The 576,716-nt window shown below is 36.8% G+C and overlaps 5 protein-coding genes across 11 annotated transcripts in view; all 5 read right to left on the minus strand.

Moving 5' to 3' along the window:
* Positions 1–39,747: 39,747 nt before the first annotated feature.
* On the minus strand, positions 39,748–84,866 carry LOC149798456 (receptor-type tyrosine-protein phosphatase kappa-like). The gene is made up of 18 exons (XM_089960875.1): positions 84,841–84,866; positions 84,545–84,696; positions 83,859–84,085; positions 81,773–81,860; positions 81,053–81,126; positions 80,729–80,765; positions 80,154–80,251; positions 57,508–57,633; positions 57,030–57,172; positions 56,266–56,401; positions 55,536–55,685; positions 54,501–54,657; positions 53,358–53,431; positions 47,676–47,813; positions 46,142–46,261; positions 45,234–45,388; positions 44,488–44,623; positions 39,748–44,135 (listed from the first exon to the last, which is right to left on the minus strand). The coding sequence occupies exons 1-18, from the start codon at positions 84,864–84,866 to the stop codon at positions 44,064–44,066; spliced, it is 2,109 nt and encodes a 702-aa protein (XP_089817001.1). The 3' UTR covers positions 39,748–44,063.
* Positions 84,867–85,017: 151 nt separating this feature from the next.
* LOC149798457 (uncharacterized) lies at positions 85,018–113,650 on the minus strand. Its single transcript, XM_089963653.1, has 13 exons — positions 113,509–113,650; positions 107,943–108,101; positions 105,231–105,413; positions 104,688–104,876; positions 102,253–102,477; positions 100,128–100,337; positions 98,014–98,103; positions 96,024–96,155; positions 95,299–95,436; positions 94,416–94,553; positions 92,963–93,097; positions 92,257–92,397; positions 85,018–85,501 (listed from the first exon to the last, which is right to left on the minus strand). Exons 1-13 carry the CDS (start codon positions 113,561–113,563, stop codon positions 85,350–85,352), a joined length of 1,947 nt encoding a protein of 648 aa, XP_089819779.1. The 5' UTR covers positions 113,564–113,650; the 3' UTR covers positions 85,018–85,349.
* Positions 113,651–137,923: 24,273 nt separating this feature from the next.
* Positions 137,924–219,725, minus strand: LOC149798458 (uncharacterized). The gene is made up of 17 exons (XM_089960876.1): positions 219,629–219,725; positions 210,495–210,653; positions 203,806–203,988; positions 203,250–203,438; positions 200,018–200,242; positions 197,901–198,110; positions 195,688–195,777; positions 193,628–193,759; positions 192,920–193,057; positions 192,023–192,160; positions 189,934–190,074; positions 169,061–169,201; positions 167,833–167,959; positions 155,991–156,076; positions 142,706–142,833; positions 142,075–142,138; positions 137,924–140,566 (listed from the first exon to the last, which is right to left on the minus strand). Exons 1-17 carry the CDS (start codon positions 219,723–219,725, stop codon positions 140,415–140,417), a joined length of 2,400 nt encoding a protein of 799 aa, XP_089817002.1. The 3' UTR covers positions 137,924–140,414.
* A 4,855-nt stretch (positions 219,726–224,580) lies between these two features.
* On the minus strand, positions 224,581–358,727 carry LOC149798459 (uncharacterized). 3 transcript variants are annotated; one of them, XM_089963650.1, is made up of 16 exons: positions 358,478–358,727; positions 338,594–338,752; positions 335,215–335,397; positions 334,637–334,828; positions 328,762–328,986; positions 304,043–304,243; positions 297,058–297,189; positions 296,289–296,420; positions 295,574–295,711; positions 286,572–286,709; positions 256,321–256,461; positions 255,146–255,278; positions 241,840–241,925; positions 228,311–228,438; positions 227,680–227,743; positions 224,581–226,139 (listed from the first exon to the last, which is right to left on the minus strand). In XM_089963650.1, exons 1-16 carry the CDS (start codon positions 358,536–358,538, stop codon positions 225,988–225,990), a joined length of 2,265 nt encoding a protein of 754 aa, XP_089819776.1. In that variant the 5' UTR covers positions 358,539–358,727; the 3' UTR covers positions 224,581–225,987. The 3 variants fall into 3 exon arrangements, with proteins under 3 accessions (XP_089819776.1, XP_089819778.1, XP_089819777.1); XM_089963652.1 differs by lacking the exon at positions 358,478–358,727 and adding an exon at positions 347,742–347,909; XM_089963651.1 differs by lacking the exon at positions 286,572–286,709 and having other exon boundaries at positions 358,478–358,722.
* Positions 358,728–457,265: 98,538 nt separating this feature from the next.
* LOC149798460 (receptor-type tyrosine-protein phosphatase kappa-like) overlaps positions 457,266–576,716 on the minus strand; it is a 147,854-nt gene continuing 28,403 nt past the window's right edge. Inside the window, exons 1-27 of one of the 5 annotated variants that reach the window (XM_089963663.1) lie at positions 557,166–557,251; positions 550,528–550,686; positions 549,946–550,128; positions 540,740–540,931; positions 540,028–540,258; positions 518,737–518,937; positions 517,751–517,888; positions 507,455–507,592; positions 503,098–503,238; positions 498,041–498,167; positions 487,309–487,409; positions 486,510–486,736; positions 485,129–485,216; positions 484,037–484,110; positions 483,561–483,597; positions 482,807–482,904; positions 482,204–482,329; positions 473,087–473,229; positions 472,370–472,505; positions 471,785–471,934; positions 470,936–471,092; positions 469,978–470,051; positions 469,576–469,713; positions 468,089–468,208; positions 465,503–465,657; positions 464,704–464,839; positions 457,266–464,371 (exon numbers count right to left, since the gene is read on the minus strand). In XM_089963663.1, the coding sequence (XP_089819789.1) occupies positions 464,291–464,371; positions 464,704–464,839; positions 465,503–465,657; positions 468,089–468,208; positions 469,576–469,713; positions 469,978–470,051; positions 470,936–471,092; positions 471,785–471,934; positions 472,370–472,505; positions 473,087–473,229; positions 482,204–482,329; positions 482,807–482,904; positions 483,561–483,597; positions 484,037–484,110; positions 485,129–485,216; positions 486,510–486,736; positions 487,309–487,409; positions 498,041–498,167; positions 503,098–503,238; positions 507,455–507,592; positions 517,751–517,888; positions 518,737–518,937; positions 540,028–540,258; positions 540,740–540,931; positions 549,946–550,128; positions 550,528–550,686; positions 557,166–557,169 (3,555 nt within the window). In that variant the 5' untranslated portion in view covers positions 557,170–557,251 and the 3' untranslated portion in view covers positions 457,266–464,290. Of the gene's footprint in view, positions 464,372–464,703; positions 464,840–465,502; positions 465,658–468,088; positions 468,209–469,575; positions 469,714–469,977; positions 470,052–470,935; positions 471,093–471,784; positions 471,935–472,369; positions 472,506–473,086; positions 473,230–482,203; positions 482,330–482,806; positions 482,905–483,560; positions 483,598–484,036; positions 484,111–485,128; positions 485,217–486,509; positions 486,737–487,308; positions 487,410–498,040; positions 498,168–503,097; positions 503,239–507,454; positions 507,593–517,750; positions 517,889–518,736; positions 518,938–540,027; positions 540,259–540,739; positions 540,932–549,945; positions 550,129–550,527; positions 550,687–557,108; positions 557,252–576,716 lie in introns of those variants that run through there. The other 4 variants (XM_089963660.1, XM_089963662.1, XM_089963661.1 and 1 more) reach the window with 4 other exon arrangements.

Consider the following 576,716-nt stretch of genomic DNA (forward strand, 5'->3'; position numbering starts at 1 on the left):
TTAATTATTTTATCAGTTGTAGCGAAACACCATAGCAGATTACAGCCAGGGTTGCCGAATACTTTTTACAATTCCAGCACGTGTACATTTAAAAATCAGCCCCAAATCCGCCCAATTTATATATCAAAACCTGAAGAGTAAATCAGAACCAAATACCATAAATTAAGTATCCCTACAAACATTTATTCATCTGTAACTTCAAAGTATTCCTCAGGCAGAACGTCCTCGTCGTGATCAGCAGATTCAGTTGTCGCATACATTTAAATTTTCGAATCGAATTTACTCAGCATTGCTGTAGATGGGTCAAATGCGTAGCAACATATCCCATTGCGCTTCATATAGCTTCGAATGCGTAACAATGCTTCCATCATTTCTTGCCCCACCCTGTTTCTTACTTTCGTTTTAATCAGATTCATTTGAGATAAAGTTCTTTGGACGGCTGCATTACTGTAAGGCAACGCCAACACACATAAGGCGAAATGTCCCAGTTGTAGAAAGTCAGAAGCTCCGCAAGCGTCCGTATGATTTGCTGCAGTTATCCAAAACTGCTCAACTTCGTTATCACTATAGTGTGACCAAGAGATTAAACTTATTCGCATCCACTGCTGCTCCAGGTCTCCCAAATTTCCCTTGTACATTGGTAAAAAGGACAACGTTGACAACTGCGACTTCTGTGCTCCAAGGACGACAGAAGGTGAGAGATCAGCCACAGATTCAAGCTGCTCAACATTTGCCGGCAATCTCTGACGCAGTTCCTTTAGTAGTTCCAACAGAGAATGACGACAGCGCTCTTTTATTTGGTCTTCCAAAGAGCACTCAATTTTGGAGTCGTGCAGCAGCAAGTTGAATTCAATGCCAAAGCTGATCGCTGCTAAAGGCAAATAGTTAGACCTGTTCTGTAGATCAAACGCTGTTATTGCTCCTAATGACGGAAATGTGGTTGGAATTTGAAGCGCGCTTCGTTCTTCCGGTTCCAGAATTTAAAAAATGTTTTAAGTATGTGAGATAACATCTATGGAGATATATCCAGAATCATGGATTCATTAAGATTTTTGGGTATTATCGTTATTAGCGCCAATTTGAAATTGAATGTGGAGAATTTAATAGCAATTTGATGCAGCCCAAATTACGGCGACACATATCAGAAACCAGTCCAAAATACCGCAACCCGCAATCTCAAATTTTTTCACGCAACCAAATTTCGAAAGAATCCCACTTGGGCGATAAAAACGCGTATCTGGCAAATCTGATTTTAGCAATCGCGCAAAAGTTGTAGTACCGGTTTTCGTTTCAGAACATATAAAGGATATCCACTGTCTGAATGTGATCAAGTACGTTTTGGGCATGCATGGCTGTATTACACCATGCTAAAGTAATATTATTAAACTTGTATCTTCAATAAAGTACAGAGTCTTGTAAGAGGTTCTCTTGAAACTTCACTATTTCTTGAAATGTAAACTTGCAAATATAGCTTCAGTCTATCAAACGTGTTACAGATCAATTGCTTCAAATTATCGTTACGTCTTACATTATATAAAGAACGAGAAATACAGTATGACACTGTCATCAATTAGGCCATGCTGAGGATAAGATTGATGCAGTTCAAAAGACTGGTTAACCGGTCGATTCGGTTACTGAGAAGATGCCAGACTGATCCAAACAGTGGTTTGTAACCTTCAATCAAAATATAAAAAAGCCAATGTATATAACATGTGAACGTAATCTAAATGACCACTCTGTATGGCAGTTAAAGGTATTCAAGAAGCTATATGTACTCTAAATTGCCATACACCTGCAAATTGGTCTTCTAAAAAAAACTTGGTTTAATTTCTACTCTCTAAAACTTAAATATGGAATACTGTTCCATAAAAAAATTAAATGAAAAATAACCCCTCATCTTTTGGGAATATTTCAAACTTACACTAATCACGATGAAAGCGTCTCTTTCCTGTTACTACGTTGGTTTCTGAGGGGAGCAGATCAGGCATACATGTTTGTGAACCTAAGATGGTAGTTGGAGCCAAGACATAGTCTGCAGTTAAACGAGAAAATTGTTTACTTGACCACGTGTTTTAAGACATGTTACGTTAGAATACCCAATACAATAATAACAACGAAAAACAGAGCAGTATCAAAACATCTCTTATGTATTGGGTCGAATGCATAGTTTCTCAATAATTAGGGTTTGTATCGATGATTTAGTGCGATGGATATGTAATTCTTTGAATGTGGTATTACGCTTCGACCTCATGTCTACATGTCTGGGCCACTTTGACCATTCGTTTGAATATATACTATGGACTGGACAATTCATAGTGGTCTGAATGAATTAAGCATGGTCTGTGCGAGAGAAAAAGAAATGCCAAACTATACACTCAGACCAAACAACGTGCTTTGTCTCTTCCTAGAAAATGGAAAACCTTACCTTATTGGTGCTCGATCTAAATTGGCAAACTATTGGAAACGAAATACAACTTTGAGGTCAATCATACGGGTTGCAATTTTGAATATATGCCTATTTATAAAACAAGTATTTTTCTCATTTACATTCTCTCAAACAATCTACGGTCAATCTATTGGTGGTAATCACTGAGGTAGTTGGAATGAATTTCGGTTTCTTTTATGAGAAGAGAAATTCCATGGGACAAAATCTATCGTTTGTTTGCATATTGCTGTGCGGAGATTCATCCAGGGTATATTTCTCTCCGAGATTCAATACTTAAATAAATATGGAATTATCTGTGACACTGGAATTGTAAAGTAGCAACAATTTCATCACAAGCTATATTATGTTTTAGAAATTAGCAACAAAATAAAATGTACTCAGTCACGTTTCACGACGATAGCGGTGTAGCGTTTTCTGTTCATTGTGGTGAAGACCATACTATTATGAAAACACTTCTTTCGCATGCAGCTTTCCTTGACCAACATCATGCAATTGATTAGCACGTTGACGACACTTTTTGAACATTAGCACATATGACTTGGTGTGGTTCGTTGTGACTACAATGCTCTGAAACGATAAATAAACGACTATTTTGCACAAATGGTCACCGAGAAGACTGGCTGACTACGAAGATATTTGTAAACACAGATTAATTCTGCAGTCTAATCTACAACATATTTTTGTCACACCAAGCAGGATAATCAGACCCATGGTGTTGATGCATTTCGAAGTGGTTAGGAAATACTGCACGTTGCCTACTATTTAAACAAAGTGTAGCTCTAATTAAAGGGAATTTGGTTTACAAACGATTCGTGCTCCTGTCTGTTTTTCATTTGTATGAAGCTTAAAAGGCAAATATGAGTGATAGTTAAAAGCACAGTAAACATTATATCAGTGCGACCTTACTTTTGAATAGAGATATTGGATTTAAATATTTAGCACGTAAAGTCTGATTTAGTGATTCGTGCCAAGAATACTTTGCAAAATGAAGGATCTTTTTCTCATTTAATCCATAAATCCATAACTGGGATCTGACATTGATATGTATACAGTCGTGCAAGGTGAAAATCTATTTGATTAAAACTCATTGTCGAGAGCAAAAGGTGATATCTCGTTAGACAAATCTGATAATAACAGCGTTTTCAATTCTTTCATCTACATGTTGCGGACTTTCATACTTTTCCCCAATGGGTGCCCGTCAGTAACTTGCTTATACGTTGTATCGTTTTCATAGGTTTGTGGCTGATTGTTAAGATAATCGATTTGCTCGATGCACTTCCAATTGTACTCGACATGTGCAGCTTGGAACTGTTCCAAAATACTGTCATGGAGTTGGTTTTTGCTGGCGAAATCTGGTTTAGATGCCTTGTAGAGATCATTGTCGCCGGTGAATCAGGAAGCTGTGAGGATTACCATACCGTTAAGTGCAGAGGCTATAACTGACTTTAGGTGGACGTTATGAAATTAGCAAGAGGAATGATGCACGTTTAATTAGATTGTCCATTGTCCAAAGAGTTGACGCTGCGTTGACAACAGTTTTTGCAACGTCTTTCAGTTTTAAGCTTGTTTCATTTTAGGAAGCGTTTCACAATCATAGTCAACCCATTGTCAAGACAACCAAGTACTAATCCTTGGTAAAATACGTTTCTGGGTTCATGGGCATACGGTGATATATACAACTTGCACAATATTATTCCGGATCAGGAGGTCAGTGGCTGACGCTTGCTAAGGGTGTTATGAGAAGAGATGTATTGTTAGTAGTAAAGTGGGCCACCCTAGCGACAATGGAAATTAGCATTACAGAGACCCCTGGGCCACTCTAGCGACAATGGAAATTTAACATGGAGAAAAATCGTGGGCCACTCTAGCGACAAGGGAAATTAACATGGGGAATAGAGTTTGGGCTTGTTTAGCGACAAGGGAAATTGAACATGGGATTTTTTGTTTGTTTGTTTTTTGTTTTTTTTTAAAAAATTTAAAAAAAAATTTAAAAAAAGGGGTAGGCAATGGAAAGGCTATCTCTTTTCGAGAAATATGGCTGGCCCTGAAAAGGGCCTTTGGGTTTATGTTAATGTATTCATTAACATAGATGGCATCTGTTACATCTTCTTCTTCTTAAACTCCTTCTAACTGCCGGTCCATACACAAGTACCCTCTTGAGACATCCTTGTCTTTCTATATAAACTCTCCTCATCCATAGACTAGCATCTATCAACAACAGTCCACTCGGACCGGACATACATGAGCATGTCCGTCCTGAACATCATCGTTGACACAAGCGTTGAAGAGTGCACATCGGTCCACATGTTGAGGCGCCGAGAACAGGTGAATCAATGCAGTGAACTGCACTTATTTATAGGTACAGGAAGGATTGAAACGGATTGAGTTCATTCACCAATCCGAACACGCGTTACAAAATTCAGTCAGCCCGCATCCAATCCGAAGAGAGCAGTCTGTGACGTCACGTAGTCTATATAGATTCGCTAGCGCTTGTGTGCAGTCAATCTATGCGACAGTGATTCAACATGACGGAAATTCAGAAAACGATCCATTGGGGTGCACCAACAGGGGAGACTGTCCAAGGGAACCCGGACTTACTTTCAGAAGAGGTGAATTGGGATTTTGTGGATTTTCTCTCCTCGCAAGAATTTGTTCCGGAACCTTCGTTACCTTCTTCATTACCGCAAGTGGAGAATTTTAGACAGAGACAGAAAGAAGAATTGGAGAAATTTATACAACGACAAAAGGAAGCGGAACAAGCTTTTCTCCTACAGCAACAGCAGCAAGAAGAAGAGGTAAGAAAAAAACAACAGCAACAACAGCAAGAAGAAGTATCAGCAGCAAAGAAACAAGAGGGTGAAAATCAAACGGTCACGGTACTGTTGGACATTTTAGCGGAGTTAAGAAGTCTGAAACAAATGTATCAGACTTCTTTATCACGACCGAAGAGAATACGACCTTCCCGAGCTAAACACGTTAACCCTTTGACTAAGCCTACCGTACCACCCTTAGTGATTTCAACCCAATCATCATCATCAACATTACGCAGTCCAGAAGTAGGCCTTGGCCGTGGCAAAGGCTTAAGGCAGTTAAAGTTGATTGCTTAAACTCACCCCTACACCATAAAGAAAAAAGGCCCTTTTCAGGGCCACCCACATTTCTCGAAAAGAATTACAATTTCAATTTGCCAATAACTCAAAAAAAACCCACCCATTTTACCCTTATAGTACGTTTCTGTGTATGAGTGCGTGAGTGTAGCTTCTTATTTTAAAATCAAAACTCAAAGACACTTACCTTATATCATTCATTTATTCTTTTCTCCATTTTTTACAATCCAATTCACAATTCACAACACAACACTTTAATAAAAAGTTCATTGACTTCTTCTTTCTCCTTGTTTAGTCTCTCTGTTTTTTGAATTTCTTCACCGTTTTTTCCTCATTTTCTTCCCTTCTTCTTTTCTTCTTCTCCTGTTTCTTTGCCTCTTGTAAATAGAATTGTCTTCTTTCTTCCTCTTCTTCCTCTGAAGAATCCCTCTCTTCTTCCGAAGAATCCCTCTCTTCTTCTGAAGAATCCCTCTTTTCTTCTGACTCCTCTTGTTTCTTTTTTGGGCAATCTGGAGACCAATGTCCTTTTTCTTTACAATAATAACAGGTATCTTGACTTTTGTCTTTTTTAGTCCCTGTTTTTGTTCTTTTTTGACGGTCTGGACACTCTGAAGACCAATGCCCTTTCTTTTGACAGATATAGCAAGTATCTTGACTTTTATCTCGAAAGGAAGGAGAGTAGTCCGTAGGCTGGTCTGAAGAGAATTTTCTAATGACCCCTCGCAAAGCTCTGACGAAACGTTCCATCTGGTTAGTCTCTTCCATCGTTGTGCTCGGCTTGAGAGTGAAATGAATAGTGAAAGGACAAGACTCACACCCTTTTATATACGCTGGTCTGCTATGACTATAAAGTAGCTCATGGTGTTTGAACTTGAGTCATTTGACTTTTTGCTTTCAAGATGAAACGATCTAATTCATTCGAGAAGAAAGAAGAAGAAGAAAGCAAGAGGCAGAAACGTGATATATCGCCTCGTACCAGAGCTGAAATCTTGGCACAAATTCATGCCAGTGATTTTGAAGAGGACATGAGTGAACCAGAATTTGAAACCTCTAAACCAAGTTCACCACCCTTAGTCAACCCTGAAAAATACTATTCCATTTGAGAGACGGAAAAGCGCTCCTCTAGAAAATTTAGAACCACGGTTTACACTTACACGGTGAAGTTTAAAGATTTCAAGGCCGACGTACCCTTGGAGAAAGCAGAAGGGTTCATCACCGAGATGTGGGATTCTTTGCTCACCTCACTCAAGCGACAATGTCAACCCAAAGAAGACGATCGCTTGACACTATCCATAGACCACGACGGTTTGAAATCCCCTGTTTGGATCGAGTTAGCAGACCCGCAGAACTGACCCCATCCAAAATCATGGACAAGATTCAACACGTACAACAATCTAATGACCAGTTTGACATCACCGATGGTAAAGCCACACTGAAAATGGCCCACGTCTCTCTTCCTCAAGGGACTGGACGCAAAAAGATGTTATTGGTGGACGACCTTCGCAACACCAAAACAAGTCTCGTCCGAATTAACAACCCTCAAGACCAGATGTGTTTAGCCCGTGCCATCGTGGTGGGACGAACCTATGCCAACAAGAACGACACGGTAGAATGGAAAAGAACCTGGAAAACTATTCAACGATCCGATCGAGCCAAACAACGAAACGAAGCAGAACTCCTGTTGCAACAAGCTGGCCTGTCCAAAGACACACCCTGTGGCATTCCTGAGATGCAAAAATTGCAAGATGTCCTAGTTCCACGCTACACCTTGAAAGTGCACCCTCAGGAAATGCGCGGGCCTCTGTTGTTTCGAGGCCAACATTTTAAGGACGGAAAATACATTCATGTTTATTATCACGATGACCATTTCGATACCATTACCAGTATCACTGGATTCCTGGGATACATATATTATTGTGAGAAATGTGATTATGGTTATAACAATCGAGAGCAACACAAACATTGTGGATGGAAATGCCCAGGATGTTTGGCCTCTCCACCCTGTCTGAGCGAAGAACCAGTGCCTTGTTCGACTTGTCTGCGCACGTTTGTCAGCCCTACCTGTTACCAACAACATCTGAAGACACAAGGTTCACAGAAGAAATGTGCTTGTCAACTCCTGAGATTGTGCCCTACCTGTGGACAAGGCATACTTACCAATAATGTCAAGGCACACGTATGTCGAGGAAAGAAAAAATGTCACATTTGTCACCACATCGTGGACTTGGAACACCAATGCTACGTGCAAAAATACCAACCCCTACCAGAGAAAGAGGACGGTCACAAGAAGAAAGGCAATTTCATCTTTTTCGATTTCGAATGCATGCAAGAGACCGGCATTCACATTCCTAATTTCTGCGTGGCTCATCGAGCGTGCGAGAAGTGCATTCAAGAACCTATCTTCAGTCATTGCCCTCACTGCAGCAAGATTCCCGGAGGGCGTGAAAAAATCTTTCGGGGACCAAACACGTTAGCCGATTTTGCCCAATGGGTCTTAGACCCCATCGACAAGACGTGGAGCCAAGAGGACATCGAACGTTACGGAGATTGTCATCGTCATGCCACAGTGATGGCTCACAATTTCTCCGGATACGATGGACAGTTTCTTTTGAGATACTATACGGAACAAGGCACCGAGCGTCCTAAAGTGACTTTGAACGGAGCCAAAATCATTTTCATGCAAGTGGGACAAGTACAGTTTAAAGATTCGATGAGCTATTTGGCCATGCCTTTGAGTCGAATGCCTAAAACGTTTGGAATGACAGAAATGGCTAAAGGGTACTTTCCACACTTTTTCAATACGGAAGCCAATCAACACGCCGTTCTACCCCATTTGCCCATTTGCTCACTATTACGACCCCGACAACATGCGTACCGAACAACGAGAAGCTTTCTACGCTTGGTACCAGGCTCACGCCTCGGACCCTTTCGACTTTCAGGAAGAAATGTTAAAGTATTGTCGTTCCGACGTGGACATTTTACGACGTTGCTGTGGAAAATTTCGAGAACTGTTCATGGAACACGGAGGGGTCGATCCTTTGAAAGAAGCTTGCACCATTGCCAAAGCGTGTTCCTTAGTGTACCGCCAACGATTCATGCCTGAAAACACCGTGGCTGTCATCAGTCCTCAAACGACCCACTATGTCAAGCGTCAATACTCGGTCAAGGCCCTACGTTGGTTACATTACTTCTGCGACAAGGAAGATAAATGGATTCAGCATGCCCGCAACGGAGGAGGCGAAAAGACCATCGGAACGTATTCGGTCGATGGCTGGGACTTGGAAAACCCCAAGATCGTGTACGAGTTTAACGGCTGCTTATTTCACGGATGTCCCGTTTGCTACCCTGACCGTGACACTAAAAATCAGTTTTTACAAAGGACCATGGAAGACCTGTACCAGGACACTTGTCAGCGACGCTTGAAGTTAGAACAGCAAGGATACCAAGTGGTGGAAATGTGGGAACACGAGTACGATCACCGTATGAAAACCGATTCCGAGTTTAAACGTCTCGTGGAAAGTTACCAGTTCATGGACCCGCTGAACCCGAGGGATAGTTTGTACGGAGGAAGGACCAATGCCACCTGTTTGTTGTACCAAGCCGACGAAGAGAAAGGAGAAGAAATCAAATACTTGGACGTGTGTTCGCTGTATCCCTACGTGTGCAAATATTGTCGCTTTCCTGTAGGGCACCCGCAATTGCTGACGGAACACATCGACCTGAAGAACATTCGACAATACGAAGGCTTGATCAAGTGTAAAGTTTTGCCTCCCACGAACCTATACCATCCCGTCTTACCTCACCATTGTCAAGGCAAACTGATGTTTCCCTTGTGCCGTACTTGTGCCGAAACGTGCAACCAAGACCAACCTTGTCAGCACAGCCAGGAAGAACGGGTCTTGACGGGAACCTGGGTCAGCGTAGAATTGTTCAAAGCTCTGGACATGGGATACCAACTGTTAGAAGTGTACGAAATTTGCCACTTTCCCAAGACACAACAATACCACAAGGGTGATCCCAGTCAGAAAGGCATTTTCGCAGACTACGTGGATGCCTTTTTGAAACTGAAGCAAGAAGCCAGCGGCTATCCTTCCTGGTGTCACACTCCCGAAGACCAAATACAATTCAAAGAGAAATACTATGAACAAGAAGGCATCTCTTTAGACCACATCGAGAAAAACGAAGGCAGGCGATCGTTTGCCAAAGGGATGTTAAATTGCTTGTGGGGTAAAATGGCACAACGACCGTGTTTACCCAAGACGGAATATTTGACAGAACCTTCCCGCTACTTCCAAATGATTCACGACAAAACCAAATACATGACACACGTGGACGTCGTTCGAGAGAATTTGATCTTGGTCAATTACGAAGAAGATCTGGACTTTGTACAAGACGACCCTTTTGGAAATGTCATCATTGCGGCTTACGTGACAGCCCATGCTCGCTTAAAATTGTACGAAGCTTTAGAACTGTTAGAAGAACGCGTCCTGTACTTTGACACGGACAGTTGCATTTACATCCATCACCCGATTCAACAGCACCCTGACATCGAAGGAGACCGTTTAGGAGCCTGGACAGACGAGCATCCCGACGACAAGATTCTAAGTTTCGTCAGTGGTGGTCCCAAAAATTACGGCTACGAATACCGGGACAAACAAGGAGAAGTGCACACGACGTGCAAAGTGAAAGGACTGACTCTGAATCATCGTACCAGTCGAGTGGTCAACTTTGGGGTATTGAAAGAAGCCTTGCAATCTGGAGAGGATGAACACTTTAAAGTGACCACCTATCAGCCCAACAAGATTGTGCGTTTACCCACTCACCACATCGTCAGTCGACCCTTGGAAAAAGTCTATCAAATTGTATACCAGAAGCGAGTGCGACTTCCCAATCATTTCACCTTACCGTACGGTCACGTCGGTATTGGTCTGTATATAAAAAAGGAACCCTAGGCAAGATCGATAGTTCATTGTGACTACCAAGACCGAGCGAACAAGATGAATACTTTGAAAGAGACATCGTTCCAGTTTGGGGATTGTAAAAAAGTTGTATCTTCCTCTAGTGTGACTAATATTGGATGGATAAGACCCAGACATTGCGACGGAAAATGTCCGGAAGGAAACTGCGATTGTCCATGTGGCTACCATTGTAATTGCGTAACGGAGTTTGCAGACGAGTGCGATTGTGAGCCTTGCGATGGATACGATGCTGTACCTTGTGACCTGAGCGATGCCGTAAAGCATCATGGGAACTTTAGTGCCCCTACCCCTATCATGGAAAGTGATGCTGTGCGTGTCAAACCTGTGGGATGCGAAAGCGATGCTGCTCGTCCTCTTGGACATTTTACTGGGTTTCGTTTTAAAGGGGAATGTTCACCTTCACGTCTACCCCCTTACGGATGTCATCCAGCCCTGAGCAAACTCCTGTTCCTGTCACCCAACCCTCATCGAAACGAACCTGTGAAAAACGAATATTCGTTTCCTGTGCGTTTGTCGGAATACTGCGACTTTGAAAATCGTCTTCAATCGTTCAAAGGAAAATGGCCAAAGTATCTGGGAGGACCGACCCCTGAAGAATTAGCCAGAGCCGGATTTTTCTACTTGGGCGAAGGAGATAAAGTCAAGTGTTTCAGTTGCGGTGTGTCACTTCACCACTGGGAACCGCAAGATTCGGCCTACGTAGAACATGCTCGATGGTCACCGAATTGTCATTACTTACGCTTAGTGGGACCGAGACATTGAAGTAACTTACCATAATCTGTTCATGGATACTTTGCTAGAGAACATTCGTGCTTGGCCTGTGGAGTTGAGAGAACGCATTTACCGAGAGCTGGTCAAAATACAAGTGAAACGTAAAGAACAATTGCATCCGTTACGTCACCGGTGTTTGAACCACTGGTACCTGAAGGCTATACAAGGATTGATTCAATTGAAAGTGTTCCATCGGACAGACATTGATGAACGATCCTCTAGTTTTAAAAAGGATTGGTTTGGTATGGACGATTCTACCTACATCATTGTAAACGTACTGCATCGAATTCCAGAGGAAGAGTTAACGAATTACCAACATCTTGAACACAATGTCAACTTGGTGAAAAAGGAAACTTCTGAACGAATTGTAATGTGTAGATTAGTGACTCAACGATTTAAATTCGACACTGAAGTAAAACCATGTTTGTGCAAACAGTACATTTCTTGTCTCAGACCAAAGAGGATTTAGTATGACCTATTCATGGATACTTTGCTAGAGAACATTCGTGCTTTGCCTGTGGAGTTGAGAGAACGCATTTACCGAGAACTGATCAAAATACAAGTGAAACGCAAACTCAAAGTGATTCGTCCGTTTTTAAATTATGCTCTGTTCCAAAGTACAAGAAGACTGATTATGAGTGGATATTACATTAGGCACAAAGGTAAACGAGGCTATTGGACACCACCCAATGATTCCAAAAACAGTGTATATACTTATGGATACTTTACAAGAGAACATTCGTTCTTTGCCTGTGGAGTTGAGAGAAAGGATTTACCGAGAGCTGGTCAAAATACAAGTGAAACGTAAAGAACAATTGCATCCGTTACGTCACCAGATCTTTAACCACTGGTACCTGAATGGTATAAGAGAACTGATTCGTCAGAAATTCTTTCAATGGTCAGACATTGTTCAACACTTTGAGGTCGCTAATGATCGACATGTTCATAATTATGGTTACTTCGAGATTCACCTACAGCAATACATTGAGGAAGACAAGGTAAAGGATTACCAACATTTGTTACGTGGAATCTACTTAGCAGAAGAGGAAACTTCTAAACGAACTCTGACGTTTCGGTTACAGTATGCAAGATTTAGATTCCCTACTGGAGAACGAAGATCTCTGGCTAGAAAGTACGTGTATTGCATCCCAAAAAAAAACAGAGAATATAAAAACAGGCTGCCATGCCACTGTTTATGTCACATGTCATCCAACAGATTCCGTGGAAGGAACTCAATGACCATATTCAAACCGTGGATCATTACCATCAATTATTACAAGAACTGTATCCATTCAATTTGGGACGACAAGTGGTGTGTGTCTTAGTGACTTGTTTTTTGGGATTTCGTTTACCAGCCGATTCTTTGTGGACTCTTTACGATCAGTACTTACCACCTCAATGGCCTTAAATGGTCACGAAAAACTCCTTTTGCTCAAAGCCTTGCGTTTTCATCTGGATACTTCTCGACCTCAACAGGAAAAAAAGATTCGTCAACTTTTAGCTAACCAAGACGTGTATGACGATGTGTGTGTAGCTTGTGACTTACATCCCCATTGGACAGATGTCCGTGCCTGGAAAGAATGGGGTTTTGAGGCTTGGACCCAAGATGTGGCCCAGTATGCACGAGAGTTGTTCAAGGAAAAAAGTTACTTTTCAACCCGTGTTCGTGACGGTGCCAGAAGAACCCGTCACCCAGGACAGGACTGTCGTGGACAGACCTGAAAGACCCTTTCGGGAGGACACTTGTGTGACCTTACCCCCTACTATAGAACTGGTTAGAACATTACCCAAAACATGTTGTACAGACACTTGTTTTTATTCCACGTTCATCGTTATCATGTGCCTTTTATCCTTGTACTTAAGCCTTTGGCTTTTATGTATTTTTGTCTTTCGTATTCATGTTTGAAAAAAAGAAACATTCAATAAACGTGTTCTTATAAAGTATATAAACTCTTGTCTTGTTTGTTTTCGTGTCACAAGTGACATTTCTCACACCATGGCTACCTCTACTGTCTCTGCTCCCTCTTCCTCTACTGTCAAAGTCATCGACGAACACTTAGATCGTGCCAGTTGGGAGGCTTTGTATCTTCGCCATCCCTTTAACATGCTCATTGCTGGACCTAGCGGTTCTGGCAAAACCGAATTCGTCAAACGTTTGATCGAACATAAACATCATTTGATCGATCGGCCCCCTCAACGGATCGTGTGGTGTTACAAAGAGTGGCAATCGGCGTACAGCCTCTTGCGAGAAAGTCTAGGCGATTCCATCGTGTTTGTGGACGGCATTCCTAAAGAAGACGACGGCATCGTCTCTGACTCCCGCCAAACCCATTTGGTCATTTTCGACGACATGTTAGGAGAAGACGGAGAAGAAATTAAACTGTGGTTCACGCGCAAAGGGCATCACCGTAATGCCAGTGTCGTTTACATCACCCAAAATTTGTTTCAACAAAGTAAAGCCCATAGCACCATCAGTCTCAATGCGCATTACGTGGTCTTGTTTAAAAGCCCTCGAGATAAATCGCAAGTGCAAGTCTTAGCCAAACAGTTAGGAACGCCTTGGCTGACTCAGGCGTACGACGATGCCACTCAAATGCCACACGCCTATTTACTCGTCGATTTGAAACCTACGACTCCCGAGGATTTGCGATTTCGTACCCACTTGTTTCACCACTGGTGCCAAGACGGAGGGCCTGTCCTGTACACGTCTCCGTCCTAGACTTCATTTCACTCCCCATGAAAAAATCTATAAAAACCTCAGACCCTTTTTCGTCTGTCTCACACAGTGTGAACATGACGTCCCTTCAGTCGCATCTTCCCGTCAAATTGATTCGTGCCTTGTATGGCATCAGTCGAGAAAAAGATCCACAAACACGAGCTCGTGTCTTAGAAGCTAGTCTCAAAGAAGTCTTACGATGGTTCACGGTGACGGCACGTCAATTACTCCAAGGAATCATTCAGATTCCTCATCAAACCAAACGCTTTTTCGATCGAAACAAAGTCGCTTTGGTCCAACTGGCCGATCCCCGCATCGACACTCAAACCAAAAAACAAATCATTTTGAAACCTGGAGGGAGCGGTACTCTAGGAGGGGTCATTATTCGCTCTCTCTTAAGATGGGATCCTAATGCCCCCAAAGTTATCCCCAAGACAAAAGTTCAACGAAGCCCCAAGTAGAAAAAGAAAAAGACCAGGTCCCCAAGAAGAATAACTTCTCCAGTGGCAGGACCCTCCTCTTACCAGACACCACCCCGGAAAAAGAAAAGAAGCCCCCAGAAAAAGAAACAGAAAAAAAGTCCACAGAAAAAGAAAAGTCCACAGAAGAAAACTAGTCGCAAGAGAGGCACTTCGGCCAGGACGCAACCTTACACTCGCAAACCACGACCTGCCACGGCGGTGACTGCGTCTCCGACAGCCTCACGTTTGTCCACTTCTCCGTTGATGTCACCAGGAACTGAAGAGTACTTGGAGACGTTGATCACACCAAGAACTTCTCCGTTGATGACCCCCAAAAGAACTTCCCCAGTGGCAGGACCCTCCAATTTAGCGGCAGTGGCTGCTGCTCACAAAGTACCTTCTCCCAAAATCAAAGTCCATGAAAGATCGGGCATGTTACAAAGTTTACTGGATTTGTCCAAACAAGAACTGGCTCGATTTAGTCCGTTGCGTACCCCTGCAGGACGTGTCATGCCTGTCCTCAAACTAATACGACGTAAAGACAATCAGTGGCGACGCGTTCCAGTATAAAAAAGGCCTGTGACCGAGTAGGATATCAGTGTTTTTTTGGTGCTCCTGAAGACTCAAAGATGTCACCCTCCAGAAAACCCCAAGGAAAGAAAAGGAAAGGACTGCCACCACGTTTAGCCAAACATGGGGACATGTTATCTGTCCTGTCCAAAGCTTCTCCACCCCTACGAAAAAAACTCATTCAAACGGCCTCCAAAGAGGTCATCGATACCGTGTGCGAATGTTGTTTGAACGTTTTGAAAGGCACGATCCCTTTGTCCAAACACCAGAAACAATGCTTAGGCAAACATCGTCACGTTCTTCGCCAAATGGTTCAAAAGAAAATTCCCATTCGTCAAAAAAAGAAGATGTTGGTCCAGCGTGGAGGCATTTTACCTCTCTTGTTAGGCCCCATACTGAAAGGAGTCTTGGGAACCATGTTGGGAGGACTGGTGGGAGCAAGATAAAAAGGCCCTCGGAATACCCAAGATCTCAGAATTCACCCCTGACAACCCCATGGAAGGACGAAAACTAGCTTTAGTGCCTTACAAACGATGGATGGAATACCATCGGTGGCAAGAACAACGCACCCCGCATTTACCTCCCAATCCCAATTTGAGCGAGATGTCCCAGTTACAACACGAATTGCAATCCTTGATGGATCGCCAAGATTTGTCCGAAACAGAAAAATCGCAAAAGTACGGTCAACTCTTGCAAAGACTGCAACTCTTTCACCAGAAAGCTTTAGACGAAACAGCTTTACCCACTCTAAAAGATTTTAAGACCTTGATGAAAAGTCCAGCACCATCATCATCATTACCACCACCACCACCACTACCATCCCCAAGGGTCACCAGAGATGCTACCCCACAAAGACCTGAGGAAGAAGAGATGCGCGAAGTGTTTCAAACACCGTCAGCAGCTCCCATTTCGAGTAAGATTGCAGCATCCTTGTTGACCCCGTCCCCCACACCCCAACGAGAAGAAATGAAAGCTTGGGTTAAAAAGATGATGTCCACGCCTCCTTCGACAGAAGTGAAAAAGAAAGAAGGGAAACCAGAAGCGAAAAAAGAAAAGAAAATCAAAGCCATTCCATTGCCACCTCCACCACCACTACCTTCGACTTCTACTCCCGTAGCCCATCGGACACGTAAATCCGTTTCCAAACCACCCTTTCGTCCCACCCAAAGTAGCATCACCGATGAGTGGGTGACTTATTAACAAACCAACAAAATGGAAAAAGTCTTAGCCAGCATTTACTACGATCCCTCGCATCCTGCAGGTTACGCAGGAGTTCAAAAATTGTATCGTGCTGCCAAAACGCGGCTGAAAAGTCTCCGTTTACCTCAAGTGCAACGATGGTTACAAGAACAAGCTACCTACACTTTACACAAACCCATTCGACGCAAGTTTGCCAGAAGTCGCACCCGAGTGGAAGGCATCGATCATCAATGGCAAGCCGATTTAGCCGATGTCTCTCATTTGGCCAGCTACAATCGTGGCTACAAATATTTGTTTTGTGTCATCGACGTCTTTTCCAAATTTGCCTGGGTCGTGCCCTTGACTTCCAAATCGAGCAGCGAGTTAGTGCGAGCCCTGCAACGGGTGTTGAAACAAAGCGGTCGTCACCCTCTTCGATGGCAAACGGACAAAGGCACCGAATTTCTGAACCAAGCCTTCCAAAAAGAATTAAAGAAACGTGACATTCATTTTTTTACCACCGAGAATCCCGAAACCAAAGCCAGCATCGTGGAACGTTTTCAACGCACTTTGAAAGAACGCATGTGGAAATATTTTACGCATCACCACACTCTGAAGTACATCGACATCTTACCGCACCTGGTGCAAGCGTACAACCAATCTTACCATCGAAGCATCGGACGTGCCCCGCAAGACGTGACTCCCGACAACGAAGTGTTGGTGTTCGAGCGCCTGTTTGGTACGTCCCCGACGAGGGCTGTCCCCAAGAAAAGTAGAGAGTTGGCCGTAGGAGATTGGGTGCGCATTGGCAAAACCAAACGCACTTTCGACAAAGGTTACTTACCTAACTGGACAACCGAATTGTTTCGCGTCACTGGACGAGTGCATGGCCGTCATCCTGTCGTCTATAAATTGGAAGACATGAACGGAGAAGTGCTCAAAGGAACGTTTTATTTGCCCGAGTTACAACGTGTCACCAAAAAAGAAGACGACGTGTACGACATCGAAAGCATTCTCGAACGCAGAACCCGTAAAGTGGGCAAACGACGTGTCAAAGAAGTCAAAGTACGTTGGAAAGGATATCCACCCAGTTTTGATTCTTGGATCGACGCTTCGCAAGTCATCGACTATAAAAAGAAGTGACCATCATGCCCTTTCACACAGCAGACGCAGCTACGTCGACCACTCCTTCTTCACCCAGTTCTTCTGTGCAAGATTTACAAAAACAACCCTTGTGGGTGTGGTGTGGAGAACGTGTGCCTAAAACGCAAATCGTCTTTTTCTGCCAAATCTTCGTGGTGTATTGTGTCATCGGGGCAGCCATCGCCAATTTGAGTTTGCAACAAGGAGACAAACAATTGTGGACCATTTTATTGAGCAGTTGCATCGGTTACCTGCTTCCTAATCCCTCCCTGAAATTCTCCTCGAACGGGAACCACGGGAACCTTGTGTCCAGTGCCAGTGTCAGTCACCACTCCAACCACAATCAGAACCCCATTTTGGGCGGAGACACTCCTCTGACGTCCAGTAATATCCCCTCGGACAGCCACAGAACTCTGGAATTATGAGTCACGAAAACCAATTTTACTTAACCTTACCCAGTGACAGTTCCATGGAAGTGTTTCCCCACAACACGTTGTGCTGTTACACGGCCAAATTACCTCAGGCCATCCCCTTAGATCACGAAACCCATTGGGAAGTGGCTTTAGTAGAAATGATTCACCCGACCCAAGTCCTCAATGTCCTTCCCAATCAAAATAAATTTGATGTGGAAGTTCATGACGATTCATTGCAACAGTACTTGGATACCCATGTCAAATATGACAAGAAAACCCCTGGCACAAAAAATCAAAAGTACACCACCTATCACTTGTTCATTCCCCCAGGCTATTATTTTAGTGGTCAACATTTGGTCAGCACCATCGCCACCAGGTTCAATGGCGTGTTTCTTAAAGCTTTGAATGATACCAAAAAAGGTGTCGTCACCCTGGAGTACCACAAAACAGCTCGTCGCTTCCTGATGAAATTTCCTGAGGAAAAGGGTAAAATCATATCTTTCTTATTTTGTCCTGAATTGTTTGACATGTTGGGCGGAGACATGGAGCTGAGGAAGAAAGTAGAACAAAAAGGACAACCCGAATTACCACTCATTTACGACAACGATTCTTTTGCCAAGTATTTTCGTACCCCGGTAGAACTGAACCAAGGACTGAATTTGATGTTCGTGTATTCCGATGTGGTGGAATACAACGTGGTGGGACACACCTCCGTGCCGTTACTGCGTGTCATTCCTTTCAAAGTGGATTCTGCCACGAACGCTGACGAGGAAGGTGGAAACACTTATCACGTCCACCGCGAATTTGTCAATCCTCACTATTTGCCGGTCAGCAAGTCGTATTTGGACACGGTCAACATTACTATAAAAGGAGATTTGGGACAAAATATTCCATTCACCAAAGGAAAAGTCACGGTGAAACTCCATTTTCGAAAACGGTTCTCTCACGACTCGTAAGTAAGTCATGTATCCAGTGTACCGAGGGGTTGCACGACAGCGAGGACACGGTTTAGGAGACATGTTAAAATCGGTCTTTCGTTCGGTGGCTCCGGTGTTGAAACCGATGGTGACACGCGGATTGCACGCCTTGAAAGATGCGGCACTGACGCAAGGCAAAGAATTTCTCCAAAATGTCATCATCGACAAACAAAACCCTAAAGAAGCCTTCATGAGGGCTGGCAAAAATGTCTTGCTACAAACGGGCAAAGACCTTTTGGGCCGACGGGACACAACTATAAATGCCCTGCACGCTACCGAGTCAGGCATTCAGCAAGGACAAGGCAGAAAGAGACGACGACAAAGAAAATACCCTTTCACCAGACTTCAAGCTAGAAAGGCCAAGAAAAGAAGAACCGTTCGAGACTTAGACGTTTTCGATTATTGAGACACAGAAAAAAATGATGCACCGAGAATCTTGCGCTTGTTCCAAGACGGAACTGGATCTGTTTGCCATGCCCCCTACCATGATGACGATGCAAGAATCCCAGTGGGTGGAATTTCATCCCGTCTCCTCTTTGACGGATTCCGCTCCCATCGAGTTCGAAATCAAAGGACAACCCGAAGATTACATCGATCTGAATAGCAGTTACCTGTATTTGAAAGTGAAAGTGATCAAAACGGACAACACCAATCCAGGAGGCGATGCTAGAGTAGCTCCTGTCAACAATTTCATGCATTCCTTGTTCAGTGAAGTGGACTTGTACTTGAATAACAAACTGGTCAGCAGCAGCATGGATACTTATCCGTATCGTGCCTACCTGGAAAATCTCTTGACGTACGGAATAGATGCCAAGAACACTCATCTGGATGCTTGCGTGGTATGGAAACCTGAAACAGCGGGTGAGAACACGTTTACCGACCTAGCTATTGCAGCAGAAGCCGACAATCCTCACAATGCGGGATATATGGCTCGACGAGAGAAAATTCTGCAAGGGCGAAGTTTAGAACTGATGGATCGTTTGCATTTGGACATGTGGTTACAAGAAAAGTATTTGCTCAACGGGGTGGATATCCGTCTGAGACTGAATCGTAGCAGTGCCGCTTTCCATTTGATGGCCCATGCCAATGAATACAAAACTAACATCCAAGAAGCCAGACTCTACGTGCGTCGTGTGGAAGTGTTACCTAAAGTAGGTAACGACATCAGTCAGACATTGAGCAGAACGACCGCCAAGTACCCGATACGACGCGTAGAAGTGAAAACGTTCACCATTCCCACTGGACAGCGATCCATGATCGAAGATCATCTGTTCCAAGGACAGTTACCCAAACGTTTGATTGTTGGTATCGTCAGGAATTCAGCCTTCAATGGAATCCACAACGAAAATCCTTTTGAGTTTCAACATTACAATGTGTCCAAGATCGAAGTCAGTCGCGATGGCAAGACCTTGTGCACCCGACCTTTCGAGCCTAACTTTGGTGCCGCGAAGAATTATTTGAGATCGTACTTGTCCCTGTACGAAGCTACCGGACAGTTAGGAACCAACACCAGTCACGGCATTACGTACAAGGATTATGCAGGAGGCTATGCTTTGTGGGCTTTCGATTTCACTCCAGACCAAGGCAGCGACGAGGGACATTTCCACCCTATAAAATCTGGCCAGATTCGTGTGGAACTTCAGTTTGCAGAAGCACTGCCAGCGACAGTGAACGTCATCCTGTATGCAGAATTCGATAATACCATAGAAATCAACAGTTTGAGAGAAGTCATTCTAGATTATTAGAAACCATGGAAGACTGTTCTCCCTCTTTACCTAGTGGAGAAACTTTAAAGATGGAATGTGAGGAGACTGTGGAAAAAGAAGAAGTGATCATGATGAAGTCGAGATGGCCAGAACAAGAAGCCCATTTAGTCTCCTGTTTTGCCAAACACTTGGTCGACAAAATGACGGAATTGATCAAGAAAAATTGCTATGGATGTCAAAACGATCATCCCAGTCAAATTCAACACGATAAATGCCTGATGTTGAGTCAAGAAGAAAAATTGGACGAGTATCTGGACGAAGCTTGGAGTCTCATCTCGAACAAAGACGTGTTGCACCAGTGGTATAAAGACTTGCGTGAACATTCTTGTCCACCATTAACCACTCAAGAGATCCATCGTATCGAAGCTCTCCTGAATCAGAGTGAGGAAACAGAACGAATAACCGTTTATTCGTCAGACATTTTCAAGCAAAAAGTCAGGATCGAATTGACGACTTATTATTACCTGTGAAGAAAAAAACCACACAAATGGATACCTGGGAACTTTATTACCTTTTGAACCACAGTTCGTATACGGCTTCTTGGAATCCTGTCGTCTGTGCTAAAGATGAACTCCCTCATCGCAAACCTAAAGACCATCAAGCTTACGTGATCAACACGGACGACAGTCATCTCCCAGGAACCCACTGGGTAGCCGTCTACTTTCCTCAAGAAGGATGTGTGGAATATTTCGATTCGTACGGATTGCCCCCTTTGGAAGACGATATCATTGACTTTATGAGAAGAAATGCTCAAACCACCCGATTCAATAATGTGAAATTACAAGGCACAGATTCCTTGGTGTGTGGACAATATTGTGTGTATTTTCTGCATCATCGCAGCCTGGGCTATTCCTTAGAACATTTAGTGACTCATTTTGATCCTCGTTCTTCTGCTAGAAACGATGTGAAAGTAGATCGATGGTTTTGTGACCATTATGCTTATCTTTTGTCTCAAGCTAGGAAACGTAGTGTCCATCAATGGCCTAATGATTTCCAACAGTGGAAATCACAATTTCATTCACAACGTTGTCAGCCTTGTTTAAAGTAGATTGTCCATTGAGAAAAATGTTTGTGATTTGAAAAAAATTGTTTGATGTTATAGTGTTGGATTATTGTTAAAAAAAAATGTTAGAAATGTTGTTGTTTAGTGTTAAGTGATTTTTGAATAAAAAATGTTGTGTTTTGAAAAAAAATGCCTTTGTCTTTTGTTTAGCTATAAGAATGTTGGATTGATGCTCTTTCATTTCTTACTATCCCTCTCATGAACGTTGCGGCTCGAAAACCGTGTGGGATGTTTTCCTTCACGTCCGCGCTTTGACTTTAAGAACCGGGGTTGTTTCCAGTCTAACCATCCATTGTCGACTCATCCTCCTACGAAGATGTGCTCCAAACTAGCTAAGCTCAACGAAGCCTACGTGAATTTGCATAGGGTCAGACACAGTCTGATACCGAAGCCAGAAGAAATAGAGAATGTGAGAATGTTAAAAATCACTGAAGACCTGATAGAAGAGCTCTTCAGAGAAGAAATGAACAGGGAAAAAGAAGAATGGACAGAGAAGTACAGACTTCCGAGACAGCAGCAACAGCAGCAACAGCAACAGCAGCAACAACCTGAAGCTGACAGAGGCTTTGTCGATTGCCGTACCGACACTAAAGAGTTCTTCTTCTCTTTCCGAAGAAGCAGACCTATCGCCAGAAAGTCTATCCTCAGAGGACATCGCATTCTTAGAAACTAAAAAAGAATGCCATAGCAAACAAAAAAACAGCCCTTTTCAGGGCTACCCCAATACTCTAGACAAGAAATAACTATTAATTTGCCAATGTGTGTAGGTAGAGTAGTGTGAAAATAAACACTAACTCTTTTATAAAAAATGTGAGGGTATGTGTTTGTGTGTTTGTAAGTGCTCAAGTACGTTGGTGTGGATAGTAGATTAAAATGATGTTTTTTGGTGTTTGAGGTGTATATTTGGGGTTAGATTGGATTGCTTTTCGTATGTGGATAGTCTATTGAAGTGATTTATAAAAAAATTTAAAATAGTAATGGGTAGCATAAAAAAGTGAGTGAGTGTTTCTTTTAGGTCCGCGCGTTGTTGTTGTTTTTTGGTCATGATCTAGGTAAGATCAATTTTATGTTTTTAGGGGATGTTTTCCTTCACGTCCGCGCTTTCAGTATAAATTGAAACTCGTTCGGCAGTCCAGCTACCCTTGTTGATTGATCAACACCAAAAATGAACACGAGACTGGAGAAACTGTTGGAACTTCATGTGCATCTGGAATATGCCAGGCGCATATTAAATGAACTGGCCGCGGAAGCCATTGTCGAGGAGGGAAGGATAAGAGAGGAGGAAAGAAGAAACAAAGAAGAGGAGGAGAGAAGATATAAAGAAGAAGAAGAGGAAAGAAGATACAAAGAGGAGGAGAGAAGATACAAAGAAGAGGAGGAGGAAAAGGAGAGAAGAAAAAATTTCAGAATCCCAGAGAGCGAAAATTGGGATTCTGAAGCGACATATCCTGCCTCTGCTCTCTCCCCCCAAAAGGTAAAAAGTAACTGGGGGATAAGATGTGTATGTGGCGCCAGGCCTGGAAGGTGCCACCATTAACCAGGTGTCCATGAAGTTCCAAAAAACAGCCCTTTTCAGGGCTACCCAATACTCTAGAAAAGAAATAACGATCGATTTGCCAATGTGTGTAGGTAGAGTAGTGTGAATATAAACACTAACTCTTTATTAATAGTGGAAGTGTATGTGTTTGTGTGTTTGTGTTTGTAAATGCTGAAGTAAGTTTGTGTGAATAGTAGATTATGGGTTTATTTATTGATTCTTAGCGTATGTAGAGAGTATAGTTGTGGTTATATTATATGAAATGAGAAAGTAGGGGGATGTTTTCCTTCACGTACGCGCGATGTTCGGTCATGATCTAGGTAAGATCAATTTTATGTTATTAGGGGGATGTTTTCCTTCACGTCCGCGCTTTCACTATAAGAACCCACAGTGTTCGTTGTTCAAACCATTCTGCAAAGAATAAAAAGAAGATGGCGTCAAACCAAATGGACAAAATACAAACCTTGCAAGACGTTTTAGACAACTTAGGAATAATGGAACAGATGCTAATAAGACTCGTTGAAGACCATTATTCCTATAGTCCCCATCGTGTAAAGATGGAAATTAATAACTTAAGAAAAGCAAAGGACAAGATTAGTTGTGTCATGAAAGAGATAAAGGAGGAGAAAGAGGATGAAGAAGAAAGAATAAGAATACGCAAATGGAACGAAAAAATTGAAAAAGAAGAAGAAAATGAAAAGAGGAAGAAAGAAGAGGAGGAAGAGAAGAAGAAAGAAGAGGAGGAGAAGAAAAAAAAAGAAAGGGAAGAAGAGTGTAGGAGATAAAATAAGAACTTGGTGGAGAAAAAGAAGAAATTAGAAGAAGAAGAAAACGCAAAGGCCCTTTTCAGGGCCAGCCATATTTCTCGAAAAGAGATAGCCTTTCCATTGCCTACCCCTTTTTTTAAATTTTTTTTAAAAATATTTTAAAAAAAGAAAACAAACAAACAAAAAATCCCATGTTCAATTTCCCTTGTCGCTAGACAAGCCCAAACTCTATTCCCCATGTTAATTTCCCTTGTCGCTAGAGTGGCCCACGATTTTTCTCCATGTTAAATTTCCATTGTCGCTAGAGTGGCCCAGGGGTCTCTGTAATGCTAATTTCCATTGTCGCTAGGGTGGCCCACTTTACTACTATTGTTCTCTGGGGATATACCCTGTTATTACCGTCGTTTAAGTCAAGATTGCCCATGCAGCGCAAAACGGCACAGTTGCACATATGTGAGCACTAGAATATGCTGAGTGCCAAATTATAACTCCATGCGCGTTATCGAATTCGTTTGCCTGTTTTGTTTATTATCACAAACAAAACTATACTTTGCTTCATAAGATTTTTGAACTGCATTATTTCACACAACTCCTTTGCTGGTACTTCTGACGCTTTGAAATTTCAGTAACGCTGACGATTCTGACTTTATGTTTCTAACGGTTCCAGTTGTCAGTCATCGTTTGTTTTATTTCTTATATTTTTGATTGTTTCTTATCTGCCTTGAACATACCTTGGTTGATTTGAAAGCACGCAGGAGGAATCTGGCCGCCTTTCTTGAGGTACCGGTTGACCCAGTAACTACCGTTTTCACAATTAGAACTATCTTTTCACCAACATTATCACGGGTATCTTTAATTCTGCACCAAGAAAAGAAACACAATGTTATAGGCTAACTTTTCAGCAAATGATGAAGGAACCGAATATTCATGCAAATAGATCACAACAATAAAAAAAAGAATTAAAAGAAGTTTGAAAACTAACTTCCACCTTGAGTCAGAAATATATCCGGGGGATAACATCCATCTGGAACCGTATGTGCTCACCGCTCCCGCATGTTGCTTATATGCATAATATAGTTCTTGTTACAACCATAAATTAAATCCATAAATGTATCACACATGACTTGATTGCACGATAACCAAACAGACAAAATTACTTCATTACGAAGAAAAACAATTAACCATGTTACCAATAGCTAAATTATTGTACCGGAAAGGGAATTCCCTTGTGTATATATACTTTTTATTGTTATTTATTTTACTATGATATGGAAAACACGTGCATACAATATAGGCACATATTTGTCACAATTAATAGAATATTGAATGGTCAATATTTTCACTCATGCCTGATAAGAGCAATGATATTCAAGTTTAGATGATGGTAAGGTATGTTCATTAATTGAATATGCATATTCAAAGGCCCCTATAAGCATCATGATATTTAACGCCTCTCTATAATTTTAAGATAATAACAAAATAACTAACTTATCTAACAGCAATTTTGTCTTACCTAGATAAAGAAATTACATAGTACGTGATACGCGTAACGTATTAATCGTAGTCATATCTTCAGGAAAAGACGTGCATTGGTTACCGTGGAACTTTTGCACTTCAGAGACCTGCTTCAGTAAACATTTAAATTAGAGACCACCTTAAGCAAACACCTACGCCTTTGATGATTCGTTAAACAAGGTATTACAATCCCTTCCGCGATGAATGTAAAAGTGACAAATTTTGCTAGTTATACGATTAAATGTTTTCCTGTATGATATTCTGTATACGCAGAAATGTGACGTATTCATTTCATTTATTATGTTTCATGAAGAAATGTATACAATCTTGGAGACTAATATATAATTCTGCATACCCAATAAAACGTAAGTCATACAATTAGACTTCCTGTTAGAATCTTTTCCATGCATATCAGCAAAGGAACACATCTATATATGTGCGAATCGATATTTCTTAAATCTAAAGCAGATAGTTCAAAGTACTATAACATCGACTACCATAGTCCACAAGTGAAGACGATGACATTTATGTGTATTCTACCAATGAAGTCAACCATTAAATCCAACGATTAACAGGGAATTCTAATATTTCGTTATTGGTGATCGCACAACACTCAAAAATGTCGCGCTAATATACATGCACTGCAATATATTAAAAAACACATCAAAAACGTTTAGACAAAGATATCTTATATAAATCATGGTAGAAATAATCTTGTATGAAAACCATTTGTTAGACTTGGTGATGTAGTTGTGTTAATATTTTATATTGACATTGCAAAAGGTTCAGAACGTTTAGCTACTATACAGGGTTATAATTAGGCAATCCATTTCACTATTTTCAGAGGAAGCAAATTATTAATGGTATTGGTTTGTTTCGTAATCCATTGAATTAAAAAGGATATTAAACATCTGATAAATTTACGTTAGATTATCTTTAATTGTATGTTGACGATAATGATTAGTTTCTTAGACATATGAGCATCAGGTACAGAGAGACATACAGAAACAAGGGACAGTCAGGTAAAGAGATAACACATACATAAATAGACAATAAAAATAATTAGACTTATGGAAATACATAAATATTAGGTGACACATACATTTACTTACCAACTTTCCATTTATATACTGTCACGACTGTATGTATTGATTAAATATATGTTAAGACCACATACTTTTTTCGCGTCACTTTTGAAAATATGCTATCATATCTTTGTTATTTTCAAAAACACGTTAACAGCGGTAGTAGAAGTAATGTTTTTGATAACTCCTAATGTCCCATATCAATATCAAATCTTTTAATATAAGGCAATTAGCAAGAAATTCAATCAAAAATGTCATTTAGACGGCATACACAAATATATGCACACTTCCTACAATAATTTCCTAAATCATAAACTGAGAATTGAGAACAAAAAACATATTTACGTTCAAATGGTTGTTCAGTAGAATCAAATGATTAATGGACTTTTAACTAATTTTGTGGTCACTTTATTGAATTCAGTTCTGTCCGCATGCCGAGTTTATTGGTGGTACACTTCTTAGATATAATTATATAGAGAAAAGCATCATGCTAGCCTCCGTTTTGCGGGCGGTGTCACTGCTGTGATGAAGGGGTTACATAGCTAGTATTAGCGAAGAGAACCTGCTTTCGAACTGGAATAAGGAATACAGAATGTGAAGTCTGCAATGCAGTAGTTCGTTATTAACATTACACATCACTAGCTATAGAAAGAAATAACGCAAATCAAAGTGTACATTTAAGATATATAATACGATTGTTATATTTATTCAAGATAACCAACTTCATACGATTATGTAAGTTCTGTATTTTGCAACTAGAAGTCGAATAAATTACCAATAATGTAAAAATGCTTACGTATTATCGAATTGTCGATCAAGCAACGTATCGAATGTGCATTCTAAATCTAAATTACTAAAGTATTACTTGTGTAATTTAAAAGTAATTGTTTCTAAAAAAATGGTAGCATGAAGTTGGTAGCAAACCAACTTTACATAAAGAATCTTGATATTATAAATTAACAGAAATTCTAAATAAATTAAAACAATCCAAGACACACTATATTTAAACTTAGTATTGTAAAATAATTTCATATTACCGATGCTTGAAAAGTTCAATTATCAATGTATTAAAGCGCTCTGGAAAAAAGAATCTGGAAGCTAAGACTAAGTACATCTCTCTGAAATGGACATAGGAAGTCAGAATCAGAAGTTTGTAACACAGCAATTATGATGAGTCTGTCGAGAGTGGAGTGTATATATAGCTGTTCCTTTTTCTGAAAGACATTTGCTTTGTCCTTAATATACTGAGGCTTACAACACTCAACTTCAACTTACGTGTTCTTGGAGCTCGGATAACTTCTGAATAATCACGAAATGCCCTCCGTTTGGCTTTTATCTTTGCCTCGTCAAAACTGCCTACTGTTCAAAACTTAGATTCTGAATGAGTTAATTTCAGTCATTATGCCTTCTTGCACCAGCAGCTGAGAATGTTGGCGTAAATCGTTGCCTCGTGAATATAGTTAATTTATTATATTATTCATGTCATATGTTTTAAATGGATATGATTCATATTTTGTACAAGACATATGTTAACAATATAAGATAATTATTATAACATACTGGAGGCATTACAATGATAAGATCACTATCAACGTATAGTTTGCATGTACGTGTTTAAAACAGCGATAATTGAAGATGAGTTAATACCATTAATTAAGATATTCCAGTAATAAACTAACATGGTGCGTAAAACTCCTGTCACACATGTCAGTCTTATTTTGGGAATACATGCTCCCTTTCTATTCGAAAAGCATGTGCTTCCACTATCAATTTCAGAGAAATCATGTCGTTGTATTCACATATGATATTCTGAACTGTGTACAGGACAACTCATTGATTGCATTGTATTATTTTAACGGTAGCCAATTTTGTTTTTTAAATCAGGTTTCATTGTATGTTGAATATGTTTCATCGCAATGAGTTCTAGCCACAATACCTAGCAGGCCAATGCAGTTAAAAAGATAAGATAAACATTTTTGAAATAATTCAAGAAAAATCATAGAAAGTAAGCATGGTTGCTCAGAATAGTACGCTGTGATGTTCGCTATAGTTTGTTGCCCTGTTCACTATAATGCATTGGGAGGGATCGTGAAATATATTTTCTAGGGTTGATGAATGGACGTCAATGAGTAGCCGTTTGGTCATCGGTAAGTGGAATGGAAACTTTTGCATTTCAGCCCTTAGGTCATAACTGCAATCATCGAACTGTAATAACATCTTACTCAAGGAAACCTTATGGTTGTTTCGCGTTCATCTAGAAAAGGGAAAGGGTTGGGGCTTGTTGGTTAACCCACCCAACCAGATCTAGCATATTCTAATGTAACTTAAGAATTATTGACAAGGGTCTCTTGAAACCCCAGGTGGAAGCAACGGGCGAAGTAACCCATTGAACGTCCTAGATTTGTAATGTTTCCAGGGCATACTTTCAGCCATCACTCTCTAAATAAGTATCATTTTAGATAACGTTCCAGTTGTGTCGTGCTCATTTTCATTTTTTGTATAGTTAGTGGTTTGAAAGGTGTGCATTATAAGTAGATAACTTTTTCATAATGGTGTTACATTTATTTTAGGCTAATATTATTAGATTTAATGTCCAGTTGCATTTTTTTACTTAATCTCGTTCTATGTAAGTTCTAAATAAAATTGTAAGTATTTGTCGTAAAATAAATATATTGTTACCTGTTTTAGAAAGTATGTTCGCTTATATGATTTATGTTAAAAGCTACACGCCTGTATTTGTAATATGTTCACCTAATAGATTTTCCTGTACACTTCATGTTGTGTAAGTTCACAGAATGCGTTGACAGAAAACATTGGCTAATGAAAAATAAAACCGGACCGGTATACACGTAGAACTTCAGTCTAATCACAGTCAAAGGGTTATTTTCTCGCATCCATTCGTGTTTTCTAGTGTAGGACAAAGATGCATCATAACTATTTCATCACTTGACTTCAATATTTTGTTCTAGGATAATACGAACGAAAGGTTACAAATTGTTTGATTTTCATCATCGCTTTAAAAAATTAGAAATGAAAAATCGCGAATTTTTCAACACATGCACATATAAAACGAACATAAGTTGAAGCTATGTCCCATAAATAGGCTGTTTGTACTGATCCATATAACGTCCTGTACTAATTATGTAGTCAAATGCACCATTGATCGAACTAAAATTTATTTTTATTTAATTCGCGACATTATGATTATGTATGAAAAGAAAATTAATTATATGCCATGATTTATTGGACTACAAAACTATCGTTATATGTGTGTCTCCTTTAGTCTTGTGGATATTAAAGGAATCTTTTGTTTGGCATGTTCACATTAGAATATATCCGCAAGTTATCCTTTCCACAAAACGCGGACGCTGAGTACTGCTGTAAGTGCAATAGTTTCAACCGCTGTAATTTAGATGTTCATATGGTTCATATGTATTTTAGCATTATTAAACATTTACACCTAATATTCCAACGTATGCCTTTATTTGCATCGTCTATTTATTAGTGAGAACATTTTCAGTGCATATGTTGCTCTTTCAAAACTCTCATAAGTATCAAAAATACACAATTTAGATTTCGAACTTTATTTGTCGTGTATTATCGTAAGCAAAATAATAATTTTATATACATCTCTGTTACAAAGGAGGATTCTGCCCATGGTGAAATATTATCATCCTACACCTATAATAACATTTTCCATCATACAACGATGCATATGAAGAATTCGTTTAGTATTGCGTGATGAAATCGTGTATAATGGAACGATACATACACAAAATCATGCATACATGGACGGATCATATACAAAAGTCTACTACATCGCAACTAATAAAGATTAAACAAACGCAATGAAGTTTCGTGTACTCAATTCAGTAGGAAACCAAATAAAAATATGAAGGTCCATATACCTCATCATTAGAGACTATTACAATGTCCAAATGCTACCAGAACTTATATTATTTTTCTCATTGCAAAAAAGGTGTATGAAACGATTTTGTAGCAAAAGAATTAAAATATTTTGGAGCTTTGTAAGTTTCCTCTGAAATGAACGTTTTCATAATAATCTACATCTGCAATCACTAAACACGATATCTTTTTAAAACTTTATGAAATTGACATTTGTTACGTTTGAGACCCAGTGTTTGTGTCAAAATATCAGCTTTTGAATCTCATAGCTACAATTGTTGGCTATATAGACGAGTGTGAACAGCGAATGTTTTCCATCAGTTTCCTCGTTAAGACGGGAAAAAGTCAAAATTAAGCCTTTGTGGGGAAATTATTACTACTGAATATTATTTACACTTGTTCGCCATTATTTTAGGGTCTAGTTTCTGGTACGAAATTCGCCAACTTATTATCTGTTGCAGTGCTGTCCAACCCGCGGCACGCGGACTGATTTTAAATGGCCCGCCAGAGCTCAAACTACTATATAATCGTTGCTTATCAGTTTTCTGCTGCGGGCCTCGGCTTCAAGAAATGTATGAGTTCTTACGCGGGGCTACAATAATTGTTAATAGAAATAATATTTTGTTTTTAACTTTCATAATGTCAATCAGATTCATGGAATTTAGATTTATGGCGTAATAACAGGTCATAAGGAATATCATGCTTCAACCTATACATAATTGGAATGGTTCAACCAGACGTTATACGGATGATGTCATGTAACCAGTGAACGTTGGGCTGATTGTGAGGGTGCTGAGTACTCTTTGTTCTCATTTGCACGACATTTAAGGGCAATAACTCTAGCAAATATATCGGATCAAGGTATTGTGCCAATATGCAATTCTTTGGGCATAATACTAATCCATAAATAACAGCGACACTAGCAGCACAAATGCAATTGTATTCCAGACGGACAAACCGACACGAGGATTATTATAAAGGATGAACTATCACAATCATGAAATTCAACATTTGAATGCATGTAAATGTATATCCTATTCGTGATAATGAATTGTCTTTAATCTTGGAAAGACATCTAAGTCCGTTGAACTTCAATATTATGGACACAATTAAAAATAATACCAACTGATAGTAGCATAGCATTGCTGTACTCATTTCCACCCGAAACATGTGTAAACAAAGAAACTCTGTATCGTTCAAGTCAAAGCGTAATATATATATATATATATATATATATATATATATATATATATATATATATATATATATATATATATATATACAAATCATATGGCGAATAACAGTCCTTTCAAGTGCACTGGATCCAGGAAGGGACCACGTTGTCAGGGATTGATTAAGATAACTGAATACAAACAGTGCAAAACTAGTATCTAATATTCCGGATATTTCATTGTTGCAGTTATGATTATAGGTTATCGGGTGACTAATAAGCAAACTTACAGAAGTATTGAAACGAGAACATTCCTGCTGCAAAAAGGTAATTTTAAGACTAGAAAAAGACAGCCATTCACAAATACAGCTTTTTGTCAGCCAATCAGATCTATGAAGGTTGATCCGTTTGTATAGTCAATATGGCCCATGTGGCAATAAAAGGTGCAACATCTGCCAAAATATGATATAAACCAGGACTTTTTCTGGCAGCAACTAGAGAACAACTGAACATACATGGATCAAACAAAACGTGCAAAACAGAGAATGTAATTTATATCATCGCATGAAAGAACTGTAACATCCAGTATGTCGGAGAAACTGAAAAACTACACAAAAGGATCAACCTTCATAGATCGGATTGGGTGACAAAGACGCTGTATAGGAGCCCAGTCGCAGCACACTACTCTTCCCATGGCCACACTTTCAGTGATATAACACTTATAGCTCTTGCTCCCAACCCCAAATGGAGTTCGGAAACCAGAAAACAAAAGGAATCTTAGAACATTGAAAACAAGCGGTTTAAACCAAGAAGACTAGAAAAAGACATCTATTCACTAATAAAATTACCTTTTTGCAGCACATTCTCTTTTTAATAATTCTCTAGATTTGATTATTAGTCAACCAATAACATATAATTACAACTATAACAGTGAAATATCTGGAGCATAATTTGTGAGAACATTAATTTACATGAAATAACAGATGACGCTATGGCTCATCGATTTTTAGGTCAATATAAATATCTTTCAGCATCCGAAACAAGTCATGGTCATGTAAAGGTTTACAAAGACAACGGTTTGTCTGTTTTAGTGGTTTGTCTTGTCTATGTTTTGTATTTGCCTTTGAAAAAGACTCATTAAGAGACTAAAGCGCTTTCGCAAGCTACATACTAGTTTTGCACTATTAGTAGTCATTCTATTACACACACACACACACACACACACACACACACACACACATATATATATATATATATATATATATATATATATATATATATATATATATATATATATATATATATATATGACATTATTACATATTTCAGACGTTCAGATAATTGTTAATTAATGAAACTGTGTTCGCATCATTAAAAACGAAATTATAGAATAAACGGCGAATTGAAGCTTAGAGATACGAAGTGAAGAGAGTGACGTAGAAAAAGTTAATACGCTGTATTAATTGAGAATATTTCCGATCAATATATTGTACAATTCACTGGAGAGAAAAAACATACGATCGGGGAATAAAAATTAGGCACAGAACGTTTAAATCAAATTGATATAGAAAATATCTAAATATGGAAAGGAAAATTGAAAGGAAACGTATATCAAAAAATGAACAACCAGAAAAGAAGAAACTAATAAATATAACATTTATCAAGGTGCTAATTATACAGTCTGATTAGTTTCACTCACATAGTTAAATGAAGCTTTATTTCAGAAAGATATGTGAGTTCACATCAAGTCTTCTTATTATATACATTAGGCACGTACAGTGCGTCTGCCCTCAAGATTCTCTCTCTCTCTCTCTCTCTTTTACAAACTGAATTTGTTGATGAACAACTCACCAATGTTTGTTTGTTTACCATTTTCATGTGTCAGAGAAGAGTTTTGAACTTTCCTGTGATCAGTGTAAATTTCGTTAAGGTTTAAATTTTGTATGACCTCATTAATGGTTTCTATGAAAACTAATACCACAAATTATTTCAATGGCCCACACGTTTTCATCAGAAAGATCCATATTGGTACATACCTGTAATAGCAGTAACCCCACGATAGCATTACAGCATTATCCCATCACGATTTCAAAATGGCATGGAATTAAAATCTGATTTGTATCAGATGCTGGTTCGAATACAAATAATAAGCTTTGCCTGGAAATATTTTGCCCTGTATATTTTGAGCTATATTTTGGGGTTTCTTTGAGGTACTGCACTGCACTGTCACTTCAGTTCCTTCTTCATCTGCTCTTTTGATTTGTAGCTTGCACCGACTCATGGTTTGCAGCTTCATGTTACAATCTCTTTATCATTAGGGAAATCATGTTCAGCCCTGTTTAGCGAATGATCTGGAAAACTAACGTCTTTTATTTAATAATTGAATAGTTGTATAACATAGTTTTCGTTTTGCCTTTGAGAGATATTATACTGACATGTCAATAAAATTTTAATAAATCAGCAAAATGATCTGTTTTAAATTGACAATAACTGTTGGAGTGATATCGATGCTATAAGAAACAACAAGTAATACAATTAAGAAATGTGTCACATTGCTTGTAAGGACTTACTTCCAACAATTATCTCACACGTTTTTCATTATCTTTTGTAAATATTTGCGATTATCTGAACAATTAGTTGCAGCGCTAGCATCAATGTTCTGATACTTATTTCTAACCTGCATTCGAATTTTTGCGATTACAAATTACACTTCGTGACAAGGGTGGTTCTCATAGTAAGCAATATTTTCTTTGTTTGTTATTTTGTTTAGACTGCAATTTATTATATACCGCATAAACGAGAATTGGCCTATCCAGAGCCGGCCTTACGTCGATTAGACCGATTTGTAATGGTGTCAATGTCAAAATTATCCAAATCAGGTTGCCTTTCCAATGACCATGCATATGTCTATCTTGTCGAGAGGTATTTTCTTAGTAACATGAAATGTAAAATTTAAACATTGACATATCAGTTAGAAATGTAATAATACGTTATCGTGTGGTTGTTTAGTCGTCTTTTTGTGGGTGTTTTATCGTTTATTAAGGAAAGTATTGCCGCGGGAATTTAAAGACTAAGTGGATATTCTTACGACGCAAAACATAACAGTTGCTAAGAAGTGAACCTCGTATTCCAATTGCAACTTAATTTTCCCATTATCACCATCAACCTACAAAAAGTCCTGGTATACTTTGGGAAATTCATGAGAGGCAGTCACTGTTCCAGACAACATCAGAGCCTGTGCTAGTGTCTCATAGAGACATATGTGCTGTTCCTGAAATCAATAGATTGGCGTTTGTGAGATGAATGACTAATGATATTAAAACGTAATTCATTCAGATAATATAATTCTGCTTCAATTTTTTAAGTGTTCAATTTTTTTAAAGACATTACAAATTGATTGTAAAGTCATAATGTGCGTATTTTGAAATGTCATTTACGCATACAAATTGTGAACTTTATCCCTAAAATTATTACTCTTCAACGAACACGAAAGTTACAGATCGCAAATTCCGTCGTATATATCTATATGGTTAATGGACGATAAAATACTCGTTTTAGCACCTTTTTTTCTATATCATCTGCTCTACAAAGTATATGGCATGGAAAAATCTACCTGTATGTTCAACGTTGTTTTCAAAGCGTTCAAGCAAACCATTGACTCGCTGGAAAATCGTGTCTTTTATAATGCGACAGGACGTGTGAAACATAAAATATACTTTGGATAATGAATGTTTGGACCATGTTTACCCTGATATCGTACATTTAATACACAGGCCGACATATTCAAATGACCTTCAGCCTCTGCTTGATTTACAATGAAGTCTAGAGACATATATGCCCCAGTTCAACCAATTCCAGCACTAAAACAATAAGTAGTCAGATAAACGGTCATGTACACTAATTTATTTGTTTTCTTCAAATATGGCGAGTCGTCGAATAATTGTAACGACGTATTGCATAAGCAAATGACACAAATCTCTTTAGATGAAAAGTACCATGGAAGAAAGTTTTATTTAAATGGAGAAAACATCATTGAAAAATATATAATATTTTTAAAATTGTATTTTGAAATATAAATACTGAAGCATCTTACAGATCAAGCCATGTTATGATGTAGATAAAGAAAGCTATTTTTGGAAAATACTGTCTCAGTCATAGCCAGTCATGGTTGAAGATGAGAATCATTTTTGATATAAAGAACAAAACCAATATATATATATATATATATATATATATATATATATATATATATATATATATATATATATATATATATATATATATATTCAACCATAATTTATGTAATTGACGACTAGCATTTGCCACAACAGAAATGTACATTCCTTCCTTTAATAAAATTGCACCGACTCCTTTAAGACTTCAAAAGCTTGCAAAGGACAACAATCAGTTCTTTTGTGGGTATTCTATTCACCCTGTTCCAGGACTTTCGACGAGACGGATTTCGGTACACCTTTGTCTGGCCACGCCGTGTAATGCAATTGAGTCAGTTGTTTTGATTTATTATAGTGAAATGATACGAATTAGTGACAAATTGTACTATTTCAAGTGGACAAATAGCATGAAATAATTTTGTTACTAGGGCCCAATAAAGTAAATATATACCTATAATTAACAACAGTCTTATGTGTTTCTAATTGAGACTATTCTGGTATCAATTATCATAATTTAAAGACAAACTCGATTATTTACATAAATTTGAAGAGTTAACCCGAGCAAAGAAATAAAAGACATTTATTCTTCTGATGACCATGGTAAAAAAAGAATATTTGGTTGTCTTAAATATCTTTTCAAGAAATATTGTATATTCTGAATACCGTTGTAATGTTCTACTTAGTAAATTTTATTTACCACCGCTCCTGTGGAATAAGTGGCCAGAACGTCCGCCTTGGATGAGGAAGGTCGCGGGTTCGAGCTCCTGTCGAGTCATATCAAATATTTATACAAATGGTACTAGCTGTTGTCTCCCTCTGTTCTCATCGCTAAGAGGTTAGAATTAGGACTGATGGTCCTAGTGTCAGTGTAATGTGAATAGGTCGTACATGATGACACATGTCTGAGGCATGATGCCCCAGTGTCATATATCACTATAAACGGCCACACGGCATACATCGTTGCGATATGACTGAATAGTTATTTTACTTAGGAAAGGCAATACAAACTTCAACTTTGGTACAATATGATTAACACGATATTTAATACAATGAATGGAAATCAGTAATGCATTGCTTTTTCACACATTCAGCAATGTGCTGTTCACACAATTTACACCACAGATTATAGAAATGATTGGCATGATGTTCGTTTATGTATTTATTGTAAGCATGCAGACACTCAGACAGTCGAAGTTTTCTTCGGTTAATCAAAACTGAACATTCATAATTACATGTATAGATTCGATCATTAATAATGCACTTCGTGCTATTTATTTATTTATTTTTTACAGATGCGTAAGAATTCATATTATACAAATTTTAATTTCCAACTCTTATTATTGTTTTTCTATGGGTTATTTATTTTTTTCTTCGTTGCACAACGTATGTACAAGCTTCGGTTGCGTTATTTGAAATTCCCCAATATTATTTTCCTCAGTCACATTAACATGTGTATAAGTATAGAGTAAATGTAATCTGGGATTCAATATTCAGTAATGAGTTTAATATATTGTTGTATGTATTATGAACTTATTATTGTGGAATAAACATTTTCACAATCTTAAAGACATTAAAGATGGTATCAAAGAGGATTTGAGATTACATAAATTAGAATCATCACATATCATTTTATAAAGACGATTTATCCTCATTTTGTCACAATTAACCATCTTCAAGAAGAAATATTGTCAAAATATTCATGATTTTTTATTTTAAAGTAATGTATATCCATAAGAACAAAGAAAAATGGAGATGCTATCTCAACATATTCGAGTTTTGTGACTGGGAACAACAAACCAAATATTATTTGGTGCATATATGTAAAAATATACTTATCTTACAAGATTCAACTGACTTTTCACAGAAATATGACTACTTATGTTACCTTATACAAAGTGGGAATTAATTACACAAATTAATAATAATCCTTTCATAGATAAACAAGATAATCACTGTTTCATTTATAGCATAAGTGCCTTAAAAGTGTTTTGTGATATAAGTGAGTGTGGTATAATTAAATTTGGGGGCATAATGGTTCAGATGACTGAAATATATGCACATACATTCTATATTTTAACTTCCAAAGAGAATATATTATATTATAAGTAAATCAACAAATAAAATCTTATAAAAGAGTTTTAGATTTCATTTTACACCTGAGATATAATTATATATTTAAATTACATATTCACAAAAAGTACCAAACTTTACAAATTACAAATGACAATAAAAAAATGAAAATCCACTAAAATATAGATAATGTGAGAAATCATAAATGAGGAGCTAATGAAAGTATAATTGGTGTTTAGTTTTGTCCTTTACATCTGATTTACCATGATAAATATAATGTATAAATTATAAAATAAGATCTATTATGCAATGTATTCGGATTTGATTTATATCTTTTAGTAATTAACGTACTTTAAACGAATGGTTCAATACTTATTTGCAAAGCGATATAGGAGACAATAGCTAATGTATTGATGTTATAACTGAAGTACTCTATCTCTCTCCTTTCTTTATACAGTTTCTTTTTGTATTTGAAAGTATGCTTCTTTTCTAAACGGTAAGGAAATTATGATAATGACGATGCTGATGATGATTCAAACACACATTATGTAAGTTTAATATACAGTTTAAATCTGTGTTTGTATATAAGCGATATTAGGATGTCTCTAGGAAGGTACCGCGACCCACTTGCACCCATGTATGGGTTTTATTACATATTAAATAAATATAACAATCAAACAATTAAGCAACGATTAATAGATTTGTTCTCTACACTGAAAGTGATTGTAGGTATATGTCGGATATTCGATAATATATATCATCTTTAATGGTTTATAAATGAATGCGGGCTGAGAGTTTTCAACAGATACTCGTTCATGTAAATTGTGCAGCCTTATTAGGAAAGAACGATTATCACGGAGAGAAAAAGAAAGATACAACAATTAGACATATGTTATCTTATAAAGTTCACTAGAACTGAATATGCGAGATAAAAGGCAAACAGTTTGACGCAGAGAAACATAAACAAACTACTAGTCTTCTGATGTCTCCAGTACAGCTTCTGGGTAACTTTATTAAATATCTAAATAAATGTATGCCTATCAATGTGACCAAAATCGACGTTCTCTCTCTCTCTCTCTCTCTCTCTCATGGATTGATTATAAGTAGCATTGAATGCATTTTGAATGAATTTATGATCACTATTGTCGTTCAGTGAAATGGAAATGTAATTTTCAGGCTTGTTCTAATATATGCTTATCTATGGCTTTTGCATGTAAGATACGTACATTTTGGGAAACTACCGCTTGGTAAAACTGTACAGATTGGTTATAATTGTTCCTTTTCGTCGTGCTCTGTCAATGGAAAGCAAAAAGTACATTCCTGCAAAGGGTTTTCCTGTGATCCACTCTTGTCCTTCACATTCAAAAATACCTTTATCAAAATATTGTTATGCTTCCATTAAATAATAATGTGTATGTGAGGGGATATGATTTCATACAGTTTCAGTAATATCTACCCACAATGGCCCTAGAAGGCTGAGATATATTGATAATGTTGTCCAGACATTATTTGATGATCGGAAGCAATCTGATAATTTATCAATATATGTAAGATATGTTCGAAACCGATTTGCATTAGATTAATTACTAATGCGAGTCACAGAAAGGCTCCCAGTAAATTAAGGGTTTCATCACAACCATGAAATGTCGAGAATCGAAGACAGATAGGAAATGAACGTCATGAAAGGAAATGTGAACTTTGAGTAAATAATCAGGGATAAGATGAATAAAATTCTTGCTTAATCTCCCATTGATGCCTCTCACTTTGAAAACATCCTTATTATTGAAATAAACCATACATGTTTAAACTACTTAAATTATTCAAACACGAAGGCTAAATAACTGTAACATACCTAAGTAAATATGCGAGTATTTCGTTCCAACTTAGTTTATCTTCTCACACTGTCTAGTTCACTCTCGATCGACCAAGTGTCCTACCAACCGACCGACCGATCTATTATATGCGCACAGATTTGTATATCCATTATTCCTCATCTATTTATTCATTTATGCAACAATGTATTTTATATAAATTTGTATTTAATTGACTCTTTACCTTGTGCATACTTCAAATCAATATAATGTCATTATAGTATATTCCTTAATCTGTTATATCTTATAACTAATTAACTCCTAACGACATACCCAGAGGTATATGCGGTCTCTTTATTTTTGCTGTACTACTATACAAGTGGAAAGAGCTAGATAAAGCAGGAAAAATAAAAACTTTGGAAAATCTTTTAATGATGTTGTAATAACTTCGTACTAACTGCGCGGCAACACATACATTAACTTAATGTGCATTAATTACTCTATTACTAATTGAAATGGAGCATTAATATGACTTAGAAATCAGCTAACAACCTTAACTCAATGATACATGGCAAATTCGTTCTTGAAAAAAAGAGCATAGAAAAAGCATGGCATTGTTATCATAGCTAACAAATGGATCATGAGAAAGCATATCATTATTGTAAATGTGAACAACTGTTTCAGAGATTCGATGTTGAAATTGCTACAAAAGCACGGACCAAACAAACAAATTCCAAAACTATCAGACAGCAGATCACAACTGAGTAGTTCTTGTTCAATTCAGCAAAGCCGCAGGAACACTCAGCCTTAACAAATCGTCAAGTTTTTCTTGCATCTTTAACGCTTTTACAGCATATAATTATATTTTTTGCGATGTTCCTTTGAAATGAATGTTCATTTAGTATTCTATATCTATTGCTAAATAACATGCAATTTAGAGAAAAATATTAAAATTGATATTCCTCTAGTAATAACTTTGATCGGGTGCTGTTGTATTAGAATACGATGTGTGTAATGTATATTGCTTCTTAAACAGAACTTTTTTGAAGTCAGACTATCAGCTTTTTGTGTGCGGAGTAAACTGCCTATCTCTGCTAATTCAAACTAGATTAGAATATTAACGTTAATGTAGTCTTGGAGTTGGCAGCAGAAATGAAAATTGGTTTACACAAACAATTTACAGTGTTTTGATTGTTTATTATATTGACATATTTTTATCTGGGTAATTCAAATTGTGAGTTTTGTAATTGTATAACTCGTCTACCGTATGTATTCTAATAAAAATCCACCTTCTGATAAACTACCCCCCCCCCCATTTGCTTCCAAACAGATAATACCTTCCTTCCTTATTACAGCTTATATAGCCGTATTTATCTAGTATACATATCCAAATAATTGAATGAGCACATGACTAATCCAACAACTTTCTTTTTTGTGTGCACATCTAACACTATGGTCAGCTCTATCATTAGAAGCGAGATGCATACCCTCAGAGAATAAGAAAATGCATTATTTAAAATATATTTTTTACTAACATAGGTCCTCTGATGAAGTTTTCTCATCAAGAACATTCTGAACGATACTCTATATATTCTTTAAGTATTTATAATGCTTTTGCTCAGATATTAAGAAAGTTTATTTGATGCTTTAAAAGCTGATACAACAATGTTTCCGCATTGCAGTTAATCGCCTAAAGCAAACCTTTGACTACGGTACCAGTCTCATTCTAAACTATTTGTTTTAAAACAAATGTTCTGATAATATCAAATATAGTAATATCCTGCGAATAATTCGACATTCAGGCTCAAGCTCTATGAGTATCGTAAAACATGAGTATCATGAACAAGCGGATAAGAGAAGTCGATTTTGGAATGAAAACAGGTGCACTCTACATTCATATGTGCACAGGAAAAACGCAGACGTCGTGTACAATACGTGGTTCTGTAAAGCAGTTAGAGATATGGTCTGCTTATAAAAGTATTTAGTGTTTATTAACTTTATTTTATCCTTCTATAAGTATAGAGCTGAGTATAAACTATAATGACGCCTATATCAGATGTGATAAGGGATCAAACGTTTATATGTTGCTGCATTCTATGAGATAATGTGATATGTAATAAAAACTAATATTATATTTCAATGTGTTCTATATCTTTTCAAGCGTACTGTTTTCGTAGAGATAATTTGTTTTTCGACTATAATTTGCCAGTTTTGGGACACATGCCACATTGTCCTTCTCAAACAGATTTTGCAATTTTGGCATTATTTGGTTAGCAGCAATGAGATTTTCACCCCACAAGTACTAGAATCCAATTATAAAACTACGCATGATATTATTTTGCCTCCAACAAAAAATGAATGTATCGTAAATCCGAGGACTATCTTAACTATTTATTCAAGTATATTTTCCCAGGCATATGTGTTTCAAAGGATATATATTCATGTTTTGATTTCCTTCTATGACTGCCACTGATAACATTCAAATATTGGCAGTAATCGTAATATTTAAATTACCATAAGCAAGATAATTAAAACCTCCTAATTGCACTATATGATGATGGAACAAAAGATTTGAATGCTAAATACTTTGCAGTAATTGTATACTATATTCAATATTAAGACAGTGCTTTTCATTTAAAGAGAGGATGGCTTTAATAAGTAACAACAAATATAGTTTCAGTTAGCCCTTAATCAATGTACGAAGGCACCACCAGAAAATGTTTAACTTTGAATATAATTTATCTCAACTTCCACAAAATGTATTTCATGCGCCTACTTCTTTCATTCAATAGATGCGTTTACGCTGTATATAACTTGATATTTGAAGTAAATGTGCATCAAGGTATTCCGAAGATAATTTCCAAATGACACACGCTATGTAATCGGGACTAGGATAACTACCCCTGAACCACTGCTTCGGGACAAATGCCCCCATAGGACAACCGCCCCCAAGCCCTTTAACAAGGTGCTCGTAACGTACAAAATAGCATCGTTTGAGACATTTGACTACTCATGATGCCAGCTATATTTGCGTAACAGGTTTATAGTAAGCGAAACATTTTAGCATTTTGCTTTAAAGCACATTGTTAACAGTGACACGAGCATCATTTTAAAATTTAGACCAATACAGAAAATTAAACTTACTGCATCATTATAGACTTAGTCACACGTTCTACATTAACACAATTATAATATAATATACAATACATTATATATGTCAATTTGATTTATTAAAAATACGGTTCATTCTTCCATTAAAACGAATTGTTTATAAATTAAAATCTAAGTATACAGTCATAAACTGACAATTGTTCTTTCTTTATACTAATAATGATATAGTAATGGACCTATTATTATCAAATAAAAACCAAAATAACAGACTACAAACAAAAAGAAACCATTAGTATAATAAAACCGAGATCGTCTTTATTACCTGCCAGAGTGGATGGTAAATGAAGAAGGGGCAATTTAACCCAATTTATATTGAACCGATAGTATTTATGTTTTAATGCAAACAATGGATAGATTGCTTGAAGGAGTGGTAATTGTTGAGGGGGTGGCAGTTGTCCCATTAGCAAACCTCCTGAAAATATCTTTACAGATTCCATCAGAAAAAATAATCAATTACTATAACTATATGACGAATATGGAAAAGAAAATGAAAAACAATTTCCGTTATTGGTCAAAATCATTGAGAACTTTAATAATGTCGTTTCGTGCAAGAAATTGTTGCAAACAATACAAAAACACATACATATGAAAAAGAAAGAATACATATAGGACAAAATTAGTGAATACATGCAAATGGTACACTACAAAAAATCATAAATAATATGAATATATAAAATTATAAAACAGGCTTAACTTGTTACCACCAGATAGCAAATATTTCTGTTGGAGAGCATGAACAAGTATCTTCTATGAGCACTGCATATTGTCCAAAATACAATTTCTATATGCAATATCAAATTTCCAATTTCCTCCATGTAACCTATGGAAGGGACAGGAGGGTGTTCATTCAGGTTTTCCATCTAATACATACATAACTCACATGAAAAGTTGGCTGGCTATCAGTTAGGACTTCATTAGCCACTGAAATGATTTATTTGTTAACAGTTTTATGTCAATGATAAGTCTTTTTATCTCGAAGAATTTACAAAAGACATGCGAATATATAGTCATACAAGATAAAATTATTTAGGAAAGAAAATTACAAAAAAGTATATCACATAATAGAAACATCCAAGTTGAATACATTAAAAAATGTGCTAGCTTGATTGGACGGTCGCTATATACATTGGATGACTGGTATTATTCAGACCAACCTGCACCTGTGAGTGCGATGATATATTAACAATAGAATGGGTAATCAGATAATAAGATTTTGCGCGGGAACTAGAGCGCAAAGTGTTTTCTAGGACAATGAAGTGTTGTCGTTCTAAAAATTGGAATATGTTTCAAACGTCTTCATGTACTGCAGCACGCACTCATGGCAAAAGCGAAACTGTTCCTGTAAAATTAAAAGGAAACAATAAAATAATCTCCATTAAATACAATTTTAGGACGATGCAGATTTTAAGTTTGATTATACAACACGGGGACACTAAATTTTGTCAATTATCACAATAAACTGTCATCAATGTACTCTAAGCAAAATTGCTTAAAATATTATTTGACAGTGTTTAGGAATTTCAATTCTGCTTGATATACTACCTCCCCCCCCCGCGTCTGCATATAACACAAGGCTGTGTAACATTGCTAACGCCTAGAAAACTCCCCAACATTAACAATGCATCTTTTGCATACAGTGCTCTATTTAAGTAGGTTTTTAATATATAAAAAAGAGATAAATAACACTTTACATAGTTTGGTATGATCTGCTGACGTATTGACTGCATCCTTTTGATGGTCTGTGCTATCGCCACGTCTCTCTCTACTTTCAGTCTTTCAATCACTGTGGACATCACACAGTACAACCCGCTTTTGTGGGCACCATTTCTAGACACATCGAAGTACAGTTAATTCAATCCACCAGCTTCTGGCAATTGCTTTGTATAATTCTTTATCATTTAAGTTATGCATAAATAACATCGGGAATAGTTAAAATAGACAATGAAACAAAACAGAATAAAAAATGAATATGCGCACAAATAAGCCTTAATATCTTTACTTTACAAGATTTAAAGGCAATTGGTTAAAATATTATATATACATATATCATGTGCATATACAAATATACAAACTGAAGTTTAAATATATTATTATCACAGCTTGCCTTCCCGATACAGAACGTACATATAAATAATATTCATTTAAAAAAGAAATAACAAAATCATAGCGACCATATGAACCGAGAGAGTAACTGGATCGTTTTTGTACTGCAATATATCAAAATGTTTCTTTAAAAATACATGCTGATCTATATTAGGAAAAGAAATATGTTGAAAACATTTTTATTGTAACACATTGGTAAGGATTGTATTCTGAGACGAAATGTGAGATAGATAATTACTACAGATAGATGCAATAATTATGCTTTCGGTCATGCCTAACGACAACTGTATTGTTACTTATAAAGCGTCATGTAATGTAAAATAATATAACTTACAGACAAAGGACAACAACAGGTTTATCATCCTTCTCCTTTTGCCACGCTTCAACGGCCTCTAGAAGCTGTAGAAGTGATTCTGTACTTCCAGGCACATCTGAATTCTCAGCCCAGTTTTTAAACTGAAACTGTCGCAAGGTTCTGTCATACTCCTGCTATTAATATGTAATGTCTTTCATACTTTAGTAACATAATGCACACATATAAAGCATTTATTCTAAGCAGGGATAATTTGATTGCAAGAAACATTGATAGGTTATATCTACCTCCGTAAAGAATTAAAATGTTTATCGGAAATTCAGTCCTGTTTTTTCGTTGTTATTTTAATATATTAGAGTAAACATACAACATACAAATATACGAAAATACACATAATGATACGCCCAATACATAGAAAAATTTAGAAAAGGTAATATATCATAATAAAAAGAATATTACCCTATTTTTGTGAAACGTTATAATATACAAACACAAATATGATATAGATACATACATTTTAAGTATCTCATCAATAAGAGAAAGTGAATTGTGTACGTTAATTTATGGCACATTTCTAGTTGATGTGCTTGTGTTTGAAAACGGAATAAGGGCTACATATAATTTTAATAATAATACTAATAGTAATAATAATTATCATTATTATTATTAGTATTAGTAGTAGTAGTAGTAGTAGTAGTAGTAATAGTAGTAGTAGTAGTAGTAGTATTTAACGTTTCTTCGACCTTTAAGAATGAACGATTAGATAGTAACAGCAACATATAAAATAAAACTTCAGCAAATACAACTATTAACAGACGATAGAAGCAGGAAGTAAGATAGAAGTCTCTAGGTCGAGACTTATGGCTTATGGGCCTGGCGCTCTATAGTTTTGTGTCATATATAATCCAGAAAGTAAACGAGCAACATACCCCATCAAGAGATAGAGACAGAGTACGCTCGTTGTAACACTTGCATTCTTCCTCATTTGTAAGTCTAACTGTAAATGGTCCGTAGTGCATATCGCCGTCATTTGGCCAATAGGTCCCAATCTGTAAAGAAGGGATAATCCTGCTTAAAGCAAATTTCAGTTTTAGAGTTGAGGAAAAGTTAAAACGAAAGGAATCATATATGAGACTGAACTGATTAATGTGAAATTCTTCCAAATGTACACTATAGTTTTCAAAGAACTAGCAGTTTCATTCAGCATTTCATAACCTTTAGTAATAAGGGTAATTAAGTATTTCTTTCAAATTCTTCCTTTTCGAAACACCCTCTTGGATTTAACCAGGTACTTTGTATTTTCGTGCGTACTCACTGATAATCAAACAAACCTTTACTGACTTCAAGAAAACGCGCTCATGTATAATCATCACATATGTAACACAATTAAAAGGTGTTATACAGAGTACACGAATATACATATTTACATAAAAACTATAAGTCGACACTAACATCGCACAAGTTTAAGGAGACACGTATAATTAGGGTTGTTATCTGATCGAGCGACTACTTATTTTTAAAAGAGAAAACTATTTTTGCATATTTTCATTAACTTCAAGAAAAAAAACATTTTAATTGATTCTTGCATCATACTGCACATGTAAGTGCCTACATGTGCGTGTGTGTATGCGTGTGAGTACAATTTTCATGGCTTTTATAATTCGTTACTTGACAAATTATTCTGGCAGATTAATGCATTACTTCATTTGCGTCGGTGTACTGAAGAAACATTCCACAGTAGTGTTCGATATTTGCATAAGACACGCGGGTTTGCCGAAATTTTGACACAGCTCTGATCCTAAAGGTGGAATTTCCTTTCTAGCATCATTACTTGATGAATTATTATTTTTCTCATATTCCTAAAAGACAGTTGAGGCTGAGAATAATCAGTTGGCACTTTATTAGCTCTTATATATCTGTCTAACATCATAAAACACACTGGGCATTTCCTCACTCTATGACAGAGCTTAACAGTTTAGGTCTAAATTACTAATTCGGTTCAGTATTAACTGCAAATGACATTTAAACATATATTTACATTCCTAAATGCAGTGACTGAGACCGTTATGGTAATGGCAGTATACTGTATCCTTACTGTATACTGCAAATATCGTGTGGAAAAATAAAAACATAAACATGTAAAGATACAAAGTTAAACCTTTCCCATAAGATTAATATAGACAGACAAAACATAATGGTATCGTTCTCAATTCAACTTTGATCTTGAATTCATGTGCCATTCATAAATTATAATACGAATATGAAATACTGATAATAACAACTACAACAATGGCTTGTTTACTCAATATCGCACTGCATGAGCTGTAGATTCTGGCTAATTCGATCAGTGCGAAGCGTTCTGTATGCGGGACACAAAACTTAACAGTTGCTTATTTGTAGTACGCAAATATGTTGTAAGTAACATATGAGCCTAACTAGAGTACTATTAAAAATTCACCTTACATCATGTGTTTTGGAGCTTTTGAAGTCGAACATGATGATTGTTTTAATCTCAAACTGGTGTATCATCCTCCAAAAGTCAGTAACGGTACCGGTGAGAGGCGTCTGGGTTAAAATGAATCCCTGTCTTTTTCTGTGTCCCTGCAATGTTCAAACGATAATGATACATACGCCTGTTACAGTAGAAACTATTTGCATTTAGAGTACTATTGATAACTGTGTCGGATTCTGAAGATAATCGTCATCATTCACTCTGTTTAAGCAATGCAGCTAAGACCGGAATGTTGATGCATTTTCTCACGTAAACAAAGACAAATCCCCCAATCCTACACCCTACTCTTACCCCATGATAGGGAACAATATATAGCCAAGTACTTGGATACGATTCTTCTAAAATAATGCAAGTTTAATGAACCATCGTTGTGCGTACCTTTTTTTTTCCACGTTGTCCATACTAGGTACTAACTTTTACAGAAATTACTGGGACACAAAGTTGTGTTATTATATGCATGTTTAGATGACAACCATATACTAAGTCTTACAGCAATCTATGAAAAAGAGGAAGATTCGTTGCCTTTGCAAGTTTCTGAATTACAATGCATTCATCTTCTGGACAAAAATGGCAAAAGGTAAAACAACGGTTGCAAAAGTACAGTGATTAATCTATATATCTATCTTCAAGTGATGAGCATTAAATTAACAAGTTTCACGGCAATTCATCAAAAACTGACACCAAAAGGCGTTATAACAATTATACTACGCAATGTCTTCATCAGCAAGGCAAAACCGGCAACAAATGCAACATAGATTGCAAGGCAAAGTTATTTCGTCATGCACATCTTCGTGTGATGCCCATAATATTTTTGAAACTTAACTGCAATCCATTAAAACCTATGGGGATAGTACTATAACTAGATTGTGGCATATACTGAATTAAGATATAAGACACAAGGGGCAACAACTCTTATGAATATTTCCCGATAAAACAGACTTATCGGCCTGTCCATACTCGGGACATGGTCATATTATTATTCATCAAAAATTCCCTGCAGTCCATCAAAACCTGAGGAACTAGTTTTGCTAACAAAATGAACCCAACATTGAAGTTATCTACACGACGTAAAAAGGTAATAACTGTAGGAAATGTAGTTACATTAGAAACTATTTGCATTTAGAGTAGCTTTGATATCTGTGTAGGATTCTGACGATAATCATCATTATTAACTCGGTTTAAGCAATGCCGATACAACCTGATGAATGTTGATGCATTTTCTCACGTACAAAAAGACCAAACCCCCTTCACACTTACCCCATGATAGTAAACAACATATATAGCCAAGAATGTGAACACGATTCTTCTAAAATAATGTGGGTACAATGAACGGTCTTGCGGCGTATCTTTCTTTTCGAGGATGTCCATACTATGTTCTAACCTTTACAGAAATTACTGGGGCACAAAGTTGTGTTATTATATGCATGTTTAGATGATAAGCATATACCACATCTTACAGCAAAAATACTGACTTACAGAATCTATATAAAATTGGAAGAATCATCGCTTTTGAAAGATTCTCAATTACAATTCATTTAGCTTCTGGACAAAAATGACAAAAGGTAGAACAAAAGTTGCAAATGTAAAGTGATTGCTCTATATATTTATCGTCACGATGCGTTATAAAAATTATGTTAACCAATGTATTCATCAGCAAGACAAATCCGGCAACAAATGTAACATAAATTGCAGGTCAAAATTTATTTGATGATGCATATCTTCATGTGATACCCATAATAATTTTAAAACTTAACCACAATCCATTCAAACCTTTTGGGAATGTACTATAACTAGATTCTGGCATATACTGTATTAAGATATAAATCAAGAGGACCAAAAGTTCTTACAAATATTTATCGTAAAACAGACTTATCGACCTGTCCATACTTGGGACATGGTCATATTATTATTCACTAAATCATACCGGCAGTCGCCGAGGAACTAGCTTTCCTCACGAAATGAACCCTACATTGAATTAATCTACACGACATAAAAAGGTAAGAACTATAGGAAAATATTTAGGAAAATATTTGAGCAAACTGTTAGTAGTGAAGTGGGATACCCTAGGGTCTATGGGACTTACCATTAAAAACACCACTGGGATAATCTGGGGTCTATGTAAATTTAACATGGACAAAAACCCTGGGACACTCTAGGGTTATGGGAATTAACATGGACAAAAATCCCTGGGACTGTATAGGGTCTATGTAAATTTAATATTAATCACTCTGGGACACTCTAGGGTCTATGGGAATTAACATGGACAAAAACCCCTGGGACTGTATAGGGTCTATGTTAATTTAACATTTTTAACATAGTTATGGGCCTGTTGAGCGTCAAGGTTGTATGGATATTATATTTTAATTTTGGTTTTATTCTTCGATCTGTGTGTGTGTGTTAGTGTAAGAACGTCTGGATAGTATATTTGTTGGTTTTTCCTCTTCCCTGTGTGAATAGTATATTTTGGGTTTGTTTTTTCTTCTTCCCTCAGTGGTGTGCGTGTGTGTGCGTGTGTGTGTGTGTGTGTGTGTGTGCATTGGTCTCTGTTTGTCCCTATAAAACTCACTTTATCCCTATCAGATACACTCTACCTACCTACCTACAGTAGCGTGTATTCAGGTCAGCCACTTGCAACACTGTTGACATTTATCCCTAGTGTTCAGTACAGTGACGTCACTGACGCTGGAAATTGTAAGACTATAAATATGGACTTGGGGATTTCCACAGGTTGTAACTATACATATGTACTAGAATTCATAAACAGGAACGTCACTCAAGCTGAGGCTATAAAACGATAGTGGGATTTTCCAAAGGAATAACCCACAAGTTGGAGCTATAAATAGATAGTGGGATTTCATATGAATTTCAGCTGATTATAGATACATAGGTATTTATCCACGATCGTCACACAATTAGCTATTGTAAGTAGTTACTAATTTTATCCATTTTATAGTGTGTGTGTGTGTGTGTGTGTGTTCGAGTACTTTGTGTTGATCGTATATTTGGTTGTTTTTTTTCTTCTTCCTCCCGAGTGTGATAGTATATTTGGGGTTTGTATGCGTTAGCGACGTTGTGTGGATAGTATATTTGGGGTTTGTATGAGTTAGCGACGTTGTGTGGATAGTATATTTGGGTTTTTTTCTGCGTTAACGACGTTGTATGGATAGTATATTTGGGGTTTGTATGCGTTCGCGTACGCTTGTATGGATAGTATATTTTAATTTTGGTTTTATTCTTCGATCTGTGTGTGTGTGTGTGTGTTAGTGTAAGAACGTCTGGATAGTATATTTGTTGGTTTTTCCTCTTCCCTGTGTGAATAGTATATTTTGGGTTTGTTTTTTCTTCTTCCCTCAGTGGTGTGCGTGTGTGTGTGCGTGTGTGTGTGTGTGTGTGTGTGTGTGTGTGTGTGTGTGTGTGTGTGCATTGGTCTCTGTTTGTCCGTATTAAACTCATTTTATCCCTATCAGATACACTCTATCTACCTACCTACAGTAGCGTGTATTCAGGTCAGCCACTTGCAACACTGTTGACATTTATCCCTAGTGTTCAGTACAGTGGCGTCACTGACGCTGGAAATTGTAAGACAATAAATATGGACTTGGGGATTTCCACAGGTTGTAGCTATACATATGTACTAGAGTTCATAAACAGGAACGTCACTCAAGCTGAGGCTATAAAACGATAGTGGGATTTTCCAAAGGAATAACCCACAAGTTGAAGCTATAAATAGATAGTGGGATTTCATATGAATTTCAGCTGATTATAGATACATAGGTATTTATCCACGATCGTCACACAATTAGCTATTGTAAGTAGTTACTAATTTTATCCATTTTATAGTGTGTGTATGTGTGTGTGTGTGTGTGTGTGTGTGTGTGTGTGTGTGTTCGAGTACTTTGTGTAGATCGTATATTTGGTTGTTTTTTTTTTTCTTCTTCCTCCCGAGTGTGATAGTATATTTGGGGTTTGTATGCGTTAGCGACGTTGTGTGGATAGTATATTTGGGGTTTGTATGAGTTAGCGACGTTGTGTGCATAGTATATTTGGGTTTTTTTCTGCGTTAACGACGTTGTATGGATAGTATATTTGGGGTTTGTATGCGTTCGCGTACGCTTGTATGGATAGTATATTTTAATTTTGTTTTTATTCTTCGATGTGTGTGTGTGTGTGTGTGTTAGTGTAAGAACGTCTGGATAGTATATTTGTTGGTTTTTCCTCTTCCCTGTGTGAATAGTATATTTTGGGTTTGTTTTTTCTTCTTCCCTCAGTGGTGTGCGTGTGTGTGTGTGTGTGCGTGTGTGTGTGTGTGTGTGTGCATTGGTCTCTGTTTGTCCCTATAAAACTCACTTTATCCCTATCAGATACACTCTACCTTCCTACCTACAGTAGCGTGTATTCAGGTCAGCCACTTGCAACACTGTTGACATTTATCCCTAGTGTTCAGTACAGTGACGTCACTGACGCTGGAAATTGTAAGACTATAAATATGGACTTGGGGGTTTCCACAGGTTGTAACTATACATATGTACTAGAATTCATAAACAGGAACGTCACTCAAGCTGAGGCTATAAAAAAGATAGCAGGATTTTCCAAAGGAATAACCCACAAGTTGAAGCTATAAATAGATTTCATATGAATTTCAGCTGATTATAGATACATAGGTATTTATCCACGATCGTCACACAAGTTGCTATTGTAAGTAGTTACTAGTTTTATCCATTTTAGTCTAAACTATTGTAACTTAATTTTCGGGGATATGTTTATTTTCCTTTAAATTCTGGGACAATTTCGTCATTTTAGCGTTCCATTTAGTCACATCCATTTTGTCGTTGAGCATTTCCTTGATTATAGCTATTTATAGCATCATTACAATTATGCAAATTTTTGAACACCCCAGCAAAATTTCTGGTCTTGGTAATGCTTTATATATGAATCTCAGGCTTGTACTAGTGTATGTCTGTCTCTGTCTCTGTTGTGTTTGGCTCTCTACCATCATTGTCCCTAGACAGTCCCGCCATGTTCAATTCCCCTTGACGCTATACAGGCCCACGATCTATTCCCATGTTCAATTCCCCTTGACGGTCAACAGGCCCATAACTATGTTAAAAATGTTAAATTAATATAGACCCTATACAGTCCCAGGGGTTTTTGTCCATGTTAATTCCTATAGACCATAGAGTGTCCCAGAGTGATTAATGTTAAACTCACATTGACCCTATACAATCCCAGGGGTTTTTGTCCATGTTAATTGCCATAGACCCTAGAGTGTCCCAGGGTTTTTGTCCATGTTAAATTTACATAGACCCCAGATTGTGTCAGGGGTGTTTTTAATGGTAAGTCCCATAGACCCTAGGGTATCCCACTTCACTACTACTGTTGTACCAGTATGCCATTCATTAGGCATACTAATAATTCATAAATAACAGCGAGACCGGTAGAGAAGGTGAAATTGTATGCCAGACAGACAAAAGAACTACTATATTTTGGAGTGAATATCACAGTCATGAAATTTTACATTTGAATGCATACAAATGTTTATCCTATTCGAGATAACGAATTGTCTTTAATATTGGAAAGATGTCTAAGTATGTTTATACTTTAATATTATGAACAAAATTAAAAACAATACCAACCGGTAGGAGCACTGCATTGATATAATCATTTCCATCCGAGACTTGTGTAAACAGAGAAACTCTGTATCGGTCAACTGAAAAGATATATATATATATATATATATATATATATATATATATATATATATATATATATATATATATATATATATATGTATATCTTTTCAGTTATATATATATATATATATATATATATATATATATATATTATATATATATATATATATATATATATATATATATATATATATATATATATATATAAGAAACAGCATTACATATTTGTTCATATTTAAAAATAAATACTTTTTAAAAAACTGCTTGCAACATTGAAAACGAAAAGAAAGAATAAACGGCAAACTGAAGGTTACAGATACAATGTGAAGATAGAGTAAAGTTAATAACGGTTTTATCGGCTGTATTGATTGAGAATTATCCGATGAATATGTTATACACGGATACGGTTCACAACACTGAAAAAGAACATACGATCGGTGAATAGAATTTTAACGGCGAACATTTACATTAAATCCATATAGAATATGTCTAAATATAGAAAGACAAATTAGATGGACAAGTATTTTTAAACAGTTCTCTTCCATGAGATAACAAATGGAACATCAAGAAAAGAAACCAACAAAATATACTAATTACAAAGGAGCTAAGTCTGCAGCAAAATTAGATTCAATCACAATATAAATTGAAACACTATTTCAGAAAAATGTGTGAGTTCGACTGAATCATTCATAGTATATAAATATGTCACATACAGTCCGTCTGCCCCAATATTTAACTCTCTCTCTCTCTCTCTCTCTCTCTCTCTCTCTCTCTCTGATAAACTCGATATTTGACGGATCAGCTTAGTCTCCTGTCTAGTGTTTGTGCCTTTTGTTATTCATGGGTTAGAGACGAATTTTTACACTCTTGCAAGAATATTACAATTTCGTTTAGGCTTAAATTATTTGATGACGTCTATAATTGTATGTATGAAAAACAATAAGAATAATTGGTGCTACGGCGCATATTCGTGCCACAGAAAGATTATAATGAGTACGTACCTGTGATGGTAGTATCACCATGTTAATATTATATAAGATCCCATTTGTATCGGATACTGGTTCTAATTCAGATACTATGATTTACCTGGCAATATATTATCGTATCTATTTTTAACTCTATTTTCGGGTTTCTTTGCAGCAGTGTACTCATTTTCATTCGAAATCACTTCTATTCCTTCTTCATCTGTCATTTTGATAGTAGCGTACACCGTCTCGTGGTTTGCAGCTTCACTTTGCAATCTCTAGAAAATTAGGGAAGTCAAGTTCATCCCTATTTAGCGAATGATATGGAAAACTAACGTCATTTATTTAATAATTGAACTATTGTATGTTACGGTTTCTCGTTTTGCATTTAGGGGATGATCCACTGTCAGTGTCAATTTTACTTGAATAAATCAATTTCTGTTCATAACCAGATCGGCAAAAGTATCTGTTTTAAACTTACAATACATACCGGTGTGATATTGATAATATAATAGACAATAAAATTAAGACATTTGTCTCATTACTTGTAGGACTATAGTGTAGCAATTATCTTATAGGTCTTCCATTATCAATGGCAAATATTTGCAATTATCTGTACAATAAGCTGCAGAGCTAGCATCAAATTTGGATACGTATTACAATTAAAACATACACTTAACTGGCTGTAGTGTACACCGTCTCGTGGTTTGCAGCTTCATTTCGCAATATTCAGAGAATTAGGGAAATAAAGTTTAGCCATGTTTAGCGAATGATATGGAAAACAAGCATCATTTATTTAATAATGGAATAATTGCATTTCTAAGTCCCATTCGAATTTCGTACAATCAACCAATACACATCATGACAAGGGTGGTAGTCATAATACATAATATTTTCCTTTGCATATGCTCCGCCTTAGACTACATGTATTATATACCTGATAAACAATGATTGGTCGTCTTGCCGAAATGAATCTTGTCAGTAACATGAAATGTAAAATTAAAACATTGACATATTTGTTAGATATTTAATTATAGGTTATTGTGTGGTTCTATTTGTTTGTCTTTTTTGTGAAAGGAAAGTATTGCAAAGAAAATTTAAGGACAAATTAGAGATCCTTCCAATACAAATAAGGAATATTTATTTTGTTGTCAACCTCGTATTCCAATTGCAATTTTAGTTTCCCACTATCACCGTCAACCTCCAAAAGTTCCTGGTATACTTTTGGAAATTTATCAGAGGCAGTCGCTGTTCCAGACAACATCAGAGCTTCTACCAGTGTCTCATGGAGGAAAATGTACTGTTCCTGAAATCAGTAGATTGTTGTTTGTGAGAAGAATGAAAACTGATGTTAAAAAGTAATTTAGTCATCTAATATAATTTTACCTCATTTTCTTATAGAGGTTTTGTAGTTTTAAAAGGCATTACAATTTAAATGTAAAGAAATAATATGCCCATTTTATAACGTTATTTACATATAAAAATTGAGAAAGGTATCCCCTAACATAACAAATCTCCAGTTGACGAGAACTTGAAACGTCAGAAATTTCCGTCGCTTATATATATATATATATATATATATATATATATATATATATATATATATATATATATATATATATGGTAAGTAGAAGATCAAACACTCGTTTCATCTATGGCTAAGCACTTTGTTGAATATATCATCTAATGTGTAAAGTATACGTGCGTACCGTTGAATAAACTACTTTTATGTACAACAGTGTTTTTCAAAGCTTTCATTCAAACCATTAACTAGATGTAAATTCTTGTTTTAAATGAGGCAATAGCGCCTGCGAAACAAAATATACTTAAGATAAGGAAGTCGATGATGCATAGACAGAGAACGTATGCCATATTCTAAAGCTGACCTCTGTTTGGACCAAGTTCACTCTTTGTTGTCTTAGTTTTGAGACACAGGCCGACACATTCAAATGCCCTTCCGCCTTTGCTTGATTTACAATGTAGTCTAACGCTATGTATGTTCCAGTACGACCAATTCCCGCACTATTTTGAACAATAAAGCAAAAGGAAGTCAGGTAAAGGATGATTACGTATATACACGCAATTAATTATTTTCTTTGAAAACTGGTGCATTGTTGAACAATTTTATCGACGTATTGCATAAGCAAATGATAAGATCAAAAGGATGAATTGTAATGGATGTAACATATAAGCAAATGATAGAACTCATTTTAGATGAAAGGTACCAACTATACACGTTTTATTCAAATGGAGAGATCATTACTGATAAATGATTAATATTTTGCTTCCTCATGTTTTTAAGTGCAATATAAACAGTAAAGAGTCATACAGATCAAAACATATCATGAAGCAGATACACAAAACTACTTTTAAAAGAATATCTTCTCGAGTATGGTCGATCATGGATTAAAAAAAATAGAAGTCGTATAATTTAAAGAGCACAAATTATGCTCATCTTACGAACATAATTATATAATTGCATTGGCGACTAATATCACTAAATTGTGTCTTCGACTTCTGATATATATTCTCAGTAGCATTTTAGGTATTATGCTTGTAATGGAGAACGAGAAGCTGTAATGTTCTCAACCGCCATAAAGAAATTCCCTCTCTAATAAAACTACAAGGACTTCTTATAAACGCTATAAACCTGCAATGGACAACAATCGGTTTCTTTGTAGGTAATCTGTTCACCCTATTCCAGAACTGAACTATCGAAGACGCAGCTTTGGGTACACCTTTGTCTGGCCACGCCGTGTAATGAAATTGGGTCAACTGTTTTGACTTATTGCCCTGAAAAGATATGGGTTATTGAAAATTGTACTATTTCAGATGCGCAAATAATATGAAAGACATTATGGAACTAGGGCCAAGTACAAGATAGAAAGATTTATAATTTACAGTAGTCTGTTGTGTTGTTAATTCAAACTATTCTGGTATCTGTTATCATCATTCAAAGGAAAACTGGACGGGTTTGAATAATTCAATCGCGCAAAGAAAACACGAAAACATGTAATGCTTTCATCATCATGGTAGAAAAAGAAAATGTGGTTGTGTTTAATACCTTCGCAAGAGATATTTATATTCTGAATCATTTTGTAATGTTTACATTTGCATGTTTTACTTACCACAGACATTTGCAATGTACGAATGTCGTAATCAGCAAATGCATCTGTATCAAGCAATCTAACAGCAACACTGCCAAATGTACTTATGTCTCCTTCCTCCTCCGGCCAATACAATTCACACTTATGCTGTAAAATAGTACCAAGACTGTGCCTCAATAGTTACATGTAAACATGCACAGGTAGTTGCTGCAGGATATGTAAGAGTGTTTAACTTCATGACAAAAGTAAGATTCCATTCAATTACAAAACACAAGACATATTTAGCATACATTATGTTGCGCTAAACTTAGTTACATTAAATTCCCAAACATGTCCACTCTCATGTTTTAAAATATGAAATATTATATATTTTGCTGAAAGATTCATCTAAATGTAGTAGATTATTAAACTTTCCTGAGGAGTAAGGAGTAATAAAGACGTTCTAGTCTCGGATTCGGCCAATGAGGGTATGTGTGAAAACTTGCCAGTGGCTTCTCGTGGGTCGGTGGCTCTTTCTGAAGTTTTCTCGGTTTCTTCCTCCACCATTTATACTGGCCGCCATATATAGTCTATGTTGTGCTGAAAAATGGCGTTAAACTCTACAACAACAACAAGTAATAAGCACAGAATAAATGCAAGATGTCAAGAAAAAAGTTAAGATCGATATTGTAAAACACGTTAAAAGTAAAACATTGTACAACCCTCTTAAAATAAAATGTGTTGGGACGAAATGAAGACAATACAAAATTCGAATTGTATCCGATATTATTACAAATATATTTAATACATTGAGTTGAAAAGAATAATGCTTTATTTTTTCACTAATTCTACCATGCTTTGTCACAGTTTCACAAAAGGTACATCAACAAATATAGACACGATTAGGTCAAGAAGGTTGTTTATTTATTTACTTAAAGCATACAGATTGTCAGGCTATTAACGGTGTCTTCAGTTCTTCAAAAATGTTGCTGTGTCGGGATTTAACAATTTTTGTCAGCGCATGATAAGGTATAGATAGAACCCATGAAAATCCCGACAAGAACCACTGCCCCACAGGAAGCTGCTGTTAAGCTTTCTGACATACCCACATTGACCAGGCCCGAGACTTAAACCCATATTCAAAAATGAACATTCAAGATTACAACTATATATGCACCAGCGATAATAACACAAGCCTTCGTTGCATTATAAGTTTGCTAGATGTATTAACTTATCAATTTCTTTTTAATTCATTTAATTATTTAGTTTTACAAAGACTTGAAACTCATATAACGCATCTTTTAATTTCTTACTTATTGTGTGCTTGTCTAGGGGTTATTTATTGCTTTAGTCTTTTGCACAGTGTTCGTACAAGTCTAGTTGTTATATGTGTAATTCGCAAATAATAAATAGTCTGTTCATATCGTTTAAACAAATAAACAACCACATGTATAAGTGAGGAGTAAATACAATTACCACTTCCATTTGCAACAATGAGTTTAAAATTTTTAATCATGTGTTAGTAATCAATTAATGTGTGACAAACGTTTTATTTTACAAGTTAAAGGCGTTCTATCTGATATCAAAGTTAGAGTACTTGATTGCACATTTCTGCTACAATTAATCGCTCACCACATTGAATGTCTTCTTAACAATTTTATTTGCAAATAATGCATATCCATCTCAAAAAATTAAACAAAGAAACAAATGTACAACAATAAAGGGATGTATTCTCCACGTTTTTAATAATTATGCTTATTTGATGATGATGATAAGGATTCAATGTATTGTTTAAATCTGTGACTGTATCAAGAGCTATGTGATGTCGTCTCTGGGATGGCACCAATATACAGAGCCATCCTTGTATGGGTTTTATTAAATATCAAATAAATAAATTAAACAAAGAAACAAAATAAAGCGATGAAGGGATTTGTTGTCTGCGTTTTCAGTGATTATGCTTATTTGTCAGATAATTTCCTATATCCCTAATTTAGTACCTTTCAATATATCTGAACTGAGGATTTTCAGCAGATAATCGTTGTCGCAAAAACTGATTTTTTATTAGGAAAGAAGTAGATGTGTGAAGAGAAAGAGAAAGATACAAGACGTCGATAAAGGGTATCTTACAGAGCTCATTACAGTGTCGGGTAAATAAAATCAATATGTAAATAACATTTTCATATTAAGATGTCACAGGTGGGTTCTCTCTCACTCTCTCTCTCTCTCTCTCTCTCTCTCGGTTGTGGTTTCAATACAGGTATTATGAATTAATTAATGATCACTACTATGTTTCATAGAAATTAAAATGCAATATACAGCCTCGCCAGTTTATTTGCATATATATAACGTTAGCATATAATTAAACTTTGGGCAATTACCGATTAGAACGTACGTACATTTTGGTAATATATATTCCTTTACTTCGTGCTCTGTGAATGGAAAGCAACAAGCTCTTTCCTGACCATAAAATGTCACTGTGATACATTATTGTCTTTTATTTTTTCAATTATATTTTTACCAAAAGAGTTAATCCACTTGCATTAACTAATAGTGTGGATGTCTCGGAGGCTATGGTGCCACACGGTTTCTGTAACATCTACCCATAATGACCATAGAAGGCTAAGCTATCTTTGCACTATTTACCAGAATTTACTTAATGATCTGACACATTCTGACCAAATCACAAAGTATTTGCGATCTCAGCTAGATTATTCATTTTGAACACGCACCTGAAAAAATAGATATATATGTAAAATATAAAAGCATACATCGACTATTTATACATTTACACCCATGTATCCATCTACCTCCATATTTCCACTATTTTACTATATGAGCGTCTGTCTGTATGTCTGACATTAATTTCCAAGTCCATATATCAATATAAAGATCCTTGTTTCATGAACAAATTTTACAATGCCATTCTTCATAATTAAAACCATAATCACACATACTTATTATTCTATCCTGATTATGAACACGTGCTACACAAAGGGTAATAACCGTACAACTTTGTAGTGTAAACAAAAATTCTTCATTCATTGGCATTGGGACTGTTCAGACTCTAGCCTTGTTGAATAGAAAAGTTTGTACACTTTTGCTTAACTTTTATATTGTTTTTGCGCTGCATTTCTTAGGGATTTCGTTAAAAAAGAATAGAACAAAACATAATTTCATCGACCCAGGCTCATACGTTAAGAACAGATACAATGCAGAATGTACCAAATGTTAAAAATAAAGACAATTGATTTCAGTAGGAATAGTAGTTAAACAGTTTTTTGGCCGGATGGTTTAAGAGGAAATATTTTCGGACAAACTGCGCCCGCCGATCTCGGCTGGCAGGACGAGTATAGCCGCAATACGTGAATTAAGAGTATAAGAGTAGTGAATGGGGACACTGTAGGGTCTATGGGACTTACCATTAAAAACACCCCTGGGACACTATAGGGTCTATGTAAATTTAACATGGACAAAACCTCTGGGACACTATAGGGTCTATGGGAATTAACATGGACAAAAACCCCTGGGACTGTATAGGGTCTACGTAAATTTACCATGGACAAAAACCCCTGGGCCTGTATAGGGTCTACGTAAATTTAACATGGAGAAAAAAACCTGGGCCTGTATAGGGTCTATGAGGAATTAGCATTACAGACCTTCTTGGGCCGGTATAGGGTCTATGTAAATTTAATATTAACACCATTTGCCTGTATAGGGTCTATGTAAATTTAACATGGACAAAAAAAACCTGGGTCTGTATAGGGTCTATGTAAAATTGAAACAGGGAGGGGTTTATATTTTTTTTTTTTAAAAATAAAAAAATAAATAATAAAAAGGGGTAGGCAATTGAAAGTCGATCTCTTTTCGAGAAATGTGCATGGCCCTGAAAAGGGCCTTTGGGTTTATATATGCCCTTAACATGAAGGTCATCTGTGACTTCTTCTTGTCCTTAGGCTTCGTTTCACTGTAGGACCGTAAATCAGGACTCTTTTGAGGCATCCTTGCCTCTCCACGTAAATCCTACGTATCCATAGGTTGCTGACGGTCCTATGGACAACTGTCCATTCGGATCGGACATACATCGGTATGTCCGTCCTGAACATCATCGTTGACACAAGGGTGGAAGATTCAACGTCAGTCCACATGCTGAGGCGACAAGAACAGGTAAATCAAGGCAGTGAACTGCGCTTATTTATAGGTAGAGGAAGGATTGAAACGGATTGAGTTCATTCACCAATCCAAACACGCGTTACAAAATTCAGTCAGCTCGCATCCAATCCGAAGAGAACAGTCTGTGACGTCACGTGGTCTATATAGATTCGCTAGCGCCTGTGTGCAGTCAATCTATGCGACAGTGATTCAACATGACGGAAACTCAGAAAACGATCCATTGGGGTGCACCAGCAGTGGAGACCACCCAAGGGAACCCGGACTTACTTTCAGAAGAGGTACATTGGGATTCTGTGGATTGTCTTACCTCGCAAGAATTTGTTCCGGAACCTTCATTACCACACGTGGAGAATTTTAGACAGAGACAGAAAGAAGAATTGGAGAAATGTATACAACGACAAAAGGAAGCGGAACAAGCTTTTCTTTTACAGCAACAACAGCAAGAAGAGGTAAGAAAAAAAACACAACAACAACAACAACAAGCAGCAGCAGAGAAACAAGAGGGTGAAAATCAAACGGTCACGGTACTGTTAGACATTTTAGCGGAGTTAAGAAGTCTGAAACAAATGTATCAGACTTCTTTATCACGACCGAAGAGAATACGACCTTCCCGTGCTAAATACGCCAAATCCTGTGACTAAGCCTACCGTACGACCCTTAGTGATTTCAACCAAATCATCATCATCAGAAGTAGCCTCGGCCGTGGCAAAGGCTTAAGGCAGTTAAAGTTGATTGCTTAAACTCACCCCTACACCAAAACCCAAAGGCCCTTTTCAGGGACACCCACTTCTCTCGAAAAGAGATAGACTTTCAATTGCCAATAACTCAAAAAAAACCACATTTTACCTCTATAGTACGTGTATATGAGTGAGTGAGTGTAGCTTCTTATTTAAAATCAAAACTCATATATAATTAATGTATTCTTTTATTAATAGTTACAATCCAATTCACAATTCACAACAGAGCACTTTAAAAAGTACATTCACTTCTTCTGTCTCACTATTTAGTCTGTCTGTTTTTTAAATTTCTTCACCGTCACAGTCTTTTCCTCCTCTTCCTCCTCACTTTCTTCCCTTCTTCTTTTCTTCTCCTGTTTCTTTTTCTTCGCCTGTCTTCTATCTTCCTCCTCTTCTTCCTCTGAAGAATCCCTCTCTTCTTCTGACTCCTCTTGTTTCTTTTTTGACAATAATAACAGGTATCTTGACTTTTGTCTCTTTTAACCCCTGTTTTTCTTTTTTGACGTTCTGGACACTCTGAAGACCAATGCCCTTTCTATTGACAGATATAGCAAGTATCTTCACTTTTATCTCGAAAAGAAGGAGAGTAGTCCGTCGGCGGGTCTCAAGAAAACTTTCTAATGACCCCTCGCAAAGCTCTGATGAAACGTTCCATCTGGGTAGTCTCTTCCATGGTTGTGCTCGGTTTGAGAGTGAAATGAATAGTGAAAGGACAAAACAAACACCCTTTTATATACGCTGGTCTGCCATGACTATAAATTAGTCCATGGTGTTTAAACTTGAGTCATTTGACGTTTTTCACTCAAGATGAAACGATCCAATTCATTGAGAAGAAAGAAGAAGAAAGTAAGAGGCAGAAACGTGATCTATCGCCTCGTACCAGGGCTGAAGTCTTGGCACAAATTCATGCCAGTGATTTTGAAGAGGACATGAGTGAACCAGAATCCGAACCCTCTAAACAAAGTTCACCACCCTCAGTCAACCCTGAAAAGTACTATTCCATTCGAGAGACGGAAAAGCGCTCCTCTAGAAAATTTAGAACCACTGCTTACAAATACACGGTGAAGTTTAAAGATTTCAAGGCTGAAGTACCGTTAGAGAAAGGAGAAGGGTTCATCACCGGGGTGTGGGATTCTTTGCTCACCACACCCAAGCGACAATGTCAACCCAAAGAAGACGATCGCTTGAGACTTTCCATACAACACGACGGTTTGAAATCCCCTGTTTGGATCGAGTTTAGCAGCCCTGCAGAATTGACTGCTTCCAAAGTCATGGACAAGATTCAACACGTACAACAATCCAATGACCAGTTTGACATCACCGATGGAAAAGCCACACTGGACATGACCCACGTCTCTCGTCCTCAAGGGACTGGCCGCAAAAAAGTCTTATTGGTGAACGACCTTCGCAGCACCAAAAAGAGTCTGGTCCGAATTCACAACCCTCAACACCAGATGTGTTTAGCCAGGGCCATCGTGGTGGGACGAACCTATGCAAACAAGAACGACACGACAGAATGGAAAAGAGCCTGGGAGAACATTCGAAACTCGGACCGAGCCAAACAACGAAGTGAAGCAGAACTCCTGTTACAACAAGCAGGCCTGTCGAAAGACACACCCAGCGGCATTCCTGAAATGAAAAAATTGCAAGATGCCCTAGCTCCATTCTACACATTGAAAGTGCACCCTCAAGAAGTGCGCGGACCTCTGTTGTTTCGAGGGAAAGACTTTAAGGATGGAAAATACATTCACGTCTATCATCACGATGACCATTTCGATACCATTACCAGTATCACCGGATTCCTGGGATACAAATATTACTGTGAGAAATGTGACCATGGTTATAATAATCGAGAGCAACACAAACATTGCGGATCGAAATGCTCAGGATGTTTGGCCTCTCAACCCTGTCTGAGCGAAGGGCAAAAACCATTGCATTGTCCTGCTTGTCTGCGCACGTTTGTCAGCCCTGCCTGTTACCAACAACATCTGAAGACACAAGGTTCACAGCAGAAATGTGCTTGTCAACTGCTGAGATTGTGCCCTACGTGTGGACTAGGCATACGTACCAACAGTGCCAAGGCACACGTATGTTCAGGAAAGAAAAAATGTTACATTTGTCACCACATCGTGGACTTGGAACACCAATGCTACGTGCAAAAATACCAACCCCCACCAGCGAAAGAGGATGGTCACAAGAAGAAAGGCAATTTCATCTCTTTTGATTTCGAATGCATGCAAGAGACCGGTATCCACATTCCTAATTTCTGCGTGGCTCATCGAGCGTGCGAGAAGTGCATTCAAGAACCTATCTTCAGTCATTGCCCTCACTGCAGCAAGATTCCTGGAGGACGTGAAAAAATATTTCGGGGACCGAACACGCTAGCCGATTTTGCCCGATGGGTCTTAGACCCCATCGACAAGACGTGGAGCCAAGAGGACATCGAATGTTACGGAGATTGTCATCGTCATGCCACGGTGATGACTCACAATTTCTCCGGATACGATGGACAGTTTCTTTTGAGATACTATATGGAACAAGGCACCGAGCGTCCTAAAGTGACTTTGAACGGAGCCAAAATCATTTTCATGCAAGTGGGACAAGTACAGTTTAAAGATTCGATGAGTTACTTGGCCATGCCTTTGAGCCGAATGCCTAAAACGTTTGGAATGACAGAAATGGCTAAAGGGTACTTTCCACACTTTTTCAATACGGAAGGCAATCAACACGCCGTTCTACCCCATTTACCTGAGGCTCACTATTACGACCCTGACAACATGCGTACCGAACAACGAGAAGCTTTCTACGCTTGATACCAGGCTCACGCCTCGGACCCTTTCGACTTTCAGGAAGAAATGTTAAAGTATTGTCGTTCCGACGTGGACATTTTACGACATTGATGAGGAAAATTTCAAGAACTGTTCATGGAACACGGAGGGGTCGATCCTTTGAAAGAAGCTTGCACCATTGCCAAAGCGTGTTCCTTAGTGTACCGGCAACGATTCATGCCTGAAAACACCGTGGCTGTTATCAGTCCTCAAACGACCAACTATGTCAAACGTCAATACTCGGTCAAAGCCCTAAGCTGCTTACATTACTTGTGCGACAAGGAAGACAAATGGATTCAGCATGCCCGCAACGGAGGTGGCGAAAAGACCATCGGAACGCATTCGGTCGATGGCTGGGACTTAGAAAACCCCAAGATCGTGTACGAGTTTAACGGTTGCTTATTTCACGGATGTTCCGTCTGTTACCCTGACCGCGACACTAAAAATCAGTTTTTACAACGAACCATGGAAGACTTGTACCAGGACACTTGTCAGCGACGCCTAAAGTTAGAACAGGAAGGATAGCAAGTGGTGGAAATGTGGGAACACGAATACGATCACGGTTTGAAAACCGATCCCGAATTTAAACGCCTCGTGGAAAGTTACCAGTTCATGGACCCGCTGAACCCGAGGGATAGTTTGTACGGAGGAAGGACCAATGCCACCTGTTTGCTGTACCAAGCCGACGAAGAGGAAGGAGAAGAAATCAAATACTTGGACGTGTGTTCGCTGTATCCCTACGTGTGCAAATATTGTCGCTTTCCTGCAGGGCACCCACAATTGTTCACGGAACACATCGACCTGAAAAACATTCGACAATACGAAGGCTTGATCAAGTGCAAAGTTTTGCCTCCCACGGACTTGTACCATCCCATCTTACCTCACCATTGTCAAAGCAAACTGATGTTTCCTTTGTGCCGTACTTGTGCCGAAACGTGCAACCAAGATCAACCTTGCCAGCACATCCAGGAAGAACGCGCCTTGAAGGGGACGTGGGTCAGCGTAGAATTGTTCAAAGCTCTGGACATGGGATATCAACTGTTAGAAGTGTACGAAATTTGTCACTTTCCCAAGACAGAACAATACCACAATGGTGACCCCACGCAGAAAGGCATTTTCGCAGACTACGTGGATGCCTTTTTGAAACTGAAACAAGAAGCCAGTGGCTATCCTTCCTGGTGTCACACTCCCGAAGACCAAAAGACATTCAAAGAGAAATACTGGGCACAAGAAGGCATTACTTTAGATCACATCGAGAAAGACGAAGGCAGGCGATCGTTTGCCAAAGAGATGTTAAATTGCTTGTGTGGTAAAATGGCACAACGTCCGTGTTTACCCAAGACGGAGTATTTGACAGAACCTTCCCGCTACTTTCAGATGATTCACGACAAAACCAAATTCATGAAACACGTGGACGTCGTTCGCGAGGATTTGATCTTGGTCAATTACGAAGAAGATCTGGACTTTGTACAAGACGACCCTTTTGGAAATGTCATCATTGCGGCTTAAGTGACAGTTCATGCTCGCTTAAAATTGTTCGAAGCTTTAGAACTGTTAGGGGAACGCGTCCTGTACTTTGACACGGACAGTTGCATTTACATCCATCACCCGAGTCCACAGCACCCTGACATCGAAGGAGACCGTTTAGGAGCCTGGACAGACGAGCATCCCGACGACAAGATTCTAAGTTTCGTCAGTGGCAGTCCAAAAAATTACGGCTACGAATACCGGGACCCACAAGGAGAAATGCACACGAAGTGTAAAGTGAAAGGATTGACTCTGAATTATCGTACCAGTCGTGTGGTCAACTTTGGGGTATTGAAAGAAGCCTTGCAATCTGGAGAAGATGAACACTTTAAAGTGACCACCTATCAACCCAACAAGATTGTACGTTTACCCACTCACCACATCGTCAGTCGACCCCTGGAAAAAGTCTATCAGATCGTGTACCAGAAGCGAGTGCGACTTCCCAATCATTTCACCTTACCGTATGGACGCGTCGGTATTGGTCTGTATATAAAAAGGAACCCTAGGCAAGATCGATAGTTCATTGTGACTACCAAGACCATGTGAACAAGATGAATACTTTCAGAGAAACACAAAACAAGTTTAAAAAGGCACACTTCAAGTGTGGGGCTTCTGAAGTGGAATGCGATTGTGAGCCTTGCGACTTTTCAACCTGTGTTAGTGACAGTACCAGAAGAACCCGTCACCCAGGACAGGACTGTCGTGGACATCCCTGAAAGACCCTTTCGGGAGGACACTTGTGTGACCTTACCCCCTATAGAACTGGTCAGAACATTACCCAAAACATGTTGTACAGACACTTGTTTTTATTCCACGTTGATGGTTATCATGTGCCTTTAATCGTTGTATTTAAGCCTTTGGCTTTTATATATTTTTGTCTTTTGTATTCATGTTTAAAACATTCAATAAACGTGTCCTTAAAGAGTATATAAACTCTCGTCTTGTTTGTTTTCGTGTCACAAGTGACATTCCTCACACTATGGTTACCTCTGCTGTCTCTGCTCCCTCTTTCTCGACTGTCAAAGTCATCGACGAAGACTTAGATCGTGCCAGTTGGGAGGCTTTGTATCTTCGCCATCCCTTTAACATGCTCATTGCTAGACCTAGCGGTTCAGGCAAAACCGAATTCGTCAAACGCTTGATCGAACATAAACATCATTTGATCGATCGTCCACCTCAACGCATCGTGTGGTGTTACAAAGAGTGGCAATCGGCGTACAGCCTCTTGCGAGAAAGTCAAGGCGATTCCATCGTGTTTGTGGAAGGCATTCCTAAAGAAGACGACGGCATCGTCTCTGACTCCCGTCTAACCCATTTGGTCATTTTCGACGACATGTTAGGAGAAGACGAAGAAGAAATTAAACTGTGGTTCACGCGCAAAGGGCATCACCGTAATGCCAGTGTCGTTTACATCACCCAGTCTCAATGCGCATTACGTGGTCTTGTTTAAAAGCCCTCGAGATAAATCGCAAGTGCAAGTCTTAGCCAAACAGTTAGGAACGCCTTGGCTGACTCAGGCGTACGACGATGCCACTCAAACTCCACACGCCTATTTACTCGTCGATTTGAAACCTACGACTCCCGAGGATTTGCGATTTCGTACCCACTTGTTTCACCACTGGTGCCAAGACGGAGGGCCTGTCCTGTGCACGTCTCCGTCCTCGACTTCATTTCACTCCCCATAAAAAATCTATAAAAACCTCAGACCCTTTTTCGTCTGTCTCACTCTCAGTGCGAACATGACGTCCCTTCAGTCGCATCTTCCCGTCAAATTGATTCGTGCCTTGTATGGCATCAGTCGAGAAAAAGATCCACAAACACGAGCTCGTGTCTTAGAAGCTAGTCTCAAAGAAGTCTTACGATGGTTCACGGTGACGGCACGTCAATTACTCCAAGGAATCATTCAGATTCCTCATCAAACCAAACGCTTTTTCGATCGAAACAAAGTCGCTTTGGTCCAACTGGCCGATCCCCGCATCGACACTCAAACCAAAAAACAAATCATTTTGAAACCTGGAGGGAGCGGTACTCTAGGAGGGGTCATCATTCGCTCACTCTTAAGATGGGATCCTAATGCCCCCAAAGTTATCCCTAAGACAAAAGTCCAACGAAGCCCCAAGAAGAAAAAGAAAAAGACCAGGTCCCCAAAGAGAAGAACTTCTCCAGTGGCGGGACCCTCCTCTTACCAGACACCACCCCGGAAAAAGAAAAGAAGCCCCCAGAAAAAGAAACAGAGAAAAAGTCCCCAGAGAAAGAAAAGTCCACAGAAGAAAACTAGTCGCAAGAGAGGCACTTCGGCCAGGACACAACCTTACACTCGCAAACCACGACCTGCCACAGCGGTGACCGCGTCTCCGGCAGCCTCAAGTTCATCCACTTCTCCGTTGATGACACCAAGAACTGAAGAGTACTTGAAGACGTTGATCACACCAAGAACTTCTCCGTTGATGACCCCAAGAACTTCCCCTGTGGCAGGACCCTCCAATTTAGCGGCAGTGGCTGCTGCTCACAAAGTACCTTCTCCCAAAATCAAAGTCCAAGAAAGATCGGGCATGTTACAAAGTTTACTGGATTTGTCCAAGCAAGAACTGGCTCGATTTAGTCCGTTGCGTACCCCTGCACGATGTGTCATGCCTGTCCTGAAGTTGATACGACGTAAAGACAATCAGTGGCAACGCGTTCCAGTATAAAAAGGTGTGAGAACAAGTCGGGGTATCAGTGTTTTGGTGCTCCTGAAGATTCAAAGATGTCACCTTCCAAAAAACATCCCTCTTCTAAACAACCCCAAGGAAAGAAAAGGAAAGGACTGCCACCACGTTTAGTCAAACATGGGGACATGTTATCTGTCCTGTCCAAAGCTTCTCCACCCCTACGAAAAAAACTCATTCAATCAGCTTCCAAAGAGGTCATCGATACCGTGTGCGAATGTTGTTTGAACGTCTTAAAAGGTACGATCCCTTTGTCCAAACACCAGAAACAATGCTTAGGCAAACATCGTCACGTTCTTCGCCAAATGGTTCAAAAGAAAATCCCCCTTCGTCAAAAGAAGAAGATGTTGGTCCAACGTGGAGGCATTTTACCCCTCTTGTTAGGCCCCTTGCTGAAAGGAGTCTTGGGAAGCATGTTGGGAGGACTGATGGGAGCAAGATAGAAAGGCCCTCGGAAGTCCCAAGATCTCAGAATCGACCCTTGACAACCCCATGGAAGGACGAAAACTAGCGTTAGTGCCATACAAACGATGGATGGAATACTATCGCTGGCAAGAACAACGCACCCCGCATTTACCTCCCAATCCCCATTTGAGCGAAATGTCCCAGTTACAACACGAATTGCAGTCCTTGATGGATCGCCAAGATTTGTCCGAAACAGAAAAATCGCAAAAGTACGGTCAACTCTTGCAACGACTACAACTCTTTCACCAGAAAGCTTTAGACGAAACAGCTCTACCCACTCTGTAAGATTTTAAGACCTTGATGAAAAGTACAGCACCATCACCAGTACCACCACCACCACTACCAGTGACCAAGACAGAAAAAGAAGAAGAAGAAGGGTTTCAAACTCCACCAGAAAAAGTACGCAAGTTAACAACACCACCTACCTCCAGAATTGGATGGATTAAAAAGATGATGACCACCCCTTCTTCATCACAAGAGAAAAAGAAAGTGAAGACAGAAGTGAAACAAGAACCGATGTCCCCTGTTCCGACATCCTCCTCTGCGACACCTATTGCTGGTCGCACACGCAAAGCATTGCAATCCAAGAAAGTACCCCAAGAGAAAAAGAGTAGTATCTTCCAAGAGTGAGTGCCTTATTAACACACAAACACAAAATGGAAAAAGTGTTTGCCAGCATTTACTACGATCCCTCCCATCCTGCAGGTTACGCAGGAGTTCAAAAATTGTATCGTGCTCCCAAAATGCGACTGAAAAGTCTCCGTTTACCTCAAGTGCAACGATGGTTACAAGAACAAGCTACCTACACTTTACCCAAACCCATTCGACGCAAGTTTGCCAGAAGTTGCACCCGAGTGGAAGGCATCGATCATCAATGGCAAGCCGATTTAGCCGATGTCTCTCATTTGGCCAGCTACAATCGTGGCTACAAATATTTGTTTTGTGTCATCGACGTCCTTTCCAAATTTGCCTGGGTCGTACCCTTGACTTCCAAATCGAGCAGGGAGTTAGTGCGAGCCCTGCAACGAGTGTTGAAACAAAGCGGTCGTCACCCTCTTCGATGGCAAACGGACAAAGGCACCGAATTTCTGAACCAAGCTTTCCAAAAAGAATTAAAGAAACGTGACATTCATTTTTTTACCACCGAGAATCCCGAAACCAAAGCCAGCATTGTGGAACGTTTTCAACGCACTTTGAAAGAACGTATGTGGAAATATTTTACGCATCACCACACTCTGAAGTACATCGACATCTTACCGCACCTGGTGCAAACGTACAACCAATCTTACCATCGAAGCATCGGACGTGCCCCGCAAGAAGTGACTCCCGAGAACGAAGTGCTGGTGTTTGAGCGCCTGTTTGGTACGTCCCCGACGAGGGCTGCCCCCCAAGAAAAGTGGAGTGTTGACCGTAGGAGATTGGGTGCGCATTGGCAAAACCAAACGCACTTTCGACAAAGGTTACTTACCTAACTGGACGACCGAATTGTTTAGTGTCACTGAACGAGTGCATGGCCGTCATCCTGCCGTCTATAAATTTGAAGACATGAACGGAGAAGTGCTCAAAGGAACGTTTTACTTACCCGAGTTACAACGTGTCGCCAAAAAAGAAGACGACGTGTACGACATCGAAAGCATTCTCGAACGCAGAACCCGTAAAGTGGGCAAACGACGTGTCAAAGAAGTCAAAGTACGTTGGAAAGGATATCCACCCAGTTTTGATTCTTGGATCGACGCTTCGCAAGTCATCGACTATAAAAGGAAGTGACCATCATGCCCTTTCACACAGACCCAGCTCTGGCGACCACTCCTTCACCCAGTTCTTCTCTGCAAGATTTACAAAAACAACCCTTGTGGGCGTGGTGTGGAGAACGTGTGCCTAAAACGCAGATCGCATTTTTCTGCCAAATCTTCGTGGTGTATTGTGTCATCGGGGCAGCCATTGCCAATTTGAGTTTGCAACAAGGAGACAAACAATTGTGGACCATTTTATTAAGCAGTTGCATCGGTTACCTGCTTCCCAATCCCTCCCTGAAATTCTCTTCGGACCGGAAGAACGGGAACCTTGTGTCCAGTGCCAGTGTCAGTCACCACTCCAATGACAACAACGACCCTATTTTGGGCGGAGACACGCCTCTGACGTCCAGTCACCCCTCGGACAACCACATAACTCTGGAATTATAAGTCACCAAAACCAATTTTACTTAACCTTACCCATTGACAGTTCCATGGTGTGTTTCCCAAGAACACGTTGTGCTGTTACACGGCCAAATTACCTCAGACCATCCCATTAGATCACGAAGCCCATTGGGAAGTGGCTTTAGTAGAAATCATTCACCCGACCCAAGTCCTCAATGTCCTTCCCAATCAAAATTTTTGTGATGTGGAAGTTCATGACGAACAATTGCAACAATACTTGGATACCTATGGCAAATATGACAAGAAAACCCCTGGCACAAAAAATCAAAAGTACACCACCTATCACTTGTTCGTTCCCCCAGGCTATTATTTTAGTGGTCAACATTTGGTGAGCACCATAGCCTCCAGGTTTAATGTCGTGTTTCTGAAAGCTTTGGAAAGTGTCAAAAAAAAGTGCCACCATGGAATACCGCAAAGCAGCTCTTCGCTTCTTGATGAAATTTGACGGGGGTAAAATCGTGTCCATTTTATTTTGTCCCGAATTGTTTGACATGGACATGAGAAAGGCCATGCTCAAGAAAAACGAATTACCAATCATTTACGACAACGAGTCTTTTAGCAAGTTATTTCGTGCCCCGGTAGAACTGAACCAAGGACTGAATTTGATGTTTGTGTACTCCGATGTGGTGGAGTATAACGTGGTGGGACACACCTCTGTGCCGTTACTGCGTGTCATTCCTTTCAAAGTGGATTCTGCCACGGTCACTGACGAGGAAGGTGGAAACACTTAACACGTTCACCGCGAATTTGTACATCCTCACTATTTGCCTGTCAGCAAGTCGTATTTGGACACGATCAACATTGCTATAAAAGGAGATCTGGGACAAAATATTCCATTCACCAAAGGAAAAGTCACGGTGAAACTCCATTTTCGAAAACGGTTCTCTCACGACTCGTAAGTAAGTCATGTATCCAGTGTACCGAGGGGTTGCTCGACAGCGAGGACACGGTTTAGGAGATATGTCAAAATCGGCTTTTCGTTCGGTGGCTCCGGTGTTGAAACCGATGGTGACACGCGGATTGCACGCCTTGAAAGATGCGGCACTGACACAAGGCAAAGAATTTCTCCAAAATGTCATCATCGACAAACAAAATCCTAAAGAAGCCTTCATGAGGGCAGGCAAACATGTCTTGCTACAAACGGGCAAAGACCTTTTGGGCCGACGAGACACACTTATAAATGCCCTGCACGCTACCGAGTCAAGCATTCAGCAAGGACAAGGCAGAAAGAGACGACGAAGAAAACACCCTTTCATCAGACTTCACACGTCTAAAGCTAGAAAGACAAAGAAAAGAAGAACCCTTCAAGACTTAAACGTTTTCGATTATTGAGAAAGAGAAAAAAATGATGCACCGAGAGTCTTGCGCCTGTTCCAAGTCGGAACTGGATCTGTTTGCCATGCCCCCCACCATGATGACCATGCAAGAATCCCAGTGGGTGGAATTTCATCCCGTCTCCTCTTTGACGGATTCCGCTTCCATCGAGTTTGAAATCAAAGGACAACCCGAAGATTACATCGATCTGAATAGCAGTTACCTGTATTTGAAAGTGAAAGTGATCAAAACGGACAACACCAATCCAGGAGGCGATGCTAGAGTAGCTCCTGTCAACAATTTCATGCATTCCTTGTTCAGCGAAGTGGACTTGTACTTGAATAACAAACTGGTCAGCAGCAGCATGGATACTTACCCATATCGTGCCTACCAGGAAAATCTCTTGACGTACGGAAAAGAAGCCAATAATACTCATCTGGATGCTTTCGGGTTATGGAAACCTGACACGTCAGGTGTAGGCACGTTTAGCGACACAGTCCTGACAGAAGATGACAATCCTCACAATGTGGGGTTTAACGACCGTCGTAAGAAAATTCTGCAAGGGCGAAGTTTAGAACTGATGGATCGTTTGCATTTGGACATGTGGTTACAAGAAAAGTATTTGCTGAACGCGGTGGATATCCGTTTGAGACTGAATCGTAGCAATGCCGCTTTCCATTTGATGGCCCATGCCAATGAATACAAAACTATCATTCAAGAAGCCCGACTTTACGTGCGTCGTGTGGAAGTGTTACCTAAAGTGGGAAACGACGTCAGTCAGACGTTGAGCAGAACGACCGCCAAGTATCCGATACTACGCGTAGAAGTGAAAACGTTCACCATTCCCGCTGGACAGCGATCCATGATCGAAGATCATCTGTTCCAAGGACAGTTACCGAAACGTTTGATTGTTGGTATCGTCAGGAATTCAGCCTTCAACGGAACCCACGATCAAAATCCTTTTGAGTTTCAACATTACAATGTGTCCAAGATCGAAGTCAGTCGCGACGGCAAGACCTTGTGTACCCGACCCTTTGAGCCCAACTTTGGTGTCGCTTAGAATCAACACCAATCACGGTATTTCGTACGACGATTATGCAGGAGGCTATGCTTTGTGGGGTTTTGATTTCACTCCAGACCAAGGCAGCGACGAGGGACATTTCCACCCTATAAAATCGGGTCAGATTCGTGTGGAACTCCAGTTTGCAAATCCACCTCCAGATCACACAGTGAACGTCATCCTGTATGCAGCATTTGACAATATCATATAAATCAACAGTTTGAGAGAAGTCATTCTAGACTATTAGAAGCCATGGAAGACTGTTATCCCTCTTTGCCTAGTGGAGAAACTTTGAAGATGGACTGTGAGGAGACCGGGGAAGAAGAATCTCAAGACAAAGACGAAGAAGTTATCATGATGAAGTCAAGATGGCCAGAACAAGAAGCCCATTTATTCTCCTGTTTTGCCAAACACTTGGTCGAAAAAATGACGGAATTGATCAAGAAAGATTGCTATGGATGTCACAACGATCATCCCAGTCAAATTCAACACGATAAATGCCTAGTGCTGAGTCAAGAAGGAAAATTGAACGAGTATCTGGACGAAGCTTGGAGTCTCATCTCGGACGAAGTCGTGTTGCATCAGTGGTATAAAGACTTGCGTGAACATTCTTGTCCACCATTAACCACTCAAGAGATCCATCGTATCGAAGCTCTCCTGAATCAGAGTGGGGAGACGAGGCGAAGAAAAGGTTATTTGTCAGACATTTTCAAGCAAAAAGTCAGGATCGAATTGATGACTTATTATTACCTGTGAAGAAGAAAAAAAACACACAAAACATGGATACCTGGGAACTTTATTACCTTTTGAACCACAGTTCGTACACGGCTTCTTGGAATCCTGTCGTCTGTGCTAAAGATGAACTCCCTCATCGTATACCTCAAGACCATCTAGCTTATGTGATCAACACGGACGACAGTCATCTGCCAGGAACACACTGGGTAGCCGTCTACTTTCCTCAAGAAGGATGTGTGGAATATTTCGATTCGTATGGATTGCCCCTTTGGAAGACGATATCATCGACTTTATGAGAAGAAATGCTCAGACCACCCAATTCAATAATGTGAAATTACAAGGCACAGATTCCTTGGTGTGTTTACAATATTGTGTGTATTTTCTGCATCATCGCAGCCTGGGCTATTCCTTAGAACATTTAGTGACTCATTTTGATCCTCGTTCTTCTTCTAGAAACGATGTGAAAGTAGATCGATGGTTTTGTGACCATTATGATTATCTTTTGTCTCAAGCTAGGAAACGTAGTGTCCATCAATGGCATAATGACTTCCAACAGTGGAAATCACAATTTCATTCACAACATTGTCAACCTTGTCCAAAATAATGTGTGAGTTGGAAAAAAAATGTTTGTCATTTGAAACAAAATGTTTGATGTTATATTGTTGGATTATTTTTAAAAATGTTATAGTTGTTTGTTAGTGTTAAGTGATTTTGAAAAAAAAAATGCTGTGTTTTGAAAAAAAAAATGCCTTTGTCTTTTGTTTGGCTATAAGAATTTTGATTCATGCTCTTTGACTTCTTACTATCCCTCTCGTGGCACTCATTGAACGTTCCGGCTCGAAAACCGTGAAGGGATGTTTTCCTTCGCGTCCGCGCTTTGACTTTAAAAACCGGGGCAGTTTCCAGTCTAACCATCCATTGCCGACTCATCCTCCTACGAAGATGTGCTCCAAACTAGCTAAGCTAAACGAAGCCTACGTAAATTTGCACAGGGTCAGACACAGTCTGATACCGAAGCCAGAAGAGATAGAGAATGTGAGAATTTTAAAAGTCACTGAAGACCTGATAGAAGAGCTCTTCAGAGAAGAAGTGAACAGGGAGAAAGAAGAATGGACATAGAAGTACAGGCTTCAGAAACAGCAGAGAGAGCAGCAACAGCAGCAGCAGCAGCAGCAACAACCTGAACCTGACAGAGGCTTTGTCGATTGTCGTATCGACACCAAAGAATTCTTCTTCTCTTTCCGAAGAAGCAGACCTATCGCCAGAAAGTCTATCGTCAGAGGACATCGCATTCTTAGAAACTAAATGATTGCCATAGCAAACAAAAAAAAAACAGCCCTTTTCAGGGCTACCCAATACTCTAGAAAAGAAATAGTAATCCATTTGCCAATGTGTGTATGTAGAGTAGTGTGAATATAAACACTGACTCTTTTGTGGTGTGAGTGTATGTGTTTGTGTATATGATTGTGTGTTTGTAAGCACTCACGTACGTTTCTGTGGATAGAAGATTATGATCATGTTCTTTTTCTCTTTTTTTTTGCTGTTTGACGTGTGGGGAGAGTAGATTTGGGGTTTGATTGGATTGCTTTGCGTATGTGGATAGTATATTATTTGTTTAATAAAATTTTTTAGAATAGTGATGGGTAGTATAAAAAGTGAGTGAGTGTTTCTTTTAGGTCCGCGCGTTGTTTGGTCATGATCTAGGTAAGATCAATTTTGTTTTAGGGGATGTTTTCCATCACGTCCGCGCTGTCAGTATAAATTAAAAATCGTTCGGCAGTCTAGCTACCCTTGTTGATTGATCAACACCACCAGAATGAACACCAGCAGACTAGCTAAACTGCTTGAACTTCATGTACACCTGGAATATGCCAGGCGTATAGTGAATGAGTTGGCTGCAGAGGCCATCGTAGAAGAGGGAAGGATGAAAGAGGTGGAGAGAAGAAGCAAAGAAGAGGAGGAGAGAAGAAGTAAAGAAGAGGAGAGAGGAACAGATGATTGGGGTTCTGAAGCCACTTATCCTTCCTCTGCTCTCTCCCCAAAAAGAGTGAAAGGAGACTGGGGAAGAAGATGTGTGTGTGGTGCCAGGCCTGGAAGGTGCCATCATTAACCAGGTGTCATGGAGTTCAAAAAAACAAACAGCCCTTTTCAGGGCTACCCCAATCTCTAGAAAAGATATAGTAATCTATTTGCCAATGTGTGTATGTAGAGTAGTGTGAATATAAACACTCACTCTTTTTTTATAGTGTTTGTGTTTGTGTTTGTAAGCGCTCACATACGTTTGTGTGAATAGTAGAATTGAGTTTAATTTTAATGCTTTGCATGTGTGGATAATAAATTTGGGGTTTCATTTTAATGCTTTGCGTGTGTGAATAGTAGATTTGGGGTTTGTTTATTGCTGCTTCACGTATGTGGATAGTAGATGATATGAAATGAGAAAAGTAGAGGATGTTTTCCTTCACGTCCGCGCGTTTTAAGTAATGATCTAGGTAATATCAATTTTGTTTTAGGGGATGTTTTCCATCACGTCCGCGCTTTAACTATAAGAACTCACAAGGTTTGATGTTGGAACCATTCTACGGAATAAAGACAAGGAAGATGGTAGCTGTAACAGAATTGTTTAACCAGTTGAAGGACATTTGGTATTGGATGGTAGATGGAGCTTATGCAGTGGAAAGGATTGAACGAGAATGGAAGCATGAAGTTACCCGAGATTTTGTCAGAAGGCAAGTGACCAACCTGAAATTAGCTATGGATCTGGTGAAAGAGATGATAGAAGAAGAAGTAAAAAGACTAAGAGGCTTTATATATCCAGAGTATGTAAAGATTGGTCACTTAAAGGAAGCCATGGGTAATGTGATAGAAGTGAGGTGCTTTTTGGAAGACGTAATGGAATGGACAGAGTGGTCCTTTGTCAAAAAAGGCCTAGACCAGCTTAAGAAATCGGAAGAACTTATGAGAAAAGTAATGTAGGAAGAAGTAACGAAGATCAAAGACAAGTGGAATAAAGAACGAAAGGATAAAGAAAACTTAAAGAAAACAGAGGCTTTTGACAAACTCAACAACAATTGGATCATAATACAGGAGAAATTCCGAGCAATAGGTCATCCAGACTGGATCCCAGAGAAGGAGAAGAAGAAAGGAATACTGGTAAAAGTGAGAACTTGGTGGAAGCAGTGGAGGAAATAAAAGAAGAAGATGATGATGAACCAAAGACCCTTTTCAGGGCCACCCACATTTCTCGAAAAGAGATCGACTTTCAATTGCCTACCCCTTTTTTCATATTTTTTTTAATTTAAAAAAAATAGAGACCCCCTCCCTGTTTCAATTTTTTGCCTGTTCCCTTTCCATAGACCCATCAGGTCGGGACCATATTAAAATAGGGTCCCGACCCCATTGTCCCTATACAGTCCCACGATTTTTCTCCATGTTAAATTTACATAGACCCTATACAGGCCCAGGGGTTTTTGTCCATGTTAAATTTAGGTAGACCCTATACAGTCCCAGGGGTTTTTGTCCATGTTAATTCCCATAGACCCTATAGTGTCCCAGAGGTTTTGTCCATGTTAAATTTACATAGACCCTATAGTGTCCCAGGGGTGTTTTTAATGGTAAGTCCCATAGACCCTATAGTGTCCCCATTCACTACTTATAAGGCTCTACAAACCTGGTTTACACAGCTTTCAGAATTAAAACACGAACCTTCTAAACTGTATATTATTAAATCAGTCTATCTGAATTAAGAGAATTAAATATCGAGAAAATAATAAATAACTGTATAATGAATAACTTGTAGCCCCTAACTTTTCTTTTTATAACACGCTTGTTAGCTTTATTAGTTTAAATTACAAAATAACGTTCCGTTCTTTCATCATTCATTCTTTTGTTCATTCAGTCAAGAGCAAATACTTGCAACTGTCTGAGAGAAATATAGCATCTGTATGAATTCATTATTTATTTTGTCTTTGTTTGTTCTTGCTGTAAACTCTTTCACCTAAAAACAAAGACACAAACCCCTCACTCCTTCATAAGCATCTTCATTAGCATCAGCATCAGCAGCAGGAGCAGCATGGAAGTCAGTTAATTCTTTTCTAGCCAAAGAGAAACTATCTAGCTACATATATCCGTTTTTGCATGGTGCAAACCAAATAATAAAATACAAGACCAGAATAGCGTATAGTTTGTTTTTTAGTGTTCCCTAATGCATGCTAATCTGTGTTTTAATAGAATAGTCAGGGCGCAGAGTGGCGGATCAATGCCATCTCACTTCTGTCCGCGTGGGTTCGAGTCTCAGATTCGCAAATGTGGGTATGTAATAAATATTGCCAGTAGTTCTTGTCTGTCGGTGGTTCTTTCTGGGGTTTTCCCGGCTTCTTCCTTCACCATTTATACTGGCTGCCATGTATAGCATATCCTGTGCTGAAAAATGGCGTTAAATCCTACAACAACAACAACAATAGAATAGTCAACCGATTCAATCAGATAAACTTGGTTCGTTGGACTCAGAGTGGAAGGACATATACGGCTACCTTTTATCCTGTTCAGTTTTGCTTTTACTTCATTCTTCAGAACCTCAGATTAGTAATACATCCAACCATCCATTCATCCATCGATACATACAAACATACATATTTCCATCCATCCATCCATCCATCGATCTATCCCTCCCTCCCTCTATCCATTAATTAATCCATCCATCCAGCCATCCATCCATCCATCCACCTATACATACATACATACATACATACATACATACACATTAGGCCACTATACAAAAGCTGCCTCAAGGAAGGATGATGTAGCTACTGTACGGGAGACAATTCGTCTGTGGTTATCCTACGCCATCGCCAAGAAAGGCAAATCACTTTTGATTTTGGAACGATAATGATTACATTAGTTCCTAGTTTATCATTAAAACTTTAAATACAAAATTCGTATTTACATACTCTTCCGCCCTCAAACAGTCCTGTTAGCATCACTATCTTCTCCACGTCATTCTGCCACAACATCCGCCAGAAGTCATTGACGTTATCTTTGGTTGTGCCTACAAGAAAACATTAATATACGAGAGCGATTCAGCGCGGGAAATAATAGAAACACACCATAATATATTCATAATATGATTGCCATATGCTCATTTTACAGCAACGCCGATTAACAATATAAAAACACTGCATTGTATCACAATTTCTTGAACTTTTATGCAATAAGAAACGTTATGTCTGTGTCAAGAGAAAAGAAAAGTGAAAGCAAATAAACATACTGATGTTGAGTCCAAAGAGACGGCTGGTACGTTCCGTACACTCGTGCAATTCATGCAGTTTTAATTTTATTGATTTTGTTGTTTGCTTCCATCAACTAATTCATTTGTAAAAAGATTATAACTGTTGAAAATAAAGAAATTCATAGTAATGGAACCTAAATATGATATGATTCATAAAGAGAAACAAAATATATTTTATTCCAGTGAATACTGACTTACATGAGATGAAGAAATCTCAGCAAGAAATAAAGTATTTACCTTGAGAAGCGATATACGTCTTTTCTCGAGAAAACCCCTGAAATAATAATAATAATAATAACAATAATATCTGTAGTAACGATATACATGGAAGAAATTGCTTTGATGACATGATGCATACAATTCAAGTTGTAAGTGAATAGTGAAAATCTTAGTGTAAACTCAAAGAAAAGCACCTGATGCACAAATGATATTAATATTCAGATATGAAATTAGGATTTTATACAGTAATTAAGTTTAGTAATTACAAACCATGGGAAATGTCAGTTTTGAATCCGGCAACCTAATTACTATATTGTATCAACTTCAAAGAAAAATACTCACATCAATGAAGGATGCATTGATGTAATCATTTTTATCGTCACCAAGTGTCTTCAATACAACTCTGTTTGAATCATCTAACGGAGAAAGTAAAATAAGATAATGCAGAGATTTTTATTTGAATGTTTTATGATCAATGGTTGATATTTTCATTAATTCAACATTTTTAAAAATTTGTGAATGGCAATGTTAAGAAGACAACTGATTTTTGGCACACCATAAAGGTCACATAAGAGAGGGTCAACACTTCTGAACGCTTCCCGGAAACAATAACACAGCTTTATTATTGGCGATGCTCGATAAACATTCGTTACTTTACAACTACAATTCGGGTGTAAGTCTGTCAGACTCTCTCTCTCTCTCTCTCTCTCTCTCTCTCTCTCTTTAAATTGAACGGTCTATAATCAAGGGTACATATGAAACTGTACATTCTTAAATAGTTTAGTTATACAAATATCATGATATAAGGGTAATTGAAGGAAAATCGACATTAATAAGGCATACAATATATTCATGCACCTGTGCATTCCGTACTCTTGGGAAACAGACTTTTGGTAAACTTAATAAATATACAATTCATCAACACATTAAAACCTATTCACTCAATCATAAAAATTATATTATGACTGAAAAATATACGCGAATGCATTTATTCACATTGTATGCAAAATTAGCTTCATAAACTCGGACACAATAAAAATGGAATAAACAATTAGTACTTACATGCATAGAGCTGTTTGTACCTATTTTTGTTTTTATTCTCAGGTCGTTGAGCAACAGTTGCTGGATGCTGTAGACCTGACGGCAACTTCTAGATGAAAGAAATACATTTACTTGATATCCTCGCTTCTTCAGTCCCATATTTTTATTGATCGAAGAATAATCCAATAGAATAGTCTAACATTGGCACACCTTAATTATTTTCTTGAATGAATATCTATACGATTTTCTCATATCATCTAACTACTAAAGTTTCGAAAGTGAAGATGATTAAACTATCGAATTGTGATTTTCAACTATTATAAGATAGTATGCGACAATTGTGATTAAAGGGGCCCGGGGTGGCTGAGTGTTCTACTGTGCTCGCCTTTGCAGATCACTGTTATCTCTCTTCTGTCCGCGTGGATTATATTATCTGGCTTGATGATTATGGATATGTGAGATGGCTTGCTAGCAGCTTCTGGTGGGTCGGTGTTTCATTCTGAGCTTTTCCCAGATTCTTCCTCCACCAAATATACTGGCCGCCATGCATGGCCTATCATATGGTATTAAACACCTAAACAATCACCAAATCTGATTTAGAAGACGAACATTTATTAAAATAAAGTTTGAAAGCAATTGGCTAATGGAAGATAGTTTACTGCTTGTCGAACTAGATCTATTCCAATGGCTCACGGTAGCAAACCCAACTTCTCTTCATTACATCGTTGGCGTGCACATCAAACCTATATTCACAGTTTGGTGACTGTCAACCTAGCTTTTTAGAAAAAGGAGCTATATAAAGATGGAGAGATGGTGGGTTTCATATTATCCAAGCTACATTTTGTAGGGACTCTAAATTAAACGCTTTATATTCCCTGTGTACATGGATGTTACAGGAAAATGCATATTTATCTTTTCAAGTTAGAGTTGAAATCTGGATAGTCTTCAATTAATCCACTCGTCTTTCATGTGCAAATGATACAATTATAACGCAATTAATTATACCGCCATGTCGGCCAATTATGCGCGTCGGGTAATTCGGCGCAGCGATACGTCATTTCTGTGAACAGTGAATCACGTGCTATTTTGGGTCAAAAATCCATATTATATCCAGAAAGAACAATCATACATTAATTAAGAAAAGTGATATTCGTAAAGTGTACAAATATATTCCACATTTCGACTCGAAATGCACATAAAAATGTGATTTCTTAATGGCAACGTGAAGACCCACTCCATGACCTTCTTGAACCTGTAACTCAGAAAATTCGATTTACTAGGCATCTTTTAGAATCATAAAAATAAAATACATTATACAAAAGATGGAAATGTCTACCTTAAAAACATCTGTATTTTAATTAAAGTTTCCAATTTTGCAAGAAGTTGTCCGACACGTACAAAATCGTCGGCTACCCAACGTGTCTACTTGCCGCTAGAAGATAGTCTCAACAAATTCCCCGGCGTGTAGTCGGTTTCTAAATTCTGTAGTAATTTTTCCCCATCAATAAGACGTTGTAAACATATTAGATCCTATTCATTATTGTTTCTCTTCCACGTAATATCTTATTTTTCATAAAATGTTGAACTTTACTAAATTTTTCACAAGATCAGTTTAGTTGGCTTAATATCGCTTGCTATTTATTGGCATTGTTATTTTGAATTTTGTAAAACTAGCTATAAACCTGACCTAATTAATTACTCGACTGAACTGCTGACAGGAACAGTCTAGGGTAATATATTTCATTTATGTAGCCCGGTGGATAAACATTATATCTTTTCAAAGCCATGCGCAGAATAGGCCGACATAACGGGAGTCAGGGACACAGGGGGTTGGTATCCTCTTTGTCCAAAATTAATATTATTTTGAACAGAATATTCTGGTGACAATTGTATCTTTTCAAATGGCAAGCATTGCTATATTTTTTTTTTTTTTTTTTTTTTTTTTTTTTTGTCAATCGCTTGAATTTGGTATGCGTTCTGCTTCAATATTGGAAACGAAAACCTTAGGTGCACAGAAATGCCCGACAGCAGTGTATATTTCATAATATGGTATTTGGTAAAACTGTTGGATTTAAAGTAAAATTAGTATACGAATCGGGATTCATACCTCGAATTCTTCTGAAAAATATTTTTCATCCAAACATTTCTCCTGTACATAATCCCAGAATTTAGATAATAATATTGTTCCTGATGGCAATGTAGTCCCAATGTTGTAGTATGGTTCAGAATCTTCCTTTATTGGTACGATGGCTTCTTCCTCATTCTTTGTTCTTGTAATGCGTCTAGATTCAGTTACTTTATTTCTCACTTCCTGGACAGATTGGATAGTATCATCTTAAAGGTAAACATTTCAAATGTAAAGCTTTTCTGCAAAGCACGTATCTCCGCTCAGAAACACATTCTCCGTACTTAGACATTCAATGTTTCAGTTTCTATAATTTTCAAAAAGGCATTGCTAAATACAGAATCAAATACTTATTAAGAATGGATTAAGAAACTTGTTGCATGAAGAAAATACACACATCATTATAAAAAAACAGTATTAAATAAGCATGGCTAAAAATATTTTAATGGTGTCGGGTAACTTATAACAAACATACGGGTTGTTGTCTGCAATAATATATTTTGGAAACTTATCCAACCTTAAGGGTATATAAATCATGACCTTTTGTTGTATACGTATTTTGTTCAAATTGTGATTATGGTAAAGTTTAGATAACTTCGTCTAGTTTACTGCAGCAGATGGATTTTAAATTAAGGTAATTGTATTATTATTTGCACGTAAAAACCAACTTTTATCGAGAAACGTTGAATTCTCATAAACAACAATGTCCTCCTTTTTTCTGGAAAATTTCCGATCGTTTGGGGCTTGTGATGATAAATGTTTGTGCTTCCTGTAAAAAACAATCAGGACAATAATTATGCATATCAAACAATTACTGAAACTATGTTACAGAAAACGATAAGCATCTAAGGAATTATGTTTAGCAGTCAAGATCACTTGCAATTGTCGATTCAAAAATCAGAAAAAAGGTATTTAACTCCTTTGAAAAATTTCCATATAGAACATTGTAGAATGTAATTAATACCCATATGCTAATAAGCAGACAGTCATACCGAATAGAGCATGACACGTAGATAATACAAGGCAATCTACATATAAGTAGTAGTATTTTTAAAATGATTCAGAATTGTAACCAACCATGAAACATCACTGAAATTAAATTGGCGTACACGTATGGGTCAGTAAAGCTTGAAGTCAATAATATGTTTTTAAAAAAGTCAAATAATAAAAATATATACATTACTTTGAACCAGTTTCTTCTTATATACATGTATGATGTGTATATATTTGAAGCGGATGTAGAATGACAGTATTTTAGTTTGCATACGACTTTGATCATTTGAAACAAGTATGAAAGTCAAAAACTAGAAAGGGCATTTTTCAAAGATTTAATTGCTTTAAAGTTATTCTGATCCAAATAGAATACTAGAAAGGAACATTATTATCATTCTGTAACTCAACTCTGTGAATAAAGTTACCTACAAAATATAAAATGCTATTAGTTGGAAGAAGCATTTTTAAGAAATATTCTTATCAATTCACTAGCCTTCGTCTTTCAACAGTTACACATATTACAGCGGCGACGATGATTATAGCTATGGCAACAGCAGCACCGACAGATACACCTATTATAACTGCAAGACTACCATTGTTATCAGTAACTTGTTGCTGAATCTTTGTAGCATCTGAAAAAGAAAAAAAAATATGTCAAAAGCTCCAAACGCGATATATGACATAATACGCACGTAGACATCTGAGATTTGGTTTAAGCAGTCATTTCTGTACGTTGAATCTGATATCACCCTCTTTTGTGCAAACGCAATTGATATTATACAAGCATTGTTCTTCAATGAGACTATGCCCCTAATTGTCTACGTGTCGAATATCAAGTCGCCCGAGCGAACTGCCAGAGACTAAGATGATAAATGTTGTTTGTGAACAATTCGTCACATGACCTGAAAACAAGGAAATTAATTCATTATTATGTTGAGGCACAATGAAAACAGTTGTACCAACCTAAACTGTGAAGAACTTTCTCTAACTTCTTACAATCACAGTACGTCGACTTTCTTATAATAAAAAAATACCATTCTTACAAGAATGCTGATGATCCGAATAATCGTTAAATATAAGGTAATATGATACTTGCATCTTGGAAATTACAGACACGCGAGGCCAGAATGATTTGATCTTAAGAGTAATGCAAGAAAATGAGAAGAAACAGATTTTCCCGCGAAACATTATATGTATTGTATTTTATGTGTATTCATTTCAACTTAAGATTAATGTGATTCTAAAACCTACGAATTATGCAATATTTCACCACAGCCAGATTCTTGAAATTTCATTGAAAACAAAATAAGAGAAAATAAGAATCTGTATAATAATACCTATATGCAAAATGATTAATCAGTCCCGAAGTTAGAATGTAAAAATATATAGAATCTACTTCGTAATTACTGATGGTCAGACATTGACAAGTGCAGCAGTGTATTTGTTATGGTGAGTATATCCGCAACGGGCCATTGAAACATATACCGGCTGACGCATATTAAGAAGAGAATGGCACGAACTAAGGAGGAGAGCAGACGTCCTTTTGGTGCGTTCTAAAGCAATATATGTACTGTCTTGTATGTGTCTAACACATGGATTATGTCGCTCTTAACAATGGAAAGCAATTGGCAACCAAGACAGCTCGTAAGAGTGAACCTTATGAGAGAGAAACGGTATATTACTATTACACCATTTTTTCATTTCACTTTTCATTTTTATTTTATTTATTTTTTCGTTTCATCACAATTGTGATCTCTTTCATTTAAATACATTTTCCATTTATTGATTACATTGATTTTCAAATATTTCATGTTTTGTTTAGCAAGTTACATTTCATTTGAATCACTCTGCATTCTTTGCTACAGAATGCTTTTGCTTACATAATACATAGTTTTACGCAGTGGCGTGAAACCATGTGAGCGAAAATCACATCGCTCAACAAGATTAACTGATAAATATTTTGATCACCGTCGTGATCCATTCCATCAATAATTCCTTTTCAATAATTTAATTTTGTATTTGTGTTAATTACATATAACGGTCTGTATGTTTTACTACAGAGTGTGGTGATACTTTTAATTAATTGAAATAACAATATAGATTTTACGCAGTGGCATGAAAACAACTGAGCAGAAATCACACTGCTAGTAATACAAACAATAGTACAATCTCAATTAGTACCATGGCCCAAGGACAAAAATCAATGTATAAACTGGCAGGACTAGACCAATACCTTGAGGTAACAATAGAGAAAGGGGACGGTAGAGATATTTTAATAGCCTCCCATTCCAAAGGATGTCAAATGCTAGAGTTCGAGGTAGTAGCTGAATGTCCCCGACAATCTGACATTATCTCTGTAATTAAAGCAAAGGGAGTACCAATCGAAGGGATAGAAGGGATACAAAACGGAGGGAGAAATAGATTCATTATCTATCCCACAAAATTTGATACTCCTTTATTAAACATGGTTCAAAAAGAAATAAGGGGGCCAACAGCAAATTTGTCAGAAGCACCCCTAATCATCATAGGGTTAGAACCCATGACAAGAGACATTATAATATCGGGGCTCCCCTTAGAGGTTGATAGCGAAGTCCTAATTGAGAAAATATGACAAAAAAATTCAGATCTCTATAAATACAAAAGGGCAACTGTGTGAGGCTACCAACAGATACAAACGGGAATAAGAATAGTTGCAGTAGCCAAAGAAGACGCCGCCAAATTACCAACATACTTTTTTTCAGATCTCTATAAATAAAAAATGGCAACTGTGTGAGGCTACCAACAGATACAAACGGGAATAAAAATAGTTGCAGTAGCCAAAGAAGACGCCGCGAAATTACTAACATACTTTTATGTGCTAGGGTTTTTGCTCAAGACGTGGAACAAAAGGATGAGAGTATGAAAGACCTTGTACACGTTGCAGAAAGACTGGGCATGCGCCAAGTGATTGTAAAAAAGCTGCTAGCCCAAAATGCCTATGCATGTGCTGCGGCTGGAACCAAAACAAATACAGTTGATGAGGAAAAGAACGACGATCTAGATATTCAGATCGTAAATGCGGCCATAAATGACCAAACAACCTCTCAACTAAATGTAGCCACACAATACGGTAACACCGACACCCACAATCAATACGACTGGAGACAAAGATCTAGAGTGGGAAGGTTTTGTTACACCCAAAAAGACTTACCATCCAGGACCTCCAAAATACGAATGGAGATACTGGAAACAAACCCTTATTTCCTCTTACACATTGAGGACGATACCATCCTGGAAATTGGAGAAAACAAGAGGAGGAAAGAACGTCGACCTAATGGATATCAAACTTATGACGTCAACACCAGCACCGGCACAGAACCGAAAACCAAAAACATGGAACATCGTCACATGGTTCCTCCCTTGAAGGGGAGTTGAGCTTTCTTGATCAAATTTTGAACCAAACACAACAAACAATAATTCCGCCCGTAAGGGCACAACTCATGAAAAAAAGAGCAAGAGTGCCTAAGACAAAGCAAACAATGACAATGGAACGGACACGGAAAATGAATTAGACATGGAAATGAAAAGAAAAATTGACTCACAAATTACAGAAAACAGCAACCAATCAAATGAGGCTATGGAAGCTCTCCAGAGCCCCACATAAATATAAATATTATAAAAGAACCTTAACTGATAAATATTCAAATAAATCTTAAATACAAGTGATGCGGCACCGGGGAAGTGAAGCTAACAAATGGAAGAAACAAACTTCCGGATCGCTACTATTAACAGCAATGGGATAGATAAAGCGAAAGCAGACAAACTAGCCAAAGAAACAGACTTTGATGTAATAATGATTTATGAAACTCATAATGGTATCACGCCGGAATTTCAATTTTTAATAGAGGATAAACTAAACACAATAGTGATATGCAACGATTTTATAAATACTGACATTAGAGGGGCAGTTGCAACAATGATAAAAAATAAACAGGGAATAAGTTGAGAAAGGATTGAGGAGGATTTTTCTAAGGGACGGTTATTACATGTAAAAATGTTAAATTGGCATATAATAAATGTGTATATACCATCTAATAGAAGCCAACTTTTTTATATAGAAAATCTATTTAATTACCTACAAAACTTTTCTATGGAAAATCTAATTATGGGGGAGATTTCAACTGGGTAGGGGACTAAATTGACAGAACGACTGACCTAACAACTAGTGACACAATATACAAGACTGAAATGATACATTTAATAAACAAACACAAATTACACGATATATATAGGAAACTTAATATTCTAAGGAGGGAATTCACTTTTAATTATAATCAAAACCAATCAAGCAGACTTGACAGATTCTATGGAAACTTTTACGATCCCCAAACGTATATCAACAGAACCATGAACACCCAAAAATTATCAGACCATAACATGGTCACTATCGACCTAAAACTTAAAAAAAATAGAAAAATGGGGGTCAAGGCAATGGAAACTAAACAACAGAACTTTAAATGAAAAAAAATATATATAGAAATAATAAAAAAAGAAATCGAAGCCTTTAATAATGAAGAAGCTATCAATATAATAAACGAATTTGGATGTTTTGAAAAACATAAAAAAAGGAAATCCATTCAATACTCAAACAGAAAAGCGGGAAGAAAAGAAAAGAAAAAAAGAACTCAAACTAACTTTAAGTAAGACAACAAACGACGACGAAAAAAGCAAGCGACAAATAAAATTAAAAACATTGAAGAAGATGAAAATCAGGGTAGGATAATAGGGGCGGGAAAATTCACAGAGATTTATAAAAGAAGCAAATAATTTATATAAACGGGAAGAATTTAGAAAAGGGGGCAAAAAGTCTTAAATAAAATTAAAATAAACAATGTAATCCACTCGGCAAAAGAAGACATTTTAAATAGTATTTTTCTATATTACAAAGAACTTTACAATACACAGAATATAGATTTCAAGAAAAGCGACAGCTATTTAAGAAATGTCGATTGTGAGTTGATATCAGCAGAACATAGAGATCACTGTGACGATGTCATCTCTGATGAAGAAATCACAAAGAACATAGCTACACTAACTAAACGAAAATCGCCAGGGAAAGATGGACTCACCGTGGAATTCTACCAAAAATTCCACGGTGAACCAACGCCGATCTTGAACGCGTTGTACAATAATATATTTTTAAGCTAAAAGAAAATGTCAAAACCTATGAGAGAGGGGGTTATTACAATTATATATAAAGGTAAAGGGGATAGGGACAAGATTAAAAACTGGAGACCTATATCACTTCTAAATAAGGATTATACAATTTTAAGTAGGATACTATCAATTAGAGTAAAGGGTGGGATACACAAAATAATTAATACAAACCAAACCTGTGGGGGAAAAGGGAGGGATATACAAAATAATATTTTAAACATTAAAACCATAAAAACTACATACATGAAACAGGCACGAAGGGTGCTATGGTACTCTTCGACCAGAAGAAAGCTTTCGACAGATTAGAATGAAACTATATACAGAATATACGAAAGAATTTGAAATACAACGATCAGTGAGACAAGGATGTCCACTAACAATTATATTATACGTAATGACAATAGAAAAGTTATAAGATAAGAAACAACTCAGAAATACAAGGCATACATATACCAAACCCAAAAAAAGAACAAAAGATGATCCAACATGCAGATGATTGCACAAACTTTATAAGAGAGGAAAATCCGATAAGCATCTAGAAGAAGAATTTAAAACATTTGGGGAAGCGTCGGGTTAAAAAATAATCCACGACAAGACAGAAATATTAAAAATAGGCAACTGGATAGGCAACCATCCTGTGTTACCCCCTCACCTACTGAAAGATACGGTGAAGGCTCTAGAGGTATACTTTGGCAAAAAGGAAACTGTAGAAAACTATACAAAAACTGAACACCTATTACAATACGAAACCAATATGTCTTCAAACAAACATTTATGTAGTTTTAGTTTGAGACAACACAATTTTTGTTGGATAGGTGGGGGGATGGAGGAGGGACTCGGCAATACCGACCAGTGTGGGGACGCGTAACGCAAATGCGAGATGAAGCCCTGCCCCCATCTCTCACCCCACAGTTTCCATAGTTCAAAGTGAAGCTAGCTTAATTTTGAAAATGTGGAAGAAAAAAAAAGAAAAAGAAAATTAAATAACATTTTCTCTTAGAAATTAAAATGTAAAATTTGTATAATCATCACCTTTATTTATTATTATCATTCTTTTAAAATTATTATTATTAAGCCATATAGAGTAAGTGATACAGGGAACCCCCATGTTGGTGAAGTAAGTTGCATAGACGTCGAAGGGCTAAGTCACAAGGCGCTACGCGAAATGGACAGGCCTGCTAAATAGCAACAGAAAAGCCCACACGGAGGAAATGGACAAACATAATAAAATCAAGGGATAAAAATATATATTATAATCAAAAATTTAATAATACTAATCTATGACTAATACCAAATATACAACGACTTTTGTTTTGTCTTTTGGAAATTGTATTTACACTTTCAATAAATAAAGAGAGAGCTATATTCCGATAAAGGAGAAATATTCAGAAATAAAGAAAAATGTGGATCATTCCACAAATAAAGCCTCTCATTCTGAGTTAAAGAAATAGCGAGCAAACGACACACAATGATCACTCAATTAAAACAATTAGTTTCTTTTAAAAATTATTATATATTGCACCCTTTTCTCGACCAATTTTCAAACAACTCAATTCTAATATATTTAAATAAAAATTTAATTATTAATAAACAACCATTTTAAAGTATATGAGAAGACAACTGAGGAAAATCTGATTATGACTGCCGTCCTAACAAAGAAACATATAGCACACATACAAAATAGCAAGCACATATAGCATAAACGGGACTTAGGGATCTCTGGCAAAGATCACCAAACATACTCGACACTGGGGTTATTGCCCACTGTCGGATGAACAACCCTATAGATCACACTAGGGGTTAAATTCCCATCAAAAATTCTAATAAAAAAATAATAACAAAAAGTAATAAGTTTTTGATCAACATTCTGTTATAAATAATACAAACACACATACCTTTGTGGAATACAAAAAACAGCAACTTTAAAAAAAATTAAATTCGGGGGCATCTGTCTGGTGCCCCCCCCCCCCCAAAAGAGTATTTGTTATGGCTTGATAATGATTCAGACAATTTACGATTCAATCTACAAAAACTGGCATAGAAAATATATTCGAGTGTGATGCTTGTATATATATATATATATATATATATATATATATATATATATATATATATATAGAGAGAGAGAGAGAGAGAGAGAGAGAGAGAGAGAGAAATATATATAGACATATATATACAGTTGGGTACATACTTAATACTATATCACATCTGGATCCTTGCCAGCCGGGTTCACATTCAGCCTCAGAACAATTTCCGGTGAAACGGTTACAAGTATTTAAGCAATGTCCGCAAGACTTTATACAGTTCGGACCGTAGTGCGTCGAATTGCAGGCTGAGAAAAAACGTGAACAAGGATCTCAAAAACTATTTTCAGATATCGGGCTTCATCAAGGTAGAAAATGTATATTTTTAATAGACACATTATTTAATTAGACAACGGACTTCTATTATACGAGATATCATTTCTGTTTTCGTACTGTCTTTGCAGTTTCATGCCAAATGTTAAGATAAATTGTTTTAGAGCGCTCCAACTTCTTTATGATGATTTTTATGAAATTACATTATAAAGCTACAAAAGTGTTAAATAATTATCCTATCAAACCAATATCCCATAAAACCAAGTTTGATAGGTACAGATATATATATATATATATATATATATATATATATATATATATATATATATATATATATAACTTTAACGGTAGGATGTGGAATGGATTTGCATCAGTTAGCCCTGGTTTACGAACGCGTTTATATTAGTTTGGCACTTTTTATGTTATAAGGTTTTATGAATTTCGGTAAATGAGAATAAATACGATGGCAAACGGGAGCTGAAAATCGTTAATTTAACGTGGTTAGTTGTTTAATATTGGTATAATTGTGTTTGATCTTACCTATACTACACTTATCCCCCATCCACCCCTCGGAGCAGATACCAGGACAGGAGCCGTTAACCTTGTCACAGACTGAAGAATCCTTGCAGTGACCACATCGTGTACTACAGTTGTCATAATAAGAATCAGCGCAGGCTAAAAAGTTAGATAGTAGAATATTCAGTTAGCTACATACAGTTGTGGTATTTTAGTTTTAGTGATAAATGTGGGTGATAGTATGATGCAGGCAAAATCTCTCACGTGTGTTTGATGTCTCAGGAAATGCATTGTTTCTATCACGGTTTCTTTCAAAGTCTTTTCCTGAAGCAAAGATCGCATAAGAAGTTTGTCAGCCTTTTAAAAGCCATAGGGCCTATGCATTGACCACAGCTTGTCAAAATGTTGTTCATCAACTATAGAAGCAGAGAGCGAGAGAGAGAGAGAGAGAGAGAGAGAGAGAGACGGCGGGAGAGGCAGAGAGCAGCGAAGTCTTCAAGGTCTTGCGAAGCATTTACAAGGACTTTCACAACAGAACATTTAACTCGTGTTAGTTCAAATGACTTCTACAATGGAAACCTAACTAATCATTCAGCATTTATTTAGATGATACGAATAAAACTCTCCAAATATTAACTTTGGGCAATTTTCTCAATGAATAATCCAAGCCCAAAATCTAAAATTTACCACCTTTGAATTCTCCTTCGACTATACTATTGGATTGTTCAATGGATAATATGAACACATACGCTGGAAATGTGTATGTGTGTGTGAATGTGTGTGTGTGTGATTTGGATTTTTAACGTAGCTTTAAAAACATTCAATCGTATCGCTACGATGTCTGCAGTGTGGCAGTTTTTAGTGATGTCTAGCACTAGGGCATCATGCCGCAGACATGTAGCATGTTGTCCCACCCAGTCACATTATCCTGAGACCAGGCCGAATAGTCTTTACACTAGCCTCCTAATGCTGAGCGCCAAGCGAGGCAGCTGTGAGTATCATTTATATAAGTATTTGGCATGAATCGGCCGGTTATCGAACCCACGACCTCCCTCATCTGAGGCAGACTCTCTAACCACTAGGCCACTGGAGTGGTCGCTGGAAGTGTACCTATTTCTTAAAGATCGTTAAGTTACAGCCAATTCTGTCTCACATCTATTTAATACTTTTTCAATCAGTTGGATTTAGAATATCATCTCTTAGCGTTAAATTAGCAATTATCAATGAGAAGGTAAATGTGACAAAATCTAGAACAGAAATATCGAAATTTAAAGACTCACAAAAATCTAAAAATGGTAATTTTATTAAATAGATTTGGATCTAAAACGATTTTTTTTTGTTTTCTCTTTTAAATACTCGACATGTGAATTTTCTAAGCGAGATGGAAAATTATTATGAGCTTCCGGGAACATTTTTTGCAGCTAGTGTCCGTCTCATACTGTGCATGTGTAACTCTTTTGATTTCCTTGACTCTTACCTATATCACATTTTTCTGTTCGCCAGCCGTCTGCGCAACCACCCTTGTCACAGGAACCGCTGCTCTTGTTGCACGACCTTCCATCAGTACAGTGTCCACAAGGTGTAGAACAGTTACCGTAAAAGTAAGGCTCACATTCTAAATATAAAAGAGTACCTGCGATTATTATTTACATTTACAATATCTTGATTGAAGCTGTTTCCAAGTAACTGTAATAGAGTCTCTTATCTCTCTTTAGAGACAATTATTGGATTTGCTTTTCTAAACTTGTAGCGGATGAAAACCATATAATACAGTTAATTTTATTTAAATGTATATCAACATTTAGATCAGGAGTGGATAAGATCATGATGGAATCAGCAAATTCTAGAGCGATATTTCTGAATGTTTTTATTATTATTATTATTATTATTATTATTTGCGAAAATGACCATCCATTAAAACTTTTCCTTATAATTAAAAATATGGTCTTCCGTTAAAAATATGTTTTCTTTTAAAATTTCCAAAACTGTTTAAAGAAATTTATAACCGCATACACATTAAAGCAAATATCCTAAATTCAATGAAATAATTGGAATATTTGCTTTCCAAATGTTTAGATTATTTTTCGCACCTAATAGGTTCCACATAAAGTGTAAACTTTATTAGTAAATTGTATACTTCCGTTTTAATAAGATGCAATCAATTGATGTAAGAGCATTGTGGTGACTTGGATTTTAATAGGTATTTTTATGTTTTCCTGCTAGCTTTCCATTTTTAAATAACCACTGTTATTTAAAGAATATAACCAGCTGTTTAAAATTAAGCATTCCTAATTCCTTTATTCAAAATCTTATAAGATTACGTGTTCGTTAATGTGCATTAATATAAAAGTGAAACGGACCCTGCAAACATCTTGCTCCCTTCCATCCATTCTCGCAGCCTCTTGGACAGTGTCCATCAAATTTATCACAGGAATCTCCATCAAGACAGTTACCACATTGCTGAGAACAATTATCGCCATAAAAATGGTCTGTACAATCTGTAAGATCATAAGTTTGCAATATTTGTTTCGCATATATCTCAACACTGGTGCAGCAATAAGCATACATAAAATGACAACTGGTCTTTTCCGACCAATTGCGAAAGACAATCTTTGATGATCTATTAAACGAATAAGTTCCTGTATAAATGCTACATCAATATCTCCCATTGATGTTTCATTTTTTTAACTGGGCGTACTTAGCTATAAGACTCTGTTAACTCCCACGGTCCTCGCCCTTTATAGTTTGTTTTTCTTTAATGAGAGAATGTTTTAATAATTGGCATTCTTTGTACACTAAGATTTATCATAAACCCCAGTCGTACAAAAATTAGATGCGAATATATAAACGCGTTCCATATTATATACAACATCATCTCCATCCACTCAGGTATTGATATATCTACCCATGTATCTCTGCTTGAGTGTATGTTGAGAACGTTTTGAAATACAAGTTTTAAATGATAAAAAGTTGAGCGAAAAAAAAAAAATTGGAATAACAAAAAAAAAAAACGCTTTCCCCAAATAGTCTCTTTGAAATTATTACCAATTTGACAGAATTAGGGGCATTTTGAGTGAGTCCTTACTCTTTTCACAGAAATTTCCCTGTTTTCCAGCTTCACAAGACTGACATCTGCCTGTAATTCTGTCACAGTCTCCATTTTTGCAATTGCTACATGACAAATTGCATTTGCCTCCATAGTAGCCAGGTACACATTCTAGCAAAGATGAAAATGACAAAGAGGTTGTTTATTATGAATCCATTAGTAATGTCATAGCAAACTTTGTCATTTTGTCAAGCGTGAACTTGTGTATACTTATATGTGTAAGCATTTCTAAGTTTTACAATATTGAACATCATCTAGAAATAAAAGTATCGAAGGATATCATGCTGTTTCCAATATAATAGCTATTGTGTAAGTACCATGACTTCATTTAAAGTTTGAATTATCTCATTGTGATATAGCAACACGATTGCCCCATCAGCACAAATTGATTGAATCATTCGGAATACCAAATAAACTCATTTGAAATACTCGACACTGATATAACTGTAGGACTATTTATGATTTCAATCACAGTCCAGTTAATTATGTTTAATTTTTTACTTTGTATTTAGGGAAGTAAATAATATATTAAATTTTATAAAACATGTTGAATTTTGCTCTTTTCTGTTACTTAGTTTAAGATCGCATAATCGTAACAAATTATCAAAACAGTTAAAGAAGTGGAGGCCATTATCTTAACAGAGTTGTTGGTTCGAAAGTCGCATCTTGTAGGCTGGCAGGTATTCAAACGCTTGCTACAAGTCCCATCAAGTAGCGGATAGACTAGAAGACGGTTGTATTCAAAGAGATTACAATGGGTGAGGAAGAAAATGGCGAGAGTGTCAGTCCAATCAAAAAAGCCTCTCTTAACGATGGGCTTCCGAGGGCGGTAAAAATGTGGACAGTAATGACTGCAGCTAAAACCATGCCGCGCGAAGTGCGATCCGCGGTAAACAGGGCAGACCACCCAAATTTCCTCCTAGCCGAGACGTTGCACTATACCCTTGTCGACCGCCTCCCCATTATTACTGTCAACGCCGTGCGTCATACACGACGGCCTACTTTCGTGACTTACATTACCACGCTTTCTAAATAGATGCGCCTGCACTTCGAGACCGCGACATCTGCGACATCTGGGACTATTTGTAAGAGCCCTGTGACTCCAACCAGAAGGACTTTGTCGATCTGCTGGTGTAGGACACCTCGTTCTACCACCACCTCGCAGAGAACTTAATCGAGGTATTGGATAGGATTTCAAAAGCGGCGGACGAAAGTGACTATGCTTCGCTCGTCAACAATAGTATCATGAAGCTGCTTGGTAATTTTAACCATTGTCTCAAATTTGGTGTTATATTAATAAAGTCAAGCGTATTTTAGCCATCTTCTTGGACTTGTGATGTTGGAGAGAAACACAAAACGGAAATTGTTGGAAAAAATGTCGAAAAAGAAGAGAAGAAGAGGTTAAGTACGCACACACAAGTACACACACACCCACACCCACCCACACACACAGACACACACATGTATAGGCATGATATAAAATAGAAACTATTAGTCACACATATCTAAATATGTCTTACCTCCAATAACTTAACGGTATATACCATAAAAAAGGAAACCAGAAATAGTTCATATGTTGTCAGTTCAAAGATCAAATGTGTTGCTTTAATCCGACTTATCTAAGGATGAAACTTTTCACACTGGTTTTGCGCGTGTATGTAATACATTGATAATTGCATGCGAATGTTTTTGTTCATATTTCTAGTTGGATATTTGCTTCCATTACGTTTACATGTTTATGTTCGAAAACGCTTAAAGCAAGAAAGGTTGCTTTTTCAATGTGTTAAATTTAAACTATATGAATATTTCATTCAGAGGTAAAAGGAAACGAACTTCGATAACATCTTTAAGATACCATGACTCGCTACATTTCAATAAAAGACCCATGTCGATTTATCATTTACAATATGGATAAAAGACCCATGTCGAGTTATCATTTACGATATCGCATTAGTCAACAACATCTTACCATAGCAGTATCCTGTCCATTTGTCGCATTTCTGCGGACGACATGTGTCACAGGTTTTGTTGCAGTCCCCATATCGTCCATCCACACAGTCTGAAAAAATAGATGTTATACAAGAGCTTGAGTGATTATACATGAACGCATTTACTTGACATTAGATGTTAAGAACACAAACCGCTAATCCGTGCTTAAATTAACTTATAGTCAAAGTATTACTAGGCAATAAAATCCTTCTTGGATATATTTGCAGCAATTCAAATTGTCACCAGTGTTAAAACAAACAATTATTTTGCAAATCTTTGTTAAAGAACGATAGTTACCAGAATTATAAAATGGTATGGGTTCCAAAAGCAATCCATTTTGTTTGACGTAGTTAATTTCTTACATGTATTTTCAGAAAACAATCTATTTGCACAAATGGCAAAACTGTTTACTACAGTACATTTAAAATGCCTTCGGATTATTTTATAATACTAAAACATGAACTAAATATATATTGGTACATTATTTAAACCATAAGACAAGCAACAGGAAGTTAAAAGAAAAGAAGATAATACAAAAGAAAGAAACCAGTGAATAGAACAAAAACTAGTCTGCATTATTAATTTCAAAGATAACATACCATTATATTTTAGCATCTACAGAAATAAATATGAGAGCATGAATACACAGTCATACTCATGTACAAAAACCAGTCATATACGCATACATACACATTTATCTATACATACCTGCCTGCATACACATGCGAGAAAGACAGTGAGAGAAAAAGAGTTATTTTCTCAGAGTCAACATTTCATTCAGTTACCACATTATTCTTCTTTCACAGCAACTACTATATTTCCCGAAAACATATGTTCTCGTGATTCCACTTGGTAAATAACTTTTGTACTTTTGGATCTCTTTTGGGATCTTTTTAAATCTCCCAGGATATACATTTTAGTTTCAAATTTAAAATGAAATATCAAATCGATGTAGACCACTTGCGGATTTGGTGGGATTCTTGTTTTGTTTTGTTTTTTTTTGGAAATTCCGATTTTAGCACGATATATAATAATACTAGCTTTATATAAATTGATTGACAAGACTCGTTTAAATCTCTAAAAATATTTTCTTAAATCTCGAGGTTCTCTCCAATCTCCGTTCTACAAATATGTAAAACCCGACCCCAAAAATGTTTTGCAACAACATAGTTGCAACATAAATGTTTCATCGTTTCTTCCTCACTGTTACAAAAAGAACACATTTATCAGCTACAAAACCAATACTGAATTTTAAACAAATATATTTGTAATTAGTATGTGATGGTTAATTCTTAACTGGAGCCACCGTAAAGTTCTTTCCAACTAATTTTAACGGAATCAAATATATTGTATTCCATCTTTAGATTTTGTCAGAGTCAGATAAGGTGAATCCTTTAAATTATTATCTTATTTCTATGACTCAAGACAATTAAAGGGTTTTGCTGTTGTCAGGAAACATTACTATTGATGAAATGTTGACAAGAACAATAACTCTTGTAAGAGCACTTGTATTATGAATTATGAGTATAAATGAAGATTAATGTTTGTTTCACATTCGTCTGCTGCGTTAGGATTTTATCTAAATTTGTAAAGCTATGACTGCTCGGGTTACACAAAAATGTCTGTGATTTCAAAACCACGTTAAATATTTACATTTTAATGCGACTAGCTTAGTCCTATATTCGGAAAAAAGCATAAGCAAAGAGGAATATACATAAGATATGATCATACATGCACTCACTCTTATGTTTACTATATATTGATTTATGCTACATGTATAAATCAGTTCTTAAAAGCAAATATGCCTGCTTATAAAATATAAATTTATCCTCCAGTGTTTAAGTTTATCTAATGCTTATTACATTTTCCATAACTGGTATAAAACAAGAGATAAATCAATGCCTAAATAAATAAAAATAAATTATGTAAGAAATATATCAAAATATGCAAGTAAGGCAAATTAATATTTTCATTCTCTCCAAACTATCACAGTTATGAAAATGCGTCTCAATCATATCCATTCGGTAACATATGACAAGCGATGGGGACTTTGGTATTTCAGTCTCTGACAAACTAAATGGAAAATATACTTACCACCAAACACTTGTACTTCACACAGACTCAGTATGCGGTTGGTTCCCTGTAAATCAATTTTAACAAATCGAGCCAAACTGTCAGGCATCAGGCCCGGCTCTATGAGCAGTGGAGGGTCGTTGGCACCATTGTTCTGATCCTGGTAAAATTGATTGAATGTCACGTTGTCTTGACTCAGAAAAATCCGGAAATTCTTTAATCTTTCGTTTACTGAAAACAATGTTTCATGTCATGAGTTGAAACGAATTGACCGAAGTATACACATTATTGAAAAAGTTCTCGCACATATTTATCTACATTGTATCTGATGACAATTCATACACAAACAATAGAACATGTATAATTATTGTTCTAAATAATATCAACATATCGTGTTCTAAAGCAATAGTTTACTATACGTTCCTCTCGTTTGCAATCTTTTGCTTTTCACGTAAGGTTATGATGTCATTTGACTCTTACAGTGTTGCGCTTCATTAGTTGAAGCTTTAAATCAAACGGAATGAACGATATTGCAGATAACCTTTATATCTTGTCCTCTAGGTTGTGTATGTAAACTCAAATGTTTTGGTAACTCCCGAATAATTATAAGTTCAAATATTCGTTAGCGTAATTAGATGTTCGTCAGATCAACGACATAACTCGTATACATCTTTCTTTCGGCACATTAAATCTACAAAACAAACTCTTTAGCTCGTTGATGATGTGCCTAGAGTATTTATAACATTTTTACTAATGAATTCTGATGACTAGATACAATTTGAGCCAATATATCCTGCCTTTTGATTTATGTTGAGAGACTGTTACGATTTTAGGCATTCAAGATTAGTTTTAAATTCTCTTTTATGACGAATATTTGCTCCAATCCCCTAATATACAGAGACAAATATAAATTTGGCATTACCAACTCCGAAGTACATGTTTACAGATAGTAGCCTGTGAAACAATTTTATGTCACAATAGACTTTACATATACCGTAGTCCAGACCATACAAAAATTTTGATAGCGATGTGTAACATATGTCTGCAAAGGTCAACCACTATGTGAAATGGATTATTTAGGAAGATACATGTTTCAACAGCAAATAATAAAATTTACATTTAATACCGACGTAGTGCAAAAAGTATCTAATTCAGTTTTGCTATGACAGAAGTAGAGAAAAGGGAGTAAAACAAAAATTCTCAAAATAAGATTCAGACTATACTCCGAATCATGAAGTCTCATTGGTCTCTAATTGTACAGCTAGCCAATAAGATGTTTGATTTTTAAAGTTCACCTTAACTTTGACTACGAGAATATTTTCTCTAATATATGGAACTGTACATCGTGAGGTATGACAAAATATGAATTTTGTGTCTATTTAAGGAATATGCGTAATTGTCGATCAAATCATCATATATTATCATATTTTCTCTAAAATATTTGCATATTTTTTTGGGATAATGTGGGGTTCTCTCTATTACAATTTCCAAGTTTTTCAATGCCATATTTATTCATTGGGCAAGGATATGTTTAACTTTATAAACTACAGTGGACAAATGGTTTTCTAAATGTTGTTCGTTAAAGAAATGTATTTTCTGCCATAAGATGTAGACAAAACGATTATTCATGTGCCCGTGTGTGTGGCCTTTAAAGATACATCGATACATCAGAAATATCGCCCAAAGCGAACTGAAGACCCTTGTCCAGAAGAACAACACGGACCAGTCGAGACGGGATTGTCACCCGCACCTGTCTGGTCCTGCTCTCTAATTGCTCAGTGGCCGCTAATTAAAAAATCCTTCATGCAGCATCATTTTACACGTTGGTCTTATAATGTTCATTTCATTGGCCTGACGGAGTTTTGGCATTTAATATTTACCCTCAGCAACATACCCCGATTTAATTTGGACTTTCATACAAGAAACACTCGTCTATAACTTTGGTAACTTTCTCGCCCGTACAGGTACATGTGTGTTGTTGTTTTGCTTTTCAGTTGAATTTTTGTTTCAAATCCTCCAAAATTACATACTTTAAATGAAGTGTTTCATATCGGTATCACACACGTTATTTTGTGAAGTGAAAATATGTATTACGTAACCTCACGGTTTTCTGTTGAATAAAACATATATGTCACAGTCTACTCACAACCGGAATCGTGTTTATCATCCTGTCTGTTTAAAATGCGAAACCACTGTATCATGACTGAGGTCTGAAGGTCCAGAAGCCACCAGGGATTGGTGGATAGCTGTGTATGAGTACATGTATACTGCTGCCACTCATAATATGGAAGACCATCTACGGCATAACTAGCCTGGAAAGTGCTTTCAAGTGACGATTGAAAGGCAGGTTTGCGGTACGCCAGGTTTCTTCCTGTAATAATAATAATAAGAAGAAGAAAAGGAAGAAGGAGAAGAAGATATAGAAGAAGAAGAAGGAGGAGAAGGAGAAGATTATAAATGAAGAACAAGACTAGAATTCATGGAAATATTTTACACAATAAAAAACGGGCGCTCCTCTAGCCAGAGTGAAAGGAAATTGTGTCTAGTATTACATCGCATATTCAAATTTTTCAAAACAAATAAAGAGACAATTTAAAGTAATAACTTTCTTACTTAATAATTCTTCAAATCTGCAATATTTCAATCTTTTTCTGAGCTTTCAAGCCTCTGTTAACGAACTAGTTTGCAGCAAATCATTGTTGTTGGCCTTCAATGCAGACACTACAAATTACAAAACTAAACCGATACTTGATAATAATAATAATAATAATAATAATAATAGAGTGAGTGAGAGAGAGAGAGAGAGTGGGGGGGGGGGGGACAACCATTTGGACAATTTTATATTTAGTAATTAATTTTCGATTTTAGAAAAGAGTGTTTCGGGCATGACAAAAAATCGTAACTTTTTCAATTGGGAAAATTTGGGAAAATTTGAGACGTTTTGATTTCACATGACACGTTAGACAGCAATCCGGAAAGTGTTTTTATACTCAAGTCACTTACAAATATTTTGATATCATGTCTAAATTCTAAGGACACGTTTTCCAACTCGCTTAAACAAATTTAAATATAAATACAGCTATACAATGGGTTCGCTATTAAATCAGCTAAAAGTCATTTTATTATGTTTTGTCTACTTTTCTTAAGATATTGGACAATTCAGGAGTAAGTGTTTATTTGCTGTTATGAAACTTTATATCTACTAAAACATGAACCTCTTGTGAACAGGCCAGTTGACAATCGTTACTTTTTTCGTGCCAGGGCACTGAATAACTTATTAATGAAAGTGTACAAAGAGATATGTACGTACATGTTTTAAACGTTGGAAATGAATATGTTTTCAATTGCTTTTGTTTTCTATTTCAAAGGAAGGGGTGGGGTTGCTTCCCGATAGCAGTGTATGTGTAGATGCACACATGGACAAAATTATCAAACTTATTACACATGAAACCTTAATAAAAAGGCTAAGCCCATATACACCGCTAGTCAAATATGTATGTTAAATAACACTTAGACCTCGTGAACAATAGTGGAGATTTGTTCAGGAAATGAAATTGGGTATGATGGATACATGGATAAAGGGACAAACCGAGTCAAAACATATAAGCACTGAAAGTGAAGAATCGTCATTAGCAAAGTGCACATATCCATAAGATACAGTTTATAGCGATATCTTTAACGATATCGCTATGTTGCTCTGGACACGAAACCCTAATTGGCGGATGGGTGGACGAACGAGTTGACGACAAATTCACCTTCTATATCCGTTTCCAAATGTTAACTTTTTGATGAGATATTCAAAACAAAAAAAAGACGAAAACTAAGCTCTAGAAAATGATAATAAACTAAGATATCCGAGTCGAATAGGCCTGCAATTTACCAGCATGAAAACATACTGGAAATATGCAGAGACAGCATAACTGGATACTTCTTGAGAAAAATAATCCGAAGAAAGAAGCAGTTATATTAATGGTGGCAGCTCAAGGCATAGATCACGTCAATACCTTGACATTTATTCCTACAATGGAAGAAAAATAGCGTTGATATTTTCAATTTCCCACTAATTGTATGATGGGGAATCTAAGGCCATTTGATCTAACTTCTTATTATGAAAATACAGAATTACAGGTTTTAAATCAGAATCGTGCTGTAGCTTTGATTCGTACTAGATTTTGTTCCCATGCGAGGCTGTGTCTGGAAGATTTATAGTTAGTCGAATGAGACTAAGATATTGGTGTGCAATCGCAGGAGTATATCTGAAAAACCCAATTTTGTAGCATATGCCTGCAATAATGGTAATTTATGTTTTGTCCCTGTCAAAACTTATGTTGCTAGACTATGCCCTAATAAGTTATGCTCTAATTCATTCTGGAAAATCTTCCGTTTAGGTACATTTGTTTTCTTTAATAGCTCACTTTGATCATGTGATCAAGTTAAAAAGAAGAGAAAACAAAGGGTTGTTTTGCTTATGGTGTAATGGTTCAAAGAAGAAATAAAAGGCATAAGAAACTTGATCCCATAAGGTAAACACCATACTGCTCTGGCATAGTTATGGCAAATTTAAATTAAAAACCTTTATACCTGCTGGAACCTGAATTTCGCAAACTTCGAATCCGTCTGACCACTGAGATGTGATGTTTACGTATTGTCCGTAGAGAGGGCTATTACAGTAGACGACATATTCACTTTGCTGAGTTGAGTTACTGAATGAGCCACATAAAAATGTCTGAATGCCATCAAAAACGGAAACAGTAAAAGCAGAAACATATGCTGAAATGAACAGTTGTGTATATTGTTGAGTCAAATGAACATTTTTAAGCTTTCAGTGAGTATGGGGTATGGATTATTGTATTTATAATTAGATTGTTGTAACTTAAATAATAATAATAATAATAATAATAATAATAATAATAATTATTATTATTATTATTATTATTACTTCCATTCATCATTAATATAATTATCATTACAACCACTTTTACCACCAGCACCACTAGTTTGATCAATCTTTAACTTCTCTTAGGTGTATGACCAAATTTTTAGTACCATCTCAGTTAGTTTACCTCTTCAAAGTTGCAAATACATATTGATATACAAAATTATAATCGCATACAATGTATTTACCTGAGCTAGAAAAGAAAACGTTAACTTGCGTGATCTTCACTTCCCGTCCAAAGAAAATCGTTACATATGCAGGATTCCTGCTCTGGCGTGTTCCACTTGGACAACTATTTCTGATTCCATCAACAATTGTGCGTGTATTATCCAAGACGTTACTTTCTACAGTTCTACCATGTGCAATGTTGACTGTAAAAAAAGAAGTCCGTCAAATACAGACGTAAACAGCTTACAAAACAGTCCTTTTAGTTTTAGTACTACGAAATGTGGCAAATGTATGTAGTACTAAAAATAAATAGAATTGTAAATAAGACGTTAAAATCATGCCTTTTCATGAAACTTAACGAAAGCTGCACGTATATTTCTATACTGAATTCATTTTGCCCTGAACATTGTAGTTCATCTTGAGTGAGAAATCTCTCCATGAATGATTATTGAAAATCTAGCTTAGCGCACACAATGTAAACTGAATTATTAAAATAAAGAAATACCAAAAAGATATAATAATTCACTGCTCAAAATGTTATTGTTAATTGTATGGTAACTAATGCAAGTTAAATATATATCACATGAAGAGCAAAATAGTGTTATACAACACGGGAATATTGCATGGTATCAGCGCTGCAAGGTTTGGCTTTATGGAGGGTACAACATCATTTTTCAGCCCACAATATAGCAACCACCATATTTGGTGAAGGACTAACTTGGGTAGAACCAACGACTCACGGGAATCTACTAGCAAACTTTCTCACTTAGCCTCTTTGATCGAGCTAAGACTCGAATTCAAACTAATGCAAAGGTAAGATATGTGAGTTATCTGTAAGAGCAAGAGACTTAGACCACTCAAACACTCGTTACCAAACTCCTCAAGGACTTCTACTGCCATTGATGATCGACAACGATTCTCGGGAATTGGAAAGGTTAGGAGGGAAGGGGCCTCTTTTCTGATGACTCTGATGGTCTTTTCTATACAATATAGTGCTTATCACAAAGTTTCGTAGATTCAGAGACCATCTGTGAGAATTTGTTGCCTAATATTTATATACAGAATTGAAACAACGACCCTATGTATTTGTAAATGAATATATAGAGAGGATTCCAAAGAACGGAAAGTGCTGTCACTGGATTGTTTAGGAGAATGCTTGACTATATTAAGCAGAATTAATATTTAATACAAAAAGTACAACCATACTGTTAGAGAAATTTTAATTCGTACACAAAGAATACTCGAACCCACGTTCACCTAGTATTATCAAGCAATAATCGCTTCAAATGTGTGAAATGGAGAATGGAGACGCTTTGAAATGACATATCTTTTTTTAAACTGAATTTGTTTATATTCTGTGTTCACTACTTTAATCTCCTTGATCAGAATAATAAAAGCGTATTTGGGGTTTTTGTAATAAAATTAAATAATTAAGACCCTTTACCATGATAAATATACTAATTTTGTGCATGAAAAATCTACAATATCCTTTCGCTGTAATATTGATCGATGCAGAGGCTAACAAATTTGAGCATTTTGTAAAATCTTTAAATTTCTGAGATTCGACGACGGTTTGATAATATATAGTAACTAAGAATTATTTTATCTACCACGAATTCTCTTTCATATAAGGAAGAAGACATTGTATTAAATTAATGGCAAATATTTAATACTTAACAGTGGTTATACGTGTAAAGATTAGTCTTTATTATTCATAGATCTCAATGCAGTTTTCATTTGGACAAGTCCATGGAATTTTACCTTTATGTGCTGTAAAAACCATAATATTCGCTTATTTTTTTTTATCTTGAGTAACTAATATCGATGTAATGATATGAACTGCACTAAGTGAAGCAATGTTACTCTCGAAATTGTTTTCCCACATTCCTATACGTGTATGATCGTGTTTTCCAGTGTAGACGACCGGTGCAAGATAAATCTGTCCTACGTGAAGTGCGATCCTTATCCTATATCCTGACTCGTGAATTCTTTTTGACCTCCTACTGTGATTATAGTGTGCACAAAGTAGACTATAGCTTCCTAGCACATCATTGGATAAATATTAATTGTGACGCATTTACATACTAACACGATCATTGATTAATGCCATGTGGCCTTCAGATAGGCTGTTTTACATTGATCGACTTAGCGAAATGAACGGCATCTGTTCTCCAATTTCGAGTTGAAATAGTCCCGTTGCTATTATAATTTTCTTAAAATAAATGTCTCATTATTATTTCTGAAGGGTAACTAAATTATAGATCAAAGTTTAGTTGAAATACCTGTTTCATTTCTTAATGCCTTAAATATTATTATAGGTAATAGTGGACTTTTTGTTCACCTGCTCACATTTTTATCACTGCCCTACAGTACACACTTTGGGTGCTGATTGGTTCTCTCATTATAGCCGTTTCAACAATTGTTCTTTTGAAAGCTAAAATGTGTTTCGATGTCGTTTAAATTTTACATTTACATTTTCAGCGTAAACCTAACATTTTATACTCAATCTTAAATTGTGAGAAAAAGAATCCCTCATTATATTTCAGTGTAAGATATAAACCTTTCTCCCTCGGAATCAAAATGTCATCCTCGAGACCAAACTTTTGCGTCATAAACACAGCAGAGCCTTGTATCTGACACATACGTCTGACCCTCGGATGTAATTGCCAACTCGAATGCATAAAAAAGATTACATTTATCACAACGAACTTATTTAGAACACGCGTTCTTACCGTACTGACATCCGTACCCCATCCATCCACCATCACATTCACTGTTGTTTTGACAATCTCCTGTCTCTCTGTCACACTGGGATGTTCCGCAGTGACACAGGTATTCACATGACGGTCCGAAGTAAAGAACATTATCTGGACCTCTCGCACAATCCTGGGCTAAAATGTATGCAACTGTAAGTTTTAAAAAAAAAACTGTTCATCGATAATGTGCACTAATACTTTCTAATACTGCTGGAAAACGGATGTGGGGAGGGTGTGCTTTCGGCGTGGGAGGGGCGGGGCTTTGTATGTTTAGACAATACCACGCTAAACAACAAACTTGATTCTGTAGATTGATTTGCCTATGCCTAATTGAATACAAATATACAAATAAGATAGTGTGTCGATTCCTCAATGGACATTCTCCTCAGATGCGATTTGTAGATATGGCAAAACAAGTAGCATTCCAATTCTTGGATATTTGTTTTCGAAATATGTTCTGGTCTGAAAATGTTTGGTCAGTTGTGACGTAACATATTTAGATATTCTCTTCGTAAGAGAGGTTATTGACCAAGGTAATGAAGTGATACTGAAGAGGGTAATTTGTCTCCCAGTGTAGTATAATTATTTTTTCGATATCATACAATATTGAGAATTTGCCTCTAATAATATCAGATTTATCGATGTAATATAAAATAATTGATCCGTTAGTTAACATAATTAATTTTAGAAAATATTACTTATTTGATCTGTTCAAAATCAATGCTTATTTACAGGAAAATATTTAACAATATGAAAAAATGTGTGATACTATTGTAACAACTTACAAGAAAGAAAGCAAACAAATAATGCGGGACTGGAAGGGATGGTATGAAAATTATGATTTATTCTTATCGTTGTGATTAAAAAGAGACAGAAATTTCACAAACAGTTTCTTTTGCAGGGAATTTCATAAAAGTTAACTTAAATAAATTTGTAACTATACTGTATATAAATGAGCGAGAGAGTAAACCCATTTCTTACTTAAATCTGGGTTAAAAGGAAACTAGACTACTTTTTACGTCGAAAACCTAAATAATAACGCCAAACCTTTAACATTCAGTAAAGGGCCCCGAGTGGCCGAGTGGTCTAAAGCGTTCTCCGTTACGGATCACTGCCATATCACCTCTGTCTGCGCGGGTTCGAGTCTCGGATTAAGCCAATGTGGTTATGTGAGAAAGTTTGCCAATAGCTTCTCGTGGGTCGGTGCTTCTTTCCGGGAGTTTTCCAGGTTCTTCCTCCACCATTAATACTGGCCGCCATGTATAGCCTATCGTGTGCTGAAAAATGGAGTTAAACCCTACAACAACAACAACAACAATAATATTCAGTAACTGACAGCGCTATTGTTGCTCGGTTGCGGTTGATTGCGACAATATTCGATTCCGTCTTCGGGTTTGTTTCACGAAGTAGGTTTCTACATTATATACGGAATCATACAAACAACCAACAAAGTTTACGTATTTAGTTACCCTCTATTTTGTAAATCGCTCCGGTGGCCTGGTGGTTAGAGCAATCCTCTGCCGAGTCATACCAAAGACTTATGAAAATGGTACTAACAGATATCTCGCTAGACGCTCAGCATTAAGACGTTAGTGTTATGGCTGGTCGGCCTGGAGGAAGGGTAGTGTGACTGGGTGGGACATTATGCTATATGTCTAGAGCTTGATGCCCAAGTGCTACATATCACTATAAACAGCTACGCTGCAGACATCATAGTGATATGACTGAAAACTTGTTACGTTAAAAGTCCAAATTACACACACACACACTTACTATCCTGCAAACTCGAAACAACATACTAAAGTGTACATCCGGTCTAGCTTTCATTAGGGTCTCACAGAATAGGTTTGTACAGGGTTTTTACGTGTCACCCTCTCTCTCTCTCTCTCTCTCTCTCTCTGTGTATGTGTGTGTGTGTGTGTGTGTGTGTGTGTGTGAATTTTAATCGGAAACTGCAGAAAATGAGAATACTTCTATATCAAAGATACAAATTGAAGACAACCAATTATTTTTCTCTCGAAAGTATGGTTGTAATATGTTACTTTAGTTTAATTCCAAATTCAATTGATATATATTATATAGAAATGGCTTTTTACACCAATTCATCTTTTACGACAGTTGGTTGCGACAGCCAAGGATCGATTTGAACATGGTCTTATGCCAAGTATCGTCCCAAAAATACTGACAATGTGAATGAATATAGTTCACAATTATAGTTACAAGTGAGTATAATTCTGATGTCTTCTCCAGTGCTGATTTTGATACACGTGCCTCAAACAGACATATATTTATGCATTAACCAAACTGGTTGGTCGTTCATTTAAAGCCAAGTTACGCATTTTATTTCAGTGACAGTGTAAGTAAAAAAAGCAAGCACCACACAATTATTTCTTCAATGCTAATTCGGACAAATGAAAACCAAAGTATAGGTTTAGTTTGTTATGAATTTATAAATACTGAGATGATCATCTACCTTACAATTAAGTGTGTGTGCAAAAGGGCAGAACAACACATGATATGCAACTTTTATTCAACGTGTCTTTTGTATCCTTGTTTAGACAACACATACGACTCCCTTTTTCATTGACTGAATTTTGTATACATAACTGCATAATTGCTGAATCACTTTTGTGTGGCTCCCCGGATGATAAGGGTAGATATTTGTCTGATTCATTTCCACGTGCCTTTCAAATATATGTGATTATCGTGTGGGGATTTCGATAGATTCACAATTTTGAATTGAGCTGGCTACTACGAACAATTTTACAACGCGGTATACCGCTATGATGGAGAACATACCACGATACGAACCAAACATACCGCAATTATATTAAAGACCAGCAGTTTCATGTTTTGTGGCAGGGGCCTTGCATGTTTTTTAAATTCAGCCAGACATGTTCTGGAAAAAGATCTCACTCTGATTTAGAGCAAAATAACATCATATCTGTGTATTAACTGTTGTATATGTTACAACAAAAAAGCTGCAACTGAAATGGGATAATTAAGGAGACAAAGTAGTTGATATCGTGTGAAAGTCATTGTACTGACATCAGAAAGCTTATTATTATAATTAGGAAGTGTTTACACTGTGGCTTACAATTTGCTAACCACATAACCGTTATTAAAGACAAATAAACTTTGAGTGTGACAACAGGTCAAAATATTTATCAGAGAACAAGTAAAAATAAAACACACCTACTCAACAAACGAAAACATATTTAGGGAATATGAGAGAAAATACATGCAATTTAAAAGGAAAACAACTGCTGTACTAAACACTTATGACGATTCTCTGACATATAAACAAATATAAGTACTTATTCACGTATCATAGTAAAGAAGTATATAATTGATTTGTTTTTGTTTTGTTTTACATCCCAATTTTTTAAGAACCTGGATTTGTCTCGAATGTTTTTCGCAACATCTTATTTTGGCACCACGGTTACATACGTGACACGTTTCAGACGTGAGATTCATAACTATAATTACATTTGTAATAATCAAATTGATGTAGTACAAATACAAGTATCCTATACAACAAAAAATAATATTTTTTTAAGTTATACTGACCATGAAGAATGAAAACACTCTGTTAATATCATTAAATCTGTAACAAGACTACCCTGGAACTTCCGTGCATTCCTTTCTGATAAAAATCCAAATACCGGTACAGTGGAAAAGTACCGTGTTACGTACAACTGAAAGCAAAATGCCCCGGTAAACCATACGTACAGTGCACCTCTAGTTATGACCCAACACTCCTCATCTAACCCCAAATCCCGTTACATATTTTAGCACGCGTGGGGTCTCACTAAGGGTAGAATCAAACAGTACCTGCGTGAATCGGGCTCGAGGTCGATGTTTCCTTATTTCCAGTGACCGCAAGAACCTTGTCGACTGAATTTTTCTTAAAAGAGCAAATTGTACAAGTAATATGCCTCTAATTAGTGAACAACCTCCCACTCACAAAATCCAATTTCCCATTTTAGTGTTTTCTCTTGTTTCACATTCGTGTGACCCATGAGTAAGCCTTTCAAATCTGAAGAGCAACACATCAGTCCATGCTGCACCAAATAAAGCCCAATCACCTAATACAACGAATTATTCCTGTCTTAAAATACTACATATATACACGTGCAAATATGTCGAGATTACGTTAAGAAATTAGGGATTGTGCATTTTACAAAACTCATCAATGCTACTTTAGCGTCTCGTGTATAACGTACATTGTCACATCTGATCTTCATAAGTGGCTAATTACTCGGTTTTAGAGATACATTTCCTGATCCTTTGAAAACAACAACATGGGAAAAAACAAATAAAAATGAATTATGTAGTTGGTCAATTAGCGGGACTCGTTTTTTTCATAGAAACTTCATCTGTGGAAGATACTTAAATGTGAAATGAAACCACACAACATTGCAACGCATAGAACACGGTGAAATGGAGCATGTCTTGTTGTTCCGTGTATTAAGCATAATATGATCATCCACTTAGTTATTTATCTCAAATGTTTAGCTATGGTTTCTTTTTCATGTTTCAGTGTATATCCACGTAGTGTCTAACTCTTAGATTATTCTCTAACCCATTTTAATTTTTTGTTTTCATTCGATTTTAAAGACTTCTTTCACAGTATGATCATTAATATCCAACAACAAGAGTAAAATAGGCTGTTTGACTATAGTAATCCACCACTGCTTTTAGTGCACACACATGTCACGCTAAGGTCACAATTACATTTTCCTCTTCATTTTCCTTTGGGTTGGTAAACCATATTTTTTATATAAGCACTCTTGATATTGTTTAAAGGACCTAGTTAATTCTTTAGGATATGAGGATTATAGTGAGATTGTGTATTCGGCTACAAAGCACAGTGAGCAATGATGGATTGATCCTATACCGGATAACCTGCAACAAGAACTTAAATGTAAGTTTCAGTAGAAAAGATATGTTTCATTATTATATGAATTATTTGGATTTGGACAGAGTGGAAAGTTATGCACTAAAATAAACATCTTGAGAATATATAAGGAAAATAACTGTGCACTGAAACCCATATTCCTTAAACCGCGACTACAATCAATGAGTTAATTATATAACTTGCATTCCATGTTATTATCTGTGATTGTATTGACGGAGTTTAAGATGTCTCATTGTCTATTGTCTAACTTACTATTAGAAGCCAGCCATCTTTTGGGACTGTTGTCAACCGAGGGTGTGTACCTGCATGGTGTATTACATCGATCCACCTGACTACCTAAATCAATACATACCTATGTGTAGATTTTGTAAAACAGTTTTTGTGTTATTAATGTTTTACCTGAAATAGGTGATCACAATTTGGTGAAGACTTAGAAATGTTGGCTACACAAATATTGCTGACACAAACAATTTCAAACAAACGGTCACATTTTGTGCAACCTTTCTTTTGATGAAAATTCATTACTCTAATAACATGGTCGGCCATATATGGGAACCTTAAAACCCATTACAATTCAGTCATTTGTGACAACCGCTATTCAGTGCATAGATGTAAACTTACCTTGACTAGAATACATGGAGAACCCGTAGATAACTGCGAGATGCAGAAATATCATTCTTCCTTATTTTCCCAATCAGTGTCTGTACATCAGAGGTGAGCTACTATCTCTGGTTTTAGCTATATTATAATATGTCACAGTAGCGAAAGCATATATACCTAAACACAACTGCTTGCTTCGTGAACTAACAGAACAGGAAGTAAATATGTGCGCGCCTCTATTACTTGTATTTCAAAACAAACTTCATTGTAAAATAATACATGTGATCTTTCCAGGTATTTAAGCGTGACAAAGTTATTCTGTATGTGAAATTCGCATTGCAACGCTGATGGGTTTTTTTGTTATGAAGCTACATATATATACCACTAGGTATTGTTCTCCTTCTCCAGCCATAGATCTATCATACATACATAAATACATACATGCATGCATACGTACGTACGCACGCACATACATACATACATACACGCACCGACGCATGCATGCATGCATGGTATTGAAAACAAAATCGTCTCGAAAATACACTTCTGATCATATTGCAGTTTTTTGACAGTGAGCAACCTCTATGCGAATTCCTAGCGTGACGTTTACATGTGAAACTTTAGAAGCCCAGACACATGTTATGTATGTATGTATGTATGTATGTATGTATGTATGTATGTATGTATGTATGTATGTATGTATGTATGTATGTATGTATTAATGGATGGATGGATAGATGGATATATGTATGTATGTATGCATGTTTGGATGTGCGTGCGTGCGTGCGTGTATGTATGTATGGTAAATACAGATGTAACTGCCCAACAGCATCACATATAATTTTATGTGCTAAAGATAAAGCACATGAAGTTGGTTTTGTGATTGACTTTAAATGATATTTAATCACATTTTAGTGTTTATGGAACAGTGGTAAAGACTGCTAAGGTAATGGCTAAATGCGGCGTCCGAACTGCATATAGCTTGCACAATAATATAAATAGCAACAGGGCCGCCTTATCACTGGATTATTCGAGACATACAAAGAGGATCTCAGAATAGGTTATGATTTAATATTGAATTTATGAGACTCATTGAATAATGCCCCGTTTTTGCCAGTCTTGGGTAAGCAATGCTGGGCATTATTCAACGAGTTTCATGAATTTTATATTAAATCATTACTTATTTGTGAACAGCCTAACTTTTGCCCATTACTTTTCAATCTGGAAATTAAAGCCAATGTTAGATGCAACATGTAATCCCAGGTTCAATGTTACATGCGAAAAGTGATCGCAGTGTCTGAGTTTCAAACTTTGTCCGCGAAACACGTGTTAAATGCTTCTCATAACTCAAAAAACTACTCCAACTGAGCGACATTCCTATAAATAGAAACTGTTACCGCCATATTTCTTACAAAATGAACATTGATTCATACATGTTATACAGATAGGTAATACATATTTAGCAAATTACAGAAACTTAATATGAATATATGTACATGCGTAAATATATTATGATATTATGAGTAGAGTTACCGCAGTAAATATTTCCTTGTCAATTTGTTACCAAATCGCATACAGTTTCAATGTTGGATGGAAGACATGTTCCCAAAATATAGTTTATAAAACTATAGCCATGAAAAAACGTTGACTGTTTATGTTCCACTCGACTCGATCAAATCGCTTTACAACACTTGCATGACAAGTAAACTTGATAATACACGAGCTTATATATAAACCAAGACAGCATGCAATTTTAAGCCACCTGAAATTAATCAAACTTTCGGCTTAAACATTCACAGCTCTATTTGTTGTGCAGAAAAGAAGTTACATAAATCATTTTAAGAGGCTTTTGAAGAAGGCATAATACGAATAGAGGTTACAGCTGAAAGATTTGAAAAGCTGAATAATTCCTGGTGCACTGAAAAGAATTCCAAGAAACTGCGGATGTATATTGCACTCCAGGAAATATACAATTTGAAATGCTACTTCAAGGTGTTAAGGAAATTGTTACGCTATTAAAGTAGGACCTACAAAATATATTCACTGCTGTTATTACACTGACCTAAAATATAAAAAATACATAGGGTGAATAAGTAATAATTGTGAATTTGAAAAAAAATACAACAGCAAACAGTATACGTATCGAGGTTTATATCAGAGAAATCACCTGCAATTGTGTGGTTTTCGAAGTCATAGACAGCTGCATCAACTTTGTTATATGTCACATGCACTTAATAATGAAAAGTTTGAATCACACGGGAATTATTCGTCGTGTTTTCACAATGATTATGTTATTGGTAATCTAGTGAAAAGGTAATACTATATTTTAATTCAGTTTTATCACATTAACGGTAATCGGTCACTGCGTACCTACCAAATACATATGCATTCATGTTTGGATAAATCTACTAGGAAGGAATGTGTCGGCTATTATTGTAGCAGAGTAATGTTTTCACAACGGCGCTCTAAAACTAGATGCACAGTTGCCACGAGCTCCCTCTCCCATTTATATGTTAGCCATAGATGTAGATCCAAGTCGTCGCAAATGTTATAAAACATTCTGTCTGATTGGATGCAGCTGTAAGAAACGGATCCAATGATATTAATCCTTATGTTTACCTATGAAGACAGTTGGAAATAATTTCAACTGCCTCGGTAGACAATGATACATACCTCATGTAAATTTTAAAATTATACGAGCTTTTTCTTCGCACCAGAGTACTTGAGAATCATGGAAGTCACCGTATTAAAAACTAAGAAGCTATTTGATTAGTCAATTGATTTCGCTTGCTATAGATAGCAGCTATTCATTTGCAAGAGGACAAAACACTGCTTCGGCTAGTTATATGTTACATAGGTCGGCGTGGATCAACGACCCTTTGACAGCGAGACTAGCAGCCTTTTTGGTGCGCAATGCATAGCGTTTGTTTCGTTTTGACACAGTCAGAAGACGTTTCAGACCATTATATGCCTAATGTGGTTTGGCATGACATGCAACAACTAACCCATTAACCAAAATTATAAGGTTTCTACACTTTTATGTACAATGGAAGCAGCAGGATTTTATTTAAAGAAACGAATCACTGATTGTAACTCGTAATACCTCTACTGTCTGTATTCACACTTAAACATTTACTTTCCATGTATATTCCAGTACCTTTATAAACTCAAGAAAATATGCCTGGACTGTTGCAAACTAATTGTGGAAAAATTTTGATAACATATGTGATTTTTCTTAACATCCTTTTTTGGGGGCACCAGAGAGACGCCCCCCCCCCCACTTATCAAAAAATAAAAATAAAGGGTCTTTTATGTGTAAGTGTTACCCCCACAGATATGTTGTTTGTTTTATTTTAAGATAGAATTTAGATCAAAATTTATTTAGATTAAATGTTTGACGGGGTATTATTTTAAATCTCTAGCGTTATCTATATGGTTGTTCTTCCGAGTAGGTTTCTATCACCTAACTCGAAATCCCTTCCCTAGATTCCAAGTAGACCTTTGCTAAAGGTCGCCTATATCCCGTGTGTACTATACGAGTATATGCTATATTGTATGTGTACTATATGAGTATATGCTATACTGTATTTGTTTGCTATATGAGTATATGCTATATTGCATGTGTGCTATATATATAGTTTTCGTGTAGGGATAGCCAGTTATTGTCAAATCGTCCCCAGTTGTCTTGCGATCCAGATGATAATTGGATCAAAACTTTACTTTTATATTAATTCATTTTAATTTTGAATTTCGGCGAAGTAACGATGAAATACTGGTTTGACGAAGAAAGAAAAATAACTCCCTATTGTTTCATGTGAGTGTTAATCTGTGTCGTTCTTGGCATCATTGATTTATTGATTGAGGTCGGCTGTCATCGAGTTGGGGTCCACACATTCTTTCTTTATTCATTTGTATTTCTCTCAACTGGGGTTAGGCCGCCTCTAATTATTTATTGGATTATTGCCAAAGTTCCAAGAGGGTTTAATTTTCCCACACAAAGGGGATTAACTGTACAATACGGGAGCTGTACAATTGAAGGAAAGAAATAGAAGAGAAAATTACACGAGAGTCTTTGTTTTCATGTTATGCATGTAAGTTTTCCTACCTGGGGTAGTTTTCCAAAACTCTTTCATAGGCCTGTTCACTTCGCGTGGCGCCATGGGACATAGCCCCATAACGTCTTTATCTCGTACTTTCCCCATTAAGGATCCCTGTCCCTCCCTGTTCATATATTTTAGAGTATTTAAAACTTTCCTTAATCTAAAAATATAGTTTTTAAGGTACACACAGTGTCTATGTTTAAAGTACATTTTTTATGTATTATTAGAATTGTTACATTTATTATAATCTTAAAACACATCTAGAGATTCCAGTTGCCTCACGGCCCAGATAGCCTCAGAGTCAGGGAGCTAGACTGGGGTCTCCGGTCTGTTTCAAGGCTACATCCATAAGGGGTGCCCTCCGAAGCGCCTCCTCCCGCCTCCTTACTCCTCACCCTCGGTCCATAGGCCCCAAAAATCTTTAAATGAACCTTAATTTAGTTATTATAATTTATTATTTTTAACTGTTATGACTTGGCCACATGCCATAATTGTTTTAGTTATATAATCCGTAATCTTCATTATTAATATTTTATCTAATATAGGATTTGGTTTCTTCTGTATTTCTCCTTCTTATATATTTCCATTTTCAATTGAATTCTTTCATTTTTCCTTTCTTTGCACTGTGCTATAGCATGATATTTCTTAAAATTTGCTATTTTGCACATGGGGCATTTACCAATTGTTCTAGTCATTTTTCTTTGTAGTGAAACTTCTCCAGTTAACCATGCGTTATGTAAGTATTTGAATATTATACTTTGAATCGTGGGTGAGCCGATGTTGGCCCAGTGCCTCCAAACTCTATCCCAATGAACGAAGATATTTTCTTCTTCTACTTTTTTTTTATTCTTAGGGATAAATTTTCCCTTATCCAATTATAAGTTTGCTTCGTTTCAATTCCCCATAGTTCATCAACATCCCTATATTTACATGAAAGTTCTTTTATATTCCTAAAATTCCTTGGTACTTCCAGTTTTTTGACTAACTTATTATTTTTGTGTATATCACTTCTATTCATAATGGTAAAACCAAACCAATAAACATATAACGCTTCCCAGGGAGTTTTTGGTTGGTTATTTAGCTTTTTAATCTATTTAAAGTATTGGAAGTAGTGATGTGGGTACGCGTAGCGACAATGGAAAATCAGGTGTAAAAGGTGTCGCGGCACTATAGCGACAAGATTTAGAGCGACAGGGGGAATTAGCATTACAAGACCCTTTGGGCCTGTATAGCGACAAGTACTTAAAAAGTACACTCTGTATGTGTATAGCGACAAGGGAAAGATAGCGTCTGACGTCACGCAAGGGGAGATTAGTAACACTGTTGCAACTAGGGAAGGAGACGTCACAGTACTGAGCAAAGGTATAGATCGATATAACACATATACAACAGACAAAACTTACATTATACTTATACAACATTTAAAATAATTGAGGCAAGAAAGTCAATTTCTTTTCGAGGCAAATGGGGGGCCCTGAAAAAGGCCTTTGGCTTCTTCTACTTTCTCCATCTCTTCATCCATCTCCTAAATTTTCCCAATGTTCCTTTCTTCTTCCCTTCCGACTCCGGCATCCAGTCTGGATGACCCATCGCTCTAAACCTGTCTTGTATCTTCATCCAGTTATTGTTCAGTCTTTCAAACTCCTCTTTCTTCTTCATATTCTCTTCTTCTTTTCTTTCTTTACTCCATTTTTCTTTTATCTTCTTCACTTCTATCTCCATCACCTTTCTGATGCGTTTTCTGCTTTTATCAGATGGAAGAAACCCCACTTTACATACCACCAGTCGGTCCCATAAAATCTGTCTTCTAGGTAGCACCAGTTCCTCCTTTAAACTTTCCACTCTCACATAAGGTGGGTCAATCAATCCTCTTATTCTATCACTTCCTGTTCTAGTATCCCCTCTACCAGGTCTTTCGCTACTCCAAGACTCTTCACATTGTTTAGGCTACCTTCAAATCTCCCTTCCTTATTTAATCTTTCCACTACGTATGTCGCATCCGATATCCAAAAATAGCTATCTCTCAAATCGTTAAATAATGTTGGCAATGCTGCCATGTTGTTCTCTCCGTTATTCCATAGAATGGCACGAATGACAAACGCTGTGAGTTTTATACGTAAAGCACGGACGTGAAGGAAAACATCCCCTATTTTTTCTCTTCTCATATTATCTGCTGTCCACAAAGAGGTGATGAGCCATAAAAAAACTAACCCAAAAGTTTACTATTCACACGCGGGGAGAAGCCAAACCATAACCAAAATTCACTATCCACACACGCCGAGAAACAAAATCAACCATAATCTACTATCCACACACGCGACGAAGCCCAAAACAAAACCAAAACATACCATCTACACAGAAGGGAAGGTTAAAAAACCACACACTCTACTATCTACACAAAAGTACGTGAGCGCTTACAAAAACCAATAACCTACTATACACACAAACGTACGTGAGCTCATACAAACACTCACATAAACACACAATCACAACAGGAAAGGAGCGACTGTTTATATTCCCACTACTCCACATTCACACATTGGCAAATTTAATAGTCTCTTTTCTAGAACTCTGGTGGGTTTTGTTTTGAACTTCAGAGACACCTGGCTAATGCTGGCATCTCCCAGGTCTGGCACCGCACACGCATCGTCTGCTCCAATCAATTTCCCAATTTACCCTTGTGGTTGCGATTGCAGAGGCTTGATGAGTAGCCTCAGCACCACAATCTTCAGCTTCTGTGATAATGAAAACTCCCATCTGTCTTATATTCCGCAGTCTAGGATGCTATCATTGTTTTTGTTCTCTCTGGTGGACCACTAGATGTGGTTCTTGTTGACACTGTTGTTGTGGCTGTGGCTGACGTGTGACATGTGGAGGCGTCCTCGCCTCAGGTTTCACCTCACACTTAGGTATCATCATAGGATGAGACAGGATATATATTTTCTTTTCCTCCTCTTCTTTCTTCCTTCTATGCTCCTCCTCTTCCTCTTTAATCATGCCTTCTTCTACAATGGCCTCCGTTGCCAGCTCATTCAGGAGCCGCCTGGCGTACTCCAGGTGCATCTGAAGTTCCAAGAATTTGGCAGTTCTGTTACTCATTTTTCGTTCTTCACGAATCAACAGGGGTAGCCAGACTGACGAGCTTTTTCTTATAAATACTTTAAGCACGGACTTGAAGGAAAACATCATCTAATACCCAAATCTTTGATGTTGTTGTTATCTAGAATTTAAGTGGTGTGCGTCCAATTGGACATTTACCACTGGTTAATGCCACCACGGGTGGCTTTTTGATTTCTCCTAGGGCGAGGTATAGTGCCAGTTCCCCCAGGCTTTAATGGGTTCACGGAACACGTATTAATTTTCCGTCAGTTCGAGGTACCATTGAGTGCCTATCGATCAGAGTGTAGGGCCAAGTTGAGTAGGATTAGACCCAACACGCACTCTATTTTCAGTTGCTATGGTATTGCGACTAAGGGAATTGGACCCAACCTACGGTCGCTTTGCTGCTTGTTAGGTCGTGCACTGCACGTATGTTGTTGGTGTCTGTTCGAGGTAAAGGAGGTCAGGCTGAGGTTCGGGAGGCGCCTTATCACACAGGTTTTTAGACTACCTTATATAATCTAGCATTGGGTCCTATCTTGTGTTGTGGGTTGCCCTGATGGTCTGGGTTTAGACCACCTTAAACGTTTTTCAAGATTTTCAAAGACAATATGGGGACGGGGCTTTTTTAATTATTTCTTTTTTAATTGCACTTGTCGAAGCTAATACTTTTATCACATAACAATGTACCATAAGTTTCTTACTGACATAGCCATTAAATGGATATTTATTTAGAATGGAGCTTGAGCAGCAGAGAGGGTGAACAGACCATAGAATTCCGACAAAACAAATAAAACAAACAAATAAATCATCTCGTAGAAAGGTCAAGATTTTACAAATGAACTTTTCCTTGAGATGTTTTATTTCTGTAATGACCGATTGTATTAATAAAACCTCAGTTCGAAATAGTATCTGAAAAAATAAAGTACTCTACGTGTTTATTTATTTCTTGTTTATTTTTTTGACGACCAACGTTGGTAGGTACCCTCTCTGCTGCTCCCCCTGTTACCCAAATATTTTATCAATACCCACACGATATCTTGTTCTTGGATCATGTAAATTTATTGTTATAAATCCATGCGGGGTAGCTTGCGCTCGTGAGAAGAAATTTTTGAATTTAATTATATCCATGTCACCACCACACCAAGTTTGATGAATATTTCGCAACGTGTGTGTGTCTACGCCATTAAACACAACTAAAATGTTGCAGTTGTCTCTGATCACCTTCGGAATTTGTGTATATCGTTGAGTAACATAGATCACGTCTGTATTTTTGTGTCTACCTCGGGAAAATATTCTGGCTGGATTTGATTGTTTATCTAGCATCACATCGTCGTATACAACTAAATTATTAATAAATCCGTCTATGGAATCTATGGATGGTGCTTCATCAATATCGGTTATAAACTCTATAACATCATTATCTTCATCCAGTAATCGTGCGTTTTCATTGAAATCTTTAAGTACATCATAACATCGCTGATCATCAACGGATGGTGCTACTAAATACAATTTATCCCATTTCAACCATCTCATTATCAGATTAAGTAATAATTGCGTCTTACCCGATCCAGATGGTCCTATGATAATCATTCTGATGGAGTTCGGTAGCGCAGGATGATGCTTAACTGGCTCTCGCTGCCGAGTTGCTGAGAAATCAATTATATCCATATATATTATAACATGAATTTATATTGTTTACGCTGTAGAGTTAAAACTCCAACTACTGATTTAGCCACAGTTATAACAAAAAAAAAAAAAATTGCGTACGGTGGAAAATGTTCTATATGCGGTAGAAAGAAATTTTCGTTTTTACCTAATAAGCGCGGTGGTGATATTGCTAATTTGATGTCAAAGTTTCCAGGTGCTCCATGGGCTAAATACAGTGGAGAAAAACATCTACCAGTATATAATTATTGCGGTCCTGGTACTCGACTCGATATCAGGCTCGATAATCAAGATCAACCAAAACCAGGCGAGGAACCAATAAATGCTATTGATCGAGCTTGTCATGCTCATGATGTAGCTTATAAAAGTCAAAATCTACAAGATAGGCATATTGCAGATGTAAAATTAATTCATTCATTAAATTCTATAAAAAATAAAAATATTAGAGAATCATTAGCTAATTGGTTAGTAAGATCCTCGATGAAAGGTAAATTAGCGATTGGGGCTGGTAATTAATAATGGAATCAATTTATTATTCACCGAGAGGATACTGGAGAGGCAAAGCAGCAATTGGTAAACTCGCTGATGCAGCGGCGGTTAAACATTCTACTGCTAAAACGTGGTTATCTAAACAAGCAATATGGCAAATTTATCTACCACGTCCTAAACAAATTCAGTACGCGTATTTCGATGTCAGTGTTCCTAATGAAGTTCATCAAGCTGATATTCTGTTTTTACCGCATGATACTGTGCGTGGAAAAACGTACAAGTACGCGTTAACCGTAGTTGATGTTGCAAGTAGATATAAAGAAGCAGAGCCGCTATCAGCGAAAACATCATCTGAAGTAGCCGATGCGTTTGAACGAATTTATCAACGAGGTGGTGGACCACGAGGTGGTCTGCGATGGCCACAGTTACTACAGGTTGATCCTGGTAAGGAATTTCTTGGTCCAGTATCATCGCTGATGAAACAACATAATACCAAAATACGACGAGGTCATACTGCAATTCACCGTGATCAAGCAATTGTTGAGCGATTTAATCGAACACTTGCTGAACGGTTATTTGGATATCAATACGCGAGGGAATTTATTCAGGATAAAAGATCTCGCGAATGGGTGGCAAGATTACCAGGCGTGATAGCTGCATTAAATAATGAGATCACACGAACAACCAACATGAAACCCATTAGCGCGGTCACAAAAAAAAATATACCAACACAAGGAAAAGATGCTGGAAAACAAAAAATATTAGGTGATGTTACAGTCAGATATTTATATGAGCCTGGTGAACTTGAAGGTGGTAAAGCGAGAGCGACCGATCCTATTTGGAGTGTTACCACACACAAAATATCTACCGTGACAAGATCCACTGGGAGAAACGTAGGCGTTTCCAGACCTGCAATCTACAGATTAGATTCGGCCGCTCCTCAACGTGGATTTACACGTGAACAACTACAAATAATTCCCGCGGATACACAACTACCACCGCGATCACTTCAGTGATTTCGATCACTTAACTAGCACTAGCGCCAAGGGTGCCAGCGCCTCTACGTCGATTACACTCAAGACAGGTTAACATGGTATTTTCTCGTGTATGACCGCGACTATTATCTTTTCTATCTACGGTAAATTGTCTTGAATCATTACTCGAATATCGCCATAACATTATACAATTACAACTGGTGCAATGATTATTCTGCTGCTGTTTTAACTCAATAATAAATTCAACATCAAGATCAAAGTCACGTTTATTTTTTTTATCAGATTGTTTGTATCCGATTAATTTTTTTCTTATTATATCATCATCGATGATGTTAAATTTATCAACGATTTCAGGAATTATAATTCTACGTAATTGAGATATATTTCTGACCCTCGATACCGCTAAATAAACTAAATTTGACCACTCGATGCGATCGTCTACAATCCAGACTCGTGTATCAGAAATAGTTAATCCCTGAGACGAGTGGATGGTCATAGCGTATCCCAACACCCATGGAGATTTGTCAGCGTGTATTGCATCTTCGACCACACTGATATCAACGGCGACAATATCATTTAATACGAGAATCTGTTTCCTTGACTCTGTCAAGGGTCCTGGAATATCAACATTAATATTCTGTTTTCGTGTATCTGATGGTCTATAACATAACGGAACGGATAATTCTGAGTGTTTTTCTTTATGTAGTTGAAATAACTGTTGTTGTAAAGCGTCTCTGATTATTTTTCTACTTGCTACGATCAAATCGTTGGGTCTCCATGAGTTCAAAAAATCACTCATTGATGTCTCTGAGATCACTCCGCGTAATATTTCACACTGAATTTTGTTTGATTGTAATCTGATTAATTTTTTAAACTCCTTCAAATTTGCATCAAGAGCTCTATGATCATCATCTATTTCTTCGTAATAATCAACGAAATTTTTTAACCAATCATGTGGAGATGGTCCAACAAAGGGCGGCGGTTGACCATGATCGCCACACATTATTATGGCGGTATTTTTCGTCAACAACCAAACAAGAAACGTTTTTAATGTATCCAATGACACCGTGCATATCTCATCCCAAATAATTATTTTAGGTATATATTTTTCTCCCATCCGTTCAGGAGTCCATGTATCCCCGCGCCACCGAAAGAAACTATGATACGTACACGATTGTACTTGCCGCTGTTTCATCTCACGTGCAAGTCTATGTGTGGGTGTCAGCACGATTATATCTGAATTTTTAAAAACATTAATCGTTCGAGTTGTTTTGCCGCATCCACCAGGTCCATTGAGATATACTGTCTTATATCTGGTTATTGGATCACTCAACGATGGTGCCTTCGACATTTCTGATATTTTATTACCCTCACGATAAAAATCTCTCACTGGAACATCTGCTGATTCTACATAATTGTGTAATAGTTCCTTTTTTATTCTCCACGAACCCCATCGTTCATCATCACTTGTAAATTTCATAACAGATTCTAAATATTTACTTGAAATATAAAACGAATCTGTTGCGACTCTGACTGCGGTCTCAGGAAATCTATTAATCATCGATAATAAATTTATAGAAACATAAGCCAACATGGAAGATCTTAGATGAGTATATTGCGGGGATACGTCATTTATGTAACTAACGATCGTACCTAATTTTGTTCCGTCGGATAAATAAACACTCTCTCGATTTACAAACGTATTTTTCGCCGTTGTATCAGCGATTATAAAATCGTACTCGGCATCATCTAGAATTAATCGTGCGTGATGTCTTTTATAATCATATGCACCACCTTGAGTAAATTTTCCTATAATTTTTCTACCGAGATCTTTTGCGGTTTTGAGTTTATTAGGAATATCATCCTTAAACTCGCTGATAACTTCAGAATCTGACATGGGCAACCAAACTTTGGTCTGTGCATGATATGATATAATTGCCTCACTGACCACCAACGATGTCAGTATCGCACAATCTAGCATATATCGCAACAAAACTATGGGTGCCCAACGTTTTTCACAAAAATGTCTACCAAACCAAACATAACAAATCTTGTGAAGATTTTCGTTAAGCTCGAATGATTCAATACAGGCGAATCTAGTCAGATCAAAATCAGGTAATGGTCCATTAATTGCCACTCGCGTCATCTCGTTTGTAGGGTGACCAAATCTTTCAAAGTACACGAACAATCTCCGTATCCCAGAAAACTTCCTGGATAACATGCAACCATATCAACCGAAATAACATCATTGTAATTGTATTTGGTATTCCATAATCCGCCATGTCCATATTCGACGCAACTTGCGCGTACGTCCTCGAGTAAATCAAATCGTGTTGGTTTCCATGAATTTCGTTCTCTGGCGAAATGAGCCGCAACAGATGGAACGGTAAAACAATTAGTTAGTAATTTGTCAGTATTTTCCGCGTGCTTGCACTGTAAAAACGTCGCAAGATTTTTCATCTCGTCATGGAGGGATTCTGTGCGATATATTTCACCGTTCGGTTTGACAAACTGATCAAATTCACCCTCCTCATTACTTTTAAATAACCATACCGATACAGGATCGGTTTTACTTATTTCGTTGATAAAATCAAACATACTATCTGCCCCAGAATTATCTGCCACAGAATTATCTGCCACAGAATTATCTGCCACAGAATTATCTGTGGGGTAAAATCTAACAGTTCGATCACGTGGAAATATTGTTACCGCGTTAGTCCATGCGTGCGCGTTATGATCGATAATATTTATTGGAGCTCCCTTCGATTTATATTTCGACTGGTACAGTACTTCTCCCGTTATTGTCGCTACGGTTATTGGAAATTTTAATATTTTTCCTAACTCAGCAACATCTTTTATTGTAGCACCGGTATCCTTAACTGAATCAGCCCACGAGTTTATTTTTTCACGCCTTAAATCGGTTAATCCATTTCCACGCATCGCGTTTGTAAAGTGTTCTATTACTCGTTCAGCCACACAATTTAACCTTGAAAATTTCATCGGCGCTAGTTTATCAACGTTGGGTTTTTTATTTATCTCATAGATTCCATAAATAACCGCCGTTACAGGATATGCTCGCTCATAATACGGTTTGTCAATACCCGTCAGTAGACCCGGTCTGGAATTTTTACTTAATATGATAGTTTTATTATTACCAAGGACAGGATCATATTTGTCACGGATAATCCAACTACCTGTTTCTGTTAATACAATAAATTTTACTCTGAAGAAATATTTTTGATTGCCCTCGTATTCAGCGATGTAGTTAATGATAGTTGCCGCTCGCTTGTCATTCATTGTAGCGTCCTTGACAGCTTCCTTGACTTTGTCGACACTGACTTTGCCAGTGTTGCGTATAATCTTGAACGTTGACCATGTATGAGATGCACCATCCGTGTAAAATTCTTTCTTGGCGTCGTGAATTTTCGAGATCAAACTTTTATTTTTCGGATCAACCAGATCTCGTACTGGCAAGTCAGAAGATAATCTGTCAAGGTTGAATTTATATTTAACAGGCCTAGTTTGGGATAATCTCTCAAACTCGTTCATATAATTAAAACAAATATTTAAATAAAGAAAATTATATATATATATACAATGTCCCAATGCAGATGGTTGATGATCGGCTCAGTAAATCGATGCAACAAATCCTGTAGAAGGGAATTTTGTTGGATACACTCACAAAACATACGACGAGGAAGTCTAGGACCAATACCATGTCTACGGTGTGGTATTGGAGTGCGAGGAAAGACAGAATTATGTGGGAAGTGCGGCGGGAAACGGTTCAGAGAACTTAAAAGATATTATGACAAAAAAAATAATAGCGGTGAAAACGCTATAAAATCCGTGAGGGATTATATATCAAGATTTCAGACAAACAATAATTTAAACGTATAATATTATTATAATGGAGCAAAATATATTTGTCCCACATCCTGTCATAACAAACTATGAATCAAATATTAATGGTATCATCAGACACTGCAAGTTGAAGAGACAAGTTGGTTATATTAATAATGTTGGTTATCTAATGTTCACATGCGGGGGGGGGGGGAAAGAAACATTATCTGTGTCATAGATTTACGTATTAATGTCATAATGGGATGATCAATGACGGTCTTGTTATTGATCATATTGATGGAAATCCTCAAAACAATAATTTATCCAATTTACAAGCTATCTCTCACAGCGAGAATAATACACGTGGAAATACAGGAAGATGTAAGACAATCGGAAAGAGGGCGGTAATTTCCACAAACATAGAAACTGGCAAAGTAATTATATTTCGTTCGACGTGTGCTGCTGCGAAATATTTTGATATTCACTCGCATTCAGTACAAAAAGTCGCAGAAAATATATATAAAACAGCTTTATCGAAAAAATATAAACAGAAAATTATCTTTCAGTATCAATAACTATCATCACCACATTATTAACTATCATCACCACATTGAATTAATTTTTTTAATTTATGTCACAGTAGGTCCTCCATACACTACTGAATTTTTGAGTATATAAGGGGAAATTACTTTGTAATATATAGTTTTCTTCGTAGATTTTTGATTTTTTATGATCGTAATTAGTCAGTTTAACTAATTACTCGTAGAAGTATTATTTATGTTTTTTAAATATTTCCCCATCATACAACATTACGAGAGATCATGATAATGTTATTGATCCGTAGGAAGCTGTGTGTGGAACAGAAACCGTTGTCATGGTAATCGACCTGCAGGTGTGTGTTCATGCCACTGTTATTATTGATTCTCAGTCTGCTTAGGAAAACCGCTGTTATAAATACAGAAACTGTTATTATTCAGAAACCGCTGTTATAAATACAGAAACTGTTATTATTCAGAAACCGCTGTTATAAATACAGAAACTGTTATTATTCAGAAACTGTTATAAATACAGAAACTGTTATTATTCAGAAACCGCTGTTTACTGTAAATATTGGTTCCTTAGCTATATAGCTAACTATATATTAACTTCCAAAACATATGTTCGTAACAAGGTTTGATAGCTCGATCAGTATGGTATTGGACTGTGACGCTCGCGGTCCAGGATCAAACCCCCATGGCTGACAATTTGTCGGTGGTGTACGCATAATTGCGATTTTTATAATGGGGGGGGGGGAACCGCAAAACCCCCCCCGCTCAGCAAAATTCCCACCCACAACATTGACTTGTGGGTGATACATATTTTCGTATCACCCACTGGATTAATTATTGTGGGTGGGATTTTGCTGAGCGTACATGTTTGTACTGTCCTTAGTTAGTGCCGTTCATTCATAATCTGAGCTCGCTAATACACTCGATAGGGGCTCTTCATTCATTGTATATAACCATTTCATTGTATATATCCATTTCATTGTATATATCCATTTCATTATATATATGTTATATGTATATCCTCTAAACTTGGTAGATTGCGGTGGCAAGCTACGAGTTTAATGAGGATTGTGCCGTCCTTAGTTAGTTATGTGTATATCCTCTAAACTTGGTAGATTGCGGTGGCAAGCTACGAGTTTAATGAGGATTGTGCCGTCCTTAGTTAGTTATATGTTATGTGTATATCCTCTAAACTTGGTAGATTGCGGTGGCAAGCTACGAGTTTAATGAGGATTGTGCCGTCCTTAGTTAGTTATATGTTATGTGTATATCCTCTAAACTTGGTAGATTGCGGTGGCAAGCTACGAGTTTAATGAGGATTGTGCTGTCCTCCCTCTTGGGCCTCTAGACCGTTGTTTGGCGGGTTAGGGGCTCTCGTAGAGGGAATATTTGCCTAATGAACTTGGTAGATTGCGGTGGCAAGCTACGAGTTCTTGGTTGTGCTGTCCCTGAAACATCCCGACGAACTCGCTAATACACTCGATAGGTGTTCTAGGGATATTTTTTTTATTTTAAAGATTTATATATTATATAATGAACCATGAAAATATCAATGATGTAATTGTCGCTATTAAAAAATTGAAAAAAGATGGAATTAATATATCTGATGAACTTAATCCTGAAAAAATAGTTTCTGACTTTGAGATTTTACAAGAACGTAAAACCCAGGGGACACACACACTATCATCTGAATACAGGCTCATGAAACGGATTCAATCGGCAATGTTTCAGTCGCTAGCTACCGTAGAAGATGATCATGTGAAGGAGTTCGTTCCTCTTTCTACCGCCGTAGAAAGAATTAAATCGTTATTATCCCACGAGTATGAGGCAAAGAAAACGATTAGTACTCGCATAAGACTATTAAGAAAAATTATGTCAGATCGTGAAACGATCCAGAGTAGTAATTCCGATGAAGATGACTGAGATCTTTGATCAGAAATATTATTCTGAATTTGATGGGTTAGTAATTTGTTTTTTTTTTTACTGAAATTTAACAAATTTGTACAAATTTCTTAATTTTGACTACCATTTACCCCATCAAAAACATAAAATTGTACAAATTTCTTAATTTGACTACCATTTACCCCATCAAAAACATAAAATTGTACAAATTTCTTAATTTTGACTACCATTTACCCCATTAAAAACATAAAATTGTACAAATTTCTTAATTTTACAAATTATTTATTTCTGAATTAATTTATTTATTTACTGAATTAATTTATTTTTTTTTACTAAAATCAAGAAAAATGCACGAATTACTTGATTCTGACGGGGTAGTTGGTAGTCAAAATCAAAGAAAAATGCACGAATTACTTGATTTCTGACGGGGTAGTTGGTAGTCAAAATCAGGAAAATTGAGCAATTTCGTTGTATTTTAGTAAAAAAAAAAAAAAATCTCTGTAAAAATAATATTATTAATAAATAAAATTAATTTATAATAAATAAAATTTATTAGGAACAATTTGACAAGGTTAGAATTTGTTATTTCTGACGGGGTAGTTGGTAGTCAAAATCAAGTAATTCGTGCATTTTTATGTTTCTGACGGGGTAGTTGGTAGTCAAAATCAAGTAATTCGTGCATTTTTTATGTTTCTGACGGGGTAGTTGGTAGTCAAAATCAAGTAATTTGTACAATTTCAGTAAAAATCAGGAAAATTAATAAATCCTATTTTTTTTTTGTGATAGAAATTTTAATTTTTACTTTCATCGACCAGCTTTTTTAGTTGCCCAGGCCGATTAATTTGTACCAAACACAAATTTGTGCCAGTAATAATAAAATATTTTTTTAAGTTGATCGAATTTGAGTCTGATCTCTGTTACAAATGTTCTTCTAACTGTTAAGAAATCCTCGCGTGTAAAAACCCTCCATTACATGAAGATCTACGACAAAAGTCCTTAGGACAGAAATCCTTAGGACAAAAGTCTTACGACAAAAGTCTTACGACAAAAGTCTTACGACTTTACATACAGATTTATTACAAGCTCTTCTTCACGTATGTCAATTAAGCGATTAAGGTGGTCTGTGAGTTTAAAATTGATTCGTGTTAACATATTATTGTGACACCGCAAATACACGGGATTAGTTGGTTCTTGCACGATTAAACTTCCAGGGGGAACTTGTGGTGTGAACGTGTACAGGATGTATCCTTGTTGAGCTTGATTTGATCTTCCGAGATCTATTTGATAGCTGCCATCGATTACGTCACAAACCAGATTGACCGCGACCGTCGGTGTTATATTAACGATTCCCGGAGATACGTGTCTTCCGCCGCCATGTGGATCATTATCATATCTGAGAACAACTGCTAATGGTGCTAGTTTTTTCCACGCATCGAGTATTTTAGGAAAAAACTCATCAATGACATCACTGACAGATTTTCTTAATTTATCCGGATTATAATCAGGAAACTTAAACGTTGCAATGTCAGCTTCGGGTATTTTGTACTTGGCTGCGAAGGATTTTTTATAATCGCTTGATGACTTAAGAACCATATCTCTAATTCTGTTATAGATAACTTCAGAAGAATTAACTATATAATTTAAAACTTCTATGTACCTAATAATATTATCGCGCGCAGATGTTGAATCAAATAAATACTCTTGAAAACTATCACGTAAATTATTTACCTGTATTTCATGGTCTAAGTTTATTGAAGCAAATATAGAATCAATATCAAAAGCAATAACACGTTCATTAAGATTATACAAAAGAGCTCTAGGATCATATACAGGTGCTCCCCCCCTCCATCCTGGTTTTACTTCTATGTAATCTAACCATTCTGAACTCATTTTAATATCATGACGAAGACTGGTCTTTGACGTAAAATCACCCCTCGTTGGTTCTGGTGGTCCTACATACACCGGGGGAATTTCAGGCCATCCTAGTACGGATCTGATTGAAGATTGATAAATATCAACGGCATAATCAGGCGAGTTTATTTCAATCGTCGAGGACAGGGTGGGTTCATGAACATTAATTGATATTTTTGATTCTTTTCCCGTTATTGATTTTATTCTACGCGCAAAGTCCTCACTGATCTCTTCAATCTCATAACTGCCGGTTGGTATTCCAACAACAACCCAGTCAGGTGTTCCATCGGGTTTGTTCTTGTTAGCAAATACGAGTGAATTATTTGCTGGTGTACCATTAAATGATTTTGATCTGATATTTGGCCAGCTGTAATATACTCGTAATTGTGCTAGTGCTATTTCTTTTACTGGAATTACAGTGGGAAAATTAACACTAAATTCAGGATTAATTGAACTTACCGAGATCATCGTTATCTTTGGCGGAGTTGTGTTGGTCACGATCTGCTGGAGTAATTCTGTCATTATTGATACTTGTATCTTTAATACCGATACCTTCGTCGTATATTTTGGTTATCATTGAAATTTCGAAATCAGATATAATTCCATCACTGAGACTTGCTGATAACAACGAGGATAATTTCGAGTATGCTACCGTCGCTGTATGTAATTTTATTTTGTAATCGGATAATTTTTCGTTCGTACAAGTACATATTTTTTTGTGATGATATTAAGCACACCTGCAATAGTTGTTGCTGCTGAAATACAAATAGTTACAGCTACTGGTGCCATCGTTGTCAACGCTGATAATATTACACCGGTTCCAGCAACAACAGCGGATACTGAATAAACAATCACATCAACGATAACCAATCGTCGTCGATATTTTTTTACTTTTACTGTATACTGATCAACTTGATCTTTTAGCGCCGCCTGCCATTCACGCGCTTGATTGTATCTGTATTGTGCACCGTCCATATATATTTTTATACAGTAACCAATTGATGTGCTTCAGCTACAAATTCCAAACACCACCAGTAAGATGTTGCGGTTAATGTCCTATCAGCTGCTTCCAGAATAAATATTTCTTCGGTTCCGATATTTAATATAACAGATACAACCCCGGAAAACCTGTCTGTGGAATGACGCCATGGAAACGTTGTAAATATTTCAAATTTTGCAGCACTAAACACAGATAGCCTGTACACGCCAGTGCTTGTTGCGGTATATTTGATAGTATTATTTTGTTTTGACCATGTTGCAAATCCCGATGATACCGTGCATACGATGTTTGTGATATGCCCGGGAGTTATTTCAGCTGGAATTTTAATCAGATTGGTTTTATTGATAATCTCAGGAATTCCCGCTACGATGTCTAGCTGTGTTCGTTTGATCGTGTCTAGGTTACTTTTGATATCAACGAGTTTCATGTCAATGACGGAAGGAGTTCCAAAGAACTTATTTATGGCATCATCGGTTTTCTGAAAATTTCTTCGAAGCCTTGTAAAACCGGTTACGTGAACATCATATTCGGCCCGCAGCGTGGATAGTTTTCCATCCACGTCGTCGACGTATAGTTTGTTTGCGACGTCGTTGTCAGATTTTGGAGCTGTTACAGCTACTATTTTGTTCCCGTTCATGCTAAGTTCACCTGTCATCGTGTCACCGGTGTTTCTCACGCGATTAGCAACACTTTTTGCAATTTCATCTCTGATGGTTTTAAGTGACATACTTGAATCTCTGATTCTACCACCGTCAGTAAACACGGGAATATTATCTGTAACTGCACCGAGTACTCGCCGGACTATATCATTCCATTTGATATTGCTGGTTTTTAGTTTACCATATCGATCTTGAAAAATAACAACTTCATCTGGGTCAACTCCAGCAAGGTTCATAATATCAGCAAGGTCATCTTTAGTCGCATACTTTGACAGATCAACGTCGGATTTTATTTTCTTACTAGTAGAAGATCTTCCGTAAATGTCAACCATTATAATAAGATCCGTTGTTTAAAATGCTTTACGCGCAACAAATCGGTTGCTTGTATAATCGTGCACGACTTTATGTGGCGGCCTGGATGATTTTGATATAGCGTCGAGTACATTAATTACTTCACGGCCGCATATTGGCGGATCTGTCTTTGTTTGTGTGGGTAGCGTTGAATACCAAACTTTGGAACCTCTGGTTGTTGCGTGGAGTGGTGCGACATACTTGATAAATTCAACAGGTGGAGCTAACCCGTACGAATCAAAATAAACAATTCCACGCGGATCAACCGCGTATGATACCCAATGAGTACCAGGTCCGGAACGTTTGTCAAGATTAATAATACCTGTTTCAAGTTTGTTTGGTTGTTTCGGTAATTGATCTCGCATAAAAACACCTCTAAAGGCGGATATTTTTAATTTTTTAGCAGCATCAAGTAAATCAAAATTTGATGCTGGAACGTCTAACGAAATGACCCTGGAAGCCTTAGGCCTCTCCCCCAACGAGATCCTGGCAATCGTAAGCCGCGTCCCTTTTTTTTGTTATATCGTCCACCAGTAACTTTTTCGAAAATTTTTTTACCCGCCGCTCCAGCAACACCTAACGCGGCCGCTTTTGCTACGGCTGGAGCAGCTGCAGCTAGTAATGCCGGAATGGCAGCGAGAAATGGGAATATACCACCGGTTTTAACCATGTCTTTGATGGCGCTCGGGGAGAGATGGAATTGAACTCCAGTTTTTGATTCTAGGGCTTTATTGAAATGTTTAATCTGATTATTTGTCAACGATAATTTGTTTGGACCACCACTAATCTGATCTCGTTTTAGTGATATTTTAGTTCCACATTTGTTGGCGGTTTTTGATTGAAGCTTTTTTACCTGACCCGGAGTCAGAGTAACATTAACATGACTATACGACATTTTTATATAAATAATATTTTTCTAAATAACACGATTAAATATTTTCCACCGGTGCATCAACAACTCTCATTCGACCACTACCACCTTCAAGTAACATGGCTTTGTCGCTAAGTATGACCGCGATCGCTCTGTAATCAACACCACCGGTATTTAATGTTGCTTTGAGATGTATATCAACGACAGATTGTTTTGATAGATCAAGATGTTCTAATGAAAAATAATAAATCGGGTACAATTTTTTAAAATCTAGTTGTGATATTTGCAACCCAGTATCAACATTTTGATCACGTCCCATAAATGACATCAAACGATGATATGCACGTCCTATGTGATTTAATGCATAATTTAGTTGTACATTTTCTGTTGGTTCCTGTTGTCCGTTTATCCGTAAGGAAATATCTGTGAGACCTAGTTGGTCAAATATCATATGAGAGTGAGTTTGTGAGTTTAAACGATCGGTTCTCTGAAAAGCAATAAAAATATGTCGTGGTGCAGAAACACCCTGTTGTGATGCTATATGCCATGTAAACTGACCGTTAACGTTAGTTTGCATACTGTCTGTGCTTGTTGTTAACCATGACAACAAGGATTTACCACCTGCATCCATGAAATAAATCAATTTTTGTTCTCCTGCGATCGTTGGAGTCATTACCGGCATCCACAGTGAAAGTTTCGATAATATTACTTTACCAGCGTCACCAACGGGTCTCCACACAGCATCATTATCATCGTTCTTTCTTACAAGAACAACCGTGTGTCTAGCTCCAAAAATAACCTTTTTAACATTCCTGCAAAATCCAAAAATATGCGATAGTGGAATTGTACATGAAAAACCTCTATTGCCTCCTAGCAACATATTTCTACGTGCTGCAAATCCCAAGTTGAAATTGTCATTAGAACCATGAACCACCGACCACACATCAGCATCATTGTTATCGGCAAAATTTCTTGGTCGTCTTATATTGTACGGATTACTTTCAGGGTTATCGGAGTTATCTTTCACAAACATCATTGTGGGACCTGCTGATCTTGTATAATCATCAGAATATCTTGCTAATCCTATTATTGTTGTAGCAACGTCGACATCATTCTGAATTGATTCAATATTTTTTCCATCAATCATATATGTGGCGCCACTAAATAATGCCATGATCCCGTTGTTGACAAAACCAATTTTTACTGGATCTAAGTAATTAGTATCATCCGTTTTTATAATTGTACCTTCTACCTCAAGAAAGGCATCAGCGGGTAAAAAGTATCTACTTGTGTCATGAACTTGTAGTTCAATTCTTCCACGTTGATCTGGTTGTTTTGCGTCATAGGAATAAAATTGATAATCACGTACCGATTCATCCTTAAGGACGGATGCTTCCATGTCAAATGCTGTGTCGGATACGCGCTTGAACATTTTATTATAATTATTTTTCGTCTAACACGTTGATCACCGCCTTCGGGAAATTCCACCTCGGAAAGTTCCACCTCGGGAAGTTCCACTTCCTGATATCAAACTTGAGATATTATTTCCAGATTCACCGAGTCCTTGATCTGCTAACGCCGTTAGTTTTTGATTTGCAGCCTGATTTATTATTTTGCTTACGTCTGCGGGCATCGCCTCAGTACTTGCCAGTTTCACCGGTGGTTGTTGTTTTCGTCGCAATAATCGTGCTAATCTTTCTTTGATCGCCGAGAACGCCTTACCAGCAACATTGACCATTGCACCAGGAGCTTTATCACGAACAATATCAATAGCCTTCATCGATAATTGTTTTGCAACAGGTGCTACTTTTGGAGCTATCCTCGTAAATAATCCCCGAATGACATCACCAAGTCCATCTCCGTAAATAACACTATAGATCGGTAATCGTGAGTTTACCGCTCTAACCTGTGTGGGTTTACGATGATTATCATGCACAATCATCTTATTTTATTTACCATTTATCTAACAACTAGTCATCAACGAGCTCATCAATAAGTTCTCGGTAAACGCCAATATCCATGATACCACCTTGAAATAGTCGCCGACAAATATCAGCTGCTTCATTGGTTATTTCTGGTGAATTATTTCCAGCTCGTTTTCCTCCTATGAGAACTTCTAACCGTGACACGTCATTGATGATATTATCAGGACATAAACCACGTCCTGTTTTAGGTTCATCTTGGGGTGTTTTAAATACTGGTGGTTGCATTACCGGAGTAAGTACTTCAGTGGTGGCCGGGAGTGAGTCACCTTTTCGAAATCCATGTGGTGAACCTGTCGGTGTAAATGTTACAACCGGTGAAGAAATTTTACGTAAAGGCGAAGAATATTGTTGTTGTTCTATTTGTTGCAGAGGTGGAGGAAGCTGATACTGGGAGAATTCTTCTTGTTCTAGTTGTTTCAGTCTCTCTCTATAAAGTCTTTTTACTTCTTCTTTAAGTCTTTTAAATTCTGGACCTCTAGCTTGTTTTTTATTGTAATATACGCGATATATCCATTTAATGAAATTATCATCACTTGTATCTTCATGAGAGAGTTTTAAAAAATTAGTTTTATCAGATATATTATCTAATATCATCTCAGGTAATTTCTCTCTTTCAGTTTTTCTAATTTCCTCAACAATTCCTTCGTTAAATCTTGCAATTAATTTTAAGCTTTCTTCTGCTGATTTGGGTCCAGATGCAAGTTTTTTTCTCACATCGGCGACTTCAGTACGAAGTTCTCCAATACCTTCAAGTATTTCCTCACCAACAGGTGGAGGTTGAGCTGCAGCTATTTCCCCGGCTATGCCAGTTGGAAGGTCTCGTAAAATCTTCTTTGCCTGTTTAGTTCTTCTTGCTATTTTTTCAGCCTGTGCCGCAGTTTGTTTTGATACCGGAAGAAGATCTTCTTTGATGACAGTTGTAACTTGTTCAGTAGCTGCAGTGACGGGTTTAAACAGTTTTTTAGTGTCTTCTTCATACTCAACTTTTGCTTCTTGCTGCGCTTGCAGATTTTTTTTAAATGAGTCTCTGACAGGAAGAAATTTTTTAATTGTTTCTAATCGTTCTCGTGCTGTTCTTGCAGTATGAGATTCTGGATGTATCATTTTATTATAACATAATAATTTAATTAATATCAGCAGAGGAGGAGCAGCAGAGAGGGTACCTACCAACGTTGGTCGTCAAAAAAATAAACAAGAAATAAATAAACACGTAGAGTACTTTATTTTTTCAGATACTATTTCGAACTGAGGTTTTATTAGTACAATCGGTCATTACAGAAATAAAACATCTCAAGGAAAAGTTCATTTGTAAAATCTTGACCTTTCTACGAGATGATTTATTTGTTTGTTTTATTTGTTTTGTCGGAATTCTATGGTCTGTTCACCCTCTCTGCTGCTGCTTGCCCACAACGCTATTATTATTATTATTATTATTATCATCATTAGGATTAGTATTATTACTGAAGCATTAAAACAAATGCGCAAATCACATCGAATATTAGACAAGTGAACATGAGGTGCTGATGAAAATTTACAAGACAATCAACATCATTCGGAGCCAAAGAGGCGGCTTTAGCGAGATCTTTTAATAGCTGTTCTGATTGCAATGATAAGAATTATAATATTTTTAGTTAGTTTATCTTGCAACTTAACACACAATCTCACAAACACGACATGTAATACGGAATGGGAATTTTAAGAATTGCCCCTTAAAGTAAGCCCTTATCGTCATGATACTACATATTGCCTGTTTACTTCTTGTAATTTATTATATACAATAAGAAATCAAATCTTAATACATAACATTGCGCGTGACTATACAGAACTAACATAAGGACAGACACAGAAATATGAAGAATAAGGCAACACTTACATCAAAAGAGGAACACATGCTTACCTCGACCTCCACGCGACTTCTGGAAATTCCGTTTTCGCATAATTAATTAGCATACCGTATATACTTGCCTAGAAAATCATTACATGTTCATTGAATAAACTGACAATTGTACAATTTATGAAGCTGAATGACTTGTAATTACTCATTATTTGTACTATACTTTTCATAATATCATGCCTATGCAAGAATATAAATATTCGAAAATCTTAGATTGTATGCCTTTAATCTTAAACCAACCTAAACCAAACAAGTAATACAAAATTTGTAAAAAAAGTAATAGATTCCAGAGGAAACGTTTCTGAAGTCGATAGGTACATATAAATTGTACAAGATACAATTAGGGATATATATTATGCAAACAACAATGAGTTATTACAAATTCAAGCTATAAAAAACTTGATACAGTTTGTACAGGACATTACTATCGAGCTAACGTTTAAATACTACTTTACATTAAATAATGCCAAGTATGTAAAGCCTTGTGGAGTTTTGTTTTAGAAATCAGGTATAAGATGTCACTTTTCCCTGTTCTCCATCATTGTGACGATTATCATACGGCGACTATGTTTTTGTTCATCCGCAGATCCAACAACACTCATGTTCTTCTTTTTCAAAAGCTGATAAAAATAATTGATAACAAAATTATTTTGTCGAAGTGATGTGCATGTATATATAGAACCAAATACATATAAACTGCCTACTTTCACTTTGAAACCCTTATTTTTAATTGTTCATGAGGTATATGATCATTTGTAGTGTAAAGATCAATATTTTTTAATATATTCTCTTACTTCTCCGTCCATCAGTGTTACATATTCTTCTGTTCAATCTATATTATTTTAATTTGTTATGATATGTCATTTTTACATAATCTGTTATAGATTATACAACGTTTGAAAAATTACATTCTCCAGATAGACATAATTAGACCTATGTGAGTAAAATATAGGTTTTAAAGAAACGTAATGTATCATTACCAACTTCCTCCAAGTAAGTGTAGCAAATATAGGACTTTATAATAAAATAATGATTTGATTTTAACCACAGTCAAAATCTTCTTTATAAAATTTCGATATTTCTCTCCTAATACTGACACGAATAAAGGAGAGCACTGTATGAATACATATACGAAAATCATAAATATTGCTACTTTAAAGTATATAACTGTTGTACACAGTCTCGACTCACGCTGTTGTTAATGTGCTCTACTCCACTGTTAAGCAAAGCTCTAAAACCTAAACGTCTTAAGCTGACCAGCCTGTAAACATGGGAAGGATTTTCCTTTCAGCTAGAAGTAGTTATGTATTCCCCGTTTGCGGAACGTCTTGTGTAATCCTAGACATATTCCATTCTTACTGAGAAAGTAAAAGGTTTGGTAAGAAACAAAAGTACCTAGCAGAAAACATTGACTAGTCACATTTAGAGAAATAATGTTATGTTTAATTACATTATTGTTGTCGCTGTGGTTGTAATGATTCTGTATTTTTTTTCCTCTCAATAAAACACTGCACACGTATTTGGTGATATCTGAAGTTAATATAGTTTCAAATCATTATCTGTTTTTGCACACCTACAAAATAGGGCCTTGAAAAGACCTTCATTTCTCATTTCCTTAAGATTTGTTTATTTTTTGGCGAATAATTATCTCTTTTCTTTTAAGCAGATCTCTTTTCTTCTCCTCTACATTTCTCAGCTCAATATCAAGTGACTTTAGCTGTTCATCACAATCACTTGTAATTTCAGAAGAATTCCTTCTGTTGGTATCTGCATAAAAGAAAAAATAATTGTGATCGGCAGTACGTTCAATTTATTTGCATGTATGGTTCACCAAATTTAGTTTCTATAAATCACGAATTCAAATACAAATCATGATATGATTTATCCATAAACACAGCAAGACCCTCTGGCATATCTAACAGTTAAGTTATGCCAACTAAAATATCATCGTTGCAGTGCTTCGAACCCTTGAAAGTATATGGATTTGCATCATATCAAAAGTCTTTATACGGAAAAGTAGAGAACGACCCATACAATACACTACCTTGTGGCATTTTAGTCTTAAATTATCTGATATTATAATCTTTTATGATAACAAAGATAGGAAAGAATAATCAAATGTTGATCCAGAGATCGTATCTAATGTAATTCACAATGACCAACAGTCATTACATTTTGCGTGTATCACGTGCCGTGAAAAAGAAGGACTAGGAATTATAATTACATCTCCAGCCCCAGAAAACTCCAGCTTTCCAAAATGATTGCTGGTTCCGCTATACTTGAGTCTGTATTTAACATTAAAAAAAGAGAACTGTAAAATATGTCTATTCAGGGTTTAGATTTGTTGTGATTGATGAGAAGGTGCTTAGGAATATTTATTGCTGTCATGCAATTGAGACGGTGACCTACACACACGATCTCGTGATCAGAGACACATAGTTCAGATTCCGTAGATTGCAATTATTGATCAGAAGCATGCCACACTTGATTAATTCACATTCTGTGTTTGTCACATTCATGTAAGGAATGCACGTGATAATTTAGTTCTGAATAGCTGGTAGCATATTTAAAGTCATTTACGTAAATATCATATCAGTGCAATACTAAAGTATTGTCTATGTTTATGTAGGCTATTAGGTTGTCATTTCGCTAAATCAAATATTCATCATGACATGTATTTTGATATGTTGTCATCAAAATGTCATTGATCAAACTGCTGAAATGAGATTCAGCGTCGTATGTCGCAGGCCTTAGATCATTAACTAATATAGCCCAGTTCACACATAAGACTAGGATGAAATATTATTTCAATCTACTTTAAGATCTAGATTTAGGAAAAGTGATAGTTTTCTCCCAATTGTTTATAAAAACAAAACAATCTGCCAATTATAAAATATATTTTTGGAATGCAGATTCGTCTGGAAAAGTGTATATTTCATGTATCACCTCTGAAATTTGCCAATATGTCGTCATTAAAACAGAGTGTCGCGACCCTGTACTAATTCATTTTCGGCATATTTGTGATTAAAAGGACCAAAGACGCTTGCTACAAAAGCACGTAACTAAATTAGGATTAATATAGTGATACACGTTTGAAGGTCATATATTCAATTTAAACAATCAGCGTAAATGTAAATAAACATATGTAGAGCGAAAGAATAAATTATGTGTTATGGGCCGAATATATAAACTTACGCAAATTATTTCCAACTGATTTCATCGATTCATAGCTTGTGCATTCTAACAATTCATACGATTTCTAATTGATATCTTACCCATGTGACTGTTCGCTATGGTAGAGTACGAAGATTCTTCTACCACCGTCCTATCTCCGAGTTTCTGAAGGTAAATATCCATAAGAGCTCTTAATAGTGTCAATATAAACTTTGTTGTTTGTGCATTTTGATGTGCTTGACACAAATTTAGACGACCTAACCCATGTCTGCATCTAAACTTAAGTCAATAATGCAGCAATATCATGCGATGGTGTTAAATTAAAATTTGATTCAAGCTCGAATAATCAAATTTCTTATATCATAATTCACTTTTCGATTATATTTGACTAGCAGATGTCATATAATTCTTACTTCATCTCTAACCATAATCAGACAGGTAGGGTTGGATAATGCGAAATTTTGTCTGAAAGGAAACTTTAAAGAGCAAATGACAGCTTCTAATCCAACAAGAACAAAACTAATCACAATATACTTTAAAACGTGTTAATCTTCATGTACAATGACAACTGACAACACATAGTCACACATGTCCATCTGAAAACATGACGATATCAAATATGTTCCAATACACACATTGCTTACTTTCATACATATCATAAATGGCGCATATACTAACAGCAACCAAAGCTGTAAGAGTCAAAACATGGAAGCGAAATAAGTTATGCAATACCTCATAATAGTTACTTGGCTTCATACCAGAGTTTGTATTTAAAGTAATTTCTTCACTCGATTCCTCGATATTATAATATGTCTTTGAATTATCTAGGTTGGTCTCGGCAGTTTGTTGGGCAGGTGTATCTGAAAAATATACTATATGTATTTCCGAAAAGGAGCGAAACAACTTGTTTATATTCGTGAAAACAAAATATTGAATTCGCGAATTTCATGTGTGTTGATATTGCTAATTAACTTGCATGTAAAGAAAAGGCAAAAAAAACATCAGATATTGGCAGAATAGATAACGTCAATTTTTCATTACATCCCCAAAGTATGTCAGCCATTTCTAATATCATTTATAGATAAAATAAATGAAATGTATCAAAGTAGGGTTTTGGTATTTTTGTACCCCTTGGGCCCCTGCCACCCGTCATTGTCTCAAACCTCATATCATACTTAGCCCATAAGCTACTGTTGCATTTGTAGCAATTTTAATTTTCCACACACCTGACCCAGTCATGGAGGTTAGAGTCTCAGACGGATGCCAAAATGTCGCAACGGGTTTCCTTCCTTGAATTAAGCTGCATACGATAGTGATCGGTACTGCACAGGTAACTCACAATGGAGATGCTGTTTCGATACAAAAAATCAGTTGTAGACTGATTCGGTGGCCTAAGTGGTTACAGCTTCCACCTCAATTGCGGGAGGGCGCGGGATTGAACACCAGCCGAGTTATAGCAAAGACGTAACATTGGTAATGGCAGCTTCCTCGCTTGGCGATCAGCATTAAGAGGTTAGTGTTAGGACGGATCCGCCTGGTTTCAGGATAATGTGACTGGATGGGACATGATGCTATATGTCTGCAGTATGATACCCCAATGTTAGACATCGCTATAACCTGCCATACAGCAGACATCGTAGCGATTGGATTACAACTGATCAATACTACGTTAAAAATCCAAGTCACATGCATGTCTGTTTACACTCGTAACTCTGTCTTTTGATGGTAGACGAGCCATCGTTGGCTTAACATGAGTGAATGTAACTCAGCTGAATACATTGGTGAATGATTCCATCATGGCCTCTAGTTGAATTTGGTACATCAGGGTTGATCCAGCTATCACTTTCTACTTCAACCTTTACAAGATTATATTTCTGTGCGTACTAAGGCCTGGTAACGCCATTTCGAAGCAGATATTCATGGGTAAGTGGAACAAAATCACAATCAATATTAACATCCACTGCTAGTTGTTCCAACAACCTCCGGAAACTGATGACCACGACCCGTTTCCATTACAATGATAAAATATAATCTTAAACACAAAACGCCAAAGACGATAAAGTATCCTTTCGGATAAAGTTTTAAAGCTTCGAACTGAAATTCATCTTCAGCGACAAATTAGTTTGATAGAGAATGTGTGAAAACTCTATAGCAGCATCAGATTTACTGGTGACAATACTCCAAAATGCCGCTGATTATTTACCAAAATTACCATTTTACCCCATCCATCTTTACCTACACTTACCTTTACGATGTGACGTTTAGGTCTATCAAAGTCATTTTATTCAAAATAATTGGAAATAGGTCGACTATTTGCTAAGGTTAATAAGTCAGTGTTTTCCTCTCCTTCTTTGATTCATATACATGCAATTTTACTTCATGATGTTACTACTCGTGGTGGTGCTGGTGTCTGTGTGATTTATTATTGCACGTATTGTTCTATTGCACTATTACCTGTACTAATAGTTTGTGATAAACGTGAGCGACACAACTCAGTCTCTCATTCCACCGTTATCAGTGAAGCCAGATGATTTAGCACTAATTAGTTTTTCTACCTGAGGATAATATCTTGTATGTCTACATTTCAGATCACCAGTGGGGTCTTCAAACATCACAAGGCCACTAGGGTCAACACCATCAACTTTGCTGGTAAAGTATATCAAGTCCGCTTTAGTGGCACATGTGCTGAAATCTACATCAGAACCGTTTCGTTGGGCTGTATAATGTCCTTAAATGTTAATATATATTTTGTAGAATATTAAACGTACTTCAATGTGAAACCAATAAGTGTTGGTGAAAGCTCTACAGCACTCAACGATTCAATGACAAGATGACCACATATAGGTCCATCCAACGGTGCAAATTTACCGAGCTTGCATAAATAATTAATAATTTCAACTGGCGGTTCAAGTACATTTGAGTCCAAATACTAACGATATTGAGGTGTTACCACGTATACGACCAGTGAGTGTCAGGTCCTGTGGTCAAATCCAGACTGATGATGCCGGTTTCATGTGTGCATGGCACTGATGCAAGTTCACTGCGCATAAAACACGCCGAACATGTTTGAGTGCTATTACTTTTTGCGAGCATTTCTATATTGGCAAACGGCGTTATCTTCTGCGGCTGTGTAATCGAAGACCTTTGCCCAAATGTATTCGAGGACTAGTGACTGGCAATCAAAGGAGTTTTCTTTTTTAATACGCCCACTAACCGCCTTTTTAAGCGCCAGTTCTCATGCAGTTCCGACAATCCGTAACGTTGTATCTATATACAACCGTTGGAACATTTGCTGCCAATAATGCTGTAATCGCTGCAAGGAATGAAAATATTCAACCGGTCGTTTGTATTTGCATCACCTCTGACCAGGACACTTTTAATGTTACAGAGATGTCATTGTATTTGGATGCATAAAGTTGAGCTAGCTGTGTTTGGGTCAATCACAAGTGAACATTTCCATTCAGTTTTGCCGGACGAAGTTTTTTTGTGACCACACAATTGTTTTTGATTCCGTTTGTTTATGTCTTCCAACTGGTTCTCACTAAGGCCGACCTTCAATTCGGCATATGATATTATTATTAAAATACGTAACAGGTTAAATTAAGAATTATACGAATATTTCACAGGTGCATCAATCACCCTCATTCGACCAATATCATCAAGTGTTTTGTAGAACGTATCACAGTATAACATAAATTAGCACCACAGGGAGATACACGTGGATGAAAATTAATATCATCAACAGTCTGTCTGAACAACTTCGAGTGTTCCATTGGAAAGTAGTAAATCGGTATAATTTGTTGGGAAATTAGCAGACTAGAGTTTTGATATCGATTCATATACTTCCACATATTGTGATAAGAACGTGCACTAGGGGGAACGTATTCTGCATAGAGAAGCCGAATTTCTTTAGAAGGTTCTTGATGACCGTTTAACTGCAATGTGTCAAATATCATCTTACTATAATGACTAGTATCTCCAGTTAAATTTTGAAACGTCGCAAACACACGTTTCGGTTTAATTTGGTACTTATTTGCTAAGTATATTGTCTAGGAATGGTTGTTGCAACATCAACGTTGTTCAAAAATGATTGTACTTCCTTCTTATTGATATAATAAGGCGCACCGTTGAACAAGGCCATAATACCGTTGTTGACAAATTCCACTTGAACATTGGCAGGATAACAAGCATCATCGTTCTATGCAAGGTTTCTCTCAGCTTCCAAGAATGCTTCACGTGCAAGGAAAAGATAGATGTTTCCTGCGCTTGCAATTCTGTTTTAACTGCATTGATTGGATCAGTGGCCAGATATGGATAATATCGAACATTTCTCTTGCTTAGAGCCACTAAAACAGGCGCTCCAGTGTCGAATGGTGGATCAAATACTCTTTGAAATGAGCAATGGCAAGATTATACATTATTGCATTTCTTCAGTACCACTTACCGTCCGAATCCACTTCCTCTTGCTAGATTTGCAATCACTGAATATGATAATCGTTGCTGAGCGGCTTCGTTAATGACTGATAGCTGTAGGCGGCATTGATTTTGTTGATGGTAATGTTTCTGCTTTCGATCGTGCTCGTGATAATAATCGTTATATTTGATCTATTAGCGAGTGAGTCGCCAGAGGTCCCTGTTACGTCAATCGATATACAGAAGCAGTTTTAATACAATCAACCACTGGCAATGAATCTTTACTGAGCCATGAGTGTAGCGCGCGATGAGAAGAAAACGAGCGCTTTTGATGCGCCTGCAAATAATCCACTTGCAACATCACCAAGCCCAGTTCGTGATATGTTACGTGCACATACTTTTTGGGGTTAATAACCCGAACTTGTTTCACACGTTCACGCACGACAGTCAGTGTTATTATTATTACTCCGCTTATCAACAATTTGCCAGACTTGATCCAAAGCAAAAATCGAGTTTATGAAAGCCGATTTTTATAGCACTGAAGATACACATGTGAAATCGATATCAAATCAACTGTTAGCACGGTTGGTGAAAACCCAAACAGTATATAGCCCTGAACAATTACACCTGTCATTTCAGACCTGATTTCATATCTACCACTGACATAGTCTCAAGTTAAATTGACCTGAATGGTTGATGAGATCCTAACAATGTCAGATTTATGTCAGAATTTGAAACGCATACGTTTAAGAGTATATTGCAATGACATAATTGACTGTGGGCTCATTGACAAGTCTATAAATGTTAGGGACTATGCCGGTTCCCAGTTTGATTGTTCGCCGAATTTCTTCATTGATCAATTATATGTCAATAATGTTTTAGGAGGCGCCAGTGTCTGCTGAAAACACATGAATTGTTCGCGATCAGACTACAGAACTGTTAGGATTAGAATTTGAGCCAACGAGAATACACTGCCAGAGGATGTTAGGGCAATCTCCAATGTGCATGATTCACCAGCGGCCACAGGCGGAGAAAATGTTACATTGAATTCTGGTTTCGTTGATGAGATTAGAACCATCTAGGTAACGCTCTGGGCTGTATTTTCAACAAGCTGTTGCACTCATGCATAAATAGTGCACGAACCGTTCCACCTGCCTCAACTCGCTGCTGCATTTTGGCTCTTACAAAACGTAGGAAGAAAATAATAAAGACAACAAGCTTTTTAAAATTTAACAAATAAGTTATTTCCGCAGAAAAACAAGGCAAACATGAAAAAATGAACTTACGGTTCTACGAATCGAATCGAAAAAGAATCCAAGAGGAATCCAAAGATTTAAAAATAGAGGTCCTTGTAATAAAAAGTCCTAATGAAACCGAGCTCGAATCCCGATGAAATACAAAATGGAAGGCGATTACGTATTCTGTGGTCACCCCCGTACTGATGTGACAGCAGTTCTTTGTTGGATCACAGAAAATAATATTCCAGAGTTTGAAATATGTGTAAATTTCAGTAATTGTCCTTGTACAAGAATAATTTAGAGCACAAGTATTTCAGGGAAAAGTAACCTCAGAGTCCAAATAATTTGAAGAAAAAGATACAGCTCAAACTGGTCACAACAAAACACCTTTAAGTGTCAATGGTTTAAAGCCTTACTGCCCAAATTCTCTATAGAAAATAGTTATTCCTTAATTTAAGACGCAAAACAGATTCTCGTCTGAAGGTCCCGTCATCACCATTCTAAGCCAACACAGAAGCATTGTACATGCCTAACATCACGTACTTCCATTATGGTCTCCATTTCACTTATGAATCTTACACTGAGAAAGAATAAAACTATAAAAAAGTTGTTTACTTCAACTCTTATTGATTCTGAATGAAGGTCAGGAACCAGGTCAGCATTATATACAAAGTTTCTATTATTAGTGTTTACGGAAAACATTCAGGTAAAATCGCACTGAACTGAATTTCTAGAAAATGTCAAATCCAGTATATAAAGTTATATTACAATATCATGTAATGGAATAAAAAAATTAAATTCTCAAGCAATTAAATTAAATCAAATATAAATTTAATACAATATACATAACACTCATCTTCGATAAATGAACATCATTCGTGTCATATCTAGCATATCTTCAACAAGTCCATACATCAGCGCAAGATATGTGTCTCTGTCCATGCTTCGTTGATGAGCAATCGCTGACAAAGCGATGTAGCTTCATTAATGAACCTCGATGCGTTGTTTCTCCACCGAACTGATCATTACAAGTTTTTCCAATCGATCAGCTTGGTCCTAGGGTTATAATGTACACCAAGGCCGCTTCCTTTCATTGCTTGTTCATGCGTCAACTACTGCATTTGTGGTTTCCCTGCAATAACTGCAGTACATTCTTCGAGAAATAATGTTATACTTCCAGGATTGTTGCCTCTGTCAGATTTCGTTAAACTGTTTATCTTTTCGAAGGAAGCGCAGGTGTAGCGGGTTCTCTTTGTTCTTATAGCCGCTGTTTGCATTCTTCCATTGACCTAAATATGGGTCTAGATTGTTGTACTAACTATCTGTTCAACTCTGTCGTTCCTCAAATTTTCGTTCCTTCTCTTGCATACGTCGTTTGTAGCATATTCAAAATCAGAGTCTCTAGGACGTTGTTGTGGTTGTAGTTGCATCATTGGTTGAGGTACTGGATATTTAGTACAATCTCTCCATAACGTTGCACCTTCTTCAATTTCTCCACTCCTAACCTCAACAAGCTTTTCTTCAAAATGATTCTACAGACTACCGCTAGCTTGTTTCTCTTCAGTAAACTCCCTAAATACCAGTTTAGGTCATTCCCTATGCATGTATTTTGTATGTGTATTTGATGTTATTTATCATGTACTCTTCCCATGGGAAGTCTGTTAACAGCGACTTGTACTTAGGTGGCATGTCTGGTATTATGTCAAGAAATTTTCTTACGTCGTCATCAAGTGCAACAACATCATCGCCAACATCTTCTTTGACTTCCTTCATCTCATGTGGCAAAACACAAGTGATGGCCTCCACTGTTGCTTGTGTTGCATATTTGAAAGCCTTGGTGCATTTGGCTATTTTACTAACTGGACCAGGTTCTGTTTATTTTACCTTAACCGGTGCCAATTGTTGCACTTTGGCCTTTGCTGATTTGTTCATATCCTCATCACGTTCTAATATTTACAGTGTGGGTTGCGTCAGCGTTGAAAAATTTATACTCGGATGTAAGGTTTTAGCTTGCCGTCTTACGCGACGCTAACATATCATTGACTTTATGGCGATCACATTTTGAATCATTTTCTGCTGTTCGTGAGCGGTTTTACGGCGTCGCTTCTCATAATCCTCAAGGACATCACTGCCGGATTTTGAATATCATAGTTTTGGTTATTATAGTTAGACACATCAGTGTGGCCACATTTGTGACTACACCCGCACGATATTTATCGAGGCAAGTTTCGGTCAAATAAGTGGTGAGAAAACTATACTGGTCCATTATGAACCGCTTAAACATTTCAGGAAATTCATTCTACGCATGGTCAGCTGCTCTCCAAGTCCAGTGAGTGTTGCCAAGACCATAGATTACCTAGGTACATGTGCGTATATATGAGCCTAATATATGTCATTATTTTGTGTCGGCCTCATCAAAACTATTTGTGCTGGATTGACCTTGGTTTTCATGCATTACATCGTTCTGCGAAACAAGATTGTTTTTGTTGCATCCAAATCGTAAATTTAGGTACTTCGTCAATAGTGCAAAAAATCAATACCTGTGTTGTTACGACTTCTCAACGGTCGTTTGTTACTCAACCCTTTCTGTATGTTTCGAAACATATAACACAGGTAATCATCAACCGATGTAGTAATCACATACAACTGATCTCACTTAAACCATCGTTAAATCATATTGAATAATAGAGCATTAATTGATATGGTCATGTTTTCATACCACATGAAATGTTTTCATACTACATGAGATGTTGCAACGAAGACACGTACCGCAGATCTAACTCGAGTTCAAACGTCTAACGGACGAGCAGCGATTACTGGAACTTGTACTCGTTTTGGGGCAAAGAAGCTTACCTTTATTAACAAATGTCGGCAACGCTGATATTACGGCAACAGTATCAAAGTTACCATTGGTACCGTGGAGTAAACAGCCAGGTGAAAATCACTTCCTCGATAAAACTGCTGTGGGCCCGGTACACAGCTTGATACACGAGTGGATTCTAATAAAAAAACAAAGCCCCGATAAGCACTGCTCAACCACGTTGATGATGAATGTTCATACATGAGCTTGCTTATAAAGTATCGGATGATATACGTGAAAGTCAAGAAGCCGACGAGATCTTATCCATGATCTGAATGCGATTAATACGATATTGAACGTCGAACAACACGAAGGGTCGTCAAAGGAGGTATTATGCCACAATTGTACTTGCAGGTTCTGCCTCAATGAACAAAGATCCACCGAATAAAAGCAAATTTATACTGAGATAAACACTTGACAGAAAGAGTCAGACATTATCAAAAATATATTCCATTCCTCGTGGGTATTGGATAGATGAAGCCGTCGTGGAGCTACTGTCCAGTGCGGCAAAGGTTAATCATGGAGTTGTTGTTTCTTACACGTGATCGTGTCCTGAAATAAATTCACGTGACAGCGATGAATACAATACAAATTGGTTTTACGAAATTTGTTCGTATGGATACTTGCCGTACCTTGGTCAGTAGGTCTGTTTACGGTGCATGCCGTCAGACATATTTAAAAACTGTAATGACTCGGTAATTGTTGGGGATCACGCTTATTGATGACTCTTTTGTTGTTGCTACTGCTTGCATTATTTAATGGCCATCATACCCACGCAAGTTGTGAAGCACCACAAGAGGTTTTGATTTGTTTAGGTAAATCTTTAACTGCAAATCATACGTGTTGTCTGCGGTTCAGCCGGACCCAAGAAGTTTTGCATATCTCCATCGTTTCGAGGATGTTTTTAACATCTCTGTCAATTTTTTCATTGAATGTGCAACCTTTAGGGTTCAAAATTACGCGGGTACCACTCTTGCCACGACTTAGTGGAATAAACAGATATGGATTCAGAATAATGCCTGCTGTAACGTAATCGAGCTAACACCCTTTGAGAATGAATTGGTATTTAAGAAATAATAAATATATGTGCGAGTGACAATAAAAAGATTATTATTCTCTCACACTAATGATGAAGTAATATGACATCAAAATAAATACAAAGGTACATAATATGGATCCAATGGAAAGCCATGATGAAGAACATATATAACTATTTGAAATGTTCAATAATTATAAAGTTGTCTCAGATAATTAAAAACTAACATGCTTTTTGTCTCTATGGTCAACCAATATGCTGACCTTTCCCTATATAGTCAAACACTATGACCTTCTTATAGTCAAACACTATAATGAAATTCTTATAGTCAAACACTATAATGACATTTATCTTAGTCAAACACTATAATGAAATTCTTTTATGTATGTCCAATGCTTGCTTGACTTTTTATATGCCGTTTGACCCGCTTCCCGGCTCGGTCTCTTCAACCATACAGACTTTTCATGCACATACACGTTGGCATTTTCCTGGCGGTCTTCCATCACTATTGCTGCGGCTTCTGGCTACACCAAAGTCAGTCCGCTCACAGTTACTCACACCTAGACACGCATACCTAGTTATCCACAACTAGTAATCCGCGCCTAGTTATCCACACCTAGTTAGCTGAATATGAAAAGAAACAACTTTCCAAATAGCGTGCTTTCTTTGTATCTAGATCAAACTATCTGAGCATTTCAAATGGATAAATACTAATACACCTGAAATATTCCTTATGTAAGACTGTGACGTACGAATGGCATACCAAACAAAATAGAAATATGATCTACTAAAACTCTAATACATACATAATACGTCTTCAATATTAGTTATAATAGCGACAAGATAACCTACCAACAGGAGTATTGCATATGTGTTCATATGCCTGTTAATAATCCGAATCGTACCATCTCTAGCTACCGAATTACATAAGCCATACATTCTTGATGAATTAAACTACAAGTACAGTAAAACAACGCAAAAGTATAATACAACATTGAACGTGTTTTGCAAAACTGAAAATTAATTAAAAAGAGCTGATTAAAAAGAATGTAACTCACCCAGCTCGTTGGCTCAAACTAAGTAAGACATAATGGCGATCCCGCCCCGACAGCTAAACACATAAAGAGCCTCCCTCATATGGCTGTGTCAGTCAAGATCCCGAAGTAACATATAAAGTCGCGCTTTAACATGTATTACGCAAGTGCCGCGCAAGCAATGAAGGCGTCACGCGATGCAAAGAAAAAGTATATTTACAAGATGCTATGGCGCACAAAACACGTCAAATACTGGAATGTATGGTGGTCTAAGCAAGCCATATCAGGTATTTCGTAACACCTGCTTTTCCGCCAGCGTAACCAAAGTTTTGTAATACCGCTACTATTCCAGGAATCATATTTGTAAATAGTTGAAGAGCGTCTTTCCTGGTTGCTGTGTGGGTGGGATACTTGCCATGTGATTTTTGAATTAGCCACCACGCTTTTGAACTTTGAATTCGCTTACGTGCGATTGCTGTATTTTGCACGAGCATACTCAGTCGCTTCAACAAGGATAGTAGACGTGAGACTACGACGACGTTTTTTTCATACTGACCTGTTATCATATCTAAGTCAGATGTTATTGGACCCCATGCCATTCGGATATTATACGCACATGTGAATTGATTTAGTTGTTATTTTGCAACTATTGCTGTTCTTGTTCTGTAACGGCAACCAGTAGTGAATATAAATATGTGTTTTAATAAGTCATATATATTAATACGGGTTGGTTTGTATATTACATGTTTCAGTGTGACATATTTTAGCTGTGGAATGGTAAACACCTTTATATATGAGGAAAACAAAGCGTTTCTCTGATCAATGAATTCTTCGATGACTTGCTTGATATTTGTATTTGTTCAGCGTCCGAAACTGTAATCCTTTTCATCCTGGTTGTTGTTGCATTTATTTGTCTTGTATCTGTCTATACAAACACATTTGTTTGTTCAGAAACGGGGCTCAAAGTGGCCGGGTGGTCTAAAGCGCTCACCGTTCTGGATCATTGTCATCTCACCTCTGTCTGCGTGGTTTCGAATTTCAGGCTTGGCTAACGTGGGTATGTGAGAAGGATTGCCAGTAGCTTCTCGTGGGTCGGTGATTCTTCCCAGGGGTTTCCCGGATTCTTCCTCCACCAGGAATGCTGGCCGCCATTTATAGCCTATCTTGTGCTGAAAAGTGGAATTAAACCCTATAACAGCAACACAAATTTTTCAGAAACGGGTGTATGTGGTTTCGATTTATTTCTGCGTGTAATATATTGTACAAGAATAGGTCCACAAGGCTAGCAAAGTTGATTATATGACTTGACTCCAATGCTTCATTTAAGACATGGTATTGCCGCTGGACCAAAAGGTAGCACCTGCGTATGTACTTTACAGTACTCATAATGGCATGTTCTGCCACATTGATCGTATTTTCCAAGGAAAATTAACTCTGCAAAGGAACTTCCTACATATCACGCATGCGGTTTATCTAACTTTTACATTAAGCGGTACACTGATTGAAAAGGTAGGCCGATAGAAAACCTCACATAGTCTGTATGTGATTTGAATGGTAATTCGAAGATTTAAATCAGGTTTTACCACATAAAAAGCTCTTTGTTATCACAGGCACGATCAAAATCATATGCAAACGTGAATAAAATAGTTTTCAATATTTCATTCGAACTTGTGTATGATAAATTTCTAGTGTCTCACCAGCCCAAATGATTTCGAATGGCCCATCACGGCAGACTGCTGCGCCAAGCGGAGAAGGGTAACAATGTGTTTTGAAATCCAATAACTTCAAATTTCTTGTCCGTGTGTCTTGGATCTTTAACGTAGCCTGAACAAAGTTTCTGTCCCTTCGCTCGGATGTCTGCAGTGTGACAGTTCACAGTAATGTTTAGAAAAGAGGTATCTTGTCGCAGACATGTAGCATGATGTCCCACCAAGTCACATTATCCTGACACCAGGCTCAGGCCGACCAGTCCTATCACTGACCTCTTAATGCTGAGCTCGAAGCTAGGCATATGTCAGTACATTTTTGTAAGTATTTGGCATGACTCGGCCGGAAATCAAACCCGCAACTTCCCGCATCCGAGGCGGACGCTCTAACCACTAGGCCACTGGAGAAATCAATTTCTTAGAGCGCTTGTAAATTACGTCAATTGTTTTTGTCATTTTCTTTCTTTTACCAATACCGTTTGAAATTGTTTTCGATGCTTGCCTTGTTCTTCTTCTGCGTCATCTTATGCTTTTCGTATATCGATTGAAGAGTAGTGCGTTTGAATGTCATTCTAACATCTATGACCCCAAATCGTTTATTTAACTAGCCTTCTCTTGGCTGTTGTCATCAATGACCCCATAAAGAACATCACTCGCGTCGGATGCAGTGGGCGAGTTCTATGTCTTTTGCGACTGTATTTTTTAATGCACAATAATCAGTGCAATAATAATGTGTTTCTGAGAATACATATAACATGTATGTACTTCCTTGATAAATTAGTATGAAGCATTTAAGCAATAATATGATCTCAGTTTATCTGTTAGACTTTTGATACCAGTCTCTTGGCAGATTAATACCACTGATAGAGACTGACATAAATTCCTTCATTGTAGCTTGAAAGTCGATCGCTCGACAATAGTTCGACTTTTGTATATAAAAAAAACGCAAGCATATCTTCAACACGAACATATTTACAACTCATATATATATATATATATATATATATATATATATATATATATATATATATATATATATATATATATATATATATATATATATATATATATATATATATATATTTATATCCACTACAAAATTATTATCCACACAGTGGATGCATTGCTGTGAAAAAGCCAATACACAGCTTGTGCTGGTACAGTATAGTTACAATCAGTAATGCTGGTCGGTCAGTATGTAGCGTTGATCCTTATCACTACTGTCCTACACAGCCGCAAAAGAGTATATCACAATAAAAAGCACAAATAGAATAAAAGTCTGGGTTTTGCTTTTTCAGGAAATCATTTGGGCACTGACATCGGCCCGAGACTCGACCGCCATGACTGGCTCACGTGTGTGGAAAATTAATTACTAAACATGCAACGATCCTTTGTGGGAGAAATATGTCATATGGTTTAGAAGCGAGGAAAGGTGGCACGGTACCATAGTGGTCCCAAAGTCAAAATCACTACTTTCATACTTTCATACTACTATTGCTTAACATGTACAAAAGAGTAATACAACATAAATACTATATCACCCTTGTTGAATTATTGTTCATTCCAGACTGAAATTAAACATGGTTATGCTGAATCGTGGTTGCCTTAAACAGTGGAAAAGATCAGTAAAAAAGTTACGATTATACCGAGATAATACATTAAAATTTAAAGTTTAGAATAAAAAGAGTACAAAAATGAAACTGACTACGAGATAAAACGATGGTTATTACCTTCGTTTCCAACTGCCAAGTTAATGTAATCAGAAATGATTTCCATCTTGTTTGTGTTTGTCTCTTTCTTAGTTGTATCCATATTCCTACGATATGGAAAATGCAAATATTTAAATAATAATACGTGCAAACGTTAATCATAATTCATTTTTTATTTATTTCATTCTAATGAACTTTGAACGCCTAATCTCAAAGCAAAAGCAACTCAGATCTTTTCCTTAATATTTAATATGTAACGCTATGTATAAGTTGCTTTGCGTTGATATCTCTGACATTTGCCTGAATTGACATTGTTTGGTCGTCGAAATTTATCCAAACATTAAGTTCAGAAATTTATTGAGAGCAAGAACAGTATAGAAAAACCTCGCACATTTTAATGTAACGTGATTTACAGCGGCAATTTCACACCGTGTTAGAACAAAAAGCTAATACTTTCATATTTCATAGTTTTAAATTTCGTAATGAATCATTCTACGGACAGCTGCATTATGGTAAAATGGATTGGAAAAGCTAAATAATTGGTATCAAGAGCGGATTAACAAGGTTGGTATTACTATACATACCCCTTTATAAACATGATACGTTAAATTAAATTGCATGAATAGATTTCTAACAAATGTCATCTCGTTATATCTGGGTCTATTGTATAAAAGAAACAACAATGTGATCGCTCGATTTGAATAGACTGAATCGCTTCTGATATCATCTTAACTTAGTATAGGCACCTTTTGGATGTAATATATAATTCATCGACAACGAAGATTCGTACACTGAGCAAGGATCCCAAAAAGACTGGCATATAGATGGCTGGCCTTGGACGTCAAAACCTATCAGCCACGGTGTACACCTTGGTGTCTACTCGGTCGGTAACGCTACGTAGGAGGTCTATAAGTGTATACAGAATTATCGCTACGTGGTATTTCAAGTCCAAAGCTGCTCAAACGGGACATGTGACGATAACATGTGCATCGACGTACCATTATGACAACAACATTGTATGTGAGCTGTGCTACCTAGACATTTGGGCCACCACAACGGTAGGCATTCGCCTAATCCTCTGAGGGAACATAGAATGGCGTACTAATCTTCAAATATGCGCTTGCGAAAGCACGGTCAAACCTCTCCACAATGTTACTCTCTGTCTTATCTGTCTTACCTGTTCGTCGTCCTTGTCCAAGAGTTGCGGCACAGGTTCACATAAACTCATAGACGTAGAAAATCTGCAGCACCTAAGGTCTCTTAAGGGTCCCTGTTTATAGACACGTACCAAACCGTTGGTCAAAATGAGAACCTCCTCTATGGTTATGGACTCAGCCTACATGTAACGGCTGGCGGCATCAATAATGGTCTGCGCGTATTTTAAAGTGGACTGGAGGGATAGTAAGTATGCACATCGTGCAGCTCAATGAGATAGTATCAGCTTCTATGAGACAATTATCATCATCCGGTATAGTTTTATCAAAAGTATTCTTCGCTGATACACATAAACAGACCTACCGGCATAAACTCCGATAATCCGTAACCATATAGATTATTCGAATCAAGATAAGCCATAAAATTTGACAGTGCTGTACTGATCAAGTAGACGCGTTTCAGAAAATCTGCTCCGATCTCCTAGATATTCGCAGTGAAAAATTCCTTTTCGTGCCAACACAATTGATATATCACCAAAATAATATTTAGTCAAGTTTTTAAACTGACTGCAGCATTTTACTAGCTCGTCGAGTGATGCTGCCATAAACTGCAGACGACCAATAAATCTTATCTTGCTATTGTCATTCACATATACTTTTCATTGTAATTTGGGATGCATTTTATTTTATTGCTGTTATCAATTTTCAGACGGTGTATTATATCTTTATTACGGATCGCTTCAACTATAATGTAAGCGTCATATCAGTTGAAATTATAAAATACAACAGAAACGAAATCCGGTCCGGTATATTTTAAATTGGATCTATCATGTGTTGGACCACAATACTTTCCAGTAATATGATGGATGCTTTTACTCGGTCAGACCCAAGCGTCTGCTCAGAAATATGCCATATATCTGCTATATTAAATTCAGCTTCTTATTTTAATATTGGTGGTTTCATTGCTACTGAGCTAGCGATTAAAATCATAATGATATCAGTTTCGTCGATAAGGTTCCTTAGCAACCAGATAGCAGGTTACTTTCCACGGTAAATTGTTTTGATAAAGAGTTATCAGCAGCACAAGCGACTTTATATGCCGCTCCACAGGGAATATTTATTTTTCTTGTCGAAAATGTATCAGGGTTATTTTCTGCACCTTTCACTGGAAGTAAAATGGACTCGAAATCGTCATATACTATACAAGCCACTTTCATCTTGTGTCTTAATTTGTAAATGGTAATATTTGTTTCAACTTCATTAGGTATATATATTTTCTGAACATATGATCAGTATTCGAGGTGTCGATAAAGTACATGTTGCGGTACACAGCCGTGCAAACACCTGACACAGAAATATTTATATTCATGATGTTTGTTATAATGAACACCGTCTATCTCATTAAAGGTATTTACACACACGCAGTGAATTTGTCTTAAATAGTAAGATTTTTGTGCTGCTAGATCGCTGATGTATCCGGGATATATATTTTGTTTATCATCGATACCAAATACATTAATACCTCCACGTAACAGGAGATTGTTCAGTTTTTCGAATGTTGGAATTTTGTGTTCACAAACAGGAAAGACAATCCAACTAAAGTTTAGATTGTTAACATGACTAATATAATTCGATACTTGATAAAGATGACCTCGTGCAGGATATAAAGCAGATAATACTACACATTGGAAACATTTTTTTTAATCATAAGTATTTACATTGATACATCATTTTGAGTTATTTTATCCTAATCGGGAGCTCGACATATGGGCTACGTTGCAATGGATTAAATGTCATAGTGTAGAGAAGTATTTCCTTTATCTTATCGAATTTCCAGCCAGATGTAGTGTATTCATGAAATATATTATCTGACAACGACATTAAATCAGTCCCAGTGAGAATTCGAATAGCTTTTTATATGATATATGGATCGGAAAATTCTTCACGTTGCCTTGCAGCAAGCTGCTTTGCCACATTGTGCTCTGACGTAGGCGTCTCGTCGATTAGACCATCCTTGGCTTTTTGTTGGGATTCTAGAGATATATTTAGCTTATACAGCTTTAATGGAACAGCACTATTATTTTCAAGCCCTTGTATGTTGCAAGCTGGCATTTGGTTGTTGGCTGTAGCAGAAGATATAAGTTTGTGGTTGTGAAAATTTGTAAGTAATATCCTTTATGCGAAAAGACTGTCAGATCTTTACTCCGATATTGATCGTGATACAGAACATCAGCCAGCGAATCAGAATTTGACAAAGTCCAATACTGGGAGTCATCGTGTAAAACAGATTGCTAGAAATCTAAATTCAGTAGCGCATTAGGATTGAACAAATTTCAATAACGGTCAGCATGTAGAACATCTCAGATTTGATCTAGAAACATATTTATTTCCAATTGTTGAGGATACATTTTCAAATGAGACAGGTTTAGTTCATCAAGATGAACAAGTTTATGTAGCAGCAAAATTGCGGTATGATGTAAAATATCATCACGCTAAGAAGATAACAAAAGTTTAATTTTAATCTCTCTGAAAATCAGATAGTCTGGGAGTTGTTAAGGCCTTTCATGAACCGTGGACAGCTACAAGTGTATGGCCGTCAATAAATATGATTTTCTGTTTGTTAAGATTTTTAACTTGATGAGAGGGAGCGTACTAGCAACATCACAAAGACGATATCTGATATAGTTGTGCATGCCAATGAAATGTAAGCCTGTCCTTTCGAAATACGAAAGATTTATAGTGACTGAATTGCTAGCGATTTAAACAAAGAATTTTAATTTCACTAGTTGGTATCCAGCTATTAAATTATCGCCATATTAACCGAACTTTTCATTCATTTTCTTGCTATCATTCGCTCGATGATATATACTGCTCTGTCCACTTTAGCTGCAGTTCGTAAAAGCTTCCAATAATTTCTTCTCCCGCTGAATATTTCAGCTAATACGTCACATGTATTGTTGTTAAAATTGTATCCACAACGAATACTTCCTTGGACCAATTTGAGGTGAATCCTTTTTCAAATATTTCCTTTCACTAGTTTAATTCTAACACGATCACCCACGCTAAACTTGTGTCTTCGGTATATATGCTTGTTTACCAGTATTGGCTTATGTACAGCTTCATTTGATGACATTCCAAGTGCTTTATGTTTTGTGTTTTCGTAATCAGACACGAACTTTGGCAGATCGTCAACAATACCTGTTAGTGTTTTTGGATGTACTTTGTTTGTAAATCTTTTCTTTTAGCGTACGATTAAATATTTCGACGACGACTTTTCCCTTCATTCCCTGTGATGTAATTAATGATGCTATGTTTTTTATTTCGTTCCAGAAACTGCTTGAATTTCTTATTAAAGAATTCTGTTCTGTGATCTGTCCATACCATATTCGATTTTCTTTATGTGCTGATTATAATATCTCGCATCACATCAGTTGTGGTTTTACCTCTCTTATCTGTAACAGGCACATTAACGCATATTTACTAAAAATATAAGGTATATTCACCAGGTACATTTTAATGTCATTATCAGCTAGATATATCGCCCATATGTCATCAGCTGAATTTGCGCTAACCTTTCGCAGAGAAATTGTTTATTTAGGTCTGTAACGTTCATGTACAAGACTGCTACGTGGTATATGACTGCTATCGTCATAAAGTACATTTTTAAAGAGTCATAGTTTATATTTCGCTATAAAACTAACTTGTACCACCTTACGATCAATTAACTCCCTCAGCCTGTGAAACAGACCGCCCTTCAGTCTCATATCGCTTTGTTCATCGAGCATAATACGTTCGCAAACACATGTATCGTTTTCGTTGTCACGGTAACATATGACATGGCGCGTTGCAATTTCATCGACCTGATTGTACGGCTCTGGACATTTTAACGGATTGTCACTTTAATAAAGTTGTTTGTCGAGTGGATTCTTTGGTCTAGTGTACTTGTGAAATGGCAGGGTCCTTCCACCTTTAGGTTTCGGTAATTTACCATTTAACTTGTGAATATCTAAGCCGGGTCCAATTACAACTCGCTGATTTCAGCAAGGGCAATAAGTTAATATTGTATGCTGCAAGAGACACAGATCTTGGTCAGCTTAGCATGTACACGCTTTACTTGTAAACTGGCTTTGTATTTTAGTTATAATTTCATCGTCGACTAAAACAGTATTATAAATTATTGGTATTTCCAGACCTCCAGATAATAGTCGGTCACGTTTGAGAAACATGCTCATTTTCCGGCCACAGATATAGCATACTTTTCATCATTAGTCGGTTATTCCTAGTAGTTTACATAGTTTCATTTGTATTTTCCGTTTTACTTCTGCATTTCAGGCAATACGCAGTCATTTATATATTTACTTGTTAGATAAAATTCCAATGTTTTTGTTTTCCATGCGTGGCTTAGGTGTGAATTGTAATATAAATTTCTGAATATGACCCTCATGGTTCTTCGCTCCCATTTCGTTGGACAGGGATGCTTGCATAACGGACATTTGCCTGATAAACATAACGCAGTAAAATCCACAAGCTGCAAGTCCTACGGCTGTAGCTGATTTATAAATTTAGGACACTAACACGCACTCTTTGATAATATCACCTGGAGGTAGCCCAAACGAATCAAAATTATTGTTACCAAATGCGTGCCAGATCCGTCGTTGAAATTTTGGATAATTAGAACATAACTTCACCGTCCAAACTGAAGTGATTTGACCGATAGCAGTTGGATTCTTTGAATCCCGAGCTCATCGTTAGAAATTATTCTTTAAAATCCGCTGACATCTTTCAGTTTTTATAAGATCTCAAAGTTGTTCAGCGAATGGATCGCACAGTGATCTACCTCCTGGTACCGTGTAGCATTAATCCTCTCCTACGTCCTATTCCCAGCAGACTGGTAAGAAGACTAGTCGCTATTCCTATTAGCAATGGACATATAAATACCCTTAGACCGCTTTTTGTTTCGTCCATTTTTCAGTTGTTTTATGTTTCTTTGCTTTTTTATTTTTGAACGCTGTGTGTTTTCGGCATATTTAATTTATGATCGTTAGACAAAAGCGAATTGATTCAAATTTTGCACTAACTGCTTGATAAAGTCACCAGACACAACCTTCTTCGTGGCCCCGGATATGACAACGGAGGGAACAGCTGTCCCCAACGTGCCTAGCACTGGTAACAATTTGGGTCGCGCAGCTTTTGCAATAGTTGCCAGTGCAGGCCCCAGGAAAACCACCACGGATTGCATGCGGTCTGGACATTGCAGTAATTTGCGCTGCTGAAAACTCTAAGATCAAAGTTTTTATTTTATTGATTTGCCGTTAAGATAAGTTTTACTGGCGGTGGATCGCTCTGCGATCTTGTTCCGAAATCTGTCGTCAGCGGAACCAACTAACTTTTAACAATAGCTTGTGTTAATGTTTTTTAACTTGTTCCGCCGATAAATTCACTTCCTGCACAATCTATTTCATTCTGTATCTCTTTTCCTTCTGCCGGATAAAATTTGTATTGACGTCATTCAGCCGCTAGTTAAGGAATCGATACAATCCGCGCTTTGTGTGACAAAGTTGTAAAGCGCTAAGCTCTTCAAGTGCCGAACACCTGGTAGTCATTCTTGATCAGAAAACCAGTATATTCCCACCGTTTGTTTGTTTGATAAAGTTATAAACCAAATGCAAAACACGTCACACTTATCATTTGGGCATGGACTGTCATTCTGTACTGGGTAGAAACTATCGTTTTGAATCAGTCAGATACAATTAGCGCATAACCAGAATATACATAATCTGGAGCAGCTGAAACCTGTCCAAGTGATCACGTGACTTCAATGTCAGAACTTGACCCAATAGCTCGTCTGTTGTGCATGCTGACATCAATGAGAAATATCTATAAAGTGTTCCAAATTCATCGAATGAAATTTGAGATCCACTGTGAGCATCTTGATAAATTGGCATAGCTTCCATAAGGTACATATAAGCACGAGGTACGTTTCTGTTAGCTAATGCTGCAACATCAGATGCAACATTATATGTGATCGCTCATTCTGGATCCTGCTTAGAATTTGTTCTGACAAATATTCGTCTGACATCTGGTCTACCAAATGCAAAATTGTTTTGAAGCTGACGTTCACGTCTTTTCTGTCGTTGAAACATAATAAATACATGTTTTAATAACTGCTCACCTGGCGATGCTGTTATCCGCCAGGCATTATTGTGCAAATTCGTTATTGCGGTTTGATAAACTTTATTCTGCATAAAATGTTTCTATTTGTGAATGATATTATTGATCGATGGAACACCACGTGGCATCCACAACACTAATCGTGAAATTACAATTTGAGCATCATCACTACCAGCTCGCATAAGGCAATCATTTTGATTTGTTAGTCAAGTATAAGTGTATGTTTTATCCCACGAAAAAGTTTATTGTAGTAACTGCAATATCCAAATATTGAGCTAAGCAGAAATATCACGGTCATCTGTTATAAATTACCTGTAAACGATCACCGTTTATCGTAACCTTCGTTATACTCTCTATTTGTAATATTTATTGTATTTATTATCCTGTTTACAATGACTAAAATTGCAGTTCCATGATCTGCTCTAGTTGTTGCAGTAGGTCTAAGAAAATTGCAAACTGCTATCAGAAAAGTCCTTGTTGGATCTCCATTTGCGTCTGTAGCTGGTGCAGGAAATCCACGAGATAAGCGTTTGTGATAAGAAAAGTTCTCACTAAAGCTAGATCAGCAGCAGCATCAACGCCAGTTGCAATTGCGTTAAGATAATTAAATTATTTTGAAATAACATCTCCAGTTCCTGTATCCTTTAGCCAAAACATATTTATTGCAACAGATCTCGAGGATCGGTGCTGAACTAAATTACGTTTGGTATAGTACTTGAAGATGGCAAGTGCATGGAAACATTATACGATTTGATAAGAAAGTTGATACCTCGCGCTTCTAAATAAGCTCCAACCGTTATTAACAAGTAACTACTGCACTGCACTTGCTGCTGTTCTTACTGCTTTATGTTGTAGCAGAAACACGTCCTCATCTCTTGTAATAACCGTTCGAATCCCTGTTTTGTTAGGTTCGTTTGAACTTTTATCGAGATATTCAACATACTAAAATTCTGTTGCCGAATCTTCTTTTGGTATTTCCTCAGTCAGGAAAAGATATCTTTTGATAGAAATTCTGAATGAAATAAATATGAAACGGACGTTTGTTGGAAACTGTGTAGTCAACAAGTAACAATTGTTACTATCTTCCAGAATGTTGAAGAAAGTTCGGCATCCTTCAGAAAATACCTGGCTGCATCCAAAAACATTGATCACAGCGTGCGTTAATATCATACAGAGCCTTGAAAAGGTCTATTTAGACGACAATATATCATCAATGAAGGCAGCCCTTATACATATCATGAGACATGTTTAATTCTTTAAATTGTAATTCCTAAAAGTAACGCTAATACATTTTACTAGTAAAAGAACAGCGAAACATGACCAGGAAATATTTTAAAGCGCAAAAAAAGGCACCATCTGCGTAACAATTTATGACATTTTTTCTTCTTATTTCGCTCCTGTTTCCATTCAAGTAAAACTATGTGATAGAAAGAATCTCTAATGGGTAATGACTTAATATTAATTTTAAGAAAATACTTGAATAATGTCAACCTTTTGCTCCCCAAGGCTCGGAAAACCTGGACAATACTTAAATCATTACCACGTTGAAATCCTATGTGTATCACACGGCTCACTAAAATAAAGTGCCATGTGATTTCGAAAAGGATATGTGATTTTTTGCGGACGTACTTTGGAACGTATAAATGACAACGCCTTTACTGGATCTAAAGATAGTAAGAAAACTGCCATTTTTTATATTCTCGCCTTTTTGCCATTAAAACACGACGATATGTTAGAGATGCTTAACTTGGGGGGGGGGGAGTACCACTCATTCCATGTCAATTAAAATTTCATTTCATGTTTCTCATCGAGGAGTTGTAATGTAGGTATAAAAAATTCCAAGATTTCATAACATTTTAGTAAAATAATGAAACCATAAAACTCTTTGGTTACAACTGTTCTGATAATTGGCATAGTCTCCATACTTTAAGGTTCCATCGTGGATGCCCGTGAGATCACAATTTTAAAATGAGGGTTAGTTGCCATGACCAGAACGTTCAATAAGGCGATAAAGGAAGACGAAATTTGCATTCTCGCCGAAACAAAACTCATTGCCATATCGGAACATACGCCTAACTCGTTTCTCATCAATGTCATCTCCTGGGCAGAGTTCAAGCTCATCCTTTAAAAAAGTCAACAAATATATTAAGAAGGACATGCACTACAATTGTCATTAACTGGGTGGCAGAAAAATAACCGATAGTCAATGAAAAAGATGAAGCTGCAAAAAATGATGAAAAGTCTCGCAGTAAATCCTCATTATAGTGTGTTTGGTCTCTGTAGACTATTGAAATGACAAGATCAGTAAATAGGAATGGATTAATAAACAGTCGGCACATACGGAATGACAACTTTCTTCCTTTCATGTTTTTGCTTTATGCTCAAGAATACATGAGGTATCTTCCCAGCGCACCATTATCGTATGATATCGTTGCCGTTATACGCTTGTTAATGATTATGCGATATCCGCAACTACACGTCGCGCTCCAACATTTGTATAAATTTCTCGAATACGTCATTACTGCCGGTTGCACACCTGTTTCTGTGGCATACTTTTTCAATGACAGCCTCACGTGCAATCGTTATTTTTCAGTAAGGTTTTATCTGAAGCAGTAGATCATGTACTATTATTGATTTTATTAGTAGCATCTTTACTAATGACTGCTAAACATTCATGTTTCACAGAAACTAATATTGCAACTGAGAATATTGTTAAAGGCAAAACGCACAATTAAGATAGCAGCCTGTATAAATGTCGCTTTTCTGGTCTTCATTAAATACATATGGTACACCTTGAAACCGTAATAATATTGTTTAACATTGAGGCTGCATATACCCCACACACTACTCTTTGCCACGTAGACAGTGTTTTTGAAGTTATCATAATAAGCATATGTGGCTTTATTTTGTTTCAGGCATTACCTATTTGTTAAATTCTAACAGTGCTGCATTAAGCTATGAGTTTAAATCACAAAACTCACTTATCCATCTTTATTTGCCGCACGTTATCAGTTGCCAAATGTATACTACATTTCTTTAAATGATATATTTGTACTAAATGTATATAAGTAACATCCTCGCTGAGAGAAAATTAAATAGACCATAATTTTGGCCAAGCGTGACAACGTTTCGGTAGCACGAGGTTTCAGCAACCGGGACCCGTTTAGTCGACACATGATTTAACTAAATAATTGCATGGTGAGGAACTTCTTTTCCACCTTTGATTATATTATTGTGCAAATATTTCAGTTAAATGGTAGGCGGTTTTACACCTTTCACAACCATATGATGCACGTACAGTAGTTTGGTTATGCTCCTTGTTTTAAATTATGACATACACACAAAATGTATATTTAATCTTAAACAAGTTAGAAACATGTCTTGCGGTCCTATGACGACTGATTGTCATATATTGACGTATGTTTGGATTTGTTTGGTAAAGTCTGGTGTTTACACAACTTTAAAAATTATATCACGCAGAGGCAAATATAATATCATATATGAGGGACATTTGACTAGTTCCATTATCCATGACAACATGACCACTCCGAACCTGCACAAAATACAAATTATTAATCTTCTAATCTAAATATGCAAAATGAATGATTTGTTTCTTGTGTGACTTCATGTACATTTAAAATATGAGTTGATCAAGCCTTTTGTCATCAAAGCAAAGGACATTGTATTATTGACATTTGTCTCACTTGATCTAGGTTCCATAACATGACCATTGCATGACTGACAAACAAGCGTAATAAAAAAGTTAAAAAACTCGTGTTGAAGATTTATAGCTCGTGGGTTTATTACATTTGAAAAAGACACCTGTAATCTATTTTCGTCAGTATACTTATTTCTCAATATTGCATTAGCAGCTGATGGAGTGATGGCATATTTATATTCCTCGGTATCTATCTATCCACATAAATATACACGAGTTTTGTTCTGACTTGAGGGGAAGAAGCAACGAGATGACACGGAGTTATGTCGGAACTGTCATGTCAAGATTTATTCATACGTCATATCAAAATCATCTTTTACTGCCTCTCGAAACAAAATACTAATTGTGTTTTGTATTTGTTACATCTGCCCTCTTTGAACCTTAAGTATTTGTTTAGATTTATAACATTGCTTTTATTATAATAAATTAAGATTGGCAAAGTACATTTCTAACATCTGAGAAAATTGACGTGCAGACGGCAATGAAAATATTTATATAGTTCTGCTCTGTGTATGCGACACGGATATACAGATTAAGCATTCAGAGAGAACGTTGGTATTGTTACGCGCATGGGGTCGGATGCTAAACAAATCAAATATTTTAGTGAGCGTGGTTGGATAACCAATATTTTTCATATTCCCAAGGACCTCAAGATAACGATTGTTGTCAACGGAAAGCGTATTTAACGCTCAAAATACTTCCGCAATGTTGTCCCTAATCACCTAATGATCGCATTTTGCGAAACGTATATTTCACACATACCTGACAATATTTCTATAATGCCTTTTAGAGGATGATATATTTTCCTATAGCATCTAACCTTCTTTTCACAATCATTATTATGACCATGGCGATGACGATTCCAATGATGGCAACAGCTCCACCTATAGATCCGCCTATAATGCTTGGTTCAATGGAAGTATTGCTTCCCTGGTTATCGGCAGGGCCTATACATAGAAATTAATCTCACGAAGCATATAATTGTATTAATACTTCAAAATCGATCGGTCTGTAAAATATCCCATTTATGCTATAGTGATATTCTGATAAACCGACAGTATTAGGAAACATAAATATAGAGAAAGTGTTATAAAATATCTAGGAGATATACATAATGCTGTTTTCTTTGCACATTAAATCTTCATAAAATAGCAATACAGCTTTGGAATGACCGACGTTTAAGTCATATTTGCAATGACATGATATTTAATTGAATAATCATATTAGGATGAACACATGATTGGAATGCAGTTTAAGCCAAATTAATTATGATTGGCTTTGTAAACAAAATAATGTTTCGGAAGACATGAGGACCGTCTCAGGAAAAATAGATTTTTGACGGTAATATCACAAATTTGTTTCTAATCGCATTTGTATAAGCTCGCAATGCAGCAAAAGTCAGTACCAGGGTAATAACGTTTATCATTTTGATTAATGACGAGCCGAGAACTAACGCTGACAATTTACAAAAAACCGGCAATCGGTCAACCCGCCTCCACCCTCCTTTTCTTCCCCTCTACCGCCATTTTTCTAGTAAAGCCAAACGTATTTATAAGTTAAACAACTGCTTTAAATAGGAATATAACCAATGTAATAAGTCTGCCCCGTTAGCAGCCCCAATCAGGCCCGGCCCTAGGGCAATGTGAACGAGGCATGCGCATTGGGCGTCGCGCTTCTCCGCAATGCAGTTGTTTTGCTTGGGGCCCCGCGCTCATCTCTTGCTGCCTTGGCCCCGCACATCTTAGGGTCAGGCTTGAGCCAAATGTTATAAACTTACCGTAATATGATACAATAAGATATGATACTGAATTATATTAATATCATCTTCACTCATAATTGATGCAAACAGAGAACAATACGAATTATGGCTGAAATTGTGAGCTTTTAAGGCTTTCTTATCCTGTTGCACATCCATATACTTTATCTAACGTTATTTCCGTGCTCGCCTTCCCACGCAGAGATAACGCAGTATGTATACACCGAAGACTTTACTTAGGAAGGTGTGATGGGGTTCGAGAGATTATCTATGGTAGTGTTATATTGCATACCTAAATCACATCTAGATCCGTACCAGCCGGGTTGACAGCCAGAAGTCTCAGAACAGTTACCCGTAATTCGATCACAAGTTCGATTTAGACATCTTCCACACTCATATGCACAGTTCCGGCCGTAATGCTTTGAATCACACACTGAAATATTTACAATACATGGTACAAGGTTTTAACGAAACAAAATCAAACTTAATAATTAGCTCTATTGCATATTGGAACGGGAATAAGTTTTGCTTATGCCTGTCATTCAATCAAAGAAATGTGAAGACATTTGAAGGTAGCATTACATTCGTTTATAACACTAGCAAAACTTTAACGAAACTTACCGTCACGATACTAGTGTCATACAGAATACAAGTTTAATCAAACATACTATATAAATAAATGTGAAACGACATGTACTACTGGTTCGTAGATCAGGCAGATAATTCATCCTGGCAGCTTATAGTGACCATACAATACACGGGACTGTGTGCCCTATTCAAACAAATCTCTTAATATATGATTTATGTTACATCCACATCAAAGCATGGTATGCATTAAGAACAAGTATACTGTACGTGAATGCATATGTCCTGCCCATGAATGTCGAAGGAGAAAAGGTATTGCTTTACATGGGTGACTGCTAAACCATTTATGACACCAGCCACAAGTTGGCCTGCCACCATGTACCGTGTACTTAAGAGCGCCAGTAAAAAAAATGTTTTTTCCAAGTTTAAAGACGATTGCGATCGGACGTCAGTAGCAGAACCTGAGGGAAAAGCCTCAACGTCTATGACACAAGAATAATAGTACAGACATTGCTGACCTGGGATGTCAAACCTTTCAGCAAATTTAAAAACACACAGAGACCACAAAGGTTCGGTTGACTGACTTTGCTCGCCTTCCAACACTAAATATAATGCGTCATGATATTGTTGGTAATGTTCTGCGTTTCAGACCACCCAACAGCGTAAACTACTATTGCAGCCGTAGCAAGTACAGGCCAAGCACGAATATCGTCAATAGGTCGTTCGCCTGAGAGAAGCGTTACCTTAATACTTAGGACCCCCACAATGAACACAAAATTATGTTTTGCAGCTTTGATCTGTGAAAACTGTATGCTGTCCATCTTGGTGCTCGAAAAGCCGTCGGACTGAGAACCACTCCTGAATGCAAATGTCATGCGTATGGTGAGTTAAGGAGTTACCCGCCTCACGTGCAGGTTTTTCTTGGCCAATAGCTGCAACACGGTTCTCATGAGCTTTCGGACCGGGTAAACATAAACATACATCAGCTTTGGCCACTGTAGCAGCGATATATTGCAGATAAGTGGCAACTAGTTGACCTTCATTATGGTCAAGAGCTTAACATACTGTATTGACTGGCAACATAGACTTCATCTCATTCTTTTTGTTAGTCCTCCAAGTTGAAAGATGACCGTGAAATTACTAATTTGGTTTCAATGAGTAAATGATTAGTTCTGAACTGTGTATGGCATACGGGACAGGACATTCAGCCATAGGATTACTTGATCAATAGAGGACGTGCTGCAGTTATGGGATTTACGCTTCTTCACTGCCTCTATAATTCTCCTGAGATTAAAGCATGTAGCTCAGATATGGATGATACTGCGACCGGTGCAGTGACCCTGTGCAGGATTTTTCCAAATCTCAGGGCCATTGTTGAAATGTTTCAAAGATGACTTGATAGAATCTTTAGCTGATGATAATTCATTGATAATTTAGGGAGTTAATGCGAGAAAAGTCGTATAAACGTCTGGGCAGATAGAGGTGTCCAAGTAGATATTCATAGCTGAACTAATGCGTCTAAAATTTCACCATTCACCTATGGTACCTAGGCTCCAGCATCTTGCATTGACCAGTTTCGTATGAACACTTTATTGAAACGCAAAATAGTTAATGACACCTATATGACCCACCAGACCTCGTCTTATTATTTTCAACTTTTACCGATCGGAATCTCTCGTCGATTTCAACAAGAATCCTGACTAATCACCTATATAATTGCATGGGCAACTATTCTTTGGATACAAGAGGCTCATCTATCAACGCTGGGTCTGGTAATTCTGGCATCGATGACACGTCAAAGGCAAAGGATCTGTGTTTCTTTCTCTGACTTTGATTCATACTGGTGTTAAATATTATCAGCAAATTACGAGGCTCGGTTCCGAGAGAAGTCATGTATGGATCTAGATTAGCTGGACAGTACTTATCATTGTTCTGGTCAGTAAACAGTGACCATATTATTCTGAATTTAATGTTAGTAAAATGTATTACATTTGACATATAATATAAATATCGTATCTCTCTTTTTCATTCTTTTCCAAGTTTAATAATATAAACAACCTTACCAATGGATGATATTCGTGTGTAGCTGCATTTACTACTGAATAATCGAATATATTGTAACTTTGCATGATGAAATAAAATACTAATTGGTTATTTACAGGATCAGTGGCATTTTGAGGTTGAAGGACCTGTGTGCTTGCAAGATTTGTTGTCTAGTTTCAGATGTTGTTTAATCCCACTTTCGTATTCGACAAGAGCAGCTAAAGGGATGATCCGGCATGGTTGGAGTTGGAAAACTCTGGAAAAATCCCGCCCTTTGATGGATCTCCACACATCTCAAAATCATCGAGTGTGGATCTTCTTGGAACATCCAAGGACGTTTCAACCCACTGGTACATGAACATGGAGTTGTCTCTTTGTTAATTTTACCAGACGGCCACCTTCTTCTACATTTCCATCCCATCTCGTAGCTAATGTAATAGCATAGGCTGGGAGCATCAACCTGGACTTCGATACCAATTGGAGTTAGCTTCCCATGAACATACTTACTCGGACATTATGTTTCATTTCCTAGGATTTCATGATATTGATATCGTTAGCCGAACCCACGGATTGTTTCTCAACCACTTATCCCAACGGATCCTTCACTAGCATGCTCAGCTCTGCCGTGATACACCATTTACTAAATGATACAAACACTCACACGATATTAGATACTGGTCCTTTGATGCTTGCTCCTGATGTGTCTTTATTGTACATAAATACCACTAATATGATCTTGATAAGCCTCAGCCGTTGTTTACTGCCCCTGGCTTTGAGATACCAGATCACACCAGTAGTCTAGCTTTGTATGCATCTTCTTGAAATGACATATATCATACTGTCGGTTCCCAAGGTAATCGCATTGGCGGTAGACTTACAATAATCGTCTATATACAATTTGCCTCCTAATAACATTACAGTATAAGGATTGTGCAATATTTATCCATAATGCAATACTTCCAACTGCAAAACATTGTGTGAACACAATAGTCTTGTTAGTAGCTACATTGTATTATTAACAACTCTCCAAACTTGTTTTTAAAAAAGAGTTTTTCTTCTTTGAAAAATGTATGGGTAGTACTCCTCTGCAGTAGGCAAACCGTGTTAGTCCCGGCAGGTTCTATACCCTCTGCTTCATGGATTGCTTAATCGATTTCGTTCCTAGCAAAAGCCTCTTTATTCTTAATGAGAAGTGATGTCAAATCTTGTCAGGTGTAAATCTTATACTCCTCTTATATAATGCTCATGCTATTCTTGGTTTCATGTACTGAATTTAATTTTCTTCCACAGTGTGTGGTGTAAATTTCAAGCACATAACACTCGTCTGCAATGTTTTAGAAGACGTCTGCTTGAGAGTTAAAATGTGCTATTTATTATAGATTTTGATGTGCTAAATTCAGATATGACGATTAAAGAAACTTATTTGATACTGTTTTCAGGATACTTAAGTTGTAACATTTTACGTCTATATGTTGTGTAAATAGTACAGTTTTAATCATAATTTGCAAACCTAGGTATTTTCGTGTTTATGTTTGCTTTACATGATAATATGTCACCTGTCCACTTTATGTAACACTTTAAACAATAGCAAAAGGGTTATCTAAATCAAATGTATTATGAAAGAAAAGGCAAAAAAAAAAAACAATTTTATATATATCAGTATATATTTTAGTACCTATTCAGTGTCTACTCGGTTCTTCTTGGCTGGTCGCTTGTACTCAGTGAATCGAGCATCTCTTGTCACTGTTCAGCAATAGTCTGCTAGCATTGATGGCTCCATTTGCCTCGATAGCGTTTCTCCATTGTTGCAATATGATCGTGAAATCGCTCGCCGTGCTCGTCGTTCACTGCTCCTCAGTTCGGTGGGAAAAAACTAGATGAGAGTGCAAGAAATGTATCTGTAGTGACATGATGTGAAAAAGGCTTTTGTATGACTTGATGAGGTTTTCCACCAACTACCTCTAGTTGTCTGTCTTGTTGTTTACGAACAAATTTGTTACCACTAACTGGAAGGCTTTCCATGCCGTCTCTTCCTTACCACGGAGTGCACGGTCATGCATCATCTCGAAGAAGTTCACGAATATGAGAACCAGCAAAGACACATTCATTTATCTTTGCTTCGCTTAACCTTGGATATTTTCCAGCGGAGGTACTTGAACGCTTCATCAGATCCAACTTGATGTGAAAGGGTGGTAACGAAATCTTCCTAGATTCAACAAGTGGAGGATGCTGAAGACCTTCCCTCCCAGTCTCCAATGACTGTCGGAGAGGCCAATATATCTTGATGTAGTGGGAATATCAAGCTATCCCATTCGCAGAGAAAATAGTAGAACATTGTGCATGCAGTCTGCAGACCGAGCAAGAGCGCAAGAACCTTTAAATCTCCACAAAGCTGCCACTGATGTGGGTCATAGTTTATGCACCTTAAACGTTATTTCATGTTTTCATAGGTTTCATTCATATAGACTGCATGACCAAACGGAACTGATGGCAAAACATTGCGATTATGCCAAACAAATCCCCACAGAGTTAAGCCTCATCTTCGATGAATCAACGAACAGTCTGTACTTGTCTGGATCATGAACAATGTTGAGGGCTGTCATCACATCATCGATGCTGTTGCGGACTTCAGGATCACCTTCCATGAATAAGATTTGGAGAAAACCCTTTCGACGGTCACGTAACATAGAAACCCCAACATCATCTACCAGGAGATTGCACTACTGTAGTCTGGAGCCCAACAGATCTGCTTTACTCTCAGATTGTTCAAAATCTATGACAAGGTCATTCAGTTCACCTTGTGTTTTCAGGAGTGGTTCAGATAGGGAGCATGGGAGGAAATAAGGGTCATGTGCCATTGATAGTTCATAAGATGAAGTTTCATCCTCTTCTTCTTCATTCTCTGAGTTAAGAGAGGGTGATTCTGGTGCATCGGGAACGGGCAGTCCTTTTCTGTGGGGTTTGGATAATGCACAGTCTCCTTTTTCTTCTTTGACACACCTTTGCAAATTTAGGCACCATGAGGAATTAACAATTGCTGATATGACATATTGGCTCTCTCTAAATCACTGGCATTGGAAAAGGCATATATTCCCTTTTCTTGTTCAACCACTGTCCATGATTTGTTGCACAAGTGTTACAGCATATGTACGGAGACTTATTGTCCTGATCTTCAATTTTGCTGCCACAGTAAAGGCGATTGACTTTCTTAACCATAGTGGTTATACTGCGCTTTTATGATGCAAAAGTCACTTGACCACAAACATAGAAGATGCTATCTGCATTATTCACACAAACAGAAATGTGTCCCCTCGCAAAATCAATCAGTGACAAATAAGAGGGTATAGGGTAATTTGTTCAGCAGAGTGATATAAGCTTAGTTATGATTGCATTGTCCATGACTGCTAGGAATGACATGATGCAATTCATATCAAGTTTGATGCAATACCAGCTTCATATTGCTAAAGTCCTTGATTTGTCTGAGAAGCAAGTACTGTCCAAACAGAGTCATATATTTATTTATAGATCAAGTAAAAAATATAAGCTGAGAAGAAATAATAAATTTGCTCGATAACCACGATGACTTCAGTGCCTGTGTGTACAAGATCTTTACATTCCTGCCCCATATTTGCATCAGTATTCCCATCGGGTTTTCTCAAGTAGGAAAATGGTTAATTAACAAAAGTGTTATATGCATGTTCTGAGTTGTATAATGTTCCAACTTCAATACATAATTTCAAATCAATATCAGCATTCAAATATCTGTTGTTCCTTATCTCTCGCTGGCTGCATTCATCTGACTGTTTTCAGATATATGGACAACAGTGCATTGTTTTTAATTTGTACGGCGTCTATCATAGAAAATACTAATTTTCAGACATACCCTGTGTGTTTTCCGTTTTCAGTTGGCTTTTATTTCTCCATATCGGTATTAAAGGCTTTGACTGCTCCGGTGGTCTAGTGGTTAGAGTGTCCGCCTCGGATGCGGGAGGTCGTGGGTTCGATCCCCGGCTGAGTCATACCAAATACTTACAAAAATGGTACTAACAGCTGCCTCGCTTGGTGCTCAGCATTAAGAGGTTATTGTAAGGACAGGTCGGCCTGGTGTCAGGATAATGTGACATCACTATAACCTGCCACACTGTAGACATCGTAGCGATATGACTGAAAGATTGTTAAAGCTAGTTAAAAAGCCAAATCACACAATTACATACACACACACACACACATTAAAGGCTTTACACTGGCAGACAGGTTCAGCAAATTCGAGTTTTTGTTATGATTCTCGGATCACAGTATATGGGCTACCGACTCATGATATGCGTTTATTCTTTCTCCGCTATAGCTAAAAGCTGACATTCTTGATGGATCCATCTCTTTTCATTTTAAGCGACCCATTTTATTTTTTCATTTTTAAAATCTTTCGTCTAAGGCTTTCATTGTTGGACTTTTGCTAGCAACACTTTGATCCTGCGTCTTCTCGGTCTTTTTACAATTTATGATGCAGAGCTCTACGGTTATAGAACAGTTTTCATTTAATTTTCTTTCTTCAGGTTAATTTTAAGCGTTGAATATGCAGCGATTCTCCATTCGTAATATTAAATGAAGTTCTGACGCACATTTTCTTTTCTGCATTGATGCCATGCTAAGATCTTGGTTTCGTTGTGAGTACGTGGTATACTGTATTCCGTTCTGGTTTTCGTGGTCACCTGTCAAATAATGCAGAAGGTGAATGTTGCGAAACCCAGATTTACATTCGAAACCAAAATTTCAATACATTGTGAGTACACATGGTTAGACACATAATAACCTTTTTGGATATTCTGCAAGTTGACCTGAATTGTTTCTGCCCAAACTTGTTTATCATAGCAAAACTTAATAGATGGCCTAATTTGTTTCTTTGTATCTGAGTCCTCCACGTGAATGGAGCGTTCTCAAATCATGACCCGAGTGCACAGAATGAGTTCCTTAGTTGCTTTGATCAATTATATCTGATATGGTGTTATGTATATTTGTTACTTCCATTGATATGGTTTGCCTTGGAGATCATCTATACCCAATTCACTTACATATTAATAAAGACAGAACCAGGGTAATATTTCATTAGATATTTTGAGTCCCCATTCCGTCGAAGTGTTTGCTCTAGAATCCAGACATGCTGAAGTTATTGACGCGGTTGGTTTAAAGAGATGTGCTCGATTAGTACCCTCACTCACACCTGAGGCAACGTAAACTTCTACTTCACTTGCTCGAACGTTTATCCGTAAGATTGCTAATCATAAGCAATTCGTGGGTGGCTTTCACCTGAAGCGATAAAACTTCATGTCTATTACTGCCTTCCTGCTCCGACCATAACAAAGCTTTGTCCTCATAATGTCAGGAGTAAAGGAATGACATCGATATGGTCCCAGAGTGACCAGAGGCAAGATATTTCAACAGTTTCATCGTTATATAGTTGCTGACCAATGCAGTTACACTATGCTAAACATTTACCAAACAATATAGTTCATGCATTTCTATCCTATGGTAGCCAATTGGCATTCCATTTTGCTGCTTTTTTGTAATCTTGGAACAAAATGATTTTTGACGTGCGGTAGAAGCATATGTGTTTTACATACACAAATTACATTTTTAAAACTATTTCCGAATAATTTCACATCGAAGCTCCAATCCAATTTGAGAAAGAAAATAAACTCACCGTCTCAAGATTTGGCTTTATGGTCTGGGTATGAACGAAATAAAACAACACTCAAAGTATCCATACATGCATATATATATATATATATATATATATATATATATATATATATATAGATCATTTCCTACATATTAAGATATCTATGCAAGTAGTTTTACTTCTAATGACCTTGGAAATATTGTTAGAATTCTATTTTGATCGAGCAGTATCGTTTGAAGTTGTGTGCATTTTGACTTTAGCTGTACTCAAACATAATAATTTAACATTATTCCTACGTGATGCTTACTTGCTTTCCAGAATCAGAAAATCATTTGAGTGACATTATGGTAATTTGTAATCAGCAACGCAAGAAGAATAAATGTTCAGTTTAGTGGTTATTTTTCGTAGTATGCCAATAGTTTGCAGCTTTTCGGATGAAACAACCATTTTAAGACCCAACACATTATAGTCGCTCTGAAACAGTTGTATCCTTTCAGAATCCAAACATATTGAAATGTAAACAAATATAAAATCTTTTAATGTTGCCAAAGACAAAAATTGAATACTGGATAAATTAAATAAACTGATTTAAGTACAGATAGAAATTGCTTTTGAACAATCAAAACGTATGATAGAAGTATAGTAGAAAACGATAAAAATGTGTTATCATAATAGATGGAAACCAAGTCAGTTTGTATACAACTTTCACAAGCGCAGACTGTGTGTCTTCTGCCAACACAAGAAGACCACTATGAGTTAAATATTTTTTACTATGTTTTCATATGCGTTTAGAACATTTATGCACGTTTGGGCAACCTTCTTTCCAAATATCATCTAATCTGGCAACCGTCGATGCAAGTAAGACTGATATATACGTATTTATATTAACTGCAATTAATTACATATTTATCATGTTTCAGATTACCCAATCGTTTGATGTGAGTGTCCCAATTTGTGAGACAGTTTCTATAAAACCATGAGACCTAAATCGAAACAAAGCTAAACATATATGTTCAATTAACGATATAGTATTTTGTCACTAAGGAAGTAGTCGTTGAAATTTAACAGTACTATTTATTGGGCTCCCAATTCTTTCTTTTCTATATTGTTTCACACGCAGAGATAAAGTTATTATCTACTCCCAAAGGAGGTTGGGAGGATATATAGCGTTTAACCAGTTTAGTTCGTGCCTTCATATGTTTACACTTTCGGAGGAACGTTCGTTTGTTATAAAATAATCATATTTAACATGATATAATCTAGGCTAAACTCTGGAAAATTGGTATATGGATTCATTTCAAGTTAATCAGCCATACCAAAATGCAGAACATTTTGATCAATTTTCACGCTTAACCTACTTATTTGCTTCTGTGCTATCTTGGGTCCCATTTCTCCAACATTTATGAATATTTGTATGCGGATTGAAACCTGTAAGGTCAACTGAACGAAACGAAGTCAATGTGACATTATATTAATGTTTTAATAATGTTTCTTATTTCCAACATGCCACTTAATAACCCATTGAAGTTTGAATCATTTTCACTTACTTATCGCTGGTATATGGATTTATCTTTAGAGGAGTGAATTAATCGTATAAAACTAGTTCACTGTCACATACTTTATACGATTCGAAGATTTTGTATTTTCCGCTATCCGTTTGTTAGGATATTGATATACTGACACTCTCTACAACATCACATAGAGTTAAGAAACAAAAAGCATCTGGATTCGTCTCAAGAAGATTAACACTCAGACATTCTAAAACCATGTTAATATGACTTAATGGTCATGCCTGAGTGACTCTAAAACATTTTTAATACATATAATTGATTATTTGGAGGATTAAAAAAACTTTGTCACCCTGAATTATCAAAACTTTTATGGGAGTTGACATTGTTATGCAGTTTGGTATGTGCATGTGGGAGAATGGCTGGGGGTAGGGAATGACACATGCTGGACAGACACAAACGCAATGTTTCGACAGCTTTAATATTCGATGTGAAATTAAGTTACAAATATATTAGAATTAGAGCTTTATAATCATAATATATCTTGAGAGGGAGTACGGTCATGAAATTTTATTTTTCATCACTTATTATATATCACCTTAGTACAATTTACATTCCGCTCTTGTGTATATATATATATATATATATATATATATATATATATATATATATATATATATATATATATATATATATATATATATGTGTGTGTGTATATATATATATATATATATATATATATATATATGTGTGTGTGTGTGTGTGTATATATATATATATATATATATATATATATATATATATATTAATAATATTTGTTAATAATATTTGTTATTGAAGAATAGCTGCAGAATTAGTTCTAAACTATTTATTAAATACAATACATCAGTACAGTTAGGAAGGGTAGTAAAGACTTTCCTGAAAGTATTTTCCCATCGAACATAAACCATAGTGAATGTAGAACATAATGCACCTGATGGTGTATATAGCTCTAGTCCAGTTTGGGATATCTGATTACTTTTACTGTCAAGTGAGATTTTAAAGCTAATTAGTAAGTATCCTGAGAAACTGACATTAAAACGAAACGTGATCTGATGACCACATTTATAAGCAAAGTACATAGGCTTCATGTTTTACAAGTTCAGTCTCTCATGTGGTTTTGACAATGTTCCCGAAAGTGTGGACTGGTTGGCACTGGTCTGCTTTCATCGGAGCCAGACAAAGTATCATGGTGTGAAATAGTCACTCTTAGTGGCTCCAATAGTGTGGTAGGCATGGGAAGCAAATTTTTTCTATTACGCCGTATTTCTCCCTCGTCAGTTACTACCATGCATGAACGAGGTGTATATGCTTCAAATTTAACAATGCCTGAAAAATAAAATCTTTAATCGATACTTTATTACCTACCTGAAGTTTCTTATATCTCGGGCGAGATGTCGACGGTCATAATTTCTCTTTTGAATTTGCCTTTGATAGTTTTCCGATTTCTTCAGTCTCAGTAAATCTGGCCGTTTGGGGTGCACGTTTTTTTGGGTGCCATTGGCAAAGTAGTTTGTAATTTTCTTCCCATCAATAATTCGATAGGGCTGTACCCATTCGTTAATGGTGTTGCGCGATATGTCAAAAGAGCTATGAAGGATCGCTTGCTTTGTAAGCATTATGTTAATTGTTTGAACAGCTATTTCGGCGAGACCATTGCTCTGTGGATATTGTGGACTACTAGTAATATGCCTGAATCCGTAATGTGTTACTAATTATTTGAGTATTGCGGATGCGTATTGCGGACCATTATCTGAAACTAACACTTCTGGTACACCGTATCGCGCAAAGCTTGAGTTGTGATGATTGACAATTGCTTTTGAACCTGTGCCATGGAATTTTGCTATTTCGATGTATCGTGAAAAATATAGTCACCAAGAGATATGTTTGACGATTCAGTACAGACATGTCTGAAGCGACTATTTGTCTAGGTCGACTTGGAAATTCATTTAGTATCATTGGTTTAGCTTGATCTCTTGATTTTTCGATGCACTTTTGCCAAGACCTTACCAAGCGTTATACCTGAGTACTTAGTCCTTTCCACAAAACTGACGTTTTGACCCGTTAACGGCTTTTAACTATGTCATGGTGACAATCGTGCCTTCTATCTATGGTTTCTTTTTGAAGTGATTATGGTACGACCAGTCGTGTACCTTTCATTAAAAGACAATTATTAAATTGTAATTTAACCTCTATCTGCCAAGTACGATTTAAGTTTTCCATCAATAGCGGTTTTCTCTGGCCACCCGTTTTCACAGAATTGTACAATTTATTTGCAAATCGAATCGTTTCGACATTCAGACCTTATTTGTTTGAGTCAAGTATGTGATGCGGGCAAATTACTAACTACGAAATCAACATAGGCGTTAGTTTTAGACTGAAATTCTTTGTCACTCGCAGAGATATAACTTAAAGGTGCTCTGCATAGAAAATCAGAAGTCAATATATTTTTGCCAGCAACATGAACTATACAAAAGTTGCATCTCATCAAAGCATTTTAAAGCGTTGAGTTCTAGGGGGTAAATCTCCCAGGACTTGTGTATTCATTAGTGGTACAAATGGCTTAAGGTCAGTTTCAAGTTTGAATTGTGACCCAATTAAAAGGCTACTGAGGCGTTCACATGCCCAAGTGATTGCAAGGGCCTCTTTTTCTGTTTGAGCATAGCGTTATTCGGTTTCGGACGTACCTCTCGATACGAATGCAACCGGCCTCAGAGTGCTACCGTGCTTATGCCTTAGCACATCACCTTGTCCAAATGAAGATGAATCTGCAGATACAGCTACTTCTCTGTTTGGGTCATAATATACTAAAGTTTTTGAACATATCAATACTTGCTCGATATCTCTAAGAGCTTCTTCTTGATCTGGATCTCATGTCCGCTTTTTTTACCTTTCAAAAGCTCACGTAATGGTTTTGATTTTTCTGCCCAATTTGGACTAAGTTTGTCAAATTGATTTGCCATACCGAGAAATCGTCGTATCTCTGTTACGAATTTCGGTGTTTCCATTTCAGATATAGCGTTGACTTTTTCCGGATGGGGTCGGCAACCATTTACGTCAACATGCTTAGGAAACCTAATAGATGGTGTCGAAAATTTACACTTTTCAGCGTTTAATGTGACGCCAGCCTTTTGCATTTCCCCAAAACAAGAACATCGTCAAAATCACAGTGTTTCGCCATGTCGCTCCAAAGTTTCTTACATCCTTTTCTGAAAAATTCCAGCTCGGAACTATTCCGAATGTAGGGTGATTACAATAAAACCTACCAAAAGGAGTAATGAAAGTTGTGAGGCGGCGTGAATTTTCTGACAGGTTTTTATGCCAAAAGTCTGAGTTAGCATCAAGTTTGGTGAAAAACTTTGCAGTTCTAGTTTTGCAAATGATTCTTCAACTGATGATAGTGGGTGGTTCTCTCTTATAATTGATTCATTCAGTTTAGTTAGATCCATGTCAGTTCTTACCGTATCGTTCGGTCTCGGAACGACAACCATTGTCGCGTACTACTCTGAGGACACATCTACTTTTGAAATAACGCCCATTTTCTCCATTGTATCCAACTCCTCTTGAACTTTACTCAATAAAAGGATAAGAACCTTTCTTGTGGTAGATAAGACATAAGGTTTGGCATTTTTGTCCAGTGTTATGTTATAGAACCAATTTATTTCCTTTGAGTTTTAAACAAATTTGCGAATTTCTCGCAATAATCCTCATCTAAATTTATAGATTTATCGTGAATTTTTCTTGCATTTTGTTACTTTTTATATGAAGCATTTATCGAGGATATGTTTACCTGTTCAATAATGTTGAAAGCTTGAGTCGTGAGCCTGCCCAAGAGTGCCTGAATCAGTCTCTTTACAACAAATATGTCTTGTACACTGAACGCATTGTTTGATTCTAGTCCACATATAAATTAACCCAGCACTTTAAGTTCCGAATTTTCAGGTCCATACAGTTTTCGATCAGACTTTGATAGTTTTGGGTCAGCGATATTTTGTAAATCCCTCTCAGGAATTACAGTCACATCAGCACCAGTGTCAATCTTGAATAAAAGTGAAGTGTTGTTTAATCTCACACGCGTTATCCATGGCTGACCCTTCTTTGTGCTAATAGTCCCTTGAAATCCAAGTTCTTTTCTCCATTATATTTTGCGAACTGCTGATTTTCACAGGCAGCATTTTGCATAATGTCTCCATTTCTTACAATTGTGGCATTCTGCTTCTTTTTATGGAATTTGGTCCGGAGAATGATTAACTTTGTTTTCACATCTCATGCATCCTTTTATGCTGCATGTAGCAGCGTATTTGTTATGGTGAGTATATCCGCAACGGGCCATTGAAACATAGAATCGGCTGTCGCATATTAAGAAGAGAATGGCACGAACTAAGGAGGAGAGCAGACGTCCTTTAGGTGCGCTCTAAAGCAATATATGTACTGTCTCGTACGTGTCTAACACATGGATTCTGTCGCTTTTAAGAAGGGAAAGCAATTGGAAACCAAGGCAGCTCGTAAGAGCGAACCTTAGAATAGAGAAACGGTATATTACTATTACACCATTTTTTTTATTTCACTTTTCATTTTTGCTTTATTTATTTTTTCATTTGATCACAATTGTGATCTCTTTCATTTAAATACATTTTCCATGTATTAACTACATTGGATTTTCATATATTTTATGTTTTGTTTAGCAAGTTACATTTCATTTGAATCACTCTGCAGTTTTGTGTTTTTGCTTACATAATACATAGTTTTACGCAGTGGCGTGAAACCAAGTGAGCGAAAATCACAACGCTCAACAAGATTAACTGATAAATATTTTGATCACAGTCGTGATCCATTCAATCAATAATTACTTTTCAATAATTTAATTTTGTATTGGTGTTGATTACATATAACGGTCTGTATAATTTGCTACAGAGTACTGTATTTTGATGACACTTTTAATTAATTGAAATAACAATATAGTTTTTACGCAGTGGGGTGAAAACAATTGAGCAGAAATCACACTGCTAGTAAATGCACACAATAGTACAGTCTCAATTAGTACCATGCCCCAAGGACAAAAATCAATGCATAAAGGAGCAAGACTAGACCAATATATTGAGGTAACAATATAGAAAGAGATATTTTAATAGCCTCCCACTCCAAAAGGATGTCAAATTCTAGAGTTCGGGGTAGTAGCTGAATGTCCCCAACAATCTGTTATTATCTCTGCTATTAAAGCAAAGGGAGTATCAATCGAAGGGATAGAAGGGATACAAAACGGAGGGAGAAATATATTCATTGTCTATCCCACAAAATGTGATACTCCTTTACTAGACATGACTCAAAAAGAAATACGGGGACCAACAACAAATGTGTCAGAGGCACCCCCAATGACCTGAGGGTTAGAACCCAGGACAAGAGACATTATAATATCGGGGCTCCCCTTAGAGGTTGATAGCGAAGTTCTAATTGAGAAAATAAGACAACAATTTCAGATCTCTATAAATAAAAATGGCGACTGTGTGGGGCTACCAAGAGATGCAAACGGGGATAAAAATAGTTACAGTAGCCAAATAAAACGACGCAAAATTGCCAACATACGCTTATGTCCTAGAGTTTTTACTCAAGACGTGGAACAAAAGGATGCGAGTATGAACGACCTTGTACATGTTGCAGAAAGACTGGGCATGCGCCAAGAGATTATAAAAAGCCTCTAGCCCAAAATACCTATGCAAGTGCGGCGGCTGGAACCAAAACAAATACAGTTGATAAGGAAAAAAAACGCCGATCTAGAAATTGAGATCGTAAATGCGGTCATAAATGACCAAACAACCTCTCAACTAAATGTAACCACACCATATGGTAACACAGAACACCAACAATTAATACGACTGGAGTAGATCTAGAGTGTGAAGGTTATGTTTCAGCCAAAAAGACTTGCCATCCACGACCTCCAAAATACGAAGGGGAGATACTAGAGACAAACCCTTATTTCCTCTTACACATTGAGGACGATAACATCCAGGAAAGTGGAGAAAAACAAGAGGAGGAAAGACCGGTCGTCCTAATGGGAATCAAACTTATGACGTCAACACCAGCACCAGCACATAATCTAAAACATGGGAAATCGTCACATGGTTCCTCCCTTGAAGGGGACTTGAGCTTTGTTGATCACGGTTTGAACCAAACACAACAAACAATAATCCCGCCCGTAAGGACACAAATCATGAAGAGAAAAAAAAAGAGTAAGAATGCCAAAGACAAGGACACAGACCTAGAAAGCTCGCCTGAAAAAGTAAACAGGGCACGGAAAATGAATTAGACATGGAAATGAATACAAAACTTGACTCACAAAATACAGAAAACAGCGACCAATCAAATGAGGATATGGAAGCTCCCCAGAGCCCCACATAAATATAAATATTATAAAAGAACCTTAACTGATAAATATTCAAATAAATCTTACATAACAGTGATGCGGCACCTGAGAAGTGAAGCTAAAAAATGGAAGAAACAAACTTCGGATCGCTACTATTAACAGCAATGGGATCGATAAAGCGAAAGCAGACAAAATAGCCAAAGAAACAAACTTTGATGTAATAATGATTCAAGAAACACATAACGGTATCACGCCGGAATTTAAATGTTTAATAGAGGATAAACTGAACGCAATACTGATATGCAACACTTTTATAAATACTGACATTTCAGGGTGGGTGGATACAACAATAATAAAAAAATAAACAGGGAATAAGTTGGGAAAGGATTGAGGAGGGGGAGATTTTTAAGTGACGGTTATTACATGTAAAAATGTTAAATTGACGTATAATAAATGTGTACATGCCAGCTAATAGAAGCAAAAAATCAAATTTTATAGAAAATCTATCTAATTACCTACAAAACTTTTCTTTGAAAAATCTAATTATGGGGAGATTTCAACTGGGATGGGGATGAAATTGACAGAAAGACTGACCTAACAACTAGTGACAAAATATACAAGACTGAAAGGATAAATTTAATAAACAAACACAAATTACACGATATATATATATATATATATATATATATATATATATATATATATATATATATATATATATATATATATATATATATATATATATATATGAAACTTACTATTCTAAGGAGGGAATTCACTTTTAATTATAATCCATGCCAATCAAACAGACTTGACAGATTCTCTGGAAACTTTTACGATCCCCAAACGTATATCAGTACAAACATAACCAGCTAAAAACTATCAGAGTATATCAACACAACCATAACCAACCAAAAACTATCAGACCATAACATGGTCACCATCGACCTAAAAATTAAAAAAGAGATAAATGGGGGTCAAGGCAATGGAAACTAAACAACAAAATTTTAAGTGATACAGAATATATAGAAATAATAAGAAAGAAATCGAAGCCTTTAATAATAAAGAAACTATCAATATAATACACGAATAGGATGTTTAAAAAACATAATAAAATGGAAATCTATTCAATACTGAAACAGAAAAGCGGAAAAACAAAAATAAAGGCCAAAACGAACTCAAACTAACTTTAAGTAAGACAACAAACGACGACGAAAAAAAGCAACTGACATATAAAATTAAAAACATTGAAGAAGATGAAAATCAGGGTAGGATAATAAGGGCGGGATAATTCACAGAGATCTATACAACAAGCAAGTAATTTATATAAACGGGAAGAATTTAGAACAGGGGGCTATACACAATCTTAAATAAAATAAAAAATAAACAATGTAACCCACACAGCAAAAGAAAACATTTTAAGTAGTATTTTTCTATATTACAAAGAACATTACACTACACAGAATATAGATTTCAATTGAATCGACAGCTATTTAAGAAATGACGATTATGAGATGATATCAGCAGAACATAGAGGTCACTGTAACGATGTCATTTCTGATGAAGAAATCACAAAGAACATAGCTACACTAACTAAAAGAAAATCGCCAGGAAAAGATGGACTCACCGCGGAATTCTACTAACAATTCCACGGTGAACTAACTCCGATCTTGAACGCGTTGTACAATAATATATTTTTAAGCAAAAAGAAAATGTCAAAATCTATGAGAGAAGGGGTTATTACAATTATCTATAAAGGGAAAGGGGATAGGGACGATATTAAAAACTGGAGACCTATATCACTTCTGAATACGGATTATAAAATTTTAATTAGGATACTAAATAGAGTAAAGGGTGGGATAAACAAAATAATTAATACAAACCAAACTTGTGGGCGAAAAGGGAGGGATATACAAAATAATATTTTAAACATTAAAACCATAATAGACTACATAAATGAAATAGGCACGAAGGGTGCTATGGTACTCTTCGACCAGAGAAAAGCTTTTGACCGATTAGAACGAAACTATATACAGAATGTACTTAAAATATTTGGCTTCGGACCGATTTTTCGAAACTGGACTTGAAATCCTATACACAGGCCTAACTTCATGTGTACAGGTAAACGGAAAATGCACTTACGAATTTGAAATACATCGATCAATGAGACAAGGATGTCCACTATCAATGCTATTATACGTAATGGCAATAGAAGTCCTAAGTTATAAGATAAGAAACAACTCAGAAATACAAGGCATACAAATACCAAACCTAAAAAATAAAATAAAGATGCTCCAACATGCAGATGATTGCACAATCTTTATAAGAGAGGGAAAATCCTATAAGCATCTAGAAGAGGAATTTAAAACATTTGGGGAAGAGTCGGGTTCAAAACTAAACCACGAGAAGACATACATATTACAAATAGGCAACTGGAGAGGCAACCATCCTGGGTTTACCCTGAATTACTGAGAGTTACGGTGAAGGTTCTAGTGGTATACTTTGGCAAAAAGGAAACTGTAGAAAACTATAAACATATTATCAACAAAATAAGAGAAAATGTGAAAACCTGGGCCATGACGCCATTATGTATCATGGAGCGGGCCCAAGTGGCCAAGACATATTTATATTCAAACATCAACTACATAATTAAATCCATTGACATGGATAACAAAATTTTAAATAAGATGGACAACAAAATAATAGATTACATTCGGAAACACAAAACACATTATATAAAAAATAGACACTATATAGAGCCAAAAGTAGAGGGAGTTTGGATCTGTCTAGCCCCCTACTACTAGAAATTAACAAATATAAATAATAAATTAAAAAAGTGCAACCATACCCTGTTACAGCGTGGGAGGCACTGTACATTTACTGATTTGGTTTCACCTTGAGAAGCCGACCAGAGATATACGAAAATAATAAATTAAAAAAAAATTTCAAAGTGCCGCGTAAATTCAAATATATAAGAGAAATACTTTTAAATTATAGGGACGAAACAGAGCAATGGCAATTAGAAATAAGTATAAGTTATGGTTGGATTAGAGAGGACGTAACAAAAAACATAAAATGCAGAGTAGAGCAGGACAACTGGGGGATAAACTGGACAAAATCTGGGAAAAGATAAGATCTGTAAGAACACAAAGCATTCGTTTTAAATATCTGCATAACGCCTGGCTTACAGGCGAAGTAGCAATCAAACGTCGTATGATCAGGATAATGCCGAAATGCCCTTCATGTAAAGCAGCAAACTTCACCAAACTACATACGATTGCCCAATGCGATAAAACAAAAAACAATTGGATAATGCTAATAATGGAAATGTGTAACAAATATAAGTGTAATGAAAACAATATTTTATATATAGATGTAGACTATGAAAACAACATTGTCTTAAAAATAATAGACAATGATATTCTGTGGCTAGGTGATAATTTAAAAAAAATATATGTATTATACAAAAACTGAACACCTATTACAACACAAAACCAATACGTCTTCCTACAAACATATATGTAGTTTTAGTCTGAGACAACATAATTTTTCTTGGATGGTGGGGGAAGATGGAGGAGGGACTCGACAATACCGACCAGTGTGGGGACGCGTAACACAAATGCGAGATGAAGCAATGACCAAATCTCTCACCCCGCAGTGTCCATAGTTCGAAGTCAGGCGAGCTTAATTTTTAAAATTTGGAAAAATGAAAAGGAAAAAAAGTAAATTAAATTTTTTCTTTGAAATTAAAATGTAAAATTTGTATAAACATCACCTTTTTTTAGTATAATTTTATTTAATTTTTTTTTTCATTAAGCCATATAGAGTAAGGGATACAGGGAACCCCCATGTGGGTGAAGAAAGTTGCATAGACGTCGCATGGCTAAGTCACAAGGCGCTACGTGGAGTGGACAGGCCTGCAAAATAGCAACAGAAAAACCCACACGGAGGAATTGGAGAAACAGAACAAAAACAAAGGATAAAAATAGTTATTATAATTAAAAATTTAATAATGTTAATCTAGAACTAATACCAAATATACAAGGAATTTTTTTTTTTGTCTTTTGGAAATTTTATTTACACTTTCAATAAATAAAGGAGAGAGCTATATTCCGATAAAGGAAAAACTTTCAGAAATAAAGAAAAATGTGGATCCTTCCCCGGATAAAGCCTCTCATTCTGAATTAAAGAAATAGCAAGCAAACGACACACAATGGTCACCCAAGTAAAACAATAAGTTTCTTTTAAACTTATTATTTATTGCACCCTTTTCTCGACCAAATTTCAAACAACTCAGTTGGAATATATTTAAATAAAAATTTAATTATTACTAAACAACCATTTTAAAGCATATGAGAAGACAACTGAGGAAACATCTGATTATGACAGCCGTCCCAACAAAGAAACATATAGCACACATACAGTATACCAAACACATATAGAATACACGGGACTTAGGAATCTCTGGCAAAGATCACCAAACATACTAGGGAAGGAACTTCGACGCTGGGGTTATTACCCAGTGTCGGATGAACAACCCTATAGATCACACTAGGGATTAAATACCCCATCAAAAATTCTAATGAAAAAAGAATAATAAAAAATAATACTTTTTTGATCAACATTCTGTTATAAATAATACAAACACACATACCTTTGGGGGATACAAAAAAATAGCAACTTTTAATTAAAAAAAATTGGGGGGGGGGGGGCATCTGTCTGGTGTTCCCCCCAAAAAACAAAAAGAGTATTTGTTATGGCTTGATGATGATTCAGACAATTTACGATTCAATCTAAAAAACTGACATACAAAATATATTCGTGTGCAATGCTTATATATATATATATATATATATATATATATATATATATATATATATATATATATATATATATATATATATTTATAAAGAGATAGAAATATAGATAGATATACATAATGGGGTACATACATAATACTATGTCACATCTGGATCCTTGCCAGCCGGGTTCACATTCAGCCTCAGAACAATTTCCGGTGAAACGGTTACAATTATTTAAGCAATGTCCGCAAGGCTTTACACAATTCGGACCGTAGTGCGTCGAAATGCAGGCTGATAAAAAACAAGGATCTAAAAAACAATTGTCATATTTCGGTGTTCATCAAGGTAGAAAATGTACATTATTGAATAGACACATTTTTTAATTAGACGGGACGGAACAACGCACTTCTGTTATAAGTGATATCATTTTTGTTTTCGCACTGTCTTTGCGGTTTCATGCCAAATGTTAAGATAAATTGGTTTAAAGCGCTCAAATTTCTTTATGATGATTTTTATGAAATTACATTATAAAGCTACGAAAGTGTTAAAGAATTATCCTATCAAACCAAGTTTGATTAGTTCAGATATGTGTAACTTTAACGGTAGGATGTGGAATGGATTTGCACCAGTTAGCCCTGGTTAACGAACGCGTTTATATTAGTTTAGCAGGTTTTTATGTTATAAGGTTTCATGAATTTTGGTAAAAGAGAATAAAAACGATGGCAAACGGGAGCTGATAATCGTTAAGGTAACGTGGTTAGTTGTTTAATATTGGCATAATTGTGCTTGATCTACCTATATTACACCTATCCCCCATCCATCCCTCGGAGCAGATACCAGGACAGGAGCCGTTAACCTTGTCGCAGACTGAAGAATCCTTGCAGTGACCACACTGTGTACTACAGTTGCCATAATAATTATCAATGCAGGCTAATCAAATCTGTAGAATATTCAATTAACTATATACCTTTGTGATATTTTAGTTTTCGTGATAAATGTGGGTGCTATTATGATGCAGGCAAAATCTATCACGTGTGTTCGATGTCTCATGAAATGCATTGTTTATACACGGTTTCAGTCCAAGTCTTTTCCTGAAGCAAAGATCACATAAAAAGTATGTAAGCCTTTTACAAGCCGTAGGGCCTATGCATTGACAACAACTTGTCAAAATGTTGTTCATCAACTATAGCAGCAGATAGAAAGATACACGGGGGGAGAGGCAGAGAGCAGTGAAGTCTTCAAGATCTTGCGAAGCATTTACAAGGACTTTCACAACATAACATTTAATTCGTGTTAGTTCAAATGACTTATACAATGGAAACCTAATTAATCGTTCAGCATTTATTTTGTACGATGCGAATAAAACTCTCCAAATGTTAACTTTGTGCAATTTTCTCAGTGAATAGTCCAAGCCCAAAATCTAAACTTTTTCCACCAACTGATCTTTGAATTCTCTTCGACTATAATACTGGATTGTTCAATGTATAATATGAACACATACGCTGGAAATGTGTATGTGCGCGCGTGCGTATGTGTGCGTGTGTGTGTGTGTGTGTCTGTGATTTGGATTTTTAATGTAGCTTTAACAATTTTTCAGTCATATCGCTATTATGTCTGCAATGTGGTAGTTTATAGTGATGTAGACATGTAGCATGATGTCCCACCCAGTCACATTATCCTGACACCAGGCCGACCAGTCCTAACACTAACCTCCTAATGCTGAGCGCCAAGCGAGGCAGCTGTGAGTATCATTTATATGTCTTTGGTATGACTCGGCCGTGGATCGAACCCACGACCTCCCGCATCCGAGGCAGACTCTCTAACCACTAGGCCACTTGAGCGATCGCTGGAAGTGTACCCATTTTTCTTAAAGATCATTAAGTTATAGCCAATTCTGTATCACATCTATTTAATACTTTTTCAATCAGTTGGATTTAGAATATCCTCTCTTAGCGTTAAAGTAGCAATTATCAATGAAAAGTTAAATGTGACAAAATCTAGGACAGAAATATCGACATTCAAAGACACAGAAAAGACTCACAAAAATATAAAAATGGTAATTTTAGTAAATAGACTTGGATCTAAAACGATATTTTTTGCAGTTTGCTTTTTTAAATACTCGACAAGTGATTTTTTAAGCGAAATGGAATATCATTATGAGCCTCCGGGAACATTTTTTGCAGCTATTGTCCGTCTGATACTGTACAAGTATAACTCTTTTGATTTCCTTGACTCTTACCTATCTCACATTTTTCTGTTTGCCAGCCGTCTGCGCAACCACCCTTGTCACAGGAACCGTTGCTCTTGTTGCACGACCTTCCATCTGCACAGTGGCCACAAGGGGTAGAAGAGTTACCATAAAAGTAAGGTTCACATTCTAAATATAAAAGAGTACCTGCGATTATTATTTACATTTAACAATGTCTTGATTGAAGCTGTTTCCAAGGTAACTGTAATATAGTCTCTTATCTCTGTTTAGAGACAATTAGTGTATTTACTTTTCTAAACTTGTAGCAGATGAACGCCATATAATACAGTTAATGTTATTTAAAATGTATATCAAGATTTAGATCAGGAGTGGATAAGATTATGATGGAATCAGAAAATTCTAGAGCGATATTTCTGAATGTGTTCATCAGTTTGTATTAACATTATTATTATTATTATTATTTGCGAAAATGACCATCCATTAAAACTTTTCCTTATAATTAAAAATAAGGTCTTCCGTTAAAAATTATGTATTATTTTAAAATTTCCAAAACTGTTAAAAGAAATTCATAACCGCAGAAACATTAAAGCAAATATCCTAAAGGCAATTAAATAATTGGAACGTTTGCTTGCCAAATGTTTACATTACATTTTGCACTGAATAAGTTACACATAAAGTGTAAACTTTATTAGTATATTGCATACTTCCGTTTTTAAAAGATGCGATTAATTGACGTAAGAGCATTTTGGTGACTTGGATTTTAATAGGTATCTTTATGTTTTCCTGCTAGCATTCCATTGTTCAATAACCACTGTTATTTAAAGAATATAACCAGCTGTTTAAAATTAAGCTTTCGTAATTCCTTTATTTAAACACTTATAAGATTACGTGTTATATAATGTGCATTAATATAAAAGTGAAACGGACCCTGCAGACATCTTGCTCCCTTCCATCCATTCTCGCAGCCTCTTGGACAGTGTCCATCAACTTTATCACAAGAATCTCCATCAAGACAGTTACCACATTGTTGAGAACAATTATCGCCATAAAAATAGTCTGTACAATCTGTAAGATCATAAGTTTGCAATATGTGTTTCACATATATGTCAACGCTGGTGTAGCAATAAGCATACATCAAATGACAACTGGTCTTTTCCGACCAATTGCTAAAGACAATCATTGATGAGCTATTAAGCGAATAAGTTCCTGTATAAATGTTATATCAATATTTTTCATCGATGTTTCTTCTTATTAACTGGGCGGACTTAGCTATATAACTCCCACGGTCCTCGCTCTTTAAAGTTTGTTTTTCTTTTATGAAAGAATTTTTTAATAATTGGCATTCTTTGTACACTAAGATTTATCATAAACCCCAGTCGTACAAAAATTAGATGCGGATTTATAAACGCGTTCCATATTATATACAACATCTCTCCATCCAATCATGTATTGCTATATCTACTTTGTATCTCTGCTTGAGTGCATGTTGAGTACGTTTGGAAATACAAGTTTTAAATGACGAAAGGTTGAGCGAACAAAAAAAAGTTGAATAAGAAGATAACACTTTCCCCAAATATTCTCTTTGAAATTATTACCAATTTGACACAATTAGGGCCATTTTGAGCGAGTCCTTACTCTTTTCACAGAAAGTTCCCTGTTTTCCAGCTTCACAAGACTGGCATCTGCCTGTAATTCTGTCACATTCTCCATTTTTGCAATTGATACATGACAAGTTGCATTTGCCTCCATAGTAACCAGGTACACATTCTAGCAAAGATGAAAATAACAAAGACGTTGTTTATTATGAATCCATTAGTAATGTCCAAATTGCATAGCAAACTTTGTTATTTTGTCAAACGTGAACTTCTGTATACTTACATGTGTACGCATTTCTAAGTTTTACAATATTGAACATCACCTAGAAATAAAAGTATCGCAGGATATCATGCTGTTTCCAATTTAATAGCTATTGTGTAATTACTGTGAATTCATTTAAAGTTTGGATTATCTCATTGTGATATAGCAACACTATTACCCATCAGCACAAATTGATTGAATCATTCGGAATACCAAATAAACTCATTTGAAATACTCGACATTGATATAACTGTAGGACTATTTATGATTTCATTCACAGTCCTGTTAATTATTTTTAATTTTTCACTGTGTATTTTAGGGAAGTAAATAATATTTTAAATTTTATAAAACATGTTGAATTTTGCTCTTTTCTGTTACTTAGTTTAAGACCACATAATCGTAACAAATTATCAAAACAGTTAGAGAAGTGGAGACCATATCTTAACAGAGTTGTTGGTTCGAAGGTCGCGTCTTGCAGGCTGGCAGGTACTCAAACGCTTGCTATCAGTCCCATCAAGTAGCGGATATATTGGAAGACGCATGTATTCAAAGAGATTGCAATGGGTGAGGAAGAAAATGGCGAGAGAGTCAGTCCAGTCAAAAAGGCCTCTCTTGAGGATGGGCTTCCAAGGGCGGTAAAAATGTGGACTGTAATGACTGCAGCTAAAACCATGCCGCCCGAAGTGCGATCCGCGGTGAACAGGGCAGACCACCCAGATTTCCTCTTAGCCTAGACGGTGCGCTATACCCTTGTCGACCGCTTGGTCATTTGTTAGGGCCTGTGCCCCTTCCCATTATTACTGTCAACGCCGTGCGTTATACGACGGCCTACTTTCGTGATTTACATTACCACGCTTTCGAAATAGATGCGCCTACACTTCGAGACCGCGACATCTGCGACATCTGGGACTATTTGTAGGAGCCCTGTGACCCCAACCAGAAGGACCTTGTAGACCTGCTGGTGTAGGACACCTCGTTCTACCACCACCTCGCAGCAGGCCTTCATCGAGGTCTTGGATAGGATTTCAAAAGCGGCGGACGAGAGCGACTATGCTTCGCTCGTCAACAATAATATCATGGAGCTGCTTGGTAATTTTAACCATTGTCCCAAATTTGGTGTTATATTAATAAAGTCAAACGTATTTTAAACATCTTCTTGGAGTTGTGATGTTGGAGAGAAACACATAACGGAAATTGTTGGAAAAAAAGTCGAAAAAGAAGGGAAGAAGAGGTTAAGTACGCACACACACGTACACACACACACGTACACACACACACAAACACACACATATTGATAAGCATGATATAAAATATAAACTTTTAGTCACACGTATCTAAATATGTTTTACCTCCAATAACTTTACGGTATATACCATATAAAAGGAAACCAGAAGTAGTTCATCTGTTGTCAGTTCAAAGATCAAATGTGTTGCTTTAATCCGACTTATCTATGGATGAAATGTTTCACACTGATTTTGCGCGTGTATGTAATACATTGGTAATTTCATGCGAATGTTTTTGTTCATATTTCTAGTTGGATATTTGCTTCCATTACGTTTACATGTCTATGTCTGAAAACGCTTAAGGCAAGAAAGGTTGCTTTTTCAATGTGTTAAATTTAAACTATATGAATATTTTATTCAGAGGTAAAAGGAAGCGAACTTCGATACCATCTTTAAACGAAACCACATTCAGATTGCTTATATAGTCTCTTTCAGGTTATATAGGTTGCATTTTATTTGCCTTTGCTTTTTAAGATACCATGACTCGCCACATTTCAATAAAAGACCCATGTCGAGTTATCATTTACGATATTGCATTAGTCAACAATATCTTACCATAGCAGTATCCTGTCCATTTGTCGCACTTCTGCGGACGACATGTGTCACAGGTTTTGTTGCAGTCCCCATATCTTCCATCCACACAGTCTGAAGAAACAGATGTTATACAAGATATTGAGTGATTATACATGAACGCATTTACTTGACATTAGATGTTAAGAACACAAACCGCTAATCCGTGCTTAAATTAATTTATAGTCAAAGTATTATTAGACAATAAAATCCTTCTTGGATATATTTGCAGCAATTCAAATTGTCACCAGTGTTAAAACAAACAATTATTTTGCAAGTCTTTGTTAAAGAACGATAGTTACCAGAATTATAAAATGGTATGGGTTGCAAAAGCAATCCATTTTGTTTGACGTAGTTAATTTCTTACACGTATTTTCAGAAAACAATCTATTTGCACAAATGGCGAAACTGTTTACTACAGTACATTTAAAATGCCTTCGGATTATTTTATAATACTAAAACATGAACTAAATATATATTGGTACATTATTTAAACCATAAGACAAGCAACAGGAAGTTAAAAGAAAAGAAGATAATACAAAAGAAAGAAACCAGTGAATAGAACAAAAACTAGTCAGCATTATTAATTTCAAAGATAACATACCATTATATTTTAGCATCTACAGAAATAAATATGAGAGCATGAATACACAGTCATACTCATGTACAAAAACCAGTCATATACGCATACATACACATTTATTTATACATACCTGCCTGCATACACATAAGAGAAAGAGAGTGAGAGAAAAAAGAGTTATTTTCTCAGAGTCAACATTTCATTCAGTTACCTCATTATTCTTCATTCACAGCAACTACTATATTTCCCGAAAACATATGTTCTCGTGATTCCACTTGGTAAATAACTTTTGTACTTTTGGATCTCTTTTGGGCTCTTTTTAAATCTCCCAGGACATACATTTTAGTTCCAAATTTAAAATGAAATATCAAATCGATGTAGACCACTTGCGGATTTGGTGGGAGTTTTTTGTTTTGTTTTCTGGAAATTCCGATTTTAGCACGATATATAATAATACTAGCTTTATATAAATTGATTGACAAGACTCGTTTAAATCTCTAAAAATATTTTCTTAAATCTCGAGGTTTTCTCCAATCTCCGTTCTACAAATGTGTACAACCCGACCCCAAAAATGTTTTACAACAACATAGTTGCAAGATAAATGTATCATCGTTTCTTCCTCACTGTTACAAAAATAACACATTTATCAGCTACACAACCAATATTGAATTTTTAAAAAATATATATTTGTAATTAGTATGTGATGGTTAATTCTTAACTGGAGCCACCGTTAAGTTATATCCAAAGTAATTTTAACGGAATCAAATATATTGTATTCCATCTTTAGGTTTTGTCATAGTCAGATAAGGTGAATCCTTTAAATTATTATCTTATTTCTATGACTCAAGACAATTAAAGGGTTTTGCTGCTGTCAGGAAACATTACTATTGATGAAATGTTGAAAAGAACCATAACTCTTGTAAGAGCACTTGTATTATGAATAATGAGTATAAATGAAGATTAATGTTTGTTTCACGGACTTATATTCGTCTGCTGCTATAGGATTTTATCTAAATTTGTGAAGCTATGACTGCTCGGGTTACACAAGAGAATGCCTGTGATTTCAAAACCACGTTAAATATTTACGTTTTAATGTGTCTAGCTTAGTCCTATATTCGGAAAAAAGCGTAAGCAAAGAGGAATTGACATAATATATGAGCATACATGCACTCTCACGTTTACTATATATATATATATATATATATATATATATATATATATATATATATATATATATATACATATACATATACATAGAGAGATAGATAACTAGATAGATAGATAGATTTATACTAGATGTATACATCAGTTCTTAAAAGCAAATTTGCCTACTTATAAAATATAAATTTGTCCTCCAGTGTTTTAAGTTTATCTAATGCTTTTTACATTTTCCATAACTGGTTTCAAACAAGAGATAAATCAATGCCTAAATAAATAAACAATTTTTATGTAAGAAATATATCGAAATATGCAAGTAAGGCAAAGTAATGTTTTCATTCTCTCCAAACTATCACAGCTATAAAAGTGCATCTCAAGCACATCCATCAGGTAACATATGACAAGCGATGGGGACTTTGGTATTTCAGTCTCTGACAAACTAAATGGAAAATATACTTACCACCAAACACTTGTACTTCACATAGACTCAGTATGCGGTTGGTTCCCTGTAAATCAATTTTAACAAATCGAGCCAAACTGTCAGGCCTCAGGCCCGGCTCTATGACCAGTGGAGGGTCGTTGGTACCATTGTTCTGATCCTGGTAAGATTGTTTGAATGTCACGTTGTCTTGACTCAGAAAAATCCGGAAATTCTTTAATCTTTCGTTTACTGAAACCAACATTTCATGTCATGAGTTGAAACGAATTGACTGAAGTATACGCATTATTGAAAAAGTTCTCGCACATATATATCTACATCGTATCTGATGACAATCCACACACGAACACTAGAACATGTATAATTAATATCAACATATCGTGTTCTAAAGCAATAGTTTACTATAGGTTCCTCTTGTTTGCAGTCTTTTGCTTTTCACGTAAGGTTATGATGTCATTTGACTCTTCCAATGTTGCGCTTCATTAGTTGAAGCATTAAATCAAACGGAATGGACGATATTGCAGATAACCTTTATATATTGTCCTCTTGGTTGTGTATATAAAATCAAATGTTTTGGTAACTCCCGAATAATTATAAGTTCAAATATTCGTTAGCGTAATTAGATGTTCGTCAGATCAACGACATAACTCGTATACATCTTTCTTTCGGCACATTATAGCTGCAAAAACAAACTATTTAGCCCGTTGATGATGTGCCTAGAGTATTTATAACATTTTTACTAATGAATTCTGATGACTAGATACAATTTGAGCCAGTATATCCTGCCTTTTGAATTATGTTGAGAGACTGTTACGATTTAATGCATTCAAGACTAGTTTTCCATTCCTTTTTATGACTAATACTTGCTCCAATCCCCTAATATGCAGGGACAAATATAAATTTGGCATTACCAACTCTGAAGTACATGTTTACAGATAGTAGTCTGTGAAACAATTTTATGTCACAATAGACTTGATATATACCGCAGTCCAGACCATATAAACATTTTGATAGCGATGAATATAAGAAATGTCTGCAAAGGTCAACCATTATGTGAAATGGATTAATTAGGAAGATACATGTTTCAACAGCAAATACTAAAATTTACATTTAATAACGAAGTAGTGTAAAAAGTATCTAATTTAGTTTTGCGATGACAGAAGTAGAGAAAAGGGAGTAAAAACAAAAATTCTCAAAATAAGATTCAGACTATACTCCGAATCATGAAGTCTCATTGTCTGTAATTGTACAGCTAGCCAAAAAGATGTTTGATTTTTAAAGTTCACCTTAACGTTGACTACGATAATATTCTTATATAATATATGGAACTGTACATCGTGGGGTATGAAAAAATGTGAATTTTGTGTCTATTTAAGGAATATGCCTAATTTTGGATCAAATCATCACATATTATCATATTTTCTTTGAAATATTTACATATGTTTGTTTTGGATGATGTGGGCTTTTCTCTTATTACAATTTCCTAGTTTTTCAATGCCATATGTATTCATTGCGCTAGGATATGTTTTACTTTGTAAACTACATTGGACAAATATTTTTCTAAATGTTGTTCGTTAAAGAAATGTATTTTCTGCCATAAGATGTAGACAAAACGATTCTTCATGTGCCCGTGTGTGTGGCCTTTAAAGACACATCGATACATCAAAAATATCGCCCAAAGCGAACTGAAGACCCTTGTCCAGAAGAACAAAACGGACCCGTCTAGACGGGATTGTAACACGCACCTGTCTGGTCCTGCTCTCTAATTGCTCAGCGGCCGCTAATTAAAAAATCATTCATGCAGCATCATTTTAGACGTTGGTCTTATAATGTTCATTTCATTGGCCTGACGGAGTTTTGACATTTAATATTTACGCTTAACAACATACCCCGATTTAATTTGGACTGTCATACAAGAAACACTCGTCTATAACTTTGGTAACTTTCACGCCCGTGCAGGTACATGTGTGTTGTTGTTTTGGTTTTCAGTTGAATTTTTGTTTCAAATCCTCCAAAATTACCTACTTTAAAACAAATGCTTCATATCGGTATCACACACGTTATTTTGTGAAATGAAAATATGCATTACGTATTACGGTTTTGTGTTGAATAAAACATTAATGACACAGTCTACTCACAACCGGAATCGTATTTATCATCCCGTTTGTTTAAAACGCGAACCCACTGTATCATGACTGAGGTTTGAAGGTCCAGAAGCCACCAGGGATTGGTGGATAGCTGTGTATGAGTACATGTATACTGCTGCCACTCATAATATGGAAGACCATCTACGGCATAACTAGCCTGGAAAATGCTTTCAAGTGACGATTGAAAGGCAGGTTTGCCATACGCCAGGTTTCTTCCTGTAATAATAATAATACTAATACTGATAATAATAATAATGATAATAATAGTAATAATAATAATAATAATAATAATAAGAAGAAGAATATAAATGAAGAACAAGACTGGGATTCATGGGAATATTTTACACAAAATAGAACGGGCGCTCCTCTAGCAGAGTGAAAGGAAATTGTGTCTAGTATTACATCACATATTAAATTTTTCCAAAATAATAAAGGGACAATTTTAAGTAATGACTTTCTTACTTAATAATTCTTCGAATCTGCCATATTTCAATCTTTTTCTGAGTTTTCAAGCCTCTGTTAACGAACTAATTTGCAGCAAATCATTGTTGTTGGCCTTCAATGCAGACATTACAAATTACACAACTAGATCGATACTTGATAATAATAATAATAATAATAATAATATCTTCGTAGAAAGATCTTTTAAAGAGGCTAGATCAGCTATGATTTCAATGGTAACTGTACTAAATCTAGAACACGCCAAACCAAAAATAACTGTTTATATACAGAAGGAATGGATGTCATAAAGTACTCTTAGTTTTGCTCACCTACCCCGAAAAAGTGTCACCAATTTCCTAGTAAGGGTTAGAACCCAACCAAAACTGAAACACTGCCTATACCTACCTGTGGAGACTGCATTGTTGAGAGTTGGCTAAAACAAGGTTAACCCTATCCTGGCGAAAATATTGAATATAGAAGGGAGATAAAGGCCAACTGCAAACCAATACCTTTCAATCCACGGCAATCCTCTTTTGGTTTATGCACTTAGACATTCCTTGACAAGATTAATTCTTCCCTCATATATATATATATATATATATATATATATATATATATATATATATATATATATATAGTAGGTACGCTGTATCAATGATATACCACGAGGTGTATAAAAGTTTCATTAAATTTCCTTTTAATGGAACATTTATGCAACGAGTGGTATATCATTGATACAGCGTACATAACATACATATATTTTATTTATATCACATACAAATGCACCTATCTGCACTTTGAATGGAATTACGATATGCTCAGGGCAACTGTGTATTGACCGAATGAATGAACGAACTCACAAGTTTATTGTTTTCTTCTTGAATATCTATTTTAATTCACGTGAACTAAATCAATGCAAGTCACACTCATGATCTAAATATGAAATATGTTTACGATAATCCGATGGTGGGGGTGGGAGGGAGAGAGATAGAGAGAGAGAGTGAGTGAGAGAGGGGGGACAACCATTTGGACAATTTTATATTTAGTAATTAATGTTCGATTTTAGAAAAGAGTGTTTCGGGCATGATAGAAATACATAACTTTTTCCATTGAGAAAATTTGAGACGTTCTGATTTCACATGACACGTTAGACAGCAATCCGGAAAGAGTTTTTTATATTCAAGTCACTTACAAATATTTTGATATCATGTCTAAATTCTAAGGACATGTTTTCCAGCTCTCTTAAACAAATCTAAATATAAATACAGCTATACAATGGGTTGTCTATTAAATCAGCTAAAAGTCATTGCATTATGTTTTGTCTACTTTTCTTAAGATATTGGAAAATTCTGGAGTAATTATTTATTTGCTGTTATGAAACTTTCTATCTACTAAAACAGGAAACTCTTGTGAACAGGCCAGTTGACAATCGTTACTTTTTTCGTGCCAGGGCACTGAATAACTTATTAATGAAAGTGTACAAAGAGATATGTATGTGCATGTTTTAAACTTTGGAAATGAATGTTTTCAATTGTTTTTGTTTTCTATTTTAAAGGAAGGGGTGGGGTTGCTTCCCAATGCAATGTTTGTGTAGATCCACACATGGACAAAATTATCAAACTTATTACACATGAAGCCTTAATAAAAAAGCTAAGCCCATATACACCGCTAGTCAGCTATGTATGTTAAATAACACTTAGACCTCGTGAACAATAGTGGAGATTTGTTCAGGAAATGAAATTGGGTATGATGGATACATGGATAAACGGACAAACCGAGTCAAAACCTATAAGCACTGAAAGTGAAGAATCGTCACTAGCAAAGTGCACATATCCATAAAAAACAGTTTACAGCGATATTTTTAACGATATTGTTATTTTGCTCTGGAAACGAAACTCTAATTGGCGGATGGGTGGACGAACGAGTTGACGACAAATTTACCTTCGATATCCGTTTCCAAATGTTAACTTTTTGTAAACCGGAAGATGAGATATTCAAAACAAAAGAAACGAAAACTAAACTCTAGAAAATGATAATAAACTAATTCAAGATATCCGAGTCAAATAGGCCTGCAATGTACCGGCATGAAAACATACCGGAAATATGCAGAGAGAGCATAACTGGATACTTCTTGAGGAAAATAATCCGAAGAAAGAAGCAGTCATATTAATGGTGGCAACTCAAGACATAGATCACGTCAATAAATTGACTTTTATTCCTACAATGGAAGAAAAATAGCGTTGATATTTTCAATTTCCCACTAATTGTATGATGGGGAATCTAAGGCCATTTGATCTAGCTTCTTACTATGAATAGCAGAATTACAGGTTTTAAATTAGAATCGTGCTGTAGCTTTGATTCGTACTAGATTTTGTTCCCATGCGAGGCTGTGTCTGGAAGATTTATATAGTTAGTCGAATGAGGCTAAGATATTGGTGTGCAAACGCAGGAGTATAACTGAAAACCCAAATTTTGTAGCATATGCCTACAAAAATGGTAATTTGTGTTTTGTCCCCGTCAAAACTTATGTTGCTAGACTATGCCCTAATAATTTCTGCTCTAATTCATTCTGGAAAATCCTCCGTTTAGGTACATTTGTTTTGTTTAATAGCTCACTTTGATTATGTGATCCAGTTCAAAAGAAGAGAAAATAAAGGGTTGTTTTGCTTATGGTGTAATGGTTCAAAGAAGAAATAAAAGGCATAAGAAACGTGACCCCATAAGGTAAACACCATACTGCTCTGGCATAGTTATGGCAAATTTAAATTAAAAACCTTTATACCTGCTGGAACCTGAATTTCGCAAACTTCGAATCCGTCTGACCACTGAGATGTGATGTTTAGGTATTGTCCGTACAGAGGACTATTACAGTAGATGACATATTCACTTTGCTGAGTTGAGTTACCGAATGAGCCACATAAAGATGTCTGAATGCCATCAAAAACGGAAACAGTAAAAGCAGAAACATATGCTGAAATGAACAGTTGTGTATATTGTTGAGTCAAATGAACATTTTTAAGCTTTCAGTGAGTATGGGGTATGGATTATTGTATTTATAATTACATTGTTGTATCTTAAATAATAATAATAATAATAATAATAATAATAATAATATTAATTATTATTATTATTATTATTATTATTATTATTACTTCCATTCATCATTACTATAATTATCATTACAACCACTTTTACCACCACCACCACTAGTTTGATCAATCTTTAACTTCTCTTAGGTCTATGACAAAATTTTTAGTACCGTCTCAGTTAGTTTACCTCTTTAAAGTTGCAAATACATATTGATATACAAAATTATAATCGCATAAAATGTATTGTACCTGAGCTAGGAAAGAAAACATTAACTTGCGTGATCTTCACTTCCCGTCCAAACAAAATCGTTACATATGCAGGATTCCTGCTCTGGCGTGTTCCACTTGGACAACTATTTCTGATTCCATCAACGATTATGCGTGCATTATCCAAGACGTTACTTTCTACAGTTCTACCATGTGCAATGTTGACTGTAAAAAAAGAAGTCCGTCAAATACAGACGTAAACAGTTTACAAAACAGTCCTTTTAGTTTTAGTTCTACGAAATGTGGTAAATGTATGTAGTACTAAAAATAAATAGAATTGTAAATAAGACGTTAACATCACGCCTTTTCATGAAACTTAACGAAAGATGCACGTATATTTCTATACTGAATTCGTTTTGCCCTGAACATTGTAGTTCATCTTGAGTGAGAAATCTCTCCATGAATGATGATTGAAAATCTAGCTTAGCGCACACAATGTAAACTGAATTATTAAAATAAAGAAATACCAAAAATATATAATAATTCACTGCTCAAAATGTTATTGTTAATTGTATGGTAACTAACGCAAGTTAAATATATATCACATGAAGAGCAAAATAACGTTATACAACACGGGGATATTGCATGGTATCAGCGCTGCAAGGTTTGGCTTTGAGGGGGTACAACATCATTTTTCAGCCCACAATATAGCAACCACCATATTTGGTGAAGGACTAACTTGGGTAGAACCAACGACTCACGGGAATCTACTAGCAAACTTTCTAACTTAGCCTCTTTGATCGAGCTAAGATTCGAATTCAAACTAATGCAAAGGTAAGATATGTGAGTTATCTGTAAGAGCAAGAGACTTAGACCACTCAACCACTCGTTACCAAACTCCTCAAGGACTTCTACTGCCATTGATGATCGACAATGATTCTCGGGAATTGGAAAGGGTGGGAGGGAGGGGGCCTCGTTTCTGATGACTATGATGGTCTTTTCTATATAAGGTTGACATTGCCCGTGGTGGGAGTGGGAGACAAGCGCCCCAATCCTCAAAAATGCCCCATACGGCCTGCGTCTCTTACTGCCTCTGTCAACTAAAATCCAGCTCCTTGTCTTCGCGAGTGGCTTAGATTTGAAGCCCGGCAGACCATGTTTTCTACTAACAGGAGAAGGGGTGAAGGCGGCCCACTGGCGCCTTAAAACCAGCTGCTTCGGGTAGATGGGACTCGTAAACCTTGGATGGTAGCTCATCTAGGAGAAGGAAAACTCCGATTCCAAACCTCTGCTGCCTTGTGGCTATACCCACTCATGGGAAAGGTTAAGGGAGTAAACCCCGACAGAAAATCCGGAGATGGAGTCCCTAAGGCGGTATGACATTGACTTCAACGTCATTCCGGCAACTCCTTTGACGCCGTTGGTGCCAATCTGTATCGGCATTCGTCGTTCCCTTGGGCACACCAGCTGCTTGGAGAGGGGGGATCTGCTGCATGGGCAACAGCTGATTCTCCATATCACCCTGCCCAGGCTTCATAGCTCCACTGGAGAGGACACTCCAGCGTCGTCGTACGGCGTCAACAACACGAGAAGTAGCAGTTTACCGGTTCTAAGTCAAAGCTCGATTGGTGTAGAGCTTGGTGCCAGGGGTTACTTCTGACGGTGGGAGAGATCATCAGGTCTCACTGGACAGCTACCGCCCGCCTCAAGCTGGACAGCCCCCAGTCAGTAAGGTGCTGCCCGCCATGGCCTGCCTGCTTCACTGGGTGCGTGGAGCTTAGAGACCCATCTCGACAGGTGGGCCACAAGACTCTGCACCAGGAAAGACTAAAAGAAGAAATAAAAAGACTCCAACTCTTCGTTTTGCAACTGGAACATCAGGACCATGTGTCCTGGATTGACCACTGACCTACATCAGATCGATGATGCACGGAAGACTGGCGTCATTGACAGAGAACTCTCCCGACTGAACATCGACATTGCCTGCCTCCAGGAGACCCGACTGGCTGACAGCGGCACGATCAGGGAAGCCAATTACACATTCTTTTGGCAAGGAAAGCCCTTGGATGAACCTATTCAGCATGGTGTAGGCTTTGCCGTCAAGAACACGCTAATCGCCTTCATTGAACCTCCATCATCAGGTACTGAGAGAATCCTTGTCCTCCGGCTGTCAACATCCTTAGGCCCGGTCAACATCTTCAGTGTGCACGCCCCAACCCTCTACTCCACCTACGAGGAGAAAGACAAGTTTTATGAGGCTCTGGATCAGGCAATATCCAGTATCCCCAACAATGAAAGCCTTTACTTACTAGGAGACTTCAATGCTAGAGTGGGAGCTGACCATGAGGCCTGGTCCACCTGTCTCGGCTTTTACGGAAGGGGCAAGATCAACGAGAATGGTCAGCGACTGCTGGAGATGTGCTGCTCCCACAGCCTATGTGTGACCAACACTTTCTTCAAATGCAAGGAGATCCACCAGGTGTCGTGGAGACACCCACGTTCACGGCACTGGCACCAGCTAGACCTCGTCATCACCAGGCGTGCAGAATTGGCCAGTGTCCTCCTTACGCGCAGCTACCACAGTGCCGATTGTGACACGAACCATTCCCTCGTGGCCAGCAAGGTGCGAATATTACCCAAGAAGCTGCACCACGCCAAGAAGAAGGGTCCCCCACGTATGAACACCTGCTGTGCAAGCAACGCAGAGAAAACACAGCAGTTCATCAGCAAACTGAAGGAAGCCCTCACCAAAGTGACACCTGATGACACCATTGATTCCAAGTGGTCCCATATCCGTGACTCTGTGTACAATTCAGCCATCAGAGCTTACGGGAAGAGGGAGCGAAAGAATGTCGACTGGTATGAGGCAAACTGGGAGGAGATGGAGCCCGTGACTGAGGCAAAGAGGAAAGCCTTCTTGGCATACAAGGCTGCACCTAGCCCCAGAACACTACAAGCCCTCAGGATTGCAAGGAATAACGTCCAGAAGACCGCCCGTCGCTGTGCCAACACCTACTGGCTGAACCTTTGCAACAGTATACAGACAGCTGCTGAGACCGGGGATACAAGAGGAATGTATGAGGGTATCAAAAAGGCGACAGGCCCCCCCCCCCCCCCCAGCTACAAGACCGCCCCCCTCAAGTCCAAGGGGGGCGAAGTCATCACAGACCAGGGGAAACAACTGCAGCGATGGGTTGAGCACTATCTCGAGCTATATGCAACCCAAAACAATGTCACTGCAACTACCCTGGACGCCATTCCAGACCTGCCTGTCATGGAGGAGCTAGACACACAGCCCACCCTGGAAGAGCTCGGAAAATCCATCGATTGCCTTGCCTGTGGGAAGGCTCCTGGAAGCGACGGCATTCCGCCTGAAGTCCTCAAGAGCGGAAAACCAGCACTGCTCCAGCCCCTACACACACTCCTCTGCCTTTGCTGGGAACAGGGATACATCCCACAGGACATGCGTGACGCCAACATCGTCACTTTGTACAAAAACAAAGGAGACCGTAGCGACTGCAACAACTATCGGGGCATCTCCCTCGTCAGCATCATCGGAAAGGCCTTCGCCCGTGTTGCCTTGGCACGCTTGCAGATCCTAGCCTCCCGCGTCTACCCAGAATCCCAGTGTGGATTTCGAGCCGGCAGGTCAACTGTAGACATGATCTTCTCACAACGTCAGCTGCAGGAGAAGTGTCGCGAGCAGCGGATGCCCCTCTACATTGCCTTCATAGACCTGACGAAGGCGTTTGACATGGTTAGTCGGAGTGGACTCTTCAGACTCCTGCAGAAGATCGGCTGCCCCCCACGTCTGCTTGCTGTCATTATATCGTTCCACGAGAACATGCACAGCACAGTGTGCTTCAATGGCGCAACATCTGAAGCATTCCCAGTCATTAGCGGAGTCAAACAAGGCTGTGTCCTTGCACCGACGCTCTTTGCCATCTTCTTCTCCATGCTTCTCCAGTACGCATGCAAGGACTGCAGGGAGGGAGTGTACATCCATACCAGGGCTGACGGCAAGCTGTTCAACATCGCCCGTCTCCGTGCTAAGACTAAAGTCACAGAGGTACTCATCCGTGAATTGCTCTTTGCCGACGATGCAGCCTTGACATCACACACGGAAGATGGACTTCAGCAGCTGGTATGCTGCCTCTCCCATGCATGTAAGGAATTTGGACTGACCATCAGTTTGAAGAAAACGAATGTCATGGCACAGGTCACAGACTCCCCTCCCTCTGTCTCCATCGATGGGTACAATTTGGAAGTTGTCGAGAACTTCACATACCTCGGGTCTAACATCTCCAGCTCACTCTCCATTGATTCTGAGGTGGGCAGCAGGATTGCCAAGACAGCAGCAGTGATGGCCAGACTTAACCAGAGGGTCTGGAACAACCCCAACCTCACAGAGAAGACCAAAATGCGTGTCTACCAAGCGTGCGTGCTCAGCTCACTTCTCTACAGCAGCGAAACATGGACCACCTATGCAAGACACGAGAGGAAACTCAACAGCTTCCACCTGAGATGTCTGCGGCGCATTCTGCACATCCAGTGGCAGGACAAAGTACCCAACACAGAGGTTCTAGAACGCGCCAACATGAACAGCATGTTCTCCATACTCAGCGAGAGGCGCCTTCGCTGGCTCGGCCATGTCAAGAGAATGGACCCAGGCCGCATTCCCAAGGACCTGTTATATGGGGAGTTAGCAGAAGGTGCACGACCAACTGGACGACCACATCTGCGCTACAAAGATGTTTGCAAGAAGGATATGAAGACAGCAACCATCAATATCAACGACTGGGAGAGCTGTGCAAATAACTGTACCAGCTGGCGTCTAGCTGTTAGGCAGGGAGTTCAAAACGCAGAGGAAAAGAGAAGAATAAAGCAAGCTGAAAAGAGAGCTAAAAAGAAGGACAAGCAAAAGCGTACTTTGGAGCTATGCCATCGTCTCTCGTAGACGGACGGATGCCAAGATAGTGCTAATCACAAAGTTTCGTAGATTCGGAGACCATCTGTGAGAATGTGTTGCCAATTATTTATATACAGAATTGAAACAACGACCCCAAGTATTTGTAAATGAATATATAGAGAGGATTCCAAAGAACGGAAGGTGCTATCACTGGATTGTACAAGAGAATGCTTGACTATATGAGGCAGAATTAATATTTAATACAAAAAGTACAATCATACTGTTAGAGAATTCTTAATTCGTACACTAGGAATACTCGAACTCACGTACACCTAGTATTATCAAGCAATAATTGCTTCAAATGTGTGAAATGGAGAATGGAGACGCTTGGAAATGACATATCATTTTTTAAACTGAATTTGTTTATATTCTGTGTTCACTACTTTAATCTCCTTGATCAGAATAATACAAGCGTGTTTGGGGTTTTTGTATAAAATTAAATAATTAAGACCCTTTACCATGATAAATATACTAATTTTGTGCATGAAAAATTTACAATATCCTTTCGCTGTAATATTGATTGATGCATAGGCTAACAAATTTGAGCATTTTGTAGAATCTTTAAATTTCTGAGATTCGACGACGGTTTGATAATATATAGTAACTAAGAATTATTTTATCTACCACGAATTCTCTTCCATATAAGGAAGAAGACATTGTATTAAATTAATGGCAAATATTTAATACTTAGCAGTTGTTATACGTGTAAAGATTAATATTTATTATTCATAGGTCTCAATGCAGTTTTCATTTGGACAAGTCCATGTAATTTTACCTTTATGTACTGTAAAAACCATACTATTCGCTTGTTTTTTTTCTTCAGTAACTAATATCGATGTAATGTATATGAATTGCACTAAGTTAAGCAATGTTACTCTCTACATTGTTTTCACACATTCTTATATGTGTTTGATCGTGTTTTCCAGTGTAGACGACTGGTGCAAGATAAATCTGTCCTACGTGACATGCGAGCCTTATCATTTATCCTGACTCATGAATTCTTTTTGACCTTCTACTGCGATCATAGTGTGCGCAAAGTAGACTATGGCTTCCTGATTTTCATTAGTGCATCATTCGATAAATATCAATTGTGACGCATTTACATACTAACACGATTATTGCTTAATGTCATGTGGCCTTCAAAAAGGCTGTTTTACACTTATCGACTTAGCGAAATGAACGGCATCTGTTGTCCAATTTCGAGTTGAAATAGTCCTTGATGCTATTGCAATTTTCTTAAAATTAATGTCTCATTATTATTTCTGAAGGGTAAATAAATTATAGATTTTAGTTTATTTGAAATACCTGTTTCATTTCTTAATGCCTTAAATAGTATTATGAGAAATAGTGGACTTTTTTTGTTGACCTGCTCACATTTGTATCACTGCGCTACAGCACACACTTTGGGTGCTGATTGGTTCTCTCATTATAGCCGTTTCAACCATTGTTCTTTGAAAGCTAAAATGTGTTTCGATGTCGTTTAAATTTTACATTTACATTTTCAGCGTGAACCTAACAATTTATACTCAATCTTAAATTGTGAGAAAATAAACCCATCATTATATTTCAGTGTAAGATATAAACCTTTCTCCCTCGGAATCAAAATGTCATCCTCGAGACCAAAAGTATGCATCATAAACACGGCAGAGCCTTGTATCTGACACAAAAGTTTGACCCTCGGATGTAATTGTCTTGCCCAACTCTAATGCATACAAAATATTACATTTATCGCAACAAACGTATTTAGAACACGCGTTCTTACCGTACTGACATCCGTATCCCATCCATCCACCATCACATTCACTGTTGTTTGGACAATCTCCTGTCTCTCTGTTACACTGGGATGTTCCGCAGTGATACAGGTATTCACATGACGGTCCGAAGTAAGGAACATTTTCTGGCCCTCTCGCACAATCCTGGGCTAAAATGTATGCAACTGTAAGTTTAAAAAAAGAACTGTTCATCGATAATGTGCATTAATACTTTCTAATATTGCTGGAAAACGGATGTGGAGAGGGGGTGCTTTAGGCGTGGGAGGGGCGGGGCTTTGTATGTTTAGACAATACCACGCTAAACAACAAATTTGATTCTGTAGATTGATTTGCCTATGCCTAATTGAATACAAATATACAAATAAGATAGTGTGTCGGTTCCTAAATGGACATTCTCCTCAGATGCGATTTGTGTATATGGCAAAACAAGTAGCGTTCCAATTCTTGGATATTTGTTTTCGAAATATGTTCTGGTCTGAAAATGTTTGGTCAGTTGAGACGAAACATATTTAGATATTCTCTTCGTAAGAGAGGTTATTGACCAAGGTAATGAAGTGATACTGAAGAGGGTAATTTGTCTCCCAGTGCAGTATAATTATTTTTTCGATATCATACAATATTGAGAATTTGCCTCTAATGATATCAGATTTATCGATGTAATATAAAATAATTGATATGTTATTTAACATAATTCATTTTAGAAAATATTACTTATTTGATCTATTCAAAATCAGTGCTTATTTACAGGAAAATATTTAACAATATGCAAAACTCTGTGATACTGTTGTAACAGCTTACAAGAAAAAAGAAAGACAGATAATGCGGGACAGGAAGGAATGGAATGACAGTTATGATTTATTCTAATTTTTGTGATTAAAAAGAGACAGAAATTTCAGATACAGTTTCTTTTGCGGGAAATTTCGTGTAAGTTAAATTAAATAAATTTGTAATTATACTGTATATAAATGAGCGAGAGAGTAACCCCATTTGTTGCTTACATTTGGGTTATAAGGAAACTAGACAACCTTTTACTACGAAAACCTAAATAATAACGCCAAACCTTTAATATTCAGTAAGGGGCCCCGAGTGGCCGAGTGGTCTAAAGCGCTCTCCGTTACGGATCACTGCCATCTCACCTCTGTCTGCGCGGGTTGGAGTCTCGGATTCAGCCAATGTGGTTATGTGAGAAAGCTTGCCAGTAGCTTCTCTTGGGTCGGTGGTTCTTTCCGGGGGTTTCACAGGTTCTTCCTCCACCATTAATACTGGCCGCCATGTATAGCCTATCGTGTGCTCAAAAATGGCGTTAAACCCTACAACAACTACAACAACAGTAATATTCAGTAACTGACAGCGCTATTGTTGGTCGGTTTCGGTTGATTGCGACAATATTCGATTCCGTCTTCGGGTTTGTTTCAGGAAGTAGGTTTCTACAATATATACTGAATCATACAACAAAGTTTACATATTTATTTACTCTCTATTTTGTAAATACCGCTCCAGTGGCATAGTGGTTAGAGAAATCCTCTGCCGAGTCATACCAAAGTCTTATGAAAATGGTACTAACAGCTGTATCGTTAGACGCTCAGCATTAAGAGATTAGTGTTATGGCTGGTCGGCCTGGTGGAAGGTTAGTGTGATTGGGTGGGACATTATGCTATATGTCTGGAGTTTGATGCCCCAGTGTTAGACATTACTATAAACTGCTACGCTGCAGAAATCATAGTGATATGACTGAAATTTTTTTAAAGCTACGTTAAAAGTCAAAATCACACATACACACACATACCATCCTGCAAACTAGGTGTACATCCGGTCTAGCTTTCATTAAGGTCTCACAGAACAGGTTTTTACAGGGTTTTTACGTGTCACTGTGTGTGTGTGTGTGTGTGAATTTTAATCGGAGACAGCAGAAAATGAGAATAATTCTATATCAAAGATGCAGATTGAAGACAACCAATTATTTTTCTCTCGAAAGTATGGTTGTAATGTGTTACTTTAGTTTAATTCCAAATTTAATTGATATATATTATATAGAAATGGCTTTTTACACCAATTCATCCTTTACGACAGTTGGGTGCAACAGCCAAGGATCGATTTGAACATGATATTATGGCAAGACGTATCAGCCCAAAAATACTGACATTGTGAATGAATATAGTTCACAATTATAGTTACAACTGAGTATACTTCTGATAAGTCTTCTCCGGTGCTGATTTTGATACATGTACCTCAAACAGACATATAGTTATGCATTAACCAAACTGGTTGGTCGTTCATTTAAAGCCAAGTTACGCACTTTATTTCAGTGACAGTGTAAGTAAAATAGGCAAGCACCGAACAATTATTTTTCATTGCTAATTCGGACAAATGAAAACCAAAGTATAGGTTTAGTTTGTCATGAATTTATAAATACTGAGATGATCATCTACCTAACAATTAAGTGTGTGTGCAAAAAGGCAGAACAACACATGATATGCAACTTTTATTCAACGTGTATTTTGTATCCTTGTTTACCACAGCACATACGACTTCCTTGTTCATTAACTGAATTTTGTGTACATAGCTACATAATAACTGAATCACTTTTGTGTGGCTCCCTGGATGATAAGGGTATATATTTGTCTGATTCATCTCCACGTGCCTTTCAAATATATGTGATTATCGTGTGGGAATTTCGATAGATTCACAATTATGAATTGAGCTGGCTGCTACAAACAATTTTACAACGCGGTATACCGCTATGCTGGAGAACATACCACGATACGAACCAAACATATCGCAATTATATTAAACACCAGCAGTTTGATGTTTTGTGGCAGGGGCCTTGCATGTTTTTTAAATTCAGCCAGACATGTTCTGGAAAAATATCTCACTCTGATTTAAAGCAAAATAACATCACATGTGTGTATTAACTGTTGTATATGTTGCAACAAAAAAGCTGCAACTGAAATGGGATATTTAAGGAGACAAAGTAGTTGATATCGTGTGAAAGTCATTGTACTGACTTCAAAAAGCTTATTGTTATAACTAGGAAGTGTTTACACTGTGGCCCACAATTTGCTAACTAAACAACTGCTATGATGGAAAGATAAACTATGAGTGTGACAACAGGTCAAAATAGTTATCAGAGAGCAAGTAAAAATAAAATACACCTACTCAACAACGAAAACATTTAGTGAACATGAGAGAAAATGCATGCAATTTAAACGGAAAACAACTGCTGTACTAAAACACTTATGACGATTCTCTGCCATATAAATACATATAAGTACTTATTAACGTATCATATTAAAGAAGTATATAAATGATATGTTTTTGTTTTGTTTTACATCCCAAGTTTTAAAGAAGTTAGATTTGTCTCGAATGTTTTTCGCAACATCTTATTTTGGCACCACGGTTACATACGTGACAAGTTACAGACGTGAGATTCATAAATATAATTACATTTGTAATAATCAAATTAATGTAGCACAAATACAACTATGCTATACAACAAAACATAATACTTGTGTAAGTTATACTGACCTCGAAGAATGAAAACACTCTGTTAATATCATTATATCTGTAACAAGACTACTCTGGAACTTCCGTGCATTTTTTCTGATAAAAACCCAAATACCGGTACAGTGGAAAAGTACCGTGTCACGTACAACTGAAAGCAAAATACCCCGGTAAACCAGAAGTACCATGCACCTCTAGTTATGACCCAACACTACCCATCAAACCCAAAATCCCGTCAAATATTTTAGCACGTGTGGGGTCTCACTAAGGGTAGAATCAAACAGTACCTGCGTGAATCGGGCTCGAGGTCGATGTTTCCTTATTTCCAGTGACCGCAAGAACCTTGTCGACTGAATTTTTCTTAAACGGGCAAATTGTACAAGTAATATGCCTCTAATTAGTGAACAACCTCTCACTCACAAAACCCAATTTCACATTTTAGTGTTTTCTCTTTTTTCACATTCGTGTGATCCATGATTAAGCCTTTCAGATCTGAAGAGCAACACTTCACTCCATGCTACACCAAATAAAGCCCAATCACATAATACAACGAATTATTCCTGTCTAAAAATACTACATATACACATGTGCACATATGTCGAGATTACTTAAAGAAATTAGTGATTGTGCATTTTACAAAACGAATCAATACTACCTTAACGTCTCGTGTATAACGTACATTGTCACATCTGATCTTCATAAGTGGCCAGATACATTTTCTGATTCTTTGAAAACAACAACATGGGAAAAACAAATAAAAATGAATTATGTAGTAGATTAATTAGCGGGACTCGTTTTATCATAGAAACTTCACCTGTGGAAGATGCTTAAATATGAAATGAAACCACACAACATTGCAACGCATAGAACACGGTGAAATGGAGCATGTCTTGTTGTTCCGTGTATTAAGCATAAGATGATCATCCACTTAGTTATTTATCTCAAATGTTTAGCTATGGTTCCTTTTTCATGTTTCAGTGTATATCCACGTAGTGTCTAACTCTTAGATTATTCTCTAACCCATTTTTATTTTTTGTTTTCATTCAATTGTAAAGACTTCTTTCACAGTATGATCATTAATATCCAACAACAAGAGTAAAATAGGCTGTTTGACTATAGTATTCCACCACTGCCTTTAGTGCACACACGTAAGTCACACTAAGGTCACAATTACATTTTCCTCTTCATTTTTCTTTGGGTTGGTAAACCGTGGTTTGGATATAAGCACTCTTGATATTGTTTAAAGGACCTAGTTAATTCTTTAGGATATGAGGATTATAGTGAGATTGTGTATTCGGCTACAAAGCACAGTGAGCAATGATGGATTGATCCTATACCGGATAACCTACAGCAATAACTTAAATGTAAGTTTCAGTAGAAAAGATGTTTCATTATTATATGAATTATTTGTATTTGGACAGACTAGAAAGTTATGCACTAAAATAAACATGTTGAGAATATATAAGGAAAATAACTGTGTACTGAAACCTATTTTCCTTAAACCTCGACTACAATAAATGAGTTAATTATATAACTTATATTCCCTATTATTATCTGTGATTGTATTGACGGAGTTTAATACGTATCATTGTCTATTGTCTAACTTGCTATTAGAAGCCAGCCATCTTTTGGGACTTTTGTCAACCGAGGGTGTGTACCTGCATGCATGTATTACATCGATCTACCTGACTACCTAAATCAATACATGCCTATGTGTAGATTTTGTAAAACAGTTTTTGTGTTATTAATGTTTTACGTGAAAAAGGTGATCACAGTTTCGTAAAGATTTAGACAATGTTGGCTACACAAAACTTGGTGGCAAAAATAATTTCAAACAAACGGTCACATTTCTGTTGCAACCTTTCTTTTGTTTTCATTACTCTAATACTATGATCGGCCATATATACGGGAGCCTTAAAACCCATTACAATTCAGTCATTTGTGACAACCAGTATTCAGTGCATATATGTAAACCTACCTTGACTAGAATACATGGAGAATCCGTAGATAACTGCGAGATGCAGAAGTATCATTCTTCCTTATTTTCCCAATCAGTGTCTGTACATCAGAGGTGAGCTACTATCTCTGGTTTTAGCTATCTTATAATATGTCACAGTAGCGACAGCATATATACCTAAACACAACTGCCTGCTTCGTGAACCAACAGAACAGGAAGCAAATATGTGCGCGCCTCTATTACTTGTATTTTAAGTCAAACTTCATAGTAAAATAATACATGTAATCTTTCCAGGTATTTAAGCATCACAGAGTTGTTCTGTATGTGAAATTCGCATTGCAACGCTGATGAGTTCATTTTTTATGAAGCTTCAATATATACCACTAGGTATTGTTCTCCTTCTCCAGCAATAGATCTATCATACATACATACATAAATACATGCATGCATGGATGCATGCATACTTACGTACGCACGTACATACACACATACATAAATACATACATACATAGATACATACATACATACATACACATGCATACATACATACATACATACATACATACATACATACATACATACATACATACGTACATACACGCACCGACGCATGCATGCATGCATGGTATTGAAAACAAAATCGTCTCGAAGATACACTTCTGATCATATTGCAGTTTTTTGACAGTGAGCAACCTCTATTCGAATTCCTAGCGTGAAGTTTACATGTGAAACTTTAGAAGCCCAGACACATGGTATGTATGTATGTATGTATGTATGTATGTATGTATTTATGTATGCATGGAAGGATGGCTGGATGTATGTATGTATGTATGTATGTATGGTAAATACAGATGTAACTGCCCAACATCATCAAATATAATTTTATGTGCTAAAGATGAAGCACATGAAGTTGGTTTTGTGATTGACTTTAAATTATATTTAATCACATTTTAGTGTTTATGGAACAGTGGTAAAGACCGCAAAGGTAATGGCTAAATACGGCGTCCGATCTGCAGATAGCTTGCACAATAATATAAATAGCAACAGGGCCGCCTTATCAATGGATTATTCGAGACATACATGGATGATCTCAGAATAGGTTATGATTGAATATTGAATTTATGAGACTGATTGAATAATGCCCCGTTTTAGCCAGACTTGGGTCGGCAATGCTGGACATTATTCAACGAGTTTCATGAATTTAATATTAAATCATTACTTATTTGTGAACAGCCTAATTTTGCCAATTACTTTTCAATCTGGAAATTAAAGCCAATGTTAGATGCAACATGTAATCCCAGGTTCAATGTTAGATGCGAAACGTGATCGCAGTGTCTGAGTTTCAAACTTTGTCAGCGAAACACGTGTTAAATGCTTCTCATAACTCAGAAAACTACCCGAATTGAGCGTCATTCCTATAAATAGAAACTGTTATCGCCATATTTCTTACAAAATGAACATTGATTCATACATATTATACAGATACGTAATGAATATTTAGCAAATTACAGAAACTTGATGTGAATATATGTACATGCGTAAATATATTATGATATTATAAGTAGAGTTGCCGCAGTAAATATTTCCTTGTCAGGTTGTTACCAAATCACATACAGTTTCAATGTTGGATGGAAGACCTGTTCCCAAAATATAGTTTATAAAACTATAGCCATGAAAAAACGTTGACTGTTTATGTTCCACTAGAATCGATCAAATCGCTTTAGAACACTTGCATGACAATGAAACTTGATAATACACGAGTTTATATATAAACCAGGACAGAATGCAATTTTAAGTCACCTGAAATTAGTCAAAATTTCGGCTTAAACATTCACAGCTGTGTTTGTTGTGCAGAAAAGAAGTTACATAAATCATTTTAAGAGGCTTTTGAAGAAAGCATAATACGAATAGAGGTTACAGCTGAAAGATTTGAAAAGCTGAATAATTTCTGATGCACTGAAAAGAATTCGAAGAAACTGGGGAGGTATATTGCACTCTAGGAAATCTACAATTTGAAATGCTACTTCAAGGTGTTAAGGAAACTGTTACGCTATTAAACGAAGGACCTACAAAATATATTCACTGCTATTATTACACTGACCTAAAATATAACAAATACCTAGGGTGAATAAGTAACAATTGTAAATTTTAAAAAAAAATACAACAGCAATCAGTATACGTATCCAGGTTTATATCCGATAAATCACATGCAATTGTGTGGTTTTCAAAGTCATAGACAGCTGCATCAACTTTGTTATATGTCACATGCATTTAATAATGAAAAGTTTGAATCACACGGGAATTATTCGTCGTGTTTTCACAATGATTATGTTATTGGTAATCCAGTGAAAAGGTAATACTATATTTTAATTCAGTTTTATCACATTAACGCTAATCGGTCGCTGCGTACCTATTCATGTTTGGATGAATCTGCTAGGACGTGTCGGCTTTTATTGTAGCAGAGTAATGTTATCACAACAGCGCTCTAAGTCTAGACACACAGTTGCCACGAGCTCCCTCCCCCATTTATATGTTAGCCAGGGATGTGGATCCAAGTCGTCGCAAATGTTGTAAAACATTCTGTCTGATTGGATGCAGCTGTAAGAAACGGATCCAGTCATATTAATCCTTATGTTTACATATGGAAACAGTTGGGAATAATGTCAACTGCCTAGGAACAATGATACATACCTCATGTAAATTTTAAACTTATACGAGCTTTATCTTCACACCAGAGTACTTGAGAATCATGGAAGTCACATATTGAAAACCTAAGAAGCTCTTTGACTGGTCAATTAATTTCGCTTGCTATAGATAGTAACTATTTATTTGCAAGAGGACACAACACTCCTTTGCCTTTTATATGTTGCATAGGTCGACGTGGATCAATGACCCTTTGGTAGCCACTTATCAAAAAATATAAATAAAGGGTCTTTTATGTGTAAGTGTTACCCCCACAGATATGTTGTTTGTTTTATTTTCAGATAGAATTTAGATCAAAATTAATTTAGATTAAATTTTTGACGGGGTATTATTTTAAATCCTAGTGTTATCCATATGGTTGTTCTTCAGAGTAGGTTTATATCACCTAACTCGAAATCCCTTCCCTAGATTCCAAGTAGACCTTGGCTAAAGGTCGCCTATATCCCGTGTGTGCTATATGAGTATATGCTATATTGTATGTGTGTTATATACATAGTTTTTGTGTAGGGATAGCCAGTTATTGTCAAATCGTCCCCAGTTGTCTTGCGATCCAGATGATAATTGGATCAAATCTTTAATTTTATATTAATTCATTTTATTTTTAATTTCGGCGAAGTAATGGTGCAATACTGGTTTGACTGAAGAAAGAAAAATAACTCTCTATTGTTTCATGTGAGTGTTAATCTGTGTCGTTCTTCGCATAATTGATTTATTAATTGAGGTCGTCTGTGATCGAGTTGGGGTCCACACATTCTTTCTTTATTCATTTGTATTTCTCTCAACTCGAGTTAGGCCGCCTCAAATTATTTATTGGATTATTGCCAAAGTTCCAAGAGGGTTTAATTTTCCCACACAAAGGGGATTAACTGTACGGTACGGGAGCTGTACAATTGAAGGAAGGAAATAGAAGAGAAAATTACACAAGAGTCTTTGTTTTTATGTTATGCAGGTAAGTTTTCCTACCTGGAGTAGTTTTTCTAAACTCTTTCATAGGCCTGTTCACTTCGCGTGGTGCCATGGGACATAGCCTCATAACGTCCTTATCTCGCACTTTCCCCATTAAGGATCCCTGTCCCTCCCTGTTCATATATTTTAGAGTATTTAAAACTTTCCTTAATCTAAAAATATAGTTTTTAAGGTACACAGTGTCTATGTTTGATGTATATTTTTGATTTATTATTAGAATTGTTAAATTTATTATAATCTTAAAACACATCTAGAGATTCCAGTTGCCTCACGGCCCAGAGAGCCTCAGAGTCAAGGAGCGAGATTGGGGTCTCCAGTCCGTTTCAAGGCGACATCCATAAGGGGTGCCCTCCGAAGCGCCCCTTCCCGCCTCCCTTCTCCTCACCCTCGGTCCATAGGCCCCACAAATCTTTAAGTGAACCTTAATTTAGTTATTATAATTTATTATTTTTAATTGGTATGACTTAGCCACATGCTATCATTGTTTTAGTTATATAATCCGTAATCTTCCTTATTAAATTATTATCGAAATTGCCGTCTAAATATACGATTTGATTTATTCGGTATTTCTCCTTCTTATAGATTTCCATTATTAATTGAATTATTTCATTTTTCCTTCCTTGGCACTGTGCTATAGCATGATATTTCTTAAAATTTGCTTTTTTGTACATGGGTCATTTAACAATTGTTCTAATCATTCTTCTTTGTAGTGAAACTTCTCCAGTTAACCATGCGTTATGTAAGTATTTGAATATTATACTTTGAATCGTGGGTGAGCCGATGTTGGCCCAGTGCCTCCAAACTCTATCCCAATGAACGAAGATATTTTCTTCTTCTACTTTATTTTGTATTCTTAGGGATAAATTTTCCCTTATCCAATTATAAGTTTACTTCGTTTCAATTCTCCATAGTTCATCAACATCTCTGTATTTACATACAAGTTCTTTTATATTCCTAAATTTCCTTGGTACTTCCAGTTTTTTTACTAACTTATTAGTTTTGTATATATTACTTCTATTCATAATGGCAAAACCAAACCAATACACATTTAACGCTTCCCAGGGAGTTTTTGGTTGGTTATTTAGCTTTTTAAATCTATTTAAAATATTGGAAGTAGTGATGTGGGTACGCGTAGCGACAATGGAAAATCAGGTGTAAAAGGTGTCGCGGCACTATAACGACAAGATTTATAGCGACAAGAGGAATTAGCATTACAAGACCCTTTGGGCCTGTATAGCGACAAGCACTTAAAAAGTACACTCTGTGTCCCTATAGCGACAAGGGAAAGATAGCGTCTGACGTCACGCAAGGGGAGATTAGTAACACTGTTGCAACTAGGGAAGGAGATGTCACAGTACTGAGCAAAGGTATAGATCGATATAAGACATATACAACAGACAAAACTTACATCATACTTATACAACATTTAGCATAATTGAGGTAAGAAAGTCAATTTCTTTTCGGGGCAAATGGGGGGCCCTGAAAAAGGCCTTTGGCTTCTTCTAATTTATCCATCTCTTCATCCATCTCCTAAATTTTCCCAACGTTCCTTTCTTCTTCCCTTCCGACTCCGGCATCCAGTCTGGATGACCCATCGCTCTAAACCTGTCTTGTATCTTCATCCAATTATTGTTCAGTCTTTCAAACTCCTCTTTCTTCTTCATATTCTCTTCTTCCTTACTTTCTTTACTCCATTTTTCTTTTATCTTCTTCACTTCTATCTCCATCACCTTTCTTATGAGTTTTTCTGCTTTTATCAGATGGAAGAAACACCACTTTACATACCACCAGTCGGTCCAATAAAATCTGTCTTCTAGGTAGCACCGGACTTCGATGACATGATCCAGTTCCTCCTTTAAACTTCCCACTCTCACATAAGGTGGGTCAATCAATCCTCTTATTGTATCACTTCCTCCTCTAGTATCCCCTCTAAAAGGTCTTTCGCTACTCCAAGACCCTTCACATTGTTTAGGCTACCTTCAAATCTCCCTTCCTTATTTAATCTTTCCACTACGTATGTCGCATCGATATCCAAACATAGCTATCTCTCAAATCGTTAAATAATGTTGGCAATGCTGCCATCTTGTTCTCTCCGTTATTCCGTAAAAATTACGAACGCTGTGAGATTTTATACGTAAAGCACGGACGTGAAGGAAAACATCCCCTATTTTTTCTCTTTTCATTATCTGCTGTCCACACAGAGGTGATGAGCCATAAATAACTAGCCCAAAAGTGTACTATTCACACGCGGGGAGAAGCCAAACCATAACCAGAATTCACTATCCACACACGCCGAGAAGCAATATCAACCATAATCTAGTATTCACTCACGCGAAGAAGCCCAAAACAAACCCAAACATACCATCCACACAGAAGGAAAGATTAAAAAACCACACACTCTACTATCTACACAAAAGTACGTGAGCGCTTACAAAAACCAATAACCTATTATCCACACAAACGTACGTGAGCTCATACAAACACGCACATAAACACACAATCACAACAGGAAAGGAGCGACTGTTTATATTCCCACTACTCCACATTCACACATTGGCAAATTTAATAGTCTCTTTTCTAGAGCTCTGGTGGGTTTTGTTTTGAACTTCAGAGACACCTGGCTAATGCTGGCATCTCCCAGGTCTGGCACCGCACACACATCGTCTGCTCCAATCCATTTCCCAATTTACCCTTGTGGTTGGGATTGCAGAGGCTTGATGAGTAGCCTCAGCACCATCATCTTCAGTTTCTGGGATGATGAAAACTCCCCTCTGTCTTATATTCCGCAGTCTAGGATGCTGTCATTGTTTATGTTCTCTCTGGTGAACCACTAGTTGTGGTTCTTGTTGACACTGTTGTTGTGGCTGTGGCTGACGTGTGACATGTGGAGGCGTCCTCGCCTCAGGTTTCACCTCACACTTAGGTATCATCATAGGATGAGACAGGATACATATTTTCTTTTCCTCCTCTTCTTTCTTCCTTCTATGCTCCTCCTTATCCTCTTTAATCTACCTTCTTCTACATTGGCCTCCGTTGCCAGCTCATTCAGGAGGCGCCTGGCGTACTCCAGGTGCATCTGAAGTTCCAAGAGTTTGGCAATTCTGTTACTCATTTTTCGTTCTTCACGAATCAACAGGGGTAGCCAGACTGACGAGATTTTTCCTATAAATACTTTAATCACGGACTTGAAGGAAAACATCATCTAATACCCAAATCTTTGTTGTTGTTGTTTTCTAGAATTTAAGTGGTGTGCCTCCAATTGGACATTTACCACTGGTTAATGCCACCACGGGTGGCTTTTTGATTTCTCCTAGGGCGAGGTATAGTGCCACTTCCCCAGGTTTTAATGTGTTCACGGAACACTTATTAATATGGCCGTTAGTTCGAGGTACCATTGAGTGCCTATCGATCAGAGTGTAGGGCCAAGTTAAGTGGAATTAGACCCAACACGCACTCTGTTTTCAGTTGCTATGGTATTGCGACTAAGGGAATTGGACCCAACCAACGGTCGCTTTGCTGTTTGTTAGGTCGTGCACTGCACGTATGTTGTTTGTATCTGTTCGAGGTAAAGGAGGTCAGACTGAGGTTCGGGAGGCGCTTTATGACACAGGTCTTTAGTGCTTTAGACATCAGGGTATCCATGGTCTAATTTCATACATGTTGTTTGAATAAATAACTCTAGGCTGTTGTTGTTAGAGAGTTGGTTAGAGTAGCAGTTCTTTGAGTCTAGGTTGACAGCTATGGTTGTGAAAATGCCTCTTGATGTGGCGGGCCCTGTTGGTATTGGGATTTTTGTCCACTTTTTGCTGATAAAAACGTAGTGGTTATTGCTAATTTGTTTATTTGGGGTCTTAATTCCTAATTCGGTTTAGTTTGCAGCCTTGTGCTGCCGGACCTGATAGTCTTTGGGTTTTTAGACTACCTTATATGTACTAACGTGGGGTCCTACTGCCTATTTCGTGTTTGTTTGCAGCCTTGTGCTGCCGGACCTGATTGTCTTTGGGTTTTTAGACTACCTTATATAATCTAGTATTGGGTCCTATCTTGTGTTGTGGGTTGCCCTGATGGTCTGGGTTTAGACCACCTTAAACGTTTTTCAAGATTTTCAATGGCAATATGGTGGGGGACATTTTTAATTATTTCTTTTTTAATTGCACTTGTCGAAGCTAATACTTTTATCACATAACAATGTACCATAAGTTTCTTATTGACATAGCCATTAAATGGATATTTATTTAGAATGGAGCTTGCCCACAACACTATTATTATTATTAGTATTAATATTAGTATTATTACTGTAGCATTAAAACAAATGCGCAAATCACATCGAGTATTAGATAAGTGAGCATGAGGTGCTCATGCAAATTTACAAGACAATCAACATCATTCGGAGCCAAAGAGGCGGCTTTAGACAGATCTTTTAATAGCGGTTCTGATTACAATGATACGAATTATAATATTTTTAGTTAGTTTATCTTGCAACTTAACACACAATCTCACAAACACGACATGTAATACGGAATGGGAATTTTAAGAATTGCCCCTTAAAGGAAGCCCTTATCGTCATGATACTACATATTGCCTTTTTGGCCTACTTCTTGTAATTTATTATATACAATAAGAAATCAAAACTTAATACATATATTGCGCGTGACTATACAGAACTAACATAAGGATAGACACAGAAATATGAAGAATAAGGCAACAATTACATAAAAGAGAAACACATGCTTATCTCGACTTCCACGTGACACTGCGACTTCTGGAAATTCCGTTTTCGCATAATTAATTAGCATACCGTATATACTTGCCTAGAAAATCATTACAAGCTCATTGATTAAACTGACAATTGTACAATTTATGAAGCTGAATGACGTGTAATTACTCATTATTTGTACTGTACTTTTCATGATATCATGCATATGCAAGAATTGAAATATTCGAAAATCTTAGGTTGTATGCCTTTAATCTTAAACCAACCTAAAACAAGCAAGTAATACAACATTTGTAAAAAAGTAATAGATTCCAGAGGAAACGTTTCTGAAGTCGATAGGTACATATAAATTGTACAAGATACAATTACGGATTTATATTATGCAAACAACAATGAGTTATTACAAATTCAAGCTATAAAAAACTTGATATAGCTTGTACAGGACATTACTATCGAGCTAACGTTTAAATACTACTTTACATTAAATAATGCCAAGTATGTAAAGCCTTGTGGAGTTTTGTTTTAGAAATCAGGTATAAGATGTCACTTTTCCCTGTTCTCCATGATTGTCACGATTATCATACGGCGACTATGTTTTTGTTCAACCGCAGATCCAACAACACTCATGTTCTTCTTCTTTTTCAAAAGTTGATAAAAATAATTGATAACGAAATTAGTTTGTCCATGTGATATGCATGTATATATGGAACCAAATACATATAAACTTCCTACTTTCACTTTGAATCCCTTATTTTTAATTGTTCATGAGGTATATGATCATTTGTAGTGTAAAGATCGATATTTTTAATATATTCTCTTACTTCTCCGTCCATCAGTGTTACATATTCTTCTGTTCAATCAATATTTTTTAATTTGTTATGATATGTCATTTTTACATAATCTGTTACAGATTATACAACGTTTGAAAAATTCCATTCTCCAGATAGAAATAATTAGACCTATGTGAGTAAAATATAGTTTTTAAAGAGACGTAATGTATCATTACCAACTTCCTCCAAGTAAGTGTAGCAAATATAGGACTTTATAATAAAATTTTGATTTGATTTTTACGACAGTCAAAATCTTCTTTATAAAATTTCGATATTTCTCTCCGAATGCTGACACGAATAAAGGAGAGCACTGTATTAATACATATACGAAAATCATAAATATTGCTACTTTAAAGTATATAACTGTTGTATACAGGCTCGACTCACGCTGTTGTTAATGTGCTCTACTCCACTGTTAAGCAAAGCTCTAAAACCTAAACGTCTTAAGCTGACCTGCCTGTAAACATGGGAAGGATTTTCCTTTCAGCTAGAAGTAGTTATGTATTCCCCGTTTGCGGAACTTCTTGTGTAATCCGAAACATATTCCATTCTTACTGAGAAAGTGAAAGGTTTGGTAAGAAACAAAACGACCTAACGGAAAACATTGACGAGTCACATGTAGAGAAATAATGTTATGAATAATTACATTATTGCTTTCGCTGTGGTGGTAATGATTCTGTATTTTTCTTTCCTCTCCGTAAAACATTGCACACGCCTGTGGTGATATCAGAAGTCAATATAGTTTCAAATCATTATCTGTTTTTGCACACCTACAAAATAGTGCCTTGAAAAGACCTTCATTTCTCATTTCCTTAAGATTTGTTTATTTTTTGGCGAATAATTTTCTCTTTTCTTTTAAGCAGATCTCTTTTCTTCTCCTCTACATTTCTCAGCTCAATATCAAGTGACTTTAGCTGTTCATCACAATCACTTGTAATTTCAGAAGAATTCCTTCTGTTGGTATCTGCATAAAAGAAACAAAATAATTGTGATCGGCAGTACATTCAATTCATTTGCATGTATGGTTCACCAAATTTAGTTTCTATAAATCACGAATTCAAATACAAATCATGATATGATTTATCCATACACACAGCAAGACCCTCTGGCATATCTAACAATTAAGGTATGACAACTAAAATGTCATCGTTGCAGTGCTTCGAACCCTTGAAAGTATATGGATTTGCATCATATCAAAAGTCTTTATACGGAAAAGTAGAGAACGACCCATACAATACACTAACTTGTGGCATTTTAGTCTTAAATTATCTGATATTATAATCTTTTATGATAACAAAGATCGGAAGGAATAATCAGATGTTGATCCAGAGATCGTATCTAATGTAATTCACAATGACCAACAGTCATTACATTTTGCGTGTATCACGTGCCGTGAAAAAAGAAGGACTAGGAATTATAATTACATCTCCCGCCCCAGAAAAACTGCAGCTTTCCAAAATGATTGCTGGTTCCGCTATACTTGAGTCTGTGTTTAACATTAAAATAAGGGAACTGTAGGATATGTCTATTCAGGGTTTAGATTTCTTGTGATTGATGAGCAGGTGCTTAGTAGTATTTATTGCTGTCATGCAAATGAGACGGTGACCTACCCACACGATCTCGTGATCAGAGACACATAGTTCAGATTCCGTAGATTGCAGTTATTGATCAGAAGCATGTCACACTTGATTAATTCACATTCTGTGTTTGTCACATTCATGTAAGGAATGCACGTGATACTTTAGTTCTGAATAGCTGGTAGCATATTTAAATTCATTTACGTAAATATCCACAATTTCCACATACAAAATAATTATCATATCAGTGCAATACTAAAGTATCGTCTACGTTTATGTAGGCTATTAGGTTGTCATTTCGCTAAATCAAATATTCATCATGGCATGCATTTCGATACGTTGTCATCAAAATGTCATTGATCGAACTGCTGAAATGAGATTCAGCGTCGTATGTCGCAGGCCTTAGATCATTAACTAATATAGCCCAGTTCACACATAAGACTAGGATGAAATATTATTTCAATCTACTTAAAGATCTAGATTTAGGAAAAGTGATAGTTTTCTCCCAATTGTTTATGAAAAACAAAACTATGTACCAATTGTAAAATATATTTTTGGAATGCAGATTCGTCTGGAAAAGTGTATATTTCATTTATCACCTCTGAAATTTGCCTATATATCGTTATTAAATAGAATGGCGCGACCCTGTACTAATTCATTTTCGGCATATTTGTGATTAAAACGACCAAAGACGCTTGCTGCAAAAGCACGTAAGTAAATTAGGATTAATATAGTGATACACGTTTGAAGGTCAGATATTCAATTTAAACAATCAGCGTAAATGTAAATAAACATATGTGGAGCGAAGGAATAAATTATGTATTATGGGACGAAAATATAAACTTACACAAATTATTTCCAACTGATTTCATCGATTCATAGCTTGTGCATTCTTACAATTCATACGATTTCTAATTAATATCTTACCCATGTGACTGTTCGCTATGGTAGAGTACGAAGATTCTTCTACCACCGTCCTATCTCCGAGTTTCTGAAGGTAAATATCCATAAGAGCTCTTAATAGTGTCAATATAAACTTTGTTGTTTGTGCATTTTGATGTGCTTGACCCAAATTTAGACGACCTAACCCATGTCTGCATCTAAACTTAAGTGAATAATGCAGCAATATCATGTGAGGGTATTAAATTAAAATTTGATTCAAGCTCGAATAATGAAATTTCTTATATCATAATTCATTTCTCGATTATATTTGGCTAGCAGATGTCATATAATTCTTACCTCATCTCTAACCATAATCAGACAGGTAGGGTTGGATAATCCGAAATTTTGTCTTAAAGGAAACTTTAAAAAGCAAATGACAGCTTCTAATCCAACAAGAACAAAACTAATCGCGATATACTTTAAAACGTGTTAATCTTCATGTACAATGACAACTGACAACACATAGTCACACATGTCCATCTGAAAACATGACGATATCAAATATGTTCCAAAATACACATTGATTACTTTCACACATATCAGAAATGGTGCGTATACTAATAGCAACCAAAGCTGTAAAAGTCAAAACATAGAAGCGAAATAAGTTATGTAATACCTCATAATAGTTACTTGGCTTCATACCAGAGTTTGTATTTAAAGTAATTTCTGCACTCGATTCCTCGATATTATAATATGTCTTTGAATTATCTAGGTTGGTCTCGGCAGTTTGTTGGGCAGGTGTATCTGAAAAAAATATACTATATGAATTTCCGAAAAGGAGCGAAACCACTTGTTTATATTCGTGAAAACAAAATATTGAATTCGCGAATTTCACGTGTGTTGATATTGCTAATTAAGTTGCATGTAAGTAAAATGCAGGAAAAAACCATTAGATATTGGCAGAATAGATATATTGTCAATTTTTCATTACATCCCCAAAGTATGTCAGCCATTTCTAATATCATTTGTAGATCATAAAATGAAATGCATCAAAGTAGGGTTTTGGTATTTTTGTATCCCTTGGGCCCCTGCCACCCATCATTGTCTCAAACCTCATATCATACTTAGCCCATAAGCTACTGTTGCATTTTTAGCAATTTTAATTTTCAATACACCTGACCCAGTCATGGAGGTTAGAGTCTCGGACGGATGCCAATGTCGCAACGGGTTTCCTTCCTTGAATTAAGCTGCATCCGATAGTGATCGGTACTGCACAGGTAACTCACGATGGGAGATGCTGTTTCGATACAAAAAATCAGTTGTAGACTGATTCAGTGGCCTAAGTGGTTATCGCTTTCACCTCAATTGCGGGAGGGCGCGGGACCGAACACCAGCCGAGTTATACCAAAGACGTAACTTTGGTAATGGCAGCTTCCTCGCTTGGCGATCAGCATTAAGAGGTTAGTGTTGGGACGGATCCGCCTGGCTTCAGGATAATGTGACTGAGTGGGACATGATGCTATATGTCTGCAGTATGATACCCCAATGCTAGACATCGCTATAACATGCCATACAGCGGACATCGTAGCGATTGGACTAAAATTGATCAATACTACGTTAAAAATTCAAGTCACATGCATGTCTGTTTATACTCGTAACTCTATCTTTTGCTGGTAGACGAGCCATCGTTGGCTTAACATGAGTGAATGTAACTCAGCTGAATACATTGGTGATTGATTGCATCATGGCCTCTAGTTGGATTTGATACATCAGGGTGGATCCAGCTATCACTTTCTACTTCAACCTTTGCAAGATTATATGTATGTGCGTACCAAGGCCTGGTAACGCCATTTTGAAGCAGTTATTCATGGGTAAGTGGAGCAAAATCGCAATCAATATTAACATCCACTGCTAGTTGTTTCGACAACCTCCGCAAACTGATGACCACGACCCGTTTCCATTACAATGATAAAATATAATCTTAAACACAAAACGCCAAAGACGATAAAGTATGCTTTCGGATAAAGTTTTAATGCTTCGAACTGAAATTCATCTTCAGCGACAAATTAGTTTGATAGAGAATGTGTGAAAAATCTATAGCAGCATCCGATTTATCGATTCGTGATAATGGTGACAATACTCCAAGATGCCGCTGATTATTTATCAAAATTATCATTTTACCCCATCCATCTTTACATACACTTACCTTTACGATGTGACGTTTAGGTCTATCAAGGTCATTTTATTCAAAATAATTTGAAATAGGTCGACTATTTGCTAAGGTTAATAAGTCAGTGTTTTCCTCTCCTTCTTTAATTAATATACATGCAATTTTACTTCATTATGTTACTACTCGTAGTGGTGCTTGTGTCTGTGATTTATTATTGCACGTATTGTTCTATTGCAATATTACCTGCACTAATAGTTTGTCATAAACGTGAGCGACACACCTCAGTCTCTCATTCCACCGTTATCAGTGAACTCAGCCAGATGGTTTAGCACTAATTATTTTTTCTACCTGAGAATAATATCTTGAATGTCTACATTTCAGTTCACCAACGGGGTCTTCAAACATCGCAAGGCCGCTAGGGTCAACACCAGCAACTTTGCTGGTAAAGTATATCAAGTCCGCTTTAGTGGCACACCTGGTGAAATCAACATCAGAACCGTTTTGTTGGGCTGTGTAATGTCATTAAATGTTAATATATATTTTGTAGAATATTAAACGTACTTTAATGTGAAACCAATAAGTGCTTGCGGTGTTGTTGAAAGCTCAACAGCACTCAACGATTCAATGACAAGATGACCACACATGGGACCATCCAACGGTGATAATTTATCGAGCTTGCATACATAATTAATAATTTCAACTGGCGGTTCAAGTACATTTGAGTCCAAATACTAACGATATTGAGGTGTTACCACGTATACGACCCAGTGAGTGTCAGGTCCTGTTGTCAAATCCAGACTGATGATGCCAGTTTTACGTGTGCATGGCACTGATACAAGTTCATTGCGCATAAAACACGCCGAACATGTTTGAGTGTTATTGCTTTTTGCGAGCATTTCTATAATGGCAAACGGCGTTATCTTCTGAGGATGTGTAATCGAAGACCTTTGCCCGAATGTATTCGATGGCTTGTGACTGGCAATCAAAGGAGTTTTCCTTTTTAATACGCCCACTAACCGCCTTTTTAAGCGCCAGTTCTCACGCAGTTCCGACAATCCGTAACTTTGCGCCTATATACAATCGTTGGAACATTTGCTGCCAATAATGCTGGAATCGCTGCAAGGAATGAAAATATTAAACCGGTCGTTTGTATTTGCATCACCTCTGACCATGATAATTTTAATGTTACAGAGATGTCATTGTATTTGGATGCATAAAGTTGAGCTAGCTGTGTTTGGGTCAATCACAAGTGAACATTTCCATTCAGTTTTGCCGGACGAAGTTTTTGTGTCACACAATTGTTTTTGATTCCTTTTGTTTATGTCTTCTAACTGGTTCTCACTAAGGCCGACCTTCAAATCGGCATATCATATTATTATTAAAATACTTAACAGGTTAAATTAAGAATTATACGAATATTTCACAGGTGCATCAATCACCCTCATTCGACCAATATCATATATTGATATCGATTCAAGTACTACCACATATTGTGATAAGAACGTGCACTAGGAAGAACGGATTCTGCATAGTGAAGCCGAATTTCTTTAGAAGGTTCCTGATGACCGTTTAACCGCAACGAAACTTCAGTCACTCCTAATGTGTCAAATATCATCTTACTACTCTAATGACTAGTATCTCCAGTTAAATTTTGAAACGTCGCAAACATACGTTTTGGCTTAATTTGGTACTTATTTGCTAGGTATATTGTCGAGGAATGGTTGTTGCAACATCAACGTTGTTCAAAAATGATTGTACTTCTTTCTTATTGATATAATAAGGTGCACTGTTGAACAAGGCTATAATACCGTTGTTGACAAATTCCACTTGAACATTGGCAGGATAACAAGCATCATCGTTCTGTGCAAGTTTTCTGTCAGTTTCCAAGAATGCTTCACGTGCAAGGAAAACATAGATGTTTCCTGCGCTTGCAATTCTGTTTTAACTGCATTGATTGGATCAGTGGCCAGATATGGATGATATCGAAAATTTATCTTGCTTAGAGGCACTAAAACAGGCGCTACAGTGTTGAAAGCTGGATCAAATACTCTTTGAAATGAGCCATGGCAAGATTATACATTATTGCATTTCTTCAATACCACTTACCGTCCGAATCCACTCCCTCTTGCTAGATTTGCAATCACTGAATATGAAAATCGTTGCTGAGTGGCTTCGGTAATGACTTTGATAGCTGTAGGCGGTATTGGTTCTGTTGATGGTAATGTTTCTGCTGTCGATCGTGCTCGTGTTAATAATCATTATATTCGATCTATTAGCGAGTGAGTCGCCGGAGGTCCCTGTTACGTCAATCGATATACAGAAGCAGTTTTAATACAATCAACCACTGGCAATGAATCTTTACTGAGCCATGATTGTAGCGCGCGATGAGAAGAATGCGAGCGCTTTTGATGCGCCTGCAAATAATCCACGAGGAACATCACCAAGCCCAGTTCGTGATATGTTACGTGCACATACGTTTTGGGGTTAATAACCCGAACTTGTTTCACACGTTCACGCACGACAGTCAGTGTTATTATTATTACTCCGCTTATCAACAATTTGCCAGACTTGATCCAAAGCAAAAATCGAGTTTATGAAAGCCGATTTTTATAGCACTGAAGATACACATGTGAAATCGATATCAAATCAACTGTTAGCACGGTTGGTGAAAACCCAAACAGTATATAGCCCTGAACAATTACACCTGTCATTTCAGACCTGATTTCATATCTACCACTGACATAGTCTCAAGTTATATTGGCCTGAATATTTGGTGAAATCCTAACTATGTCAGATTTATGTCAGAATATGAAACGCATACGTTTAAGAGTATATTGCAATGACAGAATTGACTGTGGGCTCATTGACAAGTCTATAAATGTTACGAACTATGCCGGTTTCCAGTGTGATTATTCGCCGAATTTCTTCATCGATCATTATATGTCAATACTATTTTAGGTGGCGCCAGTGTGTGCTGAAAATACATGAATTGTTTGCGATCAGACTACAGGACTGTTAGGATTAGATATTTAGCCAACTGGAATACACTGCCAGAGGATGTTCGGGCGATCTCCAATGTGCATGATTCACCAGCGGCCACAGGCGGAGAAAATATCACACTGAATTCTGGTTTCGTTGATGACATGGGGACCATCTAGGTAACGCTCTGGGCTGTATTTTCAACAACCTGTTGTACTGATGCATAAATAGTGCACGAACCGCTCCACCCGCCTCAACTCATTGCTGCATTTTGGCTCCTACAAAACGAATGAAGAAAATAATGAAGACATCAAGCTTTTTAAAATTTAACAAAAAAGTTATTTCCCCAGAAAAACAAGGCAAACATGAGAAAATGAAGTTACGGTTCGACAAATCGAATCCAAAAAGAATCTAAGAGTAATCCAAGGTTTAAAAAATAGAGGTCCTTGTAATAAAATGTCCTAATGAAACCGAGCTCGAATCCCGATGAAATACAAAATGGAAGGCGATTACATATTATGTGGTCACCCCCGTACTGATGTGTCAACAGTTCTTTGTTGGAGCACAGAAAATAATATTCCAGAGTTTGAATTCTGTGTAAATTTCAGTAATTGTCTTTGTCCAAGAATAATTTAGAACACAAGTATTTCAGGGAAAAGTAACCTCAGCATCCAAATAATTTGAAGAAAAAAAATACAGCTCAAACTGGTCACAACAAAACACCTTTAAATGTAAATGGTTTAAAGCCTTACTGCCCAAATTCTCTATAGAAAACAGTTATTCATTAATTTAAGACGCAAAACAGATTCTCGTATGAAGGTCCCGTCATCACCCTTCTAAACCAACATAGAAGCATTGTACATTCCTAACATCACGTACTTCCGGTATGGCCTCGATTTCATTAATGAATCTTACACTGAGACATAATAAAACTATAAAAAAGTTGTTTACTTCAACTCTTATTGATTCTGAACGAAGGTCAGAAACCACGTCAGCATTATATACAAAGTTTATATTATTAGTGTTTACGGAAAACATTCAGGTGAAATCGCAATGAACTGAATTTCTGGAAAATGTCAAATTCAGTATACAAAGTTACATTACACTATCATGTAATGGAATAAAAAACATTAAATTCTCTAGCAATTAAATTAAATCAAATATAAATTTAATACAATATACATAACACTCATATTCGATAAATGAACATCATTCGTGTCATATCTAGCATATCTTCAACAAGTCCATACATCAGCGCACGATATTTGTCTCTGTCCATGCGTCGTTGATGCGCAATCGCTGCCAAGGCGATGTAGCTTCATTAATGAACTTCGATGCGTTGTTTCTCCACCGAACTGATTATTACAAGTTTTCCAATCGATCAGCATGGTCCTAGGGTTATACAGTACACCAAGGCCGCTTCCTTTCATTGCTTGTTCATGCGTCAACTACTGCATTTGTACTTTCTCTGCAATAACTGCAGTACATTCTTCGAGAAATGGTGTTATACTTCCAAATTGTTGCCTCTGTCAGATTTCGTTAAACTGTTTCTTTTTCCGAAGCAGGCGCAGGTGTAGCGGGTTATCTTTGTTCTCGTAGCCGCTGTTTGCATTCTTCCATTGACCTATATATGGGTCGAGATTGTTGTACTAACCATCTGTTCCACTCTGTCGTTCCTCAAGTTTTCGTTCCTTCTCCTGCATACGTCGTTTGTAGCATATTCAAAATCAGAGTCTCTAGGATGTTGATGTGGTTGTAGTTGCATCATTGGTTGAGATACTGAATATTTAGTACAATCTCTCCATAACGTTGCACCTTCTTCAATTTCTCCACTCCTAACCTCAACAAGCGTTTCTTCAAAATGATTCTACAGACTACCGCTGGCTTGTTTCTCTCCATTAAACTCCCTAAATACCAGTGTAGGTCATTCCCTATACATGTATTTTGTATGTGTATTTGATGGTATTTATCGTGTACTCTTCCCATGGGAAGTCTGTTAAGAGCGACATTTACTTGATTTGTACAATTTCTTGCTAAAAATGTCCTTACAAAATTGAGACGGTGTTCGCATCATGGACTTGTACTTGGGTGGCACGTCTGGTATTATGTCAAGAAATTTTCTTACGTTGTCATCAAGTACAACAACATCATCGCCATCATCTTCTTTGACTTCCTTCATCTCATGTAGCAAAAAACAAGTGATGGCCTCCACTGTTGCTTGTGTTGCATATTTGAAAGCCTTGGTGCATTTGGCTATTTTACTAACTGGACCAGGTTCTGTTTATGTTGCCTTAACCGCTTCCAATTGTTGCACTTTGCCTTTGCTGATTTGTTTATATCCTCATCACGCTCTAATATTTACAGTGTGGGTTGCGTCAGCGTTGAAAAATTTAACCTCTGATGTAAGGTTTTATCTTGCCGTCTTACGCGCCTCTATCATATCACTGATTTTATGGCGACCTTCTATCACATTTTGAATCATTTTCTGTTGTTCGTGAGCGGCTTTACGGCGTCGCTTCTCATAATCCTCAAAGACATTACTGCCGGATTTTGTATATAATAGTTTTTGTTGTTATAGTTAGACACATCAGTGTGGCCACATTTGTGACTACACCCTCACGATATTTATCGAGGCAAGTTTAGGTCAAATCATTGGGGAGAAAGCTATAGTGGTCCAAGATGAACCGCCTAAACATTTCAGGAAATTCATTATACGCATGGTCAGCTGCTCTCCAAGTTCAATGAATGTTGCCAAGACCATGGATTATCTAGGTACATCTGCGTATCTATGAGTCTAATATATGTTGTCATTATTTTGTGTCAGCCTCATCAAAACTATTTGTGCTGGATTGACCTTGGTTTTCATGCATCACATCGTTCTGCGAAACAAGATTGTTTTTATTGCATCCAAATCGTAAATTTAGGTACTTCGTCAATAGTGGAAAAAATAAATACCTGTGTTGTTACGACTTCTCAACGGTTGTTTGTTACTCAACCCTTTCTATATGTTTCGAAACATATAACACAGTTAATCATCAACCGATGTAGCAATCACATACAACGGATCTCACATAAACCATCGTAAAATCATATTCAGAACAATGTTTTTCTGGTTCCAGCAGTGCCAATGATTAGTGCATGAACAGAGTTTTGAAATAGTGTTGCCTCACCATGATTTGACGGTTTACGTCTTGTTGGGGGGAGAAGTCAATGATGGAAATGTCTTGGTTCTTACCTAGAACATCAGCGAATATATGTTTTGTTGATGCCATTGAATAACAGAGTACTGATTAATATGGTCATGTTTTCATACTGCATGATATATCTCAACGAAGACACGTACCGCAAATCTAACTCGAGTTCAAACGTCTAACGGACGAGCAGCGATTACTGGAACTTGTACTCCTTTTTGGGCAAAGAAGCTTACCTTTATTAACAAATGTCGTCAACGCTGATATTACGGCCACAGTATCAAAGTTACCATGGGCACCGTGGAGTAAACAGCCAGGTGAAAATCACTTCCTCGTTAAAACTGCTGTGGGCCCGGTACACACCTTGATACAGGAGTGGATTCTAATAAAAAAAACAAAGCCCCGATAAGCACTGCTCAACTACGTTGATGATGAGTGTTACGTATATGAGCTTGCTTATAAGGTATCGGATGATATACCTGAAAGTCAACGAGCCGACGAGATCTTATCCATGATCTGAATGCGATTAATCCGATATTGAACAGCGAACAACACGAAGGGTCGTCAAAGGAGGTATTATGCCACAATTGTACTTGCAGGTTCTGCCTCAATGAACAAAGATCCACCGAATAAAAGCAAATTTATACTGAGATAAACACTGAACAGAAAGGGTCAGACATTATCAAAAATATATTCCATTCCTCGTGGGTATTGGATAGATGAAGCCGTTGCGGCAAAGGTTAATCATGGAGTTTTTGTTTCTTACACATGATCGTGTCCTGAAATAAATTCACGTGACAGCAATGAATACAATACAAATTGGTTTCAGGAAATTTGTTCGTATGGATACTTGTCGTATCTTGGTCAGTAGGTCTGTTTACGGTGCATGCCGTCAGACTAATTTAAAAACTGTAATAAATCGGTAAACTGCAGTCCCAGGCAAAACGTCCATGTTGTTGGGCATCACGCTTATTGGTGACTCTTTTGTTGTTGCTACTGCTTGCATTATTGAATGACCATCATACTCACGCAAGTCGTGAAGCACCACGAGAGGTTTTGATTTGTTTAGGTAAATCTTTATCTGCAAATCACATGTGTTGTCTGCCGTTCAACCGGACCCAAGAAGTTTTGCATATCTATATCGTTTCGAGGATGTTTTTAACGCCTCTGCCAATTTTTTTTATTGAATGCGGAATCTTTAGGGTTCAAACTTACGCGGCACCACTCTTGCCACGACTTAGTGGAATAAACAGATGTGGATTCAGAATAATGCCTGCTGTAACGTAATCGAGCTAACACCCTTTAAGAATGAATTGGTATTTAAGAAATAACAAATATATGTGCGAGTGACAATACAAAGATGTATTATTCTCTCACACTACTGATGAAGTAACATGACATCAAAATAAATACAAAGGTACATAATATGGATCCAATGTAAAATCATGATGAAGAACATATATAATTATTTGAAATGTTCAATAATTATAAAGTTGTCTCAGATAATTAAACACTACCATGCTTTTTGTCTCTATGGTCAACCAATATGCTGACCTTTCCCTATATAGTCAAACACTAATGGCATTCTTATAGTCAAACACTATAATAAAATTCTCTTAACTATGACCTTCTTACACTTTAATGAAATTCTTATAGTCAAACACTATAATGACATTTATCTTAGTCAAACACTATGAACTTCTTATAGTCAAACACTATAATGAAATTCTTATATGTATGTCCAATGTTTACGTGACATTTCATATGCCCCTTGACCCGCTTCCCGGCTCGATCTCTTCAACCATACATACTTTTCACGCACATACACGTTGGCACTTTCCTGGCGGTCTTTCATCACTATTGATGCGGCTTCTGGCTACACCTAATCAGTCCGCACACAGTTATCCACACCTAGACACTCATACCTAGTTATCCACAACTAGTAATCCACGCCTAGTTATCCACACCTAGCTAGCTGAATATGAAACGAAACAACTTTCCACATAGTCTGATTTCTGTGTATCTAGATTAAAATATCTGAGCATTTCAAATGGACTAATATTAACACACCTGAAATATTATTTATGTGCGACTGTGACGTACAAATGGCATACCAAAAAAATAGAAAGATGATATACTCAAACTCTAATACATACATAATACGTCTTCAATATTAGTTATAATAGCGACAAGATAACCTACCAACAGGAGTATTGCATATGTGTTCATATTCCTGTTAATAATCCGAATCGTACCATCTCTCGCTACCGAATTACATAAGCCATACACTCTTGATGAATTAAATTAAAAGTACAATTAAGCAACGCAAACGTATAATACAACATTGAACGCTTTTTGCGAAACTGAACATTCATTAAAAATAGTTGATTATAAAGAATATAACTCACCCAACTCGTTGGCTCAAACTAAGTAAGATATAATGGCGATCCCGCCCCGACAGCTAAACACATAAAGAGCTTCCCTCTAATGGCTGTGTCAGTCAAGATCGCTAAGTAACATATATAGTCGCGAGCGTTAACATGTATTACGCACGTGCCGCGCAAGCAATGAAGACGTCACGCGATGCAAAGAAAACGTATATTTACAAGATACGAAACACGTCAAATACTGGAATTTATGGTGGTCTAAGCAAGCCATATCAGGTATTTCGTAACACCTGCTTTACCGCCAGCGTAACCAAAGTTTTGTAATACCGCCAGTATTCCAGGAATCATATTTGTAAATAGTTGACGAGCGTATTTCCTGATTGCTGTGTGGGTGGGATACTTGCCACGTGATTTTTGAATTCGCCACCACGCTTTTGAACTTTGAATTCGCTTACGTGTGATTGCTGTGTTTTGCACGAGCATACTCAGTCGCTTCAACAAGGATAGTAGACGCGAGACTACGACGATGTTTTTTTCATACTGACCTGTTATCATATCTATGTCAGATGTTATTGGACCCCATGCTATTCGGATATTATACGCACATGTAAATTGATTTAGTTGTTAAATTGCAAATATTGATGTTGTTGTTCTGTATCGGCAACCAGTAGTGAATACAAATATGTGTTTTAATAAGTCACATTTATTAATACGGGTTGGTATGTATATTACATGTTTCAGTGCGACATATTTTAGCTGTGGAATGGTAAACATCTTTATGTATGAGGAAGACAAAGCGTTTCTCTGATCAATGAATTCTTCGATGACTTGCTTGATATTTGTATTTGTTCAGTGTCCGAAACTGTAAACCTTTTCATCCTGGTTGTTGTTGCATTTATTTGTCTTGTATATGTCTATACAAACACATTTGTTTGTTCAGAAACGGGGCTCAGAGTGGCCGGGTGGTCTAAAGCGCTCGCCGTTCTGGATCATTGTCATCTCACCTCTGTCTGCGTGGTTTCGAATCTCAGGCTCGGCTAACGTGGGTACGTGAGAAGGATTGCCAGTAGCTTCTCGTGCATCGGTGATTCTTCACGGGTTCTTCCTCCACCAGTTATACTGGCCTCCATGTATAGCCTATCTTGTGCTGAAAAGTGGAATTAAACCCTATAACAGCAACACAAATTTTTCAGAAACGGGTGTTTGTGGTTTCGCTTCATTTCTGCGCGTAATATATTGTACACGAATAGTTCCACAAGGCTAGCAAAGTTGATTATATGACTTGACTCCGATGCCACACTTAAGACATGGTATTCCCGCTGGACCAAAACGTAGCAACTGCGTATTTGTTTTACACTACTCATAATGGCATGTTCTGCCACATTGATCGTATTTTCCAAGGAAAAATAACTCTGCAATGGAACTTCGTACATATGCACGCATGCGGTTTATCTAACTTTTACATTAAGCGGTACACTGATTGCAAAGGTAGGCCGATATAAAACCTCACATAGTCTATATGTGATTTGAATGGTAATTCGAAGATTTAAATCAGGTTTTACCACATGAAAAGCTCTTTATTATCACAGGCACGATCAAAATCATATGTAAACGTGAATAAGATATTTTTCAATATTTTAATCGAACTTGTGTATGATACATTTCTAGAGCCTCACCAGCACAAATGATTTCGTATGGCCCATCACGGCAGACTGCTGCACCAAGCGGAGAAGGGTAACAATGTGTTTGTAAATCCAATAACTTCAAATTTCTTGTGCGTGTGTTTTGGATTTTTAACGTAGCCTGAACAATGTTTCAGTCCTATCCCTAGGATGTCTGCAGTGTGACAGTTTATAGTAATGTTTAGAACAGGGGCATCTTGTCGCAGACATGTAGCATGATGTCCCACCAAGTCACATTATCCTGACACCAGGCTCAGGCCGACCAGTCCTAACAATGACCTCTTAATGCTGAGCTCGAAGCGAGGCGAATGTCAGTACATTTTTGTAAATATTTGGCATAACTCAGCCGGAAATCAAACCCAAAACTTCCTGCATCCGAGGGGGACGCTCTAACTACTAGGCCACTGGAGAAATCAATTTCTTAGAGCGCTTGTAAATTACGTCAATCGTTTTTGTCATTTTCTTCCTTTTACCAATACCGTTTGAAATTGTTTTCGATGCTTGCCTTGTTCTTCTTCTGCATCATCTTAATGCTTTTCTTATATCGATTGAAGAGTAGTGCGTTTAAATGTCATTCTAACATCTATGGCCCAAAGCGTTTATTTAATTAGCCTTCTCTTGGCTGTTGTCATCAGTGACCCCATAAAGGACATCACTCGCGTCGGATGCAGTGGGCGAGTTCTATGTCTTTTGCGACTGTATTTTTTAATGCACAATACTCAGTGCAATAATAATGTGTTTCTGAGAATACATATAACATGTATGTACTTCCTTGATAAATTAGTATGAAGCATTTAAGCAATAATATAATCTCAGTTTATATGTTAGACTTTTGATATACCAGTCTCTTGGCAGATTAATATCATTGATATACTAGTATCTTGGCAGATTAATACCACTGATAGAGACTGACATAAATTCCTTCATTGTAGCTTGAAAGTCGATCGCTCGACAATTGCTCGAATTTTGTATATGAAATAAAACGCAAGCATATCTTCAACACGAACATATTTACAACTTATATATATATATATATATATATATATATATATATATATATATATATTATATATATATATATATATATATATATATATATATATATATATATATATATATATATATATATATATATATATATATATATATATGTATATGTATATTTCCACTTCAAAATTATTATCCAAACAGTGAATGCATTGTTGTGAAAAAGCCAATACACAGCTTGTGCTGGTACAGTATAGTTACAATCAGTATTGCTGGTCGGTCAGCATGTAGTGTTGATCCTTAACACTCCTGTCCTACACAGCCGCAAAAGAGTATATCACAATAAAAAGCACAAATAGAATAAAAATCTGGGTTTTGCTTTTTCAGGAAATCATTTGGGCACTGACATCGGCCCGAGACTTGACCGCCATGACTGGCTTACGTGTGTGGAAAATTAATTACTAAACATGCAACGATCCTTTATGGGAGAAATATGTCATATGGTTTAGAAGCGAGGAAAGGTGGCACGGTACCATAGTGGTCCCAAAGTCAAAATTACTACTTTCATACTTTCATACTACTATTGCTTAACAAGTACAAGAGAGTAATACAACATGAATACTATATCACCCTTGTTGAATTACAGACTAAAATTAAACATGGTTATGCTGAATCGTGGTTGCCTTAAACAGTGGAAAAGATCAGTAAAAATTAGACGATTATACCGATATAATACAGTAATATTTAAAGTTTAGAATAAAAAGAGTACAAAAATGAAACTGACTACGAGATAAAACGATGGTTATTACCTTCGTTTCCAACTGCCAAGTTAATGTAATCAGAAATGATTTCCATCTTCTTTGTGTTTGTCTCTTTCTTAGTTGTATCCATATTCCTACGATATGTAAAATGCAAATGTTTAAATAATAGTACGTGCAAACGTTAATCATAATTCATTTTTTATTTATTTTATTCTAATGAACTTTGAACGACTAATATCAAAGCAAAAGCAACTCAAATCTGTTTCGGAATATTTAATATGTAACGCTATTTATAAGTTGCTTTGCCTTTATATCTCTGAAGTGTGCCTGAATTGACATTGTTTTGGTCGTCGAAATTCATCCAAACATTAGTTCCGAAATTTATTGAGTACAAGAACAGTATAGAAAAAATCTGCACATTTTAATGTAACGTGATTTACAGCGGCAACTTCACACCGTGTTAGAACAAAAAGATAACACTTTCATATTTCATAATTTTAATTTTCGCAATGCATCATTATACGGACAGCTCCATTATGGTAAAATGGATTGGAAAAGCTAAGTAATTGGCATGAAGAGCGGATTAGCAAGGTTGGTATTACTATACATATCCCTTTATAAACATGATACGTTGAATTAAATTGCATGATAGATTTCTAACAAATGTTATCTTGTTCTCTCTGGGTCTACCGTATAAAAGAAATAACAATGTGACCGCTCGATTTGAATAGAATGAATAACTTCTGATATCATCTTAACGTATCATAGGCACTTATTTTAATGTAATATGTAATTCATCGACAACGAAGATTCGTACACTGAGCAAGGGTCCCAAAAAGACTGGCGTATAGATGGCTGGCCTTGGACGTCAAACCTATCAGCCACGGTGTACACCTTGATGGCTACTTGATCGGTAACGCTACGTAGGAGGTCCATAAGTGTATATAAAATTATTGCTACGTGGTATTTCAAGTCCAAAGCTGCTCAAACGGGGCCTGTGACGATAACATGTGCATAGAAATACCATTATGACAACAACATTGTATGTGAGATGTGCTACCTAGACATTTGGGCCACCACAACGGTAGGCATTCACCTAATCCTCTGAGGGAACATAGAATGGCGTACTAATCTTCAAATATGCGCTTGCGAAAGTACGGTCAAATCTCTCCTCAATGTTACTCTCATAGAGGACGCCGGCCTTTATCTGTCTTACCTGTTCGTCGTCCTTGTCCAAGAGTTGCGGCACAGGTTCGCATAAACTCACAGACGTAGAAAATCTGCAGCACCTAAGGTCTCTTATGGGTCCCTGTTTATAGACACGTACCAAACCGTCGGGCAAAATGAGAGCCTCCTCTGTGGTTATGGACTCAGCCTACATGTAACGGCTGGCGGCATCAATAATGGTCTGTGCGTATTTTTAAGTGTACCCCTCGATGAAGTAGTGAGTCAGAAGTGTGAGATCGGCACGGTTTACCTTATTGTAATTGAAACATCATGTTGAGACCAGTTGATGTTGCTCGATATTGACAGAACAATCTGTCACATAGTCTACTTCTTAAGCAACGCAATGAGATCATTTTTTGACTTTGGAAGTTTGTGACTACTTTTAGGGTACCTGCCGTGCCAGTTTACGAACCACCCATGCTTCTTAACCAAGCATTATCTGGCATAACAAGCAAACAAGGTTGCTTCGTATTATTGATTTGGCAGCTGAAGTTATGTAGAGTCGATTTGAAAGTAGAAATATATAGGTGATTGACAGCTGCTAACCGGTATCTGCTATCTACCTCGCATTGGCAATGTGTGTATTGAAGGGAGGTGATTAGAGTATGTGCAAGCAAAATCGTGAAGCTTACTGCTACAACGTAGATCGGGATTCATTCCAGACCTGAATAAGAATGTTTTCCCTATCTCCCATGTGAGTGATAAAACCAGAATATTATTCACACCATTATTCACTCTCATGTTGTCTGCATCACTCTCAAAACAGCACATCTGTCTCAGTTTTATGACAATGTTGTCTTATTGCCATCATCTCATCATAACCAGAACACCCGTTTAATGTAGCTTTATAGTTATCATATTCTATCTCCTTCCCATCCACATTTGTTTGTATTCTCTTAGTTCGTTTCTTAACTGTATCATATGTTAGTTTTAAACAGTACATCTTTCTACGTACTCCGATAAACTCTACGATAGGAACCAAAATTGTCTCATCTTTAAATGTTCCTATTACATTTTTATTATCATCTCAGTGAAATGTGCTGCTGTTTGGATAATCTGAAAGATCAAACACCTCTCCGTTATCGTAAAAAGTCTTAATACATGTCTTCAGATTGTATCATGTACATAAGCTAGTCAGTATCTGTAAATAACAGCTCTACGTCAAGCTATTTAACCATGACAAGATCGTAATGAGAGTGGTACATTAGCCATTTTGATATCTCGAATACTTCCATACCGATATAAACTGGCTTATTTAACTTCAGATTTGTCTTTCTTCGTTGAATGCCTACTAGATTTTATAATGACAAACTCATCAGATGCTACAAGCTTATAAGGATGTTCCACGTTATTGATGAATTTAATATTGACTCGCTTTCTAATATTGTATATGGTCTTGAAAAAGAAGCTATTATTCATGAGCTTGAAGAAGTTTTTCTCAAATTGTGTTGTTGCAACTCTTCGTCGTTTTGTGCTTGAATCTATATAATTCTTCATCCACGTTGATTGATTAAAGTTTAGTACACGATGAACATTTCTTAGTTTTAGCCAATGATCATCTGCTTGTTTTAAGATTTTATAATGCCAAACGTATCACCGTTTATCAAGCAGATTAGGAACTAATATTGTAACAACAGATTTAGACTCTGGACGGGATGGTTAGTAATTATGCACATCGTGCAGATCATTGAGATAGTCAGTATCAGCTGCTATGAGATAATTATCATCATCCGGTATAGTTTTATCAAACGTATTGTTCGCTGATACACCTAAAAGGACCTGCCGGCATAAACTCCGATAATCCGTAACCATACAGATTATTCGAATCAAGATTGGCTATAAAACTTGATAGTGCTGTACTAATCAAGTAGACACGTTTCAGAAAATCTGCTCCGATCTTCTAGATATTCGCAGTGAAAAATTCCTTTTCGTGTCAATAAACTTGATATATCACCAAAATATTTAGTCAAGATTTAAACTGACTGCAGCCTTTTACTAGCTCGACGAGCGATGCTGCCATAAACTGCAGACGATCAATAAATCTTATCTTGCCTATTGTCATTGACATGTACTTTTCATTGTAATTTTGGATGCACTTTATTGTATTGCTGTTATTAATTTTCAGACGGTTTGTTATATCTTTATTACCGAACGCATTAACTATAATGTAAGCGTCATATATCTTGAAATTATGAAATACAACAGAAACGAAATTTTAAATTGGATCTAACATGTGTTGGACCACGATACTTTCCAGTAATATGACTGATGCTTTTACTCGGTCAGACCAAGCGTCTGCTCATAAATATGCCATATATCTGCTACATTAAATTCAGCTTCTTATTTTAATATTGGTGGTTTCATTGCTACTTAGCTAGCGATTAAAATCATGATGAGATCAGTTTCGTCGATAAGGTTCCTTAGCAACCAGATAGCAGGTTACTTTCCACGGTAAATTGTTTTGATTAAGAGTTATCAGTAGCACAAACGACTTTATATGCCGCTCCACAGGGAATATGTATTTTTCTTGTCGAAAATATATCAGGGTTATTTTCTGCTCCTTCCACTGGAAGTAAAATGGACTAGAAATCGTCGTATACTATACAAGCCACTTTCAACTTCTGTCTGTAATTTGTAAATGGTAATATTTTGTTTCAACTTCATTAGGCATAGATATTTTCTGAACATATGATCAGTATTCGAGGTGTCGATAAAGTACATGTTGCGGTACACAGCCGTGCAAACACCTAACACAGAAATATTTATATTCATGATGCTTGTCATAACGAACACCGTCTATCTCATTAAAGTTGTTTATACACACGAACTGATTTTGTCTTAAATACTAAGATGTTTGTGCTGCTAGATCGCTGATGTATCTGGGATATATATTTTGTTTATCATCGATATCAAATACATTAATACCTCCAGGTAACAGGAGATTGTTCAGTTTTTCGAATGTTGGAATTCTGTGTTCACAAACAGGAAAGACAATCCAACTAAAGTTTAGTTAACATGACTAATATAATTCGATACTTGATAAGGATGACCTCGTGCAGGATATAACGCCGATAATACTGCACATTGGAAACATTTGTTTTATCATAATTATTTACATTAATACATCATTTTGAGTTATTTTATCCCAATTGGGAGCTCGACATATGGGCTACGTTGCAATGGATTATATTTCATAGAGTAGAAAAATATTTCCTTTATCTTCTCGAATTTCCAACCAGATGTAGTGTATTCATGAAATATATTATCTGACAACGACAGTAAATCTGTACCGGTGAGAATTCGAATAGCTTTTTATGTGATATATGGATCGGCAAATTCTTCACGTTGCCTTGCAGCCAGCTGCCTTGCCGCAATGTGCTCTGACGTAGGCGTCTCGTCGATTAGACCATACTTGTCTTTTTGTTGGGATTCTAGGGATATATTTAGCTTATTCAGCTTTAATAGAACTGCACTATTATTTTCAAGCCCTTGTGTGTTGCAAGCTGGGATTTAATTGTTGGCTGTAGCAGACGATATAAGTTTGTGGCAGACAAAATTTGTAAGTAATTTCCTTTATGCGAAAAGACTGTCAGATCTTTACTCCCATATTGATCGTGATACAGAACATCAGCCAGTGAATCAGAATTTTACAAAGTCCAATACTGTCAGTCATCATGTAAAACAGATTGCTAGAAATCTAAATTCAGTAGCGCATCAGGATTCAACAAATTCCAATAACAGACAGCATGTAGAACATCTCACATTTGATCTAGAAACATATTTATTTCCATTGTTGAGGATACATTTGCAGATGAGACAGGTATAGTTCATCAAGATGAACAAGTTTATGTAGCAGCAAAATGATGGTATGATGTAAAATATCATCACGCTAAGAAGATAATAAATGTTTAATTTTACTCTCTCTGAAAATCAGATAGTCTGGGAGTTGTTAAGGCCTTTCATGAACCGTGGACAGCTACAAGTTTATGGCCGTTAAAAAAAAGTTGATTTTCTGTTTGTTAAGATTTTTAACTTGATGAGAGGGAGCGTACTAGCAACAGCACAAAGACGATATCTGATATAGTTGCGCATGCCAGTGAAATGTAAGTCTGTTCTTTTGAAATACGAAATATTTATAGTGACTGAATTGCTAGCGATTTAAACAAAGAATTTTAATTTCACTAGCTGGTATACAGCTATTAAAACTATCGCCATAGCCTCTCCAATTAACCCAACTTTTCATTCATTTTCTTGCTATCATTCGCTCGATGATATATACTGCTCTGTCCACTGTAGCTGCAGTTCGTAAAAGCTTCCAATGATTTCTTCTCCCGCTGAATATTTCAGCTAATACGTCACATATATTGCTGTTAAAATTGTATCCACAACGAATACTTCCTTGGACCAATTTGAGGTGAATCCTTTTTCAAATATTTCCTTTCATTAGTTTAATTCTAACACGATCACCCACGCTAAACTTGTGTCTTCGGTATATATGCTTGTTTGCCAGTATTGGCTTATTTACAGCTTCATTTGATGACATTCCAAGTGCTTTATGTTTAATGTTTTCGTAATCAGACACGAACTTTGGCAGATCGTCAACAATGCCTGTTACTGTTTTTGGATGTAATGTGTTTGTAAATCTTTTCTTTTAGCGTACGATTAAATATTTCTACGACGACTTTTCCCTTCATTCCCTGTGATGTAATTAATGATGCTATGTTTTTTTTTTCTTCCAGAAACTGCTTGAATTTCTTATTAAAGAACTCTGCTCTGTGATCTGTCCATACTATATACGATTTTCTTTATGTGCTGATTCTAATGTCTCGCATCACATCAGTTATTGTTTTACATCTCTTATATGTAACAGGCACACTAAACGCATATTTACTAAAAATATAAGGTATATTCACCAGGTACATTTTATTGTCATCATTGTATGCAATGTGTGACTTATCAGCTATATATCGTCCATATGTCATCAGCTGACTTTGTGCTAACTGTTCGCAGAGCAATAGTTTATTTAGGACTGTAATTTTCATGTGCACTCTATCGTCATAAAGTACATTTTTACCGAGTCATAGTTTATATTTCGCTATAATAATAACTTGTACCAGCTAACGATCAATTCGCTCCCTCAGCCTGTGAAAAAGACCCCCCTTCAGTCTCATATCGCTTAGCTCATCGAGCATAATACGGTCGCAACCACATGTATCGTTTTCGTTGTCACGGTAAAATATGACACGGCGCGTTGCAATTACATCGACATGATTGTACGGCTCTTGACTTTTTAACGGATTGTCACTTTAATAAAGTTGTTTGTCGAGTGGATTCCAAGGTCTAGTGTACTTGTGAAATGGCAGGGTCCTTCCACCTTTACGTTTCGGTAATTTACCATTTAACTTGTGAATATCTAAGCCGGGTCCAATTACAACTCGCTGATTGCAGCACGGGCAATAAGTTTATATTGTATGCTGCAAGAGACACAGATCTTGGTCGGCTTCGCATGTACACACTTTACTTGTAAACTGGCTTTGCATTTTTGTTATAATTTCATCGTCGACTAAAACAGTATTATAAATTCTTGGCATTTCCAGACCTCCAGGTAATAGTGGGTCACGTTTGAGAAACATGCTCATTTTCCGGCCACAGATATAACATACTTTTCAGCATTAGTCAGTTATTCCTAGTAGCATACATAGTATCATTTGTATTTTCCGTTTTACTTCTGCATTTCAGGCAATACGCAATCATTTATATATTTACTTGTTAGAAAAATTGCAATGTTTTCGTTTTCCATGCGTGGCTTAGGTGTGAATTGTACTATAAATTTCCGAAAATGACCTCATGGTTCTTCGCTCCCATTTCGTTGGACAGGGATGCTTGCATGACGGACATTTGTTTGATAAACATAACGCAGTAAAATCCACAAGCTGCAGTTCCTACTGCTATAGCTGATTTGACGACTAATTGATGGATTTTATAATTTTAGGACACTAAAACGCACTCTTTGATAATATCACCTGGAGGTAGCCCAAACAAATAAAAATTATTGTTACCCAATGCGTGCCCGATCCGTCGTTGAAAGTTTGGATAATTAGAACATAACTTCTCCCTCCAAGCTGAAGTGATTGGGCCGATAGCAGTTGGATTCTTTGAATCCCGAGCTCATCGTTAGAAATTATTCTTTAAAATCCGCTGACATCTTTCAGTTTATATAAGATCTCAAAGTTGTTCAATGGATGGATCGCACAGTGATCTACCTCCTGGTACCGTGTAGCATTAATCCTCTCCCACATCCTATTCCCAGCAGACTGGCAAGAGGACTGGCCGGTCTTTCCTATTAGCAACGGACATGTGAATACCCTTATACCGCTTTTTGGTTCGTCTATTTTTCAGTTGTTTTACGTTTCTTTGCTTTTTATTTTCTGAACGCTATGTGTTTTCGGCATGTTTTTTTATGGTCGTTAGACAAAAGTGAAATGATTCAAATTTTACACTAACTGCTTCATACAGTCACCAGACACCACCTTCTTCGTGGCCCCGGATATGACAACGGAGGCAACAGCTGTCCCCAACGTGCCTAGCATTGGTAGCAATTTGGGTCGCCCAGGTTTTCCAATAGTTGTCAGTGCAGGCCTCAGGTAAACCACCACGGATTGCATGTGGTCTGGACATTGCAGTAATTTGCGCTGCTGACAAATCTAAGATCAAAGGTTTTATTTTATTGATTTGCCGTTGTGTTAACATAAGTTTTACTGGCGGTGGATCGCTCTGCGATTTTGTTCCGAAATCTGTCGTCAGCGGAACCAACTAACTTTTAACAACAGCTTGTGTTAATGCTTTTTAACTTGTCCCGCCGATAAATTCACTTCCTGCACAATCTATTTCATTCTGTATCTCTTTTCCTTCTGCTGGATAAAATTTGAATTGAAGTCATTCAGCCGCTATTTAAGGGATCAATACATTCCGCGCTTTGTGTGACAAAGTTGTAAAGCGCTAAGCTCTTCACGTGCCGAACACCTGGTGGTCATTCTTGATCAGAAAATCAGTATACTCCCACCGTTTGTTTGTTTGATAAGTTATAAACCAAATGCAAAACACGTCACACTTATCATTTGGGCTTGGACTGTCATTCTGTAGTGGGTAGAAACTATCGTTTTGAATCAGATACAATTAGCGCACAAGCAGAATACACATAATATGGAGCAGCTGGAGCCTGTCCAAGTGATCACGTGACTTCAATGTCAGAACTTGACCCAATGACTCGTGTGTTGTGCATACTGACATCAATGAGAAATATCGGATAAAGCGTTCCAAATTCTTCGAATGAAATTTGAGATCCACTGTGAGCATTATGATAAATTGGCATAGCGTCCATAAGGTACATATAAGAACGAGGTACGTCTCTGTTAGCTAATGCTGCAACATCAGATGCAAACTTAGATGTGATCGCTCATTCTGGATACTGCTTAGAATTTGTTCTGACAAATATTCGTCTGACATCTGGTCTATCAAATGCAAAATTGTTTTGAAGCTGACTTTCACGTTTTTTCTGTCGTTGAAACACAATAAATACACGCTTTAATAACTGCTTACCTGGCGATGCTGTTATCCGCCAGGTATCATTGAGCAAATTCGTTATTGCTGTTTGATAAACTTTATTCTGCATGAAATGTTTTTATTTGTGAATGATATTAGCATCGTATCAAGTTCTATTGAATTATCGATCGATGGAACACCACGTGGCATCCGCAACGCTAATCGTGAAATTACAAATTAAGCATCATCACTACCAGCTCGCATAAGGCAATCATTTTGATCTATTAGTCAAGTATAAGTGTATGTTTTATCCCACGAAAAAGTTTATTGTAGTAACTGCAATATCCAAATATTGTGCTAAGCAGAAACATCACGGTCATCTGTTATAAATTACCTGTAAACGATCACCGTTTATCGTAACCTTCGTTATACTCTCTATTTCTAATATGTATTATATTTATTATCCTGTTTACGATGACTAACATTTCAGTTCCATCAGCTGCTCTAGTTGTTGCAGTAAGTCTAAGAAAATTGCAAACTGCTGCCAGAAAAGTCCTTGTTGGATCTCCATTTGCGTCTGTAGCTGGTGTAGGAAATCCATGAGATAAGCGTTTGTGATAAGAAAAGTTCTCACTAAAGCTAGATCAGCAGCAGCATCAACGGCAGTTACAATTGCATTAAGATAATTAGATTATTTTGAAATAACATCTCCAGTTCCTGTATCCTTTAACCAAAACATATTTATTGCAACAGATCTCGATGATCGGTGCTGAACTAAACTACATTAGGTATAGCACTTGCAGATGTCAAGTGCATGGAAATATTCTACGGTTTGATAAGAAAGTTGATACCTCACGCTTCTAAATAAGCTCCAACCGTTATTAACAAGTAACTACTGCACTGCACTGGCTGCTGTTCTTACTGCTTTATGTTGTAGCAGAAACACGTCCTCACCTCTTGCAATAACCGTTCGAATCCCTGTTTTGTTAGGTTCGTTTGAACTTTTATCGAGATATTTAACATACTAAAATTCTGTTGTCGAATCATCTTTTTGTATTTCCTCAGTCAGGACAAGATATTTTTTGACAGACATTCTGAATGAAATAAATATGAAGCGGACGTTTGTTGGAGACTGTGTAGTCAACTAGTAACAATTGGTACTATCTTCCAGAAGGTTGAAGAAAGTTCGGCATCCTTCAGAAAAGACCTGGCTGCATCCAAAAACATTGATCACAACGTGCGTTAATATCATATAGAGCTTTGAAAAGGTCTATTTAGACGACATTATATCATCAACGAAGGCAGCATTTATAAATATCATGAGACATGTTTAATTCTTTAAATTGTAATTCCTAAAAGTAACGCTAATACATTTTACTAGTAAAGGAACAGCGAATAACAATTTATGACATTTGTTCTTCTTACTTCACTCCTGTTTCCATTCAAGTAAAACTATATGATAGAAAGAATCTCTAATGGGTAATGACGTAATATTAAATTTAAGAAAATACTTGAATAATGTCCGCCTTTTGCTCCCCAAGGTTCGGAAAGCCTGTACAATATTTAAATCATTTCCCCGTTGAGATCCTATGTGTATCACACGGCTCACTAAACTAAAGTGCCATGTGATTTCGAAAAGTATATGTGATTATTGGCGGACGTGCTTTGGTACGTATAAATGACAACGCCTTTACTGGATCTAAAGATAGTAAGAAAACTGCCATTTTTTATATTCTTGCCCTTTTGCCGTTAAAACACGACGATATGTTAGAGATGTTTAACTTCGGGGGAGGGGAGGAACACCACTCATTCCATGTCAATTAAAATTTCATTTCATGATTCTCATCGAGGAGCTATAATGTAGGAATAAAAAATTCTAAGATTTCATAACATTTTACTAAAATAATGAAACCATAAAACTCTTTGGTTACAACTGTTCTGATAATTGGCATATTCTCCATACTTTAAGGTTCCATCGTGGTTGCCCGTGAGATCACAATTTTAAAATGAGGGTTAGTTGCCATGACCAGAACGTTCAGTAAGGCGATAAAGGAAGACGAAATTCGCATTCTCGCCGAAACAAAAGTCGTTGCCATATCGGAACATACGCCTAACTCGTTTCTCATCAATGTCATCGCCTGGGCAGAGCTCAAGCTCATCCTTTAAAAAAGTCAACAAATATATTAGGAATGACAAAGGAGCTGTGTAGTACACTACATGCACTACAGTTGTCATTAACTGGGTGGCAGAAAAATAACCGATAGTCAATGAAAAAGATGAAGCTGCAACAAATCATGAAAAGTCTCGCAGTAAATGCTCAATATACTGTGTTTGGTCTCTGTAGACTATTGAAATGACAAGGTCAGTAAATAGTACTGGATTAATAAACAGTCGGCACATCCGGAATGACAACTTTCTTCCTTTCATGTTTTCGCTTTATGCTCAAGAACACATGAGGTATCTTCCCTGCGTACCATTATCGTATGATAAAATGGGTCCACCTTAATATGTTATTTTTCAGTGCAAAAGATGCCTGTTGCCGTTATACGCTTGTTAATGACCAGACGTCGCGCTCCAACATGTGTATAAATTTCTCGAATACGTCATTACTGCCGGTTGCACGCCTGTTTCCGTGGTATACTTTTTCAATGACAGCCTCACGTGCAATCGTTATCTTTCAGTAAGGTTTTATCTGAAGCAGTAGATCATGTACTTTAAGCGATTTTATTCGTAGTATCTTTACTAATGACTGCTAAACATCCATGTTTCACAGAAACTAATATTACAACTGAGAATATTGTTAAAGGCAAAACGCACTATTAAGATAGGAGCTTGAATAAATGTCGCTTTTCTATTCTTCATTAAATACATATGGTACACCTTGAAACCATAATAACATTGTTTAACATTGAGGCTGCATATACCCCACACACTACTCTTTGGCACGTAGACAGTGTTTTTGAAGATATCATACTAAGCATATGTGGCTTTATATTGTTTCAGGCGTTACATATTTGTTAAATTCTAACAGTGCTGCATTAAGCTATAACTATATTTGTCGCACGTTATCAGTTGCCAAATGTATACTACATTTCATTAAATGGTGTATTTGTACTAAATGTATATAAGTAACATCCTCGCTGAGAGAAAATTAAATGGACCATCATTTTGGCCAAGCGTGACAACGTTTCTGTAGCATGAGGTTTCAGCAACCGGGACCTGTTTAGTCGACACATGATTTAACTAAATATGTGCATGGTGAGGAAATTCTTTTCGACCTTTGTTTAGATATTATTGTGCAAATAATTCAGTTAAATGGTAGGCAGTTTTACACCTTTCACTACCATATGATGCACGTACAGAGGTTTGGTTATGCTCCTTGTTTTAAATTATAACATACACAGAAAATGTATATTTAAGCTTAAACAAGTTAGAAACATGTCATGCGGTCATATGACATATGTATTGACGTATGCTTGGATTTGTTTCATAAAGTCTGGTGTTTACACAACTTTAAAAATTATATCACGCAGAGGCAAATATAATATCGTGTATGAGGGACATGTGACTAGTTCCATTATCCATAACAACATGACCACTCCGAACCTGCACAAAATACAAATTATTAATGTTCTAATCTAAATATGCAAAACGAATGAGCTAGAGCTTATGTGACTTCATGTACATTTAAATTAGCCGTTGATCAAACCATTTGTCATTGAAGGACAGGATAATATATTATTGATATTTGTCTCACTTGATCTAGGTTCCATAACATGACCATTGCATGACTGACAAACAAGCGTAATTAAAAAGTAAAAAAAAAACTCGTGTTGAAGATTTATAGCTCGTGGGTTTATTATATTTGAAAAAGACACATGTAATCTATTTTTGTTCGTATACTTATTACTCAATATTGGATTAGCAGCTGATGGAGTGATGGCAGATTTAAATTCCTCGGTATGTATCTATCCACCTTAATATACACGAGTTTTGTTCTGACTCGAGGTGAAGAAGCAGCGAGATGACATGGTGTGATGTCGGAACTGTCATGTCAAGATTTATTCATACGTCATATCAAAATCATCTTTTACTGCCTCTCGAAACAAAACAATAAATTGTCTTGTATTTGTTACATCCGCCTTCTTTGAACCTTAAGTATTTGTTTAGATTTATAACATTGCTTTTATTACAATAAATTAAGATTGGCAAAGTACATTTCTAAGATCTGAGAAAATTAACGTGCAGACGGCAATGAAAATATTTATATAGTTCTGCTCTGTGTGTGCGACAAGAATATACAGATTAAACATTCAGAGAGAACGTTGGTATTGTTACGCGCATGGGGTCGGATGCTAAACAAATCAAATATTTGAGTGAGCGTGGTTGGATAACCAATATTTTTCATATTCCCAAGGACCTCAAGATAACGATTGTTGTCAACGGAAAGCTTATTCGACGCTCAAATACTTCCGCAATGTTGTCTCTAATCACCTAATGACCACATTTTGCGAAACGCATATTTCACACTTACTAGACAATATTTCTATAATGCCTTTTAGAGGATTTTCCTATAGCATCTAACCTTCTTTTCACAATTATTATAATGACCATGGCGATGACGATTCCAATGATGGCAACAGCTCCACCTATAGATCCGCCTATAATGATTGGTTCAGTGGAAGTATTGCTTCCCTGGTTATCGGCAAGGGCTATACCTAGAAATGAAACACCCGAAGCATAAAATTGTCTTGATACTTCAAAATCAATCGGTCTGTAAAATATCCCATTTATGCTAAAGTGATATTCTGAGAAACCGACAGTATTAGAAAACAGAAATATAGAGAAAGTGTTATAAAATATCTAGGAGATATACATAATGATGTTTTCTTTGCACATTAGATCTTCATAAAATAGCAATACAGCTTTGTAATGACCAACGTTTAAGTCATATTTGCAACGACATGATATTTAATTGAATAATCATATTAGTATAAACACGTGATTGGAATGCAATTTAATCCCAATTAATTATGATTGGCTTTGTAAACAAAATAATTTTTCGGAAGACATGAGGACCATCTCAGGAAAAATAGATCTTTGACGGTAATAACACAAATATCTGTTTCTAATCGCATTTGTATAAGCTCGCAATGCAACAAAAGTAAGTACTAGGGTAATAACGTTTATCATTTTGATTAATGACGAGAACAAGCGTTGACAATTTACAAAAAACTGGCAATCGGTCAACCCGCCTCCACCCTCCTTTTCATCCACTCTGCCGCCATTTTTCTAGTAAAGCCAAACGTATTTAGTAAGTTAAACAACTGCTTTAAATAGGAATATAACCAATGCAATAAGTCTGACCCGCATTGGGCGTCGCGCTTCTCCGCAATGCAGTTGTTTTGCTTGGGGCCCCGCGCTCATCTCTTGCTGCCGTGGCCCCGCACATCTTAGGGTCAGGCTTGAGCCAAATGTTATAAACTTACCTTAATATGATACAATAAGATATGATACTAAATTATATTAATATCATCTTCACTCATAATTGACGCAAACATAGAACAAGACGAATTATGGCAGAAAATGTGAGCTTTTAAGGCTTTGTTATCTTGTTGCACATCCATATACTTTATGTAACGTTATTTCCGTGCTCGCCTTCCCAAGCAGTGATAACGCAGTATGTATACACCGAAGACTTTACTAAGGAAGGTGTGATGGGGTTCAAGAGATTATCTATGATAGAGTTATATTGCATACCTAAATCACATCTAGATCCGTACCAGCCGGGTTGACAGCCAGAAGTCTCAGAACAGTTACCCGTAATTCGATCACAAGTTCGATTTAGACATCTTCCACACTCATATGCACAGTTCTGGCCGTAATGCTTTGAATCACACACTGAAATATTTACAATACATGGTACAAGGTTCTAACGAAACAAAATCAAACTTAATAAACTCTATTGCATATTGGAATGCATTGCATATTGGAATGGGAATAAGTTTTGATTATGCCTGTCATTCAAGCAAAGAAATGTGAAGACATTTGAAGGTAGCATTACATTCCTTTATAACACTAGTAAAATTGTAACGAAATTTACCGTCACGATACTAGTGTCATGCAGAATACAAGTTTAATCAAACATACTATATAAATAAATGTGAAACGACATGTACTACTGGTTAGTAGATCAGGCAGATAATTCATCCATGCAGCTTATAGTGACCATACAATACATGGAACTGTGTGCCCTATTCAGAACAATCTCTTAATATATGATTTATGTAACATCCACATCAAAGCTTGGTATGCTTTAAGAACAAGTATCCTGTACATGAATGCATATGTCCTGCCCATGAATGTCGAAGGAGAAAAGGTATTGCTTTATATGGGTGACTGCTAAATCATTTACGACACCAGCCACAAGCTGGCCGGCCACCATGTACCGTGTACTTAAGAGCGCCAGTAAAAAAATGTTTTTTCCAGGTTTAAAGACGATTACGATCGGACGTCAGTAGCAGAACCCGAGGGAAAAGCCTCAACGTCTATGCCACAAGAATAATAGTACAGAGATTGCTGACCTAGGATGTCAAACCTTTCAGCAAATTTAAAAACACACAGAGACCACAAAGGTTCGGTTGACCGACTTTGCTCGCCTTCCAACACTATATACAATGTGTCATGATATTGTTGGTAATCTTGTGCGTTTCAGACCACCCAATAGCGTCAACTACTATTGCAGCCATAGCAAGTACAGGCCAAGCAATCCTATGGCTGAATGTCCTGTCCAGTATGACATATACAGTTCAGAACACAAACTGGCCTGAGGAGCTAGTTATTTACTCTTTCTCTCAGGCGAACGACCTATCGTCAATAGGTCGTTCGCCTGAGAGAAGCGTTACCTTAATATTTAGGACCCCCACAATGAACACAAAATTATGATTTGCAGCTTTGATCTGTAAAAACTGTATACTGTCCATCTTGGTGCTCGAAAAGCCGTCGGACAGAGAACCACTATTAAATCCGAATTTCATGCGTATGGTGAGTTAAGGAGTTACCCCCCTCACGTGCAGGTTTTTCTTGGCCAACAGCTGCAACACGGTTCCCATGAGCTTTCGGACCGGGTTAACATGCAGCAGCTTTGGTCACTGTAGCGGCAAGATATTGTAGACAAGTGGCAACTAGTTGACCTTCTTTATGGTCAAGAGCTTAACATACTGTCTTGAGTGGCAACATAGACTTCATCTCATTCTTTTTGTTAGTCCTTTAAGTTGAAAGATGACCGAGAAATTACTAATTTCGTTTGAAAGAGTAAATAACTAGCTCCTCAGGCCAGTTTGTGTTCTGAACTGTATATGTCATACTGGACAGGACATTCAGCCATAGGATTACTTGATCAATAGAGGATGTGCTCCAGTTATGAGATTTACGCTTCTGCACTGGATCTATAATTATCCTGAGATTAAAGCATGTAGCTCAGATATGGATGGCACTGCGACCGGTGCAGTGACACTGTGCAGGATCTTTCCAGATCTCAGGGCCATTGTTGAAATGTTTCAAAGATGACTTGATAGAATCTTTCAGGCGTTTCATGTGAGCACCCTGTGATCGCTTCCCTCCTTCTCTGCACGTTGCCTTTATGGCACCCCTTCTGTCGTATTTCTGATTTCTAGCAGTGAGAAGTCTTATATGTGTGGTTAATATTTAGGTGATGATAATTCATGGATAATTTCGGGAGTTAATGAGAGAAAAGTCATATAAACGTCTGGGCAAATAGACGTGTCGAAGTAAATATTCATAGCTGAACTAATGCGTCTAAATTTTCACCATTCACCTATGGTACCTAGGCTCCAGCATCTTGCATTGACCAGTTTCGTATGAAACCTTTATTGAAACGCAACATAGTTAATGACACCAATATGACCCACCAGACCGTGTTTTATTATTTTCAACTTTTACCTATCGGAATCTCTAGTCGATTTCAACAAGAATCCTGAACCATCACCTTTATAATTGCATGGGCAACATTTCTTTGGATGCAAGAGACTCATCCTTCGACGCTGGGTCTGGTAATTCTAGCATCGATGACATGTCAGTGGCAAAGGATCTTGCCAACACGAGAATCGGTTAAGAGAAAAATACGCGCAATTGAGGATGCAAAAGAAGGATTTACTGAGTCAACTCAGTTATTATTTAAGCCAGTAACCGAAACCACTGAAAGAGTTTTATTAGGTGACGTAGAGGATCCTGAAGTGAGAAAATGTGGTATTCTTCCTGTGCTGAAAAGAACTGAAGAGCAAACTAGACCTGCACTTATTGCACCTCCAGGTGTACCTCCACCTCCACCTGGACCTCCACCTCCACCTGGAAGACCTAGACTTAGATTAAGACCAAAACGAAAACCTAAATTTAGACCAAGACCTAAGACCACAATGATAGCTGGAGCTGAAGATATTGAAGAAGAACCAGATGAAGCTATTGAAGAAGAACCTGAAGAAGCTGAAGTTGTTAAAGAAGAACCCGAAGAAGCTGTAGCTGGGGCTGAAGCTATTGTAAAGACTTACTGATGATGGAATACAGACGATATTAAAAATTCCATTTGAAAATAAAAATGAAATTGAAGAATTTGGTGCCTTTGCTGAAACCAGTTGGGATGAGAGACATAAATATTTAAAACCCGAGCATCTTTCCAAAGTTAGAACTAAAAATGATTGGTATGATACATTATATAAAGCAAGAATTGGACTACCACGTTTGAAACGTAGTTCTCTTACTTATATGACATTTATGAATGGTGTACAAAAAGCAAAATATCGTATTCAAGATCAAAAAGAAAGAGAAAAGAGAAAAAAAGAAAGAAAAGCAAGAGAAAAAGAAGAAAGAGAGAGAGAAAAAGAAAGAAAAAAAGAGAAAAAGAAAAAAAGAAAAAAAAAATTAAAAAAAGGTTATATAACAGTACAACACGAACCACCCGAACAAGAAGAAACAGAAGAAACAGAAGGACCATTACCAGAAAATTATTATTCTATGACGCGTGAAGAACAAAAAGATTATTATGCAAGAGGAGGAGATGAAATGAGAAGGTTAGAATCAGATATAGATCCTATGGATACGCGAAGAGAAGAAGAAGATAACCCGATGAAAAAGCTCGACAGGCAAGAATAGAAGCTAATAATATATTTAACTCAGAAACTATTAGTAACATTCGAGGTAGTAAAGAAAAAGCAGATGAAATTGCAGCTTATGGAAGAATAAATAGAAAATTTTATACGAAGAGACCTGCTGGACTAATGTCAGATCTTTCGTGGCGTATGGAGGTATATTCTGTACTCAAAAATAAAGAATATGTTGATCATCATAATCCAGATTATCAGCGTTTTAGTAGCGAGGTGGATAAATATATACAAGAAGGTCGAATGAGAAGATCACTACCAAAATCACCACCTAAAACTGATAGTGGTTATAATTCTATTTGTCCTGATAGTGTTGTCAACGACGTATCTCGATTAGAGGTTTTAATTGGAGGGAAACGAGCTGGGAATAACTCGCACGAGATAATCAACGAGGCAACTGATATCTGCCGAAGACTATTTCAGGGTGGTATCATCGACGTTACTATTTGTCGTGATTTCATCGATGAGCTAGCTGACTACCACCGCGATTAAACAAATAGATAATAATACAATGTTTATTCACAAGAGTCATCAGAGACCAGTACATGTTTATGTGGTTAACTCGCGGTTACCCGTGTACAAATACAACTACGGGTCAGGATTAGGCGAGTTTTTCACGCGAATAGCTCCTAAAGTTGGTCCTATAGCTAAGCAGCTATCGATGAAAGCCATAGATGTTATTCGCGATAAAGCTGTTAATGTTGTTGGTTCTGCTGCCAGTAAAGCATTTGATGCCGTCAAAGAAAGAATATTAAGATTAGTGCGACGAAATAAAAAACCCGCTGTAAAATTACAGAGTACTGCTGAGATGCCCGGTGATGTTAGTAAAATAATAAATAACGCTGCTAATCAAAAACTAGCGTCACTGGCGTTAGAGCAAGAAGCAGCTGATCTGCTAACACAACCATCATTGGCGTTAGCACAGCCATCATTGGCGCTAGGACAACCGCGGCGGAAAATTAATATGAGCGCATACGGGGGTGGTATTCGTTTTAGAAGATAAATAATTTATAATAAAATGTTTTCGCGAGCATCTAATGTCGCATTTAAGCTGGATGAGCCAGTAAAAAATGATTTCTCAGTACAAGATTATCAGTACTATTCATATGATGCAAGAGAACCAAATGCTACTGGTAGAATTGAATTACAAGTACACGATGCAACCAGGTATTTTTTGCCATGTGAGGCTTTTATTGAGGTTGTTGGTGAAATTGAGAGAGTTATTCCTGATTCTGGTCCTCCTATTGTTAGAACATGTGCAGATAATTTTAAAATCGGATTCGTCAATAACGGTATCATGGCATTATTCAAGAGCGCCGTTTACATGGTTGATGGAAAAGAAATTGAGTCAATTAATGATAACGTTGATGTTGCCACAACAATTATTGGCCTAGCAAGATACTCAGATGATTTTATCAGATCAGCCGGTCCCAGCATGATGTTTGCAAAAGATAATTATGATGAGGCTGATCATGAGCAATTTATTATAAGACAGCCACTAGATCGTGCTGGTCCTCCTGCTGCTCTTTATCCTAACCTCGAGGATATGATTATAACTTATAATGCCAGTTATAACCTCGGGTTTGCTACACGTAAAAATATGTTATCAGATGATGAGAGAAGATTTTCGTGTGTGATTCCATTAGCGCATATTTTTGGATTTTGTAGAGATTTTAGAAAAGTTATTTTTTGAGCTAAACACACTAGTGTCCTTTATCGAAAACCTGAAAGTAACGATGCTCTCTGGAGACAAAGAGGTGATGGCAATGATGGTAAAGTAATATTAAGAAAACTAACACTGTGGATGCCATCAATGACTCCATCACTACTCGAAGAAGATAAATTAATTTCTTTTATGGACCAGGGTGGTAAATCAGTGATATCTTGGTTAACAACTGTTACTGATGTTTCTTCTCCTACTAATGTCAGAGGTAATTTTACTTGGCATATAGCGTCACAGCAGGGTATTTCTGCACCCAGACATATCTTTGTTGCTCTTCAAAATACTGATCGGTTAGGTGTTCAAACTAGAAGTCATAAGACATTTGATGATATTGGAGTCAGCGAGGTATCACTGAGAATAAATGGGCACCAAGAACCATCTGAGGATATTCATTTGGATTTTGAAAATAACTCAATAGCACGCTGCTGTCACAGGTTATGGAGTTATTTAGGACGAGATCAAAATATTGATACCGGATTGCAGATATCTCAGTTAGATTTTAAAAATTTCTATCCTATCTATTACTTTTCACTGGAACATCTTGATCTGATGAAACAGTCTGTTGTTGATATACATTTTAAGGCCAGAATAGGTAATTCATTCAATATTATTTATAGAGCGGTTGCTGTTATACTCAGCGACAGGACTATGCTTCTCGAGGGCATTAGTGGCCGCATGAGAATAGTTGACACCCCAGTTGATAAAATGTAATTTAAATCAATCAGTTTATTTATAAAAAATGCCATACGAACACGTCAGTGTTACTCTGACTCTGGGTCAGATAAAAAAATTACAATCGAATACAACAAAAACCTGCGGGACAAAATTAACGTTGAAAAATAATCAGATTCAGGGTGGACCAAATAAAATATCTTTAACTAAAACGCAGCTAGCACGTTTCGATAAAGCTAAGTCAGGTACACAGGAATACAAGTTAATTTATCTGCCGGTGCTATTAAAGATATGGTTAAAACAGGCGGATTTTTCCCGCTATTAGCTGCGATACCAGCGCTACTCGCAGCAAAAGCCGCCGCGTTACACGCGTTAGCCGCCGCGGCTGCATCAGCTCTGGCAAAAGCCGCTGCGTTGGGCGCTGCTGGAACACTAGGAGGATTAGCGTTAAATACGGTAGTCGGCGGACGATACGGCAAAAAAAAAAAAAAAAAGGTCGAGGAGTGTATCTTAGAAGATACCCATACGGAGGAGGCCTCCGATTAGCAAGACCTCCACGGCAACACCGATGTCGAATTTAGATCTGATTAACGCCGCTAAAAAACAAAAAATAAAATTTTTCAGAGGTGTATTTATAAGAGATCAATGACCAGCTCGTCCAAATAAATATGAAAGAGGAATTATAAATCGCCATAACAACACCGGACCAGGTACTCATTGGGTTGCTTACGCGATAAATCCGCATGAAATTATCTACGTTGACTCATACGGGTTAGCTCCTCCTCGTGAGTTTCTTAATTATATATCTCAATTAAATATACTAGCATGGTATTCTACGTTACCAACACAAACACTAACTGATCCTCCGATCTGCGGTGATGAGGCCATTAATATACTCGATGCGATATCTAAATCTAACAAACCCTATCATAAAACAGTCCACGAGTACACGTCAGGTAAATTAGATCAGTCAGATATAAATAGTGGTTGATATTTACGGCAGATATCTGATATCACGCATGAACAAAAAATCTGTTGATGTTGATTTATCTAAGTATGTAACAAAGGATTACATAAACAATCTTTTATCGATAGCAGGAGTAGGACCTGATGAGGTTGCTGTTTTTCAGGATCAACACGGAAAACTAAAGACCAGCAACGTTAAGATAGGTGACATAATCAATCGAGACTAAATACAGTACTCACGTAGGTGATTTTAATACTGTTAAAGCGGATACTAAAAAAATGATGATGCTATCAAAAAGGCCAATGAAGATATTGGAATTATAAATAATTTAGTGCGTCAAAAAATCGATATATCATTATACGATGGAGAAATTCGCGATGTTAATGCAAAAATTAACAATCGTGTAAAAATCACAGGTGATACAATGTTAGGAGAACTTAACATGGGTAAAAATAAAATATCTTCACTGGTAGATCCAACAGCAGGTGAGGATGCTGCAACAAAAACATACGTCGACGATGTAAATTTAAAATTAGGTATTTTACGTGAAGAATATGATCAACACCTAAATACACTCTCAGCTTTTACAACTTTTAGAAGAAATACTTTAGAACTAAACAAAGTAACTATTGAATTTTTTGGAAAACCACCTGTAGTTAGTATAAAGCTCGCAGAAATTAAAAAATTGCTTGATGATGTAGTTCGTGTGGTATCATCATCTACATCTGCAACGTGGACAAGAACAGATAATGCAATAAAATATACTCCAGCTGTTACTGGCATATACAGATTATCAGTAATTAGTCCAATGAAATTTAGAGTAATTATAGCTGGATTATCAATTGAATCGCCTCACCCGGTAACAGTTGAATTACAAAAAGATATTGAAGTATTATTTGAACTACAGCCAAGTCATAATGTTTTATTTGCAGCAACCTACTCATACGTGTTGGAGTTTATATTTAAAACATCCTAATTAATATAAAACGAGCGCGGCAGAATACAGATACAATCAGGCTCGTGCGTGGCAGGAGTCTCTAAAAATATAATTGATATTTATCAAATAAAAATAAAAAAATACCAGCGCAGGTTAGTCGTAATTGATGTTACCGTTTACTCTGTATCGGCCGTTGTTCTTGGTACCGGAATAATACTGTCTGCGTTAACGATGATAGCGCCGGTAGCGATAACTATCGTTGTTTCTGTGACTACTGCGCTGTCTGGTGTGTTCGGTATAATAACAAAAAAATATCCTCATGTACTAGCGCAAAATTAACCGAATACAAAGATAAATTAAACACAGCGACTGCGGTGTATTCAAAATTATATTCGATGCTATCAGAGAGTCTCAATGACGGTATTGTGTCTGATGCTGAGTTCTCGCTGATGACTAAAATTTATAATCAAACGATTAAAGACGTCAGTATAAATAATGACAGAGTTTCTGCAAGAGATAGCGACGAACACAGTACCACAAAAAACAACAATGATATCGGCGAGCTCGACTAAACCTAAATTCAGTATTATTTTTACAACACCCATTTCTATTAGTGAAATAGCACTAGCGCAGTTAAGAGTATATTACAGCTGGCGAAATATCAGATCTAAATCATATGAAAACCTACAGTTGAATAAGTCGCTTGTTTTTGCTAATAAAAATAAACCTGATGGAACACCAGATTGGACAGTAGTTGGATTACCAACAGGTAGTTATGAAATCGATCAGATCAGTGACGAGCTGACATGAAGAATAAAAAATATAACCGGAGAGGATCCCTGAATGAAAATATCGGTACACGAGCCAACACTGACCTCAAGTATTGAAATGAGTTTAAATTACAGCGTGGATATATACGCGAGTTCAATAGGAACTGTACTAGGTTGGCCTGAGGTTGCGCCGCCAGCACCGCCGGTACCACCAGAACATAAGAGAGAGAATTTTAACACAGATAAACGAGCTTCAACATTAATTGTTTTTGATGATATAATGGATAAAGCTAAACATCCTTATAGATTTGCGTACCAAACAAGTATTAGTGAATCTGGTACAAGAACAGAGTCATGGGGATTTAATATATCAACTGATATCGAAGATGATTCTTCTGGATTCTTTTCAATTGATGATATTACTAGAATGTTTAATGAACACAGTAAAAAATATCACAATGAATTAGATAATTTGAAACGACATTTCAATGAGTGTATTTCTGATGTATCAATTTCATGTAATGAAATTATTAAATTCGTTGAAACAATGAATTATTTAATATCTACCTCAGAAAAATTTCACCGATTATTAATTCAGTCAATAATTGGTAATAAAACAAATTATAAACGAAATTTTTTAACCGCGTCTTCGCTGACTGAAGAAACATTAAAAAATTATAAAATACCCGGCTATAACGCATAGGAGTTAAACAAGTCTCTCACTGATACCATTGATGAAATGTTTCCTAAATTACACGCTGCATGGAGAAAAAGATTACCACCATCATCTATTCTTAAGCGCGACAACGCACCAGATGGTACCGGACGGCATCTATCACCTAATGTAGTAAATATAACTAACGTTGTCGCGGTTAATCTTAATTGTGATATCATCGATAACAGCTACAGCGCGTCTGTGTCAAATCAGGCTAAGCAAGGGTTTGTTTTATATTCTTTTTCACCAAAAGAATCACCAGGATGCTTAATTATACAGGAGACGATTAATCCTATTTATCTTCGGTGTCATAATAATTTATTGTCGCAAGTAAATTTCTCACTAACTGATCAGTCTGGGAATTTACTAGATATACGTGGTGAGACTCTGAATATAAATCTTCTGATAAAATCTTAATCTTGTCACTGATAACAAAAAGAAAAAAAAACAAAAAAAAATAATTTTATTTTATGTTTTATTTTCTGCTAAGTGATTTCACTAACACTCCATTAGTTTTCTCAGCTGCCTCGCACGAGTATCAATCATTTTTTTAGACTTATACTCGTCAGACAGCGCTGATCTAATCTTCTCAACAGTACGAGCTAATGGAGTAAAATCTGATATCTGCGTGTCATCGATGTTAATAAGTGATTTGTACATCGCAGATTGTATCTTTTTGATAAATCTGTATTCGGACGATAAAGTATATCTACCCTCCAGTTTGTTCTGTGCGTGTGTTTCAAAATCCATGGTAATTTTATCAGCATCTAATTCATCTGACAATGGAATCTTTTTGATCTTCAACATCTCAGTGGATTTGATTATATCGTCAGATTTTCTTGGTTCATTATTTATATTAACTTAATTCTAAATGTCTAATATCAGGGGAAAATAACTGAATTTGATCCACACTCCAAACTTGTATGAAAAGGTTGATTTATATATACCCTCTGCAACCAATCGTATTGAAGCTCGATTAATGCCAAAATATTTACCAGCTGAATACATTGATTGAAAATATAATTCTTCGTTGGTCTCCATATTAACAGATTTGACTGCTCTGGAGATTCTTCTTTCACCTGTATCGCCCTTCTGTAGGTTTTCACCTTGAGAAATAGCCTGAAGATTATCAATATAATTATTAAGTGGATTTCCATCAATATGGTCAATTACCAGATCGATTTTTATTGGTCCACGAAAACATTCGTAAATAAATCTGTGGTTAAAATAGTGTTTTCTTGAATAACCTCCGGTATAAAATCTGAGATAACCAAATTTATTAATATTACCAACAGATTTCTTTGTTTTGACATTTCTAACTGTTCCATTACATGATGCTTCATAGTTATCATAGATAGGATGCTTCTTGAATAGAGGATTCAGTATACAATATCCATTTGTCTAAATTGAAGTTTGTCTGAAAATCTATTCAAGTAATCCTCCTCGCATTTAATAGCGAGATCACTATCTTGTGATTTTTTTATTGTAATACCGTTTTAGTTTTCTGTATTTTTTTCCACCACAGTCTAAACAAATACGTATTTTCCCTCGTACTCCAACATCATATCTGATGCATCTTGTTGGTCCAACTCCACCTCGCTTAATATAAGCTAAATGTATTCCGCAGTATTCTTTTCTGCACGATTTGTTACAGCAATTTAACGATCCGATCATCAACCACTTGCATTGATTCATTTTATTTATTAAACATTGGTCTAAAATATAATGAAGATATTCGACCTTGATGATATTGAGTATGATGTTCCTTAGACAAATCGCGCTAAGGAGGAATTTTACGACGATGGGGCAGCTCATGTGTGGTCCACGTGGAGAACAAACGATATTGATAATACCATGAATGATACACGAGCTAAAAAGATAATTGACTTACTCGGTGATAATAAATGTATACTCAGAATAAAATTCATTGTATATAATGAAAATGACGTGTGGATTACTCGAGACAAACGTGATCCTATAATCAGTGGAAAAAATCTGCAACAGTAAGTAAAAACTCTAAACCCGGATTACTAACAGGAATAGAGAAGCCATACTATGTACGAGTTTATCCCGTCACAGCTGTTGTTTATGGCATATATAAATTAAATAACCCCACTGTTGAGAATCTCGCTAAGATTGAAATGTCGGCGAAAATAAACTGCGTAGCTGAGCGAGTACTAGAACACTTCAAAAACGCAAAACGCGGGAACGGTTTCACAGATCTACGGCGAGAAAAAATAAATACCTGGGCTGAGTCAGTTGCCGATGGAGCATCAGTAAGTGACGTCGCCGCGTTATCAGTAAAATTAAAATTTCCTATTACAGCAAAAACTATATCAGGTGAGATTTTATACTCATCTGCGTATAAATCCAGAGGATCTCCTATCGAAATAATTGATCATAATTATCATGCATGGAGTAGTGCAGTAAATATTTTCCCTCGAGAGCGTATTGTTAAATTTTACAGCGGATACATATTCGATTTTATTCATGAAATAAGTAAATCTGATCCGGTATCCGTGTGGTTTTTCTCTAGTGATCAGAAATACGATCAGTTCGTACGGTCTAATGGAGATTCATATAGAAGTGAAATTTTACATAATTCTATGATAAAAATTGCAGAAAAATACTCTGCGAATAAGGATTCACTAGTCAATTGTTTTACGATTCCATCTGTTGTTGCCCACGCAGCGAGAAAGCAAAACTCGCGGAAGCCAACTCGACGTGAATTTCTTAAAGATATACAACAGAGTTGCATCAAATACGGTCATGGTGGACTGTGGAATACTGAATATAATTTTATCAAGATGATTTCATTTGATATGATAGCGTGTTATCCTGGTATTTTTTGGGGATTAGGCGAGTGCAGTAAATATTTTAATCAATTTGGCCATCCCTGCGACGAGATGACCAGAGTATCTATTAATGGCCCTCTGCCAGATTTTCCCCTGACAGGATTTGCTCGTGTCATATCGTTTAAGTTTAATGATGGTTTACATAAGATCTGTTACGTTTGGTTTGGTAAACATTTTTCAGAACTGCGATGGGTTCCAATAGTTTTATTGAGATATATGCTAGATTCTGCGATGTTAACGTCGTTGACGGTCAGTGAGGTTATCATATCATATAAGAAACAAACTGAAGTTTGGCTACCAACTGAGCATGACGACGCGAAAGATTTAGGTAGAAAAATAATCGGAAAGTTTACTCAGGGCGGAGCGTGCGATCATCAGCGACATCACCGCAGATTAATTATGGACGAGGCCGAATTAGATTTTATAATCGCTGATACCGCTGAAAGAGGTATATTTTGTAACAGAGAAAGTATTTATTTATCAAACGGAACAAAATTAGGTACTGTAGTTAGTTATCTCGAAGGAGAGTCACCACAGTATACTCATTTAAGATCATCGATGTTGGCGTACGCGAGTATAAATTTATTATCGATGATGAGTAAATTCCCCGATGACGCTGTTAGAGTAGCTACTGATTCATTTTATACCGATGAGAAGCATCTACCGGAGTTAGAAAAATTAACCGGTGATGGATCGTGGGGTACATGGCGAGTAAAAGACGAAAACATTTTATGGTACTGTGAAAACGCTGATGTACCTGCTGAGGATAAATATTATTCAGATAGTGTACCAGAAATATCAATAACACCATCAGTTTATGATCCTACATCGAGATATAAAACGGTTTACGTGAATGGACCAGGTGGATCGGGCAAAACGACTAGAACTATAGAATCATTTAAGAATTCTGATGTAATTGTGCTGACAGCGACACACAGACTAGCGAGAGAAATGAGACAACGTGGTGTTAACTCATGCACGTATGACAGCTTTTTCGAGTATAATGGTGGTACATGGAATCCATCTCGGATGGGAGAAAAATACGTGAACAGAGTAATTATATGGGATGAGATCTGCACTGTATTCGTTAAAACGTTAAAGATGTTTCTGGATTGGTTATTAACAAAAAAATACTGCAATAATTATGTGTTGAGACCACGGCCAACCTAATCCTAGTGATGGAGAATCACCCCACGAGTGGCTGAAGAATTTTGTTTACTATGAGGAGGTCAACACCGAATACAGATCTCTTGATGGCAGATTAAGCGAATTCAAAAGATTAATTCGATTACAGTCAAATAAAACTCAGTGTAGTGTGATGCGAGAAATAATACCAAAAACATCAATGGAAGATTTCTTATCAACGTGGAATCCAAGTGACTTAATTGTAGCTAGCAGAAAAAATACTTGAGGTACTTCAGCAGAAACTATTTAAGTTACATCAAGAAAAGTTTCCGTTGATACCTGTGCCGCTATTGTTACAGATCAGCTGATACCAGACTGCAGAATATTGATGTTGATGTACCAGGGCAAGAGAAACAAAATCTTGTATTGAATGATATTGTCACTGTTGATATCGATTTCGCTAGTGATATGCTGAGTGCAGAAAAATCTCCTTGGACGTTAGGATATGCTATGACGATCCATTCTTCACAGGGACTAACCATAACCGATATTCGTCTCTGGATTGTAGATGACTACATAGAATGGTCTAATCTATTGTATTTAGCTGTATCTAGAGTCAGAAAAATAAATCAACTAGGAAGAATTGTTTTAGATAAAAAAATTATTAACGATGAACTTGACGAGTACGTGATTAAAAAAAAATTGATTAGTTATAAACAGACCAATAAAAAAATAATCATGAATTTGATTTAGATGTCGAATTCATTTTATCGCTGAAAGAGAAACAAAAAAATCACTGTGCCGGTTGTAACTGTATAATGACGTGGAGTTATCAAAAAAAAAAAAAAAATGATTCCAGACAGTTTACCGTGGATAGAATAAATAATAATTTAGGTCACAATCGCGATAATGTTACTCTGACGTGTCTAGAGTGTAACCGACGCGGAGTTGATTATCTAAGTGACTGAGGTGGTAATTGAGTATCAGCTGGTATTACCTGTAATTCTTCCCGAGTAAAACCTTGCTGAGGCGCTAATGAATCGAGTATATAAATTGCTGGTCTACCTGATGATCTCGTCACTGATACTATCTTATGTGTTGTTGTGCTCCAAATAGGATCTGTTGCTCTTTTTCTGCCACCCTCAGCCTCACCTGGTTTATATAGATATCTAACGATAACACTACCAAGAACAGGTCGAGCTGAAAAATCGCGTCGCCTTTTCGGTATAAAATCTTTCTGTATGGCAATTGCCGGTTTCATTGATATAGCTCTTGTTGTTTCATTATTTATCGCAGAAATAACACCGGGTAGCCTAACTACCCAGTCATTAGATCTCTTATTCTGAATAAATTCCATTGCATACTGATAACCAAAAAAGTCGTTCAGCTAGTGTTTTGTTGAATCTTTCAACAATTGCCTGGTCATTATGAATATTAACCTTATCAAGTCTTATTTTTGTATTTTTTTGTTTCATTAATGATATAACCGCACCAAAAAATTCTCGTCCGGGATCAACCTGAAGTAAAATTGGCCATGTTAGTGGTCCTCGTTGATATATTCTTTCAAATGCATCAGCTACCTCAGCAGCTGTTTTCTTAGTTATTGGCTCAGATTCGTTGTATCTGCTAGCGATATCTAATACAGTTAGTACATATTTATAGATTTTACCATCAACAGTATCGTGTGGTAAAAACATTATATCAGCCTGATGAACCTCATTTGGTACACTAACATCAAAATGCGCGTATTCAATTCGTTTTGGTGGTGGTAGATAAATTTGCCATATAGCCTGTTTAGATAACCAAGCAGCAGCTGTTGATGGCTTTACTCGAGCAGCTTTTGCAAGTTTTTTGATAGCTGGTTTGCCCCGCCAAAATTCAGCTGGAGAATAATAAATCGCTTCCATATTAATTACCAGCACCGAAGACTAATTTACCCTTCATTGCGTTTTTAATTAACCACAAATCCAGTCTCTCCCTGATAGATTTCTTTTTTATAGAATTTATTGCGTGAATTAAATTTATATCAGCAAGATGTTGCTGTTGAATATCTTTACTTCGATATGCTATATCATGAGCTAGACATGCCTGATCAATTGCATTAATCGGTTCCTCACCTGAATTAGGTTGATCCTGATTATTTAATCTGATATTGAGTCTGGTACCTGGTCCACAGTAACTGTATCCTGGTAGGTGTTTTTCTCCGGAGTATTTAGCCCAGGGGAATCCTGGTAACGATGATAACTTTGAGGTGATATCACCTTCGTGGATTCTTTTTTTTAGTTGATGAGGTGAATATAAACTTTTTTGTATTGCATTTTGCACATTTACCGGTAACGGCTGATATGTTATTGCGAGTAACAACTGTAGTTAGCTCTACCGTTGGTGTACGTGTTTTACACTTAACACAATATAAATCCATAATATAATTATATCATGAATGTAATTGATTTTTCAGCTACAAAAAATCTGTTCCTGTTAAACACCACGCAGCGTTACCTAATTCAATTAGAATGATAATAATTGGTCCATCAGGGAGTGGAAAAAACTTAATTATTATTGAATTTGATAATGAGATGGTTGAAGTGGGACAAATTATATTTAATTGCAACATCTGTAGATGATCAACGTTGTTATCAGGTACTAAGAGAGTTTAATGACAACGCAGCGTTGCTAAATGACGGTAATGGTATTATTTATTTCATAACAGACATTGAGGAGGCTCGTTTAGTTGATGATCTAGATCAATCAGTTAATAATTTAGTAGTCTACGATGACGTAATGTTAGATAAACAAACTAATCCAGCCAGAATATTCTCCCGCGGTCGACATAAAAATACAGATGTCATTTATGTAACTCAGAGGTATACTCAGATACCTAAAGTAATCAGAGACAACTGTAATGTTTTAGTTGTTTTTAACGGTGTTGATGCTCATACACTTAGAAATATTCATCAGACTTGGTGCGGTGGTGATATGTATATAAATAAATTCAGAAACTTTTTCTCACGAGCTCAATCTACTCCATATGGATTTGTAACAGTAAATTTATCTGACCCCAGATCAAGCTATCGAGAAGGCCTAGATAAAATATTTTAATGCTGATATAGCAGCAGGGTGGGCACCTACCTAAGGTCGGTCGTATATACAAAATCAAAAAAAAAAATTAAAATTCACGTAGAGTATTTTTTTCCAGCTAAATCTTCAAACTAAGGACTCGTTCATGGAACGGAGTTCAATAACGGGTAAGATTCCCCAGGAAGCCTTTATTCGGTAAATAGAACTCTTCTACGGGAATGTTTTCTGTGGAAGATTTATTCTTTGTCGGAAACCCTAGGTCTGTTTGCCCTCCCTGCTGCTCAATGGCTGATATTCGTGTGTAGCTGCATTTACCTCTGAGTCATTGAACTTTGCATGATGAAATAAAAAACCAATTGGCTACTTACAGGATCAGTGGCATTTTGAGGTTGAATGACCTGTAAGCTTGCAGGATATGTTGTCTAGTTTCAGATGTTGCTTAATCCCACTTTCAAGAGCAGCCAAAGGGATGATCTGGCATGGTTGAAGTTGGAAAACTGTGGGAAAATCCCGCCCTTTGATGGATATCCACACATCTCAAAACCATCGAGTGTGGATCTTCTTGGAACATCCTAGTACATTTCAACCCACTGGTACATGAACATGGAGTTGTCTCTTTGTTAATTTTACCAAACTGCCTCCTTCTTCTACATTTCCATCCCATCTCGTAGCTAATGTAATAGCATGGGGGGGGGGATCATCAACCTGGACTTCGATACCAATTGGAGTTAGCTTCCCATGAACATACTTACTCGGACTTTATGTTTCATTTCCTAGGATTTCAGGATATTGATATCGTTAGCCGAACCCACGGATTGTTTCTCAACCACTTCTCCCAACGGATCCTTCACTAGTATTCTCAGCTCTGCCGTGATACCCCATTTACTAAATGATACAAACACTAAAACGATATTAGATACTGATCGCTTGATGCTTGCTCCTGATGTGTCTTTATTGTACCTAAATGTCACTAATATGATCTTGATAAGCCTCAGCCATTGTTTTCTTTCCCTGGCTTTGAGAGAACCAGATCATACCAGTAGTCTAACTTTGTTTGCATCTTCTTGAAATGACATATATCATACTGTCGTTTCCAAGGGTAATCGAATTCGCGGTAGATTTACAATAATCGTCTATATACAATTTGCCTCCGAATAACATTACAGTATAAGGATTGTGCAATATTTATCCATAATGCAATACTTCCAACTGCACAAATTGTGTGAATACAAAAGTCTTGTTAGTAGCTACATTTTATTATGAACAACTAATCAGCTCTTTCGTTGTTTGTTAATGTCTAACTTAATATGGTTATTCGGATGCATACATCAACGGGTGTGCTTCTAGGTCTAACATCGTCTGTTAAAACAATCTTTTTGCCCTTGTCGAACACATTTTCTATTCATTTTTCAGCATGTGACAATTATCACAAGGCGCACATAGCTCCTCGTGGGAATTGGGTATCATCATAGTTTTTTTGTTATAGGATAAAGCATATGCATCCTTGTGATTCTCTTCCTTAAACAGTGAATCTCAAAACCTTATTGTGCATATTAATTTGATCTGAAGATGGTAATATCATATGTATCAACTATGAACAGTTTTCTTGCAATCCTCTTAATACCAGCCCTATGAATCGCTGGAATGTACATTGCCTCGTTAACTAACCGAAGTGCATCTTGTATTAACATAAAGCAAGCATTGTTTTGAAGATTTATTTTATGCTGTTCAAGACTGCCATTTGCCATTTTCACTATAAAAATCGAGCGTGAAAATAGCTTAGCATGTATCAAATGTTATTGTCTTATCATTTATTATTCTGCTATCTTCAGGCATCGAACTGGGTTATTTGTTCTTCTTATTAGTCGTAGTCTAAATGCTCATGGAGACAACCAATGAGCGAATTATTATGTTCTCCAACCTCGTTTTTAAAAAAGAGTTTCGCTTCTTTGACAAATGTATGGGTAGTACTCCTCTGCAGTAGGCAAACCGTGTTAGTCCCGGCAGGTTCTATATCCTCTGCTTCATGGGTTGCTTGATCAATATCGTTCCTAAAAAAGCCTCTTTTTGCTTGATGAGAAGTGATGTCAAATCTTGTCAGGTACTGTAAATCTTATACTCCTCTTAAATAATACTCATGCTATTCTTGGTTTCACATAATAATTTAATTTTCTTCCACAGTGTGTGGTGTAAATTTCAAGCACATAACACTGGTCTGCAATGTTTTAGAAGGCGTCTGCTTTAGAGTTAAAATGTGCTATTTATTATAGATTTTGATGTGCTAAATTCAGATATGACAATTAAAGAAACTTGTTTGATACTGTTTTCACGATATTTAAGTTGTAACAATTTACGTCTATATATGTTGTGTAAATAGTACAGTTTTAATCATAATTTGCAAACCTAGGTATTTTCGTGTTTATGTTTGCTTTACATGATAATATGTCACCTCTCCAGTTTATGTAACACTTTAAAAAAATAGCAAAATGATTATCTAAATAAAATGTATTATGAAACAAAAGGCAAAAAATAATTTTGTATATATCAGTATATAGTTTAGTACCTATCCAGTGTCTACTCTGCTCTTCTTGGCTTGTCTTTTGTACTCATTAGATTGAGCATCTCTTGTCACTGTTCAGCAATAGTCTGCTAGCATTGATGGCTCCATTTGCCTTGATAGCGTTTCTCCATTGTTGCAATGTGATAGTTAAATCGATCGCCGTGCTCGTCGTTCACTGTCCTGCAGTTCGGTGGGAGAAAAAAAACTAGATGAGATTGCCACAAATGTATATTTAGTGACATGTTGCCAAAAATGCTTTTGTATGACTTGATGAGGTTTCCCACCAACTAACTCTAGTTGTCTGCCTTGTTGTTTACGAACAAATTTGTTACCACTAACTGGAAGGCTTTCCATGCCGTCTCTTCCTTACCACGGAGTACATGGTCAAATAAATCATCTCGAAGTTCACGAATGTGAGAAAAAGCAAAGACACCTTCTTTAATCTTTGCTTCCCTTAACTTGATGTGAAAGGGTGGTAACGAAATCATCCTTGATTCAACAAGTGGAGGATGCTGAAGACCTTTCCTCCCAGGTTCCAATGGCTGTCGGAGTGGCCAATATATCTTGATGTAGTGGGAATATCAAGCACGACTATTCCATTCGCAGACAAAATAGTAGAACATTGTGTACGCAGTCTGCAGACCAAGCAAGAGAGCAAGAACCTTTAAATCTCCACAAACCTGCCATCGATGTGGGTCATAGGTTATGCACCTTAAACGTTTTTTCATGTTTTCATAGGTTTCATTCATATAGACTGCATGACCAAATGGAATTGATGGCAAAATATTGCCATTATGCCAAACAAATCCCCACATATTTAAGCGTCATCTTCTATGAATCAACGAACAGTCTCTTCTTGTCTGGATCATGGACTATGTTGAGGGCTGCCATCACATCATCGATGCTGTTGCAGGCTTCAGGATCACCTTCCATGAATAAGATTGGTACAAGATCCTTTCGACGGTCACGTAACACAGAAACCCCAACATCATGTGCCAGAAGATTGCACTACTGTAGTATGGAGCCCAATAGATCTGCTTTACTCTTAGATTGTTCAGAATCTATGACAATGTCATTCAGTTCACCTTGTGTTTTGAGGAGTGGTTCAGATAGGGAGAATGGGAGAAAGTAAGCGTCATGTGCCATTGATAGTTCATAAGTAGAAGTTTCATCTTCTTCTTCTTCATTCTCTGAGGTAAGAGAGGGTGATTCTGGTGCATCAGTAACCGGCAGTCCTCTTCTGTGGGGTTTGGATAATGCACAGTTTACTTTTTCTAGGCACCATGAAGAATTAACAATTGCTGATATGATATATTGGCTCTCTCTAAATCACTGGCATTGGAAAAGGCATATATTCCATTTTCTTCTTCAACCACTGTCGATGATTTGTTGCACAAGTGTTACAGCGTATGTGTGGGGGCCACTTATTGTCCTGATCTCCAATTGTGCTGCCACAGTAAAGGTGATTCACTTTCTTAACCATAGTGGTTATACTGCGCTTTTGTGATGCAAAAGTCACTTGACCACACACATAGAAGAAGTTATCTGCATTATTCACACAAGCACGAGGCATCTCTGCTCCTACTTGCTAAACAGAAATGTGTCATTTCGCAAAATCTAACACTGACAAATAAGAGAGTACAGGGTAATTTGTTCAGCAGTGACATAAGCTTAGTTATGATTGCATTGTCCATGACTGCTAGGAATTACATGATGCAATTCATATCAGGTATGATGCAATACCAGCTTCATATTGCTAAATTCCTTGATTTGTCTAAGAAGCCAGTACTTCCAAACAGAGTCATATATCTATTTATAGATCAAGTAAAAAATATAAACAGAGACGAAATGATACATTTTCTCGACAATCACGATGACGTCAGTGCCTGTGTGTACAAGAGCTTTACATTCATGCCCCATATTCGCATCAGTACTCCCATCGGGTTTTCTCAAGTGGGGAAATGGTTAATTAACAAAGGTGTTATATGCATGTTCTGAGTTGTATAATGTTCCAACTTCAATACATAATTCCAAATCAGTATCTCGTTGGCTGCATTCATCTGACTGTTTTCAGATATATGGACAACACTGCATTGTTTTTAATTTGTACGGCGTCTATCATAGAAAATACTAAATTTCAGACATACCCTGTGTGTTTTCCGTTTTCCGTTGGCTTTTATTTCTCCATATCGATATTAAAGGCTTTGACCGCTCCTGTGGCCTAGTGGCTAGAGCGTCCGCCTCGGATGCGGGAGGTCGTGGGTTCGATCCCCGGCTGAGTCATACCAAAGACTTACAAAAATGGTACTTACAGCTGCCTCGCTTGGCGCTCAGTATAAAGAGGTTAGTGTTAGGACTGGTCGGCCTGGTGTTAGGATAATGTGACTGGGTGGGACATCATGCTACATGATGCCCCAGTTCTAGACATCACTATAACCTGCCACACTGCAAACATCGTAGCGATATGACTGAAAAATTGTTAAAGCTAGTTAAAAAGCCAAATCACACACATACACACATACACACACACACATTATAGGCTTTACACTGGCAGACAGGTTCAGCAAATTCGAGTTTTTGTTATGATTGTCGGATCACAGTATATGGGCTACCGACTCATGATTTGCGTTTATTCTTTCTCCGCTATCGCTAAAAGCTGACATTGTTGACGGATCCATCTATTTTCATTTTAAGCGACCCATTTTATTTTTTCATTTTTAAAATCTTTCGTCTAAGGCTTTCATTGTTGGACTTTTGCTAGCAACACTTTGATCCTGCGTCTTCTTGATCTTTTTACAATTTATGATTCAGAGCTCTACGGTTATAGAACAGTTTTCGTTTATTTTTCTTTCTTCAGGTTAATTTTAAGCGTTGAATATGCAGCGATTCTCCATTCGTAATATTAAATGAAGTTCTGACGCACATTTTCTTTTCTGCATTGATGCCATGCTAAGATCTTGGTTTCGTTGTGAGTACGTGGTATACTGTATTCCGTTCTGGTTTTCGTGGTCACCTGTCAAATAATGCAGAAGGTGAATGTTGCGAAACCCAGATTTACATTCGAAACCAAAATTTAAATACATTGTGAGTACACATGGTTAGACACATAATAACCTTTTTGGATATTCTGCAAGTTGACCTGAATTGTTTCTGCCCAAACTTGTTTATCATAGCAAAACTTAATAGATGGCCTAATTTGTTTCTTTGTATCTGAGTCCTCCACGTGAATGGAGCGTTCTCAAATCATGACCCGAGTGCACAGAATGAGTTCCTTAGTTGCTTTGATCAATTATATCTGATATGGTGTTATGTATATTTGTTACTTCCATTGATATGGTTTGCCTTGGAGATCATCTATACCCAATTCACTTACATATTAATAAAGACAGAACCAGGGTAATATTTCATTAGATATTTTGAGTCCCAATTCCGTCGAAGTGTTTGCTCTAGAATCCAGACATGCTGAGGTTATTGACGCGGTTGGTTTAAAGAGATGTGCTCGATTAGTACCCTCACTCACACCTGAGGCAACGTAAACTTCTACTTCACTTGCTCGAAGGTTTATCCGTAAGATTGCTAATCATAAGCAATTCGTGGGTGGCTTTCACCTGAAGAGATAAAATTTCATGTCTATTACTGCCTTCCTGCTCCGACCATAACAAAGCTTTGTCCTCATAATGTCAGGAGTAAAGGAATGACATCGATATGGTCCCAGAGTGACCAGAGGCAAGATATTTCAACAGTTTCATCGTTATATAGTTGCTGACCAATGCAGTTACACTATGCTAAACATTTACCAAACAATATAGTTCATGCGTACACTATAAACGGGGTGAATATAAACTATAATTAGCAAATGCTACACCAAGAATCCTCAATTTCTTATATACTTTCCATGTAGGGTTGGTGTTGAATACACCATTCTTGCTGAATATGACGCGTTCTCCAACTATCATTTATAATAGTAACAACTTACTCCAAGAACCCTATTAAGGGAAACAATTATTCAGTTCTTTATTCATTTAATTAAAACATCAGCTATGACTTTTTATTATTATGGAAAGTCATGCACCGAATAAACAAAAAGATGTGAATCAGTACCTTGAACTCCGAAAACATTCATAATTCGGGAATACGTCATTCTGAAGGATTTTGCATAAAACTGCGCCATTTGATCACTCAAAGACGTCAGAATAATCACCTACCGATTTGTTAGGAAATAATAACTACAGTATCTTATAAAGTACAATTTCCGTCTGATAATGAGGAAAATATGTTTCTCTACTACCCGCTTAACTGTATACGGCTATAAGCCGTCATTACATAACACTTAAAAAGGGAAATCTCATCCTGACACTTGTATTGACATCTCAAATTAGCAAAGTATATGTAAATATAGACTGCCGATAAGTGGATTTTATAATAACGTTTGTAAACAAAATAGCCGCTGTCTGTACATTGTCTTTTTTATGAGTTAAATATATTTGCTGTTTTTTCATATGCGTTTATCGAAAATGTTGTATTTGACGATTACCATTTAGAACATTTGTTCACGACTGGGCAACATTCGTTCCAATTATCATTCAATTTAGCAACCGTCGATGCAAGCAAGACTGATATATACTTTATTTATATGAACTGCAATTAATTATATATTTATCATGTTTCAGATTATCCGATCGTTTGATGCGAGTGTCCAAATTTGTGAGACAGTTTCTATAAAACCATGTAACCTGAATCGAAACAAAGCTAAACGTATATGTTCAATTAACGATACATTATTTTGTCACTAGGGAAGTAGTCGTTGAAATTTAACAGTGCTATATTTCTTGCGCTCCCGATTCTTTCTTTTCTATCTTGTTTCACACGCAGAGAATTGTCCACTCCCAAAAGACGTTAGAAGGAAATATAGCGTTTAACATGTTTAATTCACGCCTTCACATGTTTACACTTTCAGAGAAACGTTCGTTTCTTATAAAATAATCATATTCAATATGATCTAATGTTGGCTAAAGTATGGAAAATTGGCATATGGATTCATATCAAGTTAATCAGCCATACCAAAATGCAAAACATTTTGATCAATTTTCACGCTTAACCGATTTATTTCCTTGTTTGTTATCTTGGGTCTCATTTCACCAACATTAATGAACATTTGTATGTGGATTGAAACCGGTAAAGTCAACTGAACGAAACCAAGTCAATGTGACATTATATTAATATTTAAATACCGTTTCTTATATCCAACATGCCAGTTAATAACCCATTGAATTTTGAATCATTTTCACGTACTTATCGCTGGCATATGGATTTATCTTAAGAAGAATGAATTAATCATATAAAACTAGTTCACTGTAGCATAATGTTTACGATTCCAAGATTTTGTGTTTTCCGCTATCCCTTTGTTAGGCCATTGATCTATTGAACACTCTCTACCACATCACATACAGAAAAGACACAAAAGGCATCTGGATTCGTCCCAAGAAGATTAACACTCAGCCATTCTTAAACCATGTTAATATCACTTAATGGTCATGCCTGAATGACGCCATGAAGCTTGAACATTTTTAATACATATACTTGATTATTTGGTGGATAAAAAAAATGTTTGTCACCCTGAATTATCAAAACTCTTTTGGGAGTTGACAGTTGTTATGCAGTTTGATGTGTGCATGTGAGAAAATGGCTGGGGTTAGGGAATGACACATCTTGGACAGACACACATGCACTATTTCGTCAGCTGTTATATTTGATGTGAAATTAAGTTACAAATATGTTAGAATTAGAGCTTTACAATCATAATATATCTTAAGAGTCAGTACGGTCATGAAATTATATTTTTCATCACTTATTATGTATCACCTTAGTACAATTTACATTCCACTCTTGTATATATATATATATATATATATATATATATATATATATATATATATATATATATATATATATATATATATATATATATAATATTTGTTATTGAAGAATAACTGCAGAAGGAGTTCTATACTATTTATTAAATACAATACATAAGTACAGTTGGGAAGGGGAGTAAAGACTGCCCTGAAAGTATTTTTCCAATCGAACATAAACCATAGTGAATGCAGAACATAATGCAGCTGATGGTGTGTATCAGCTCTAGTCCAGTTTGGGATATATGATCACTTTTACTGTCAAGTGAGATTTCAAAGCTAACTAGTAAGTATCCTGAGAAATTAACATTAAAAGGAAACGTGATCTGATGACCACATTTATAAGCTTCATGTTTTTACAAGTTCAATCTCTCGTGTGGTTTTGACAATCGTCCCGAAAGTGTGGACTGGTTGGCACTGGACTGCTTTCATCTGAGCCAGACAAAGTTTCATGGTGTGAAGTAATCACTCTTAGTGGCTCCAATAGTGTGGTAGGCATGGGAAGTTAATTTCTTATATTACGCCGTATCTCTCCCTCCTCAGTTACTAACAAGTATGAACGAGGTGTATATGCCTCAAATTGAACAATGCTTGAAAAAATTATCTTTAATCGATACTTTATTACCTACCTGAAGTTTCTTATATTTCGGGCGAGATGTCGACGATCATAATTTCTCTTTTGAATTTGCCTTTGATAGTTTTCCGATTTCTTCAGTCTCATTAAATCTGGCCATTCCGGTTGTACGTTTTTTTTGGGTGCCATTGGCAAAGTAGTTTGTAATTTTCTTCCCATCAATAATTCGGCATGGCTGTACTCATTATCTAATGGTGTTGCGCGATATGTCAAAAGAGCTATGAAGGATCGTTTGCTATTTAAGCATTCTGTTAGGTGTTTGAACAGTTATTTTGGCGAGACCATTGCTCTGTGGATATTGTGGACTACTAGTAATATGCCTGAATCCGTAATGTGTTACTAATTCTTTGAGTATTGCGGATGTGTATTGCGGACCATTATCTGAAACTAACACTTCTGGTACACCGTGTCGCGCAAAGCTTGAGTTGAGGTGATTGACAATTGCTTTTGAACCTGTGCCATGTAATTTCGCTATTTCGATGAATCGTGAAAAATAATCAGTCACCGAGAGATATGTTTGACGATTCAGTTCAAACAAGTCTGAAGCGACTCTTTGTCAAGGTCGACTTGGAAATTCATTTATTATCATTGGTTTAGCTTGATCTCTTGATTTTTCGATGCAAATTTGGCAAGACCTTACCAAATGTTCTAGCTGGGTACTTAGTTCTTTCCACAAAACTGACGTTATGACCCATTAACGGCTTTGAACTATGCTATGGTGACCATTGTAACTTCTATCCATGGTTTCTTTTTGAAGTGATTATTGTACGACCAGTCGTGTACCTTTCATTAAAAGACAATTTTTAAATTGTAATTTAACCTCTATCTTCCCAGTACGAATGAAATTTTCCTTCAATAGCGGTTTTCTCTGGAAAGCCCTTTTCACTAAATTGTACAATTTATTTGCAAATCGAATCGTTTCGATATTCAGACTTTATTTGTTCGAATCAAGTATGTGATACGGGCAAATTACTAACTACGAAATCAACATAGGCGTTAGTTTCAGATTGAAATTCATTGTCACTCTCAGAGTTATAACTTAAAGGTGCTCTGCATTGAAAATCAGAAGTCAATATATTTTTGTCAGCAACAAGAACTATACAAAACTTGAATCTCATCAAACGCATTCTAAAGCGTTGAATTCTAGGGGGTAAATCTCCGAAGACTTTTGTATTCATTAGTGTTACTAATGGCTTATGATCAGTTTCAAGTTTGAATTGTGACCCAATTAAATAGCTACTGAGTCGTTCACATACCCAAGTAATTGCAATGGCCTCTTTTCTATTTGAGCATAGCGTTACTCAGTTTCGGACATACTTCGCGATACGAATGCAACCTCCCTCAGAGTGCTACCGTGCTTCTGCTTTAGCACAGTACCTTGTCCAAACGAAGATGAATCTGCAGATACAGCTACTTCTCTGTTTGGGTCATAATATACTAAAAGTTTTGAAAACATAATTACTTTCTCGATATCTCTAAGAGCTAGTTGTTGATCTGGATCTCATGTCCGCTTTTTTACCTTTGAAAAGCTCACGTAATGGTTTTGATTTTTCTGCCCAATTTGGACTAAGTTTGCCAAAATGATTTGCCATACCGAGGAATAGTCGTATGTCTGTTACGAATTTCGATGTTTCCATTTCAGATATAGCGTTGACTTTTTCCGGATTGGGTTGGCAACCATTTCCGTCAACATGCTCAAGAAACCTAATAGATGGTGTAGAAAATTTACACTTTTAAGCGTTTAATGTGACGCCAGCCTTTTACATTTCCCCAAAAACAAGAACGTCGTCCTAATAACTGACTGTTCCGCCATGTCACTCCAGAGTTTCTGACATCCTTTTCTGAAACAATTCCAACGCGGAACTGATTCCGAATGGAAGGCGATTACAATAAAACCTACCAAAAGGAGTAATAAGTGTTGTAAGGATTCGTGAATCTTCTGACAGGTTTTTATGCCAAAAGTCTGAGCTTGCATCAAGTTTGGTTAAAATCTTTGCAGTTCTAGTTTTGCAAATGATTCTTCAACTGATGATAGTGGTTGGTTCTCTCTTATAATTGTTTCATTCAGTTTAGTTAGATCCACACCAATTCTTACCGTATCGTTCGGTTTCGGAACGACAACCGTTGTTGCGCACCCCTCTGTGGACACATCTACTTTTGAAATGACGCCCATTTTCTCCATTCTAACCAACTTCTTTTGAACTTTGCTCAATAAAAGGATAATAACCTTTCTTGGGGTAGATAAGACATAAGGTTTGGCATTTTTGTCCAGTGTTATGTTATAGAACCATTTTTTCCCAAGACTGTTAAACAAATTTGGGAATTTATCGCAATAATCCTCATCTAAATTTCTAGATTTATCGTGAATTTTTCTTGCATTTTGTGACTTTCTATATGAAGCATTTATCTAGGATATGTTTATCTGTTCATTAATATTGAGAACCTGAATCGTGAGCCTGCCCAAGAGTGCCTGAATCAGTCTCTTTTCAACAAATATGTCTTGTACACTGAACACATTGTTTGATTCAGGTCCACATATCAATTATCTCAGAACTTTACGTTCCAAATTTTCAGGTCCATACACTTTTCGACCAGACTTTGATAGTTTTTGGTCAGCGATATTTCGCAAATCCCTCTCAGGAATTATAGTCACATCAGCACCAGTGTCAATCTTGAATAAAAGTGAAGTGTTGTGTAATCTCACACGCGTTATCCATAGCTGACCCTTCTTTGTGCTAATATTCCCTTGAAATCCAAGTTCTTTTCTCCATTATATTGTGCGAACCGTTGATTTTGACAGACAGCATTTTGCATAATATCTCCATTTCAAACAATTGTGGCATTCCGCTTCTTTTTCTGGAATTTGGTCCGGAGAATGATTAACTTTGTTTTCACTTTTCATGCATCCTTTTTTCTGCTGCAATTATTCTATTGAACATTTAGATTTTATGTTTCTGCTTCCCATATTTCAGTGAAAACGATTTTACTGCATCCATTTCAGTCATTCGTTCTCTAGTTGCTCGTATAGTTGAACGCTGCTTTTTCACAGCCATATTTTGTCGAGATTTTCTAACTCAGACTCGAGAGTTAGATGTTCATCTAACTGTAAATATTCCTACAGTTTTAAATCTCGCAGTCCAACTACAAATCCATCTCTGATCATTTCATCATGTATTGGCAGGAAATTACAATTATCTGCTATCACATAGATAGCTGTAACAAAACTATCCACTGTTTCTCCCTCTTCCTGTTTTTTTTATTTTTTATTTTTGCCCTTTCAAAAATAACATTCTTCTTTGGAATGAAATATCGCACGGATCTATGTCACGGGCTTCCACTTCTTTTGATCTTCCCCTGTCAGGTTGTCAGGTTGAACGAAGACAAATATCATCAGCCTCACTCTCATGGAATAAATCAAGATATTTACTTGAATTTCGTCCTCTTTTTCACTAGGTCCAGACGCGTGACGTAAGTATTCAAAGCGCTGAAACCACAATTACCAAGGTTTTGGTCTCGAAAGGTTCTGTTATATATATATATATATATATATATATATATATATATATATATATATATATATATATATATATATATATATATATATATATATATATATATATATATATATATATATATATATATAATGTTTGATTCGTTGATCTTGTATATCCATTATTTTGTCAGTGTTTAAAGTGGTCTTTCATTTTAATTTAAATTTTCTCGATTGTACAAGACAAACGTGTCTACTGTTGACAACTGTATTGATATCGTTTTGTGCGATTTTAGAAGAAAACGGTGCATAAGAAAAGACTATATCTGCAAATACTTTTTCTAGTTTTCATTTATATTTCGATATCTAGTGTTGATATCATGTTTTCTGATATTAAGGTTATTGATGTGTGAAAGGCGAGAAACACGAAACAATAAATGTAAATGTTCACGTTTAGCCAATCCTTTTGTCTTGAAAACCACCCTCTATAATATCTGCATACGAAGTTACAGCTTCTGTGTTATTTTGTGCCAAAACGTACAATATAAACATACCATTAATTAAACTAGTTTAGTATTGTGCAGCTTAATACTGTTTTATCATATTCCTTTTCATGTCTTTAAAAATTTACATTCAAAGAAACATATTATACAGAAATAATTATTTATAAACCTCTCTATGGTAAAAACATTAATTAACACTCATATCTTTGGGAAAATATACAGATGCAAGTTGTGGGCCATTTGCTGGGTAGCATGTTATATTGGGTGCTGAAGTAAGTGATCGTCACAAATTTAGACAACGTCCATTCTGAGATGCCGGATACAACGAGGGCGATTGACGAGAGGGCGATGGACCATGCATACGTGGAAATTATGCCGCAACACACACTGAGCGGCGAGTACCAATATAAATGTTCTCTGAAGGCCTTATACTATTGGTAGCGTGTGAATGCTGATTATTTACTAATATGTTAAGTAAGCTTTCAGCTCAACACTTTCAATACTTTCAATTAGTGTCTCTTTATTTTTTTAATATCTCAGTGAAGATTTCATTGTATCGAAAACATTGTAAAAAACCCTGCTAAATTGAGATTAATGAATGAGACAGAGAGAAATGCTTATGGCTCGAGTTACTTAAAATTCATAGGCAAGCAGGCTATTATCCGGGTTATTAAAGTATTCTTTCAGCAGAAGTTACTAAATGTACACTTGGTAACTCCTTGCATAAATGTATGCGTGCGAATCACTTATATAGGGTTGTGCAATCTCCACCATTCTATTAGAAAGTTGCTCAATTATCACATACATCGGTCTAGGCGTATTAGCAGAGACTAGGACTACATAAAAATGATCACTGATGAATATATGATGCTGTGTCAACTGATATTGTCCTACCTGTATGACATTTGTTTCCATGCCATCCCTCGGAACATAAACCGGATGGACAGAAGCCGTTGATTTTGTCACAAATAGCTGGGAATCTGCAGTGACCACACATTGTTGTACAATTTCCGTAAAAGGTATCGTTGCATTCTTAAAAAAGAGATTTTTTAATAATAGCAGAAAGGCCGATTAAGGTCTTTAATTCTAAATATGAAGGAACTTTGTTTAGATGGATTGATTGCTAAACTTTTACAACGATTAGAATCTCATAATGACTCAATATCAAGTGGTACATTTTGAAAGTCATATTGTCTTTGTTTAACAACATATGTAACGCACGATAGTTCATTGTAGCTTTGTCAGGATTTTACAGGGAAAGACTGCAAAATATAATTCTGCAATAATTGTGTTCATTTGGAAAATACATTTCCCTCTATCAAAAGCAAAGTATATCGTTTACTACTTAAAATATTAAGATAATTTTTAGATGACTATTTGAGCTACAAAACAGTGGTGACAAAAGTGTCAAATTAGTCAATTCATAAAACGGTTGTTGAGATGAGACTCGATTATTTCAAGTTCCAAACGAATGTGTGTATCATTCCTAACAATTCTTTCAAGAAATTCACATTGCTACCATTTTATAAGGCTCCTTTTTGTCTCTACATACTTTTAGTATTTTTATATAAGTACAATTATTTACTGCTGATTTGGTCAATTTAAGTGTATAAACTCGATATATGATGGAGATGATGGACATAGGATCATCCCGACGGACACACACGCGGACTCCAACGTGACCGCAAATAAAAAGTGATGTAGAAAAAGTAGTATATGTTCAATAGAACGTCTGTGGCTACACCTTCACGTGCTCCAAGGTGGGTGCGCCAAAACCCTCACTGATACTGGGTTAAATTCAAACGAGACTTCTTAGCATATCAACGTTTTCCACCAATGGTTTTGAGAGGCGTAAATCACTCAGTGGAACTTAAGGATCATTCTTGACCTAGATTCCAATTAGCTTGCCATATTCTCCCTTCCAGGGGAATTTATATTGTTGACTTGCTCCAGTCAGCCTCTGTATCATGTTATCAAAAGCATTTATCTCATTGGATTGTATATTAAAGGTGGGCCAAAACTGGGAGTTTGAACTGCAGACCGTCCTCTCAAGAATGTTGTAATGGGTTTCATGAGACTTAGTATATGCCTGGCAATGATATTAGGTTAAGTACTTGCGCTTGACATAAGGTGACGAAGGTTTGACCGGCGTTACGGTCGAGACGACATTCTATGAGCGCTGTTATTGGAGGTATGATGTATGTTGGTATTCGTTTATAACAGGGTACTGTATGTTTCAGTAAAAAAATAAAATGAGAAGGGTCATAGTTACGTCGGTGTGATGCAATATTTACGAGATTGTCAACAATCAGTGGCATCGTTCCGATCCGCATTGATGACGTTGATCAGCTAGTTGCCGAAGCTAACGCCAACTACTGCGGTGCATCGAAGAGTAAATGATTGAGGGGTCGGGATGGTATTTCGTACTATTCGAGGCGTTGGATATTGGTTTGTCGTAGTACCGGCAATTTTGAGACCCGAAATACATTTCAACTCCATAGTGCAATCCGCCACGATTTGTTGTGCATTGGGACAAACATCAGGTGCATTATACTTCAGCTATTTTCCCGGCAGAAAATGACACCAACCGCCGTCTAAATACCAGGAGTGTGTAGCTATATGTCGAAGGGATAGAATTTCCTTTGGCTATAAGCGCCACTGCTAAACGCCTTAACCAGGTCTTAAGCTGAGAAATCGACCGCTATGCATTGCATAATAGTGAAAAGGTAAGATCACTAGCTGTGCACCTGTTTTTGATTCATGCTCAGTAGTCGAAAGTAGAAAAGCCAGAACCCCTTGATCAAAGACTTTGGCCAATTGAAGTATATGCAAAACACGTATGTTGCCGGCCGGACCTCTTGGATTATCACGTCAAAATACCGCTTTGACGCTGGAGAAAAGTCAAAGCGTTTGACACTGTTGTAGCTAGGGTACAAGCTCTAATAATTTAATAATCATTGCAAGCAAATGCTGGTACCATCCATAATCTATTTTGACTTCGACCCACTAGACATCTCACCAGAAGATCCCTCTTTTCAGTTCCAAACAAAACACACTGAAATTGCTATCTTCATACCATGTAGGTTTTGCCACATAGTTGTCAATCCTATGATATAGTATTTGCCATGACCATAGCGTGGATAAATTTACACAGCGTGTATAATTGCAGATAGAATGAATCTGGAAAGACATCGGAAACATACAAATTAAAATGTCATAACGTCCTACCAATAATCAGCAGAATGGCATTTTGTGTTATGGTGCTCTTGGGTGAGAGGTTACTGGAACACTGTCAAATCGCCAGCGAGTACCTCGTTTCAGTTCATGAAGCTACGTATTTACATAGATGGTACAAGTTGTGTTGCATAACATATGCAATTACGATGATAATATCAGCTTGCTGCGAATAAGCGCCATAATAATAATAATAATAATAATAATAATAATAATAATAATAATGAGGACTTTGTATAGCGCCTAATATTTAGAAGCTCTAAGGGCTTAACAGTATTAGACAACACCTATAAGATAAAAAACATATAATGATATGATTACAGAAACAAACACCATAAATTAGAAAACATTAAAAAACATGCTGAGAATATATAAGGTAGGAAAACATTATTAGGTCTTTAAATTGGTTCTTGCAGTCGAAATAAGTGAGTTTTGAGAGCCCTCTTGAATGTGATCACTGTGCCTTTGTGTTCAAGTTCAGTGGGCAATTCATTCCACTTTGCTGGGCCCTGGTATGCAAAAGAACGTTGTCCATATGGCTTTGTTTTCATAGTGGGAATAATTAGTATACGCTTGTCAGAAGAAGAGAGTAAGTATCTTGATGGTGTGTACACATGGGTGAGGTCGGATAGGTATGTTGGACTAGACTCCTAAAGTAAATCATAGCACAGAGAGCAAATGTATTGGTTGATTCTGGATCGAATGGATAGCCAATGTAGGGTACTGAGCAGTGGCGAGGTGTGTTCTGATCGTGGCACTCTAAGTATGATCCGAGCAGCTGTGTTTTGAACTTTTTGAAGTTTTTGGAAGTAGATATTGAGATAAACCAGACATAATTAAGTTACAATAGTCCAGTCTTGAAAGTACTAATGAACACAGAAGTGTTTTAGTGGCATCAACTGAAAGATATTTGCGAATGGAGCTCATGCGTCTCAGCTCAAGATATGTAGCCTTGCATATGTTCATGACATGTTGGTGCAATGTGAGAGTACTGTCCAGACTAACACCCAGGTTTCGAACTGATCATGTGAATTAAATGTTGGCGTTGCTGATATTTATTGTTTGAGGTAAAGGATGTGAATGAGAAAATATTTGTGTTGTGAACAGAATGGCCTCAGTTTTATCATCATTCATCTGCAGCTTGTTACATGTCATCCATGATTTCACATCAGAAATGCACCTCTCTACACATAGGATGGTAGCCTCAACTTCAGTTGGATGGCTAGATTTGTATATTTGGGTGTCATCAGCGTACAAATGTTGAAACACTGAATGATGATTTATGACGCTTGATAGCGACTGAGTGTATATAATGAAGATAACAGGTACAACACCACATCATAGATCAACTGGGCTGGAGTGTATTCCATTTGCAGATACAATTTGTGTCCTGTTGACCAAGAAGGACTTGAACAACAGTAAGGCTATATCGTGAATGCCAAATACATGCTGGAGACGGTGAAGTAATATATCATAGTCTATTTGTCAAATGCTGGAGACAAATCAAGGAGGGTGAGGACTGTAATCTTTCAGCTATCCAACGCAGAGAGAATGTCATTAACTACTTTTAGAAGAGTAGTTTCAGTAATGTGGAAATGGCGATGTGCAGATTGTACATTGCTAAGAAGGCCGTTTGAATTTAGATGAGATACATGCTGGGGTAGAACAACCTTTTCTAAGATTCATGATATGAATGGGAGATTATAAACTGGGCCGTAGTTCTTTAAATGTTGGTTTCTTCAGCAGAGGCTTTACAATGGCAGTTTTGAAAAATGACGGGAAATCCCCTGATGAGAGAGAGGTATTAATAACATCAGTTAGTGAAGGCAATACTGGATCTAAGCACTCAAGCAGCAGTGATTTTGGAATTGGATCAAGTTCACATGACTTTTGGTGCACTATTCATCAGGATTGTACGTACAAAATCCATAGAGACAGGTTCAAATGCTGCTAATGGTTGCCGCTCAAATTCTGTATCCGAACTGTATGGTGACGACGAGTCAATTGCAATTGTGGTGTCAAGCTTATCTCTATTGGTTTGTACTTTGTCACGGAAGAAATTTGCAAACATGTCCGGAAGGCGACTGGAGAGCAGATAGTTGGAAGTGGTGTAGATTTGTTCCTTGACATCAGCTTGTTAGTAATCTCAAAGAGCTCTTTGTAGCTGGAACTTTCCATCATCTTAGTAGTGTAGTGGACTGATTTCGCTGCATGGACTATATTTGTGACATTCTTAGCGGCTTCATAGATTCGCTTATGAATAATGAGTCTGGTGGAAAGTCAAAGGCTCTCATCTTTACGGCGGTCTCTTTTAGCAGTGAGAAGCTGGTCCCTAACACTGCTATACCATGGAGAACACTTTTGAATTGATACTCTGCACTTGGTAGCTGGTACATGTTTGTCAAGCAATGAACGCAGGCAGTTATCGAGTTGTTATGCGGTAGGAGGTAAGCATGTTGTTAGGTTAGCTTGGATGCCGTGCATTAGTTTGGTTCTATTTATCATACGGATGTTTCTCCTCGCAGCAGATACTGGTGGAGGGTTAGGGACTGAAACGTCAAGATGGCATATAATGCAGAGGTCATCTGCAAGGTCATGGGATACCAGGGATGATAATAGAATGTTATCATCAGGTCTATAAAGAATCCAGTCTAAAATGTGACCATGTTTATGGGTAGGATGGTTAACTGACTATTTTAGGTTGAAAACAATAATGGAATCTTTCAGTTTTGATGTATTTAAGTTTCCGGGGCAGTCAATGTGAAAGTTGAAATCACCAAGAATAATAAGGTTGCCACCTATGGAATTTTCATAGTCCAGGAGATTGGGCAACTGCTCCAAAAAGAGAGAGTCAGTCAGCATGTTTTTCTACTAAGAGGAGGGCGGTATAGGCAGAAAAATGGACTGTGTGTGTGCGTGTGGTTTGGACTATTTCAAACAATGTGTAGTAAAACTTGAATGTTGTGGCGTGGTTAAAACGTTTTATCATGGAGTTCTTTGTGATGACAGCAATTGTACCTCCGTGAGAAGTACGGGGGAACGACTTGATCGAGTAACCAGTTGGTGTTAGATCCGCACACTTGGACTCATCGCCTAATGTTTTCAGCCATGTATCTGTCAGGAAAAATATGTCAATATTCTGGTCGTTGATACAATCAACTGTTTATGTGCGCTTTTCCGGTGGTCCTTCTGACTGGGCATTGAATAATGCAATACGCAGAGGTATCTCCTGGATAGATGACACAAAGGTTGTCTAATTAATAGGGATTTGAATTAGGTTATCTAAATTAACGGTCGCAAATAATGGAGATAACTGGAATTCTTCTTCCTGTTCTACGCCGGCCAGCTTTGAAACAACGTTTCTTTTTTCGCTTCTGTTTACATTTAGGTAATGATGAATATAGTCCCAGTTAGTTTAGTATAGAGCACAATGTAATGTGGAGAACCAAAGAGTGATCATTGAAAGCAATTAATAAGGGTCCATCGTAGCATTACCGGGTTGACTGATGAGCATCACGTGATGGTGGTTTGTTCAAAAACAGTGGAGCAAGACAGCTGAGAAAAAGTGTAACTGTTCTCATTTCCTAATCAAAGATGTGAAGAAACACCTACGAATTTAACAGCCAGTACATAATTAACACAATAACGTAGATGAAAATAGGCAACAAACACAAATATGAAAACGGCAATAAAAAACGGAACAGCTGCTTGAAGCAGGTTAAGCGATATCGGCCATCTTGTTGTTTTTTGTCAATCATACCATTTGAACATCATAATATGACTTTCTCGCTGTGATAGCCATAATGTGTGGACTGACTGCAACTTATAAATACTAGGCTCAAAATATTACTGCCAAATACCTAGTGAGGCATTTTACATGAGAGCAGTTATATAGAGCATGATGTTGACCTTCTAACCGTAAAGTAAATTTACATGCAGGAATATATCAGTAGAAAGGAGAGATCTTATGAAGTCGAGATCCATCCAGTTGAGGCTTTCTAAGCCCATATAAACATCTCGGGCATAGCCGAAAGGGACTACAAACGTGCGCAGAACGTTTCAAAGACATCTGGCTGCCAGAACCATGATAGCTACAAAGACGTAATCTTAATGACTTTGTGCTAGAGGTGGCAGTCATCTTCGAGAAATTTCCTGAAACTTTGAGACAAATGTCTACAACTTTGACCTAGCGAATTATTACTGCGGATTCGCGGTAATCTGGGATGTCCTCATGAAACACATTTATCCAGCTTGATATGTACTTGTTTATTGGGAAAGATATGGCCTGTGGCATGTCGATGTGGTTTGGCCCCATTTTAAAGCCATCAGATCAATGTACCTGAACTATGAACCAATAGACCCGTGACTATAAAAAACATGGCCTTGTAACCAACAGTCTTCAAGAGGATCGAAACTCGTATTGCACTCAAAGCGATCATGGAGGACTTGCCAAACGACTACATCATCGAAGTGGACCTGTAACATCCAGATGAGTTACATGACGCGCACAGTGATACGTTGTTAGAACCAAAGGCACAGTGCGTCCACGATGGCTTGTTGAAGGCTGCTTTGGGGACAAACTGTGATTAAGTACACAGTAGTTTGTTCGTCCCTATCACGCCTGTTGAAGAAGAAACACTACGCGGTCAACTATCAAAACTTGCAGATCTCGCTATTCTCGGGATGTTTGTAAAGATCCACAAGGTCAAAGAAAGCTTGCAGATTGTGCCGTACGTCAAGTTCAATACAGAGCTGAGAATCAAAATGTAGTGAAAGCAAGAGAAAGCTTTCTCGTGAGCAACTTGATCTTTGGAAACACCATGGATAACTTAAAGAAGGGAATTCGGATTGACATATTAAGATCAGTAGACGAGGAATCCAAACGTTGGAGCTTGGTCGCTACGTTGAAAACTAAGGAAATGTTTTGTGGCAAAATAGTTGCTGTCCATTGAGCAAGGGAAAACCTTACGTTAAAGCACCCAATCTACAAAGGGACTGTCTGCTCTAGATCAAAACAAGTTCATGATATATGATTTTGATTACATCCACAACAAAGCATGCTAAGTTGAAATAATGATTCTAATGTACACGAGTGAATTTAGCCTGCTAAGGAATGTGGAAACAGAACATGTATTGTGTGATATGGGCGAAGACGCCACCATGTATGACACAGCCAGAATCTGGCCGGCCAAGATGTACTTAACAAAGCCAGCAACATGTTTCTGGAAGTCTAAAGGCGATTAAAATCAGAAGCCAGTAGCATCATTTTTGGGCACCTCCCAAAGATAACCTATATCTATCTGTCTATATATCTACCTATCTATCTATCTATCTATCTATCTATCTATCTATCTATCTATCGATATATCTATCTATCTATCTATCTATCTATCTATCTATCTATCTATCTATCTATCGATCTATCTATCTATCTATATATCTATCTATCTATCTGTCTATCTATCTATCTATCTATCTATCTATCTATCTATCTATCTATCTATCTATCTATCTATCTATCTATCTATCTATCTATCTATTTATTGGATCCAAGCAAACAGATTCTTGTTCAGGAAAAAATGAACAACCATAAGATATCCGAATGGCAAAACACAGTTGAAAGACCGTAGAAAATAATGATATGTGACACGAACTAAACCTACAATGTCTAGCCATGTGGAAAGTCTTTCATCATCAGATAATTGCTACTTGAATCGAAAACCATTGCCTCTCACTGCCAAGATTGAAAAATGGATCGCACCAAATGGAGTCCACACGCAGGCTTAAGGTCATTACATCACAAAGCTGATGAGTACCTAAACGAGCTTCTTGACCTTGGATCAAAAAGCATTTAAGTGAAAGCTTGGCTGACATACTCCGGAAAGCAGAGGAAATTGCAAGCTGCGTCTCTCTTTTGCTTGCCTCAAAATATGCAACTGGTATTTATGCCATTGGAAAATTACACCCACAAACGCACCTCTGATACATACATGCATACATATATATATATACATGACTGTAATTTCTCTGCTTAAGTATCATATTTGGGCCTTCTGTACTGACCACAATGTGTGATGCAGCTGTTCATCAAAAAACGATGAAGACAAAGTAGGGTGAATACATCTTTACAGTCTTGTGAATCATATACAAGGACTTTTAGGCACATCGTTAGCTCATTTCAGCTCAGATGGGCTCTACACTGCAAACCCAATCAATCAGTCACCAATTATTTAGAAGACACTAATAAAAGATGCCTAAATATAAATTTGGGAAATTTTCCCAGCGCAAGGTCGAAAGCCTAAGGCCAAACATTTCCCACTAGCAGATCGTTTAATGTCCTGTGTTAAAAAATCTTGGATTTTTCAATGCATAATGTGAACAGGCATACTGAACGTGTGCCAATTTCTTAAAGATCATTAATTTACATCAACGTTTGCCTCACAGCTATTTAAACGTCTTCATTTCAAATCAAAATGGGATTGCGAATATTTTGTCTTAACTTTTTAATTGGCATTTATCTAATGGAAGGAAAAATGTGACAAATTATAGGACATAAATAGTTATATTCAAAGATGCAGAAACATCTAACAAAGATGGCAAATGGAAAAGTTATGAAATATACGTTGAAACAGTAATTCTATTTTGATTTCGATGATTCTTACGTATATCACAATTCTTTGCTTGCCATCCGCTTGCGCATCCACCCACGTCACATGAACCGTTCACTTTGTTGCACGATTCTCTGACTGCACAGTGTCCACATGCTGTAGTGCAGTTCCCATAGAAGTAAAGATCGCACTCTAAATATAAATGATTACCTGCTATTAGTATTTCCATTTGCAATTTCTTTATTGAAATCATTTCCAAAGTGACTGTAAGGTAGTATCGAAGCTCTGTTTAGAGACAATTAGAGAGTCTGTTTTCTTAAAATTGTACCAGACTGGTGCTATATAAAATACTCTGTTTTATTTTAATGTCTTTCAAAATATAGATAATGAGTGGATAAATGTATTTGGTATCAGCAAATTTGTATGGACTTGTCCCCAGTTTTCATCATCATCATTATCATTGAGGACACGCCCTTAAATAAAGTTGTTCATTGCAATTAAAAATATGAAAATGTTGTTTTTAATTCAGAAAGTATTTTCTTTCAAAACTTTTCCAAGTATTTAGATTATTTTCCCATCTAATATTATTTCGACTAGGTATATACAATTTTAACAAATTATATAATGGCCTTTTCCCTGCCAACAGAGTAACTTTGAAATAAACACTCAGAACATTGCTGGTTGATATTACTCCTTCTTTAATCTTTTCTTCACTCACTTGCATGCTTACATTTTTAATAATATGCATTATTATATCAGTGAAGCTAACCCTGCAGACATTGTGCACCCTTCCATCCATTATGGCAGCCATTTTGACAGTGTCCGTCAACTTTATCACACGAATCAAGACATCTACCACATTTATGGGAACAATTATCGCCATAAAATCCGTCTGCACAATCTGTAAGATCGTATGCAAGCAATATTTACTTAAACCATAGATTAATGTTGATATCGCAATGAGCATAAATGGAAACAAAACTTGCCTATTTCGAGCATTTCCGAAAGAGAATCACCGATGATTTGGAAAAAGGTATTACCTCCTGTATAAATGGTACCACACTATTTTCTTTTGACTTTTCTTCTCTTTAAGCAGTCGAATATATCTGTATAACTCAATTTGCCATGGCTCTCGTACTATATAGGTGTATGCATTAAAATCAAAGAAATTTGTTAATAACTTGCAATCTGTGATCATTAAGATTTAGTATACACTCAGTACAGCAATTAGATGCAAATATATAAGAAATTATTCCATTTTATATGCAAAATATATCCAGCCATTCATATAGCTCACTATCTACACACACACACACACACACACACACACACACACACACACACACATATATATATATATATATATATATATATATATATATATATATATATATATATATATATATATATATATATATATATTATCATTTTATGTGTTTATGAAGAGCACGTTTTGAAATTGAAAAAGAAAGGAGACCGAAGAAGAGGGTGAATCAGAATACAACAAATTCCCTGTGTCGTATCTATACAAGTCTTACCTATTTCACATTGATCACCATACTTTCCCGCTACGCACGACTGACATCTGCCTGTAATTTTGTCGCAGTCTAAATTTTTGCAGTTGAAACATGATTTATTGCAATTGCCTCCATAGTAACCAGGGACACATTCTAGTAGAGATGAAAATAACAAAGATGACGTTTATCAAGAATCCATTAGTTAGTTGCAAACTGCAAAACAACTTGGCTGTTTCGTCCAGCATAAAATTGTGTGTGCTTCTATTTGTATGTATTAAACGATTCATACTATCGAACATCCTACAGGAATATTTTTTTCAGGACGCCCAATATATTAGTTTAGTTACCAGTAAATCAGGTTATGTTGTGGGTGAATCTGTAAAATATTCCACAGAAACATTAGCCTTTTCTTTTTGCTGGGACCATTTAAAAAATGTTAACTTTTAATAGTTTCGTGCACTCAAATACATATTTAGAAGAAAACACGTTTGATAAAGTGGTGGTGCCAGCATTGAACTTATTTAATAGAAACAGTTGCCAAACTTGATAAAATAACACTGCTTTAAAAGATGAATGATCCTTGCTTTATACATTATTTAATAGATCGCAGACAAACTATTCAAACGTATCAAAAAGACAACCGTGTTAGCCGAGGCGTTCACACATAATGCACTACTTCTCATAAACAGAGCTTCAATTGCAAGCTGCAAGCTTGGTAAACCTGCACCAAAGCAAGACAAGCGAAACTTAGAGTTCAAATAAAGTGATAGTAACTCACATTATTCTGATAACTAGTCTGTACCAGTAGAGTTAAAACACTTGCATAGAGATGTTTAGCTGCAGTTATTATTATCGCAGAAAAAAAACACAATTACCTCTTATGTTACCTGAGCAGGTGTGCAATGGCTGCTGGCTAAAGATACAATCACTGAAAACGAAGCCTGTTTGGAATCAGCTTGGTTTCGATTAGCTATAAGGGGAGCGCCTTTAAGCGCGGATTAGAGTGTATCGAGCACTCGACGGTTTGTGTGTAGGCCTAGCACGATCTAAGAGACTCTATACATAGGTATACGCATTCAAAGAAATGCATTTGTGTAATGTTCACAGTGAGCCACTATAATAGGACACAGGAAGTACGAATCTTTCAAATTAGGCAGACATGGGGTATGGGATGCGAAAGCTCTAAATACGAAATGCCGTGCGCATAAAGCCAAAACACATTTTCATCATACTTAATATGTTCAAACATTCTAATCGTGCACATGATTTGTAACCATAACACAACTCTTGCACTGAAAGAATTAAAGGCGTTAAAACTGTACCGGCCTCGGGTGGTTCACGACGCGATCAGGGAATCAAAATGTCTTTCAGAGATAGACACATGTACAGGATACGCATACACCAAAGTGTCGAAGCGTATGCGATTGTTTTCCTGGATGCTATGGGCCCCAACGTGTGGAGAACCTTGACCATGGAAGTCAGCTGCAACAAATCCGTTTCTAGCCGCCAGAAGATACGTCCATCCAGGTTAAAGTTTACATTCTTTGCCCTACCATCACACAAATGCGGCCTGACTATGTCGAACGGCTGGTGGACACCATGCCTCTATTGACAGTCACGTCGGCTAGCAGTTAGATAGGTGGGTTGAGCTAGAAGTGTGCGTATCAGTATTCTTCAAGAACTTCAACAAGGATAACTTCTGCGTTCTCCCTGTGCCAGCTTAGGTGAGCCTGCAGTTCCTCAACAGCTGCAAAGAGAAGATTGATCTCAACTTCCCAGGTGGGGTTCTTCTTGGCACGAACACCTAGGTAGAGATCGACCACAATCTTCTCATCAAAAATGGAATATATCCATTCGTGAACATTGAGCCTAAGGAGGGATTAGATGGCACGCACATGTTCCCCATTGAGGCCTTCTGCAGAACTCGCAGCCTCTCTGGCACTGGTGTAGTAGATACGAACACACTCACAAACAGTCTGAGGGCATATCTGTTTATAAACTCGGGGGGGGGGGGTTACCACAATATCTACCTGCACACTTATGTGCTGCTTCTAGAAGCAAACTACGGCCAAGACCCAGCCAATTATCTCAGCTTCAGCATGATGAGATGGGTGCCATCATCAAGTGCAATGGTGTGTGTGTGTGTGTGTGTGTGTGTGTGTGTGTGTGTGATTTAGATATTTAACGTAGCTTTAACAATGTTCAGTCATATCGCTACGATGTCTGCAGTGAGGCAAATTATAGTGATGTCTAGCACAGGGGCATCATGCCGTAGACATGTAACATGATGTCCCACCCAGTCAAATTATCCTGACACCAAGCCAACCAGTCCTAAAACTAACCTCTTAATGCTGAGCGTAAAGCTAGGCAGCTGTTAATACCATTTTTGTAAGTCTTTCGTATGACTCGACCGGAGTTCAAACCCACGACCTCCCGCATCCACAAGTACACTGGTGTCAAGTTCGAGCTTTCACCCACATTGACATGCACATGTTCATCAAATGTGTGCTCTTTGGAGTTGTGTGGCAGTTGTATGGCCGGTTCTGATCATGACCAAGCACACCTACCATCTGGATTACCTACCCCAGAGCTGACGACGTGTATGTTATCAGCAGGTGAACGGCCTTCTGACAGGATGTTTCTTTGGTTGATCCTCAAGAATAGCGTAACCTTGCATGCCAATAGTCATGGCCTCTGGCAACATACAGCGACGGGCTACATATGCCATGTGGATCTCCGTGACGGGCAAAGCAAGTACACGCTGTTACGGCCACTACAGAAGAATGACACTGAGACTATCAGCGCGACGCCGCTAAAACAATGTGTGGTAAATCTACTGGTAGTTAGAAGATGGTGACCAATTAGTGCTAGAAGGAATACTATGGAATCCACTTTGGAACATCAAGCTAAAGTAACGCTTAGGGCTGAGCATTACTACGGTCCGCTGGGCCATGGCGTTCAACTAGAACACGAGGATGGTGCTCTACATAAAGCTCAACACGGATCTGCCGGCCAAAGTAGAAAATAAATTCAATAAGGTTACCTCAAACCCATGAATAAATCGGTTTTTGAAAGCCCGATGGAGAATATGTGCAAATGAATGTGGGTATTTCTGGTTCAGTTACGGCAATGCATGACCATCGCAGAGACCGAGATTGCCGACATTTTAACCATGCCACTCGACGTACTGCCTCCGATCAACACGACCGACCACCAAAACGTCACAGTCCGGTAGGCCGAAGAAATGCATGACGCCCATATAGTCAGCATAGCTATGTGTTCGGACCTGCACCTGTCCCATATTCTTACCAATAAACAGCGCTATACGCTATGGCCTACTTTCTTGCGGTACAGTAACAATCGTTCGAGATGAGACGCGGTACTTTCTGAGACAGCAACGTCGGTGTCCTACTGTACTCTTCGTAGAAGCCCTGTGACTCCAACCGAATGGATGGATGGATAGATAGATAGAAAGATAGATAGATAGATAGATAGATAGATAGATAGATAGATAGATAGATAGATAGATAGATAGATAGATAGATAGATAGATAGATATATAGATATCGCATACATAAAACAATGACATTGCTTTTATATTGTAGTAAGAAACAACATGATATGTCAGTCTGTTGGTATAGTTACGAGTCTATGCTTTTAAAATAAAAAACAGAAAAGAGTGAAGACAACAAGATTCGTCAAATTTAACAAATAATATTTTTTCCTAGAATACAAAACGAAAAATTGAGAAAAAAGAACTTAGGTATTCCGAATTACATCCAACAAAAGATCTAAGAATTAGAAATACAAGTACTCCAATAGAAAGCCCTTAATATTGTTCAGTTCAAATCCCGAAGAGGTCCAAAATCGAAGGCGATGGCGTGTCTGTTAAGTCTTGTTTGAATAATATTCCAAGTTAGAATTCAGTATAAATTCTAATGAATGTCATTATGCAAGAAGTTTATCAGAGCACTTTTGTATTTCCAGAATTCAATAACTTAAAGTAAATAAAATTCAACCCAAACTGAACACAACATAACACAACTCAAAATGATACATGGTAAAGCACAACTGGCAAAGTCCTGACAGTAACAAGATAACATAGTTATCTATAGGACCTCAGGTCATAAATTAGTATTTTCTAAAAGCTACCATTACCTAACGGAAAATAACCTTCTTGAATGATCTAATGAGCCTTGTTTATTTAAAACATTATGCTCTACAAAATTAATTTTGGAATCCACAAAACCATGACCCAAACCAACATGTTTACCTGAATAATGATGATTCGTTGAATTAGCTCATACACAGACATAATAATTAAGCGATTATAAGTTGTTTACATAATGATTAAAAAAATTAAAAAGTCAATCAGATCACACAGAACTGAACTCATTTTCGGAAAATGTCAATTCCAGTAATACAATTAGAACTAACATACAAACGATTACATTCAATATCATAACAGTGTATGAAAATGTGATCCGCACATGGTGCATCAATATCAAAACATTGTTTAAATAGTTGATATTGATTATATAGATGATTGATGAATTGTCACTGATTAATCATTAGCGACTAAAGGCGAAAAAATATTATTAACAATACTAGCGTTCTAAACGAACTAAATATTATACGCAGTATAGCAATCCATTTTCTCTCTCTCTCTCTCTCTCTCTCTCTCTCTCTCTCCCTCCCTCTTGAACACACTGATTAGTGTGGAGTGAGAGAGAAAACACTTCAGCTAGATTAGACCATTGCAACTAACCTTACACTAAGTAACCTAAAATAGTGGTAACGATATATATGCGCAATACCAGCTTTCTAAACGAATTAAATATGGTACGCAGTTTCATAGCAATACATTCTCTCTCTCTCTCTCTCTCTCTCTCTCTCTCTCTCTCTCTCTCTTTACGGACCATCATAGCAATATATCGGACTGTACGAAAAAATTACTGTATTGGATTTTCGCCAGCGTCATACAACGATGTTGCTGGACCTATGAATGACGTTAAACGTTATAATCCTTAAAACCGGAGTTGTCTTCCTTGACCTAACAGTGGCATGCGGCAAGGTCTGGCATGCAGAGTTGTTGTTCAAAATTACCAGAATATTGCCGAACTGGTTAGTCGAGACCATATAACTGTTTATTCGCGACAGGTGCTTCAGAGTGCACATCCGAGAGCTGTTGCTAGTGGAGGCTTCAGACTAATGGACTTCCAAATCTGTTCGTTCGTTAATTTTTTTTAAATTTGCTATATATATTACTTACCTGAAACACAGCCTTGCAAGTTCGTATATGAAGATGGCATTGCTCTTTGGACCCAAGGTTGCTGATTTACTGAGCTTGATGATGTACTGAACAAGGACATAGAGGAAATGACGGACTTCTTCAAGAAATGGAGTCTACAGAAAACAACAACAATGACAGTCTCCATCGTCTTCCACCTTTAAATGCAACCCGTGACCATTGCATCCTCCTCAATGGGCAGCAAATAAATCACGGCCCGATATCAACATGCCTTGGTATGAATCTGGACAGATCACTAACATTTCACAAATACCTGAAGAAAACTTCAGCACAATTTAGCACTGGAAACAGCCTACTCATCAAAATTGCTGACCCAACCGGAAGCTCTAGTCCTCAGACGCTCAAGACATCATCGCTGGCCCTCTGTTACTTGACTGTCGAGTATTGCGCTTCTGTCTGGACTCGTTCATTCCACACCAAGTTAATTGACGTACAGCTCAATAAAACAATGCGCATAATCTCTGATACACTAGGTTTTCCTCCATAACCATGACTGCCGGTATTCAGTAACATTACGTCTCCACATCTGCGTCGCCAGAAAGCAACAACAAAAGTGTTGGCAAGGTTTATGCCAGCGAGAAACTTCCACTATACATGGACATCACCTCACATCCAGCAGTCTGCTTGACTCCGAGACGTCCAATCTGGTTAGGTCCGTTGCCGGAGGATATGACATTTATTTCGGAATTGAGTGTCGAGTGGTCATCAACAGATATTGGAAATCACTCCCTCGTAGATAAACTATTTGTCTGTCCTCCTGGCTACAACATTCCCCGTCACCTGTGGATGACACTGAACAGCATCCGGACAGGACAGGGTTATTGTACAGTCAATCATGTCCGATGGGGCCAGGCCACTGATTATTCCTGTTGCTACAGAACATGTTACACATTGTGAACAACTGTCCACTAGCAATGTTCCCTTGTGGACTGCAAACCCTCCACCGTACTGATGATTACGCTGTTAAATGGCTGAGCACGTAATGCACACGATAAATAAGTAAATAAACGATACAGTCAAACCGATCACGAGAGAGAGAGAGAGAGAGAGAAGACAAATCACATTAATATTATGGTATATACATTTAAATGTTTGAATAACCTCTTTGTTGGTTCGTCATTTAGATTATTTTACATTCCTCACTCGTTTCAGTGCTCAAGCTGCCAGCCAATTGTGCTTGTAGTGATCTAATTTCTCCATTAAAATCATTTATCATGTTTAAACCATGAATATTACTAATGCTGAATCCGGCTGATTGAAAAACAGTTCCAAAAAAGAAAAAGAAAAAAGTATCAACTTGCAATGAGTATCGTAAAGAGCCGCAATAGGCAAAGAATAACATTTTGTTGCAGACACATTGCAGAGATAAGAAGAGTGTGGGATGCAAGCATGGTAGGAAAAAAAATGAGAAAAAAAAACTAACACTTACGTCTTGATGTGCTTTACATTCTTGTTAATGATCGCACCTTTTTAGAACTCATTTCAAACAATAGATAAATCAATGGTTAATGAAATTAAATAGTTTGTAAATAAGATTATTCAAGCCAGGTGAATTCATTTTTCAATTGTCTCCAAACTATCACAGTTACTAAAACACATCTCGTGCAAATATATCAGGTACCCTATGTCAAGCCGGAGGACACTGTTACTTCAGACTCTGATGAACAAAATCAAAAGAGTAGAAAATGTACTTACCACCAAAAACTTGCACTTCACAGAGACCCAGTATACGGGTGGTCCCCTGTAGATCAATCTTAACAAATCGAGCCAAGACGTCAGGTTTAATGTCTGGCTCTATGACCAGAGGAGTGTCGTTGTTCAGGTCCTGGTAAGACTGATTGAATGTCACGTTAACTTGACTCAGTAAAATCCGGAAATTCCTTAATCTTTCATTCACTGAAACCAGTAGTTCTTGGCATGATTTGAAAGAGTTTATTCAAATATACACATTTTTCAAAAAGGTCTACAGAAAACATTTACAACGTATCTAATAAACTTCACACACATGCTCGAGAACAATTCCGAATGTATTTGTAACTGATATCAGCATATCGTGTTCTAAAGAAACAATCTGCAATCGTTTCTCTAATTGTTTAATATTTTGCCTTTCTCTTGAGGCGAGTATATCATTAGACTCTAGGAGTGTCACGCTTCATTAGTTGAAGCTTTCAACAAAATGGAATCAACGCTATTGCCGACCGCATTTACATATTGTCATCTAGGTTGTACACATATAATCAAATATTGGTGTAATTTTGCGAATACCTATAAATTTAACTATCCTTTACAGTTTTAGAGGTTAGTTAAATAGATGGTAGAGCTGATATATATCTTTCTTTCGGCACATTATAACTGTAAAAACTTACTGTTTAGCCCATTGATGATCTGCTTTGAGTATTGATAAAAATTATAAAAATAAATGATGATGACCAGAGAGAGTTTGAGCCAAAATATCCCTCGCTTTGGATTATGCTGAGAGAATCTTAAGATTTTGGTTATACACAATAAAGGGCGAAACATTTGTGAGGTTTTCCATTATTCTTTATGACGAATATTTCATCCAATGCCTTATATACAGGTACAAATGTTAATTTGTCATTTCCAGCTATTATAGACAATCTTCTGTCAGACAGTCTATGATTCGAATACATATATATACATTATATGCTTATTCATCGGAATATAAAAAACAAACAAATTATATCACCTAAGACAGAATCGTCAAAAGTAAAACTAAAAGGGGGGTGTTCTTTTTCGGACCATAATCAGATTCGATTAATCCAATATAGACGAAACATGCCCCTCTCGTTTCCCTTCAATATTTATTTGATTTTTATCCAGGACCGCTAAAAATAAAGGAAATTAACGATTAAATTGTCTACGTTTTTCTCCGTTGTGGTACACATATCCGTGCATTATATACAAGTAGTTAAGTGGGGCACCCTAGGGACAATGGGACTTAGCATTAAAAAGACCCCTGGGCAACTCTAGGGACAATGGAAATTTAACATGAAGAAAAATCGTGGGCAACTCTAGGGACAATGGGAATTTAACACAGAGTTTGGGTCTGTCTAGGGACAAGGGGAAATTAACATGGGAATAGAGTTTGGGCTTGTCTGGGGAAAAGGGCAATTGAATATGGGTTTTTTTTTTTTTTTTTAAATTTTTTTAAATTTAAATTTAAATTTAGGCAATGGAAAGGCTATCTCTTTTCGAGAAATATGGCTGGCCCTGAAAAGGGCCTTTGGGTTTATGTTAATGTATTCATTAACATAAAGGGTACCGCATTGGTCTTCTTCTTGTCCTTAGGCTACGTCTCACTGTTGGTCAGTAAATCAGCACTCTTTTCAGGCATCCTTGTCTTTCAACGTAGATCCTACGTATCCACAGGCTGGTGTTTGTCCTGTGGACAATGGTCCACTTGGATCGGACATACATGGGTATGTCCATCCGGAACATCATGGAAGACACAAGCGTAGAAGATTGCACATCGGTCCACATCTTGAAGCGACGAGAACAAGTGAATCAATGCACTGAACTGCGCTTATTTATAGGTAGAGGTAGGATTGAAACGGATTGAGTTCATTCACCAATCCAAACACGCGTTACAAAATTCAGTCAGCCCGCATCCAATCCGAAGACAGTAGTCTGTGACGTCAGTTGGTCTATATAGATTCGCTAGCGCTTGTGTGCAGTCAATCTATGCGACAGTGATTCAACATGACGGAAACTCAGAAAACGATCCATTGGGGTGCACCAGCAGGGGAGACTGCCCAAGGGAACCCGGACTTACTTTCAGAAGAGGTACATTGGGATTTTGTGGATTTTCTTACCTCGCAAGAATTTGTTCCGGAACCTTCGTTACCTTCTTCATTACCGCAAGTGGAGAATTTTAGACAGAGACAGAAAGAAGAATTGGAGAAATTTATGCAACGACAAAAGGAAGCGGAACAAGCTTTTCTCCTACAGCAACAGCAACAGCAACAAGAAGAGGTAAGAAAAAAACAACAGCAACAACAGCAAGAAGAAGTAGCAGCAAAGAAACAAGAGGGTGAAAATCAAACGGCTACGGTACTGTTGGACATTTTAGCGGAGTTAAGAAGTCTGAAACAAATGTATCAGACTTCTTTATCACGACCGAAGAGAATACGACCTTCCCGAGCTAAACACGCCAACCCTGTGACTAAGCCTGTCGTACCACCCTTAGTGATTTCAACCCAATCATCAGAAGTAGGCCTTGGCCGTGGCAAAGGCTTAAGGCAGTTAAAGTTGATTGGTTAAACTCACCCCTACACCAAAATAAAAGGTCCTTTTCAGGGCCACCCACATTTCTCGAAAAGAAATACAATTTCAATTTGCCAATAACTCAAAAATAAACCCAACCCATTTTACCCTTATAGTACGTGTCTGTGTATGAGTGCGTGAGTGTAGCTTCTTATTTTAAAATCAAAACTCAAAGACACTTACCTTATATCATTCATGTATTCTTTTATCCATTGTTACAATCCAATTCACAATTCACCACAGAACACTTTAATTAAAAGTTCATTGACTTCTTCTTTCTCCTTGTTTAGTCTCTCTGTTTTTTGAATTTCTTCACCGTCACACTCTTTTCCTCTTCTTCTTCCTCCTCGCTTTCTTCCCTTCTTCTTTTGTTCTCCTGTTTCTTTGCTTCTTTTAAATAGAATTGTCTTTTTTCTTCCTCTTCTTCCTCTGAAGAATCCCTCTCTTCTTTCGAAGAATCCCTCTCTTCTTCTGAAGAATCCTTCTTTTCTTCTGACTCCTCTTGTTTCTTTTTTGGGCAATCTGGAGACCAATGTCCTTTTTCTTTACAATAATAACAGGTATCTTGACTTTTGTCTTTTTTAGCCCCTGTTTTTTTTTTTTTTTTTTTTGACGGTCTGGACACTGAAGACCAATGCCCTTTCTTCTGACAGATATAGCAAGTATCCTGACTCTTATCTCGAAAGGAAGGAGAGTAGTCCGTCGGCTGGTCTGAAGAGAATTTTCTAATGACCCCTCGCAAAGCTCTGAGGAAACGTTCCATCTGGGTAGTCTCTTCCATCGTTCTCCTCGGTTTGAGAGTGAAATGAATAGTGAAAGGACAAGACACACCCTTTTTATATACGCTGGTTTGCCATGACTATAAATTAGTCTATGGTGTTTGAACTTGAGTCATTTGACGTTTTGCACTCAAGATGAAACGATCCTATTCATTCGAGAAGAAAGAAGAAGAAGAAAGTAAGAGGCAGAAACGTGATCTATCGCCTCGTACCAGGGATGAAATCTTGGCACAAATTCATGCCAGTGATTTTGAAGAGGACATGAGTGAACCAGAATCCGAACCCTCTAAACCAAGTTCGTCACCCTTAGTCAACCCTGAAAAATACTATTCCATTCGAGAGACGGAAAAGCGCTCCTCTAGAAAATTTAGAACCACGGCTTACACCTACACGGTGAAGTTTAAAGATTTCAAGGCCGACGTACCCTTGGAGAAAGCAGAAGGGTTTATCACCGAGATGTGGGATTCTTTGCTCACTGCACTCAAGCGACAATGTCAACCCAAAGAAGACGATCGCTTGACACTATCCATAGATCACGACGGTTTGAAATCCCCTGTTTGGATCGAGTTTAGCAGACCCGCAGAACTGACCCCTTCCAAAGTCATGGACAAGATTCAACACGTACAACAATCTAATGACCAGTTTGGCATCACCGATGGTAAAGCCACACTGAAAATGGCTCACGTCTCTCTTCCTCAAGGGACAGGACGAAAAAAGATGTTATTGGTGGACGACCTTCGCAACACCAAAACAAGTCTCGTCCGAATTAACAACCCTCAAGACCAGATGTGTTTAGCCCGTGCCATCGTGGTGGGACGAACCTATGCCAACAAGAACGACACGGTAGAATGGAAAAGAACCTGGGAGAACATTCGAAAATCGAACCGAACCAAACAACGAAACGAAGCAGAACTCCTGTTGCAACAAGCTGGCCTGTCCAAAGACACACCCTGTGGCATTCCTGAGATGCAAAAATTGCAAGATGCCCTAGCTCCACGCTACACCTTGAAAGTGCACCCTCAAGAAATGCGCGGGTCTCTGTTGCTTCGAGGCCAGGATTTTAAGGACGGAAAATACATTCATGTCTATCATCACGATGACCATTTCGATACCATTACCAGTATCACCGGATTCCTGGGATACAGTTATTATTGTGAGAATTGTGATTATGGTTATAACAATCGAGAGCAACACAAGCATTGTGGATTGAAATGCCCAGGATGTTTGGCCTCTCCACCCTGTCTGAGCGAAGAACCAGTGCCTTGTTCGACTTGTCTGCGCACGTTTGTCAGCCCTGCCTGTTACCAGCAACATTTGAAAACACAAGGTTCACAGAAGAAATGTGCTTGTCAACTCCTGAGATTGTGCCCTACGTGTGGACAAGGCATACTTACCAACAATGCCAAGGAACACGTATGTCGAGGAAAGAAAAAATGTCACATTTGTCACCACATCGTGGACTTGGAACACGAATGCTACGTGCAAAAATACCAACCCCCACCAGAGAAAGAGGACGGTCACAAGAAGAAAGGCAATTTCATCTTTTTCGATTTCGAATGCATGCAAGAGACCGGCATTCACATTCCTAATTTCTGCGTGGCTCATCGAGCGTGCGAGAAGTGCATTCAAGAACCTATCTTCAGTCATTGCCCTCACTGCAGCAAGATTCCCTGAGGGCGTGAAAAAATCTTTCGGGGACCAAACACGTTAGCCGATTTTGCCCAATGGGTCTTAGACCCCATCGACAAGACGTGGAGCCAAGAGGACATCGAACGTTACGGAGATTGTCATCGTCATGCCACGGTGATGGCTCACAATTTCTCCGGATACGATGGACAGTTTCTTTTGAGGTACTATACGGAACATGGCACCGAACGTCCTAAAGTGATTTTGAACGGAGCCAAGATCATTTTCATGCAAGTGGGACAAGTACAGTTTAAAGATTCGATGAGTTACTTGGCCATGCCTTTGAGCCGAATGCCTAAAACGTTTGGAATGACAGAAATGGCTAAAGGGTACTTTCCACACTTTTTCAATACGGAAGCCAATCAACATGCCGTTCTACCCCATTTGCCTGAGGCTCACTATTACGACCCTGACAACATGCGTACCGAACAACGAGAAGCTTTCTACGCTTGGTACCAAGCTCACGCCTCGGACCCTTTCGACTTTCAGGAAGAAATGCTAAAGTATTGTCGTTCCGACGTGGACATTTTACGACGTTGCTGTGGAAAATTTCGAGAACTGTTCATGGAACACGGAGGGGTCGATCCTTTGAAAGAAGCTTGCACCATTGCCAAAGCGTGTTCCTTAGTGTACCGCCAACGATTCATGCCTGAAAACACCGTGGCTGTCATCAGTCCTCAAACGACCCACTTTGTCAAACGTCAATACTCGGTCAAAGCCCTACGCTGGTTACATTACTTGTGCGACAAGGAAGACAAATGGATTCAGCATGCCCGCAACGGAGGAGGCGAAAAGACCATCGGAACGTATTCGGTCGATGGCTGGGACTTAGAAAACCCCAAGATCGTGTACGAGTTTAACGGTTGCTTATTTCACGGATGTCCGGTCTGCTACCCCTGACCGTGACACTAAAAATCAGTTTTTACAACGGACCATGGAAGACCTGTACCAGGACACTTGTCAGCGACGCCTAAAGCTAGAACAGCAAGGATACCAAGTGGTGGAAATGTGGGAACACGAATACGATCACCGTATGAAAACCGATCCCGAGTTTAAACGCCTCGTGGAAAGTTACCAGTTCATGGACCCGCTGAACCCGAGGGATAGTTTGTACGGAGGAAGGACCAATGCCACCTGTTTGCTGTACCAAGCCGACGAAGAGAAAGGAGAAGAAATCAAATACTTGGACGTGTTCGCTGTAACCCTACGTGTGCAAATATTGTCGCTTTCCTGTAGGGCACCCGCAATTGCTGACGGAACACATCGACCTGAAAAACATTCGACAATACGAAGGCTTGATCAAGTGTAAAGTTTTGCCTCACACGAACCTATACCATCCCGTCTTACCTCACCATTGTCAAGGCAAACTGATGTTTCCCTTGTGCCGTACTTGTGCCGAAACGTGCAACCAGGACCAACCTTGCCATCACAGCCAGGAAGAACGGGCCTTGACGGGAACCTGGGTCAGCGTGGAATTGTTCAAAGCTCTGGACATGGGATACCAACTGTTAGAAGTGTACGAAATTTGCCACTTTCCCAAGACACAACAGTACCACAAGGGTGACCCTACTCAGAAAGGCATTTTCGCCGACTACGTGGATGCCTTTTTGGAACTGAAACAAGAAGCCAGCGGCTATCCTTCCTGGTGTCACACTCCCGAAGACCAAATACAATTCAAAGAGAAATACTACGAACAAGAAGGCATCTCTTTAGACCACATCGAAAAAAACGAAGGCAGGCGATCGTTTGCCAAAGTGATGTTAAATTGCTTGTGGGGTAAAATGGCACAACGACCGTGTTTACCCAAGACGGAATATTTGACAGAACCTTCCCGCTACTTCCAGATGATTCACGACAAAACCAAATACATGAAACACGTGGACGTCGTTCGAGAGGATTTGATCTTGGTCAATTACGAAGAAGATCTGGACTTTGTACAAGACGACCCTTTTGGAAATGTCATCATTGCGGCTTACGTGACAGCTCATGCTCGCTTAAAATTGTACGAAGCTTAAGAACTGTTAGAAGATCGCGTCCTGTACTTTGACACGGACAGTTGCATTTACATCCATCACCCGAGTCAACAGCACCCTGACATCGAAGGAGACCGTTTAGGAGCCTGGACAGACGAGCATCCCGACGACAAGATTCTAAGTTTCGTCAGTGGTGGTCCCAAAAATTACGGCTACGAATACCGGGACAAACAAGGAGAAGTGCACACGACGTGCAAAGTGAAAGGACTGACTCTGAATCATCGTACCGGTCGAGTAGTCAACTTTGGGGTATTGAAAGAAGCCTTGCAATCCGGAGAGGATGGAAACTTTGAAGTGACCGCCTATCAACCGAACAAGATTGTACGTTTACCCACTCACCACATCGTCAGTCGACCCTTGGAAAAAGTCTATCAAATTGTATACCAGAAGCGAGTGCGACTTCCCAATCACTTCACCTTACCGTACGGTCACGTCGGTATTGGTCTGTATATGAAAAGGAACCCTAGGCAAGATCGATAGTTCATTGTTCATTGAAGTAACTTACCATGTCGTTGACGAAGAAGAAACCAGATTGGTTAGGAGTCAAATGTTGGACATCACCGAGACCAGGGTTTTGAGGCTTGGACACAAGAGGTGGCCTAGTATGCACGAGAGTTATTCAAGGAAAAAAGTTACTTTTCAACCTGTGTTAGTGACGGTGCCATAAGAACCCGTCACCCAGGACAGGACAGTCGTGGACAGGCCTGAAAGACCCTTTCGGGAGGACACTTGTGTGACCTTACCCCTACTATAGAACTGGTTAGAACTTTACCCAAAACATGTTGTACAGACACTTGTGTTTATTCCACGTTCATGGTTATCATGTGCCTTTTATTCTTGTACTTAAGCCTTTGGCTTTTATGTATTTTTTGTCTTTCGTATTCATGTTTGAAAAATACATTCAATAAACGTGTTCTGAAAAAGTATATAAACTCTTGTCTTGTTTGTTTTTCGTGTCAAAAGTGACATTTCTCACACCATGGCTACCTCTGCTGTCTCTGCTCCCTCTTCCTCTACTGTCAAAGTCATCGACGAACACTTAGATCGTGCCAGTTGGGAGGCTTTGTATCTTCGCCATCCCTTTAACATGCTAATTGCTGGACCTAGCGGTTCAGGCAAAACCGAATTCGTCAAACGTTTGATCGAACATAAACATCATTTGATCGATCGACCCCCTCAACGAATCGTGTGGTGTTACAAAGAGTGGCAATCGGCGTACAGCCTCTTGCGAGAAAGTCAAGGCGATTCCATCGTGTTTGTGGAAGGCATTCCTAAAGAAGACGATGGCATCGTCTCTGACTCCCGTCAAACCCATTTGGTCATTTTCGACGACATGTTAGGAGAAGACGAAGAAGAAATTAAACTGTGGTTCACGCGCAAAGGGCATCACCGTAATGCCAGTGTCGTTTACATCACCCAAAATTTGTTTCAACAAAGTAAAGCCCATCGCACCATCAGTCTCAATGCGCATTACGTGGTCTTGTTTAAAAGCCCTCGAGATAAATCGCAAGTGCAAGTCTTAGCCAAACAGTTAGGAACGCCTTGGTTGACTCAGGCGTACGACGATGCCACTCAAACTCCACACGCCTATTTACTCGTCGATTTGAAACCTACGACTCCCGAGGATTTGCGATTTCGTACCCACTTGTTTCACCACTGGTGCCAAGACGGAGGGCCTGTCCTGTACACGTCTCCGTCCTCGACTTCATTTCACTCCCCATAAAAAAATCTATAAAAATCTCAGACCCTTTTTCGTCTGTCTCACTCTCAGTGCGAACATGACGTCCCTTCAGTCGCATCTTCCCGTCAAATTGATTCGTGCCTTGTATGGCATCAGTCGAGAAAAAGATCCACAAACACGAGCTCGTGTCTTAGAAGCTAGTCTCAAAGAAGTCTTACGATGGTTCACGGTGACAGCACGTCAATTACTCCAAGGAATCATTCAGATTCCTCATCAAACCAAACGCTTTTTCGATCGAAACAAAGTCGCTTTGGTCCAACTGGCCGATCCCCGCATCGACACTCAAACCAAAAAACAAATCATTTTGAAACCTGGAGGGAGCGGTACTCTAGGAGGGGTCATCATTCGCTCACTCTTAAGATGGGATCCTAATGCCCCCAAAGTTATCCCCAAGACAAAAGTCCAACGAAGCCCCAAGAAGAAAAAGACCAGGTCCCCAAGGAGAACTTCTCCAGTGGCAGGACCCTCCTCTGACCAGACGCCACCACCACCCCGGAAAAAGAAAAGAATCCCCCAGAAAAAGAAAAGTCCACAGAAAACTAGTCGCAAGAGATGCACTTCGGCCAGGACGCAACCTTACACTCGCAAACCACGATCTGCCACGGCGGTGACTGCGTCTCCGGCAGCTTCACGTTTGTCCACTTCTCCGTTAATGACACCCAGAACTGAAGAGTACTTGGAGACGTTGATCACACCAAGAACTTCTCCGTTGATGACCCCCAAAAGAACTTCCCCAGTGGCAGGACCTTCCAATTTAGTGGCAGTGGCTGCTGCTCACAAAGTACCTTCTCCCAAAATCAAAGTTCAAGAAAGATCGGGCATGTTACAAAGTTTGCTGGATTTGTCCAAGCAAGAACTGGCTCGATTTAGTCCGTTACGTACCCCTGCACGACGTGTCATGCCTGTCCTCAAACTAATACGACGTAAAGACAATCAGTGGCGACGCGTTCCAGTATAAAAAAGGCCTGTGACCAAGTCGGGTATCAGTGTTTTTTTGGTGCTCCTGAAGACTCAAAGATGTCACCCTCCAGAAAACCCCAAGGAAAGAAAAGGAAAGGACTGCCACCACGTTTAGACAAACATGGGGACATGTTATCTGTCCTGTCCAAAGCTTCTCCACCCCTACGAAAAAAACTCATTCAAACAGCCTCCAAAGAGGTCACCGATACCGTGTGCGAATGTTGTTTGAACGTTTTGAAAGGCACGATCCCTTTGTCCAAACACCAGAAACAATGCTTAGGCAAACATCGTCACGTTCTTCGCCAAATGGTTCAAAATAAAATTCCCATTCGTCAAAAAAGAAGATGTTAGTGCAACGTGGAGGTATTTTACCTCTCTTGTTAGGCCCCATACTGAAAGGAGTCTTGGGAACCATGTTGGGAGGACTGGTGGGAGCAAGATAAAAAGGCCCTCGGAAGTTCCAAGATCTCAGAATCGACCCCTGACAACCCCATGGAAGGACGAAAACTAGATTTAGTACCTTACAAACGATGGATGGAATACCATCGGTGGCAAGAACAACGCACCCCGCATTTACCTCCCAATCCCCATTTGAGCGAGATGTCCCAGTTACAACACGAATTGCAGTCCTTGATGGATCGCCAAGATTTGTCCGAAACAGAAAAATCGCAAAAGTACGGTCAACTCTAGCAACGACTGCAACTCTTTCACCAGAAAGCTTTAGACGAAACAGCTCTACCCACTCTGAAAGATTTTAAGACCTTGATGAAAAGTCCAGCACCATCACCAGTACCAGTACCAGTACCACCAGTACCCGTGACCAAGACAGAAAAAGGAGAAGAAGAGGAAGGGTTTCAAACTCCACCAGAAAAAGTACGCAAGTTAACAACACCACCTACCTCCATAATTGGATGGATTAAAAAGATGATGGCCACCCCTTCTTCCTCACAAGAGAAAAAGAAAGTGAAGACAGAAGTGAAGACAGAAGTGAACCAAGAACCGATATCCCCCGCTCAGACATCCTTCTCCTCTTCGACACCTATTGCTGGCCGCACACGCAAAGCCTTGCAATCCAAGAAAATACCCCAAGAGAAAAAGAGTAGCATCCTCCAAGAGTGGGTGTCTTATTAACACACCAACCAACACAAAAAAATGGAAAAAGTCTTAGCCAGCATTTACTACGATCCCTCCCATCCTGCAGGTTACACAGGAGTTCAAAAATTGTATCGTGCTGCCAAAACGCGACTGAAAAGTCTCCGTTTACCTCAAGTGCAACGATGGTTACAAGAACAAGCTACCTACACTTTACACAAACCCATTCGACGCAAGTTTGCCAGAAGTCGCACCCGAGTGGAAGGCATCGATCATCAATGGCAAGCCGATTTAGCCGATGTCTCTCATTTGGCCAGCTACAATCGTGGCTACAAATATTTGTTTTGTGTCATCGACGTCTTTTCCAAATTTGCCTGGGTCGTGCCCTTGACTTCCAAATCGAGCAGCGAGTTAGTGCGAGCCCTGCAACGGGTGTTGAAACAAAGCGGTCGTCACCCTCTTCGATGGCAAACGGACAAAGGCACCGAATTTCTGAACCAAGCTTTCCAAAAAGAATTAAAGAAACGTGACATTCATTTTTTTACCACCGAGAATCCCGAAACCAAAGCCAGCATCGTGGAACGTTTTCAACACACTTTGAAAGAACGCATGTGGAAATATTTTACGCATCACCACACTCTGAAGTACATCGACATCTTACCGCACCTGGTACAAGCGTACAACCAATCTTACCATCGAAGCATCGGACGTGCCCCGCAAGACGTGACTCCCGACAACGAAGTGCTGGTGTTTGAGCGCCTGTTCGGTACGTCCCCGACGAGGGCTGTCCCCAAGAAAAGTGGAGAGTTGGCCGTAGGAGATTGGGTGCGCATTGGCAAAACCAAACGCACTTTCGACAAAGGTTACTTACCTAACTGGACGACCGAATTGTTTCGCGTCACTGGACGAGTGCATGGCCGTCATCCTGTCGTCTATAAATTGGAAGACATGAACGGAGAAGTGCTCAAAGGAACGTTTTATTTGCCCGAGTTACAACGTGTCACCAAAAAAGAAGACGACGTGTAGGACATCGAAAGCATTCTCGAACGCAGAACCCGTAAAGTGGGCAAACGACGTGTCAAAGAAGTCAAAGTACGTTGGAAAGGATATCCACCCAGTTTTGATTCTTGGATCGATGCTTCGCAAGTCATCGACTATAAAAAGAAGAAGTGACCATCATGCCCTTTCACACAGCAGACGCAGCTACGTCGACCACTCCTCCTTCGCCTAGTTCTTCTGTGCAAGATTTACAAAAACAACCCTTGTGGGTGTGGTGTGGAGAACGTGTGCCTAAAACGCAAATCGTCTTTTTCTGCCAAATCTTCGTGGTGTATTGTGTCATCGGGGCAGCCATCGCAAATTTGAGTTTGCAACAAGGAGACAAACAATTGTGGACCATTTTATTGAGCAGTTGCATCGGTTACCTGCTTCCTAATCCATCCCTGAAATTCACCTCGAACGGGAACCCCGGGAACCTTGTGTCCAGTGCCAGTGCCAGTCACCACTTCAATCACAACCAGAACCCCATTTTGGGCGGAGACACGCCTCTGACGTCCAGTAACCCCTCGGACAGCCACAGAACTCTGGAATTATGAGTCACCAAAACCAATTTTACTTAACTTTACCCAATGACAGTTCCATGGAGGTGTTTCCCAAGAACACGTTGTGCTGTTACACGGCCAAATTACCTCAGGACATCCAGTTAGATCACGAAGCCCATTGGGAAGTGGCTTTAGTAGAAATGATTCACCCGACCCAAGTCCTCAATGTCCTTCCCAATCAAAATTGTTTTGATGTGGAAGTTCATGACGAGCAAATGCAACAGTGGATGGATAGCAATGTCAAATATGACAAGAAAACCCGTACACAAAAGTACACCACCTATCACTTGTTCATTCCCCCAGGCTATTATTTTAGTGGTCAACATTTGGTCAGCACCATAACCTCCAGGTTTAATGTCGTGTTTCTGAAAGCTTTGGAGCATGTCAACAAAAATGTCACCATGGAGTACCACAAAGCAGCTCGTCGCTTCTTGATGAAATTTGAACGGAGTAAAATCCTGTCCATTTTATTTTGTCCTGAATTGTATGACATGTTGGGCGGAGACATGGACATGAGAAAGACCATGATCAAGAAAAACGAATTACCCATCGTTTACGACAACGAGTCTTTTAGCAAGTTATTTCGTGCCCCGGTAGAACTGAACCAAGGACTGAATTTGATGTGGAAGGTGGAAACACTTACCACGTCCACCGCGAATTTGTCCATCCTCACTATTTGCCTGTCAGTAAGTCGTATTTGGACACGGTCAACATTGCTATAAAAGGAGATCTGGGACAAAATATTCCATTCACCAAAGGAAAAGTCACGGTGAAACTCCATTTTCGAAAACGGTTCTCTCACGACTCTTAAGTCATGTATCCAGTGTACCGAGGGGTTGCTCGACAACGAGGACACGGCTTAGGAGACATGTTAAAATCGGCCTTTCGTTCGGTGGCCCCGGTGTTGAAACCGATGGTGACACGCGGATTGCACGCCTTGAAAGATGCGGCACTGACGCAAGGCAAAGAATTTCTCCAAAATGTCATCATCGACAAACAAAACCCTAAAGAAGCCTTCATGAGGGCAGGCAAAAATGTCTTGCTGCAAACGGGCAAAGACATTTTAAGCCAACGAGAAACACCTATAAATGCCCTGCACGCTACCGAGTGAGGCATTCAGCAAGGACTTAGACGTTTTCGATTATTGAGAAAAGAGACAAAAAAATGATGCACCGAGAATCTTGCGCTTGTTCCAAGACGGAACTGGATCTGTTTGCCATGCCCTCCACCATGATGACCATGTAAGAATCCCAGTGGGTGGAATTTCACCCCGTCTCCTCACTGACCGATTCCGCTCCCATCGAGTTTGAAATCAAAGGACAGCCCGAAGATTACATCGATCTGAATAGCAGTTACTTGTACCTGAAAGTCAAAATTCTAGATAAGACTGGAGGTGCTATAGACGATGAAGCAGTAGCTCCCGTCAACAATTTCATGCATTCCTTGTTCAGTGGAGTGGACTTGTACTTGAATAACAAACTGGTCAGTATCAGCATGGATACTTACCCTTATCTTGCCTACCTGGAAAATCTCTTGACGTACGGAATAGATGCCAAGAACACTCATCTCAATGCCTGTGTGGTATGGGAAGCTGACGAACCTACCAAGTTTGAAATATTGGAAACTGATGAAAAGAAAGACAACAATGATGGATTTGTAGAACGAAGAAAGAGAATCACGGGAGCCGACACAAGTTTAGAAATGATGGATCGTTTGCATTTGGACATGTGGTTGCAAGAAAAGTATTTGCTGAACGGGGTGGATGTCCGCCTGAGACTGAATCGTAGCAGTGCCGCTTTCCATTTGATGGCTGATAGTGACGGTTACAAAACCAAAATCCTAGAAGCCAGACTCTACGTACGCCGTGTGGAAGTGTTACCTAAAGTGGGAAACGACATCAGTCAGACGTTGAGCAGAATGACCGCCAAGTATCCCATACGACGCGTGGAAGTGAAAACCTTCACCATTCCCAAGGGACAGCGATCCATGATCGAAGATCATCTGTTCCAAGGACAGTTACCCAAACGTTTGATCGTTGGTATCGTCGAGAATACAGCCTTCAACGGAGCTGCCGAAAAAAATCCTTTCTACTTTCAACACTTTGGCGTGTCCAAAATCGAAGTCAGTCGCGATGGCAAGACCTTGTGTACCCGACCTTTCGAACCTGACTTTACCAAGAAGAATTACTTGAGATCGTACTTGTCCCTGTACGAAGCCACCGGACAGTTAGGAACCAATACCAGTCACGGTATTACGTACGAGGATTATGCAGGAGGCTACGCTTTGTGGGCTTTCGATTTCACTCCAGACCAAGGCAGCGACGAGGGACATTTCCACCCTATAAAATCCGGCCAGATTCGTGTGGAAATTCAGTTTAAAGACCGAGACCCTGATGAAATGGTGAACGTCATCCTGTATGCAGAATTCGATAATACCATAGAAATCAACAGTTTGAGAGAAGTCATCCTAGATTACTAGAAACCATGGAAGACTGTTATCCCTCTTTACCTAGTGGAGAAACTTTAAAGATGGAATGTGATGAGACTGTGGAAAAAATGTTGTATTTAGAAAAAAATTGTTTGATGTTATGATGTTGGATTATTGTTAAAAATGTTAGAGTTGTTGTTTAGTGTTAAGTGATTTTTGAATAAAAAATGTTGTGTTTTGAAAAAATGCCTTTGTCTTTTGTTTAGCTATAAGAATGTTGGATTGATGCTCTTTCATTTCTTACTATCCCTCTCATGACACTCACTAAACGTTGCGACTCAAAAACCGTGTGGGGGATGTTTTCCTTCACGTCCGCGCTTTGACTTTAAGAACCGGGTTGTTTCCAGTCTAACCATCCATTGTCGACTCATCCTCCTAAGAAGATGTGCTCCAAACTAGCTAAACTCAACGAAGCCTACGTGAATTTGCATAGGGTCAGACACAGTCTGATACCGAAGCCAGAAGAAATAGAGAATGTGAGAATGTTAAAAGTCACTGAAGACCTGATAGAAGAGCTCTTCAGAGAAGAAATGAACAGGGAGAAAGAAGAATGGACAGAGAAGTACAGACTTCAGAGACAGCAGCAACAGCAGCAACAGCAGCAACAACAGCAGCAACCTGAAGCTGACAGAGGCTTTGTCGATTGCCGTTTCGACACCAAAGAGTTCTTCTTCTCTTTCCGAAGAAGCAGACCTATCGCCAGAAAGTCTATCCTCAGAGGACATCGCATTCTTAGAAACTAAAAAAGAATGCCATAGCAAACAAAAAAAAAACAGCCCTTTTCAGGGCTACCCAAAAACTCTAGAAAAGAAATAACGATCGATTTGCCAATGTGTGTAGGTAGAGTAGTGTGAATATAAACACTAACTCTTTATTGATAGTGAGAGTGTATGTGTTTGTGTGTTTGTAAGTGCTCACGTACATTGGTGTGGATAGTAGATTAAAATGATGTCTTTATTTGGTGTTTGAGGTGTAGATTTGAGGTTAGATTGGATTGCTTTGCGTATGTGGATAGTCTATTGAAGTGATTTATAAAAAAATTTAAAATAGTGATGGGTAGCATAAAAAAGTGAGTGTTTCTTTTAGGTCCGCGCGTTGTTGTTTTGGTCATGATGTAGGTAACATCAATTTTATGTTTTTTAGGGGGATGTTTTCCTTCACGTCCGCGCTTTCACTATAAATTGAAACTCGCTGGGCAGTCTAGCTACCCTTGTTGATTGATCAACACCAAAAATGAACACGAGACTGTCTAAACTGTTGGAACTTCATGTGCATCTGGAATATGCCAGGCGCCTGTTGAATGAACTGGCCGCGGAAGCCATTGTGGAGGAGGGAAGGATAAGAGAGGAGGAGGAAAGAAGAAAAAAGAAGAGGAGGAGAGAAGATATAAAGAAGAAGAAGAAGAGGAAAGAAGATATAAAGAGGAGGAGAGAAGAAACAAAGAAGAGGAGGAGGAGAAGGAAAAGAAGAGAAGAAGAATAAATTTCAGAATCCAAGAGAGCGAAAATTGGGATTCTGAAGCGACATATCCTGCCTCTGCTCTCTCCCCCAAAAAAGTAAAAAGTAACTGGGGGATAAGATGTGTATGTGGCGCCAGGCCTGGAAGGTGCCACCATTAACCAGGTGTCCATGAAGTTCCAAAAAAAAAAAAAAAAAAAAAAAAAAAAAACCCTTTTCAGGGCTACCCAATGCTCTAGAAAAGATATAACCATCAATTTGCCAATGTGTAGGTAGAGTAGTGTGAATATAAACACTAACTCTTTTTTAAGATAGTGTGAGCGTATGTGTTTGTGTGTTTGTGTTTGTACCCGCTCACGTACGATTGTGTGAATAGTAGATTATGGATTTGTTTATTGTTCTTAGCGTATGTGAAGAGTATAGTTTGGGTTTTGTAAGCGCTCACGTACGATTGTGTGGATAGTAGATTATGGATTTTGTTTTTTGTTTCTTAGCGTATGTGTTTGTGTGTTTGTGTTTGTGTGTTTGTGTTTGCACCCGCTCGCGTACGATTGTGTGGATAGTAGATTATGGATTTGTTTATTGTTTTTAGCGTATGTGAAGAGTATAGTTTGGGTTTTGTAAGCGCTCACGTACGATTGTGTGGATAGTAGATTATGGATTTTGTTTATTGTTTCTTAGCGTATGTGTTTGTGTGTTTGTGTTTGTGTGTTTGTGTTTGTACCCGCTCACGTACGATTGTGTGGATAGTAGATGATGGATTTGTTTATTGTTTCTTAGCGTATGTGAAGAGTATAGTTTGGGTTTTATTATATGAAATGAAAAAGTAGGGGATGTTTTCCTTCACGTCCGCGCGTTGTTTGGTCATGATCTAGGTAAGATCAATTTTACGTTTTAGGGGGATGTTTTCCTTCACGTACGCGCTTTAAGTATAAGAAACCACAGTATTCGTCGTTCAAACCATTCTGCAAAGAATAAAAAAAGAAGATGGCTTCTAACCAAATGGACAAAATACAAACATTACAAGACGTTTTAGACAACTTAGGAATGATGGAGCAGATGTTGATAAGACTGGTTGAAGACCATTATTCCTATAGTCCCCATCGTGTAAAGATGGAAATTAATAACTTAAAAAAGGTAAAGGACAAGATTAGTGGTGTCATGAAAGAGATAAAGGAGGAGAAGGAGGATGAAGAGGAAAGAATAAGAATAAGCAAATGGAACGAAAAGATTGACAAAGAAGAAGAAAATGAGAAGAGGAAGAAAGAAGAGGAGGAAGAGAAGAAGAAAGAAGAGCAGGAGAAAAAAAAGAAAGAAAAGAAGAGAAAGAGTGTTGGAGACAAAATAAGAACTTGGTGGAGAAAAAGAAGAAACTAGAAGCAGAAGAAAACCCAAAGGCCCTTTTCAGGGCCAGCCATATTTCTCGAAAAGAGATAGCCTTTCCATTGCCTAAATTTAAATTTAAATTTAAAAAATTTAAAAAAAAAAAAAAATCACATATTCAATTCCCCTTTTCCCTAGACAAGCCCAAACTCTATTCCCATGTTAATTTCCCCTTGTCCCTAGACAGACCCAAACTCTGTGTTAAATTCCCATTGTCCCTAGAGTTGCCCACGATTTTTCTCCATGTTAAATTTCCATTGTCCCTAGAGTTGCCCAGGGGTCTTTTTAATGCTAAGTCCCATTGTCCCTAGGGTGCCCCACTTAACTACTTATACATGTAGGGTAAAATGACCCTATCATGCTTATCACCTAACTCTTGTACCTGCACATAAGGAAGCTCATGTGGCACTGAATTTCATTTAATTTCAATTTGACAACGGTAACCTATGTCATATCGTACGTATGTAAACATAAAATATAATCTTAAAAGGACGTACTCCACTTCTATATTATTGTTAGAACAAAGTAAGTGTGCATCAATATGGAGTGCTGTATAAGAAGAATTTATATAAATTCAAGCGTCCCTGTAACCGGAGGAGGGCGTGCGCGCATACACACACACACACACACACACACACACTCACACACACACACACATATATATATAATAAGTAATGTAGCCAGTTCAAATCGTTGGTCGTGTATCGACGTATGAAGAGCTCCGTAGGTTGAGGGTTAAGGTACACTAAGGAGTAGGCTCCGTGCTTATTGAACCGTTCTCGAAGTTTTCCACAGTAACGAAGTATAACGTCCACGTCAGATTTAACAATACTTTAGCATTTCTTTCTGAAAGTCAAAGGGGTCCAAATCGTGAGAGCGGTAGCAAATATAAAAAGCTTCTCGTTCTTTGGTGCGCATATTATCGTTTTTGTAATAGTGTGCATAAAGCAAATGCGGAAGGACTGCGGATTGATTGGATTTGGTAATGAAAATGTGCGGAAAAATCCTTTGGCCATTTCTGTCCTTCTAAACATTTTAGGAATGCCAAATGGCTCAAGGAATATGTATCATGTACCTGTTCCACTTACACGTAAATGACCTGGTTCAGTTCCTGATGAATTTGTGCATTCGAAACTTTCTTCTAAATAGTATTTCAGAAGAAATCGTCTTTCAATCCTGATTAATTGTAAACCATCACCGTAGCAAAACGATAGTAGTCATCTTGGCTCCACATGTCGTCGATATGGTTTCAGATATATCATGCAAAATCGGGAATCGTGTTGAGTCCTATGGAGATTTGTTCACGTCCTCCTGGAATCATGCTACAGTGGGTTCAATGAAAAATATGGGTTCTTCGATGGACTTCTCGCACTCTCGATGAACCACTTAGAACGTCAATGCTTATTTCTTGCATGCATTTGAAATAAAAAATGATGAAATTTCCTTTATTATTTTCATCCTACTTGAGGAACGTTGATTTTGGGGATATTGGTTCGTATGACGTGTGTACAAGTATAGCACAATCCCGGCAGTTGGCAAGCATTTGTCTTCTGTGAGCCTTGTCTCCTGCAATGTTGTTCACGTAGGACTGACAAAAGTTCTCTGGCAGATTGAACAATGCATCTGTTGTTTTCTTTCGGAAAGGCGTGTTTAGGGGCTAAACAGCACCAGTATCTATTTCCGCAATGAATGTGTTGCTCCCGACTGTCATACATCGACGCATTTCTCGCAGTAATGAGAGTATCCGAGAAATCCGATGATACAGATAATGACATACAATTGTTCTTCGCGATGATACACGTAAATGAAAGTTCTATCTTGTAAATCTGGGCAACGAAACACCAAGGGCACATACACTACTTCAGGGTGTAGTGAGCAGCCAAGACTTCTTGCATTTGAGAAAAGCCACGGGCCGCGTCCTTTGACGCCTGCTTAAATTGGAATTACGTTTTTTGTTTGAGTGGGCCCGATCGTCGAATACTGCTCCAGTCTCTTTTTCATTATACAGGGTCCTTCTTGTTAGCCTACGTTTATCCGACGACGATGGTCGAGCTAAATAAATCACGTCTTGGGCGTTGTTAATTTGGAAGATGATATGTTTGGTACTACTAATGTAGTCTACCCAAAAAACTTTTCTTCATTCAGCGTTCCCTTTCGGAGGGGATACCTGAGTCATGTAAAATGTAGCTTTGTCATTGGTGATGTGAAATTGGTCATATAATTGATGAACGTGTTGAATTGTATCGATAACATAGACATGTGTCAATTATGTTGGACTTCTAAACTCGATCAAGGTAGTGGACTGATACTGTTATGATGAAAGGAAAGTTTCAAACGATTGTATTGTTGGCTTGGCATCGTCGTTTCTGTGTATTTAACAAGGAATCCCACAAATTGGTGATGAAACTTTCTGATTTCTCAAGCGAAACCTCGGGCTTGAACACCTTAAACTTCTCAGTGTAAGTGTAAATCGTGGTTCTAAACTTTCTGGAAATCGTTTTTCTGTCTCTTGAATGTAGTAACACTTTTCGGGTGTTACTGGCTGACGTTTGATGGTGGTAGACTCTCTTGGTCATGGGGTGAAGGCGTTCAATCGGGGTCAATCGTATCGAACTTGTAATCACTGTCAGGAATTTGAGCCAAGACATCTGCTAGTGCGCGAGGTGACATACCACGTCGTAGCCTACTACTTTCTTCTACATTCTCAATTAAGTCGTGTGATACTTTCATTCTGACTGCAAAATTGAATTTGACTAAATTTAAACAACATATCACTCATTTCACTATATATATATATATATATATATATATATATATATATATATATATATATATATATATTTATATATACGGTGAGTCTGTTAGAGTCGATGATTCATTCAACGTTCAAGCTACTACAATTGATGATCCATCACAGATTGAGCTTCTGGTCAGATCTTTCGAAGGCGGAATAATCAAGTTACTTCGAAGAGGACTACGGAATACACCTCTTCACGATATGCAAGTCAAAATAATTGCTTTATCACTCAGGAGAAAGGACATTGGGCTCCAAAATACCCACACACTTAAAAGCAAACGAAAGACAGAAAACAAGAGCGACAGCGGCCAAGATATATGTCATCATTGTCAGGAGAAGGGACACTGTTCCACAAAATGCGTGAAGACAAAAGAGAAACAATCCAAGAAACAAGAGGAAGTTGAGTACGACATAGCTTTTGAATATCAAGAAAACCCATACCTGTCAAGAGAGACAAGACAAGAAGGCGAACATAAATTGCAGACGATGAAGAACCTCTGCCGGTGAAGAAATTCAAAAGTGAGACAGAGAGTGAAATAAGAAGAAAACATTGACTTTTGGTGAGGTGTTGGGAAATGTCATTTTTAAAATGAATATACCAAAGGAAAAGTGTATTTTGGTTTTGATTTCTACAGACTATTGGTAAACACATACACACAAGCAAATTCGTATTCACACATTCATACATTTCCTACATGATGGGTAATAGGACTTAAGTTTTACTTGATTTGGCAAACTGTGAGTAGTATCAATTTTAGGCAGAGACGGGTTCTCTTGGAAAACACCATTGGGTGTTTGGTCATCAACAAACTTGTGGACTGGTCATGATGATCTTTCCCCGAGTGGCCGAGTGGTCTAAAGCGCTTTCCGTTACGGATCACTGCCATCTCACCTCTGTCTGCGTGGGTTCGAGTCTCGGATTCGGCTAATGTGGGTATGTGAGAAAGCTTGCCGGTAGCTTCTCGTGGGTCGGTGGTTCTTTCCGGGGTTTTCCCGGGTTCATCCTCCACCATTATTATTGGCCGCCATGTATAGCCTATCGTGTGCTGAAAAATGGCGTTAAACCCTACAACAACAACAACAACAACATGATGATCTTTAACTGCTTTATACCCTTGACATGACCAATTCCTACTTCGTCTCTATTGTGGATGATGTCGTTGTGGTGACTTTGCTTAGTGCCTATCAGTGGTAATAACATTATAGGTAGTGATACCTGAGTTGGAATGTTTAGCGCGGGCTGGTCTCTTTTCTTACATGGAGTTAAAGAGGTGTGATATATTTGTCTCAGATACGTTACCACTGTTTAAATGAATTTTAGCACATAAAACGTTTGGTGTTTTCCGTCTTTCTTCCATACTTCATACTTTCTCTTTATTTCTTCATCTACTTTTCTTCTTTCTTGTCCTTGTTGAAAAACAAGGGCTTGCTCTGCTTTTTTCTTCTGTTGTTAAATCAGTCTTGTTTTTCCTTCTGTATCTGTCTCAGAACATTTACTCAAGGTAAGGACATATAATTTGGTGGTGGAGATGATGATGCCGGTACAAATTCTTGCGAAGAGGACATTCGGCTAAATCCAAGTTAAAGTCATATTCGTCTGGAATCATTACCATGGTTGTTATCGCAGCTGCAATGCTAGCGCTAATTGTCTCCCTTGCAGTCGCACCACAAACCGGCCAATGTGCACGAACGCTGAAGTGCCTATTTACAATTCGTGACTCCGAATTTTGTAACGTGATTTTGGATTGGTGAAACATGTAAATCTGTTTCGATCCTCCACTGGACTATAAATACCAGTTTCCTACTCCTTGGTTGCACCTGTTGTCACCAAAAGATGTGGACACACGTTGAATCCTCTAACCCTAATTTCTGAGATGTTTTTCATTCCGGACTACCTCGTGTATGTAAAGACATCGTGTAATAATAAAATAATCACTGATACGGCTATTAGGAAGGGAAGAATATATGTGGCGAGACAAGACTTGTTGAAGTGGAAGTCGCTGTATGAGCCTGTTGTCAGACGAAGTTTGAGGAGAAGAAGATCGATGAGATGAAACGTTTGTTAACTCTCTTTGGTTACCAAACTCCAATGGACCTTAATAGAGCGCCTCCCATTCCTCGCAAAGATACTATTTTACTCTTAGCAAAACAATTTTGTCGTTGTCTTGTAAAGGTGTTTCTTTGTTTGACTATGCTTTCAGCTCAAAACTGGGAACCATTTTACTATTAACCTTCCATTTGACCCCGTAAACCATTTTGACCTTTTAAGACATTTGACACTATAAATACTATTCAACCTAATAACATTTCACATAGTTTACCATATTTACTTAGGCAGCGCGTGTTGAGGTCAAAATCGACAAGGATTACCAAGTTCCTGCACGATTAAGAGCAGCCACTTGCAACACTGTTGCTATTTTTCAAACAGTGACCAGTGCCGTCAGGTCGCCCATGCTAATTTCATGTTTAGGTCTCAATCGTCATTCCCATATTAAACCTATGAACCCATTTAACATAGGATTTCCTGTTTGTACATCTAATGCCATTTAGTACCTTATTCGCGACATATAATGACTTACAGGTCAGAGAATCGTTAAGATTTGAACCCACGTCTGCGAGTAAATGGCAACCACCACTTTGCCTGCACGCACTAGTCCAACTTTCATCACCACTAAGAACACATCACCAAACCATTATGCTATTAAGTCAGTGGTATTTGCACTCATGCGTAGCAGACACTCTCGAATGCTACGAAAGTAATCAGGGTATTAATTACAGATAATTACAAGTATACAACCAACAAAACGGAACATGGCTATCACTAGATTTAACAGGATAATACTTTAAAATGCTAGGCATAATGAATATTTAATGCAAAGTAATACTATGATAAAGGTTAGAGAATATTTCGTGATTCGAACCCATGTCTGCGAGTAAACAGCACATATCGCTAACTTGAATGATAGTATTCTTTGCATTAAATATTACTTCTGATTTGCATTATCAAGCATTTTTCTATAATTTGGGCCAAATTAGAGGCCTTATAGGCCCTACCCCCTTCATCTTTAATTGAGAAGAAGTATGATAAGAATTTAAATTGGTTTTGGGATGACACAAAGTAAGAAAGAAAGGGAAAACAAATATTTTGAAACTACATTTCAGACTGTACTCTTATTATTGGTATCGCTATTTAGATTTATGGTGTTTTCCAATTGACTATTTGTATTTTCTAAGGAAATGTACAACGTGAGTTCTAAAAATTGAACTGCTTGATAAGGAACACTTCTGCGTAATGTAGGAATAAACCATCATATATTTACTAGGAAGAACGTGGAAGTATTTGTATTTGTTTCATGTATTTTTACATATATTGCTTTAGATGATAGATTTTATTGATTGTATTGCACTTTGCTATCTTCTACAAATTAAAATAATACGCGTCCAATATGTATTCACTGAGCTCGATTATGTTTATATTAGAAACCACGATGAAAGAATTAGTTGCCATATTTTGTTCTTTAATAAAATAAAACATTTTAACATTAGCTCTACACAATCAGATTCTTGAAGTGTTTGTTTGTGTGCTTAACGAAACATCAATGCATGAAATATGATATCGTGCAGAGACAATTGAGGCCCAATGCCCAACGCGGCCAACACCGACTGGTCTAGGCAGAATTCGAACATGCACTCCTTTGTTGCAGCACGCTAATTGTTCAGCCGCTGGTTATGCTGAAATCATTGATACATTATCATATTACCTTAATTTTTTGTTCTTACGATAATTATCTCATAGACTTTCATTGGCCATTAATAATGTTTGGCATTTGACATTCTCTAAAAAAATAAAATACCTCAGTTTAGTTTTGAACCTTGAGACCAACAACACTATTGTATATATTTGTTTAAAGTATCGCCCATATATGAATCTGAATAAAATATATATCATATTTTGATTTTCAGTTGAATGTTTGCTCAAAAATCTCAAATGTGAAGACTTTACATGTATTGCTTTATATCAATATCACTCACGTTTGTTTATGAAGTGAAAATATGTTTCACTTTGTCCTATGGTTTTGCATGAATAAACAATATATGTCACATTCTACTTACAACCTAAGTCAATGGTATCATCCGGTCTGTTGAAAATTTTAAACCACTGTATTATGACTGAAGCCTGAAGATCCAGTAGCCACCATGGATCGGTGGAAAGCATTGTATGAGTACACGTCAACCACGGCATGTCATGATATGTGAGACCATCTACGGCGTTAGTAGCATAGTAAACTCCTTCAGTAGACGATTGAATGGCAGGCTTTCCATACGCCAGATTTCTTCCTATAATAATAATGATAATAATAATATTATTAATAAATTAATAATAATAATAATAATAACAATAATAATAATACATTTTTAGCTAGCTTTTACCATCATCATAATTATTATTAAACCTCATTTATCACCACGGACACCAATTGTTTCAGTCAATCTTTAGGTCGATGAAACTAATTTTGGTCTATGACGGAGCAGTACTATGCATATACAATATCAGCGAGGGAATCACGCTACAGGTTGAAAACACGCTCCTGGTGGCATGCATAAATGTGCTTCTGGGCATGGGTGTTGCTGACGCCTCGTTATTATTCCATCAGCATGATGAGGCCATATAACTTGGTGAAGCCCGGTTAGGATTAGATTTTAGAGAAGACATGCAAAACAAGTGGGTTAATTTTTATAATATAATTAAACGATGAATAAATATTGAGCCAAAATCATGCACATTTTCTCCAACAACTGATTTAATAGACTGGTTCCCACTGAGTTTAATGACTGATAAATGAAATGATATCATTTCTAAACAGAACATGCAACTTATACCAGGACTCAAACAAGAATCATCGTATGGAATCTATAAGAAATGTGATAGGGTGCAATGGATCTATCACTATGGATGATCAATGAATATAATTTAAACGGAAATATGAAACATGTTTCATTTGTCAATACGTGTATCAAAGTATAAGACCCACACCAAACTATGAACATGGTATGTTTCTGTCTCTAAACGTGATCAAAGTATAAAATTATAAACAATATTCCATACTCATGCAGAATATATGTGACTTATTAAGTTTCACTCTCATAGTGATACTGACTTATTTCTTTATTGTACAAAACCATTTCAACATCTGAAGATTTCTCTAGTGAACTATAAGCTTCATGAAAAAACTCTCTGTATTGTGATAATACAATCAAATTTCACTCTAAAAGTATTCTGGTTATAGTGAAATGCACGGCCAAAGAGCTTACGTTAATTGATTTTCTTACTGCTAGCAATTTGTCGTGCAGCACTGGGTGAAACGAATTCATTAACTCTAGACGTAAATAAAGCACTCTCGAGCAACCCTGCATAAGGTAACGAAACACAGCATTGATATTAAGTTTACATAGTTTTGTGATAGGCTTCATACGGAATACCTTACCAGGAGCAGCTTAATCCTGGGGACACATGAAGCTATTGAGGGTTCGGCGCAAATAGAACCAAATCATCCAAAACCTTACAAGTACTTTGACACCTGCCATTGTTAAAACAACGCAGCCTTGTGCAAGACGTCGAACAAGAATGTTGCGGAGCTTTTGAAACGGATATGCATACCATATGTGCTCGAAAGATTGCAGTTCAAGCGTGGGTGCATACCCAAGTTCGGAGCGAACGGTTACTAACACTTTTTGGCCACAGTAGACGAAAGCAGCGATAATCACAAGACAAGTGTAGCGCGACTACATGACCATCTCTCAGTGTATTCTGATTCTGGTACGGCGAAAAACTACCTTCGCCTCCATTTTACTTCTGACGGCCTTATGGCGATGAGCTATGAGAGATGAGAACTTTACAACACCCATACCATGAGCTAGGAGTTGAGATCACAGAGTCTCTGGAAACGTCTTTTCTTGGGCGATGCAACGTAACGGTCAGCCACTAGCTGCTGATCGACAACGGCAATCAACTTGCAAACGTTCCCACACTTTACCATATTATTCAAATATCTTTAACGAGCATCTGTTCTCGCCTTTTTTCAAGTACAGAGCGATATTGGACTCCCATATCATACTGCAGGACTTGCAATCTAGAAGCTGTTGTGGCGCGTAGTTCTGACTCTTCCAATCGTCTCAGCACAAGTGAAGGAAATCGAAAAGAACCAAAAATATATTGTATGCACAAGCACAACCTATGGAAGTGACCCAAGTCACCAAACGCAGTGATTTAAATTGACCTGAAACAGTAACAAAAATAAAAAAAACTACTTTTGGAATGACGCATATCGTTTGCTCTTCTGCTCCTTTACAGAAGGAAAACTATTTCTACACCATCACACATCGAACACCTTCACCAGGAGGTTTCTGACAGCCTTGATGATGGATATAGGAATACTGCCTAACCCTTATTGAAACTGGAACCGTCGGACCCTCGGGCATGTCGATCGCTAACATCGGAAAATATAGGTAATATCACAGCGTTTTACCTCTGGACACAAAACATGCTAATTAATCAAGACGTCATTCTAGCTCCACTAATGCGCGATGTTGACGGTTGCCTGGACTGCCAGCAATGCGATGAGCCCAAGATTTTTTGCCTCTATACAATATCGCCTGAGCTGCAAAACTATAAACTGATGTTTGTTGTCTGTACGGTGGTAGCAGGTGTGCTTCTTGGTGTGGGCTTTGCACTGCTTCCACGCCAGTCCGCTTAGGTGTCTTATTCAAACGTAGTGGCTCTTTGTTTGCTGGTACAGCGACCGTTTCACCGTCTTGGCAGCAACAGATTGATAGCGTGTGGTCTGACTGATCTTAAACACTAATGCATAGCAGGTAGATAAGGTTTTAAACCCATTTCATTAACCGAGACAGTTATATTGCGGCACTCAAATTTCTCGGTATTAATAACCTTTACAGTTAGGTCAATACCTGTAAAATCAATCTCAGCCATATCTTGAAGGTACGTTCTGTGCTGGCCAACATCATCGTTGGCTGGAAATATAGCTGACAGTCAGCCCATCTGACACATCAATTATCGGTGTTTTTCAAATTAACAATACACCGCATTGATATACATTTTGGAGTTGGAATAAAGCTCCTGTCTCAACATGGACGATACTGAAATACATTGATATCAGGTTCTTTTTTGCGGGCAAAGGTCCATCTAAACACACCACACTTGTGATTTTCTATGCACTTTAGTATCACTGCATTAGCTTGACCTGAAAACGGCTCAAGCTCATAACTGGGTAGTTAGACTACGGCTCCAGTATGATAATCCTTAGTTTTTCTATAATTTTATACTGATTAAGTTTATGCTCATTCTCCATTAAAGTGCAATTTTGTTCAATATTGTCTGAGATTTGCAAATAAATCTATTAAAAGCATTCCTTCCTCTGATTTCTACAGTCATCATATCTCATGTTCTTTGATAACCGCCACAAATCCCTCATATTCTTTAATATGTCCGCTGTAACACCCAAACACATTGAACATGGGTAACCTATGCATCCTCGTCTAAACTCTGTGATACCATTTTACAATATTTATTTAAATAAAAGTCCCACCATGCAACACTTCCATTGCTTCTTGTTAATGCCCTGCAGTCTTGGGAATTGGAAGTGGTCCCGTTTGTGGCCCCAACCCAAGCGTTTTGGCCGTCTGAAGTCATGCTCATCGTAGGTGGTGAACGCTCTTTTTTCGGAGTGGGAAAATTAAAATCACTAATTTTACAATATACTGAAGGATTGGTTGAAGGATTTGTTATATGCAGTTTTGATTTACAAACTGTATGATGAAGCAATAAACATCATGTGAATATCACGAAAAGTATGAAAAGTATTACAACTTAAGCATGGTAAACGGCACATATACACATCTGGTTAAATACATATGACAAGTTTCATAAAGATATCTTGAATGATTTTAAAGTTATATTTATTATATATATATATATATATATATATATATATATATATATATATATATATATATATATATATATATATATATATATATATACATATATATATGGCAAATCTCTTACAAATATTTTGAGCGATCTATAAATATTGTTCCCTTTGCGAAATCTAAATGGAGTTATGATTAATAGACAGATCGATGATCAAAATCGTATAAAATGCTGAAATGTTAGATTTATAACAGCGAGAGGCAAATATTTACCGCTCATCAGATATGGATATATAACGATGTAGAAGCATATGGGGCCATTTTGGAGTACTGCTCCAGGAACGAAAGTGTGCTGTTGGAATGATGAATAAACAATCAAAGTATTAAGACCAAAACATTTAACAATACAACTTTTGATGATCAGACATGGACATTTTACGGATGGTGCCGTATAAATAAGCCATCTGAGAAAATAGTTTGCTCGTGCTAGGTCTTTTATATTAATTAACTGATGAAAAGATGCAAAAACTAGATGCATATTTGTAGCATTGGAAAAAGCAGTTTGTATTTGTTTGTTATTTTGCTCTTTTCGAGAAAGTGGTGAGGTCTTTGCCTATAGTAATGATCCTTTTTTAATTATTTTCCTAATTATTCTATCAAACAACGTCGACAGCAGACAGGTAGACACTAAACCTACTTTTTAGGTTATGCTATATCTCCTTTTGGTTCTAAGTTATTAAAATTAAATGAAATTCATCTTTCCTCAGTCACTGTGAGGAAACATGTACAGCATAATAAGACTAGTTTTATCTTGACGTAAAACATGAATCAATAGCCGTGTAATTACGTGTAGTCATCAATGATGGCGTGGGATATACAGTTGTAAAAAGGTGTGTCTGCCTCTGTATCGAGGGGTACCATCTACTGAAGGAACGGCCCATTGAGCAAATTTATACTAGTAAAATTTAAATGATGTACATTTGTGGTATACCATATAATTGCTGTTTCGGTGGCAAATAATATTGCGTGGCTATGATTTTTGGAATCATTTTCAAAATGTTTAATTTTTCCACGAATAATTCCTGCTGAAAATTAAAATATTTACAAACGAAGAGTTTCTATACTATATTTGTTTGTGGAAAATTATAATCGAGCACTGAAGGAAGTGATCTTTGGTGTGAATATTTTGTTTCCTAATTAGTCGCCACACCACTAGTCTAAAATATATATCAGTTTCAAAGAAATAAATGAGACATCGTTTATTTTGTTACTGAAAGCATAGATAATGGAGATATGGATAGTTACACGTACAAAACCATGAATAATATTACAACTGAAGTATAGGTAACGGCACATATAGACATCTGGTCAAAAATATGCATTCTAGTGATGTCAATACAAGGCCATTTGTTATGTATGTATACATTATCTATGACTATAGACAACTAACATTGGAACTCTCTCCCTCTCTCTCTCACACACACACACTCAGACATACATACCTACATATATATATATATATATATATATATATATATATATATATATATATATATATATATATATATATATATATATATATACATATATATATATATATATATATATGGGGCTGCTTTCAATCAGAAGCATGCTGTAGTCTGGGACGTACCGTATTCTAGTCCCACATGATGCTACGTTGGGTACCTTTATAATATAACGTTAATGAATTTAACTAAACTACTGGTGCCAAAACGCCGCAATATAACTGCATAACCCTATTTTATGACGCATGTGTCTAAACATGGTAATTTATTTATTTTCTTGACCTCGTTAATATTGATGTGGCTAGATTCTGTACCAATAATGTTTGCTCCAATTTTCTTATTGATACTCAACTTTTAGCTATATTCGTTAATGACATTAGCTAACTTTGAATATGCGGTCCTTTTAAAATTAAGTGAAAGCAAATCATTCTTTAGCTTATGCAGAATCTTTAAAGAACGAATTAAAAGACTGCTCTGGCATAAATATCGAAAAAAATTTAGAACCGGAATACCTGCTGGAACTTGAATTTCGCAAACTTTGAATCCAGCTGACGATAGAGAGGTGATGTTTAAGAATTGTCCGTGCAGAGTGTTATTGCATTTAATGATATATTCCTTCTGTCCATTTGTGTAATCAACCGAACCACATAGCACAGCTTGATTACCATCAGAAACGCTGACAGCAAATGGTGGGGGAAAATCAACTGAAATGAAAAGCTTTGCGTACTGATGGTCCTTTCAACGTAGTAAATTGTTCTGCTACATGCTGATCGCAAATTTAAGATGTTAAAGTTTTCATACAATTGCAAGCACGCTTCTTGTATTGATAATTGTATTAATGCTTGCATAATAATAATAATAATAATAATAATACAGTTTACTTAGCTTTTACCCTTTTACCATCATTATAATTAGTATTACAACCTCATTTATCATCACGGCCACTAGTTGTTTCAGTCAATCTTTAGGTCGTGAAAACTAATTTTGGTCTATGAATATATGTTAGTTACAACTGATTTAATTTGTCCCTTTAAAGTTGCAACTAAATACCCATATGCACAAATATATAATGGCAAGACATATATGATACCTGCATTAGAAAATACAATATTAACTTCACTGATATTCACTTCCCGCTGGAACGAAACCATAACGTATGCAGGATTAATGATCGTTTGTGTTTCATCTGGACAGCTATCGCTTCTTCCATCCACAATTGTGGCTGTGTTACTCAAATGGATGCTATTGACAGTTGCATTATATGCAATGTTGACTGTAATAGAGAGGTCAAACAATTACATAAATATCCAAAACACTGTCATTTTAGTTTCTATTTCATTTTTACAAAAGCATGACAGCATCAAATAATATTAAATAAGGATTTTAAATAACGACATGTCAATGAAAACTAAATGAAATGTGTTTGCTTCTTCCTATACTGAATCAAGGTCTCACTTTGCTTGACAGTTGGGTATACGTAAGAGGTCTCTTCATAAACGAGTGTTCAAAATCTAGCTTAACACCTACGAGGAAGACTGCATTTCAATGACTAGTAAATGACTAAATATGTGTTTCACTGGCTACAAGCTTTGTTTGGTAACTACTACATGTTTCTAAATATATCATAGTTAGAGACAAATGATTGTAGTACATGACATCATTATTGACTGGTATCAACGTTGCTAAATTAAATTGTTGACTGAGAGCGCCATGTGTCGGTTTTTGAAGGAGGCAACAGAGGCAGCTTGTGCCTGATGCATGTATGGATTAAAAGACAATTATATTGTCTGCATTTAGTTCAAAGATATTTTCATTATAACCAGTGCCATTGGAATAGGCTAAAATATTGAAACAATTCATTGTCGCCTTTCACATATAAAGAATATATTCTAATATAGCATGATTTAAGATGATTGATATATATATATATATATATATATATATATATATATATATATATATATATATATATATATATATATATATATATATATATATATATATATATATATAATTAGTTTCATCAATACAAATTAAAACAAACCTTTTGAAGACAGAACAAGAGGGAATGAAAAAACCTAAAATAGATAGGAATCTCGATCCAATGTGATACACAGAGGAAATATGCAAGCCTAGTCGTGAACAAAACGTTCTGTAGTTTTAATATGTTTTCCAAGTGACAAACCAGTAGTTCGATTTTGCTCCTTCGTTAGCTTGAGAGTCAAACTAACATAAACAGTTCAAGACTAAATTAAAATTAAATTTAAATTTAATTGCTTTAATTCAGTTAATAATATGTACCCTTTGATAACATACTTTTTACATAAGATAAATAATGTTCTTTGGATTCTGAATATTCTACATATATACAGATTGAAGTGTTGCTTAAACCTACTCTGCCGAGATACTACCAAAGCGAGCTGAAATTATTCCTTAGATTTGCCTCCATGATAGCTAGTTTTCTATCACCGTGCCTAAACGTTTCAAAGTATTTATTTCTTGAAGCATGGATCGTTTGAAGTCTCATAGCGACATACTCTGGCTTTTTAGGTATACAAGCAGAACACGATTACTAGATATAAATATCGTTGCAATTCCCATCAATAAATTTGATTTTGTTAGGTTTGACACGATTTCTAATCCTATGATATGTTATGCATGTCCCTCTGTAATACATATGGAGGAAGACGGCATCAGGAAGATACCAATTACCCACGGGACACTGTTGGTAAGCTTTTCAATATCCTGTTTGGTCGAACCGAGACTCATGCTAATATGAGATATGTCAGGGATCTCTAACTGCAAACGCATTAGACCACTCGGCCATCCGAGGATGCCCACCCTCATCAAGTAATGGTACTGTCATTGGATATTGCAAAAAGTTTAGGCAATGGAAGGGAGAAGTTTGCTCAGGGATTATTTATGACTGATGATATTTTGTGTATAATGCTTTGCTGACCCTAAAGTTTCGTAGATTAGGAGGTCATCTGGGAATGTATTGCCTAATATGTATACACAGAATAGAAATAACCCAAATATTATAAATTTTTAAACCACTATTTGGTTTTCAATATATTATTATTATTATTATTATTATTATTATTATTATTATTATTATTAATGAGAAAGGAGTGTTGCGCGGTTTACGAGATAAATTTGTATAAAAAAATTGTAAATGGGCATGATTCATTTATTTGCCATACAAATATAAACACGTGTCAGTCACATCAGATTGATGTGTGCTTTCATACAGGGAATACTATCTACGGTAATATATCCGATTACGTCGAGAAAGGTGATCGAAAGTATTTGAAACCATATCGGCACGCACATGAAATCAAGATAGTTTTCGTTCTGAGACGAGAACCCAACAAAACACGTGGCATTCGTATTAGCGCATAATTTCAGAACTCACCGTCACTTAGACGAAACAAGTAGCATTAATAATGCAATCAAAAGTTTGTTTCGGAAGAAAGAATCTGACTTGAAAAACATTATGTGAAGCCGGTTCCTGTGAAACTTCAATAATTACAGTAAAAGGACATTAACAGCAGTAAAAAAAATAATTTTGTATGCTAAAAATCTATAATATATGTGCCTATAAGCGTTAATCATAATACAGGATAAATATTCTGCGCATTTTATAAAACGTTTAAATTTCAGCGATTTGACAAATGTATGAAATTGTATAGCATCCAAGTATAATTTGGTTGCTTTGAATGGTCTCGTATATAACATTGTAGTACAGTTTTTAAAAATAAATGAACGGCATACATGAATATCGGTATGGAACCTGAGTTATTTTCTGTGTGAGTAACTCGATCCAATTAAATAAACGGAAGAGCACTAATGTAATTACGATGTCTCCTGATACTGTTTTCTCATATTCCTATAGGTATATGGTGTTGGTTTCCAGAGTACAGCACTGGTGCAAGACTAATCTATCCTACCTCACACGTTAACCTGGCTGGTTAAAAGTGTTGGCTATCTACTATGAGCATCGTGTCCACAGTTTATCCAGGATCTTCCCAATTTCCATTATAACTTGAACATTCTTCCATAGTAATCCAGATAGGTATTAATTGCAGCAGATATAATAACTACCACGAGTAGCGGTTAAGTGTCCTTCAAATTGATCAACCTACCAATATGAACTGCATTTTTAGTTCAATATCGAGTTGAGAAAAAAACTTTAGGAATTCAGTCCGCATTTTTCGTCCACAAAAGTTATAAAACATTCTCTCGTTAGTCTTTAGCATAGGATAAAAAAGTTCACCCTCGGGTGTAAGATGATGCGTCAGACGAGGCATATTGCCTGATACAAAACTCCGATCATCGAGTTGAATTTTCCTCTCCTCCACCAATGCATATAGAGGGTTATATACATTTCTACAATTATTTCTGATTTTATAGTACTTTGATTCAGCGGTTAAATCTCGTTTTCGCATATTTAGAATACGCGGACTTACCGTACTGACATCCGGATCCCATCCATCCACCATCACATTCACTATTGTTAGGACAAGCTCCTGTCACCCTGTCACACTGATCCGTTCGGCAGTGACACAGGTATTCACATGTTGGTCCAAAGCGAGCAAGATTATGATTCCCTTTGACACAGTCCTCGGCTGAAATATATGCAATTAAGTTTTAAACACTGACTATGCACAGATAAGGTGCATTAACATTTTTTAATGTTGCTAGAACACTGATGTGGTCGTCATTCTTGATAGGGCGGATGGGTTTTATACATGTATTTCTTTCCGTTGCTAGGGTTAAAACTTACAGACCTAAACAACGAATGTGAGTCTGCACAATTATATCTTGAGGCCTCCAAACATCATTGAATAAAGATATGAAAATTAGATTGTATATGTTAAAGCCAGCTGACACAGTATCACCAGTTAGTATTTTCATGACAAAATCAAGGCAGGTTTCAACATAGATAATTCGTAACGACAGGGACAGCTCAGTGTCTGTATAAAAGATATCGAATGCGTATGAGTTATAGTGAATTTATCAAACTAGCTAAATACATATCAGCCCATTTGCGAGAATTGATTTGAATAAAAATATAAAGTTAGACAATGAGTTTGATAAATTTAGTATTGAATCCTTACCCATTAGTTTATCACGCAGATATTTTTTAGAATGGTTTAGAATGGAACAAGTCTAGATAGAAAGAAAAATAAATATATTTCGGAATGACGTTCAATTCTGGCTCAGTTCGGCACCTTTAAATTCTTGCGCAAAAAATAATACATATCCAGTAGTGAATTAAATAAATAGTGGATAATTGGATCACTACTAACATTTAGAAGGAGATTTGTAATTAAAAATCACATTTCAAAGAGCAAATGTTCATCCAACCTTTCGAAAACGTGCCATGGACGTGACGTTGCAATAATGGATCATTCCCAAATTAATGTCACAAAGTACACTCGGTCATGTTAGCAGTAGTAGTTGTGGCGCCAAATACATAGATTTCAATGAGACTATACAACACTTCCATCGAAACTTGTGTGTCGATTCCCCCATGTACTTTGACCACATATGCTGTATTATATGGCAGAAGAAATAACATTCAATGTTGGATCTTTGGCTTTGGAACAATGGTATTATTGTATAACGTCCGACCTGCTAAAGCAGCCGTATCTGTCGAAATTCTTCTATTAAGATAGGTTTGATTTTGGGTTTGATTTTACTTCAATAATCTGACTTAAACCATGTTTGCATGACAACCTGCGTTTGTTTGAATTAACACTTTATTTTGAACAGTTGAATTTATAATAGCAAAGAGGATAAGCTCAATGAAATATTGGGTCGGAATGGACATTTGTTCATTTAGCAGAATTGTATCGTCTACATTGTTCCCATGCTTCGCCAAAAAGTTAAAATATTCTGTGGCATAGAGATGTGCTTGGCATATTTCTTTTTTGTAACGATGAATAGAGAATTAAAATACACTCATATTATCCTACATTATTCACAACATTCAATTATTTGCCTCTTAGAAATATAAACATGTCCCTTAAATTAGAAAAATTCCTCAAATCGTTTTTCAAGAATGAAAGGATATCGAGTATACTAATTTAAAAATATTCAGTTATTTTTCATCGTCTCTACCAGGTCCTTGAATATCAAACTATTGTTTAATATATCTTAAGCAAGATCATGTAGCATTATCCTGACAAAATCCAAGGACAAATTCAGTGAAACTGCAGCTCGATTCAATCGATACACAATTATTGTGATGCGAATGCGCCATACATGGTTTATGATAGCAAGAAACATATGCCGTAATATGTACTCATGACGAATATTACCTATTTGTCGGATCAGAATATGACCCTTACATATATTCTACTAGAAATTCGAAATCGGCAAATCACTTGTTCACTCATCATTTTCGTGTTTGGCCGCTGTTATGAAACTAAATCCAAAGACAAATAAAGCTAACAAAAGAGTAAAATGTAATGAACTCCTTTTTTTTGCTGTGGAATTTTCTTTTCTATTCGACACATGTTTGATGAATGCAAGTGAATACAAATCTGATTTTCATCGACAGTTTTCTAAGATTAAAAATCAGTTAATTATCCGATAACAAGTTTAAAGTTAATGATCCTATCGCGTCTGATATTGTTCTAATTTACGATAACTGTGTTGCATCTTAGGAAGTATTTTCAGAATGATTTCTGTTATTTAAATATGATTGCTCTATTTAACACAAAGATTAATATCGGGTTAGGGTAAATCATAATAATAATAATAATAATAATAATACTTCAAGCTATATTAAATGCTCGACAGTAATCTTACGTGCCTTGTGATTTTCCCTTGGATCGTAACCTTCAAACCGAGAGTTGAAGAAACTGACCAAAGCAGAGTGATTGAAGTTATGAATGGCCAAAGGAAGGTAGAGATACATTTATATTGGAGAAATCAAGTGAAAGGATTATGAGAAAACAATAAACAATTTGCAATTAGTGCCAAATGAACCTATGATAAGCACTTACATTACCTCTAAACAGCTGAGAGAGAGAGAGAGTTGATAGATTGATAAATAAGAATAAATCTTCGAGAATCCGTTAAATAAGAGAATTTCTAAACATTATATTTTATCGCACTTGATAGCCACTGCCAAGTCCTTATGGAACCGACGATGTAAGACTGTAACAAGATAACCGGGTGGGATTTCGGATTTACAACAGAACACTTTTGATGGTTATACAAAGACAATGTTTAATAACGAACGACATGAATGAGCAATTAATTTTGATTAATATGTGCGTGTATATGCTCCAAATATTTTATGAATTGACATACAACGCACGGACGTAATAACGAAAACAAATAAACGACCTTACACAGTACAAGAACAATGCGTGAATGAATCACAGTGATTTCACAATGAAAAGATCAATGCGTTTTACTCAAACAGTAAAACAAAATGTAGTTTTTTTTCCCTCATATATTAAACTGTATTCACTCAAATAGTGAAATTATGTAAACAAAAGGGACAGATATACAAATTATCTTAACAGTCCCAAAACCAAACTGTTTTACAAACCCCCCAAATTAGCCCACGGCTAAGCGATTACACGTATAGAGTCGGCCACCAGTCACACTGGTCAATCAAGCAGTCAGTATTCCATGTTGGTAAATCAAGCAATCAGCGCCCACCAATATCGGTCAGCAACGCCCGATCACCTGCTTCTCGACCAGCAACACCGTTTATTCAGCTCTACGGCTGCTATGTTCGACTTCTATGGCTAGCTCTGCAGCTTGCACCACGTCGACTCCGATCACTTCGATAACTCGGATCGCTTGAGTCACTCGGGTCACTCTGGTCAGTAGGGTCAGTCCGACAACTCCGAACACTCTGGTCATTCTGTGATCACTCGGGTCAGCTGAAAATACATATAACACCGTGTACTATGCGTGACACGGGCATATACGATAAAATGTAATGAGGTTGTATACGGTAAGTTATACAGTTTACATTATCTGCATAATTACAAAACAACAAATAGGTTCAGAAGTAAACCTGACCGTGCCCGACAAGAATCCTACGATACTAAACGTTTCTTAAAAATGCTGCATTATATTGATAATACAAACCCGTTGCTAGGTCACAAACAAGAATAGAAAATATTTGTATTATACTACGTAAACCGAAGTTGCAGAGGAAACATACAAAAATAAACGTGGTAGTGCAATAGTTATAACTTACACAAAATAAATTAATAATTTACATACCTCTACAGCTAAAGATGTGTAAGTTCTTAAAGTAGACCGCTCACTGACAAGACATTCCGTAATGTGAAGATTTAATCTGACGGCGAGGCATTTATACACAGACGAAGTCGTCATACATTGTCCGCGCGTGGAAGCATTCGTTTTTTCCCATTGAAAGCGCTTTGCACGTGAGGCATAGGATGAACCGAACTCACTATTATGAAATATTGTACAATATACATAAATTATCCACGGGTATCGTTGTAAACAAAAAACGAAACCTGAGTACATGTATTTAACAAATGAAAGGATTTACACAATTCCGTGAGAAAGAAAAAAAAGAACTTGTATAAAAACTGAACAATATTGCGTTTCTTTTTTTCCTTGAAATGTTTCCTTACCCTAAGAGTAACAAGTATCTTAATGGGATGTGCAATGTCAAATATTTGTCCCATTTATTTCGTCCTGAAGTGTAGTGGTAACAGGCATTATTGGGAAGAATAATATCAACATTGAATAAGTTGAACAGTAAATTAACTGTCAGGTGTATTTCATATAGTTGTTTTTACCAGGTCATTTCTCTCTATTGCCAATAAAAGGTTGTCGACAATATTAAACAAACGTTAAACAACTATTTTTATACATAATAGAACACGACGTTTCCACTAACGGAGTATTACTCAGTAAGAAGCATATGTTGGCCACGTTTCATGGTTTATGGTAGGATAGTATGTAAATAACATGGCACAAAATCCCCCGACTTCATGAGTTAAATGTTAAAAGGCTAAAATAAAAGCCAGTTATATATGAAATATTGGTGATAATGACCTTTTACTGTAAGGGTAACGAATTAATAAAGACACATACAATCGTATACGTTGACAGTCGTAGCACAAATAGAGCCTGATTAATGTCATTTTAAAAAAATGAAACATAAAGTCGGTGAAGTTTGAGATATCAATCTCAGTGACCTGCTTTGTGTTGAAAGTATAGAAGATGCATTACCTCACTATTTGTATTATGACAAGTATGACTATGTATGTATACAGGTGCAAATTAGTTGAGGAAATGAAAATATTACTCGGATAATGAGGAACTGCAAAAAATGATAATTCTTCTGCATTAAGAGTACAAATTAAAAAAGCAAAAACAGTGAATGCGATTTTATATATGAGTCTATGAAGGTTTGTAGGGAAAGCATGGTTGGAATAATTAATAGATAAATTAAAGTCTTTAGGTTAATTTCAAGCACAACAGACAGCCCTTTTAAATAAATGCTGTACCCATAATTCATCTTTCTTTGGTTGGTTGCGACAGCCAATAATTATTTTGACATTCTCAAATGACAAAACGTCTCAAACACAAACAAATAGTGACCTTGTGAATGATTATAGTTCACTATTATAGTTGCAAATGTATACTTCTGATATTTCCTCAGCGGTGCTGAGTTTGATAAATGTACCTTGCAGACACTCATGTACGCAAGAGCCAAACTGGTCGTTCATTTAAAGCTAAGTTTCGCCCTTTATCTCAGTGATTGTTTAACTAGAAAGTCGTTCGTCCAAGCAAAATTAATTTTCAGGGCTAATGGAAACAAGTGCAAGGCAATGTATAGGTTTAATTGTTATTAACTTATAAACTCAAGTCTTGTGTACTCTGTACCATAAAATGAAGTGTTTCTGTTTGTGTCTGTGCCAAGGGGCAAAACGACACATGATATGCAGATTTTATTCAACGTGTAATGTATAACCTGTTAGTTGACACAATATATATAACTCAACGTTTCACGTGCTCATTGATTTAAGTTTGTTGGCGTAATTACATAATTTCTGAAGCACTTTTATTTGTTCCCTTGATAATAAAAGTTAATTTCTTGTGACACTCCATTGCATATTATTACGGTCCAACGGATGCCACTAGCCGCAGATCCTGACACAGTGGCCAATGTGGAAACACTGTAAATGTCCATATGTCTCTTCATGCTACATTAGTGTATATGTGGCTATAAGGTAGGGATCATGATACGGGCAACTTGGAAGCAAAGGGCATGTCATCGACCTGATGGGTATGAACTAGAGTTTAAGATTGGAACTCAGGAGCATTTATTTATCCATCCCATTACATTTATATATATTGAGAAGATGGGAATCTTAACAGTTTTCATGTTGTGACCAAGGGACAAGATTCTTCCCTCCAGCAGTAAGATGCAGAGACTGTCTTAGATATGCATCTGATTCATCTCCCCAAGTCCTTCAAATGCAATATAATATTTTGGGTAGGGGTCTGGCATTTATTTTTAAAAACGAATTCCCTCACTCAGTACCTGGACAGAATTTCGCTTTCTTCATCATCGTATACTCATTATAGTATTTAAGAACAATTAATTTATCTTAAACAAAAATATAAAATATCACACCTAATCTACTCCTCCACCTACGAAACTTAAATGGTCATTACCCGCTAATAATAATGTGATATGTGGATATTAAATGTTGTATATGTTGCAACAAGAAAACACTGTAACTAAAGTTGGATAATTAAGATAGTTGACAGCCTGTACAAGATAATGTGTTGACTTTATAGAGCTCGTTGATTTAAATAGGAAGTGTTGACCTATAAGTCTACGATTTACAAGCTACACCATTGTTATAATAAACAGTTAAACTATGAGTGGGATGCAAGCACCACAGAAAAATATTTATCAAAGCAGGGTCTCATAAAAAATGACTTTATTATTTTTATGTAAACATAAAGCGCACATAATAAATGAAAGTATATTTAGTGGACTTGAGAAACTCAAAAGGAAAAAAACTGCTCTCGGGAAAAAACTTCGGATGATTCTTTGTCTTGTAAAGAAATATAAATACTTAACACATCAACATTACTAGTAAAAAAGTAAAAACTTATTTATTTTTGTTTGATTTTACAGAAATTGGATTTGTTCCTACTGTAATTCACCATGTCATATTTGGCCATCACAGTTCCATACGTAACACGTGTTGTACATGCAGTTTATGGTTCATAGCTAAACCTATATGCAAGATTCAAAATTAATGTTCGACAACACAAAATTCTTATACAAAAGCTAATTTTTAATTTTTGGTCATGAAGAATTAAACATGCTGTTATTATCATTAAACTTCTAACGTGACTAATCGGAAATTTCCGGACATCCTTTCATACAAAACTACCGGAACAGTGAAAAAGTCGTGTAGCAAGTAGCACTGCACGAGTCTAGCTTGTGGTAGATGGTTCCCTATTTCCAAAGACTAAAGAGTACTTGAAGGTGAAAATACTATAAGTAATATGCATATAATCAATAAATGACCTCACGTTTAATAGACCGTAATATTCCATTTCCGTGTTGTCGCTTGCTTTACATCAATAAGACTTTCAAATCTGAATATCAGCGCTCCACGCCATGCACCATAAAACATGGCCCAATTACTTGATACAAAGAAGTATTCTTATATCTAACTATGAAATACCTGCACATAATAATATACCGAAAATTAGTTATGTTACGAAATTAGGACGGTCCATTTTATGAAACTAATCCGTGCGATATTGAAGTCTCTTCAATATCATACATAATTACGTCTGCTCCTCACAACTGACTTATTACTCGGTTAAAGAAATATTTTCCGAACAGCGACTTCCCGTTATTAAATAATTAATCGCTGAACTCTTAAACAGTTATCGACGAAGACTTAAACACAGAAAGCAAATATCATATTTTTCACTGAATAATTTAACGCCCCGGTCTCAATGATGACACCTGTTAATGTTAAGATTTTCATCTACACTATTTAGGTATATATGACTTTTACAACAACTCTTACCAACACTAGAATCCTTTTCACTAGCCCCAATCTGCGCAATCTCATCCTTATCTCACGTGCCTAGGAGCCTATGGGAATTTATGTAATTTTCCTTTCTCTGGACACAATTGGAAAACAATGTTACCATTTACATTTTTTATGTAATTAGAAAACGTGGATGCACATTTTTATTTTCACGTCAAACTCAGTGTATACATTCACATTCGAACCCCTTAGCAATTTTATGCCCTAAGCGTATATTACATTTTGAATGCTTATATAGAACTTATTTACGCCGAAGTACGCATTACTTGATCCTTTAAAAAGAACTCCATATAAAATGACATATACCTTTCCATAGGCCAGTTAGCGACACTCACCTTTTCATTAGAAATTTCACTATGGACGATATGTGAATGTGAAGTGAAACCACGAAGTAGTGTAACGCACACAATACGGAGAAATATTTGCATGTCATATATTTCAGTCCATTAAACTTGAGATATTGGCCACGTAAGTAATTATCTCTCTTTCTTAGTTTATTTTTCTTTCTCATTTTTCAATATATATCCTCGTAATGTGTAGCTATTAGATTGTCCTATAGCCTCTTTTCAAATTTCATTTGTTTCTAAAGACTTCTCTCACAGAAGGATCAATATATCCAATAACAAAAGATAAGTTGGCTGTTTGACTACAGTAATCAATCACTGTTTTTAGTACTCACACGTGAGGCACACAGACCAAGATCACAAACATTTTTCTCCTATACTTCTTCCTAAGGGTGTGGCAAACATTGGTTTGGATATAAGCCCTCTTTTTACTGCTTAAAGGAAACTGTTGCTTCTTGAGACTATGATGGGTATGGTGTGATTGTGTATTTGGCTATAGTGCATAGTGAGCAATGGTGAATTGATGTTAAAACGGATAACCACCTACAACAAGAACTTTACTGTAAGTTTGAGTGTGAACGGTATTTTTCATTAGTATATGCATTTTTGGGATTTGGATAAACTGGAAAGTTACGCATTTAAATGAACATTAGAGAATACATAAGAAAAATAATTGTATACTGAAATTCATACTCCTTAAATCTTGATTTTGATCGATCATGTAATGATATAAACTTCGTTCCCTGTGATTATCGGTCTTTGTGCCGACAGAGGTAAGAATGTATACTTTTCTGTCTTACAATTAGAAATCAATCTTTTGGGACTTTTATAAACCGAGGGTGTTTACCTGTATGCATGCATGTATACCGAACTACTTTTCTGCCTAAATCAATACATACCTATATATAGAATTTGTTAAACAAGTTTTGCGTAATTCATATTTTACGTGAATAAGGTGGTCACGTTTATGTAAACAGATAGCTAATACTGGCTAGACGAATCTTGATGAGAAAATTTATTCTAACATAAAAAGTCATATTTTCGTGAAAGATTAATCTTGGTAAAAAATCATTAATGTAATAATATTCCCATAGTTATGTAAACATTAAAACCCAGTCAAAATCAGTCATGTGTGACAATCAGTATTCAAGGCACAGATGTACACATACCTTGACTTGACTGCACGGAGAAGCCTTAGATAACTGCCAGAAGCAGAAGTATCATTCTCCTTCGTTTTCTCCGTGTCTCTACATTAGAAATGAGTTACTATCTCTTGTATTATATACATTGTAATCTGTTACAATAGCGACAACATTATATCCTCAACACAACTGCACGCTTCGTCCCTTAACCGAACAGGAAGTAAATGTGCGCATGCCTCTATTATGCATTATTTAAGGCAAAGTTCTTTGTAATACAATCCATGTGATCTTTCCGTGCACTTACGCATTGTTGAGTTCTTCTTTGTGTGCAATTCGGATTGCAACGCTGATGGATTATTTTGGTAGTTTTGTAGGAAGCTAAAATATCTACCATTCGTTCTCTTATTCTTTCTCCACCAAAATATCTATCTATCTATCTCCATCTATGCATACATTCATACATACATACATACATACATACATACATGCATGCATGCATGCATGCATGCATACATACATACATACATACATACATACATACATACATACATACATACATTTCATCGGAGACAAAAAGGACAGGCGTAAATGTGTAATTTTATATAATTCAACATTTTTGGGGTCCATGGACGAGATCAATTTTGCCCCGCCCGCCGCCAGTCCACAGATTTAACTCGTTATTCCATGTAGTTCATGAGAAGGAAGCTCCGACGTCACACCCCTTACAAAGTCGTACTAAAAAACATTTATCTGAATTTTAAATGAAATGGAATGTATAGACATTAAAAAGAATACGTTTTCGTTATTACTGCGTTCTTTTTCTGGGCCATCATATGAGACATAGGGGAGGGGGTGGTGAATAATGATCCAGTGGATGGTATTTTTATTTCAGACATTTATGCATAATGAATTGATTATTTTTCTTATACTTCTAAAGGAAAAAGGTGTATGGTCAACCTTTAAACATTTCGACACTTATTGATTATTGTCCTTAAAGTAGAGCATACCATTTTGCTTTAGTAACTGATTATAAATGATGAGCAAACACATTTTAGTATTTATGAAACAACGGTACAGACTGCAAATGTAATGGCAACACACGGCGTCCGAATTGTCTATTGTAGATGGCCTGCACAATTATTCAGATATGAACAGGCCTCTCCAATCAATACGATTATTCGAGACGGACATAAAATCACAAATGATTCTTCGCTAGACAGAAGACTCTAACCGCCATGTTGGTGCAAGATGCATAATGTTTGTTTCGTTTTGATTACGTCAGTAGAAGTTCAGTGCATGTTAGTCCTAATATGACTTTTACTGAGATACAACAACTAACCCATGAACCTATGTTATAAGGTTTCTACAAGACTAAGCCCAGTTGGAACAGCGGTATTTATTTAAAGGAACCAATCAATGAACGAAATTCGTCAGCCCTCTAGTGTTTCCATTCACACATACATTTACTCTCCATGTATATTCCTGTACCTTTATACAGACAGGTACGAACTATTTATGATTAGATTCTGGGACAATATGCAATTTTTCTTAAAATCTTATACTTTCGTTCTATTAAATAGTTCTATAACAAAGATCCATCATGAGAAAATGAAACAATTGTCCATACGAAGTAATTACATATAACACAATTTCATTATATATATATATATATATATATATATATATATATATATATATATATATATATATATATATATATATAAGCTCTCTAAAATTAATTTAAGACGGATTTAAACAAGACAAATTGCATATCACAGGTGGCTCAGGGAATCATCCATCATAATGTATTTATATTTTCCTAGTCGTGCAACTATTTTCTCACGTAGTCATACATAATATGAACTGTTTTGTAAGTTAACTATGAAGAAAAAGACAACTATTCAACCCATCTTGCAATGTATATTTGATTTGATATATATTTGATTAAATTTAATTTTTTTTATTCATTTATATTCCAATGCATGATATTGTAATGCAGTTTTATTTACTGGAGTTGACATTGTCTAGAATCTCAGTTCCGTTCAGTTAGACCTGACTGTTTTTTGTAAACAACTAATAATAGAAACTTTGTATCCAATGCTGACTTAGTTCCTGACCTTGATTCAGAACCAGTAAGAGTCGAAGTAAAGGCATATTTTTAATTCTTTCTCAGAGTAAAATGCATAAAGTGAAATCGAGGCCATATTTCACGAATAATGTAACAATTGTTACAAACTCTGCTTTTCTTCCAGAGGAATGTAATATAGTATTATTATTATTATATAGGGAACCAATATGCAATGAAAACTTTACAAAATAATTTGTTAAGAAACGATGTAATATGACTATATAAATTTGAAATCATATTGACTTATATGTAAAACAAAACCTGATACATGTAAGTGTAATTATCACTCAACACCAATATGGCCGGGATATTATGAGAGACAATTGCTTAAACAGTTATATTGGAGGAAGCAAAAAGATTCCAGTTATCAAAAGCCGATGAAATGGACTTATAAAGGAAATAGTGCTATTGATGCCAAAGAAAGTTCTGATGCTGGCTTGAGGACAACAAAGTATCAAGCCTAATAAGATATACTAGATTTCTGAGTATTGATATGTCAAATAGCAAAAGAGCAGAAAGTAAGACAGATGTTGTCTGAGTTTAAATAGTATGTTGTTAAAACTATCCCCGAAAAAAGTGATAAGTTAAAACAATAAAGAAATCAGAAAATTCTCTGGTTGAAACAAATTGGATTGCTCAGCCATCTGAGGATCTACACAAACCTTAACAGAATTGTTAAAGTACCTATACCATTTGTATATGACATTATTAGGACGATACGCACGCGACTCAGTTTAGTTTTGTTTTATTTGAACTGTGTTAATAAGTAGCTTAGCTCTTTTGATGTAGCTTTCATAATTCATTTTTTTTTGTCTCTCTCCCAACCTCAGTTTTTCAACCCCGTGGAGTTTTAGTGACTCTAACCACAACGCTGCTTATTGCAGTTGTAGTTACATGCATGCTGTGAAAATATAATATGTTGCTATTGTTGTAGATTCCCAAACTCATGGCATCTTATATATCATTAAGCGTATATATACAATTATTTCTTTTCTTCTCTTTGTCTTCTAATACCATACAGTTTGTTTACATCCTTGCATTCGTCTCCGCCAACAGCTCCAGATACCGCGACTAAACCAAATGTAGGAAGAATTGCTCCTAACGCAGGCAATACCCACGAAACAATGAATTTTACGAATGACAAAATACCGTTAATACAGCTTCCTTAATTGGCCAACTCCTCTTTCTTATCTTCTATAAACAACAATGTAACAATCGCTTTTCATCAAGGATGATTAAATGAATAGTTCATTTATGAAACATTCAGCGCTGCCATAAAATTTTCTTTGTTTTAATTGTATCTTTATCGGTAGATTCATTTTAGTGTAAGGTCTGACAATTGCATCTGTATAGTGATGTTACATTTTAGCCACTTACTTAAGTCGTTTTTGTTCTTTGTTGTAGGGTTTAATGACATTTTTCAGCACAAGATAGGCTATATAAGGCGGCCAGTATAAATGGTGGAGGCAGAACCGAGGAAAACCCAGGAAAGAACCACCGACCCACGAGGGGCTACTGGCATGCTTTCTCACATACCTACATAGGCCGAACTTGAGACTCGAACCCCCACAGACAGAGGCCACTCTGGGCCCGCTTTTGCTTAATGATATATATTAAATCAGTATATAGTACTATTCAACTTTCACCTAATTACATTTTTATTATATGTCAACCATTCAACCTAACATAATAAATGCAATATGAACCAAGCTGCAACTGTGAGAGATATAGCAATATATAAATTTATTTGTTATCAGGTAACCAATTATTGAAGACGTTCCAATGTCAGTATGTGTATTTACTACATTCATTAACATCTTATACCTCGTTTTCATATTTAGGTTTTCTTTTTTACATATAGGATATTGAACTAAATTGATGCCCACCAAATATTTGTCTACATGAGCATTATCAAAATCATTTTTTGTAAGTGTTTGTCGTATTTAGTAACAGCTTGGATTGCACCCAAGACCTGTGTCTGGCAATTTTTTTCAAATGAATTTGTAATTAGCCTCAATGTATTTAAAAAACGTTATTATGATATTGTTGCTGGAAACAGTGATTTTCTTTCCATGTATGATTTATTGTAAAAACAATCTAATGTGTATCCTAAATCCATTACTAATCTCAATGATGACCCTGTACTGTGCATCCCAAAAAAATCTTTTATTGACCCTATAACGACTATGTCATTAATCCACATTATAGATTTATCTCCTCGAGTTCGGTTGTTTTTGCGAAAGATGGAACGACCCATGGCATACATAGAGCTAGTCGTGAAATTACAAACTGACAATTATTAGTAACAACACGAGGTTCAACAGTATGTTTCATGCGACATAATACTTGATTGTACTCTCGGCAAAATCCGAATATTGTGCTAAGCGGCATTATCATTGTTGTTTTATTTGAGCTATCTGTACATTTTCATCGTTTAGCGTAACCCTCATTACAGATTTTATTTCTGGCATTTATTATTATGATTGCGATGGCCAGCTTTTAATTTGTTTCCCATGCAGCACTTGGTGCGGTAACACCAAGAATATTACACGCGGCAGTCAACGAGGCTCTTACAGCAACAAGAGCTGCAGCTGCAGATGATGCATCAATATTTATTTCAGCAGCATCTACAATAAAAAATTTCCTTGCCAAAACTAGATCAGCAGCATTATCAGCACCAGGAGCAATCGCGTTATTGTACATGCAACAATCCGTTGCGACAGCTCTAGTTCCTGTATCTTTGAACCATAGGTTATTTATTCCAACAGATCGTGAGTAGTCGTCTCTGAAAGACAAAACGTTAAGAATAGTATTTGCTGCATGGAAATATCTTCTACGGTTTTATTAGCTAGTAGATATCTAGCGCTTTTGAACAATCTCCAACCGTTATTCACGAGTGATACTTGAGTACCAGCAGCAATATTACCAGGTGCTGTACGAACTGGTGCTGTCATTAGGCATCCCTGTACTTCAAGTACGGCTTTATGAGACAGTGTAAACACTTCTACATCGCGTGTATTAAACGTAATGATGCAATGTTTGTTATTATCATTTGATATTTCATAGAGATACTCAATGAACTCGTATTATATTGATGATGTGTATTATGTCGATGATGTATCTGTACTTATTTATGTAATGTTTGACAGACATTTTTTATTTGTAATTCCTAGATAAAACCGCAAGGATTTTACACTAACAGACAACAATATTGGACCACATTAGAAATGGAGTCGTCTCTGTTGATTTTATTTGTGTTATGAATTTTCTAATAATTTCTTCGCCTGGCGGAGATATAGGTTTTTTTGTTGTTTTTATCGACGCCTTAGTATTTTCTGATGTTGGCGATATTTAAGAAATTAGTTATTTTACATCTTCTGCACCCTCACTCTGCCCTTGATATTAACATAATTTGTTTTCTTGTTGGAAGCTGTACCTGCTGAGGTGGCGTTCCTATGGTAAACGCTTTCGAAGCTTCTAAAGTCATTGATACTACCTTATGAGCAATTCCATTTTCAATTATTTTATCGAATATATTTCCGACGAAACCTCCTGCAACTTGTCTGCAATAAAGTTTTCGTTGTGTCATTTTGTTAGATAACCCTTTGATCTGAGGTCATCTAAAATTTCAACAAATTCGTTGTCGATTTCTGTTCTTACATTTAAGGATTCCTTTGATGAGATTAATAGCATCAGCTTGTCAGCTATTTCAGCTTGAGAGTTTTACAACTTAAAACCGGAAATAAAAATTCCATGTGGGTATTTTTTGCAATCGAAATCAGCTCTTCTACTGCACAGAGAATATTACTAAAACCAGTCTCTGTAATTTTTCTTACAAAGTTCATCATTTCTTTTTTATGAACATCAGCTATAACACAGTTTCTTATCAACCCAATTTTTTTCTCAGTTTCATATGGTGATGATAACCTATACATGTTCAAAAGAGTCTCATTACTATTCAAATAACTTCATTAAATTTACTCTATTATCTTCTTCCCAATCCATCATATCATTGTGATGCCCATAATGTGCTGAAATATAGGTATTTAGAAATTCATCGTACTCTCTATTCATGATGTCTTGGAGGATATTGCTCAGACCGTCATCAATAATATCATAATTTTTTAAAATTCTTAATAATCTGATTCTTCGTTCTGCAGCAGTCGGGTCACTTATTCGCTCATCAATTTGCTCAGCTACTTTCCATTGGCATTTTTCTAATCTTTCATGTAATCAGTCTTTAAACCTTGCGATATCTTCAGGCGATACCGCAGAACTATCTGTATGTTTGCCAAGTACACCTTTTGTCACTGATCTAAAAAATATGTATAGCAGTTTCTTTTGCTGTCTGTTGTTGATCACGATGTTCCTGTTCTACATTTTTCTTAAATGCAGCTCTCGTTGCACAAACATTTTTAGAGCCTCTATTCGTTTTGAGTTCGTTTTTATAAGTATATGTAAGATTAATTGCCACAATCTATGAATGTGTCGATTCCACATCTGAACATGCGATTTCGATCACGTGCTAGCTTTTCGATCACGTGTTAGCATATAAAATAAAAAAAATTGTTTTTGGCAGTAGTGTTATGATAAAGCTAAGGAAATGTATATTTTAATATATCTCCGTACTGCTCTCGTGCTATATTTTGTACGTCAAGTTATCGAGTCCAGCGAATAATACAAAACAACCTGTATTTCGCCCGATGAATCGATCGACGTTATAAAAACCTTGCACTAGATAATCTGCATTGCATTTCTGATTGCGCAACAGTGAAAAATAAGATTTTAGTTTATCCATCTCGGCATTGATCAGCAGGATGTAATCAAGGACAATAATTTGTATGGTCGTCAGAATCTAGCTCGGCAACTGGAATAATATATTCGTGTTGTTTCATCATAAACATATCATTACGAACACGTAGTTCATTTTTTAGTTTTTTGTTATACTCACTAAGCAGTTCGTATTATCCGCTGTGAATTTACAGTGTAAATAAGAACTCAGTTATAGTTTAAAAGATTGTTATGTAACAATGTCATCAGCAGGTTCGTTTTTTTTTTTCTTTCTGATCCAGTTCGTCCTACTATCAAATAGTAAAGTTTGTAGGTCGTGGTTGTATTGATGTTTGATTAATCGCTCAGTGTCAAAGTTAATTATGCTCATTCTATACTAGGTATTCACACAATTTTATCAGGCGGTCAAAGTTTAATTTTATCTTGCGGTAATAAATTAGATTGATCCGTTGCACAAACTTTGGGACCTCAAGAACAAACTTCAACTACTCAGGATGGTGCAGAGTAAACAAAATTATCTCTAAATAACTGGGATTACAATGACAGGTAACTAAAGAATGTCAGGTCAGTGAATGCTAGACCTTGAAACAACATATCCTCCTATCAACGTAGATAACACACAAGCAGTAAGCTATTCTCAGTAAAAGACGATCGATAATAGTAAGTTATGCTTGATCGGTGGAACAATGACTGGCCCGTTAAATATGGACGCTAATACAATAACAATTACTTATTATCCAACCACTGCATACGATATAACAAATAAATCGTATGTTGACTTGTCATCAGTTACTGCAACAAATATTGCGTTTGATATCTCAAACTGCTGATACAATTTACGTTAAGCAAACCGGGGCACAATCATGGGTACGATTGAAATGTTGCTATTAAGATAACTTCTACGTACATGCCTGCTGTTTCACCCGATCATGAAAATTAAAATTTCGTAGGTAGATAGTGTTGCCCAATCGCTTTCGATTGGTGGTATTACAAAACGGGATAATATAGTGTCGGTCACGTTCCATATCTCGCTGATGCTGCTAATAATCTTTGTGGTTTTGTTTCATTTGCGTCAAGTTATTATCCTGTAAATAATCCAAGGCATCAGTTTGCGTTTAACAGCCTTATATCTAGCGGGTCAGAGTGGATCACAAACTTAGAAATAGATGACATATGAAACAAAATACAGTATCTAGCGGTTGTAGCAATATGGAAACTTCAATTACCAGGTCGACTAAGTGCCATTGTTGGATCGCTGTCTATCTGGAGATGAGAAGGATCAAATGATAATATAATATGGACTTCGCTGTATATGACATAGGTTGTTTATATTACTGCTTCTCGTCAAGTCACACTTGATCCTGCATTTACCACAGACAATTACTCGTATTTCCGGAGTTATGCTGTCATTGCGGAGGGTCCATACCCAGATTTGTCCACGTTTCAGATATATGCAGTTGACGATTTAAAGTGATTGTTATATATAATTATGTTGATGCTCCATCGATCCGAGTTGGAAAAGAGTTTAGTAACGTTATACCTAACCCGAATACACGATCGCAATATCCGCTGTTGATCAGCTAGACCCAGAGATTGCGGAGGAAGAAATAGCAACAAATACGATTGCTCGAAAGAAAAAAAACCAATGTTAAGTTCACCCGGTTTAAATGAGAACAGTGACAACATTGTTAGAGTTCCTGAAATTATGGACCCTCAGCTGAGATACGCGAACAGAGACCTTAATATACTTAGTAAGTACTATCCTGTAAGTGACTGTGAGGAACAACGATTAAATGTTGAGTCATTGTTGATAAATACGTTGCTTAGCTAAATATATAAAATATTTTGACGATCGAGAAATCGAACCTTGCTGAAACGACATATCATGGTGGTAAAAAGGCAGAGCAAGAGCGACTGAAAGATTTATGATGATCTTTATAAGATCTTTATAAGATTGCTGTAACAAGGAAACGTAAGTTCTAAAAATTAGTAGGCTCAAAGACGCATTTGTTAAACTTCAAATATTGCGTGTACTTGGCATGGGCTATTATGATAAACAGACTTTGTGGAATATGGTTGATAATAACCTGCTAGAAACAGCATACATAGTTCTAATTTACTCCTTAATCAGTGATGAAAAATATAACTTATATCATATTAATGCTGCACTAAACGTAGTATCAACTACGGAGCATAGGACTAAGTTATATGATGGTGTCGAACGAGACATCTTTTATCAGGAGCTTGATGATATTACATCTGCAAATCCTGGTATTGCATATGAAGAATATGACGCGTATGATAGTTCTAAAAAAATGCGTAGGAATTCTATAAATAACAAAGTGGTTGCTAACACTAAAACATTTGTCTAAATTGAAGATTTCGATGCTGTGCATGTATTGTTTCAATGAAATCTTCCTAATTGTTTTATTTTGTTTGTTATCTTTAACCAAAGTACATTTTCAGGAAATGTTGTTCGAGTCACAAAAATGTTATCTAATATGATTTGATGTAGCGTCCGGACATCTATTGAAATCAGCAAAACACGGAAGTATGTATTGTGCTTGTTACCAATGTTTATGAGAACAAGTTGACGTCAACTCAAAACAAAGAAAGACGATAACTCAGTACTTTAAATTTCGAAACTTTTTGAATCTGAATACTGATTAGTCCCATCAATATGATCATTTCAGCGACAAACTATAATTCATAGCTGATATTTTTTATTTATTTTATCATACAAACACCATAAGTACATTATTGGCTATGTAATGATAAGGAGATGTGATTTAAATGCCTTTTTCCAAAGCAGCCAATCAGTGCTGACCTGTGCGGTATTTATTTTACCGACAATCTCCAATTCATCTACCTCGGACCCCTACGTTTTGGGTGATTATCGTCTATTTCACAGTATGGTTACATCTTTGCACAGGCTTTGACATCCATCAAGTGCAAAAACATGTGCACTTTAAACCAGAAACGTATTGGATCGATGATTAGTTTTGTACCTGTACCTAAAAATGCTTCAAGGATCAAAACTAAGTTAAAAAGGAGTATTTATATAGATATTGCACGTATATGAATTAATAGAAAAAAGGAAATGAGAAACAACAAGATGCCTGCTACCTTTTTCATACAACTGACAAAATTCCAGTGCTGCTACTGTCTGATTGCTTTATTTGTTCGTACGTTACATACACTCGTTTACGATTGCCTTGTACAAAACACCTTTATGTCAGTAGTACGTAATCGAAGAACATACATTTTGCTATTTTGCCACACTGCGACCATTATTAATAATAAATTGTTATTATATCATGGTCACATGACAACTGTCCATGCACAATTGAATTGACCCCTCAACCATTTACCCTACACCCACCTATTCAGAATTGAGAATATTTAGTCAAGAAATGCTCATGTGTTAGTTCTTTGGGCCCATCTAAGGTAACTGCGGAAATAAATACGCTATTTGTAACCTCGAATCTTCATAATCCCTTATTCTAGGATATATGTATATCCTGATATATATACATAAACGTCATGTGTGTATAACGTAATGAAAAGTATAGGTTACTAACCGTTGTATAAACGTGCGCTAGGTTTGGATTGGAAAGTATACATTGTAGAATAGCTTTAGAGTTAATTTAATAGCATACATATTGCACTGCAATCAATAAGCTTTCCACGCGTGGAATAACTTCGAAAATGCACATTAAGAACGTTAACCTTATGATACAAAAGCCAATAATGGTCGAGTCAACCTAGTTAAGTTCGTTTTCCGATGCTGCGTTTATTTCAATCATGTACGCTCAACACAATTTATGCATAGTTATGCACCTACCTTGCCCGGAGCACATGAAGACTATGCAGTCTAAGGTGAGAAATAATAGTGTCCTGGTCATTTTCTAAACTTATGATCTCTTGAGGATTTCCTGTCCTAACGTTGGTGTACCCTAAAATTCTTCGCCGAGACAGCTACATTGATACGTTTAGGCTCATATGAGTGCCCTCCCTTATCGCAACTAGGAAGCAAAAATATCCAGTACGTATTGTGGTGTTATCAGTTGCTCAATGTATGTGACTCACAATCAGTCCATACATGCAAATCGTCATGCACGCTTTCATTTGTGCATTCGTTACATTCATTTTTACGCAGATGAATGCATCCAACTTCCGTCAAGCCATACGTTCACATGCGAATACGAATCAATATTTAAGTCACTTGCAAAGGCATATTCATCTTAATTTAAAGAGACTGAACATAACTGACAATGTTGAGTGCAATATTTTAATCCTTACAGCCGCTATAAACAATACCCGGCATAGCCTCCCACAACACTGAGTACATTGTCAAACTTAACAAAAATAGCTCAGTATGACAAACAGGTTTTTAGACAGGTTTTGTGTGTTTTGTCAACCTGAACTACAACACCACCCTGGGTTCCTTAATAAGCAGTAATGCATATCAGCAAATGGAATGACAAAGCACGGATGATGTACGGCTTAGGAGAAATTTGATAGGTTATTCTAGGATAAATAGCTCAGAGTTTGGAAACAATCCCAAATTTCTTGTCTCTTTCACTACAAAGAGGGTATATTTTTCTATTTTTTGATTTGTGAATGTTACAGTAGCACAATGGTGCAGTTTACACCCCATAATGGGCTATATGCTGTATAATGCTAAAATGTACAGTGAGAGACTTTGTCAAAACAAAGTCTGAATTGATAAATTTGCCTTAGTTTTAATGTTAGTGCTGATTGGTTTTGATTGTTTTTATGATATTTAACATCAAGCAAATATATTTTTGGATGTTTAGTAAATGTTTGAAAAAGTTGCAATGGAAAGAAATATGTATGACCATATTAATGAAGAAAAGGTCGAGCAAATAGCAGTTCAAAGAAAATAAAACTTGTACCATTATAATATGGAAATGGTATCATGCTATAAATTACACACGCTCTTGTACGCAAAATAAATTAAGACAAATACAAAATATCTATGTTATTGATAAACGACGACTATATCTTGATTAGGGGTCTGTTGTTACAGGACAAAGAACATTTGGTCTTACAAAGCAATAGCCACAATTACATTTGAAAAATAGTTATTACAATTCAGCCTCTACATGCAAAGCACAGTATATTCTTATATTTCTCACGTCACAAATGCTGCAGCAGTATATTGCAATACCTTGTCAACATAAGAATGAATTCGGTGCCTTATAATTCTGCGTATCGTAATTCTTGGGAGGGAGACAATTAATCAACCGTATACAAAATTATAGAACATCAAACTCATTCTTGTTTTAACACAGCTTAAAAATCAAGAGGCAGAACATTCAGGTATTTTCCATTAGAACAAACATATATCACAGCAACGTTGTCGTATCATGAAAGTATAATTACTGAAAAGGTATTGTTTATTTTTCAGCCAAAAGAAGAGATAGAAGGAATTGATTAGTTGTAACTTCACCCTTTTTCCTTTTTGAATCAATACTGCACCAACCCCAACATCACTTGCATCAAAAGATAATTTAAATAATTTACTGACATTTGGAACTGAAAAAGTGGTGCTCTCTAAATTATCGCATTTTAATTATTAAAAGCCCTGTGACATTTTTCAGACCAATGAAACTTGGTTTTCTTACTCAATAAATTTGTTAGCGGTTCCGGAATTACAGAAGAGCATTGGAACCAAATTTCCGATAATAACCCGCCAAACGAAATAAATTGCATTAGTTGCCTTTTAGAGAGAGTCATGGGGAGAGAGCAGCGACCTTAGCACATATAGGTTTAATCTGTCCGTGTCCCACTATATGTGCTGGAATGTAACACAAGCACGACAAAACTCAAGTTTTAATTAACTGTCAAATTTTCATCGGTGAGTCTGTCAGATAGTTTACTACTTGTCCCTAAGTTATCTTTAAAGTTGTCGTTGTAAATAATGACATCATCGATTTGAGCAGCACAATAATCTAGACCAGATGTAATTATGTTCATTACACTTTAAAAAGTAACAAGACGAACCTTTCGTCACAAAATCACTTTATTTTCATAAGTACATCTGGAGTGACGAGTGCCCAAATTTGCAATCAACTTTGCGTCAATGGAATTTGCCAGAATCATTTCAAAAAGTCAAATTGGGTTACATATTTTGCATTTCGTGTTTTGTCAATGCAGTCATCGATTCTTGGCAATTGAAATAAATCAGTTTTGGTCACGCTGGATGTGCACAAACGGAAAGTATTATATGGATTCAATACCAGTATACATGCTAACCTTCAGTGCCTTTTACTCGTCTGTGAAATCATAATCCAGCAAATATTAATTTTCTTTCTTTAAACGATTCTGTTTGAAAGGCTTGTCCTGTACGAATGCTACTTCAGGGGTGTTTAATCTATAATTTCAACGTCATGGTAGATTTTATTTATTCGTGTAGGAACATCTGGTACCAATAACTCATATTTAAGTAACAATGCAATAGTTTCATTCGAATTCTTGTTGCTAAAGATGTAAAAGTGTCTGTTCCAGATTATTCATAATTTCTGAATTCCGAAGATAGTTCACTACAGTCTAATTGCATTCCATCTCTTAAATCCTCACTGTGTTATACATGTACAGTTAAATTGGATGCATAATTAACCTGGTTATTTCTATCAATATTGCGGTACCCCTTTAATATATTAACGTCCCAGGAGTACTAATATTGAAATGTAACTCATTCATTTTCTTTCTACCTTTGTAAGGACTATAATACCTAATATTAATGAAATTGTGAAGAATGCGCAAAAGGGACAAGACTGTGTCACCAAACTGAAAAGTTCTGTCCGTTGTAATTATGTCGTACTTAATTTTCTTTTTCGACTTGAATTGCCGGTTACTTGATACATACAGAACTTGCATGAACATTGCTGTCATAAAATATGACCCTTGATCAGACTGGACGGAGACCAAGTTGAGTAAAAACTTTATCAAGGCTTTTACTATCGTTTAATTTTAATATTCCTCAAAGGAATTGCTTCCGAAAATCTTGTAGATCAATACATTATAGGCAATACGTATTGGCTACCTGACGTGGTCTAATGTAAGGTCCAAACACAATCAACCATTACTCTGCTAAATGGTTCGTCGAATTCAGCAATAGGTTACATATGAGAGTTCGTTATCTTCTGATCGGGTTTTCGAAGTGACAAGAAATGGTTAATTATCTCGTGATCAGTCTTACTGATCCCTAAATGACCAGCAAAATGGGCAAGGTTATGAATGTCCCTCAGATAGTCTTCATTTTTCATACGAATCCCATTCTTTACGTTTTTCGCTGAGCTAAAATGACTCTTATGATCGTTTTCCTTTTCGAAGATAAGTGATTGTTGTTTGTCACCCTGATTATAATAAAGAGAATGAGCATCGAAAAGAGGATTGTTATGATCAATATATTTTCATTTATCCAGACGAGGAGAAAACATGACCTTACTAAAAGCCTGACTAAGACATATGTCAGCTAAAGGAATACTTTTCTGAGCATTGTCATTCTCACGAGCTGTCGTTCATATAGCTCTAGGCAATGCACAATCAGAAATAAAGTGCCCTTTCTTCTTGCGAATTTACTAACGTAAGAAGAGATCAGGATATCTGGTCAGTCTTATCAGAAACCCGATGTCTAAAGGTTGTGCCAGATTGAGATTCGAAAGTGCTCCTATATTGCTGAAATATTGTTTACCAGAAGATTGCTCAATGAATGATTAATGGACAAAACAAATTTCATGCGCTAAGGAATACTCATCACCTGTACCTTTAGCATCTGGAAAGTTTCGATCTTATGGTTTTCAACGCAAGTCTTAACGTCATTATGGACACAATTCTTGAACTCTTCAACTAATATAAGTTGTCTGTGAATTTCGTAATCATAACCAACGTTTTTGTCAATGTACCACCTTCAAACATTTACAGTTTTTCTCTTGCAAATTCGACAGGGTGTGTCCAGTTTCCTTGTATGTAGTTCCTGAACCTTTGAGGATATGACCCAGGTACAAAATTATAACCCTTTAATATACATTCCTTAACTAGATCATAAACGTCACTTTTCAGTACTGACAGGAAGTGTATATGTCACGAGCTTTGCCAAGAAGTGCAATTTGCAATGCAGTCCAATACACGCTTGACCGTTTAAAAGTTTCTGCAATGCATTCAAGATGAGGAAAGTGTATATATATATATATATATATATATATATATATATATATATATATTTCTTTTTCTTTAAAAGGGTGTACAGAACTAATCTTTTTAGGAACATCAAAAAAGCTTTAATTTTATTGTATAGTGGGGACTTGCATTTTACTTGCTATTTCTAATTCCTTTAATTTTAATTGGAATTTTCTTCTTTTTGTCACTTTCTCTCTGGACTCGCATTTCTATTTCTTTCTTTTACTTCTTTCTGCACCTGCATTTTCTCTCTCTTCTCTTTTAATCTAATTGCATTCGTCTTTCTTCTTTCCTTTTGTTGAAGCTCCAGCGTCTATATCTTTATTTCATTCTCGACATTTAATTTCAATTCCATGACTTTTAACTTAGAGACAGATTGAGACTCAATAACCCAATCCAAAGACCATTTATCTAAAATATTTCATGTGCCAAATAGTGGACCTAAACATGTTTTTTGTTACATTATAAAGAAACATTTGCCTCAAAAAATATATATTTTCTGGCAAGATGGAGCAATTCATCCTTATTCAAGGAATCTAACCGTTCCTCAGTTGGATTTGTAATAAAGTTCTCCTCCTTAGGTGAAATGTGAAAAGCGTGTTGGTGTCAGTAAAGATTTCTAAAATATGAAATGATACATTTGACTTAGAAAATACCCAAAACAAGGTGAATTTAAATTACAAAATCAAATATCTCTGAAATATCTTACAGACATCCTTATCGCAAGGACGAGCGCCTGTGCTTCATTACGACTCCACAATCCTAATATAAGTAATAAAACTGAGTGATAAAGATTAGGTGTTGTCAAATGCAATAAATAATTTCTTTCAATAAAATAAATTGTAAAAATATAAAAGTGAACTTACAACATTGCAAATTAAATTCTAAATAATCCTACAAGTACAGACACAAGTCCTAATGGTTTTAGTTCTGAATAAACTTTAGTGGAAATGCAAATTAAATTCAGTACTAAAAGTGTTGATGTGCCTGTGGTGGCCCTTTCAATGGTGATGAGAAAATGGACTTGAATCAAACTAAAACAGTCCATGAACATATGCTTGTTTGAGATTTCAGTTTAAGTTCAAGTCTCTACATCTACGAATGTTATTTTTGATGAGCACTTATTTCCAGTTAATTATGTATTTGAATAAATAAAATTCCAGCTCAATGGAACTAGTGGATAGAAGAAATATACAGCTGATTATGCTTAGAGCTTATAGCACGAACCAGTAAAGTCTAGAAAAACAAGATTACGTATTCCTCTACTTGACCTTGGGATGCAAGTAGCATTTTCTAAAACAAAGATCTATTACCCAATGGAAAAAACTTAATGTGTACTAGATAAAGTCTCAGTTATCATTAGAAAGTATATCGCTACCATTGCTATTTAAGATGTGGTAAGCAAAGTATGAATTAATGTGTGCATGCAATGCGCATTTACACGAATATGCCTGCCCCAGTTAATGATTTTATGGCTTTGATGTACAGATGGTACATTACTCCTTCGTCCATATGGAACGTAATTGCTTATATCTTATGTGAATGCGTTATGCAATAACGATAATTATAAATGAAAGTACTTGGGTTTCTTAATCGTGTACAGCGCTTCATGACAGTGTTTTATTCATTTCTTTAGGAATTTTAAAATATTCAGTTCGATTTATCCATTTTTGCACATGTCTTCACGAGCAAAGTGCCCATAGTGAGAAACCTAATCACATTCAGCTCTCGGGCTGTGGAACACAACTTAAAGACTGAGTATACTACGTATGTTCAAATAGGAATAATTAATTATGTTTATCTTTACATTTATATAAAAATACTGACACAATCAGTGAACCAAGACGAGTCATTTACCAATCAAATTTATGAACAAGATCACTGATATAAATATCCGAGGTCAGAAGACCACATACACATATCTGCCCAAACGATTTTAAAGTGCATCCCACATTCATGAACATATTTTAAATACACAGTATACAAGTATATACGTTAGACTATACAAGTGAAATCATTAATTTTGTATTTTTATATAATTCACAATCTGTAACGTATAAAAATCGTACTTGTGGATGAATCATTAATCATATTTTTGTACAAATTCTATCCTTTGATCACCCTTTGTGACAGAACTGTACCTTATTCTTAGAAGTGCATAAATCCTTTACGTTGATAACCTTGGTATAGTTGTAATATTTGTTACATTTCGAAATGTTTTGTTTCACTCAAAATGTCAAGGTCATATCGTAACGTCCATGATATTCCTTTGCATATTAAACTGATTTGTAATACAGGTCCAGCAATGCTTCGGCATTCTGTATCTTTCTCTATCATGGCAGTGGAATACCTTTACGTGATTAAAGTAAGTAAACTCTTATATGTTTTGAAAACTTTTTCAATTTTCAAAATAATCATAAAGTGTGTATATTTTCTGATAATAACTAACATTGTATTTTTTAAACATTAAGGAGTCTCTAGAAAAATATTTTACATTAGGTAATAGTTTGTTTAAGACAATGCTAATTTTGACATGAGGTCAAGTATTGGAATATATAATCTTATTACTGGACAGATTATTCATGCGTGCCATAGTCATAAAGCAGAATCAAGCTATTGTTGTATACAGTATTTGATTCGAAATTATTAGATTTATTTCGTCTTTGGAAATGCAAACGTTCTCTGATAATATTCTTGAAATGGATAATAGATATTTGAATTTATACCGAAATTTCAAAGAGGATATTTTCTTGGAATGCAGTATTGTGTTTCAACAAAAGACCGGCGGCACATCAACACTTTCGGAATCATCCACAGGCACATCAACACGTTCAGCGTTGGATTTAAATTTAATTTTTACTAAAGGCTATTCAGAACGTTTACTATTTGGAATTTTGAATGTAATTCTTTGATTGTTTTAGATTTAATTCGCAAGACTGTAAATTCTTTTTAAAAACACAGCTTGTGTTCTAGAGAAATACATTATTTGTTGATTTTTACAAATATTGTTACTATTAACTCTTTTCTGCTACTTATTTTAAGACCGTAGACTTGTAACTCTAGCTTACTAACAGCAGATAGTTGGGTTTGCATTCGTATTGTGCGCCAATGCAACCCTAGTAGGTTATTTAGCGCCGAGGCAACTAGGGGTAAAGTGTTTTGCACAAAGTCAGAATATTGTACACGACGCTAGATGGCTCTTTGCGAACTCGCAGCCTTTAGCTTGCGAGTCTGGAACACTATCCAATGAGTTACTAAGGCTTTCAAATCTAACCGATACATTCCCTTAAAATGCACATGTAAAATAACATATTCGACAATAATTTGTAGCTATCGATACCTTAATGCTGCCATATTAATAGTTCTTACCATAAAACGTCGCATACATTACAATTGTATTTTGGTTGTAGAGCTATTTGTACGTTCGTGCAGATTAAACGTCGTTTTAATTAGTTTCCATTCTGTCCCAAAGAAAACCAAATCGAAAGGATGTTAATTATTTTTTCTCAGATTCTCTGACTGTCCATCACTGCTAAACCAAGAGTGAATCAGCAAGAGAGCACGTTGGGTGTAACATCACTGATTGTTCTAACTCTGTGCATATACAATTTCTTCCAATGTTTTTAAAAAATTAGTATCTTCTCAAACTAGACGTTATTTCTCCTAAACAAGATACGATATGGATGAGATTTATATATGCATTAAGAAACAGGTTTCCAAAATTAGTCTTTGTGAGGAATTTCATTCTTATAGTCCTGATATTTATACCTACGTGCTGATGTTGTTTTCATTTATGGCACCTGAAACTTTATGCGTTTGAATTGAAACCATCTAAATGGCTTGAACGCCCTTGTTTTGACCGTCTTGAACATGAACAACAAAGCCAAGAAAATCAAACTATAACCTAAAATACAAACGAACATTTTAGGCATTATTGTATCAAATGAAGTAATTTATTTCATTTCGTTTGCTAAATGTCACATTTTCATGACAAAATTTCGATATCAAACTGGAACGTAAGCACTAACGAAATCTTACGATAAATATACAACTGGTATTTTGATCAAAATAAAGTTTAAACTTTTTAAATTCATTCTAAACAAGAGAACTGGAAGCTTTAGTTTGAAATGGGCAAGTGTAAAAAACGACAACGTTCCCTATGAATGCAGAGCTCAGTTCTAATCTTACAAGTCCAAAATGGTCAGGAGGGCATCGAAATAACCCTTCCTTAGTTATACATGACATGATGGAACATTATGTTGAGCTCGACGTTCCCAAAAGGTGAGAATGAGTCATTTTTTTATAAGACATCCTAATGTACTATAGATGAAATAAATGTTAGTTTGAATCTTAAAGCAGGCACATTGAAGTTGTTGCTTTTGCGACCACAGTGTATTACAATACAAGAGTATGATCAGATGTAAAATTATTTTACGCAACTGAGTAGAATCTTGCATAAGTGATTATTTCAATTATAATCAATGACAGGTTTTTAATAAAATTTAAAGAAATCATTCAACGTATTTAATTAATTTCTTTTGTCATAATCGTAAATTCAGTATTAGTGTATTTGCATCACGCGACAATTATACCTATGTTAGTTAATATCAACCGCAAATATGGGATTACAAATTGACTTTGAATAACTTTCAGATGCCTTGGTCCTTAGGGCATCACCTTATATATCATCAAGCCGTCATTCACTCTGTTGCTGGGTGTTCATTAACGTGTACAATATTGGAAAATAATATATGGGTATATATTTCTAAAAAGTAACCGCCTTGGCTCAGTTATTAACGTCTCAGCCTCGAGATCGAAATTGTGTATGTTCGAGTTATACCATCGGATAAATCGAAGTGGATCACAATGGTATTATTGCTCGAAAAGTACTTTATGTTTAATATTGCATATAGTGCAGTCCAATTTCAATTGCACCCTTCAAACTCCGCTTATTCAAGCGTAAAACATCGATCATAGGTTAAGTTAATTACTGTTGACACATGTTTATTGAAACACTTATCTGGTAAAGAAAGACCATTACAGTGTCAAATACATTATATATGAAGAGACACTATTTATAAATTGTGTATAAGATTTATTCATAAGTAATATTTTTTAATATCGATATTGAAAACAAAGCATACATATTGGAAAAACAAAAATTAAAGCATCCAACATAATTATGGAAGAAACCATAACGAATGTTTCATTGCATAAATTCCAGCAGAACAAAACATGAAAAAAATGATTACAAGTCGAGAATAGTAAATCGGAATAACAGAGGTGTAATTATGAAACGATATAATTTAAATACATTACAAACAATATTATATTCTTCTTTAGAGGAAAATACCATATCGAAATAAATCCTTTCATGATGCTAAAGAAAACGTTAAATAATTATTTTACGTACACATGTAGAATACATATGTTGTTAATCTTCATATATATATAGGTTATTTTCCTACGTATTTTATTACATGCATATTGGTTACTTTTATGTACATAATTCATACATAAATAATGCAATATATGCATTGCACACAAAAATCAAAAATACTTGCCTACGCGCATATTTATTTTTTACATAACTACTTGCTTATTAGGTGTAACTGCTGCTTTAGTCCTTTCCCACCTTCTTCTTATATGTTTCAGTTCTTGCCGAGGGGTATAAATATGTACAATCGAGTCTCGGATTTAGCCAATGTGGGTATGTGAGAAATCTTGACAGTAGCTTCTCGTGGGTCGGTGGTTCTTTACCGGGTTTTCTCATGGTTCTTCCTCCACCATTAATACTGGCCGCTATGTATACCCTATCGTGTGCTGAAAATGGCATTAAACGCCACAACAGCAACAACAGCAACATAAATATGTACAATATAATTACATATGTGTACAATGCTTGATGTTTTCTATGCAAGCCACAAAAGGTCTAATAAAAGTGTTAACTTTACAAGCACATATGTAGTTTTGCGTCAGATTTAAGCTTACAACCTTAATTTCCGGTTCTGATGCAATTTCTTTTTAGTTTCCATTTAAACTGGAGCTGTTTAAACGTATAAAATGATTTTGCGGAGTTGTCCTATGTCCTAAAATGATGTATACGCTTGTGTAAGGGTGATTCTAATTGCACATTATTTATAAATTTGTTTAGTTCCAAGTTACTTGTATTGCGTGAAAAAAGCCCATATAATTATACAATTGTAATACTGATATTAAACGTTGTTTTGAACTCGGTGTAAAAAAGGAAGACAACTTTCATTATTTTCTGATTAATAAAGAATACAATTGGTTCATACCATTTCTTTACAAAGAACAAATTATTATTATTCTTGATAGATTGATTATACTAGAGTAGCACTGATAAAATGAGTTCAGGGTTTATGGTCATCCAATTCCGTCCGTGCAAAAGGACACCCTTCCAGTACCTGTTAAACTTCTGTGGAAACTTTGTGCAGTTCTTCAGTCTTTAAAACGAACGTATTGTCCACTCAAAACTCTTCAAGAGTGTCTCTAAAATGTTTCAATGATGAACGATTGAGTGGATTTATAAATTTTATTTATGTACGTGACCTTACGCTCATGAAAAAGATTGACTATATGGCGTTTTTAGTTCACCATTTTGGTAGTATTCTGTAGTATATAGCTCTTGGGTATGTCACCTTTTCCGCTCCAAAGGAAGTTAAAAGTAGAAATATGCTTATAACGCAAGGACAAACTACGAAAATGTATTAATAGCTATCAAAGAATGCAGTGTCAATGACTGATTAATATACATATAGTTATGCATCATGTTCTACTTACATAGATGCCTAACAAAACATTGACTCAATCGGAATGCACATAACTATATATATATATATATATATATATATATATATATATATATATATATATATATATATATATATATATATATATATATATATATATATATATATATATATATATATAATGAAAATCTGTACTAGTAAAGATCTTATGAACAATCGTAGAACCAATTACAGTCATCTGTGTTATCTGGTGGTGACGAAAGTTGTGAATATAAGTTTTACTGTGGACTGGAACAAATTTTATTTTTACTTTACACAAATTCGGATGATACATTATTTCACTTCCCATTCAAATCAAAGTATGTTTTCGCAACATTCGTTTTCGTGCTCTCTATTTTTGTCAACATATTATTTAACTTCAATGCATGAAGTAAACGAGAACTCCGATTTCCAATGTAATATAAACGTATATCTGCATCAAAAGCATAACATATTAAACCACACTTTAAACCGTATTATTATTCAATGTGTTGACGCTACATATCTCAATTTTATTATAACTGAATGTAAACTGTATACGTGCATCGAATTTAAAACTTGAAGCATTTTGACCTTAAATATCATTCTGTAATACTACTCTCTCTCAAAAAGTCCTATAATGTTATCAAAAAGCCATTATTTTGTATGTAGGTGTTATTTTTTCGTGCTAGACGCATTACATGTTTACACATGAAAAATAAAAACTGTTGAATGTAATACATCATTTTTTGCCAATCGTTACGTGGTGTAACATATTGCTTTGTGTTTGCTATCGTCGTCATAGTTTGATTGGTGCAGTAATTTGCAATGATTTTCAGAATAATTTAAAATTTCTTGTCGCGTTATTTTATGTACAATATCACAAACATCATTTCTACTTCTATACCAATTGCTACTTTATATAGTCGTTATCATGTGACATTGACATATTCACTTAATCCACATGTATTCATCTTTTGTAAGAAATTAACGAAGTGTATTCAAATTATGTTTATTGTGATATTGAAAGTAACATTTTGCGGATGCGCCTGTCTAAATGGATCAATGTGATTTTATCATCTATTTTCCTTATGTAACTAAACATATCTGTACACTTTGTAATAGAAACAAAATGTGTAGTTTCATACCTGAACGTTACATGTTCCACTTTCTAATTCGTTAACGTTTACCTTTGGACTTATTTACATTCCAATATAAATAATACTTTGATCCATCCTGAGTCTTCGTTGTCCTTTGCTTTGTTTTGTGATGTTCACTATAAAAGGTAAAGGTGTTTTAACTCAAAAGTATAGATATGATGGAACCAACATTTACAAGACATTTTGTGCTAAATTTAGTTTCATTTTCTAAATTATATTGCTAGTTGGTGAAACAAACTTCAATACCATTTGGCATCTTCAGCCTAAGCCAATAGGTTTGACGTGTATTTTCACCGAAATTATGGACGGATCCCTTTCAACCCAATTCAACAATAGGGCCTCCATATAGTAACATCACTGCCTCAATATAAAGAGGAAGAGAGTGTGCTAGCGTTGAATTATTTCACTTGCGAAAGGAAGTGAAGTTAAGGTGACTAAAAGAGGATATGACGAAACGGATGAAACAAACCTTTAAATAAAAGGAATCATTGAGATTTTTTAAAATTCTTCTGATGTATCGGTTGTTTGAAAATCTGCACCAAACGTAGTTTCAATAAATCGTTACACCAAATACATATAGTTATATAAATGTCAGTGATACAAAAGTTCAGACAAAAGTAGAGCAACGTTACCATTTTTGCCCAAAGATAAAGTAGGAAATGCAAGGACATGGTATAAAAAAGTTGAATAGAATACTTGACATTTATCTTCATATAATCATATGATAAACGTTGCTAATGTAAGATATATATAATTATATATATATATATATATATATATATATATATATATATATATATATATATATATATATATATATATATATATATATATATATATATATATATATATATATATAATTGATATGACTGCCCGAGTCCCGATATGCGAATGATTTAACTCTATTCTTCAGAAAAGAACTTAAATTATAATGCTCCAATGGAGAGGCTGGCAAACCTGGAAATGACTTTCCTTGCGTCTATAAGGACTTATGCATTCCTGATTTGAGGTACGCCTTGTGTAATCTGAGACATAATCCATTCTTACTGGGTAAGTAGTATTTTCGGTAAGAAAAGAAGACCTAACATAAAAAATGACCAAGTCTCACATAGGGAAAGATTGATAGCTAACATTATTATTATCATTATTATTATTATTATTATTATTATTATTATTATCATTATTTTCTGTTGTTGATGTCATGTGCGTCTGGTGGTAGTAGTAGTTATTTTAAAAAAAGGTTTTGCAAACGCATGCCATAATATCAGATGTTAATATAAATTCATGTCATCGTATGATTTGGTAAAAATACGAGAAGAGGCAATGTAAAACCATCAAGTCTCTTTTGCAAGAGACTTGTTGAATATTTGGCTAAGAATTTGCTTCTTTCTTTTCAATAAATCCGCTTTCTTTTTCTCTGCTTTTTCCAACTCAACATTAAGTGATGTTAGCTCTTCGTCATAATCAGTTGTATTCTCAGAAGGTTTCCTTCCATAGTTGTCTGCATAAGAGAAACAAAATAATTGTAATTGGTAATGCTTTTGATTCACTTTTATTTATGGTTAACCAGTTTCCCTTGATACATTGTTTTATATAAATATACATACAATGGCATGTCGTACCTTTAAAGACAGAATAACCCTCTCGAAAATCTTCGTTTTTATGTATAAGTACAAAAGTACCATATTGCGCAGTTTTAAAAAAATTATACCAAAGAAAATACAATGATTTATATCATAGGAAAACACTTATATAGAAATGTATAGAATAAATAATATAATGCACTAAATGGCTGCCGTTTGTGTCTTAATTTGGTCTTGGAATGTTACAACGATGGGTAAGAAAAATAAAATTTGTTCTACACATTTGTTCTAGCGTAAATACGGATGACCGACAGTCATTACAAAACTGCGTATATCGTGTGACGTGAAGAACGAATAAAAATACCGGCTCTTCAAAACTTGTTCCGCTGCACTTAATTCCTTGTTTAGTTTCAAAATAAAGAAGCTCAAGAAATTTAATCGGTGCTCTATTCAAGCTGAGATTTCTTGTGATTGTTGAGCAGGTGATCAAGAGTATTTATTGATGTAGGAGACATTTACCATCAAATACGCGTTCTGGTAATCACATGCACACATTTCTGCATGGCATGCATATAAGTGAAAGAAGTATGTTGTATATCCTTAATTCATATGCATGCAAGAAAGGCACACGATAATTTGGTTCTGAATAGGTCATATCAAATAGAAATTGATGTAAGTAAATACCCACTAGCTCCGCACACGGATTTCTGTAAATTTGCTTCAACATATCATTGAATAATCTGTTGAAATGCGAGTTAATATTGAATATTGCTGGCTTTTTCGCGTGAACAAATGTAACAGAATTTACACATAAATGAAGGGTACAATTTTATTTCAATCCCCTTCAAGTTTTGTTTTTAATCTAAATATGTCACCAGCATTTACTCGATCCTTGTTTAAGTAAAGGGATCGTTTTCTATTCATGGCGTATGAAAATAAACCGATCTGCGAATTATAAAATATACACTATATAGTATTAATTTTTGTTTCACTTATGATGTACACATCTCGAATGTAGATTGGTCTGGAAACGTGTATGGCGCATTTGGCACCACTGAGATGTGCCTATGTGTAGTCAGTAGTAGAGAGAGGGAATTAACTATCTTTGTTCGGAACCATCTGGATAGAGCAAACATGACGCTTTCCTATGATAATTCAGTTTCGACGATATGTGCTTAAAACGCCCAATGGTGCTTACTATACAAACATGTAAATAATTTAGGATTCAAATAGTGAAACAGTCTGAAGACAAGATATTCAATTTAAACAATTACAGTAAGTATACTTCACCTTTGAAATAGTCATTGGTAGAGCGAAAAAGGAAAGTAACAAAACAAGGAAACTATTTCGAAACTCATTTAATAAATTCATAGCCCGTGCACTTAAAATAATCAATGTCTAAAATATCTCTTACCAATGTGACTGTGCGCTATCGTGGAATACGATTATTCTGCAATCGTTCTGTCTCCTAGTTTCTGGAGGAAAATAACCTTACGAGCTGTTAATCGTGTCTCAATGTCGTATGTTTGTACGATTCGATGTACCTGGCCGGAATGTCAGCAACTCATGCTATGTATGCATCTCAGCTTAAGTCAACAATGCATTTATATCATGTGATGGTATTAAATTCACATTTTGATTCAAGTTCGAAAAATCAATTTTTTTATAGATAGACTTAAATTTAAGCCCCACTAGTAAAAATTAGACAAGGTCCAATTTCAGCAACGTCAGTGATAAAAGCTGAATTTTATTTTCTGAAATCCAGGCCTGGTTAATGAACTATAGCTTAAGCAGAAATAAATCATAAATTTATAGGAAAGTATTATCCTTTAGTCTACTTTTATTCTAAATATATCAATTATATTATTGTTTGAATCCAAAGGGCATATTAAGGATATATAAAATTTTAAATCATTAAATAACTTAATTAACGTTATATAATATTTACATATAGACATACAATAATTAATGTTATACGATATATAATATTTACATATAGACTTTGTATTTCGTGCCTAGATTATATTCAGAATTAATGGATCCTATACAATTGTATCAACATCGCACAATATTATAAAACTTGTGTATTTGGATACACCAAAGCCACTTTTGACGGCTGCTAATACAAAGAACTCCATATTATGTACAGAATACTTTGAAACTTGTTAATCTCCATGTACAATGACAACTTAGAGTAATTAGTATCCATATGAAAGAATGAAGATGTCATAAAATATTTTCCGAAAACACATTGTATATATTCTTTTTCAATACATGTAAATAATATATTGTTTGCAATACCTCATAACAGTTATTTAAACTGTTATCAGAGTCTGTGTTCAAACAATTCCAGTCTGTCATGTGAAGTGGTCCGCTACTTTCGTCACTCGGTTCCTTCATATAATAACATGTATCTAACTTATCTTGGTGAGTCGCAACATATATTTGGGCAGGTGTGTTTGAAAGACATTTCATACGAATGTTCGAAAAGGAGCAAAAGTATTTGTTTATATTCTTAATAACAAAAATAATTCGAGCATTTGATGTATGCTAATATTGCTAATAAAATTGCCTATATGTAACGTAGAGGAAGAATAAACCCACAGTTATTGGCATAGTATACAATGCCATGTTTACGATACACGTCAAACAGTATGTCACCTATTCCCTACTATCATTTATAGATAAGAATGCACTGTTTAATAAATGAAGGAAAAGGAGCGCATTGTCATGGTCATGGTGAACTATGGTTGTCATAAACTTACAAAAGTAGATAAAACATATATACTTATACTGGGTCGATAAATTACTATTTAGATTTTAGAACACAAACAGCACACACATGACACTGACTATGAGATAAAACAAAAGATATTACCTACGTTACCAATTGCTGCATTAACGAAATCAGGAGTATTTTCAATCTGGTCCGTGTTTATCTCTTTCTTAGTGGTATCCCTTTTCCTACATATGGAAAATAAAGACAAACATATTTAAATAATAGTATGTACACACCTTAATCATTATACATTGTTTGCATCTCTCTAACTAACATTTAACGACTGAACTCAAGTCCAAACAAGTAAAAGGCATTATTTAATATTTAATATGCAGCATTATATATGGGTTATTTTGTTTCTTTATGGCTTAACTGTACCTCATTTGACATGTTCTCGTCATCGAAACTCGTCCAAATTCCAGGTTTCGAAACAAGTCGCTCATTTTAAAGGTAACAATATTTATAACATCAGCTTCCTACGGTACTAAACAAATGTATATGCTCTCAAATATCAAAATTTTGAATTCTGAGATGTAATATGTAATTCAGTCTATTGACAATCGCATTATGATGATAAGGATTGGAAAATCTAATTAGTTGGTGTCAATAATGGATTACTAAGAATGCTATTACTGCACGTATATATATATATATATATATATATATATATATATATATATATATATATATATATATATATATATATATATATATATATATATATATATATATATACATGTGTGTGTGTGTGTGTGTCTGTTTAATAAGGCGGTATATATATATATATATATATATATATATATATATATATATATATATATATATATATATATATATATATATATATATATATATATATACATACATATAGAACTACTGATAAACTGATGTGTAAATGTATATCTTAAATATGTCAAGATCTCATGGAAACCGCCGTCACCAACGATGTGCTAGTAAGAGATAGTACGCGTGTCTCTGTAGGATGTATCATGAAGAATAGTATTGGTTGTGTTTATCTGATCGAGATAGACATAAAGCCGTCGGACGTTGATAAATGCTGGGTAACAGGTAGCCGTTTCCGCATTAACTACAAAAACCCAAGATGCAGGATAGGGCAGACTAATATGTTAAATATTTTATTGCATATTGGCTATGACCCCCACCGGGTCCCTGTATCTAGTCAATCATTCCGACATGCTCGAGAAGAAGACTTGAGTGTCTTGTTCGGGTACTAAAAATATCATGGTGGGTCGGGCACGTGATCTGATGGCTTCATAATACCCTTTGGACATGCGCTGGCAGCTCTTCCATAGTACGTACGTAATTGACTGTGAACTAAGCGCAAGTCGTAGCATTGGTACAGTGCGGTCCGCTAGATAGAAATTATACGATGACCAGCGCAGCTGGAACAACTAGAACGATGAAAACTAACTGATTTATGCGTGACAGCTTAACATTTATCTAATATAGTGGATTTTGCGACGACGAAATATTACATATTTCGACCGCTTACTTTGATAGCCTGAAGGCTACGAGTAATGACGAGGTTTCAACATTCTATACCATATAAGAAGGTATACATGGGTGCTTTGCTTGGGTAGTCTTCGCTTAGCATGTACACAGCACGGAGCCACTTTCTGCCCATATATATCACCAAGCACCTTGTAACCGATTGAAAATATAATCCGCTCATCCTGGCAGATATCAGCAGTTCCCTCAATTTTAGAGAAGGTCCAGTTATAGCATCTATCGCAGTTTGCGTGATAATCTTCCAGCATGTTTTACACAACATCCACAATAAATACATAAATAAATAAATGGATGATGAATGCAACTTCGGAACCAGTAGCAGTACCATGGTGGACCGGAGAAGCATTGATTTCGAAAGTGAGATAACTGGAACGCGGAGGAGAAAGAGATTCAGGTCACCTGCCTCCGTTTAAAACTGTTGATACTATGATGAAATAATGCTTACTGAAAAACGTCAATACGCACGATACCCTCAGTACAAGTAACGACGGCTGCAAGAGTGCAGTACTTTTTGGTGGTATCTTTTGTTTACTGGATCAGTCTTGTTTTGTGGCTGGCTTCGCATACACATTATTAGGCGATTCACCGTTATCAAAACGGCATCGAAAATCAATTGACCTGTCAAAATGACAAAAACTCTGGATTTGCCAGAAGCTCATATTACACACAAGCCCGAATGTTTTCATTTGGAATTATAATATGAAAAATGTCTTCCTTACATTATTGCAAAGACTTCAAAAGGCTCTTTTACCATGAAGCAGCACTCTGTAGCTTTGTATTCAGGTATTTAGTGATTGTCAAACTCAAGTTAAAAATAAAATTGGTTGTCTTTTGTCGCATCGACTTCAAACATGCATTAAGGTCGTTACCATAACATATCTGGGCGTGTTGAGAAATGATATGATAATCAAACAAGGCATCATTCAGGCTAATATCATTACCGGTTCCGAAAGGCCCAGGACGCTCAAATGGGAGCGAGATGCTCGTTAACGATATCGCATTCACCTGTCTAAGTTACCTCTTTCATTCAAATGAGCTTACGAAGAACTCAGACGTTACGATAAGTATTAAAACAGCTGCAAATACATCAGGCTGAGTAACAATGAAAGCGCATTGGCCATCTTGACATACGCAATGATCAAGCAACAGTAGAAGTAGGCATGAATAGAAGATTTCTAAACAATTTACGAAAATGTCATTCTCGCCAATAACCATTGGAAGGTAAACGAGCTTGGGCATGTCATATATCATCGCCTGATAAGCAAAAATGGTCAGTTGTAGCAGTCCTTGCCACCACTCTCTGGCAGTGTGGCTTAGAAATATTTGCAAACAAGTACTATTATTAAAACAGGACTTGGATATTGATTCCCTGACCACTAAGGATACTGTCATTGTCACCGCCGCTTTTGGCACGCTGAGACCGCTACAGAGGCCTAATGTAATGCAGGTTGACTTCGTCCGGGATTTTATGGGTGCAGTGTTGCAACTCTTGACCACGAACAACGAGCAGGTAAGGCAGATTGAGGTCGGTATCTTCCATGCGCATGATATTCTTCAGAGGTTCACTCGTACTCTCGCCATGCGGCTGTTTAATATTAATACGTCAGACGTAGTGCTGTGCTGATATATGTTGGCGGCTGCCTGCTATTCTGGCTCTAAATCGTAGGGTAACACGGCGTACATACAGGAACCCCTGATGTTGTCATTAAGCCTGCACCATCGGCACAGGTCCCAGCCAAGAAGGTTTTGACCTGAAATATCATAGTACGGTAATTATATAAAGGCCGCCAATAACGTGCAACCGACCGTGTAGTGACTCAATGTGATCACATCGCTGATGTGTTTGACGTCCAAGGATAGCCATCTATTAGCATAGTTTATGGCTGTGATGCTCCGTGCAGAAGTTGCCTTTGGCGATGAATTACATATTACATCGGATCGCATGGCGAACTCTTTGATATAGTTGCCAATGCCAATGGGTTCTTTCGCGCATTGTTTGTCAGGTAGACGCCCAGAGAACGAGATCAATCGAGACGAGAGCTATATCAATTGAACAGAAGACATTCCAGTGAGGTTGTGTTTTTTGTCAGTGGAAATCTTTTTTTTTCATTTCGGTCCTAGAAAAGAGGCGTCTGTGGACCCCTAACAATTTGTAATGTATATATTTCCCATTTAATTAAATGTCTGGTTAATATGGCGGTATACATATATATGTGGATATAGTTTCGTTGGTGATACCTCTGCTGTGCTAGTTGCTGGTTCTATGTCGTTGCTTTTATTTTGTTAAAAGACTCACTCTTCAGACAAAATGCCATCTTGTATAATAACGGCAGCCCTAGCCGTATATATGACAGAGGACGATAAAACCGTAACATGTCCTGGAGGGATAGAAAACCGGTCACTCCTTTCTAAATTTAGATTTTTTTTACCAACACGTCCAGAACAACACGTCAGTTGGTGGTCTACAGCAAAATATGGCGAGCGTGCTTGCGGACGTATGGATGACTACACCATTGCCGGATCTAAAAATGTCTTGCAGTACAAATTCTCAATAAGCTGCGTTGATTTGTGGAAACAGACAGCTGGGATGACAACTTTCTTCATTTCTATCGCCTTCTTGTTCAGGAGTACATGTGGTATATTTTCAGCGCAACACCATCATATGATGCTGTCACGGAATTGGGTAGGAGTAATATCAATATGTATATGTTGTCAAAAATGTACTCTGGTTTCGTTGCCTCGTACAGCGTCACCAGAGGGTGGTATATTTTTTCGGCTTAGTTATTTCGAAATCCTGAGCGAAACTCAGAACATGCTGCACGAACAAATGGCTTGCAGCGGAGAAACTAAGTACCTAGCTGCGCATCAGTCACAGCTAGTGTACTTATAGAGCAAATTCTCGAAAAACATTACATACGCAAAGTCTTGTCAGGACGCTCACCCCTTTACGGGAACAAATATCCAGTTGTAGAGGTAATGAAATTCTTTATTAGTATTCGTCTATATGACAGAATTGTTTTTATGCTTTAGATGTTTTAGAACCTTAATGTTTCAAAAAGACTTATATCTGCAAACATATTCATTCAATGCAGTAGCTAACGAGCAGGAAACATATATTTATTCTAAATTCTACGGAGAGTCAATACCTAGGTTATACAACGCTATATTATAACTAATGTGGTCTGGTTCGAGTTAGCTATTTGTTGCAACCGAACAGACAACTTGTATTTAATTATACAATGTTTGCATTAAACAAATAATGTGTTGGATAATGAATTCGTGTGCGCGCATGCGCTACATATGACTGAAGTACTTAACCGTATCGTATGTACTACACGGTTTAGTTATCATTTTAGCTGCCTAAATGCCATACCGTGTACATCGTTTGATGTGGAGTCACCAGCTGTAGAGCTGCTATATGCATGCCTGCCATGCCTTGTACATCGTTTGATGTGGAGTCACAGAACTCCGTGGGGGTTACTGTGACGTATGCGCTGTGTTTGGTGACGTTGGATCGGAAGAGGGGACTGGTTTTCTTCTGTGCGAGGGACTAGGTCTTAGCGACCAACGGGTCTGTAATGTGTGGGGATCCTTCAGCAGACCGAGAGGAGCGGACCATGCGTGGGTGCTTCTCTGACTATTACTAGAGCGCGTGGAACCGGAGTTAACGTCTTGGTCGTCAAATGGGCGCCAAGATAGTTGTAGTGTTCCATGATATTTCCACAATTGCATTTATGTAAATCATCCCTATTGTTATGTCGTTATATGAACGATCGATAGGTTCATTTCATTATGTCATTCATTCCTATTATATCGTTATATGAACGATCGATAGGTTCATCATTTCATCATGTTATTCATTCCTATTGTTATGTCGTTATATGAACGATCGATAGGTTCATCATTTCATCATGTTATTCATTCCTGTTGTTATGTCGTTATATGAACGATCGATAGGATCATGTTATTAATCCCTATTGCTATGTCGTTATCTGAACGATCGATAGGATCACGTCATTCTTTCCTATCGTTATATCGTTATATGAACGATCGATAGGTTCATAATGTCATTCATCCCTATTGCTATATCGTTATCTGAACGATCGATAGGTTCATCAATCCATTCATTACTATCGTTGTGTGAACGATCGATAGGTTCATCAATCCATTCATTACTGTCATTGTGTGAACGATCGATAGGTTCATGTCATTCATCCCTATTAAATTGTTATATGAAAGATCGATACGTTCATAAATATATTGCTATGTCGTTATGTGAACGATCGATAGGCGAGTAATTACACGTATTGCTGTATCGTTATGTTATATGAAAGATCGATACGTTCATAAATATATTGCTATGTCGTTATGTGAACGACCGATAGGCGAGTAATTACACGTATTGCTATATCGTAATGTGAACGATCGATAGGCGAATAATTACACTTATTGCTATATCGTTATGTGAACGATCGGTAGGCGAATAGTTTATTCATTCATATCGTTATATGAAAATATCGTTATATGAACAATCGATAGGTTTATGTTAATTCCTATTGCAATGCCGTTGTGTGAAAGATAGATGGGTTTATAATGTTGTTCACTCCTGTTGCAATGCCGTTGTGTGAACGATTGATAGGTTTCACCATTTCATTCATTTCTATTTCAATATCTGGTCACAATCGATAGGTTCGTAATTTGCACTGCTTTTCAGTATCGTTTTATGAACGATAGGTTATTAATTTACACTGGGGGCCCCGAGTGGCCGAAAGGTCTAAAGCGCTCTTCGTTACGGATCACTGCCATCTCACCTCTGTCTGCGGCGGTTCGAGTCTAGGATTGAGCCAATGTGGGTATGTGAGAAAGCTTGCCAGTAGCTTCTCGTGGGTCGGTGGTTCTTTCTGGGGTTTTCCCGGGTTCTTCCTCCACCATTAATACTGGCCGCCATGTATAGCCTATCGTGTGCTGAAAAATGGCGTTAAACCCCACAACAACAACAACATTAATTTACACTGCTTTTCTAAATCGTTATTTGAACGATACATAATTACATTCTTTTGCAAATCGTTATTTGAACAATACCTTCAAGACTTTTTATATTGAGGTGTTTTGTTGATCAGTGATAGGAATTCACGTTTGATTTGAAATTTCATTCGTTAAATTAACATGAAGTTTTGTTTTCTTCGTTGAGTTAATTGTTGATAGTTCCATGTTAGGAACTTTATAATTTTCCTTATCTTTTGATTATAATGGTGTCAGATTTGTTAAATTTAAATTACGTTTATAAATAAACATCTTGTAAACGCAGTTGCTTTTGGTGTCTTCCCTAATCCAGTCCCAACCCGGCTTCATCCTGTGACAGATGCATTTGGTCTACCTTAACGTATTACTTCGCAGCGCTGAAAATACCAGCTTCACTTGGTAAAATAGGGGATATCTGCTACCAGGAGACGAACTGCTACATTAGTGAATTGCATGATTAATGTTGGTTGCACACCTCTTTTTTCCTTGATACTGTTTCAGCCATAGCTCCACGTGCAGTGATCGTCTTTTCAGTTCGGCTTTATCTGACGCAGCAGATCATGCAGTATCGGTGTTAATTTTCAGCAGGCTCTTTCATAAGCACTGTCACACGCCCCAATTCACAAATACTAACGTTGCAGTTGTATATACGTTTAAAGGCAAACACGCATTCATGCCAAACCAACACTTACACATTTCGCATTTTTGATATTAAATAAGTAGTTATGATATGCATTTAACTCGACAATCTTTGTTTAATATTTTGGCAAATTACAAGGGTGCTACAGATACCGCACATACTACTTTCTTTTATGTAGACATTCTTTTGAAGATACCACAATGAGCAATTTGTATAAAAAAATGGTTCGCGTTATTAATTCTCAAACAAATTTCAGACATAATTTTGCAGTCACAGAACTAACTTTTTCGTCTTAATGTGTCTTACGCTTTCATGTGCCAAATGTAAATTGCGCAGATGTCTTTGAGCAACAAATTCGATGATTAAACAGACTACATTTTGGCAATGATTGACAACATTTCGATAGCATGACCACGTTTCAGAAACCGGACATCCTTGGTCGAAACATCATAGAATATCTGCTTGGTGGGATCTTTTCTACTATTACTTGTCAATCAAACCTACGTTATTTACAGGAATAAAACAGTGTTGCCACTAACCACATAGTAAAGCTATAAGCATTTTATGTTGTTATCAATGATTTCGCACTGCTTGCCATTTTATTTATGTTAATCGATTGATTACTATTTTTTCGCCTTCATCTGATAATGAGAGGTAGCAAATATGATTATTCATACAATGAAATAAGATCTAACTATATAAAGTAGTTAATGACAGTCATTTTATGTCGGACCATCCTCGTGAGCTACCAGCACCGGGATGACCTTGTTAGGAGGTGTGGAGATGTGACATACTTACATCACCTGAAGCAATACCTCTAGAGTACATCCACATCTCATAAAGGTCTTTGTCTCAGGCAGATTATTCGATATTGGCAAACAAATAAGTAATTTCTCATTGGACTAGCTTAGCAGCAGGGAAGTTGTACAGACCATTTTTTCCAAGCAAAATAAACCTTCCTACGCGAACTTTCTCCGTAGAAGCCTCAGAAAGCAGAAATAAAGCCTTCTACGGGAGCTAATTTTCATGCATTTCAGACCGGGTGCATCGTGTGGTCGCGCCGAGTGTGTCAATAAATATAGCGTCCGAGACAGGAAAATAAATTGTCGGGAATAATTTTTTGTGTTATTATTTTTTGTTGCAACGCGCGGCTGCTTTGGTCCATTTTACGACGCATTAAAATGATATGATTGAAAATAATATGAGTTCGAAAACTAGCACAGTTGGAGAACCGCATTCTGCCAGGATAGCGCGAGAACAATTAGCGGCAATAAAGAAACTTATTCCCACGAAAGAGTTATTCAAGAAAAAAGTTCGTGAACACGAAGATGCGGCGCAGAGATTTACCGAATTATCGTCGGATTTGTTAAGGCCAGTTACCGAATCAATCGAGCGAGTCTTATTTGGTGATGTAAAAGATTCGGATATCAGGAAACGCGGAATTTTCCCTGTGTTGAGAGACATTGAGGAACACACTCGAATAGTGCCAGATCAGCTTGATCAAATTCACCAAGCACAAGCACAAGCACAAGCGCGGCAAGAACAATTGCAGCAAGCACAAGCACAAGCGCTGCAAGAACAAAAACAATTGCAGCAAGCACAAGAGAAACCTACACAAGAGCAACCTGCAGGTGGAAGAATAAGAATTTCAGGTCCTGATAAATTTACCGATGAGACTATCGGAAGAATAAAATCAATGGAACTAAATGATGTTATAAAATTTGCTGTGGAAAATTATGACGTAAATAGACGAAAAAAATTGATGAAACCTTATCATGCCGAAGGTGTAACTCGTGACCAATGGATAAAATGGATATATACATAAAGATGTTAAAATGGTTAAAGGTGATGATCCTGAATATAATAAGTTTGTTGATTTGATAAGTAATTACAGACCATCTCCGCTTGTAGAAATTAAAACCGAACCTACAGAAACCGAACCCGAAGGCGAGGAAGTTCAAGAATTAATCGAGAAAGTTGCAACTCCTCCAGAAATACCTGATCCTAATCAACAATCTGCCGATGTTTATTTGAAAAAAAAATATATCGATATTCTCAAAAATTATACTCTAAGATTAGAAATTGCTTCGGATTATCCCGAATGGAATAGAATCCTGAAAAAACAATTTGTTAATTTGGTTATACCAGATATATGGCCGGCGATAATTTATTTTGGTAGTTTAAAAAGGCCGATAAATTTAAACGATCCTGGATATTTAGATTTTGAAAAATTTGTCAAATGTCACAGAAAATTACATGGATGATCGTCACATCCATCAACACCAGAACCAAAAACAGGAAGCGGATATACCATTTGCCCTGACAGCGTTGTCAACGACGTATCTCGCCTCGAGGTGTTAATCGGAGGAAAGCGAGCCGGAAATAACTCTTCTGAAATAATCAACGAGGCTTCCGATATTTGTCAGCGATTATTTCGCGGCGGTGTTATTAACTCCCACATTTACAAAGAGTTCGTTGACGAACTTATCGATTAAAACAATCACATTTAGATAATATGATAGTTCACAAACATCAACGCAGACCTAGACAGGTCCGCATAGTTAATTCTCGATTGCCCGTATATAAATATATTCACGGTAACGGATTCGGCGACATCGTTGGAAGTCTCGTTACAAGGGTAGTCCCTAAAATCGGACCCGCAGCCAAACAAATTGCATCAAAAGCAATAGGAAAGATCGGCGAGACTGTCATCTCTGGCGTTGGTAATTTGGCCAGCAAAGGCTTCGATTTTGTCAAAAGCAAAATATCAAATTTGATGCGTAAAAAAAGCAGCCCGTCAAATTACCTAGCACCAGCGAAATGCCCGCCGATGTCAGTAAAGCTATAAGCGACGCAGCAAATAAAAAAATAAATGACCTAGCACAGGAAGTTGCAAATACAAGTTTCGCAAATAATCTAGCAAAGGAAATTACAAATACAAGTTTCGCGGGTAGCGGTCTTCGTTTTAGATGAAATTCTTAATAATAAATGTTCGCACAAGTGTCAAACGAAGTGTTCGACATGGACGAGCCTGTAGGCAAGGACACATCCGTGCGTGATTTCCAATATTACTCGTATGACGCAGTGATACCAAATGCACCTAATCGCGTTGAAATTCAAGTTCACGATACAACAAGATATTTTCTTCCATCTGAGGCATATATCGAGTTTACTGGCGACCTTATAAGACAAAATAATACTGCTTATCCAGCAGGTACTAAAGTCGGATTTGTTAACAACGGAATTATGGCATTATTCAAGAGTGTCACCTACATGATCGATGGAAGAGAAATTGAATCAATCACGGGTAACGCTGATGTTGCAACGACGATAATAGGTCTAGCTAGATACTCGGATGATTTTATCAGATCAGCCGGTCCTAGTATGATGTTCGCCAAGGATAATTCCGACCATGCTGATCATATCCAGTATAACATCGGTGTACCGAGAAATGCCGCTAATACTGCTGCCGCCGACACCGCGAATATAATGATAAACACCAATGATCATTACAACCTTGGATTTGCCACGCGGAGAGCCATGTTGGTTGGCGATGATCTAAGATTCTCCTGCGCAATTCCGTTATCTCACATTTTTGGATTTTGCAGACATTTCAGGAAAGTTATTTACGGAGCAAAACATACAATTTCCTTCGTTCGAGACGATACAGGCAACGACAGAGCCGTCTGGAGAGACCCTACTGTTGCTGATCCAGGTAAGGTGTTGCTAACTAAATTTACTTTGTGGATGCCAGCGATAGTTCCATCGATAATTGCGGAAGAAAAATTATTGTCATTCATGAATCAAGGTGGTAAATCTGTTATGTCTTGGCTAACAACAACAACCGACTCTATCGACGTTAATATTAACGGAATATTTACCTGGCGAATTGCGTCACAACAAGGCGTCTCGGCACCTAGGCACATCTTTGTTGTTCTTCAAGCTGCAAACAGATACGATCAAATACACAGTCACATGATATTCGATAGATTCGATGCAACAAACGTATCTTTGAGAATAAACGGGCAGCAAGAGCCATCCGAGGAAATATCAATTAATTTTGCCAACTATTCGACGGCTCGCGCGTATCATCGCTTGCTAAGTTTTATGGGTCGCGATCAAAATATCGATACAGGATTACAAGTATCACAGTTGGATTTTAATACTCGCTATCCTATCTACTATTTTTCCCTGGAACATCTTGATTTAGTAAAACAATCTGTCGTTGATATTCATTTCAAAGCCAGAATTAACACAGCTGGACCAGCCAGGGCAATCGCGGTGATTCTCAGCGATAGAACAATGATCCTGGAAGGCATCAGTGGCAGAATGAGAGTCATCGACGCTCCTGTCGAGAAAATGTAACAAAAATCTAGATTTTTCTAAATTTAGATTAAAACGATTATTAATATGCCATACGAACACGTCAGTGTAACTCTGACCCCGGGTCAGATAAAAAAGCTCCAATCAGCGACAGCAAAACGATGCGGTGTGAAATTAACCCTGAAAAATGATCAAATTCAGGGCGGGCCTAACAAACTGTCGCTAACTAAGAATCAACATGGACGTTTTACCAAAGCCAAATCAGCGAATTCCGGCGTTCATGTGAATCTTAGTATAGGTGCCATCAGAGACATGGTCAAAACAGGTGGAATTTTCCCTCTGCTAGGATTATTGATTCCGGGGTTAATAGCAGGTGCAAAAGCGGCGGGGTTAGGTGCGGCTGGAGCCGTAGGCGCCAAATTAGCACAAAAAGCGATGGGAGGACGATATGGTAAAAAAAGGGAGGGAATTTAGATATACCAAAGATGCTGAATATGCTTCCAGCCGAGAAGCGAATAGGGGAACTTCTCGGTATCGGTCAAAATATATCAAGGTTAATGAGAATGTCACCGAAGGAGGCGGAGGAGCATCGGAAACGCTCTCGGTTAGAATTGGACGAGTGGGTAAGGAGGAAGGAATTGGAAGAAAAACAAAAAGCAGGAAGCGGTCTTTATCTAAGACGACCCCCGTACGGATCCGGCCTAAGGTTAGCACGCCCTATTCAAATTTAGATTTATCAAGCGAAGCAAAGAAAAAAAAAAAAAAATTTTTCAGAGGCGTATTTATGCGGGATCAACTACCAGAAAAACCAAACACCACCGAGACAGGAATAATAAATCTCGATTCAAATACTGGCCCTGGCACACACTGGGTCGCCTACGCGATTAGTCCTCGCGAAGTTGTTTATTTTGACTCATATGGACTAGCTCCACCGAAAGAATTCATCAGTTACGTATCAAAGTTAAATATTCCAATTTGGTATTCGACACTTCCGACGCAGACGTTAATGGATCCACCGATATGTGGTCCAGAATCAATTAACGTTCTCGACGCAATTTCAAAATCATCCGATCCGTATCATAAAATTGTATTTGAATACGCCGTAGATAAGTATCATGGTTGATATTTACGGGAGATTCCTCTACAGGAAGAAGGAAGTAACTGACGTCGATCTATCAAAATTCGCCACCAGGGATGATATTAATAACCTTCTATCGTTGTCAGAGATAGATCCTGACGAAGTTGCTATTTTTCAAAGTAAGGAAGGAAAATTACAAACCAGCAACGTGAAAATAACAGATATAATCAAGCGAGACGAATATAACGATCATATCAATCAATTTACTCGTCAATCAGAATTAGTGTTAAAATCTATCGCTGATATTACCGATCTTTTAGTAACGTTACCCTCGAAGGCTAATATCGCGGATGTGGAAAAAAGAGACAACGAGCTATCAGCAACGTTGCTTCTGAAGGCTGATAAAACACTGCACGATGATCTTCAGGACAGAGTGACAAAAAGATTTAACAGGCTAACTAACGATCTTAAAAAACTCGACGATACTTTAGCTAAATTTAGCAAAAAAATCGAGGAAGATATAAAAACATCTGGCGATACTTCCTTCGCAGCGCACGAATTAGCAAAGAAAAAAGTCGATCAAGCATCGCACGATGATCTTAGTGAAAAGTTAGGAAAAATCAACAGAGATGTTACTGGCATTTTCACCGATATTACCGAAATAAAAACCGTAATGAGTCAGAAAAGCGATAAAACATCGTACCACTACCTTGACGAGAAAACGAAAAAAATCAACGAGGATATTATTAAAATTAACGAGAAAATTTCCGAGGTACGCCAAATCACAAGTGAAAAAACCGATAAAACATCACACGACGATCTCAGCGAGAATGTGAGAAAAATCAACGAGGATATTACTAAAATCAACGAAAAAATTTCCACGACGCGTGATTGGGTGGATGAAAAGGTCGATATGTCAGTGTACTACGGAGAATATCTAGATGTGAACACGCAACTTATCGACGCAAATAAAAAAATTGACGATATTAACACAAAAATATCGTCAGTGAATCTTCCAAAATTAGCGCGTTTTTATGTGCCAGATCAGGTGGTAACAAAAAATCTCCCTTGCAATTTAACATTTGTGGTAAAGACACAGAATCTTACTTGGACACCCGAGAATAACACATTTAACTTTACCGCGCCAATTGTTGGCGTATATCGAGTATATCTTATCTCGGGGATAAAATTTAATGTAACAGCCGAAGTTCATGAAATTCACGAATATTATCCCGGGTCTTTTATTATTTCTATAAATGAAGATAACACGGAAATATTTACGCTATCACCGCCAGAAAGAACCACCACAGGACCAACCAATTATTTTGCAATTTTCGAATATTTATCCGTATGGACTGCAATTGATTGGGTGAAATATGGTTAATATAAATGACTGCATCGGACTACCGATACAATCAGGCGCGTTCTTGGCAGGATTCACTAAAAAAACTTCTCGACGAGTATCAGATAAAAATAAAGAAATATCAACGCAGGTTAGTTACCATCGATGTTGCCGTGTACGCGGTAAGCGCAGTAATCGCCGGTGCGGGAATAATCTTATCCGCGGTAACAACAATCGCGCCGATCGTTGCAACGATACTAATATCATCAACAACAACAATCGCTGCTGTTCTCAATATTATCGCAAAAAAAATATCCTCGTGCACAAATGAAAAATTATTCCTGTGCACGAGTAAACTATCCCAGGTCAACGAGGCGTATTCGAAATTATCATCGCTGCTTTCTGAGAGTCTCAACGACGGCGTTATATCCGATCTAGAATTTTCCATGATGATAAATATCTACTCCGAGATTGAACAAATAAATATCAATAATGTCCGAACTAATTCAAATCGTGACAAACACGACACCACCGATAACAACACTGATATCGGCAAGCTCAACCAGGCCAGAATTTAGTATCGATTTCCCAATACCAATTAGCGTTAAAGAAATTGCGCTGTCACAGTTACGCGTCTATAATAGCTGGCCCAATATTAGATCGAAATCATTCGGTAGATTATTATTGAATAATTCGCTTGTTCTTGCCAATAAAAACACCCCCGATGGAACTCCCGATTGGATCACCGTTAGTATACCAACAGGCAGCTACGAAATTGAGCAAATCGATAAGGAAATAACCCGTAGAATACCAAACGTAACCGGCGATGCTAATCCGGGAATAAAAATATCAGCACACGAACCAACGCTGTCATCGATCATCGAAGTAAAATCGCCGTATATCGTTGACATTTACCGGTCATCAATCAGGACAGTGCTAGGTTGGCCTAAAATTGCACCTTCGGAAGAATTAATTCCAGAATCGAATATTCCAGAATCGAATATTCTCACACACAATAATGATCCTGCCAAGCAAGGGCGGCATATCTCGCCGGGTATCGTTAATATAACGGAAGTTATCGCGATTGATCTTCGCGCGGATGTCGTTGAAGGTAGCTATAACGTGGATTCGTCTGTGTCAGAGCAGGCACAGCAGGGATTTATCTTATATTCGTTTTTACCTAGCGCCTCTCCGGGATATTTGATAATAAAAGAGCCAGTGAATCCGTTTTACCTGCGATGTCACAATCGATTATTGTCGAAAATCAATTTCAAACTGACGGATCAGAATGGAAATTTGCTTGATATACGCAGAGAAACGCTGAGTATCAACTTACTGGTGAGATCGTAACAAATCGAAAGATTCCTAAGATTTTCAAATCTGTCCGCCAAAAAAAAATGGCCAAAAAAATAAATAAAAACCAGGAAATTTTTCAAAATTAGTAAAATTTTTAATTTTGATGGGGTAAATACCCGTCAAATTGAGTAATTTATGTAATTTCGTGAATCTGCTGGGGTAAATACCCGTCAAATTGTGCAATTTATATAATTTTATGTTTTTGGTGGGGTAAATACCCGTCAAAATTAAGAAAATTACACAATTTCAATGAATAAATTAATTCAGTAAATAATAAAAAAAAATAATAAAAATCAGGGAAATTAAGAAATTTATGTAATTTTATATTTTTGATGGGGTAAATACCCGTCAAATTGAGTAATTTATGTAATTTAGTAAATTTGACGGGGTAAATACCCCTCAAATTAAGTAATTTATATAATTTAGTAAATTTGATGGGGTAAATGGTAGTCAGAAACAAGAAAATTGCACAATTTCAGTAAAATGAATAAAAAAAATAATAAAAATCAGAAATTTTGTTTTTTTTGTGGCAAAAATCAGGAATCTTCGATTCTAATTTTACTCTCATCAACCTGCTTTTTTAGCTGCCTGACGCGCGAGCTTGTAATTTTTCTCGACTCGTACTCGTCTGATAAACTCGATCTTACTTTTTCTACCAGCGTCGATAATTTAACGAAATCCTCGATTTGATCATCACTGACAGTCGCAAGCGATTGGTACATCGCAATCTGGATTTTCTTTATAAGCTTGTATTCGGACGGTAGCGTGTACATGTATTCGAGTTTTCCTTGGACGATCGTTTCAAATTCGGACCGGATTTTATCTGCGTCCAAATCCGAAGATAAATTTATATTTTTATTTTTCAAATCCTCGATGGCTTCGATGATGTTATTTATATTCTCCTCGTTCATTATATAAATTTTTAATATTTAATTAAATTTAGAAAATCTTGAAGAATCTTCGATTCTTATTTTTTAATCGGATATTATCGGAATATAATAAAACTCGATCCACTCGCTAAATTTATATGAGAATGTTGCGTTATATTTTTTTTCTGTAACTCGCCACACCGAAGCCGGATTAATATCAAACTATCTTGCAGCGGCATTCATTGACATAAATACAATTTCCTCATCTGTTTGTTTGTTTATTGATTTAACCGCCTTGGCATATTTCGGATATTTACCGCTATTACCAAAGTTGGAATTTTCACTCGGAGTTACCGCTCGAAGATTAGATATCTTGTTATTTAGCTTATTTCCATCGATGTGGTCGATAACAAGGCCGATCTTGACTGGTCCGTAGAAACATTCGAATATAAACTTATGATTGGAATAACCTTTTACTCTCTTATCCTCGGAAAAATTAAATATAAGATAACCTGAATTACCAACTCTACCGACATGATTCCTTGTTTTGATATGCCTAACGATACCATCGGACGACGCCTCGTATCCCATGATCGTAGGATGAGATTTAAACTCGTATGTCATTTTCCCCGAAATTGTTGATTTCAGAATCGCTGATTTTTGATTCATATAAGATATTCCCTTGGTCTAAATAGTTATTAGCTTGAAATCGATTAATATAATCTTCTTCGCAGGTTATCACCGACGAGGATCTTTTCTCATAATATCGCCGCAATTCCCTGTAATTTTTTCCTCCACACGCCAGACACAATCGAGTTTTCCTTCGCGTGCCAACTTGGCAAACTAGGCATCGCTGTGGTCCTTTACTACCACGCCGAATCGCATGTATATGAGCGCCGCAATAATCGCCTCTGCAGGATTTGTCACAATTATTTGTTGAACCGATTAGTATCCATTTGCAATGCATTATAATTTAAACATTTGTCTAAAATATAATCAATGGATGCATTTGATCTTGATGAGGCAGAATATATTATTCCTGAAGTTGACCGAGCTAAGAAAGAGTTTCTCGATGATGGAGCGGTTCACACTTGGTCGACCTGGAAAACAAATTCCATCGATGCTACGATGAACCTGGAGCGAGCCAAGAAAATAATCGAACATATAAAAACCGAACACAAAGAAGAGCGATTTATCTTTGGAATAAAATTTATCGCACAAATGCCCGACGATACTTGGATTATTCGCGATAAACGAGATACAGTGCGTGGCGGTAAGAAAAACGTTGTTCTTGATAAGAATTCCAAACCTGGATTGTTATTGGGAATCGATGGCCCTTATTATGCTAGATCGTATCCAGCCAGCGCTGTTGTTTATGGAATTTACCGGCTAAATAACAACCCGGATGTGAAAAATCTACCTACGATGAAAGAATCACCGATGATAAATTGCGCGGCTGAACGTGTTATCGAACATATGAAAAACGCTCGACGTGGATCTGGTTTGACCCAGTTGAGGTTGGATAAAATTAATGCGTGGGCGAAGACCGTCGTTGATGGTGCATCGGTGGACGATGTAGCTGCGTTGAGTAAAAAACTAAAATTTCCAATCACCGTGAAAACGTTATCGAGAGAAATATTATACTCGTCGCCGTATAGATCCCGAGGAGCACCAGTCGAGATTGTCGACCATAATTCCCATGCGTGGTCGCAATCGGTAATGATATTTCCGCGGGATCGTATGGTTAAATTTTATTCTGCAGATGCCGCGAAGGATAATTCCGATGATATGTTCAGATTTATCAAAAAATTAAGCGCATCGGATCCGATATCGATATGGTTATTCTCGAGCGAGGAAAGATACGATCAATTTATCCTACCATGTGGCGACATTTATAGGGACGAGATATTACACGAGTCGATGAGAAATCTCGCGGTGAAATATTCGTCAAATCCCGATCAGTTACTGACAAATTGCTTTACAATTCCGTCTGTTGCTGCTCATGCCGCCAGAGAAAAGAACTCGTGGAAACCCACAAGAAACGAGTTTCTCGCTGATATTCAACTTAGCTGTATCGAATACGGCCATGGCGGATTGTGGAATACCAGATACGATTTCGAAGACATGATTTCCGTTGACATGAGCGCGTGTTTTCCTGGAAGTTTTCTTGGATATGGCGATTGTGCAGATTATTTTGCTAAATTCGGCCATCCTACCAGCGAGATGACAAGAGTAGCAATTAACGGACCGTTGCCTGATTTTGTCATGACCGGATTCGCTTGTGTTACGTCGTTTGAATTTGCTGAAAAGTTACATAAAATCTGCTACATTTGGTTCGGCAAGCATTTCTCCCAGCGTCGTTGGGTTCCTACGGTGTTATTGAGATATATGCTAGATTCGTCGATGTTAGTGTCGTTGACGGTGAGTGAGGCGATTATATCTTGCAGAAAACAGACCGATGTGTGGTTGCCGACGGATTGTGATAACGCGAAATATATAGGAAGAAAAATAATCGGTAAATTTACTCAGGGTGGAATCTGTTGATCACAAGCATCGACACGCTAGATTGTTTATCAACGACGCCGAGATGGATTTTATAATCGCCGATACGGTATCAAGAGGAATATTCTGCAACAGAGAAAATATTATCATTGATGGAACAAAGTTAGGTACCGTGATTAGCTACCTTGACGGAGAATCAGCGCAATATACGCATTTGCGATCGTCGATGCTCGCCTATGTGAGTATAAATTTGCTATCGATGATAAACAAATTTTCCGATATCGCAGTAAGGGTCGCGACAGATTCGTTCTATATCGATAAAAAATACCAAGATAAGTTGGAAAATTTAATCACCGATGGTAGCTCGTGGGGAACTTGGAGGATAAAAAACGAGGATATCCTGGATTATTGTGAAGACGCTGATGTTGAAGATCGCGATGAATTCCACCGAGGTAGGTTTGGAGAATCTTCGATAGAATCTTCGATTCTAGAATCTTCGGCGGCCGCATCTGCGTTTGACCCAATTTCACGCAGCAAATTTGTTTACCTAAATGGACCTGGCGGTAGCGGTAAAACAACGCGAGCAGTAAATTTATTTGCAAATTCCGATATGATTGTATTGACTCCGACACATAGATTAGCGCGAGAAATAAGGCAGCGTGACGTTAATTCTTGCACGTATCATAGCTATTTCAAATACAGCGGTGGATCATGGGACTCGGTGCGTATGGGCGATAAATATATCAACAAGATCATAATATTTGATGAGATTTGCACGGTAAATTTAGATATTTTAAAATCGATATTAGCTTGGCTGGGGGAGAAAAACACCGCCGTGATAATGTGCGGCGATCATGGCCAACCTAATCCGATTGATGGCGAGTCGCCTCACGAATGGCTCAGAAGTTTCGTTGATTATTACGAGGAAATCGACGCTGATCATAGATCGACGGATATTTTGTTGACCGAGTTTAAAAAATTGATTCGATTACAACCGAATAAGATTCAGTGTGACGTCATGAGAAAAATAATCGATGAGACTCCGATGAGCGATTTTCTAAATTTGTGGCGTCCCGATCATTTGATCGTCGCTAGTAGGAAAATTATTCGTGATATTATTCAGGAAATGTTGTTCAAGCTGCATTGTGAGAAATTTCCAACGCTGCAGGTACCATTATGCTACAGGCCCGCTAATACTCGACGACAAAATATTAATATTACTTTACCGTGCGGAGAAGAAAGAAACTTGGTCTTGAATGATATTATCTTCGTTGATATTAATCTTGTTAATGAAGCGTTAAATGCAGAAAAATCACCGTGGAAATTAGGCTACGCAACAACGATACATTCATCGCAGGGATTGACCGTCGATGGCCAAGTTTGAATCGTCGATGATAGAATTTCTTGGTCAAATTTGGTATATTTGGCCGTATCGAGAGTAAGAAAATTATCTCAGCTAGGACGAATTCGAGTAAATTACATTAGTGACGCTGGCGGTAGTTGAGTATCTTCGGGTACTATTTGTAATTCTTCTCTGGTAAATCCGCGTTGTGGCGCTAACGAATCTAGAATATAAATCGCTGGTCTTCCAGATGATCTTGTTACGGCGGATATTTTATGTGTTGTAACGCTCCAGGTTGGGTCGGTTGCTCTTTTTCTTCCTCCTGCAGCCTCGCCTTCCTTATATAAATATCTAACTGTGACGCTACCTGGTACAGGCTGAATTGTGGAATCTCGCTTTAGGGGTATATTCGATTTTGTAATTGCAATTGCAGGTTTCATTGATATTGTTCGAGTTATTTCATTATTTAGCGCGTTAATTACATGCGGTAATCTTGATACCCAATCATGAGATCGATTATCCTGAATAAACTCGCGCGCGTATTGGTATCCAAATAATCGTTCTGCGAGCGTTTTGTTGAATCTTTCGACGATAGCTTGATTGCGATGAACACCTACGATACCGCGACGAATTTTCACATTATTTTTTTTCATCAGTGAAGTAACCGCGCCAAGAAATTCTCGACCTGGATCAACCTGGAGAAGATTTGGCCATGTTAACGGGGATCGTGAATAAATTTCGTTAAATGCTTTAGCAATTTCCGTTGCTGTTTTATTCGATAATGGCTCTGCTTCTTTATATCTGCTAGCGATATCGACAATGGTCAGAACATATTTATATGTGACTCCGTCAACGGTATCGTGAGGAAGAAACATCAGATCCGCTTGATGGACCTCATTTGGGACACTGACGGTGAAACTCGCGTACGGTATTTTTTTAGGCGGAGGAAGATATATTTGCCAAATTGCCTGTTTTGATAACCACGATTCAGCGATGGATTGTTTTACTTTAGCGGCTTTGGCGAGTTTGGCAATTGCTGATTTTCCTCGCCAAAATCCTCGCGGAGAATAATATATCTGCTCCATATTATTTACCAGCGCCGAATACTAATTTGCCTTTCATCGCGCCTTTTACCAGCCAGGTTGCCAATTTTTCTTTGAAACTTTTATCAGGAATCGCGTCTAATGCGTGAATTAGCTTGATATCAGCGAGATGCCGTTGTTGTAAATCTCCGCTGCGTTATGCGAGGTCGTGGTAGTAACAAGCTTCATCGATGGCGTTTACCGGATTTTCGCCTTGATATGGTTCGTTATTATCGTCGAGTCTGATATCGAGTCTCGTTCCGGGTCCACAATAATTGTACCCTGGTAGATGCTTCTCTCCGGGATATTTTGCCCAGGGTAACCCAGGTAGATTTTTTAAGGAGGCGGCAATGTCTCCTCCGGTTCTAGTTTTTTTTTTTACAAATCTAAACTTGCGTGTCTTGCAAACTTCACATTCTCCTGCAATTGCGTTCCTGTTGTTGCGTGTGACGATTTCGGTTGGATTTATCGTAGCTGTGTGAGTGCGACACTTTACACAATATAGATCCATGTATTCTAGTAACATGAATGTAGTTGATTTTTCAGCCACGAAACGACGCGAGCAGGTGAAACATCATGCGGCATTACCGAATTCGATTAGAATGATAATCATTGGCCCATCAGGATCTGGTAAAACACAATTGTTATTGAATTTGATAATGAGATGGCTAAAATGGGACAAATTGTATTTGGTTGCACCATCCGTCGATGATCAGAGTTGTTACCAAGTGTTAAAAGAATTTAGCGACAATACCGATGAGGGCACAATCGAATTCATCACAGACATCAACGAAGCTCCATCCGTGGATAATTTGGACGGCGATACTAATAATCTTGTTGTTTTCGATGACGTTATGCTGGAAAAGCAGACCAACCCGGCCAGGATATTCTCGCGTGGCAGACACAAGAACACCGATGTTATTTACGTAACACAGAGATATACACATATTCCAAAGGTGATTAGGGACAATTGTAATATTTTATCGGTATTCAATGGCGCAGATATACACACGTTGAGAAATATCCATCAGACCTGGTGCAACGGCGACATGGATATAAATAAATTTAAAAATCTATTCAGCCGCGCTCAGTCAACGCCGCATGGTTTCATCACGATAAATCTTCATGATCCACGAAGTCGGTATCGAATTGGTCTTGATCAAATTTATTCATGAAAAAGCAGCCGCGCGTTGCAACAAAAAATAATAACACAAATAATTATTCCCGACAATTTATTTTCCTGTCTCGGACGCTATATTTATTGACACACTCGGCGCGACCACACGATGCACCCGGTCTGAAATGCATGAAAATTAGCTCCCGTAGAAGGCCGTAAAAGTGAAATCCGAGGCTTCTACGGATAAAGTTCTCGTAGGAACGTTTATTTTGCTTGGAAAAAATGGTCTGTACAACTTCCCTGCTGCTCTAGCTTTAATTGCATGCTAGTAGATTTGCTGGATACATGCACAGCCGTTGCGTATTATGCAATAGTTGATTCTTAGTCAAGTTATATGCTGAGTGTATATAGTCATGGAAAATTAGCAAGGTTTGGCCATTAAGCTCAACCTTTAACATAAAATATTGTAATATTGCGAATAAGGGAACAATATTGCTCATATGAATTCTTAAATCACATCGTCGGATTCTAAATTGTTTTAGTTGTCTCACACTAGCATATGAACAGGGTACAGAGGTTTGGTTCTGCTCCTTGATACAAAATTATGAAATACATGCATATACTGAATCTTAAAAACAAGTTAGGAATATGTCTTTGTGGTCCTTTGACTACCTATTGTCGAGTATTGACATATGTTTGGATTAGTTTCATATCATCTGGGGCTTACACAAATTTCAAGATTATATCACGCATACAGAGTAAAGAGTATGGGGAACATTCTACTGTGCCCAGTCTTCATGGCAAAGTGACCACCCGGAACTTCCACAACATGCAATCTATTAATGTTGTGACCTCAATATTTTAATTAATGATGTTGTACTTGCATGTCTTCATGTACATTTAATATGGCTGTTAAGCAAAAGCTACGTTGAAACTGTTATTAAAGAAAAAGATAATATAGAGATGATAGGTGTCTCAGTTGATCCGAGTCCCATAGTAACGTAAGCTCTGCGTGTCCAACAGGCGTAATGTCGAAGTAAACGACTAGTGCTGAACATATGTAGCTCGTGGGTTGATTATATTTTAAAAAAATTCACCACTAAGCTGTACCCCTCCGCTGACCTATAAGTATCACGCAATAGTACTTGGCAGATTGAAGCGGTAACACATTCGTGGACGTTACAAAAACACTGATTGAATGTTGGTATATTTATATAAATAAATATGTATTACATGGTCTGAATTACTATTATTTAGCTCCAGGATTACTAGTCAATCAAACATGGAGAACAAGAGAATTGCTATATAAGTATTACACTAGAGTTTCGGAATATGTGATCATTATATGATTAGAGACAAATCCTTTACTTTATGATGTCTTCTACTAATCAAATTTTCCAGAACTAGCAAATAATATTAAACATAACACCTATTAACAGATAGGTAAATACAAATAGAACACACCCTATGTATATTATAGTATATAATACTTACCAAAAACAGTTTCCATGACTTAATTGTTTAAGGGACCATACCAAAATGTACTGATTACATGACGTGGGATATATGTGTTATCCTTGCGAGTTTAAAGACTGTACCACATAGATGGAAAAAGAACACAATATTGCCAAGTTTGATGTTTTCTTCTTAATATCGTCCAATTTATTGAACTACTTGCTATCTGCAATATTTAGTTTGTATTTGGCTATCTCATATTAAGTACACTAAATCTGTAGTATGCTTCTTAGCTGAAAATATATCGTCCAAAAGCCACTAACCTTCTTTTCACAATTATCATAAAGATTATGGCGATGATGATTCCAAAGATGGCAACAGCTGCACCAATAGATCCACCCAGAATGCTTGGTTCTATTGGATTGCTAGCTATTTGGTTTTCGGCAGAACCTAGAGCAATGACTGAAAACCAGAAACATGTATAAATCCACTGACATGTCAAACTCGTTTCGGCTGGTAAATATACCACTTTTACTATATGGAAAATAGAATACATTAACCGTAATAGAAAATGGGAATGTTGTAAAACTGCTGTACAATATTTAGGAGGTAAATAAGAGTGTGCACTGAACGTTTATTCTTTTTCGTATCCCTTTTGTTTCTACAAAATATATTTGATTACATTGCACATCGTATCTCTATAAAATATCAGATCAGCTTTGAAATGACCTGATATTCGGCTGATAATCATTTTAGGGTTAAACTGTGATTGGAAACAATGTAAAGCTCCATTCAAAGACGTCAGAAGATGAAGAGAACACAGTACGAAGCTGGACCGATTACACAGTACATGACTGACGCGTCAAGTATTAGCGTTAACCGTTTACAAAACTTCGTAACCAGTTAATGGACCATCCCCCTCTCTTTCCCTCCTTTCTCTGTCCCCACATGTCTCGTAACGCGAAACATTAAAAAACAAACAAAAACAAGTGTGTGTTAAATGCAAATGCGACGAAAATGTATCACTCTCTACCTTTTCTTCAAAAGCAATCACTAACATAAACTGACACATTGCAATACCTCTGCCCGTGTTGCAGCCCAATGCTAGACGTGTTCCATAATACGTTTTTTATAAAATATGATATATATTAATATTAATACCATCTTCACTAACACTTTCTGCATAAACTAAAACAGTATGTATTATGGACGAGAATGAAATCTTGCAAGCACATGTTATCTTGCCTCTTGCACATCCGTAAACCATTATCCAACGTTCGTTCTGTGTACACCTTTCCATGCATTGGTAACGGATTATGTATACACACAAGTCATTACGAGGGAAGAGGTGGTAGGGCTGGAAAGACTAGCTATGTATAAGTGCAGACTAGAATTGTTCTTACTTATATCATCCTTCTCTCGATGCCATCCTTCGGAGCACAAACTCGATTGATAAATAGCCGTCGACTATATAGGGGAATCTTTGCAGTTAGCACACCGAGTTGTACAATTACCATACTATTTATTACTGCACGCTAAACATACAAGAGATTTTTTAAAAATATTGTGTACATAATATATGTTTAGTCTCTTACTTGGAAATGAATTAAACATGGACGACCACATCACATTTTAGCCAAGTCACCCTCATTGGACTGCTATAACTTCCTAACAATATATACACGATTTTCATAACTTTCCCATTCTCGCAAAAATAGGTTTTACATTGATACTTATGACATGTAAGTGATGTTTATTCAATAATATATAGAGGAGGTAGTGCAAGAAACGTCGGAAGACCTATGGGCAAATTATGAATATCATCTCTGTTAAACTCTCAACGGACAACATGTGTTCATCCGATTATGTCATCAGATTTAGAGTTAGTGTACTTTCCTGAAATATTTACTGGCTTAATTCAAGTATGAAATAACCTATGGATAATAGTATGGCTAAATAATGTACCAAATAGTGTACACAAATAGCACATCTTATCGAATAAAACTATATTTGCTTCAAATGAGAAATTATCAGTAAGTGTGGGTAAATGATTGTCTGTGAATATAGGACTTTATGGTTATAGTCTGTATAGTATGTTCAATATACATGAAACAACTGTGTTTTCATAAAACGGGTATGTTACGTTATTTTGCGACATTTACATATAGAAGCAACTTCAAAAAGTTGAAGAGTTACATACCAATATCACATCTACATCCCTGCCAGCCAGGATGACAACCAGCGTCCTTTGAACAATATCCCGTGAATCTTTCGCATGTTCCATTCCGACAATTTCCACACTTAAATGCACAGTTTTGACCATAATGTGTCGCACTGCACTCTGAAAATCAGGAACAGTCACTGCAATTAATATATCTGAAGGATACAATAAACATACGAAATTTTACAAATAAGTGGTGTGTGTGTAACTAGGATTTGTAACGTCATTTTAACAACTTAAGTGGAACTAAAGAGTCAAATTGCAAAGTGCAGACACGAGGAATTAGATAGTTATATCTTTCGCCTGCGATCCCTATGCTTACGCACATTGTATGGACCATTTTAGTATGCACACTTTATTTAAACGCAAAACAAACAGTGAAGCCAACCTGACTGTTTCGTAGGGTCGCAACCTCTACCTCAAACTTAAAACTTTCTCCTAATACTATCGGCTTTTATCGAGCGGACTCACTCGCCTCGATTTGAATTTATATATATATATATATATATATATATATATAGAGAGAGAGAGAGAGAGAGAGAGAGAGAGAGAGAGAGAGAGAGAGTGAGAGAGAGGGAGAGGGAGAGAGAAAGAAAGAGAGAGAGAGCGAGGCAGAGGGACAGTGAAAGCATGAGAGGGAGAGAGGTGAATAGATCGATACATACATAGCACATAAATGTAGGATTATTCTTGTGTTTATTATATTTAAGCATGAGTTTGAAACATAGCTGTTCACTCGCAAAAGAAAGCTTGGATAATGCGACATAGAGTATTACCAATTCGTTCATGTGTACATTCGTTTAAACGTTGGTGTCTTCCTTAATTTTAACTTCTTCTGTATCTTGGATCATGTTTAGGCCAGACTCCGGTAAATGGTATATGGATGCATCTCAAGTAACACAGACGTACTATAGGTACAGCACTGTGGTCTGATTTCCATGCTGGAGTTAATTAAGTTGATCCTATTTCACCTGTACTCATGAAGTTGCCCTTTCATTCCATTTTAAAGAGCATGACACAAAAAAATTCGTCAACAATTATATTTTCAGCTATCCGCTTTTTGAAGTGAAACCCTAGTATTCATTGGACGCGATTTCAAAAATCGAATACATTATTTAAAAGTAGGAAAACGATACATCTCAAGAAGATTAACTCAACTTAAATATTTATAAATATGACCTGATACACATGATTTTGTAACCTTTCTTATGTTTTCCCATTTATTTAATGCATCCTATTTATCTTCAACTATGTTACATGTACATCAATGTTCATTTCAACGCTATATTGATGTTGATGGATACAAACATATACAAAATAAATTGGATTAATATCTCCTGCCTCTACAGTTTCTGACGTATTAGCTTAGACACAACCAGTTATAAACCATTTTGACTTATTCCTGTGCGGATCAGAATGGTTAGTCTTCTGTAGCATATCAGCTGTAAGGTGGTTGGTTCTTATCACCCAGTATCAATCATCCAGTTTTCTCTTCGCAACGTCATGTGTGCGCATGTGCTCCTGTTGGCGTTGGGATGTGTGTTTACAATTTAACACTTTGTACCGAAAAGGCAATGACTTATAAAGCAAGTTGTATGAATCATATATTACTAGGGCACTTTATGTAACCATGATCTATGTATCCTAACCTTCTATAAAATGTGAAATGCATCCCCATAGTGTGAATACAATTTTTTTACACATTTGCGTGTACAAATGTTTGGTTGATTTCACATATGCATTATATCTTCAATAATTTAACACCAATGAACAACATCATGAATATTCACAACACTTATTTCAGAGACACATACAATGTTATACCCTGATACTTTCTCAAACTGCATAGTAAAAGAACCATGACAAAAGAGTGCATTTTAGTGTTGTTACTAGCTTTCTTTAGAATGAGTTAAAACCTTCCTTTTCTAGGCAATGCGATATCCTTATTTGATACAACCGATTTTATTTTTAAATTTGCAAATCTTTAAATCATGATTTGGTGCAATACTCAACAAGTGCATTTTGTGCATCGACTTGATATCTAGAATCAATATCTTGTGACATACAGTGCAAACATTATCAGAGAATTTCCGGTGAAGTATATAGGATAACCCTCTCTACCAAACAGGGCATACTGTGGCGCATTAACCTTTCTCATAAAAGGGGTGCTATCAAACAAAACATAAACACACATTAAGAATGCTCGCGAGAAAACAGCACTATGCCATGAGTAGATGTCTTCGGACATCACTATACACCAAACATCATCTAAGACACTACAGTATAAGTAATGTTGTGATCGAAAAGGAAAGAACATTCATTTGATTCCACATAAATTACCTAATATCAAGTTCCTGAAATATATTTTATGGATTCAATAAGTGACTCTCTATGATGTGGAATGGCATTTTGGTATGTGAAAACATTCAATATCCGTGGAAACATGAACTTAGAGTCGCTCAATTGAAAGCTAAAATTTGGTATACTTTGATTGATTAATACAATTCAGTTTTCCCTTTCTCTTGTGCTCAAAATACATCAAAACGTAAGTCAAATTTAAAAGAAGAGAAAGACTTTATTTGAAACATTATTCAACAGGGGAGTAGAAAAATGAAAAGCCAAACTACGACACAATATCTAGAAATAAATCCAGATAGGTCTAAAATATTTGTACCTGATGATAAATGGTTATCGGCGAACCAGATCAGAAGTCAATTTCAAACATTTACTTTAAGGGATTAATCAATAAGTACAAAAGTGTTGCTTCCAAACCAGGAATTTGGAATAATTAGTAGACTGAACAATCCGAAATCAAATATACGGAATCGAACGATATTCTTGTTAATATTCAAACATTAGACTATCGAGTTAATTTCATTTTATTATCAAACGAAAACTGTAACCTCCTTTTTGGTGATGGAGATCTCAAATTAGATATTATGGCATCAACCTTAAAAGGCCTATCTTTTAGACTAAAAATTACTTTCGACTCCCGTGTTTTCATGTAGAGAGGGGAATGTACTGTAAACCATGTGGATTGAACATCTTGAATCCCCAACATTTGGTGCACGCTTACTTTGGTGAGTACTTACATGTATAAAGTCACTAAATGGCATTGATCGAGGTAAAATAAAACGTCGAGACTATGGTATATGAGAGTTATATTGGTGTACATTGTGCCGGCACGTGTATAATATTGAGCTACAAATATTAAACCATAAATTAGATACGTGCGCAGTATCAACCTTAAAAGGCCTATCTTTTAGACTAAAAATTACTTTCGACTCCCGTGTTTTCATGTAGAGAGGGGAATGTACTGTAAACCATGTGGATTGAACATCTTGAATCCCCAACATTTGGTGCACGCTTACTTTGGTGAGTACTTACATGTATAAAGTCACTAAATGGCATTGATCGAGGTAAAATAAAACGTCGAGACTATGGTATATGAGAGTTATATTGGTGTACATTGTGCCGGCACGTGTATAATATTGAGCTACAAATATTAAACCATAAATTAGATACGTGCGCAGTATCATAAAATAGATAAGAACGTGCTAACTCATTGGGGTTGCCGTTAGACGACAAATAAACAAGTGATATCGACGTAATTATGTTGCATGTTGTCCTACGATATAATATTCCTTTACCCCATAACACTTTGGAGAAGATGATGTAAACATCACACCCACCCATCTTTTAGAACCTCCCTCTTTGCAGACCATTTGCATGATTGTATGATAGACTTGGTACTAAGAAAAGAGATCCCGGAAAACTCAAGCAACTTTGAATCCCTCAGTCTTTTCTGGTCAAGTAACACTAAATAGGGATCATTCTAACACACAGCCAGGTCAGCGAACAGAATTTGGCGGAACTAGGAAACATCTTGATGTTGTCATGTGGGCCCAAATGAACTAAATATTGCGACACTCTGTCGTACCCTATCCGCGGCCATACACACAACGCCTAATATAATAACGGGAAAGTGGGCATTACTGAAAACAATTTGAATCAGTTAGGTCACTCTTCTGCTGATGACTTACTCCATAGAAGAATTTGAGGTCAAAGCCACTGTGCAATGGAAAAGCAGAGATTTTACTCAACAAAGCACAGCTAGGCGTGTGCCGGTTTATATTGTGTAATATTGCACCATAAAAAACTTAGCATGCTAATGTTGAGGTACATACATTTAACAATAGGTTAAATTAGCTATGTATCACTGTAGAGCTAATAATTGTACGCTTTTCAATATTTCAATTTTATCTCTCTAGAAGTGAATATGATTTTCCCATCATTAAATAGATCATCATTGGTGGAGTGACTTAGACTAAAACTATGATAATCATTGTTAACAATATGATGATATGTATAGCCTACCTTTATCACAAGTCTCTCCATGCCATCCCTCGGAACACAAACCCAATGGACAGGAACCGTTAGTTTTGTCACACATTGCTTTGAGTCTGCAGTTTCCACATTTGGTCATGCAATCTCCATAATAAGTATCAATGCAGGCTTAAAAAAAGGGATGATTGTTTGTATTAAATTTGAAATTGATAACGTTTATGTTAAGCTGCACTAATCGCAGGCTCAGCAGAGTTGGTAACAATTATACAAGTCATTGTTCTAAGCTGGGAAACGTAGAGGCGCTGCATCTAAAACTGCAGTACCATACCTCAAATAATTCAATCCACGTAACGGACGTCGACCTTTATGAAAACTAAATGTGCAATATTAACACAAATTAGCTTCAAAACTAGGCATACCAGTAAGATGTGGTTTCTAATATTGTATAGCATGGCCTCTAGGGGACAACGTATTGGTGCTCTTTGGAATAGCGTTGGGAAAGGTTTTCACAAAATTTGTTGTGATTAATTTATAAAAGGTCTGCAACTCCTTCAACAGATCTTGTGGGAAAATAACCATTGCATATACTGGGAAACATAGACAGAAAGTGAGACTAGTCACACATATTAAATCGCTAAGTGGACTTGTTGGTAAATTACTTGCAGTCATAATAAAATAACGCTAGACTGAGTTGAAACTCTGAAACAATATATCCCGTGAAACAGCAGGATGTGGTGCTATATTATATTATCTGGAGCGACATGACTTTGATAGTCGGTCTCCTTACATCTCACGTGGCACTCATGCAGCAGTAATTAAATTGCATGTACGAGCAGCACAAAAAGTAACGTTTAGGACGCCGATGAAACGACAATACAACAAATACACGCAACATTTATTAGACATAATCCTGACCCATTTCATATAGAATATCAGTCTGTGCGCGAGCTAGTACAACTATCACTAAACATTTAGAAAGGATGCAATAACTCTATATTGCATTATGGATCAATGAATCTTTGGCTCATCACTCTATATTGTGCTCTAGACTAAACGAACTGGGACTATATATATCATTACATAACTGTAAATAGAAGCGAGAAAAGAAAATAAAACGTTGCTTCAAAGCTGGCCGGCGTAGAACAGGAAGAAGAATCCCAGTTACTTCACTTATTTCCGCTCAACAATTTAAAAACATTTCGACCGTTAATTTAGATAACCTAATTCAAATCCCTAATAATTCGTCAACCTTTGTGTTAACTATCCAAGAAATACCCCTACACATTGCATTATTCAATGCCCAGTCAGTAGGACCACCGGAAAACCGCAAAAAAATAGTTAATTATATCAACGTCCAAAATGTTGACATATTTTTTCTGACAGAAACTTGGCTAAAAACATCAGGCGATGAACCCAAGTATGCGTATCTAACACCTACTGGTTACTCCATCAAGTCGTTCCCCCGTAATTCTCGCGTAGGAGGAATTGCTGTCATCTCAAATAACTTCATAATAAATCGTCTTAACTACACCACAACATTTAATTTCGACCACACATCGTTTGAACTAGTACAAAACACACTAACACTGAAGAAAAGTCAGTCCATTTTTTCTGCCTATACCGTCCTCCTTCTAGTAGAAAAAACAAGTTGGCTGACTCTCTCTCTCTCTCTCTCTCTCTCTCTCTCTCTTTTGAGCAGTTTCCGAATCTCCTGGACTATGAAAATTCGATAGGTGGCAACCTGATTATTCTTGGAGATTTCAACTTTCACTTTGATTGTCCAGGAAACTCAAATACATCAAAACTCATAGATTCCATTAATGTTTTCAATCTCAAACAGTCAGTTAACCGACCCACCCATAAACATGGTCACATGTTAGACTGGATTCTTCATAGACCTGATGATAACATTCTACGGTCCTCCCTGGTATCCAATGACCTTGCATCAGATCACGTCTGCATTATATGCCATCCGGACGTATCAGTCCCTAGCTATCCACCTTTATATGTTACTAAGAGAAACCTCCGTATGATAAAAAGAACTAAACTAATACACGACATCCAAGCTAACCTAACAACTTGCTTACTTCCTACCGCAGAACAACTCGATAACTGTCTGCGTTCATTGCTTGACAAACATGCCCCAGGTACCAAGTGCAAAATATCAATTCAAAATTGTTCTACGAGGCATAGCTCTGCTGTGGACCAGCAAAGAGCTCTTCGAGATTACTAACAAGCTAATGTCAAGGAACAAATCAGCACCACTTCCAACTACCTTCTCTCCAGTCGTCCTTCCGGACATGTTTGCAAATTTCTTCCAGTAGAGATAAGCTTGACACCACAATTTCAATTGGCTCGTCGTCACCATACAGTTGCGATACAGAATTTGAGCGGCAACCATTATCAGCATTTTAACCTGTATCTATGGATTTTGTACATACAATCGTGATGAGGAGTGCACCAAAGTCATGTGAACTTAATCCGATTCCGACATCACAGCCGCTTGAGTGCTTAGATCCAGTATTGCCTTCACTAACGGATGTTATTAATACCTCTCTCTCATCCGGGGAATTCCCATCATTTTTCAAAACTGCCATAGTAAAGCCTCTGCTGAAGAAACCAAGACTAGACCATGACGATTTAAAGAACTATCGCCCAGTTTCTAATCTCCCATTCAAATAAACATTCTTAGAAAAGGTTGTTCTATCCCAGCTTGTTTCGCATCTAAATTCAAACAGTCTCTTTAGCAATGAATAATCTGCATATCGCCTTTGCCACATTACTGAAACTACTCTTCTAAAAGTAGGTAATGACATTCTTTCTGCTTTGGATAGCGGACAGTCCTCACCTTCCTTGATTTGTCTACAGCATTTGACACAATATACCATGATATATTACTTCACCGTCTCCAGCATGTATTTGGCATTCATGATACAGCCTTACTGTGGTTCAAGTCTTACTGGGACAACATGACAAACATTGTATCTGCAAATATATAACACTCCATCACAGTTAATCGATGTTGTGGTGTTCCACATGGGTCTTATCTTGGACCTGTTCCCTTTATTATGTGCACTCAGCGGCTCTCACGTGTCATAGATCATCATTCAGTGTCTCACCAATTCTAGACAGATGACACCCAAATATACAAATCTAGCCACCCAACTGAAGTTACTGCTACCATCCAAGGTGTATAGAGGTGCATTTCTGATGTGATATCATGGATGACATGGAACAAGCTGCAGATGAATGCTGATAAAACTGATGCTATTTTGATTACAACACAAATATTTTCTCATTCAAATCCTTTACCTCAAACAATACATATCAGCAACGCCAACATTAAATTCAGACAATCAGTACAAAACATAGGTGTTACTCAGTACAGTAGTCTCACATTGCACCAACATGTCATGAACATATGCAAGGCTTCATATCTTGAGCTGAGACGCATCAGCTCAATTCGCTAATATCTTTCAGCTGATGCCACTAAAACACTTGTGTGTTCATTAGTACTTTCAAAGACTGGACTATTGTAACTCAATTATGTCTGGTTCATCTCAATATCTACTCCAGAAACTTCAAAAAGTTCAAAACACAGCTGCTCGGATCATACTCAGAGTACCACGATCAGAGCACACCTCCCCGCTGCTCTGTACCCTACTCTGGCTATCCATTCGATCCAGAATCAAACACAAAATTTGTTCTCGGTGCTACGTTTCACTGTCGGACTCTAGTCCAACATACCTATCCGATCTCATCCATATGTACACACCAGCAAGATTCTTACTTTCCTCTTCTGACGATCGTATACTCATTATTCCCACCATGAAAACAAAGTCATAAAAACAGCGTTCTTTTGTATACCAAGGCCCAGCAACGTGGAATGAATGACCTACTGACACAATGATCACATTCAAGAGGGCCCTCAAAACTCATTTATTTCGACTACAAGAACAAACATAAAGACCCGAAAATGTTTCCTACCTGAAATATTCCAAGCATATTTGTTATATTGTAATGTTTTTGTAATTTCATGGTTTTTGTTTCTATAATATAGATCTTGTCTAATGTTGTGACGCGCTTAGAGCTTCTAAAGATTAGGCGCTATACAATGCCTTTATTATTATTATTATTAGTAGTAGTAGTAGTAGTAGTAGTAGTAATAGTAGTAGTAGTAGTAGTATCATCTTTATTTACCACGGATGCCTAGGGGTACTATATTACTAAAACAATCTAGATGAACCAAACATCCTGGACCGACTCAAACTTGAAAATAGTAAAATTTGAATAGGCATAGTATTGAGTGCTGAGTCTCCAAACGCAGAATATATATATATCATCAAATCAGTTAACCGTTACGATGATGATCGATAAGGTAGTCGGCAAAACGTACGCATTCAAGTGAATGTTTCGTTTTTTTAACTAAGCTTGAAAAATACAGGTATTTTTATGACCAAATACGTGTAATTGAAATAATGTGCATTCCTTTATGGTTATGTGGATGTTCATGGTTATAGTGAATATTATATGTACAAAAACATTATCAGACAATGGCCTGCGTGTTTCTTGCCGCTAATTGTTAATTCTTTAAAGACTGTACACGTAAATGAAATTCAACTGAGATTCTTCTACAAAGTAGACATTATATCATTTTATATCAAGCTTATCACTATATTTGTAAATAGTATAGAGGCGTCTTACTATAAAAAAGTTGATTAATAGCATCATCGTAATGGCCAACATTATCATTTGTATCATTGTGAAAAGTATTAGCGTTAGTAGTAGAAAAGGAGCCATTATTAATCAAAACAAATAACCTACTTAAGCTTGTGCGTTTTTTATGTACCATTCTAAAATATATTTGGCTTCTTAAGATGTACAGTTCAATGAAATTTCATGAAGAAATGTAAGAAGCTATATACATGAAAGAAATGCAAATTCTTTCAACGTCCACAGATAAAATGAAATTAGGTACATACCTTATCATCACTAAAACAGCATTTAGCATGATAGTTTGATCAAAAAGAGAACACAAATGAATAAGCCCCACCCCAAATATATAAAAAGTATGAAATGGATATAACAAACACTAACCACCAAATACTTGTACTTCACAAAATGTCAGTATGCGAGATGTCCCACTCAGGTCAATCTTGACAAAGCGAGCCATCACTTCTTGATCTAGGTTTGGCTCCGTGACCAAGAGGGGGTGGACGTTTTGATCCTGGTAGACTAATTTGAAATTTGTATTGTCTTCCCTGAGAAAAATCCGGAAATTCTGTAATCTATATATTATTTAAATATAATAGACAAATAGATACAAGATAGCATTTTAACGCGAAGCGCTGAAACTATCATATAATAAATTTTTAAACTTCATTTACCTCTTTTCTTAAAGGAGCGACAATGTACATTAAAGAAAAATCCAAAATTGTATTTTATGTATATTTGTTGCACCCCTTTGCATGCCGACGGACCCAAAACTAAGATATTTTGCATCATAATTGGGCTCATTGTATAATTGAATGGAATAACACCTTCATGTGGCTTTTTCCTTCAATTGGTGGTTATAATATTAAGACTGAAAGTCACAACATCTTTACAATATAAGAATGTACGAATGGGCATGATGGAAATTTTCGATTATGTGAATATTTATTTTCTTAAAAAATTGTATCCAAATACAGATAGGTGGAAAAGGGACTATGGTTGTCTTCTTTTTCGTTTTTAATGAAGAATAACGGGAAAAAATGTCAGTCATAACATAATGTCATTTTGTTCAAATTTTCTCAATTTAGATTCAGAGGGTAACTTACAGTAGCTTCAAAACACAAGAGTCGAAAAGCAACTTGGAGGTATGGCTATTACAGTATATGATCATAATGAAACAGACTCGACAGCTACTGACATCTTTGATGTGAGGGAACATTTGTTTTGCGCTGATGTACTAACAAACAGTACCTTCAAGATTATAGCAATATATATATATATATATATATATATATATATATATATATATATATATATATTAACAAGAAAATGAAATAGTGTTTGTTGTTTAATAATTTCTCACAGAAGTGGCTATTATAATTGCTATTTGCTTCAGATGCTGAACATCATTGTTAATACTTGTTCTAAAAGAATGGCTTAAGTATTCATAACTGTATGGATAAAAAATACAGCATGGACCCTACATTTAACAGTCCGAATATGCACACATATATGAAAACCTGATGGATATTGAAAACTTGCATACTAGTTGAAGATTACAAATAAAGTGATATAAATAAATTTACAGTTTGTTCTTTTACTGCGTGAAGAAATATATTCCCAAAGTGAAGTTAACACAATTATATAAAGAAAATACAATTGTACCATAGACTTGTCCATTTGTGTGAAAAAACGTACATGTTCTAATGACTAATTTTTAATTACTTGTTTTAGTAAGGAAGTAACCGCTGAGTGATAGTCAACATAAATTACACCGCTAACACCGCTTAATTAGTGCCTTTCCCATCATTGATCGTGGACAGTTAATTTGGATATTGTATTATTTGTATCCAATTGTTTGGAGTGCATGTACCTGCATTGTTATTATTATTATTATTATTATTATTATTAACAGACTCACACACAGATATACAAAAAGAAGCACATAATTCATTTAGCAATCAGATGGAAGATAAATCTGTGCACGGAATGTATTCTAAGGAGTCTTTGCATGAAGTGAAGAAACTGGAATGTCTGCTTTATCATGAAAGAATATAATTAAGTTACTTAGATCGGTTATTAAATTGAGTAACTACACTATCATATTTTGAACGTGACTGAATAAAGCTGAAAAACAAACGTTACAAGTGAAATTGAGGAAGGGAAATCACACCACTTAAATCAACAGTTTGGTTAATATACTGTGTAAATTGAGCATAAACCATAAATACCAAATACGATGCTTACTTGTGTATACATTATACAATGTGATTATGACAGCTCATTATCAACCTTTCCTTATTTTTACATCCTACTATATAAACAATTGTTTTAGGAATTTTGTACGGGGTGGAGGTAGGGATAGGGATATATGATCGACACGTTTTTGCAAATTGTGCTTTTGAGCTGGTACCAACTTTAATTTGAGTAATCTAGTTCAATTATATTGCTTGACTGTGCTAAATGCTTTTCTACTCTCATTGATCAACAGTGCACAAAACGGAAATACTGTAATGATCGTCTAGCTCATTTTGAGGACGTTAGTCTATTTGACATGAATGTCTATTTTTAGAACAATATTTAACAGTTCTACCACTTTACATTATTTTCGGATTATTCTGTTTAAGTATATATGTGTGTTTGTCTCTTTCTGTATCTCCGTCGGTATCTCTCCGAAGAGTATTTAGAAATGTATTGCAGATCTGCACTCCATCTAATAGTTGATCAAAGTGAATTGAATATTTTTCATGAAAACTGAAACGTTAAACACTTTTCGTTTCAAGGCATTTCAGAATTTATAAACAATATGAATTTATAAACAATACGAATTAATGGATTACTATGCTGCATGGGCCTTAACATATTTATCTTATGTTTAATAGTTACAGAGAATCAAGCAGAGAACTAAGGAAGAACGGTTAAACAATTGCGTAAAATGCTAATAATTGTAGAGTTCTACAATACTCTCAGTTTCTATGTTATTTGTGTTACTAAATTTGCCAAGACGCATTAGAACTGTAAGCCATATTAAAAATTAAACTTTCAGCCGCCGGTTGAGGAATATGTTTCTGTGTGAAAACTCTATACGCTAAACATGTAGTACGTGATAGATGGCTCGTATCTATTCAATGATTCATAAATAAAAAACAGCAAAACGCTATTTGCTGCTTACAAAACCCTTAATGTCGCACTGTGGAAGAGTTTACGGTCTTGTATTCAAACTTCGTCCTCTTGCTGCGGTAAATTATTGCGCACACGAGGCAGTGTACGACCCTTATCGCAAAGGGATTGCTCATGGACGAACCATACATTTCTCCTTTCTTATCACAGTACAGCTATTTTCTATTATTCGACTTCAGGTTAACCACAATGAACTTTATTTTGATCTCTGACGTGATTTCTTTATGCAAATGTAATAATACAACTATTTTAATGAAGATCGTCATATTACAGCTTGTCTTCTTTTATGACTAATGAGATATATTAAACCTACTATAATATAATAATAAAAGTAATATCAAGCTATACGTCTTACGGTCAGGGTCTCCTTCATTGTCTCTGTCGTAAATACGAAACCACTGTATCATGACTGATGTTTCAATGTCCAGTATCCACCAGGGATCGATGGACAGATATGTATGTGCACACGTGTTCAAGACCAATCTATAGTTGCCAGTCATCCAGTCACCATCAGCTGCTCGATCAGCGTAGTATGTTTCAAATGTGCTTGATTGATTAGTAGGTTTGCCATATGCCATATTCCTTCCTTTAATAATAATAATAATAATAATAACAATAATAATAATAATAATAATAATAATAATAATAATAATAAGCGAAAGAAGAAGAGACAGGAGAAGGAAAAGAATATGGATTCAGTATTGTTTATTAAGTTTATAAGTTCATCTTTTCGCGGCGTTAACTGTAGCGTAAACAGAAAAATGTAACCGTGATGTCCAGGTAGAAACAAATATATTAGATGGCTTACATTTAAAGCTGTAGTGTTTATATTAATCTGCTTCTAAAGCTCAGTATCTTTTTGCGTTTCATACTTTTCAATAGCTAAGTTCCCTGTCTTAACTTTGAATTGCATGCATTTGGCTATACTTTTTACTGTAGCGGAAGTTACAAACTTAATATATACAAATCCTTAATGATGAGGGAAGTAATCAATCAAGAATGTAACTGTGTATTCTTAACATTTACAACTGTAAGCCTTCGCCTTTAAAGATTATGCTCTCAATTTGTTACCTGCTGATACGTGTATTTCAAACAGAGCTGATCGTGCATCTGGTCCTTGAAATGTAATGTTAATTTTCTGTCCATAAAGTGGAAGTCCACACACCATAATATATTCTTCTTTAACCTGTGCATCGACAGCTGAACTACATGGATTTCTATCATTGTGACCGATGACGCTGACATTAAACAAAGTCATTGCTACGAAATATAAAGAAAGCATTGTAAGTTCAGTTGCTGACATAAATTATTGAGGTAAATGGAAAATGAGTTCCTGATCTAAGATTGTTCCAAACTGCGTCCATTTCCATCGCTAATGAACTTTCTTGCGAAAGCAAGTCTTTGGTATCTACTCTAAAACGCATCGTAATAATATTGATTTTTAGTGTACTCATACTATTAGTTTTATAAACCATGCAAAATGTTGCGAATTATAAAATGTAATATAACTTAATTACTTCCTGATAATCAAGGTGTTCGTGACGTTTATTTGAAGAAGTAAAGACTAAGACAAGCACTGGTAACAAAACAACTAACGAAACCCCCTATACCAAATATTTCAATGCCTATTTTCTCTGTAATTTTCATGTGTCGCAGTTACGTTGACTAGTCGTTAAAATATATACATGATGTATATCGTAAGCACCCATGGTCTATCCTGCATGTAGTCAGTTATGTTTACCTTGTATTGGCTTTAATTATTCAATACAAAATATTGACAGAATAAAGTCACAGACGATTGAGTTATTGAATATAACTATCAAGCAGATTCTTGTAAAAAGACTTAGATTTCAATTCTGTATTGATATCATGTCATCCTTTTGAATGCAACTAAACATTTCAAAATTTCATCGACAAACCAATTTACATCTATCTACTGATAATTCCTGACGCTATGCAGCTCACTGACAACAAAAGCAATAAAATAATTCAACATATGAGATTAGTACACAGTGCTCTAGTCAGACGATAACTTATTCCCGAACGAAGTAACTACAGCGTACATAAGAAAGGTTACCAGTATAAGTCAGATATTACATAAAATTTTACATTGACGGCAGCCAATATACAATTTTATTTATAATTCAACACTGCATAGCATGCAGTTATACAACTGACTGTCAAATAAATTTTCATAAATTTGAAATCACTTTGATTTCCGGAGACGTACCTACCTACCTACATACATACCTACCCACCGACATACCTACATACATACCTATATACATACATGGATACATACCTACCTACATACATACCTAGAAACATACCTACGTGCGTGCTACCGTACATATAAACATACATACATGCATGCATGCATGCATGCATACATACATGCATACATACATACATACATACATGCATGCATGCATGCATGCATACATACATGCATACATACATACATACATACATGCATACATACATACATACATACATACATACATACATACATATGTACTTGCAAACATTGCATTCATGCAAGAACTCTGCCTATTTCTTAATAAACAAGCACATACATTCAAAATCAACGAGACGATTATTTACAAGAAGATGAAAAGTGTACAACCAATTTTTCTTGGTGTGAAGTGTGGTCTGGACCATCAGCCCAGTGCAAGTTAAAAAATGAACAACATAGGACATTTTTCTCCGATCCTTATGCTAAGATGAACAATGAATTTTCACAATGTCCTATCTACTGACACAGAATCAGAATGCCAACATTCTTATTTGCATGTTCACACCGTATGTTGAGGGGCTGGATATAATGGACCACTATATCATTATACTATAATGCTTAATCGTATCGCCATATTTAGGATTCGTAAAGTCATATATAGTCATTTAGTAACCTCTTACTTTTGAAACAGCGTGATTTTGGTGATGAGAGTTTATAGTTACAAATGAAAATTGACTACTTAGCAGCGATAGAAATGGAGCTGTATGCAAACTGTAGCTAACATTGGTATTGCATGAGTTATGAACAAAATACATGTTACAAGAAATATACATAAAATAACAACATCTAGTTGATCAGTCGACAACGGCTTCAACACTTAATACACACCTTTAAATATCTTCCGTGGTCGAATTGAACATGAGGGTATAGATAAAGAAACAATGAAGGTAATTTAAAGAAAACATAAAATTTCGATTTCAATTATATCTTTGATCAGATCTATGTAAACGTAATTATCTCTTAGCAATGGTTTAGATTCATATACTAAGAATCGAAGATAATTTTGTGTATTATTACAGTACATGTTGTTTAAGGATTCTCAGTACCATACTCGTCTTAGTAGGAAAGTTAATCAGGCCAGAACAGTTTTCCTAATAGGTCAGGTTTTCTATCATTTAAAGTTTTGAATGCAAATACAAAATGGTGGTTCAGTTTTAATAGGTTTTGTTCTCCGAGAGATGTTGGAGTACTAAACGTGTTGGTAACATCTCACATTTCGTATCACTATTATGTAAACATGTGTCAAAGCTCAATCATATGGGGAATATATAACAAGAAAATAAAAATAGAAAACCAAATTAATTTTTGAGTTGTGTGTAAGTTTATATTTTTGCTAAAGATTATTCTTAGTTTATGTTCTTCGTAATAGCTTCTTGTTTAAATTCACAAACACCAACAGGGAACAAACGGTGACGTCTGTATACCAGTTTATTTTTAGGCATGATAAAGTACGAAATTATAAAAGAATAATATAGATATAGATAGGTATAATTGAATTACCGTGTATTCACTTTAATGAAGAAGTCGCAGGCGGGTTTCCTTTATGCTAATGAATTTTTTTTACTTCGTATAAAGGGAATTTGGTTTTTATATAAACAGATACGGTCAGTTTGACACTAAGATTCCTAGATGATTTGACGTTATGGCTGAACACACTGATCTTGAAATGTTTAACTTTACACATGTGAGGGTGGATTGCGTACTTTGTTCAACTATGAACAAATGTCATATATTTGTCAAAGTAATATCTGAAACTAATATGTACATGTATATGATGCATACTTGATGAACGTATACTTAATATATGTGGGAACTTTCATAGTTTTACTTCGGTGAATTATATATGGCTCATCTATGTTGATAATTTGGATCACATAGTGAGACATATGACTATAACCATAGCAGGTAACGTGTCACAATAGTGCCCCTAAAAACATATGCCGCAAATATTATGCCTAATAAAGGATGATCCAACCCGTACTTCACAATTTTATTCCTACTTACTTGGCAGGCTAGCTATGCAACTATTAACAAAATACTAATGTCATTCAATTCCGATAGATGATATATATATATATGTATATATATATATATATATATATATATATATATATATATATATATATATATATATATATATATATATATATATATATACAGAGAGAAAGAGAGAGAGATAGAGAGAGAGAGAGAGAGAGAGAGCTGCTGATAAAGTAAAATAGAAATAGTATTCATTACTTTCCTGGCTATAATATTTCCTCGGCGAGAACGTTTGACTCTAGTTTTCACATTCGATTTCCGAATTTCAGTGATTTTTAAAATATTTTAATAACATTCCTTTATTACAGTGTTTACTTGGTTGTAATTTATGATTTATATGGTTCATCTGAAAAATAATTCATTTGAAACGTTTGGATCACTCTGAAAGTCCCGATAAACAAAAGCGGTTGTATAAATGACAAAAGACCAAGAGTAACAAAGCCTCATAATCATCCTTCGTTCATAATCAGCAAATAGCAAATGCCTAACAAAGTCGTCTGTTAGAAAAGGAGTATACATAATCTGTACTTCTGAATCATGGGATGTCGGTTCAGTGTAATTCAAGAAAACATTATACCGTGTTCTGGAAGTTTTGACAAAATAATTTTTCAGATATCCTTTATCTTAATTTCTCTATCTGCATATCAATGAATTGGGTACAACTTGAAGTAGATCTCTCTTGTCTTCATTTTAAGTTCTGACTATGGTGAAAATGGCTGAAAATTAATACTGGTTTAAGTGATGCAACAACAACAAAAGACGTTGCTATTGAATAATCTGTAAACAAATGCATACTAGTTTGGAAGATAATAATTTGAAACATCAAGACAAAACGAGTGTAAAACATGGCCCATGTTAAACAAATGAATGAGCTTTAAACGAACAAAATGTTCATGGACAGACTGACGACAATAGGAAAAAAATGGATATAGATGATTTCTCCAGACATTTATCCTAATTCTTAAATGGTATTCTAACATTATAAACCGCGGGATAAAGAACAACATAAACACGTAACATTCAAATAGACTTACAACGGATCGAACAAAGGACAAATAGTGATATACAAGCATGACATAATCTCATGCAACAAATAAATATTCGGAAGCCTACGTTACTTGTATGTCTTACCAGTAACAATTTCATAACGATCTAAGCAACGAAGATACACGAAATGGAAATATATTTAAAAGCAATCAGGTGCATTGATTCCACCTTAAATAACAAAGTGATTGCTAACACTAATCCATTGTCACCATGACAGATGTCTATGTTCTGCACTTCACATTTCAATGACATTTTACTAATTTCTTATTTGCTTTGTGATCTATGACCAAATTACATGTTCAGGACATGTTATTAGAGTCACAAACAATTTTTTCGAATATTGTTTAATACAGAGCATGAAAGTATATTGAAATCAGCAATGACGGAATTATTTCTTGTGCTTGTGACAATTATTTCTGTGAAATGATAGCCGTTACCTCAAGACAAAGAAACATGATAAATGTTTTTGAAAAATTCTTAATCTGGATACTGAATAAATCTTAATCCCATCAATATTATCATTTCAGCAGCAATCCTTAATTCATGGATGAGATTGGTTGTTTTTACAACATTATCAGTACATTATTGGCTATATAATTGTTATGTATATTTGATTTAATTTAATTGTTTGTTACTTTTTAAATTTTGTTTTTAATTTCATTACATGTCAAAATAATGTAGTAATCTTTAGTAGGAATTTAATGTTTTCCCGAACATTCAGTTTGACAAGACTCTTTTTGTAAACTCCTAATCATATAAATGCTGTTTCTATTTTGACTTAGTTTCCGACCTTGATTCAGAAATCACTTAGACAAGTAAACAGCGTTCCATTTGTATCTTACTCTCAGAGTAACATAATTGGTTTTTATCAAGGTCCTACTGGGAGTACATTATTTTTGGATATAAACAGCACCTATTTCACAATTCTTAGTTTTCCGAAATTGCGTATTATTTAGATTTAACAGTGATGTTCAGAGAGATATTTCTCAGTTTGGGTTTTTTTTTTACCTTGGACACTGGAAAAGTGTTTGGTTATGACCAGTTTGGAGTAACATTTTAACTTGTATTAAAATTATTTAGAATCTAAAATATTATTTTTTTTGTTCAAATATTTGGGTGCTCATACAGAATTCATGGCGAAGACATTTCTTTGAATTTAATTCGGAATTCAAATGCAGGAATATGTTTTATGTGGTTCACAAAGAACTGTAAACACATCAGCTCTGTATTGACTACATTATAGGTCATCGCGTTCCATTTTTGGATATTTCGTCGGGTCTCGAACATGAATTCATTTGAATATTTCATTTCCAGGACTTCTAAAATTTGACTCGTGGATTATTCTTGGATTATTTATGGATTTGAGTTCTTAAAACGATACGGTCTTGTTTTTTTTAACTCCTACAGTGTTTTTCCAGGGAAATAAATTACTTGTTAAATTTGTCAAACGTTGTTGTTTTCACACTTTATTGTGTTACTATTTTTAACAAGATAACGCTAATGAGATAGGAGTAAAATGCCTTTTCGAAAGCAGCCAATCAGCGCTGACCTGGGCAATATCGAACCCGACACAAGAATTACATGTCCGACGATTTTAATCTAGCGCGGATCTCTTTCTTTTGGGTGCTTATCGTGTATTTCACTTTATAGTCAAAGCTTTGCACAAGATTTGACATCCATCACAAGCAAAACAGGAGTACTTTAAATTAGATACGTGTTGGATCGATGATAGGTTTGTACCTGAACCAAAACATGCATCAAGGATCAACGCTCCGTTAGAGAGAAGTATTTACATAGATCCACGGAATATTGCACGTGTATGACTGAATCAAAGACGGAAACGAAGACTTTACATTTTACTCTATTGTCAAACTGCATCCTATATTTATGATAAATTGTTATTTAAGTACCGTCACATGACAACTGTCTATACAAAAATGACATCTCATACACTTACCATTCCATCAATCAACCATCAGTGAAAAGATTGTATTTAATCAAGAAAGGCTGATGTGTTACTTCTTCGGCACGTTTTATTTTTCGAGCCCAACTACTGTAACTGCTGAAAACAATGCGCTGTTTATAACCTCAAAACATCATAATTTCTGACCCTAGGATATATATATATATATATATATATATATATATATATATATATATATATATATATATATATATATATATATATATATATATATATATATATATATATATATATATATATATATAATAGAGGGAGAGAGATACACATACATACATGCATACATACATATATATATATATATATATATATATATATATATATATATATATATATATATATTAAAGCAAGAAAGAGAAAGAAAAAGATGGAGGTGCGCGTACATCTCTATGAAAATCATAGGTTACTAACAGTTGTATATACGTGCGCTAGGTTTAGATGGACTAGTACACATTGTAACATTAAGAGATGATTTAATTGCATACAAATTACAGCTGATCTCAATAGAAAAACTTTGAAAATGCATATTAAGGACATTGACCTTTGGACACTAAAGCTGATAATGGTCTAGGTAACCTAGTACATTTCGGTTTCCGATGCTGCGTCAAGTTCATTAATGTGCGCTGAATACACTGAAAGCGAAGGTATGCACCTACCTTGCCCGTAGCATATGTGTAAGATGCAGTCTAAGAAGAGAAATAATAATGTCCTCCTTATTTTCTACACTTATGATCTCTTATGATCTCTTATGATTTGTTTACCCTAAAACCTTTGCCGGGACAGTTGCATAGATAAGTATGGGCTCATATGAGATCTCTCAGTTATCCGACTCGGAAGTAAAAATATACAGCACGTTTATCGTGATATCTGTTTCTTGAAAAGGTTGTACGTTACTCACTTTGGGTCCATTCATGCAAATAGTCATTAACGCTTTCATTCATTCATTCATTCATTCATTCATTCATTCATGTGTATGTCATGCAATGCTTGCATTTACACGACAAGCCGTGCATACACATGCAAATAATAAGCAATATTTAAGTTTTCCTGGAGAAATTTCAATCAGATGCAAAAATATAGGCGACTTAATCTGCAGATATGGATCATAACTGACATTGTTGAATGCAATTTTTCAATAACTACAGCCACTATTTACAAGTTACACCCGCTATATACATTACCGGACTTAGCCTCACAGAACATTGGGTATATTTTTAACCTGAACAAAAATAGCTCAACTTGACAAACCAGTTTATAAACAGGTTTTATGTGTTTTGTCTACCTGAACTGCAACACGAACCTTGAGTCCTTCATATGCAGTTATGTATGCATATATATAAATTGAATGTTAGTGACATAACCACAGACGATGTTTGGCCTATAAAGAATTGGATAGGTATTGCTAGGATAAATAACTCATAGTCTTAGAAACAATCCATCGTTTATTGTCTCTTTCACTAGAAACAGGATCCATTGTTCTCTTTTTCGATTTGTAAATGCTAAAGTGGCACACTGGTGCAGCTTACAGCCCATAATCGACTCTATGATCCATAATGCTAAATCATACAGTGAGAGACTTTGTCAAAACAAGGTTAGAAGTGATAAATTTGGGGACGTTTTAACGCAGTTTTAATATTGGTGCATATTTTTTTATATCAAACTAAAAGCATATATACCTTTCATTCCTTTGATACCATGACAGTTTACGCGAAATAAATGTTTAGTAAATGTTTGTAAAAGGTACGATGGAAACAAATATATACGAGCATATTTATGACAAAAGGATTGAATAAACGGCACTTCAAAGAAAATTGTGAAGTTATAAGCGGGAAATTGCACCGTAATATAAATAACACACACTTTTGCAAGCAAAATAAACTAGGACAAATGAAAAAAAATATTTTATTGATAAATAACGATTGTATCCTGATTACGGGTTTGTTATTATAGGATGAAGTACACCGGTTCTTACAAAGTAATGGCCACATTATTCTGCATGCAAAGCACAGACATTTATAATATGTCTCACTTTACAAATGCTGCAACAGTATGGTGCAATACATTATCAAAACAAGAATGATTTTGGTGCCTCATACTTTTGTGTTTCGTAATTCTTGGGAGGGAGACACTTAATCAACTATATACACGAAATTATAGAGCATTGAAGTCATTCTTTTTCAACACATTTAGCAATATGTAACTGCTGTGCTTCAATATCAAGAAACATAACATTCAGGTATCTTACATTAGAACAAATATACATCACAGCAACGTTTTCATATCATCAAATCATAACTACCGAAACGATATTGACCAGTCGTAGCGCCACAGTAAGAGAAGGTATTGATTAGTTGTAACGCAACCATTTTTTTGTCTTCAAAAATCAGTACTGCATCAACCCAAGCATCACTTGGATCAGCAGATGTTTTAAATAAAAGAATTGGTGTACTCTTTAGTATGGGATTTAACATACCAAAAGCCTGGTGACATTTTTTCAGATAAATGAAACTTTGTTTTCTTATTCAATAAATTTGTCAGATGTTCAGAAATTTCAAAAACATGGGAAAAAACTTTCCGAAAGTAACCAGCCATAGCAAAAATTCGTATCAGTTGCATTTTTGTGACAGGAACAGGGTATAGAGAGAGAACAGTGATCTTAGCCTATATAGGTTTAATTTGTCCGCGTCCCACGATATGTCCTGGAAATGTATCATAAGTACGACAAAACTAACTTTTGGTTAAATTAATTGTTAAATTTGCATAAGTGAGTCTGTCAAAGAGTTTCCAAATTGTTTATAAATGATCTTTCCAGTTGTCGTTTTGAATGATGACACAATCGATGTGAGCATCACAGTGATCTAGACCAGATGTAATCATATTCATTAAACATTAAAACGTACAAGACGAATATTTCATCCTAAACGGCATCGCATTATATTTATAAGTCAACCTTGAGTACCGAAAGCAGAAATTCCACGCCCCTTTGCGTCAATGGAATTTGTCAAAATCCGTTAAGAAGGTCAAATTTGGTTACATATTTTGCATTTCCCACTTTGTCAATGCAGTCATTGATTATTGGCAATATAATAACATCATTTTCGGTCACACTGTTCACCTTTATATAGTCTGTTCACATGCGGAACGTATTATCTGGATTCAGTATTAGTATATATGGTGAACGTCTGTGACTTCGATAGAATCATTTCCCAGCAAATACTGATTTTCTTTCTTCAAACAATTCTGTTTGAAATGGTCCGTCCTGTAAGGGTGTGATTGTATAGGAGTGGAATCTAAAATTTCAACGTCATCGTCGATTGTATTTATTCGTGCAGGAACATCTGGCAATTAGAACTCATATTTAAGTAATACTGTTTTTGTTTCATTCTTTTCTTGTTGATGCAGACGTAAAAGTTAGTTCACTACAGTATGATTGCATTTCATCGTATAAGTCCTCACTGCGTTAGACAAGTACGTTTCAACTGAATGCACGAATAACCTGGCTATTTCTATCAGCATACCGGTACTCTTTTAATATATTTACATTCCAGGAGTACTAGTATTGTAATGCAGCTCAATCATTTTCTAACTGTGTAAGGTCAAAATACCTAATCTGAATGAATTCTGAAGAATGAACAAAAGGGACTGAACTGTATCACCAGACTGAAAAGTTCACTCCATTGTAGTTCCCTCGTACTTTGATTTGTTTTTCAATTTGAATTGCCGATTGGCTAATTCATTTCTAACTTGCTAGAAATTTGCAGACATAAAATTTGACCCTTGATCAGATTGGACAGATTTGAGTAAAAACTTTATCAAAGTCTTTACTGTTGGTTAATTGTAATATTCCTCAAATAAATTGCATCCGGGAATGTTATAGACCCACACATTATAGTCAACAAGTATTGGCTGCCTTACTTGGTCTAAGGTAAGGGACCGACACAATCAACCATTATTCTGCTAGATGGTTCTTAACATATCAAAATAGAATGCAGATGCTTCTTTGTAATCTTCATATTGAGTTTTCCTCCCATTTGACAAGTTTGACAGGATTTACAATATTTACAAAATTTACTTTACGGTTGGCCAGTAAACATGATTCAGTATCTTGTGATAAGTGGTTCTGATCTCTAAATCACCAACCACAGGAGTTTCATAGGCAAGACCATAAATATCCAGTATGCAAGACTTTGGAAATACAGTTTGATAGGTCACCGACGATTCGTCACCAGCAAATACGTCAGGCAGTTTTCATTTTCACACAAGGACCCCTTTTTCTCATTTTTTGCTGAAATAAACAGATCTTTAGTATCTTTATCGTGTTTGACGACGTGTGATTGTTATTTGTCACCATGCTTATAATAACGAGAATGAGCAATAAAAAGAGAATTTATGTGAATAAATATTTTCGTTGATCCAGAAGTTAAGCAAAATTTACCTGATTAAAACCCTGACCAGGACATATGTCATCTAAAGGAATAATTTTCTGAGCAATATCATTTTCAGGAGCTTTTATTGTCATACTCTAATAAATGCACAATATGTATATAAATCAGTGATTTAGTTTTCAATAGGATCGACATTCAGATAAAAACATGGCTTGTCAGTTAAATTGCATTAACCGCAACATTATTTATAGCTAAGACATTGCGTAGAAATAAATTATTACCCACGATGGGTAAAAAGATCCTGTTCTGATTCTCACGGGTTCTGAGACTAAGTCTGATGATGAAACGTACACAGTGGAGAACGATATTAAAGAAGCCGCACTCTACTCCCTTTCATTAGAAGACCTATCAGAAAAGAGCAAATTACCTAATAATAAAAGCATCTGAGAATCTCTGTGTCCCTTAAACGTTTAATAAGGATAGGATTCGCAGAACCACTCGTGCTTGAAATATAACCATTTGACATGAATGGTTCATATTCCACCATACCAAAATAAGAATCGAGTATGTTTGACCTAACAAATGTATTGCTTTCAATACATGACATTGGTCTTGACCTCCTCGAAAAAATAGCATATTGTAATACATCTAGCCTAACTGCCTTGCTTATTTTTCAATTTGTAGTAATAAGAAATAAAGTATCCTTTCTTCTTGCAATTGGTATACTTAGAAAGTGATCAAGAATTCTGATCAGTCTTATCAGAAACTTGATGTCTAAATGTAGTGTCAGATTGAGATTCGGAAGTGCCCTTATTAGGCTGAAATAGGTTTTTCTGAACCGGAAGACTGCTCTATAAAAACACTTACGGAGAAAAGTAACTTCATGCGCTAAGGAATAATCCTCAGCTGTACCTATAGCATTTTCGAAAGTTTCGACTTTGTGTTCATTAACGTAATTCTTAACGTCATTTTGGATGCAGTTCTTGAACACTTCATCTAATACGAATTCTCTAAGAATTTCGTAATCCTAACCAACTTTCTTGTATATGTACCACCTTTCAAATAGTTGCTGTTTTATTCTCTTGCACTTTCGACATTGGTGGGTCCAGTTTATTTTTATAGTTCCGGAACTATTCCTGATTTTTAAAGGGAAGTATAGATGTCACCAGATATGTCAACACACGTACAATAACAGTCCATTGCCCGCTTTGGCGTTTCAAATTTTCAGCAATGTTTTCAAAATGAGGCAAATCTGTATCTAGTTCTTTTGAAGCTATATTACTGCAGCAAAAGTATAGAAAACATCACCTGGAATAAAATCACATTAATAAAATCAAAAACAAATTTAAATCTTATCAAATATTATATCAGATCACAGGAAGCAGCACCAAATGAGTTACCAATTGAGCCAGAGCACATCACCAAATCAGATTTTGACTGTTTACCAGGTGACAGAAAACAAAGACCATCAGAGTTACATCTGCATGATTTTATCAAAGAACGAACCTATCAACGTTCGTGCGTCTCGTGTTTTTGTTTTTTTTCTCAACTTTTATTGATTCCACAATGGATATCAAATGAGCATATGTTATCTGCTATCGTTAATAATCTTTTTCATGACATCAATTATATGTCAGAATATAACATTTAAGAAGGAGACCTGTAGTTAAAAAGTGCATTTCAAAGAGCAACTGTCCATCGAAGCATTACAAAACGTGTCATGGACATCACTTTGTAGTACCAGTTCAACATTCCTGTCTGTAGTCACAAAATACATCCGCTCGTGTTAGCTGGAGTAGTTGTGGCATAACATACATTGGTATCAATGGGAATTTTCACAACGCTTCCATCGAAAAATGTGTAGATCCCTCTATGTTCTTTAACCACATATGGTGTATTAAATATATCAGAAGAAACAGCATCAATGTTGTTGGATATTTGGTTTTGAAAAAATAATTTTGTATCATAACATTTGACCTGTTCAAACTAGTATATATTAAACTTTTCTTCTTAAGATTTTTTGTTTTTACCTCTCAAGGCTGAACTTTTAACCACGCTTGTCACGGGGATGGCGTGAAAGAACAATATTATATGGTAGTAGTAATGTAAAGGTGACATTCTGCATTACAATATGCATGCGTGTTCGTCTCTAAATAGACGTGACATTTTCGCTAGGACAGAATGAAGGATTTTCTATATTCTCGCAAAGTCTATGTTAACGGCAAGCGTTTACTCATGTAATAGTTTGGTTGGCTGTCAGAGTATTATGTGCGGAACAAATGAGTCTAATTCCAACCTACCTAGCTACTGATGTGTGTTTTACCCCAGTATCCATTTGGCTACTAACTGGAAGGACTTCCGCCATAAAGTTGATATTGAAGGTAAAATAAATTGATTGCCAAAGGCGGGGCAAGAAATATTAACAAGGTCGCAGCCATTCAATAATTAGAATACTACGCAAGTATCTCGTTTACTTAATAAGATTAATCAAATTTACGGGAAGTGATATGTTAAAGTGTTGATATTTCGAAAATAATACGCCTCAACAATAATGTATGTAAATTGTAACAACCATGTGATAATCCGTAAAATGTGCTTATGTAGTTGCATGGATGATTACTGACGTTAAAACAGGCAGTGTCATGCATGATATGTCATTTGATCTCACACAAAAACAACTGAACATTGACGTAGTAAAGCATCCCAAATAATGATATTAATTCTCATTGTAAACATATTGACAATTTACACATGTAATACAAACCCTAGACTGTAAACATCGACATATACGTTCATTCAAGACATCACTTATCTAATTATTTAGTTTTTAGATCATTATTATTTTAGAGTTATCTAGCGTTAACATCTACTTAAAGCTGTCTAGTAATGTATACAAGAGCTGGTGAAGGAATTGTAAAATAAGTTTTTATAAAACCTATCAAATTCCTGACTTATTATCATTTCTCATTGTTGTTGCGCTCCGCGTCTGAGAAGTTTACATTTTTTCGCTCTCTGGATCACATGATTAACGAGTTATGAACAGAAATATTGTTATATATAGGGGAGGAAAAACAGAAATACGACATTACATGATTCATTGGAGCAATCAATGATCGTTGAATTGCTCTATTTTGGACGAATGGATGGAATTAAACAACGAAAAGAATAAATGCAAGTGTTTACACCTTCGCATGACCACGTGCATTTGTTTGAACTACACATTGAAAAGCTAAAATTATAATAGCAAAGAGGATTAGATCAGTGATTGACTGGGTCGATGTGCACAATGTATAATTTGTTCCCATGCCTTGACAAGCATTTAAAAATGTCTAACTCATATTGAAATGTTTGGCATATTTCTGATTTGTAACCATGAATATTTCATAACTTATTTAAGCATACATTGAACATAGTAAAGAAACGTTAATAGAAATGGTATTATATTTCAAGCTTTCACTTTTGATGCATTGTGTTTTTCCCTTGGACCATAATTTCAAACCCTTTCGTCAAGAAATTGACTAAAGCCAACTGTTATCAAGAATGAATGACCAAAGGCTGGTAGGAAAGTGAAAAGGTTATGAGATAATAATATGCAATTAATTAGCAATCGGTGATAACAGAAGCAAAGACATACATACTGACAGCTGTGAGAGAGATGAAGGACTATAAACGGAAATGATATTTCAAGAAGCCATTAAATCAGGGAATTTTTAATCGCTAAAATATGTCGCACTTGATCGTTTCTGCCATTTTCTTTAGGGACTGGGAAAATAAAATCTTCATTCAAAACTATACGATATTCGATTCATTTTTTCTTTCTTTGCGATGTTTCCTTACACTAAAATTGACAAATGTCTTAATGTATATGCCTTGTGCAATATTTCTCCCAATGACTTCATACTGAACATGTAGTCGCAATAGGCTTTTTTGTGAAGGCTAATTTAACTTTCAGCATTGAAAAAGGTCAGCAGAAAAATAACTGTTAGGTTTATTTAATATGGTGACTTTCATCACTGTTATTACTCTCCTTGAACGACCATAAAATTGTCCCAATATCAATCAAATGTTAAACAACTATTTTTCTTACTTCATAGAGCAAGACACTTTCAATTGCCTGCAGTACTTTTGAAAATCAGAAGTAATTTGTGGTACCTTATTCAAGAATTTGCTAGCTATTCAACGGGTTTTGCATCATATTCACTTTGACAGACAATTCAGTTTGTGCCTTTGTAAGATTAATATTTCAAACTGATCACTTTGTTATATTTTTAATGAATTCATCCAATAGAAATCAAGTAAAATGTCACAATTTGAATAGATTATTCGAAGGGAATTTTGTTTACATTATAACAATGTATTTACAGTAAGAGCATTTCTAAAATGACATTATTAAGTGTTAAAATATTATTACATATTTTAGCATCTTACAGTAATATTCTGACCACTACTAATACGTTGATGTTTTATTTCATTCAGGAGCAGTGAGCAGTAATCCAATATCGTACATATGTTGAAAATAATTTTGTCTTGATATAGTTACATTTTATTTTCCCCCATTTCTTTTCATCTTAAACCCAGTGTTTATCAATGTTTATGATTTTGTTTTGGTATATAAAATCTTTTTTATTAATCTAACTAAACCTGTTGCATTAATGTAAAAAGAAGAATGCAGTTTATCCCATGTACATGCACCTACATGTATATGCGTTGGTCAGATTTCCGAAATGTTATTTCAACGCTAGTCATGCATGTTTAGTGAATTACATTAGTATTTTGAAAATAGAAACGTTTATAGAAATACACATATTTGGATAGTGTTGTATCCATTAGAAGGAGTTGCAGTCGGGACATACAAATGCCGGTTCAAGATGTAGTTTTAGATAAGAATTAGTTCGTTCAGTAATGAACATTGTGTGAACAAAATAGATAAAGAAAATAGGTCGAATACAATCGTTAAGATCATAGATGTATCTAACATTTACCTATCTTTTATTGTGTGAATCAATTTACTGTATTGTCATTCTTCTTTTGGTTTGGAGTTTATGTAACAGTTGTCAGTATTGTAACAATTACATTTGTTAAATGTCAACAAACTTGAGATTTACAGTAGGATTGTTTATTTATTTATTAATTATTAATTTATTTTAATTTCATTTCTTATGATCATGAATGCCTCATATTCGCATGTATATTTATGACTGTAAGTACGTAATCGTCATCTTTTGTAATCGTCAGACTAGACTATTGTAACTCAATTATGTCTGGTTCATCTCAATATCTGCTCCAGAAACTTCAAAAATTTCAAAACACAGCTGCTCTGATCATACTTAGAGTACCACGATCATAGCACACTTCCCCTCTGCTCTGTACCCTACACTGGCTGTCCATTTGATCCAGAATCAAACACAAAATTTGTTCTTTGTGCTACGTTTCACTGATGGACTTATGTCCAACATACCTATCCGACCTCAACAATGTGTACACACCAGCAAGATACTTATGCTCCTGTTCTGACAATCGTATACTCATTATTCCCACTATGAAAACAAAGTCATATGGACAGTGTTCTTTAGCATACCAGGCTCAGCAATGTGGAATGAATTGCCCACTGAACTTAGACACAAAGACACAGTAATCACATTCAAGAGGGCTCTCAAAACTCACTTATTTCGACTGCAAGAACAAACTTAAAATACTGAATAATGTTTCCTACCTTAAATATTCCCAGCATGTTTTTTTTTTTTTTTTTCTAATTTCATGGTGTTTGTTTTTTGTAATTATTTCATTGTATGTTTTTTATATAAAAAAATCTATTGGTGTTGTCTAATGTTGTAAAGTGCTTAGAGCTTCTAAAGATTAGGCGCTATACAAAATCCTAATTATTATTATTATTATTATTATTATTATTATTATTATTATTATTATTATTATTATTATTATTATTATTATTATTATTATCTACATTACTTAAGAGGTTATCCCGCTTTAAGTTGTAAATAAGGAAGAACATAAAAAGAAAGCTAGGAAGACAAACGCGAGAGACGCACAAATAAAAATCCTGTAATTAAATTAGGGAAATGATGTATACGGTCGCCGTGTTACATTGCTTATACGTATGATACTGCAATTGGCTTTTATACCACAATATGTATGCATCTGTAAATAGAATATAATGCAGCAGCAGAGAGGCCGGACAAACCATCAGGCCTTAGAATTAGAGAACCCAAGTATAAAACGAGCCGCATATGGACATACAAGGTCCAGACGGATAAATCTAGGCCTCTAACGCGTCCGACGTCTCGGAGACCAGCGTGATGTCACTCCCTGCTTCTACAGATGTTCGGGGAACGACAGGTTGTATATCGTCGTTGATTGTCTGCGCCACTGTTTACAGTGGGTGTTTACAGTCGGGATCTGGACCACAAGAGAAGAAATAATAGCTGCCAGCGGCAGGTCTGTAATGAAATCGACGTTGTAATAATACTAATGAGTGATTATGCGCTTGCCATGAAATCTCGCACAAGTGAATTAGCTCGAATACGACTAGAGGCGATTGAGAAATTTATCCCTGTCCGTGCTTCCGTGCTTCTGTGAAAAGCATATGCAATAGCTCACGAGGCCAGAGAGGGATTTGCAAAAAGTTCAGCAGAGTTGTTTAAGCCAGTCACGGAAGTTACAACAGTTCTTCTTCTACCACTGGGAAAAATCTCACAAAGAACCAACGCTACTAAAAAGATTCTACGAGAACTACCAGCTAAAATAGCTGCTGATCAATCCCAATTACAAGAAGATATACAGCAAGTACTTGAAACAATTGACAAAGTTCATGAAGAGATCGGCGATGTGAAGGGTACTGTTGCACCAAAATTTAAAATCGCAAAATATAGCAAACTACTTCGATCGAGAACTACAGCGATTTCACCATTCGGATACTCAGATCGAGATAAACTTTTAGATCAAATCACCGCCAGTTCTTAAGAAAAATATATTGTTCCTTTTTTATTTCGAAAGTCCCTTGGTATAACTAAAATCGCTGGTGAGTATAAGAATGGATTTAAAGCTTTTGAGAAACAAGTCGAACAAGTTAAAACACCGTCATTACCTGGAGATAAGCTATTATCGCCCGAAAAATCACACTTTAGACCACCTTGTAATGATGAAAAGGAAACAACAGGAAGTGATCTTGCCAATCGTTGGTTATCTCAGCTACATAAAACACAAACCCCTCTAAGATTCACGACAAACTCTGCCCCAATAACATCCTTGCCGACGTTGATCGACTGGAGATTTTGATTTGTGGGCTCCGAGTGGGCAATAATTCCCTAGAAATCAGCAATGAAGCAGATACAATGTCAGCGATTATTCACATGTGGTGTCATTGATATCAGTGTTTATCGGGCACTTGTCGATGAAATTACTGATTATTACTACAGCGACTTAGGTTTGCAACTCGATCAGTACCAAAGCGATTCCGATTGCAAAGCAACTGGGAATGAAAGTCATTGAATTTTATTTTAACAGGGCTATTTTCACCGATGGTGATGTTGCTGGCAAAGCGTTCTCAGCAATCGAACAAAGACTTGCACGATTAAGTGTCAGTAAAATAACAAATCAAGATGCAAATGAACGGTTACAAAATTAGCTGGCGTGCCAAAACAACAAGATGAAGTTGTAACGAAGAAATATATAGACGGCAACGCAGTTAATGATAATTCAGTCACATTGTGAGCTGATTATGACATTCATGTGAATATGTTTACCAGTCTTCGCCAAAACGTTTAGAAGCTCGATAAAGTCACCGATGGTTTATTTGGAAGTCCAATGGTCGTCAGTATAAGGCTCGCCAAATTAACAGTCATATCACCGAATTCGCTAGCGAATCAATAATCATTCAGACTTCAACCACAACTGTCGCAGATATAACCAGTTGAATCCCCTACGTGGCTGAGCGTGTCAAGAGTGAGGGAGGTGTTCCGCATACTGTGCACTTCAACAACGCTGTATACACAGTAGCGTCTTGATCAGCAACATGATCCAAACAAAATAACACTGTCATATCAAGTATACCGCCGAGGTCACCGGTGTGTACAAGTTATCCGTGTTTAGCGCCGCTAAGTTTAGGATATTTGCGACATACCTAAAGCGTCATTCCACTGATAGATTTTCTGTAACCTTGCTGGTGGTGTTAAATCAGAATGCCGAGGAAATATCTACGTTGTATCCCGAAAACAAAATCCTAACCTCAACCACTTAGAGTATACTCGTATAATGAGCACTCAGAATGTTAACATTCTGAACGTCTCCTCAGGCATTCGGATAACTGGGAGTTATCAAATCGAACAAATCAACGACGCATTTTAAAGGAGAATTAAATTTTTATATATCTCATCGATCAGAACCGTGCTTGGATTTCTAGTGGCAGGAGGGCCATCATCACCAGTACCATCATCACGTTCGTCCGATTTTACCACCACTTCAAGATTATCAAAAACATGCAATATGGAAATTTATGGACATGGGTACGTGGCAAAATAATGATGGTGATGGTACGGTTCCTGCATTGTTAATACAGGTGAGGCCAAATGAAACCTATACATTCTATATAAATGATATTAAATCATTTTTGATGGCATTAAGTGTGACCAGCAGAGAGTCGCTGACGACTTACAACAGCTGTTTTCGAATTACGTAAATGAATATCCCAACGATTATCTACAACAACAGATCATCGCAGCCTTTCAACATCTAAACCATGTGCGATCTGACTCTGACCTCATACACCGATCTACCATAGAAGCAGTGATTGTTGCCAATACTGCTCCGCAGAGACGATATAGGCAACTATATATTGATTATTATGCGATTACAGAAGCGGACATGCCATCGTTCACGAAGCCACGTTTTCACAATAAGCGTGTGGAACAGCGTGACACAATATCATCGACGAATATTGTCCAAAGCTGTCAACACATGTGTGAAAATTAGAAATATCTCAGCATCAACGATTCTCCGACACAACAGTGTCGTTGATGGTTCATGACATCATATATATCCAGGTATCGTTAAAATCACACTATCCGGGAACCTAGTTTGTGATTCCATCTATGGCAGTTATGCCGAAGATCTTGTAAAATCTAAGCAGGCGCAACCCGAATACATTCTTTTGCGATGTCATAAACCGCCGATGTACCGGATACATGTCCGCTTGACAGATCAGAGCGAACATTTACTTGACACACGTGATAAACTATTAACGGTAGGTGTGTACGTATGAGACAGAAGGTAAATCGCTTGAGATTTGACCGCATGATCCCTACAGTCCACCATAAAGGTTTTCACAAAGTAAATAAAAATACTTTATTAATGCCCAGACTGCACCAGGCCTGCATTAGGTCAGGATCCACCCTACAGTGTTTCACGTAGTCGAGTATGTTTGGTGGCCAAAATTTTATTTTTTTCACTCTCATAAGGCAGAACGCTAGGTTTCTGAGGTTTCCATGTCACGATGGAACGTTTCACGTAGACCCTAACGCATAAATGGTCCAACGGTCCATCGTTAGCTACCCATCGCAGACTCAGATTCACTAGTATGATCAGACCATAAATCTCTTGCAATCTCATAATCTGCCATATATATAGATAGATAGATAGATAGATAGATAGATAGATAGATAGATAGATAGATAGATAGATAGATAGATAGATAGATAGATAGATAGATAGATCGATAGCTAAACTGTCTAATCTAGCATATATATCTTATTTGCCTAACCTAATCTAATCTTAGGTAATAGAATCTATTCTAATCTAATATAACCTATCATATATGAAATACTATCTATTAGAAAATGAATACAGCAATACATCTAGTTTTAATGATCTGAGACTTGTCGTCTCTTATATTCATTCCTCAGAGGATAATATATTTTGATTAACTAAGTGGAATATCTTTTCGTACACTGTATTGTACGATTTATTCTCTATTTTCTGATGTAAGAAAAAGAATAAAACAATATCTGTGGTTTTAATTGATTTGGTACATCTTGCATGTTTAGGAAACAGACCGATGTCAAGCATGCACATATTTACAAGGAGTAAATATTTTTATAAACTTTTATAACCAAGAATAAATAAAAAGGACACATGTTTACATATTTACATAACCATATTATTGTTATTATTATTATTATTATTATTGGTAGTAGTAGTAGTAGTATTATAGACGCCTAGTCCTATTTCCTCGGAGAGAAGTGAAACGGTGTATTACTAAGAGGAAAATAATTCACGGCCGAATAGGTGCATGGTTTGGGTTTCAGAGATAGCCTAGTGCCACCGATAACATATTTAAAGCAGTTAGCATTATCGCTACTTTTTAAATGAGCAGAATATGTCAGCGTCGAAAGTAGTGTTTAATATACGATTACAACAATGCACGAGAGTGTCACATGGAGATTTCTTAGAAGACATGAGTGTTGTGTAAGATACAGCTGCATTAGCTCGTCAGGCATCGTGCAGTTTTGGTCGTATAGACAGGCATGTTAGGCTGTTTTAAACTTATCTTTAAGGAACAGTTGCCGCCTTCTTGCAGAAACAATTGGCCCATATCAGAACGGGTGATTTATAAAATGAATCATGTATTAAACAAACATAATAAACGGTCCTTGTAAGAGCAGATCAATGTGCAAAGTGAGGATATTCCAGGTCACCACGTTTGTAAAAATATAAAGAATTGTATTCAATGTTAGTAGTATATAGGGGCAATTCAGCGTCAAGGGGACTTACCATTAAAAACAGGGTCCCGGCCCTTTGGCGTCTATGTAAATTTAACATGGGGAAAACTGTCCCGGCCCTTTGGCGTCAAAGGGAATTTAAATGGGAATAGATCGTGGGTCTGTATAGCGTCAAGGGAAATTGAACATGGTGGGCCTGTATAGCGTCAAGGGAAATTGAACATGGTGGATCTGTGCAGCGTCAATGGAAATGGAACAGGGGAGAGTGATATAACACACACACACACACAAGCACACACTAGACAACATACATTTTTGTTTTAAAGGTAGGCATGAAATTTAAGGTCTTTTCGAGACATATGAAGGGGCCCTGAAAAAGGCCTTTGGTTTTATTTTAACATACCCTACTGTTAACACAGAACGCACCGCACTGGTCTTCTTCTTTTCCTCAAATTACGTCTGACTTCAGGGCCGTAAATGAGAACCCTCTTTAGGCATCCTTGCCTCTCCACGTAAATCCTTCTCATCCACAGGCTTGCTTCTGTCATCCTAACAATAGTCCAGGTGGATCGGACATACATCGGTATGTCCGTCCGGAATATCATGGAAGAGACAAGAGTTGACGATTCCACTGTGGTCCACATGTTGCGGTGCCGAGAACAGGTGAAGGAATGCAGTGAACTGTGCTTATTTATAGGGAGAGGAAGGATTGAAACGGATTGAGTTCATTGACCAATCCAAACACGCGTTACAAAATTCAGTCAGCCCACGTCCAATCCAAACAGAGCAGTCTGTGACGTAAAATGTCCTATATAGATTCGCAAGCGCCTGTGCGCAGTCAATCCATGTGACAGTTTTTCAACATGACGGAAACTCAGAAAACGATAAATTGGGGTGCACCAGCCGTGGAGACTAATCAAGGGAACCCGGACTTATTTTCAGAAGAGGTGAATTAGGATTTTGTCGATTTTATTACCTTGCATAAATTTGTTCCGGAACCTTCGTCACCTTCTCTTTCATTACCGCACGTGGAGAATTTTAGACAGAGACAGAAAGAAGAATTGGAGAAATTTATACAGCAGCAAAAGGAAGCAGAAAAAACTTTTTCCTACAGCAACAGCACCAAGAAGAAGAGGTAAGAAAAAACAGCAAGAAGAAGCAGCAGCAGCAAAGAAACAAGGGTGTGAAAGTCAAACGGTCACGGTACTGTTAGACATTTTAGGAGAGTTAAGAAGACTGAAACAAATGTATCAGACTTCTTTATTACGACCAAAGAGAATACGGCCTTCCCGAGCTAAACACTCCAACACTGTGACTAAGCCTACCGTACCACCCTTAGTGATTTCAATCAAATATCATCATCAACAGTACGCAGTCCAGAAATAGGCCTTGGCTTAAGGCAGTTAAAGTTGTTTGTTTAAACTCACTCATACACCAAAAAGGCCCTTTTCAGGGAAACCCATTTATCTCGAAAAGAGATAGTCTTTCAATTGCCAACATCCATTCAAACTAAAACCATTTTACCCCTATAGTACGTGTCTGTGTATGAGTGCTTCAGTGTAGGTTCTTATTTTAAAATCATAACCAAGAGACACTTATGTTTTATAGACTTACTATTCTGGTACAAATTTTACAATTCAATTCACAATTCACAACATAGCACTTTAAAAAGTTCATTGACTTCTGTCTTTTTATTCACTCTGTTTTTTGAATTTCCTTACAGTCACAGTCATTTCCTCCTCTTCATGCTCACTTTCTTCCCTTCTTTTTTTCTCCTGTTTCTTTTCGTCACCTGTCTGCTTTCTTCCTCTTCTTCCTCTCCATCATTCACCTCTTTTTCTTGCTCCTGTTGTTTCTTAGGGCAATCTGGTGACCAGTGTCCTTTTTCTTGATAATGATAACAGGTATCTTGACCTTTTTCTGTTCTAGCCCCTGTTTTGCTTTTTTGACGGTCTGGACACTCAGAAGACCAATGTCCTTTCTTCTGACAGATATATCAAGTATCTTGACTTTTATCTCGATAGGAGGGTGAGTAGTCCATCGACTGGTCTGAAGAAAATTTTCGGATGACCCCTCGCAAAGCTCTGATGAAAAGTTCGATTTGTGTTGTCTCGTCCATCGTTGTGCTCAGTTTGAGAGTGAAATGAATAGTTGAAGGATAAGACACACACCCTTTATATACGCTGGTCTGTCATGACTATAAAGTAACCTATGGTGTTTAAAGTTTAGTCATTTGACCTTTCGCTATAAAGATGAAACGATCCAATTCATTCAAGAAGAAAGAAGAAGAAATTAAGAGGCAGAAACGTGATCTATCCCTCGTACCAGGGCTGAAGTCTTGGCACAGATTCATGCCAGTGATTTTGAAGAGGACATGAGTGAACCAGAATCCAAACCCAGAAAGTTTTCCTCTAAACAAAGTTCACTACCCTTAGTCAACCCTGAAAAGTACTATTCCATTCAAAAGACGGAAAAGCGTCCCTCTAGAAAATGTAGAACCACGGCTTACAAATACACGGTGAAGTTTAAAGATTTCATGTCCGAGGTACCGTTAGAGAAAGCAGAAGGGTTCATCACCGAGATGTGGGATTCATTGCTCACCACAGTCAAGCGACAATGTCAACCTAAAGAAAACAATCGCTTGAGACTTTCCAGACAACACGACGGCTTGAAATCCCACGTTTGGATCGTGTTTAGCAGCCCTGCAGAAATGACCGCTTCCAAAGTCATGGACAAGATTCAGCACGTACAACAATCCAATGACCAGTTTGACATCACCGATGGAAAAGCCACACTGGACATGACCCACGTTTCTCCTCCTCGAGGGACCGGACAGCGCAAAAAGTCTTATTGGTGAACGGTCTTCGCAGCACCAAAAAGAGTCTTGTCGAAATTAATGACCTTCAAGACCAGATGGGCTTAGCCCGAGTCATCGTGGTGGGACGAACCTATGCCAACAAGAACGACACGCAGAATGGAAAAGAGCCTGGAAAACTATTCAACAGTCGGACCGAGCCAAACAACGAAACGAAGCAGAACTCCTGTTGCAACAAGCTGGCCTGCCCAAAGACACTACCCTGTGGCATTCCTGAAATGCAAATATTGCAAGATATCCAAGCTCCACTCTACACATTGAAAGTGCACCCTCAAGAAGTGCGCGGGCCTCTGTTGTTTCGAGGCCAATATTTTAAGGATGGAAAATACATTCACCTTTATCATCACAATAACTATTTCGATGCCATTACCGCCATCACTGGATTCCTGGGATACAGTTATTTGTGTGAGAAATGTGACTATGGCTATAACAATCGAGAACAACACAAGCATTGTGGATCGAAATGCTCAGGATGTTTGGCCTCTCAACCCTGTCTGAACGACGAGAAAGAACGAGTGCATTGTCCTGCTTGTCTGCGCACGTTTGTCAGCCCTGCCTGTTACCAACAACATCTGAAGACGCAAGGTTCACAGCAGAAATGTGCTTGTCAACTGCTGAGATTGTGCCCTACGTGTGAACAAGGCATATGTACCAACAGTGCCAAGGCACACGTATGTCGAGGAAAGAAAAAATGTCACATTTGTCACCACATCGTGGACTTGGAACATCAATGCTACATGCACAATAACAACCCCAACAAGACAAAGAGGATGGTCACAAAAAGAAAGGCAATTACATCTTTTTCTTTTTCGAATGCATGCAAGAGACCGGTATTCACATTCCTAATTTCTGTGTGGCTCATCGAGCGTGCGAGAAGTGCATTCAAGAACCTATGTTCAATCATTGCCATCACTGCAGTAAGATTCCTGGAGGGCGTGAAAAAATCTTTCGAGGACCGAATACGCTGGCCGAATTTGCCCGATGGGTCTTAGACCCCATCGACAAGACGTGGAGCCAAGAGGACATCGAACGTTACGGAGATCGTCATCGTCATGCCACGGTGATGGCTCACAGTTTCTCCGGATACGATGGACAGTTTCTTCTCAGATACTATACGGAATATGGTACCGAGCGTCCTAGAGTCACATTGAACAGAGCCAAGATCATTTTCATACAAGTGGGACAAGTCCAGTTTAAAGATTCGATGAGTTACTTGGCTATGCCTTTGAGTCGAATGCCTAAAACGTTTGGAATGACAGAAATGGCTAAAGGAAGAAATTCTAAAGTATTGTCGTTCCGACGTGGACATTTTACGGCGTTGCTGTGGAAAATTTCGAGAACTGTTCATGGAACACGGAGGGGTCAATCCTTTGAAAGAAGCTTGCACCATTGCCAAAGCATATTCCTTAGTCTACCGACAACGATTCATGCCTGAAAACACCGTGGCTGTCATCAGTCCTCAAACGACCAACTACGTCAAACGTCAAGACTCGGTCAAAGCCCTACGCTGGTTACATTACTTGTGCGACAAGGAAGACAAATGGATTCAGCATGCCCGCAACGGATGGGGCAAAAAGACCATTGGAACGTATTCGGTAGATGGTTGGGACTTAGAAACCTACAAGATCGTGTACGAATTTAACGGCTGGTTATTTCACGAATATCCCGTCTGTTACCCTGACCGTGGCACGAAAAATCAGTTTTTACAACGAACCATGGAATACTTGTACCGGAGCACTTGTCAGCGACGCCTAAAGTTAGAATAGACGAGCACCCCTACGACAAGATTCTAAGTTTCGCAAGTGGCGGTCCAAAAAATTACGGCTAATTACCGGAACCCACAAGGAGAAGTGCACACGAAGTGTAAAGTGAAAGGACTGACTCTGAATTATCTTACCAGTCGAGTGGTGAACTTTGGCGTATTGAAAGAAGCCTTACACCCTGGAAAAGATGACCGCTTTAAAGTAACCAAATACCAGCCCAACAAGATTGTACGTTTACCCACTCACCACATCCTCAGTCGATCCTTGGAAAAAATCTATCAAGTCGTGTACCAGAAGCGAGTGCGACTTCCCAATCACTTTACGTTGCCTTATGGACATGTTGGTATTGGTCTGTATATAAAAAGGGACAATGCCTAAGAACGATAGTTCATTGTGACTACCAAGATCAAGCGAACAAGATGAATTTTTTGAAAGAGACATCGTTCCAGTTTGGGGGTTGTAAAAAAGTCTTACCTTCCCCTAGTGTGACTAATATTGGATGGATAAGACCCATGCATTGCGACGAAAAATGTCCGGAAGGAAACTGCAAGTGTCCATGCGGTTACCATTGTAATTGTGTAACGGAGTTTGGAGACGAGTGCGATTGTAAGGGTGCATTCATCCTATTATACCGCTCTAGACCGTTTACATCAAAAGATTTCAATGAGATTCTTGGACGTTACCCTGAATGGCAGTGGTCACAAATTACTTACTATGTGGATTACGTTTGCTCTATGAGAAGATTGTGAATTGTACTGACTGACATATTCATGGATACTTTACAAGAAAAATATCATGCTTTGCCTGTGGAGTTGAGAGAACGCATTTACCGAGAACTGGTCAAAATACAAGTCAAACGTAACGAACAGTTGCATCCGTTACGTTACCGGTGTTTTAACCACTGGTACCTGAATGCTATGCAAGGACTGATTCAGTTGAAAGTGTTCCACTGGGCAGACATGGTTTATAAAAGGATTGGTTTGCTATTGATGATTCTATGTACTACATTGTAAACTTACTGCATCGAATTCCAGAGGAAGAATTAAAGACTTACCAACATCTTTTACACAATGTCAACTTAGTGAAAGAGGAAACTTCTGAACGAATTTTAATGTGTAAATTAGTGACTAAACGATTTAAATTCGACACTGAAGTATAACGATGTCTGTGCAAACGGTACATTTATTGTGTCAGACAAAAGAGGATTTAGTATGACCTATTCATGGATAATTTACAAGAGAACATTCGTGCTTTGCCAGTGGAGTTGAGAGAACGCATTTACTGAGAGCTGGTCAAAATTCAAGTGAAACGCATATGCAAAGTCATTCATCCGTTTTTAAATTATGCTCTTTTCCAAAGTATAAGAAAACTGATTATGAGTGGATATTACATCAGTCAGATAAACGAGGCTATTGGCCACTACCCAGTGATTCCAAAAACAGTGTATATACTTATGGATACTTTACAAGAGAACATTTTGGGCTTGCCTGAGGAGTTGATAGAACGGATTTACCGCGAACTGGTCAAAATACAAGACAAACATAAAGAACAATTACATCCGTTACGTCACCGATTTTTAAGCCACTGATACCTGAATGCTATAAGAGGATTGATTCAGTTGAAAATGTTTCAGTGGAAAGATATTGTTGAACTGGACAAGGACAGTAAGACTTTGGTGTCTACTCATCCTACTACTTACATATTAACCATTCTACAATGAGTACCAGAGGAAGAGTTAGTGGATTACCATAATCTTTTACCTGATCAAATTTTGTCTCTGGTGGAAAATTCTCTGCGATGTGTAGTGTGTGAACTAGAGATTAATACATTTGGTTCAGCTACTGGAGTACAATCCGTTTTGTACAGAAAATTCACTTATTACCTCAGAAAAAAGAGAGTACAAAAACAAGTTGCCATGCCAAGACTTTTATGACATGTGATGGAACAGATTATGTGGAAGTAACTCAGTGACCATATTCAAACCGTGGATCATTACCATCAATTATTACAAGAACTGTATCCAAACAATATGGGTCGACAAGTGGTGTGTGTCTTAGTGACTTGTTTTCTGGGATTTCGTTTACCAGCTGATTCCTTGTGGACTCTTTACGAACAGTACATACCACCCAAATGGCCTTAAATGGTCACGAAAGACTCCTTTTGCTCAAAGCCTTGCGTTTTCATCTGGATACTTCTTGACCTCTGCAGGAAAAAAAGATTCGTCAACTTTTAGCTACCGAAGACGTGTATGACGATGTGTGTGTAGCTTGTGACTTACACCCCCATTGGACAGATGAACATGCCTGGAAAAAAGGGGGACTTGAAGCTTGGACCCAAGAGGTGGCCCAGTATGCACGAGAGTTGTTCAAGGAAAATAGTCACTTTTCAACCTGTGTTAGTGACAGTACCAGAAGAATCCGTCAACCAGGACAGAACTGTCGTGGACATGCCTGAAAGACCCTTTCGGGAGGACACTTGTGTGACCTTACCCCCTATAGAACTGGTCAGAACATTTCCCAAAACATGTTGTACATAAACTTGTTTCTATTCTACGTTGATGGTTTTCATGTGCCTTTTATCGTTGTACTTAGGCCTTTGGCTTTTATGTATTTTGTCTTTCGTGTTCATGTTTAAAACATTCAATAAACGTGTCCTGAAAAAGAATAAAAACTCTTGTCTTGTCTGTTTTCGTGTCACAATTGACATTCCTGACACTATGGCTACCTCTGCTATCTCTGCTCCCTCCTCCTCTACTGTCAAAGTCATCGAAGAACACTTAGATCGTGCCAGTTGGGAGGTTTTGCATCTTCGCCAACCCTTTAGCATGATCATTGCTGGACCTAGCGGTTCAGGCAAAACTGAATTTGTCAAACGTTTGATCGAACATAAACATCATTTGATCGATCGACAAACTCATCGCATCGTTTGGTGTTACAAAAAGTAGTAATCGGCCAACAGCCTCTTGCGAGAAAGTCAAGGAGATTCCATCGAGTTTGTGGAAGGCATTCCTAAAGAAGACGACGAAATCGTCTCTACTCCCGTCAAACCCATTTGGTCATTTTCGATGACATGTTAGGAGAAGACGAAGAAGAAAAACTTTGGTTCACGCGCAAAGGGCATCATCGCAATGTCAGTGTCATTTACATCCTCAAAATTTGTTTCAACAAAGTAAATCACATTGCACCATCAGTCTCAATGCGCATTACGTGGTCTTGTTTAAAAGCCCTCGAGATAAATCGCAAGTGCAAGTCTTAGCCAAACAGTTAGCAACGCCTTGGCGGACTCAGGCGTACGACGATGCCACTCAAACGCCACACGCCTATTTACTCGTCGATTTGAAACCTACGACCCCTGATGGTTTGCGATTTCGTACCCAATTTTTTCACCACTGGTGCCAAGACGGAGGGCCTGTCCTGTACACGTCTCCGTCCTCGACTTAATCCCTACAAAAAAAATCTATAAAAACCTCAGACACTTTTCGTCTGTCTCACACAGTTTGAACATGACGTCCCTTCAGTCGCATCTTCCCGTCAGATTGATTCGTGCCTTGTATGGCATCAGTAGGGAAATAAATCCACAAATACGGGCTCGTGTCTTAGAAGCTAGTCTCAGAGAAGTCTTACGATGGTTCACGGTGACAGCACGTCAATTACTACAAGGGATCATTCAGATTCCTCATCAATCCAAACGCTTTTTTGATCGAAACAAAGTCGCTTTGGCCCAACTGGCCGATCCCCGCATCGACACTCAAATCAAAAAACAAATCATTTTGAAACCTGGAGGGAGCGGTACTCTATGAGGTGTCATCATTCGCTCTCTCTTAAGATGGGATCCTAATGCTCCCAAAGTTCTCCCCAAGAAAAAAGTCAAACGAAGCTCCAAAACGAAGAAAAAGAGCCACGGTGTCAAGACCAGGTCCCCAAGGAAACCCGTGTCTCCAAGAACTTCTCCAGTGGCGGGACCCTCCTCTTACCGGTCACCAGCCCAGAAAAAGAAAAGCCTTCAGAAAAAGAAACAGACAAAAAGTCCCCAGAAAAAGGAAAGCCCACAGAAAATAAGTCGCAAGAGAGGCACTTCGCCCAGGACACAACCTTACATTCGTAAACCACGACCTGCAACGGCGGTGACCGGGTCTCCGGTAGTATCATGTTCATCCACTTCTCCGTTGATGACACCAAGAACTGAAAAGTACTTGGAGACGTTGATCACACCAAGAACTTCTCCGTTGATGAACTTCCCCAGTGGCAGGACCCTCCAATTCAGCGGAGTGTCCGCTGGTCACAAAGTACTTTCTCCCAAAATTAAAGTCCAAGAATGATCGGGCATGTTACAAAGTTTACTGGATTTGTCCAAGCAAGAACTGGCTCGATTTAATCCGTTGCATATCCCTGCACGACGTGTCATGCCTGTCCTCAAGTTGATACGACGTAAAGACAATCAGTCGCGACGCGTTTCAGTATAAAAAAGGCCTGCGACCAAGTAATGGTATCAGTGAACTTCCAAAAGATGTCACCTCAACGAAGTGCACACCGTCACTATCGTCAAAAAAGAAAGAGACAAAGGCAGACTCGTCATCTCACAAAACGCTTAGCCAAGCATCGACGTTACCCTAAGAAAGACACAGTCGTTCAAAAAAAAAGAGGCGTCAACAAGGTCGAGGATTTCTTGGCGATTTTGGAAAAAACATTGTCACCTTTATGACAAAGCGATAGTCCCAATAAAAGATAAAAGGGCGTGTCTTAAGTCATCGACGTTAGTGTATGTTTGGTGAATGTCCCGGAACCCACAAGCAAAGATGTCACCCTCCAGAAAACATTCCTCTTCTAAATCATAAGGAAAGAAAAGGAAAGGACTGCCTCCACGTTTAGTCAAACATGGGCACATGCTATCTGTCCTGTCCAAAACTTCTCCAACCCTACCAAAAACACTCATTCAAACGGCCTGCAAAGAGGTCATCGATACCGTGTGCGAATGTTGTTTGAACGTGTTGAAAGGCACGATCCCATTTTCCAAACACCAGAAACAATGCTTAGGCAAAGATTGTCATGTTCTTCGCCAAATGGTTCAAAAGAAAATTCCCATCAGACAAAAGAAGAACATGTTGTTCCAACGTGGAGGTATTTTACCCCTCTTGTTAGGTCCCTTACTGAAAGGAGTCTTGGGAACCATGTTGGGAGGACTGGTGGTAGCAAGATAAAAAGGCCCTCTGGAGTCCCAAGATCTCAGAATTGACCCCTGACATCCCATGGAAGGACGAAAACTAGCTTTAGTACCTTACAAACGATGGATGGAATACCATCGTTGGCAAGAACAACGCACCCCGCATGTACCTCCCAATCCCAATTTGAGCGAGATGTCCCAGTTACAACACGAATTTGCAAGCCTTAATGGATCGCCAAGATTTGTCCGAAACAGAAAAATCGCAAACGTCCGGGCAACTCTTGCAACGACTGCAACTCTTTCACCCAAAAGCTTTAGACGAAACAGTTCTACCCACTCTGAAAGATTTAAGACCTTGATGAAAAGTCCACTACCATCACGACTACCAACTTTACTACTGCCAGTGGCCAAGACAGAAAAAGGAGAAGAAGAAGAGGAGGTGTTTCAAACTCCACCAGAAAAAGTTAACAACACCACCTACCTCCAGAATTGGATGGATTAAAATAATGATGACCACCCCTTCTTCATCATAATAGAAAAAGAAGGTGAAGACAGAAGTGAAACAAGAAAAGTTATCCCCTGTTCAGACATCCTTATCTTCGCACCTATTGCCGGTCGCACACGCAAAGCATTACAATCCAAGAAAATACCCCAAGAGAAAAAGAGTAGCATCCTCCAAGAGTGGGTGCCTTATTAACACACAAACACAAAATGGAAAAAGTGTTAGCCAGCATTTACTACGATCCCTCCCATCCTGCAGGTTACGCAGGAGTTCAAAAACGGTATCGTGCTGCAAAAACTCGACTCAAAAGTCTCCGTTTACCTCAAGTGCAACGATGGTGACAAGAGCAAGCTACCAAAACTTCACCCTCTTCGATGGCAAACGGACAAAGGCACCGAATGTCTGAACCAAGCTTTCCAAATAGGATTAAAGAAACGTGGCATTTAATTTTTACCACCTAGAATCCTGAAACCATAGCCAGCATCGTGGAACGTTTCAACGCACTTTGAAAAAACGCATGTGGATATATTTTACGCATCACCACACTCTGAAGTACATCGACATCTTACCGAACATGGTGCTAGCCTACAACCAATCTTACCATCGAAGCATCGGACGTGGCCCCCAAGAGGTGACTCCCGACAACGAAGTGCTGGTGTCTGATCGCCTGTTTGGTACTTCCCCGACGAGGGCTGTCCCCACGAAAAGTGGAGTGTTGGCCGTAGGAGATTGGGTGCGCATTGGCAAAACTAAATGCACTTTTGACAAAGGTTACTTACCTAACTAAACCACCGAATTGTTTCGTGTCACTGGACGACTGCATGGTCGTCATCTTGCCGTCTATAAATTGGAAGACATGAACGGAGAAGTGCTCAAAGGAACGTTTTATTTGCCTGAGTTACAACGTGTCACCAAAAAAGAAGACGACGTGTACGACATCAAAAGCATTCTCGAACGCAGAACTCGTAAAGTGGTCAAAGAAGTCAATGTACGTTGGAAAGGATATCCACCCAGTTTTGATTCTTGGACCGACGCTTCGCAAGTCATCGACTATAAAAAGAAGTGACCATCATGCCCTTTCACACAGACTCAGCTCCGGCGACCACTCCTTCACCCAGTTCTTCTCTGCAAGATTTACAAAAACAACCTTTGTGCCTTTGTGAGTGTGGTGTGGAGAACGTGTGCCTAAAACGCAGATCGTATTTTTCTGCCAAATCTTCGTGGTGTATTGTGTCATCGGTGCAGCCATCGCCAAACTGAGTTTGCAACAAGGAGACAAACAATTGTGGACCATTTTATTAAGCAGTTGCATCGGTTACCTGCTTCCCAATCCCTCCCTGAAATTCTCCTCCAACGGGAACAACGGGAACCTTGTCCCCAGTGCCAGTGTCAGTCACCACTCCAACAACAATAACAACCCTATTTTGGGCGGAGACACGCCCCTGACGTCCAGTAACCCCTCAAATAGCCACAGAACTCTGGAATTATGAACAATAACAATCCATTTTGCTTAACCTTACCCAATGACAGTTCCATGGAGGTGTTTCCCAAAAACACGTTGTGCTGTTACACGGTCAAATTACCTCAGGCCATTCAATTAGATCACGAAGCCCATTGGGAAGTGGCTTTGGTAGAAATCATTCACCCGACCCAAGTCATCAATGTCCTTCCCAATCAAAATTATTTTACGGTCGAAGTTCATGACGAGCAAATGCAACAGTACTTGAATACCAACGTCAAATATGATAATAAAATATATAACTCACAAACCCAGAAAACGACCTATCGCTTGATCATTCCCCCAGGATATTATTTTAATGGTCAACATTTGGAGAGCACCATTGCCTCCAGGTTTAATGTCGTGTTTCTGAAAGCTTTGGAAAGTGTCATAAAAAGTGTCACCCTGGAGTACCCCAAAGCAGGTCGTCGCTTCCTGATGAAATTTGACGGGGGTAAAATCATGTCTATTTTATTTTGTCCTGAATTGTTTGACATGTTGGGCGGGGACATGGACATGAGAATGACCATGATCAAGGAAAACGAATTACCAGTCATTTCCGACAACGATTCTTTTGCCAAGTTCTTTCGTTTCCCGGTAGAATTAAACCAAGGACTGAATTTGATATTTGTGTACTCCGATGTGGTGGAGCATAACGTGGTGGGACACACCTCCGTACCGTTACTGCTTGTCATTCCTTTCAAAGTGGATTCTGCCACGTTCGCTGACGAGGAAGGTGGAAACACTTATCACGTCCACAGCGAATTTGTACATCCTCATTATTTGCCTGTCAGCAATTTGTATTTGGAAACGGTCAACATTGCTATAAAAGGAGATCTGGGACAAAATATTCCATTCACCTAAGGAATAGTCACGGTGAAACTCCTTTTTCGAAAACGGTTCTCTCACGAGTTGTAAGTCATGCATCCAGTGTACCGAGGGGTTGCTCGACAGCGAGGACATGGCTTAGAAGATATGTTAAAATCGGCTTTTCGTTAGGTGGTTCCGGTGTTGAAACCGATTGTGACACGCGGATTACACGCCTTGAAAATGCAGCATTGACACACGGCAAAGAATTTCTCCAAAATGTCATCATCGACAAACAAAACCCCAAGAAGCTTTCTTGAGGGCAGGCAAAAATGTCTTGCTGCAAACAGGTAAAGACCTTTTAGGCCGACGAGAAACACCTATAAATGTACTACACGCTACCGAGTCAGGCATTCCTACTTCCCTGAGGCCACAACAACGATAAGGCAGAAGGAGACGAAGAATCAAACACCCTTTTACCAGACTTCACACTTCTAAAGCTAGAAAGACAACGAAAAGAAGAACCGTTCGAGGCTTAGACGTTTTTGATTATTGAGAAACAGAAAAATGATGCACCGAGAGTCTTGTGCCTGTTCAAAGTCGAAACTGGCTCTGTTTGCCATGCCACCCACCATGATGACCATGCAAGAATCTCAGTGGGTGGAATTTCACCCAGTCTCCTCTTTAACGGATTCCGCTCCCATCTAGTTTGAAATCAAAGGACAGCCCGAAGATTACGTCGATCTGAACAGCAGTTACTTGTACCTGAAAGTCAAAGTTCTAGATAAAACTGGAGGTCCTATAGACACTGAAGCAGTAGCTCCCGTCAACAATTTCATGCATTCCTTGTTCAGTGGAGTGGACTTGTACTTGAATAACAGCCTAGTCAGTAGCAACATGGATACTTACCGTTACCGTGCGTACCTGGAAAATCTCTTGACGTACGGAATAGACGCCAAGAACACTTATCTCAATGTCTGTGTGGTATGGGAAGCTTACGATGCGGGCCAGTTTGAAGAATTGGAAATTGATGCAAACAAAACACCACACAATGAGGGATTTGTAGAACGAAGAAACAAAATCAAAGACGAACAGAGTTTAGAACTGATGGACCGTTTGCATTTGGACATGTGGTTGCAAGAGAAATATTTACTGAACGCTGTGGATGTTCGCCTGAGACTGAATCGTAGCAGTACCGCTTTTCATTTAATGGCTGATAGTGCCGATTACAAAACCAAAATCCAAGAAGCCAGACTCTACGTGCGCCGTGTGGAAGTGTTACCTAAAGTGGGAAACGACATTAGTCACACGCTGAGTAGAACGACCGCTAAGTATCCGATGTGACGCATGGAAGTGAAAACCTTCACCATTCCCAAGGGAAAGCGATCCATGATCGAAGATCATCTGTTCCAAGGACAGCTTTCCAAACGTTTGATCGTTGGTATCGTCGAGAATACAGCCTTCAACGAAGCTGTCAATAAAAATCCTTTCTACTTTCAACACCTTGGCGTGTCCAAGATTGAAGTCAGTCGCGATGGCAAGACCTTGTGTATCCGACCTCTTTAGCCTGACTTTGACAAGAAGAATTACTTGAGATCGTACTTGTCCCTGTACGAAACCACCGGACAGTTAGGAACCAACACCTGTCACGGCATTACATACGGAAATTATGCATGAGGCTATGCTTTGTGGGCTTTTGATTTTACTCCAGACCAAGGCAGCGACGAGGGACATTTCCACCCTATAAAATCTGGCCAGTTTCGTGTGGAAATGCAGTTTGCAAACCGAGGCCCTGATGAAACGGTGAACGTCCTCCTGTATGCAGAATTTGATAATACGATAGAAATCAACAGTTTGATAGAAGTCATTTTAGACTATTAGAAGTCATGGAAGACTGTTATCCTTCTTTACATAGTGGAGAAACTTTGGACATGGAATGTGAGGAGACTGTGGAAGAAGAAGAATCCCAAGACAAAGACGAAGAAGTTATCATGATGAAGTCAAGATGGCCAGAACAAGAAGCCCATTTAGTCTCCTGTTTTGCTACAGTCCTAGCAGATAAAATGAAAGAATTGATCAAGGAAGAGTGCTATGGATGTCACAACGATCATCCCAGTCAAATTCAACACGACAAATGTCTGATGTTGAGTCAAGAATCTTGACAAAGCTTGGGGTCTCATCGAGATATACGTCGTGTTGAATGAGTATTATAAAGGCTTGGATAAACATTATTCTCCTCCATTAACTTCTCTGGAGTGCCGTCGCATCGAATCTCTCTTTCACTAGAGTGAGAAGTCGGAGCTGAACGCCTTTTACTTGTCAGACATTTTCAAGCAAAAGGCCAGGATCGAACTGATCACTTATCATTACCTGTGAAGAAAAAGACCACACAAAAAATGGATACCTGGGAACTTTATTATCTTTTGAACCACAGTTCGTAAACTGCTTCTTGGAATCCTGTCGTCTGTGCTAAAGATGAACTCCCTCATCGTAAACCTCAAGACCATCAAGCTCATGTGATCAACACGGACGACAGTCATCTCCCAGGAACCCACTGGGTAGCCGTCTACTTTCCTCAAGAAGGATGTGTGGAATATTTTGATTCCTATGGATTGCCCCCTTTGGAAGACGATATCATTGACTTTATGAGAAGAAGTGCTCAGACCACACGATTCAAAAATGTGAAATTACAAGGCACAGATTCCCTGGCGTGTGGATAATATTGTGTGTATTTTCTGCATCCTCGCAGTCTGGACTATTCTTTATAACATTTAGTAACTCATTTGGATCCTCGTTCTTCTTCTAGAAACGATGTGAAAGTAGATCGATGGTTCTGTGACCATTATACTTATCTTTTGTCTCAAGCTAGGAAACGTAGTGTCCATCAATGGCCTAATGACTTCCAACAGTGGAAATCACAATTTCATTCACAACGTTGTCAGCCTTGTCCAAAATAATGTGTTAGTTAAAAAATGCTTTGTATTTGAAAAATATTTAATTGTATAGTTATTGTTAAAATGTTATAGTTGTGTGTTAGTGTTAAATGATTTTGAATAAAAATGTTGTGTTTTGAAGAAAAAATGTCTTTGTGGTTTGTTTGACTATATATATCCTGATTCATGCTCTTTGACTTCTCTGTATCTCTCCAATTGAACGTTCCGACTCGAAAACCGTGTAGGGATGTTTTCTTTCACGTCCGCGCTTTGACTTTAAAACCGGGTCAGTCTCCAGTCTAACCACCCATTATCGACTCATCCTCCTACGAAGATGTGCTCCAGACTAGCTCAGCTAAACGAAGGCTACGTGAATTTGCATAGGGTCAGACACAGTCTGATACCGAAGCCAGAAGAGATAGAGAATGTGAGAATGTTAAAAGTCACTGAAGACCTGATAGAAGAGCTCTTCAGAGAAGAAATTAACAGGGAGAAATAAGAATGGACAGAGAAGTACAGACTTCAGAAACAGCAAAGAGAGCAGCAACAGCAACAACAACAGCAACAGCAAAATGAACCTGACAGAGGCTTTGTCGACTGTCGTATCAGTACCAAAGAGTTCTTCTTCTCTTTCCGAAGAAGCAGACCTTATCCTGCGAGAAAGCTTGTCGTCAGAGTAGGCCGCAATCTTAGAACCTAAAATATTGCCATAGCTTCAAGTTTACACATAAAAAACAGCCCTTTTCAGGGCTACCCCAACCTCTAGAAAAGAAATAATTATGAATTCGCCAATGTGTAAATGTCGAGTAGTGTAAATATAAACACTCACTTTTTTCTGGTGTGATTTTATATGTTTATGTGTGTGCTTGTAAGCGCTCAAGTAAGTTTGTGTGAATAGTAGGTCATGATAATGCTTTTTTGATGTTTGACGTGGGTGGATAATATATTTTGGGTTTGATTTGACTGCTTTACGTATGTGAATAGTATATTATTACTTTAAGTGATTAATGCAAAAATTTTAATTAGTAATGGGTAGTAAAAAAGTGAGTGAGTGTTTATTTTAGGTCCGCGCGTTTTAGACCATAATGTAGGTAATATAAGTTTTGGGTTTATGTGGATGTTTTCTTTCACGTCCGTGCTTATCTTATAAATAAGAAACCAGTCGGCAGTGTGGCTACCCATCGTTGACCTGTTAACAGCAAGACAATAAATACAAGGATTGTAAAACTTCTAGAACTCCAGATTCACCTGGAATATGCCAGGCGTATAATGAATCAGCTGGCTGCGGAGGCCATTGTTAAAGAAGGGAGAATAAAAGAGGAAGAAGAGCAAAAAAGGAAAAAAAAAAAGAACAGGAAAAGAAAATAGGAGAGAGGATGTCGTACAATATTCCAGAGACAAATGATTGGGGTGCTGAAGCCAATCATCATCCCTCTGCGCTCCCAGTCGAAAGAGTAAACTGGGAGAAAGATTGGAGGTTTAGATGTGTCTGCGGTGCCAGGCCGGGGAGTTGTAACCATTAACCAGGTGTCCTGGAGTTTAAAAATACAGACCTTTTCAGGGCTACCCTAACCTCTAGAAAAGAAATAGTAATCGATTTGCCAATGTGTGTATGTGGAGTAGTGTGAATATAAACACTCACTCATTTCCTAGTGTGAGTGTATGTGTTTGTGTTTGTAAGCGCTCACGTGCGTTTGTGTGGATAGTAGATTATGATTATGGATATGTTTTTGCTGCTTGTCGTGTATGGATAGTATAGTTTGGTTTGATTTGACTGATTTGATTGTGTGTGTGGATAGTAGATTATGGTTATATTATTTGTCTATTCATTACTGTGTGAATAATAGATAATATGAGAAGAGAAAAGTAGGGGATGTTTTCCTTCACTTCCGCGCGTTTTAAGTGATGATCTAGGTAATATAAGTTTTGGGTCTTAAAGGGATGTTTTCCTTCACGTCCGCGCTTTTTATATAAGAAACCACAAAGTTCGTCATTCACACCATTCAACGGAATAACCGATACAAGATGGAAGTGTCAGCGCTGTTTAATGATTTAAGAAATGTTTACTTTTGGATGATGGATGGAGAATATGCTATTGAAAGGATAGAAAGAGAATGGAAGTTAAGAAAAAGTCTTGAATATGTGAATGAACTAAAATTAGCCAGGAAGATGATAGAGGAGATGATAGAGGAAGAAGTTAAGAGATTGAAAGGATTGATTAAACCAGAGTATGTCAGAGTGGGGATAATAAAAGAGCCTATGGACAAGGTAAAAGCAGTGAGATGCTATTTAGAAGAGCCAGAGAAATGGTCAGAGTGGAAGTTTGTGAAAAGGGGCAGTTAACAACTAAAGAAAGTGGAGGAACAGATGAAAAAGGTAATAGAAGAAGTGCAGAAAATCAAGGACAGGTGGGCAAAAGATAGGAAAGAACAAGAGAATCGAAAGAAAAAGGAAGAATATGAGAGACTGAACCTTAACTGGATGAAAATCCAGAACAAGTTCCGACCCATGTGTCACCCGGGCTGGATACCGGAAAATGAAAAGAGGAAGAACAAAGGAATTTTTGGAAAGATATGGGGATGGTGGAACAAATGAAGGAAATAGAAGCAGAAGAAGAAGAAACCCAAAGGCAGGGCCCTTTCAATGCCTCGAAAAGACATTACCTTTCATGCCTTCCTTTTCTTTAAAAAAAATGTTGTTGTTGTGTGTGTGTGTGTGTGTGTGTGTGTTATATCCCTCTCCCCTGTTTCATTTCCCTTGACGCTATAAAGACCCGCCCTGTTCAATTTCCCTTGACGCTATACAGGCCCACCATGTTCAATTTCCCTTGACGCTATACAGGCCCACCATGTTAAATTTCCCTTGACACAATACAGGCCCACGATCTATTCCCATGTTAAATTCCCCTTGACGCCAAAGGGCCGGGACAGATTTCCCCATGTTAAATTTACATAGACGCCAAAAGGGCCAGGACCCTGTTTTTAATGGTAAGTCCCCTTGACGCTGAATCGCCCCTATATACTACTAATGTTTTACTGGATGACAATCACACAATGTTTTTCGATAAAACAAATGCGATAAATACGCTAGGACGATACTGTGCAATTGTGATTTGTGACATGCAGTTTTGTTCACCGATTAGAGTACTACTCATGTATCTTCAATTCATCCCTCGGTGCTTCGACTTGCATTTTATATGTAGAGTGGGTTACTTTTAGGGATCGCAGCTTTCATCTTTTGTCACAAAAGCATGTCGCATACATCTATACATTCCTAGCGTTGACAGAAGGTCAGTATATTTTCAAAGCGACTATATAATACATTGATTTATATAATGTTTTATAGGATTTGTTATATATATATATGCATGTGCTAGAAAGAATAAAGCAATCTGCATAGATTGAATGGTTTAAGATTTTGTGTTCCTTGCATTTTTACGAAAAGACTGATGTCGTATATATGCTACCTACCTTGACTGGTTATTCCGTTCACGTGTTTTCTATTCCTGTATAGAATATATTATTATATATACTGTTCTGTTGGATTTGTTCTAACTGTAATGTATGAGAAATACAATATGTCAAATTTGAAAGAATTAAGATTTTGCGCACCTTGCGCTTTTACGAAAAAATATAATCAACCAAGATACATTAATTTACAAATACTTACATACCCACATAATTTAGAGTGGTTGTTTTAAATAAACGCGGAATTAACAGACATGTCAATATATAGCTATTGTTTTTATTTGTGCAGCTATTGAACATATAGCCAATTGACCAAGGTAGATATCATAAAGACTCGGTCTCCCCTCTGGTCGAGGTCGATTTTAGCACGATTGAGAGGGGTTTTGGTGGCAACATAGCGGACCATAAAAAGAGACAGACATGTACGACTCTGCGTTCTTGCTAATATAGATATCACATTAATTTACGTACCGAAAGGCTCGCGATTCAAATAATGTTCCGTGGGTGGTTCCAAAATAAGAAATATCTCCATTTGTGGGCATAGAATTCAACACTTATTTGTCGAGCTAACAAATAAATCAGATTAAATGCAACATTTTTTCTTTGGCAATTCAGAAAGGTAAATGAAATGCGAGAAGACGCAGACATTACATCCATTTCTAATGATGTTTCGATAAATACAATTGGCCTAAAATGGGAAAAGTTTTAAGACGGGTTTTACTCTTATAATGTGGTTCGGCGTGCTTAATATTAGATAGCCCGTACATTTGGGTGGCAGTAAAGGCGCAGTTCACGCTTGAAATTACTAGACCCTTAGTCACAAATATTACGGTTTCAATTAGATCGTGGGATGCACGCTAAGCCTAGCCTCGGACTTGGGTTGATTCGAAATAAATTTCGGAGACTGAAAATGGCGATATAGAGGGTATAACGGCAGATACATCAATAAGTTTTAAGTGGCTTAACGATCCATACTTTAGGAGATAACTGATTTCAACCGTAAAATAAACAATAGATGAATGAAGGAATGACTAAGCATGTACTTCTATGAGCGAGATACATGCATGCATGCATACATACATACATACATACATACATGCATCCACATTATTTCATCAACATACAAATAAGGAATGAATATGATACATTGTGATATGACATAGATGAGAATATTATTATTATTATTATTATTATTATTATTATTATTATTATGATTATTATTATTATTATTATCGAGACAGTAAGATATATGCATATGGATATGTGTGTTACACATCAATGTTAGGCCTTGCAGCTTGAAAAAGTTGATATTTTGTTTTACATATTCCAATCAATGAAACAATAAGGATTATTTGGTCCAGCTAAACGCGAAATTTATAGACCTTTCAATATATTGCAACTGGTTTTTTTATATATATCTGGGTGTTTCCTTGTGGTCTTACTCCTCTGGTTGAGAATATTTTTTTTTTCGTGAGGGAGATACTTTTCTGGTGAAAATGCCTCATCGTCTCATTCCCATGTTAGCCTTTCTATGTGCAGTGAAATAGTTTCCATTATGACTTGATTCATTCTGCATTCTTGTACATTCTGTTACAGCTCTATGGACATAAATGTCAGAAAGAAATAAAACCACCAATGTTTGTAAAACATGACAATAAATGTAATTATTAAGTCAAAAAAAATGAAAATGTAAGAGAAATTAATTGTTGTGAATTAAATCCAAATATAGTCATAATAGGTCTAGACAAATACAAAGTAATCGAATGTTCGGAATGAATTTCACATACTCAGATGCTCTGGTCAGCCAACATTTCTGATGCATTACAATAGCATTGTCAAGAACCACTTTCAACAATTTCACAATAATCCCAGAATAAATTTTAGTCCAATGAGTACTTTGTTATTCCAATGAATAATGCACACCGATGTTTCATCTTAAATTATATCTAAGAACAACATCAAATACATGTGCAAACTGATGCTAAATCAAGACTATACAATAAGAATGAAGTAATTGTCAAGTTCTACCTACCTATATATATATATATATATATATATATATATATATATATATATATATATTATTTTTTCAGCCATATAGTCCTAACAATCAATTTTTTCCTAGTCGCAACGTGATATTTCACAATATCCCGCGTAGTTAAAGAACCCACCTAACCTACCATCCAACGATACATATCTTAGTTCTTCCAAGCACAGCACCAAACTTGTAAGTAAGTATATGATTTATATTAGTAAGGGTCGTAAACAAGCACGCATAGCTCCCATGCAATATACAGACATGTTTAGTGTTTGGCGCAGCGTATATATATATATATATATATATATATATATATATATATATATATATATATATATAGACGATGCTACCGATATTTGTAATAATCTCCGTCTACATAGAATCATCACTGTATGGTTTGGGAATTTCAATTCACTACCCATATCACATCAGAAATTTTCCTTCGGTACTTCGTTCCCAAACATTTTAAAAAAAAACCTCTAACGGATGTTCCAAGATAATATAACATGCCTGTTAGTCGATAGGTGCAATTTCATCGACATCCTGCGAATCCTCAACTAAGTCTCTCGTATTATATAGTTTCTTGGATTATCTTGATCGACTCTGGCAAAGCAATCAGTAATTGCCGTCCATTCTCTAGTGGCTTTCTTGATATCATTGGCGCCTTTACTGTCTTGACAACTTGAGCAGGATTGGGCTTCTGTACCTATCATCTTTGTCATTAGTTTCGTGTTTTATCGTGTGGCGGTACACACATTTGTTCAAAAGCCGCTGAGATGTGTTCTCTTGTGGCTTGATGCGATCGAAATATATCACTGACAACTATGTAATGGCAAATAAGTTGTAGTCTAGATTCGTGGTGTCGGTCAGTATCAGATATGATAACGTCGCTGGCGGAACAAAAGGTTGAAGGGGTTTTCATGGCACCCAAACACTGAATCATCGTGCACGACATTACTATTATGTTGTGTGTCAGTAATGTCAACGGTAGGGGTTGCATCAATCGTATAATGGAACTGAAAGGGTTCATCGGATATTTCGTATACTTGGACTATCGGTGATTTGAAGTTATCCTAGTAAGTTATATTATGGTAGATCTTCCGTGCATGGTGTAGTCAAGTATAGTCGATTTCACTTTAACAATCGCATATTCAGGTTCAGCAACAATTGATTTTTCCTTAACACGGCCTTGCAAAAATAATTGACACACAAATTGAGTTCGGAAATATGAAACTTTGCTTCAGTGCTCGGGTTTCGCCGGCGCAGTTAAATCAATGACAGATAAATCTGCTCACTTTCGATCGCACCGAATGTAGAATGTTTGTTCCTGTACATAATATCAATATCTATGGAGCAAGGGATTTTCTTTTATTAAACATTCTACGTCCATGGGCGGATCTGAAAACTAACCAACTTGTGGTAATGAGGATTAAAGATCATAGTCAAAAGCATATTTTATTCCTCCGGGATCCAAGACAAATACTGCGATCAAGGAATATGCTAAATAAACGACTTGATTCAAATAAGGAACCGAAGTTCTGAGTAGAATCTTTAAATCGCGTCGATGCAGCACGGTCTTGCATATACAAAATTTAACTATATATGTGTTCGTCAAGAAGCAAACGTGTACCTCATCAATCACTTGACTGCGATTTTCAATCATAAGCCTAGAGTAAGAAGCGCCACGTAGATTGCCAAAGGAGGCTTGAAGATCAGAATTGCACCTGGTGATCATAAGTCCTATCTTGGACAAAGTCGAGTTGTCATGATGTATACGCGAAGTCTTGATATTACAAACTAGGAGTCGAAACTGGCCACAATATTGTACAGTTATGCGCGGTTATCGGGCGTGTGAAGCAGCCGTTGGAAAGTTAATGTACGGTGCAACAGCTAACCAGAGCGTCATCAGACATTGGCTGGCCAAACAAGTGTTATGGCAGATTAATTTAACCGGATCTAGGAGAGTTTCTTATGGGTGGTTTGATGTTTCGACGCTGTTCCACGTGAATATATTAGCGGCAATGCCAGTGTTATACTTGCCGATGTCAGAAGCATGTGCAGGGAATACCATGCTGACAAATTCTAACTTACCATCTATTGTTGGTAGTTTCGATGATGATCTGTATTGTCTCGCTCAAGATATGATGCAGTTAAGATAGCCCATACACTTTGGAGCTAGAAAATGTTGATTCCTTCGAAAAGGGTTGAGCGGGCATGTACAAACACGAATTTCTGCGCATCTTGAAAAAAATGCATCCTGAACCTTCCTGGATGTCAATCCTTCTGAGAACTGAAGCAAAAACCTTTTTTATTTTATCATTAGGATCCTCGGTGTCTGTATAGTACAAGACTACAAATGCACCATTTGCTATGCACCTGCGTGCTATTTTAACTCATTTTATACCTTCCGAAAAGCGAATTCGCACGAAGAAGTCGGCAATTAGAATAATGTTCCCATAGATCCGAAAGGCAGAGCCGTTTCATTCAAGATAAACGCCTTCAGCAATGTTGATGTGATTCCACTACACAAAATGTGAGAGAAGTTTCTTAGCGTGTCGGATTGACTTATTTTGTTTTGGGGTTAATTACCGGTAAACGGAGGAATCACAAAAGCGCCTTTGCAACTTAAACTCTTGAGTTCGGATTCGATGACGAACCTACGCTACAACCAGAGGCAATTGTAGCTGACATCGATACCGTGGAGGTTTCATCTATCAGCGACCACACGTGTAACGCCAGTCCACGTAGACCCTGAAGCAATATTGATAGGTAAGTGGGCTGCATTCTCTGAAAGCTGTTTTTTATTAGTAGCCATCGCACATCTGGAGGAAGTCTGCCATCCTTATACCTCTTGGTATTTTTGGTCTGTGGTATCGGGCGAATCGCTTGAGTTGATTCACAGCCGGTGAGCCTAAATAATACAATTGTATAATTGCTGTTTTGAAAAATATGTTTGTGTTTTATCATTTTTACATTATAAGTATCGGAACCAATAATCGCTTTGATCCTATATATCATTTTATTGAATTGTTTGTTTGTTCTACGTTTGTGTTCGTGAACCTTAGGCCGCAGCTCAGGATGACACTTTACTATGGATCCCATGACCTCATTTGTCTCCAATATCACATTATAGGTGATCGATCATTAATTGCAACATGCAAGAAAGTGAGATTTACTATATTTATATTGGCATATTCTGCCTCACATTTCACGTTGTCTAAGGGCAAACACACTTGCATCTACTTCTTCCAAATGCCAACGAATTTTACATATTCTTACAAGAAAAGAAAGGTTCGTGCTTCTGGTTATTCTTTATTTACATGCTTAGTCTGCTTGCGTGTGCGTATTTGTGTGTGGAAGTCATATGTATGTCATATGATAAAGGTATTTATATTATTGATTTGCTCATTATGCGCGATTCCAGCAGCAATTTATTAGTGTAGTTTCATTTTTACTTTATCAAAATCAGAAATAACAGTCAACTGGATACGCCAAATGTCTTCACTGTCTTCGCTGTCTTCGTTGGTGGTTACACTGTCTTCTATGTCTTTGTTGGGTATTTAAATATCTTCATTCACCGGCGACTCAGTTAACGTCATATGCATGAAGGTGCCTTGCACAAAGGCATAAAGTGGCGTTTTTCTCGCTCTTTACATTTTTCTCTTAGTTTCTCGCTAAAACAGTTAATTTATAAAGGTGCTCCGAATTTGAAAATGTACAGGCCGACGGTAGGTCAGTAGATGGGAAAAAACATAAATCAGTCGCTAAATTGTGGATGTTTGAAGCTAATCTCCGTGGCATGTTTAGAAACACATATTTTCCATGAGCGACACGTCTATATACTATTGCTATAGCACGTGTAGAGATAAACATTTAGGAAAGTGGTTCCCAGCCCTCGGGTAGCGACCCGAGTCAGGGTCGCAAAAACTTTCTGGAGGGTCGCGTAGAATCGCCATGATTTGTTCTCGAAATGTCAAAAGTAGGTTGTGAGGCTCCGGAAATATTTTTTTACGGCCGCAGACAAACAAGGATGAGAACCATTGATGCAAGATAATGTGCTAAATTAACGTTTAATCTAATATATAAAGTACACAAAAGGAAGTAAATGCTCATTATGTATAACGTATTATAATTAAAAGGAAAGATAACACATTTTAGTAAGCCAACCTTTAGCTTTATATCCAGCAATTTTAGTATTAAATAGATGTGTGGACAATTAGCAAGATATAAGGCTTATATAAAGGGTGATATAAGTACTGATACATATATTTAAAATTATTTTCACCCAATATATTTTTCAAAACTTATATCAGGTGCTGTAAAAGAATATTGTAAACTTGAAAACGTAGGAATCGCCTAATGACACAATACTATTTAATATTATTGCTAACTAACCTGAATATGGGCTTTAGAAACCTACACGCGGCAAATACAAGCAATGTTCATTCAAGTGTTCCGTATTATATTTACAATGAATGTATATGCTATCCTCGTACGAAACAAGGGGATAAAATACTGATAATCGTGAAAAAAATGCATCTATCATAATGCATCCACTCCTTTATATACAGAATATGAAAAATTTCGTCATCAGAGGTTTTGAGCATTTTGCTTCAGCTAGATTGTAAAATGCTACAAAAACAATAACAATACGCCTTAGTTCATCGAATCTTACCCTCAAATCATACAAGAAAGTGTAACTTTGAAACCGCATGTTCTTTGTTTGGGGAAGGGACAAGTCGCTTTTTTAGCCATGTCACATTAATCTTCCTTGTCCAGTTATGCTGTATACACACCTACAACCATGAACTTTATACGGGAAAGAATTTCCTTTAAGTGTCAATATTTAATATGGTTCATAACCTATACCTCCTCCACAGTTTGTCGTTCTTTCTCTCCAAATATATCAATATAACTACAAGCATGTATGTATATTCTTTTAGACAGTATCTTAGCTCGCAGCAAACATGGCGTCCTATCATTATATTGACCTTTGAACAAGATAGACGACAAAATGTTCGAGTCAAAAAAAGAAGTCTCCATATGGCAAGAAAATTCACAAACATTGAGGCAATATACCGATACGTCAGATAAACCAAATTTATGTAGCATGTATCGTTACATACCTGGACCTGATTCGCATTTTCTCTAGGTGAATATATATTGCCGTTTATAATTGTGCTGCAGATGTCACATACTTACCATATATAAAATAGCTTCAAGTTTAGATTATCCTTACTACAACGGAGATAATATTTTCTTCGACCCACCCATTTCCCCGCAAAAAATCATTGAATCTATAGTTATCTAGGACGATTCGAGTTTATCTGGAGACATTATGTAATTTACTTCCCCCTAAATAGCATAGTATCCCAGATAAATATATTTAACATGAATTGCATGTGCATCTGCTGGAGAGACATCATATAGGTTTGATTTCTTGGTAGATAATGCTAGTTAAAGAGCATTAGAAAATCACAACAGATAAGGTCATACATTGTGTGTATTAATATCTAATTCAGGTAAGCTTAGTTTATGTTTGAATCTATATTTATATACTACCTGTCATCAACTTGCAATATCCACAAATAATTTAACATACAATGAATGGTGTCCATCTAATAAAAATATACATTGCATAGCCTTATGTGGAGGTCAATTATGGAACTCGAAATTGGCACACATTCAGTAATGTAAGACCTCATATGTATCAATCGCCTGTTTAACTCTAGAGCCAATCAGGGTTGTCCTTATAGATGAAAATTTGATCCATATACATTTAATCTCAATTAGGTATGAGCTACATATTATTCTTTGTTTCTTATTTCTGGCTATAGTCCCGACTTTTCTTATTGGAAGACATTTTTAGCTAGCATCTGTAAACGTGTTTATATCTTTAACATGGGATTCCTGAGAAACGTATCCCTGGATTGATCAAGCATAGTAACCTCGACTCATTCATGCGAGAATCGACGATACTTGCTGCGGGTAACCAGATTGTGGCTATTTTCTTGTAACGAAATTAATTTCTCAGCAACAATTTGGAGAAAATAAAATAATGACATATTGCCAATATGAGATCCATAGACACACGCATGATGAAAGCTCGCCCCTGGCTATCTCATTTTGTATTTATGCCACGTATTGCTTTCAAAGAGAAGACAAGATATAATAATAGGCCCATAATAGGCCCAGTGCAAATGCGTTAGGTCGATATTACCATACTCTACTTGATAAACCAGTGTTGAGATAAAATGCTCCTATCATGCAGGACTATTTTGTTAAGTTGATACGATAATGGGTGAGCATGAACGTGCCCCAGTTAGTACTTTTTTCTTTTTAAATGTAGTCTCTACACAAAAATTGGAACATCATGATGAAGGTTTCCTTATAAAGCACAAACTGTTCTGGAAAAGAAAATATATTATCTGCTAATAATGAAATCTACACAATGTCTGTTACTTTTATCAGAGAAGCGGATATTGCTTGTAATTCAGGTCAATTATCTGCACAACATTAATTTCTTATATGATTTTAACACTTTCATTAGAAACGGAGTATTCAAAGCTAAAACGTTCAACAGAGTATAGTTTAATTATTTGCAAATAACTATATAGGTTTGCATTATAGTCTTTAAGCATTTAGACATAAACGTTTTATAATAAAGATGGAAGACTCTCTCCATGAATTAGGTCACGTGCATAATCTAATGTTTGTTCTATCCAGCTCATTGCATTACTCTAACATTACGAGACATACTAGAAGAAATGTCCTGGGATAGGTGTTGCTAGTAATAATATTTTTTCGTAATAACCAAGCTATTTGTGAGTGGGTTTTACAGTATTAAAATAAAAATCCAGCGAATACGTAATTTTCCACAATTCACAACATATTTAATTAATTGGACAATGCCCACAGGCCAGCCACTTTTTCAAAATATACTTGTTATGGCCCACATTACTGTACCCTTATCATAACACTTTTTTGTCATTAGGTTATGAAAGTAATTGAAAGTAAAATAATATAAAAAGTTAACAATGGCCTAATAACAAAAGTGACCTCCTTTTCTGATCTTCGTTTAACTCCTTGGGGACATAATCAATCATGAATGACAGCTTTACTAAAGTATAAGAGTCCGCAGCGGCTGGTAATAGAGTTAGACGCATTACATAATGTCTAGGGTATGCACAGTTCCCGTAAGGAAGGACAAGAATATATATTACAAAAATATCTGGCTTGATACAAAAGCTTTACTTCGTGATTAATTCAACATGTTTGTATAAAACAATTATAAATGTTTAAAACGTGGGAATTTAATTTTTCGGAAGTGTCATATTGCAGTATATTTACATTTGTTGCTGAGTCTTCTTAAAGCGCAAACTAAACGAACACCATGGGTCTGTTTAACCTATAGGTGGCTACCGAACGTTATATACCATCACAAAAATATTGCTATAACTAAACTAGAGCGTAAAGTGAAGTAATAAATACAGTGTCATGTTTTGGAAAAGTTGGAGTATGTTTCCAGACTCTTCATGTAATGCAGTATGCACTCGTAGCAAAACTGGAATTGTTCCTGCGTAAAGAAAGAAAAGAAAATAAATTAATGCGTGCATATAAAGAAGCAAAGCAGGAACAAGCCAGTTGGCGTTATTTCACAGACTCGGTGGCTCGTTTGGATCATTGAATAATATATAATCACAGTGTTCCCAAACATGTATCATTAGAAATAGTTCGTATTCAACCTGCTTGTAATCCACTATTTAGCCTCACTTGAACAAAACATTAAATTGCAACGTTATCTATTGATTGAATATCATCTATCAAAATGATTCCGCCCATAACACAATATAAAGTGACTACCCGGCATTTGAGTAAATGTACGGATAAGTAAGGACTGATTCTTACATAGTTTGGTATGATCTGTTGACGTATCGCCCTCGACCTTTTGATGGTTTGGGTAATTGCCACGTCTCCCTCTACCTTTAGTCTCTCTATAACCGTGGATATCACACAGTACAATCCGCTTCTCTGTGCACCGTTTCTATAGACAGACATGTACATATTTTAACACCACTAGCATTAGACCATGATGATGTTAAATGAAATGATCCTGCACCGATTTCCGGGCTTTTACTGATAAATCATATACTTATTAATAGCGGAAGAATGGCGTTTACATTATAAAATAAAAAAATTAAAAAAACGATATTAAATTAAATGTGCATGTTATAGGAAAATTATAAAGATAATGCGAATGGCGTTCTTAATTTCAGTAAGCCAAGTACATATTATATGTATAAACATATATCAGTCTATATCGCAATATGAAGTGGTACATAGCTTTGATTATGCATATATACAAGTAAATCGGTCCAATATTTAATTGTTACATTCTGTATACTCCAGGACTTTAAGCGTCCATTTTAGAGCAAATACATCATAGAAATCATACGGTGGGAAGGAGAGATCCTTTATATTTATATGGTACATTTAGACATGTTAGTTGGTAGCATCAAGAAACACTATATATGCGAAGCAAATCAGTTCAGATTGTTTGCAATGCAGCAAGATCATTAAAATTATTGATTCAGAGGAAATTATACCTGGATCAATCTTTCACAATTTATTTATTTAGTCATGACGCAAAATGCATATATTTCTAGATTTTAACAGAGTGTTAGATTCATGGTCTAAGGGAACGTACAGGCAGTGGACAACAACAGGTTTGGCTTCCGTTTCCTTTTGCCATGTTTCAACGTCACACAAAAACTGTAGGACTGAGTCAGTGCTTCCGGGGACATTCGAATTTTCAGCCCAGTTTGTAAACTGAAATTGTTTCACGAGTCTGTAATGCTCTTCCTGAAAGTATGTATACGTAAGGTAGTTTGTTTTCAGATATAATAACCTTATGCCCAGGCTTGAACCATGTAATAATTTCATAGTACATCAATGTTTTCATGGGACACAGTTACATGATATTTGTAGTAAATACATGTTTGAAGCACATAATAAGCCGCGATCTCGCTTCCTACATTCATAATTACTGAAAAAGATAAAAGGATTGGAAACAGGTTTTACAGCTGACTCTATAAATTTCAAGTGTCATAATAAAAGCAAGACGTATACAGTCTAAACATATATCTAGTTTCGAGTAATTAATACTACTACTACTACTACTACTACTGCTACTACTACTACTACTACTACTACTACTACTAATAATAATAATAATAATAATAATAATGACGATGATGAGGATAAGGATCCTGTTTTGGACATGGTAGCTGAGACGACATACTAACACTCCTAGCTGGACCTGAATTTCTAGTCAGCTGGTATGTCCAGTTAGACAAATCGTGACTCGGTTAAAATGGATTCAGACAAATTAAAAAGTGAATACGGTTGACATTAGAGAACGAATGTCAAGGTAAGAGTCTTGCGGTCCAGGTATACGAGACCATGGATCGCTCCTTTGGCCTAGTGGTTAGAGCGTACTCCTCGGATGCGGGAGGTGGCTGGGTCGAACCCGGCCAATTCATATCTAAGACTTATAAAAATGAATCTATGCGCTCAGTATTAAGAGGTATTATTAAAATTAGTCAGCCTGGGGTCGGGATAGTGTGACTGAGTTGAACATCATGCAACATATCTACGGCATGATACCCAACTTCTATACATCACTAATAACTGACACACGGCAGTGATATAAATGAAAATTTTGTAAAGTTACGTTGAAAATCCAAATCACACACACATTTACAACATGCCTAGATAGATTTAATCTCTTTTGGTGATATTTGAACCTGACTGCAATACATTCGAATCGGGGTTTAGTCACAAAATCGACATTTTAGTTTTTTCTCCCTTGCGTAATATTATTCGAAATTATATTACTGTAAATCACTTCTGCCTTCGTTCAACTCATACGGGCTTACCATTGTAAAATAAGTAACATAAAAGAGTGACAAGCAACAAACTTGGTAAAATTCAACAAATAATCTATCTCCTTAAAATACAAAGTGAACATGAAAAAGAGAACTTTGGGTATTGCGAAATAAATCCCAAAGAAGTATAGAATTACAGACACAAGCCCTAAAAATATAAGTTCTGAATAAACTTTAGTTAGAAACTATATTAAATCAAAGGCTGAAGGAATAGATGTGTGTGTTTTGAGTTGTGCCCTGTAACGTGGCGTTTTACCAGCAGTCCTTTATTGAAACAGTAATATAATTCCAGGTGTGAATTCACTAAAGGTCCCAGTGAATATCTTTGTCCAAGAATCGTATTTTATGGGCAATCTGAATTTCCTAAGACAAATCACTTGAATTAATTAATCTGAAGAAAGATAGTCCAGGCCATATGAACTACAAAGTGTTGACACTAAAGAAACTTAAGAAATTACATTAAAGGATATTCAGAGTGTAGGTTGCTGATGATTCGATTCACAAGAAGGTCGAAATTGTTTCAGCGTTCAGGAAACAAAACTCCTTCAACGCCCCTAATACGTCAATATGAAGGCAAAAATAAAGGTATAGTGTCAAAGGTGTATGTCATAATTATCAAATATGTTGCAACTGAGCATGCAAACAATTCGACATTGTTTCAAATCTCGTAAGTTCCGAGTCTCTACAGTAGAATATGAAAACATATTTAGTTTCGCGACTGGTCACCTACTCTCTATCTTATAAAAGGGTTTAATTGCGACTATATATATACAACAGTTTTCCCAAAACCCAATTTTCGCTAACAGAAATAAGATAAAAAATTCACACATTTTCTCCACATTTCCACGCCACACCGATATTATTTCAAACTTTTTATATTTTTTGCTCTAACGCTAACGATGGACATGCAAACAATATGCAGTTGGTTGATTGTTGTTTTTTATATAGAATTATAAAATGCAAATGCTTTCCTGAACCAGCTATATATTGTTCCTAAGGAATAGGAATAAAATATAAACTAAATTGGAAGAAGAACACAATCATAATAACTGTACACTTTAAGACCATCCCTGTATTACTGATAGAAATTGCAAGTCTCTTGAAATATGATTTCCGAAGCAAAATCTTAATGAGCCTAATTCGCTTACGATTTTAAATACTTTCACATATTACAAAAGGTGTTTTCAATAACAAATTCCACTGGGCTGAGAACAGATACCTTTATCAAATTACTCCGAAACCACTGATTGGAACGAAGGTGTAAACATGCAGCAAATTAGCTAAGACAGACACAGTATCGACAGCGATATGATGTATGTACCCGACAATTTTTAAAATGGTCTTACCCCGATAAGGGAGAATGACAGAGCACGCTCAATGTAGTTGTTGCATTTTTCTTGATTTCTTAGTCGTACAGAGAAAGGTCCATACCGCGCTTCACCTTCTCTCGGCCAATAGATTCCAATCTGAAAAAAAAATCAATTTCGTTCTTCAAGTTAATTAAACTAATTAAAAAAGAAATCATTTGTAAAATCAAAAGGCGAAATTGTCCATCATTCGTCATTTGCTTCAAAGAATCGAATAAGTATTTAGATTATTACCTGCCGTTTAAAAGTATCAAATTGTATTTATCCTTCAAATACATAATATAACATTTGTTAAGATAATCTTTGAATGTAAATATATTCAAAATGTCTTCGAATAGTTCGAATTCAACTCATTTTAGTACATTACGGATGCGTGATCGTGATTGAAAAGAATCAAGCAAGTAACATTATTAGATGCTCACCGAGACAGTTAATTGTTTCACTAATTTTGCAACATGATACAAGAAAGCATGAATCGCATACTTCTCTACTTTATCAGAAATGAGTTTTACTGGAATTTGAGAACATATTTAAACAACAAAAATCCAGTCCTGACCGACCATGTAAGGAATATTAGTTTATGTTAATGCTTAAACGTTCTTATTATTTTAATATTGTATTATGCCATCATCTAATAAGGTTGATGTATATGAATAATGATTTATTGATGTGCAATGTAGCTCTTGCCATGAACACATTTGTCGCTGAATACGTTTTGTTCGAATTCAGTGAATTTTAGGTCCGTTATAAGTGAAGACAATGTGTATGGTGTATGATACACTTTTCTACGAACAAAAATATATTTTATCCTGAGATCAACTTAGGGAGAAGTATATATGACAATTCATGAAATGCACTATCATCACATTTGGACAATTAAACTTCACAACATCTTGCACTTTAAGCACTTAATGCCGTGTATGACCATGTATATACGTCCTAATACGTTTTTTTTATTCTGCAATAGTTCCTGTGGGAGTTTATAAATATGGAAATAAGCTACGAAGTAAGTTTTTGCACTCCTATTATTGGCATGTGACAAAACAATATAATATAATCCTTCTATGGTGTGTCATTTTAAAACATATGGTTATTGTAATGCGAGTATATATAACTGTATGTTGCGTATTAAGATCAATACATAATACTAATAACTAATATAAGACCTTATGCCGTCAAAGTCCATCTAAATGAACTGTAATCAACGCAATCAAATTCATCCTGGCATTATTTATTTAAACATCATTGTTCATTAATAAATTATTTCTTTCTGGCACAAATAATGAATTATATCCTGAGGTAAGTATCCAGGTTGATGGTTTACCTAATAATAACACACCGTTTTAGAAACGTCACCCAAAGCCAGGTTAATTTTCACTTGCTTATTATGATCTGTCTTATGTGACTGTATTAAAATGTCTTGTTTATAAACCTTGCTTGTGTACTATGAAATGGTATCACCGTACATTGTCTGTCTTGGAACTCTCTGAGTTGAACATGATGATCGTCTTTATTTCAAAATCGTTGATCATCCTCCAGAAGTCAATAACCGTGTCGTTAAGAGGCATTTGGGTCATAATGAATGCCTTTCTTTGTTTGTGACTCTAGAACGGAAAAAGGATACTTAATAACGAAACAAAAAACGTCGGTCGCCTAATGCTCTATATTGATACGACATTGATTAGTGTGTATGTGTAAAGACATAATTTCTTAAAGCAATACATTTTTATGCACAGAAAACCTTGCTGCAGACATAAATAAAAGCGTTTATGTCAGTATAAGTAGTGGAATAGCTTAAATACAGCATTAAGAAGGCAAAGGTTGTAAAATGAATTATTTGTTTGGAATACATGTAAAGACATACTCACTGGTAGTACAACCGCGTTGATGTAATCATTTCTTCCCGAGACTGGTGTATTAAGACAAACTCTGTGTCGGTCAGCTGAAAAGTAAATTTTTTTCGATATATTTAAACTCAAGTCATATTGTTCCAATTTATTCTCTGTTTTCAGATTAAATTTAATTACAGAAAGAAATTTTGTGAATGGTACACACAAAATATTATTGAAAAATCAATATATGGAATGGAACAGAGTGAATTTCAATTTAATCCAAACATCATATTGTTACAACATTATGCGCATTTTCGGTTAAAGATTCATTCAAAATATGCTTACAACACCACAGAAGAAACATATTAGTAGACACAGTTTAGGCATTCAAAATGTTCATGAGAACAAAATATTTCCCTGGTCAGTAAATTATGAAGCCTTGATTAAACAATAACTGTATTTCTGGAACAAAACAAACATTAGGTCGTAGCAAAGTAGAAAGATCATAAGTTACACTTGGCACAATCATCTTTTATAAAGTTAAGTGTGTCCTTTTATGTTATCGAGATTCACAAGCATTTTTGGAACGTCAATGAATTATAGTAAAAATCACAGTTAGTCATAGTCAACAGAATTGCTTTTGTTTGGGATATATCTCTCTTTTTCTCCTGCATCCATGTCTTATGTGATGTTTGTTTAGTGAAACACTTGTAACTAATAGATCACGATCGCGTGACCAATAGGTTTCAATTCCTAACGTGTAATATTTTTTGTGATTCATTTAGGTTTTTTCTAACTTAAAGTTTATCTAGATAATTTGCCTTTTTTGTTGCTTTCTGATATCTTAAATGTGTAGACACTCAAATGGTGTGTGGATGTATTTGCATTTGTGATATTGCCAGTTTTAATACAACTTACATGATTATTCTGTAAATCTAGCTAAATAAAATTATTTTGGAATATAACAGTATGTCAATGGAATGTAACAAATTACCGGGTAAAATATTGTCATGTCTATTTTTAGTTCTATTTTCGATATGCTTGGCAGCAGTGAACTCGTCTTGATTTGAATTCCCTTCCTCTCCTTCTTCGTCATCCCTTTTGATAGTAGCGTACACTGCCTCGTGGTTTACAACTTCATTGTGCAACCTCTGTAAGACAAGGAAAGTTACGGTCTCCTTATTATGCGAACTATTAACTAAGATAAGAATAATTGTCGCAAATATATTTCACTAGTTATAGTCTGATGTGTTCAAACGTGTTTATTTTCTTTAGTTCATTGGTTAAAATATTATTTAAATAAGAAATTATAAAGTTAAAATTTATAACATGTTCTATCTGCTGCTGCAAAACCTGAATATTCTACTTTTGCAACATGTTAATGCACGCAGACACACATATCATTAATGCTTGATAAACGTATCTTCATAATCGTTTTGTAACCAACTATGAATAATAATTTTCATATTTTCTATGATATTTTTTAATTTTCTAGGAATCAAATTGAAATGATGACAATGATCTAATAATACCTATTCCTAATCTGCATTTTAATGTCTTACAGCTGTCAAGAAGCAAAATATGATGAATAAGGTGTTAATGGTAAAGATACAGACACGATTAACATATTTTTATAACCATATTTTTATATCTTGTTCGATAATCTTTCTGTCTCAGGTAATATCGAGAACATCCAAAATACACTTGAACAATTTTGATATTTATCATTAATGTTTTCAATTTTGTGATTTAGATTTAATCTTTAAAATAAAATATTGGAGGCAGATTTTTAATAACATTGAAATAATCCTTAATCAAACAGAAACCAGTACAAAGTCTCAACCTCGTATTCAAGTTGCAACTTAAATTTCCGGTTCTCAGGATCAAATTCCAATAGCTCACTGTAAACTTTAGGAAAGTTATCTGATGTAGTCGCCGTCCCAGACAGCATCAAAGCCTCCATCAAGGCCTCATGCAAGAATATGTACTGCTCCTGGAATCAAAGTAACACAACTTCTTACCAGAATTTAAACTGTTATATGAAAAGATAATTCATAAGGATTAATTAGTACTTTCTAACTTCAAGTATATCAAAACAATATTTATTCATTGTGGCAGAGATGGGCTTAGTGGAGTTTGTACATCATCTATCTTCATCGTTATTGACAATGCCTTAAACTTATATGTTGTATCTATCCATGGTCATATTGATTTGTATCCTTCTAATTTAGATATAGCTGCTTTGATTACGTTAATAAAATATCAGTATGTACAGCAAATGTTTGATTAATTATTTCTTCTGGGGCTTTTAATGAGGACACTTACCAGGTATTTAATTGCCGTTTTCTGATGCGACAGGCAAGTGAGGTCGAAAATAATATTTTAAGTAATAAAACAGATGATGAATACAGTGTACTGTAATGCTGACCTGTGTTTGCACTAAGTTCACTCTTTGAAGTCTTAGGTTTGAGACGCATGCAGATACATTCACCTGTCCCTCTGTTTTCCCTTGGCTAACCAAGTAGTCTAAAGCTATATATGTTCCTGTCCGACCGATTCCGGCACTACATTCATTGATTAAAAAACATAATGATCATGTAATGAGTGATTAAACACACATTTATTTCACAAATCATGCCAGTAGTCAAGTAATTAACATGGATTTGTTTTATGTTGACCATGACATCACCATTAACAAAAGGTGTAACGGGGACCATTAGTTCATAAAAGACTCGTTCTAACATATAATTACTGCGCACAATGTTTTAAAACAATCATGCTTAATGTAGAGTGTTCCGAGTTCATATATATATATATATATATATATATATATATATATATATATATATATATATATATATATATATATATATATTATGCAAAATATAAGTTAACAATTCATTACAGGTCAATAACCGCACTGAGTAGAAACATTAGTTTTCAATGCATTGCTATATTTGGAATAACAGAGAAAATTAACCTGTTTACTTTATATTTGATATATTTATTTAAACACAAGTATTTGTCGTTAAGTGTAAGATCAATATTTACATCATCTGGTTTCGAAAAAAGCTGCTATGTTAACAACCATATAAAAACTCAGTTCTTATTTATGAAGTTATGAGTAGTTAAAACCGCTTTGTACCTGCAATGGACAACGACGGGTTCCTTTGTAGGTACCTTGTTCACTGTGTTCCAAAACTGCACAATGGAAGATGCGGCCTTCGGTACACCCTTGTCTGGCCACGCCGTGAAGTGGAACTGAGTCAGTTGTTTAGATTTGTTACCCTGAAACAAATTAACGACTAAGTATCTTATGTCTACCACAAATATAGTATTTAGTTTACCAAATCTGCTACAGGAGGAATTTGTTATGTCAACAATAACCATCTTGTTTCAAATGCAAATCTAAATATTCATGTACACCTTCTGATACGTCTCTTCATTCCAGTCAAAAAGTTCTTGCACCGATGAGTTTTCATAGCACAAAAAGTGGATAAAAGATGAAAACTAATTTGATTCTTTATGACAAAAGTACGATCAAATACCGATTGTTTGTAGAACACAATTCTCGTGTTCCACTTTTTGTAATTTGTGCTCGCATATGGCTCAGCTGAGGTGGGTAAGGTCTAAACCTATATCTAGGAACAAATTATGATTTATGTTTCTGCAGTCTTATTGTTTGAACTCTCAGTGTGTATCATGTGTTAGTGAAAGGATTGCAATTTGTTTATTAGTCTCAACCATGTGTAGCATCTGTATAAATTTAGGGAATTACTATGATTGTCTTATTTCATGCTAAATCTGACATGCGCGGATACTTAAGTTTTTCTACTCCTAAAGCAGTTTGGGATAGTGCATATATTTGAAATATGTGAGACAAAAATAATATTTCAAGGTCGGATGAGGACTTTATGCAAATGAGCACTTTATGCAAAACACATGAAAGCATATTTCTAGTTCACGTAGTGCCTTTATGTCATCTATACAAGTTGTTACGGGTCCATTTAGTTAATGCATGTATTTTTGACTGGATGAGTATATCTGGAACAATTATCTGCTTGTACGAGTTTCAGTAATTCTTTAACAACATAATTATTCGTTACTTAAATAGAGGATGAAAATGAAAGTTCAATCTTAGCTCGTCCTCGAATTGTCTACGAATCCATTTTAATATATCAGAGTATGAAAAGTGTCAAAAGTCAGGGGCAAAGGAATAAAATAAACTTTTCCCACGTCTTGTTGCCTCAGATGTAAGAAAACAGGACGAAAAGTAAGTCTAGCATAACATGCATTCCTTTTCGTTGTTGATTTTAGTTACGACATTGATTGGCAATTTCTTACATTTTGTCATAAGATGATATCCGTTTAGATTGAACTATTTCACTTTATGCATTATTAATTACTAATTATAACTGTTAAGTGACACTCTAAACAATTACGCCAGGAATCTTCTAAACAGATTATTTGAATTAAGTATGTACAGATGATCAGCTTAACATGGTTACATATCCAACATGAGTAAAGGTACATATTGTTTAATGTTTGGGATCAGAAGTTCAATTTCAGTACATCATATAGGACATTAGTGTTTCTAATGTTGATATGTTATACATATATTTGAATGTATGCACTTACAATATCCCAAATTGTAAATGTCATCACGTATTTGCTTATGTATGGTAATATATTGCAATTTAGTACTTTCAAATTAGGATCGGCTGATACCATATTCCAATGAATAATTATACTTGATAATTGATAACCTACCTTCTTATAATTATACTATAAGTTTTCAAAGAGACCAATTTAATTAAGGTTTTACAATTAATAATAAGTACATTAAACATGTTCCACTTAGGCAAATGTCAATTCTTGTTTACAATTTTTGGAGCATTAGAAGCTCACATTTAGTTGACGATATAGGATCTCTTGGTCCCTATATATTTCTGTGAGACAACTAACTGACAGTATTCATGTCAGTTTCGTCATGAATAAGCTTGCATATGGTACAATCTTTTATTTTTACATTGGCACTTAATTTCCATGTATGCTGATTATGTACTAATTGTTGTACCAATGACCAAACCTTACTATCAATATATTGTCTTACACTTTAGGTGTGTTCCGTATTAGTTATTTAACCTGAAAAAGGCTGAAAATAATTTGATGAACATACTTATATAATCCTCAGTTATATTTTGGGATGAATGATGACTCTAATACAAGCACAATTCTTCACATTTAGGAATGTCAATATGTCACATTTAATGTTTTTGCAATGCTTGAGCGCTTCATATCAGATCAAGAGCTCCATATGTAACACATTTTAATCTTCCTTTACCTACTGATATATAAGATTAAGTGAAACATGGTATATCTGTTCAGTTCTAGAGTGGTATCTTGAATAAGACGGAAAAAGTGTATTAGTTTGGAAACTCCATTAGCCTGGTGGTGATAAAAATATCTCAAGACGACATGACCTATGTATCCGCCATACGTTACCATGATTATTTCATACTGCCACAACGATATACAGCGCCTCAAAGACATAGCTTAAATTTTCATGAGAGGGATCAGTCTCATTGTACGGTAAGGAAGAGGCTCTCTCTTGAGCAGTATTTTCCTATTGCATTGTCCCTTCGTATGGTTATTGATATTTAATCGCAATGCATGTATGATATTCAACATGGCCCATGGTTCTAACAAAAGAGGGACTTTGAGTGCACTAGTATTTACCCTTACAACTGATCTCGTACCTAGCACAAAAGACGTGAAACATAGAACTTACCTTTTTTATTCAGTGTGTAAACCTTTATGCATTTGAACATGCTTATTGTAATTTGCCACAAAAGTCAAAGTGAGCTGTCCTGCTTTACTACCGTTGTACAAAATGTTATCCGTTTTCCAGGCTCAAGCTACCATCTATGTTAGATACCATTCATTATTTAACTATTCTAGCGAAAACCAGTTTGAATAATAAAATTTGTATGAGAGTGTAATTGTATATTAACATTTAGTTTATATTGTATTATTTGAGTTTTATTGCACTGAAACACTAACATAATTAAGGAAAATCTAGTACATTTAGATTCGACATCTAAGAGAACTTTGCCCAAAACGATGACCCTGTGCGACACTAACACTACACACCTTATGACAGCGGTCACACACCCTATTTGCTGTGAAATATAAACCACTTCATATGCAGAGTTGAAATGGGTGCGGTATGCAAATATAAAAGTTTGACTAAAATTGATTTTGCGGTTGTCTGTGTTTTGGCGAGGGGACACTGTGAGTAATGAGGCAGTAATGTTGATCGAGACATGAAATATAATGATATCATGTACCACAGAGAATGAACAAAAGACGGCGAACATTGTTTCCTTCTTTTAGATCATCAAGCAGCCTTGGTTTGTTAAAAAGTCAATGGTTGGATGTACAATAATGATACTACTACTACCACTACTAGTACTTCTACTAATATTAATACTAATATTAAGATAATAATAATAATAATAATAATAATAATAATAATAATAATAATAATAATAATAATAATAATAATGTGGACGTGGAAAAACGATTAAGATTCAGAAGCTCTAAGCGTTTTACAATATTAGATAAAACATGAAAGCAAATACTGCAACACGATTCCAGAAACAACTAATTGAACCAATCAATTGTTATTGCATAGTGCTGTAGTCCACAGGAATATCATATATAGTTTGTTTCTCTAAATTGTCCACAAGACTTACTCAATAGTGAATAATGTTATTTATATTCCATAGAAAGCAGCATTGAGATCCGACTTTGTTTTTACAAATTGCAACGATCTCATCGTTGCTCTGAAGTGAAATAATAAGTTTATAAGATAATTCGACCGATTCAGGAATATGACTTGAAACAAATACTCCAGTTATGTCAACTATTTGCTGAAAATGCAAAACTAGCAAGGCTGTTTAATTGGGGCGGGGGGGGGGGGGGGGGGGGCGAATTGTGTCGATATTACTGTATTTGAAAAGAGAGATAGTCTGGGTATATCTATATTTATAAAGTAATGAACTGCTTCTCATCAAAACGGATGAAAACTACTTTCTTCTGTTTTGATGAAAAACGGTTCGCATAGTTTTGATTCCAGCATTCGTGTTTTGACGTTTTTGCAACAGCTGTAGTAGATACTGAGACCAACCAGACAGAAGTGATTTACAATAATCCAGTCGTCTTAAATGTACTAAGGAACACACACATGTAAATGAAATAAATATATAGCTTAGCATTTTGTTGTATATTTAGAATATGTATTACTGCAATATATGGGTTTATCTTGTTTTAGGGGGGACCTGGAATTTTGGCCAGATTTCTTGTTCACAAATACTAGTTATATTATTTTGGTTATGGTTGCATAGGTTTGGGTACTATTGAAACTTTGAATGAATTCATCTAAAACATGATTGTAAAGTTTCTACTCTAATGTTGGGGTACTGCCACAGTGTGAATTGGAAACATGGTTGATTCATGGGGTCAGTCGTATTAAAATAAAGCTTTTATATTCTAATTGTTGAAAAGACCAGCTTATTCCATACTGCATGATTTTGCTACTTTTAGGGTTTGTGTTACGGGGTAATATAAGTCATACAACTCAGGACGCCTATAACAAACAAACCCGGCAAAATCAATATGCCGACAGTTAAATTGCAGCGAATTCCGAGAGTTAGTTTGGTTGATATTGGCTTATTAAGGAGGGCCGAAGGTGAAATTCAATCCTTTGCTTTAATGCTTTAATGCGTTTTACGAAGTAAAAGTCCATGCATAATTGTGTGATTAGGTATACGTTAATTTTATAATTTCTTAGCTGTGAGCATCACTAAACAAGTTGCAATGTCATCAAGTCATTGATAGCACCAAAAACGTGTCTGCCGTTCAGTTCACAAATTTGTGATCGTGAGCGGTTTAATAGATTCAAGATTAACTATGACTATTGGCGATTTGAATACCGACGGCTGAACCAATGGAAATTATGCTTCCATTCGCAGAAACAGTGCCTGAACCTTCAGTAAAATCATAGTGAATCCACTCAACGACGTCTAACGGATTCATTGCTTGAAACTGAGGTAATCGGAACATACTGATTATGGAAGAGTGGTGAAATCACCAGAAAGGAATTGGACGAAGGCGATAGTGCATAAATAACGGACAACTCTGAATAAATATCTGATCCCGCTTTTCATGGACGAGTCATTGAAGATAGATTGAAACAAGACATATTCTAATATCCGACCAAAGATTATAATGGAACAAATCGAAACAAATTACAAGTGCGTTAATCGTAGCCTTTTCTTTTTCTTTCTTGTGAGGAGGCTTTCTAGAAAATCTTCTGAAAACTGGTACAATACACTAATATTAATATCGACCCTGATGCCACTGATGGATTTGCTAACAATCTCATCGTGGCTCTCATCAGCAAATTACGTTTTTTCATTGATGGAAAGAACATCGAGGTATATTTAAGCAAAGGTGACATTGCCAGGACAATTACCTGACTCGCTAGATAAAGTGACAATTGTAACAGATACATCAGCCCATCCATTATATTTTACAAGGACGCCATCGAAACTGTAGATCATATCGAATAATTCAATGTGCATAACCTGATGTCCTTGACCCGCAACCCCGTCGCTTTGTTGATAAACTTTTGCAAAGTAAATACATGGATTGCAACCTTACATTTTGATGAGCTTTGCGAACAACATAAAGGTCTGAGACTTATCAAGGATTTCACTCAGTTATACCCGATTTAGAAAACTTCACTGACACATGTGGAAAATCCGGTGCATTCTGTGGTAGATTTGAGCTTTCATGAACTGCGACTAATCGGCTTGCTGATAATAGGTACGAATGCATTGATGGGAATCTCTCTGATAAGCTGAGGTTGATGGAGAGTGTATGTGGTTGATTGCGGGATACTGATGCATCAGCGGAAAACTAGTACTATTTGCGAAATTATTACCTGAACATGTCACGTTTTCAAATATGAATGTCTTATCACTATGTAAAAGTTAGTGTTAAACCAAAGCAGATTACAAAGATAGAAAGAGCTATACGAAAGGATTGCGTGGTCACATTGACTCTTTCTCCAGCACAGGTAACTGGAAATGACTCCGTATGTTTGACCCCGAAACCACTTGATTAGCTTAGTGCGACAAAGCAAGATAACACTTCAGGGACATTAAAGTTACCAAAGTTCTTTCTTTGGCTGCCAAGTCACTAATCGTCGTGCTCGATGTTGAATAACTGCAACCTCTAATAATCCACATCCAGGTGATTGATGCTACCAGTGATACTCATTGCAACTTGTTTATTGGTCGATGCAGCTCGTGCGAACCGATTGGATATTTGGTGTGGGTGTAAAACATTATTTGACAACATTCCTAAGGTGATTTTCGCAATGTGTCATGTAAATAGCACGCACTGAGATTACACAATTGTACATGTAATGTAGATTTATAATGACATTTTTTCAAAGCGGAGATCGATCATATCATCGTCCTGGTCGACAAGGGTGAAATTAAATTATTTCAACCGGACTTTGCGGCATAGAAGATACTAAGGTGCCACAGAGTGCAATATAAATCAGATTCTGTGGTATTCAATAGTAAATGAAAACCCAAAGAACATGTAACCTTGAGCAGCTACGCTTATGGAAGTTGTTCTTTCATGACTGCCACTGATGACTTCACATTTTAAATTAATCTGAATCACTGAGGGCATTAAGACAATTTCTAGCGTGATATAGTATCCGGACACTTCAGGTCCTGCACGCATAACTTGTTTATTTTCAGAAATATATGTGGATCAATAACGAGTGTTTAACGTTAACCATACAATGTGGAATTTCAATTGATATAATGATGATGTGTTTGAGCTCGTATTCAAATATGAAAATTTATGTCTTTGCCAGTAACCAACGAAATCATTCTTCTGACCTAATCATTACTTTATTCAATGTCATACACGCTTGTGGAAGTTATAACATACTTGAAGTTGAGGTCTTGTCTGGCGAGAACACCAGCGAGTTATTCACGTAAAGACGATTATGATTTGATACTAAATGTAAAACACGCACAAATACGATAGTGCAATCTCGAGTTTGCGTGGTTTCCCTTCCGTTTGTGGTGTAAAGAAAATCACAATTAATTCTGGATTCGTTGATAAGACTGTAACGATCATTTTGACGCTCTGAGTTGTATTTACAACAACACGATGCATCCCATTAATGAATTCGCCTTAAACATGAAATGTTTCATTGGAAAGTGATTCAGAGCTCATCATCGGTGGGATCTCTGAAACCCGTGTTTGGCATGGAGCAAAGAAGATCACATTCAATAAAAAGCGTCGCCAGCGGTTGTATTCCTGATGCTTTAATGAAGCTAACTGGAATATCACGGATCAAATACTCTGGTGAAAAGCACATCTCTGAATAATATTCCATAATCAAATTGATTTTAAAACCAATCAAAGCCTGGATACAGCCTTGTAAACCGAGTTAATTATTAAGAGTCAGACGGCATCCGTGCACATCGACGAGCCGATATAAATCTCATCAATGACTTGAATGAAATTAATGATATACTCGGAGATAAAACAGCAAGATGAGATATCAAAAACAGGCATTGCGAATACGACTCTCATTGGATGCAAGATCTATTAATTTAATTAGCAAAGAAACGTATATAAAAAGTGCATAATTTCTAAACTGATCCTATGCAAAGTATACTACAGTTCTCGCGGTTACTGGAAAGGTGAAGCTGCTGTAGGACAAAAGCGAGGCAAACGTCATCAGTGTTAATGAATGAGCAGAATTGGCTAAAGAAGCGTTGTGGCAAAATGACCTACTCGATTTCTCTTGGATGGTTTGATGTTAGTGTGAGAATACCCAACGAAGTTCATCAGAATGAACTTTTGTTTTTTCCACATGATTCTATTCGTGGGCGTACACCGATGGACGTTTTCACCATCGTTTATTTTGCCCGTAGATAACAAAGCTGAGCCATGGACATCTAAAAGATATAACAAGCGTTTCTGATGCAGTAAACATATATATACATGTTCACAATCCACATGGTCAAAACTATTGCAATTTTATCTAGGTACATAATTACTCTGTTGCGCTGATCACAAAACAAACGGCGTTCGTTCGTGCTGGACATATCAATATATAACAGGCGTTTGTGCGAGATTGAACCGTGAGTTTGCTGAATTTATTTGGATATATGTACGTAGGATATATGCTAATGAGGTATCGGATCACAAGTGTCACCTGCGATAATAAATTACAAACTCTAGACAGTAAGTTGTAACCAAACCTTTTCAGCAGGCCTTATACTATCAATTCCCATCAAACATATATATTATGTTGAATATACTTGTCTTCATTGCAATATTGTTTCCAAATCACTGCACTCTGAGCATTGTTAAGTAGTATACCACCGCACAAATTACCAGATCATTAACAATGCAGTCCAAAGACTCAAAATGTCTTAAACTGCCCGTATATTGACTCCATAGTTAATTTGTCTTGATATGTAAATAATTTGGCACACTGCGCAAACATTGCATATACCGACTAGATTCGTCACCTTCTGAAACGTGTGCATTCTTGCAAAACGCTTTTGCATTTCATTCATATATTACAATATCAATGACATCATTCGAACTAATGTATCATTAGTGATCTACATTGCTACTATACTCGCTAATTACCTCTTTGTTAATATTATCACTCGATTATTCGCTCGATTAATCATTCACATGTAACGTCAGCGACTTCAATTTTCATGCACAATATCTTATAAAGATGTTTCGTCTTTTCTCACAAGATTGTCCAAATCTATGTCCTTTTACTTGCAATATTATTCCTAAGTCTTGTTATTTATCAATATGTTTCGAATAGATATTTGAAAAAAGTTATTCCTCATTGGCACATGATCCGGTTCTGGAAGGATAACTAGAATCAAGAAAATGACAATACTTTCATTAATATGCAAAAGTTACAAAATGCACTGGTATGCTATATTATAATTAGTTAGATCCCAAACAAGTGAAGCAAGGTCCCAGAAAGAGTAAGAGAGTCTTGGTGCATGCGAACTTATAACTATAAAAAGTTGAAACATGGAGAGAGTATATATGCCAACTAGTTATTGTAATTATGCCTTACTAATCTTGAACCAGTTTTAGAATCTGATTTTATATTTGCTCTTACCATAGACATGTCTAGTCTTCGAAGTTTGTAGTCAGCAAACACATCTGTAGCAAGTAGTCGCACAACAACACTTCCAAACGTTCTTGCTTGTCCTTCCTCCTCTGGCCAATACAGTTCACATTTATGCTGTAAATGTATAAAACATAAACGGTTTTCTGCTCAGATATTTGCATTGCTCCATGTAAGCTAGTATTTCGAGGAAAAGGTACCATTAGCTGGCTTTCTCTTTGTTATCAATGATTAATATAAACATTAAAACTGGTGGAATCATCATAGACCACGCCAGAGGAAATTTCCATACATCATTTATGTTAATTACCACCCCCACTCCACAAAATTCTACCAAACTACCAATAACAAATCAGAAACAGGAAAACAAATTAAAGTAAATAAACAAATAATAAATATTATGGGAAACTTTATTATCTCTACAATGAAAAGAACATTTTTATATTATTCCATTATCAAATAGCAAAAGAATTCACTAAGGTCTTCTAACAGTAGAATAACTCATTCACTTGTACTGTCAAGGGCCATTTCTCATATATAAAACTTGTAAATATTGATGCCCTCTATAGAAGTTAAATAATTTAGTTTACGTACTCTTCCACCTTCAAATAGTTCAGTTAGCATCACTATCTTTTCTACGTGAAATTGCCACAGCATCCGCCAAAAATCATTGAGATTGTCTTTGGTGGTACCTGAAGTAAAATTCTTATGCATGTAAACGTAAAGGTAGCCTACAAAGCATAGTACATTATTAAACAAGTCCATAATTTCATAATTACGTATTATTTACCTATGTATTAAAGAACTGAGATACGAAATATACGATTTAAATGGAACCATTGTCGTCAAACATAGATCTTGCTGCTTTAAAAAGTGATGCTAGCTTTATTATTCAGAGGAAGTCTACTCTTTTATCGTATTGGCCGTGCGCATTTTGCTGATCTGTGCACGCGTTAATGTAAAGTTAGAGCTGCAATGTATGATGTTGAAGTACAACTGACTGTTAGTTGGCTAATTCTGCCAAATGGCCTAGGGTGCATTATATATAAGGGTGAAACAAACTGCTATAATGCCACGGTCGATCCGTATTGCTCAGTCTGGATCGGAACAGGCAGACCTTTTGACTGAACCTGTTGAAGACATTCAGCAAAATTAAACTGAATAAAACAGGTAATCTGTAATGTATCGCTAAGCTTATTATCATAAAAACAGTATCCACTGAAATATAATACGTTGTCCATTAAGATAAATTTCTAAAGCTTTGTTTGATAAATCAGTGTTGCAAAACATAAGCAACAAAACATTAATCGTTTTCAGGAAAAAAATGTAGTGAGAAATAAATTGTTACCTTGAGAAGCGATATACATCTTTTGATGAGAATAACCCTGAAAGATAGAACAATAGTATGGATAGAATTCAGGGAGACAACAGGAGAATGAGGAAGTGAGATTCTTTCGTTAAGTATTGTTAATATAGGCGTCACGTTTAGCTCGATACTTGCACCAAATTTGTAACAAACTATCCAGGCAATGCATATACGAATCTTTATTAAAACTTTGGACATGATGATCCAAGTTAATGATTTAGGTTAGATAAATCTGAAGAAAAATAAACGAATACGATCAATATGGATCAACGTGAACACAATCTACTTTTCATTTGTTATCTGTGCGTATTTGCGTAGGATCAGTTTGTCAGTTCCACACATTGTAGATTTTGAGTTTATCGTTTCGGTCTAGTATTTCTTACAATACTTTTAAAAAGCAAATTATAACGGCATGCCAGTTTCAAAGCCCAAAACTGCATACCCTGAAGGAAACTTACGTCAATAAAGGATGCATTGATGTAGTCGTTTTGGTCGTCACCCAGAGGCTTCAATATGACTCTGTTTACGTCATCTAACAGGTATAAGAAAACAACGAGTCTCAATTGTCACTATTGTTCAGATCACTCTTTATTATTTAGATTTTGACGACGTTTGTTACATTTGACGCACAAAAGCAATGATGAAATGATATACTATATATATTTGTGCAGTACATAACAACAATGACGTCAATCAAATAAATCAAACTTCAGACAACTATTATATATTCTTGTTATATCTTGGAAAAGTAACCATAATACCTGTAACTCTGATAAACGAGAACACAAGAGAACATCTTCGAGTTTCAGTAAATGAAACAAGTGTCATTTACAAAAAACCTACTTTACCAGAGCAACGTAGGTTTAACAATATGGTGTTTTAAGTAGCACTGTTTGGTTGTGGCTTTGGCAAGCCGTATATTCTATATAAGGATTCATAATCATTTTGATAAAATGATGTACACTCAGCAAAGATAGATCTGTATATTGCTTAGGAATAATGAGGTTAATGTAAAGTAGTTAAGGAAATTATTCATAAATGTAATCTATAATGGACGTTTTCTATCGGGTCTTTAAGTTGCTCCATAAAGAAAAGGTTAAAATGCAGAATAAAATGTATAGTAAATCCACTATCAAAAGTTTTACATACTGTACATTATCACTTATTATGGTGCAAATGACCTTATCCTTTCAAGTCTTTTCAGGAGAAGTGTAATTTGTTGTGACAAACTTCAAAGAGAAGATTGTACATTTTCTGGTCGTTGGAGGATGCTTACATCAAAAATCCTTAAGATTCATTCAAAGGTTAAAAACCCAATAAACGGAATTCGGGCTAAAATATAAGGTACTCTCCAAATTATATAAACAAGAGTGTATTAAGAATCTCTTGGTCCAAATTATCGTCCTTTCTTAAAAATAAAATGAAAATGCAATTTCGATCTACTCAGACTTAACAGAGGATCAGTTCTGTTTACAATTCTATATATCAAATGTACACTTAGATTAATTAATCTGACAATAAACAGAAGAAATGCAGCAACTCATACTTACATGCATAAAGCTGCTTATATCTATTTTTGTTCTTATTTTCAGGACGAAGAGCAATAGTTGTCGGGAACTGTGGACCGGACGGCAATTTCTAGATAAATGATAGAAGCAAGGTTGATTTCTGAATTTGGATTTTTTGTCATTATATTAAGCAATAATTAGTCTTGATTGTTGCAACTTATTTAACAAATAATCATATCAGGAAAAATATTTATATGATATATACAGACCACTTCGATGTCATGTTAAGGAAAAGACTATAATGTGGTATTTTTACCGAATATTTAACTTGAAATTTCGACGAGACGACGGACAGTTGTTACAATATGGTCTCAGACTAAAGAACAGAAAAGAGCAAAAACCAAGATGCTTTATAAAGTTCAACAAATAATTGAATTCCCTATAATGCCAAGTGAATATTAAATCCACATAAGCCTAAAACCTTTTATCACATGTCCAAATGTATACATTTCCAGTTGAATTCCGGCGGTATAAAAATAAATTGCAATACTGAATGCACTGATGTGCCTGTAGTCTCAAACGTACAAATGTGCCAAGGGTCTGGAGTATGATAAAAGTATTTTGATGCACGACATTAATTTATTACAAACTGTCCTTGTCGAATTCCAAATTAATGTTTCTGTCTACAACTATTATTCATGATCACCTTATATTTCCAGTGAATAATAATTTGAATAAATAATTCCACACAGATGAAAACCTCAACACAACAATAACACTGCTTCTAATTCAAAATGCCAAGCCAAGAATGAGTAATTTGTCAAGTAAACAAAATTATATAAAAGGGTAAGACACAGCAATATAAACAAGATGGAAATCAAAAGTTCATTTCAAGTACTTATGTTGTCAACAAGACAGGTCTTTTACTAACATTATAATAAAGAACATGACGAACATCATGTACGCAGGATTTCCCATAGACTTAGTTGAAGATGAACATAATTGTCTCCATTGATAATGATAATAATGTTTAATTTCACAGAGAAATATTAGCTATGTATTATGTTGTTTGCAATGCAAATGTCCAAAGTCAGGTACATAATGAAAATGATTTTGAACTAGGGTCAATTACACAATACAATTTTTATTACATAATGAATGAAAAAAGCCAATAAACAATGCACATTAAATAAAAACACACACGTATATAATATACAGTGTGAATATATGTAATGATGTAGTTACACAGTTACACACCTTTTAGTTTGTAGAATCTTTGATCGCCGATGCTATTTCCAATTTATTAAATTGACTGATTTGATCAAATCGAATGGCAAATCAAGTAAGTATATATTTATTCAAATGTATTGAATTCATACATGGTTCTGGAGTGAAATTTGTACCCTATAGAGGAAATCAATACCTCAAATTGCTTCGGAAAGAATCTCTCATCAACAAATTTCTCTTGGACATAATCCCAAAACATTGAGAGTAGTACAGCTCCAGCCGGTATAGCACGCCCTACATTGTAGTATGTTTCGGGATAGTCTGTTGTTAGTTTATTCGGTGTTTGCTCTTGCTTCGGCATTTTTGAGCTAATACTTTTATTCGATTCTTTTCTCATACCTTGGTTTAACTGGATATCATCGCCTACAGTATAATAATAATCCACATTTATAATCTTCGTACAACGAAATATATCATCCACCTCTTGCCTTTCACCTTTTGGCTCGCCAAGTATGTGCAATTTTCCATTTAGCCAGGTTAAATAAGATTGTTTTATAGCTACTTACATAAGCACAAATGGCAAACACCTACTGTAGTAAAACAAAATTAAAAAGTATTTTTCAGACACATAACGAACAATAATGGATACAATTTCATCTCTTGTGTAAGACAGAACGGTCACAAGGAAAAACAATGTTGGCAATTAAAAAAATATTTATTTAAGAATACTTGAAGAATGTATCTGTGGAAGTCTTTCAAATATAAACACTTTCAATGATAATGCCGATTTTTTCCCCATAGGACACAGCAGTTGGCAAGATTACCGCCTTTGCTGACTGTAATTCTATTAAATGCAAAAGTTTTCTACAAATGACGATGTAATCTTAGTCATTTTTTGAAGTACTTATTGTTCTTTCCATTTATATTCTTACCTTACACTTTTGATTTCATTTTATAGAATGTTCACATCATTAGTTATGAATCCATATACTAACTCGTATTGATGAAAGCTGAATTTTCGTAAACGATACCTTCATTCTTCTTTCTGGACAAATATCTTGTTCTCTCAGTGTTAGACGATGAACGTTCGCGCCTTCTGCAAAATAAATTCTCATTCTAGGTTAATATTAGTTGCCCAAGACGTTTGATTTATAAGTCCAGAAATATAGATCCTGAGTGCGTGTCGAAGATACAGTTTGATACATGTTTATTAAATCACTCGTCATACAACTGTTCAATAATTAACTGAACAATCTAGTACACCAACTTCACAATTTTACTTTCTCTGGAGGCAATGTCATGAAAATAAATCAACGGTAAGAGCCACTTATGCATGTATCTTCCTAGAATTTATTGTCTTGCTTAGCAATAATTATCCTAATTGTTAATTTTAAGCAAGGTGAATCTGCACTTTACAACTAAATCAAAAATGTTTCATTAATTAAATTATATTTCATTGTTTCGTCGCTGGTTTTAGTTTATGTCCATCTCATGACACTTCATCAAGCTTGACTACTTAACTCTATTTAATATACCCACCATTTTCATTCCTACGACAGACTTCATGGAAGAGATTGGTATTTCTACCATTTGGCCTGTTGTAGAGTTAATGGGTCATGAAATTGCTATCTAAACCGAGTGAACTCCCTTCTTCCTCACATTATAGCTGGTCGTTTTTCGCTAGCATGCTTAGCTTATCGTTATCACCCAATCTAATGAGTCATCGAATTATATATATATATATATATATATATATATATATATATATATATATATATATATATATATGACATGCGTGACCTGATTGAAACATCAGCTTACGAACGGGACATTCTGCGTTGTACCGGCAGGTAAATTTATTACATGTCCTGCTACTTGTGAGACTTTGGAGGTTTCTGGCAACATTTTGTTTATCTACCTCGCGCTTGCACTTACAACGCGGTCTGTAGTATATCGTCACCGTTTATGATATCCAAGTTATTCCTGGCGTAGCAAGCAAACATGTTTTTGTACTTTATTGCTTTGGAAGCTACAGGTAGAGAGCGCAAAATTGATTTTATTAAAAATGCTGCCTTTGATTGTCATCCACTTACTCGCCGCAATATACCTTTTAATGGGATTGTAGATGTTGAGCGGAGATGAATCAGAATCCACATGCATGTGCCTGCGGCGGGAGAAGCGACCTCCCGCAATGTGGATTTGGAGAAGTAAGAAATTGAGCCTGTCTCTGTGACTTTTACCATGGCGTACTACATAAGACCAAATGTTTTCACATTGATTATTTATACACACGCCAAAGAGCTAGGAAGAAGTCCCCTTTACCATTAAATAGCATTCTGCGGTATTCGAATCTGGTATTCGATGATTCATAATACTTGTTAAAATAAAACTTTTCATAATTTTACTTCCATCGCTTTACTAGCATGATAAAGAGCCAGCACTTGCCGATCTGATATTAGAAACATTTGACAGATATATGTAAGCCACATAGCAGGTTGCCGCAAGGCCTACGATTATACAATTATTTCGTGTTTCTTCTTCCTCTGTTCTTTGACGCTAATGATGTTTTCATCAGTGTTTTGCAAATCCGGTATTAATGCCAAATTCTGATGTTGCTTACTATTGTGGACTATTGCAGAGGTCACGATGTCAATGGTTTCAGTTACTACTCAGCCTGTACAGCTAGAGGCTGTTCTAATCCTTTATCGAAGTGAATGTGTTCTTCATAAGCCTCTTTCTTTAACCTAGAATGGAAGAAAGGAAGTAATTCGAGTTAGTGAATGCAATGGCGTTAAAGAGTTCCATGCCCACCATGGAGCAGTGTATGCTGTTAGTAAAATTTGATGATATTAGCACGAACGATGCCTTTTTAATAAGCATGTGATGTTATAATTAGGGCCGGTATTGCGTCTTTGATGGCAAGGCTGCGAAGGTCAGCAGATTTTATTTTAACAAGCGTTTATAAATCATCGAATATCAGATTCGAATACCGGAGAATGCTATTTAATGGTAAAGGGGACTTCTTCCTATGTCTCTGGCGTGTGCATACATAATCAATATGAAAACATTTGGGCTTGTGTCTAATGGAGGCTGGTGGCAAATGCCGCGTATATCTTTTTGACACCATTTGCTTTTTGATGCCCCTTTGGTGGCGATGGAAAGACGAAACTACAATGATCGATGCAACATACGATGATCTCAAGGTATTTTGCACTCGTGCATCCATAACTGTCTATACTGGATATACTTAACTGTCGGCGTTTGTTATGATCGGCATTATTTCGTCATAGCATCAAGATTTTACGGGAAGGAATTGACCTGAACCTATCTCTGCTATGCGTTCTGCGGTTGTACTGATATCACTTTCGAATCTAGTTCCTGCATCGGTGCTTCCACATTCTGCCAAGGTACATGTATTGATTCCGAAGTCACACTCATCATCTTCAGAAAAGAAAAGATATTAATCGAGACTGTTTATTTAGCACGCCGGTATATTGTTTTGACAGATACGATTGACGCTAGTACTGGACCTTAGCTAAAGAAGAGGAGGCTGATAATGCTTTCCTATATGTGGAGATCATATACTGAATCGGTTGCAAGGCTCTGAATACTATCTATGGACAGAAACTGGCTCACGACCACTGAATACATGCTAATCAGAGATAACCCAAGCGAAACTGATTTTAGCCTTCAGTTTACCGTCTTATATAACATAGCGTTTTGAAACCTCTTTGTCGCTCGTTGCTCCAACTGTCACTAGTTCACACAGGCTGTCACTCTGATGTGCAGTTGTTCCACCAGCTGAAGTCGTTGTCACCGTTTTAGCTGTTTCAGTTGTAGCATTTCTGCATGACGTTCCAATCGGTCCCAGCGCACATCCTCGCTTGGTATCAAGCCATGTGAGTTTGTCATAAAGATCTCTGAAACTGATAACTTCTGGCATGACTCATGTTAAGTTTTCGATCTGCTTCACTGATTGCCTGACTATAAATATTATTTAGTCAAAGCCCTAAAGTGTTATGGCGTAGCTGCAAGCGCATGCGCAATGTGTAATGTAAAGCTACCCTATCATATAGTGCAAACTTTAGCTCGAGCAGGTGATACAAGTCTTGATCTCAAGCAGGTCGGAACGAGAGAAAGTCACTCTGGGTGTAGAACAAAATTTGCCAGAACGTTCTTATTAAAAAACTCGTAGCCCTCCACTCGACGTGTGGTCTAAATGATACCATTACCCCTCGGCTTGTATCTCAATGAAACTTATTTTCATTGTAGAAGTTGGCAATCACACCGAATGCTATCAGAAATTGTTGAGTACATCACTTTGTTTTTGTATAATGACCTTCACGCCAATGCAGGCATGGCGGCTAACAGAGGAGAGCTTAATAAGGACTCTTACCTTATTCCTAACACCGGAAAGAAAAAGCGACCGTCAAGTAGAAAAGGCGTGTCAGTTCAGGTGTTTTGTCACACATTTTAGCGAGCGCACGAAACAGGGTATGAATAATGTATCCCTCATGGTTGACTAAATCACTTCAACGACTGTTTGGCCTCGGGCGAACAGTCTGTTGTAATGTTGCAGAGGCGTATAGTAAGACAAATAATGATAATGCAATTGACGTGGCCTTTAAATGCCCAGTATACATGTACACATGCAAACAAGCTCTTTGCACATGCTTAGCGCCATCAATCATGACACAATGTGGCGGAAAGTTATCAAAAAAGAAAACAAGAAATCGTTGTTTCTATATGATTGATACAAACTGGCCATTTTGAATGTTGAAAATGCACGTCCGATATGATATTCATGCACGCATTCAAAATAGGTCTTATGTATTCGCTTTTTAGCGTTACTCCTTCGCTCTTGTATCTTTGCTTCTATCCCTGATAGATGGAACGTGTGGGCCCCGTCGACGTATGTCAATGAGAAAAGAAACGTGCCTTAGTAAATTTGACCACTTTCTATTGTCGGCAGCTCTGCGTCCTTGAAAGATTTGATTGCATTATTTGTAAGGCCTCTTCCCACCGCTAGTATCGCTCTAGTCTATGAGATATGATGTATTGGAATATCCTCTATTGCCACCAACACATTTTTGACAAGGGTCCTATAAATCTGCTCAGTATCGTGTGTGAAATAAGATCTGGTGTTTACTCCACTAGGTGTATGACTATTGCTTTGATGCATTTCTTGGGATTGTTGATGCTGACATTCCATCTACTTTAGCTATATAGGCAACATGCTTATTTCTATCTACAGTGTCCAGACCGCTCCAGTGGCCTAAGTGGTTAGATTGTCAGCCTCGGATGCGAGGGGTCGCAGGTTCGAACCCTGGTCGAGTCATACCAAAGACTTCCAAAATGGTATTAGTAGCTGCCTCGCTAGGTGCTCAACATTAAGAGTTTAGTGTTAGGACTAGTCAGCCTGGTGTCAAGATATCGCGATTGGGTCGGACGTGATGCTACATGTCTGCGGCATGATACCTCAGTGCTAGACAAAACTATAAACAGCCACACTGCAGAAATCGTAGCGATATGACTGGACAATTGTTAGTTACGTTAAAACTCAAATCATACACACACCTAAAAGTTTCTGAAACATATGATATGTTGGGTCGAACACATTTAGCCACCGTTGTCTGCTAAACTTTGCAGCACTATTACATTGAAGTGCCTGAGATAATACCATCGCTACCAATGCTAATACTGTCTATTGTACTGACATATCTTCCATTTTGTCAGTGACTCTACACAGGTGATATGTACGGACTCAGATTTGGGGAAATATTCCCAAACTATGAATGTTCAATATTTCCGCCGTTCTTAAAACAGTACATCCCGAACACCGTATTAATATCACCACCATACTAGGCAGGGTATTCAAATATAAAACACGATCTAAAACAAAATTACAATTCCTGGAAAGACTCCGGATTACAACAAGACGCCAGGGTGGGTGAGAATCAAACCATATGCAAGATAACGCGCTACACAGTAGTCTGCCTCTAGTCCTCATCTTGTGTGTTCGTGAACTTCTCGGTTTTTGTAGTAAACGCGGTAACGTCTAATAACCCAGCATTTGTGAACAGCAGACGGCTTTATGTCCACTTGTATCTGATAAACACAACATGCTATATTCTTGATTGCAATTCCTTTCGGAACACGAGCTCTATCTTCTATTGAAAAGTATATTGGTACATAGTTCGTAAATGCTGCGTGCATGAGTTCACGGCACATATTGTGGATAAAGACACACAAACACACACCAGTTAATAGGCACTCTAACTCCTATAATTAGGCACCAGTAGATGTTCCGCTAGCACAATAAGAGTCTATATGATTATGCTTCTTTGGTGGCAATACTGCTGTGCTTTTCTCTTTTCGCTGTTTCCTGGTCATTCCTTCCATTTAGTAGCGGAAATCACTGTTCAAACAATACCTTGGCATATATTCCAAACGTAGACCTTGACTTGTATGATGAATTGGCCGCATCATCGATTGCTTGGGTCGAAAAGACCGCCTCTCGCTAAAGTAGGATGTTTTGTACTTACGAACAACATGTCGTCAGTTTCTGGGCTACGGCGATGCATGTCCTGTCTGTATCGCTGAGATTCAACATAAAACTATCACATCTGTTGTGACTTTAAACACAGCAACGATAGCCACACTACCATCGTCTTTGTCGCACATTTGCATTTCATTCACTTTCACGGGTGTTGGGGTTACGGACTGTGTGCCTAGATTGAAATTCATAGAAATAGGCCTTAATAGCACATGATGAAAGTACATATGTTCCGGCTAAAGACGCACGCAAAATCCTTGCAAGTATCTCTGCATATACGTTCGCCGCCGGATACACTATTATATGTGAGATTCCTAACTTCAACCCACAACTGATTGGATTCTCAACTACTACAACCATATTTGGCCTGATATTCCCCATGAATGCTGCCAAATATTTAGAAGTAGCTATAAACTTAAATTTAAGTCATGGCTGAACAATCGAACCTAAACCAACACGAATCACTGGTGTCATCTGACGACGCCGCAATTGTGGGTGACAACTGAATTTCCAGGAACTAGTAAAATATACTGATTATTACAGGTTATACTAATCCCTGATTGAACAGTATCTGTGCAAGCATGTGCTTGACACATCCTGATTCATGTGATGATGAAGTCAGAGCGACATGTAGCACTATTGTCACTCAAAAAAATCACGATTGCTGTTATAATGCCGATAATCTTTCCTTACGGGGTATTGACACGGCTCACTAAACTAAACTTCCATGCAAACTTCGAAAAAGATAAGTTTTTTCACACTACATTAATTAGCAAGAAAAATAAGCAATCGCTTAATCTAAGGACTGAATGGAGAATAGTTGGTATTATTGGCGAGCGTCCGTTGTGAGCGTATTAATAAGCATGCCATTACTGGATATAAAGATACTGAGAACACTAACATGTTCTTTGAGATCACCTCGTCTTGCCATTAAACTACGACGACAGGTCAGAGGCGCTAGTCCGCAGGGAAGGTAATCTCTACCTCTTCCGACGCAATTTCAGTCTCATATCACGCTCTTCGTAGATGAGCTATAATGTAGATGCAACCTTAACTCCAAGATTTCAGTGTTTTAGTACAATAGTAAAAATTGAAAATATCTGCGAGGTTGAAACTATTCTAAATATAGAATCTGAACAGAGATTCAATTTGCCAATGTGCAATCATATATGATGACATTGACGCAACAATTACGGTTGTGTCTGTGGGTACATGTGTGGTATATTCTCAACAGTTGCCGCCTAAAAACACAATTTCGAAATGCGGTTTAGTTACCATGCCCGGAACGTTCAATATGTGGAATCTCTACCCGAGGGCGAAAACGAACAAATCCGTGTTCCTGTCCAGACAAATCTCAATGCAATATGGAATCGCATATAAAGGACTTACAAGGTAACGTTATTTCCTGGGAAACATTGAAGCTAATCATCAATGAAGCCAACACATATATGAAAAATGAGATACGTGTTGCGTTGCACACGATATGGGCTTCAATTGTCAACAAGGAGGTAGCAGAAAAATAACTAATAAACAAAAGAAACAGAAGAAGCCGCAAAGAAATCATGAAAAGTATGGTGGCAAATTCAAAGTAAACTGTGTTTGATCTGCTGAATCCATCGAAATGTCAGGAACAACAAAATGAACTGGATTAATAGGAGAGACGAAACAACTGAAATGACAGTTTTTTTCCATTCTTGCTCTGCTCTATACTCAAGAGCACATGGGGTACAGTCCCAGTGCATCGCCATCATATGATTCACTGATGCCACCTTGACGTGCTACTTCACAACGCAAAAAAACCCGCTGACGTTATACACTTGGCATAAAGTATGTGAAATTAGCTATTTGGCGACGGGCCCCTACATTTATATAAATTTCTGAAGCACATTATTGCTGTTGGTTGCACGCCTCAGCTTCCTTGGTATGTTTTTTTTCTCCAATGACAGCCATAGGTGCAGTAGTAATCGTTCAGGGTTTTTGTTTCTGAAACATCGATCTTGCACTATCAGCAATTTTATTAGTAGCGTCATTCTTAGTCATTGCCAGACATCAAAGTTACATAAAAACCAAACATATAATAGTCAATTGTGTTAAAGGAAAAAGCGCGTTAATAGCAAAGCAGCTCGTATAAATGTCACTTTCCTAATGTTAAGTAATTAAATATGGTACAGCTTGAAATGGTAGTATTTTGTTTAAAATTGAGGCAAATAATGCAAATGGTGCTGTAGATACCCAATACTACTTTGATTCATGTAGACAGCATAACTGATTGTGAAATAAATATAGTGCTGCATTAAACTGAACAACATTTGTCAGTCACAAAACTCGATTTTCCAGCGTAATGTGCCTTAAGTAATCAGTTGCCAAATGTATGCTGCATTGCATTAAACTGCGTAAATGTATATTGGTAACAAAGCTCGCTGAGAGGCGATTAAATCGACCAATATTGCGGCATGCTTGGCAATTTGGATAGCGTTACCAAGTTTCTGCAAACGGGACACTTTTTATCAGCTCATGATGGAACTGAATGTCTGGGATACTTTGTTCTTTCATTCTTCAACCAAACATGCGTTATCTCAAAACAACTAATCATTGCATCTGCTACCACCATTTTACAAATATAAAGCATTTATCGTTGTCCCATTTAAGCCACCTCTGCGAGTCATTAAATGGTTTGAAGTCGTTTGACAATTGCTTTTTCGTCAATCAATCAGTTGTGAAACGCAGCAAATAAGTTTATTCATATAATGGAATGAGATCGTGCTACACGTAGTTGATTAAAGTCTGCTGATATCGGCCAATGTGGAGGTGTGGCATACATATATGACCTCATACATTACCTGTAGCTTACATCCACGTTTCTCAAAAGGTTTTGTCTCTGTCAGGTTATTATACATTGAAAAAATCAAATTTATTCCTATTTGGTCTTGTTTTAATAGCATGCTCGTAGATCTGACAGATGAATGCACAGCTATTTCGTATGCAACAATGGTTGATTCTAATTCAAGTGACATGGTGAGTATACACAGTCATAGAAAATTAGCAAGACATGGCCATTAAACTAGATCCCCACCAGGCAAATGCAGTTTTGAGCATTGCAAAATATGGAAATGTTATAGACCATAAGAATTTAAAAATCGTATAGTTCACTTTTCAAAATGTATACCTGCCACACTGCATGATGAATGTTCTCTTTGCAATCGCCTAGTAAATACAAGTGTATGTTGATTCCGCCTTTGATCAGATGTTAATTGGCCATACAATTTGGTCAAGAGTTAGGCGGTGTTACATTAACATATGAAGGAGTTTTGGTTATGTTCGTTGTCAATTATGAGATATATGCATGTTGCATATTAAATATTTAACAAGCTAGAAACATGTTTTTCAATTGCTTGACTAGAGGATTTCGTGTATGTTTATACATTTAGATCGGTGTTATGTCTTCTGGTGTTCACATAACTTTAATTATTACATGAGACAGATGAAAATAGAGTAAAGTATATGGGGTACATTCCACTAAGCCCAGTCTCCATGGCAACATGGCCAGCTCGTTTCCACAAGATGCACCTTATTGATGAACCCCAATATTTAAAATTAATGATGTAATTTTGTGACTCCATGGACATTCAAAATAGCTCTTATTCAAATCGTATGTTCAAAGTATCATTAAGGGAAAAGTTAACATAGAGCTTAAAGGTGTCTCACGTGATCCGGAATCCATAACAAATCGAATATCACGTGACAGTCCAAGAGGCGTAATATGAAAGTAAAAGACCCTTGTTGAAGATGTGTACCACGTGGGTAGATTAAACGTTTAAATAAATCAACACTAATCTGTTTTCCTTAGCATACCCTGCTTATCACTCAACACTTAGCAGAATGAACATATTCCTCTACTTTAAATAATTACCGATGAAATGATGAATTATTTATGTACCTCACTATATATATTTAGTCAAAACTAAATAGTTATTTTGTACAGAGTCGACGAAAAGAAGCAGTGAAATGACAAAGTTGCGCCGGAAGCATCGTGTCCAGACGTATTCTCACGTCATACTAAACGACACCTTCATTGCTTCTAGGAGCAAAACACGAGTGCGGTTTTATATTTATTTCATGTCCACTACTTAAAGCTTTCAGTATTTCTCTAGATTCATTAATTAAATTGAAACAAAGATTGGTAATGTACATTTGTCTGAAAGCGGGAGGCATACATCCACTGAAGTAGTTCTGCTCTGTGTCTGCAATACGGATACACATATACAATATGTGTATCGAAAGTTAGAGCAGCTGTCTCAGACGGAATTAATATTGCTACGCGCAAGTGATATGCCGAGCGAATCAAGCACCTGCATGAGCGTGACTAGGTAGTCCATGTTTTGACCATTTGCAAGGACCCCAAGAAAACGGTTGTTGTCAAATTAAAGGATCTTAAATGCACAATTGGTACATCAATTTGACTCTATTCACCTAGTGGCAACATACCGCGAAAATCAAATTCACATTTGTGTGAATTTTGTCTTGTTACCCGCTTGTATGCCTGCCTAGTAAGACTTTTGGAACCAAATATTAGTACTTTACGCCACGCAATACAATAACACGAACCATACACTTAATACAAATAAATATTTATATTTCAAATATGCTAACAGGTATGCTTACAATATCCCTAGCATTCCTAATGCTAAGAAATTATGGCGGGTCCATTTTACGAATCTAATCCATGCTGCCATAATGTCTCATGAATCCTGTAAATTATGACGCCTGCTCCTTCACCGTCCCTCATAATTATCAACTAATCACAATAATAATTTGACAGTCATATAAACAAGTACAAATAACACATATTCAGGGTTTATTTCAGTATGTAAAACGTACCGAAAATAGTTTTGTTCACTTAAACATGAAGCGTAGGTACCATACAAGAGCGGCCTGATTAAGAGTTTTAGGATATATTCATTCGCTTTGTGAATTTGAAGACTGTACCTCAAGGATGGAACAAGGAATATATGTTGTCCAGTTTGCTGTTTTGTTCTTATAATCGTGTAAACTTTAGATATAGAAGTACCTTCTGTCAGCAAATATTTACTTTGTATTAAAATATCACGTATTAGTAGACCATATTTGTATCATGCTTATTAGCCGGAATATATTTTCCTAAAGCCACTGACCTTCTTTTCACAATTATGATAATGACTACGGCGATGATGATTCCAATAACGGCAACAGCTGCACCAATAGATCCGCCTAGAATGCTTGGTTCTATTGAATTATTAGCTATCTGGTTTTCTGCAGGACCTAGATCAATGAAGAAAACACCAGAAAGATGTATAAATGCATTTATATGAAAATTATTCCGGCGTTCAAATATATCACTTTTGCTTTATGGATAATCGGGTACATTAACCACAATAGAAAAGAGAAATAAACAAAACGTGATAAAAAAGAAATTGCTTGGAGATAAATATGAATGTACCATGAATGTATATCTTTTTCTCGTATCCCTTTTGTTTCTCCAAAATATCTTGGGATTTACTTTGTAAATTAGATCTTCTTACAACTACAGATCATCTTCGAAATTACTGCAGTTTAAGTCAAATTTGAAATAGCCTGATATTCAGTTTGATGATCGTTTTACAATAAAAATTTTATTGGAATAAATTTTAAGCTCCATCGAAAGAACACAGTCAGTACAAAGCTGTAACGATTACCCAGTAAACCACTGACCCTTCAAGTAATAGCGTTAAATGTTTACACAACTTGATAATCGACCTTCCCCCTCCCTTTCCTCCTACCATTGCCCCGACTTGTCTCGTAACAGCAAACATTCAGTAAGCTAACCAAATGTCTGTGCAAATTGAAATTGTTGCGACAATGTCACACACTCAGCCTTTTCTTACAAAACAAGCTTTACAATAAATTAAAACATTGTAATACCTGGAGGAGGGGACGATACACCTGTGCCGCGTATCGACACGATTTACGATACACAGATTGCGACACGATACAAATATATGCGCATATCAGCTTGATGATCTCCGGATATTTGAAAGGTAAGTGGTGCCCTTTTATGTATGTTGACATTCTTGGTTGTATTTCCAGTATGTACATTACACATAGACATATAGTTATAATATATTTATATGATATATTCTCATCGATGATAATATAAAACAAATATACCTTCAAACAGACTACCTGTTGTTTGTCAGTGAGTTTTATTCAACGTTTAGGCCATTTAATGGCGGCTCCATTCAACTTACTTTAAACACCAGGCCCTTTGTTTTGCACCACATGAATGGTTTGAAAACGTCTTATTACTAATTTCATGTCACTCTTAAATGTTGACGACATTTTGATGTTATCTTCAAGAAAAATAAAAAATAATGAAATGTTCTAACGCAAATAAACTCTCATATAGAACAAACCTAGCATGGGAATGGAGATCAATACTAACAAAATCAATGGCATTGAACTTCTGCAGAAGCAAAAGACTGCTGCAGCCATGGGTATTTGTGTTAGTTAGTGAAAAAGGAACTGTGATACAAAAACGCAAACGCCGAATATTCTGCGCAACTAGATTTGCATTTAATTTATGTTTCTTCAGGCACAAAATGTTTTAAAAGAAAAGGTTTCTTTGTGAAGAAGGAAACCTATTGACAACACCAAGTCATATAATATATTTGTTAAACTTACACAAGATGATACACTTGAGCCGTTTGAAATTTTTCCTGTTACTGATTATGTGCTAATTTTATTTATTCATCGGCACTTTCATTCGCTGGCTAAATCTGTCTTCATAAAAAGAGAAGTTTGTTTCCTATGTACAATTTAAGGAGAGATACTAAAAGGATGTTATCCTAAGGGGGGGGGGGGCACTCTCGTTGTCAAATAAATAAAGTGGAGTGGAATCAAAGGAGGAAGAGGAAGAAACGGCTATAGTTCTATATTTTTCTAACACTTCAATATCTGTCTCTCTTTCTTCCTCCTCCACTTTCTTACAGCTGTACTGAAATCACCATCGTTAAAAATGTCACTTCTAATGGTAAAAGCAATAATCTCTTAATTATGTCTGAGCATACTTTGTCCTATTATCTGTGTATGAATAACGTTCTGTGCTTCCTTCTGAAGGGGCATACACACACCTATCTTTGTCAGCTTGGATATGTTGGGGATGACTGTTATACACAATTGTTCAGGGCTCACATGTATTATCTGTTGGGTACAACTACTCCAAAATAGGATTTTGCACTAGAATAAACTTTGTTTAGTCAGTGGTTTACTGACTTTTATGTCAGATATCCTGTGTGTTCCATAATGCTGTATTAGGGTTTCTAGTTACTCAGTGGCATAGTCTATTTATGCAGACAGAGGTACTCAAATAAATATCTTTATTTCTTTCTTGTTATTACCCTTGTTTTATTAACCCTTTGTTATGGATATATGGTTTTGTAGTATATGATCCGCAGGGCTAAACTGACTCAGAAAACAATAAAAATTGCGTTAAAATTTTAAAATGTCTGAATTGTAATTATGCTCAGTATAATACCATTGCTACATTTAATTTAGAAGTATTGCTGAAAGGGGGATTGATCGTCATGCCGTCTAGTTTTGTCTATCCAACATGCACATCTGAGTCGTATTTAACACCATTTTCGAGCTCGAAATCACTCTCTGGTGTCTCAGGTAACACTTCCCCAGCTCGAATAATCAGTTATACTTCATAACTTTAAAAATCATTTTCACCGGGAATCAAACGTTTTGGGCCTTCTATGTAGCCCGTATTTTCAACACACATTTGTAACATTTACTTTATGGAAGGTTCAACTTTTGCCATAATGATTCTTATTACTGGGCACATGTGACAATCAAATTTAGTTTAACAACCATTCATTACATGCTTGAAGAACCCAGATGAATCAACAGTTGCCTACCCAAAAAAACAGATATCGCTACAAGACCGGTTAAATACAAGTTGCATACCACGCGGAGCATGTTTCCGTATGAGATACATTCAACTAATTTGCGGGAGTTCTCTCCCATCACTATTCTCACATACATATTTTGCATGGTTCATGCAATCGTAGTCGTGGCCCCGAGTGGCCGAGTGGTCTAAAGCGCTCTTCGTTACGGATCACTGCCATCTCACCTCTGTCTGCGGCGGTTCGAGTCTAAGATTCAGCCAATGTGGGCATGTGAGAAAGCTTGCCAGTAGCTTCTCGTGGGTCGGTGGTTCTTTCCGGGGTTTTCCGGGTTCTTCTTCCACCATTAATACTGGCCGCCATGTATAGCCTATCGTGCTGAAAAATGGCGTTAAACCCCACAACAACACAAAAAAAAGCAATCGTAGTCACTGACAAAATCTCTGTTTAAGAACTTTACTTATCAATTAATGATTTCTGCGAGAACCTTCTCTGTTGCTTTGCCAGTACTTTCTGTTTGTCATGCAGGGAATCAGCTACTGTAATATTTGATTGGTCGTTAACGTTTAACCTGGACCGGAACAAACATAAACCACCAATGAGAATTCAATGTAACATATTTCCCCGTGTGACACACCGGTAGTGTAGCTTTCATATCGACCAAAGTCGATATGATACAAATACATATAGAAACTTCGCGTAAAAGTCGTTATTAAATGATGAGTAAAATATTTCATTATACGTATGGAACACGTTTGGAATGTATCGTGTATGCTAAACAGCTAGTAATACTTCTGTCCCGGTTGCAGACAAATGCTGTACCTGTAACATAATATGGTATTTTAGGATATGATACATAATAATAATAATACCATCCTAGCTCATACTTCAGGCAAAAACAGAACAATGTGAATTATGACCGTACAGCTTTGAATCGCACACTGAAAACCAACATAAAAATTGAAAAATATATTGCTGCAAACTTATAACGACACATAGTCAAAATCATTGATAAGTTTGTTATCTATTGGAACGATAATATTTTAAATGTTGGCAGATAAGAGAAAAACAGAGACTTCATAGCTGAAGCTAAAATATTATATTCACTAGATGTATACCATGTGATAATTACAAAACTAAACAACATCGAGGCGAAGGCTCTAACATAGAACTGAAAATTATTACTTTAACATCTGAAGAATATAACAAAATGTTTCTCTTCAACTACCGAAATAACAAGCAATTTGCTTGAGACTATCGTGCCATGAAAGAACTTTGAACAGTTTTGAAATTACAACTTATTGATAAAAAATATTTCAGTAATAAAACTCAATGAGCTATGCATAATGTAATTTCAGACATATCGACTATATAAATAGAGCTGAGATGACCTGAGATGACATCTAATACTGGTTTGTAGTCTAGTGTTAGACCCATCCAATCCGATTACACTAACCATACACAAAACGACGTTAGCGTCATTAGTGCAGACTATGATTCCCCTTGCTTATATCACACTTCTCTCCATGACATCCTTCGGAACAGAAAATCGGTTGACAATAGCCGTCGACTTTATTACAGTTAGATGAGTCTCTGCACTTAAAACACCGAGTTTTACAATTACTATAACAGTTATCACTGCATGCTAAAAATAAGAGAGATTTTTTTTTACAATATTGTGTAAATGATATATGTTAAGTCTCTTATTTGAAAACTACATCAAACATGGACCACATCACCTTCTAGCCAAGTTACCATCAGTGTGTCGATATAAGTTTCTAACAATACCTAAAAGATTCCCATAATTTTCCCACTCTTGCAGTGATATATTTAACATTGATAGCTATAATATGCACGTGCTGTTGATTTAATAATATCTAGAGGAAGTAACGCAAGAAACATCGAAAGACCTTGGGCAAATTATGAACATCATCACTGAAAAACACTCAGCCGACAACATATGTTCATCCGATTATGTCATCAGATTTAGAGTCATTATACTTTCCTTAAATATTTAATGAATTAATTCAAGTATAAATAACCTATGGATAATAGCATGGCTAGATTATATACCAGATACAGTACACAAATATAACATCTTATCGATAAAATTATATTTGCTTCAAATGAGTAATTATCAGAAACTATGGGTAATTGATTTTCTGCTAATATAGGACTTTAAGTTTATAGTCGGTATAGTATGGTCAATATGCAGGAAACAAATCTTGTTCATAAAACGGGTATGTTGCGTTATTTTGCGACATTTAAATATAGGAGCAACTTCAACAAGTTAAAGAGTTACATACCAATATCACATCTAGATCCCTGCCAGCCTGGATGACAACCAGAGTCCATTGAACAATTTCCCGTGAATCTGTCGCATCTTCCGTTCCGACAATTTCCACACTTAAATGCACAATTCTGACCATAATACGTCTCACTGCACTCTGAAAATCAGAAAGAGTTATCATAATTAATATCTCTAAAGGTTATAATAAACAGATGAAATTTTACAAATAAGGGTTGTTTGTATAATTAGGATTTTTAACGTTGCTTTAACAATTTTAAGTGGTACTAAATATTCAAATTGCAAAGTGCAAAAGCGAACAATAAGATAGTCATATCTGAACTAATATACCTAATTTTGTACCTTTCCCTATGCTAACGAACATTGTATCGACCATTTTCGTAGGGAAAATGCATTTAAACGCAAAACAAACAGTGTAGCCAACATTACCGACGTGACCGTCTCGTAGGGTCGCAACCTCTACCTCTCCCTGAAACCTTTCTCCTAATACTATCGGCTTTTACCTATCGGACTCACTCAAATCGAATTTAATTGAATATATATATATATATATATATATATATATATATATATATATATATATATATATATATATATATATATATATATATATATATATATATATATATATATATATATATATATATATATATATATATGTATATATATATATATATATATATATATATATATATATATATATATATATATATATATATATATATATATATATATATACAGCAAAATAGAGCGAAAGTGAGAGAGAGGCAGACAGACAGAGAAAGTGAGAGAAAGAGAGTTGAGTAGATCGATACATATATAGCACATAAATGTAAGTATTTTTTATACTATCTTATTCCAAAAGTTGAAGCATAGCTGAGTGTCCACTAGCCAACAAATCGTGGATAATGAGACATAGCGTTTAACCAATTCGTTCATAATTACATTCGTTTAAAAGTTTGTGTGTTCTTTAATTTTAACTTCCTCTGTATCTTGGATCGTATTTAGGCCAGACTCCGGTATTTGGTATACGGATTTATATCAGGTAACTCATCCATACTAAACGTAGAGCACTGTGATCTGATGTTCATGCTGGAGTGTATTAAGTTGATCCTATTTCACCAGCATTAATGAAATTTCCGTTTTATTTCATTTCAAAGAGCATGACACAAATAAATAATGTTGTTCATTGTGAAAATTTGTCAACAATTGTATGTTCAGCTATCCACTTTTTGAAGTTGAACCCTAATATCCATTGGGCGATATTTCAAAAATCGAATACATTATTAAAAATTGGGATAAAAATACATCTCAAGAAGATTAACTAAACTTAACCATTTCAAAACCATGTTAGTATGACCTGATGCACATGTTTGAGTAACCTTTCTTATATTTAAACGTTTGTTTAATGCATCATATTTATCTTTAACTATGTTACATGTACATCAATGTTCATTTCAACGCTACATTGATGGCGATCGATACAACCTCATAAAAGTTAAATTGGATTAATATATCCTGCCTCTACAGTTTCTGATTTATTAGCTTAGACCCAACTAGTTATAAACCAGTTCGAATTAGTTCTGAGTGGATCAGAAAGGTTCGACTTCTGTAGAATATCAACTGTACAAGGTGGTTGGTTCTTGTCGTCCAGTATCAATCATACACAGCTTTCTGGTCGTAATGTCATGTATGCGTATATGCTCCTGTTGGCTTTGGGATGTGTGTTTACAATTTAACACTTTGTACCGAAAAGGCAATGACTTATAAAGCAAGTTGTATGAATCATATAGTATTAGGGCACTTCATGTAACAATGGTCTATATATCCCAATCTTCTATAAAATGTGAAATGCATCTGCACAGTGTGAATACAAAGTATGTTACACATTTGAGTATACAAATGTTTGGTAGATTTCACATATGCATTATATATTCAATAATTTAACACGTATGAATAACAGCATGAATGTTCACAACACCTGTTTCAGAGACACACATAGTGTAATGCCCTGATACTTTCTCAAACTGCATAGTAAAAGAACCATGACAAAAGAATGCATTTTAGTATTGTTACTAGCTTTCTTTAGAACGGGTGAAAACCTTCCATATCTAGGCGGCGCGATACCCTTTTTTGATACAACCGTTTTTTTTTTTTTTTTTAAATTTCTAACGTTTAAATCATGCCATGTTACAACACTCAACAGGTACATTTTGGGCATCGACTTTATATCTACAGTCAATATCTTGTCACATACAGTGCAAACATTATCATAGAATTTCCGGCAAATTATATAGCAAAAACCTCTCTAACAAACAGGGTACAGTGTGGCGCGTAACATTAACTTTTCTCATAAAAGGGGTGCTTTCAAGTAAGATATAAGCACGTTTAAAGAACACTCGCGATAACACAGCACTATGTCTTGACTAGATGTCTTCGGACATCACTATACACCATACATCATATCAGACTCTACAGTATAAGCAATGTTGTAATCGAAAAGTAAAGAACACAAATTTGTTTATCCCAAAATTACCTAATATCAAGTTCACTAAATATTTTTTATTGATTCAATAGGCCACTCAGTACGATGTGGAATGGAATTTTGGTGTGTGAAAACATTCAATTTCCGTGAAAACAAACCGAGAGAGTCGCTCAATTGCAGGCTTAAAATTGTTCTACTTGGATTGTTTAATACAATTAAGATTTCGCTTTCTCTTGTGCTCATAATACAGCAAAACGTCAGTTAAAAGAAAAATGAAGATTAAATGATCCCCAATGGTCTGCGAAATTTAAATGAAGGAGAAGGACTTTCTTTGAAACATTATTCAATAGGGGAGTAGATAAATGAAAAAGCCATAATATGAAACAATATCTAGAAACAAATCCAGATACGTCTAAACTATTTTCACCTGATGATAAATGATTATCGCCGAACCAGATCAGAGGTCAATTTCAAACATTCACTTGAGGTCATCAACCAATAAATGCAAAAGCTTTAAATTCCAAACTAGGAATTTGAATAATTAGTAGAATGAAGACTCGGAAATCAAAGATTCGGAATCGAATGATATTCTGGTTAATATTCAAACATTAGACTATGGAGTTAATTTCATTATATTATCAAACGAAAACATTAACCTCCTTTTTGGTGAAGGAAATCTCAAATGAGGTATTATTGCATCAACCTTAAATAGCCTAGATTTCAGACCAACACTTACTTTCGACCCCCATGGTTTCATGTATAGAGGGGAATGTACTGTAGACCATATGGACTGTACCTCTTGAATCTCCAACATTTGGTACAAGCATACTTTGGTGTGTACTTGCATGTATAAAATCACTGAACGCATCGACATTAATATAGCTCAAACGTTGAGACTATGGCCTATGATAGTTTAATGTGTGTAGATTGTGCTGTCATATGTCTAATTTCAACATGTTCCTAGGGTTTGTGAATAGTAGGATTTTTGGTTAGTTTTATACAATATCAAATATTTCTTGAGCTACTTATATTGCACCATAAATGAGAGAAGTACGTGTTATTATAACAGAGAAAAGTACGTGCGAACTCGTTAGGGACTGCCGTTAGACGACAAATAAACAAGTGATATCGGCGTAATTATGTTGCATGTTGTCTTACGATATAATATTCCTTTACCACATACCACCTTGTAGGAGTAAGTTGAAAACCTCACACCCCTACTTTTACGGCCTCCCTCTTTTCAGACCATTTGCATGATTTTATGGTAGATTTGGTACTAAGATATGAGATCCCTGAAAACTCAAGCAGCGTTGCATCCATCAGTTCTTCTTAGTCAATTAACCCTAGATAGGGATCATTCTGACACACAACCAGTTCAGCGAACATAATTTGTTGGACCTAGGAAAAATTCTCAAGTGGGCCCCAAGGAATTACGTATTGTAACGGCGGTGAACCCACTCACCGTAGCGGGCCCCCGGAATTTCGTCCTACTTGTCGTACTCTGTCCTCGACCATACACATAACGCCAAATATCATAACGGGAAAGTGGGCATTGCTAAAACCAGTTTGAATCAGTTGCATCACTCTTCTGCTGATGACTTACTCCATAGCAGAATTTGAGGTCAAAGCCACTGTCCAAAGGAAAAGCAGAGATTTTACTGCACAATGCACAGGTAGGCGTGTGTCGGTTTATATTGTATAGTATTGCTCCATACAAATACGTAGCATGCTAATGCTGAGGTACATACATTTACCAGTAGGTTAAATTGACTATGATTTTCCAATCTTTACCTCAGCCGTCACTGTTGGTGTGACTTAAACTAAAATTATAACAATCATTGTTAACTATATGATGATATGTATAGCTTACCTTTATCACAATTCTCTCCATGCCATCCCTCGGAACACAAACCCGATGGACAGGAACCGTTAGTTTTGTCACAAAAAGCGTTGAGTCTGCAGTTTCCACATTTGGTCATGCAGTCTCCATAATACATATCATTGCAGGCTTAAAAAGAGGGAATGAATGTTTTGTATTAAATCCGAAATTAACGGCGTTTACGTTTAGCTGCACTAAGCGCAGGATCAATAGAGTTGGTGACAATTATACTAGTCATTGTTCTAAGCTGGGAAACGTAGATGCTTTGCTGAATACTGAATGTGCAAATGTTAACACATATTAGCTTAAAAGCAGGAATACCAGTACGAAGGGGTTTCCAATATTTTATCGCATGGCCTCTATGGGTTAACGTATTTATTCTCTTGGGAATGGCGTTGGGTAAGGTTATGACATAATTTGTTGTGGATGATCTCTAAGTGGTCTGCAGCTTGTTCAACAGATCTTGAGGAAATATAACCATTGCATGAAGATTTATTCAAGGTCTGTTTTGGAGAAGATGCTAGACATTTTAAATTATGCTGATATCGGGAAATTGTAATAGACATTGAAGATTGTTAATATTTGCTTTAAGTTTCCAGGAGAGAGACCACATATAACTGTAGCAACATGCTTTGTCAACTTAAAATATGAAACGAGTTTTTTTTTAACTTCTCACTACCATTATTTCCATCAGTTTTAAACAAAGTACCCATATCATAATATGTAAAGCAGTCCCAAACCTTGAAACATACCGTGACGACATGTGTTCATTTAGAACTGAGCACTTGAGTTTCGTTGCCGGTTCTGCGCACTTACAGATAGTTTCATCAGTGATTAGAAGCTGGGTTTATCAGAGACTATTACCGTGTTATATTGCAGCCAGGAGATGTCTCTTTTCCTTGCAAAACCGTAGTCAAATGTGTATGTTATTAGCAGGTATGCTCAGTGTCTTTTGAACTCGATATGTAAACCATGAGTATACCGCTAGGCATGAACTCTCGTTACGGATACTTTTGCGGGTACATAATATTTGTATTTATCCGTAACGTCTCTTAACTATATCGTAACTTTTGCTTCATAGCTCACAGACGTTAGCGATTTTCCCTGGAATAATGTGTTTTCTCCGTCCACAGCGACCGCTGTTTCCTAAATTTTGTTGTAAAACTTTAACTGAGAGCAATTGTAAACACTTGAACAATGAATACTTATTCCTGCTATCACTGACCTTCACCTCTCTTCCAAATTCTAAATCCAGCTGTTGCAGCTCGATTGACATTTCGTGCAGTCTGACATCTATTGCAAAAATTTGTTGTGTAGAATATGTTACGACCTGAACAGTACATTGCGCCCGTGCGTTGAAAAAAGAAGATATCAAATATGTATCCAAAAGTAGCATAACGAGATGTAAAATATAATTTTTAAACATGATACAGCTCAGTCCTGACATAATTCCAACTTTAGGTTTTTGAAGAATTACGTTAGTGACGAAGACAAAAGTGGCGTCATTTATGGTACCCCTCTATATGCAAAATACCTAATAATTCGTCGTAGCATGGAATGGAGTTTAGATAAGAAGTATTATAAAAGTGTATGCTGCAACATTACATTCAAGTATAGACGTCATCTACAGACCACACACTAATTATCGAAAACGGAGCTTGACCTATCGGGACTGTATATTGTTTCCATGAACAAAGAGAAACGGCACTGAACATCCGGATAGCCTTTTTGTATCTGAGTTTTCAATTTCTGCATTAAATCTGGTAGGTAATATAGACAGAGATAATACTATTTCGCGTATTCCTACCACGGACATGAACACTTTTAATTTGTAAACATTTGACTAAAAAGTTGAAAAATATAATGTTCCTTACTTACCTCACACTGTTCAATCCTGAAAAATCGATTGTTGGTACATCGCACACAAAACTGTTATTGCATTTCTTAAGCCATTCTAGGGTCCCGCTAGAATTATCTGCTGGCACAAAAGTTGCAAAGCACCACACCAATCTTTAGCCATCGATGTATGTATGGTGTCACTTATGATTTCGTTAGTCGGCAATATTTTGATGCATACTAATGTTCAGTCATTTTCAAATATAGTACAATTTCGTTTATTAAGCACAATGAAAATTGTCATTCCGTTTTTCCTGCTGTCTTAGTGAAAACATAAAGGTACAATAAATTTCCAGAGAGAAATTTTGCAATGTCTTAGCCCTTTTATTGGCTATGCTTCTCCACTTCGTCAATTACAATCAAAATGTATACCTTGTGTAATGAAGACTGTATTTCATTGTTATGGTTTTATATTATTCGACTTCGTTTATGACGTGTTCAAACTCTTCGGTGACAGAGTTGTCTTGCAGAGCCTTAGATAAGTGGTCTGAATTTGCCTTAAGCTGTTGAGGTCAAGAAGTGGATTTCATCGTGTATTTTTAGCTTTAGTCCATAGTCGACTGCTAACAAAATTCAGCGGTATATAGACCAGACCACAACTTAAAACTGAGATCTCCAGGAGCATCATAATGTGGGACGGAATGATAGATGATAATATTCCAATCACTGCCACACCGGGTCTCAGAGACACAGTTGTCAGTGGGGGATCATCAAGACTAACGGAATCTTCTGAGATATTGTACCGAACGCATCGCTGTTTTGTCTCTGACCATAGGATATCTTTTTTAACCCAAAAGTGTGTGCGTCTTGAATGATTGATTATCTCGACATCATAATACAATATAAGTCTTCTAGCAGAATGTTAATAATATCATGCTCTCTGTTTGAAGGAATGTTGTCTGTTTTCTCCCAATTATTTTGATTCGACACAGCAAGTCTTTTTCGACTAAAGCTTCTCTGCTGATGCTACTAGTGATCGAGGATACTTCATACCTTGAAGGAACGTTTGTTGCCAGGGGTTTTTACTGTAGTGGCGGTCGAGTTCCAGACTCACTGATGATAGTGTTTTTGGCCGTTATTGTGATTACGAAATAGCAATTATACTCAGCCGATGGCAGATCTGCTTTGGATATTCTGAGAATCATATTGCTTGATGTCCACTTATTTTAATCCGCATTCCATTCCAATTTGAATCGGTAAGCATCAACCTCAATGTTCAATACATACTCTAACACCAGTGCTGTATATTCTTTGCCGATATCATACACATTTTCTGCGAGCTGCACCAATAATCCGTATTTCTGGTAGATCACAGGATATGTCACTTATTCCATTCTCCTTGGTTATGTCTGATCGCTGAATGGATTTGTTTTATCGCCTCTAATGTAACTAAAGTGCTAATTTAAATTGCAAAGTGGTTTTGTCTTCTTCTAGCAACACATTGCCTTCACCACCACCAAGGTTGGTCAGTTCAAAATCATCAGCTATATTTTAATAAGTACTAGTGCCACACAATGAAACATTTGAACATGTTAACAGAAGGACACTCGACTGCTGATAGCACCACTTTTGAGCATTTCTTAATACAGAAACAAAGACGACACATGTGGACGTCTTTGCTGAGTGCTAGGCATAAGGTAAATAATGACTCGAGCACCATCGAACAAAAACCAGCTGCTTGTCGGAAGGTCGAACCCTCAATTTCAACGTTGTGATTGTGCTATGGACAGCTAGTTTGGCATTCACGACGCTGTCGGACGGCAACCGTACCAGCATGATAAAACTCGCACCATCCTCGAAAAGATGAGAAGAAAGCTCGAGGGGAATGAGAAAAAGTGTCTCGAAGATGCCCATATTTAAATCACAGACAAAGAACTTGCAAACATAGCCTATCAGAGTATGAAAACGCTGCTGCCATACGTGTATGCACTGACCACCGACACCCATCTCAATGCATTTTCGGATGTAGCATTTGGAAAAAACTTCTACGTGCGGCTTCAATTAGAGCTGCTGAATAATGAAAGACCATAATACCAGTTCGGCCTTTCAGACGGCCTCTTACGTTCGGTTGCTTTTTTATGGTCTAATGGAAGGTTTATCCAGAACAGAAATAAGGAGGCAGCTATATTATTTGCATTTCTCTGGAGTTTGATTGATCTGGTAGCAGTATATATTGTGTTTCGCCTTCCCAATATGGTGTTGGAAAGAGCAGCAACCCCGTGTGGAACAATAACATAAGGACGCCGGTAAAGCATGAACGATTAAGTTGGCTCTTCTAGGATGAGACAAAGATAGCTGAATTATGATGTTTGCAAGCCTTATTTACAAGATGCTGATGACAATCGAGGGCAGTTGAAACAAAATATATGCCTTGCGGCATCTATTGTGCCAGCATTGGGGAAAAGCCCTAAGACACTCACGTTTTACTAAAACATCTTTGCCCACAACCTTGAAATGTGGGCGAAGGACGAGCACACAATACACGGACCAGGATGACGCATAGAAAACGCTTGCGAAAACAACAGTAATTCCAGAGAAAACGTTGAAGGAGACATGAGTGTTAAAATGCATACATATAAGTCTTCGTGTCCGCACAGCTCACAATACAACGTGGTCATTTCCTGTCTACTCGCCAGCATATGTTTCGGTATACGTTTATTAGCAACATCTCATCCTTACAACGTTGTTCATCGTGGTTTTCACGAGCACGAAAAACAACGATTCATTTGGGGAAGAGGTGCATGAAGATAACATCAACAAACCAGAGAGATGAGCAGAGACCTATGCATTTCGCAGAGAGGAGAATGTTGGCAAGACAGTAATGCGCACGGACAAACGGATCCATCGGCGTTTTACCGGCTTGTCATCCCCACTCATGAGTTAGTGTAAAGCGGCTATATATTTTGTAATCTAATAGCAGCATCTTAAAGTTGGGACCTTAGTCTACATTATCTTCAAGTTATTAAGAGTTAAGCCATCAACGAAATATCTCAAAAATCTTGCGAGAATTAAGACTGTTGATGTTAGAGACATGAATGTTTGAGAGACACTATATAGGATGACAGCTCTAGAACACGAGACTTCCAGGTTGTCGGTAGCGAGAAGCGCGTCGACGTCCACTCCCTCCCAGCTTAAGCCACTTTCTGCGCATATATAACCACAAATGTGTTAAGTGTGGTCTGGAGAAAAATCCAGTTATGTAGACTTCATTGTCGAATATCATTAGTACAGAGTTATATTAGAATCAATTTACATCTGACATGGTTTTCATATGGGCGTAATAATTTTAAGAACAACAACAATACATTAAACACAAAGCCGAAGTCGGATGTTAAACCACTTGATAGAGGGCGGAAAAACGAAAGTGACATCACAGTCTACTGCGCAACAAACACAGGACGTGAGACAAGTCAGACAGATTAAAACCCTAAGTGGGCTTGTTCGTAAATTACTTGCCGTCACAATGAAACAACGTTGGAATGAGATAAAAATCTGAAACAATATCTCCGTGAAGCAACAGGAGGTGATGCTATCTTATATTCTCTGGAGCGACATGACTTTGATAGACGGCCTTGTGATTGCATGTACGATCAGCACATAAAGTAACGTTTAGGAATCCAATGAAACGACTACTGCTACAAATAAACGTAAGATATATTAGATATAATCCTGACACATTTCATATTGAATATCAGTGTGTGCCCAAGCTAGTACAATTATCACTAAACATTAGAAAGGATGCAAGATCTCTCTATCGTCGTGCATTAGGGATCAATGAATCTTTATTTACCACGAAGCCGTGTTATCCGTTACAATGATGATCGATAAGGTAGTCGTCAAAACCTATTCATTCAATGGCTCAAGCGAATGTTTCGTTCCGTTGTAAGCTTGAAAAATACAGGTACTGAATGAAATCGCCACGATAGATCTATGGAAGAATTGTAATCTGCATAGGCTATGCTCCTCCTCAATCACACAGAAGGATTGTACTATAAAAATGAGAGGGATTGCAAGTAGTATCATGCCGTATTGATTTTAGAAGGATATCGATGCCGAAATGCGAGAGTACTAGCTGGTGACCGACGTTCCAACAGACAAAGAGCCTCAGGTTTGCGACGACCTCAAACATTCTGACTTTTACACGACCTCAGTTATATATCTAATATAATATGATGTTTACCATGGGGACTCGCTGCTGTCATCTACGCTGTCTTTAAATATACCAAGTCTTTAAGCCGTCAGGTTTGAACAAAACTATAAACATTTTGACTGTGTTTGTGTAAAGGATATTATAGCTTATGCTATTGCGAAAACGTCACAGTCAAGTTTTCAACATGTCAATTTTTCACGCGTGGATTTTGCTCAATTTTTCACCGGCTTTGTTCTTGTCCTCTAGACGTGTGACGATTGTACTTGTACTGCTATCGCGCTCACAGCTTGCATTTCGTAATCCTTTAAGGTACCAGACACTTCTTTCAATATGAAAGAGCCCGTATTGAAGGGGATCTCATTCAGCTAATAGTCCACCGACCGCCAATGGGCATTTCCTTTTGTAAACCTTATCCAGATTGATGTGTGGAGTGTCAGCACATGCTTGTCATGCTGAAGACCCCAGCGTAATAAGAAACCGCATACACAATTCACCTGCCCATTAGTTTACGCATACCACTTTCATGTCTTTAGCGAGAAATTTGTAGGCGACCACCCGATGGCTCGGTGCCAATGGCCTTTATATTCACAAACTAGTTTCTCGAGAATGTCCACCCAGTCAATTTTTCTGAAGTCCGAAAGTTATCGTTCATGCATTGTTTGGGGATAAAGGTGAAAGCGAATCGGCAATAATTATTTGGTTTCGAAACGTTGTGTTTAATGCACGTGGTTTTCATCAGAGCTCCATATGGGCGGGAAGTAAATTCAGTTTCGTTGTCTCTCCATAGCAAGCTGACTTGAGCTCGTTGAACATGTTAGACTAACTCAGTTGTGTATCTCTTGATTTTCAGAGGCTCGGCGTCGACGTATCGTATGCTAGTGCATTGCCATGAACATGCCCTTCTGGCTGTGAACGATGCGGCACATCTTGTTTAAGACCACAATGTATGCTTGGCATGTACAAAGAGGACCCTCGGTGGTTGCGAGGTCTTACATTTCACGGGTAGCCTGGTTTGCCGCCCCAAAGCTGTACTTTTGTCCTTGGTTGCAAAGAGCACCTACTCAGCTTAAATGTAGGTAGATGTTATCAATACGAAAATGGCTATCTTCTTTAACCAAAGCATACACCAGCACTTGTGCTCTCTTGAATTTGTATTTTGCCTTAGGACTATCTGCACTGGTGTTATGACAGTATCTGCATGCAAGTTGTTACCCACGTTGGCTGCACGGCAGTTCGTGCGTGTCTTCTTGTGCTCCAAGATATGCTTTGTGATGTGTAGGACGGAATGGCACATGGGGAACGCTGTAAATAAATGTGATGACTTTTCTCGTACGGCACTTAGTGATTATGGAGTGTTGTTTTCCACTGGAGGATGTTAGTTATATCATGCAATGCGTGGCATATGCGACCCCGGCCAACAAAGGAGTTGCTATTTCTTATGAGCGTACAGTCTATGACGTCACCTAATAATCAAGTATTGACGATTATTCTATTGACTACCCGAGCCGTTTTGGTTTATTTTAATCTGAGAACGTAACTGCCTACATAACAACATAGTAGAACACGGTGATATGATTTACAATACATCTGGCAATATAGCTGTAACTGGGTGACAAAATTGTTCACAATATAGCAAAATGTCTGGCATCAAAGGAACATATACGTCAGCAAAACAACATAATTGGAAACATGGCATTGTGATTAGTAATACAATGGCGTGGACGGAAAGAGTGTGGAGGAAGCACATGATGTTTTCGTTCAAGAATGTTAATATTGAACTGTCAATTTTTTAATTTGAAACAATACTTCTGGTTACGTGAACCACACGTATATTTTTTGTGGAAATTATGTCCGCATTATTGTTAATACTAAGCTACAACAGCTATATATCACAACATCTATACCAACGACAACATCTATACCATTTAGCATATCATAATATCAGAAGGTGACCATTTACATATATTTATAGGAGTCTCCAGGTACAGATTTCGTTTTAATGTCATATTGAAACCTTGTCGATAAACCAGTCCAACTTAATTACATCACCGCCAGAACACTAACGTTTTGTGTAAGTTAGTGAGTATGGTATCCGGATTTACACTATCAATAGTGTTCGTTTTTGTTTGTATTTTTGTTTTTCATTATAATTTCCATTTTATTGTTGTATTTGTATTTTGTTTCATAGATACAATCATACTTTATTACCATAAACGTTTTATTGATGTAGTTAACGTTTAATGATTTTACCTAATCGATATGAATTTAGTCATATATTTGCTAAACAGGCGCCGTTTGGGTCCTATAATCATTGGTAATGTCGACTGGGATTAACGTCGCTTCTGTGTTCCTATGGCAATGCCTTTCCACGCTGGCAGTATGACCGGTTTCAAGTGGTGGCCGCTCTGCCTGTATAAATTCATTGGCATATAAATTATTAAAGACCTTGACGTCCAATTTTTCAACCTAAACGTGGCCGTTATATAGAATTACAAACATCAGTGTGTTAATAGTGATATATCATCTCTCAGTCTAAGGAGTTTCAGAACATGTTGCAGTGAATGTCAATAGAAATGCCGTAACTTACGTAATTGACCAGGTCGAGCATGTTTCTATGTTAAGCCTGGGCTGGACTTTAACATTATATTATATTTATGTGTGATGTGAAAGTTGAAAGCCGTTTATTTCTGCTAACACTAGCTTAAGTTGCTTCCTTGCATGTATCTCTACCATCATGCTATCCACAATTCCTCTACATCCATTAAACAGCGACCTGACACTGCACACAACCTTAAACATCCAACATGGTATTGACAACTTTGTAGCTTTCTGTAAAGCTCCTGCATGCCAACTTCAAATTTCAACTTAACAGCCAGTCACGATTATTTTGCAACAAATATTCCACCTGCATTGGTTGTCTTTTACTTTTTCGAACTGATGTCCCTGGCATTATTAAATATTACTCCGTATTTGCATACCTAAAACGGGTAAGAATTCGCGACATTTCCTGTGTTGCATACCACCTCCAGAGCCTATGCAATCCATTAGTTTAATGCTGAGCTCGTTCTTGAGTGAAATATCAAAGAGAAAAATGCACTGCTACACTACAAGATAAGTTTGTTTTGCATTGCATTTTGAACGACACTATATCCCTTTAGAGCTTCTCTCTCCCTCTCTCTCTCTCCCTCTCTCGATTAATCGAGAAAAGGGACGGGGCGAACAACGTGGATCGACCCACTCACCGTTCCTTGCCGTTTCAAGTTTTATCTCAAAAAGACCTGCACCAGGCCCACGCAAGCCCCGGCGAATGCTAACTTTCATGGTGTTAAGAGAACCAGATACCATGGGATACCTCTGAATAGACAGTAGCTTTCCATTTTTGTTTTAGATATGATACAGTTCTGGCCCACTGTAATCGTATTCTCTCATATAAAAGTAATTATAATGACATATTACCTTGGACATTGTTTAATAGTTCCATATGTTTCAATAAGCATGTGCAATTCGCAGAAGGAGTAGAAAACATTTGAATGTCATGAAAGAACCTTATTTCTGACGAAGTGTTTTATATAACTGAATAATAATCTTCATTGTTCAGGTTAATTTAAAAATATAACATTTAAGTAGTTCTAGGTGTAGATGGGCATAAGAGCATGTGGATGGTAAATAAAAAGTAATCAAAAATTACCGTTTAAACGAGTATGTGTGTGTATGTATGTTTGTGTCGGTGTGTGTCTGTGGGTGTGTCTGCGTGTGTGATCTGGCTTTTTAACGTTATTTCGCTACGATATCTGCCGTGTGACAGTTTACAGTGATGTCTATCACTGGGGCATCATGCCGCAGACACGTAACAACATATCACACCCAGTCACATTACCCTGATACAACGCCGACCAATCCTGACAGTAAGCTCTTAATGCGGAGCGCCAAACGGGGAATGTGTATTACTTCCATTTCTATAAGTCTTTAGTATGACTCGGCCGGGTTCAAATTCGCGACCTGCCACATACGAAGCGGATGCCCTAACCACTAGGCAACCGGCTCGGTCTTAAATAAATAAATATATATATATATATATATATATATATATATATATATATATATATATATATATATATATATATATATACAAGGACAACGTGAGTGTATATGTGAATATATGCGCAAGCGATAGTTGTTTTCTCGTACAATTGCTAACATATCCAGAAAATAAATTTAGTGATACAAAGAAATTCGCTTACGCGTGTCGCACATGATTGTCTGCCAGCCCTCTGCACAGCCACCCATGTCACAATATCCAGAGACTTTGTTGCACGGCCGTCCTTTGGCACAGTGACCGCATATTTTAGAGCAGTTGCCGTAGAAGGGAGTCTTACACTCTAATCACAGAAAATCCAAACAAAATCACTCTTAATTCATATTTTCTCAATTCACAAGTTCACGCGTTTTGAAATCACAATTTAATATCAAACTGAACTTCGTCGTCATCTTTCTCTCCCGAAAGCATATTTTTATGACCAAATACGTGTAGCTGAAATGATGTGGAATCATTTATTGTTATGTGGATGTTCATGGTTATAGTGAATGTTATATGTACGAACAAATTATCAGACAATGGCCGGGGTGTAGTATTTATTTTAATAAGGTGTGGAATGAAATGCAATGTCTAATGGGTGAGAGTTGATTTGAAAGAAATTTTCTTGCCGCTACTTGTTAATTCTTTATAGACGGTGCACACAAATAAAATTCAACTGAGATTCTTCCATACAGTAGACATTAAATCATTTTATCTCAAGTTAATCTTTATATTTTTAATATTATATAGGTGTCTTCCTATAAATAGTTTGATATGATTAATAACATCATCGTAATGGCTAATATTATCATTATTATCATTGTGAAGTGCATTAGCGTTAGTAGTAGAAAAGGAGCCATTGTTAATCAAAACAAATATCCTACTAAATCGTGTGCATTTTTGTACCATTCTAAAATATATTTGGCTTCTTAAGATATATGGTTCAATGCAATTTCTTGAAAAAAGGTAGAAGCTATATACATGAAAGTAATGCAAGTCGTTTCAACGTCCAGATATAAATTGAAATTAGGTAGATACCTTAGCATCATTAAAACAGCATTTATCATTATAGTTTGATCTGAAGGAGAAAACAAATGAATAAATCCCACCCCCAAAAACATAAAGAAGTATGAAATGGATAAACAAACGAACCACCAAATACTTGTACTTCACAAAGAGTCAGTATGCGAGATGTCCCATTCAGGTCAATCTTAACAAAGCGAGCCATCTCGTCGTCGTCTAGGTTTGGCTCCGTGACGAAGAGGGTTTTGTCGTTTTGATCCTGGTAGACTAATTTGAAATTTGTATCGTCTTCCCTGAAAAAAATCCGGAAATTCCGTAATCTATCTATTACTGAAAGATAATAGATAAATATATAAAAGATAATATTTTAACGCGATGCACTGAAACTATCCTACAATAAACATTTAAACTTAATTTACCTCTTTTCTTAAAAGAGCGACAATGTACATTAAAGAAAAATTCAAAATTGTACTTAATGTATATTAATTGCAACCCCTTTGCATCTCGACGGACCCAAAACTAAGATATTCTGCATCATAATTGGACTCATTTGATAATCGAATGGAATAACACCTTCATGCGGGTTTTTGCTTAATTTGATGGTTAAAATATTAAGACTGAAAGTCACAACAGCTTTAAAATACAAGAATGTACGAATGGGCATGATGGAAATGTTAGATCATGTGAACGTTTTTTTTTTCTTCAAAAATTGCATCCAAATACTGATAGGTAGAAAAGGGACTAAGGTTGTCATCTGTTTCGCTTTTTTAATGGAGAATAACGAAAATGACATGTCAGTCATAAAATAATGTCATGTTGTACAAATGTTCTCAATTTAGATTCAGAGGGTAAATTAAAGTAGTTTCAAAACACATGAGTTGAAAAGAAGCGTGGCGGTATGGCAATTACAGTGGATAATCATATTGGAACAGGTTCAACAGCTACTGGCATCTTTGATGTGAAGAAATATTTATTTAGTACTGATGTACTAACGAGTATTACCTTCAATATTATAGCAACTGATATATATATATATATATATATATATATATATATATATATATATAATTTATTACTAAATAGAGATATACAGTTTTATCAATATTTGTATATTTGTATTATGATGTCGTGAAAAATGAAATTAATAACATTACTACCATGGCTCATGTTAAAACCACGAATATCATCAATATGTTGAATATTCTTCATGCCATCCTAAATCATGTAAAAATGGGATACCATATAGTCAAGCAAACAGATATAGAAGAATTATTTCGGATGACGCTGTTTTTAAATCATCTTTTACAGAGTTAGGTCAGCATTTCTTAAATAGAAATTACCCTAATGACATCATTAATACTGCTTTCCAAAAAGTATCTTCTCTTACACAGCTTGAGTCTTTACAATATAAAATCAAACGTAGAAATGAAGATATCACTCTTTTTGTTATTGAAAATAATCCAAATTTGCCTAATATAGGTAAGATTATCAATAAATATTGGGATTTATTAAACTTGTCATGTAAAGCAAGTGTTAAATCGCTGCACGAAAGCAAACCCACGCTTGCTTATAAAATGACTAAAAATCTGTAAGATCTCCCAATTCTAAATTAGAAAAAACATCATATGAAATAGGATCATCAACTAAATGTAATGGACCTAGCAGCAGAGGGGTTTAACCATAATTTTGTTTTAAGACTATATTTGACCCATTTGTATGTCTCCATTGACTATCTTTACTGTGCTATCGGTGTTTTACCCGATATAAGTTTCCTAATCAGATATTAATTATCCGATAATAACCCCTTTTGTGGTCCATTTATTTCACAAACCGAGATCTCATATAACTCATTCGAGGTAGTTAGGTTTTATTTGTGGAATCGGTTAAACCCCTCTGCTGCTGTGCTGCAAAAAAATAATCTGACTTGGCAAACTCCTTCGCGTGCGGGTATTTTTCGAGTGATTTACCCGTTGATGATCCCCACTTGGACCAATTTTGATCAATTATAGGGTGATTTACTAGTAAAAATCAAAGCCGCTGACAGGCTGTGAAAAATAATTATATAAACTTTGCGAGTAAATTATCTGAAATGTGTATCAAGTCCGATACGATATCGCGTCGCAGGATCGTATGAGTTTATTGTGACAAATCCATGCGGGGGTTTCGCCCGGGAGATAAATTCTCGAAAGCGATTATAATCCATGTCACCGTCGCACCAGTTTTGATAAATATATTGTTGTGTCCATTTGCCAGTCCCGGAGAACACTGCCACGATGTTGCAATTTTCTCTGATCACTGGCGGAATTTGTGTTAGTTTTTGTGTGACATAAATCACATCAGTGTTTTTGTGTCGGCCTCGTGAAAATATCTTGGCGGGATTTGATTGTTTTTTCAGCATGACATCGTCATATACAACTACGTTATTAATTTCCCCGTTGATGTCTTCAATGGATGGCGCTTCATCGATGTCGCTGATAAATTCAACAACATCGTCCCCGGTTATCTCAGACGCGCTGTCGTTAAAATCTTTTAACACGTCATAACACCGCTGATCGTCCGCGGATGGTGCTACCAAGTATAATTTATCCCATTTCATCCACCTCATGAACAAGTTAAGTAACAGCTGTGTCTTGCCGGATCCTGGTGGACCTGTAATAATCATCCTAATAGAATTTGATAACACAGAATTATGTTTTGGTGGGTCTCGTTGCCTTGTCCCAGAAAAGTCAATGACATCCATTAGATATACACTATAAAAAATATGGATCTATATTGTGTGAAATGCAAATCGCGAACGCCAACAAATAAAGTAAAAACCATTATAACACCCAACAACAAACCGGCACTTACAGGTAAGTGTGCGCGGTGTGGTATAACCAAGTTTAGGTTTATAAAAAAATAGACCGGTGGTGATATCGCTGCGTTGTTAGGTAAATTACCAGGGACAACATGGAGTAAATATCCCGGTGAAAAACATCTTCCCGGGTATAATTATTGTGGACCTGGAAATCGACTTGATGTCAGACTTGATAACGAAAAACGACCCCGACCCGGTGAACTCCCAATAAATGCAATTGATGCCGCTTGTCATCGTCACGATGTTGCGTATACAAATAAAGATTTACAACAACGGCATATCGCAGATGTAAATTTGATTCACGTGTTAAATTCAATCGAAAATAAATCAATCAAGGATGCTCTCGCATCGTGGTTAATAAAATCTGCAATGACAACAAAATTAGTACTTGGTGCTAAATTATAATGGAAGCAATTTATTACTCCCCGACTGGATATCAGCGAGGTAACGCAGCAATTAATAAACTCGCCAACGCGGCATCGGTAACTCGAGAAACTGCAAAGAAATGGTTATCCCGACAAGCAGTATGGCAAATTTATTTACCACGACCTAACAAAATAAACTTTGGACATTTCGATGTTAGCACACCAAATGAAGTTCACCAAGCTGACATATTATTTTTACCACATGATACTGTTAAGCGTGTATAAATACGCGTTAACTGTTGTTGACGTTGCAAGTAGATACAAGGAAGCAACACCGTTATCAACAAAGACAGCTGGTGAAGTTGCTGACGTGTTTAAACGAATTTATCAACGAGGACCTCTAAAATGGCCAAATCTATTACAAGCTGATCCTGGTAAATAATTTCAGGGTGCAGAATCATCGCTGATGAAACAACATAACGTCACCATCAGACGAGGACATACCGCGATTCATCGCGATCAGGCAATTGTTGAACGATTTAATCGAACACTCGCCCAGACATTATTTGGATATCAATACGCGAAGGAATTTATCAACGACGGCAGATCTCGTGAATGGGTTGCGAGATTACCAGCGGTAATATTCGCGCTAAACAGTGAAGTCACTCGGTTGATTGCAATGAAACCTGCCATCGCGATCACACAAAAATATATACCACAACGCGGATTTCCATCGGGAAAACCAGCGAAGATACTCAGCGATGATGTCATTGTAAGATATTTATACGAGCCAGGCGAACTTGAAGGAGGAAGCCGACGAAGAGCTACTGATCCCATCTGGAGTATTACCACACATACAATATCTAGCGTAGTTACATCTACGGGTAACCCGCCACGTTACAGATTGGATCCAACTGCTCCTCAAAGTGGATTTACTCGCGAACAATTACAAGTGATTCCTGCAGATACTCAAAAACCACCCCAATGACTCAAGTGATCGCACTCAAGTGAAGTGATTTCTGTTGCATTCGAGACAAGCTCACGCCACATTATCGCGGGTGTGACCACGACTGTTATCTATGGTAAATTGCCGAGTATCATTTTTCGCGTAATTCCATAACATTATACAATTACAACTTTTGCAGTGATTGTTTTGCTGCTGTTTTAGCGTGTAAATAAATTCAACATCGAGATTAAATTCTCGGTTATTTTTTTTTTGTCAAGTTGCTTAACCGCGGCAAGTTTTCTTCGTATGATATTCTCGTTGATAGCGTCATTGACAACGTCGTTGTCTATGGTGATTAGCCGAAGTTGATTCATTCTTCGTACTCTACTCACAGCCAAGTAAATTAAATTTGACCACTCGATGGAATTATCAACTATCCAAACAACAGAGTCATCAATGGTTAATCCCTGCGAAGAGTGAATTGTCATTGCATACCCTAGTTTCCACGGACTCCAACAGCGTTTACTACATCTGTTACTACATTAATATTAACGCATACAATATCATTTAATACAAGTTTTTGCTGACCACCTCCGGGTATATTAACGTTGACATTTTGTCGGCGTGTATCAGTTGGTCGATAACACAACGGTACTGGCAGTTCCGGGAATTTCTTTTTATGCAACTGAAACAGTTTTGCTTGACGCATGTCTCGAACTGCTTTTCTACTTGCAGCTATCATATCAGTCGGTTTCCATATTTTGTAAAATTCCTCCACTGGGGTTTCCGCGACAGCATTGCGCATCTTTTCACATTGTACACGGTCTGGTTGTAATCGAATGCTTGCTTTCAATGCCGTCAAAGTTTCATCAAGTGATCTGCGGTCTTCAGTTAATTCTTCGTAATAATCCACAAAGTTTTTCATCCAATAATGTGGAGTCATTCCAATAAATGGAGGTGGCTGGCCGTGATCTCCACACATAATTATAGCCGTGTTCTTTGTTAACAAATATTCTGTAAATTGTTTTAATACCTGCCATGATACCGTGCTTGCTTCATCCCATATAATAATCTTTGGAATACGTTTTTTTCCCATTCGCTCGGAAGTCCATATATCTCCGGGCCATCGAAAGAAACTGTGATAAGTACAAGATTTAACTCCTCGGGATTTCATCTCTCTGGCAAGCCTATGTGTGGGTGTTAACACAATTAAATCAGATCCTCTAAACAATTCAATTACTCGCGTTGTCTTACCACATCCACCTGGCCCGTTCAAATAAACTGTTCTGTTTCTAGATATAGGATCATATACATTTTGTGCAGTTGAGACTTCCAGTAATTCTGCGCCGTAATAATTATCGTTGATTGGAACATCTGCTGATGCGCAGTATCCATGTATCGCTTCTTGTTTTATTCGCCATGTGGCCCATTCACCATCAGATACAAATGGTTTAACTTCGCTGATATGTTCTCGGGAAATATAAAATGAGTCCGTGGCAACTCTACACGCAAGTTTTGGAAATCTATTTACCATCGACAGCAGGTTAGTAGAAACCTAACATAACATTGATGATCTCAAGTGAGCAAACTGAGGTGATTCCCCGTCAAGGTAACTGATAATTGTACCTATTCGCGTTCCATCAGTTAAATAAGCAGCACTGCGATCCACATAAATATTCTTTTCAAATGCATCCGCGATTATACAATTATATTCGGCGTCATCGGTAATTAATCTAGCGTGAGTACGCTTACGATCATATCCACCCTTAGTAAATTTACCAATAATTCTTCTACCAAGATCTTTTGCAGCGCTTTCTTCGGTGTCTTCAGGTGTTGGTAACCAAACGTCATATTGTTTTCGATAGGATATAATTGCCTTGCTGACAGTCAACGATGTTAACATGGACGGATCAAGCATAAATCTTAACAACGCAATTGGTGCCCAACGTTTTTCCAAGAAGTGTTTACCAAACCATGCATAGCTGATCGGATGTAAATTCTCCGCGAGTTTAAACGATGTCACTTTGGCAAACCCAGTCAGATCAAAAGCAGGTACCTCCCCCCCCCCCCGATGGAAACCCGAGTCATTTCCCCACTGGGATGTCCAAACAGCGTAAAATATTTATTACAGTCTCCACGTCCAAGAACACTTCCTTGGTAACACGCGGCCATATCCACGGATATCATTGTATCCGGGAATACTCAGTATTCCATAATCCGCCGTGCCCGTATTCGATACAACTTGCTTCGATATCATCTAGAAATTCGAATCGTGTCGGCGCCCATTGATTTCTCTGCTCAGCAACGTGTGCAATAATACTGGGAATTATAAAATATTTATACGTTAGCTTGTCATCGTTGTTACAATATTTCGTTGCAGTGTTATCCATCACGGTTTGCAACGCTGATGTTCGATATAATTCCCCGTCAGGTGTTACAAATTGGTCGTTATCATCCTCGATGGAACTTTTAAATAACCAAACTGACATCGGTTTAATATTTGCGTGGATAAAATCAAACATGTAACCGTGATAATATTTTATAACTCTGTCACTGGGAAATGTTACCACGGCGTTTCCCCACGCGTGTACGTTGTGATCGATAATTGTAATCGGGGTTCCTGCGTCGTTATATTTTGACGCGTGTACTATTTCTCCGGTAATAGTTTTAACAGTTATCGGATATTTCAGCGCTGTTTGCAGTTTGGCAATATCTCTTATTGATGCTCCTCTGTCGGCAATTTTCTCGTTGAAATTATTTAATATTGCATCGCGTTTACCAGTTAGACCACCTCCTCGCGTTGTATTTTTAAGATGCTCGGTAACACGCTCAACTACACAATTTATTCTCGGGGATCGCTTCATCGGAGATAATTTAGTGATGTCACTTTGCTCAATCGGAAATAATCCGTAAATAGCTGCGCTTAACGAGTACGCCTGATTGAAATAAACACTGTCAACTCCAACTAACACCCCTGGTTTAGTATTTCTATCGATGATAACATTTCTGCGATCTGATGTCAGTATACGATCACGTTTATCGTGGATTTGCCACCGAACTGTTTTACCGTTGATGATCTTTTGCTGAAACTTAACATATTTTACCCTGAGAAAATATTTATTTGATCTTTTAATTCTTGAAGTATCTCAGCGGCGCGAGCATCGGTCATAACACCGTTTCCACGCAGTGTTTTATATGTTGGAAAAACAGCGCTGGCACCATCAAATAACAACTGAAGTTTTGCTTCAGCTACGCTTTTGTTAATTCTCCAGTTAGGAATTCGCGAATCTAAATCAAATACTTGTCTGGGTAACCGTGGCGGGGTTATGTCGTCGATGTGATAAATCTCTTCCATATAAAATTTAAGCAAATACAGATTCAATTCAAAAATTAACAAAGATATATGGCTGAAAACTATTGCCAGTGGAAAATTCCCGGAACAACACAATTATAATCACGAAATTGTATCGGAGAATATTGCGCAAGTCACAATCAAAATATTCGACGAGGTTCTCACGGTGGAGATAATTGCATTGTTTGCGTAAATGCAACCAGAGGTAAAACACAATTATGTTTGTGTCGAGGTGGCAAAAGATTTCGTGAGTTAGCCAGATATTATTCTCGGAAATACAATATAGTGCTAACCGAGCAGGATTATATTCGGCTGCATCGTCCGGTAAAACAATTAAATACAAACTTTGCTTAAGTTATATGGAGGAGTTTCGCAAACATCGAATTTACAACAACTACGAGGCTTCTTCTGATGGAATCGTCAGAAACTGCAGGTTAAAGAAACCAATTGGTATCATTAATAACACCGGTTATATGATGATTAATATCAGTGGTAAAACTTATTACAACCACAGATTTATTTACGAGTGTTTCCATGGAATATTCCGTAGGGGACTCGTCGTTGATCACATCAACAGAAATCCCTTAGATAACCGCATAAATAATTTGCGAGCTGTTACTGCCAGTGAAAATAGTCGTAATGCAACGACAAAACCTCAACGAGGTCCACTGCGGCCGGTTATCGCGGTTATCAATAACACCAAGATTAAATTTCCGTCACTAAATTCTGCGGCTAGATATTTTGATGTAAATAACGCATCAATGTTCTCAACGGAGTAATTTTATCTACAGCGTCGAAGCGATTTAACACTCGAAAATATTTTGTTGATTTGCCTAAATTTGACAATCAATTAGAAGCAAATATAATAGTATAATGGATGATGAAAACGTAACCTTGCTGGTAACTGAACTTGATGCAATTAAATCTCTTGTCGGTGACAGTACAATTTTCGCCTCCAAGTGGGTTATTGCCGAATATGGCAAAGTTAAAGAAGCACTCGAACAGGGTTACCATACACATAAAAACGAGTATCGGATTATGAAAACTATCAACGCGGAACTTCGAGATAAAATTCTCTACTTGAATCGGAATAATCTAAAAATGTTACTGCGAGTTGGAAAAATCAGAAAAGTTCTTGACGAGGTTAGTAAAATATTCGAACAAGAAAAAGCTAGAAAGGTTCTCGCGGATGAGTTTGATCAACTGTTGATTTCAGATTGAAAAGATTTCCTGATAATATTGTTTCAAAGGAAAAATCTTTTTGATTTTCATCGCAGGATTTATTTAACTCTGCTTCCAGCGCCGCATCGTCGCCCACCGTGGATTTTAGTTCGAGTATTTTTTTTTTGCTCTTCGCGGATCACATTTTGAATCGTTGAAATATCATTCTTGTTTTTTTCCACTCGCAGATTAACGTTGCTAACATTTCACGGTATTCCATGTTTTTATCGCGGATTTCTTTGATCGCCGATGCTAACTTGCTATTGATTCGCTCGATATATTTTGTAAGATTTTTCCTCGGGAAGTTGCAGCAACACCTGCTATAAATTTATCACCGGGATATGCAGACTTCCATATTTTATATAACCGCGGAAGACCAATGTGATAATCCTTGGCGATCTTTACCGGTGATTCCTTTCCTCGAAGCCCGACAATAGCTAACTCTTCTTGCGGAGATAAATATCTTGCTCAGTTGGGCATGTATATAAGTAAAAAAAAAATAATATCAAAAAATTATATTTGGGAAATAATATTTAAAAAAAAATATTCCGATATTATATCGGGATAACAAACCTGAAAATTATTTTTTTGCTGAGTTTTTAATCTATTATTGTTGTATTATATCGGAATATTATTTTCCCGATATTATATCGGGATATTATTTTCGCTACGGGATTTTCCGATTAAAAACTCAGAGGATTTTTCAAGTAAAATTTCAAGACAAGATTTTCCCTGATAGGTATTGTGAATCCAGTTTTTGTCTTGCAAAGATAATCACATATATCACATGGAAAATCTAACAGTGTTAGCACCGACTTTATAAACTCTTCTCTCGGGGTTGAAATTGTTTCACAATTTTCATCGACATCCACATGTAACAATCCACAGTCGTCAATGGTAATTTTACATTCTCCGGTCGAAATCTTCTTGAGATTTGCCATATTGAAATGTCATTGACATTTTTAGTTGGAATCCTCTAAATTTCCCCCGTCCAGGATATCTTGCAAAACATTTTAGATATGCACGAGTGTGCGTAGTTGAGAATCTCGTCGTGATTTAGTAACACTCGAATAAATTCTTCATCGAGCAATCGCTGATAATCTGCGGGGGTCAACAAAAATTTTTCGTCACCGTATTTATCTAACGCGATAGTGGTTAATCCCAGCGTGAGTTTTTGACCAGGGGAAACTTCGAATGCTCTTCTGATTGAGGCAGCAAGTTTAGGTTTATCGTATATGTAAACTCGCACGTGGTTGTAAGTTGAAATTGTTTCACAATTTTTTTGACATTATTGGAAAACGCGATGACATTTTTAAATGGAAAATCTCAACGAGATTTCACCAGCAGATTTACACTTATGGTTTCCCCGCGAGTATCAATTAAATTTCCAGATTGATCTGTCAGTGTAAAGTTTATCGTGGATAACCAATAATTGCATCGCAGAAATACTGGGTGAATTGGCTCTTGCACGATTAAATATCCAGGAGGTTCTTTCGGAGAAAACGAATAGAGAACAAATCCCTGCCTGGCTTGATTTGATACATCCGCGGAGAAACTATCTTCGATGACATCACATACGAGATTAACCGCGACGACATCGGTGATATTTACAATTCCCGGTGAAACATGCCTGCCTGTGGATGTTGTGCTGTTATGGTGTCTGAGAATCCTCGGTGGTGGTAGTGATCGCCTGTATTCGGCAAGTATATCTTCGATGACATCACATACGAGATTAACCGCGACGACATCGGTGATATTTACAATTCCCGGTGAAACATGCCTGCCTGTGGATGTTGTGCTGTTGTTGTGTCTGAGAATCCTCGGTGGTGGTAGTGATCGCCTGTATTCGGCAAGTATATCTTCGAAGGATTCATCGATGACATCATTAAGGAGTTTTTTATTATGTGCCGGAGAAACGTATCCGGGTAATACCCAATTAGGTAATTCAGCTTCGGTGATTTTTTGCACAGCTAAAAATATTTGTATTCGTTCGATTACTCGCTCGTTGGTTTGTTTTTCCCATTTAGAAAATCAACGCGATATAACTCGCGAGGATCTTGTAGATCTCTTTCAGCATCTTGTACAATTTTCTTTGATAATTTAAGTTGATCAACTATCGCGGTAACCGCTCGGTTGTTTAACGATGTTATATCAGCTGCAAGTTGATTTAATTCTTTAATCGTCGCGATGATGTCATCGGGTGGCGCTGTTATATCACCGAGATACGATTGAAAACTTGAACGTAAACGCTGAAACCATTGTTGATAAAGTTTATTATAATAATCCAATACCCCGACGAGACTTTCAACTGTGTAAAACGGGTTTTTATACAGGATATAACCAGCTTCGTATTCCCACACCGCCTGTGGGTTGTAAAACGAAAAAGTAGACTGTATTGGAACACCTAAGATTGGTTCAGTTGTTACCATAGGTAAAATTAGTCTTAAATCGTCTGACAGTTTGTGATAGTTCAACGGGGTAAAATCGTCAGTGACATAATCAAATTTTTTAGGTTCTGGTGGCGCTGTCGGTGTTACCGGAGCAGTTTCTGGCCATCATAATACTGCTCGGATTGAACTGTTATAGATATCCACGGCGTAACCCGGTGATAAGATTTCGATGGTCGATGATACAGTTGGCTCGTGAACGTTAATGGATATCTTTGGTTCTGTCCCGGTGATGTTTTTTATTCTGCGCTGAATCGCTTCGTTGATTTCTTCAATCTGATAACTTCCAGTGGGAAGCGTAATGGTGTCCCAGTCAGGAGTTTCATCGGGGGGATCTCGATACGAGAATACAAAATAATTATTTACGGGACGACTTCCAAATGATTTCTCTCTAATGTTGGACCAGCTGTGATATACACGCATCTTCAACAACGCAATTTCAGTCGCGGAAATCACTTCTGGAAAAAAAATATTAAACCGCGGCTGTGTCGACGACGCTGTTACCATTAGTATCCACGCCGGAGCTGTGTTTGCGGCCATGCCTGATAGAATTTGTGTTGTCAATATTTATCAGCGATGTTTTTAAATCTTCGTATATCCGAGTCAACGCGGCAAACTCCGCCGTGGATATAACGGTGTCAGCGACGCTCGCTGACATACCCTCGGAAAGCCGCGAATAACCGTGCTGAACCAACGATAACGCTGTAGTGTATTGATGAAGTTTATCAGAGGCGCATGCTGATATTTTTTTCTCGATGATATTACCAACAGATGCAACCGTGGATGCAGTTGAAACTGTAATTGTAATTGCGATTGCTGTGGTGACTGGAGTTAACGCGGATAATAACACTCCCGTGGATGCGACCACCGCAGATATCGAATACACTAACACGTCTAGCACGGTTACACGACGTCGATATTTTTTTGTTTTTATCGTGTATGCCTGGATAAGGCCAAACAATTCTTTCTGCCATATTAACACTTGATTGTATCTATATTTGTTTGCGTTTAACGCTGCTGTGTGTGATGTCATTAATGTGTGTGTGGATGATGTCCGTGCGGTATGCGCGATGGTTGTACGTGACATTATACGGGTTACCGTGTAACCAATTGAGGTGTTTCTGCGACAAATTCCAAATGTTTCTTAGGCGTTGTTGTTTAACGCGATAGTTACAATTCCGGAGAATCTGTCAGTGGAATGTTGCCATGGAAACGTAGTAAATATCTCAAATCGTGCGGAGGAAGTCACTGATAATCTATATATTCTAGTGGCCGTTGCAGTATATCTGACAATGTTATTTTGTTGTGACCACGTTGCGGATCCCAACGCGACTGTGTATACGATGTTGGTCGGAGTTACCCTGGCTGGGATTTTTAACTTCTCAGAAATTCCTGTGAGTGTTTGAGTGATTTTATCGATGTCATTTTGTGTTATTAAGATTTGATCTGAAATAGTTCTATCTGTTCTGATTACACCTAACCGGGTATTAATCGCGTTGACGTCGCCGGTGTTACCAGCAAGTTTTTGTTTGATTTCCGCGAAGGTCATATCGATGACTCTCGGAGTTTTTCCAAAGAAATCTTCTATGGTTTTTTGAACAGGACGGCTGAAATCTTTAAAATTCTCTACGTGTGCGTTATACTCGATTCGCAACGTATTCACGCTGGCGGCGTTGACGGCGTCAGTGGTGTCTACATATTGTTTGTTAGTGGCGTCGGTTGGCGAGGTTGGATCTGCCAGCGTTGTTATTTTGAACCCGCCGAGGTTAAGTTGACCAGTCATTGTATCGCCGGATTTACTTCCACGGGTTAGTGCAAGTTTTTGCATATCATCTCGGAGAGCCGAAATTGATATAAGTGAATCTCTGATTCTACCGTAGTCGGTAAACACTGGAATGTTATCATTGGTAGCTCCGAGAACCCTGCGAATTATGTCGGTGTATTTGATATTTGATGTCATTTACTTACCTTGTTTGTTTCGAAAAATAACAACCTCATTTGAGTCTACCCGGTTAAGTTAGGTAAAAGTTCATGAACGTAATCTTTTGTTGCATATTTTTCTAAATCGACTGTTTTTTTTTTTGTTTTTTTTTTGTGCAAATAATGGTCTTCCGTAAATATCTACCATGTTATTGAAAATCTTTGATTTCAAATTTTCATTCACTGATGTGAAATCAATGATTTCTCAACGTTTACTTGTGCACGACTTTGTGAGGTGTAATCGCTGATTTCGAGATTGCATCGAGAACATTTAATACCTCGCGGCCACATATTGGTGGATCAGTTAATGTTTGTGTTGGCAGCGTTGAATACCAAACTGGAGTCGCTTGGATTTTAGATACATAATTGAGAAATTCAACGGGCGGTGCTAACCCGTACGAATCAAAGTAAATAATTCCACGTGGATCGATCGCGTAAGCAACCCAGTGAGTTCCTGGACCAACGCTGTTATCAAGATTAATAATTCCTTTTCTGGGGAATTTGGTTGCAGCGGAAGTTGATCTCGCTTAAAGACACCTCTGAAGTTTTTTATATTTAATTGTTTGACTGCATTGAGAGGGTCAAAATTTGACATTGATGTGAAAACACTTAAAACCTTTTTGGGCACCACGATGGAGGAGTTCCCGGTAGTCTTAGTCCAGCTCCCCGGCGAGTTTTTTTTTAATTTTTCTCCGGTGATTTTTTTGTGCTAATTTACTTGCTGCTGCATCAGCTGCAGTTCCAACTGCGCCTAACGCTGCGGCTTTTGCAACCACGGGAGCAGCTGCGGAAATCAGCGTTGGCAACGCTGCCAGGAAAGGAAATATTCCACCGATTTTTGTCATATCCGCGATAGCTTTTGGAGTAAGATTAAGTTGAACTCCAGTTGATGATTTTTTAGCTTTATTGAAATGGTCAAGTTGTGTTTTAGTCAACGATAACTTATTTGGACCACCAACAATTTGATCGTGTTTAAGTGTTATTGGCGCTCCACATTTACTTCTATTTTTCGATTGTAATTTTTTCACCTGACCAGGAGTCAAAGTGACATTAACGTGATTGTATGACATTCCTATTTATCAGCGATTGATCTAATTGTGTTACAACATATTTTCGATTAGGGCATCGATAATTATCATTCGTCCGCCAGTACCTTCAAGTAACACTGCCTTGTCAAAAAGTATAACTGCGATTGCTCTAAATCCACCAGCAGGCACACACCTACACGAGCTCGGAAGTGCAAATCAACAACAGATTGCTTAGTCAAATCAAGGTGCTCCAACGAAAAATAATAAATAGGATACAAACTTGTAAAGTCTCGCTGTGATATTTGCAGACCGGTATCCACGTTTAGATCGCGTCCCATAAATGACATCAAACGATGATACACACGTGCAACTCGATAATGGTCAAAATCTATTAATATATCCTCAGACGGTTTCTGATGTCCGTTTATTCTCAGCGAAACTTCGGAGACAGCATATGTGTCAAACACCATTGGATTTTGTTCTTGATTGTTTAATCTTGCACGATATTTCAATGCAATAAAAATATGTCGCGGCGCTGTTACTCCCTGTTGCGATGATACATGCCATGTAAATAACCCAGCATGGTCACCTTGAATAACATCTGTGGATGTTGTCCCGTATGATAACAGTGATTTACCACCTGTGTCCATACAAAAAAGTAGTTTATGTTCTTCGGTAATTGACGGAGACATCACTGGCATCCACAACGATAATTTGGTTATTTTTACTTTACCAGCGTCAACACCATCAGCTCGCCAGATGGCATCGTTGTCATCACCTTTTCTGTGAAGTACAACCGTGTGCTTGGCTCCAAATATAACCTTGCGAACATCTCTGCAAAATCCAAATATATGAGACAACGGAATCACACACCAAAACTCTCTATTTTCATTTAACATTGATCATCGCGCTGCAAATCCAAAGTTATAAGTCGTAACGGGAAATGATAAATGTTCTGTTGTATCAATAGCAACAGGGGGAGCAGCGCGATTTCTTGGTTGTCTTACAATAACAGATCGATGTTCAGCGTGGTTATTTGCGTCTTTTGCAAACATCATTGATAGACCAGCTGATCTAGTGTAATCATCTGAATATCTTGCTACACCTATAATTGTTGTAGCGACGTCAACATTATCGTGAATTGTTTCAATTTCCTTTCCATCTATCATGTAAATAGCACTTTTGAATAACGCCATAACACCATTATTAACAAACCCAGCTGATTCATTATCGTCATAGGCAGTTTCATCATTTTTTGAAAACCTACCTTCGACTTCAACAAAAGCCTCCGCGGGCAGGAAATATCTGCTTGCGGGCAGGAAATATCTGCTTGTATCCTGGACCAGTAGTTCGATTCTTCCACGTGCATCAGGGGTACGCGCATCATAAGAATAATATTGAAAATCACGTACAGAATCATCCCTGAGTACTGGTTTAGTCATATCAAACGCGTCGTTGGACTTACTTGCGAACATTTTATTATATACGCGACGGTCTAAATGTTATTTACCATCTTGGTTTACCGATTGCAGGGAAACCACTTCCCGCTATCAAATTAGCAGTGATATTATATTGTATTGCTTTGGAACTTACTCCTTGTTTTACAAGGTCAGCTAGGTTTTGATTTACAGCTTGATTCACTTCTTTGCTAACATTAGCGGGCATAGCCTCAGTGGATGGTAATTTTACTGGTGGTTTTCTTCGTATTAGTTTAGATATTCTATCCTTGATCGCTGAGAATGCTTTCCCGGCAAGGTCACCAACGGTGCCCGAGAGTTTTATCTTTGACAACATCAATAGCTTTCATTGACAGTTGTTTTGCTAGCGGCCCTGCCTTAGGACCAATTCTCCTAATTAAATCTCGGACAACATTACTAAACCCATCACCGTAAGTGTATTCGTATACTGGTAATCTCGAGTTTACCACTCTAACCTTGATTGGTCTTCGATAGGAATCGTGTGTAATCATTTTATTTAATTGTTATCTCTCTAATCGTGGTGACTTTTAGTCGCGGTGACTAGTCACTGTCGATGAGCTCATCAATAAGTTCCCGATAAATATGAGAATCCATAATTTTATTATGAAACAATGGCTGACAGATACTCGCGGCTTCATTTATGATTTCCGGAGAGTTATTCCGGGCACGTCTTCCTCCGATGAGAACTTCTAACCGTGATGCATCGTCGGTGATATTATCAGGACAAACAGCTAGACCATTTCCAGTTTTATATTCAGAAGGATCGTCAGCAAACCCAAGATCTGCAAGAACATCTCTTTCTGGAGACGGAGGAGAATCTGAGATATCTGCATGTGGCACTATAATTACATCAGCTGGTATCTTTTTTTTTGGTCTCCCCAGTTTTTGTTTAGGTTTTATCTGCGCTGTTTCTATGGGTTGCAGGGGAGGCGAGAGTTCTTCTTGTAATGGCGGTGGTTGTTTTTTCTGTCTCGGGACTCGTTTTCGCTCTTGTTGTTGTTCTTTTTGTTTTTGTTGTCGCATCATTTCATCATATTTATTTGCTCCTGATAGATATGCACGATAAGATAATTCGCTTGTATTTATTCGGCCAATACCCCGATTTACCGTATACACCCAATCGATCCAATCATTACGACTTACATATTTATTATACTCGGGTTTTAGATATTCTTTCCTTGAAGGATAACTAGCAGCAGCAAACGCACCGAACTCGGTTATTTCATCTGATTTTAGTGGTTGAAATCGTTTTATTTGTTGTATACCGTCTTCAGTAAATTTTGTCATAAATTCAACCTCTTTCTGTTTTTTAACAGTGACATCTTCGGGTTTACCCGCTTGCTGAGCCGCAGTAATTTGTTCTATCGCTTGAAGAAGACTTTTTTTCGGTTTATCATCATCGGGTTTTCCTTCGATAGCAGTTACAACTTTTTCAGTAACCGCAGTAACAGGTTTAAATAATTCTTCTGAGCCTGTTGCAAAATCAACCTTTGCTTGCTGTTGTGCTTGAAGTTTTTCTCTGACACGGTCTCGCACAGGAAGAAATTTTTTGATTGCCTCTAGTCGTTCTCGAGCTAATCTAGCCGTGCGCGATTCTCCAATATTTGCCATTATTTGTTATTATAAACCTTTAATTTACCAGCAGAATTTTTTTACAACAACTGGTCAACGCTATTAGTAAAAAACAACCGCGTTTTTGCAGCACATCTGCGGAGGGGTTTAACCGATTCCACAAATAAGACCTAACTACCCCGAAAGAGTTATATGAGATCTCGGTTTGTGAAATAAATGGACCACAAAATGGGTTATTATCGGATAATTAATATCTGATTAGGAAACTTATATCGGGTAAAACACCGATAGCACAGTCAAGATAGTCAATGGAGACATAAAAATGGGTCAAATATAGTCTTAAAACAAAATTACGGTTAAACCCCTCTGACCTAGATGTTCATACTGTTCATTTATTAATGAAAATACTTATTTCAATAGTAATAATACGAAAGAAACTTTTAATATGCATCGTGATACTAATTGTGCAAAATCAACTGTTATTTATTTGATAACATGCAGAAAATGTGGCATCCAATATGTTGGACAAACCAGTCAACAAATATCTAAACGTATGAACCAACATAGATCAGATATAAAAAATTATGTCGATCGATCATTTTCATCTCATGTTGCCGCACGTTTTAACAAAATTTCCCATACATTGCAAGATTTCTCCTTCCAACGTATTGTGAAAGCTGATTCTGAAATGGAACGTCTGATAAAGGAAACCTATTGGATTAACCGTCTTAATACTGTATATCCAAAAGGTCTAAATTCAAAAACACTATATGACATTCATTAATTCTGTGTTTCTTTTTCTTCTTTTTTTCTGAATTATGTCCCCTGTTTACAATTAGATAAGAATATTTTTATATTATTCTACTATGCAGAAAAACTTAATTGGTAAAAGTATAATCTAATAGCATAAAAATAAGTTTACTAATTCTTTAAAAATGGAAGTGCATTTCTGAATTAATTCCCAATATAATATGATTAATTACTTTTAAAATGCTTGATAGTAAACGTTATGCACACAATAATTTTTTAGTATATAAATTGAGTTCTGATAAACCAGTTACCTTTTGTCAAGAATATATCAAGATATATATGTTTTATTTTTTTTTATTTTCTTTTATTAACTTATATTCTATATCTCTAATAAGTATGCATAACACAAATATTGGTAAAACTGTTTATCTCAATTTAGTAATAAATCTTAGATATAGTTATCAGTAGAGATATATGTATCTTTCAGATCCAGTTTTTTATATTTTTATGTATTAAGATATCATTAATGCATGTCTCCATGTAAATTATTCGTTCAAGTATAAGATAATTAGGTTAAAAATGTAAGATATGATGTAGTCTTGTTTATGTCATATTGTTTATTTCATTGATCGCTTGGAAACAACATATTTAATGACGTAAGCAGAGTTATTGAATTCAGCTTGAATTTAGTCTGATGAAGCATTAAAGCGAAACCGGTCACACATTCCACGTGTTGCTGTTGTTTATTTTATAAAATATATATCTATATATATATATATATATATATATATATATATATATATATATATATATATATATATATATTAACGATCAACTGTAATGGTGTTTGTTGTTTATAAATTTCTCACAGAAGTGTCTATGATAATTGCTATTTGCTTCAGATGCTGTGCATCAGTTTTAATACTCGTTCTAAAAGAAAGGTTTAAGTATTCGCAACTGTATATATCAGCAAATACAACATAGACCCTACATTTAACACTCCGAATATGCAAGCATATAAGAAAACCTAATGGATATTGAAAACTTGCATAATAGTTGAAGATTACAAATAAAGTGATATAAACACATTGATTAGGTTATAACAATGAACAAAAATTTGCGGGATCTATTTTATGCTCTGTTGAACATTTTAGAATTCAAACGGCGAGCATTTGCAATTTTTTTTTTTATTGTGTAAAGCAATATATTGTCAAAGTGATGTTAACACAATTATAAAAAACGATTGTACCATAGACTTGTCCATTTGTGCGTCAAAACGTACATGTACTAATGACTGATTTTTACTTGTTTTAGTAAGGAAGTAACCGCTGAGTGATAATCAACATAAATTACACCGCTAACACTGTTTAATCAGTGTTTTTTTCTCCATTATTAATCGATGTTTATCGTTGACAGTTTATTTGGATATTGTATTATTTGTATCCAAGTGTTTGGAGTGCATGTGCCTGCTTTATTATTATTATTATTATATTAACACACACACACACACACACACACACACACACACATATATATATACTTTTAATGTGTATCTCAGGTGCTGTACTCAGCAGCTTGAGTCTTGTTACGCACTGCTCCCTTCTCTGTAGCGTTTGAAAATGAAATAGTCCCTTGTTAAAATCTCAATACGTGTTTGTTCACAACCCTTCTGTTCTTACAATGATAATAATAATAATAATAATAATAATAATAATAATAATAATAATAATAATCAACGAAAGAAGCGCATAATACCTTTTGCAATCAAATGGACGATAGAGGTGTGTAGGGAGTGTATTCTGAGGAATCTTTGCATGAAGTGAAGAAACTCGAATGTCTGCTTTATCATAAACGAATATAATTAAGTTAATTAGATCGGTTATTAAATTGAGTAACTACATCATCATGCTTATAGTCTCTTTAAGAAAGAGACTGAATAAAGCTGAAAAACAAATGTTACATGTGAAAATGAGGTAGGGAAATCATACCACTTAAAGCAACAGTATGGTTACTATCCTGTGTAAATTGAGCACAAACCATATATACTATATCCGATACTTATTGTTGTATACATTCTACAACGTAATTATGAAAGCTCATTATCAACGTTTCCTAATATTCACAGGCTACTAGTATAAACAATTCCTTTAGAAGTTTTGTACGGGGGATGGGTAGGGACATGTGATCAACACATTTTTTCAAATTATCCTTTAGAACTGGTGCCTACTTTAATTTGAGTCATCTAGTTCAATTACATTGCATGACTGTGTTAAAGGCTTTTCTACTCTCATTGATCAACAGTGCATAAAACGGAAATATTATGCTCGTCTAGCTCATTTTTAGGACGTCAGTCTATTTGACATGAATGTCTATTTTTAGAAGAATATTTAACAGTTCTAACAAATATACATTATTTTGGATCATTCTGTTTCAGTATGTGTGTCTCTCTCTCTCTCTCTCTCTCTCTCTCTCTGTGTCTCTATATGTCGCTATCTCGCCGAAGAGTATTTAAAAATGTATTGCAGATCTGCACTCCATCTAATAGTTGATCAAAGGGAATTCAATATTTTTCATGACAATTGAACCGTTAAATATTTTTCGTTTCAAGCTTTTCAAAAAAAAAACAACCCATAAAACATTGTTTTATCATGCATTTTCTTGTCACATGTTATATTTAATATTGTGTCTTTATCGTATAAACAATTGGAGTTTATGAAGTACTAAGTAGCAAGGGCCTTAAAATATTTATGTTATGTTTAATAGCTGCAGAGAATCAAGCAGAGAACTAAGGAAGAACGGTGAAACAATTGCGTAAAATGCTAATAGTTCTAGAGTTCTCAAAACCTGTCAATTTCTATGCTATATGTGTTATTAAATTTACCAAGACTCATTAAAACTGTAAGACATACTAATAATCGAAATTTCAGCCGCTGCTTGAGTAATGTTTTTCTGTGCGAAAACTCAATACGGTAAGCATGTATTATGTGATAGATGGTGCGTATCTATTCAATGATTCATAAATAATTTTTTTTACAAAAACAGTAAAGCGCCGTTTGTTGCTTACAAAACTCTTAACGGAGCGCTGGGGAAGAGTTTACCGCCTTGTATTCAAACTTCTTCCTTCTGTTGCGGGAAATTATTGCGCACACGAGGCGGTGTACGACCCTTATCACAAAGGGATTGCTCATGGAGGCACCATACATTTCTCCTTTCTTGTCATACTACAGCTATTATCTATTATTCGACTTCAGGTTAGGCATAATGAACTTTATTTTGATCCCTGACGTGATTTCTTGATGCGAATATAATAATACAACGTTCTTAATAAAGATCGTCTTATTACAGCTTGTCTTCATTCATGACTGAGATATATTAAACCTACTATAATATAATAAAAAGCTATTATCAAGATATACATCCTTACGGTCTGTGTTTCCCTCATTGTCTCTGTCGTAAATACGAAACCACTGTATCATGACTGATGTTTCAAGGTCCAGTATCCACCAGGGATCCTTGGATAGGTATGTATGGGTACACGTGTCCATGGCCAATCTATAGTTGCCTGTCTTCCAGTCACCATCAACTGCTCGATAAGAGTAGTATGTTTCATGTGTGGTTGACTGATTAGTAGGTTTGCCATATGCCAGATTTCTTCCTTTAATAATAATAATAATAATAATAATAATAATAATAATAATAATAATAATAATGATAATAATAACCGAAATAAGACGAGACAGGAGAAGAATAGTGTTTCAGTATTGTTTATTATAAGTGTATCCATTCGTGGCGTTAACCGTAGCGTCATCAGCAAGAGTAACAGTGATGTCCAGGTAGAAACAAATATATTAGTTGACTCACATTTAAAGCTGTAGTGTCCATATTAATCTGCTTCTAAAACCTCAGTATGTTTTTGCTTTTCATGACTTTCAAGAGCTAAGTTCCCTGTAGTTATATGGAATTGCATACATTTGGCTATACTTTTTCCATTTTTAGTACTCTAGCTCAAGTTAAAAACTTAACATATACAAATCTTCAATGATGAGAGAAGCAATCAATCAAGAATGCAACTGCATAATCTTAACATTTACAATTGTAAGCCTTCGCCTTTAATGCTGACTCCCTCAATTTATTACCTGCTAATACTTGTACTTCACACAGAGCTGATCCTGTATTTCGTCCTTGAAATGTTATGTTAATTATCTGTCCATAAAGTGGAAGTCCACACACCACAATATATTTTTCTTTTACCCGTGCATCGAGAGCTGAACTACATGGAGTTGTTTCATTGCGACCGATGACGCTGATATTAAATGATGGCTCTGATACTAAATTTAAAGAAAGCATTGTAAGTACAACTGCTGACATAAATTATTGCTACATCCAAGAGTTAAATTGAAAATGTGTTCCTGTTCTAAGATTGTTCCAAATTGCGTCCATTTCCATCGCTAATGAACTTTCTTACGAAAACGTCTTTGGTAAGTATTCTAAAGCACATTGTAATAATCTTGATCTTTTTTAGTGCAGTCAGAATTATGGTTTTAGAAATCTGTTAGGCATGCAAAATGTTACGAATTAGAAAATGTAATGTACCTTAATTATTTGGTCATAATCAAGTTGTTCGTGACATTTACTTGAATTATCACAATAAGGAAAAGGAAAGAATAAAATAAGCACTGGTAATAAAACAACTAACCAGTCTCCCTATACCAAATACGTTAATGCGTATTTTCTCTGTAACTTTCATGTGTCACAGTTACGTAGGCTATTCGTTAAAATATACATGACCTATATTGTATGCAACCATGGTCTATCCTACGTGCAGTCAATTCTGTTCACCTTGTATTGGTCTTAATTATTCAATAAAAAATATAGACATAGTAAAGTCACAGACGATTGAGTCATTGAATAAAAATATCGAGCAGATCATATGTAAAGAGACTTAGATTTTGATTCTGCATTGATGTCATGTCATCCTTTTGAATAGGAATAAAAATTTCAAAATGTCATCGACAAAGCAATTTTCATCCATCTGTTGATAATTCCTCTGACACTATGCAGCTCACTGACAAACAAAAAAGCTATAAAATAGTTCAACATATGAGATAAGTACACAGTACTCTAGTCAGAACGATAACTTATTCCCGAACGAAGTAACTACAGCGTACAGGAAAAAAACAAACATATAATTGTACATTGGCGGCAGGGAATATACCCTTTTATAATTAAACACTGCATAGCATGCAGTTATACAATTGACTGGTCATCCTTTCATTTTTTTAATCAAATAATTTTTGATAAATTTGAAATCACTTTGATTTCCAGAGACCTACCTACCTACCTACTTACTTACCTACCCACCTACATACCTACATACATACCTAAATACATAGATATCTACATATAGACCTACATACATACCTACATACGTACGTACGTGCGTGCGTGCGTGCGTGCGTGCGTACATACATATATACATACATACATACGTACATGCATACATACAATCAGAGAAAAAGACAAACAGACAACAGAAAGACATACATGCATGCATACAGGCACATAGACAGGCAGGCAGGCACATACATACATAGATACATACATGCATACATATGCACATACATACATTTCGTTCATGCAAGAACTCAGCGTATTTCTTTATAAACAATCACATACATTCAAAGTCAAGGAGATGACTATCTACAAGAAGATGAAAAGTGTACAACCAGTATACCTTATTTGTGTGAAATGTGGTATTGACCATCAGCCCAGTTCAAGTTAAAAAAGAACAAAATATGATCTATTTTTTCCAATCCTTATGCTGGAAGATGAACAATAAATTTTCACATTGTCCTATCTACTGACACAGAATCATAATGCCAACATTCTGTTTTACATGTTCGCTATGTAAGTTGACGGGCTGGATATAATAGGTCACAAGATCAGTATAATATAGTTCTTAATCGTGTCGCCATATTTAGGATTCGTAAAATTATATATATATATATATATTTGTTCTGAACTTCAGAATGTTTAAGAACATTTATTCAGCAGAAGAGATTAATATGAACGGAATTATGTTTCAAATACTTACTAAATATTGCAGTAGTCAATCTAGCATGCACCATTCATGCATTGGGTCACTTTATCTGATTAGTATCTTTTCCTACTCTTGACTTACTTTATATTTTAATATTATATGATTCTCAAAATGTTGGCGACTTAATGCAAAATATCAATGTCTTCCTAATTTTACTCTAGTTCGTTTCATTTTACAATGGATTATCGATATGCTATTGTTGTTACAGTGAAGAATCATCTTTCTAAGTTTTGGATTGCATGTGTGCATACCACGGTTATTTTGCAGATCGTTTTACCCTGGCAAAACGTTATGGAAATAAACAAAATCGACAATATTTTAAGGTTTTCTACAGTGTATTTATTCCATTTCCCACTTTCTCATATAATACAAATAAGTGTTTTGTGTACCCTATCCTCAATTCCTCATGTCCGTCCGACTGTCACACAATCTTGTAAATTCAACTTCTCTTAGAATCCTTAATTGTCTGCTATGAATTTTGTAGCATGTTATAATCACCATCTTCCACGTAGTGGCAAGCCACGATTACCAAATTTTGTGTCAAAGTTGTAGCCCTTTGTTAATATTCCTCCACTCATTGCATGGCAGTCTTGTAAAAAAACTAACTTTCAAAATTTTGTATTGAGTAAAGTAAAAGATGGTACCTATAACTGTAATATAAATTGCGTATACATTTCAACCTGTCGCTAGCGGTCATTCACGGGGAAAAGCGAATTGGGTTTTGTACATTAGGTGGCGTTATAGACAGATTCACCTTTCAAAATTGGGTTCTGAACAACTACCATCGTGATCGTTATTATTATCAGCAAAAGTATTAGAATTATTATTAAGATTGTTGTATATGCAGAGTACGATAAAACCACAATTATTGGTGTATGTTGTTCTCACATAAATGTACAGTCCACGCAAGATTCCTAATCATGCTTGCTTTATTGTGTGTGTGTGTGTGTGTGTGTAATTTGAATTTTTAACGTAGCTTTAAAACAGTTTCAGTTATATCGCTACGATGTCTGCAGTGTGATAGTTTATAGTGATGTCTAGCACTGGGTTACCATGCCGCAGACATGTGGCATGATGTCCCACCCAGTCACATTATCCTGACACCGGGACAACCAGTCCTAACACTAACCTCATAATGCTGACGCCAAGCGAGGCAGCTGTTAGTACTATTTTTGTAAGTCTTTGGTATGACTCGGCCGGGAATGGAACCCACGACCTCCCGCATCCGAGGCGGACGCTCTAACCACTAGGCCACCGGAGCCGTTTGCTTTATTGAATCCTATAAATGAAATCGTCACTGACAGAAACTTTAACACCATTCTTTGTTTGCGCTATTAAAATGTGTGGAATAGTTATTTGATCAACACGCCAAGAACAGGAGAGGTCAGCTTTATGAGACGGGTGTAATGAACAAACAATGAAGCCATATGAGTAGTTGTAGGGGACGAAACTTATATGTGGCTATTAGTTGTAACCAATTGTCCAAAAGCATCCTTAGAAACACTTAATTTAAGTAGATTATTCACAAACAAGAAGATTGACTTATTCACATCTGTAATAGTGCAATATCTTCAAAACTACAATTATTCATTAACGTTACTTTTCGGAACATCTTTCTCCTCTTTCACGATATTTGTATCTTTAATGACAATGCCTTACATGTACCATAGGCCAAATAAATATATCTTTTTCAGAATAATTTCCTTTGCATAGTTAAAGCATAATTACACACTTTGCATTTAGCTTCAAATTAACAAGGCATTTACTCTAAAAACGTTCCTGATGTTTACAGACGATACCAATGTAGTACTTTTTGAAACGAAGTAGATAGTGCCAAATTATGCTGCTTTGTAGCGGTTTTATTTTGGAGAACGTAATAATTACCAAGTTTGTCCCAAAAGTGGGGAGTTTCAACATTTTAAGTCATTTGGTTGACTAATGAAGATAATGAAATTATTATTATAGCAATGTCAGTCTGTTGTACTTTCTAAGAGCAGTCAAGAAACTGTAACAAAGTTATATACCGCATTTTCGGCATGCGAGAAAAGCGGAGAGAATGTATTGTATCCTGCATTTGTTTCCAATGTCGACCAAAAACCGTTGTAATGTTGTATGCCATCTTTTATTGAGAGTTCAACCCTCTAAATTCGTTCTGATATATGAATTCTACTCAAAGATTGTGAGTATATTTAGCCTATCTGTCACTACCAAAAATATAGTGTCAGATGCAAGGATGAAACATTTGATTCAAATGTTGTCTAGAAAGATCAGTATAGTAATTTTTCTAGGTATGCTTAGAACGAAGACTGCCAAATCAGTATTATTTAAAACAAATTTGACAGACTGATTGTAGGACCCTTTCTGTATTAGCATGTATTTGGCATTCATGATATATCCTTACTTTGGTTCAAGTCCTACTTGGTCAACAGGACACAAATTGTATCTGCAAATAGAATACACTCCAGCCCAGTTGATCTATGTTGTGGTGTTCCACTGGGGTCTGTTCTAGGACCTGTTCTCTTCATTCTGTACACTCATTCGCTCTCAAGTGTCATATATCATCATTCAGTGTCTCACCAATTGTACGCTGATGACACCCAAATATACAAATCTAGCCACCCAACTGAAATTGATGCTACCATCCAAGGTGTAGAGAGGTGCATTTCTGATGTGAAATCATGGATCACATGGAACAAGCTGCAGATGAATGATGATAAAACTGAGGCCATTCTGATCACAACACAAAGACTTTCTCATTCACATCCTTTACCTCAAACAATAAATATCAGCAACACTAACATTAAATTCACACAATCAGTACGAAACCTAGGTATTACTCTGTAAAGTACTCTCACATTGCACCTACATGTCATGCAGATATGCAAGGCTGCATATCTTGAGCTGAGACGCATCAGCTCAATTCGCAAATATCTTTAAGTTGATGCCACTAAAACACTTGTGCATTCATTAGTACTTTCAAGACTGGACTATTGTAACTCAGTTCTGTCTATTTCATCTCAATATCTTCTCCAGAAACTTCAAAAAGTTCAAAACACAGCTGCTCGGATCATACTTAGAGTACCACGATCAGAGCACACCTCCCCCCGACCTGTACCCTACACTGGCTATCCATTCGATCCAGAATCAAACACAAAAGTTGTTTTCTGTGCTACGTTTCACTGTTGGACTCTAGTCCAACATACCTATCCGACCTCACCCATGTGTACACACCAGTAAGATACTTACGCTCCTCTTCTGACAATCGTATACTCATTGTTCCAACTATGAAAACAAAGTCATATGGAGAGCGTTCTTTTGCATACCAGGGCCCAGCAACGTGGAATGAATTGCCCACTGAACTTAGACACAAAGACACAGTGATCACATTCAATAGGGCTCTCAAAACTCACTTATTTCGACTGCAAGAACAAACTTAAAGACTTAATAATGTTTCCTACCTTAAATATTCTCAGAATGTCTTTTATGTTTTCCAATTTCATGGTGTTTGTTTTTGTAATCATATCATTCTATATGTTTTTTTATGTTATAAGTGTTGTCTAATGTTGTAAAGCGCTTAGAGCTTCTAAAGATTAAGCGCTATATAAAGTCCTCATTATTATTATTAATAGAAAATACCTCATATGTTTCAGCGGATGAAATATTTTCACGAGGTTAATTATTGCATTCAGTTCATTAAGTCATTCGGGACCACTTATTTTCTACAATTTTTCGACCAGTTGATATGTTCCTGAAACGCATAAAGTTTTCTATGATATTGGATAACGGTTTTCTTGTTTCGTAATGTCACTATCCTGACAGAATAATTCTCAAACTGAAATAAATGTTTTGTCAATAAGACAAAGATAGTTACGATACTATCTTGGTATGAAATGTATGCAAGGACTAATTGCCGATTGATCTGGCATGTAATCGTATTCAGTGGCATCACTCGGGTTGGTGTCACCCAGTGCGGTAGCTTATGGTGTCACCCCCATGGTCCTCCTTCCGTAACAGAGCATACAGAATCCTTAGTAATGTCATTTTGCTGTCACCTCCTCTGATGGTGTCACCCGGTGCAGTCCGCAGCCCCCGCATCCCCCTAGCGACGCCACTGCTGTGCCTGCTAGTCACGTATTTAACTAAGATCGGTTATCCGCTTATGAAATCCGACTAGACCGAGAAGTGTGTGCTCTGTAAAATTTGAAATTTTTCATGTTGGTGTCACCCCTCTGAGATGGTGTCACCCGGTGCGGTCCGCACCCCCGCACCCCCCTAGCAACGCCATTGATTGTATTCATCATTGATTTGTCGTGGCCTAAGAAACTAACACATGTTTTAATCTCCATCAATGTTTAAATGACTTCTAATCTGTTATATATAACTGGCATTCACAAATTTAAAGTGGAGTGATGACGAAAATATACAGGCGGTGGAAGCAGAGTGAACGAATTCAAGAAGTTGCATCTAATAGTAATAAATAACCTTTCCATTGCACACTTTTCTATTTATTACTAAAAGTGAATTCTCATAAACCTAGTGGCATGCCAATTAGTCCGTTTGCAAAAAAGCAACATCATACTTTTACCACATGAAGAGCCGAACTATTCACTTTCTATATATATAATACTAATAATAAGGGTAAACATTAAATAATTTGGATTTGGATGATACGAACGTAATTTGCTCTTGAACTATTCATAATGACATCACATACACGCGCACACACACGTACATATCATCACTTTAGTCAAATGTTGCACAAATGTTAGTACTGTGGGTTACTTAAAAAAGGTATTATTTCAACTCTGAAACAATTCTTGAATCTTTAACACCTTAGTACAGTTTGGAAATACATAATATTCTGTTTGTTAAAACTGGGTGAACTCAAACAAGTAATTAAACTCTACTGCATTATTTAGATATAAAAATTGTGTATTGTTCTTCATAAAAATCTAAATGAAAGTCACCTTCCAAATTCTAATGGTTGTCTATTGATGTTCTGAAATTGCAAAGGATATTTGTATGCCAATCCAATACAACTTGCAGATTTCAGTACTTCACATCTTCCAAATATCGTACGTTATCCCCCATTATAAGGTACCTAAATTAGGACACAAAGGTTGCAAATAATGATCAGACATTATTTTATAGAGATCGTTGTTCAATCGTTAGTTAGATTTGTGATTATTATGTAGCTCAAACCGGAATCATTATCAATTGATACAGTATTCTTTATCCAACTACGAAGAAGGATCCCATTTTCTAGCAAGCGGTATTAGACATACATGTTACTAATATGTATGTTGTTAGCCTATGAACCGTCTTCTTTTTCAAAACTGTTCATTGTTTTATACTTATGTACAACAAATAGCACTCTACAAATTCATGCATAGAAAATATAAAAATATGTTTATATCCAACCTTTAGTAGACGTCTATAATTCATTGTGAACACTTTCGATTATGGCAATGTTTTAAAAACCCGTAAATTCGCATCCATAATTATATGATGCCGAAACTGTATGATCAGCACGTTTTAAATGACAGTATATCGGTATATTAAATGAAAGTAAGAAAAGAATATTTGTTAAAGAGCTTATCTATCTTGAATTGGTTTCAATATATCATGAACGTATATTATTACGTATTAACGATGTTTCAATTTTATACTAATGTAAATATGCATGACAACTTTATCTTTTCTGATTTACGTTCAATTTCCTTAACTCACAGTAACTGGCAAAACTGTTTGACATACGTTTAAGATTTGGAACTTTATCTGAAAGAACAAGCATATCAACCTTATGGAAACGAGTTTTCATATGTACCATGGAATCAGTATCTTATATGTCAATCACTTCTCCATTACGAATATACTAGAGCAAGACATAAATAAGAATGAAACAATACTTTGAAGACACATTATTATGCAAGATCATTGCATCACCACAAGCAAAACATTGCATATGTTTTAGTAAATGAACAACTGAATTCCAAGATAAACTGATTTATTTCCAATCATAACCTTAAACGACAGGAATCATATTTATAATGTTAACGTTCCACGTAAGGTGACATATACCAAGCTATATTTTTATTCTAAGTCTTGGAGAGCGTCCACTGTTTTATGAAAGAAAATCTATAATTAATCAAGACCAATTGAATGAAGAATCTTAAATCTGATATATATATATATATTATTTAGAACCTTTAGACAATTTTTTGTTGTTCTAACATCGATGTTCTCAAACCAGTAAAATTGTAAATAAGTATACGTACTGCAGCAAACGGTGTTCAGGAAATAGCAATGGTAGTTGTTTTGAAATTGATCAGAAAATCGGGGAAAACATTGAAGCAATTACAGGAAAAGAAAATAAGAAAGGAGTAGTTAGCCTTGCTCATTAACGAAAACTCCTAATGATGTTATGTCACTGAAAAATTATAATCGTAAAGTTCCATGAATTGTTATAAGCTCAAAAAATATATTTAGTCCTTAGATCACAGCCATACACACTAAAGGTTAAAACACTACAGATGGATACATATTAATATAATATATAATGTATATTAGTATTGGACACAACAATACATGTACATCGTAATGCATCATGATTTGTGTGCGCGATCGTAGTCTTCACAGTTCTTGCCCACAAAACATGGTGCATGGGGAGGAATCCTACTAAATCGAGCATGTGAGCAATAGTATTGGTCGCTGAGTGAGAGAACTAGTCAACATTGATTTTGCACTGTTTTACTCGAACATTATTAATTAAATGTTTACGTGTTGTAGATGGCAAATGTTAAATTGCTTTAAAATATTCAAACTTAATATAATTATAAACGCTACGTATTATTAAATATCCCCGATCTTCATAAATGATAAAACTCGTAACTCTATGGAAGGAGTTGTTTATAAAGGTCACAGGTAAGCATAAAACTGATTGCCAAACAGACAAAAATACCCGTAGTAATGAAAATCTTTCCTTGAGTCATATCTTTGTTAGGGACTTCAGTCCATATGAGACATTTATTTGAGTATGATGTGACTTTTTTGGATGCAGAATATACTACAAGCAGAATAATCTTTGCGTTTTCTCGTGTGAATAAAGCTAATGCAATATTGAAGGTTTACATAAACATTCAGAACTGCAAGTCATATTCCAATAAATGTAATATCAGCACATGCGAATCAATAAATTAAATTTACGAAATGTGATAAATGAGAGTAATTTTATGAATGTACCTGTCTTAATAAATACAAGATGCACCTCTGTGATTCGCATTTTCCGTTTCAAATCAAGTACACAATATCCAGCATCTCTGTTTATACTGGTGGGATTAGCACATGTATAGCTTTTGCCGTCTACAATGGTATGTTCATCTTGCCAGTAATTGCTTTGAACCGATGCATTGTAAGCGGTGTTAACTGAAAAGGCACAATAGAAAAGTCTTACTCAACGTTATAGTGTGACTTCCGTCAGGTCAGATGCATTACAAGTGTTCTTTGCTAATCTACACTTACATTCACGAGCACAAGGATTACGATGCGAATTAATAGTTAAAGGACATTTGTGCAAATGTTAAAGGAAAATAATGATTTCGTGTACTATGTATTCTGCCATAATTATAATACATTAAGAAAAACACGATGAAAAAGTACGGTTTCTGCAGGCGGCAATTATAAAAGGATTTATCCATTGAGTGAATGCGAAATCCACGCCAGACTTAAAATCATACTAATATGTAATCATATTTTGTTTGGAGTCTCCGTAATGGTTTCACATTGCTGTCATAATTACCCGAACAAAAACTGATTTACACTTACCATACTGGCACCCGGATCCCATCCAACCAGGATCACATTCCATGTTATCAGGACATTCACCAGTATTTATGTCACATAGTTTTCCGCTACAGTGGCACAGGTATTCACAAGAGGAACCAAAACGGGCAAGTTTATGAGGCCCTCTAGAACAGGTACGAGCTGAAAAGTGTACACGTATGTTAACAAGTAAAGAAATGACAATAAATGGCTCTATGGAAATACTCGACTGAACACTCTGGAATACTGCATGGTATTTCTACTATAAAATGCTATTATAGAACTTTGTAATCAATAAATAATCAAGACAAACTGTATTGCCTACATTAGGATTCATAACTTAATTACTTGCAAGATGATACCTACAAGAGGAATAAATTTAACCAACTTATGTAATAATACATGAAAAATGTAATTGAAAACAGTTGTCATAAACATATGAAAAGTGAAGTGAGTTCTCCTCGTTTGACTTGCGTTGTGACGTGTTAAAGAACTCGCTATTACCAGCAGTGAAAAATAGTGTCCCTGAAGAGGATCACATAACGTTTTACAACGACTTAAAGACAAATTCACAGTAAACGTCTAACAATGATAGACAAAAACAGAGCCGACTTCAGCTGATTCGTTGTTGCCATCTGGGAATCGACTCCAAGACAATGGCATGCATGAGTTCAACCCATCTCGTCTACTAACAATTTATTCGCAATCTCAACTAATAAAAACAACACATTCACTGCACGAAATTGGTCATTTATTAAACTTTGTGATGCAGCATAATTTTGCATAAAGCTGAGTTAGACTATATGCCAGTGCATAAAGTTGAAACAACAAACATAATGTTGAAAATAATGGTGAATAAATTCCCAAAATGTTAGTTTATCAGAAATGTAATGTTTTGTCAGTCACTGGATAAGGTGTTATTGGAAATCATTATACATATCGTACATTACAATATATCATAATTCCAACGTGCATATAGAATGTGAAGGGCGACGGCCAATTTGAATACTCTCAAAAGCTTTTACTTTTGAAACCGGTTGGTTTTGTTGATGACAGTTTACAGTTAAAAACGAAAACTAACTGGTAGCTAAAGTTGGTATTATGTGAGATATGAACAAAAGACCTGTTTGGAATATATATATATATATATATATATATATATATATATATATATATATATATATATATATATATATATATATATATATATATATAAAATAACAGCATGGAGATGCATAGTCGACAACGGCTTCAACACTAAATATGTACCTATAAATGTCTTCCTTGGTCGCATGGAACATGAGGGTATAGATAAACAAACAATGAAGGTAGTTTAAAGATGAAATAAACTTAAGATTTCAATTGCAGTTTGATCAGATCTCTGTAAACGTAATTATCTCTTATCAGTATTTCAGATTCAAATACTAAGACCCGAAGATACTTGTGTATATTATTATATTATATGTTGTTTAAGCATTCAAAGTGCCTTACTTGTCTTAGTAGGAAAGTTAGTCAGGCCAGAACAGTTTTCCTAATAGGATTTGGTTTTGGTCAGGTTTTGTATAATTTAAAGTTCTGAACACAAACCCCAAATCGTGCTTCGGTTTTAATTGTATTTTTTTTTCTCCGAGCAATGTTGGAATACAAAACGTGTTGGTAACATCTCAGTTTTCGTATCACTATTATTTTAATATGTGCCTAAGTTCAATCATATGGGGAATATATAACAAGAAAATAAAAATGGGAAACAAAATTAGTTTTTAAGTTGTGTGTAAGTTTATAATTTATTCTAAATAGTATTCTTAGTTTATGTTCCTCGTAATGTCTTCTTGTTTAAATTCAGAAACACCAACACGGAACAAACGGTGACTTGTGTATACCAATTTATTTTTAGGCATGATAAAGTATTATAGAAAGAATAATAGAGACATAGATCGGTATTATTGAATTTCCGTGTATTCACTTTAGTGACAAAGTTGCAGGCGGGCTTCTTTTATGCTACTGAAACGTTTCTGTCGTTTAAAGGGAATTTAGTTTTGATATAAACAGATAAGGTCAAATTGACACAATGATTCCGTGAATGATTTGACGTTATGGCTGAACACACTAACTTGAAATGTTCCACTTTGCACGTGTAAGGGTGGACTGCGTGTTTCATTCAAGCATAAATAAATGTCATAGATTTGTCAAAGTAATATCTGAAAAATATATGTACATGTATATGATGCATAATTGATGAACGTATACTTAATATATATGCTTAACTATCATAGCTTTTACTTCGGTGAATTACATATGGCTCATCTGTGTTGACAATTTTAATCTCATATTACGATATAAGAATATCCATTCCAAGTAACGTGTGATAAAATGCCCGTGTGAAACAAGTGCCCCAAACATTATGTCTAATGAAAGAAGACCCAGCCCGTACATCACAATTATATTCCTACTTACTTGGCAGGCTGGCTATGCACCTATTAACAATATACTAATGTCATTCAGTTCCGATAGATGAGGTCATATCTATATATATATATATATATACAGATAGAGAGAGGTGTAGATTCAGTAAAATAGAAATATTATTCATTACTTTATTGGATATAATATTTCCTCAGCTACAACGTTTGACTCTTATTTTCCCAGTCGATTTCCGAATTTCAGTGAGTTTCAAAACATTTTTGTAACATTCCTTTATTACAAAGTTTACTTGGCTATAGTTTTTGATTTGTATGGTTCATCTGAAAAATAATTCATTTATAACGTTTGGATCACTCTGAAAGTTCCGATAAACAATAGCGGTTGTATAAATGACAACATACCTAGGGTAACAAAGCTTGATAATCATACCTCATTCATAATCAGCAATTAGCAAATGCCTAACAAAGTTGTCCGTTAGAAAAGTCGTATACATGATCGGTGTTTCTAAATCACGTGGTGCTGGTTCAGTGCAATTCAAGAAAACATGCTACCGTATTGTGCATGTTTTGACAAAATAACTTTTTAAATACACTTTATCTTATGTTCTATACATGTGTATCGATTAATTGGGTACAGCTTGAAGTAAATCTCTCTTGTCTTCATTTTAAGTTCTGACTGTTGTGAAAATGGCTGAAAATTACTACTGGTTTAAGTGATGCAGCAATAACAAAAGAAGTTGCTATTAAACAATATGTAAACAAACACATGATAGTTTGGAAGATAATAATTTGAAACATCAAGAGAACACAAGTAGAAAACACGGTCCATGCTAAACGAATAAATGAACTTTTAACGAAGAAAATGTTCATGAACAGATTGACGATACTAGGAAGAGAATTTGGAGATAGATAATTTCTTCAGACATATATCATAATTCTTTAATGGTATTCTAACAGTATAATCCATGGAAAAAGAACGACATAAACACGTAACATTCAAATAGACTTATAAACGATAAAACAAAGGACAAACAATGAAATATAAGCATGAAAGAACATCATGTAACAAATAAATACCGGAAGCCTACGGCACTTTTATGTCTTACCAGTAACAATTTCATGAAGATCTAAGCAAAGAAGGTACACGAAATAGAAAGAGAGTTAAAAGAAAACAGGTGGTTTGAACATTAAAATTCCACCTTAAATAACAAGTGATTGCTAACACTAACACATTGTAACAATAGCAGATGTCGATGCTCTGCACTTCAAAATTTCAATGAAAGTTTACTAATTTCTTATTTTGTTTGAAGGCTGTAAACATAGTACATGCTCAGGAAATTTTATTAGAGTCACAAACATTTTTTTCTAATATGATCTAATACAGCTCAAGAACTTGTATTGAAATCAGCAATGAGCGGATTTATTTCTTGTGCTTGTTGCAATTATTTCTGTGAAATGGTAGCCGTTACCTCAATATAAAGAAACATGATAACTCAGTAAATCAGTAAATCAGTAAATGTTGTTGAAATATTATTAGTCTGAATACTGAATAAACCTTAGTCCCATCAATATTATCATTTCAACATCAATCCTTAATTCATGGTTGAGATTGGTTGTTTTTACAACACTATAAAAACATTATTGGCTATATAATTGTTATGTATATTTGATTTAATTTATATTTGATTTAATTTAATTGCTTGTCAGTTTTCAAATTTTATTTTTAATTTTGTTACATGTCAAAGTAATCTAGTTTTCTTTACAAGGAATTTGATATTTTCCAGAACATTCAGTCTGACCTGACTCTTTTCATAAACGCCTAATAATAGAAACACTGTTTCTATTTTTGACTTAGTTTTCGACCTTGATTCAGAAATCACTAAGACATGTAATCAACCTTCTATTTTGATTTTATTCTAGGAGTAAAATGATTGGTTTGTATCAAGGTCATACTGGGAGTACGTGATTTTCGATATAAATAGCATCTATTTCGCAATTATGGATTTTCAGAAATTGGGCATTATTTAGATTTAATAGTGATGTTTAGAGAGATATTTCTCAGTTTGGGGCTTCTACATTGGACACTGGAAAAGTGTTTGCTTGTGACCAGTATGGATTTACATTTTAGTGTTTATTCAAAGCATTTGGATTCTAAAAAATTAATTTCTTTTCCTGGAAATATTTTGAGTGCTCATACAGAATTCATTGACACACACATTTCTTCAAATTTTATTCGGAATTCAAGCACCAGAATATTATTTTCTGTGGTTCACAAAGAACTGTTAACACATCAGCGCTATACGGACTATAGTGTACGTCATCGCCTTCCATTTTGGATTTTTCGTCGGGACTCGAACTTTAATTCATTAGAATATTTAATTTAATTTGTAGTATTTCTAAAACTTAGCTCTTGGATTATTCTTGGATTATTTATGGATTTGATTTCTTAAAACCGTAAATTCTTATTTTTTTCACTTTTACAGTGTTTGTCCAGGTAAATAAATTATTTGTTAGATTTTTTAAAGCTTGTTATTTTCACTCTTTCTTTTGTTACTGTTTATTAGGGCCTATGCACTTAACATAAGATAATGCTAGGGAGATAGGATTAAAATGCTTTTTCCAAAGCAGCCAATCAGCGCTTACCTGGGCGGTATCGAACCCGACACATGAATTACATGTCCGACGCTCTCCGATTCATCTAGAGCGGATTCCTTTGTTTTGGGTGTTTATCGTCTATTTTACCGTATAGTTACCTCTTTGCACAAGCTTTGACATCCATCACGTGCAAAACAGGTGTACTTTTAATTAGGTACGTGTTGGATCGATGATTAGGTTTGTACCTGCACCGTAAAAATGCTTTAATGATCAAAGCTCAGTTAAAAAGGAGCTTTTACATAGATCCACAGAATATTGCACGTGTATCAATTAATGAAAGAAGGAAAGGAGAAACGATAACACGGCTGCCATCTTTTCCGTACGACTGACAAAATTACAGTGCTACTATCTGATTGCTTTGTTTGTTCGTACGTTACAGACAATCGTTTACGATGACTTTGTACAACTCACATTTACTTCAGTCGTACGTATTCAAAAACCTTACATTTTACCCTCTTGTCAAACTGCTTCCATTATGCATGATAAATTCTTATTAAATCATTTCCACGTGACAACTGTCCAAACACAAATGACATCTCAGCCACTTACCATCCCATCCATCAACCACCAGAGAAATGATAGCATTTAATGAAGAAATGCTGATGTGTTAGTTCCCCTGCGCGATTTATTTTTCGCGCCCAACTAAAGTAAATGCTGAAAGCAATGAGCTGTTTGTAACCTCGAATCTTCATAATACCTGAGTCTAGGATACACACACACACACACACGCACACACACACATATATATATATATATATATATATATATATATATATATATATATATATATATATATATATATATATATATATATATATATATATATATATATATATATATATATATATATATATATATATATAGACATATTACAGAGAGAAAGAGATACACACACATACCTACATGAATGCATACTTACTTATATCTATTTGGGATTTAACGCCAAAGATCAGAGTATGCAAAGCTATACATGGCGGCCAGTATAGCCCGTGGAGGACGAACTCGGGAAACCCTAGTCGTGGAAAGCTCAATGACACACATTGGCCGCGCCCGGGACTCGAACCACGCGAACGTACGCGAGATGACAGTGATCAGTAAAGGTGGGTGCTTTAGGTTGCTCGGCCTTCCAGGTTAATTATATATATATATATATATATATATATATATATATATATATATATATATATATATATATATATATATATATATGAAAGCAAGAAAGAGAAAGAAAAAGAGGGAGGTGCGTGTATAACTGCATGAAAATCATAGATTACTAGCCGTTGTAGATACGTGTGCTAGCTTTAGATGGGTAAGTTTACATTGTAGCATTGATTAAGAGTTAATTTAATAGTAACATATTAGGGCTGCTATTAATAGAGTAACTGTGAAAATGCATATTAAGGACATTGATAGAAAAGCTGATAATGGTCCAGGTAACCAAGTACATTTCCTTTTCCGATGCTTTGTCAAGTTCAATCATGAGCGCTGCAAGCACAGTTATGCACTTACCTTGCCCGTAACACATTTGTAAGATGCAGTCGAGGATGAGAAATAATAATGTCCTACCCATTTTCTATACTTATCATCTCTTCAGCATTTCATGTTGTAACGTTGTAAATCCTTTGCCGGGACAGTTACGTTGATAAGAATAAGCTCATATGAAATCCCTCTGTTATCCGACTAGGAAGTAAAAATATACAGCACGTATTATGGTGATATCTGTTTCTTTAAAAGGATGTATGTTACTCACTGTGGGTCCATCCATGAAAATATACATCAATGCTTTCATTCATTCATTCATTCATTCATTCATTCATTCATTCATTCATTCATTCATTCATTCATTCATTCATTCATTCATTCATTCATTCATTCATTCAGTTGTATGCCTATGAATGCATCAATCCACACGACAAGCCATATTTAAGTTCTCGGGGACAAATTTTACTACCATGCAAAGGCATCTTAATCTGAAGAGAACGATCATAATTGACAACGTTGAATGCAATTTTTTAATTCTTACAGCCGCTATATATATACAAGTTACACCCGCTATATACAATACCGGACATAGCCTCACAGAACACTGAGTACATTTCTAACCTGAACAAAAATAGCTCAGTATGACAAACCAGTTTATAAATATGTTTTATGTGTTTTGTCTACCTGAACTGAAACACGACCCTAGAGTCCTTCATGTGCAGTTATTAACATACCCAAGGATTATGTAAGGCCTAGAACAAATTAGAAAGGTCATGCTAGGATAAATAACTCATAGTCTTTGAAACAATCCCCCGTTTCTTGTCTCTTTTACTAGAAACAGGATCCATTGTTCTCTTTTTCGACTTGTAAACGCTAACGTGGCACACTGGTGTAGCTTACATCCCATAATGGACTCTATGCTCCATAATGCTGACTCATACAGTGAGAAACTCTGTCAAAACAAGGCTTAAAGTGATACATTCGGCGTAGTTGTAACGTATTTTTAATATTATTGCTTATTTTTAATGATATCAAACAGCAAACAAATATACTTTTTATTCCATTGAGACCATAACAGTTTACGCGAACTAGATGTTTAGTACATGTTTGAAAAAAGTGTTATGGAAACAGATATATATGAGCACATTTATGAAGAAAAGATTGAATAAAGAGCACTTCAAAGAAAATACAAATTGTGCTGTTGTACGAGAGAATTGGCATCGTACTATAAATAACACACAATCTTGTACGCAAAATTAACTAGGACAAATAAAACAAAATATTATTTTATTGGTAAGTAACGACTATATATTGATTAGGGGTTTGTTATTATAAAATGAAGTACACTCGTTCTTACAAAGTAATAGCCACATTATCTTCGAAAAATTAATTCGTACAAATCATTCTCTGCATGCAAAACACAGACTTGTCTAACATTTCTCAATTTACAAATTCTGCAGAAGTATATTGCAATACATTGTCAAAACAATAATGAATTAGGTGCCTCACAATTCTGCATTTCATAATCCTTGGGAGAGAGACACTTCGTCAACTATATATACGAAATCATAGAGCATTGAAGTCATTCTTCTTTAAGCACAGCTTAGCAATATGCAACTGCTGTGCTTCAATGTCAAGAAACAGAACATTCAGGTATATTGCATTAGAACAAACATGCATCACAGCAAACGTTTTCGTATCATCAAAGCATAATTACCGAAAAGATATTGATCAGTTGTAGCGCTACAATAAGAAGAGGTATTGATTAGTTGTAACCCCACCATTTATTGTCTTTTTGAATCAATACTGCACCAACAGCAACATCTCCTGCATCAACATAAATTTTAACTTACTGACTAAACTTTGGAGCTGAAAGAATTGGCGTACTCTTAAGTATGGTATTTAACTTATCAAAAGCCTGGTGACATTTGTTCGGATCAATGAAACTTGGTTTTCTTACTCAATAAATTTGTCAGAGGTTTAGGAATTACAGAAACATGGGAAAAATGGAACACACTTTCCGATAGTAACCAGTCATACCAAAAATTCGTATCAGTTGTTTTTTGTGTGACAGGAACAGGGGATACAGAGAGAACAGCGATTTAAACATATATAAGTTTAATTTGTTTGTGTCCCATGATATGTCCCGGCAATGTAACAAGTCTTACAAAAATCAGTGAGTCTGTCAAAGAGTTTCCGAATTGTTTATTAATGATCTTTCCAGTAGTCATTCTAAATGATGACACCATCGATGTAAGCATCACAGTAATCTAGACAAGATGTAATCATGTTCATTAAACAGTAAAACGTACAAGACGAATCTTTCATCATAAACGGCATCACTTTATATTTATAAGTCCACATGGAGTCCCAAAAGCCAAAATTCCACTCTCCTTTGTGTCAGTGGAATTTGCCAAAATCCTTTCAAAAAGTCAAATTTGGTTACATATTTTGCATTTCCCATTTTGTCAATGCAGTCGTCGATTATTGGCAATATAATTAAATCAGTTTTGGTCACACTGTTCACGTTTATATGGTCTGTGGGCATGCGGAAAGTATTATCTGCATTCAGTACAAGTATACATTGTGTACTTCGGTGACTTTTAAGATTTTCCATAGAATAATTTTCCAGCAAATACTGATTTTCTTTCTTCAAACAATTCTGTTCGAAACGGTTTGTCCCGTATGGAAGTGGTTTTATAGGTGTGGAATCTACAATTTCAATGTCATCGTACATTGTATTTGTTCGTGCAGGAACAGCTGGTAACCAGAACTCATATTCAAGTAATACTGCTTTTCTTTCATTTTTTTCTTGTTGCTGCAGATGTGAAAGTTTCTGGTCCAGATTATTCATAATTTCTGAATTCCATAGATAGTTCACTACAGTATGATTGTATTTCATCGTTTAAAACTCAATGTGATACACAAGAACGGTTAAATAGAATACACAAATAACCTAGCTATGTTTATCAGCATACCGGTACTCTTTGAATATATTTGCATTTCAGGAGTACTAGTATTGTAATGTAACTCACTCATTTTCTAACTTTGTAAGGTCTAAACACCTAATCTGAATGAATTCTGAAGAATGCCTAAAAGGGACTGAACTGTATCACCAGACTAAAAAGTTCTCTCCATTGTAGTTCTCTTTGAGTTTTGTTTGAATTTGAATTCCCGATTGCCTAATTTATGCATAACTTGCTAGAGATTTTTTAGACATAAAATTTGACCCTTGATCAGATTGGACAGACTTGGGCAGGTCGAATTGAGTAAAAATCTTTATCAAAGCCTTTACTGTTGTTTAATTTTAATATTCCTCAAATAAATTGCATCCGGAAATGTTATAGACCCACACATTATAGTCAAAAAATAGTGGCTGCCTTACTTGGTCTAAGGTAAGGGACCGACACAATCAACCATTATTTTGCTAAATGGTTCGTAAAATTCCGCAATAGGATGCAAATGAGCCTTTGTTATCTTGTGATTGAGTTTTCCTACCAATTGACAAGTTTGACAAGATTTACAATATTTACAAAAATTACTTTTACGCTTTGGCAAATAAAAATGATTCAGTATCTTGTGATAAGTCGTTCTGATCTCTAAATGACCAATCACAGTAGTTTTATAGGCAACGCCATAAATGTCCAGTCTGCACGACTTTGACAATACAGTTTGATAGGTCACTAACCACTCGTCACTAGCAAATACCTCAGGTGGTCTTCATATTCTCACAAGCACCCCATTTGTCTCGTTTTTCGCTTTCATTGCCATAGCTCTAATAAATGCACAATATTTGCATAATCGGGGATTTTTTTTAATAGGATAGACGTTCAGATGCAAACATGGCTTGTCAGTTAAATTGAATCAACCACAACCTTATTTCAGGCTAAGAAATTGCCTAGAAAAAAGTATTATCCTCGATGGGTAAAGAGAATAATGTTCCGACTCTCACGGGTCCTGAGATTAAGTCTGATGACGAAAATTGCACAGTGAGAATAATATTAAGGAAGCCGCAAGCTACTCCCTGTATATGAACGCTTTCATTAGAAGGCCTATCAGAAAAAGGCAAATTGCTTGATAATAAAAGCATCTGAGAAGCTCTGTGTGCCTTACACGTTTAATAGGTATATGATTCGCAGAACCACTCGTTCTTTAAATAGAACCATTTGACATGAATGTTTCATATCTCACCATAACAAAATCAGAATGGAGTCTGTTTGACCTAACAAATGTATTGCTTTCAATACATGACAGTGGTCTCGACCTCTACGAAATAAGAGCATATTGGAATAGATCTGGCTTGATTTTGGTGATTTTGGTCAATTTGTCGTAATCAGAAATAAAGTATCCTTTCTTCTTGCAATTGATATACATAGAAAGAGATAAGGAATTCTGATCAGTGTTATCAGAAACTTTATGTCAAAAAGTTGTGCCAGATTGAGATTCGGAAGTACTCGTATGAGGCTGAAATAGTTTTTTTTACCACAAGACTGTTCAATAAAAAACTTACGGACAAAAGTAACTTCATGCGCTAAGGAATACTCATCAACTGTACGAGAAGCATTTTCGATAGTTTCGACTTTGTGTTCATTAATGTAATTCTTAACGTCACTATAAATGCGATTCTTGAACTCTTCATCTAATACGAGTTCTCTAAGAATTTCGTAATCTTAACCAACTTTCTTGTCTATGTACCACCTTTCAAATAGTTGCTGTGTTTCTCTTGCACTTTCGACATTTTTGGGTCCAGTTTATATTTTACAGTTCCGAAACTATTCTGATAACCACCAGGTACCATTTCATAACCCTCTAAAATACATATATTATCCAGATCATAATCATCACTTTGCAGTACTGACAGGGAAGTGTAGATATACGAGCTTTGCTAAAAAAAAGTACAATTTGCAATAACAGTCCAATGCCCGCTTTGGCGTTTCACATTTTCAGCAATGTTTTCAAAATGAGGAAAATCTGTATTTAGTTCTTTTTATTTAAAAGGGGGTACTAAACTAATACTTTTAGTAACGGCAAAGCTTGAATTTTTGTCTAAAGTGGGGACAGGCATTTCACTTGCTAGTTCTAATTCCTTTAATCTACATTGAAATTCCTTTTCTTATTTTTCTCTTTCGCTCTCTCTTCTTTCTGCAACTGGATTTCCTCTCTCTTTCCTTTTTATCTAATTGCATTTGTCTTTCTTCTTGATGACGACAAAGCGTCTATAATTTATTTCATTCTTGAATTTTAATTTCAATTCCATAACGTTTAACGTAAAACCAGATGGAAACACACTAATCCATTTTAAAGCACTTTTATCCAAAACATTCGATCGTACCAAGTGATGAACCAAAACATGTATTTCTTGCTTCGGTAAAGAAACATTTGCCTCGAACAGATTATATTTTCTGACAATATGGATCAATTCATCCTTTTTCACGGAATCTATCCGTTCCTGAGTTGGATTTGAAATAACGTTTTCCACATTGGATGACATTTGAAAAGCATGTTGTTGTCAGAAAAGATTTCTAAAATATGAAATAATACATGGGACTTAGAAAATACCAAAATAATGTGAATTTAAAGTACAAAAGCAAAATTTTCTGAACTATTTTACAAAAATTCGTATCGTAAAGACAAGCGTCAATTGTCTATTACGAATTTATGATCTTAAAATAAGTAATAGAAAAGAGTGAGAAGTAACAAGGTTTGTCAAATTCAACAAATAATTTATTTCCATAAAATACAAATGTGAAGGTATAAGAAGTGAACTTAAAACATTGCAAATTAAACCCCAAACAATCCTACGATTACAGATACAAGTCCTAATGGTTAAAGGTCTGAATAAGCCTTGGTCGAAATCCAAATTAAATTCAAACCGGAAGTGTTAATGTGCCTGTGGTGGCCCGTTTATTGTTGATGTGCCAACAGTCTTTTGTTTCAGTCAAATTAATGCATTCCAATAATATATACTTAGTTGGAATGTCAGTATAAATTCAAGTCTTTGTATTCAAGAATGTTATTGTTGATGAGCAATTTTTATTGCCAGTTAATTAATAATTCGAATAAATAAAATTCCACCCCAAATGAATTGCTTGACACAATTTAATACAACTGATCATCCTTACAGCACGAGCGAATACATTTTAGAAAGAAAAATAAACAATATTATATAGACCTCGAGTTGATCTTAGGTAGCTATTAGCATTTTCTCAAATAGGAAGTATTACCTAATGAATATCAACTTTCCGGAAGGTTCCTAATGTTTGCTAGATAAATTCTCAGTTACAATTAGGAAGTATATCACTACAATTATAGTAAATGTGGTGAACACAATGTTCCTGACTCTGGCAAACGTGATAATCCTAATAGTTATCCTTACTCATAAAGAAAAGTGTTTAGCTATGCGTTAGTAGTTTACAGAATGAAACAAAATCAATCATATTAGGGCAAGTAGAAAATGAACTTGATTTCGGACGATGTAAATTCCAAAATACAATTATCCATTACCAATCGCATACAGTGAAATACAAAATTTAAAAATAACTAACGAAGAATTTAAATTAAATGTACATAACACAGTAAACGTTCGTGGCGCTTGGTAAATTGTTGGTTGCTAGGAAGCACTCCTTCTCGAAAGTAAAACATTTGATTACGTCGGAACAATATGTGATCGCATTGGTAACATTCATAACTCTGCACAAGTCCACATTCGCGGGAACGCAATGAAACTTTTCATGTTGTACCACACATGCTCTGGTCTGTTTCTGATTCGCACAGTGAGTGATGGTGTTATCATAAGAAAAACATTAGAAAATCATATTGCAAATGTAGAAAATACATACCTGTCGTAGCTGATAGATCTGAAATAAATACCGGCTTTTCCTATTTAAATAAAGGTATTCAATATTTAAACATAATTACAATGTTTGTCGATTGTAATACGGCTTTCATAATCAATCCTTTTTTACTTAAGTAGCACAGCTCCCGGATCGACCTGACATGGGTGAAAAAGTGACGTAAACAAATATATGGAACCGTTGGAATAACCACTAAACAGTAACATAAACTATATATGACACATTGTGATGTTTTCATGCGCTATTTGTTTGGAATTATGAAGTCGTGAATATAAACAACATTTTTTTGGGGGGGGGGGGGGCAAGCAATCGACCGAAGGGGCGCCGGACGATTCTTCTCTAGCTTCTTCAACAGATTTCTCACTAATTTGATCAGTGTTATTGTTTGCAAAACCGGCCAATGTAATCTTGATGATTATTAATTTTTACATCATCTGAAGCATTTGTTATCTCGAAGTATTTTTTCAACGCAAGATATTTTCTCCCCACCACAAGATACACACGATTGTGTTTTTGCTCTTAACACTAACGCCACAAACCAAACAAAGTTTTGGTCCGGTACTTCCACGTCAAACATTCTTTAAATGACGCGCACAATAATCACAGCGACAATTTCTTTTAACAAGGTGTGGACGACACCATAATCATTCACTTGCTTCTGTGATGTGCTTGGTTGATCATTATACTATTAGTTATAGTAAAATTATATGAAAGTCTAATTAGAGAAGTACTTTATGTATATTACAGAAAAGTAATCATATAGCATAGCACGATGGGACGAAGCTATATTACTGCAAACAAAAGTATCAAGATCTCACCGGAAACACAATCACATTAACAAAATCAAAAGCAGATTTAAATCTCATCAAACATTACATTAGATCACAGGAAGCAACACAAAATGAGTTTGCACGGTTATCTGCAATTGAGCCAGAGAACATCACCAAATCAGATTTTGACTGTTTACCAGGTTACAGAAAACAAATACAATCTGAGATACAGTGCTTGATATTCTCAAAGAACGAACTTATCAACGATGGTGAGTCTCGTTTATTTCAACATTTAAGATTGATGGCGATGGAACATTTATCGACTCCACAATGGATATCAATCAAGCATCTGCTATCGTTAATAATCTTGTTGATTACATCAAGTATATAATCAGAATATAACGTTTCAGAAGGAGATTTGAAGTTAAAAATTGCATTTCAAAGAGCAAATGTCCATCGAATCATTACAAAACGTGTCATGGACATCACTTTGTAGTACCTGATCAACATTCCTATTTGTCGTCACAAAGTACATCCGCTCATGTTAGCTGGAGTAGTTGTGGCACCAGATACATTGGTTTCTATGAGAATGTTCACAACGCTTCCATCGACAAATGTGTATATAATTCCATGTTCTTTAACCGCATATGCTGTATTGTATATGTCAGAAGAAATAGCATTAATGTTGTTGGATATCTGGTTTTGGAACAACACTTTTATTAAATAACCTTTGACCTGTTCAAAGAAGTATTTATTACAATTTTCTTCTTAAGATATGTTTGTTTTTACTTCTCTAGTCTGAACTTTTAACCACGCTTGTCAAGGGGATGGAGTGCAAGATCAACATTGTATGGTAGTAGTAATGTAAACGTGACATTCTTCACCACAATAGGCTGGCGTGCTTATCTCTACATAGACTTGACATGGTCGCTAGGACAAAATGAAGGATTTTCTAGATTCTCGCAAAGTTCCTGTTAACTGCGAGTGTTTACTCATGTACTAGTTTGATTGGCTATCAGAGTATTATGTGCAGAACAAATGGGCCATATTCCAACCTAGCTATCTACTGCTGTGTGTTTTACCCCAGTCTCCATTTGGTTACTAACTGGAAGGACTTCCGGCATAACGATTATATTGAAGGTAACATAAATTGATTGCCAAAGGCGGGGCAAGAAATATTCCAAAGGTCGCAGCCATTCAATAATTATAATTCTAATCAGGAATCTCTGGGACGTATTAAGATTAATGAAATTCATGGGAAGTGATAAGTTAACGTGTTGATAATTCAAACACAAGAAAACTAAAAAATAATGTAAAGCGTAACAACCATGTGATAATCCATAAAATGTACTTATGTAGTTGCATGGATGATTACTGGCGTTAAAACATGCAGTGCCACGCATGCTATATTATTTGATCTCACACAAAAGCAACTGAACATAAACGTAGTAAAGCCTCGCAAATAATGCTGTTAATTCTCATTGTAAATATGGGGATAATGTACACACGTAATGCAAACCCTAGACTCTAAAAATCGACAAACACTTTCATTCAAAGACACCACTTATCTAATTATTTTGTTTTAAGATCATTCTTTTTTTTTAGAGTTATCTAGTGTAGACACCTACGTAAAACAGCCTAGTAATGTATACAAGAGCTGGGGAAGGAATTATAAAATCAGTTTTTATAAAAACTATCGAATTCCTAACTTATTATCATTTCTCATTGTTGTTTCGCTCCGCGTCCGTGTAGTTTATATATTTCGATATATTTATCACATGATTAATGGGATATGGATAGAACTATTGTTATACATAGGGCAGGAGAAACCTGCAAGGAAAATACAACATTACATGAGACATTGGAGCAATCAAATAGATCGCTTAATTGCTCTATTTTAGACGAATGGATGGAATTAAATAACGAATAGAAGAAATGCAAATGTCTACATGTACGCATGACCACGTGTATTTGTTTGAACTACACATTGATAAACTAAAAGTATAATGGCAAAGAGGATTAGATCAATGATAGACTTGGTCGAAATACACATTGTTTATTTGGTTCCCATGCCTTGACAAACATTTAAGAGTTTCTACCTCATATTGAAATGTTTGGCATATTTCTGATTTTAACAATGAATATTTCATAACTAATTTAAGCATACATTGAGAGTTCAAATGCACTCATAGTAAAGAAAATTGAAGAGAAATGGTATTATATTTCACGCTACACGAAATGCGTGCGATTCACTTTGTATGCATTATGTTTTTACCAAGACCGGAACCTTGAAACATATAAGTATACAAATTCACTAAACCATTGGCCAAAGGCTGGTAGATAAACACTTATATTGATGGAGAAATCAAGTAAAATGATCATGAAATAATACCATACAATTAATTAGCAATAAGTGAAAACAGAATCAATGACAAGCATACTGACAGCTGTGAAAGAGATGAACGATTTATAATCGGAAATGGATCTTCAAGAAGCCATTAATTCAGAGAACTTTTAATGTTTAAAATATGTCGCACTTGATCGTTTCTGCCATTTCCTTACGGAACTAGCAATAAAAAATCTTCGTTACAAACTATACAATATTATATTTCTTCTTTCTTTCTTTGCGATGTTTCCTTACACTAAAATTGACAAACATCTTAACGTATGTGCCTTGTTCAATATTTGTCCCATTGACTTCATCCTGAAAATGTAGTCGTAATAGGCATTTTTGTGAGGAATAATATGACTTTCAACATTGAAAAAGGTCAGCTGAAAATTAACTGTTAGCTTTATTTAATATGGTGACTTTAGTCACCGTGTTTACTCTCCTTGAACCATCTTACAATTGTCATAATATCAATCAAATATGAAACAACTATTCGTTTTACTTCATACAACACGACACTTTCAGTTGTCTGCAGTGCTTTTCAAAATCAGAAGTAACTTGTGATGTCTTATTCAACAATTTGCTAGCCTAGCCAACGAGTTCTGCATCATATTCACTTTGACAGACAATTCAGTTTGTGCCTTTGTAACATTAGTATTTCACACTGATCACTTTTTTCATATTTTTAATGAATTTATCCTACAGAAATCAAGTAAAATATCAAAACTTGAAAAGATTATTCGAAGGGAATTGTGCATACATTATTACACTTATTTCTAAAGTGACATCTTTAAGTGTTAAAACTATACTTTCATATTTTAGCATCTTAAAGTAATATTCTGACCACTACTAATACGTTGATGTTTTATTTCATTCAGGAGAAAGAGCTTCTGTAGATTAAGTGAGCAGTAATCAAACATCGTACATATGTTGAAAATAATAATATCTGGACATGGTTACATGTTATTTTCCCCCATTTTGTTTCATCTTAAACCCAGTGTTTATCAATGTTTCTGGTTTTGTTTTTGTACATACAATTTATTTTCATTAGTCTAACTAAACCTGTTGCATTAATATAAAAAGAAGAATGTAGTGTATCCCATGAACATGCATTTACATGTATATGCGCCGTTCTGATTTCTGAAATGTTTTGTCAACACTAATCATGCATATTTAGTAAATTACATTACTTTTTTGAAAATAGAAAAGTTTATATAAAATACACATATTTCGATATTGTTGCATCCATTAGAGGGAGCTGGAGTCCGGGCATACAAATGCCGGTTCAAGATGTAGTTTTAGATAAGAATTGGTCTGTTCCGTAAACAACATTGTGTGAACAAAATAGATAGGGAAAAGGATGTCGAATGAAATCGATAAGATCATAGATGAATGTAACCTTTACCTATCTTTTATTGTATGAATCAATTTATTTGAGTATCGAATTATATGTCGGGAATAAAGTCAGTTTATTTATGTTCTGAAAACATGCAATTGTATTGTCATCCTTATTTTGGTTTGGGGTTTATTGTCATTATTGTAACTAGTACATTTGTTAAATGTCAACAAACTTGAGGTTCCCAGGACGATCTGGAAAAATTTATTTATTTATTTATTTATTTATTTATTTATGTATTTATCTAATCAACCCAATATAATTTCATTCCTTATGAACATGTAATGCCTCATATTTGAAGGTAACTCCATGACTGTAAGTGCGTAATCGTCATCAACATTAGTTAAGAGTTTATTCTGCTTTACGATTTAAAGACGGAAACAGAAAATAAGGAAGAACATAAAGAGGAAGCTAGGAAAAAAAAAGCGAGGAAGGCACAAATGAAAATCCTGTAGTTAAAATAAGGAAATTATGTACACGGTCGTTGTGTTATAGTGTGTGTACATATGATACCGCAATTGGCTTTTATATGACCGTATTTATGTACTGTAAACATAATATAATGCAGCAGCAAGGAGGCTGGACAGACCATAGGGCCTAAGAAGTATAGAACCCATTTAGAGAACGAGGCAGAAATGGACACACAAAGTCCAGCCGGATAAATCGAGGCCTCTAACGCGTCAGGAATCTCGTAAACCCGCACGATGTTCCTTCCTGCCGCTCTAGACGATTGGGGAACGACCGGTTGTAGATCATCGCTGATTGTCTTTGCAGCTGTTTACAGTGGGTGTTTACAGCCGGGTTCAGGACCACCAGCGAAACAATACTAGCTGCCAGCGACAGGTCTGTAATTAAATCGTCGTTGTTTAATAATAATGAATTATTCTGCGCTAACCATTGAATCTCGAACAGCTGAATTAGCTCGACAACGACTAGATACCATAGAGAAATATCTCCCCATCCGTGATTCTGTCAAAGAGCAACTGCAAGACCCCGTGAGGCCAGAGATGGATTTGCAAAATGTTCAGCAGAGTTGTTTAAACCAGTCACAGAGGTTACTAAAGGTCTTCTTCCACCACTGGGAAAATTCGCAGAAAGAACGAGGGCTAGTAAAAAGATTATACGAGAACTACCAGCTGAAATAGCTGCTGATCAACCACAATTGCAAGTAGAAATACAAGAAGTATTTGAGGCTATAGACAAAGTTCATGAGGAGATCGGCGATGTGATGGATACTCTCACATCAAAAATTTAAAACCAAAACCACCAGCCCGATTTACCGAAGAAGACAGCAAACTACTTCGATAGAGAACTATAGCGGTTGCACCATTCGGATATTCAGATCCAGATAAACTATTAGATCCAAACACCGCCTGTGCTTTAGGAAAATTTATTTTTCCTTTTGTATTTAGAATGTCCCTTGGTATAATTAAAATCACTGGTGTGTTTGAATAAACTTAAAGCTTTTGAGAAACAAGTCGAACAAGCTAAAACAGCGTCATTACCTGGATATAAGCTATTATCGCCGGAAAATCACACTTTAGACCACCTCGTAATGAGGAAAAAGAAACAACGGGAAGTGGTCTTGCCAATAGTTGGTTATCTCAACTTCATAAAACACAAACCCCTCCAAGATTCACGACAACCCTGCCCCAATAACATCCTTGCCGAAGTTGATCGACTAGAGATTTCGATTGGTTGGCTCAGAGACGGCAATAATTCCCTAGAAATCATCAATGAAACAGATGCAATCTGTCAGCGATTATTCACAGGTGGTATCATTGATATCAGTGTTTATCGGGCACTTGTCGATGAAATTACAGATGATTACTATAAAGACTAATCGACGGGATTAGGTTTGAAATTCGATCAGTACCAAAAGCGATTCCGATTGCAAAGCAACTAGGAATGAAAGTCATTGACGATCTTTTTTTTGTAACAAGACCATTATCACCGTTGGTGATGTTGCTGACAAAGCGTTCTCAGCAATCGAACAAAGACTCGCACGATTAATACGAAGACAACCAGCTGTCCAAACACAGAATAATAGTATTTCTCTCGTAAAATTACGCAGCGCCGATGTGATGCCAGCAAGTGTCAGTAAAAAAACAAAACAAATAAAGATGCAAATGAAGGGATACATGTATTAGCTGGCGTGCCAATGACAAAATAACAACAACCCGCCGAGAGAGAAATAATATAACAGCAAGTCTGATAGCAGGAAATGATCTTAATTCACTAGTGAATCGTTGACGTCGTTTTAAAATAACGGCGAAGATAAATAAAATGTTCAAGCGTGCATCTGATTCCGCATTTGACATGAGTGTACCCGTCCTCAAGGATGAATCAGTTCATGATTATCAGTGCATGATTATCAATACTATTCATCTGATACACGTTTACCTGACGCGCGTGGACGAATCGAACCATTTCCTGCCCTTGGAAGCATTCATTGAGATTGAAGGTCGATTTGTTTGGCTAGCCCGATACAGCGGTGATTATTCACGGTCCGCTGTTCCGTCAATGATATTTGCGAAAGATACCACAGATCACCCCGTGAGCAATAACATAACAATGGATGCCGCTTGAACTGACGTTGCATCGAATAATGAAAATTTCAAATAAGGATTCTCAGCACGCCGATCGATGTTGAACGGCCATGAAGTATTTTGATGTGCAATTCCACTATCACATATCTTTGGATTCTGTCGTAACTTGAGAAGAGTTATCTTCGGTGATAAACACACATTTGCACTTGTTCGAAAAGACGCTGACAACGATGCAATATGGGCCCCGGTATGGTTAATGCTGGCAATGGAACACAAACAAAGCTTTCGTTGTGGATGCGAACAATGACACCATTGCTGACTTAGGAACAACGGATGTTGATGACCACATATATAATCCAATGTACCGTTGCTGTGCTATATACATGGCAGATAGCATCACAGCAAGGTGTCTCTGCGCCACGACGTATATTCATAGCGTTTCAGGATATCGCCCGAGTAAATTCACAGGAGCGAAACTTAATGGTGTTTGACACGCTCGGGGTTAGTGCCGTTTCTCTGATGAAAAACGGAAATCAAGAACCATCCGAAGAATTGTTACTGGATTTTGAAAACAAGCATATTGTACGTGTGTATCATCGTTTGATGACATTTATGGGGCGTGATTAGAATGTTGATTCCGGTTTGTAGATATCGCCGCGAGATTTCACAACATTATATCCGGTGTATTATTTTTACTGAAGCACTTGGATTCGTTCAGACAGTGAGTCGTCGATATACATTGTCACCAAACGATCAAAACCTTGATCTCTCAGCGGACGCCATTAACGACCTAGAAAAAAACCCAGGTGGTTATTTTCCACTTCTTGCAGATATAACAGCGCTGATTGCCGCTGCAGCTAAAGTCTGTTACTCAAGCAACTGCATTTTGGTGCTTTTGGAACTGCTACCGGGATGGTATTGAAGAAAGCGGGAGCGAGCCGTTTGCGCCTCAGATCTACGACTAGCAGGAACTCAAGCCTCATGGTACGGTCGAGGCGTGAGACTATCAGGAAGGATTCGCTAAGCAATCTTAGAACCCAAGGTATTCCATGTCTAAGATTGATTTTCTTCATGCTGCTCGTAGAGACGACAATCAAGAACTCTAAAGGAGTTTTAATGCGCGATCAATGACCAAAAACAACCATATAACATTGAAATTGGTATCATTAATCTAGGTGGTGATTCTGGTCCAGGTACTCACAGGGTTGCACATGCTTTTGATCCACGTAGTGTTGTTTATTTTGATTCATATATACTCGCGCTTTCAATGGAATTTATTGAATTTATCGGTGGATCCGCATGCGTTCCACTCTGGTATTCAACATTGCCAATACAGACAATAACAGATCCATGATATGATGATATGAATAGCTAGCGATTCTAGATGCTATATCAAGGTCATGGACCAATGGTGTCCCACCACCGCATAAAGTCGTGCACGCCTTCGCTAGTGAACGGTATACTAGTCGTTCTTTTAAAGAGCCCTTACTTTATAATGGTATATATTTACGGAAGATCTTGCATTAGCAGTAGGGTTAAGAAACCAAGTGACGTTGATTTGTCAGCGTTTGCTACCAATGATGAGTTCGCTGATCTTATGAAGCTCTCCGGGGTTGACAAGGATGAAGTTATTGTTTTACAGAAGTACAAGTAATATTAGATGTGTTGATTTTGTCTAAGAGTGTTCGGTGCGGCCTCCGATAATGACTCAGTAATTACTAATGGTGGAAGAATCAGAAATTCAAGCGTATCAATCGCGACGAACAGAAACGAAATCCGCAATGAGGTTAGTAAACGTGTTGTTGATCCCTTGCGATCCACCGGTGATACAGTGGCCTGTGAACTTAATATGATTAACAATAACAATCGTTTTCTTGAGAGAACCAGCGTCTGACGATGAAGTTGTAACGAAGAAATATGTAGACGGCAACGCAGTTAATGATAAATTAGCCACATTGTGTGCTAAGTATGACGTTCATGTGAATATGTTTACCAATCTTCACAAAAACGTTCAGAAGCTCGATAAAGTCACCGACGGTTTATTTGGAAGTCCAATGGTCGTCAGTATAAGGCTCGCCAAAATCAAGTCATATCACCCAATTGGCTGGCGAATCAACCATCATTAAATGTCAAACACAACTAACGCAGCTATAACTAGTGGAATCCATTACGTGGCTGAACGTGTAAGGAGTCAGGCAGGTGATCCGCATACGGAGGAAAAAGAGATATATCACCATCAATGATTCTCCGGCACAACAATGGCGTTGATGGTTCAGGACATCACATATCTCCATGTATCGTTAAAGTCACATCGATGGTATCCGGGAACCCAGTTTGTGATGCCATAGATGTCAGTCATGCCGCAGATCTTGTAAATTCCATGCAGGCGCAAACCGGATACTTTCCTTTCTCGTTTACCCCTGACGTTCCCCCTCGTCATTTGATTGTGTCAGTGCATGTTATTCCTGTTTATTTACGATGTCATAATCCGCTGTTGTCAAGATACATTTCTGCTTGACAGATCAGAGCGAACATTTACTTGACACACGCGATAAACAATTTAACGGTTCGTGTGTATGTACGAGACAGATCGTAAATCGTTTGAGATTTGACCGCACCATACAGGTTTTCACAGAGTAAATAAAAATACTTTATTAGTGTCCAGACTGCCCCAGGCCTGCATGAGGTCCAGATCCACCATACAGTGTTTCACATAGTTGAAAAATGCTTATTTTTTGGTGTCCAAGAATTTTTTTTTCACTCTCATAAGGCACAATGCTAGCGTTCTGAGCTTTCCATGTCACGATGGAACGCTTCACGTAGACCCTAACACAGAAATGGTCCAACAGTCCGTCGTTAGCTATCTATCTCAGACTCATATTCACTAGTATTATCAGACCGTAGATCGCTTGCAATCTCATAATACTACTTAAATTTATTTAACTATCTTATTCGCATTCCCACAGACTTTTTTGTTTCTCATTCGCCCGACAACTCCAATCTAATTTTTCTATCGCCATTGCAAGTGGAACAAATTGCTGAATTTGTGTCTCATTGACAATCGATAGCGATTGCCTCATTGCTTTCTGGAGTAATTTGATGTAGCTGTTTGAGGTCGAATCGCTAGCGATTTGCGGTCTACGTTCTTTCATGGCTCTCATTGCTACAGTGTCACTATTCTTTCATGGCGGTATCCTCTTGTCTTCATTACTTTCATCGCTGCAGTGCTACTGTTTTTTCATGACCCTCATCTCTACAGCGCTACTATTCTTTAACAACATCACCTACTGTGTCTATGAGATGACATTTATCTTTTCTTTTATGACCCTCATGATTACAACGCTACTCTTCTTTTACAACATCGCCCACTGTTTCTATGAGATGCCATTTTCTTACTGATCATTTCTTTCTTTGCAGCGCTAATGTTCTTTTACAACAGCGCTTACTGTGTTTATGAGATGTAATTTTTGTATTTGACAATGTTATTGCTTCTATAAGTGCGGATGCCATATTTCTTCTATGACTCTCATCTTTACAGCGCTACTGTTCTTTTGCAACAGCGCCTACTGTGACTATGAGATGATATTAGTTTCTTATTGATCAGTGCTACTGCTTCTATGAGTGAAAAATGCCAATTAACAGTGATCACTGTTTTGTTTAACGGAATTTTTTGTATTAGTCTCGAGATTCGAACACACATGTCGTCTGTGGGAATCCATCGACTACACCTCCGACGGCTCTTATGCTATAATTTTTGGAAGTAATATATAAAGAAAACAAGGAGGCGCGGACGATAAATCAGTACCACTAATTGTTATTTTGATTCATAAAATGATTTCGAACCCAAAGACACATAAAGCTCTGGACGCACAACTGTCTTTTTTATTTTCACTAAATAGAAAAAAGGAATCTCACTTCCTCGTAGATCACCGGGCGCGAACTAATCGTAATGGTTTTAGATCGTAAATCGCTAGCGATTCGACAGTAAACAGTCCAACAGTCCAACCCTCTATTTTTAGTTTGTTGAAACCACAAGGACACACACACACACACAGACACACACACACACACACACACACACACACACACACACACATACACACATACACGAAATCAGTCTCCGGTTGACAGTTTCCTCCGCGCAAGTACATCATAACATATTAAACGTAAATCTACGCCGTCATTCTGATAGAAAAATAGCACTGGGAAACTCCGTTTCTGGGGTAAGCTTATCGAGGACACACAGAGTTGCGGTTATTGTCTTGTACCGTCTAGTCACAACAGAGTTATCTCCCGCAAATATACCGTTCGATGTGTGATAATGATCGCACACTTGGCTGATATTCAAGATTGCATACAAAATTATTACGTGGATTACGGTCAAGTTGGTTTTGACATAACTGGCGTTGATCAAGCCATTAACACGCTCATACATAAATCTGTGCTAATGATAATTTTTCCCCAGTACCTGTCATAAGATAACCGACGTTAGTAACTTAACCGAACGGGGTTCTACTTTCACGGTGCCTAATCAAACCAGTTTGCGAGGCCTCATAATTCTTAATGTTGTAATGCATTCTGAATTCATCCACGTCATTTCCTTTCTCCAAATGTTTTGTATATATCATTTGTCTAAATTATAGTTTTTATTACTATGACAAAATGCGCACTATTCCCTTTCTTAGAATATATATTGAGATAATCTCTAGCTTCCTGTATTGGACCAGGGTTACTGCTAGCTCTCGTGGGTCTACTGTTAGCAGCCCGATCGCCATCGATCTGACCATTAGTAGCCGGGAAATCATTTGTTTATCATAATACTGTTTCAGCGCTCTGTATTTTCTGCCACCGCACGTTACGCAAAGTTGTGTTTAGCCTCTCACAGAAATTCCACATTTCACACACGGCTTTGGCCCTAAACTACCGCAGTTAACACTCTGTCGACGATACCCACATAAATCGGAGAAGCAAGGTTTCAAACACGGGATTGTTGATCCAATCATCAACCATTTGCAACAAGGTTTTGATCGTGATGTCATTATATACTAATCTAGGTTGTCGTTTAATTAATATATATATAAAGCCTTAATTATATAATGGAGGAGTTTGCAAGATCAAACCTTTGAGCTCCAGGTTAAATCTAGACATATTGACCAATCGCCGAGACCGTAAATGGTCCATCGATCTAATCGATTACTGACTCATATTCGCAAGGTCAAGAACGAGTTCAGGACCGTTGATGCAACGGATGTTTGATCAAAATTTAAAAAAAAGCAAGATGATATTTTCATTTATGCTACGATGAATGACCAACGAGCGGCGACGATCATCGATTATCTAGCGGTGGGACAAATATACTTATTCAGAACAAAATTTATACTTGCCATCGCTAGCGCAGAGCCACAATAAGCGATATCGCTGAGCTGAAAAGAAATTTAAATTCCCAATAATGGTAATAACAATATCCAATTAGGTTTTGCAAGTATCGACGTCGGGTGGCAAGCCCCCCACCACCCCAAGATACCTCCGGTCAGCTAGAGCTTTGATTTGCTAGTGAATTCATACTGGCGGCAATTGTGTATTCTCAGGAATTAATTGTAATTGTTCACTGACAAATCCACGCTAAGGGGCCGATGAATCTAGTCTGTAGACTGCAGGCCTGCCAGTAGATCTTACC

Source organism: Sinohyriopsis cumingii, chromosome 6, assembly GCF_028554795.1.
Source record: "Sinohyriopsis cumingii isolate HCF-2022 chromosome 6, ASM2855479v2, whole genome shotgun sequence".
NCBI lineage: Eukaryota > Metazoa > Mollusca > Bivalvia > Unionida > Unionidae > Sinohyriopsis > Sinohyriopsis cumingii.

Excerpts from the sequence above, each read along its gene's own strand:
- LOC149798456 (XM_089960875.1), bottom strand. The coding sequence starts at position 84,866 with ATGACTGTCTGCTTATTAGCATATGG. Across the intron at positions 57,173-57,507 it reads GTACATTGCAAATGTCTGTG|GGCAATAAGTCAAAACAGTT; the intron begins GTAAGTAAAACA and ends ATATCTTTTCAG. Across the intron at positions 46,262-47,675 it reads AAAGCTCCAAAACACATGAT|ATTGGGACCTATTGGCCAAA; the intron begins GTAAGGTGAATT and ends CCTTCTTTACAG.
- LOC149798457 (XM_089963653.1), bottom strand. The coding sequence starts at position 113,563 with ATGATATTTCTGCATCTCGCAGTTATCTACGGGTTCTCCATGTATTCT. Across the intron at positions 92,398-92,962 it reads GGGGGATAAGTGTAGTATAG|CCTGCAATTCGACGCACTAC; the intron begins GTAAGATCAAAC and ends GTTTTTTCTCAG. Across the intron at positions 85,502-92,256 it reads CAGATGTGATATAGTATTAA|ATGCTACAAAGATTCAGCAA; the intron begins GTATGTACCCAA and ends TTTCTTTTTCAG.
- LOC149798458 (XM_089960876.1), bottom strand. The coding sequence starts at position 219,725 with ATGGGGAAAGTGCGAGATAAGGACGTTATGAGGCTATGTCCCATGGCA. Across the intron at positions 193,058-193,627 it reads GGGAACTTTCTGTGAAAAGA|ATTGTACAGACTATTTTTAT; the intron begins GTAAGGACTCGC and ends ATGATCTTACAG. Across the intron at positions 167,960-169,060 it reads CGGATCTAGATGTGATTTAG|GCCCTGCCGATAACCAGGGA; the intron begins GTATGCAATATA and ends TTCTATGTATAG.
- LOC149798459 (XM_089963650.1), bottom strand. The coding sequence starts at position 358,538 with ATGACCAGGACACTATTATTTCTCACCTTAGACTGCATAGTCTTCATG. Across the intron at positions 335,398-338,593 it reads GGGATCCGGATGTCAGTACG|TCAACATTGCATATAATGCA; the intron begins GTAAGTCCGCGT and ends TCTCTATTACAG. Across the intron at positions 297,190-304,042 it reads TGAAGTGCAAGTTTTTGGTG|AATGTGTCCCTGGTTACTAT; the intron begins GTAAGTACATTT and ends CATCTCTACTAG.